The 576,716-nt window shown below is 42.7% G+C and overlaps 2 protein-coding genes, 1 long non-coding RNA gene and 1 pseudogene across 6 annotated transcripts; 3 read left to right on the top strand and 1 right to left on the bottom strand.

The window, feature by feature from the left end:
- Window positions 1-34,028: 34,028 nt before the first annotated feature.
- On the top strand, window positions 34,029-38,878 carry LOC122891749. Its single transcript, XR_006381321.1, has 3 exons — window positions 34,029-34,239; window positions 35,918-36,025; window positions 38,828-38,878. It is a non-coding gene; the product is annotated as an uncharacterized LOC122891749 (long non-coding RNA).
- Window positions 38,879-227,565: 188,687 nt separating this feature from the next.
- On the top strand, window positions 227,566-371,457 carry PLXNC1 (plexin C1). Of its 2 annotated transcripts, none has more exons than XM_044228116.1 (31): window positions 227,566-228,630; window positions 246,790-246,930; window positions 257,393-257,527; window positions 260,897-260,997; window positions 282,288-282,402; window positions 289,848-290,001; window positions 293,279-293,366; window positions 295,441-295,543; window positions 295,896-295,997; window positions 306,256-306,395; window positions 309,095-309,274; window positions 311,782-311,869; window positions 314,358-314,561; window positions 314,681-314,866; window positions 316,917-317,019; window positions 319,919-320,020; window positions 320,348-320,451; window positions 324,096-324,134; window positions 324,392-324,516; window positions 325,804-326,002; window positions 330,921-331,067; window positions 346,122-346,299; window positions 348,526-348,629; window positions 358,355-358,409; window positions 360,867-360,898; window positions 360,994-361,101; window positions 362,297-362,460; window positions 364,345-364,492; window positions 367,275-367,415; window positions 367,667-367,741; window positions 368,965-371,457. In XM_044228116.1, exons 1-31 carry the CDS (start codon window positions 227,566-227,568, stop codon window positions 369,067-369,069), a joined length of 4,731 nt encoding a protein of 1,576 aa, XP_044084051.1. In that variant the 3' UTR covers window positions 369,070-371,457. The 2 variants fall into 2 exon arrangements, with proteins under 2 accessions (XP_044084051.1, XP_044084052.1); XM_044228117.1 differs by lacking the exon at window positions 368,965-371,457 and adding an exon at window positions 368,298-368,423.
- Window positions 371,458-372,580: 1,123 nt separating this feature from the next.
- CEP83 (centrosomal protein 83) lies at window positions 372,581-509,940 on the bottom strand. 3 transcript variants are annotated; one of them, XM_044228118.1, is made up of 17 exons: window positions 509,476-509,940; window positions 507,777-507,969; window positions 455,764-456,036; window positions 455,161-455,311; window positions 447,022-447,114; window positions 444,436-444,567; window positions 421,941-422,192; window positions 418,718-418,849; window positions 412,445-412,559; window positions 410,605-410,749; window positions 410,342-410,491; window positions 390,948-391,023; window positions 388,180-388,337; window positions 385,900-386,029; window positions 376,629-376,732; window positions 373,684-373,873; window positions 372,581-372,702 (listed from the first exon to the last, which is right to left on the bottom strand). In XM_044228118.1, the coding sequence occupies exons 3-17, from the start codon at window positions 455,934-455,936 to the stop codon at window positions 372,598-372,600; spliced, it is 2,106 nt and encodes a 701-aa protein (XP_044084053.1). In that variant the 5' UTR covers window positions 455,937-456,036; window positions 507,777-507,969; window positions 509,476-509,940; the 3' UTR covers window positions 372,581-372,597. The 3 variants fall into 3 exon arrangements, with proteins under 3 accessions (XP_044084053.1, XP_044084055.1, XP_044084056.1); XM_044228120.1 differs by lacking the exon at window positions 507,777-507,969; XM_044228121.1 differs by lacking the exons at window positions 507,777-507,969; window positions 509,476-509,940 and adding an exon at window positions 476,324-476,370.
- An 844-nt stretch (window positions 509,941-510,784) lies between these two features.
- Window positions 510,785-515,513, top strand: LOC122890870 (annotated as a pseudogene).
- Window positions 515,514-576,716: the final 61,203 nt, after the last annotated feature.

Raw genomic sequence — 576,716 nt, 5'->3', positions numbered from 1 at the left:
CAAATATTTTAGCTATTCTTACCCACTTCCACTCTTCATACTGCCAGGGCCCTCAGAAGTGTGAAGGTCAGAATCACCTTTTCCTGTTGTGATTTGCAGTAGGGAAATGGAAAGTGCATGGTCCTTCAGTACTTCTACCAGGACTCTGAAAAGAAGGACTATGAACTGGTAAGCCACCTCAGAGCATATTCAGAATTGGGATGGGGACTCTGATCTAACATGTGACTGTCCTTAAATGAATACCTACCAACATCAAGCTACCGATTTGTGTAAGCTACCAGAGATACAGGGTAAAGACACAGATGCTGCCCTGTAGGATCTTAGCCTGTTGGGGAGACAAACATAACAGCCAGCGATTATGATACTGTTTGGCCAGCACTGAGCAGGGAGCAATTAAGTTGGCCGTAGAGGAGGTGGCACTTCAATGGGGACTTTTGTTAGCTCTGCCCAAGTTAGTATGTTGGTCCCTTTGGGGGATGCTAATGCATATGGACACCAAAATTCCACTTAATTTATTTATTTGATATCCAATTTGACAAATAGCACTTCTCGCCATGGGTCTGCAAGATGCTTCCATGGTGCTGTCTCGAAGGAATTTAGAAATAAAGAGAATCTTATTTATAGGCTAAGACACCAATATTATCCAATTCTCTATATCAAGACAAGATGTTGAGAAACATGATTTATTTATCCACAGTAGAATTGGATCAGGCTTCAGATTTTAGGTATCGGGCATATTTGGGGGTTCTTTGTGCCATTCCTAGCCCTTAGTTCTTCCTCTGAAAGACCCACAGATTAAAATTAGATGTTGCTGGCATAGAGGGAATGTTTTTAATGTAATAACTGTCTGTTTACTTCTTAGAATCATAAACAGAGCTTAGAAGAACAGGAATGTCTATCTTGTTGGCATTTACTGTTTTTGTAGGAAAATTATAGAGTCTCACAAAGACACAGTTCAGTGAGCCAATTAAGCCTTGTTTGTTAAAATTATGTAAAATATATGGCAATGATTCTGAAAGCTATTATTAATTCAAAATATTGGCCACAAAATCCAGGTCTGAGTACTTCAGAAGAAAAAAATAGACCCAATGTCTTGATAATATTTATATGTCTTCATTTCATTTTCATATTCTGTCTTTGACCACTGCTGTTTTTAGTGACAGATAACATTCCTAATGGAGAATATTTGTGGAAAATATTTACTATGATCTGAATGCTTGTTTTTCTCCTCACCCCCATATATATGTTGAAATTTTAACCCCCAAAGTTGAGGATCTCAGGAGATGGGGCCTTTGGTGGTGATTAGGTCGCCAGGGTGGAGGCCTCATGAAGAGACCCCACAGAGCTTCCTAGCTCCTTCCTCTGAACAGTGAGAAAACCCCAGCTCTGAACCAGAAGAGGTCCTAGAACATGACCATGCTGGTGCCTTGCTCTTGAAATTCCCAGCTTCCAGAATTGTGAGCAATAAGTTTTTGCTGTTTATAAGCTGCTCAGTCTGTGGTATTTTGTTATAGCAGCACAAACAGACTAAGACAATATAAAATGAATTAGATAAATAATTATTATTCTTTCTTTTGGTGGCATCTAACCTCCTCCTTGTCAGCTTCTAGGAGATGAATTGATTTAATCAGGACTTTGCTGATACCTGTCTTTGGCAGGACTTCATGGCTCATTGCTGATCCCAGGAAAAGACTGAGAGCCTACAAATGAAGTCAGTCAGTCCATTCATACACTAGTTGTGCACTTTAGTGCCTCAGGAATGCGGGGGATCTGGCTAGGGAATAGTTCTTTGAAGGCTCAGACATCTTCTTCTAATAGATCTTGTAATAGGTCATGGTTCTTAGCCATTTAGAGGGGCACAGATCCCTTTAAGAATGTGAAAAGGCTGTAGAATCTGCAGGAAGAATGCAGACTTCTTTGTGGAATCATTCTTTTAAAAAATGCACATGTATTCACACACACACACACACACACACTCAACACTTGGCATTCAATTTTTAGGAAATTCCCACTACACCAAATCCAGTTCACTTATCCCAAGAACCCTGAGTCTGTAGAGTCCCTAGCATCAGACTTCATCAGCATCTAGGTCTGGTCTAGTCATTTCTTGGTTTTGTAGAGTATTTGGAAGACTTGTGTCCAACAGAACGAAGCTAAATGTTTCTGCTGGATTCACTAGCGTATAATTCCTGGCATGAAGAGCTAACCATGGTTCGGAAGGAAGGTGAAACCATTTGTCTAAACCCTGATCTTAATACAGCTGGTCACAGTTCTTCTGTTCTATGGGAAGACAGGCAGGTGGTCCTCCTGAACCCACCTCTTGGAAAGGTAAGAGCTTGCAGACATGCAGCGTATGACGGTCTCTAGCTTCTAGCAGCTTTCTGCCTTCATCCCATCTCTATAGCACCAGGGATCCTAGACAGGAAAGGACTGAGACTTTTGTGCCCAGGACATTGGGAATAATTTATTTCAGGGGGAAGTTTTATAGAACCTCATCTGCTTTATATACGGGGAAATTATTTCCAACAATATCTTTTTGTCCAGCCATCTGCTTGAATCAAGTTTCTGCCAGCCTCTGGAAGAAGTAATTATTCCCTGCTCTGAAACTCAACTCCATGCTGGCTTTCTGCTGAGGGAGTGGACCCTTTGGTTGTCTGTTTTCTATTGTCAAGAGTTCTTTTGTCACTTACTATTGTCAGCTGCTTATTTTTCAACAAACACTATCTTTGAGGCTAAAAATAAACCCTCCCAACACAAGTCCTCTCTTTATGATAGTGTGAAAGATAAAATAGAGCTGTCAATTGTGGATATAATTTTATTCAGGCTATTGCAGGAGAAGGAACATTTATTAATGAGAAATGTCTCAAAGAAAATAAAAGAGGCCCGAGTTTTATAGAGGCAAGTAAACAAGGGAGTCATCCCCAAGTCTTATGGGAATCTTGAGGAGGGATGGAGTTGGGCCTTATCTCAGAACAGGGGAAGGCTAGGTCTTTCTTTGTGGTGGTTAGCTATTTCGTGGAACACAAAAGTGTGGGGGATTTTTCAACCATCACTGCTTTCAGGGAGCACAGAGTTCAGACAAAGTTCAACATTGTCAAAAGTCACATCTTTTTAACTTTTAAGAACCTAAAGCAAATTTGGAAGAAAAAAAAATTGTTTCTGTAAGGTTTGGGTGTGAGGTGAAATCAGAATTCTGGCATCTTGACCGCCTGTTCTGTAAAAGACATGGAAGCTATCTCTTCATTTAATTTGGCTAAAGAAAGATGAATGGCCTGCATGACCAAAGCTTAACAAAAGGAAAAGAAACAAAGCTATTATGACTTTCCTCGAGGCATGGAGAACCCAGGGAACAATTTTCAATTTGTACCAGTCATGGGAACTCTGTGACTTACAAAAATTTATTCAACATGCATGTTTTGAGCACCTGCTGTATGCCAGGCACGGGTATATGTGCTGGGCATAGAGCGTTCAGTGTACCAGTTCAAAACTTCTCCCCTCATGGAGCTCCCTGCTGCAGAGAAAAAGAATGTATAAAGGGACAATGAGAGTCAGAGGAAGGACCTGTGTAGTTTTTAAAAAGTTGGGTCAGAGAAGGTTTCCATAAGAAGGGAACTGGAGTAAAGGCCCGAGGAAGTGAGGGAAGGAGTCCCTGCTGAGGTCTGAGGGAATCTTTTGGGTGGAGGGAGGAGCAAAGTGTGAAGGCCTCAGATGGAAACTTGCCAAACATTTTCAAGGAATAGCAAGAAGGTCAGAGTTGCCTGAGTGCAGTGGGCAAGAGAGCAAGTAGTCAGGGTTGAGGCCGGAGAATCGTGGGAATCAGAGACTAGGCAGTCTGATGGGCCATGGCAATGATTTTGGCTTTCACTCAGCATAACATGGGAAGCCACCAGTTGGCTTTCGGCAGAAGCATGACATCATCTAATTTATATTTTCAAAAGATCAGTCTAGTTAATGTTTTAAGAGGGCTGAGGGGAAACAGTAAAAAGGCTACTGCACCATTCTCGAGAAGACAGGGGTTCGGATCAAGATGGTCATGGTGAAGGGTAGTGATGTGTGATATACTGTTCAGCTCCCCTTCAGGAATAAAAGATTGATTCCTACAGCAGCTGGGAGGTCCCCAGCAAATGGCCTTTGGCTGTCAGCCCTCTTCAAGAGTTGCCTTCTCTGAAAAGAGCTGTTTTCCCAAAGGCATTCTCCCTTCCCAGGGCGGCCTGCATCCAGTGACGGGTCAGTAAGGCCTATAAAGACCTGGGGACTCATCTCTGTTCAAGACAGTTCCCAAGGGCTGTCCCGGCTCAGAGCTCCTTGTGGAGGCAGCACTGGCCTTTATTGTGCCCAAATCACAGCCCAACTTTTTCTCCTGCCCAAACCCATTTGCTTTCCTCCTCAGTTGTTGATCCCAGGAGCATTCCCGGATAACCTTCCTGCCCACTGACCTCTGTCTCAGAATCAGCTTCCAGGAGGACACAACCTGTGACATGGAGAGAGGAGCAGTGGTCACAAATATATTCTGAATATATTTTGAAGGTAGAACCAAATGGATTTGCTGATGGATTTGATGTGATCTTAAAATTAAAAAAAAAAAAAATCAGTGATGACACACTGAGATTTTTGTCCCAAACAAACAGAAGGATGGAATTGTTATTAACTGACATGAGAAAGACCATGGGAAAGGCAACGGTTTGGGGGGTTGGTGAGGAAGGTAGGGAATATAATAGAAATAAAAATAAACTCTTAAGATTCATGTAGGTAAAAGATCAAACTCCACTTCCAGAAGGACATTCTTAACTTTGAATACTCCCAACATTATACAGTTTTAGGTAGAATCTGTTATAGTAGACGTTTCATTTAATTTGAGGAATGTGAGAGCAATTAAACATAAAAAATGTGAATACATATTTTCAGCCATTACACAATGGTTGCTAATTCATAGAGATAGAGTTGAAGTAGTTTTATAAGGGAACAAAGCCAGCCATTGGCACATCCACCAGGATATGTATCAAGAAGTTGTTTTTTCTTTTTTTTTCTGTAAGGCCCTTATAACTCATAATACAGCAACAGTTCCCAAGAGAAATTGAAGCAAAACTGGTTACAAATGTGATATATCACATACCCAGACAATAACCCCAAGGCAACACGGTAGTAAGCACAATGATAGGATACCACCTTGAACGGATAAAGCTCTGAGAAAATTCACAGTAAAGGGAAAGTCAACCGGAGAGCACTGTAGGTAGAAAATGAATCTTGAGCTGGGGTTTGACGGTAGAGAGTAAGCAGAAAGGTTCGGGAAGGGTGTTTCTAGAGGAAGGAGGAATGCGAGAGAAGGCTGAGAAGGGACGATGGGTAAGACAGAGGCTAGGAACAGTTGTGATGAATTTGCCTCCCAAGAAGATTACCTCAGTTGGGTAAAGTGGGGCAAGTTAGCTGACTTTTAAAACCAGGGAAGGAGTTTGGAGTTCTCCTTTTAATTCCCAAAGGGAGAGAAGGTATTTTCTCAAAACTTTTAAGGTGCAGACATGCACTGTGAATCTCCAAAATGGAAATGGGTGATGTTTCCCAAACTTAATGGACAGGGGAAGCTTTCTTCCCATGACGGAACCTGTTACCATCTTTGGGAAGATTGATTCTACAGGCACAGGGAGGGAGATGACACTCAAACATGGAGTGTGTTGAGAAAACTAGTGGCTCCAAGCTGCCAAAAGTAACCGCGATTTTTAAAGGACACGGACAGTGTCCTGGGTGGTGTACAAACAGCCTTCATTCATTCTCATGTTCTGGCGCTTCCTCTGCCCCGTTCACAGCATATTATGGGCCCCCTGGAAAGAGACGTGTGGTTCTCTGGGACCTTCTTTTCCTGCCTTAGTGATTGATAAGTCTGTCAACGTTTTTTAGTCTTATGATCCTTGTATTCATGCAAGGTGCCTTCCTGGCTTGCTGGCACTGCCTCTCGTTCAGGCAGGAGGTGGTGCTGCCTGTTCTTCAGCAGGCCGTGGGCGCTCTCTCTGGTCGTTGTCAGATGCCAGGTGGCACCTGTAAGACAAGCAGGAAGGAACTGCTCTTGCCCCGAAACAGCAGCCCCAAGCCAGAAGGCTCTGTCTATAGCCCCAGGCCTCCGCGCTCCGGCCTCGCCCTTGCCAGGACTTTCTGTGTGTTTGCTCTCTTCCCATTTGGGTTCTCTTTTTCTTACTCTGCTGCCTCTCACTGTAAGCCACTTAGAACTTGAACTTGCCTTTTTCTTCTTTTCCTTCTATAGTTCAAAAATATCCGGAAATAGCTTGGTTTTGTTCGTTTGTTTTGTTTTGTTTTGTTTCTAATGGACCCTCCAACCAGCAAGTCTACAGGAGTGGTTCCCAGCCAGGATAGGGGGGTGGCCCCACATTCCTCCCTGCCTTTTACCAGGTGCCATTTGGAAATGTTTGGAGGCATTTTGTGGGGGGCTTGTCCACAGGCATTGGGGGGTGTACTGCTGCCACGTCGTGGGAAGGGGCTGCACATAGTGTGAGAGGTCACCCTACACGAGGCAAAGCTGTCTTGCCCGAAATGTCAGTGACGTCCTCAACCGGAACCACTTTAAGCTTCCCAAACAGCAGTCATGTGAGTCCCCTTGGATAATATTTGGTATTGAACGTACCCCCCCATGTCATTCTTCGTTTAATATTTTTCCTTTGAATTTACTCACTTATAGAAATCTTTCAGCAATAGTATGTTCGGAATAATGGGTCGATGTTATTGTCTATGTATTTTTCAGTATGCATAGAAATAAATACCTAACACCTCATACAAAATATTCCTCATTAGTAACACACACGTGAAGGCTGGGAAATAGTGGGCCCTTCTTATACCCTACTGGGTGTTTGATGGGAGCATTAGTCCTACACTCATTCTTTCTTCTGGACTGTGGAGGTTTAAGCAAGTACAACTATCCCATGTTTAATGCCCCCTCAAGGTCATTTATTTTATAAAAAGAAGTCTGTTCCACTGACAATGACAGCATTCTTGACCCAAGCCAGCTGTTGCTTTGCTGGTTGCAGAGTCATAGGATAAAAGTGGGGCTTCGTTGGCATTTGTCTCCTCAGACTGTCAGCTCTGTGAGGGCAGACCTGCCTCGTGTGACTCCACCTCCCTAATGCAGAGTCTGGCACAGGCTTCGTGAAGATTAATGAGTCTCAGTGAATAAATGAAAACTTGACCAAATGAATGTATGCTTACCCATTAGCACTAGATAAACCATGGGGCACTATAAATGTTACCGTCACCAAGTAAAAGAAAAGCCTTGTGCACATGTTTCTTCGGAAGTTTCATAACTTCTCTGCTTCAGGTTCCTTACCCCCAAATAGGGATAATGGTACCAACCTCCCAGTATTGGCATGAGGAGTCCCTGAGATCGTACCTGTGAAGTACCTAGAGCAGCATCAGGCATAGAAAAAATGTTACAGAAATATTTGAAGACGAATGAATGATGTCTGTCTTCTACGTAGGTTTTCAATATTCGTGGAAAGAGAATCAACAAATGCTGAGTCACAATGTTCCTGCATTCCACATCCTTGCTGCTGGGCCCTTGCCGCAGGCAGCCATGGCCGCTGAGGCAGAACATGCCAGGCTCCGTTGAGAGCTCCTGCTGTAGTCCTCAGCACAGAAAGAACTCTCCAGAACAGGTAACCTGGGATGATGCAACCCCTGCCTCCACTTCATGACAGGCGGCACAGGAGCAGTATCCTGCTATTTACTTCAGGCGATGCTAGAACATAGCCAATGAACTAAATTCCGGCTCTGTCTCAATGGACTCATTCCGCAGGAATGCCTTATTCACCTACCCTGAGCCCAGAAGTGGAAGGGGAGGCAAGAGAGAGAGGGGTTGGCACACTGAGAGAGTTTCTGTGGTGAACCAGCCACAGGGAACGTGATCTTGAGTGTTTCGTATTACTTCATCCTCTGAAAACCTTAGGAGCCAGGATTTTAGCCCAACTTCCCTTATTTCATAGGTCAGAAGCCTGGTACTCCAGGCAGTTAACTAACCCGGCCGACATCATTCACTACAACACATACCAGTGGCAAAATTCGAACTCAGTCCCAACTGAGTTTCGTTTCGTTTCGTTTCGTTTCGTTTCGTTTCGTTTCGTTTCCTTTCCTTTCCTTTCCTTTCCTTTCCTTTCCTTTCCTTTCCTTCTTTCTTTCCTTCTTTCTTCCTTTCTCTCTCTCTCTCTCTTTCTTTCTTCTAGTCCACCTGCTGGATTTTCAGTGTCGGCACCTTTCTCCCATCATTAGGACGGAGATTAAGTGAGCGATGCTCATGAAATAGACATGCCTTAACAGCTCCTGCTGCGCGAGCCCTCCAGTCACGTGACGCAGCAGCAGAGGGAGGTTGCCGTTACTGCCCATGGGATTTCATCAAAAGCCAAGATAATCCTGGCTGAGACAGTCTGCAGGCAGGGCATGGCTCGGGTGTGAATAGAGCATTTGTCTCCTTCGCCAAAGGAAAAGGACTCTATTCATAACCTTCTCCTGATAGCCTTCTACATGAGAAAGTGTAGGAAAAGCCAGATTCTCTGCAAGAAGGGGCCTGTTCCTGTTCTCGGAGTATGGGGATTCCACATTCCATTCCTGACAACCCTGATTTTAGATAAATGGTTTACATTTTTTTTCTCCCTAGGTCATGCTTACGGGTCAGCACTAAGAAGTTGTCTTAGTATCTGAGTGTACAGGGCAGCAGTCTGACTTGATCTAACTAAATGGAATCTGAGCTCCTCCTTGACTTCACTATAGAATCTCTTTGCTCTCTGTTATCACCCCAAGGCCTTCCTTCTGTCTCTAGAGAGTAGACTCCAAAACTGTTTCCCAAGTAAAATGTCATTAGTCTCCTCTACCCTCTGAGGAATAATCCTCCTGCCCACTATAGCTGACTGTGACTGCATCGGGCCTTCTAAACAGCTTACCTGGTTAAATCACCCACAGGATTGGGAAGTGACCTATCATCTGAATTTGTTAATTCAAGCAAAGATTATGTGAAGCTGATGCTAGTCAATCTCAAGTTTGGGCTCCACATAACTATCTGAGGCATTCCCTTCCCAGCCCTGTTGGCCGTGAGCTAAACAGATCTCCCGCCATGGTGGCCTCCCTTGCCGTGCAGGGCTCACTCAGGCAGTAATGACCCCAATATTCAAGACTCAGAGTGAGTGCTTCAGCCGTAGACCCACATGTATGCATCATCACAGTCTCCTCATGGAGCTTACTATCTAGTGAAAAGTTGTAAGCTACAACAAATGGTAAGAAAGAAAAGATCAGTGAGCTATGGGAGCATGCTGAAAGGAGGCCCACTCTCACCTAGGGGTCAGAAGGTTCCTGAGAGGACGCTCTGGTTCCCCACTCCCTGCCTCAGTACCTCAGGCCTGGTCCTGGAGTTCACTTATCGGCTAGCCTTCCATCTTGATGGCCCAGTTGCACCATTTATTTCACTTTCGTGTTCTTCTCTCTAAGATACCACCTCTCGGTAATGCCCCTTTAGTCTATGAACCACAGCCAAAGATGACAGGGTGAAGGCAATCAAAGGTTATTGTACAAATGTTAGTCAGTGACCATGGAAATGGGGAGAAAGAGGTTGACATGAGACACAATAGCTTTTAAACAGGAAACATTACTGTAAATTCGATGTGCCAGTTCTAGAACACTGGTAACGAGGTGCCATTTCTTGCACCCTGGCCCTCCACCATACTTGGGCAGTACATACTGTCCCAGCCTCTACATCCAGGACCCCAATATTCTATCTAAGAGGTGGTGTCATATAATATTATTGCATTTGCCTCTAGTTTGCCTAGGACTTAGTTTAGGAGTGTTGTTTCATTTGTTCACTAATTAAAAAAAAAAATATTTAAGCCAGTGGGTCAGGTGCTATGCAAGGCAATGGAGGGGGCTGTGGTGACAAGACATGAACAGCATCTTGCTCAATGGAGCTCGTGTTCATTGTCCCAAAATTAAATAAAGACACCAGGACATCAGTAGAGGAGCTGCCATACTGAAAGGGCATCTTGTTGAGGCCAACTCACAGGGCCCAAACTTTACAAAAGCCACAGTCCACGCTGCCAGCATAGGGTATTGGCAGGAACTTCCAGAACTTTCCACCTGCTCTTCAGTCACTGTTTATTTCATTTTTACTTTCATTGAGGTAATGCGATCCTATTAACAGTCAAATAGTCTTACACAACTGAGTACACAGAACATCCCTTGACCATCCACTTTCCTCATTTAAAAGTCCACCAGGGAAACCACTTCAATTTATTTAGTTGTTTCATTTTGGATTTGCCATATTTCTCAATAGCTGCCACCCCTTGATTTTTTTTAATGACAATTATATTGAGATATAATTCATGTGTCATGAAATTCACCCTTTTAAATAATTGGACAATCCATTGATTTTTTTTTTAGGGTATTCACAGTTATGCCACCATTCCTACTACGTAATTATAGAACATTTTCAATACCCCAAAAGAAACACCAAATACATTAGCAGTCACTCCCCATCCCTTCTGCCCCAGTCTCGAAAACCACTAATCTAGCTACTTTCTCTATGGATCTGCCTATTATGGACATTTCATGTAATGGGATCATATAGTATGTGGCCTTTGTGTCTGGCTTCTTTCACTCAATGTTTTCAGAGGCCATCCATGTTGTAACATATGCCAGTAATTCATTCCTTTTCATAGTTGAGTGATAGTCCATTGTATGGGCATACAATTTTTTGTTTATCCATTCAATAGTTGATGGACATTTGGGTTGTTTCTACTTTTTGGCTATTATGAAGAAAGCTGTTACAAACATCTGTGTGCAAATTTTTAATTCTCTTGTGTATACACCTAGGAGTGAAATTGCTGGGCCACTGATTTTTCAAGCTTCGGGCATTATCTACTGGCTTCTCACTGTGGAGTCACTATGGAGACATCTTATCTTCCATTACTACCTCTCCCCGACATACACACTTTCTATCCTTCATTCTCCCAATATTTATAGCATAATTTTGATTGCATCGGTATTAATATGATAATATAAATGTTGAAATATGATTATTTTTCCTTAAGGAACTTTTGGTTTTACCTGGAGTTGTCTTATTTGTTTATTTTCTATGTATTTATCACCAACTCACCTTTAAACTCTCCCTCAGGAGTGTCATCTCTTCTCCAAATATTCATATGCCTTAGGCTTTCTATCAATTTCATCATCCTAGGTTTCTCGCAGAGTCTTGTGACTTGCTAAGGTAGACTAGTTGTTCTCCAGACTGGTAGCATGGCTGTTAACCCAGGATTTCCCTTCAACCACACATAGGAGATTTTTTACCTCTCTCTTGTGTTAGGTTCCTTTTATCCTAGATCCCATATCTGTCTCTCTCTTGTTTCCCCTCCCCTATTTTGTGGGATAGCTCCTCCAGTTGTATCCTGAAAACATTGCATAGTGAGTATGTTGCTCCAGAACTTGCCTATCTGAAAAGGCTTTGTATTATTAAGTTATTACTAATTTTATTTTTATTAATTTTAATTTTCGCTAGTTTTACTTGGTATAAAATTCCATAAAGCTCATTTTTCTGCAGATTTTTTTCTAGTTCCCACAGTTGCTGTTGAAAACATCCACACCATTCTGATTTTTTTTTTGTCAGAATCTAACCAGTTTTTTTACTCTCTAGAAGCTTTTAGGATTTTCTCCTAAAATTTTGTTATCCTTTGGAAGGTTTTGTCAAATTTCTCTTCCAACCATTTTATTTTATTTTTAAAATTTAATTATTTTTTATTTTTTAGAGAGAGAGAAAGAGAGAAAGAGTGTGTGGAGGAGGGCAGAGCCTTAAGGAGAGCCTTAAGCAGGCTCCATGCCCAGTGTGGAACTTGTTGCAGGGCTTGATCTCTTGGCCCTGAGATCATGACCTGAGCCAAAATCAAGAGTCTGACACTTAACCAACTGAGTCACCCAGGTACCCAAATTTTTCTTCCAATCTTTATTTGGATTTTTAGTTTATGCCATATTTTTAAAATTTCTAAGACTTTTTTGTTTTATGAAGTCACCCTTTAAAACATCATCCTATTGCTTCATGTTTTTAATATATCCTTTTAGCTCTCTAGTAGTTTTCATCTTATTACTTAAATTCTGTTTTCTCCAAATTAATTTAGTACCTTTGTTTTTAATCTCTTTCATGTTTGAGACTTTCTTCAAATGTCTGGTGATCCTTGACTGCTCATTTACTTTTAAAATTGGGGTACTAAAAAGCTTAATGGAGCTCTGTATTGTGGGTGGGGCTTGAAGACCACAGATCACACGTAAAGAGATCAGGTTGGGCTGTTTAATTGGATAACCCTAGTGTCAGTATCTTTATATCTTTCCTTTGGCTTATCAAACATATATTGAAGAATTGTCTTATATCCTGCACAGTATTGTGGGAACAAAGTGATGGAAGAGGGCTAGGAGCTATAGGGGAAGGTCTTAATATTTACTATTTAACACTTTTGTTTCCAAAACGGTTACATCTCTCAGCTGTGCCATGTGTCCCCCATCTCAGAGACCTGTTTTAGTCTTTCCAGGGCATAAACCCCATTTTCTGCTGAGGTAGACATAGAGTGAGTCACCTGGCTGCACAAAGTAAGGAAGAAGATTTTTGTTGGGGTGAGGGGTATGTCTAGCCCTTCGATTTCTCTCCTCCCCATTCATCCCCAAATTACAAACTCCTATTGCTTCTAATTCTTGATAGTTTTGGGTTCTGTGTTGGAAAATGGGCTATTATTTAGTTTGCTCACTTAGGAATTAGTTTTCTTGGGTCTGCTAGGTAGGTTATCTTTCCTCTTGTGTTTTAACTTGCAATGTTTTCTAGCTATCACCTCCCTCCCGCCCCAGTTCTCTTTTTCTCTTGGATTTATATCTTTTTTAAAAATACCTTCATATCAGTTTAGTGGGAATCCAGAGAAAGTACTGGAAAATGTGTCTGTTTAATTTTCTAACTTTAAGGAGCCTTTCTAATTTTAGAGTCCTTCCTTTACATATATTTTACTGGAAAATGCCCCAGTATGTAATTTGCTCTCTTAATGATTACATTTTAAGGGTAAGGAAGACGAGAAAGCTACAGTAGTAATTTTGGAGGCATATTAAAGCATTTCTTCCGACAAAGTTGACAAAATTGTTGCAGGCTAAGATGAAATTGTAGTGACCTTAGTTCACAAAGACAAAGCTATCTTAAATTTTGAATAGTGAAGTGAATTGTGAAAGTAAATGAGGGAATGTGAAGGGATTGAGGTCAGTGTGAATATTCATGGTGGAGCAGCAGAGGGGATAAAGCTCTGGACCAGGTTGGACTGGGAATGATGTTTTACAGGTATAGTCAGAGGAAGCATGCTGGGAAGAATCCAAATTGTTTTTGAGGGAGACCCCCAAGGACAGCATTGACTGTCCTATGTAAAGGAAAGGCAAGACTGAGACATGATGTTGGAAAATTGGATGGGACAATAGCTCAGGATCAAGACTGAGAATGGCAAAAGAGGGTTGGATACTTCCCCTTTTATGAAATGCCATATGCATAGTTAATGCTTATGGGAAAGATTTGAAAGATTAATAATATCCAGTGTTGTTAAAAAGTTGCGAAGAAACAAGCATTCTCATGTACTGTTGGAGAGAATATATTGATATAGCCTTTATTGGAGAGTAATTGGTAATTACATGTTAAAATTCTGAATGTTGATTTACTTTGATTTATCAATTCCACTCTTAGGATAATGACTCTATAAGAAATACCAAAAAATTAATGTATAAAAACGTTTATTACATCATTGCTTATAATAGAGAAAACTAGAAACAACCAAAATCCACATTAATAGAGGATTGTTTAAATTCATAATGTTGCAGACCTGCATAAAACTCTTGTGGCTCATTCATTGTAAAGAGTAGCTTTAAAAAGAAAGTAGTTTAATATTTTTCAAAGAACATTGAAAGAGATCTAACTCATAACTCATAATTCCATTTAAGTTTATTCTTGTTCCATGGTCTTATATGTAAATGCTTGGAGCACCATATGTCAGGCAAGATAAGGTCGATTAATATATAGTGACACATAGCAATATCTAGAATACAGTATTCAATTTATTTATTTATTTGGTATTCAATTTAAAAAGTGTTACAAAATAAAATATATAGCATGATCTACTTTATGTTTGAAAAATTATGAAGGCTTCTAGCTTCAAGTAATTGCAGAGTAGTTTGGATCAGACTAAACCTCTCACTGATAATAATTATAAATTTGGCTTATAGATCTACTTGAAGACACTAAAGGAGTACCACAAACAGACACAAACTAGAGGAGATACAATCCACATTTAACTGGCTTATCCCTCTGCAGACACTGAGCAATCTGCAGGATACAGACTTAATGGACTAAGGAGTTAGAGGCCAGAGTACAGGGCTGCCAGAGCAACTGCAAATTAAAGGGGGAAGGGAAGTCCCAGGAAGTTAGGAGTAGTAGTGGGGGAGCCCCCAGATCTATGTACAAAATCTTCTCAGAATCTTGGCTGACTCTTCAAGTGCAAATGCCCAGGGCAAGACTCCAAGGAGCATAGTAGAAAACAACAGCTGGACCGTTGAAAGAACTGAGCAGAGATCTCATCTGCTGCCTGGTGCTGGGAAGACAGAGTTTGAAGTTAAAGCCTATGAAATTAGAGGGGCTTGAGAAACATCTCTTGCATTCCTATGATACACCAGAAGCACCATGTTTTTGGACCACATCCTAGGACTATGAGATATATCCTGGGACTAAGAAAAAAAAAGAAAAGTGTAAGTCATTTAATAAAACCTAGAAACAAGCCTGCAAAGGATTAAGTTTGTCCACAAGAAATTTAGCTGCTTTCTGGAACAAAACCCAATGCTCACCAGAGGAAGATAACAGAATTTAGTTTCCACAATGTATCATTTACAGTGTCCAATATACAATAAAAATTACCAGACACACAAAGAAGCAGAAAAATATGCCCCATAATAAATAAAGAGACCCCCCCCAAAACCCAGAAAACAAAAGGAGACCCACAGACAACACAGTTGTTGGAATTATCATGCAGGGTTTTAAAGATACTATTATAGATATGTTAAAGAACTTACAGGAAAAAATTGATATGATTTGTGAATACATAGGAATTTCAGGAAAAATATGAAAATGCTAAAAAAAGGGAAACCATATGGAAATTATAAAACTGAAAAAAGTACAATATCTGAAATATAAAAAATACAATGCCTAAAAAATTATTGGGTAGGATTAACATTAGTTTGAATATGACCGAAGAAAAGATCAGGGAACTTGAAGAAAAGTCAACAAAAATCACCAAGTAGAAGGGGAAAAAATGGAAAAAATAAAACAAAACTCCACCAGAGTCTCAGAAGGAGAGGAAAGAATTAACAGAGCAAAGAATATTTAAGGAAGTTTAGGAAGCTCAGTAAACCCCAAGAAGAAAAAAACAGAAAGAATTCCATATCAAGGCACATTATTATTAAATGGCTAAAAAACTGAGGATAAAGAAAAATATCTTTAAAAAGAGCCAGATAAAAGATACATCATATATATGAGAATAAAGATAAGAAAGACAGATGATTGTTCAACGGTGATGATGAATGGGATGGATGTGGAGGCAGGACTTCCTAGACCCCCTCTCCAGGAAAACAACAATTTAACTTGTGAAATACCTTTCTAAATAAATCATTCCAAGTCTCTGGGAATTGTCCCAAGGGCAAAAAAACATACAGCAAATAGAGAAATATTTATTTAAGAAAATCTACTAAGTCTTGGCAGGAAGTGAGAGTCTGTGGCACTTGAGCCACCACGGCTTCTTTACCCGCCTCTCCCCAGACCTGCAGACTGAAGGAGATGATTGGTGGAATTCCAGCAGCCTTTTTGGGCTATGGGATGACTTGAATAAGGTTATTCAGGCCTGAAGATGACGGAACAGAAAGTTAGGGGATGACAGAACAGAATACTGTTCCTTTTATACCAGTCCTAAACTTCCCATTAGGCTTATTTTATGTGAGAAACAACCTCTTTTGTTCAAGCCACTATTGCTTTGAGTTTTCTTATTGTATACAAACACACTTGATATAAATCTTCCTATTTATTTTTAAGCCTTCTCATGAGATTGATTGATTGATTTTTCTGGAAGTCATTTTTGTTCATGAAATAAATGCCTGTTAAACTTCATTTAAGTTTAAATTATACCACTGATAGCCTTACTTGTTCTTCCAGTCACATATGTGTGGTAAAACTTTCCGAGTGGAAGGAAAGTAATTCTATATATCTAGCAGCTAATGGTTTTTTGACTGTAGAAATGGCTTTAACTTAGTTGTACCTGAAGCGTTCCAGACTTTTTATTTCCATTGTGGTGTGTATTCTGAATCCTTGCACATGCGCAATGTCTTTATTTTGCCCACTCACTTAAAAGCTAGTTTAGCTGGTAGATTCGAAATCCTATTTCTTCAAAGTAGGTAGACATTTCATTGCTGTCCAAAAATCAGTAGTATAAATGAAATGTTTATTGTTTATTACCTTATGTTCTTATAGGAAGCTATTTCTACCCTACCCCACCATTGAATGACAAGGATTTTCTCTTTAATTTTTTGAAGATTTTATTTATTTATTTGAGAGAGAGAATGAGAGAGTGAGAAAGAGAACACAAGGGGGAAGAGGGTTAGAAGAAGGAGCAGACTTTCTGCTGAGTGGGGACCCCAATGGGGGGCTCAATCCTGGGGACTCCAGGATCATGACCTGAGCCGAACGCAGCTGCTTAACTGACTGAGCCACCCAGGCACCCTGGATTTTTTCTTTAATTTTTGAATTCAGAAATATCAGTAGAATGTATCTGTGTACCTTTCCTTTTAGTATTCTTGCTGATGTAGGAAGACCAGGAATTGTTGGTTTTTTTAATTTAACCCAAAGAACTTGAGTACTTATTTAGTCCAAGAGAGTATTTTTCTATTAATGGCTTTATGTCATCCTATCTGTGATGTCTTAAATTCCTATTAAACAGATTTTTGGAATTTTCTGCTTTTTTTCCCCTCATGATCTCTTTCCCTGACTTTTTGCTTTATATTCTGGGGGAAATACCTTGATTATATCTTCCAAATCACTAGTTCTCTTTTCAGTTGTATCTGTAATTCATCCCTGACATTCAGTTTTATGATTTATTAATCAAATTTTTAATTTTTTAGATGCCTCTATTTTTCTCTGATTGTCGCTTTTTCTATGGTAGCTTCCACTTCTTTTATGATGTAATATCCATTGTATCCCAGACACTAAATAAAATATTTTTGCGGTTCTCTTTGGCTTCCTGCATTTGCTCTTTCCTCGGAGGTCAGTTTGCTACTGATTCAGTTTTTAGGTCTTGGGTTTGGTCCAAACGTCTGGTGATTCTGGGTTGTTCCTTTCCTCAATATAAATTGATCAGTATTGATAACTGGTATCATTTCCTGGGTAGTTGTTGAGGTTACCTTCCAACATCTCTTGCTAGGTCTGCCCTCCAGATGTGATGACAAATGGTGGCAGATGTGCTGTGCTCTAATGGCAGAGGGAATAGGACAGCAGGTTGGTGACACTTCTCAAATAAGCAAGTAGGGAAGTTACCCTGCCTTGGGTACCTCAGGAGATCTCATACCTATTCCAAGTTGCCTTTCCTTAATTAACAGTTTAGTAATTTGTACATCATGCCCTTCTGTTCTCTCTGGTCTGATCCTCATTCTATGAGTTCCTGTGGCTAGTCCTTTACTCAGAGAGCATGGGGCAAATCCCATAATTAGCTCTTCTCTGTGCCCAGCCTCTGCACTCCACTGGGGAGGGTGGGAGGGGCAAGTCCCAATCAAGCATTCCACAATACACTTCTGGCCTTTCCTGTGGACCTTGAACTTTCTTTTTCTCTTAAGAAAGGTCATATTAGCTGTCACTATTGAATACCTGCTCTGTGCCAGGAGCTATACAGAGCAGAGAGGACACAGTAATGAATCAGACCGATGATTATTTTATTAGAGGCTACAGAACTACTCATCCAGCAGCCCCCTACTTAAGCTATGTTTCTCAGCTCTCTGGTATTTTTGTTAGTCTGCTACCACCCAGAAATTTTTCTGTTTCTATTCAGCCAGTTTTTTCTAGGGAATGCCTAGGACTTAGTCTTAATTTATGTATCCTATTTTATTGGGATCTGGGAGTAAAGAGAAGTAGTCATTTGGCTCAGTCTCACTATCCTAAACTAATCACCTTTCTTTTCTTCAAGTGGAGGAGGGACGGCTAAGTGAGTTCAAATACTCTATGACCTAGGAGCAAAATAGATTGTTCCCACACTCCATAGGAAGGCTTTGAATAAAGGTAGTCTTTCACTGGCTCTGGCTCTGGCATTGGGGTCTCTGGAGATTTGGGAAAGAAGTTACAGAGTTCTCATCAGTTTCTAATGTTAGGGAACAAGCCTGGGGTGATACTGTGCAACTTGACAGCTTGCTCTTTCATTCTCCTTCTTCTAACATTCTTCTTGATCACCTTAACAACAAGGACTCTAAAAATATGGTAGAGAAGGTGTCATTTTCAGAGCACAAGAGAAGAGCATCTGATCCCCACACGATCCCTCATACATCCCCCACCACCCTTCTCCCAAGCTATGCTTCAAAAGAAGAAGCTTTTATGAATACTCTACAAATTTTGTTTCACTCTCTGTTATCTGGAGACCAACCAGGCGCATGGACTCTTTAGGTCTCTTTGGAACCCAGAAGATCTCTTTATACATTCCCATTGCTCTGTAGCTTTTATAGAAAACCCTATTTTCAGAGTTAGTATTGATTCCACTTGACCTTTGTTGATAAGTCCCCTCTCCCTTACTTGGTTTCAGTAGATTTGTTTTTGTTAGAACCAAACTGAGTAATAGTCTCCCTTCCCAGAAATAAGGACAAGCACCCCCTCCCCCAGGTGACTTGTTTAGCCACCCTTAGGCAAACACCAAATTGAATATTCAGCAATTTCTGTTTTGAAGCTGGGGGGAGGGGGAAAGGGCCCAAAGAAGCTAACTCCCAGTTCCAAGAAAGTGTAAACACTGTTCATGCACTTTTTTTTAGATGATTATCATCTTAACCAGTCGCTGCGTGGTCAACATCTGATACCTCTTACAACATGGAGGTGACAAAGTCAATCCATTGGCCTGTCTGCCCCAGAGCTAGAGATCTTGTCTTCTGGTGATGATTTAATGAAGTCCAAGTCATCTTGCAAAAAGGAAGTGGAAAAGGATTCAAGCAGCACATTTTTGGCAGCAACAGTAGTTCTGTGACTGTTTTCTTTTAACAGAGAAAACATCGTGGCTGATAAATATGGCAGAACTCTTTTGAAACAGTGTCGTGTCTTACGTGTGTTCTGCAGTGCTCCAAAAAGAGGAAACTTGTCTTTTGTGGCTTCCAAGAAAGAGCGTTTTTCTCCTCTTCTTTTTGTTTGTTGCATATCTAAATCCCCAGAATCATCTAGGCAGAAGAAGCGGGTGAAGACTTTCAAAAGAATTGAGTCTCTCATTACGAAAGTAATATTCCACTCCACATATGCAGATGCTGGCATGTGCAGAAGAGAAGGTACTGTTTGTCTTACTGCATCATAATTTGGATGTTTGATTTAACTAGAGCAGCCTTGTATTTTAGCCAATATGTATTACATAAAGTTACCCCTGAGACTACTCCTCAGAAACTGGATAAATGGAACTGTGTGCTCTGGTAAAATGGCCCCTGTAGAGATTATCCCAGGAAGATAAGAGTAAGCTTCACCATGTACCAAAGAAGTGGTATATCTCTCTCACACACACACACTCACTCCCCTAAATTTGCATATAGAGGTTTGACTCTTTTCAGAACTTTCTTAGATTCATGTTTATTTAGACCTCTTCCTTCTGATAACTCCCCATTTTTCTTCTTAATCCGTCTTTAAAATAAAGTGGGCATTTTTCTGATTTAAAGATTTTGAACTTTGCAGCACCTACCTATAAATCAACTGATCAGCTTGTGAAGAATGCTTTGTCTTTGAGGGAAGGGAAGGAGTGTACAGTAAGATGGAAGTAGATTTCCTGTGGCCTTTGGCTCACTGTTAGCTCAATTCTGAGAATCTAGATTTAGAAGACAAACAAAATGTCAGACTGGCCTCTGTGGTTTCCCCTCCATCTTCTAACTTCTTAGAGGTCCAGCCAGTCTTTGGAATTAACATCTGCCAATCTCAAGAGACTATATAATTGAGTAAAAACAGACCCAAGTGGCAACAGTAAGGGACTTGGAATTAATACAACTTTGGGGCCAAAGTATTTAGCCTAGTAAGTATTATTCGATAAATTCTGGATACAATTTGATTAGGCATATGGATAAAGAAGGGGAAAAATAAAGTTCTCCATTGTGAAGAGGGAATTAACTCTATGGTACACATTGGAACTAAAAGCGTGAGACCAAATTTGGAGACAGAGTGGAAATCCCTATTTCAGTTCAAGAGGTTTCTTTCTTTCTTTCTTTTTTTTTTTTAATAAGATTTTTTTTTATTTATTTGAACAGAGAGATAGATCATAAGTAGGCAGAGAGGCAGGCAGACAGAGGGGGAAGCAGGCTCCTGCTGAGCAGAGAGCCCAATGTGGGGCTTGATCCCAGGACCCTGAGATCATGACCTGAGCTTAAGGCAGAGGCTTAACCCACCCCCAGGTGCCCCAATTCAAGAGGTTTCTTAGACTTGTCTTTTACTTCCTCACATAGACTTATTCGGAGATCTTAAACGTCTATGAAATCTAGTACAGATTGCCACATTTCTACTGAAAAACATTCAGACTTTACACTGTTGCTATTTAAAACATGAACATTAGGGGCATTTGGGTGGCTCAGCTGGTTTAGTGTCCAACTCCTGATTTTGGTGCAAGTCATGATCTCAGGGTTGTGAGATTGAGCCCATGTCAGTGTGGAACCTTCTTAATATTTTCTCTTTCCCTCTCCCTACGCCCCTCCCCTCTCAAATAAAATAAAGTAAGATAAAATAAATAAAACAAAACATGAATGTTATTCAGCCTTAATGGAGAAGGAAATTCTTCCCCATGCAACAACATGGATGGACCTGGAAGACACGATGCTAACAAAATAAGCCAGTCACAGAAGGACAAATATTGTGTGATCCCACTTACATAAGGTGTCTAAAGAAGTCAAATTCACAGAAGCAGAGAATATAATAGTGGTTGGCAGGGGCCAGAGGGAGTGGGAAATGAGAAGTTGTCATTCAATGGCTATAAAGTCTCAGTTATGCTAGATAAATCAATTTTAGAGATCTGCTGTATTTATGGTATTGTGCACTTCAAAATCTGTTAGGAGGGTAGATCTTATGGTAAATATTCTTACCATAAAAACAAACTAAACAACAACAACAACCAAGGGACAGAAGGCAACTTTGGGAGGTGTGTTGGGTATGTCTAGGACCTTGCCTGTGGTGATGGTATCCTGTATGTTTTCATAGGTCCAAACTCACCAAAATGTACCCATTAAATATGTGCACCTCTTTGTATAACAATTATATTTCAATAAAGCAGTTAAAAATTGATACTTGAGGGGGCACCTGGGTGGCTCAGTTGGCTGGTTGTCTGACTCTTGGTTTTGGCTCAGGTCATGATCTCAGGGTACTGGGATCAAGCCCTGCACTAGGCTCTGTACCCAATGGGGAGTCTGCTTGAGTTCTCTCCATCTCCTTCTGTTCCTTCCTCTCCTCATGCTCTCTTTCTCTCTAAAGTACATAAATAAATCTTTTTTTAAAAAAAACTTGATTCTTGAGCAAAAGGAAAAAAATAAAATATGAGGTATGGCTATAAACTAAATATAAAACTAAATTTCCTTCCATTCTTCATTCAAAAACATTTTTTGAGAGCCTACCGTGTGACAGGTACTGTGCTAGGCACCAAGGATTCAGAGACAAGTAAGAAATGTCCATCCCTGTTCTCAAGGAGCTAGAGAAATTCAGACAAGTGTTCATATAAGGATAATGGATTATAATGGGTGCTACTTGACATGGGGCATGGGGGCAGAGAAAGAAGAAGAGTGGTAAGTTCTAGAAAGGAATTACAGAGGCCTCTCCATAGGGCTTCTGAAGGCATGGTAGCTGCTTTCTTTAGAGCAAATGATCCGAGAGAGAGAAGAACCAAGACAGAAGCCAGGAGTTTCTGTATGACTAGGTCAAAAGTTACATACTATCATTTATGCCATATTCTATTGTCACATCAATTCTATTGGTCACATCATCTATTGGTTACATCAACCCTGGTGTAGTGTTGAAGGGAACTACAAAAGGGTATGAGTACTGGGAGGAGGAGTGCACTGGAGACTGTCATGAAGACTGGCTACCATAGTTCTCTAGAAAGTGATAGGCAGACGTAATAAGAAATAAGAAAGTACAGCCATTTATTAACTGAGCCATCAACAAATAATCCCCATTATATTTATTGATTTAAAATGAATAGAAGCACATGGCTTAGGCCTTGAGGCCCAAACAGAACCTCTTATTCCTTCCTGAATCTAAATTTTGAGATCTTAGTACCCTCTAGAAGGATGCATGGGGTAAAAATGACAAAATGACGAAGAAAATCAGATGACTAATAATTTGACTTATCTCCCTGGGCACTTGCATAGAGGAGGTAGAGAGGAAGAGAGAGGGCTGAGTGCATGTGTCCACCCAACTGCATACATTAGAAAAGAAAGAAAACCATTCGTAGGGACAGCAACCCTGCCCTGATCCCAGACTCCAGCCACTCAAATTAGCATGTCCTCTATCTACCCTTGTGTTGGGGTCAGGAAGCTAGGAAGAAGCAAGATGGCAAGAAGGAAGGAATTGAAAATTCCTTTTTCCTGTAATGAAGAAAATGTTCTCTTATTCATATGAGGGAACTGAAATGTGAAAAGATTAACTGAAGTTTAATGAGTCTATTGCCAAGAAGCCAAGACAGAAGATCCTAACGTTTTAAAAAATATTTTAATTATTTATTTGAGAGAGAGACAGAGGAGTGACAGAGAGGACAGGTAGGGAGAATGGGGAGGAGAGGGAGAAGCAGGCTCTCCGCTGAGCAGGGAGCCAGACATGGGGCTTGATTCCAGGACCCTGAGATCACTACCCAAGCTGAAGACAGATGCTTAACTGACTGAGCCACCAGGCACCCCAAAGATCCCACCTTTAAATTCAGCCATAGTGGTCATATTGGGTCAAACATACCATGATTGCTGTTGAACTTGTGATGTGTTCATTCGTTCTTTCTTTCTTTCTCTCTCTCTCTCTCTTTTTTTTTTTTTTAACATTTTTTTCTTTATGACGGGTATTTGGGTTTTACATTAAAATAACCAAAGATACACGTTCAAGAAATAGAAACACGGGGGTGGCACTGGAATTATCTCTACCCCTTCTTTTCAGAAGTAAGGCAGTTGATATCTCAGGAACTCATGGTTGGGAATGAAGACCCGAGCTTCATTCACCTCCAGTCTGGTGCTTTTTCCTCTGTGGCCTGTGAAGGGATTCCTGACCATATGTATCCTCTGAGATTGGTTCCTCTTTCCCAGTTGTGCAAGAGGGAGCAGAGGAAGGTAGAGAGAGCTCTGGTCTTAGAATCAGAAACCCCAGTTTGCCAGCTCCATTCTGCATAAGTGTGTGTGACCTAGGCACCGTCTCCTTAGTTTTTTCTTCTGAAAAATGGGTACAGTCATATTTGCCAACCTGTCAGGATGATTGTAGAGATGAATGGAGATACTATTTGTGAAAAATATATGTAGGATTTAGGTGCTAGGCACAGATAAGGAAGCTGTGTTTGGAAAACTAAATCTATAAGGCTTCCAGCTGCCAAGCTAATATGGTCATGTCCCTGGCTTCTTACATTTAACTACCACTAGAATTTTTTTTTTTTTAATTTCCATCCTTAGGCATTGTATCCCCTCTTCCTTGAATGATTTTGTTTCTACTGATGGTGGTCCAGCTGAATTCTGGACCCAGAGTTCAAATACTGAGAGAGGTCAGTGATTCCGTTTGCTATGTGGGATGTTTTCCCTTCTCCACAACCACAAGAATGAGTAGAGCATGGGAGTACTACTTTGGAGGGAGAAAAGCAAACACTCCTATCATTTAATTGGAGGGTTAAAAGCTTTAGCTTCGTAGGTGAGTATGGATATTGTGACGGACTGGCAACTGTTCCTGCTAATAATATAGATTTATTATATCCATATATATATATCCATATATATCCATATATATATATATATATATATATATCCATAGATATATTATATCCATATTATATCCATAAGGACCAGTGTATGGTCATGGGTTCCATGATAGAAGAACTGTTTGGGAAGAACATTCGCTTTTATGCAGTGCTTCCCATACTCAAGGCAGAGTAAGGAGTGAGACTGGTATCATTCTTGCTTTCCAGAGGAGAAAGATGAAGTTCTGAGAGGGTTAGGTGGTTGGCTCAAGCTTATAAATGGTGGAGCTGAGACTTGAATCCAGGTCTTTTCCCTTCCTGTCATCCCACATCAGGGAAGGTCCAAAGCATTTTGAATCTATTAGTTTCCTATGTTTGAAAATGAGAGACGTGTAGAGGAATATAATAACTGAAACAGCTTAGCCCATTGCCCAGAGCTTGGAAATGTCAGGTAAAAGGGAGGTCAAAACATTGATGAAAAATTAGAAGTAAAATCCTTACACTTCTCCTGCCTCTTGACACCAGGCACAGATACACTTCTAATGACAGCTCTTTTTCCTGACACGGTCACCAGAGTAAGAGTTCAACTTCAGGGCCATGAATGAGTAGAGGGTATGGAAAGTCACAACAAAACACAGAGGACCTAAAACAAGGATTTGAAGCCATGTCAGTCTGGCAGGAAGAAACTGAATGAAATTCAGGAAGTTCTCAAATACATAGAGATCTATTTTGTTTTACAGCTTTACAAAAAAATATCCAAAATATGTGAACTTCTAGGAAGCAGAGAAGTTAGCAAATTGCCAAGGCATTAATAGTCAGTTCTTGGTACTGTTAGAGCACAGTCTGACTTGCACATCTGACTGAAATATTTTCCTTAGCAAGCATACTCTTTCCCAGTAGGATTCTTAATGTTTCTACTGAAAGACTCATACTTTTGGTAGTCTGTTCACTTCAGTCAGAAAAATGAGAATTTATTGAGCACGTACTGTGTGCTGGGGATAGGTCCCCAAGATGCAAATGTAAACAGAATAGAATACATGCTAACTTTCATGGAGTTTGCAACCTGGTTGGAAAAGCAGTTTAGTCAACAACAAGGAGCCGTAACATGTCCGCTAGAAGAAGAGTTAAAATGAAAGTAGGACAAGGTGCTGTGGAAATGCAACAGGAAGGTGGCTAACTCGGTCTTCAAAAGTCAGTGAAAGCTTCCTGGATAAAGTGCCATCTACGCTGTGGCTAAAGGATGAATAGGAGTTCATGAGGGGTATATTAGGGTTCACAAGAGAAGCAGAAGGAATCGATTCACACAGTTACGGAGGCCAAGAATGAAGTTATGGAGAACCATAACTTCATAAGCTGGTGGTGTGATTCGGTCTGAGTCCAAAGGCCTGAGAACCAGGGGAACCAAAGGTATAAGTCCTAGTTCAGGGATGGATGTCCCAACTCAAGCGTGTGACAAATTCATCCTTCCTCTATCTCTTTGTTCTATTCAGACACCCAAAGATTAGAAGATGCCCACCCACATTAGTGAGGGAGATCTTTACTCAGTCTACTGATTCAAATGACATTTTCTTCCAGAAACATTCTCACAGATACGTCCAGAAGTTCTGTTTTACCAGTAATCTGGACATTCCTTAGTGCAGCCAAGTTGACACATAAAACTGACCATCCCAGGGGGTGTATATTCAACAGATGGAGGAACAGGTAAAAGGAGTGGAGGTGGAGAGTGGATCGTGTCTGGGGAATAGAAAGAGATGCAGTTTAGCTGCAGGACTGAGAATAGAGGTGGCTGGAGAGATGAGGGGGGCTAACCTTGCGTACTGTGGTCAAGAGTTGGGACTTCATCCTAAGAAAATCTGGAAACCATCCAAGGGATTTAAGCATGATATGAGATGATCATACTTATGTTCTAGAATGAGCATCACTCTGTGTGTATGTATTTCAAAAGGATCTGTGTGGTGATTTGGAGCATGAGGCATAGGATGGAGGACAAGACCAGAAGCAGGATGACCCATAGGTGGCAACTGTAGTCATCCAGGTCAGAGATAAGATGGTCCAGTCCAGGGTCACACTGTTAGAGCTGAAAAGAAGTAGATTCAAGAGCTCCTTAAGGGGTGGATTGAGTCTTTCCTTGCTTAACCATGAGGAATAAGGTAGGGAAGCCGTCAAGGATGACTCCAAATTTCTGGGATGTATGGATGCGGATAGCAGCTCCTGAATGAGAACACTGCCGAAGAAGCAGGTTTCAGAGAGATGGGAAGGAGTTGCATTTGGGGAATTCCTGGAGGAGTGTATGGGACCCCTAAGTAGAGTTGTTCAATACAGAGTAAGAACTATGGGGTTGGCATCTCAGGAGAGGAATTTGAATAGATTCTGGATGTTTTGAGTCATTGGCAAATGGATGGCCGTTGAAGCCAAGGTGAAAATCCCATTGGCAAGGCTAGCTTCAGCAGTCCTGCCTTCAGAGAGGGTCTGGAAGCTCCCACTTTCTCTTGGTTTGTATGTGTCAGACCATACACACGTAGTTAAGACAGACATCCATTCTCAAGTCCCTTTATGTTTTTAAAGTAGTCTCCCTGTGTCCCTAGGACTATTGGGTAAGTTCTGTAGAGAGACGCAATGCACACTTTATATATATGTCCAAGGTCTTGAAGTGCCAAGCTGTGACAGAGCTCAGCCCTGGTTCCTCCCTGTGCCCTTCCCACTATAAGGTCTTGAGGTCCCCCTTCCTGACACTCTGTAAAGAATATACTCAATTCCCAGACTGCCATGATGGCCTGAAATTCATGACAATCTGTAAAGGGCTTCACCTAAGAGAAGCACGGGGACAGCATCTGCCAGGCTCTGTGGTTTTGGCTCCTGTGTCCTTACTCCATTCCCCTTGTCCTCTTGGTGGCACTCCCCACCCTGCGTTGCCCTCAGCACAGTTTCAGAGCCCCCCTCTCTACCCTCCGCCGGTCTTGGAGGGACGCCTTGGCTCCATGGCTCCTAGTCTCAGGACATGTGGTCATTCACTGGTTTTAAGAGGTGGCTCAACCAGCACTTGCTCAAAGGTGAAGAGAGAAAGTTTTCCTGCTGGTCCAGGAAGATGGGTAAGTAGAGAAGAGATTAAAAAATAATAATAATAATAATAATAATAATAAAAAGAAGAGAGAAACCGAGATCATTTGGGCTTGGGGCTTTGTTTTGTTTTTGTTTCTGAACAGTGGACTTTTTTTCCCAAAGAATTCTTGAATGGGACTCCAGTTCATAAGATGATCTAAGAAACAAAACAAAACAAAAAGAACTTCTCTGACAAAAGAGGGAGCCCTGGGGGCTGAGCTAGCCCCCTCACCCCACACACACTCAGCCAGGCCCTTTGCCCAGTGGCTTTGAGGCTTCTTGGAACACACTTGAAAAACAGTCATTTAGTCCCCGCCCTGGTGATGCTGGAAGATACAGAAGAATGAGAGCTTGCACTGTCGGGCCAAACTCCCCTGGTCTGAGCCCGGCCACACTGCCTATTAGTTGTGTGACTCGGGACAAGTTATTTCAATTCTCTGAGCCTCTGATTCACCATCTATAAAATGGGGAATAGTAAGTACAGAATGGCTGTGAGCCATGATACAGGAAAAAATGTCTCCAGCACGGAGTACTGTGCTCGGCGTTTAGTATAATCTCAACCAGCAAGTATTATTTCTGTTTGTTGTCAAACATTTGGATTTTTCAAGATGAGCTGGAAATTTGGATTAAAAAAAAAACGATTTTTAATTTATTTATTTGAGAGAGAGAGAGAGAGAAAGCGCACAATTCGGGTGGGGAGAGGCAGGCAGAGAGGGAGGAGCAGGCTCCCTGCTGAGCCCAAGGCAGACACTTGACTGACTGAGCCACACAGGCACCCTGACATTTGGATTTTTAGAGGCAGACCGCAACTTGGTCTTTTTGTGAGACTCTCACAACTTGTTAATGTTGGCAAGGAACTGATTTTTTTAAAAAACTGGTCTGAACTAAATGAGATGTCCTCCAGCGCTCAGTTTGGGGGCCACTGGAGTGAATAGTTAACACACAGTTATGCGTGGCATGTACCATGTGTGGTGAAGCATGTATGAGGGGGAGGGGCAGGAGGCTGAGCAGCCCCCGGGGGGAGGAAGAGGCCCAGAGCTGCGTGTGGGTCCGTGGGCAGGGGGTTGTGGGTTGAGGTGGTTGGTAGAGATTGGGCCCTGTTACCCTGCTGTGGGGTGGATGGACGTTTCTGGGCGTGGCGGGAACATTCTCTTCCCTGGCCTGCTGAGATGGGACTAGGATCCACAAAGGAAGAGCCGATCCCAGCACTTTGATGTTGCACTCAACGCAGGAGTTTCTACTGACCCAGCCTTTACTTGAAATATGATTGTTTTGTTCGTCATGGATTATTTTTGCATTAAGTTTTTAAAATACTGCATTAAAATATATACCCACGTCAGTTACTGAGTTTTGGGGCATCCCTTCAAACTTTGTGCCCAAGGCTAGCACCCCATTCCCGTCACCCAGCCCAGTCATGATTTAGTGGACGCTCTGTGTACCAGGCTGGCCGCCTGAGGCCGGTGCTCAGAGCAGGTGGACGCTGGGGAATGCAGAGCGGTTCCGGTCGTAGCCAAAGCAAACAGTCTCTAAGAAACAAAGCTACTGGAGAAGAGGAGGGGAGGAGCAACACATTCCACAGGCAAACAGGAACTGTTTCCAGAAGATTTACTCTTTTGGATTCTTGGCATTTCTTCTTTCTCCAGTTCTTCGGTAAGGAAATGCATGAACTGATTTCCAGGGGATCAACTGTGACTTGCGCCTCCCCAAGCTTGCAAACAGCCTTCCCCTTTGTTCCGTTGTGAAAGGTACAGAGATTCCATTCAGAGGAGCTCAGCTGTTCAAGGAGAAAACTATTTCCCCTGAAGCATCTCTCCTCCAAGGCTTCTATGAAATCCCAGCACTGGGTCTGGAACTGCCTGTGGGGCCCAGCCCTGGGGCTTCTGGATCAGGGCAAGATCTCAGGTAGCTGCGTCTGTCTGGCAAGCCACAGGCCTGTGAGCCCTGTCTTACTGCAGCTGGACTTCTGCCTGTCCAGGGTAGGCAGAGCCACTAGAGGCCCTGTCCCCTCTGTGGGGCCGGTGGCTGCTGGAACCCTTCAGCCACTCCCAGGAATTCCACCTGCCTGGACCTGAAGGACAAGGCCTGGGAGTTGAGCCGAATCAGTAGGAGTTCTAGATGAGTTCAACTGGTTCAGACAAGGGGGAAAAGAGACCAAGAGACTGAGCTTCATCCCTTCACCCAACTTAAGAAATCAAACATCACGGATATGAATCAAAACCCCCCTTACACGACTTAAATGTCCGCCCTTGGGAGAATGGATATAGAAATGCAGGCATGTTTGAGAATATTCTCCAGCAGGTAAAGCAAGTGAATCAGAGCTGCGTGTGTCATCAGATAAATCTTAAATACATTGTTGCCCTTGATTCTTTCTATGGTTGTTTCCTGGGCAACTGGAACGGACTTGCTCTAAGAGAGTGCTCAGCTCAGGACAGGACCTGAATATCCCCACTTTCTTCTCTTCCTTTTCTTCCTCCTTCCTTTCCTGTGTTTCCTCCCTCCCCTCTACCTCCTTGATTCGCTTCTCTTGCCTCCTCCAATCTTGGGTTATATTCTTTCTGCCTCTCCTGCTTCTCTCCTCCTTTTCTTTTCTCTTAATGGGAGAAGCCTGGGGGAGGGGTGTGGGAACACAGGGAGGGGTGTGTGTGTGTGTGTGTGTGTGTGTGTAAGTGGATAATACCCAGCTTGGACCAGAGGTGCCATGCACACAGGACTTCGTGTCAGTTCTTTATTATCCCCATTTTAAGACTGGGAAAACTTAGGCTTGGAAAATGGGCCAAAGCTCTACAGTTAAAAATAGCTAAACCGAGACATGAAGTCGAGTCAGAGTCTAGAATCTGGTTTTTCCCACCTCCCAACACACGGCCCAGGGCACAGCCTTTTCCTACCTCCTGCCTTTTCTCTCTTCCTTCACCAAAAATGTCCCATCTTGCCTACTACTGCCGCTACCAGTCTTGTTGCTATGCCTTGTTATACATCTCGAGAACACCATGGGTTAGGGTTTATCAAATGCTCTCATGAACAAGATTTTCTTTGGTCCTAAAACCCCCCTGTGAGGAATGTGTGGCCAGCACTAAGACCACTCTGTAAGTAAGAACCCAAACTCAGAGAGCCTGGGGCAATGCTGAGGGCCATGTAGCTGTGGGCTGCTTTTCTGTCCCTGAGTCTGAGTCCTGGCTCCTTCAGTCACTCCGCTTCACCGAGACCCTCTAAAGCCAGGAGACTGCTTGAAGTCAAGTGCTGGTCATTGGAGATACATGATGTGTGTGAAACCAGACCCTGTTTTAAATTTTGATATTTTGTCCATCAGGGATTTGGGGGGCATTAATTTTGAGGTTTTTGAACTATTGCATCAAGGTATCATTTATGTGATTTATGTGATTGCTGGGGTTATTCGGTGCCTTTAAGTTTTGCACTGGACGTGATGCCTCACTTTCCTCACCCTCATCCCAGCCCTGTCCTTACTTGGTTCCAGAACCGCGCTGTGTCTGTTTTTAATGAGAGGAGCATGTGCCAGCTGGTTTTATAACCGTGCCGCCTGGCTGCCTTCTCTGACCCTTCTCCATTAGTTTGGTTCAGAGTCTCACTTGCTCAAGTCCTCTTCTGGGAATCCTGTCTGATCAGAGTGATTTCATGGATGCCAGTGAGGACCTCAGTCCTTGCTGCATGGACAGTGATGTCTCAGCAAGAAAAGGCCCACTTTCTTCCATAGGGCCCTGGCTGTCAGTAGATGCCCAGTGCTTTGAGCTAGGTAGAATAATGAAGTCTTTTTCTGGGAAGGGACTGTTTGGGAATAAACTTCCATGGGTACCTCCTCCCATACCCGCCAGCCCCCACTCCCGGCTGTTAGCTGTTAGGGAAATAGAAGGAACAGCTTGATCAGGGTTTTTCCTAGAAAAGCCCTTCGATGGGCCCATTATGGAAAACGGAGCTGTTTCTGTTTTCTTTGATTAATCACAGTGTCCTGTTTCCCAAAGCAAATGTGGCCTTGGGTCTTCCAACATACACAGCCGCAAAAGAAGGACAGTGGCTCCCTGGAGCTTGACAAGGACCCCAAGACTGGGGTAGGGGGAGACGCGTAGCCCTGTCCTCAAGGACTTGGCTCTTTGAGGAAGCTCAGGTTACCATTTCCTTTGTGTTTTTCTGCCAGTGTGAACAGGAGAAATATTAGCCTTTAAAGATTTCTTTATAGTTCCTTGAAAGCTGGTGGGATGAAGTCAGCCAGAGAATTATATAACAGTAAAGCTCATTTAAAGCAACAGCACCTTTCTAGAAGGCTGTGGCGTTTCATTCATCAGTTTTTGTCACTAATTAGAAAGAAAAAGATACTAATTTTGAGGGGGGAAAATAGAGGACCCCACCACACACTCCTGCTCCCTTCCTTTCTGTTTTTTCACTGGAGGGATACAATTGCTCAGGTGTTGATTAAAACAGAAAATAGAAATCCTCCTTCAAGGAAGACAAAAGGAAATCAGTTCATTAACCTCAGGCAGTCATAGCATTCTTAATCTTGTTTGAATTCAGAAGGGGAAAAAAAAAATAAAGAGAAAAGCTTTCTAAAGCACTTGTTTATTTTAATTTGAGAGTCCTGGGAATTTTATCAGTATTCAACTCTTCTCTCCTTTGGAAGGGAGCCCCGCCCTTTGCGGCAGGGAAGGATCCCACCATTGGGATTGGGCTGCTTCACTGTTGTATGTGGTACCTTCTACCTCTCAGAGGGCAAGAGGGGGCATTACCTCAGCTGATCGCCACACTCCCTGCATTTGCTTTTGTTTTTCTTCCCATTTTAGAGACAAAGAAACTGAGGCCCAAGGATTCTGTGACTTTCCAGGCATCACAGAGCTCAGCTTGAGACCAGATTCTGAGATTCTGTCACTGTCTCTGTAGTCACTGGCGTCACCCCCACCACCACCACCACCAAGAAACCCCACCTCCTTTCCTGTGTAGCAGGGTGACTTGGCCTTCCAGGGGACATAGGGCAAGGTCTGCAGGTATTTTTGGTTGTCCCAGCTGGGGGAGGGAGGACAGGTGGAGGTGCTCCTGGCTCCTAGTGGTTGGAGGCCAAGTGTGCATCCTGGAATGAGTGGAAGGCTCCAGCAAGGAAGCATCCGGCCCCACACAGCCGGGCAGTGCTGAGGCCGGGAAACCGGGGTCCACAGTGGGCTCCGCCGCAGAGGCAGCTTCCAGATCCCCCCGACTTGCCTGGGCGTCCTCTGCTCGGCCACAGTCTTGGCCTCCCTCCTGGGACTGCCACAGGAGTTAAAGCCGCGTCCCCCTGCCCTTTGGCGGTGGCCAAGAGTCCCCCGCCGGAGCTGATGGGGTTTCTAATTTCTAGTCGCAGCAGCCCGTAGTACTCGGGGGCCTGGGGCTCCGGGCTCCTGGGAACGGGCCGGGCGGGGCGGAGGGGGCGCGGAGCACGCGCTCTCCCCTTCCGACCCAGCCGGCAGCGGCAGCCCCTGCCAGAAGATGGCCTATTGAACATTTCCAGGAATAGCACTGCCAAGCCTGTCAACTGCTTTCTTGGAAATTCACTCAATCAGGATGGCGGGCCTCCAGCCGGGAGAGCACAAAGCCCGGCCTGGAGCTCGGAGCTCCGAACCGGCAACGCCCGGCTGCAGGCAGGCCGCCCCGGCCCCCTGGGGAAGGGGAGCTGTGCTCGCTGGCCTCTGCAACCCCGCAGCTTCTGGAGTCGTCTGCAGCCTTTCTCCTTCTCAGTGTTGAGGGGAGAGGTCACACGTCTCTGCCAGCCTCCTGCGACTCCGTGACCTTCACACGCCCGCTGTGTTTGTTTAGACCCCAGCCGGCGGGAGGGCCACAGGGCTGGGAGGTGGGTATGAATGGTCAGAGGGGACCGACCTCAGCCTCTGGGGGAGCTGCGGCCCTCGCCCCTCCTGTCAGCCTCGCTCCCAAACGGAACCAAAGGGTCCTCAGAAAGGGAGAGGATTTTCTGCCCACCCCTCCCAGCACTGCCCCCCAGTCACTCTGAAGATGAGGCAGGTAAGAGGCAAAGATGGGATGTGGAAAGAAAAACCCTGTGGTTCACCCGCTCCCCCTCCCCCACTGCAGAAGTAACCTTTTCCCTTAACAGAGGCCTGACATTCCTACTGAAGTTTGACAATCCACCCCCAACCCGAGCTCTCTGACCAACAGCCTTTTCCAACTTTTGGGGTGTCCCAGCGGCTGGCGGGGCTGGGGGATGCCCCAAGAAAGTCAGCTGCCCTGAGAAGAACAGCTTGAAAATGTAAGCAGCATATAAAAGCAAGAGATGAAATCCTCTTTCTTGTTTGGGGTGTTCAGGCAATATTGGTTACTCGCCTTTTTTCAATTATGAGTTACAAAGCTTATCATGGAGCAGGTATGGAACATTTTTTTATTTCCAAGAACCACTGGCTCACAGGACCCATGCTATTTTAGGAACACACTGGGCTTCAGTTAGTTGGGGGTAGGGTGCCAGATAGGATATCAGATGTCCAGATAAATTTAACTTTCAGGAAGATAACAATTTTTTTTTTTTTTGGTGTAAATATACCCCAAATATTACTAGCTGTTTATCTGCAGTTCAAATTGACCTGGGCGTCATGTGTTTTTATTTATTCAATGTGACATTTTACTTGGGGGTACACTGACATAGTTCAGGGAACATTCAGCACAAGGGGAAAACCATACCAGTTGCGGGGGGGAGGTGGTGGGAAGGGAAGGAGGAGGGTAGTAAAGAAGAAGGAAGGAGAAAGATTGGAAAAAAGGGAAATACACGTTGTGAAGGAGGAAAAGGTGGAAGCGAAAGAGAAACAGGAAGTGCTGAAGACACAGGACAACAGGAACGTTTCCGAAGGGCCTAAAATGCTTGATGAATTATGATTGTTCCATAGTGTCATTTCCCTGGGAAATACTGCTTTTTTGGCTGCCTGTTTCGCCTGGATCTTCTGCTGCTTTGCTCGATCAGGTAAAACCAACAGTGGCCACTCAGGAGAAACAGGTCTCTAAGCTGGGGTGGCGGCAGCTGGATAATATTTTACCTTGGGGTCAGTTAGACACAAACCTGAGGCTGTATCCTACCCCCAGACCCATACCCCCAACACCAACACCCACACCTACCTTGTTGTCCTTAGTGGAGTGGGGATTTTGAAATAGGTCTTTCCATAAACTCCAGTGGGGAGCAGAAGACAAAGACCAAATGTACCACCTTATCATGTCCCTATTCCAGACACATGCTCAGGCTGTGTCCATGCGGAACTTTATCATTACAACAACAGCGAACATTTACTGAGTGTCTACTCTGGGCCAGGTGGGTGGGAGTTGGGGGTACTTTATATACATTATCCCAACTGGCCCACCCTAATGTAGATTTTAAGTATATGTATATTTTTAATCTTTTCCTACTGTGAGGGAAATCATGACTGCCGAAAGTTAAGCTGTTGTCTCAAAGTCGGTTGGTGGGTGTTGGGGCTGAGATTTGCCTCAAGTCTGCCTGACTGCCAGCTCAGGATTCATCCCTGCCCCTATGGTCAGACTGAGGGTTCAAATCCCAGCTCCATTATTCCATAGCTGGGTGGCCTTGGGCAAGTAACTTAATCTCTCTGTGCATGTTTCATTGTCTATAAAACGGGGATAAAATGGTACCTATCTCAGTGAGCTGCTCTGAAGATTTAAGGAGTTAGTACATGTCAGGCACTTAGAACCCGGGACTTGACTCCCCTGACAGCATCCAACCCTTCAACAATTCTGTGAAGTAGCTAATGCTATTATCCTTTTTTACCTATGAGGAAGCCAAAGCCCAGAGGGGCTAATGAACCTGTTCAAGGTAAGTGGGAGAGCTGAGTTTCCAAATGCAGACAGACTAATTCATAGCCCATACTTGTAGATTCTGCCTCCTGTTTACTTTTATGCATTCATCTCGTGGTTTCTGGATTTTACCATCGGGACGTTATGCTGGTAGCATTTTCACATACTTAATAGCTATGAACAAGGTACGGGATCTTCCTTACAACTACCAAATACTCTTCCTTCATAAGAGAATTACTCAGAAGATTCATTTTTTCTGAGTTTGCTCCCGATCACTGCTTCTTGGTAATGACTCTAGTAGTAAGGCTAGGTAGGCTAGGCTAGGCTGAGGTGCAGTAACAACTAAGCCGTGAAATCTCAATGATTTATCCCAGCAAAGGTGTATTTCTCCCTTATGGAAAGTCTAAGGATGCTTTGTATGGCTGAGGTAGACAGTGGTGGAAGACAAGATCTGGAAGGGGATGTCAGTGGGACCTACAGAACCTTGAGGGCCTTGTGACCTGTGTAAGGACTTTGCTTTTAACGCCTGCTTTCAAAGCTCCATTGTCTCCTTATGGCCTTCAGGACTTGGTCCTGCCTCCTTGCACACTCCCAGCCCACACACACTGAACTCCTCTCAGTCCCCAAGAGCAGTGGTTCTCAAACTTGGGGGTACTTCAGGATCCCCTGGGAGCTTAAAGTCAGATTGCTGTGGTCCCCCCACAGAGTCTTTTGCTGGGGCTTAAGAGGCTGCAAATCTAACAGGATCCCAGGTGACGGTGATGCTGCTGGTACTGGGGCCACACTCCAGTCTGGTGCCACAAGCTCCCTCTCACTTTTGGGCCTTTCTGCTTCCCCAGGAAAGCGTGCCTGGATGCCTGGACAGTGCTGACCGCATCCTTTGTGAGGCCCAGTGCAGAATGAAAATACAGGCCCCTTGTTTCAAAAGTAGGAAAGAAAGGACAAAGGTAAAATATAAAGCTTTTCTTTAAAAATATTTTATTTTTCATAAAATGTAATAAAAACAGTAGTGATATATGAGTAACAATGTGGCTAAAACATATTTTAATGTCATAATTTTTTATAATAAAATAATATGGATTGATATGATATCAAGATTTTTCTGGTTTGTTTTCCTACATATTCATTCATTAGGTTGTAAACATTTTTACGTTCAGCAGTTTCATTTTCAGTTCATGCAATGAAAAGTGATGTTAGTGGCCGTTGGTAAATGCAAGGTCACAAAAACGTTTTGATAAATTTAATTTCTATAGTTGAAATCAGATCTACAGAGGCGACTATGGCTGGGGCAGCATATTTTATAGGCTGTGACAACACTGGGATACATTTTTCATAAATTATTTTGAAATATGAGTTTTAGTACATCTGGAGGTAATGATACTATGGAACCGTTTTTCTTTAAAAAGAGTTAACTCTTCATACGAATCACTTTTATGTTCTGAATTTAATATGTGAATTTATATTATTTATAAATAATAAATTATTTATAATATTATAAATATAATAAGTAACACTAGTCAAGTAGTATTATATTATTGAACTCCTGTTAATTATATGATTTTTACATACAAATTTAAAATTTTAATATTGCCATTTCCTCTGACGATTCCTGCAGCTTGTGGAGGACATACAAGAAACCAAAAGCAGCTTCATGATTTTCATATAATTCAAAATGTCCCCTTATGCATTCTATCACTGGATTTCAAATCCAAGGAAAATTAAGACTATCTTCATTGTTATTGTTGGGACTTTCTATGAAGATAGTACTTTATTATTCTGTTGACTAGGACCATCTTTATTTTTAAAATTTTTATTTTTTAAAGATCCTATTTATTTATTTGACCAACAGATATCACAAGTAGGCAGAGAGGCAGGGAGAGAGAGAGAGGAGGAAGCAGGCTCCCTGCAGAGCAGAGTCCGACCTGGGGCTGAATCCCAGGACCCTGAGATCATGATTTGAGCCAAAGGCAGAGGCTTAACTCACTGAGCCACCCAGGTGCCCCAACTAGGACCAGCTCTAAAATTAATTTCCATATCCTGGCCCATGGATATTTGGTCTGCAATCCTCCAACTGTTTTCAAAGCTAGAAATTCTAAATTCTTTGAACAATGTTAATAACTCCTGGATATCCATTATTACAATGTCATTGCAAACACTTATTCTGTAATACTTTGCTGACAGACTTGCCTACCTGCGTGCCAGAAGACCCTTAATGTTTGCAGGTGCTCCAGGGACCGGCTCTGGGGACCGACACGCAAGCCGCAAGCCGGTTTTCCGGGGTGCATCCCAGGGCGGCCCCTCCCCCACGGCTGCCACCGCTGCCGCCACCTGTGGCATCGGGTACTGCAGCTACTGCCCAGTTGCTGTCAACCCCCAGGGCTCCTGCCGGCCGCAGGGGTGCCCACTGTCACCTGACTACGGGGCCAGCCGCTGGCACTGCCCACTGGTGTGCGTGCAGGCTGGAGTCGGCCCATGGGTCCACTAACGCCTGGCATAGCGCCTCTCCATACTTGCTTACTCTCCCTTGTTCCTTCTGACTTCACGAATTCAAAAATAAAATGATAAAGAATTTCCAGACTATGACAGGAGAGCATTAAACCCAGCTAGTGTCCCTTCTGAGTGGGCCCCCGAGACTGTCCAGGGTGCACGTCCCTGGAGCCCGTCCTGTTCCTGGATGGAGTGACTTCTGCCGGGTTTGCCCACGGAGCATATTGTAGTATGTAATTCTCTGACAGTGTGGTATCGTACATTATTTGGTGTCGGTTTTCCCCACTAGGCAGGGTCAGCAAACCAAATCCAGCCTGCTGCCTGATTTTGTGATCTGGATTTATTGCAACCCAAAGCACCCACTTGTTTCTCTCCTGCCTATGGCTGCTTTTCTTTTTTCTTTTCCTTTTGCCTTTTTTTTTTTTTTTTTTGAGTTAGGTTTTTCTTTCTTTCTTTTTTTTTTTTCCATTATGTTCAGTTAGCCAGCATATGGTACATCATAAGTTTTTGTGGAATTGTTCAATGATTCATTAGCTGCTTATAACACCCAGTGCTCATCACCACACGTGCCCTCCTTAGTGTCCAGCTCTTGGTTACCCCATCCCCCCACCCCCCTCCCTGCTGTAGCCTTCAGTTTGGTTCTAGGAGTCCAGAGTCTCTCATGGTTCCTCTCCCTCTCTGATTTCTTCCCATTCAGCCCTCCTCTTGCCCTGATTTTCTATTACAATGCCTGAGTTGAGTCATGCGACAAGGAATGTTTGGCCCACAAAGCCTAAAACATTTGCTCTTGGGTCCTCTAAGGGATGTTGCTGATGCTTGCACTATACTGTAAAATTTCTGAAGGCAGGCATCATGTCTGTCTAGAACAGTGCCTGGCTTATAGAAGAAGCTCAGCCAATATTTGTTGAAAACAAACAAACAAGCAAACACAATGAATACATGAAGAGCATATTATTTTTAAATGAATTTAGTTTATCTTTTTAAAAAAAGCATGTAAATTTTATTTGGCTTCGTTTTTTGGTTGTTTTTAATATAAAAATTATGTTTAAAATTACCTACCCTACTGCGAAACGGACTCTCCAAAGACATTGTAAGGTGTTTGTCTTGTGGCTTGGCATACCCCCTGAGGCCCCACGACACACCTCAGTCTGAAGGAGCACACGCACTGAATATCATTCATCACTTAACAAATATTTATCGAGCAAAGCACAGGGTTAGGCAATATGACAAGAGAACACTAACTCACTCTTGTGTCTTCCCAGTAGACCTAGACAGCCTACAGACCAAAGAAGAAAAGACCAGCGAACCTGTTCTGCACAAAGGCAAATAGGTAACGATTCGATAAAAAAGTGTTAAGTACAGAAGGAAATTTCTGGATTGAACGCTTTGGGTTTTCAGAGCCAGGACACATTCCTTTCTGCTGTGAAATCAGGAGAGGCCCCCTGCCAGTCACTCTGTTTGGTCTCAGATCCAATCCCCGTCCTGCGCTTTGCTCAGCCCTGCAAGAAGCTGACTCCTGCAAACTACATTTCTCTGACTGCCTGGCCAACTGGCTGCAGCTGGAGTCAGTAAGTGGGAGGCCATAGGGAAAGATGGGAGGGCTGGAAGCGAGGAGAAGCCAGGATATTTCTCTCCTCTCTCTCAGCCTCTTCTCTACCTGTCCAATGGAAAAAAAACAATAGTATGTTTTCACAGGTTTGTTTGTTTTTTAACGAGAATTAAATGAGTTAAGACATGCACAATGTTTAGCCCAGTAGCTATAAATGTTTTATACCCAGAAAGTATGTAGTATAACAAGCCTTCAAAGAATAGAGCTACTATTGCTTTTAGCCTTGCTAAGGGACATGAGATAGAGTGCGGTGATCTATTAGTAATGTCTGCTAAGAGCGCTCGCCCGTTGGGAGAGGAATCCTTTGTGGGAGGATTATTTACCAACCCTGAGATTTTGGAGCTGGATCATGGAGATAGATTTGTTGGGTCTGGCAAATGGACTGACAGATTCCACATACTGGAGACAGACTAAGGTAATGGGAGAAACCTAACAATTGGAATAGTGATATCAAAAGTCGGCAACCCATGAGAAAGAATAGGTCTGGGAGGCAAGATTATGGATTCATTTTTAGACAAAAGTGTTGGGCTTTTTCCACTTACAAACAGACAAACAAAAAACCCCAGAAGAACCACAAGCCGATGATACACTTGAGGATACCTCAGCAGTTGTGGTTTTTTGAAAGAGATACACTTATATGCAGTGAGTTCGCAAAGAAAACCATCTCAGAAGTGACATGTTAAGGCCTCATGGAAAATTGGAAAACCATTCAGGAAACCATAGCAACTCCAGTTACTGCAGTGTGGTCTCCTCTGAAGAAGAAAAACCATTGTTCTGTACTTAGCAATTCTTCCCTGCTTAGGACACCCTCTGTCTCTGCTTCCCTCTCTTCCCTATTTTCTTCTTCCTACCTGTCTTTCTGCTTATTTTTCTGGGCGTTGCTTTCGTGCTTTCCAGCAGGGCCACGTACTTAGCCCAGGCTGCCTCACAGTCTCCTCTTTAAGTCTAGCCCACATCGGATGTCTTTAAGCAAACAGTTGTGGCTGGCACGGTGGTCCCCCAGTGCAGAGTGTGGAGACCCACGTGACTCAGACAGTGCTGTGTAACTGGTTTCACGGCCAGTCTGATGTTGACATGGTGAGTGAGTTGAAGATGTCACTGAGATCTAGGTGAAGCTACAAAGTAAGATTAGGTCTTGGTGGAGAGCATCGAGGATATTTAATTATACCTGCTATTCTACATCTCATATGAATTTGATCATTCCAGGTCAAAATCTGTCCAAGGTTTAGGGCAAAGACACCAGAAGTTATTTATGAAAAAGGCAGTTGTTTTAATGGAACCAGGAAGTTAGACAGTGTGTGGCTGGAGGGATTTTCTTGCTGTCCTTTATAGGGACTTGACTGATTTCTTTTTTTTTAATTTTTTATTTATTATTAACATATAATGTATTATTAGCCCCAGGGGTATAGGTCTGTGAATTGCCAGGTTTACACACTTCACAGCACTCACCATAGCACATTCGCTTCCCAGTGTCCATAATCCCACCTACCTCTCCATACCACTGCCCCCTTCCCAGCAACCAGGACTTGACTGATTTCTTAGAAGAACAACTTAGAAATCAGTTTGGAAGGGTGAGTGTGATGAAGTTAGGGTTTTCTTACTGCCTTCAGAGCTTGAGAAAACAAACAAAACAACCCAGCCCTCTGTGATTCTTCCCAGAACTCTTCAAATCCAAGATATCCATCTTCACATTGGAACATGACGGACCCAGAGCTTGCAACACACATATTCCAAGGATAAGCTGGTACAAACTCTTTTACATGTGTTGCTTTAAAAAGAAAGAGAAGGAAAAAAAAATAGAAAGAGAAGGAGAAAAAAGAGGAGATAGAGAAAGAGAAGAGCAAAAAGTTAAAAGAAAAAAGCTTCATGTTTCAAAAATCTATTACTGATGAAGACCAAGGGAGCTGTGAGGGCCAGGGAGCTGCTTGCTCTTAAAATCCCAGGTGAGGACAAACAGGACAACTCTTTATGGACCAATACCAGAGAGGAAGTATATATGATTTTGTTTTCATCCTCAAGGGAGAAGCACCCCAACATGCAAAGTCTTTTCTTAAAACAAAAATAATAAATGTCACAGACACAATTGAAGAAGTGGAGAATTTTATTTTGTTTTATTTTTAAAGATTTATTTATTTATTTATTTGACAGAGATCACAAGCAGGCAGAGAGAGGGGGGGAAGCAGGCTCCCTGCTGAGCAGAGACACCCCCCACCCCCGACGTGGGGCTCGATCCTAGGACCCTGGGATCATGACCTGAGCTGAAGGCAGAGACCTTAACACACTGAGCCACCCAGGCGCCCCAAGAAGTGGAGAATTTTAAATGAAAGAAAAACAGCCTGCATCCAATCCTCTCATCATACCCCATTATTATATAAGTGGTTTTTTATATCGTTATTCACAGGCATAAGTAATTTTTATGCCATTGTCTTCTGAGGCTGTTGGGCTCACCTCGCGGAACTTCTGGGCCTGAATGCTATCTCTAGCACACACAATCTACATGACTCGACAAGCTACTTATAAACTCTGTGGGCCTCGGTTTCCTCATCTGAGCAGTAAGGATGAGAATATTAGCTACTTGAGGGTTAAATGAGATACCTAGAAAGGCTGGTTCAAGGGCTGGCACCCAGTCGCTTATAACCGCTACGACTATTCATCATGAACGTGAGTCAGTTTTGTCATCCCGGGTTAGCTGGGGCAGGGTCGTTTGGCAGATGAAGTCTGCATTTGCCTGCCTGTTTTTTCTCTCTCCCACAGTGAGGTGATTCTGAGTCCTCTTCCACTAGCTGCCTCAGCCCCCACTCAACCCAAGATGGAAGCATAACACACGTTGTTAAGTGAGCACCCAGTAGGTGCTAGAAGGACGCACACGAAGACGTGGGAAAACACAGCAAGGATGCCAGCTGGTCCCACAGAGAAGTTGTTGTGCTCCAGTGCACGCCACATGCTTCATGGACATAAGCCAAACCAGCACCCAGAAGGGGGGCCATGAGGAGAAATGTGTTTCTCAGGAAGGTTATGGGCTGAAGTGTGTCCCCAGAATCATACGTTGAAGCCCTAAACCCCACTCCCTCAGAATGTGACTGTATTTGTAGATAGGACCTTCAGAGAGGTGAGTAAGTTAAAATTAGGGTGGGCTCTCATCCAGTTTGAGAGGTGAACCAGAGAGAGGAAATTTGAATCAGGGATGGATGCACCCCATGGAAGGTCGTGTGAGGACACAGCCAGAAGGTGGCTACCTCCAAGCGAAGGAGAGAGGCCTCAGAGGAAACCAGATGACACCTTGATCTTGGACTTCCAGCCTCCAGAACTGTGAGGAAATCAGTATCTGTTGTTTCGGCCTCCGGGTCTGTGGTATTTTGCTGTGGCAGCCCCAGAAGACATATATAGTTACATAACTTTTAAGAGCTCCTGGGGCGGGCGGTGCTCAGCCTTGAGAAGGAAGGAAGTTCTGACCCATGCGACAACACAGATGAACCCTGAGGACATGACACTAAGGGAACTAAGCCATCATAAAAGGACAAATACTCTGTGATTCCATTCAGATGTGGTATCTCGAGTAATCAGATTCACAGAGACAGAAGAAAAATGGTAGCTGCCAGGGGCCAGAGCAGGGAATGAAGGGGAGCTACTATTTAATGGGTACAGAGTTTCAGCTTCACAAGATGAAAAGAGCGGTGATGGCTGCCAGCAGTTGTGACTGCACTTAAGGCCAATTGAAAAAATGCTTAAAATGGTGAATTTTATGACATGTGTATTTTACACAATAAAAACTTAATTACAAAAAAAAGCTTAGGGGGCTCCCAGGCTCCCACTCTTCCTAAAGTTCAGTCTCACTGAAATCTTGGCTAATTGCTGTTGGGAGAGATGCAGGGAAGGAGCTGGAGGAGGCGGAGGGAGCGGGGCAGACAGGACTCGGGGCTAGCCAGGCCAGCTTCCTTTTGCTGCCCCATCAGAAATGTGCCTGCAGACTCCGATGACAGCTGTCCTGGCCTCGCCAGCGTTTGAAAGCCAGAGTTGCAATGCATGCCCAGCATCCTTGCCCTTGTCAGTAATGATAATGGAGGAGAACATGATTTCCAAATGGGAGGCTGAAGTCCCTGAGGTTTTTGTTTCTGTTGTGTGTGTGTGTGTGTGTGTTTTCTTTTAATGCCTTTTTCCTCTTGTTTCTCAGCAACTCCTGGGCCTGCTCTTTATCCACACAGAAAGAACACATTCTCAGCAACGGTCAAAGCACCTTTCACTTTCTCCCACAGCAGCAGCACATCTGAACACATCTGAACAGCCTTTCCCTAAGGGATGGGTTCCCATGCCAAGCCCAAGACCTAAGGAGTTTGGGCCCTTGGTAGCTGCCCACTGTTTTGGTTTGGGCTAAGCGATACGGCCCTCCCTGGGGGACCCCAAAGCACCGCACCCATGGAGTCTGAGAAAGGCATGTGGTCCGAGCTCTGTCTCTCTTTGTCTGTCCTCTGCCTCGAGCCCCCGGTGTGAACCCTCCAGGTGTGCCATGTACTCGCTTCAGGACCTGTGAGTCAGAAACCTGTTTCGGTTTCTCTCGCAGCTTACCTTCTCCACCCTGGGGTCCACTGAACAAAGTCAGAGCATACAGACGGCCCCAATCTGAGGGACATCCTGCCACATAACTGGCCTTGAACTGTTCAAAAGACGTCAGGGGTCATGGAAGATAGCTAAGAAGCTATCCCAGACTGAAGGAGACAAGATAAAACCCATGGTAACCTGGTTCTGGACTGGATTGTCTCGCCATAAAGGACATGATTGGGACAATTGGCACAACTCAGCTGAGGTTGAGGACTAGACTACAGCGGTACAGCAGTGTTTATTTCCTGACTCGGATGGAAGCCAACCCACGATTACACAGAACAATGTTCTTGATTGAAGAAATCCCATACGGAAGTATTCAGGGACGACGTGCCATCAGACTGGTGATTTTCTACCAAATCTTTAGGAAAAAAGGTAATTCTTTGTACACTTCTCCAGCTCTTCTACATGTGTAAGTTTGTCTCAAAAGAAAAAAAAAGGAAACGGTGTCGTGTTTGGTTGGGATGGAGGCCATGGTCGCTGAGCCTGGTTTTCAGGTGGTTTTTTTTTTTTTCTTTTTTTTTTTTTCAGGTGTTTTTAAGCACGAGCCTGAGAACTTTGAGTTCAAAAAACCTTGAACTTGAATCACCTCTAAGAGAACTCCTAGAGGGACGTTGGTGGAAATGGGATGGAGGAATATCAGATGAACAAGTTTGTACATAATCTTGCTACCTGGGTAGAAGGACTCGAGGTGATTTCATGTGCAAACTTTTAGGTGTGTGTGTGTATGATCAAAACCCTTTTTTTTTTTAGTGCAAATCACACGGTACAAACGGTTTATGACCTCACAAACTTAAGACTGTCCTTCTACAACATCATTTTTAAAGGTTAACTAGTAAGTATCCCCTTGAATGTGAATCTTAATTTAGTTTACAAATCCCTGCTGGGGTTGGATTTGACATTTCTTGCTCCTCCCTCCATGCCTTGGATTTTTGGCTCGTATTGTGCCTGAATGTGAAAGGGGAAAAAAAAAAAAAAAAAGGAATGACTTGCCAGTTTCTTTCTGGGAGGACTTGTGTTAGTTCCCGTTTTCCCACGAATAGAATAGGGCAGTGAAGAGGCAGTTTCCAAGAGTGTTTAAGATCACAGTTCTAAACAGATGGGCTGGGCTCAGATGTTGACCTTCCTCTTACCAGCTGTGTGAGGTTAGGCACATTAACCCATGTCTCTGTGCCTCAGTTTCCTCCTCTGTAAGACGGGGGGCGGAAATGAAGAGTATCCATTTCACAGGGTTATTGAAGGCATAATAAGCTGTAGGTAGCTGGCATACAGGAAGTGCCCATCGGTGTTGACCATTGTTAATACTACGAATAAACTTAAGCGGCAACTTTTGAGGTCTGCAGAAAGCTAGAAAGACATCAAATTGGGCAGTCTACTCCCCAGGAAGGGAAATAAGTCCTGTGTTGGTGGCAAGCGGTAATTATGATGGAAAAAACCTTTTCCAAGGTCTGGGGCTGACGTGTACTCCTTGTGACATTTTAATCTCTGAGTAATAGATTCCATTGCCTGCAGAGCTGTGATTTTTCAGTTTATTGCTTTTTCCTCTTCTCTTCTCAAACCTGGATTCCTCCTCCTCTCGGCTCCAGCCTGTCTCCAGCAACCGTGAACTGTTTCTGGGCAGCCCCCGTTGGGGAGCCAGCTTCTGCAGCAGGAGGCCTGAAGCCCCAGCGTTGTACGCTGCCCTCCTTGAGGAAAGAGGAGGGAACCAATCGGGTGCTCCATCCACTGCGTCACCTTTCATGCTGGCGACAAGGGGGCAAAGCAGATGCAGCACTGAGACAAGGACAACCTCGGCTCTAGGGTTGCAGCGCGGACGGGGGAGGGTTTCCCACATGGGCTGTGGAGTCCGTGAGCCCAGCTCAGGTTGTGTCACTCGCACACTGTGTGACACCTTGAGCAATTTATTTAACTTCCCTGAGGCTTAGTTTCCTTTTCTCCAAAAGGAAAGGGGTGACAAGAACGCTGGTGTGAAGTGTTGGGAAGACTGGATTAAATCACATATATCAAGATAGATAGATTCATTTACTGATTTATGTATATATATATGTATGTATGTATGTTGGGGGGCGGGGGTGAGAGAGTGCGCAGGAGCTGGGGGAGAGGCAGAGGGAGAAGCAGACTCCCCTCTGTGCAGGGAGCCCGATGCGGGGCTCCAGCCAGGGCCCTGGGATCATGACCTGAGTCAAAGGCAGACGCTTAACTGACTGAGCCACCCAGGTGCCCTTAAATCACATACATAAAGTAACTATATGGTATAGCATTCAGAGCACAGAGCTTGCTCACTAAATGAATTAGTGCTGTTGTTTTATTTAGAGTTGAAAAACCTGAAATTCAGGGTAGTTATAATTATTGTTGGATTTTGCAGGTGAGGAGCACCCCCCACCTTTGGCAACCGGTACACCTGTTAGCGCTTTTCCCACTGCACAAATTGGCTCGCCCTCTGGCAAAGACTACCATTCCCCTGCTGTTGTTAGTAATAGAAATTTTAGATGGGCATAAGGACTCCATTTCCCAGCATCCCATGTGGCTAGGTGTGGCCACGTGACTAGTTTGGCTCGTAGGATGGGCCTGGAAGTGCTGTGACGCTTCCTGGTTAGGTGAGTACAAGGAAGGCTTTTCCTCACCTCTTTCTCTCTTGAAATGACTGCATGGACTTTTACATAAGGAGGATACAAACTTCTGTGTTGTTTAAGCCATTCGTATTCTGGGTCTCTGTTACAGTAAGTTTACCAAACCTTCGCAGAGAGGGAGCAGCTGGGTTAATAGTAAGGGGACCCCGGCTAGCAGTCCACAGACTGAGGTTTCTGGCCCTGCCCCTCATTTGCCACATGACCAAAATATTCGCTCACTTCTTCATCTCACGACATTTAGCTGTCAACTGTAGTAGACATTAGCTATACAGAGATTAATGGACACAGCCCAGAAACCATGGAATCTACCTGCAGTCTTGGTGCCGTTGTGCGTGTTAATCCTTGAGGAGACTATATTCTTAGAGAGGATGCAGATTCGGTTCCAGATGTAGCCCAGGGCCCTTAGGTAATTTCTCCACGGGATCCAAACCTGCTACGAGTTCCAAAAGGGGCTCCAAATCTGTTCACATACTTATAAAAATGCTCAAAACTATCATAACCTAATAGTTGCAAGTCCTTGGCAAGACACTGAACCTCAGCTCCGATGGTTCAATGTCAAATGAACATAATGGTACACAGAGGATTACGTGAGGAAGCACATGTGGAGTACTTAGCACAATATCTGACACTTGGGAGACACTCAGTGAGAGATGATGACGGTGCAGGCTTGACTCCTGGCTGCTCTGTGAAGTGGGCTGTGGTAGGAGCTTGCCAAAAAAGGCCCTCTGAAGGGTGCTTATCACCGTTTCTCTGCTCTCCAGAGCTGCTATGAGGCTTAAATGAGGTTGTGTTGATTTTGTTTTTTCTTGTTTTAAAGATTTTATTTATTTCTTTGACACAGAGAGAGCACGAGAGATCACAAAGCAGGGGAAGTGGGCTCCCCACCAAGCAAGGAGTGGGATGTGGGGCTCAGTCCCAGGACCCCAGGATCATGACAGGAGCCAGAAGCAGAGGCTTAACTGACTGAGCCACCCAGGTGCCCCAGGGTCGTGTTTGTTAAACTACTTTTCCAAAAGGGTGATGTGGTCGGTGGGGTGAGGTCTTTGTCAACATTCAGACCTGCAGCATTTCACACGACCTGCCTCAGTCTCTCAGACTGCTTCCCTTTTCCTTGCCAAGATCCCATATGATGACGGCTTCCACATTTGCACTCCTTTGGTGGTGTTGCTGAGAGTTCGTGTTATTGACTGATGATCACGTAGTCCTGTGTCCCTTGGGATCTATCTACATACACAATTAATCAGATAGATTTCAGGGAAAGAAAAAGTTTCAATCTAATCATTACAGTATGTGGCCTCTGTACATTTGTATATTCATAACATGAGATGGATTTTTGAGTTCTAAAATGCTGACTCTCAATGCAAGTTACCTTGGGCCATAAATCTGTATCTTTATCTATCTATCTATCTGGATTCTACAAAGTGATGATCCTTATCCTGACTTTATAGGTGAAGATACCATGATCCGGAAAGATCATGTAACTTTTCCCAGAGGCGAGGTCTACCTGGAGCCGGGTCTACCATGACGCTAATGAAGTCTAAGCTCAGGCCTCTCACTTACATGAGGTTCTTTACAAGACCTGGTATTGATTTGGATCCATGCCTTTGTATTCGTTTTCTTCAGGAGCTGCCCAAGTTATACAAGCTTTAGGCCCTACAAAATCTAGACCTGTCCCTATAGGGTCACACAGATGCTAAGTACCAGAGCCAGAATTTAAACAGAAATCATTTAAGATTTTAACTGAGTTTAAATTCACCATAACACTACATTGTAATTTATTAAACTAGTGCTATGACATGTAAGTTTGTGCCAATAGACCAATAATGGTCTATAAGATTGGGATTGGGATCTACCAGTGATATGCCCATGTGATAGACTGGATACATTTTATAAGACCAATTCATTGATATCAGTACTTCCTAGTACTGTCTGAGGCACTATGCTATGATAATGACCGTAATATCTTGGTTTTATCTGACATGCAGTGAATACATCCATTTTTCTTATGGGACAGAATCATCCCTTCCATTTTACAACTGCTAATTGAAGGCATTTACAGTTGCTAAGAAGCACACATCTTAACGAGAGAACTGAAGTAGAGAATGAGGGAAGTGATCGTGGGCACATATGAGACACCTCTGGGGATTCCCGAATATGACTCTGTGACATGATGAAGGTACAGAGCAGCTCGCCTTCAAAATGTGAGTGATTCCCCACCTGCCTCCACTCTGTCTACAGCCAGAGAACTCCTAACTGATCTCATTCCTTCCCCCAGACCTTCCAGCCTCAGATTCCTTCGTTCCACTCCCCTGGATCCCCGTCTTTCAGACCAAGGATCAGGCATCACAGAGGGATGTGGAAAACGGGAGATGGTCCCTCTCATTCAAAGGTACAGGAACGTGAAGATGGGAAAGGATGTGCGTGGCTGCTTTTTCCCTCCTGTGATAACCCGGGTCATTTTTGATGCTAATGTTGCAACACGAATCTCCTTTTTTGGGATGGTTAGCCTGAGAACTGTGGGATTCTTCCTCCCTCTCTCATCTGCTTCCACAGAGTCTATCCTGCCTAATAATCTCCATGCATGGCTTAAATCATCTCCAGAGTTTCACCCACTAAAGAAAAACAAACACACCTTGAAGTTTCTGATTTCCCCTAATTCAACGCCAGGAACAGTGCCATCTCCACACCTTCTGTATCAGGGTCTGTCCTTGTATTATCAGTAAAATGCCATGCAAGAGCAGTGAAAACTCTGCCTCACATTCAAAACAGATCATGTGGTTGTTTTTGGTTTTTTTTTTTTCAGTGTTCCAAGATGTAATGTGCACCACACCCAATGCTCCATGCAATCTGTGCCCTCTTTAATACCCACCACCAGGCTCACCCAACTGCCCCATCCCACTCCCCTCCAAAACCCTCAGTTTGTTTCTCAGAGCCCACAGTATTTCATGGTTCATCTCCCCCTCTGATTTCCGCCAATTCACTTTTCCTTTGTGGTCTTAAAGACAGGGAGATGTTGTCCTTATCTCTTGAGAGTAGAGAAAAGACTAGTTCTGATTTTTCCAGGAAAGCAGGGTGAAGCTGGGTAAAGAGATGGGCAGAGAATGAGTCAAAGTATCCAAGTCCTGTGCCAGTGACTCTGAGCTTGGCAAGGGTATGTCAAGAAAAGGCAGACAGGCTTGGGATGGTTAGTAGGTGGGGAATTCCGTGAGGGCATCAGAGGAAGCAACAGCCCCTCCCCACCCAGTCCAATGGTCCCCTGGTGACCCACCTATGAAGGCGGTGTTGCTCCCTCCCTCAGAATCAGACACAGAGCTGTTCTAGAATGTACCATTTTCCACAACAGCTTCCAGGGGCTGATTTCTGACTATTTTGAGAAGAAGGCTTTGACATTCTGGATCATCTTCATTATAGACAGACCAGCAATCTTTGTTCCCCACCTTTTGAAGATTAAAAATTTTATCAATTAATATAGACACACAGGGAAAAATTAAGATGAGTTTATAATAAAAAGAAATAGTCTCTTATCCTACGTCTCCCTACCTGGAGAGACCACTTCTCTCTCTTTTTTTTAAATTTTAAAGTTTTACTTATTTATTTCATTAGTTTTATTATGGTGGTTCTTGCTAATGTGCTATGTTGCCCTTTCATGACTTATCAGCTTTACACTTTTGACTTTGAGTTCTTGCCAACAGGTGAAGAGTTTTGCTCCCTGGATCCCTCCTCTAACCCCCTGACCCTGAACACACTCACATCACTGTTCTCAGTTCCAGCTTTTGTAATTTAAAACACTGTAATTGAATTTCTAGTTATCTCATTAAATCTTACCAGTTGAAACCAGTTCTTGCTAAGTTATGCAAAAATTGGGTTGGAGGTTAGTGAAGAGGACAGATACCCATAGGTCAAAGAAGCTGAAGAATAGGGCTTCAGAAAAGCCATGAATAGGGAGGGGTGTTTTAGGAATCTAAGGTTGTTCTGAGAATTATTGCAGTGTCTCTTTAGGGCACTGCCCAATATGAATTAATGAAGATTCTTAATTTACCGGGAAGAGAAAGTCTGAATGGCTTATAATGGACCATATGCTCACCCATTGGCTAGAAAGTGTAGGACATGTATTGATACTCTCACTAAGACTTTATGCATGGGGGAGGAAAAATGACCCAAAGGAAAACTGAGGTGCTCTTACTAGAAGATGGGGATAAGGAGGCCGGGTGCTGTGCTCCTTGCTTTGTAACATACTGTTTAGTACACAGTCATTCTTTCCTTCCCGTAACCTCCCCTCCCTGCCTAACATCTCTCAGCTGAATCTGTAGCTCTACACTAACAACGATCATAATACTTATAGTCCTTGCTGTGCAGGCTTTGTCTTTTGCTGGTTTTAAAAATGAAAATTATTAAGCAGTCTTCTTTATTTTTCTGGAGGAAGAGTAATGCATTATGATAACATTCATCTCAGTCTTTTAATTTTTCCTGGAATTTCTAATTGCCTTAATTTTTTATATTTTCTGCCTTTATCATCTGCTTATGTTCCTAAAATGTCTCCAGCAAAGTACCTAGTTTATAGACACAGTATTTCCTCAGAGACCTCCTCTTGGGACTCTTCCATTTGCCTCCTATAATTTGGACTGATTGCCTTCTGGAACTGATAATTAGCTGGTGTTTTCCTTCTCTTCTGTTCTCCTCTAAATCGGACTCACCATTCCCTGGATCTCATGACTTCCTTTTTCTTGATTGACTTCCCTGTTTTACTGGAGCACATCTTCCCTAGTAACTCCCATGTGAACAATGGATAGGAGGTAAACTTCCTAATCTTGCATACAACAAAGTCTATCTTATTTAATGACATTTTATCGGGGATAGAATGCAAACCGAAGACCATATTTTCTTCGCTTTAAAGGTTGTGTTCCATTTTCTCTCAGCATCTGCTGTTGGCGTGCCAGTCTTTCTCTTTCTCGGTCCTTTGTAGCTGACTTTTTTCTCTCTCTGAAGTTTTAAGGGTCTTTTCTTTATCTTTGGTGCTCAGAAATTTCTTGAAGATGTGTCTGGGTGGGAACCTTTAAAATTCACACCTTTCAGCATAGCTATTCTCATCCTTCCTCTTGGGAAACACGTTGGTATTAAGTTCTTTCTCCCCTTTTTCTGTTTTCTCGTTTTGGCACTCCTGCTGGTCAGACGTTGGATTTTCTGCACTCATCTTCATGCTGCTTTTCTTTGTCTCTCGGATTTTAAGGAACTCCTACCAAGTGAAGGAGACAGTGGTGCTATGCAGCAGGGCGCACGAGGTTAGATAGCTCACTCAACCGCTTCTAGCTGTCCTTCCTCCCCAACCAGATTGGAAGAGTAAAACTTGAGCTTCGCAGAGCCCTTGCAGCTGGAGCTCAAGAATGCAGCCTGCGCTCTTCCAGTCCCATGTTGTAGCAGAAGTGGAGGCAGAAATGATCAACGTGAGGCAGCAACCGTACGCGGCAAGGCGGGCTCTTCCGGTGAGAAGAGTGGGAGGGGTGTTTAGTTCCGGGGTGCCTGGAACCGCGCCTGTCTCCTCAGGTCTGCTCTGGGTGATCAGAGCTCGGGATCAGCAGCAGTAACTGCCCCCTCTTCCTCAAGCAGCTAGTGTCTTCAGGCTCTTCCCCTGCTGTACTTCTAGTGAGGCAGCACGGAGACCTGGTTCTTGATCCTTCTTCAAAGTTCTGTGAGCCCCCCAAGATCCTTTAACAAATCTCTTTCTGCTTGAACCGGCCACAGTGGGTTTTGTTGTTTGCATCTAGAAACCTTGGCATGGAGATATGAGCTGGATACGAGGGCAGATGAGATGAAGACTTCCCTTACCTGAAATGAAAGCAATGTTTTGGGGGGCGCCTGGGTGGTGCAGTGGGTTGGAGCCTCTGCCTTCAGCTGGGGTCAAGGTCCCGGCATTCTGGGATCAAGCCCCACATCGGGCTCTCTGCTCCCCAGGGAGCCTGCTTCCTCCTCTTTCTCTGCCTGCCTCTCTGCCTACTTGTAATCTCTGTCAAATAAATAAATAAATAAATAAATAAATGCAGTAATTTTATAGGATGAATGGCAACTGAGGAGAAACTTTCAGGATGAGTAGAAGTTTACTGAATGGACAAAGGTAGAAAGAGATTTCAGACTGAGGCACAGAAGTGAGAGAGCGCATATATATTCATTTACCCCTTATTCATTCATTAAATCTTCACCAATACCCACTGTGTTCTAGGGACGGGACTAGATTCTAGACGTACCACAGTGAGTAAGTTGATTGCCATGATTCCCACCCACAGGATGTTTATATATTTTTGAATTGTGCATGTAGATCATGTTAACCTGCAACAGTTTAGATATGAAGGCAACGATAAGCGAACTGTGTGCCCTTTTCACATTGAGTACTTGCCTCTTGGGAGCTGAAGGAGAATTTGCTTTCATACCTGCTTTCCTACAATTAAGTCATGGGGAGATAATCCTCAGAATGCTGGACACAGTTAGTTCTATCCAGGTGAAATGATTTTTCTTTTCTGAAGAAGTTGGATAATCTTGTCTATCTTACTTGACCAATGTCCAAAGTGATATATGTTTCTGCTGCAGAAAATTAGAGTAGAGGACAGCCATTGAAGATAGGGACACAGCATGCTAGTAACGAGACCAGCTTCTCCATGTCAAGTCTCATGGGGACAACAGTCCAATGGTGGAAACTTGAAACTACTGGAGATGGCCATTATCACTGCAGGCCCTGTGTCCTGGACTCCAGATGGCCAAGCCCAGTAATGGCATGATAGCCCCCCAAGGACATCACATGATAAGTGGGGCTGATGCTCTTGGATCCAAGGAAATCTGGGGCCAGCCATTTTCTGTGTGGTAATGATTCCTTACCCTGATGCCTTGGCGGGGATTTTGATTCATTAATGACTTGAAAGATAATGTCCTTTCCTGATTTTATATTATTGTCTATAGTACCAAATTCCATCCCTACTTTTCCTTGGCTTTTTCACTCCTGGGAATTGGCACAGTCACATGTTAAGGCCCGCCAAATTGAGCACAACTTCCCACTGGAGGCTTTGGTTCTTGAACTTACATTTATGGGTTCATTCTAACCAAGAAAGACCCATTGTAACCAAGAAAGACGTTAATTTATGGAAACTGGTAGGGAACCATGGCTATCCAAGAGGCAAATTCTGGATTCTAATAGCCAGTTGGAGAATAGAATTTTCAAAGATTTCATTGCAGGGATATTTTGTGAAACAGATCTAAAATAATAATAATAATAATAATAGACATTTAAGGAGTGTTTTCTATGTGCCAGTAGCTATGTTAAGCATTTATATCCATTTTCTTTATTTTTATTTTTTTAAAGATTTTATTTATTTACTTGACAGACAGAGGTCACAAGTAGGCAGAGGGGCAGGCAGAGAGAGAGAGGAGGAAGCAGACTCCCCGCCGAGCAGAGAGCCCAATGCGGGGCTCGATCCCAGGACCCTGGGTTCATGACCTGAGCCGAAGGCAGAGACTTAACCCACTGAGCCACCCAGGCACTCCAAGCATTTATATCCATTTTCACCTATAATCCTCACACCATTACCATTACATAAATATTCCCATTATTGCCATTTTAAGACGATGAGGTTGGGGATGCTTAAGTAATTTGTTCAAAATGAGGCAGCTTATAAGTGACAGAGCCAAGATTAGAACCTACGGCAGTGAGATCTAAGGCCTGAGCTCAGAACCACTTCACTTCATGTCTCCCTTGGAAAGCAGGGTTTTTCTGTTCTAATAATTTGTCTCTATTTGACATCCTTTCTCACCCCAGGGATAGAGCGTGAACAAATCTAAAATTTTCTTAAGCCAAAGTTTTAATGAAATTATGAATTGAACTTAGTCCAGTTAGTTTCATGTGTAGGCATAAATCTGAAATGAAGCATTTCCAGCTCCTTCTCTGATTGGTCTGACCGGCATAAATTTTTCATAAACTTCAAAATTTATAACTCTAAAATATGCAAAAATTTATGCCTCTAAAACAGTTTGGATTTTAACTCAATAAATGAAAGAAAAAGCCGAGAAGCATCCTTAACATTTAAATTGCGAATATATATCCTCTTCAAAAGTACCATAACGTTGCAAGGCAATGCTTTACAATGCTTCGTGATGACCCACTGGCGTTGCTACTATCTTAATACATGCATTCATTGCCAAGATGTTGAGATGGCATATTACAGAAACTCAGCTGGATTTCGATCTTTAAAAATCTGGAAGTGACAGAAATGGTTTTCTGGATTTAAGTGAGAACATCCTCGCTGCTAAAACAGTTAGACTCGGTTAGACTTACTTCTAGAACTGCATTACTAACACATGGAAATGGCATAAACTTGTTGCTAAACCATCTGCAGATGGTAGGGCTTTTTTTTTTTTTTCTTTCCCAGTAAGCCCCCGGGCGCCGTGACAGCGCTCTTCAGAACAAATGGCATTCAGTTCTGCACCATCTTCGTCTCTTATGCGGCACTGTCCTGCTCCTTGCACTGGGCTCCTAGTTCTGGAAAATGAAGGTGGTTTAACTTTAGTCAGTGCATCTTGAAAACTGACAGCTCTGCTTTCCGGTGAAAAATGGCTGGTTTTCTACCCTGGCTTATTTGGCAGAACAAGCAATTGCGTGAGTCTGAAACGAAGTGACAGACCCATGGCATCACAGACTCTGGAGAGTTGAGAAGTGCAGGACCATCCAGGCCACACCTCCTCTGCTATCCCCGAAGGATGCTCATCTTCTGCACTCGGGCTGAATTTTCCAGCATGAAGACACCCACCACCCTGCAGAGACAGTTCCAGCAAGAGTTTACAGGGCACCCTCTGTGTGCCCGGCTGTGTGCTGTATGGACTGGGGATTTGGAGGCAAACAATCCACCCGTCCTCGTTCTCCTGGTCCCTGGCCTCATGGAGCGGATGGTCCGGGGCAGCGGGAAAGGCAAGTGAGCAAGTAGTGATGGTCCCCGGGGGTGTTTTAGCTGCGCCCTGTTGCTGAAGGAGGGATTCCCATCCTCAGGCTGTAGGGATGGCTGAACACATCTCACTCAAAACACTGGACGGGGGCTGGGGGGCGGGAGGGCGTGGGCTACAGCAGTTTTGGTCACATATATATTCACAGCCTGGGGTAGGAGGACGCCACAGGTCACATGAGGTCACAAAAGGGTTGCACTGAGAGAGTGAATCATCAGGGCTGTGAGAGGCAAGCTTTGCAGTATCAAGAAGGTGGGGTGCGGGGCACCAGGGTGGCTCAGTCAGTTAAGCGTCTGCCTTCAGCTCAGGTCATGATCCCGGGATCCTGGGATGGAGCCCTGCACGGGGCTCCCTGCTCGGTGGGGTGCCTGCTTCTCCCTCTCCCTCTGCTGCTCCCCCTGCTTGTGCTCTCTCTCTCTTACAAATAAATAAGTCTTAAAAAAGAAAAGAAGGTGGGGTGCCCTTGGTTCCTTCAAAGATGTGACTGGCTTGTTTGAATAATTCCCTGATGTGGCAGGGAGCCGGAACCTGCTGTCAGGGAGGGGCAGGAGCCACACCTGGGCCGTGGGTAAGGAGGCTAGTTGGGCTGGGGCAGCAGAGGGCCAAGGCAGCTTGCAGGGGGCGCCCTTTGAGACCCTCCCAATTTCACCTGACGCCCAGGCAGCACACACGGATGGGCCTACACAAGAGGACACTCTTAGGAGGGACCATGAAAACACGACCTGAGGTGGGGTCCTGGTCGGTGAGGTTGGAGCAGGCATTCCTAAGAAAGGAACATTTCAACTGAGACCTGAAGGATGGGTTGGAATTAGATATCCCCAAGTTGGGGGGACGGAGAGCCCAGATTGTGCATGTGGGAGGTTGGGCTGGGCGGGGGGAAACTGAGAGAAGTTAGCACACCTGGACCGGCATGCGCAGAGGAAGAGCAGTGCGAGATGAAATGGGACAGTGTCCGGGGGTCAGTCACGTACCCCCCACGCAGCCACGGCGTCAGCCAGGTGACCTCAGAGAACCATCGGAAGGACCTGGGACAAGGTGGTGCAGACCTAGAGCGGAGGAACAGAGCCTCCGTCCACATGGGAGACCCCAGCTCAGCCCTAGACTGTTCTTTCCATGTGAGAGCCTGTGCCCAGTGTTAGAAGATACCCTGATTTTCCAAAGGAAGCCTTACATTTTGATTTGTACACGGAATTTTCAAAATTATAAACATTGGCTTTACTTGAAATTTATAAAAGCACAGTGAGAGCCAAGCAAAACCTATCAGCCCACAGGCTTCTGGTCTGCAACCTCTAATGAGAAGCCTTGAAAGCCAGGAGGAGTTTCAGTCTTAGCCTAAGAGCAGTGGGGATCTATCGCAGAGTGTTGGAAGAGATAAAGGCAGGCTCGCACTTGTGTTTTAGAAGGTTGGCACTTCCTGAAGACCAGATGGGAAGCTGAGACAGCAGTATCCGTGTCTGGCCTGGGGACGTGTCTGTGAACATGGAGAAAAACTGTTCTCATTCAAGAAATAGGCACGAGGTAGAAGCAATAGGGCATGGCTGTTGGGGGGAAGGAATCAGATGTCTGGCTTATCACATTATCAGGTAGTTTTTAGAAATCACCTTCTTGCAACTTCTAGATATGGAAGGCCATCAAAGACTCAACCTGAATCTTCTTCTAATTATTCCATATGTAGGGGTGTGGGTGGGTAGGAGTTAATGGCATGGAAAAGGCAAAATGCTTTCAGCCTAGAATTTTAAGACCAGAACAGATAGGATCTGGGGGGTGGGGGTGGGGGGGCAGAGGCAATAAATTTACTTGCCTAGCCATAGGCCAAGATTTAAATGAATTTTCATTTTCTGAGTTCTCACAAAGTGATTCAGGAGCTAGGTTATCCTGGAGGACTTTTGGGTTCTGTGAGGATTCCAAATGGTAATTAGAAAGGTACACGGTATATGGTTCACTTAGTATGGTTCATTTAATTTCTTATCAGGTGTTCATATGAAACTGAGTGACAGTGATAGGTTCTGATCAAAACAGAACATGAGGGCGCCTGGGTGGTTCAGTGGGTTAAGCCGCTGCCTTTGGCTCAGGTCATGATCTCAGGGTCCTGGGATCAAGTCCCGCATCGGGCTCTCTGCTCAGCAGGGAGCCTGCTTCCCTCTCTCTCTCTCTCTGACTGCCTCTCTCTCCATCTACTTGTGATCTCTCTCTGTCAAATAAATAAATAAAATCTTAAAAAAAAAAAACAACACGACTATTTTGGCCATTTCTCTACATTACAGGGATTTGGAATTTAATGGGATTGCCTCCTCTTGATGAATTTCCTTAATATTGTTTAGATTTTTCCCTCAGAATCAAATGCTGTCAGTTAGCTCAGCCTCCCCAGCACAAGTCAATAAGACAGCCAGTGTCCTGCTCGGATGGAGGAAGGAAAGTGCCTTAAATATAATCTCTTTGAACAGCAAACTCCCAAACTGTGAAGGACAAAAGCCTATTTAGCAGATAAAAATGGCAGGTCCTCTGCAAAGAAGGCTCTTCGAAGTTTTCTAGCAAAACCAGAATTCCAGATATTTATAGAAGAAGAGGAAGGACAAAAGACAATCCAGAGATCTGCTTGTCCCAGGCCCAACATGAAAACCAAACATTCATCAGTGGAATTGCCTTCCTCCTCCAGAATAAAATGGAATAAACCCTGAAAGCTGATTATTTTCTCATTTTTCTTATTTTGTTGTGTTGTTTTTTTCCTAACAAAATAAGTTCATTGTAGAAAATTAGAAAATAGTTCATTATGAAATACTAGACATGAAGATGCATTTAAAGAGAGAGAGAGGAAAGAAGGAAAGTCAAGAAGGAAGGAAAGAAAGAGGAAAAGGAAGGAAGGAAGGAAGGAAGGAAGGAAGGAAGAAGGGGAGAAGGTGGGAGAAAGAGAAAGACCCAGTAGTTTCACCACCTATAGGTAACCACTATGAATGTGGGGTATTTATCTTTTCAGTGGTTTTTAGTGGATCCGTGCATCCTTCATTTTTCCCTAGAGTGGAATTCTATCCAATAGGATATAAGAGTATCAGTCAACCCACATGGCTGACTTAATTTACATCCTAAGCCTCCATTTCCTTGGGGAGACAGGGGTGGGGATGGACAGGTGGTCTCAGCTCAGTCTCCTTGCCCGACTCACTCCCTGAGCCAGACAAAGTGCCAAGGCACCGGCATCCATCAGCCGGAGTCTCCCTGACCACGGGGCCATCTCCTTGTCCCTGCTTCTCCATCCAGCAGCGCTCGGGTGTCAGTACACACAGTATGCTGCTGAGCCCTGCCTTGTTCTAACTCCTGATGGTGCAGGGTTCCCTCCTCTTCAGCTGTGCCTCCCTTGGGTCCTGCTCAGGCTCAAGAAACTAAGGGACCCTCTTCGAGGGGCCATGTTGATGGCATACCACTCTCGGGCACATAGGTCAGTTCAGAACCTGGGACACGTTCCCTGGTTACCTGAGGCTCTTCCTGCACCTACCTAGCCCTGGGCCATTTCTACTCCCTGCTGCACCCCCCTCCCCAGGCTGTGCCCAGGAGGAGAATGCAGGCTCCCCTTTGCCAGAGTTCTATGCACTGTCCATGCATTCATGATTTCCCTGCTTCGCTTATCCCCCTCCACCCAGCATCTGAAGAACATTTAGAAGTTTTCCTCCTTCTCGTGGGCTCTTCCAAATCTGCTGTGTCTGCTCTGGTTTTTGTTGTCTTGTTAGCCCTCTTAAGGGCTTAACTTGAAGGAAAAAACAAAAAAACACAAAAAAACACACAACTCAGGAGAGGGTCCCGTTTTCTTTCTTCTGCTCTGCAATTCCCAGCGCATAGGCCAAAACTCAAAACAGCCTCACTAGAAGGGCGGAGTGGCCGCGGGATGAAATATCAGGAAGGTAAAGGAATGACAGCTACTCACGCTTACAGGACCCGAGGTCCTGATTCCTTCTAAGGGACTGGGAGGTGGCAACTTGTGGGACAGGAGCTTTCTAAGAGGAGGCATGGGGTGGGGGGTGCTGCCCCCTGACGGTCCTTTCTGTCCACATCCTGTGGTTCACGGTCTTGCCTCACTGCATGTAAACACAGAGGGGCTACCCAGGTCCTGGATCTTGGCCTCTGGAGCACACAACAAAGTATCCATCATAAGGGGGCAGGGGAGGGCGGAGAAAGAGGGTGTCCTCGAAGGGACAGAATCTTCCTGGAGGAAAATGTGCTCACAGCAGTGTAAGTTGGATTCCTATAACTCCCGCTGCCAGGCTCCTTTTATTTCCTCGACTTGGAAACAGGCTGGAAGTTCTTACTTAAATCTTCTGCCCCAGAAGGGGACTGTGATCACGGCTTGGTCGTGATCCAGCCTCAAAGGAGAAACCACAGCCTTGAGACGGAGCCAAGGCAGACAACGCAGTGCGGATGACTCTTCGCTGGAACATTTTTCTAGATGTTTAATGTTGCGCAAAAGTTTAAGCTTCTCTCTACCAGCCATCACACGTAGAATTCTGGGAGAGCCCCTTGGATAAGAATTTCACCTTTTCCCACTTCTGCCCTGTTTCCTAGAATCTTGTCGAAAGGGCTCTGGAGTGAGTGGAGGGTCCCAGCAGGTCTCATCTTGGTCACCAGAAACTGTAGAGGGAGAAGAATAAATTTCCCTTATTCCCCTTGCTGGGAATGGGATCCCCTTATCTGCAGGGCACCTTGTAAATGGATAAGCTTATCTAGGTGAAAAGTTCTCAGCTGCGGCCGCTGTGATTGGAGATTATCTTTGGTAAACTCATCCTGCTTGTTCAGCCTTAAAACAAAATTCGATTCACCTGAGATCTCACAATGGCCCGCCCCTAGTCCAGCTTAAGTTGACCCAGTCTCACTTCCAAGTCAGACCCAGTCCAGAGGAAGAAACGCTCAGATAAGCCTGGAAGCTTCTAACACCAGAGCTGCGGAGGATCTGGGAGGGACTTCCCACCACGTCCTGAGGCAGCGGGAAAGCACCGGGCTGCGGGGGACTCGACAGGTACCCACGTTTACTTCCTCCTGGGGGCGTTGGAGAGCCTCTCCTTTGGTGTTTCCATCTTCTAACACCAAAACAATTAAAGATAAACTGAGGCACATTAAAAGTTCTTAAGAGTTTATCTGAGCAAAAATCAATTTGAATCGGGCGGCATCCGATCTAGCAGAAATAAAAGAGCCTGGGGTTGCCGTACAAGTGAACAAACTTACAGGCAAGAAGGGAGCAGGGACGAGGAAGTTACACAAGTCAGGAAATCAAGCTGCTGACTGCAAAGTTCCTTTCCTTTAGGCGATGGCAAGGGTCTACCAGGCAGATGACTTAACATTGTTTAGGTGAATCCTGATTGGCTTAAGTTTGCATTCCTGGGACAGCCAAAAGTGTAATTAAGTCTTGGTTTGGTGACGTGGGGCTTAGCATAAGCATCTCCATTTTGGGTCTGTTGTCTTGTTTTTAACAGTTCTTAAATATGATTGCTTTGGGGGCACCAAATTATTGGCACCCTTGTATTCTTATAAATCATTTTTCATTTCCTTAAATGCCCTTTCCAAACATCTGTTGGTTTATTGTTCTGGGCACAGAAAATTATGATCCGTTTAGTGGCTGTTTAATGCAAATTCAGAGTTCTCTGTCAGAAGATCAAAATTTTTCATAGCCAAGCAGCAGACAAATCAAAGGAAATCCTTATTTTATGTCTCGTACGGTGTGACTTATCTTTAAATATCAGAAAATGGACGTTTTGAATTTGTGTTCTTAACATGAAAATGCTCTCTCGCTTCTGAGAAAACAAGTTACCCAGCCACCAAGATACATTTGTGCCAAGAAACAGAGTGGGGTGTGAGTCGCAAAGCCTGGGATCTTTCTTGACTTCTGTGGTAACCTTTTTCATTGTTCCCGTGACGGTGTATTAGTGTCGTCTCTATTATCAGACGTGGGCTGAAGGCCGGAGACACAGAGATGAGTGAAGGCAGGCGAGTCCCTGGCCTCCCAGAGGCTGCCTGGGGAGACAGGCCGGGGTGGGAGCAATTACCTGAAGCTGTAGGATTGTTACCACCTGGCAGGCAGATACCAGGGTGGGGGAGGTGGGGAGGACACTTAGCCGGCCTAGATGTCCAAGAAGGCCTCGGTAAATGACAAGCCGAAGTGAACAGTGACACTGACCAATGAAGCCACACGTACCACAGAAGAGACACAAGGGAGAGTGAGGTTCCCAGCAGGAAGTGCATGGGATGTCCTTCTGGCAGGAACAAGGCATGTAAGACCACACTGCCAAGAAGTGGTGACCAGGGGAGGCAGCGTCCAGGTGGCTCAGGCCCTTGGGAGCCTGGCTAGAGTTTGTCCTGTACTCTGGGAACCATGGGAAGCCATGGGGGGATTTGAGGTAAAAGACTCACACGATCGGATGTGTGTGTTTGAAGGGTCCCCGGAGGAGGGACTGGTGAAAATGTTTTCGGGTAAATCTGAAAATCTCTCTGTCAGGCCGTTCTCGCTCTCTCTTTACAGTGAGTTCTTCCTTCTCTAAGGAAAACTATGTAAGTGTGCATATGCACAGGACATTTCTGGAAAGACACAAAACAAGGCACAATTGCCTCCCAGAGGGGAGCTGAGGCACGAGGAGCAGTCCACTATGCACTTTTTTAAAAAAATTTTATTTATTTGACAGAGTTAGAGAGATCACAAGTAAACAGAGAGGCAGGCAGAGAGAGAGAGGAGGAAGCAGGCTCCCTGCTGAGCAGAGAGCCAGATTTGGGGCTCGATCCCAGAACCCTGGGATCATGACCTGAACTGAAGGCAGAGGCTTAACCCACTGAGCCACCCAGGCGCCCCTCACTATGCACCTTTTAACACTATGGCTGTGTTATCCAATTAAAAAGAATCATGTTAAATCTGAATGTTCCAAAGCATTCCTTAACGGGGATAGAGTCCAGTTCCCAAGGTAATGAATGGAAGAATGCCTTCTTCCTTTTCCCTATTGGATAGGCCTCTGTGTCCAAACCCTTTCTGGGACCATTTCAGGAGAAGTGTCCAAAATTCATTCTGATACTGAGCTAAAGTTCACATTCCAAGAAAGTTTCTCCCTCCGCTCCTCAACCCATTTGCCCAGTGTGGGTTCTAGTCCTTTCTCTGTAGTCCAGAGTCAGCCTCTTCCTCTCCTCGTCTTTAAAACCATTGCACGGCGAGGAATGGTGAGCGCCCTACCTGGGAGAAGGAACAAGGCAGTGATTAACCTCCAAGGAAATACTGCCATGGAGGGAAGACGGCCAGATGTTGCCACAGCCTCCCAGGGAACATCAGAAATGGCTACATCTAGTTTTAATACCTCAGCTTTGAAATGGTGACACCTAAATTTTTTTCAGATCCTGTGCAGACCAAGTAAAATGTACATCGAGCCAGATGGGGCCTGTAGGCCATCAGTCCACCATGTGTCCTGTCCTTTTCCTCCAGGTGCCATGAGAATTTCTCTTCTTGTAGTAGGATGGTTGGTTTTGTAATGTGGATGCTTGTGAATGTGCCGTTATCCAATCTGGGCTATTTCTCAGGGTTTTTTGTGTTTTTCGTTTGGTTGATTGGTTGGGTTTGTTTGTTTGTTTGTTTGTTGTTTTAGAGCATTAGAAGACAGGCAGCTGGGTTCCGGCCCCAAGAAAACACTGGATGATCGTGTGTGTAAGCCATCCATGTGCCCCTTCCATGGTTGCATTTCCTTGTCTGTGAGAGGAGAAGACGACCTGGGTCCCCAGGGGGCCACTTTACAGACTGTTCTCCATGGATTTCCCCTCTTTGCTGAGCTTCGAGAAGTTCTAGAGGTTGGAGGTCTGAGAGTAACGTGGCAGGGAGGTTGGCTGAGGCCTCTCGTCTGGGTCGCGTCTGCGCCTGCATGTGCCCTTCCAGATGGAAGGGCAAGGCTGCTTTCTCTGCTCAGTATTCGTCCAGAAACTTTGATTGCTTTCGGTCGGGGTATTGAACTCTGGCTCTTCGCTTGGGTAAGACGAGCCATCGCGGGCTTCCTGCTGACAATCAGGGACCCAGCATCACGGATGGGACCGTGAGGGACTATTATTAGCAGTGGGCGTATCTTGAAACCGGGCCCACCCGGGAGTTTTGCTGAAACTGTCTGCAGGGCGCCGTGAGTTGGCTGCTGCCCTCCTGAGGAGTCCCTTTAGAGACTTGTCCCTTCCTTTTACTCTTCCTTTTCTCCCCCTCTGGTTCTGGAGAGCTCACCAGCCCTAGGCCAGGGGCAATGTGGGCAATGGTGGCAGATGGGATCAACACCCTCCTGTCTTCCCCTGCCGCTCTCTGGTCTGGCTTCTTCCCAGCTTCCCCTCCTCTCTCCAGGCACCCAACTGGTCTCCCAGCCCTCCCTGTGAACAGGAATCTTGAAAGATGACTCAGAGTCTCCGCAAACCCCGCCCCTCCCACTTGCCCTTCTCTCTCCCGGTGATCCCTATTAAAGTTCAGTAAAACCCAGCGATCATAGCATTTACAGACAAACCTACCCTCCGTGCCCGACTGCCAGACAGCACGCCCATGACGACTGTGTACATCCTTGATAGTTAATTTTATGTGTCAACCTGACTGGATTAAAGGCCACCCGGATATCCGGTTACACATTATTTCTGACTGGGCCTATGAGGTTGTTTCCAAGGAGACTCACGTTTGGCTGGTAGACTAAGTGGATTGAGCTCCCCAGGGTGGAGGGCCATGGGGGTCTGAAGAGAACAAAGGGTAGAGGAAGGAAGAAGGCCTTCCATCTTAGCCTGAGTTCCCTTCCCGGTCTTCTCTTACCTTCAGTGCTCCTGGCTCTCAGGCTTTCCAACCAGGGCTGGAGTCTGTACCACTGGCCCTCTAGCCCTCAGGCCTCCAAACACACCACTGATGTTCCTGTCTGCAGGAACATGTGGATAGCAAATGGTGGGACTTCTCAGCCCCCGTAATCTCAGCCTCCTTCTCAACCAATTCCTTATTTAAAAAAAAAAAAAATCCTATGTGTGTATGTGTGAGTATATATATATATATATATATATGCACACATGTATATAGAAATGTATATACATTTTTTTTTAGAGAACTCTAATACGTCATGAAGCGCGTTGGATGAATTTGGGCTTAATTGGCCATGTGCCATGTTGTTCAGAGATGACCCATCTTTCTCACTGTTGTCCTGTAGTCTGTCTTGTTTGTTTGTGTTTGGTTTTATTTTTAGAGAGAGCACTCATGGGTGGGAGAGGGAGGCATAGAGGGAGAGAGAGAATCTTGAGCAGGCTCCATGCCCAGCATGGAGACCACCGTGGGGCTCCATCTCACCACCCTGAGATTATGACCTGAGCCGAAATCATGAGTCAGACACTAACCCGACTGGCCACCCAGGCTCCCCCATATGCCTGTTTAAATGAGGGCAAGGGACATAGTTAGGTTAAAGAGTAGGGGGCAATCTGCATCCTACCTCAAAGACTATGGGTTGGTAAAGATGACCCTTAGGCTGCTGGGAAAGAGAACTGTTGGCAGGCCATTGGAAGACCTCCTGTTGAGTGAATGAATTCAAGTATGAGTAATGGGATTGCGGAGATACAACACTAAGGCTAACACTTCTGAATAGAAGCAGAGGGTCTCAAGTTTTGTGGAGAGAACCATGAATATGCCAGGAGCTCTCTCGGAGAGAGGAAAGGGGATCCAAGCACCTGAATTCCATCTTGTTGCCCTTGTTTCTGGGGAAGGCAAGAAAGTTTTGAATATGATATCTGACAAGGCTATGCAATGAACCCTTAGCCTCTGACATTCTTGTCCCAAGTTAGCACAAAGAGGGGACATGAAAATGATAAGAGAAAGCTCCCATTTAGAAGTCTAAAAGACATAATAGTCTTTTAGGAGCATACCCACTTCCAGATTCCTAGAAGAGGCAACAGTAATACAGTAGCCAAAGAAAATGACAGTATTAACTAAACCATTGGACAAGGCAACAGCAGAAATCAAAAGGTACAGTGGTGGTTGGACCATAGCAGTAGACACAGAAGAAGGGAGTAAACCTCATTAAGGAGCTCTGGAATAAAGGGAAGAGGCTTGGGGGGCTTATAATCTCAGTTATCTAATGGGGCTGAGGCTGAGGGTTATTCACATTGTGACTTTTGGTGAAGCTTTCAGTCATTCATTTATTTTTTCATTCAATAGAAATTTGTTTGACTATCTTCTATGTATGTGTGAGGCATAGTGGATGAGTTGGCCCAGTCCAGGGATCAGTACCTCTTTTCTATAAAGGGCCAGATAGTAAATACTCAGGCTTTGTGAGTCATATGGTTTCTGTGATATTAAATGATTTATAATAAGAAATGTATATTTAGTCTTTGTCCCATTCCTGGCACAGAGCTCCTAAAACCCTTGGAATTTCCTATGATGAAAGCAACAAGTCTTGTAATATTAGTGAAGTAACTTTTGTACCTCATCTGAGGATAGAAGCTCTTTTCCAGTGAAGTCAACAATGTGATTAGAGGGTTGGAACTTTTTGTTCCTATCCCCAACTTCAGAAGGACTGGAGACTGAGTCCAAACACCAATGACATGATTTAATCAGTCATGCCTATATAATGAAGTCTCCATAAAAACCCAAGAGGATGAGGTCTGGAGAGCTTCGGGGTTGGTGACCACATGAAAATTTGGGGAAAGTGGCATGTCCAGAGGGCACAGGTGGTCTATGATCCTTCCTATATACCTTGCCCTGTGTATCTCTTCCACATGGCTATTCCTGAGTTATATCCTTTTATAATAAATTGGCATTCCAGTAAGTAAAATGTTTCTCTGAGGGCACCTGGGTGGCTCAGTGGGTTAAAGCCTTGCCTTCAGCTCAGGTCATGATCCCAGGGTCCTGGGTTCGAGCCTTGCCTCGGGCTCTCTGCTTGGCAGGGAGCCTGCTTCCCCCTCTCTCTGTCTACCTCTCTGCCTACTTATGATCTCTCTCTCTCTGTCAAATAAATAAATAAAATCTTTAAAAAAAAAGTTTCTCTGAGTCCTGTGAGCCTTTCCAGCAAAATAATGCAAGGAGGGGGTCTTTGGAACCTCTAATCTATAGCTGGTCTGTCAGCAGCACAGTTGACAACTTGGACCTGCAAGTGGCATCTGAAGTGGGAGATGAAGGGAATAGTCCTGTTGGACTGAGCCTTTAACTGAGGGACCTTATGCTGTGTTCAGATAGGGTAGGAATTTAATTGAATGATAGGATACCTGGCTATCAGAGTGTCGGAGTGTTGGAGGATTGCTTGGTGTTGGGGGAAACATACACATGCATGAATTGGTATGTTTCTCAATTTCTCTCACAATACTCCGCTTTGCCATTATAGCACATAAACAGCCATAGACAACAAGTAAATAAGTTCGTTTATTGCATGTATTCCAATAAGACATTATTTATAGAAACAAGGCGAGGGCCAGATTTGACTATGGGCTCTAGTTTGCTAACCCTTGGTTTAGAGAAAATAGAGGTGCTGGTTATTAGTTCGCCTCTCCAGATTCACCCTATAGCCCTATTTCACCCTGCTCTCTGGGCCAAGAGACGGGGTTCTGCAGACTGTCACTCCAGCTCCTTGCCCTCTGGCTTCTGGTTATGTTTGGTCAATGGAAGGCCCTAGAAGGAGGTCAGGAGTTGGGAGAGAGGGTGGAGGAATTTGGTCTCTCTACTCCCTCCCTTCTGGGCTGTGCCTCGGTGATGGCTGTGTTCCCATGCGTACATGTGGGCACAGCTCTTACTGGTGGCTCATACCCAGGGCTATGCCTCTCACCCAGTCCCAGTAACAGCTCCCTTCCTTGGCCCTTCAGCCCCAGGGGTGGTAATGCTTTCTTACTCTTCCTAGTTCTGTACATTTCTCCATCCCTTGTTGATTTCCTTACCATTGCTCACACGTCATGTGTGGTTCCTTCATTAAACTCTCGTCAAGCGTGCTCTTTCTTCCCTGCTAACAGTGTCCGAGGATGCCCTTATAGTGGACATTCACTGCTTTTAGGTAATAATATTGGTTACAACCTCAGATCCAGGAGCAACATGTGATCTAGACACGGCCAGTCAGAGCACCAAATCACCCAAGCCACAGTAACTGGTTCCAGAACATTCACATGAACCAAGTTGTTGCAGTTGGAGGGAATAATAATACTTATGCAGAAACTCCCAAGAAGTGCTGTCTGTTCCACTGGACTTGAGCCTGGGAGAGTAGGAATTTGCAGCTCCCAGTAGCTATTCTGTGAAGCCTGAGGACAAGGTCTAACACTAAAGAAGGCAAAATCTGGAGATAACCTCATCGGAGTCCCTGGAAGCAGATCTGCTCCTTGACATTTCTGTCAAGGAGACTATAAAGTTCTTTTTTTTTTCTTCTTTTTAAGCCATTTACAATCGAGATTTCTGTCACTTGCATCCAGTAGCATAACTTATTTTAAAAAAATGAAAAACAAAACCTGTGACCTTTTTTTTTTTCACAAAGTATATTTTCAATAAATGTTATTTGAAGATTTTATTTATGTATTTGACAGAGAGATATCACAAGTAGGCAGAGAGGCAGGCAGAGAGAGAAAGGGGGGAAACAGGCTTCCTGCTAAGCAGAGAGCCCAAAGTGGGGCTCAATACCAGGACCCTGAGATCATGACCTGAGCCGGAGGCAGAGGCTTTAACCCACTGAGCCACCCAGGTGCCCCAACCTGTGACCATTTTATACCAACATCATACTCACTGAATTATCTCAGTAGGAACCACTCCTGTTTCATATCTGGATTTGATGCACGCTAATACTACATAGTGAAACCCACACTGGATTTCCGTGATGGAAGCTAGAGCATTGGTTAGCCATCCACCCACGTCCACAGGGAAATGGTGGGAGTATAGCGGCATCTGGGTGGTTATTGCCTCCCCTCCCAGAAAGAGACCTCCCAAGCCATCGTCTCACCCACTTGGACATTTGACAGTAGCAAAGAGAGAAAACTCATCCAAATGAATGGGCAGATTGGAGCTATTGTTGGCAAGACAACGAGTGGCAGCCTGGTCTTTTTTAATAGTCATGAGCAAATTACGACTCTGTGCCAGTAACCAAAATAGAGACAATTGGGCATAATAAACATTAAGTCTCAAAGATATCATCTAACCAATAACCTAAAATGTCTTTTGTGGACTCCAAGAGTGTTAATTATACTAAATCTTATTCTATTCATTAATTCATTTAAGAATTTGTTGAGTGAATGTCAGCCTCGTGCAGTACAAGGATGGCAACGAGGTTTCATTTCTTGTGCCAATTGTGGTTGCAGCTGCTCCAGGGGCCGTGTTGAGAACAATTGTAAGGCCAAATCTGAGCCTTACAACTGGCCACAAGAATGAGTATCATAGTCAATTTAAGATGTCTTCTGCACAAGAAGACAGAGTATACGGAGAAAGGAGTATACAAGGTACTTGTCATCCCTGAGAGTTGAAAAGTGAATCTGGAGTGAGAAGGAGTAGATCAGTGATGAGTCACTTCCTGTCCATGTGCCTTGGTTTCCTCAAATTTTTAAAATAAGAGAGTCGATCCAAATAACTTATAAGGTTCTTCCTTGCTTTCTTTATTTATTTATCCATATTTTTACTTGTTGGCTTCTGCCTGGCAGCTATGGATGAAATTTGTCCCTGTGTTGGGGTGATCGCCCATCTGGTACATAGAAGTCTAAATCTGGTTTCCCAGCTTCTTACGTAGTAAGGGTGCAACCTTGGAAACTGAGTCCACCAACCAGACCTATCTGTGTTGAATTTGTTTGAAAGCTGGTGGTGGCAAGAGACAGACTCTGCACAGAATCCATCTGGCATGGACAAAAGCAGGAACCCCTACTTTGTGGAAGCTCTGGTCCCAGAGTAGCTGGCAGTAATGTCTAGTGCTGGGCTGTGATGGCAGCCACAGTTGGGGGGTGGCCTGTGATGGTTCACTGAGGCAGCTCGGCAACCCAGCTGGGGGCATTGTTCCTGGTTATTCCTGGCATCTTCCAATCCTTCCATCTTTGGGCCTCCTTCAACTTTAGCTGTTTAATTCTCTTTACAATAAAATCCTTTCACTGCCGAAATGAGCTACAGTGGATTTCTTGGTTCTCAAGGAGCTTAAAAACTTGGGATCAGAACTGAATGCCTTCAAATATACATTTTTCTCTTTTAAAGATGAAAAAGAGGTCTTTTATGAATTATAAATAGTATGCTTAGCTGATAGCTTACAAAATGCATTTTGTTGTAGTTATCAGCAAGATAATTATTGCAGATGGATAAATACATGTCAAAAAGGGATGTTAGTCTCACTTTTTCTTCTTTGTTACTCTAAGTACACTAGAGAAATGTAATCTTTTTAGTGTTTATGGTTCAGTTTTACACTGAAAGACCCTTCTTCTTGGGGCACTGGGTGGCTCAGTGGGTTAAAGCCTCTGCCCTCGGCTCGGGTCAAGGCCCTGGAATCCTGGGATCAAGCCCCACATCGGGCTTTCTGCTCTACGGGGAGCCTGCTTCCTCCTCTCTCTCTGCCTGCCTCTCTGCCTACTTACGGTCTCTCTCTGTCAAATAAATAAATAAAATCTTTAAAAAAAAAAAAAAAGAAAGAAATACCCTTCTTCTTAATCATTGGTAGTGTGATTTTCAAGAGTTTATAGGAACACTTTGGTTAGGTTTCTAGTAGTTTTTAAAGTTTTCTCATGATCAGAACAAAATATCCCATAATGGCAGATGGCCACAGCAAAGACTCATTTAACTAATTGTCTTTGCAAGTGTTTCTTTAGAGAAATTGAAGCTTACTCTGCAAACACTGTGTATAAGAAAGACTACCTTGCTGGGGTGCCTGGATGGCTCAGTCGGTTAAGCTTCTGCCTTCAGCTCAGGATCCTGGGATGGAGCCCCATGTCGGGTTCTCTTCTCAGCAGGGAGCCTGTTTCTTCCTCTCCCTCTGTCTGCTGCTCCCCCTGCTTGTGCTCTCTCTCTATGTGCATCAAATAAATATATTAAAAAAATCTTAAAAAAAAAAAAAAAGAAAGAAAGACCACATTGCTTTATTTTCTTCAACCAATTGAAATTTACTCTCCAGCCTACCATACTATTTGAAAAACAGGTGTTTAGAAGTCATGTCTCAAAGTAGGCAAAGGAAGCCTTATCTCCTCCATATTATCCCTCAACAATCCATCTTTACATTCTGAAATAGACAATAGATATTTTATGCAAAAGAGATGTTCATCTGAAAATTCAAGGTCCTTCCTTGGAACCTGACTACTGATCTTAAGTTCTCCCAGTATTGATATTTTGGACCTTAATTATTAGGACTTCTTCTCCCCTTGTCCTCCCTTCCTTCCCTAGGACTTATAAAACTCCTAGGGTCTTAGAGCAAAACTTAGGAACACAAACTCACTGGATGAAACAACAGATTCTAGCCATAATAGAAAAATAGATATCAGATTTCCTTTCTACTTTCAATCACTAGAATGCTGGACAAAAGGTATGGAGTAGTGCTGGACATTAGATACTAGACAATGGAGAGGCATAAGCTTTGGAAGAAGAGAAATGCTCCAGAGGAACTGCCCATTCATCCCTATGAAAAATTCAGTATATTTAAAAAAAAAAAAAAATGTGCCTGGGGCTATGTTGTAAATCAAGGCACAGAAAAGTGGAGTCCAAACAAAACAGAATGGTTTTTCTGGGTGGAGGAAAGGTAGATTAGAATTCAGGGATGCTGAGGCGACTGACATTTTCAGGTTAGGGCACCTGAGAAAAGAGAGGCCCAAAATTATGATAAGGATCTCCTTGAGTCTTGGCTGGTACTAAGCCACACATGTTTAGGATGAGGATCCAAGATGTCTGACAGAGAACAACTATTTGTGAGGTGTAATCTGAATGGGAATTACAGATATATTTTGGCTCTGATAAACCAGAGAGTGAACTTCACTAAAATCCCACAGCAATTAGTTGATACTCCAGAATAATCATCATTAGTAATATGCCATTCTAGCCCTAGAGTAAGAACAACTTTAGACCTGCCCTCACAAAGCCTACAACCAAACCTTGACAAAACCAGTCTAAGCTGCAAATGAAGTAACTGCAAGTGAAATAAAATATAAAACAAACAAGCAAACAAACAAAAAACCCCTCACTTACTGAAGGAACACTCTTGACTAAATAACATCCCAAAATTCAAGCACACTATAACAAATTCCTAGATATACAAAGAAGCATTCCTAGATATACAAAATTCCTAGATATACAAAAAAATGTATTACATATTCAAGAGAAAAAATAGTTAATAGAAACAGATCCAGAGTTGACAGAGATGTTAGAATTAATGGCCCAGGATTTTGAAACAACTTTCATAAATATACCCAAGGATTTAAAAGAAAATACGGATATTAAGTGTGGACAGAAAAGGAATTAAAACAAAGTTAGAGAAATCATGAAAAGAAATGTAAATTGTCAGTGAAAAATACAATATATGAAATGAAAATCACTGAATGGGCTTAACAGATTTGACATTGCAGAAGAACATGTCACTAAACTTGAAGACTGATCAAAAGAAATTATCCAAAAAAATTCAAAGCATTTTTAAAATAAGCATAACCAGGGCATCTGGGTGACTCAGTTGTTAAGCGTCTGCTTTTGGCTCAGGTCATGATCCCAGGGACTGGGATTGAGCTCCCTGCTTGGTGGGGAGCCCACTTCTCCCTCTCGCTTCTGCCTGTGTTCCCTCTCTCACTGTTTCTATCTGTCAAATAAATAAATAAAATCTTTAACAATAAAATAAGCATAATCTTAGTGATCATAGGACCCTATCAAGAAGCCTAACATTTATAATTGTGGTCCCTGAAAGGCCACAATAAATTCCAAGTATGATAGACATCAGGAAGCTGTATCTATTCATATCATAGTCCACTTGCTGGGAACAACAATGACAAAATTCTTATACGCGGGAAATATCACCTCCAGGAGAATGAGGGTAAACATAAAAACTTCTCATCAAAACCCCTGCAAACCAGAAGGCTGTAGAATAATATTTAAAGGGCTAAAAGGAGGGGGGAAATCTCATCAAATTACAGGTCTATATTCAGCAAAAATATCTTTAAAAATGAAGTTAAAAATAGAGACCTTTCTATATAAACAAATGCTGAAAGAATTCATTCCAGTAAACCACAACCCAGGAAATGTACACATAAGCCCATCAGTCTCAAATGAAGATAACAGTCAGAAAGATGGGGCCTTCAGGGAGGAATGAAGAGCACCAGAAATGGTGAATACACAATATATAACATACTTATTAATAAATTTATTAAAAAGACAATTGACTATTTAAAGTAGAAATAATAATGAGGGAGTTGTAACAAGCATAAGTAAAATATATGACAATAGCAAAGGCAGAAGGAAATTAAGGGAAGTATATTCTATAAGTAACTGCATATATGTGAGGTAGTACAATATATAGTGGACTATAATAAATTAACAATGTATATTGTAGTTCATCTTAAAAGATAAACAGGTATAGCTAAAAGCCAGTAGAGGGGATAAAATGGGATACTAAGAAATATTTGTGTAACTCCAATGAAGGCAACAAAAAAGGAATAAATAAAGGACAGATGTATCAAATAGAACACAAATAGCAAAACGATAGAGTCAAATCCCATGGTCTCAATAACATTACATGGAGATGGACTGTACACTATAAGCAAAAGGTAGAGATTCAAGCTGGATAAAAGCAGGATCCAATGATATGTTGCTTGTGAGAGATATACTTTAAGCATAAAGGTACAGATTGCTTAGGTGTGAAATTATGAAAAAAGATGTTCCATGCAAATATTCATCATAAGAAAGTTAGAATGGCTATATTAATATCAGACGTAGTAGATTTCAGGGCAAAAAAATCCTACCAGAGATAAGCAGGGACATTTCATAACAGGGTCCATTTATCAGGAATATGTAATAATTACACATGCACATATACTTAATACCAAGTTCAGAATACATGAAACTGACACAATGAAAGGGCTCAGTAGACAAATCCACAATCATGGTTAGAAATTTTAACACCTTTTTGTAAGTGGCTTATAGATAAGTTACACAAAAAAATTCAATAAGGATCCACAAGAGCTGGACAACACTGTGTTTAATTGGCTTTTATAGAACACGATGCTTAAAAACTGTAGAATACACATTATTTGCAAATGCACGTGGAATACACACCAAGATAGAGTATATGCTGGGCTGTCAAACAAGTTCATTAAGTTTCAAAGGATTTAAGTTATACAGAGTTTAATTCTCTCATCATAGAGAATTAAGTTACACATTAGTAACAAAAAGATATCTTAAAATTTCCCAAATCTTTAGAAACCAAGCCGTACACTTCTAAATAACTCATGGGTCAAAAAGAAATCACAAGAAAAAATTGAAAATAATAATAGTAATGAAAATAATAATAAAAAATAAATGACAACATATAATAAGATATATTATAATACATATAATATATAATATAATATAAAAATATAAAATAAAATATAACAAAAATAAATAATAATGAAAACAGAGCACACCAAAATATGTGGGATGTAGCAGAGCAGGGATAGAAGAAAATGTCTAGATTTAAATACTTTATTAGAAAAGAAGAAATTCCATTTTAAAATCAGTCACCTAAAATCAGTGACTTCTACTTTAAAAGCCTAGAAAAAAAAAGAGAGCAAAGTAAACCCAAAGTAATCAGAGAAGAGAAAGTGTATAAACAGAAACTAGAAAGAACAGAAAGCAGTTAAGTAGGCAAGACAAACACTAGAGAAGATAGAAAGCTGTTTCTTTGAGAGGATTAATGAAGTTGGTATATCCCAAGCAAGGCTGATCCGGAAAAAAAAAGAAACATAAAATACTAATACTAGGAATGAAAGGGGGAATATCAGTTCAGCTATTTCAAACAATGAAAGGAAAATATAGTAATCATATGAGAAATTTTATGCCAATGAATTTGACAACTTAGATGCAAACAGATTTCTTAAAAGATACCAATACTGACCCACAAAAACAGAAATTTGATTATTAAATGAAAATTATAATTTATGTAATATAGAATATAATTTTATGCCCTATAATATCATATATAATTTATAATAATGTATATAACATAGTAATTAAAATCTGTATAGTTCCATATCCATTAAAGAAATCAAATTTATAGATGAAACCTTCCCAAGAAGAAAATTTCAGACCAGGTTTGCTCCTCTGTTGAATCCATCAAACATTTAAGAAAGAAATAATACCTACCTTGTATAAACTCTTCTAGAATATAGAAAAAGTGAATACAACTCATTTTATGAGACCAGTGGAACCTTGAAAAAAAACCTGTGAAGGATATTATGAGAAATAAAAGTTGCAGACCAATGTTCTTCATAAACATATATGCAAAAATCCTTAACACAACATTAGCAAATAAAGTCTAGCAACACAGAAAATAATCTATTCTGACCAAGTGGGTTTATCCCAGGAATGCAAGGTTGGTTTAGCATTTAAAAATTAATCAATATACTTCACTATTTTAATAGAATAAAGAAAAAATGTGATACTCAATGTAGAAAGAGCATTTGATGAAATTCAACACCCATTCATTATAGAAACTCTGGGCAAACTATGAATAGAAAGAAAACATGATAAAGGCTTTTTAGGAACAGACCAGTATGATTATGAATTAAGATTTTTAGAAAGTTTAGAGCAGCCTTATACATAACAACCCCAATCTGGAAACTACCCTAATGTCCACCAGCAGGAGAATTAAGATGCAAATTGTGGTCTGTTCACACCATGGAATACCACTGTGCAATAAAAAAGAAACGAATTACTGAAATGTGCAACATCGATGAGTCCTAAAACACTGATGAATAGAATATGTAAGACACAAAATTGTACATAGCATATGCGTCCATTTATATGAAGTCTTGGACAAAACTATGTTGATAGAAAACAAAACAGTAGTTTTCTCGAGGGTGTTGGGATTAACTGAGTAAAGGCATGAGGAAATTGTCCAGGGTAAATGGAAGATTTCATATCTGGATAGGAGTGTGCAAGTATGGGTTATAGGAGTGTAAGCAGTTGTCAAATCTCACCAGACTATATGGTTAAGGTCTTCACATTTCATTGCATACAAATTACAGCTCAATAAAACAAATTAGGGGGAAAAAATCTTTACTATATATACCTCTGATCTTTTGTCTACGTTGGTTTTCCAAGGCCTTGTGGTTACAGGAAAGGAAGTTTTCGTTACATCACACCAGGAAAAAAAATGCCTTTGACGCCATCTGTAGGTGGTTTCTAAGAAAACTAATTCCTGGGTCACAAACCTAGAGACTGTCAATTGAACCAAACATTGCTTTTGGTTTTGGTTTTTGCTTTAACAAAAAGCAAAACCAAAAACAAAAAAACCTCCCAAGTGATTTTTGTTTTAAGGATTTTATTTGTTTGAGAGAGAGAGAAAGAGAGAGAGAGAGAGAAACCACAGGAGCATACAAGCTGGTGGAAGGGGCAGAGAGAGGGAGAAGCAGACTCCCCATTGAGCAAGGAGTCCAATGTGGGGCTCCATCCCAGGCCCTTGGGATCATGACCTGAGCTGAAGCCAAATGCTTAACCCCCTGAGCCACCCAGGCACCCTCCCCAGGTGATTCTAATGTGCAACCAGGCTTGAGAATCACTGCTCTAGCTTACCACCCAACCGGGACACTCCAGGGAGCTGGAGCTTAAATTTTACTCCTTATGGAACTCTTGGATGAGGCACTTCCAACCTCTGTCAGTCATTGTCCTACTAGAGAAACATGAACCACCTGGGATTTGAAATGAGAAATGTAACACAGGGAATTGGTTATCCAGGTGATGGAAGAACTAAGAAGCCAATAGAAGACAGACCAACCCAAAGATTAGAAACAGCAGGAAGTTCCTATAAAAAAGCCAATGTTTCAGTTCAAGCAGTCTAGCAAGAAGAGTTTCCTCCTCCTTGAGACAGGATCAATCTTTTTTTTTTTTTTCCTTTCTAGGCCTTCAACTGATTGGATGAGGCCCACCCACATTAGGGAATATAACTGGCTTTGTTTTCACTACTGATTCAAATGTTAATCTCCACCAGAAACACCCTCACAGACACACCCAGAATAATGTTGGACCAAATGTCTGGGCATCCTGTAGCCCAGTCAGAATGACACAAAATTAACCATCATGGTTTCCCAGAGAAAAAAATTTGGGACTCATCCTTGACTTCTCTCTTTTATATTCTCTATCAAATCAATTAGCAAATTCCAATGGCTCAAAATAGGACCAGAATTTGACCATGTTTAATCACTTCTACCACTACCATCCTCGTCTAATACCACTATTATCTCTTGTCTGGATGATAGCAATAAATGCCTCTCTACTACTATTTCTTGTGTCCCCTTTTCTATCAAAAGAGATTTATTTATGTATTTCAGAGGGAGAGAGTGCAGATATGGGGAGAGGTACAGGGGAGGAGGGAGAGAATCTTCAAGCAGATTCCCTGCTTATTGGCCAGCCCAGCCCTGAGATCACGACCTAAGCAGAAACCAAGAATCTGATGCTTAACTGACCGCACCCCCCAGGTACCCCCCAACTTTTCTATCTATTCTTTTTTTTTTTTTTAAGATTTTATTTATTTATTTGACAGAGAGAGCAGGAGAGCACAAGCAGGCAGAACAGCAGAGGGAGAGGGAGAATTAGGCTCCCCCCTGAACAGGGAGCCTGATGCAGGGCTCGATTCCAGGACCCTGGGATCATGACCTGAGCCGAAGGCAGTTGCTTAATCAACTGAGCCACCCAGGTGTCCCTCTATCTATTCTTAATCCAGCAGTCAGAATCATAAAATTGTAATGTGTGAACTCCTGCCACTCCAGTGGAAAATCCTCTAATGACTTCTCAGATAATTTTGAATAAAAATGTCTCCCTGCTCCCTCACTCACCCCATCTCTTCCCATTCTCCCCATTGCTCACACCACTTTAGTCCAGCTGTTTCGCTCAAATATGTCAGCACACTCATCTCTGAGCCTTTGCACATGCTTTTCCTTTTCAAAAGGTGTATCCTCAGATACACCTGTGCCTCACTACCTCTCACCTCCAGTAGTCCTCTGTTCAGCTCCAAGGACAGCTTATTTAAAATAGCACACCCCAGGGGCACCTGGGTGGCTGAGTCAGCTGAGCTTCTGACTCTTGGTTTTGGCTCAGGTTATGACCTCAAGGGTCGTGAGATCGAGCCCCATGCCCAGCATGGAGCCTGCTTGAGATTCTCTCTCTCTCCCTCTGCCCCTCTCCTGCTTGTGTGCTCTCTCTCTCTCGAAAAAAAAAAAAAAAGCACACTCCATTGCCCTTCACTCTCACTGTCTACCTACATCCTCTGGATCATATTTTCTTCATAGAACTGACTGTGAGTGGCATCTATAACAGTAAATGACACACAGAAAAGCTAATTAAGTAAGGGCAGAAACCAGTCAAAGCTGGTTGGCTTAACCATTTTGCAAAACTGTTGCCATGACAAGTTGCTGACTTGAAACAATAATCATAAAATTTCCCTTGAGGTAGCGAATTATTACCCTACACACAATTATAGACCTACTGATTTTTTTTTCCCTGCCAGGATTCTAGGACTCTAGATACTATGAAAGCCTCAAACAAAAGTAATAGTGGGAGAAAATGGTCCTCAAATACCAGTCTTTAAATTGCTGGTATCCCCTTCTCAAGCCTGGGACCTGTGGGAAGAGTCTTCCCATTGTAGGAGGTGGGTAATGAGGGTTGTCCCTTCATCTCCCCACTGAGCCTGAAGGAGGTACAGTTATATTATACCTATAAAAATAATAGGTATTGCTTAATGAGCCTCTACTGCTTGCAAAGTACTGTGTTAAATACTCTTAACTCATTTAATCCTCATTACAGCCTTAGGAACAATATGATATTTCCTTGTTTTATAGGGTCAGAGACTGAGACTCAAAAAGTAACATCCCTTGCTTGGGTCACATCCTGGAGAAAGTGAAGACAGGATTCCAAATGAAATGTATATGATTCTATAACCCACAGAACTCATGGGAGCCTTTCTTTTCCAAAATGTAGGGCAGTTTCTTTTCATTGTAAAATTGCATTTCTTGAGGATGCTGTGAGTCTTTGATCTCTTTTGTTCTGGGTCTTTATTAACATTACTGAGGAGTCCCCTTAGGAGTCCTGGTCTTCCTGGCATGACAGAGAAGATGAATACGGCCTGACCAGTGGAGTCTTAGAAGATTTAATTAGTTCCGGGGGTGCCTGGGTAGTTCATTCAGTTAAGCGATTGACTCTTGATTTAGGCTCAGGTCATGATCTCAGGGTCAGAGATGGAGCCCTGTGTCAGGCTCCATGCACAGCGGGGAGTCTGCTGGAGACTCTCTCCCTCTCCCTCTGCCCCTCCCCCTCCTCACACACTCTCTCAAATAAATAAACACATCTTTAAAAAAAAAAAAAAAGACTTCATTAGCTCCATCAGGGCAGCCCCATACCATGTGATGTGCAGACACGTGATTCATGGCATAGAAGGGAAGTCACGTGATGTCGCACACTCAAGTTAGTGGTGTAAGTTCTCATAGCGCTTCTTACAGGTGGAGACTCTTCTCCACATTTAGATGTCTTTTCATAATTTTCTCCTCAATCTGGCCCTCTTCTCATGATCCTCATCACTCGCATTCCAAAAGGAAGCATTGAGGCCATTGTAGGGAAAGATGATCGCCTCAAGAATGGAAGGGTGACATTTGTCCTCATTGGGAGATGTTTGTCTTTGTTGCGAAAGGTCTGGTGTGGCGATGTTATCTCCTTAAGTTCTCCAGCCTCTTGCTACCCCCCAACCCCAGTCATCACCCTGGAAAAGCCCCAATCGTTCCTGAGGCTCCAGGGGTCTCAGCTGCGAGGGTATTATGTAGAACGTCCTCTTCAGCATTGAACAAACTCCCAAGTTTATGTAAATCATAAATATTCCAGCTCTGTCTATATAACCACCCTACGGTCCCAATAAAACATTTTGGATGAAAGGAAAATGATCAGAGTACCTTCTCAGGGAGCTAAACCCATGCCAGGGCAGATTGGTTATATGCCTTTTTCCCTTAGGCTCACTCCATTCCCACTTGAGGGGTTCCTTTTTTTTTTTTTAATCTCCACAATAGTTGTTTTGATCTTTTTGTGGATTATACAATAGACTTTTCTTCTCCCAGCAATTTGAACAGTGGAATTGGGTTAAGAATCCCTCCTGGTTCTAGCCAGTGCCTTCTGCTGACCACTGCTGGTCTGTCGGCTCAGGCTTCATATGGTCTTTTGGGTTCTGATAGAGATATGCTGGCAATCAGCATCTTCCTTTTTTCTGGAGGGACTCAAGTGTGCTCACATCACTCCACAGTTTGAGGGTTATCTCTTCTTGGTTTTAATCACTATGTTCATGAAATCTTGCCATCATCATCTCTTTAACCTCTGTACAATTCAGAGACATTGTAGCTGCCAAGGTTCTGGCTCATGCTTTAGTCATTCCCTGACTGTACCATGCCGAGACTCCTGTCTGCCTTTCCCTTTTGTCTGCAAGGACTGGCTTGCCAAAATATTATGTCTTATTTCAAGGATTCTTTTTTTTTTTTTTTCCCTGTTTCTTTGTAAGTGTCATGTTAACCTATTACGTTATGCGGTCAGCTTCATTGCTTCTCTTTATCTGAAGATTATTATGATTTTTTTAAACGTCCTACTTGCTGGAAGCTTGCTATCTCAGGACTCTCACATTTCAGGTAGACATCAGATTCTGGTTTGGTGCTCTGGTGTGTTTCTCATAAATCCCTCCATTCTATTTCCTTTTCCCTCAATGACCTCCTCAGTTGATATCATAGCTAATTGCCCCAGGCTAAGGGAGAAGTTGGATATGATGATCTAAGCAGGCATCCCTAGGCCACACTGAGTTGTAGAACACCACAATCTTGAAGCAATCCCTGGATACTACAGGGATTGCTTAGTTCAATTTCCTTCCAAAAGAGAATCCCTATAGGATCCAGGGATTGCTTAGTTCAATTTCCTTCCAAAAGAGAGAAGTTATTGTATAGTACAGTGTCCATAATTCCTTCCTCTGCTTGAATCCTTTCAAGCCAGGAGAATTCATTAGTTGGCTAGGTAAAATTGCTCCCTTCTAATTACTGGAACTTTCTTTCTCCCATTGAACTGAACTCTGCCTCCCTGTAACTTCCTACCATTAGTTCTAGGTCCGCTCTCTGGAGTGATACAGAAACAGTAACCTTAGTCTTTTTTTTTTTTATTTTTTTTTATTTTATTTATTTATTTATTTGACAGAGAGAGAATACAAGTAGGCAGAGAGGCAGGCAGAGCGAGAGAGAGAGGAGGAAGCAGGCTCCCCGCTGAGCAGAGAGCCCGATGCGGCACTCGATCCCAGGACCCTGAGATCATGACCTGAGCCGAAGGCAGCAGCTTAACCCACTGAGCCACCCAGGCGCCCCAGTAACCTTAGTCTTATGATAGCGGTCGTTACTACATATTGAATACTCGCAAGATTCTAAACCAAGTATCTCATACACTGTAATCATCAACGTTCCTCAGACAGAAGTCAACTCTGGCTGATGGTATTAGCTCTCTTTGACAATATCATAAGTTATCCCCAAACTTAGTGGCTTAAGAAAATAAACTTTAATTGTCCCACAATTTCTGTAAGTCAGGAAGAATTCAGAAGCAATTTGTAGATAATTCTGAGTCAAGGTTTCTCTTTGGATTGCAGTCAAGATGTCAGCTGCACTTAAGTCATCTGAAGGCCTGAGTGGGGCTGAGGAATCCGCTTCTAAACTCCCTCACATAACTGATGGCAAGAGCCCTCAGTTCTTTGCCATGTGGACCTCTCTAGCCATTGTAGCTAGATTCTCCTGGAGTGAGTGACGTGAGAGACAGACAGACAGACCCAGTGAAGGAAGCCTTAGTACTTTGATGACCTAATCTCTGAAGTCACAGATACATTTTTTTAATATCTATATTTTATTTATTTATTTATTTATTAAAGATTTTATTAATTTATTTGACAGAGAGACACAGTGAAAGAGGGAACATAAGCAGGGGAGTGGGAAAGGGAGAAGCAGGCTTCCTGTCGAGTGTGGAGCCCGATGTGGGGTTTGAACCCAGGACCCTGCGATCATGACCTGAGCCGCAGGCAGATGCTTAACAACTGAGCCACCCAGGCACCCCTGTATTTATTTAATTTGAGAGTAAAAATGAGATTTCTGGGCAGAGGCAGACTGATTACTTAGTTTGGCACATTTTGGTGGCAGTTCCCCTTTTCCCATTTCCCCCTTGGGATGACAAGGTCAGAGGCAGTGAACCCCATACATGTTGGGGCAGGGTGGGGGGAGTCTGTACCACAGGAGCCAAACTCTGAAATTAAAAATCTCAAACTATATTATGCGGGAGCGGAACATTTACCACCCTCCCCTTCAGAGAAAGGGAGAAGGAACTTGGAATTTTATCTCCCTGATCTGGGTACAGAGTTCTCTTACCCAGCGACGTAAGCATTTCACTCCAGAGAAGAAAAGAAAGATTTTACCATCCTTTCAAGAGGAGTAGATGTCGCCACCAAAAAGGAGACAAGTGGCATCCGTCTGGCTCCCATACATGAGGGAGAGCAAAAGGCTATGGGGAGAAAAGAAGGTAGGTCTCTATGTCCGTAGCCCTCGGAAATTATAGGGAGCTCCCAGGGGCACGATTCAGACCAGATTTCGGAGTCAGGTCAGGCTCTGACTGGCAGGGGGAGGGTGGGAGACTGGATCTGAGTTGCCGAACTTCAGTGCCTGAGGCCAGGCGTGGGTAGGCTCACATTGGAAGCTGCCACAAGCCCTTTAAGCATTTGGAGCTACTTAACCACAGAGCACGCTACCCAAATTCTTCATCATTCGGTGGCCTTTCTCCAGCTACTCTCTGTTTCATCGACATCCCGCTGACTGTGTGGTGTTTGATGCTCCAGGCACAGTATGTCCAGCGCAGAGAACAGTGGGGCCATTAAACACATCCAGAGAGGGTGCCCGAGGTGCTTGTTTGTGGGATGAATCAAACAAAGGAAGATTGTCGTGACAAGAACTTGGGTGAGGATTGAGAAATATCTCTGGGATTCATAGGGACATATCCAGTTTAGTCAAGATCACCATTTATTGGACACTTTTATATCCCCAGGCGACTGAGCTAGTTTTGGGGTGGCAAACATGAACATCACATATATTTCTTGGCAGTTGAAGAACTCCCATCCTTGACTTCCGACTCCTTCATCCAGCCTCTCCACCAGTCCAGCCACATCAACTTCGTAGGCGCACTTGGCACTCATCCAGCCCTCACTCCCTGCGCCGTCACCTTCGGTGTTCAAGCCACCATCAACAGTCACTGGAACAATTTTGACAGGTCTCCCCCCTTATGCTCCTGTTTTCCTCCAATTCTCTCTTCCCCACTGCCTTCAGAGCATACTTTAAAAAATTTAAATCATATGTTATACACAATTTAAATAAAAGATCACTCTCCTGCATAAAAATCTTCCATTGCTATTTAATTGAGTTTTAATAAAATTCAAACTTCCTCCCTCCTTCCCTCCCTCAAGGCTCTGTGGGATCTGGTGTTTGCTTCTGCTGTACCATCCTTTCTATTGGCCTCTCACTCACTGTGTCACAACCACACTAGCCTCCAGTGCCTCTCAGGCGTTCAATGTCTTTCATGCCTCAGGACCTTTGAATGTGCCAGCTCTCAGCCAGAAGGCTCTCCCTTGTTCCTGTCACTGCCCTAATACACATCCTTGCCCTGTTTTCGGCACAATTAGGTCCTTTTCACCTTCCAGGCCTTCCTCAAACATCCTATTTACACCATCTTCTTATTCTCCAATCAAGGCACCATTTGTTTCCATCAGAGAATGTGTCCCAAATTGTAATTACATGTTGCTTACTTGTTTATAAGCCACTTTTCTCCGCCAACCAAAAGTAACTTGGGAGAAGAGACTATACTTTGTTGCCACTGTGTGCCTAGGACCTAGTACAGCAGTCTGCCTGACCAACAGTAGCAGGTTCTTGACAAGTAATAGTTTCATGAATGTTTATTTAAATGACTACTTATATAATTTAAGAAAGAAGTTAGTAATTGGGAAACATGACACCCTAATAAATTTTTGTGAGGATTAAGTGTATTATTGTGAAGGATAAGTGAGATATGTGAAACCATTTAATATAGTGGGTATCATCTCTCCTTCCCTTCCTCCATTCCTTCATCCTTTCTTTTTTTCCTTCCTTCCTTCCTTCCTGTACTAAGAAAAATATGGAAATCTCTTGACTACCATTTTCTTTCCTGTCTATCCTTTCTACTCATGAATGTTGGTGGTGAAGAGATTTTATCTCCCTAAGGTAATTCACTCCTTTAAAGGACATGAAATAGAGAGGAAGGAGGTTTTAATGATCTTTTAAGACCATCTGTAAAGAGCATTGCTCTGCAAAAGTGTTCAAGCCTCCTTATACCTGTGAGAAATTCCTAGACAAAGTTGCCATCTGGAATGCCTGCTTCACTCTCAAGAAGAAAGACAGAGACCATAGCAGAAGTAAATTTAGAAATAACAACAGTCACAACTAGTGCTTAATGAGCCCTTAACATGTACAGGCTCTGTGCTAAGCATTTTACCTGCCTCCTTCCATTTAATCTGCCAGCAACCTGAAGAGGAATGCGCTGTGATTACCCCACTTTACAAGGGAGAATATGGGGCTTAGCAAAGATTCTAATGTAGGCCTGTCTGACTCCAGAACTTTCTGGCAATTTCCTGAGTGGGTTCCCAGTTTTTATTCTTTTCTTCCTGTTTTGTACGTGAACCTGGCCTGCGTCAATGCCTCACCCGTTCTTGGCACAGCCTTTTAGCTTTCTGTGTGACAGCCAGCCTGGGGAAGTGTACCTAGTTCTTTTGTGAATTTTCCCTGCTTCCCAGCCTCCTACATGGTCATCCCATTTTCCCTTTTTGCAGATTACTCTGTATTTCATAGATTAATGGATTAACCAATAGATGAATATTACTGAAACCTGTTTTTACACATCACCTCCACTCAAAAGGTTTTATGGGTTCTGGAATTCAAGATACCAGTTCTGGTTCTCCCTTTCCCTAGTTGTGTGTCACTGGGCAAGGTACTGGATTTCTCCGAGTCTCAGTTTTCTTGCTTCTAAAATGAAAATGACTGTAACTACTCTCTAAGATCACTAGGCTTGGACAAAATTCTCTGTCCATCTGGACAGGCTTGGTTGTGCTCGTATGATAAATAATCACTGGAACTCTGTGGTTTTGTCCTCAATCCTGCTGTATTCTCACCACATGTCTACCTTCTTCACTTCAAGGCTCCAGCTGGTGGGGTAGCCTTTCTCTGAAATGTTGGCAGATATGGGCTGGTGAATCTGGGTGATGAGTCTATAATCTCCCAAGTAATGTAGAGGCCTTGTGCTGGGACAGTATCATACATGTGGATAGCACTGGAGAAATGCTTCCTCCTTGGTGTGTCCAAGGAGGCGCCACACTAATGTCTGGCCTTAACATGCAGCCTGGCCCTGTGGGCTGTGTTGAGCTGAGATGTTAACCATTTTAGAACCCACTTTCAGTTGGTATGCCCTTCTGAACAGCTGAATTCTTCCCTATGTCTCCTGGCTTCATCATCTGGGTGGGTTACCACAAACTCAGTAGTCTGAAACTACAGAAATGTATTCTGTCCCAGTGCTGGAGGCCAGAAGTCTAAAATCAGGATGTTGGCAGGGCCACAGTCTCTCCATAGTTTCTAGGGGAAAAATGTGTTCTTTGTTTCTTCCAGCTCCAGTGGCTGTCAGCTTTCCTTGACATGTGGCCACATCCCTCTGACCTTTGCCTCCGTGAACACGTTACCACCTCCTGTTCTGTGTGGTTCCTCTGTGCCTTTTTTTTTTTTTAAAGATTATTTATTTATTTATTTGAGAGAGAGCATGAGCGAGGAGAAGGTCAGAGGGAGAAGCAGACTCCCCATGGAGCTGGAAGCCCGATGTGGGACTCGATCCCGGGACTCCAGGATCATGACCTGGGCTGAAGGCAGTCGTCCAACCAACTGAACCACTCAGGCGTCCCCCTCTGTGTCTCTTAAAAAGAACCCTGTCATTGGACTTTGTGTCCTCCTGGACAATCCAGGATGATCTCATCGCAAGATCCTTAAATTAATCACATCTTCAAAAACCTTTCTCAGATAAGGTCACTTTCATAGGTTTCAGGAATTAGGATGTAGACATATCTTATGGGGTGACCATAGGTCAACCCACTATCGTTGCCAAGCGCATACTCTTGAGCATTACAAAGTTCATGGCTCAGTTGTTTTTTACTGTTTTGGGATGAGGTTGATCTTACTCATAATCTTAGTCTTTCAGTGATCAAATGTTTTATATAAACCCAGAACCCAGGGAAAAGATTTGTTTCTACCATATCATTTTGTATCTCTGAGTAATTGCATGAATGTAGGCCCATGGTGGCCCACCAGAAAGGAAAAAAAAAAGGTAATTAGGTAAAAAACAAAGTACCCTCTCCTCTTTCTCTCTTTTTTCCCTGTGATTGATACTTCATTAGGTATTACTCTCTTTGCTGAGATCAATCATACAGATTATGTTGATGTTTCTTGGAATTCTCTCTATAAAAAGTCATATTTCTTTTGCCTTTGAATAGAATGGAAATTTTCCACATAACTCCAGGATGACTGAGGTCTTCTGTGAAATTCTCTGTGCAGTCTCTCTATGCGAAACACAAAGTCTTGATAAAAGATACTCTGTGGTTAAAGAAAATTAATTATAATTCCAAAGGACTTGACCTATAATTAATTGCATTTTTAATGAATTACATTTGCTTTGCTGTTTTTTTGGAAGAATTAAGTGTAATTTGTATTCCTTAGGGGGAAAAGATCAACTTCTTCATGTATGTATTTCTTTTTTTCTGGTACTTGATAATCACTAATGAAGTACATTTTCCTCTTCACTTAAGTTCTTATTCTCGGTGTGAAAATATACTGACATTTGCTGCCCCTGCCATATCAAGTGTAAGTGGTAAAGGAAGGGAAAGAAGAAAAGAGTAGTAATTTGTTGTCATGGAAATGAATTAATACAAAGCTGGTGGTTTGAGCTATCCTCTAAGTTGCTCACAGTGGGAGGAGAAAAGATGACAACATCTCTATCATTGTGAAGCCAAAAATCCTAGAGAAATAGTGACAAATATCTGAGCAGATTTTTGTCCCCTCCTCTCTCTCTTCCCCTGACATGAGTATTCAGCCACTGGGTCTACACTGATCTAACAAAACCAGACAAGGTCCCAAGAGTTTTTACCCCTTCTGAGTATGGCCTGGCCAAGTGGAATCAGCATTCAGTGTCTGTATTTCTTGGGCAAGTATGACTCTTCATTTAGAGAAAAAAAATCAAATATGGAGGCATTTACATTAGCTCCCCTTCACGCCCTGAAATTAGATGGACTGCACAAATTCCAATGGTGTCACCTTTTCTGGGAATGACCCGAAATCACAGAGCTGTCCCCCTATGGCCATATCTGGACCACTGACCCCGATTCCTACCCTTAGGTGCAATTAGATAGACTTCCAGCCACTGGTGCAAGGTGGGGCCTAGCTCAGTTTAGCCAGTCGTGATCATCCGTCTTTCTGGTCTTGGTTGATTGGTCCAGGAGTAGTCATCTGAGCCAAACCAGATCAATCAGAATCATTCCCCAGAACTTCTCAAGCTGGAACTAAGAGAAGACCATTAGCTCCATTTTGAAGGTAAAGGTATGAGATAGGAGGCCTGGCACCTCCAAATGGCCACGTTGCACACCTCTTCAAAGAAATCCTATTAAGAGAATGAAGTGTAGAGTGGCAGATGAGAGATGGAGAGAAATTTTACTGGCAGAGCTCAAGTCTCCAATTCAGTTGTCCCCAAGGTCAGGCGCATTTCTAATTTTTCCACGGTTATGAGAATCTATGTACCTCCAATAAGTTCCTATTGCTTGACCAGGGCATTTAGAGATGGGTTTCTATCCCTGGAAATCATAAGAATCCTAACTAATATACTTCTCAGCCCTTTGCGTTAAGATTAAAAGCATTTCTCTGTGTAGTCCTATGCTTCTCAGAAGATGTTAGGGGCTTGGATGACCCAAACTAATGAGGTCACAAAGCCTTTAAAAAAAAATATTGGCACACTATGTGAAGCTGGGGGAAAGCCAGGGGGTTAGTGGCTCAGTCTGAACAGTTTGAACAGTTTGCTCAGATTTTCTGAAGACACTTCTTGAGTTAAACTCAACACACCTAAAGGTTGCAGACTTCTTTAAAAAAAAGTCACCTACATCAAATGCAGTCCTTTGCCTCCACAGAGTTCTTTATATGTTTTCCATCTCCTACTGTACTCTGACATCCACTACCCTATTTTACCTCTGAAGAGCTCTTGGAGGTGAGTTGGCCAAAGGTCACCATTACCATTTGAACAGGAGGAGGCAATTGCATTCCAGAAGGATTAAGTATTTTGTTCAAGGCTGATGAGTTAATCCACAGCAAAACGAGCCTAAAAATCAGGTTTCCTGACTCTTGGAACTTTATCCCTGCTCTACCCACATTTGACAGAAAACAAATGAGTCTTGTGGCTGTGTCTTCTGGTTCTGAGTCTGAGGAGCAGAGAAAAGAGGCCTGGGAAAAGACCCTCCAGCTGGTAGATGTAACAGACAAAGATCATGTTGGGACATGGGGCACAAGGCTCATTTTGCTGCCTTCTCCCAAAGTCGAATGGGAAAATGAGATGTACATTATTAACACAGTCTAGTGAAATAGATTAAGAGCAACATGGGCTAAGGCTAAACGCCTGTCTGATCAGAGGAAGAGCAAAAAGTGTGTTTCTGCTATCTGTATCTGTCTCAGAGAGAATGACATCATGGCTGGGACCATCTTCCAAATTGGGAGAAGGGATTTCTCCTTGCCAGGAGGGCTGGGAAGGCTCCTAAAAGGCAGAAGTTTGGCTGCAGAAATTACTTGGCTACACTGTTGGACACAGCCAACTACATTACCCGTTCAAACAGGTGGGACTCAGAGAGGGGTAGGGTTTCCCAGTGGCTTTTCCCAACCATATCCCTGGAAAAATGGAACCACTGGGACTCCATTAACAGGGCAAGGAAACATTGGTGAAGGGTGCCTTCCGCCAGAGATGAAAACCAAATAGACCAAGGAATATACCCAAGGCTCCTTTTTCTAGTTTAGGGCCCTAACAGGAGAAAAGAAGCTCTGTTAATAGTATTTGACTATGGGCCTCCCAAAATTTGGAAATGGAAGAGAAATGGGACTATTTTCTGAGTGCTGAACTCTAACACCAATATATTTTTGTGTTGTAAAAGGTCAATGGGAAAAATCAGTGGAAAAAGTCAGTGGGAAAAGACGGAATTGTTTACAAAGCTGTTGGGATGGCTGGGAGCTGGAGGTAGGCTGGTGCAAAGGAAGGTGATGGTTATGATGGTCAAACATGGAGACAAAGATAAAAGATACAGAGATCAATTTCAGTGGTGTTCAAACCCTATCCCACGGAGAAGGAGCCTTAGCCAACAATTTTTAGTATGCAATACCATTTCTAATGGTAGATGTATCTAACCTTCGTGTTTTGAGTCTTCACATCCTCTCTGTAAGACCATCCTTGGTCTTACAGGGGAATGGCGTACCAGGCTAGCTTGTCTGGCCACTGGAAACCTTTGGTTTATTTAATGCCCGCTGAACTGGTGTCCCCTCTTCCCATGATGATCTAGCTTTTACAGGGAAGTGATACAGTGATCCTGGAGACTCCAGGTAGTCTTGGTCCTTCTGCAAGGTGGTTTGTCATGAAAAGTGAATCTTGAACAGGATTAGCCTGAGCTTGCCCTGGAAGATTCACTAGATTCAGAAGACTTGCTGACCAAATCCAGTTTTGCACCTACCAGACTCCTTATCCAACTGCTGAGGAGTAGAAGTTTATAGGGTAACAAATGACACCCTCTAAGGCCATTTGGGAGCCAGCCAGCCAGCTTTCTCATGGTGGGGTACCCTGGCATCGCTATTTGGCTAAGAAAGCACATTTGGGGCTTTAACACACTGTTTTTTGAGGGGGGGAATATATACAGCAAGTTAAGAATAGAGTCTTGGTCATGGACAGTGGGAGGCACACACCAACCTTAAGGTAGTGCTGACAATGTTCCTGAGTGTCATGGCCGCCGTAATGGGCCTCATAGACCTCCAACCACAGCGAGGCAGCTTTGCTCTAAATCCATGTGGTATTTACACAGAGACCACTGTTCCCATGGCCTCCTCCCTGCCAGTGACTAAGCACACTGGGAATACTGAGGCAGACAGGGGGAGACAGGGGGACTCCTTTGAGGGCTGACCTTGGCTTGAGTACTCCCCAGCAACCTTAACAAACCTTCTTTAGATTGCCTGGCAGTCTAGCACACTTCCTTCCAAACTTCTTTCCCCTTCTTTGCTCGGGGTCAGATTTTCATCATGCTCCTCACAGATAACAGTTTTGCCTCAGCATCTGTTTCTCAGATGCCTTCAATGAACACAGTGCAGAACGGACACAGTCAGGAACCCGATAGGAAAGCGATGACATGCTCATCCCACGATACTCCGGATAGAGCTTAATAAAGGAATCATTTCCAAAGGGTATAGAGAGACCACAGGGGGATATGTAAAGTTGCTCAGGGCTAGGGAGGCACTGTTCCTCTTCTTGGGCCCAAAGGAGGAAGAAGGGAGGCCATTACTAGATCTCAGAGAATGGGGGACTGTGAAGGGAAGTCTGCCTTCTTGGAGCTGGAAGATGTCCCAGGGGGGCCGCCCTCTGCGGGGCTCCCAAGCAGAGGAGCTAAAGGAAGCAGTACTCTTGCCTCTCTGTCTTCCTGCCTCTGATCTCTTGCTGGTGCTCCTGTTGTTCCAACGCAAGTGACAGCTGCCAGGGGGCGGGGTGTAGGGGGTAAGCCTGTTGATGTGGTCCAAGACATCAGCTTCATGCATCCTGCAACCGGGAGGAAAGAGACGGAGAGTGGATCTGGAAAGGCAAGAGGGACATCTCCAGCCAACAGACAGTAGTGAGCTTTTGTGTGGCGGCAGCAAGCCTTCTCTCCAGGCTTCTGATGAGCAGCAAGGGCAAAAGGAGCCCCAATCTGGCAAATTAAATTGTTCTGGTGCCACTTCCCTCCACATCTCTTAGCCTCAAACTCCCCCATGTGGCAGCTTCATCCCCTGCCTTGTACGTAGGTAACTGGATCCCTTTCTGGTGTCATAGCTAGTTCCCAAAATGTCCTGAGATAGAAAAGGCAATCTCTCCCCTATGCTTCAGTTTGGCGCAAGGAAACCTTTCTAGAGGCCCCCTGGGAGAACCCTCTAATGTGCATGACCGCTCAGAACAGGCTGAGAGTTCTGTTAGGAAGAAGGAAGGGGGCTGCTACATCCATTCGCTACATAGCAAATGGAATGCTCTCTCTAATCCATAAATCTGGGCATACCCTGTCCTGCTTAAAATCCTCCGGTGGCTCAGGGAGCCTGGGTCACTCAGTCAGTCGAGCATCTGACAATTTCAGCTCAGGTCATGAACCCTGGGTTGTGAGATCAAGTCCCACATTGGGCTCTGCACTGCGCACAGAGTCTACTGCAGATTCTCCCTCCCCACCCCTCCCCCACCTCTCTCCTTCTCTTAAAAAAAAAAAAAAAAAATCCTTCTATGGCTCTCACTGCTTTCATGCAAAAGTCCAAAGTTTCTGTATGCACATACAAGGCCCATTATACCGTGGCTCACCTGCCTTGCCAGCCTTCCTTCTCAAGCTGCCCTCCACCCTGCAGTCGTACTAGAACATTCGTGCTGATACAGTAAGCCAGGTTCTCCCCTCTATCACTCAGGTGTCTGCTGTGTATTCTGTCTGGAGAACACTCTGCTCCTGGCCCCCTCAGCTCTTTCTGGGGAATGTCCCATGCACATCACTTCTTCTGAGCAGACTTCCCTTGGCCCTGCTGTGTGTCCCCAGCACCTTGTAATTTCCCCAACAGTATTCGGCTGTGTTCAGATGACCAGGAATCTCTCCTCCTGGGCTCCGTGCTCCAAGAGGGAGACGTCTGTGCCCACTGTAAGCAGCTGTCTGGTGGATTCAGAACTCCTTTCTAGCATCAGAACAGCCTGGATTTGGCTCTTGGCTTCACTACTCAAAGCCAGTGACCTTGGGCAAGTAATTCAGACCCTCTGGGCTTCTGTTGCCTCATCTGCACAGTGGGAACAATAATTGTAAGTAGTTGATAAGATTCTTGTGAGGGTCAAGTGAGGTGATTCATGTAAAGCCTCGGCAGGGATTGATACTTGTCCTTCATGAGCTTTTGTTGGTTCCTGTAGTTCATCTGCTCCAGCTCCAAATGCACAGGGATCCCGCTGTTTTAGAACCTGGCCTGGAGCAGCTCCACGCTCATTAGGTTCTCATGGCAAAACCTACTGCTTCCTCTTTTAAAAAAAAAATTGTACCCAACTTTGGTTGTCTCTGGTTTTCTGGCATCTCCTCTATTTTTCTGATATTTGGGAAGATGACCCTGAGCAGTTCGGTCATCTCATTGCAAAATGCCTGATTACCTGGCATGCGCTTTTTCATACATTCCTTACAGAAATCACTCCTATTAGAAGTCAGTTTATTGGAGCAGATGTCGTAACAAAGACCCAGGTCATGGCGAATTAGAAAAGAGAGGTCTCCCCCAGCCCTACCGCTCGGTAACAGCCCAAGCGTTTGCAGTCCTGGGCTCATGCAGCAGCATCCAGGACCCGAATCCTCCCATCACGCTCCTGTTTCATCTCCGGAGAGTGGCCCTGGCCCATTTGGTTCAAATGGCTCATTGCATCAACTCAGATGCCATCTAGGTAGCAGGAAGGAGAAAGAGGAGGAGGAAGGTACACTGCCTCTTTCTAAACGTAAGACCTTGAACTTACAGATGTCATTTCTATCTATATCCTATTGGCAAGGACTCATAGACTTGGGCATCCAGTAGCAAAGGAGTCTGGGAAATGTAGCTTCCCCATTAGCTGTAATGGGCCCAGCTGAAAATGTGCAGCTCTAGCTCCGTAGGAGAAGAGAAGACAGATATTGAGGCAGATGTAGCAGTCTCTGTCAGACTCCAACACGGCTTCCTTTCTGTAGCCCCTAAGGACTCCTCCGTTCCCTCAGATCTGAACCTAGGGAGTCATTTCTACATCTTCCTTTTCCAGCCACTCATAAAAAATGTCATTCATTTTATATTTTAATCAGTTCTACTACTGGTCTTAAAATATTTTTTATCCATTTCTTTCTCTTTTCTCTTGCCATCCAAATACACACTCTCACCAGTCCTTGGTTTTCTTCTCATCAGCCCCAAACTGATAGTCTCTCACCTGCTGACTGCTGGTCAGGAAAGGTTTTAGTCACACGCTCTCTGGACAAATGGCATGGGACCTAGCTTCCCGTTGCCCTCCATACAGATGCCTGTTGGAACAGGGATTCTGGCCCATTGGTCCTTCCCCAGGAGGGGATAAGGAATCACTGTTTCTGCTGCTGTGACCTTCTGTCCACAGCCAGCCAATTCCCTGTGACCCTGGCTTAACTCCCCTCCTTCTCAGAGGATGGTGGTCCAACAGTTTATAGCATTAGTGTTGCCCTCTTTGGGGAGCTGCATTTTGCCATTTTGTCAATTCTTGGCCAAAGTACAAGAGCCTTTTAACTTGTTTCTCTGAAAACACCCTATCTTCCTCTAATCTGTTCTATACAGAGCAAAATTAATCTCTTTAAAACACTGATTTCATTAAAAAAAACAACAACAACTCTTCTACTTGCAAATTTTTACATGGTGAGTCATTTATCACAGCAGGGAGAGCAAATGTGTGTTGACTTGTTCAAGGCCAACCTCACTAATCAAGATGCTCTGTTCTGCTCAGCCTAGATGAAGCTGTAGAATTCTCTTCCACGGTGGGTGCTACCCATTGATTGGAACTTACACGAGAGATAAATCTTATTTATCACCCCTAGCCTACAAAATTGTTTCCAAAGGTTGGGCTTTAAGTGTCTTCCATCTCTTATTTGTGCTAAATATTTGTGCTAAAATCTTGCTGTCCAACGTATGTAAACCCCATTTCCTCAACAAGACCAGAAGTTCCTCCCTCTGTTTATGTTTTGTTTTGTTTTGTTTTGTTTTCATTAAATGTCTGGGTTCTGCTCCCAGAGTTGAGGCAGGTACCGTTTAGAGGCATTCTTGGGTCAAAGAGGGGATGTTAAAGGTGCCGAAGGATGAGCTGATGGATGAGGGAAATGAGGCCAGAAAGAAAATCTAACTCTCATCGAAAAAGGTAGCAAAAAACACAAGGCAATAGAAGACTGTAATTAAAAAAAAAACTGGTGCCAGGTGTGAGATCTAAGTAGCGAGGCAAGGTCACAGATGGAAAAGCCAGAGCTCAGGAGCCAGAGGCTAGGAAGCTAGTCGGGTTGCAGAATGCAAATTGGGACACATGATTCACAAGTGAGCTTGTGGAAATGCTTCTGAGAATTATCAGAGCTGCCTCTGTGCACGACCAGCCATTCACAGAACCATGCATGTAATATGCATTAATGCATAAAGAAGCAGACACATAAATCAAAATAATGCTGTCTGAGCCTCCGTTGAAAGGCTATGTTGAACAGGAACTATCTACCGTTTCTCTCGGTCTCCTTGCCCCATGTGACACAAAAATATTGACTTGGCAGCTTCTAAATTATTGGTGTGTAGCCGTCTTTAATATTGTATTTGAGCCCGAGTGGCAAGGGTAGCTCTCAGTACACACTCTTGTAATAAAGCAGACCTTGAAAAAGAGCCAGATGGAAACTAGAAGGATTCCACCCCAGGGACATTGGCGCATTAGGTCCCCATGAAGCCTTTGTTGCCCCTCTCCTCCTGCCAAGCCCGAGGGACAGGCTCCTCACTGCAGCTGCCTTTGCAAAAATGAATGATTTGGTCCTGCCAAGAAAGCAGGTGTCAGGCTGGGCAGTTCTCCTTTGCTTTGTTTTCTTCCATGGCAGGAACATGTGCCCCCTGAGTAGGCATTTGTTTGTGTAATCAGTAGGACTGCAGAAGCAAAGGCGGGAGATGAAGTTGAGTCAGGAAGGAAGAAGTGGCCCCTGGGAGCCGACTGGAGCACGGAACAGCCAGGTGATGGAAACAAGGTCAACCAGCATTCACCTGCGTTAATGAGAGCATGCTGACTCACGCAGCTCTGGGAACAGTGAAGACTGTTTGCATGCACGTGATGACTCATCTGATGTAGAAGTCGAGCCACCAGCTATAATTAATCTTGTGCATTAAGACAAATTTGAGTAGTCTGAACATGAACTAATGAGACTGACCTGTATGTTCATGCAGCATTCATAGCTAGGTGGATAAGTGTGCCGAGGGATGCCCTTGGGGAGTGCTTTTCCTGGTGGCCTGCAATTTCACCCGTATGGTAGGTTGGGCTGGATGGTACTTGCAGGCCATACTGCCCTCCAGTCCTCCTTTACTTATGGTGCTACAGTGTTCTCTGGAATAAGGGATGCTTACGGTTATTTCCAGTTTGCAATGGATTTTCGTGCTGTTTGTGGAATTTAGCATGCTAGAGTGACCAACTGTTGGTTGTTGTCATTCAAACTGGTAGTGGACAGGGACACCATGGTGACTCAATCAGTGAAGATGCCAGCTCTTGCCTTTGGCTCAGCTCATGATCTCAGGGTCCTGGGATTGAGCCCCACATTGGGCTCCACGATCAGTGGGGAGTCTGCTTGAGAATTCTCTCTCTCTCCCTCTCGGTGTGCCCACCTTCTGTGCTCTCTCTAAAATAAATAAATCAATCTTAAAAAGCTGGTAGTGGATATTTGTGGGTTTTGTCAGGCCAGCATCTATTGCATATTCCCCTAATAATAGTACTCAATTCCTTGAAGATGCATTCCTTCCCATTGGAGACAGCTTGGTAAGACTGCAATGAAGGTGTCCTGTCCTTTCTCAACTAAGGAATGAGCACGTGACCCATGCCATTCGTTGGCTCCTTCCCCACACATTTGATTTTGGCCAGGATGAGAAACAGCTGGAGAAAGAGTAGATCCATGGACTAAATTTGTCCAGCAACAGCTCCCAGGAAAAAAAGCCAGATGTTCTTAACACCATAAGACCTGGAAGTTTGTTCAGGTGCCAAGCTTGGTTCCCCAGCTAGTCTGAATTTAGTTCTCTGAGCCTGTACTTTCCGCTCTTCCATGTCCTTCCCCAAATCCCCCTCTTTGTTTAGGTTGGCAAGAGTTGGTTTCTGCTGCTTATAACCAAAGACCCCTAATTGATACAGATTCATGTCCCCAAAGTTTCTGCTACAGATATTCAAGGAAATGAAGTTTCTGAGTGAACCCAGCAAACTGATTAAATGAGTGCTGGTGAAGAAAACATCTATGTATTTTACAAGGCTCATTACTCCAAATCTTCTTTTCCATATCAGCCATGCCTTGAAGTTTCTTTTCTGATTAATTTGTCGTTTATTTCAAGTCCTTTATCAAACATTTCCCCAAGTATAAATAATAAATGGGCAATATATCACCTGAAAACTTGCTTATCCACGAACATCTTTCACCCAGACAAATCTTGTGGGGGCGGGGGAGGGGAGGAGGGCTGGTGGTACTTTGTCTTCTTACAATACATGAGGTAAGTGTTTGACTCACAGGATGTGAAAAGAAAGGCCATCCCTGTGGAAGAGAGAAACACAGCGAAGTATCCAAAAACAATGGAGAAAGGGAAATGCCAATCACATATTTTATTCAATCAAATGTGCCATCAATTCTCCGAAACACTGTTATGTTCCAGTAAGAAAGAAAGACAAATGTTACCAGTCACTTGGGGCACCTATTCCCAAAGTCAGAGATCTTGCCAAAAAATGCAAGAAAAAAATGTTTTAAAGTGATGACTTTTGGTAATAAAAATGACAACTAAGTGTAGGGAACCCTAACTACATGACAGGCTCTGTTCTAAGTGTTTCACATACATTAATTCACTGAATCCTTACTGTCTGATGAGATAGTAATGATGTGTTAACACAACTAATATCCATAGTTAGCCAAACAGATGGCTTAGGCTTAATGTCAATTCCAAGTGGAGTTATTAAAGGTTTTATATGAGCAGACAGAGTGTTTTAATCAAAGCAACAGTTAAAATTAGGTGGGAAAGTATTGCTCTGATATTTTCTTTTGTGAGATTAATTTCTAAGATATAAGCTTGTCTCGGGCTCAAAAATACATTCTTAGTTTTGTTTCAGTCTTTACAATTAAAAAATATGGCATTGTTTTTCATCCTTGTTCTATGAATCTTAAAAGGCTGTTGGGCCAAAAGCAAGAAATATTTTGTTTAATTCCCTATTGCTGGCCCTGGTTGTGTAGGACTGAAAAACAGTTTTAATCAGTAATTCTTTAAAGATATTTTGTGGAAGACTGGCATGGAAATGTTGTGTTATAACCTGAAAAAAAATCCCGGGGCTCAGGGAGCCAGTCTCAACATGGTGAACGTTCAAAGAAACGCAGTCCAATAATCAGTCGTGATCAATATCCTTCCCTTTCTTGCATTTCTCAAAGAATGCTAAAAGAGATCCAGTTCATAATACACAACATCATTTCTTAAATATTTCTTTTCCTCCTCCTCCTTCTAAGATTATGATGCGTCTCAAGTTTTCCCTAAAACTCCTTTTTCCCCATTTCTTATATACAACTCTCCCCACAAACTATTTTGGCTATCCTCTACCTTTATAGGATCGTATCCTTTCTTCTTCTCTCCCTTTCTTTCCGACAGTTAAAATTTCTTTTAAGAAAGCCCCAGTCCAATCTGATGCCATCACCCGTTCCAGGTGCCTGGGGCTTTTACCCTCTGGACTGATGGGTTTGTCTGAGAAGGACCATGAAGTGAATATGACATTAAAGGAGATAAGCTTAATAAACTTTGTAAGAAGTTCACATAACGTGTGCAGGTCAAGAAAGAGATAGAACATTTCTTTCATGGTTATGATATTTCGGGGGGTTATTTTTTAAAAAAATGTACATTGGTCATTTATGTTAAATTTATGATAAACATTAGGTATCTTGGGGCACTTTGGTGGTTCAGTTGGTGACGCGTCTGCCTTTGGCTCAGGTCATGATCCCAGCATCCTGAGATGGAGCCCTGGTGGGCTCCCTGCTCAGCCGGCGGTCTGTCTCTCTTCCTCCCTCTCCCACTGTGCTTGCACACTCTCTCTCAAGTAAATAAATAAAATCTTAAAAGGAAAATTTTGATACCTCCTGAAGATTTACAATCATATTAGCTTATAAAAGGCAGTGCAAAGTCTTAGAGTAAAGAAGCCCATTTATCTTTGTTTTATCTGGTATTTCTGAAATATCCTTGAAAACCTTCTTTCTTTCCCCCACCTCCTCCCCCTTACACACACAAGTACCCATAGAATGCCATTTGGGTAAAGTGGCCTTAAGTGACACAAAAATATAACAAAAGTCATTGAAGGTACACTTAGATACATAGAACGGTAGAATGGGTATTTCGAGGACAGCAACAGTTTGAATGTGATCTGCACTTTCCACAAAACATGGAAAGTAGTGCCACGTTGTCTCTCATCTTGTAGTTATGATAAGATAACTGAGCCAGAACGGTCACCGGCTCAGTCTGTCCAGCTAGTAGTCACACAGGTGCCAGCTGCAAAACCGGTTCTGGGCAACAGCTGTCCTTGCATTTGATTTTGCCAGGAAGTTTTGGGTTATGACCTCCCTAGGTATCTTGATTTCCCTTGAATAGCAGCCAGCTCTTCATTAATGCTCCGAGTTAATGCTGGAGATTAGCCCAGTAGTCCATTAGCGATTACGTTAAGTTTAATGTCACTGGGCATGGAGAGTATGATGAGATTGTAGATAGTCTTGCTCTATCGCTGGAGGTAATATGTACCTGGGTGTCTGAGCAAGTTTCCATTTGTGATCATCTGGAAAATAGCCCCTGAAACCACACATACTCCCTTGGGCATCCAAAGCATTGCACAGATTGAGGAGGGGAAACGGCTGGGGGATAATTTGCAAACTGGTAAAGTTTTAGCTAGATCGGATAACACTGGAGAGCTTCCTAGGCAAAGGTGCCTAGGAAGATTCATCATTAATTTTAAAAAAGGCAACAGAGAAACAATTATTGAATATTATGACTCTTCGATTGCTTGTTTTACTTTGAATTGTTGTTACTGAGAGCAAAGCTGGAGACCAAGACGCAAACCCACGTCACTGCCTGCGGCTTGTCATTTGTTGAATTAGATTTGCACCAAGTCAGTATAAGTGACTGTGTTCGCCTACATTTCCTCCTGAAATTCCCTGGGAGCCGTTGGACAGCTTTAAGGAACAGGCATCTAAAAAGTCATTCCACTTATACAGAATTGGGGAAAAAACATGTATCCAAAATAGGGTACTGGTTCTTATATTACATCCATGTATGGCCATCATGAGTGCCTTCCACAAAGTGTTTCCAGTTCTCCTTTTGGACACACAGCAGGATTACATCTCTTTGCCCACTTTATGTTAGTAAGGCCATAGGACTAGCTAAAGCTAGTTAGTGCTGGTTAAAGAACTGAGGAAATGTAAAAGCAAATACCATGTACTTCCACGAAGAAACTTAAGGGACCAGTGAGTAATTTTATATGGTTATTTTTCCTTTTGCCTGGATCCTGGTGTGAACACAAAATGGGACAGAGCTCCCAGCTGACCCACGACAGGCACATCAAGTGAGCAAGAAATAAAAAATTATGGCTTGAAGTCGCTGAGATTTCGGGGACTGTTTATTACTGCAGCTTAACCTAGCCTTTTCTGGCTGACATACCACACAATGAGACTTTAGACAGTCTACAGAGTAGAAAAATATTAAATAATGAGAAGATAGAGATATAATATAACAAGTTAAAAAATAGAATTTTTAACAAACTTAAAAATTAAGTTCAGTTACTATAAAATAGATGTGAAGTGAGGGTTCCTAGGGGAGATTGGATCTTTGGAATTTTGAAGTTGGAAAACATTCTATTAAACAGACACCTGTGTGGGTAGAGACTAAAAGTTGACCTTTGGGTTTAACTGCCTTTGGAGGGGAATACTTTAAGATCTGGATCTGTAAAGGAACTAAATATTCTCCTTCCTCGAAAAAAAATTTTCTGGACTGGAGAGAGGGCATTGGACCTCTCCTCCAAGATATAGAGCAGCCTAATACTTCCTGGGGTTGGGGAGCAAGTCAGCCTTGGCCACACAGAAAGCCCAGGATCCAAGCCAAGACCCTAAAAGCCACTTGACCTGGTTGGTGAGGGGCTGTTTGCAGTTGGAAGGAAATCGCTAAGGAAAGAGTGTGTCCCTTCCTCAGCCTCCCTTTGGACCTATGAGCATGAGTTCACAGCAAAGGTAGCCAAGGGCACCAATACCATGGGGGAGGGGCAGACTGAAAGAATGAATAGAGAGCCCTCAGCTAGAGTCATGGGTCAACGTGTGAAAATTCACCCCCCCCCCAGGGAGGCACAGGGGACACTCAACATCCACCTTCCCATCTACCCGTTCTCATTCTTCCTTCTTCTCAGCTCTCCCAGTGCCCTGAGTCACACTGTTGTGATGACAAGGCAGGAAAGGGTACATACATGACTGGGCTGCCCCATTTCTCCTCTGCGCACTCCCTGAAGACAAAGGGGGATGACAAGTAAGAGGAGTTCACCCCAGGAAGCTTGTCTCTGAGAATAGAAGCCGTCCCAACAAGATAAAAGAAAAAATAATTATCTGGGAAGGCTATAATTAGTAGTGTCAGCTTTAACCTTTGTTCCAATAGGAGGATGTCTAGGCTAAGGCACGGCCAAGACCTCATGCTCTTTCTACAAGAGAGGGTTGTCCTCGGGTGTGGAAGTCGGCGCTTACCACAGCCAGCGCCAGCCTTCTCAGAGGATGGTGTGCCTTCTAAGGACCCCCAAAGTAAGCAAAGATCTTGTGGTTCTGTCTGCTAGCTGCTATCAAATTAGCCCCTTCTGTCCTGTTTCCCCAAGAACCCACTGCCAGGTCTAGTGCACAGGAAACAAATGTGAAATGATGAACTCAAACCTGAGACTACAGAGCAAGTTGTAGAAACCATGGGACTAAAATGTTCATGTGAAGGTTTCATGCATGTGGCCGTGTTGGGGATGCGTGTGTGTGTATGTGTGTGTGTGTGTGTGTGTGTGTGTGTGGGCAAGGAGGGGTGGGTGTGTGTGTTGATCAGAGAAGCTTCCATCCAACAGAGGGTTGACAGGGGCTCCAAGAGCTTACATATGGAAGTGGGAGTGGAAATCCATATTTTAGTGATTTTTTTTCCCTTCCACACAGACAAGTGACATTTTTTCAAAGATCTATTCTGCGAGCAAAAGGGGGGAGGGACATATGTCAGTGTTAAGTGCTTGGAAGAGAAATTATGGAGAAATACTACTCACTTAACTTATCTTGGCTCTATGAAAGATTATAGGGTTTGGACTATTTCTGGCCACATCCGAGTGTCTGTGAAAAGCGGAAGTAAGGTTGTTAAGTGGCGTGGGCATTTTATGCATTTAGTAATTTGCCTGGAGCAGAGAGTCTAGACACCCTCCTGGGAGCATGAGGGAATGTAGCACTTTGCTATGGCCTTCAGCACTCTTTTTTTTTTTTTTTTTTTTTAAGATTTTATTTATTTATTTGACAGAGAGAAATCACAAGTAGGCAGAGAGGCAGGCAGAGAGAGAGAGGGAAGCAGGCTCCCTGCTGAGCAGAGAGCCCGATGCGGGACTTGATCCCAGGACTCTGAGATCATGACCTGAGCCGAAGGCAGTGGCTTAACCCACTGAGCCACCCAGGCGCCCGGCCTTCAGCACTCTTGAAAGAGGAAAGGCAAAGCCCATCTGGGAGACCCTGAAACCAATGGTCCCAGGAGTTCTTGGGGAAAGCACCAAAAAGCAAAGTGGAAAGTGCAGTGGTCTGGCTTCCACACCGAGGCCAGGCCTCTGCCATCCCGAGAGAAGCAGCCAGAGGCCCAGGACGGTTCCGGACCTTGCTAGCTCCCAGAGCCCCTGATGTCCTACCTGGGCAAACTAGAAACTAGTTCCGTCTCCTTGGACCTTGGCTCCTGTGTGGAGCAAGCAGGCTCCGTCACTGGAACACGGAACTAGCTCACATTTAAGAAGGACTGCCTATGTGCCAGGAGCCAGAGCACACATTCAATCATTTCTTCTTTGTGTCAGCCCTGTGAGGTAGGTAGTATCAGTAGATTTCACTGATTTTAAGGTGTGAATTTTTTCCTATTTTTTTTTTTAAAGATTTTATTTTTATTTGTTTGACAGAAATCACAAGCAGGCAGAGAGGCAGGCAGAGGGAGAGGAGGAAGCAGGCTCCCTGCTGAGCAGAGAGCCCAATGCGGGGCTCGATCCCACGACCCTGAGATCATGACCTGAGCCGAAGGCAGAGGCTTTAACCCACTGAGCCACCCAGGCGCCCCTTTTCTTTCTATTTTAACATTCTTTTATCGGGACGCATTGTGTAATGGATGAGAAAGCATATAAGTCAGGACTCGATTTATAGTTCTAATTCTTTCTCAGTGGCGCGTAAATCGGTGATACGTTAGATTCAGTGAGGAAACCGAGGCCCAGCTGGGAAAAATAACTCGCCTGAGACCATACAGCTAGAAAATGGACTCTAATTCAGGCTGTTTTTAGAGTGGAGTTTCTTGTAATGAGCTCCATCTCCTGGTTCCTCCCCTTACTGACTGTGTGACCTTGGACAAGTTCTTAACCTCCCTGTGCCTCAGTTTTTTCTTCTGTCCAATGGTGATAATAATAGTAACTGCTTCATAGGCTTGTAGTTAAATAAGTTCATACATGTAATGTTCTTATGATAGTGCCTGTCATATGGTATGTCATAGCTATGACTAATAGCTAAATAAAATTTAGCTATTAGCTTTAATTATTGTAAAGAGGAAACCAGCATCACCGGCTCTGAAGAGAAAGCCTTTTTTCAGTCAGAAAAAGGCTAGAACTAGTGAAAGAATACGTTCACCAGCAAATCCCTAAAATCGTCTTGGCTTTGGGAGAGACGTGTTTTCTCCATCTGGGAAAATGTGCTTTTCTTTTCCCTAAAACTGAGGGACGAGGTCAAAGTGAAATGGGAGAGAAGCTGAGGGAGTGGTCGTTACCGGCCAGGGAGAAGGGACAAGGGACAGAGGGGAAGCTGGGGTGTGCTTGAGGAAGCCGGTGTGGCCTCCACGCAGGGAACAGTGACAACAGCGGGGGTGATCTCTTGACCCACACTACAAAACGCCTTCTGCAATCACAGTCCATCAGTAAGTCATGGCGTCAATTTGGGGGATCAGAACCAGCATCGTTAGAAAGACAATAGAGGGAAGGGAAGTGGGCACAAAGCAAGGCAAGTACTAGAGGGTCAGGTGTAATAATAAGCAGCATTTTATGAAATTCGGGTTTCAGTTAAGAACGAATAGGTGAGTGTAACGCGTTCTGACGTATTTCTCTTCATGGGACTCAGTTCACAAGTTTGAAAGCCATGGGACTAAAGATGTGATTAGACATTGGCCAAAGAATAAATGCCCAGTATAAATTTAAAGTAATGTGCTTTATAGATACTAAATTATATATAATTATATACAATTATATAATTTAGTATCTATAAAGCACATTACTAATGTGCTTAGCCAATGTCTAATCACATCTTTATATATATTATTATATATAATTATATATAATATATATAATTTAGTAAGTTATATATAAACATATAATTTATTAATTTATTTTTATTATTTATTATTTATATATAATTATATATAATATATAAATGGCTTATATAAATATATATTTATATATATCATTTATATAAATGATTTCATTTATATATTTATGTAAATATATAAATGACTGCTGGAGATTTGGAATTATATATGTTATATATAATTATGTATATAATTATATAGTATATATAATTTAGTAAATTATATATAATACATAATTTAATTTATTATTATTTATCAAATTAAATTATTTATTAATATATAAATTATATATTTATACATATAAATATTTATACATATACAATATATACATACAAATATTTTATATATATAGTATATATAACAACTAGGAGCCCCTGGTTCCACGTGAGTGCAGCTTTCTGAAAGCACAGGTCTGACCCCTTATAAGACCCCTGTAGATTAGTCCAGCCTTCTTCCTCTCTTTGCCTTGAGGAGACGCACTGCCCCCCAACCCCATCCTGGCGCTGATTCTGCCTCCCCTTGGCTTGGCCTCTGTTGCTTTAGACCTAATTCCAGCCCTTCCCCTCCCACCCCATCCCTTCTGATGACCTACTGATCCCAGCCCAACCTGCCCAGGCCAGGCTACCTCTTATTGATCCACGAAGCCTGGTACTTCCACACAGGATGCCCTGTCACTTTGGGAGGCTGACTGCCTTCTTTCGTGTTTTCATGAACGTAACTCAAGTATAAATAACAAAGAGGTGGAGAAGCCATGCTCCTCGGGAGTGACATTAACTCAAAGCCCATGGGGGCCTGAGTCCGAACCGCTTGACTTAACACTCACATCTGGGGTTGGGTCAGAGTGGATCCTACACCTCGAACCAGCTCTCTGATGGGAACCACACAACACAGCTGTGCAAAAATAGGCCTAGCCTTATTCATACTTTAAAGTGACTTGGGGTGCCTGGGTGGCTCAGTCGGCTAAGCCACTGCCTTTGCCTCAGGTCATCATCCGAGGGTCCTGAGACTGAGCCGGGTGTCCGGCTCCTTGCTCAGTGGGGAGCCTGTTTCCTCCCTCTCCATCTTCTGCTCCCCTCGCTTGTGCTCTCTCTCTCCCCCCTTCTCTGTCAAATAAATAAATAAAATCTTTTTTTAAAAAAAAGTGACCAGTGGTGGGGATTAAGTCTTCATCTGCCCCCAGATCAAATTAACATTGTTTTAAAATGTGCACATGCAACATGATATTAAATGACGGCCGGGGATTTGGAAGAACCTTTCACTGGAACACAGAACAAGGCCAAGTGCAACTGGTGTGAAGCTAGTCTCATCAGGATACAGGGCCTGGCTTTAGCTATCTCCTCCTCTCCTTCTGAGGCCATGTCAGACTGTACTATTCCGGCCCCATGAACTTGTGTTTTCCAACTTAGTTCTATCTTTTAGGTAAAACAGTTACTACTAATTATCAATTAACAGTGGAAGGAGACCCCATAAGAAAGAGCAGTGAAATCTTATCAGTCTATCAAGTTGGAGGTTATTGGTCCATCTTGCAAAAGGTGAATAAAATACAGACATTCGCAGATTCAGAATAGTCCACTAAAATCCTCCTATGATTAAAGAAGGTACCAACTGGACATCACTGAGCATGACACAGACTTCACGGGCAAGAATTCCCATAATGGAGGCATTTGAAAACGTAGCTGCTTTTTATAAGCCCCCGTTGCCTGTAATTCAACTAATGACTATCTAATGATTACTTTTTGGTCACTGGTACATAATTAACTTTTTCCCATTCACTAGTTATCCCTTGAGTAATATGAAATAGGAAAAAAAAAATTTTAACTTCCAGAAAATATTTCTTGCTTTTTCTTTATAAGAGAAAGTTCATTTTTAAATAAGCATTTATTTATTTTTTAGAAGATCTTATTTATTTATTTGTCAGAAAGAGAGAGAGAGCACAAGCAGGCAGAGATGCAGGCAGAGGCAGAGAGAGAAGTAGGCACCCCCTGAGCAAGGAGCCCCATGCAGGGCTCGATCCCAGGACCCTGGGATCATGACCTGAGTTGAAGGCAAACGCTTAACCCAGTGAGCCACCCAGACATCCCTTATACAAGCATTTAAAAATTTCCCTGTGTGTATAGGAATCTAACTATTGAATGCATTGAGAAATGAGTTTATTACTTCTTCAGTCCTGTGAGAAAGGCAGGCCAGAGTTGGCAGCTGGTGGGAGGAAAAGTTTGGCTAAATCCCTGTGTTCTGAAGGGATAAACAGCAAGCTGCTTCCAGGTTTAGGCTGTGCCCCCAGGAACTGAGCTGGGAGGTGATCCGAATGCTCCTTCATGGCCTTTTCTGGAACTTCTTACTTACAAGCTCAGTTGGTGCCTGCAGCAGAGTCTTTGGGATTTCTCTGGAGGTGACAATCTCTGTCCTTTGAGGGTTTTATTTGTTGAAATGACCAGAAGTCTGTTGAAGTCAGATAGGGTGAATCAGGTCAAGTGAGTTAAAACAACTTATGACTTTGAAGAGTTTTTCTCCTCAAGCTCAACAGCAGACCCTATAGGAATGAATACACCTTCTCATTAAGGTACATGGAACATGGTCCCGGGAGAGGGGAAGGGAAGAAGTGAGGAAAATATGAAGCTTAATGGCATAGAGCCAGGACAGGAGCTAATAAGGTCAACATCACCTTTTCTAAGTGTTTGACTTTAAGGCTTATCAACAAGGGACAAATGGAAGAAAGGAATGCATTTCTGTTTCCTCTAATGAAAGCCAAATTCCAGCACAACCCAAAATTCTAGAACGGAGAGCCAGAAAGATCTCCCAACAGCATTCCATTCTGTGGGTAATTCCTCCTCCTCCTCAGTATTGAAGAACAACCAACCCAGACTGGGGGAAGGGCAATGGAAGAAGACAAGGAAAATTCAGTCCTTTCTCTGTTGACATAAGTCACACATGATGTAAAAAAGGAAGAATTAGGAACCCAAGATGATAAAATTAAAATCTGGCAGTAAGAGATAAACCCTATTAATATGTTTTAGTGTAACTTCTTCAAAATGTTTATATATCTCATCAGTATGTACAAATGTATATTGTTATGTCTACCTAGATACACATATAAGATGTATTTTCCTCCCAGATGGCATTGCTTTGCTTTCTATTAACAAGAAAATGTGAATATTTTGCATGTCAGTGTAATTTTAGGTGGTTATTTTGCAGTATTTTCACAGACAGATGATTGTTTAACCAAATCATAATCTTTTAGACATTTACTTTTTTTTTTTTACAGGTTTTTCACTATTCATGCATAATATATAAGGTATCCCTAACTCAGTCAGATAGCTCTAAGCATTTGTCCAATTTCTTCCTTCCCACAGTGAAAAGTCTATTGCTTTTTCTCCTGATAGAAACTGCACATAGCCATTGCCAAAAAAAAAGAATTCAAACACTACGTTGAGGAGAAAACTAGAAGTCCCTGAAATCCACCTTTCCCAGAGAATGATTATTAGCATTTCAATGCCTATCCTGTCCTGTAATTCTTTGTGTTATGTGCACAGATGTATAATTTCACAGACATGTACCTGCACACACTTGTACACACAACGTGTAAGAAGGCATTTTTAAAGGGATTGGTGATATATGATTCTCTGTGTCTTAGTAATTCACATAATGGAAGTTCCTCCAGGTCAAGTAGAATATATAGATCATTAAGTTTTAATTCTTGCATAATAGTCTGCTGAAAGTATTATCATAATTCATTCTGCTATTCTTTTATTAATGAACTTTTGATTACCTACTAACTTTTTATTATTAGAAATAATGCTGCAATAATCATATAGATATATGTATATCCTTGAATACACACACCCACTTATGTACTAGAGCACTTACTTCTATAATGTAATATAATATAATATATAATATAAATTCCCAGGAGTAGGATTGCTGGGTTGAATTGTATATGCATTTACAGTTTTTAATAGAGATCATGAATTGCCTTCTCCCATTTCTGCCAGTGATGTCTGAGCATGCCCTTGCCCTGCTCCCATTTCTGCTAATAATAGGTGCTATTATTAAACTTTTATTTTTGCTACTATGATGGGTATTATCATGGCAATTTTAATTTCCATTTCTCTGCCTCCTGGGGGAAGGGTGAACATTTTATCATGCTTGCTCTTCTGTCAATTGCTTATTCATGTCTCCAGCACATTTTGCTATTGGGTTGATTATCTTTATGTTATAAATTGTGAGGGAGCTTTTCATATAGCATAGATAGTAATTTTTTATCTATCATTTGAATTTAAAATATTTCCCCTAACTTGTTTGTCTAGTGACTTTGACTTTATATTTTTGCTCTATCAGTAACACCTTAAAGCTTTAATACCTTAACATTTTAAGTGTGTATGTATGATATATATTTGATATACGTATATATGTCATATGTATTTATCACATATCCTGTCTTAGTTTAAAATATTTCTCTAATATTTCTCCAATTCATAAGTGTACTGAAAGTACTCTAATTTTTTTTATAAAACCGTTGATATTCATTTTTAATTTCTACTCAGGATTTTATTTTTGAAATTAATGTAAACGGTGTAAAGGAGAGACCTCAAATTTATTTATTTTGTTTTAGGAATATATCCAATTGTGGTGAGACTGTTAATTAAATTTTCCAGAATAGAATACACACCAGTACATACATGTGCATGCCCACCGACACACACACACACACAGAGAGATACCTAATTCTGAGCTCTCTATTATTTTTACTGACTTTTTAGTACAGTGCTAGGCCACCCTGTAATTTTTCTTATTATAGTGGCTCTTAAGTAATTTTAATGTAGTATTTTTATGCTGCCATTCTTTATTCATCAGTTTAAGAGCATTTTATCCAATTAAAATTACCACTGGGATTCTACTGGGGTTGTACTAAACTTATATATTATCTTCAGGAGAACAAAACTTTTTTATAATACAGAGTATTCCTTTTCAAGAACCTAGTGTAGACTTCTACTTGTTCAGATCATATTTTTGCCCTCTAGTATGATTTTTTAAATACAGATCCTATTCCTCTCTTGTATAATTCATTCCAAATTCATTTTTGTCAGTATCACGAGTGGAATATTTTTCTCATTTCCATCTTCATATGGAGCTGCTCACCTAGAAAAAACTAATAATTTTATATATTTCTTTTATAGCTACTTCATTTATCAAATTCTTTTATTACTTTTGCTTATGTTTCACTAGAGTGTCTTGGTGACATCACGTATGAAATGATAGTATCAGCCAGAAATTTCACTTCTTTCGATATTTACATAGTGCATTTCATGTTTATTGCATTCATTAGACCCTCCAAACAGTACTCAATAATAATGGTTGATCATAAGCATTCCCGTCTTGTTCTTGATTTTAATGGAAATAGCTTTAACCACTTGAATACAAATCTATTAGTCGCATTTTTTTTAAAGGTTTTATTTATTTGACAGAGACACAGAGGGAGGGAACACAAGCAGTGGGGAGTCGGAGAGGGAGAAGCAGGCTTCCCACCTAGCAGAGAGCCCGATGTGGTCCTCGATCCCAGAACCCTGGGATCATGACCTGAGCGGAAGGCAGCCGCTTAAGGATGGAGCCACCCAGGTGCCCCTATTAGTCACATCTTACCAGTTAGCTTACATGGCAGCAAAGCAACTCAGAAATATGGAGGCCTTGAGCAATGCAAGTCTATTTTTAGCTCACATCACCTACTGGCTACTCATAGGTTGTAGTCCTGCTCTTTCTGGATCTAAACTAAAGGTGGAACATCTGTCTGGGATCTGCCATTCTGTGAAAGACGAAAAAGAGCAGTGGCCATACCACAAGTTGATCCTTAATGCTTCCGCCCAGAAGGAACATACATGGCTTCCAGTCACATCCATAGACCACAGCAGGTCACAAGGCCAAGCCTAATGTCAATGTTGTGGAGGGAGGGCCGCAAACAACTGGAACTAATAATACAATCTACCACAGTCTGGCCCCGGGTCAAAAACATTTTCTTTTCTTCTTTCATTCACAAGATAAAAACATCTGTTTTCCCCCAAGAAAAACCCCTAAAACATCCTAGCCAGTTCTGAATGACGAGACCGTTCAGGACTTTATAATATCCCTCCTATCCTATTTGGATGGGGTTCCTCTTGATCTTGAAACCAAAATGGGACAAAAAAAGAGCATACCCTCTACTATCCCCAATGGGCAATGGTAGAAAACAGAGGGGGAAGAACCGAAGGTACACAGTAGTCACCGATGCATGGCAATTCTGAAATTCCACAAAGGAAATGCTGCAAGGACCTCATTGAGGTTTTGATTTGTATTTGCCTGATGCAGAGTGATTTTGAGCACTTTTTCATGTGCCTGTTGGCCATTTGGATATCTTCTTTGGAGAAATGTCTGTTCATGTCTTCTGCCCATTTCTTGATTGGATTATTTGTTCTTTGGGTGTTGAGTTGGATAATTTCTTTATAGATTTTGGATACTAGCCTTTTATCTGATATGTCATTTGGAAATATCTCCTCCCATTTTGTCCGTTGTCTTTTGATTTTGTTGACTGTTTCCTTTGCTGTGCAAAAGCTTTTTATCTCAATGAAGTCCCAATAGTTAATTTTTGCCCTTGCTTCTCTTACTTTTGACAATGTTTCTAGGAAGAACTTGCTGTTGTTGAGGTCGAAGAGGTTGTTACCTGTGTTCTCTAAGGATTTTGATGGATTCCTATTTCACATTGAGGTCTTTCATCCATATTGAGTCTATTTTTGCGTGTGGTGTAAGGAAATGGTCCAGTTTCATCCTTCTGCAGATGGCTGTCCGATTTTTAAAGAGGGATTCCTTGATGAGTCCTAATCTCTGCTCCCTACAAATACTGTCCCAGGTTGTTGTTTTCTAGCTGAGAGGCTCTGTCCTCTCAGAGGTCTTTCTATTTCTGTTATTTCTCTTGGTCATTCTTAAAGGATGTTAGATATTGTGTCTACCCTTGGGGCTCAGCACCTTTTCCCCCTTATTCTTGCTCTCTGTCCGAAGAAGCTTGGAGATTCCAGAATTGTTTCAACTCTGGAACAGCCCATGGCCACTGGGGATTGGTGGTTCTTTTAGTAGTACATCTTCCCCCAAAATGTTGCCCTATTTTCTCTTGACTTTGTTTGGAATAATTTGAGCTTATGAACTCCTGTAGGGAAATCATGAAATAGTCATTCTTGGCTGAGCCATCCTTTCCAACTGTGTGCTACCTTCACTGAATCAGAAGCTTTCACAGAAGGCCTAATGGCCCTAGTCTTGATTTGGTTCTTATCACACAGCTCTCTCAGTTGGCCCTTGTTGCTCAGAGTCCTTCTCAGTTTGATTTTATACCGGTTGGAGATAATGAACATTTCCATTTTCCAATCATGCTTGCAAACCAGCCAATTCTTTCCTAAGTTTACCTCCTCCTTGTAATAATTTAACACACCCAGACAATAGCAACCAGTACATACTAATAGCATTTTACTCCCAAACTTTTCATATAAATTCATAAGCTCATTTGGTACATTCTCTGCTTTTGGAGACACCCTTGGTTATAATATTGAGAATGGCCACTACATCACACAGACCATCTTTCCAGCCTCCACTGACAATTTCATTGCCATAACTGCCTGGCCCCGAGAGCCAATACCCTGTAATTTAAGTCTTCTTTGTTGATTGCTTGTTGTTTTGTTTGTCTGTTTTTGGCATCATTCTACTCCTGGTCATAACTTTCATATTATTTTGATTTGGCTGTTATGTTGTGATAATAATAAAATCTCAGTGGCTTATAACAAAGAGCAGAGTTTTATTTTTTTACTTCCTAACAGATAGGCTGTGGGTAAACTGTGGCTCTGCCCTTTTATCTTTTTATTCTGGGATTCAGTCTAGGGATCCAGTATTCCACTGACATTTGCCATTTTTTTAAAGAGAGAAAACAGCAATAGTCAGTTCATACAGTGGTCCTGTATCATCTATCCATCATCACACCACATGCATCAGCTCCACAGTGACATACATCCCTTCCTCTCATAGTCATTGCTTTATTCAAAGTAGATAAAATGGCCAAAACCTAGCGCCATGATGTCACAATGTCAGTGGGGCAGGGAAGAGTAATCCTTTTGCTTGGAAGGCAACAAATAATTAAGAACAAGATTATTGTCTACCATAGCATTTCACCATTTAGATTTATATTTGCTGCTACTTTTCCATGTACAGTCTTTGTCTATAATCTGAGTAGTTTCCTTCTATTCCTATTTTACTCTGTGTGTGTGTGTGTGTGTATTTTAAGAAAGCATTGCTGAATTTATCCAAAGCTTTCCAGCATTCATTGATATGATGGAATGCTTTTTCTCCTTTAATTTGTTGATGTAATATTTACCAATTTCCCCATGTTTAACTATCCTTTAATTTCTGGAATAGACTGTACTTGGTAACTATGGACTATTCTCTTGATAGTCCAATGACTACCATTTAATAAAATGTACAGTGTTTGCAACTGTATTCATTAGTGTGATTAGTTGATAATCTTTTTTGGTTCAATTTCAGGCTTAGGTATTAAATTATACTAGCTTCATAATGTGAATTGGGAAGTTTTTAACCTTTATTTTTATAGATTACAATCTTTTATTGAATTATCCATTCTTTAAATCTGTCTAGAACTCAGGTTTGAAATGACCTGATCTTGGTGACTTCTAAAATGATTATTTGTTAACCATATATCAAACATTTGATGATAATTGATCTATTAAAGTTTTCTACTCCTTCTCTGGTCACTTCTGGGAACTCAAAAGTTATAAAAAAATCTTTATCGTAGGTTCTCAAATATGTTATCAAAGAGTTGCATGTACATTTTATTGTATTTATTTTATATCTGTGATTATGTCTTGCTTATTCATTCCAAACTTGTACCTTCTCACATTCTTTTTTATACTCACACCTGTGAGTCACATACTTTTTTTATTGATAAAAGTAGCTCCTGAATTTAGTTCTCCTTTTACTATTATTTTGCTTTCTGATGAAGTAATTTTAGCTGTTGTCTTTATTCATTTTTTGTTTATTTTCCAGTTTCTTAAGAAAAGTGCTACCTTTGGGCAAATGTCTTATCTTCGTAAAGAAGACTATTACAACTATAAATTCTTCTTTAGCAGTCTCTCATTTCTTATGTTATAAATAGACCCATTTTCATTACTTTCTCGGTAGTTTGTTATAACAATTTAATCACTGTCCCACACCTTTTATCTTCAGAGTCATTAAAATTAAGCTTAAAAGTTCCCTTTCTGTTCATTTCCTCTACTCCCATGACTTAAACTACTACTTTTAAATGGGTGGTTTCCAAATTTCCCAGAGGCTACAGTCTCAGACATCTGACATGCCAACGGATATAACTAGCTCAGTTTGCTTGACCCTGGTGATATTTCTTTAAATCAACAATAACAGGGGTGCCCAGGTGGCTCAGTGGGTTAAAGCCTCTGCCCTCGGCTCAGGTCATGATCCCAGGGTCCTGGGATTGAGTCCTGCATTGGGCTCTCTGCTCAGCGGGGAGCCTGCTTCCTCTTCTCTCTCTGCCTGCCACTCTGCCTATTTGTGATCTCTCTCTTTCTGTCAAATAAATAAAATCTTAAAAAAATATATTTTTTCTCCACCATAACTATATTTATTTGTACCACTATCCATGTAGTTGTTCAAGCTAAAAACTTAGAATTCATCCTTGGCCTCTCCCTACTCCCATATTCAATCAAACACCAAATCCTGATTATTTTACCTTCCAAATAGTTTGCCTTCAGCCCATCTTCTCAGTTGCTGCTGTTGCTGCCCCAGTTTTAACCCTCACCATCCATAGCAGATTAGTACAAAGGTGCATGACTTTCTATCCTTCTTTCTGCTGCCGGCCCCATCCTACCCCAAACATATCCTACAAAAGTTCTAGATTAACTTATTGAAAATGTGAGTCTCACCATATAGTATCCTCACTTAAATATCCTTCAGTGTTCCCTATTTCTAACACAAACTCAACATAGCCTATAAGGTGCTATAGATCCTCAACTAAAGAGAAAAGCAACTAACAACACTAACAGCGTAGTATGATCCGTGTAATGAGTTACTGTATTAATGACCTTCTGTATTTAATGACATACGGAGGGCACTGGGTAGAGAAAATGACTAACACATATTCTCTGCCTACTCTTCACCAAGCCCTATGCTAGGGTTTTATAATCTCATTTAATCATTATGCTGGTGTGGTGGGCAGATAGGAATGCATCCAGGTGCAAAAATTAGAATATCTCACCAGTGACAGCTTCAGCCACAATGGCGGTTAATTTTCTTGTTTTACATTAAACCTAGAAGTTGGTGTCTCTGGCCAGATGATGCCATCAAAGACTCCTAGACTTTTCCATTTTTCTGTTCTGCCATATCTAACGTGTTGGCTTTTCATCCTTATGTTGTTTCCTCATGAATGTAGGGTGGATAGTGAAGCCCCAGGTTTCAGAGAGAAAAAGGAAAAGCGGGGACACCAGCGAACAATTCCTCTGACCCTAACCCCTTTAAAAGGAAGAAAACTTTCCCACAAGTCCCAAGAAGTTTTCCATTTACTTCTCATTGGCCACAACTGCTTACCTGGCTACTACTATTTGCAAGGGAGATGAGAGAGCAAGAATTTAGGGAAGAGGGGCCGAGGACAGTGGCTCCCCACATTTCATTGTCTCCCATATACAGGGAGGTTAATGTTGCTCAAAGTCCCTACTGCTGGTAAGTGTGGATTCTGGATTAGTAATTGAGTTTCGTTTCCGAAGTTGGTACCATCTTCCCTACACTTGGGTTCCCTCTTCTTTTACTTTAAGACTAGACTTTCAGATACATAGATATGGTTAAAAGACAGTGCTTGGTACCTGCTCTTTTCCCAAAGTCACACCACAATATGTTCTCAGGCATTGGATAGAACCACCCTGGAATGTTCAAAAGATGAAACCACCCTTCTGCCTCTTTAATAAAGCCACATGTAAATTGTTCCTTTTGTAAATGGAAACATTAGGGACTACACTAGGACTGTTTTAGATTAGCTCTGAAGTGTAGTACTTAAAAAGTAATCCCACTCAAAGTATTGAAACCAGTATAGCCCATGTTCTCTAGCCTTCCTGCTACCCACCTGAGAAACCTTGTCAGTTTCATCATTTAGTTGTGAACAAGGTCCTGGAATACAGTCAGCCTGGACTTTGGATGTTTCACTTGGCCTAATGAATAGCTTGTAACTTAATTAGTAATGAAGGTTAAACCTTCACTGTTGCGGCCGGTGCGACAAATCAACCAGGAAAGGTAAGAGGATGGTGAAAAGAAATTAAGAGACAAAGAGATGGGGGCAGGAGGGACACTGGGGAGGATGTCCAACAGTGCTGATTTTATTCCACATCTTACAAGCATTTATAAGGCAGACTGTAAGACCCGCGGATCCCCTTACCCAAGAATTCAACACTGCCACAGGATGCAAACAGCAAGAGGTTCTTTATTGTAGCGCAGGCGCCTGCGGGTGGTCAGCAGCTCCTGCTAGCTGAGCACACCAGGCTGGGGTGGTGCAGGATTTTTATAGACAGGTACAAACAAGTTTTGGATGGGGCAGGGCTGATTGGCTGACAATTTGAACATTTGAAAAAGGCATACTTGGTGTTTGCGGATTGGCTTTGGAGGACCCGCGCCCGAAGAAAAAGGAGGGAAGGGGGAGTGAGGAGGGGGAGTTGGACCTTATTACTCAGCAGAGATGCATCCTGCCTACGTGACTATGTGGCCCCCTGCCTATGCCTCGGCTATTAGCAGAAGGTATCTTGTTCAAACAGGAGACCAGTGTCACACCCTAAAAGCCAAGCGGTTACAAGAAGGCAAAAGAGCAGTTAATTAGTTAACTGGGGGAAGGGTCTTTCACAGACCACAATAGGAGTAATACACCAGTACCTAGTCAGATGACCGCAAGTTTCTATAACGAGTTTACATTAACTACAAGCAAACCTCCTTATGTCACGTAGTCTCGGCTAAAGCCATTAGCAAGACAATCAACCAGGTAGTGGGTTATGGGAGGTACAGGAACAACAAGGACCAACTAAGAATTCATGACCCTGACCACATTGTTCCCTTCTGTGGGGAGAGCATGTGGGAAGTCACATAGGCGAGCGCACGACACATAGAACAGACCTTTTCTCAGTGTTACTCAACTTTCCCGTCCTTAACCCCTTGTCAAGGTGTCCGGACTTTGAAGGAGACACAAGTCAGGGCCTGGTTTGATCCTCAACTCCAACCACACTGTAGCCTCCAACACTTCACTAATACACCAAAGAAAAAAATTTTAAATACCTAAGGAGCATGTCCATCTCAACAGGAAATTTCTGAGGGAAAATCTGCATCTGAAATTGTATTATCTTATGCTTCTTTCGTCTTTGCTTTAATAAATGGAAAGCCATGAGACAATAGTCCAGTTTTTTTGCCTTTGTATGACTGGGAGTCAAATCTTTATTAGTTATTGTGCAATGATTATGACATCACCATGGAAAGATTATGACTTAAGGTCATAAGAAGGGGAAGAGGTATATGTAAACAGCAAAAACATAAAATGTGAGCTCCACTGGAAATCATTCTTCCCTGACAATAATTCTAGTTCCACCTGCTGAAAACTAATTTTCTATAAAAATGAGCTGCAGGCAACTTAACATTCAAGGTTACCTAGAAAGTCCTCAGGAACTTGTAGATGGGAAATCTCCCCCCCCCATATCTCAAATCTTTTTCTTGAAGCAACCTAATCTTAGTCATGAAAATGGACTAAAAAGACCCACATCCATCAACAAAGGCTGGATAATCAAGACCATTCATGCTACTCTTGGGGCACCATTAGGTTGAAAATTACTGCATTGTTTCCAGCCTTACTAATAGTTTTAATAATGTTCTCATTTTTTTTTTCAAACTTAGATAATTTTCCTATGATGGAAGTGTATTACTGTTGGAGAAATAAAATGCCTTGCATAAAAAATTTCTGTTTCACACAGGAGAAGGCCATTTCATTACAATCTTTTTCTGCCCAAATCATTTGAAAGATTGAAGTCTCTGTTGTTAGGCGATTTTTCAGATGAGAAAAACTTTAGAAAATGCAATTAAAACAGGCGCATATATAATATGTAAAATCTTGAGACTCTCTGTAACGTGTGGTATGGGGAAGAAAGAAACACAACATTTCGGAAGCAAATCCCACAGCATTCTTCAAACTTAGTTTGTGCCACAACAAAATGTTGCTATAGAAACGCTAAATCCCCAACAGAATTCCTGGAAGTTAAAGATCGGCCTGCAGACTTGTTTCCAGATGATGACTTGCTCGCTTGTTAAATAAAACTTAGCATTTATCGCATGGGAGATTTCATCTCAAGATATACTATAAAATTACTGAGGACTTTTAGTACAGTGCTCTCAGTGGGAAGAAAAGTATTAATATAGTAAGAGTGGCTAGTCTGGTAGATGTTCCAGACTTTTGGATTCAGTGCCTGTCTGTCTGATTAGTTTTTTCTGTCCTCAACAACACTTCCTCTAAAGAAGTAGCTCTAAAATAGGATTGACCCTTAATGACCAGATGATGGGAAATCACTCTGTTAATAGAACTGTTCATCCATCTTAAACAGGCTAAGACTTTCGGAGCACCAGTGAGGAAATCACATTTTCCTGTAGACAGTTCGGGGGGCTCTCTTTAAGAGTAATTTTCCCCCAGTAATTATACAGCAGTTTGCTCTCACAAAATGGACTGATTAATTAGGAAGCAGCTAAATGAGTTCTTTAAAAATGTCTAAAGATGTTCTTCTTCTTTTCTAATCCTCCTCAATCAAACTGACAGCTTTTTTTAATCCCCTTAAATAGTCAATGCATAACAATTACATTGGAACTCAGAGAATTATCACTGACCTTAAATCCCTTAAAGAAGAAGAGCAGTTAGATTATGTAGGAGTATCCTATTCATGGGGTTCTGCTGGCGGATGTTCTCCCCTCCACTTCTCCCCCATTAGATACCACCCACTTCTCTGCCTTCCTCTTATCCTATTGTTTTACCCCATTTGATGGCTTTGACCACTTTAGGAGAAAAACCAGTCCATCTGGGGAGGGGCGGTATTTGTCCTCAGGAAGGGAGCATAGCCTTCCACTGAGATAATCACTTCCTTCCTTGACAGCCCTTGCTCACAATCACAAAATATCCAACTTTTAATACATGTATGTAAATACAGTAAAAGGCAATGTCGTCTCTTGTGCCCTTAAAAAGGGAGGAGTCCCACTCCAGTAGAGCGGGTCGTATATAGTGACTTCCTTCCCAAAAATACAGTATTGAAAGTGGGGACAAAAGAGTGACTTTATAGTGGAGAAAGCTGATCAATTCTACTTCAAGCCACATAATCAAGGTCAGTATCAATAATCAAAAATCACATTAATAGTATGTACTTTTTAAAAAGATTTTATTTATTTATTATTTGAGATAGAGCAGGTGAGAGAGAGCAGTCTCAGGGGAAGCAGCAGAGGAAGAAGGAGAAACAGGCTCTCTCCACTGAGCCCAACGTAGGGCTCGATCCCAGAACCCTGGGATCATGACCTGAGCCAAAGGCAGATACTTCACTGACTGAGTCACCCAGGTGCCTCAGTAGTATATACTTCTGATATGATGAGATGAAAAATGGCACTATACCTCTGTGGTCTTCCTCCCCAAAGCCTATAACCCTATGCAGTCATGAGAAAAACATGAAATAAATCCCAATAATGGGGCATCCCATGATGTGTATAACCAGTACTCCTCAGAACTATCAAGGCCATCAAAAACAGGGCATCTCAGAAACTGTCACAGCCAAGAGGAGCCTGAGATGACATGATGACTAAATGAAAAGTGGTATCCAGGGGCACAAAAAGTACATTAGGTAAAAACTAAGGAAATCAGAGAAAACTATGGACTTCAGTCAATAGTAATGTTCCAATATTCATTCATTATTTGCAACAAATGTACCACAATGTTGTGAAACTTTAATAATAGGGAGACTGTGTGCCAGCTGGTAAATCTTTGTACCATCTGCTCATTTTTTTTTTTTTGGGTCAGTGTAAAACTTCTATAAATAATCCCTATAAATAAAAATAAGGGAGAGAGAGAAACGGCTGAAGTGCATGGGGGCGGCTAATGAGGTATACAAAGCCCAACATTTGCTGTCATTGAATTTGGGCACCAAAGTGGGACTCTAGGAGAGATGCAAGGCACAAAGCTCCACTGGGATCCTGGACTGGCTGAGGTGGACTGGCCCTAGGTAAGCATAAGAAGCACAGGTTCTTCCTCTCTGTAACTCCAAGCCCCGTTCAGCACCTCCAACGCGAGCACTGATGTTCTGACGCTGCACTAAAGTTCTGTAGGTACACTAGCTCATAGCCACCAACCTTATTGTACAGATGAGAGAAACTGGGGCACAGAGTAGTTAAGGAGCTTCCCCTGAGACACCCAGCTTGTACCACACTGTGCGCTACCACCAGCAGACACATAAGCAATGCTGGTAGTATGACCGGCTCTTCTGTGTCACGTTTCAGGGATGAATCCCTTGTTCTGAACATTTGAAATTCCTCAATTATATTTGGTAGACCCCATTGATCCTTGGCATCCGATGTCCAGTTCCTGGGTTTGGCTCGGGAAGGGCTCCCTGAAAATCCACGGCATGTAGCCATTTCTAATACCGCGGAGACATGGAGTAGAATTATCCTGCTGCAAGGCAGGATTGTGGAATTCCGTTTAAGAGCGGTCATTCGTTTTTGAGTTCTCAAATCTAATTTCTATTGACCTGGATCCTCAGATCCGATTCCTTGGCTGCAACCTTTGGCAGGTCAGCGTATTGATGGAGGGATGCTCCTCCATGGGAGGGTAGAGGGGTGATGGTAATGACAAACGTGTATGTGGATTTCTTACCTTGATGCTTTATTGACACGCCCCACCATATTTGTTGCATAGTCATTAAATAGATGTGAGCTCTAATTGAATACGTCCCCAAATGCTTTTCCTGCCGTTTAGACATCCTGATTTACCCGGGACAGTCTCAGCTTATGACTGTTATCCTCACATAATTACCAACCGTGCCCTCTTTCACTCTCAAAAGTGCCCATCGGAATAACTTGTACAGCCACTGTATCTATAACACAGAAATAACCTGCCACTCCCAAGCTAAAAACTCTAGAAACCATGCCAACTGCTGTTTTCTAATAGGCCTGGGACAGCTGGGCCTCTTGTTCCTAGAGCTTCGGTGGAGTGAATTCAACTAAAAAGAAAAGTGGCTGTGGAAGAAATCGTGATTTTCAGGGGTGTGATTTGTCCCTCATGCCACAGGGATCATGGTTTTGCAACCCTGAGGAATTTCAACGACATTTCTTTTGCAACCAAAGACTGTAACTCCTATGAAAAGCACACTTATTGAAAAAGGAATGTACTCTGTGACCGTTACCTGAGCTTCAAAAACTAGATGGTTGCCCTTAAGAAGTGACAGATGGCATGCTTCTCCATGAGGACGGTCAGCATGGTTGCCTGTGATGGTACACGGAGCATCAGGCATCAGTGGCTGCCCTGCTGGCCCCGGGCCAATGGCAGGAAATGCTTTAGTTCAAGTCCGATTGTCATTTCCATTTTTTTGCAGTTCGCATACTTGACATACATCCTGAATTTCTTTTCAGAGCCAATATACCTCGTCTTACGCCGAGCGTACAAAATCTGATAGTACCACTCCATCACCTAGCAACACAAACCTCTTCTACAGTTCCTTCCATTTCTTCTTCCTTCTAAATCATTTTGCTCTGTCGATCTCTTTGTCATTTATAAGGTTAACAAACTCACTGAAAATTATGGGGTTTTACTTCTAAAATCTTTGAAGCTAAGTGTCAGCTATTAATTCCTTTTATTTGCTTTCCCTCAAGAATTTGAAGATTTGTTGTAAAATTCTCTTCTCCCGCAGACACCAACACGTAGCAGCCACCAAGAAATCCAAATATTCACTCAATTCTAAGCCTCAACCAAGGTCACGGATAAAGTGTTGGGTTCTTGGTGGTAAAGGCCACTGCTGTTGACTGTAGCCAAACTAATTGTAAAATAGAGACCAAACCAAATGCTGAACATGGAAGGTGGTGATGTTGGTGCAGGTCTATGAACTTACTTAACACCACTGAACTTGACACTTAAAGTGGTCATATTGGTCAATTTTATGTTATGTATATTTTACCACAGTAAAATTTACACATCTGGAACACATCAGTAAGAAGCATTGGGAGACGAGGACCATGTGTGCGTGTGTGTGTGTGTGGTGTGTGTGCAGGTGTGTGCTTGTGTATACGTGTGTGAAGATGCTGCCTGGCTTGGTTGAAAAAAATGAAATTTTCCCAGCCAAGAATGAGAGAAAGGCAGAAGTCCCTGGACACACATGTGTCCATTGTTGGGTGGTCTAAACACGCAGTGAACTTTTATAAGGAGAGATATGGATCTCGCCTTACGGGACCATATTGGCTAAGTGCTGCCCTAGAGCTGCAAAAGACCAAGTAGACAGACATCATACTAAAGATGCAAATAGATGGTAAAGACATTCATTTATTCAACAAATATGTATCACACTCTTGCTACCATATTTTATCAAATCTCAGACAGGGTATGAATTATTAAGCCAGTGTATTTTTTTGTATATCTGAAATATCCATTTCAAGGCTCTAATACTTTCACAAATACATTGAGTCCAGGTATGATACAAAGTTACTTCCTTCACACAGAACCCAAACAAGAAAGGTGTATATAGGATCACAAACACACTCAGGAAATAAATAGAAACTCTAGCCGCAGAATGGAAAACACTTAGGAGGTAGGGGAGAAACAGCAGTTAGTGATTAGATTATGCCTAATAATTTTCCTGGAAAATAACTATTTTTTTAATGTCAAGTGCTTTTTCACACATTCAAGGAAAAGGTAGGTGGCTGAAAAATCCTAAGGTCCTATAGAAAATCTAGACATGGCATCTTCTGACTCAAAGCCCAGGGCTCCAAGGGGCACCTGGGTGACTCAGTCGGTTAAGGATCTGCCTTTGGCTCAGGTCATGAACCCAGGGTCTTGGGATCAAGCCCCACATTGGGCTCCCTGCTTAGCAGGGAGTCTGCTTCTCCCTCTCTCTCTGCCCCTTGCCCCTGCCCATGCTCTTTGTGTGTGTCTCTCTCTCTTTGTCAAGTAAATAAATATGATCTTTAAACAAACAAACAAAAGTCAAAGTTCAGGTTGCCTGAAGTCTAAATAAGTAAGCTATGCAGAAATCGGTAGAGCTACAATTGTGCTACAGGTCCCTTAATACCCATGGTAATGGGCCCCAGAGTATCAAAGTCGCTCAGGTTTATACAAGCAATCCCAAAGGCATCACGGATGATCCAATGATTAACTACACAGGCTTTGGGGTCCCACAGACTGGTGACAAAGCCAGATTTAATTACACGCCCACTTACTGGGGCTTTAGATGAGTTACTTAAAATTCACTCTTTCAACGGCACTCACCACCTCCTAGGATCACCAGGAAGGTTGAACAAATTGGTACATATGCAATATCTACCACATCATGCTGGGCACATAGAAAGTCCCTAAGATATGTTAGCTGGTATTATTAATATGTTGAGAAATTTGTTTCTTTTCATTGGTGCTGGTAAATGCCCACTAAACAAGGAGTCAGCCCTGGCTCTGACCCTGGAATAGCTAGGAGGTAGCCCAAGGTTAGTACTCCTCATCTCTGTGCCTTAATTTTTTTTTTTTTAAGATTTTATTTATTTAACAGAGAGAGATCACAAGTAGGCAGAGAGGCAGGCGGGGGTGGGGGGAGCAGGCTCCCTGCCGAGCAGAGAGCCCAATGTGGGACTCGATCCCAGCACCCTGAGATCATGACCTGAGCCGAAGGCAATGGCTTAACCCACTGAGCCACCCAGGCGCCCCCTTAATTTTTTTTAGCCGTACAGCTAGACATGGTTGCAGGTTGGTTCCTTTTATGGGCATGTTCTGTCTTCCATATCTTTCACATCATGCTTGCATCTCCCTATTCCCCACTCCTCCCTCCTGTCTCCCCATCAGACCTGCTTTACTCTAGAAGCACCAAGGCAGCTGGTTTCCTTCTCTCGTGGGGACAACCACCCTCTTCTACTCATCATTTACTCTGCCACCACTTTTTCCTTCTTCCAAGACTTATTCCACATGGCTCCCAGGATTTGCGTTTTACCACCCAGCTCTGATGACAGCTCCCTGAAGCCTGCAGAGCTCTCTTCCCAGGATGGCCTCTCTCTGCTCACAATGGCCATCCTTCCTCTTCTCTAGCAATGCTTCACATCTGTTCGAATGTCACATCTTCTTTCAAGTTTCTCCAATTTCTCTGGGACAAAGCTTTCCCTCTTTTGTGCTCCCACAGCCCTATGTTCACACTCTTTTAGAAGACTTTACTACAGTGATTTTTGTTGTTGTTGAAAGAGAGTGAGCACATGACAGGATTGGGGGGTAGGCAGAGGGAGAGAGAGAATTTTAAGCAGGCTCCATCCATGCCCAGTGCAGAGTGCAGTGTGTGGGGCTTGCTCTTACAGCCCTGAGATCATGACCTGTGCTGAAACCGAGAGTCAGATGCTTAACCAGCTGAGCCACCCAGATACCACTATAGTGATTCTTAATAGTGAAACAAGACAAAGCAAACAATATAAAGTTAAGTATTTTATTTACCTGCACAAGAACTGGAATGTAGCAGGTATTTGGTAAGTGTCAAAGAATTTTAGAAAATACTGCTATGTGACCTGATCAAAGACATGGTCCAATTATTTTAGTTTCAAGTCCATGACTCTTCCAAGTGATAAGGAAAAATGGAGGGAAACTGTGTGAGCAAAATGTTTGTAGAGAGTTAGAAACTCGAAGATTTTCTGCCCCTCATTAGGTTGAACAGGAGGTCTGTTAAGCTATGGGTGTAATAGGTGTGCAGCAGAGAGGGCAGAGTCTCCCCTCTCCTAAGGGAAACCAGTTAGCAGATGACTGTTGGACTTCAGCTATGACATGACCATCACTTTATTTTAAATTAATTTCCATATCTTATAGCTGATAATTCTACTTCCCAAACATCTCGAGGGGTACGGTCCTCCTGCTACTTATTGTTTCTGCTGATTGCAGCTTGCTTATAACATGCTTGCAATTTTAGACTGCAAACACAAATGTAATTGAGTTTTATCTACGGGAATCCTCTCAATCTTGGATTGAAAGTTTATCCCTCTAGGAAGGACTTTTTTTTTTTCCTCTGCTACATGCCCAGAAATACTATAAGGATGTGGTCACTTTATATCAATTTTTACCTTCGGAATTTCCAGGACTAGGTAGTATAAATGTGAATCCAAACCCATGTGCTAACAGATCTATAGTCACTAACTTTGAGGAGTTGTTTTTACTCACTCAGAACTTTTGCCAAGATGGACACATTAATTTCTCATCTCCCGTTATGGGAAAAATGATTTTTAGCCTACTCTCACTGAGCATTTGCATTTAAGCATTCCAGATTTATATAGCTTGATCAGTCCCATCCCTGACTTTTGCAAAGCTAAGATCTTGTTTTTGTCCCCATAGAGCCAGTGAAAGCTTGTGCCTTGTTTGAGAGATTGACAAATACCTTCTGAGTTTAGGATTTCAACTTCTTGTTTTGGACCCCCAAGGGTTTCTCTTCCTTTTCTTCATTCCCACCTTTGCATTTGAGAAAACATTTTATTTTATCCAACTTCCTTTATCCAAGTGTGTTGCAGTGGAAGAGCTTTCAAATTACCACCATAATCCTTCAAAGGTTGGCTCTTCCAGACACAATTCAGGTGGGACAAGATGGCTTGTTTTATGGTGCGTCCATACCCTGTCCCTGCAGGCAGCAACACTGTCACTGTGACTTGGGTTAAGTGGATATAGCACCTAGTTGAACAGCAAGAACTTAGGGAAATACGTTTGAGTTGGAGCAAGAAAATCACCTAAGGGGGGAAAAAAGGCTCTGAGTAATACAAGAGAGACTTTCAGATGTCACTGAAGCTAGGATAGATTTATTCCCCAACCAAAGTTGAGAAATGCTCTAAAATCTTGACATCGCAGGGGAAGGCATTTTACAAGTAGTGTTTTTCACAGGGGTGGGAGTCATCTAACTGATAGCCTCAGAATTATCTCAAAAATTTGTTTTAAAATGTAGAGTTCTGGGATTCCTGGGTGGCTCAGTTGGTTAAGCGTCTGCCTTTGGCTCAGGTAATCCTGGGGTCCTGGGATAGAGTCCCTCATCAGGCTTCCTGCTCAGTGGGAAGTCTGCTTCTCCCTCTGCCCTTCCCCCCTCACTTGTGCTCTCTCTCAGATAAATAAAATAAAATAAAATAAAATAAAATAAAAAGTAGAGTCCTGAGCTCCACTTTCAGATAATTCTGATCTAGGAGTCTGAGGTAGGACATGGAAATCTGTATTTTTAACCAGACCCCAGGGGACTCTTCATTATGCTGAAGTGGGAGAGCCCATAATGTAGAATATGCATGCTTTTTGAAGAGTATGTTGCCTTAATTTGAGAGGCCCCACTGATCCATGCTGTAGGAATAGAAGGAGCCATGCAATAGAAAATCTGCATCAGTCCTTGAGATTGAAAGGCTCTCAGTCTCTGTTGTTAAAACCAAAACTTTGAACCATTGCAGAGAGAGACATAGAGACAGACAGACAGACAGACAGAAGCCCTTTGTCATTATTCAGCAGACGTAATCCAAATACATGCCCATCCAGACACTCGTGATGACAGCCTCAGATCGCAGCAGAATTAAACAAGAGTCAGAGAAACAGACAGACCTGGGACCATAGAAGAAGAAATGCTGTAGCAAAAGCAAGACTGAAGCTTCATTCCAGGACCTCCTGGGGAGGATCTGTCCCCCATGCAATTCAGGAAGAGGTGGTCATTAGTGCCAGAATCCCACTGTATCTAAACTCATGTGTTAATTGCTGTCTATTGTATACAGCTTATTCTGTTTAACTATTACTTAACTATATCTATATATCTAGATATCTATCTAGATATATATGGAGGGAAATATATATGCATATATATATGGAGGGATAAATATCTAGATATCTGGGTATATAGATATATTTCCCTTCATTATGTGGGTTTTATCCTTATGCCTAAATTAAGTCTTCATGAAACCCAAGCTAAAAGAATACCTTTTGGAATGTTTATATAGAGATACAAGAATCAGTGTCCTGCTGCCCAGAGCAGATACATGTCACATCCACTGAGATGGCACCCAAACAGGGTCTCTGGAGCACTAACAGGAAAGAAAATATGTTACATAATATGGAGTGTGGGAGGGGAAGAGAGACCCATAATCAATAGAATTAGGCAGAGGATTAGGTTTATAAAAAAATTAATTACAATTGCAATGGTTTTAAAGGAACATCATTAAAATAAAGTATTTTAAAGAGTGACATCCATTTGGAATCATTTGGGGAAAAATTTGAGACATGCCAAATGAAGAACTTTGCCATGATTGTCACTTTAAGCACCATTTTTGGTTTACAGATTACATGCCACTTTACAGACAACGAAAGAAACATGATCCAACTGTATTATTCTGGTACCCCATGTATTAACAGTTCCATATGGTTAACATCAGTTAGCTGATTTCTTTAGAAACAATTAAAAGTCTTGCCAGATACACAAGAAGAAACCATGTGAGCATGTTTCCTGCTTGCTGGTGACAAGTAATCTGTCTCTAACAGATTACTCAGCCCACTGGGGCAGGGTCCCTCAAAGGCCAGGAAATGACGGCCCTCATCTGAGACATCCTATCTTACCACAATCCAAATTTGGCCTTTGGGCAAACAATAACGCAGGAAGAGATCTGTTTTTGTTTCTGTGGCACCAAGTGACAGTATTAAGAAGTGAAGCTCATATGAAAACCAGTTGATAAGGGTCTTAAAATCCAGTAAACCAAGGGAAAGGACTTGACAGTAAGTCCAAAGAATGTGGACCCATTTTGAAATATTGGTCAGCATAGACTAGATTTTGCTGCAGTAACATCCATCCCCAAATCCTAATGCATTATGATCCTAAAAGTTCGTTTCTCATTCATGTTCTCAGTTGGGGTGGGGAAAGTCAACTCACTGTCAAAGTCATCACTCTGAGTTTGAGACTGATCAAGAAGGAAAGCATGAGAAGATCTAAGATACTGTGTCCTTGAGAAGGGGCTCTGCTTCCTGACTTGCTGTCCCCATCCCAGTCCTGGGGAGAGGAACTATAGAAACTCCAGGTGGGTCTAGGGGATCAGAGGACAGAGAGACATGCACATAACTTCAGGGCTGGGGGCAGTGGGAGAAACACAGAGCAAGCCTGGGAGAGTTTCCTGGCCCTGAGTCTGGCCTTTGAACAGTAGACTCAGCTGAGGGAGGTGCCTAGGCATAAGGACAGGTGGCTGTCTGAATAGACTCTTGATAGGAGGCCACTTGGGAAGGAGGGTCTCTTAGTAGAGGCGAGTACAGACAGATGGAGATGGAAGGTGGAGGATAGCCACTTCCCCTCCCTTAACCTTTGTATTTCAGCACTTTGGAAACCTTCAAACTTAACACAACCTAGGGATTGGGGAAGGGTCCTCAGTTAATGGAGATTAAGCATCTACTTTTGGGCGGGAGAGAGATTTGCAATATAGGTTTTACCCTTTCACCAAAATTCCTTCTAAAACTCCACCTCTCCCCATCCTTGGAGAGGAAGCATTTGAGAAACCAAGTGTCATCCTAAAAGGTTGGTTTTCTGGAGTGGAATTCTATTCTCTAGAATTGCAGGTGATGTAAAAAGACTCAAGAAACAGAATCAGTTCAGGCTCAGCTCCCAAAACCCTGCCTCCTCTGGTTCTTTCCACTGTTCTTCTGGCTCAGATTCCCCATGGAGCTGTCTCCACCGCATCTCTTTCCTGACTTCTCCTCATTTGTCTTTCATGAATTCTGCTCCCCTCCATCTGTAGAGCACCAGAAAGAGACATATCCATGAGAGATCATTTAAGATCACATCTGCTTGTCTCTTCTCTTTGATGCAAGGGACAAGGAGAGAGGACAGGTTCATCCCACTTCTTTTTTTACCCCTCACCACAAACACCTTTATTGCCCAGACTGGAACTGGCAAGCCAGACCTTCCTTTGTAAGCAACACTGACTCCTGGGCTCCCCCTTGCATTTTTGTAAGAATCCAGGGGTTTAGGGAGCCAGAGTGGAATTTTCTGGATTTGGGAGGAAGTTGGAAGTGCAATTCTTGGGAACTTGTGTCTATTGGTGTTGAAGTGTGATTACATGTCCAGAGGTGAGGAACAGAAGGACTCACGAGAGACCAGAAAATAGACAAGAATAACAAGAGCAAGTCAGATAAATATTCATCTAGAAGTTAATTCCTGAAGCCTTTAACCACTCCATTAGGACTCTTGGTACACGGAGAGAGCTGATCTTTTACCACATAATCAACAAGCACAGTGTGAGTGAGACATTTGATGCTTGGCCTTTTGGTCTGGTCCTAACAAGTATTTGGATGCTTTTATAAACTTGGGACCAGAAAGTAAACAGTGGAGAACAAACACAAAACATGGGTTTGTTGTGTGTGTACACAGGTGTGCACACATGTGTGTGCATTTCAGCCCCATGAATGTAACATAGGGAACGTTCATAGGGAACGAACAGCAATGTCAACCTCAGGCAGGGTAACTAGCTCCCAGTTACCTAACTAATTAGTGGCCATTTCTTTTTTCTGCCATCATGAAATTGGTTTCCCTTTCTTCCTTACCTTCTCATATGCTTTTAACCTGCATGTCTCCATCTCATGGCAAATCCAAACTTTCCTCTCGACCGTGGTTTGCACTCACTTCTAGTCTCTGTCTATTCTTTGTCATCACATTTGGGGCATGAAAAACCCTTCCTCACTCCTTCCCTTGTCTCCCCAAAGTGAGTCTACTCTGCAGTCAACCAGTTCTGCCTTCTAGCAAAGCTGCTCTGTGGAACCAGAGTCCTGTACTTATTTCCTGTCCCTGCTGAACCTAAGTCCCACAATAGGGGTCTTAAAGCCACACATACTTACTGTCTCACAGTGCTGGAGGCTAGAACCCAAAAGCCAAGGTGTCGGCAAGACCAAGCTCCCTGAAGCCTGTAAGGAAGAATCTTTTCTTGTCTCTTTCAGCTTCTGCTGATGGACATCAGTCCCAGTGTCTCTCAGTTTTCAGTGGCATCACTCCAATCTCTGCCTCTGTCATCACCCGGTGTCCCCCCTGCATGTCTGTGGCTTCACGTGGCCTTCTCCTCTCTGCCTGGATCTGTGGTCCAAATGTCCCCCTTCTTACAAGAACATCAATCATATTGGATGAGGGCAGACCTTAATGACCTCTTAACTCTATGTTTTACAAGGTTACATCAGCAAAGACCCTCTTTTCAAATAAGACCACATTCACAGGCAGCAGGTTTTAGAACTTCCACATATGTTTTGGCAGACACAGTTCAACTCTCACCTTCTCTGTATTCCTGTCTCTGAGTTAAAAATACAGTCTCCTTGTGTGACCGAATCAAGAGAAGAAGCCTCTGTAGGGCCCAGGAAGGAATCTGAGGGTCTTTGGTCAGGGAATTCTGGGAAGGACCTAAGAGTGGTGGAGAAGCAGAGGAGTCTAGGGGTGTTGGACTCTTGGTTTCGGCTCAGGTTGTGATCTGGGATTGTGAGATCAAGCCCCTTATAGGGCTCTACACTCGGCACGGAATCTGCCTGGGGCTCTCTCCCTCTCCTCTCTGCCCCTTTCACCCCTCTAAAATAAATAAATCAATCCTTTAAAAAAAAAGAAGAAGAAGAATGGGAGGTGTGTAAGCTCTGGATGGGCACATCCTCTTAGCCCAGAGATGCTGTACCACATAAGGATGAATGCCGCAGAAGGAAGGTCAGCGGAAGGGCCACCCAAAGTACCGTTTCAGGGGTGCCGCATCAGAATCACTGCGAGCTGCTTAGAAATGTGGACTCCCAGGCCCTCCCCAGACCAACTGAATCTGCATCTTTGGGAATGGAGAGTAAGGTGGCAAGTATCTGGGTGTTTTCCAAGCTCTCCCATGATTCTTCTGCTTGCTAAAACTTGAGAGCTCTAATGTGGGCAGAATGAAGACCTCGTTCCATTGTTTTAAAGGTTGGGTGCTAAGAAAGTCCATCTTTCCCTTTTAAGCATCCGAGGGCAGGACTAGCCTCAAGAGCATGCCAACAGAAGGGGGACAGCCTCTGTGAGCCACTCAGATGATGGGGAGGGACATTGCTATCTAAAAAGGCAGCCTAACTCTTTGATGGAAAGATCTCTGGAAGCAAAACTGCATTTCCTTTGTTGAGCAAAAATTGCATCTCTGTAGCTTCCACCTCCTGGTTAATGTTACTCTTTGGAACCACAAAAGAAATCTGTTCTCTTACCCAAGCAGCCCTTGGAGGTATTCAGAAATGGCTATCCCATCCTCAATTTTTTCCCTCCCATGTCCACCTGTCTAGACTCATGACTTTTAGTGTAGGAGAAGAAGGCATGACATAGGGGGTATAATAGAACGGAGCGAAGCATTGTTCAGTTTGCCATTGGTAAAGACACCTGACTTGAAACCTTAAATAATATAAAAGGAGAACATGAAGGTTTGTTTTGTAAAATGTTTATCAAAAAGACCATACATTAGAAATGACCTTTTCAGTTAGATGACAGCGGAGATAAAGATCCCATCTCTTTTTTCCTGGATCCTAGCTGAAAAAAATTCAATGTACTTATAAAGCCCCAAAACAAAACAAAAAATTGGAGAGAAAAATGGTATGAGATTTTGAAATGGAAGAAAGAAATTACTGTCTATCCTTTTTTTTTTTTTTAAGATTTTATTTATTTGACAGAGAGAGAGAGATCACAAGTAGGCAGAGAGGCAGGCAGGGTGGGGGTGGGGGTGGGGAAGCAAGCTCCCCGCTGAGCAGGGAGCCCAATGCTGGGCTCCATCCCAGGACCCTGAGATCATGACCTGAGCAAAGGCGGACGCTTAACCCACTGAGCCACCCAGATGCCCTCTGACTATCCTTTCTGTGGAGAGTCTGGGGATCACCGGATTCCTTAAGTATGTGCATCGCTGTCTTTGACTAGGCTTTCTACAGCCCTGCAGAAATAGAAGTGAACTTGTAGAGTCCCGATAGCAATGTAGGCGATCCTTGTCACAGAAATGCAATTTCTTGTGTCCTGCGGGATGCAGCTGGTATTGCTCTGTATGTCACCCCTTCCGCTAGACTTAGATCCATTTGTAAATGCATCTCCCAAATTCCTTATTGGACCATAGAGATATGTGGTACTTTGAAAGGAAGGTTGTAAAACCTTGCTGATTCCTTCATTACTTCATGGTTACGTAAAACCTTTGGCATACGTTTGTTTTTGACTTGGATGAGAGTCAGGACTGTATCTTATTTTGAAAATGATCCTTTCACAGTCATTTTTCTTATAACTGGCCCGTCTCTCTGACCACCTTTTGGTTTTCAAATCCACACTCCCTTCATTCTGCCCACATTTTGTAGACACAGAAGCTCCTAAGGTTCCAATACTGTTATCAGGGTAAGTTCTGGAACTGAACTGCCTGAGCTCAAAATTCAGTCAAAATCTTAGTCAAGCTGCTGACCTTTCTGTGCCTCAGGTTCCTGTAAGGTGCGGATACCTTACAGGTTTGTGATGAATAAATGAGTTACACAACCCAAGCATTTAGAAAAGTGTGTGGAACATATTTTTTTTAAGTCTGTTACTTTTATCACCTTTACATTACAAGGACAGAAATAATTTCTCTCTCACTCTGGGACTTCTTAAGGGTCCTAAAACCATAACCCCTTTTCTGTTGCTTCCGTTAATGAAAACCAAATTCTAATTTAGGACTCTTTTGGTATCACTACTTTCTCATTTTCTCCTCTGTCAGGATATTATTATCAAGTAAGGATTTATATCACAATTTTTATCTGAGGGAGTTCAATTTTTTTTAATAGAATGAATTGATCAAAGCACCACTCACCTTCATAATTGCCCCACAGACGGATCGGATACATTTATTGTATTTGCTTATGTGGAACATCAAATTCTAGAACCCCCTGGGAGCTCCATTCAAGCTGAGGAAAAACATCAGTTAGCACATTAGAAGTGGAAAGACCATGCTACCTTTTAGGCATAAGACGAGTGATCCCTCCTGAAAGGTCCATTTGGGCAAACCAGGAAAAGGAGTTTGTTTTAGCTTCCTTCGTCTGTTTCTGGACCACAGAACTCCTTCTTCAGAATTCGGCTGTTAGACTTAAGTTTCCAATGAAGGTTGTTTCTGGAAGAGTATTCCAAGTCCTGGGTCCCAATTTTATCAGTCAGGAAGGCCTTGTTTTTTTTTGTTGTTTTTTTGTTTGTTTTTGCTACAATAAGCAACCCTCCCCAGTTTCAATACCTGAAGCTACACAGGTTTATGTCTAGTTGGTGCCGCATGTACTGACAGTGGTCTCGGCTCCATGGCGTCCCCTTCATCGCAACACAGGCTCACAGAAGTGCCGCCATTTGGAATGTCTCCAGGTTCACAGCAAAATGCAAAGAATATGGAAAATTGTAAAGTGGCTTTAAAGTATTTTTGCCCCCAAATGGCTAACATCCCCTCTGCTCACCTTTCATGGCCAGACCTAATTTTGCCAGAACTAATCACAGATTCACCCCTCCCATGTGCCCAAAATGTGCTTTACCAAAGCAGTTATGGCTTCCAAGCCTTTGACCGTGTTTCTGCCTTTGTTCTAATTTACTAGCTTCTCTGTCAGCGTTTGGAACAGGATGTAATTCCATTTCCCTTGGCTGTGCTTCTAACTTCACCACATTCCTAAAATTATCTGAAACCTGTGGGGAGGAACGAAGTTCCTTAACAGTACCAATTAGCTTTTTTCAACTTCGAGCTTTCTCTAAACGGGTGCCCTTGGCATTGCCAAGAGGAAGCTAGTTTTTTCCTTCCCAGTTCCCCCTCCGCAGCCCCGCCTGGGTCTCATTGTAAAATGCGCCTGCATGTTTTAGAAGCTCATTATGTAAATGTATCAGAGTCCATATCTATCAACAGATAATTAAGAAGACTCTATACATATTTATGAGTTTGCTTAATACTGCTTTAATGAGGAGGTTTACTAGAAATACAAATCAAGGAGGCAAGAAGAGAAATGATCCTAACAAGGATGAGTGTAAGTTTTCAGCAGTTCTTGGTAGTCCTGAGAGCTGTCAAAACACTCAGAGAACATCTCAGAGTTCCTGTGAGCCTTCCATACATGGTAGGAAGAAGCTGGGGAGCGTAGACAATGTCACTCAACGTTCTGAAACAAGGCTATCCTTTTGGTTTCAAATTACAGCTATTCAAAGAGCACAGGTGCCCTGTTTCTACCACCTGCAAAAGCCAGATCATTATGGGGACGTGGTCAGAAAGCCCGACAAGGCAGCCCCCAGCTGATTCCAAACTGCTGAGACAGCCGATGCTCTAGCCAGGATGATCCCCTGTGCAAATCAGAGAGAGGAGAGTCAGGGTGCCTGTGTGCCTCAGTTGGTTAAGCGTCTACCTTGGGCTCAGGTCATGATCCCGGGATCCTGGGATCAAGTCCCATCAGCAGGGGGTTTGCTTCTCCCTCTCCCAAGTTTTGAGGCTGAGGTTATTTTACAACTCCAACAGTCAAAGACTTTTTTCTTTTGAATTCAGATTTTTCATTTCTTTGGCTGAAATGTGGTAGATCTTCTGTTTGCATTTGGTCAGTACTGTGTGTCAGGGTCTGTATCCACATCCATTGCTAGACATCATTCCCAGAGTTCATTTGTGTCTTTGCTTCCTTACACCCCCCAGTTGGTCTTCCTGTCTGTTTGTCTGTCTCTCTTTCTCACTCCTCACCCCCTTAGAGAATGGTCCTAATCACATCTTCCCACATTCCCACATTCTATTGACCAGAACTCATTCACATGGTCCATTTCACTACAATGGAGGCTAGAAAATAGGGTCTCACTGTGTGTCCAAAAAGAAACAGAAATGGGGCTTAAATCCTTTTCATGATTTCTTCTTCATCTTGCTGCCTGGTAGATAGTTATCCTGGTTGGAAGCCTCCACTCAAAGCAAATATTTGGAGTCAAGTGAGGCATCTCCAGAAGAAAAGGGGGCATTGTTTCTAGAAGAAAACAGGATCCAAAGCAGACTAAGAAATAGATTCCAGACTGGTCGGGTAAACCTAGGAAGAAACCTTGGCTTCAACACTTTCCAGCCTTGACTCTCTGAGCCTCAGTTGCTTAATCTGTAAAGTGGAGGTAATAACACTGCTCCTTTCAAGATTATTGTGAACTTAACGTTTGTCACATACTTAACACAATACTATGAAAAAGGAATAGCAGGATATGATAGTGTAGAAGGTAGAGACCTCAGTCCAGACACCTAGCTGTGCAGGAAATTTAACTTTATTTTCCTATATCTGAACTTGGTGTCTTGTTAAATCCCCCTTTCCTTCTGACAACAGAAACTTAATCTCAGTCAATTCATAGACTCTCCCAGGATCTTTGTAAGTTCCAGGGAGCTAATGTGGATCCAAAATGGCAGGGGTGAGAGGGTAGGCAGCTGTCCTTCCACATTGTTCCTTGTCTATGGTGGCATCCCCGGAGATGATTTTGCATATCATTTAGTCTTTGTTCTATTTGGGTCACAGCTGTGCCCTTGCTTGTTCCCAACCACCAAGCATCTGCAGATCTGCCCACTCCATGTGTCACGCCTGGGTCACTCCACAGTGCGCAAGAAACACTATTGCTCAGATCATCCTAGGGCCCTAGAAACATCTATGAGGTTGTCTTGGGCCTGTCTGTCTTGACTCATTGCCCAGATACGCCTTCCTTTCTCATGTCTTATTGGCTTAGGGACTTCTGGAGTCTCCACACCCCCATGAAAATGAAGCTCACGTCCTTTTTGCTCCTGGTTATCCAATCCTATCTGGAGATTCCATCATTCAGCATCAACAGATTCCCTTCTTCTCTTGACTCTATTCAGATGAAAGGTCCCAGTAGTCTCTAAGACTAAGCTGTTCAATATAATAGCCAGGTAAAATATGCTGAATAAATTATATTAGCCACATCTCAAGTGCTTGGGAGCCATATGTGTCTTGTGGGTATCATGTTGGAGAGCACAGCTTTTATTCTAGAATGTTCCCAGAAGGTTTTATCAGACAACACTGGTCTAGGATCTCTTACTTGTCTGGCCTTCCCATCCTCTTCATCTCAGAATCTTTATCTGGGTGGTGGGGAAGCCTTGCTTTTATAAGATCTTTTCATCTCAGAACCATCCTACCTCATGTCTAAGCCCAGGTTTTGAAACTCAAAAGCCAGAACTGACTGTCTTGTTCTCTCCATGTTTTATGGGGTCATCTTTCTCTGAGGCATAGAGGTTGGGATGACTTTGCTACCGATAGAGTGACCAACTATTTAAGTTTGCCAGGACGGGCAAGATTCCTGGGATGTGAAACTTTCAGTTTGAAAACTAGGAAAGTCCCGGACATTCCAGGACAAGCTGGTCACCTTGGTTACAGAGAACCTTGGTTACCAAGGACTATGGGGGGGAAACACCAGTCTTTATATCTCAAAATTCACTTTAATTCTGGAGCTAATATTAATCTAAGAGGGGTTTCACTTTAACCTCCAAAGTGAGACTTGGGTATTATATTTCCTCCTCTCTTTCTAGAAGCTTCCTTGGTCCCCACACTCCTACCCCTTTCCCTCCCTCGTCCTATGAATACTGCAGATTTCATTGGTTCTACCTAGTATATGAGCTGTATCTCTTCAGATCACCTTTTCCCTTTCCCAGCCCACTAGGGGAACTGTTGGAGACTCTGATATTTCACCCTTTTTCAAGGGAAAACTATTGATCTGAGGTCACATGAAGAGTGAACCACATAAAAGACTTCTGTGAGGCAAACTACCAGGGCCAGCTCCAAAAAACCCCTTTTGGCATTAAACTCAGACCTTCAGTGGATTGTTAATAGCTACCTTTTGGCCCGTTTCTAACTCAATAGTGACAGTTTCAAACACAGAAGCTATTGTAGAACTCAGCTGTAGGAAAACCGCTGTCACTCACCTGCTGACTGCCTTGCCCCTTCCATCCCCTCCCTGACACATTCCTGCCCTGGCTTATTAGTTACTCTGTGTGAACTATCTAAAAATACCTGCATAGCGGCAGCTCAGAGAGTTAAAGGAGAAAAAGGAGCCATTCGGTAAGAAGACAAATGTTGTTCTTTCTCCTGATTCCCTCCCTCAGTGAAATTTTCCTCCCAAGGAGACACCAACATAAATTCTGTCAGAGACTCTGACCCAGAAACATGATTTGTGCTGTTCTCTGCTTCTGGAAAGCCTCTCTTCCCCCATTAGCCTTAGCTTGTAAGATCTAAGGCCAGCGTAGCCTCATCCAGGAAGCTGTTCATGATTCACACTGAACGAATCACATGTCTCAACTGCCCATAGGACAGACTGGAAGATTCAAGGTTTATTATACAGCCTCACCCCAGACTTGAAAGGAGGGTGCCGGTAAGATGCACTTTAAACAAACACGTCAGGGACTTAAAAAAAAAATTCTATTGATACAGAAATCACACTCTATACCATTCACTCATTTCAAGTGTACAATTCGATAGCTTTTAGCATGTTCCCAGTTGTGCCCACCTCACCATAGTCAATTTCAGAACACTGTGTTCATTCTGGAAGGACACTCTGTCCTTTAGTTCACACCCACCTCTCCCCACTGCCGCCCTCCCTAACCCTGGGAGGTCACTGGTCCATCTCTGTTGCTGTAGACTTACCTACTCAGGACTTCTCGTAGAAATGGAATCACACTGTATGTGGTGCTTTGGGACTGGCTTCTCTCACTTAGCATCACATTTTCAAGTTTCGGCCATGTTGTAGTATGTACGGCACTGCGTTTCTTTTCATGCCTGTGTAATAGTCCATGATTTGGATATGCCACATTTCATTTTCCCATTCACCAAACAACAGATATTTGGGTTGTCCTACCACTTCTAATATTGTCTATTATAAATAATACCATTGTGAACATTTGGGTAGCCATTTTGTGCAGACATTGTCTTCATGCTCCTGGCTCTATGCCTAGAAATGCAATTGCTACATTACATGGTAATTCTACGCCCAGCTCCCTGAGGAACCATCAGACCATTTTCCACAGTGGCTGCACCATTTTACATTCCCACCCACGGAGCATGAGGGCCCAGATCTCTCTCTATCTTCAACATGTGTAATTACCTGCCTTTTTAAATTCTAGCCGAGGTATCTCAGCTTTCTGAGATACCGCTGCGAAGCAATATCTCATTTTCATCCTGATTTGTATTTCCCTAATGGCTAGCGCAGGTGCTTCTTACATTCAATGACGTTTGTGAACCTCTGACATAACTGCCCTGTAGCACGGTGATTGAGTTACCTGTCTGTGGGCCCAACCAGACGATAAGGCCACGGCCGATGTGGATAGCATTCCATGGCTGCCTAGATCCCCTCGGTGACTGCCCTTAACCTGGCACATTGTAGGTGCTCATAAACAAGAGCTAATAACTAGGGGTGCCTGGGTGGCTCAGCGCGTTAAACCTCTGCCTTCAGCTCAGGTCATGATCTCAGGGTCCTGGGATTGAGCCCTGCGTCAGGCTCCCTGCTTAGCGGTGAGCCTGCTTCTCCCTCTCCTGCTCCCCCTGCTTAAGCTCTTTCTCTCTGTCTCTGTCTCTCTCTCTCTCATTTTATTAAATAAATAAATAAATAAAATCCTTGAATTAAAAAAAAAAAAAAAAGAGAGCTAAAAGCTAATGAAGGCTTGCACTGTGTCAGGCACAGGTCACACAAGTTAATTCATATAATTGTCACAACAACCCCAGGAGGTAGGAACTATCATTACCACCATTTTACAGAAGAGAAAACTAAGGCACAGAAGAGTCAAATAATTTGCCCATATATGAACTCAGGTCCTTTGATGCCAAACTAGACAGCCTGCCTGCTGTGGTAAACAGCGATTGCATAGAAGAAGGAGTTGAAACTCTGGAGAAAGGAGGAGACGGCAGGTTGTAGACACAGAGCTGACGCCACCATTCCTTTGGCTGAACGGCCAACACTTGGGAAGAACTGGGAGTTTGAGCCGCCTCGCTCCTGTGAGGGACTTCGCGACACTTCCCCAAACCTCAGTTCCTCATGAAGGTCATAGCAATTTTCACAGGCCTGGGTTTTGTTTTTTAAGGCAGTGGGTACTTAGCCTGGGTCACCAAGCCCACCAGGAAGTATTTATGGTGGAGGAAGGAAATGGAGACTCATTCTGGGACAGACTGGGAAAAATGCTTGCTCTCCTGGTTTTCCAGAGATGCATCGGCAGTGAGGTTGAAAGGTAGAAAGAGGTCTTTCTACCTCTGAACTGAGCTATTTTAGATCAAATGTCTCCTTTTGAAAGTAAACATGCTGAACAGAATTTTCTACTTCCTATACAGACTAAACCATATCTTACCAATCAGGGCTGCCGAGCACCAGTGTCACAGCTTTGGCAAATTAGAAAAAGTTGCTCCTTCAGTCTGGGCCAGGGTGCATGGGTTGGTAAACTGAGCATGAGCTGGAGTTCAGCCCATATCAACCCTCTTGGCTGGGCACCGTGGTGCAGTGCCCAGCCTGAACAACCATCTATGGTAACCCTACCACCAGGCACCTTACATTCCAGAGAGGAGGTGACTCTGTATATTAAAGTCTAACCCTGGCGAACACGGGAATCTTGATAATTAGGGGGCTACTTACCATAAATCGAATAATGGATTCTCAAAATCTCCTAGCTTTGTATAATCCAGATGAAAGAAACAACCATTGGAGCCAACAACAAATGACCGATAGAGACTTTGTCTGACATAATGGACTCTAGAAGCCAACTAAACCCAGGCAGACAGCATCCAAACCAAAGCCATAGCTCAAAGCCAAACTCATTCATCTTGACTTGAGTGCCTAACCCAGAAAGCCAGAGTGCCCTTGGAGTCCTGAAATATAGAGTACGACACTACAAAGAGCCGAAGGTTTGTGGCTCAGGAATGCAGACAAGCTGCTTCCCTTGGAGCCACACCAACTTCCAGAAGCCCATCACGCTCCTCAGGCAACTGATGGGGCCATCCAGAATGCAGGCTTTGTGAGGTAGCCCCACAGAGGTCCTGGCCAAGAGCCAGCCACCCCCACCCCGTAACGTCTGCCAGCAAGCAGCTCCAGGAAGCGGCCATGGGGAATGGGAGCAGGTGAGAAGCTATATGAGGTGCCCGAGCAGCTGTCAGAGGAAAGGATGACAAGGAGTAGCACCAACTGTTATTTGTGTCTCTCCAAATGCCCAAGCCCCCCATTTACACAGCCCTCAAGAATGCCGCAGGGTGCTGGCTTTCCGCAAGAAACTGATCACAGATTGAAGAGCGGGGTTCAGAGAGAGAGAAAGATGATGCCTAGACAGAGAGGACAAGCTATATACCAAAGGAGGCAGCCCATAAACACGGGCACAAATCTAATAACATTAATAATTATTTATACAGTGGCAGAATTTATTGTTTAAAGTTGCTAAATCTGTACTATGCCCTTCACTCCTCTTATCTCACTTGCATTATTAAGTCTGAAGGGATGTTAGTAATGTAAGCTTCTCAGAGGTGAGGACACCGAAGCACAGAGAGGGTAAGTAGCATACCCAGAATCACACAGCTTGTAAGTAGTGGAGCTTGGATATGGAGCCATCTAGTCTTATGCTGAAACTCAAGCTCTTGGGTTCCAAATGACTAAATAGATACTGAGGATATGAAGCCACAGTGGGTCTTCGGAGACACTACCTTACAGAGTGGGCGTGTTTTCTGTCCATCCATCCATGCATCCCTACATATGTACATACATACATACATAAACACTTATTTTTTTAAGGAATATTTATTGTGTTCTGCTTTTTGTATATGTTGTTGTATTTAACATTGTGAACAGCTCGAGTTTATTAGGAAGAAATATGGTTCCTATGTGGGGCAGACTGTTCCCCAAAATGGCTGCAATACTATCTTTCAACCTTTCCATCTGTCAACCTTCTCATAGATAAGTGGAGCCTATTTACCTTCACCTTGAATCCGGGCTGCCAGGGATACTTGCTCTGCTCAGTAGATTACGGTAGAAGAGATATCCTGAGATTTCAGAGCCCGAGGCTGAAGAAGACTGGCAGCTTTCACTTTTCTTACATCTCAGCAGCCACATAATTAGTCTAACCACCTTGACCCTGCCACACTTTGAGGAAGCCCAAGCTAGCCATGTGACGAGAGTGTGGCCCCATGAGGGGGGCACCGAGGCACCAGGCATTTGGGGAAAGTATTATACAGATTGCTCCATCTGTATTAGGCCTCTCCAGAGAAACAGAACCAAAGGCATATCACATGCATACACACGCATGTGTGTAGACAGAGGTGTGTGTGTGTGTGTTATATCAAGAGACTGATCTAAGGAATGGGTTTGCATGATTATGGAACTTGGCAAGTCCAGATTTGCAGAGTGGGCCAGCAGGCTAGTGCAGGACCCAGGGAAGTATAGATGTTGCAGTTTAAGTTCTAATGCCACATAGTGGACTATTACCATATTGCTTGAGGAAGGTCAGTGTTTTGTTCTATTCAGACCTTCAGCTGATTGGATGAGGCCCACCCACATTATAGAGGGCAATCTGCTTTACTCAAAGTCCACTGATTGAAATGTTGATCTTACCAAAAATACCTTCATAGGAAGAGCAGAATAATGTTTCACCAACTCTCTGGGCACCACACTCCAGCCAAGTTGGCAGATTAAATTAACCACGGAGTCTAACCCAACCACCAGCACAGTGCAGTTGAGTGAGCCTTTGTTGATACGATAGGAAACATAGGAACCAACCAAATTCCTGTGAGCCCTGCCTAAATTCCTGACTCACAGAATCATGAGAAATAACAAACTATCGGTTTCAAACCACTGATTTTGAGGGCTGTCTATTATACAGCAGTAGAAAACTGCCCCAATAGAACTCATAATTTAGTGACCTTAATAAATAAGTAAATAGAAACATAGAAGAATAATTACATATTTAATACATGTTAAGAAGGAAGGAACAGAATTGTTCCTTCATTGCATTTATTAAACACCTACCAGATAAAATGCCTATGGTAGTGTTAGGGTACTGGCAACACAGCCTCCCTCTTCCAGCCTCTGAATTTAACTTGAAGTGATAACCAGGCAAACCACCCACCTCTCTGGACCTTGGCTTCTCCATCTGTGAAATGGGCCTGATAGCACTCATTCTCTCTGCCTCATTGGCTTTTGTAAAGATGAAACAAGAGAAGAAACAAAAGTGCTATGATTGCTGAAAAGTCCTTGGCAAGCTACATCACAGCCAGATAAATGCTCCCTTGTGCTAAAATGCAAAATTGCTTTATAATTTATTGCTGAAATGGAAACATCTGGCCCAGGAAACTTGAAGGAAGCAGCAACCTTTCTGACCAAAGCAATTTCATCTAATAGCTTGTCTCTGGAGGCTCTTCCTTCAGCTCTGATTTCTCCGTGGCTTTGAGTTTTATTTTGAAATATGTCAGCCTTGCTTTTTTGGCACGTCTGTTTTTCTATTTTTACTTTTGCCCAGAATAGAGAAAGAACCCCTTATAAATGGTAAATATCCATTGTTGGGCATTCTAGCTAAAGGTTAGAGGATAGAAATCTCTCCATGAATCTATTCACTGATATGTCTTTTAATTCTAGTTATAGAGCCAACTGGAGTGAGTCAGAATTGTGTGGAATTTTATTAGCAACCTCAGCAAGCTGCGATTAGTCTGCAGACGAATGTGATTTCCACCTGGGTTTTGAAATAGTGAACCCAGGAGTCAAATCCAGCTATGTCTTGTCCCTGTTCAAAAATTCCTTAGTGACTCTTCCATGCCCTCTGTATAAAGCCAAAGCTCTTTGGCATAGCACTGAGGTCCTCCTTGATCTGATTGTTGCTTACCTCTCTAGCCTTGCCTCTCACCATTCACATTCTTGGGCTTCATGATGTGTTAATGCAGGTGACTCCCCCCCAGCCTTTGTGTAAGCTCTTTCCTTCTCCTATACCACCCCTCTTCCATAGTTGCTTACCAACTCCTTCAAGCCTTTTTGTCTCTCTTTAGATGACCTGTCTGAGAAATCTCAAAACCAGCAAGACTGGGTTTGTTATCCCTCATCTGTGACCCCTTAGCACCCTCCCTCTAAGGTAGTGGCAAATTAAGATTTCCAGAAAGTTGAACACAACTCATAAAACACATCATGAGCCTATGCCAAATTAGTTAACTCATTAACAAGGGAACCAGCAGGGTGATAAAGCCAGATCAAAGGGACATATGAGAAACTGATTATATGTAGCCAGTAAAAGAAAGAACACGGGTGTAGGAGTGCTAATTTAGAGACAAAACTACATGTAACAGAACATCCTGTAGACAATAAAATCATAACCCTTAGGAGATGTTTTTTCTAATAGACAGAAACATCTACATCTCCACCAGACAAAAATCATTCACAACTTGTCAATTTCCTGCAAATTAAGATCTAATTTTTCAAAGTCCAGACCTTAACCAGTAGTAATAGCCAAATTAAGGGTATCAGATGGCCTTTGGGCTGGCCTGTTAGACAATGACATTATATGACATTGAAAGGGCATAAAGTCATCTTTCTGGATGATTTCTTTTTCTTTTTTTTTTTTTTCTAGTAGTGTGTATTAACTATTGTAATGACTTGTTATCTTGTTGGAAATTCCCAGCCAACTGAAAACTCTTTAGAGGCCAGGAATGTGTTTTGTTCACTTTCGTAGCCTCTGGTCTTAGTTCAGTGCCTAGGATGTGGCAGGTATGCAGCTAATTATTACTGGACGAACTAAAAGGTTTTCTCTTGAAAGATTAAAGTGCCTCCTCCAAGGAGCTTTACTAGTTTCTCCTACATCAGGTTATAAGTGATGCAAAATCTGTGCAGCAACTGCAGATCACAGCCCAGCTCCCTCTCCCACCCCAGCCAGTGTCCCTGCCCCTGGTGTCCCCGCCACTGATGTCCCCAGCCCCTTAAACCTTTCTCCTGTTTCCTACTGCTGCAGGGAGCTCTGACTGTCACAGGGACGCTCAGCTGCAGAAAGCTAGATGGAAGAAGCTTGCCTCCTCTACTGTCTCCATCTCAGAATCAGGAAGAATCTGGTGGTGACTCCACCCCACCCCCCGCCGCCCTGGCACCCCTCCCCTCAAGGTCCCCTGCCAGCCCCCTGTCCCAGCAGGTCAGCTGGAATCCACAGCCTCTCTAGCTGGCTGTCTCAATTCTTTGTGCTGCTCCCTGAGAGGACAAGGGCACCTTCTATTCCTGGAGTCGGCTCCCCAGGGCTAGCTCATGAGGCTGCAACCACAAAGCTTATCCTTCGAAAAGGTGTACAGGGCAGCTGCCGGGTTTTATCACAGATAATGAGCCCGCATAATTTCAATCAAGGCTGATTTATGCACTTAAATACTTGTTGCCAGCACCCATAAACTGCCCTGTTTGTGGCTTGTTTTTATGAGCAAAGGAGGCAGCTAGAGCATCCTCAGTGAAATGGGGGAGGGGCAGAAGCAGACCTGATTTTCAGTTATTTGGGGTCAGGAAATGTGCCTGAAAAGGAGGGAACAGGGATGGCATGCACTCTGAAGCTTTGAGGGGTCTGAAAGGTCTGACAGAAACAGACTTGAAATAGCATGAGTGAGAGGGACTTTATCACTCTATATACACCTGTGTCAATCTTGTGGCGACCTTGGAAAGATTCCAGAGAAACAGGGAGTTATAGGGTTTGGACAAAACACACACACACACACACACACACACACACAAAACAAAACAAAACAACACAGGGTAGAGTTTGAGAGTCCTAGACTCCTTTGGCAAGAGGTGGGCTCCAGTGAGCCCCTGGGCACTGGTGGGAGGTGGATTGGGCGTGTGGAGAGAAAATATAGAAAGAACAAAAACCCAGCTACAAAGGCTTTGTATGTCCTCAGCAGCAGAGTGGATTGCTGGAAAATCTAGGAAGCGGATGAAGTTCACCATTAGAGCTCCCAGTTTCTTATTTCTAGCCCCTCTCCCTCCTCCAGGGAACCCTTTTTCTCTCCCCCCTCTAGAACCATGGTGTGAGCCATTTACCTCTTTATTTTGAAATGAAAGCTAGGTCCTCTCTCTCCTTTGCAGTGGTATTCACACTTAAACCTTTTCTCTTTGCAAAAGGAATAGAGTGGCCATATAATTTATCATCCATCTGGGAATATTTTTGGTGCTCTTCGAAGTTACACCAGAACAGGGGCACCTGTGTGCCACAGTGGGCTAAACATCCCACTTTTGGTTTTGGCTCAGGTCAAGATCTCAGGGTCATGAGATCCAGTCCCAAGTTAGGATCTTTGCTCTGTGCAGAGTCTGCTTAAGACTCTCTCTACCGGGTCGCCTGGGTGGCTCAGTGGGTTAAAGCCTCTGCCTTCCGCTCAGGTCATGATCCCAGGATCCTGGGATGGAGTCCCGCATCAGGCTCTCTGCTCAGCAGTGAGCCTGCTTTTCCCTCTCTCTCTGCCTGCCTCTCTGCCTATTTGTGATCTCTGTCTGTCAAATAAATAAATAAAATCTTAAAAAAAAAAAAAGACTCTCTCTACCTTTGCCCCTCCCTCCCACTCTCTCTCTGAAATAAATCAATTTCTAAAAAAGTAAAAGTAAAAATAAAATAAAATTACACCAGAACAACAGGAATAACAGAACTATCCAAGAAGAATCCCAGACAAGCTAGACATAAGGTCATCCTAGAAATGCAAGGTCTTGTCTTGTGTTGGAGGAACTGTGGGCATCACTGAGCAGGTACAGAGAGGTTTCTGATTCTTTCCAAAGGTGAGAGTAATGGAAGGAAGTGAATAGGAGCAGAGATGTATTAGAATGTTCCCAACTGCCCATAACAAAGCATCCAGCCATGATGGGCTTAAATTAAAGAGATTTATTTTTCTCATGTAACAAATGGTCCAGAGGGAGGTGATTCCAAGCAGGAGCAGTGGCTCAACCATGTGAGGGCTTCTCTGGGAATCTTCTTAGCACTCTTCCTCATTATCTCAAGATGGCTGCCAAGGCTCCATACGACAGACATATCTTGACAAAAGTGCATTCAGACGTAGGAAGAGGGAGATGCAGCTTTCCCTCTTTTTCTTTGGTCACAAAGATTCTATCTGCTCAGAATTCCCCCAGCAGAGTTCCCTTCAGGTTTACTCTACTGATATTGGGTCACATGACATTGCCAGTGCTGCAAGGGAAACTGTGAGAGTGAGAACCTCCATTTTCTGCCTCTGTGGTAGGCACAGGTTTTGCAAATTATTGGTCATTTTATATATCATCAGTAATTATTAAAGTTATCCCTTGCTCCTTAGTCCCAAGTCCTTACAGGTCCTGTGTGGTTTCTTCTCTTTCCGCCACCCACTTTCCCCCTCAGCCACTATGCATCAGCAATAAAGGGCTTATTTCTATTTCTTGACTGGCCTGGGCCGTGGCCTGCCTCAGGACTTTGGCATATGCAGTTTCCTCTGCCAGGAATGCTCTTGACCCAGCTCCTCTCTTCTCTCTTTTTTTTCTTTTTTTTTAAAGATTTTATTTATTTATTTGACATACAGAGATCACAAGTTTGCAGAGAGGCAGGCAGAGAGAGAGGGGGAAGCAGGCTCCCCATAGAGTAGAGAGCCTGATGCGGGGCTCAATCCCAGGACTCTGGGATCATGACCCGAGCCAAAGTTAGAGGCTTTAACCCACTGAGCCACCCAGGTGCCCCAGCTCCTCTCTTTCCAAGTTTTAACTCAAAGAAGCTTTTCCTAACCACCTTAATGATGTGCCCCTCTTATTTTCTGTAACGGCACCATAATTATTCCCCTCATTGGGTTTAACACTGACATTATCTTCTTACTTGTATGTTTTTGTCTCTCCTCCAACCCCTGCCAAAGCCTCCCTGAGATCAGAGACTTTGTTCTTGACTTATCCCTTTTCAGCTAGAATAATGCCCAACACACAGTAGTTGCTCAACAAATTAGCTAAATGCATAAGTGGTTTTAAAAATTGAGGCCCAAATCCAAAGCTGAGCAGTTCAGCTATAACTGAACACCTAGGCTATAAAAACACCTTAGAGCACACCTAGGAAACACTGGTCCAATCTAATGCCTGCATTTTAAACATGAACACGGGGCTGAGAACTTTTACCTGTAAGACTCTAGGGTGAATTGGTAACAGAGATAAGGAACGAACATTGGAATTAGAGACTGAATATTCCATGCACAAGCCAAATAGCCTTGGAGAGAGGCTTGCCTGAGTGGCCTCATTGGTAAAATATCCGATAGACAGCCCACGTCACTGAGTGAGTTTGAGGCTTACCTGAGGTCAGGCGGGCAGAAGAGTCAAACCTGGGCCTTCACTGACGGGGGTGCTCAGAGGAAGATAGCCTCCCTTGAATCCCAGGCTGAGGCCCTTTGCTTCTACCACGTTCTCGTGGCCATGCGTCTCTTCCCACGTGATGGGTACACACAGGTCTTGCAAGGTGGAGCTTTTGCAGACCCAGTTTCTCATGGGAGGTCTAGAGGAAACCCCGACAATGAATGAGCAGGGCTCTCTTCATTTGTTGTGGATCCCCATTTCAGAGCCCAGAGCCCAGTGCCCAGTACTGGGGGTCCAAGGCTGGCTGACCGAGGCTGAGTCAACCCCATAATGCAGCTAAAAGTCTGATGGGGAAGAGGAGGAGACAGTGCTTTGCAGAACCGGGTAGCGACCCAGGAAGAAAACCAGCAACCTGGTGTGTCAGGAATCGGGGGCGGGGGGTGTTGGTGACAGAGACCCATGAAGGGGAAGTGGGGGTGATAGCAGGTTTGGATCAGCTTATTTTAGGGGAAAGGCAGGGGTTTCCCCCAGCTGGGGGTCATTTGCTTTCCACACTACGGACAGCTGTGGTGGGGGAGGAGCCCCCTGAGATTGCATGCAAACTCTCCACTGCCCATGGGAACAAGCAGTAGGGTATCAGGGTTACCCCTGCAGGCTCTGGGGTCACAAAGAAGGGGTTTCGAGTGCTGGTTCTGCCCCTCTCTTGAACACACAACCTTCACTTCTCTGAGCCTCTGTTTCCTCATCTGTGAAATAGGTTAATAATAGCACCTGCGGCAACAAGTTGCTGGCATAGAAGGCTCCCTGCCAAGTTTTTTTTGTTTTTGTTTTTGTTTTAAGATTTATTTATTTGACAGATAGAGGTCACAAGTAGCCAGAGAGGCAGGCAGAGAGAGAAGGGGAAGCAGGCTCCCTGCTGAGCAGAGAGCCCGATGCGGAGCTCGATCCCAGGACCCTGGGATCATGACCCAAGCTGAAGGCAGAGGCTTTAACCCACTGAGCCACCCAGGCGCCCCTCCCTGCCAAGTTTTTGACATCAACCCGGGTTCAGTGAGGTCAGCGATTTCTATCAGTGTAGACAGTTCTAGACAGAGAAAATTTTCAAAGTTAAAGCATGAGAGGGAGAGGCACAGACCTCAAAGGCGGGCCGTTTGACTTTCCCGGCTCATCCTTTTCCATTCTGCAACCAAGGAGGAAGGCAAGATTCAGCCTGCACTCCGCCTTCATGCCCGCCCCATTTCAAGACAACCTCGGGCTACAGAGTTGGAAACTTTCGCTTTCCCAGAAAGGAGACTTTTCCATTGCAGCCCATATAAATGGGCCATGAGAACACCCTGCAGTCTGTATTTGCTGCATGTTTCTATGGATGCCAGCAAAGGAGGACTTCTAGTAATGGGATCAGTAACCCAAGTAAGAGAACTGAAAAGGCAAGTCTGAATTTATCCCTGCCTGTCATGTTCCAGTGAACAATGAAAGCCCAGTAATGGGAAACACCGCTGCCTTACAAGTTCCAGCCAGCCCAGCCCTGCTAGGTACTATTATTAGCACTGATATTAATAAATGCTTCTGACATATACACAAGGTTCAGTGTGCTGGAGAGCTGCAGAGAGCTTGCCAAACACATAAACTGCCGGCCTCTGGTGGCTCCCAGACACAGAGGACACAAGACAAGGCCCAAATGGCAGAAAACATAGTGACTAGGGAGGGGTCATTGCAGGTGAGGCAGAGATTTTCCAGACCTGTGCTGGAAATGAAAGTGACAAGCCTTGAACCCTGTTGTTGTCTGGTCACCAATGTCGTTTGAAGAATCATTCTTGGAAAATCATTGGAGAGATGATAGGAGACAAGTGACAGTTCCCTTTGAATGTAAGCTCTACCATCTTGGAGCCTTGACGGAAGAGGTTAAGATGTGTCCAGCCTTATAGCTAACTGAGGTTAGGCTGGGACAGAAATTGCTGATTGCTCCCCAAAGGGGAACTATTATTTCTATTCTTTTTTTCCTTTTTTTTTTTTAAGATTTATTTATTTATTCTAGAGAGAGAGAGGGAGGCAGAGAAAGAACGGGAGAAAGAGAGAGAGAAAGAGAATCCTTACGCAAACTCCCCACTGAGCAGGGATCCTGTTGCTAGGCTAGATGTGGGGTTCAATCCTAGGACTCTGAGATCGTGACCTGAGCCAAAATCAAACTGCCACCCAGGTGCCCCACTTTCTTACCTTTAGATACACAACTTTCCAAGATAGCAAGGAATTCTCAGAAGTAGGACTCCTCCAGGGGTAACTAGCAACCACCCACCCTAGCAACAGATGTAGTCACCCAGCTGAGCTCTGGCCATGGGTGGAGAGCAGAAACCCTTTGTCCAACCTCCAAATCACATTTTTGGTCCAAAAGCTTCACACTTCATTTTTTTCTTCCTCCGCCTGTCCCTGGCTGGGGCATGGACCAACCGGAATGACTTCCTGGGACCAGAGAAGGAAGCCCATGCATTGAAAAGGGCAGATCTCTCCAGCTGCATCCATTCTGCCAGCTCTAGACCTCTTATCTTCCTTTGCTCCATTGGATGAAAGAAAAACAAACGTTTCTCCTACTTAAGCCATGATATTTTTAAGGTCCCTTTCTTATAGTAGCTCATCCCAGACCATGTTCACAGGCCCGACTTTGGACTCAAGTCATGTTTACACATTTCCCCTTAACCTTGCTCTCCTCTCTCTCCCTCACCTATTGGGTTCCCGCTAAATGGGCTGCTTTTTGTGTTCCTTGAACTCATTAGCTTCTTCCTTACCCCAGAGCCCTTTCCCCCTGTATAGATTTGCTGAGGCTGCTGTAACAAAGGACCACAGGCTGGGCATTTACACAAAATGAACATACTGTCTAACTGTTCTGGAGGCTGGAAGTCCAAAATGAAGGTGGTGGCAGAGTTGGTTGTTTCTGAGGCTGTGATGGAAATCGGTTCTAGGTCTTCTCCTTGGCTTGTAGATGGTTTTCTTCTCCCTGTGCTTCTTCCAAATGTCCTCCCTTTATGTGTGCCTCCCTATATGTGTCTGGAATTTCCTGTTTCTAAGGACAGCAGTTGCCTTATTTTAGGGCCCACTCTAATGATCTCATTGGTACTTAGATACCTCTGGAAAGACTGTCTTTCTCTAAATAAGATCACGTTCTGAGTATTATGGGTTAGTACTTCAGCATAAGACTGGGCATGCAGTGGGGCTACAATTCAGACTGTAACAACTCCCCCTTAGAATATAAACTGCCTTTATCTGGTATATAGAAGCATTCGATTTTTACTGAATGAATAAGTATACAAATCCTCATCCTTTCTATTATATCAACATCATTCTCATTATCAGTTAGGAATATTTAACTGGCATATCTATACTTCTGTATAGTTGATATTAGTTAATATTGAGCTGATAGGTAACAATTCATATTAATAACAATATTCTGGAATGATGGAAAGATCCTAAAATGTAATTCAAATAACTGGACAAAGATTACACTAAGTTCAGTATGATTTTAATGTTGATTTTATTTTATTAATATAAAATTTGGTCACTCATAGGTGGGATTTATAATAATCACCAAATATCAAGAATGTTTGTTTTTACTCTAGTCTAAAATAACACAAGGGTTTAAGTAATGTGCCCAAAATAGGATTTCAATAAAATGAGAATAAAAACAGATAAAGTGGGATTAAACAAATATGAAAAAATAAAGCAAATGTTCTGACCATCGGAGTCACTAGAATTGCTCTACTAGAGCATAAAATTGTGTTTAAAACTTTGGGCAACACGGCGGCAGATACACACAATGTGATTGTTTGAAACAATGGAATCTGAGAGGCAGATTTGAAGCAATTTTTCTGGAGGCAGAAGAATTTTGCCTTATAGAGAACTCAGAGAAATTTCCACAGGGCACAATCTGTAGGGCACAGTTATCCATTGGATCATTCAATGTCTTCCACAGTGGTTTCGCCAAGAATTCAGACAAGGACTTTTGGCTTTTTCTTGTACCAGCATTGTAATAGTCGGACAACAGCTTTTAACATAATTTAGTGAAAGTCGTTTCTGAGGTGCGTGGTGTTGATGTGAAACATTCCACCCAAGAGCACTTAGAACATATGGATGAATAAATAGATACCACATCCCTTCCACTCCCTCCCTGTAATCTTGTCTCCATTCCACTGGGCTCTTTGCAGGAATGAGCTCAAGTGCAGTGGTTAAAGGAGCCAGACATCTGGGTCTGAATTTGGGCTCTACCACTTCTGAGCCACATGATATCAAGTAAGTTACTGGTGTATAAAATGAGGATGATTATAATGCTTGTTGCAGATGTTGGTGGTGAGGATTAAATCATGTTCATGAAGCTCTTATACAAAGCACTCGGGAATTTTGGCAGTTAGTAGCAGTAGCATATTCTTGGATCACAGGTATGTATTTCTACTTTGGGAGCCACAAGGGTCCAAGGTAGGGTTCACATTTCCTTATGAAAATCAACGTGCTCAAATGGTATTCCCACTTAGACAGAAGACTGCTGAATGTAGGGCTTCTTGTTTATGTGTAGAAAAGGTACCTACTCGGTTCTGGTTTCACTGGAATAGCTTGATCTCTGATAGAAAACTGTGTTAACTGCATTGGCAACTTTCCAACAGCATTACCCTTTATGACCTCTTGTTTTATTTCCTGGTATTAATTCACCTGATTAAATAGAAAACAGATTTTAATTTACCCAATTCTAATCACAAACAAGCAAATAAAACCTGTGTATAGATAACCCATCTTTTGTACAATACAGAATCTGGCTTGCCTTTGTCCCTGGTTCCTGGGAGGGAGCTTCAAAGTCCTTGGAATTCCCCCGTGTAATAAAAATGTCTTTGTTTCTCATGAGCTTCTTGGATGACACCTGAGTTTGAACTGAAAGATAAGATGACTCAGAATGGGAGCTGGTCACCAGAAAGATTAACTGTGTAAGTAGAAATTTGGGGGTTTGAAACAGTCCAGCCTCTGGAGAGAGGAGGAAAGCTAAAGGTTGAGTATAATCACATGGCCAATGATTCAATCAATAATGCCCATATACCGAAAGCCCAATAAAAACTTTGGGCATAGATCATTGGTGGAGCTTCAAATGTGCTTGATGAATGCATTGATATGTCAAGAGGAAGACGTGCCCTGATGCCACAGGGAGAGGGCACAAAAGATCTCCCAGATACTGCCCTCTGTTTCTCTTCTTTTGATGGGTCCTGACTTGCATCCTTTATAATAAAACTAAAATAATAAGCACAGTACTTCCTGAGTTCTGTGAGTCATTCTAGTGAACCATCAAAGGTGAGGTGTTCTAAGAACCCCCCCAGATTTGTATTTTTTTAAGATTTAAGTATTTATTGGGAGAGAGAGAGAGAGAGCATGGTGGGGGGGCAGGGAGAAAGGGAGAGAGAGAATCTCAAGCAGACTCTGTACTGAGTGTGGAGCCCAACATGGAGCTCGATCTCACAACCCTGAGATCATGACCTGAGCCAAAACCAAGAATGGGATGCTTAACCAACTGTGCCACCCCTGTAGTTTATGGATCAGAAGTGCAGATGGTTTAGAACTGAAGTGGGGGCGTCTTTTTGGGACTGTGTCCTGAAACCTGTGGGGTCTGATGCTAACTCCATGTGGTAGTACCAGAATTGAATTTCAGTGTACCACTTGATGTCAGAATATCATCTAAAGGCCCTTGGGTCTTCAGAACCCCTGGTCCTGCCTGTGAAAAACAGACCATGAGAGAGGCCTCAGGATGTTTGGGGGTCCTAAGAAAGTCCATTATCAATCCCCTGCTGCTCCCCCAGCAAAGGGATCAGTAGAGCATAGTAGTCAAACACTCCCAACAGCATCACTTCTGAGCCCTGGGAGCAGGTCTTCTGTTTATTCTAAGACAGAATCCTTCCCTTAAGAGGGAACTTGAGAAAGATTTTAAGACTGATGAAACCATTTCATTCAGATGATGGGCTCAAATTAAGACCCATTTATGATGATGAAACATTCGTTCATTAAAACAAATGTTTTATCGATCGTAATAAACCACAGAATAGTTACTAATTTTTGTAGGTTATACTAGTTATTTCCTAGTTCATTTATCATTCCTACCTGTCTCTTCTCTCCCCATTCTCCTGGTAATAGATTCTGCCTGTTTCCCATTCCCGTGTCATAAGAACGGGCACAAGGCCAGGCCAGCCCAATCACAGTACTTGTTCTAGTTGGGGCCAATCAACTGCCATAACAGGCCTCCAAATGTATAATGGCTCAACTATCATAGAAGTTTATTTCTTGGTCATATAAACAGTCCAAAGCCATCAGGGAAAGGAGGCTGTTTTGCTTCATACAGTCACTCAGGGATCAACTGTCAGTGCCTCCTTCAACAAATACTCCCAACATATCCCTGGGCATTAGTATCCAGTGATAAAAGGGGACGAAGGGGTGGAAAAGGTGCAGTGTTTCATAACTTCCTTGTCTGGAGAGTTAGACATATTAGTTTTGTTCACATTCCTCTGATAAGAATTATCGAAGACAAGGCCATGGAACTAACGGCCTCAGGTGCACTTGGGGCTGAGAAAGGAAGTCCTTATCTGGGCTGCTGCTTCCCAGACTGAGCTCTGTAATTTGGAAAAGGGAGCACAGTTCTTGTTGGACCATTAGCCATCATAGATGGGTCAATGTGTAGACCAGACCCATGACATGACCAAAACTGGACCAACCAAAGAACACCTGTGGTACTGATATTTGAAAGCTTGGAGAAACAGAGATTATTGTTTTGTTTTGTTGAGGGGGTGAGTGTGGGGGAGATCTGAATTTGGACTTCTGCAGCCATGCTCTTTGCTGTGAGGTGACAGTCTGCAAGTGAAGTCAGGCAGAGAAGGAAAGAAGGAGAGAGACAGAGAGACAGAGATCAAGAGACAACGGGGGTGGTGGTTAGAAAGTGAGTCCTGATGACTTCAACTTCCTGCTCTGGTCCTGGAGGCCCAGGTGCCCATTCTCCCCCTTCAATCCTCTGAGTCACCCTACTCTCCTTTCCACCTGCATAAGCCAGTGACTTCCCCTCCTTATTAGTGATAAAATTGGTTTTCTGTCACCTGCATCCTTTGAACATCAGCCATATACCAGAAGCTCTAATGGGCATTTTACATACATTTCCAAGTAGATCCTTAATACATATCAAGCCTGTTTTATAGATGAGAAAAATATTTGGAAATGTGAAGTACCTAGTGGAGCTGGGACAAAAATCTGGATCTATGGTTTAGGACAAGAGTTGACAAACATTTTCTGTAGATGGCCAGAGAGTCAAATACATTAGGCTTTGTGGGCCTTACATCATTGTGGCCACTACTCACAAAAGCAGCAGGGCCAACAGTAAACTAATGTGTGGGGCCGGGTTCCAATAAAACTTTATTGACAAATCAGGTGGTAGGCTGAATTTGGCCTGCAGGCTAGAATTTGCTGACCCCTCCTTTGGGGGAAAAAGGAACACCACTAACCTGAAAGTCAAGAGAACTGTGGTTTTGTCAGTGACTAAATTGGTGACCTTGAACAAATTCCCTGATATCTGAGGCCTGATAGACCCTCATATCCCTGATATGGCCCTGATATCTTGAGACCAGTTTCCTTATTTATTTCAGTACCTTCATCAGCCCTTTTTAACCACTTGTCTCCTTTTCAGTGTCCCCATGCAGAATGTATGCAGTTGTCTCACAAGGGTCCCATTTTTAGGTTGGGATCCAACTGAGAGCTACAGATGCATTTTTATTTTAACTTTGCCTCCTTATGCACACTGTACAAAACATGAATTACTCTTTTATTCCTTACCCCCCCCACCCCCATTCATGGCAGGGCCTGAGTGATTCTGTGTGCTTCCCTTGCTTGGGTGCCCCGGGCTGTGTGGGGATGCAGGCCCCACACTCCATGGCCTGAGGGGGCTGAGCTGTGAGGCCAGCCAGTCTGTTCTCCTGCCCATTCCTGCTGTCACTGTGCGTGGCTGCTAAGCTACTCCCGAATGAACATTCATTGCTTAGATCTAGGTCCAAGAATGTGTCCTTGTCTCTTCTGGCTTTGAGTAAACTACAACTATGCCCCTCGAAACCCTTTCCTTGGACTTCAAAGTGCAGTTCGAGATGCTGGATGGTTGGCATTCCTAGAAATACGATCCTGGAAGAGTGGGCATTATTTAAATGCCTGCCTGTTTACTATTTAGCAAAAATATGATACTCGTCATAAGGCTAATTTTGCAGATCACTCTCTCCTTAAGTGATTAGGCTTTTAGAAATCCTCAGCACCTGCAAATGTTCCATGGACCCTGAAAGCCAAGGAAAAGAGAAGCAAACAGAAACCGAAGACTCCATAGTCTTCGCCCTCAGTGGGGGGCACAGAGAGGCCCCCGGGGTTTTTGGGAGAAAGCCCACACTTGGGTGCTGTCAACAAGAGCAAAAGAAGCCTCGGGTCTCTTGGGTAATATTTAGAAATACAGATCTGAGTGTTGGAAAGCATCGAGGAAGGCGAGATAGTAAACTCTCTCCTTTCCTGATAAAGGATGGGCTGCCGACAGGCGAGTTGTGTTCTATAAGGGGCCAGAAAGGGCATTACACTCTACATACGGTCTTTGTGGCAAATTATTCTCCCTTGTGTGTGTTGGGTAGTGGGGGGATGGGGGGATGGGGGTAAGAGGTTTGTTCCTTTGAAACTGTAAAAACTATCATTAGCTCCTGGGGGGTGCAGAAACAGGCAAGACCTGGACCGCAGGCTATAGTTTGCTGACGTATCTCAGAGCACTGAGACAAGAGTCCCGGCTTTGCCACTACAGCTATATGATAAGGGATGGGTAAACTAAACTTTGAAAGCCTTGTTTTTATCACCGAGAAAATGAGAATACCACTGGCTTGGGGCATGTGGGTGGCTCAGTCAATTAGGCATCCGGCTCTTGATCTCAGGGTCCTGGGTTCAAGCCCCATGTTGAGCTTGGTGCTGGGAGTAGAGCATACTTAAAAAAAGAGAGAGAGAGAGAACACTGACTGGAGTGTTTTACCGCAGTACCTGGAACATCGTGGCATTCAGTTCATGAGTGGTGGCTGGATTTGCTAATTCCTGAATCCTCATGAGTCTGTATATATATATACACACACACACACACACACAATGGGTTATTACTCAGCCTTGAAGAGGCAGGACACTCTGACCCACACCACAACATGGATGAACTCTGAGGACATCATGCTAAGTGAGATAAACTAGCCACGGAAAGGCAAATACTGTATGATTCCACTTACAGGAGATCCCGAGTGTAGGCGATTCATAGAGACAAAAAAATACAATGGTGGGTTCCAGAGGCTGTGGGAGAGGAAAGGGTTGGGTTTAATGAAGACTGAGTTTCGCTTGCGCAAGATGAAAGGCATTCTGGAGACAGAGAGTGGTGATGGGTGCGCAGCGGTGGGGATGTCCCGTAACGCCACCAAGCTCTGACTATGTAAAGACAGGCGGGCAGAGTGTTTATTCTGTCGCTGTTTTAAAACCACATAGACGTGTATCTCCGATCTGGAAAAACAAAATGAGAGGAGCAGGGGGTATTGTAAGGTGGTGCAGTTTGAAACGGGGCCGCGGAGCAGGGCCTCTCCCGCAGGAGACTATGCGGTTCGGTGGGTGCTGGGTGGGAGGGCGGTATTCGTAGCAGGTCTGGTGAAGCGTGGGGGCTCTGAGATAGGACTGGGTGGTCTGTCCACCTCCCCTTCAGCCCTCAACACACTCTGGAGCAGAGCAAGGGAGGGGAAGATGAAATCCAGGAAGGAAGAAGAGAGTCAGATTGTGCGTGTGGGACAAGGTCACAGAACTTGCTGGCACCGGACTTTCACTCTTCAGGAAATGGTGAGCCACTGCGGACTTCTGAGCAGAGGAGTTCCAAGAGATGAGCTGTATGTGAACAGAAGCTCTGTAGCCGCTCTGTTGTGGGAAGACCACAGGGACCGAGGGTGGAAGCTTGGGGACCAGACAGGAGGTTCTAGAATCATCCAGGACGGGGATAATGGAAGAGAGGATGGGGTTGCCGGCAAAGGGAGAATTCGTTGGATTAGGGATATATTTTGAGGGAGGGTCAAGAGGATTTGCTGAAGGATTGGACTTGGGGCGTGAGAGGAAGAGAAGACTCAAGGACGGTTCCCAGGCTTGGGACCCGAGCTAAAGCTGGTTGACATGGTTTACGGGACACATTCACGTTCATGATCTCATTTCCACCTCACAATCAAGGCCTCACAGGTCGAAACTCCAGGGCTCAGGTGAGGGAGCAGCCAGGTTAACCTCCTCCTGGAGTTAACCTCCTGCTTCTGACACTCATTTGCTACGTGGCCTGGACCAATACCCCTGACATCTTTGCTCTGTAGAAGGGAGACACTGATGGACGATACCTGAGTCACTATTAGGACCGCAGCACCTGGGGCCCAGGAATTAGTCAGTAGCAGCAAAGGTTACTAAGGTAGTGCCACAACTGGAATGGGAACCTGACCCTTGGCCCCCATTGCTTTGTTCTTTCCACCATGTTCTCTTGCCCTGCTTTCTGGACAGTGTCTAGTCAATCAGTCATTCCTGGGAACAGCATTCCATTTTCGAGCACTTTAATTATACTGGATCTCACTGAAGAAAATTTTCTTCAACCAAGAGACTCTGTCGTAGGAGCCAGAGGGAGTTCTGGAACGGGGGCATGGTCCCATGTGTATTTGGTAAGAAGGGGCAGGCGGTCCCATGAGTGACTTTCATTTGGTATTGGCCACCTTCCAGGGAAGAACAATGTGCTCTAGACCCTTCTTCTCTCCTGACTTAAAGCACTGGGTTGAGCTTACTAGAATTTGAACATGTATCAAGCATAGCCTCACTCTGAAGATTTAGTTTTAAAATAACAGTATGGAGAAACCCTTCCTTTCCCTCCCTTCACAGTTTAGTATGCAGACAAAGAGATGGGAAGAAACGCTGATGCTATCACACAGCAGGCCACGTGGGCTGGAGGTGGGGTGGCAGAGGCCCGCGGAAAGAGCACTGTACGAGGAGCCTCCCGCCTTGGGTGCTTCCCAGCTGTGAGTCCCAATCACAGCCGCTCTGACGTTTAGAGTCTTGGCCATAAAATAGGCATAATTTTTGCCCCTGCTCCTCACGGAGAATCAGATTCGAGAAAGCAGGTGAATGTCCGATGTCACAGGTCGTGAAATCCGCTCTTTATTAAGTCCCAGAGCATAAACCATCATCCCAGTCGTCTTCTGCTCCATCTCAAATCATTGTCTGGGGACTTCCTTCCTCAGGATCATCTGGGGTTGCTTAATGAAATGCTGAATTCTGCAGCCGGGTCCAGCCCAAGCCTCCTCCCTCCCCACCAGCTACCTAATCCTTAAACACAATAGAGCTTAGACCCACACTGGTCCAGGAGTTAACCTTGATGCAAGAGAAAAAGGGATAAAGGATAATTAAGCCCCCAAAGAGCCTTGGCATTCAGATAGGTGCTAACCTACAATATAATGATGGACCTAATTCATTGTGTTTGAATCTTCCCAGTGGGTGGGACATAGATTTGGGTTAAAAACAGCTGGGTGAGGCGGCTTGTCAGGATTTTAAATAGACAATGTGAGTTGTTAGAAGCCTCCCTTCTGAGGCGAAATTGTTAATGCAGAGTCTTCTCTCCCTTTTTTGGAGATGAATCTCCAGTGTTCTTTCCAGGTCTTTCTATGCCCCCCAGAACACTCCGCCTTGGCTTTTCCTGGTACTTTGCGAAGTTATCACGAAATCAAGGACTCACCAGTTTTATGCCAGCATTTCAGAACCGAGCCCTTCTCCCGCAGCCATGCCCGCACCATGGCCAAATGAGCCATCACACCTGCGCTATAGATCTGGGCTGGGGCCCAGAGGACAGCCGGTCCACGATGAGGGCAGGCCCTCAAGTTCTAGAAGCGCACTGATTGGGCAGGCCTCAGATGCTTCCACAAGCCAGATGGGCACGGGGGTGGGGGTCGGGGAGTGTTTCTGAACCCTCCACCCGCGATCTTTTAACCAGACCCCAGGCCCATCAGTTCAGCTGCCAGCCCCGAAGTTTTCAGCTGGGCATCTCGCCCATCTCCTCAGGAGACAATAAGCTTTGTGGACACACAGATGCTGCGGAATCCATGTGGAATACGTTGAGCACGCGGCAGAGGGAAAGGGCAGGCAGGCTGCGGGACCTGCAGCTCTTGGTGGTGGTGGTGGTGGTGAGCAAGGGAAGGGCTGTTCCTTGCGTGTCAGCCGCAGCTCCTTTGCTGCTCGGATCCTGTGGTCCGATGGGAGGTGACTGGGGACTTTTCTCCCGGGACATCGCACGTGCACGCGCACGCGCACATGCACGCGCCCCGTGGAGGGCTACAGGTACATGTGCACAGCCGCCGCGAGGCTCGGGCCTTTCAGTGACTACTAGAAGGGGAGGTGGAGCCGATAGCCTGCATATAAAGTGGAGCCCAGAGCCTGGGGTGACCTTAGGGAGCTATCTCCGCCCAGGAGACACAGAAGCCTCAGGAAGGGTGCTGAGTGTGTGCATGCTTTGAGGTTTTCTAGATATGGGGAACCAGGATGCTCCCACAGATGGCTGGTTTCTGTTATTGTTCTTGGTATTATTATCATCATAATTGCCCTGGACCCACTGCAGGGGCCCTGGCCCATAGCATCCCCGCATCTGGAATGCCCTTCTTCTCCCTGAGTTCTGCGCATGATCTCAGGGGTCACCTCCTCCAGGCTGTCTTCCAAGGCACACGTGCGCACGCGCACACACACACACACAGAGCTCCACGAGGTTCTAACAGTCATCTTCCTCATGTTAGTCTGTGCATGTGACTCTCACATTCCCAATTAGATTTCGGGGCAGGCACCACGCCTAGGTGTCCTTGCTTTGTCCCCCTCACCACCTAGCGTGATCTTCAGCCTCGGCAGGTACTCGCTCATGCCTGCTGACTCATTAGCAAGGGCTAGGACCTGGAAATCCGCTTTAAAAACCGAGTTGGGTAATACGACTGGGCTTTGTGAAAATAAGATACCACCTGAATGGATGATGAGAAACAAGCTTTGGCAAAACGAGCCCGGTAGGATTATTCCATGATTCTGCACCTAAAGGAATGAAGGGTTGAGAGCAAATGAAAGCCCCTGGTGACATCAGTTTTGGCAGTCCCCGGTGGAAAGTGACCCTGCCAGGGCCCGGCTCCCTCATTCAGTCCGGGAACGCTTTCCATTAACGCTATTAACCCGACCCAGTGGTCAGGAGTGGCCAGGGTTGGCCAAACATGCTCCGTTCCAGGTGCTGAGTCATCTCCTCTGTGTCGCCCTTTCTCATATCTTCAAGAATGAGAAGCAGCAGAGGAGGGGAGAGGAGCACCAGGGACCAGCCCACTTTAGCAAATCCTCCGTAGGAAGCCATCTGGCCCATTCCTTCTAACCCTGCCTGCTCTTTCCGTTAAAAACATTTCTCCACCACAGCCGTCTTTTCAACTTCTTGTATCCTCAACCCAAAGGGAAATTATCAGCTCTCCACCCCCAACCACTTACAGGGAGGAATTCCCTTCTAAGGGCGGAACTCACTCTTCTCAGTGTACAGCTTGATTGCTTGACATCAACCAAGGGACACAGGAACATCTTGACCTTGGGAAAGCAGCCCGGAAGATCAGAGAAGGCTTTTCTTGCTGTGGCCTGGACTCAGCCTCATCAAGAGATGCAAAAAGCCCCCTGGGACTAAAGATAGAGGACATAACCAAAGTAGGCAAATTCTGTCTTCTCTGAGCTGGAAAATTAGAGCCAAGGGAATTTTATTGTTCAGAGAACCTCTTTGCAAAGCAGGAAGGGGTAAGTCGCAAAGAAGGCTACACTGCCCTCTATGGGGGGCTGCCAGCGTTCAGCCAAGGGCTTTCATTCATGATCTCCATTGCCGTTGTACAACCCACAGGAGCCATTAGTAAGTTTTGAGACAAACACACTAAGGAGACCAGACACATCAGTAATCCGCCTAAGGCCATGCAGCTAAGACACAGCACAAGCAAGGATGCCAAACCAGGATAAATGACTTCAAAGTTCATTTTCTTACCATTTATCTCTATAGATAAGTTTTCCTTCTTGAACTCAGTGTCCCACTTGGAGAGTTGGCCAGTGCTTCTGCCTTCTGCAGTGTGTCTCAGAGATACCTATATTCTCCAGGTGATTCTAATACATCGCCAGCACTGAGAATTCCTCCTAGCTGCAGAAGAGATGCGAGCAGAAACGGGCGTTCCCTCGAAACTAGGATGCTCTGTGTAATAGAGAATAAGCTGAGAAGGTTGCTCTGAAGAAAAATCACGCTGGAAGGATGTAGGCTCAATAGTGGAAAGTTACAGTTACAGTTTGTGACATTGTGGCAGGGTGAATCATAGCCCCCCAAAGAACTCCACATCCCAATCACTGGATCTAAAAGTAGGTTACCTAACATGGGAAAAGGGACTCTGGAGACGTGATTAAGTTAAAGATTCTGAGATGGGGAGGTTATCCTGAATTATCGGGACCTCTCTGAGGTGATCACAAGGATGGCTGGCATGCAGTAAGTGCTCAATAAACAAGGCTTACTATTATGATCCGAGCTGGAGGTCCCGTGATGCAGGAAGTGAAGTCATGAAAAGAGATGTGAGAACAGAGACACGGCTAACTGTGCCCAAATGCAATTTCCACGGGGCAAGGGACTGAGGTGAGGGGAAAGCAAAGCAGCAAATGCTGATTCAGAAGGACAGTGACAGCAGGACTGCCTGGCCAGCTGGTCTTTAGAGGGGACTTGCTCCTGACTATTCTGAGCATCTTGTCATATCCGCAACACAATTGGGTCTACCCCCAACCCCCAAAAGTCAGCTCCATTGTTGTAAGAACTCCCCCAGGGAAAGAGAAAAAGAATAGCAATCATCTAGACATCTAGACAGAAATCCAGGTTCCCCAAACTTTCATTCACAGTCCAAATATAGCCAACAGGTCAATTTCTGAGCTTAAAGACAATTTCAAGTTCTTACATCTTCCCAAGAATAAACATTGTTTTCTACCTATTTTGTTTCTGTTGAATTATGAAAATTGATAAGCACTATACCACCCATTAGACTTGTGATCTTGGGAAAATGACTCTGTTCTTCCTCACCTATAAAATAGGGACAGGAATAACACCTACCTCTAGGGTTGTTGTAAGCAATAAATGCTTTATGCATTTAAAGAGCATAATAAAGTGCCTGACATGTCAGGTGCTCAGCAAGCTAGCCATTAGCATTTTATCGTGGTTATTTTTATTCTGGAAAAAAAAGGGGCGGACAGGTGGAGAAACCACCCACTTAGAAGACTTGACATGAAAGGAAGTAGTTTTTAATACACTTTCATTGTTTTATTCTTTTTTTAAAAGATTTTTATTTATTTATTGAGAGAGTGCTCAAGCAGTGAGAGGGGCAGAGGGTGGGAGAGAGAATCTCAAGTTGACACTGTGCCGAGTGTGGAGCCTGATGCAAGCCTTGAGTCCACAACCCCATAATCATGACCCAAAATGAAATCAAGAGTCATCCACTTAACCAACTGAACTACCCAGATGCTCCATGGCATATTCAGTTTCTTTTAAGGAGCTGTAAGAGAAAGTCGCCTAAAATAAGAGCCAAATACAGTCACTGATTCACTCAGCCAACAATTATTGTGTGCCTTTTACATACCAGGCCCTTTTCTAGGAACAAGGAACCCAATGATAAACAAGATCTCTTCCCTGTCCTCAGGGCATGTCCAGTCTAGTGGTGTAAAGAGACATGGTAGATTTCTATTAAAGACGGCAGGATACATACTACAATTAGGGTAGGTAGAGTGTGATGAAGATGTACACAGGAGAGACCTAAATGTAGGTCTAGGGGAGGGGGCACCAGGGAGGGCTTCCTAGAGAAAGAGACCTTTAAGATGTCTGAGTGGTCATTTCCCAGAGGAAGGGATAGGGATAAGGAGACTTTTAGGGGTTGCCAGCTCTACTGAAGATTTGAGGTCAAGGGCAAGTAGTGTTTTTAGGGAACCAGAGAGACTCCGTACAAGCTTAATACATAGGACCAGGCCTGGGAGGGTGAGATGGTCAGAGATTTCCCATTCAGATCATGAGTAGCTTAAGAACCATGATAAGGAGTTAGAATTTTGGATTGGGACAGTGAGGAGCTTTTGAAAGTCTTGAAGCAAGACTTTCCAGGTGATTCTAATACATCGCCAGCACTGAGAATTCCTCAGTGAACTTTAGAAAGATTACTCTCAGGGGAGCAGTTGAAGAGAGACAAGATAAAAGTCAAAAGACAAACTGGAAGGCTTCCTCAGTAATTCTCATGGGCAGTCATGGATGATGGAGCCAAGGTACTGACAATGGTGTGATCAGGGGTGGATAGATTTAGAGATACCAGAGCAACAGAGCTGCAGGCTGAGTTGTAGGGTAAGGGAAGGGGAGAGAAAACCTGTCTCCCAGGTTTGCCTTCTAGGAAATACAGGAACCAGCAGTCTGAGCGGCCAGTGACGTGCTTCACTTTAGACATATTGGCCTGAACACGTTGAAGTCCTATAGGGTCTTCAAGTGGTAACGTAAAGTTTGCATTTCAGTGTGTGTACAGAGCTCAGGAGAGAGATTTGGGTTGCAGACAAAGATTTGAGAATCACCAGCCTGTGAGTGGTCTACTTAGAAACTATGGAAGTCATGAGATCACCTAGGGAGAGTAAAGGGCAGGAGAAGAAGATGGTCAATGACCTAAGGTCAGGCAGAAGAAGAGAGGACAGTCAAAAAAGGGAGACTGAGGCTAACCACACCAAGAGAAGGACCAGGGGAGCTTGGCACAGAATCCAGGAAATGAGTGTTTCAAGGACAGGGACTGGCTCATGGTCCTGAATGCTTCATTGAGGTTGAAGGAGATGAGGACATGGACTTGGAGGCCATTACCAACGCTGCTAGGAGCAGTGTCAGTAGAGTGTGGAGGATGAAAAACCCTGAGGGATGCAGCAAGAAGTGGAGATGCCAGGTAGAGAGGGCAAATGGGGACCTCTCTCTCAAGATGAGGACTTGACATTCTCATGAGAACCTTGAGAAGAACAAAGGGAGAAGGCAGTAACTGGAAGGAAGCAGGAGCAGAAGTTTGTTTGTTTGTTTGTTTTTAACATATAAAAAATGAGAATATTGAGACGCTGCTGAGCTGGAGGAAGGGGAGAAAGGAAGAACTGAAAGTACCATGGAGGTCTGTTATTCTTGCATTCCAGATTTACAAATTCTCCTACTTCATCAGATTTATTTGTAATTCCAGAAGCAATCCTTGCAGGGCTGTCCTGGTCATTCCCGAACGTGCATGTGCTCAGAAAAGCGAAATGTTTGACTTCCCCAGTGCACGTATTCCCAGCTGAGGTTGAGCAAGGCAGTGCTGAGACTTCTTGTTTCCGTTCTCAGACTGCTCTGGGGCCTGCTTTTGTGTGCTTTTTTTATTGGTCATGTCACTGTTTCAAATTGCCGCATGCATGATACTAAAGTGGTGTCTAAGGTTCCTGAGGGCAAGAAGGCTACAATGTGCTTTAGGCAGAGAACAAGTGTTAGATACGTTTCCTTCAGACTTGAATTACAGTGCTGTTGGCTGTGAGTTCAATGTTAATGAATCAACAGTATATTTTAAGTAAAGGGTCTTTGAACAGAAACCCAGGTACAACTAGGTTATGTATTGACTGATTATGTATTAATTATGTATTGATGTGGCCAGAGACTCCCAGAAACCTAACCCTGTATTTCCCCCAGAGGGAGTGGTTCAGTGTTCATGGTGACTTTATAGAACATAAGTCTTGTCAGTAACAGGAGTAGACTCGACAAGAGAGTCAGAAAGAGGTCTCAGAAATGAACTTAGGGGACATGCTTTTGGTTAATGGGGTCATCTAGAGTCCCTGATCTAGTCATCTGGTAAGTTTGCTAGACCAAATATTCCTTTCAAATAAAAACACGGGGACTCGGCTGTCACTGGGCTTTGCTCTGAACAAGCAGCCCTGGGATATGATGAGTGGAAGGATGGGTAGTGGCGGGAAAGCAACATCAACAAGAAGACGTTGAAACTAAGAAGTGGGGAAAGAGAGAGGTCTCATTTTGTTGTGTTCTCTCTACATTGTGCAATTTATCAAGTTATTAAAAGGGGGGGCTTTTGGGGGGACCTCCCAGGGAGTCACAGATTTGACTCTTCTGGCGATGCCAAACTTTGTTTTGACCCCTACTCTTAAACAGTGCAGTTTAATCTTTACTTTGTTCATACCTGGATTGAGAAGGAAGTTAGTTCTAGACAACTGAGACTTGGCATTACATAGTAATCTCCTTTTTATTAACTCATCTCAGCAGTTGAAAGCATTGGAAAATGCTATAAAAACATTGCAAACAAAAACCAAAAAAAAACCCTTTGTAACCAAGCATATATCCTGTGGGAAACACTTAAGAACTTTTCCTTCCCACTGCCTTTTTCCTATATTAGAAAAGCAAAACTTCTCTACTCCCAAAGTGAGTTCAAATAAAGGGGAAAAACTACTTTGGTTTAAATGGTGCTGTGCACATTCTAGAGAGAGTAGCAGGATTTCAGACAGGAGGAAAAGCAAGTTCTCAGATACTGACCACCCTTGCTAGTCTCCGTGAAGTTACCAGGAAGTTCTGAGAGTCGGAGAAACTGACAACTACCTATTTCCATGTCAGGTCACAAAAGACAGGTGTGCCTTCTGTTGGCAAGTATAGGGGAATCACACTTACCTGACCCCAGCAATGTGCGATCTCTGATTTGTCGGGAGTCTGGAGCAAAGTTCGCTTTCTTTGTTCTATCTGAAAAAAATCTTCTCTTAGCAGACTGACAGGGTAAACAAGTTCAGTTTAGTCTTGAACAAAATAGACTTTTCCTAAGCAGGTTATAAATTTAACAGACAGGTGGTACTAAAGAACTTTTTTACCTTTTCTTAATGCATGGATTTTTTTTTTTTAGAGCATTTCGAAGTTTACAGAAAACTGGAGCACATAGTACTCAGAGTCCCCATGTTTTCTTCTCCCCCTCTGCACACACAGGTTTGTCCTATTAATAGCATCTTGCATGTCCAAATGTAGCACATTTGTTACAACTGACAAACTAATATTGACACGTTAGTTTTAACTCTGATTTATACTTTATGTACATACACTCTTTGTATCCAGAACAGCCTTTCAATATGTTTTAGAAGCAGGGAAGTCATAATAATAAAGCTAACCTTATACAGAGGCCTTCCTTGGTCACCATTGGATACATCATTAACTCATCTTTTTTTTTTTTTTTAAAGATTTTATTTATTTATTTGACAGACAGAGATCACAGGTAGGCAGAGAAGCAGGCAGATAGAGAGGAAGGGAAGCAGGCCCCCTGCTGAGCAGAGAGCCCGATGTGGGACTCGATCCCAGGACCCTGAGATCATGACCTGAGCCGAAGGCAGCGGCTTAACCCACTGAGCCACCCAGGCGCCCCATCATTAACTCATCTTAACAGTCTTGAAAGATAGGCTGCAACTCTGGCTTAAAGAAAAGGAGCTGAGGTTCAGCGAGGCAAATGCCCTGTCGAAGTTCACACAGTTATCAAGTAGGAGAGACAAGAACCTAGGTCTTGCTTCTTTTTCAGTTACGCTGATGCTAATTTTTTAAAAAAATTTAAACATATATTTTTATCCCCAAGGGTACAGGTCTGTGAATCGCCAGGTTTACACACTTCACAGCACTCACCAAAGCACATACCCTCCCCAATGTCCATAACCCCACCCTCCTTCTCCCAACCCCCCTCCCCCCTGCAACCCTCAGTTTGTTTTGTGAGATTAAGAGTCACCTATGGTTTGTCTCCCTCCCAATCCCATCTTGTTTCATTTATTCTTCTCCTACCCACTTAAGCCCCCATGTTGCATCACCACTTCCTCATATCAGAAAGATCATATGATAGTTGTCTTTCTCCGCTTGACTTATTTCGCTAAGCATGATACACTCTAGTTCCATCCATGTTGTCGCAAATGGCAAGATTTCATTTCTTTTGATGGCTGCATAGTATTCCATTGTGTATATGTACCACATCTTCTTGATCCATTCATCTGTTGATGGACATCTAGGTTCTTTCCACAGTTTGGCTATTGTGGACATTGCTGCTATAAACATTCGGGTGCACGTGCCCCTTTGGATCACTACGTTTGTATCTTTAGGGTAAATACCCAGTAGTGCAATTTCTGGGTCATAGGGCAGTTCTATTTTCAACATTTTGAGGAACCTCCATGCTGTTTTCCAGAGTGGTTGCACCAGCTTGCATTCCCACCAACAGTGTAGGAAGGTTCCCCTTTCTCCGCATCCTCGCCAGCATCTGTCATTTCCTGACTTGTTGATTTTAGCCATTCTGACTGGTGTGAGGTGGTATCTCATTGTGGTTTTGATTTGTATTTCCCTGATGCCGAGTGATGTGGAGCACTTTATCATGTGTCTGTTGGCCATCTGGATGTCTTCTTTGCAGAAATGTCGGTTCACGTCCTCTGCCCATTTCTTGATTGGATTATTTGTTCTTTGGGTGTTGAGTTTGCTAAGTTCTTTATAGATTTTGGACACTAGTCCTTTATCTGATATGTCGTTTGCAAATATCTTCTCCCATTCTGTCAGTTGTCTTTTGATTTTGTTAACTGTTTCCTTTGCTGTGCAAAAGCTTTTGATCTTGATGAAATCCCAATAGTTCATTTTTGCCCTTGCTTCCCTTGCCTTTGGCGATGTTCCTAGGAAGATGTTGCTGCGGCTGAGGTCGAAGAGGTTGCTGCCTGTGTTCTCCTCAAGGATTTTGATGGATTCCTTTCTCACATTGAGGTCCTTCATCCATTTTGAGTCTATTTTCGTGTGTGGTGTAAGGAAATGGTCCAATTTCATTTTTCTGCACGTGGCTGTCCAATTTTCCCAACACCATTTATTGAAGAGGCTGTCTTTTTTCCATTGGACATTCTTTCCTGCTTTGTCGAAGATTAGTTGACCATAGAGTTGAGGGTCTATTTCTGGGCTCTCTATTCTGTTCCATTGATCTATGTGTTTGTTTTTGTGCCAGTACCATGCTGTCTTGATAATGACAGCTTTGTAATAGAGCTTGAAGTCCGGAATTGTGATGCCACCAACTTTGGCTTTCTTTTTCAATATCCCTTTGGCTATTTGAGGTCTTTTCTGGTTCCATATAAATTTTAGAATTATCTGTTCCATTTCTTTGAAAAAGATGGATGGTACTTTGATAGGAATTGCATTAAATGTGTAGATTGCTTTAGGTAGCATAGACATTTTCACAATATTTATTCTTCCAATCCAGGAGCATGGAACATTTTTCCATTTCTTTGTGTCTTCCTCAATTTCTTTCATGAGTACTTTATAGGTTTCTGAGTATAGATTCTGTGCCTCTTTGGTTAGGTTTATTCCTAGGTATCTTATGGTTTGGGGTGCAATTGTAAATGGAATTGACTCCTTAATTTCTCTTTCTTCTGTCTTGTTGTTGGTGTAGAGAAATGCAACTGATTTCTGTGCATTGATTTTATATCCTGACACTTTACTGAATTCCTGTACAAGTTCTAGCAGTTTTGGAGTGGAGTCTTTGGGGTTTTCCACATATAATATCATATCATCTGCGAAGAGTGATAGTTTGACTTCTTCTTTGCCAATTTGGATGCCTTTAATTTCCTTTTGTTGTCTGATTGCTGAGGCTAGGACTTCTAGTACTATGTTGAATAGCAGTGGTGATAATGGACATCCCTGCTGTGTTCCTGACCTTAGCGGAAAAGCTTTCAGTTTTTCTTCATTGAGAATGATATTTGCCGTGGGTTTTTCATAGATGGCTTTGATGATATTGAGGTATGTGCCCTCTATGCCTACACTTTGAAGAGTTTTGATCAGGAAAGGATGCTGTACTTTGTCAAATGCTTTTTCAGCATCTATTGAGAGTATCATATGGTTCTTGTTCTTTTTTTTATTGATGTATTGTATCACATTGACTGATTTGCGGATGTTGAACCAACCTTGCAGCCCTGGAATAAATCCCACTTGGTCGTGGTGAATAATCCTTTTAATGCACTGTTGAATCCTATTGGCTAGTATTTTGGTGAGAATTTTCGCATCTGTGTTCATCAAGGATATTGATCTATAGCTCTCTTTTTTGATGGGATCCTTGTCTGGTTTGGGGATCAAGGTGATGCTGGCCTCATAAAATGAGTTTGGAAGTTTTCCTTCCATTTCTATTTTTTGGAACAGTTTCAGGAGAATAGGAATTAGTTCTTCTTTAAATGTTTGGTAGAATTCCCTTGGGAAGCCGTCTGGCCCTGGGCTTTTGTTTGTTTGGAGATTTTTAATGACTGTTTCAATCTCCTTACTGGTTATGGGTCTGTTCAGGCTTTCTATTTCTTCCTGGTTCAGTTGTGGTAGTTTATATGTTTCTAGGAATGCATCCATTTCTTCCAGATTGTCAAATTTGTTGGCGTAGAGTTGCTCATAGTATGTTCTTATAATAGTTTGTATTTCTTTGGTGTTAGTTGTGATCTCGCCTCTTTCATTCATGATTTTATTTATTTGGGTCCTTTCTCTTTTCTTTTTGATAAGTCTGGCCAGGGGTTTATCAATTTTATTAATTCTTTCAAAGAACCAGCTCCTAGTTTCGTTGATTTGTTCTATTGTTTTTTTGGTTTCTATTTCATTGATTTCTGCTCTGATCTTTATGATTTCTCTTCTCCTGCTGGGCTTAGGGTTTCTTTCTTGTTCTTTCTCCAGCTCCTTTAGGTGTAGGGTTAGGTGGTGTACCTGAGACCTTTCTTGTTTCTTGAGAAAGGCTTGTACCGCTATATATTTTCCTCTCAGGACTGCCTTTGTTGTGTCCCACAGATTTTGAACCATTGTATTTTCATTATCATTTGTTTCCATGATTTTTTTCAAGTCTTCTTTAATTTCCCAGTTGACCCATTCGTTCTTTAGAAGGATGCTGTTTAGTCTCCATGTATTTGTGTTCTTTCCAAACTTCCTCTTGTGGTTGAGTTCTAGCTTCAGAGCATTGTGGTCTGAAAATATGCAGGGAATGATCCCAATATTTTGATACCGGTTGAGTCCTGATTTAGGACTGAGGATGTGATCTATTCTGGAGAATGTTCCATGTGCACTAGAGAAGAATGTGTATTCTGTTGCTTTGGGATGAAATGTTTTGAATATATCTGTGATGTCCATCTGGTCCAGTGTGTCGTTTAAGGCCTTTATTTCCTTGTTGATCTTGATGTGTTTCTTTGATTTTGTTATTAATTGGTTGATATAGTTGGCTGCTCCCACGTTGGGGGCATAGACATTTAAAATTGTTAGATCTTCTTGTTGGACAGACCCTTTGAGTATGATATAGTGTCCTTCCTCATCTCTTATTATAGTCTTTGGCTTAAAATCTAATTGATCTGATATAAGGATTGCCACTCCTGCTTTCTTCTGATGTCCATTAGCATGGTAAATTCTTTTCCACCCCTACACTTTAAATCTGGAGGTGTCTTTGGGCTTAAAATGAGTTTCTTGTAGGCAACATATAGATGGATTTTGTTTTTTTATCCATTCTGATACCCTGTGTCTTTTGATTGGGGCATTTAGCCCATTAACATTCAGGGTAACTATTGAGAGATATGAATTTAGTGCTATGTATTGCCTGTAAGGTGACTGTTACTGTATATTGTCTCTGTTCCTTTCTGATCTACCTCTTGTAGGCTCTCACTTTGCTTAGAGGACCCCTTTCAATATCTCCTGTAGAGCTGGTTTGGTGCTTGCAAATTCTTTCAGTTTTTGTTTGTCCTGGAAGCTTTTAATCTCTCCTTCTATTTTCAATGATAGCCTAGCTGGATATAGTATTCTTGGCTGCATGTTTTTCTCGTTTAGTGCTCTGAATATATCATGCCAGCTCTTTCTGGCCTGCCAGGTCTCTGTGGATAAGTCAGCTGCCAATCTAATATTCTTACCATTGTATGTTACAGACTTCTTTTCCCGGGCTGCTTTCAGGATTTTGTCTTTGTCACTGAGGCTTGTAAATTTTACTATTAGGTGACGGGGTGTGGACCTATTCTTATTGATTTTGAGGGGCATTCTCTGAACCTCCTGAATTTTGATGCTCGTTCCCTTTGCCATATTGGGGAAATTCTCCCCAATAATTCTCTCCAGTATACCTTCTGCTCCCCTCTCTCTTTCTTCTTCTTCTGGAATCCCAATTATTCTAATATTGTTTCGTCTTATGGTGTCATTTATCTCTTGAATTCTCCCCTCGTGGTCCAGTAGCTGTTTGTCCTTCTTTTGCTCAGCTTCTTTATTCTCTGTCATTTGGTCTTCTATATCACCAATTCTTTCTTCTGCCTCATTTATCCTAGCAGTGAGAGCCTCCATTTTTTATTGCACCTCATTAATAGCTTTTTTTATTTCAAGTTGGTTAGATTTTAGTTCTTTTATTTCTCCAGAAAGGGCTTTTATATCTCCGGAGAGGGTTTCTCTAATATCTTTCATGCCTTTTTCGAGCCCAGCTAGAACCTTGAGAATTGTCATTCTGAACTCTAGATCTGACATATTACCAATGTCTGTATTGATTAGGTCCCTAGCCTTCGGTATTGCCTCTAGTTCTTTTTTTTGTGATGAATTTTTCCGCCTTATCATTTTTTCCAGTTGAGAGTATATGAAGGAGCAAGTAAAATACTAAAAGGGTGGCAACAACCCCAGGAAAATATGCTTTAACCAAATCAGAAGAGATCCCAAATCGTGAGGGGGAAGAAAGGGGATAAAAAGAGGTTCAAAAAGAAAGAAAGAAAAAGAAAAAAAAAAAGAAAAGAATTAAAAAAAGAAAATGAATAAAGAAAAGTATAAAAGAGAAAAAATATATATATATTAGATAAACTAGTTTAAAAAGTTAAAAAAGAAAAGGGTAACAGTTAAAAAAATTTAGCAGAAGAAGAGAAAAAAATGAAAAAGAAAAAAATTAAATTAACTGCAAGACTAAAAAATCACAGGGAGAAAGCCATGAGTTCCGTGCTTTGCTTTCTCCTCCCCTGGAATTCTGCTGCTCTCCTTGGTATTGAAACTGCACTCCTTGGTATGTGAACTTGGTCTTGGCTGGATTTCTTGTTGATCTTCTGGGGGAGGGGCCTATTGTAGTGATTCTCAAGTGTCTTTGCCCCAGGCGGAATTGTACCGCCCTTACCAGGGGCCAGGCTGAGTAATCCCCTTGGGTTTGCTTTCAGGAGCTTTTGTTCCCTGAGCGCTTTCCATAGAGTTCCGGAGAACGGGAATACAAATGGCGGCCTCCTGGTCTCTGGGAGCCCCATTCCTCTGAGCGCCCTCAGAGAATAGCGCCCAGTAACTCCCGTCTGCCTGACCTCCGGCCGCGCTCCGAGCTCACTGAGCCTGCGACCGGTTCAAGGTAACCCCGAGCTGCGAGCTTACTGTCGGCTCTGTCTCTGCAGCCGGCTTTCCCATTCCAAGCTCTTCGACACTCAGACACCCCCGATCCTTCTGTGATCCTGCGGGACCTGAGGCCACACTGACCCCACGTGGGCTTCACCCCGGTTTAGCCTCTGGAGCGATGTCCCTCAGTGGAACAGACTTTTAAAGTCCTGATTTTGTGCTCCATTGCTCCGCCGCTTGCCGGGAGCCGGCCCCTCCCCCCGGGGTCTATCTTCCCGTGGCTTTGGATTCACTTCTCCGCCAGTCCTACCTTTCAGAAAGTGGTTGTTTTTCTGTTTCTAGAATTGCTGTTCTTCTCTTCAATCTGCTGATGGATTTGCAGGTGTTTGCAATCTTTAGATAAGCTCTCTAGCTGATCTCCTGCTAGCTGAAGTAGTCTCAGCCTGCTGCTTATCCGCCATCTTGACTCCTCCCGCTGATGCTAATTTTTAAGATGCCACACTTACCCTCATTCCTCAAAGCCAAGTTTACATTTATTTTTTTTAATATTTTATTTATTTATTTGAGAGAGAGACAGTGAGAGAGAGCATGAGCGAGGAGAAGGTCAGAGAGAGAAGCAGACTTCCCATGGAGCTGGGAGCCCGATGCAGGACTTGATCCCAGGAATCCAGGATCATGACCTGAGCCGAAGGCAGTCGTCCAACCAACTGAGCCACCCAGGCGTCCCCAAGTTTACATTTCTAAGCAGAGGATTATGAGACTTGCAGGCTAGTATTTCCACTGAGAAGCAAACTGTGACAAAGTGAACGAGATGCTACTTAGTCACATACTGGGCAGGTGAACTCATGTAAGTGCAAATTCATCTCTTGGACTTCAGTATTTAGGGTCTATACTTCCTGCCAATTGATTTGTCTGTTTCCTCCATCATATATGAAGCTTTGGGAAAAAAGGAACCACGTGTGTCTTGCTTACTGTTGGGTCTCTGTTGCTTATGTATAAGATGTGGATCATAATAGCACCCAAACAGCAGTTATTAAGCAAATGAATGGAAGGATGGTATATTAATATGTATGTGTGTGCATATCATATATATATATATATGGAGAGAGAGAGAGATTGATTTATTGTGATATGAGGAATTGACCCATGTGATCATGGAGGCTGAGAAGTCCCACGGTCTGCTCTCTGTAAGCTGGAGGCCCAGGAAAGCTGGTGGTGTAGTTCCAGCTCATTCCTGAAGTGCCAGAAAGCCAGGGGAACCAATGGTGTAAGTCCCAGACCAAGTCGAAAGGCCTGAGAACCAGGTGTGAGGGCAGGAGAAGACAGAGGTCTCAGCTCAGGTAGACAACAGATTTACGCTTCCTCTGCATTTTTGTCCTCTTGGGCCTTCAGCCAAAGGAAGGTACCTACCCAGTTGGGGTGGGCAGTCTTCTTTACTCGGTCTACTGATTCAAATTCGTGTCTTCTCCAGAAACACCCTTACAGACATGCCCAGAAGTAGTGTTACCAGCTCTCTGGGCATCCCTTAGCCCAGTCAAGTGGACACGTAAGATGAACCCATTTAGATATTGTCATCTGTGAGTAGTAATAACCACACATAATCGCTTCTGGAATCCCTTTTGATATCTTCCCTTTTGCTTTTTGGGTTGTTTTCTAATTACTATTTCATATGATCTTTTCTACTTCTTCTGATATTTTGGCCCTCACCATTTCAACCACATTCTGTAATTAAAAGATAACTTGAACGAACACCAAATTTCCTAATTGTTTTCTTTTTCTGCTACATAACAAGGCTCAGATATAACCTACCACGGCTCTTAAGATAACATTTATACCTTTGGGCCGCCTCCAGCACTGAGATCCTCGTGTGTGTGGATGTGTCGATGCAAATAGCTTTTGCCTTCTACCTTCTCCTCAGTATGAATGGCAGGAGGAGGTGATGTAAGGAACACCAGGTAGAGTCAGGAAATCTAAGTCTTAAATCTAAATTGTGTTTGCAGCTCTTTTCAAGTAATGGAAACTTGTTTCCTTTTGGTTCCTTAACCACAAGAGGGAGATAATACCATGAGTTCTTAAGATGCCCCCTAAAATGATTTTTTTTCCCATATAAATGAGCAAACAAGGGACATTAAAATACTTGGGTATTTCATTATCTCTTTATTAGTTTTAGCAAACACTGAATCCAAGGTCCTAAAGGGAAGATTACAAATAGGTAGCTCAAGGGACCCTATTGAGTCAAAAAAGTGTTTTGTTGGTCGAGCAGTGTTGTTTTTTAAATTGTAATTCAGTCACTAAAATGTTTAGGCTTTGAGAGATTTCACATTAAAATCCTGGCTTCCTTTGAAAAATCTGGGGATTTGGCACTCCAGGCCCATTGGCATTTAGCAGCTGACCAGTGACTGCCTCTGGGTAAGGACAAAGGGACGCTCTCATTTCCCACAGCGTCCCCCCCCATTCAAGTTAACACACCCAGTCTTTGCCATAGTGCCTGCCACTCCTTCCTTATTACACCCCATGTGTTTGACTTACTTCTGTTACTCTCTGGTTCCTGAAGGCATTTGAATGTGGCCATTCCCGTTTTGAAGGGATATTACACAGCTTGTAGTTGATTTCTAAAGCTGCAGCTTGATTGACCCTATTCACAAAGTTCCAAAGAGAAAATCCATCTTATTCGCTAAGTCACACGAACATTACAACCTCTCTCTTCCATCCAGAAAATTTCCCTCACCATAAATAAACCATCTAGAGCTAGATGACATCTTACAGCCCATCTGGCCCAACCCCCCTTATGTAACAGATGAGAAAACTAAAGTACCAGATGGTGAAGATGCCTCCTTACAGCCCAACGGCCCAACAGAACAAAAACCAAGAGGCAGAACTAAAAGCAGAACCAGCCTCCCAGTGGAAAGCTTGCCAGGCGGCCGCCTCCCATTCTTTCCAGGGTAGGCACAGAAAGCAGCTGCTTACTTTCCTTTATGGAAAGCACGTCGAGCTTGAACTCAAGGACAAGAAGTGGGTTTTTTCCTCTGGTTCTAGGCTTTAGAGTCTCAACTTGTTTTCCTATTCTCAATGACCATGAAGATTCTCTTTTGAGTCTCGGACTCATTTCCAAGGGTTGCCATCACCCAATGCTATAAGCCATTAGGCTTTCATATAACAGAAATCCATCCTCTCACAGTGCTAGGGGCTATAATTGTGACCTCAAAAGGTCAACAGAGCAGGGTTCCCTTGGAAGTCTTTCCTTGCCTCTTCCTAGCTTCTGGTGTGCCCTGGAAATCCTTGCATTCCTTGGCTTGGAGCAACACTGCTGTCCATTCTGTCCCCTACTCCTCCCTGTATCTTTAAGACACCAGTCATTGGATTTAAGGCCCTGTTTCCCCATTCAGTACAACTTAATTTTAGGTGATTAATTACATCTGCAAAAACCTTAGTCCCACATAAGGTCACATGTTGAGTTTCCAGATGGACCTGAGTTGGTTGGTGGGGGAGGGGGACCGGGGTGGGGACACTCTTCAAGCCAATACAGCCCGTCTCCAAATGTTCCTAAAATTGTAGGCTAGTCTACTGAGGCTGATGATCCCATGGTTCCCAAGTGCTCTAATACCACTTCTATAGGCCATCACAACACTCGCTGTTAGAGACAGTCTCTATGAACCTTTGTTACCTTTCAGGTTCTTGAGGCCTTTACCTGCTGTTCTTCTAGTGAGCAACGATAGAGTGTAACGGTCAACACTTGGGCTCTGGTGTTGGGTGGGACCTGAGTCACCAGCTGTTTGGCTTTAATGCTCAGCTTGCCTCCTCATGGTTGTAAGACAGCTGTCTCAGCTACAGAAGTCCACTCCAGTCCAAGCAGTCCATCTAGTCTCAGGTCCTATGGATAGAATCATGTAACAGTCTCCTAGCTCAGGGTTCTCAAGCTTTTTGTCTCAGGACCTCTTTACACTATTAAAAAATATCAGAGACCCTAAAGAGCTTTTGTTTTTGTGTTCTATCTACACATACTTACCATATTAGAAATTAAGACTATGACATTTTTAAAAACATTCATTTAAAAAGGACAACAGTAAATGCATTACAGGTGAAAATAAATATTTTTATGAAAACTAACTATAGTTTCCAAAGAAAAATTCAGTGGGAAGAATGGCGTTCTTTTCCATTTTGCAAATTTCTTCAATGTCTAGTTTAAGAAAACTAATGAAGAAAGCTATATTCTTTTATCTGCTTCTGCACTCAGTCTCTTGTGACATGTTCTTTTAGCTGAAAATTATAGAGAAAATCCAGCTCACACAGATATATAGTTTGGGAAGGGACAAGTATGTTGACAGCTTTTTCAGATAATTGTGAATATTCTTCTTTGATATTGCACCAAAACTTGAGAAGTAGTAGTTTCTTAAATGTTAGTTGCAATGTGGAATCTGGAAACATAACTGAGGAATTTTCCATACTTGACTACATTAAAATCTTGTACTTCAAACTTTGTAACCTATGCATTAGTCATTTGGAAAATATGAGTTCACTGAGTTATACAGATCTTTCCCACATTGACACATTTCATTGTACAATATAAAAATATCATATTTATTAATATCACTACCAATCTCATTCTAATTTCCTTTGAAAGCTTACAGTTTATTATTGGCAACAACTACGGCCAGTTGTTTTCTTGGATGTGCTTAATTCACTTCATTTTTTGAAAATATTTCTATCAAATCCTGAAGCCTGGATAATTACAGTTCTTTCATCACTTGTTGCTTTAAGTAACTGTGGTGTTGCACCAAAAAAAACCAGCCAGTTCAGCTTGCAACTCAAACAGTTGCACAAATGCTTTCCCTTGGGACAACCAGCATTTGCTCTGCGGTAGGACCGCTTCTTGCATACTTCCCAAGTCAAGGGTGGAGAAGCATAAAAGTAATAATTTTTACCGCTTTGGGGACATTCTCAAGTAAAATGCTTTTGTATTACTCTGTGTGGTGGTGAAGAAAACAGGGAGTACTTTTGGCGCCATGATTCATGCTACGTCACCAGCAAAGATGGGGATGGGGAGAAAGATGATGGGGAGAAACAAAGATGATGGGGAGAAAGCGAATAACATCTTGAAATAATTATATATGTACGCTTTGTTGGATCTGTATGTTCACTAGAGATACACACACACACATACATATATACAGACATACCTTTAAAGCATGCTTGGCACAAGAAAAACCCTCCGTGATGTTGGATGTTGTCATGGTAAGTATTATATTGTGCAGTTTGATTATCCTTCCTACTCCCTCCTTTCAGCAAGTTTTTCTAGGCAACTAATTTATTTGATTTTTTCAGTACCCTATGAGATATAATAGGTATTTTTTCAGAGAACTAAGTTAAGTAACCTAAGATCCCACACAGATCAGGGGGGAAATAACAAGATCTCCCAGTGTGATTTAGGGCCCCACACCTAGTCCTGTGGTCAGCCCAAGTCTAATAGGCGGTCTTCCCCGAAATCTTCTGGGCCCAAGACTCATAGCTGGTGAAACCATGTCATCCTGTCAACTCAGACCTGTAGAAGCTTCTTCAGATAGTTTGGTCCAGAGCTAGGTAGAGTATTCCCCAGGGGTGTGTGTGTGTGTATGTGTGTGTGTGTGTGTGTGTGTGTGTGTTTCCCTCTGTGGTGCTTAAGATCTCTTCCTAGTTGGCTGAATGTCTCAAAAGAATATTCTTTAAATTCTACCTCGGTGTTAAATTATGTCCTGAGAGAGCCTGCATTCTTTATTATTTTATTTTATCTCCTTGAAGAAATGTATTCATTAAATGGGTACCATATATCACTGGTATTAAGATGTACTTTTTTCACCTTTTAACATCTTGTAAATTAGAATGCATTTTAGAGTCTATGAGAAGTTGTTATTTGGCAGTATTTTCCCTTTCTTAGTGATACATAAAATAATGGTGTAGCTATTACCAATGGTGTCTTAGAGCCAACAAAATATGGTATTTAAAAATCTAACTCTAGACTTTTCCAAGCCTGATATAAAAAAAAAATAACTATCTGAATACCACCTCCGCACTTTGTACAGAATTATTATTATGCATCACATGTTTTAGGATTTGGGGCCTGTAACACAGCTCTGCCAAAATTAATCTCAGAGTTCCACACTGAGGAAAGCCCTTGTGTCTTTTCCTGAACTGCCATGCCTCTCTTGTTGGATAGCCATGGGCACGGAACCTTGTAACCTTTCTTTTTGATGAAGACAGCCAAGAAGCTCAGAGCTAAGTCCTGTGCTAAGTTACAGTAGGCTTATACAACCTGGGTTCTCTCTTTTGAACTTCCACTTACCATCTTTACCCCCTGTTTGATCACAGAGAAGAAGGTTCTTCTTTGTTCTTTCTCAAAAGTGGGGCATAACTCACCAAGTAGAATATGCAGGTCTTCTAAAATACATGAGCTGGGACGGAAATGCCCTCTTAGATCTGGGATTCTCGATCTTTGGTTTTGCATCCACATGTGTGTGACACCCTCAGGACTCACAACAAACAAGTAGGAGGGTGGAGGGAAGAGGAAACACAGTGCATGTCCCTAGAGAAGCACATAGGATCCTTGAGGCCTGTGCCAAGAGTCCCTTATGATTTTAACCTACCCCCATCCCTGAGTTTGTTCATCTTTCTATGCCTGGGATAGTGACATACACACAGTAATGGCTTCATAAATTGCACCTGAAGATAACTGAAAATAATACAAAGTTAGGGTTACAAACCTGGGCATTAACATTGGGAAGAGTCCCTAGCAATGAGTGGTTGGTTCTGAGGTGTAAGTTTTATTAGCCTCTAGGTGGGGTCATGTGCAGTTTTCATTCTAGCCAATGAGAAGAGAACAGAAGTACTATGTGACACCTCCCAGAAATCTCCTTAAAAGGGAAAAGAAGGCCTCTTGTCTTTCCTTCCTCCGTTCTGCTGCCTAGAACTCACCCAAGATGGCACAGGCTCCATCAACCATCTTGGACCAAGAAAATGAAGGTCATAGTTCAGAGAGTGAGAAACAAATTTGAAAGAGCCCAAGTCTCTGGTGATTTTGTGATGCTGCCTACAACCCCAGGCAGTTTCCCTCCCAGGCTTCTTGTTTTTTGTGAAAGCATAAAGCCTTGGGTGTTCAAACCACCATCCTGGGGTCTCACTTACTCTCAGCCGGACGTAGTTCCTCACTGATACAACATCATAAAATGAGGCCTACAAGGTCATAGATCAGGGCAGGGATGAAGGTCATCAAGTGAGGCCAGGCCTGGAGCTCAGAAACCCTCTTTCTGGTCTTTGCTACAATAGTTATGCCTTTAACTTGCTTCATGTATTTGAGTAACCCACTTAACCTCTATTTACTTACGTTTCCTCATTTAAAAAAGAAATAGAACTTCCTCCCAACAGAATTATGATATGCCCATGGGGAAGTCCTTTGAGATGGTGAAAACCTTCATCTTTATTATGGTTCGTTGTAGTAATATGGACCATGGAATAACCCCCACCCCCCCCGCCGCCGCCGTTATCCCTGCCAAATGCGGCCAATTCTAGACTCCCATGTCCTGGCCATTGGTGTTGACATTAAGAGGAAACCACAGCGGTTAACGGAGCTAGAACTGTTTAACAGGGGAATAGATGTTGGGAGAGAAGCAGTCATTGACACAGTCTTGAGAAGGAGAGAGAGTTGCAAAGAGTGATCAGCTATTCTCTATAACCCCCAAGGATAGCCTGTGATTAGAAGAGTGAGAATTTCCTAGTTGGGTACTGTTTTGGAGCTGGTTCCCCAGAAGCAGAGATTGGTATACTTATGTGAGAGATTTCAGGAGAAGGATGTAAGGAAGTTAGGGAAGCAGGTCAGAGCCTGAGAAGCAGAGAGATGCGGGCTCAGGAAAAGACCAGCCTCACCCTGGCCCCAGAGGGCACTCTGGAGCCTGACTAGCACCAAGGAATATGCCACTTCAAGGTCAGAGGACCAGGCTTATTATTAGTCAGTCACTGGTGTAGACCACCCCTGAAAGGAGAGGAAAATATAATCTCCTGCATGATTCTGAGTGAGAAGGCTCTCGCTCGCCAAGGACAATTCTTGAGAAAGTGTGCAGCTGACCCTGGATAGCAGGCAACACTCACAGCTGGTGGGGGATAGAGGGACTGGCCCAGTGAATGGACCTGGTGGTGTACCCCAGTGTCTACTATAGGAACAGAACACTGAAACAGTAGAGGCAGGTCATGGAGGAAGTATCTGACCACCTCTCTAGGGACACTGGAAAACAGAACCAACTTGGGGTCCCTGGGTTGATTGGTAGGTTAAACATCAGAATCTTGATTTCGGCTCAGGTCACAATCTCGGGGTTGTGGATGGAGCCCCATGTTGGGCTCCCCACTCAACGGAGTGTCTACTTGGATTTCTCTCTCTCCTTTTCCCTCTGCCTCTCCCTGCCCTGTCAAATCAATCAATCTTTAAAAAAAAAAAAAAAAGAACCAACTCACCTGTCTGGCAGAGTCGAAATAAGTGGGCTTGCTGTGAAGAGACAGGCAGATGAAATGTGATCGCAGTAGTTATGGAGTCCTGCAGGTGTGTTCTCTGCATCCTGGGAATTCAATGGCAAACCCCGACAGAAAGGAGAATGCATGGCACTCAAGAGCTCCATCCGGCGAATGCCCACAGATAGGAGGGAGATGAACCGAGGGACATTTTCTCCTAATTCATTCTCTTCTTCCCCCCGCCCCACCTTGTCAGCACCTGCTTTCCGAAGCAGTTTGGAATGATCATTAAAACGGCAAGCCCTACCATTAGCCCCACAGTTGGTTCTGCCCTGGGACTAGCTAGTTAAGCTCCCGAAGCCTCAGTTTTTCCAACTGTAAATAGGGACAATTCACGTGGCAGAGGCAGCTGGCTGGGCGCTCAGTCACAGTGGAGGTACCCGACTGCCCCATGTGTGGGGAGCTGTGTTCCCGGCCACCTTGTGGCCACCCGTGTCTCATGCTCACCAGCGGAATGCGAGTGGGGGTGACTGCTGCTCCTCAGAGCAGGTGAAGTGGAGGTGACTCCCCCACCAAGTCCTTCCCCAACCAACAGCTGGAGGGACAGAATTGGAAGCTTTTAGAGGAGGGTCACGGCTTAGGTAAAGGGAACCTCGGTTCCTATGTTACACAGACGGCGGCCCGCCCAGGATTACTCAGAATAGACTAAAGTGAGGGAGAAATCAGCTTCTCATTATGTTAAAGCACGGTGATGGAGATGATCTCTGTAAAGAATTTTAGGTCCCTCAATAATCTCCACTATCTTCTCTTGCAAAGTACCCATGAATGAGTATAGAGTCTATATAAGGGCAGTGTGTTCATGTTTCTCAATATTTGACTAAAGAATATGCAAAGGGGGCTGAAGGACAAATTCCCTAGCCCCTCTTAAAAATCTGATCTATGGAAACTCTGCAGTCACTGTTGCTTATCAACTTGGCAGCTAATCAACACTGAGAATTGTTAGTTACGAGTATTAATGGAGAAGGAATATAATTGTTTATGGAAACAATACCAAGAAATAGTTAAATAATAAAAGAAATAAATAATAAAATAGTTAAAAGCTTGTTGTGTACTAGACACTGTTCTAAGAACTTGGAAATGTTGGGCATTTGATTCTAATCATAAACCGATTGAAGTATGGAAATTCTTATCCCCATTTTACAGACAAGAAAACTGAGTTTCAAAAGCTTAAGTAATTAGCTGAATTAGCGAGCTGTAAACGTGGACTTGAATCTAAGTCTGTTCAGCCCCAACGCCTAAGTCCTTTCCTCTCTATGATGTAACTCATTCCAAAGCTGCCCCTTAAAGCTAAGGGCTCAAGTGACTGGGGGTAATTTAATCACCACAAAGCCATAGCCAGATCCCTGTCCCTTGGTAGATTTTTTTTTTAATCTCCCTAAAGTCAACAGGCCATCTAAGATGAAAAGTAAGCCATAATTTTTATAGGTCATCTCACTGTGACATTTTTCAGTCTTGTCTTAATTTCAGCCCCTCCCCACAAATTGGCACATCATGGGGAAAAAAGGAACAGAAAATGTATCACGGGAGAGCTAGGAGGGGTGAGTGATTTTTGCCCCCAGATAAAGATGCTGTCCTCAAACATTCCCTCTGACTTCCCATGTGAGCTCTCGTCATCTGTGATTTTCAGGATAAGCCTTCAGAGCTGGGGACTCTGACTGCCAGACATCCTTACAGAGGAGGGTGACCCAAACGGGCCCTTGGCCCAGCCCAATAAACTAGGTGAGGACAATGCTCTGTGTCACTCTGGAAAAGGTACTACCTTCTCAGACCATGGAAGCACCTGTTGCAGGGTGACCCGGTATGGTAGACCACTGCTAATGGTATATGATAGGGGTGGTGGGTAGGGGGCTAAAGCCCTGTATCTTCCTAAAGAATGAGGGGGCACTGTTCACTCCAGAGCCGCTGGACTTGCCTTACGCCCTCTAGGCTTTCCTGTCCCGAGGACGTTCATCCGTTGTAAGCCTTCCCAGCCCGCGACGCAGTACAATGTTGTGTCTAGAGCACGCGCTTTCAAGGCTGCATTCTGGTCTTGCTCTTTAAGAGCCACTCAGGGCAGGGAAACCAGGAAGATGTCCTTGACACTCACGCTGGGCATTTCACATCACGGATTTCTCCACAGCACTGGGGATTTGAGGGTGTTATGGAATCACTTTTCTCCTCCCCTCTGGATTCAGAACCAATGGAGAAATAATTCACGAGAATCAAAGATCACGTGAACGGTGTTCCTGCCGAGAAGCCTGGTTTGAAGACTTGGCTGGGATCCAAGGGCAGCGGGACTGGCTTCCCTTCCCCCTGGATTGAAACTGTGGACTGTCCCAGAGGGCACAGGAGTGGGGCAGTCACACGCAGGACTCCCATGACACAGAGTGGCAGGGAGGCCAGTATGGGGAGCCCGCAGGCAGGCAGACGGTCTCAGCAAGGTCAGCTTCATGCACTTTCCCCGTCTTCCCCAGGAAGCCAAGAAAGAATGGTCTCAGCCCTTCGGGGAGGGGGGCCCCTATTCTGTAGGAATCACGGGGAGGGGAGCACACGAGCTTCCCTCCTACCAGACTGCTGAAGACAAAGACAAAGGATCCTCTAATTTTGGAGGCCCTGTAGAAGACCCTGAGGTCTGGACCTCTGCAGCAACCACACCGTTTCCATCTGTCAGCGGCCCACGTCTCCTTTTTTACACCAAGAAGCTGACCTGCTTTGTAGCTCTTGGCTCAAATAGCCAGACACAGCAGTGTCTATGGCTCCAAATCGCCTCTGTCAGAGCTCTCCAGCCGGTGCCTGGGGGCTGTTTTTCTGTGTCCCCTCTCCCGAAAGCATTATGCAGCCCGAAGTAGAGGCTGACATTTTGAAGGATTGCTTTTCCTGAATTTGCTGCATTTTCCTGTCTCGGGGTAAGAGACAGGCTGCAGACACTACTCTGGGGTCGCTGTAGCTCCAGAATGCATTAGTGGATTGGGCCGGGTGCAAATTATAGCATCCTTGGCTCCACATGCTTTTCTGATTGGTGTGGTGTTTTCCAATCTGCTAGCATTTCACTAGCAAAGCATTCTTTTAATTACTTTTGGCTATAGGTGTGTCTGTTTTGCTCTGCCTCTTCTCCTCCTTGGCCCTAAACCCCTATCTATGGCTCCTCACTGCGCTGTCTCCTGCAACGACCTACTTCCAGAGGAGGCCAAGGACAGGGGCCTTCTGGTGCCTCTCCCAGGACCTCGGGATCTTAAGAAACTGGTGCCGGCCCAGTGTTGCACTGGGGTGGGTTGGTTTGGGTGCCTTGAAGCATCAAAGATTTCTAAAACAGGCGTGACTCCCAGGTTTGGTTGATGTGATTTTCTACCCACCATAAATGATCTTGCACTTAAAATACTTGTGCATTTTCAACTGTCCAGCTGCCCAGGCAGGGTGGAAGGTGAACAGAAGGGGCCACATGAGTGCAGAGGTTTAACGCAGTGGGTTCTGCAACACTGTCTTTCCCATGGGGCAGGATGCTGCCCGGGAGTCAAGGAGAGCCAGATCCCACAGAAGCCAACAAGATTCGTAGGCAAATATCCTCAGGCTGAGTAATCTCCATGGTATCTTGAATTCATCTCACTTCCAGAAACTCCATAAAAACCAAGGGGAATTTCCATATACATGATCTTGGCTTCACAGTGGTTTTTTCTTTTGTCTTCATTGTGATGAAAAACACAATCGTGTAAAGAGTCTCTAAAACACCACCTTAGCACACCCAAGTTCAGGCCATTGCTGTCTGTCCCCTGGATTGGGCTCTCCTTCCTTCCATGCTCTTGACCTCCAGCTCTCTGCCCACAGCTGCCGGCTTCAGTCTCCCAGCGCCCAGTTTTAATCTTGTGTGTCTCTCGGTTGAAACTTGCCGGAGGATCGCCTCACTGAATGGAGTAGAAGGACCCCAGTGTTGGTCCAAGCCCCACCCCCACCCCCCAACTGCGGTGAAGTAGTACTGACCTAACTTTCTGGACTTCACCTGCAGCTTGCCACCCCTCCTCCCCCAGCACTTACTCTCTGCGCAGAGGTCAGACTGTGTCTGTTCCCCTCTCTCCTCTGCCAGGACAGCCCCCAGCTCCTTCTCCCTGCAGAATTCTCCCCACCATTCTAGGCCACCTCCAAACACTACCTTCTTCTAAAACCTCCCCTGTCATTCTAGGCAGACACACTTTTTTGGGGTGTTCACGTGGAAACACCGTTTCCCATTCTGTTCTCTCTCCATCTGTGTGCCTGTCTTACCCTTCTCTCTGCAGGCAGTTTCTCTGTTTCTCTTGGATTCCCCTCAGCGTGTAGCCCAGCGTCTTACCCTTAGGAATGGTTCGATAAGTTGAATTGATTTGGAGTTGAAGTACTTTACTAATCATGTGCACTGACACACCATCTTCCCAAATATTTTCTTTTTTTAATTTATTTTTTTAAAGATTTTATGTGTTTATTTAAGTGAGAGAGAGAGAGAGTTTCAGTGGAGGGCAGCGGCAGAGGGAGAGGGAGCAGCAGACTCCCTGCTGAGCAGAGAGCCCCATGACGCAGAGCTCCATCCCAGGACCTGAGATCATTGACCCACCCAGGCGCCCCTTCCCGGATATTTTCTATCCTACGTTCAGAAATTGAAATATCCATTCCAAATGACATCAAGGGAGAAAACTTCTCTTCAGTTTTTAGAACGGTTTCTGGTTTCTTCATCAGATTTTAGGCAGCATAGAGGCATGTGGGGACTGGGGGGGCCTGGGGAACAGAGCTTAGTGACTTAGTGACACCTCAAAGGCTTTCAAATGAGGCTTGGATCCCTGTTCCATCAAGGACTACTTGTGTGACCTTGAGGAAGTTCCTCATCTCTCTGAACTTCAGTTTTTCATCTCTAAATAGAGAGAAAACTACCTATTTTATAAGTTTATTTGTGAGAATATTAAATCAGGAAGTTTCTATTAAGCACTACTTCCTTCGGTGGCTAGTCTATAGGCCGTACAAATCATAGTTGTCATACCCACCCTTATCCTAGTAGAAAATCATCTTCCATAATCATTCTACGCTCTCCATATTTTACTCCAGAATCAGTCACGGCATCTTTTAATGAGTACATATTGAATACCTATATATTTACCCAGCATGCTACCGACTGGGGGGCAGGTAGAGATGGAGACCCAAACATCCAACAGGACAAGAGTCTCATCTGTTTGAATGGACAATCACAGTGTAAAAACGTTTATTGAACAGTGCTATGGACAGGTGTTCAAGTGCATGTTAAATGGTAAAGGAGATTTACTGAAACCAAAGTGGGGGCAATGGAACGTGGCAAGGAGAAGCCCCTGTTCTCAGGGCCTTGCTGATGCTGTCCACAGGCTGACCAGAGCATTTCTGTTACCCTGTGGCTGCATGGGCCCAGCCCTCTGCAGGTGGCTACCCTTTGCCCACCCCCACTCCTGCACTTGGAAGAGCCCCACACTTGGCTCAGTCCTCTGCTGTCATCACCTTGAAATTCTTCCTACTGTTCTAACAGATTCTGCCTTTGCATTTTGTGCTGGGCCCCACAAATCATGGAGCCAGTCCTGCTTACCGGAATTGGAGGGGTTATGCTGAATGCATTTTCTGTCCCCAGAGTCTGACACAGCATGTGCTCATAAATATTTCTGAAATGAATGAAGTTCACTTCCACAGTTGTATGAGTGACAAATGCTCATACCTCCGCTTTTACCTAAAGTTTTAGACTTGAGGCTTATAAAGTTTGGTACATCTGTGCCTTAGACTTTGAATCTTGTGAAATAGGACATTTACCATTTTCTACAAAATGTCCATGCAGGGGAAGCAAAGAGAGAAGCCAGCAGCTGGGTGACTTCTCCACTTCCGTTTCTAACTCCTTGGCTCTTTTTATACCAATGGTTATGACTTAGAGCCCCTCACACCCAACACACACACACACACACACACACACACCTTTTCCTGAGCTTGTTTAAGACCGATGGGCCCTCTGAAGTAAACAAATTCATAGCCATATTTTTTTTATTATGTTAGTCACCATACAGTACATCATTAGTTTTTTATGTAGTGTTCCATGATTCATTGTTTTCATAGCACATACTTAAAAAGCAATTCAAAGGGCACCTGGGTGGCTCAGTCTGTTAAGTGTCTGCCTTTGGCTCAGGTCATGATCCCAGGGTCCTGTGATGGAGCCCCACCAGCAGGAGTCTGCTTCTCCCTCTCCTCTGCCTCCTCCTCCCTGCCCATGCCCTGTCTCTTTCTCTCACTCTCTGTCTGTAAGAGAAATAAAATCTTTTTGTTTTTAAAAGATTTTATTTATATATTTGACAGACAGAGATCACGAGGAGGCAGAGAGGCAGAGAGAGAGGGAGAAGCAGGCTCCCTGCCAAGCAGAGAACCTGATGCGGGGCTCGATCCCAGGACCCTGAGATCATGACCTGAGCTGAAGGCAGAGGCCTAACTCACTGAGCCACTTAGGTGCCCCAAAATAAAATCTTTTAAAAAATAATAAAATAAAATGCAATTCAAGTACAACTTCTGAAATCTGTTGGAGTAACAGTAGACAAGTCAAAGACACACTGGAAAACACATTCTGACATACATTTTTTGGCATGTGGTAGTATAATATACAGAACATAAAATTTACCATTTTAACCATTTTAAAGTTACAGCTTCGCAACGTTAAGTCCATTCACACTGTTATGGTCCCAGCACCACGGTGGGGCTCCAGACCTTCCCATCACCCCCAACTCAACATCCAACAGTAAACTCCCATATCCCACTATCCCCCCAGCCCCTGGAACCACTCCCTACTTTCTGTCTCTATGAACTGGGCCATTCTGAGCACCTCACATAAGAATTGTGCAATATTTGTTCTTCTCTGTCTTGTTTTACCTAGTGTAATGTCTTCCAAGTTTACCCATGTCATAGCATGTGCCAGAACTCTGTTCTTCTTAAAGGCTGAGTAATATTCCTCCAGGGGGACAAGCCACATTTTGTCTATTCATCCATCTGTTAATGGACAGTTCAGTTTCAGATATATTTTTAAAAGAAATATCAATTTATATATATATTTAATTTTTAACTTTGAATATTCTATTTATTTAATATATTTAATTATATTAATATATAAATATATTAATAATAGATATAATATAAATAAATACATTTATATATAAACATAAATAAAATTTTTAAATGCATTAAATACAAATATGTATGAATATTAATATATATTACTCTATTAATATATTTATAAATATATGTTAAATACATTTAAATATATTTATATATAGCATATAATATATATTGAAAAATATATTAACTATATAAATATGTCTAGAGAAATATAATTATTTAATTATATTAATATATATTTATATAAACAAATATATTAAATATATAAATATATTTATATACATACATTTATATAGATATTTAATGTATAAATATATATAAACTATATAAATATAAAATAAAGTATAAATTTTATTCATAATTTTATAAATTTTATAATTCATAAAATTATGTTATTTATAATTTTAATTTAATTAATTTAATTTAATATATTTAATTTTAAACTATTTAAACTTAAAGTCTTGATGAGGATGGGGGCCAACTTCTCTCATGGCCCGTGAGCTAGCCCATACCTCTTTCCCATACAGCCTGGGAGATCTGCCATCACAAAGCAAAAGATGACATCTGCGGAGGTGGACCTTTGGTCAAACCTGGGTTTATCGGCAGTGTCTCAGAAACGTCCACTGAACACCCACACACCCAGCAGGGACACGAACCTAAAGGAAGGACGCAGATGCATCCATCAACAGTTTCATACCCCAGAGATCATTTCTGTATTGCCCAAATGAGCCCCAAATCACAGCGTCCGGTTTGCCTCGAAGCTGACTTGGATCTGTCTCAAGGGAACTTGTTTGTTCATTCTCGGAGCTTGTGTGGGATGAAGTGTGGGTTGAGGTGTGCGTTCCAGGAAGATGTAAATACATGTAAATAAGACCCATCGGTTGTGGAACACGCCAACCTTGTTACCATATTATATATATCCAAGTCAGTAAAAGGCCCCAATAACCTAAACTCCATTGACTAACTCTGCCAGGGGGAGTTTGGGGATAATTCTCCTTCCTTCCTATTTGCATTCATTTACTGCGTATCTGTAGAGCCCCTGGCATTACAAAAGCGAGCAAGGTGGGGAAGGAGGTTGCACACTTAGAAACAATAAACAAGGAAATTCACAAGATGACTTCAGAGCACGCAAGTCCTACCAGGGACAGAATTGAGGAGAGGTGACGGGGAGTGGCTGGGGGCAGGAGTGGGAGTGTCCCTTTTGACCAGGTCATCAGGTAAGGCTGTTCTTAGGAGGAAAGCCTGGAGCGGAGCCATAAAGGAGCTGCAGGGAGGGCCTTCCAGGAAGAGGAAACTGTGAATGGGCAGGTACTATATCTAGAAAGAGCTCAGTGTGTTAAAGGAGTGGAAAGAAAGCACACAACTGTGGCAGAACACAACAGTGGAGGAAGGGAAAATCTTGGCCGGTGGCCCTTTCTAAATGGGGTGCACGCCCTGAGCCAAGGAGCAAGCAAAGGCAGAGGGTCGTTTTCTAGGCTCCGGGCCTGCAGTAGGCAATGATACTTTGGGGTGGGTGTAGGGTTGGGGGTCGGAGGGTAAAGCTGCATCAATCCCTGTCCCGCGTGTTCTGTAGACAGCTGGACATTCATGTCCAAAGCTCTGAAGAGAAATCTAATCCGGAAATCGAGATTTAGAACTCAACGGGTGGCACGTGAAGTCATAAAAGAGCATGAAAAATCTTGGAAGAATGTCCGTGGAATAAGAAGAAAAGACCAGGGACACCTGGGTGGCTCAGTTGGTTAAGCAGCTGCCTTCGGCTCAGGTCATGATCCCAGTGTCCTGGGATCGAGTCCCACATCGGGCTCCTTGCTCAGCAGGGAGCCTGCTTCTCCCTCTGTCTCTGCCTGCCACTCTATCTGCGTGTGCTTACTCTCGCTCTCTCTCTGACAAATGAATAAATTTAAAAACATATTTTAAAAAAAAGAAGAAAAGACCAAAAGCCTATCTCCAGAGACATCAACATTTCAGGGTGAGCAGAATAAGAGGAAACAAATGGCAGAGAGGGCCAAAGGAGAGGCATGAGCAAGGAGAGGGAGTCTTTCAAGAAAGGGTGTGGCCAGCAGTGCCAACCAGACATTCACGACCAGAAGCCCCCTGCAAATGTGGCTGGTGCTTTAACCGTTGGCTGGAACTGTGATGTCTGGGGACACAAGAGATGTGTCCGAGGCAATGGCATCCAGTTCTTTTGACTTGGTCTGGCTTTGTGCATGGAGGTGGAGGTGGGGGAGGAGGAGAAGGAGATGGAGATACGAGACGTGTCAGACACACACTCGGCAAAGGTTTCCCAATGAGGATTAACCTCAGTGAAGTTCTGTAGACATCGGCCAAGTTGCCAAGCGTGGAGGAGAACCTATTCCAGGCAGAGGGGACAGCAAGGGAACATCCTGGCCACAGCCTGTTGTCTAGCATGCCCGGACTATTGAGGGCATGTGGGAGAGTCATGTGAGATCAGGCTCCGGAAGACACCAGGGTGACAACAGGACTTTCGGTCTTTTTAAGAGTTTACATTTTCTTTCAAGGCAATAGGGATCTACCAAGACATTTGAAGCCGAGGGCTGATATGATTAAATTTACATGTTGGGCTGATCACCCTGGCAACAGAGAGAGGCTGTTGCATTAATGCAAGGTGAGAAATTACAAAAGCCTGTAGCAGGGAGGGTGGCATTGTGATATAGTGAGAAAGGGCTGTCAGGGCATTTTATACATACTGGCCAAATTAGATGTTGACACCTTAAGTCAGGCTCCACGGCAAAGGCTAAGGTAACAGAATTTCTAGTTATTAGCTGGGCACACATCTCCCCAAAATAAGAACTGCATATCCCACTTTCCTTGCAACTGTAAGGGCTCTGGGAGCCTTCTTTGTGAATTACCCACTCCCTACCCTCTGCCCTTCTTCCTCATCATTTCCTCCTTCCTACCGGAAGTGATGACTAGAACTGGGGCAGCCATCTTGGACCGTGAGAGGACCGTGACCTTAGGAAGAGAGGTCAAACATAGAAGAGAAATAATAGGGAAGTTACCTTTCACGGTAGAGATAAACTTCTGTCTTATTTAAGACACTGTTATATTAGACCCCTTTTAACCTTTTAATTAATTGAGCTCTCATCTTTACCTGTTCATAAAAATCCCCAACTCTGGGAGCCAGTATTCTGTACCAGCCCCCCAGCTTTTAGCATATCCTCCTTTGGTCTCTAGTGTCTTTTTGGCTCCTTGGCACTGAGCACATGCCCTGTGCCTAGTACATGCTCAATAAGCACTGGAGAGGAGGGGCAGGATGCAGTACCCAGGGCTGTTTTCTTGTTTTCAGACCTTGTTAATCACCAGGTCGCAGAAGAAATTTGCAAGGGGAATTTCATCATGCAAAATAGTTAACGCCTTGCCAAGTGCCTTCTTCCCAGGAGTGTAAATGAGTAGGGAGGAAACTCCAGGAAGACTGACTCAGGTCCCCTCACCTGGAGACAGGCAGCCTTGAAAACACTGAGTCATGTACTCCTGGGGGGCCCTGATTTGCATCCATTAACAGCAGGAAGAGCAGGGAATTCAAGCTGTGGCTAAGATTCAGGTGAGAACTTCTGGTGACTCCCCCATTCCCTCCCCGAGCTGCTTCTTCCGGTAGCATACATCCCATTTACCACAAATTCATGTTTCCTGCACGTCTTGTTCAATAGGTCTCCTCTACTAAATCAGGAATCAAGCCTGCCTTCTTCACCCTTAAGAAGAGGGTGAAACACCTCTGTGCTCAATAAAATCCTGGCTGGAAAATAAATGAGTCAACCTTTTCAGGCAAAGAGGAAAGAGATTAACTGATAGAATCTGTCAAGCTGTCCATGGGAAAACCCCTTTGCAAGTTTTAAGGAAATTATTGTATTGATACATAAGATTTGTCACTCGGTGGGTGAGCCCTGGTGGGAGCTTGGATCCTGAGTCAAGTTCCTGAGTCGGAGTCCTATCCAGCCACGTAATCTTTCTCACCCAGTGCTCCAGGAAATGCGAATGATTTTCAATATTCGCCTAAAATAAAAATGAACAGTACATCAGTTGGGAGCAAAAGGAACAGGACAATCAAAGGCTGTGCCCCAAGGCAGACGGAAATGACTGTGAGATGATCCCCGGGCCCAGGCTTGGGAGCCCGGCCTGGACGTGGCAGGGCCAGGGGCTGAGCAGGGTGGGGCGCGGAGCGGTGCGCCCGGCGGGGGAGCGGGTGCGCCCGGCGGGGAGCGGGTGCGCGGGCAGGGCGCCCTCTGCCGGGGGTGAAGGAAGAGGCGCCCGCACGCGCGGGGAGGAGACACCAACTTCTTCCAGGGGAGGTGTTCTTCACACGTCTTTTTCGACCCCCGCCCTTACAGGCCCACTCTTGTCCGGCTCAAGGGGAAGGACTGCGGTTCACTGCAGATACTGGTCGCCCTGGTCCCAGAAAGCTGGGGCACTCCCCACTTCCCATCCCTGAAGTCCTAAAGAAAGACGAGATTGCTTGAAAGGATCGGAAATGTCAGGTCTTAAAGGACCCGCAGGACCCTCTTTGGGCCACGCCCCCATTCCCTCCCCGAGCTGTGTAGCGCAGGGGCCGGAGACCCCCTAGGGCTGAGAGATCTCCGCGTGGGAAAGGGGACGGAGTAGGGCCTGAGCGCCTGCAGCGGGTCCTGGGGGGAACACCCCGGGACAGCCTCCCGGCACCGTCCAGGACAGGCCTGAGGCCGAGAGTCGGGACCCCTGCACCTCCGGGGCGGGGGGGGGGAGCCCGGAGGTAGGGAGAAGCGCCCTTGACCCACGTAGGGGCTGAGGCCGGCTCTGTCCCCCGCCTCACCAGGCCCCCATTCTGGTTGCTCGTCTGCAGAATCCGGAGGCTGAATGAGATAGTCAGGTGGCCCCGACCCTGAGCCCCTGATCTGTTGTCTGTTCTGATTTAGACCCCGATTGTGTCCGTCGGGGGCTGCTGAAGAACAGAGAGGTAGGTCTGGAGTGTGACCCAGAAGAAAACAGTGGGTGGGACCGAGTCACAAGCTCCCTTCACCAGGAAGGCAGGAAGGGCCCTCCTTAAGGGCCCGGTCGCTCTTTATTGAATCGGGAGTGACACCTAGTGGCTCATACGCCTCACCGTCACGGCCGTGCTGGTTCTCTGGGGTCTCAGAAGCCGCACTTGCCTGTCCTTGGTACTCCCAGCTAAAAGTTCTGGAAGCGCCAGCGCTGACCGAGGACGTTTCCTGGGACTTCCCGGGCTCTGCCCACAGCCTTTTTCCTGCCTTGTGTGCAACTCTAAGTAAAATGGTCTTCTTGTCTGTCCAGCTGGCTCGGGCATATCCCTCACTCTTGGGCAGCAAGTGCGTTCGTATCTGGCTGCTGTTCTAGGGGCTGGGGATACCAAGATAGCTAAAGCTTGGGCCCTGCCTTCAAGTAAATGACAGCCCAGCTTGTGGGGAATAGAGCTGTAAACAAATATGACATTACATTGGACAGATGTTGAGTGTTTGTTGGATGCTGTCCAGGAAACAGAGGGGGACTTCAACTCTGTCTAGAGGCATAGAGGAAGGCAACAATCCTTGGGCTAAGTGGTCCTGCCCCCCAATTTTATTTAAATTCCAGGTAGTTAACATCTAGTGTGTTATTAGGTTCAGGGGGGAATTCTGTGATTCATCAGCTGTGTATATCAGCTGATGTGGTAGGCAGAAGTCTGCCCCTAGGTTCCCAGCCCCCCTTCTTCTGTATACACACCTTCTTCCAGCTACTCAAACACGGATTTAGGTTCAGCTGTAAGAGATTTTGCAGACACCATGAAGATTCACCAATCAGCTGACCTTAAAATCTGGAAATTATCCTTGGTGGCCTGACCTAATCAGGCCACTTTGATAAGACTAGGCTAGTCCCAGCAAAGGAGATTTAAAGCACGGAAAGAATGCATCCTAGGCAAGAATCTTATCTGCCAGCTCTAGAAATGAAGGGGGGACATACCGCAAAGAATGTGGGCAGCCTTTAGGTGCTGAGAACAACCCCTGTCCAGCAGAGAAAGAGGAGAAACTGAGTTCTGCCAAAAACCAGTGAGCTTGGAAGAGAACCCTGAGCTCTACATGAGAACACAGCCCCAGCTAACACGGTGATTTTAGCTTTGTGGGAACCTGAGCAAAGAAGCAGCCGTATTTTGCCCAGCTTCTAACTTTGTGGTAATTTGTTATACCACTGTAGGAAACCAACACAGATGGCCATCTGAAAGAGAGGAACAGCATGGACGAAGGCTCAGAGGCATAAAGCAACAAGGTGACTTTGGAAAACTGAAGTTACTCAGGATAGGTGAGTGGGAAGTGTGGGAAGCAAGAGAGGTGGCAAAATGTAATGCAGAGAATTCGGCTTTGGGTCAGAGGGACTGTGCTCTTGAGCTAGTTAACTTCATTCTCTGTGTCTCAGTTTTCTCAAAGGTAAAATGGGGCTCATACTAGTAGTTAAAACAAAGCATTGTTTAATGGGACATATGCCTATGAGGGGTTCAACACAGTCTTGAGGTATGATAAGTGTTCCAAAAATAGTGGGTAGTCCTAGCTGTACCAATTAATCATGTGCAGATGGACCAGACTAAGGAGAGGCTAAGTAATGTGGTTTCCTACAGCGCGGTTGGAGACCACCTTGTGGGATGGCCTGGGGAGCTTATTAAAAATGCAGACGCCTGAGTCCTACCTTGAATCCAGACTAAATCAGACTCTCGGGGCGGTGGGGGTGGATGGGGGGGCGCACAAGAATCTGCACTTTCAGAAACTTCCCAGGTGACCTTTATGGGATAACTAGGCCTTGGTAAGAGCGTGGGTGAGAGCCAGAGACCGACAGAATCAAGCAGGAGGGCAGCAGCGAGAGCCGGAGGAGGGCGGCAGGCTGTGAGGCCGGTAAGACCTGCAGAACCAGCTAATGTAGTAGAGGGATGGTGAAAGCAGCCGGGAGGGTTAGCTCGGGACGTTTGGTGGTGGGGGAGGGGGACGGTGTCGGTGGAGGTGGTGACATTGACTCAGGTTGGGTCTTGCAAGTCCGCGCATCCCTGGGACATCCCGCTGGAAAGTCCTATAGACAGGTGGAAGGACTAAAATTCAGGAGGTGAGTTGGGGCTGGAATTTTGGATGTCTGCAAGGATACGAAGTTGCGGGACGGTGCCTGTGGAGTAAGAGGGTGCTCAGGGATAGACTTCAGATGGACCCATCAGAAAGGCTGACTGCATGCTGGGAAGGGCGGAGGGCCAGGGAGGTGGCCATGACCATGTCGCTGGCCTTGGAGCAGTCCAGATGGAGAAGGCGTGAATGTACCCCAAGACCTAGCTGCCAGCTGCTTATTGGCAGGATGGCAGGCGAGAATTCTACCACTGAACCACCCATGCTTATTGGCAGGATGGGACCTATTTTGGTGGGATTAGCTAGGGACATTTGGCAGTGGAGGCGGGGGGCCATGTGGGTGGAGGGTCCCAGCTGGGACGAAGGAGGCCAGACCACCTCAGGCAGGAAGTAGGGACTCTTCTTCAGAATTATGACTGTGAGGAGAAAGAGAAATCGGGGGGGGGGTTGCCTTGAAGAGTCCACAGCCTTCCCCTCATATCCGCTGGTGCAAACCTAGACACAGGCCAACACCACCACCGTGGCTCTGGCTGGGCCCCCCTGTGCCCACCGAACCGGACCGAGGTTCTCAAAGATGGGGTGCCTAGGGGCCCAAGGTTGAGAGTACAGATAGGTTTATAGTTGTGGGGCTGGGCCCATGAGGCAAGGAAGAGGAGTGCGGTTGAGACAGGCTTCACCCTGTGGAGAAGGCAGCTGGGGAAAGAGGAGGGCCCACAGGCCAAAGGGTCGCTGAGCTCTGTGGAGGACCCGGCTGGGATTAAAGGACAGGAGTCCCAAACTAGTGAGCTTACCTGGAGGGTCGCTGCTAGGGTCTCTGGGATGGCACCTGCGTGGGGATCGGCCTCAGAAGCACTGATAAGCAGCAGCTCTCCCAGGGTTAGCCTTGTTGTTATTTTACAAGCCAGGTAATGGCACCTCTCTGCCCAGAACCTTCGGGTCGTTTCCCACCTCACACAGAGTAAGAGCCGAAGTCCTCTACTAGGAGCTGAGCCTTCCTCTGTGCCTCCCTCCAGCAGCATGGGTCTCGGAGTTCATCAAGCATGGCCAGCTAGTTCCCACCTCCACACCTTTGTTTCTGATGCCTCTTTTCCCTGTAACACTCTTGTTCCGGTCATCCCCGTGGTCTGCCCCGCCCCTCCTTCAGAACTTGGCTGCAGTGTCGCCCTCAGTAAGACCTGCCTTGATCCCTTCATTAAGGTCTTGGCTCAAATGTCCCCTCTTCAGGGAGTCCCACTGCCACCACCTAAAATAGCCCCCCCTCCCTATCCTCACTCTGTTGTTTTGTTTTGTTTTAAAGATTTTTATTTATTTATTGGAGAGCGAGAGAGCGAGCATGAACAGGGCAAGGGGCAGAGGGAGAAGCAGATTCCCCCTGAGGAGGGAGCCCTAGCCTCGCTCTGCTTTGCTTTCCTTCAACAAACTTGCCCACACCTGGTGGATGTATTTGTTTACTTGCTTATAGTTTACCTCCCCAGCTAGACGTCAGCTCCAGGAGGGCAAGAGTGTAGCTTAGATCACTGTGTATCCCAAATACCCATGATGGCACCAGGCACAAAGTGGGCACGCGATACCTATTCACTGAATTGCTGTGTTATCATCGTTGTTTACATCATTATTAATAGTGGTATATTGGAAAGCAGAAGGTAAGGAGCAATTATCCTGCGAGGAGTGGACAAGGGCAGGAGGAAGGTGGTCAGGCAGGACACCCTGAATGCATTTCCAGTGGTAACTACAAGAGGGAACAAGGGTCCTCCCTGCCACCCCCTGGTGTGGACTACTCGCTACCCCCAGCCCTCTGGGCACCAAAAGCATGGATTTCAGCGCAAGCAGTGGCCCAGAGAGTTTTCTTTTTCTCTCCTCCCAGAGTCCCTGGGACTGCACACACTGGTGCTCTGTAAACACTTGGGAAGTGATTGTACAGGAACTTCTTGGAACCTTTGAAAAAGCGTCAGTAACACCAACATCTGGTTCATCTGTTCCTGGATAGGAACCAACAGCTCTTCATTTTCAACATGGATCTCAGTCGCTGAGGCTAGGTCTGGGGTCTTCCGCCAAGAGGGGATGGCAAGGAAGCAGAGAGCAGATACCAGAGCCACGTTGCCTGGTCCAAACCCTAGATCCACTGCCTACTTGGATAACCTCTGTGCCTCAGTTTCCTCATCTGGAAACTAAGGACAATTGTAATACCTCTTAAGGTTGTTATGTGAGCAGATATATAATATATGTATATATTTAACACACATGCAATAGATAAATATTTGTGTGTGTGTGTGAGTGTGTGTACACACATACACACATTTTTTTGTCAGTAATTTAAAAAAATTTTTTAAATTTTTTAATAAACATATGATGTATTTTTAGCCCCAGGGGTATGGGTCTGTGAATCGCCAGGTTTACACACTTCATGGCACTCACCATAGCACATACCCTCCCCAGTGTCCATAACCCCACCCCCCTTCTCCCAACCCCCCTCCCCCCAGCAACCCTCAGTTTCTTTTGTGACATTAAGAGTCTCTTATGGTTTGTCTCTTTCCCGATCCCATCTTGTTTCATTTATTCTTTTCCTACCCCCCAAACCCCCCATGCTGCATCTCCACTTCCTCATATCAGGGAGATCATATGATAGTTGTCTTTCTCCGATTGACTTATTTTGCTAAGCATCATACCCTCTAGTTCCATCCACGTCATCACAAATGGCAAGACTTCATTTTCTTGATGGCTGCATAGTGTATGTGTATATATATATATATATATATATATGTATATGAATACTAGTATATACTAGTATATATATATAGTATGCATAGTATTCGTATATAAATACTATGCATCCATCAAGAATATATATTCAAGAATATATATATGTATATATATACCACATCTTCTTTATCCATTTATCTGTTGATGGGCATCTAGGTTCTTTCCATAGTTTGGCTATTGTGGACATAGCTGCTATAAACATTCGGGTGCACGTGCTCCTTCGGATCACTAGGTTTGTATCTTTAGGGTAAATACCCAGTAGTGCAATTGCTGGGTCATAGGGTAGCTCTATTTTCAGCTTTTTGAGGCACCTCCATGCTGTTTTCCAGAGTGGTTGCACCAGCTTGCATTCCCACCAACAGTGTAGGAAGGTTCCCCTTTCTCCATATCCTCACCAGCATTTGTCATTTCCTGACTTGTTAATTTTAGCCATTCTGACTGGTGTGAGGTGGTATCTCATTGTGGTTTTGATTTGTGTTTCTCTGATGCCGAGTGATGTGGAGCACTTTATCATGTGTCTGTTGGCCATGTGGATGTCTTCTTTGCAGAAATGTCTGTTCATATCCTCTACCCATTTCTTTTTTTTTTTTTTTTAAAGATTTTATATATTTATTTGAGAGAGAGAGAGTAAGACAGAGCACAAGCAGGAAGGAGGGGGAGAAGCCGGCTCCCCACTGAGCAGGGAGCCAGATGCGGGGCTCCATCCCAGGACTCTGGGATCATGTACCCGAGCCAAAGGCAGACGCCTAAAGGCTGAGCCACCCAGGCACCAACCTCCCCCAACCTCCCCCCCCCCCCGGCCCATTTCTTGATTGGATTATTTGTTCTTTGGGTGTTGAGTTTGCTAAACTCTTTATAGATTTTGGATACTAGCCCTTTATCGGGTATGTCATTTGCAAATATCTTCTCCCATGACAGACAACTGTCAGTTGTCTTTTGGTTTTGTTGACTGTTTCCTTTGCTGTGCAAAAGCTTTTGATCTTGATGAAGTCCCAATAGTTCATTTTTGCCCTTGCTTCCCTTGCCTTTGGCGATGTTCCTAGGAAGAAGTTGCTGCGGCTGAGATCAAAGAGGTTGCTGCCTGTGCATACACACATTTTTTTTAAACAGTTTCTGCCAAGAGCTATGAAAGGTTTGAGAGTTCACCCTACTCGTGAGCTCATAAGTCACCCCAACACCCTTTCATTAATGTTGACAGATGACGCAAGACTCTGGTCAGGGGCAAAGGATGAAGGACTTTATTACTTGCATCACTAGCAACGGCCAGAGTATCAACATTTGTCCCAGGTCCCTGAGCCCAGTTCTCACGGAGCCAGGCAAAGATGACACCCCCATGTACAGCAGGTTGTATGGTAGGAATGGAGCCCTGAGCTTGGGGAGTCAAATATTTTATCATAGGCAGTAAGTAATGCTCTTTGCTTCTGTGGGAGACACTATCTCTATCTTCCAAGGGTCCTTGCTAACCAACAGCTCCAGAAAAGATCATCTGGAACAAAGAGTAGGGACCCCGGAGTATGGGAGGTAAGGAAATGTAAGAGATCCCTGGGAATTGTCTCCCAAGAGTGTGTGGTAAGAACTACTATTACTATAAATAGACTACTACAGAAAATGGACCCATACAACGTAACTTCATTTCTTCTGGTGACTCTGAGATGGATAGAAATTAAAAGAAAAAAAGCCAAGACAGGGACTAAAGAAAAGTTACGAAGACTAATGGCGAGTCATGGCGTATGAGTTAACATTCAGTGACTAGACTACCAAATGCTTTCGCAAATGGGTTTCTGGGGGAAAAAACTGCTGTCAGCAATTGATTGTGATCTCGGGCAAATGAGTTTGCAATTTCATGCTGAATAATCTATCATTCCGTATCTTGGAAACTCAGGCACTCAATCTTTTTTGACAGGCAGCATGTAGAGTCTATTGCCAGGAAGGAAGGCGGTTGTCAAATTCCTAATTTTTCTCTGTGAAAAATTAACATTTAACTCAAACATAAGATCTGGAGGAACACATAAGACCTTAATTACATAGCACAATCCATGATTTGTGCTAATTAATAAGCTGATGAAAAATTCATTGGAACTCAGAGAAGAATCAAGGGAAAAAATTGGCCAGTGTGAACACTGAGTTTCTATAAAATGTTTAAGTCTTTCCAAATGGGCAGCCATGGTCTGTCATAATTATAATTTAATCATTCCCATGATTGTTTCATTTCATAAGATTTTAGTTACACATCAAAATCTGTGCAGAGAGACTATTTCTTTAAACTTTGTGATTTCTAACGGTTCTATTATACGAGCCTGTTAGAGATTTTTGAAGAAAGCCGGCTCAGCTACCTGAAATACGAATTTTTTAAAAGATGTGAGGGAAGACATCTGTTTGAATCCTGGCTTTGCCATTCACTAGCTGTGACCTCCAGCAAGTTCTTTGAGCTCTTTGTGCCTGTTCCCCCTATGCAAATGGAGATGATGATGATGCATGAGGTTATGGTGAAGGTGAACGGTTATTGCTGTGAATTAATCATTTGCCTCCTCCCCTCTAGAATCTTAACCAAACCACATCAGGAACCAGATGGAGATTGAAATGCAGCAACTGGCTTGTTATCAGTACAGCTGGACTGGTTAATAAGATGGTACTTAGGCAGAAATTGGGCTCCCTGCCTCCACCCTCTGCACCCCAGGACCTGGCTCTGGTTGATACCACGCAGCCCCAGGGAGCAGGAAAGAGAGCAGCCAGGGGGAGACCTGCTGTTTTCTGTCCTTTGTGTGGTATGTTCTGGCTTCTTAAACACTGGTTGATGCATTCAATTACATCCACTTATTCATTTATCCCGCAAGTAATTATAGAGAGTAGATGACTTGTCAAGGGTACTTGCAAACAAGTTGCAAATGAAATAATGAGCCAGGCTTTGGTGCCTACCCTCATGCAGCTTACAATCTTACCTGCAGAGGGACAGGAGGTCAAACCACTGCAGCCTTTCTCCAGGAATCGGGAGGGGAGACTATACAAGAAAAATATTTGTAAAACATTTACCAAAAGTACCTGGCCCCTACTAAGCACTCTGAACTCTTGGTGGCTACTAATATCTCTATCACTACTACTATTATGAACCAGCTTTGTGATTGTACATATCACCATACCACTTGGTCTATTAATAATTCTTCCTTAAAATCAGCTTCCCCGAGCAAGTGTCTGGGAAGGGGCAAGTAGGAAAGGCTAGTTATGTTTCTATAATACAGATGAAAATAAAATATGCAATTGTTCAGACAAAATCTGATCATCTGAAGACCTGCCACAATCATTTCCTCTTCTAGCACACCCGGAGAAAGGCTGTTAAAGTCTCCTTCCATCCACCTGCGGAAATTAAACTGCATGAAGGCAGGCATCAAAGCCTGGCTTATTTTTAAGTGTTGCAATTCATTTGCAAGTACCCTCGACAAGCAGCATGCCCTCGCTAATTGTTTGTGGGGAATGAATGAATGGATGTAAATTGAATGCATCAGCCAATGTTCAGGAAGCCAGAACATTCCAGGTGAAGGACAGAAAATAAGAGGCAAATTAAAAATTGCATCGAGCTGCCTTCTGCTTCTCCCAGCCTCTGCCTCTCGGATAACTGACCTGACCTGCCCTCCCCATTCTTTCTCCCTTTTAAAAAAACCAAACTCCTGGCTTATTTGACAGCAAGTTGGATGGGGTTTGGGAATGGAATGAGTCTTGCAGTTGTAATGAATCAGAAACTGGGCACAAAAATCAGATCTCGGCAACAGCAGAATCCTTGCTGTTTCACATGCTCTCGTCCCTTAGGCTTGAACAGATTAGAGGCTAATAATTTATGTTGAAATCCCACGAAGCCCTCCACAAAGTGCTATTGCTGGTCCCCATCTTTTGACTGACGGATATGAAAATAGGGACTGATTTGAAAAACCTAAGGCTATTTGGCTCGAGCAGCATTAATCTCTCCATTAGAAACTAAGAAATGAGAGGGTGGGGAGGCCCCAGACAACCACAAAGAAACAGATGTGGAAGGCCACGCCTTTTTCCAAATAGGAGACTCACACCAGCTCTTCCAGCTTGAGTTAGCTCTCCGAGCCACGGGGACCTCAAATTGGCAACGATAATTTTTTTCCATGCTAGTTAAAATGCCCTTAAGCTACAGTCATTAGATTTGCTGGACAGCGGCATCATTCTGATGTTATCGGCGCTGTCTTCCTGTTTTCATGAATAATGTATAAGAAGGAGCTGTTAGAAATGGATTCTTCCATGGCTGACGGTATCGCCACCAGACAGGTCCCTGAATCCTCAGTCATTTTATCTGCAGCAGGAACAGATCTCCCTCCTCGGCACGCTACCCCCCCGGGGCCGCCTGCCATGCATATTGGAGAGCCTTCCGAAGGTGCCCTATCTCCCCCTCTAATCTCAGTAGTATGGAAACAGACAGCAGGGAGACAAGAAGAGGTGCCCAGAACCTTCCTTCCTTTTCATTTTTGCTCCATGTCAGAGGAGTGGTGCGGGGGCTACTGATTGCCAAGTTCATGGGTTTGATTCTCAGCCCTGCCTGCTGTGGGCCAGCCTACCTTGCTCCGTCTGTATCCAGGTGCCTGTGGAGAAAGCGCTTCTCGATGGGCATGGGTGAGGGCTGGGAAGGATAACCTCTTTGCCTTTTCTTTTGTTTTCTTCTCTGTTTCTCTGTGCTTACATCTATCATATCTTTACAAAGAAAAGGCACATCTTTCAGCCCTGCCCCTTCACTCATTCATTCAACCTATTTTTATTATCTGTGAGGCTTCTAGTGAAGGAGGCATGCAGTAATCAAGGATTCTAGAAATGAATAGAAAATGTGTACAAAGAAGAGCATCCATTGTGGGTATATAATAGAGGGAAGCAGCCAAGTCAGGGAAGGCACTGAAAGGAAGTGAGACTGAGCTAAGAGCTGAAAGACAGGGATGTCATCCAGGCAGCAAGAACAACATGTGCAAAGTCCCTGTGGCAGGAGGTGGGCAGGGCACCCATCAGAGGAAGTAGAGCATGACCAGGGGCCACAGGATAGTTTGTAAATAAGAGCCAGCACTTCTCTCCCCGCTTTGACATCTTATCCACTCATCCACTTTCTCCTTTCTGACAGTCTCTGCTTCCCTTGGAGTCCAAGAATTGTTCAGTCCTGGCTCTCCTCCCCCTTCCTAGCTATTTCTACTCATCCAGATTCATCCACTATTGCCTCTTAAACTGCAGGCATTAACTTAGAACTTTCTGACGCTCCTGTCCCCTGGTGTCCGGTGCAGTGCCTGTCAAAGGATCCCAAAGAATGCAATGACCATTTATTGTTCTGAGCTCCAACTGAGAACTGGAAAGCATTCTGAATACCCAACATCGGAGTGGGTAGACTGTCACGCCCATATACTGGAGGGTCACACAGTCATTAAAAATGATGTTTTAGATAAACAAATGATCTTGGACATTTCTCATGATATAACAGGAACTTAAAAGCAGAATGTAAAATTCATCCTAAAGTGTAATCTCAATTTACATGGAAAAGAAGACCAGAAACAAATCCATCAATGTATTGAGAGGCTATCTCTGTAGGTAGAATTATTTGTGGTTTTATTATTTTATTTTGTTTTAAGATTTTATTTATTTATTCGACAGAGAGCGAGAGAGGGAACACAAGCAGGGGGAGTGGGAGAGGGAGAAGCAGGCTTCCCGCCAAGCAGAGAACCTGACACGGGCCTTGATCGCAGGACTTGGGGATCATGACCTGAGCCAAAGGCAGACACTTAAAGACTCAGCCACTCGGGCGCCCCTACTTGTGGTTTTAATTTCTTTTTTTATACTGCTCCATCTTCCCCTTCAATGAGTTAACTAATTTAATTCATAAATCATTTATCAAATTAGTTAGTTTAATTGAACTAATACTGAGGCCCTTATTACACGCCAGGCATCACTACCAATTCAGTGATGGACAAAACACACACATGTCTGTCATAAAGAATTACTTTTATAAATTAAAGAAAAATTTTTTTAGAAACAAGGTGACTTAAAAATATCACTTTGAGAAAACCACTTATAAGTGCTTCCTCCCGAGGAGGTCAGTGGGGAAACCATCCAGCAGCCTGTTGACGTTACCAGCAAAGTGTGCCAAGGACTGAACCTTGATGACCGTCCATTTGTCATTTGTGCCTGAGGCAAGATGCTGGGAACAAGAACTCCGTCCTGTCAGCCCCTATTACTCTGGAGTAGAAAACTCTGTACCACCGCCTTATAAAATTTAGTCCTCCCTCCCCAGATGCTTGCAGTCACTTCATTCCAGCCCTCCCGTGGGGAACCTTTCCAGGGATTTTGTTCCATTGTCATCAGGCCTCGAAGATTCGAGAAGCCTCCTCACACGTCTAAAGCCTAGCAGCCTACCTGTTGTTCCTAACCGTGCCCAAAGTGAGGGCTTCTGATCAGACCACAGCAAAAGCACCAGCCAGTATGAACAAGAAGCCAGTAGGAGCCCGAGAGTCTCCCATAAACTAAGAATCTGTTTTCAGTAGAAGGGAGATAACAGGCAGATGAGATATGGGAGATGGACAGAGACTTTTCTGAACCACTGAAAAGTTCTTCTGGGGCGAGGAGTTCTCTAATAAAAGCCCAGCACGTGTATGAACTGGTAAACTATCAAGTTCCATATTTCTCTTCAAGTGGGATAGAATTTCTCTCTCCTGTGGTTCTCTTCCTCCTCTTCCAACCTAGCTGTTTTGTCTCTTCCTGCTTCTCCAATATTCCATCTTTGTCTTGCCTGGAATAGTCCGTTTCAGAATGGCAAGTCTTCCTGACAGTGAAGAGTGTATCACCCGAGAATGAGCCTAAGCGGTAGACAGAATGGGCAATACTAATTCTACTACTCGTTGTCTATTTTAATGCACTTAGGAAAATCTGCATCTAGCACGTCCAACCTACGATTTCATGATAGGCTCTGGCAGCCCACGCTTTAAAAAGTCAGTTAATATAAAGAGAGCCAATAAAGAGAAAAACGATTAAATATATTGTGATATGTGTGATATGCAAAGGTGGTAAAATGGGTGAAATGGGGTGGGCATGTGGGGTACATGAGAAATAGAGGGGGAATTCTGCCGCAAATCCAAGGCGCCTCCTGGGGAAGGGCCAGAAAACTCTCCTGGTTCCCTAGGGTAATTCTGATGCACACATCTGCATTCACCCTGGAGCTCCCAGAAGCATTTGCTGTTCTGAATCCCAGAACTTCCCCAGGTCTAAGAGCTGAGTTCTCAAGCTGGTAGACTTCATCTCCATCAGGGAGAGTGGTTTTGTTTTCAAAACCAGGCACTCTCACACAAAAATGCAGGTTTGTGGTCCTCTTTAAAAACTGGAAGTTCTTGGGGACACCTGGGTGGCTCAGTGGGTTAAAAACTGGAAGTTCTGGCGCTCTGGGTCTAACCCCTGCACAGAGAAAATCAGGTGACCACCGGCCCGGGGTGGTGGGGGGGGAGCTGTTCTCTGACATAAGGTCCTGTGGGTGTGCTTCTATTCCCGGGAGCCACCCCAAGACTAAGGGTAAAAAGAGGCTTCCTCTTCTGTAAGGTTTCTCTTCCTCTGCTTCTCGTCCTTCTCTTTCCTCCCTCACCTCTCTTCCCTAGCAATCCCTCCCCACCCACCCGCCCACACATGCATAAATACATCTCCAGGAAATGGCTGTGAGAGTGAAACTTCTCTCTTCTACCTCTGATGCCCAGGGTTCTCCTTGCCTGAATGGTGGCCCAGATTCACTGATGACTCCCAGCATGACGACTGATTGCCTTTCAGCCTCGTGATTGGCGCAGGATCATTTGAAACTGCCTTATAGGTTGTTTCTGGGTAGGATGTGTGGTGGATGTAAAAATTCCATTTTCTTCCTGCTACCGTATTGTAAGGGAAAGGACGCCTGATTTGGAGTCAGGGCGTCTGAGTTCCAATCCTGATTCCCTCGTTCATGGGCTGTGAGATCTTGGGAAAGTCATTTAACTTTTCTTCTCCTCTGTTTCCTTATCTGTAGCACAGAACTTGTATGAAGAGAAAATAAATATATATATAGTGCTTAGAATAGAGCCTGGTACACAGTAAGGGTTGCAAACGTGCGGGCCTATTCTACGAGTAATAAATAGTCTTCCCTCTTATGAACTCCCATTGGGATAAGTTCTAACTCTGTACCCCAGATATGATAATATTAGTCCTATTCCTTTTATCCATTCCTTCTTACTGTCATGTAAGTGCTGGGCACTACACGGAGCCTTAGAACACACACACAAAAATAAGAAAGTGTCTTCGCCCTTCAAAAAGCTTCCTATCCCTAGTTGATTTGGAATTTAAGGTTAAGTAAATATCATACGACAGTTGTTTAAATAATTACAAGGTTAAATTAAGCAAACATCACATAATTGTTTAAATAAGCAGGAGGCCAATGTCGAACAAAGCATTGCGTTATTCAAGATTCAGTCCACAAGGTTCAGTCCCCCAAAGAGTTTGAGACAAATTGGCATCTTGAAAGGTGCCCCTTCTACCTGAACTTACGACCCGAAGAGTGGGAAGCAGCAGAGACTAGCAGAGGCTACCACAAGGAGATGACCTCTTGGATGTGGGTCCTGCACACACCCCCGACACACCATTTGAGGGCATGCAGACTGGCATTGGGATGGGGGGTGGGGACTGGTGTTGGGACTGGGGGTGGGGGGAGGAATATGTCCCAGATTCAGAGCAGCTGGGACCTATTCAGCTCTGTTTCTTTGTGTGATTTAAATTTAATTGAATTCACCGTGCCTCAGTTTCCCTATTTTAATGGAAGCATGCTACTCCTTTTCTCATTGGTATTGAAGTACTTTATAATGATCAGGGCTAGAATGCCGAATGCGGGGGGGCGGTGGGGGGAGTCTACTAGCATTATAGTACGGCTGGCCAACTCCGGGGGCAGCTGCAAATCTTTCCGCAATCAATATCTCCATCAACCACCAGTGCTGTGTTAATTAGCGTATTGAATATCAGAATTCGTTTTTTATTGCTGAAATTAGTGACTTGTTAATTTGCATAGTGCAAGTTAGAAGCAACTCTCATCAAAGACAGTCAAGACGTGTGATGGGGCTAAAATGGTTCAGAGGCAGCCCCATCCCCCGTACCCCACTCCCCCCCCACACACACACCTGGAAAGATGAGGGAATAAGAATCCAGCCAGCCCCCAAGACCTATACCATTGGGACAGCCCCTGAGGCTTGACCCCGAGTCCGTTTCCGGCCACCGGAAGAGGGGATTTCTGATGGCACCAAGCCTGCCAGGGGCCCAGCATCGTGCCTTAGGAACCAGAAAGGATGGAGAGCTGGAACTTCATCAGGATTATGTCATCAAGGTTTTCCGCCTGGGTGGCTAAAGAAATGCTGTCTAAAAGTGGAAGCGTGGCAGATTTTGGCTTGAAGCTTGTTTCCCTTTAGCCAGGACGTGGGGTTTAGGGGGAGAGCCAACATCACCACCTGGGGCTCTCTCATGGCTGCTGTTCACCATCCAGAGAAGACACAAGTGCTGTGTCTGACCAAACTGGCCTGCGTCGGCTCCTGAGAAGTGGGGGAGTTGGGAGGGGGCACGGGAGAGGAGCGGGGAGGCGCTATGTGAGCTCCAGGGCCCTGCCCGGATGACCCCTTTGATTTCCTGGGGCTTCTCTTCCCACCCAGCCTTGGTGGGTGGGTCCTAGGCTGACGGGCGTGTTAGCACCTGGCAGCCGTGGCTGGTGTCTCTAGAAGGCTGGTGGTGAAGGAAAGCACTCGATGGTTTTCATCTGGTTTACACGTGCTTCGCATTTCCTCCAGGCTGTTCCCAAGGGTCCAAGGAAGGGCTTCTCGCTCCATGCTACCAAGAGTAAGTCCCCTCCAGCACTCCCCTACTCTAGCTTTACCTAGAGAGCGACTCCCATCAGTGTTTCCCAATCTCCAGGCTGAATCGGAGGGTGGGGGTGGGGCAGGCCAGAAAGAACACAGATCCTAGCCTTCCCGGGCCTCCTGGAGCATGCACGTTAGAATGCTGTCCTCAGACCGAAAATCTGGCCACAGTGTGGAAAAAGTCAACCTCTGTCGACCACTCAGAAGGTGGAGATCAGAGCTGTGCGACAGAACTTTCTACGATGATGAGCACGTTCTCTACCAGCGCTGTCCAACATGGCAGCCACTCACCGCCCAGAACCGCTGAGCACTAGAAATAAGACTATTGTGGCCGAGGAGCTGAATTTCAAATTTGACTTCATTGTAATTAACTTAAATAGCCACATGTGGCCAGTGGCTCCTGTATTGGATGGCACAAGCCTGGATCCTGGCCACTCTCCCCAGCCCTTAGGACGTTGTATCAAGCCTGCACTGGTCCGGTCAACCGCCAGCCTCTTTCTCCCAAACACTTATCGTGAGCTGAGCTGCCTGGCTCTCCGTCTGTATTTCAATCCAGAGTGTTCCAGCTCGGGTGCATAAAGGGAAGGAACCCAGTGCTTTCCAAACATTCTCACAATAGGGACACACAAGAGGTGAGCCCTCTAGGGAATGGAAGAGTTAAAGATATACGGGAACGATAGAATGCACTATTGGGGGCTGTTGAATATGGTCGTGGGTCCTGTTATACGAATAGTGGTAACGCATTGTCCCCCACTTGTAGATACGTGTGAGGACGTAATCACAGTGCGTGCTTCAGGCAAGGCAAGGAGAGCAAGAATTAGACTCCCCATTTCAAGGATAAGAAACCTGAAGGTCAGTCCAGTCAAGGGGGTCCCACAGCAGGTAATGATAGAGCTGAGACCGAACCAGCTGTACAACTCCTAACGCCTCACCCCTCGGGCATCTGAATTGGCTCTGCTTAGAGAGGGGGCAGGGAGGGGAGAAGAGAGAGGACACGATCACCCCGACAATTTGACAGTGTCTTAAATGGGGGCTCTTTTGTTTTACTCCCACAGAGAGCCACACTGGACACCTGTATATTGTTTCACTGTCTAGCACTGTAGAAGCCCAAATGAGTTCCGACAACTCGGGTGGGGAATCTGCTTTCCAGAACCCCAGTGAGTCGTCTTGATCCCTCTGGCTTTCTTACTGTTTTCTTAGGGATCTTACTAATGAATCTCTTCCTAGCAGATCGTCTGCCCTTTGCACAACTCCAAAGGGTGCCTTCATGTATGATACAATATGCAGTACAGTCGTATTACACAATGGACTTTATTCCTGCATTGGACAAACTAGGTTCCTGTCTTTCCACTTCAGTTCATTTTCCCATTATTTTTCCTGGGTGTTCCCATGAAGCATGAATAAGGCTAAGGGTTCACCACCTTAGCTGTTTATCTGAATTGGTGGTGCTTTAAAAAAGAACAACACAAAGTTTCACCCCTTGAGAAGCTGGGGTTGGGCTGGGCATCTGCTTTTTCTCCAAGCTCCCCCAGATGATCCCACCGCTGAGAACCAAGACTCCTAGAACCCTGGACCAGTAATCAGGACACTCCCGTTTCCCACATGCTAGCCTCCCTGAGCCTGTTTCCTAGTCTGTAAAATGGAGAGAGATGAGGTCTGTCCTACTTTGATTAGTTTGAAGCATGTGAGCTTGTGCGAAAGAATTTTGAAAAGTAATCTGTGTATTTACGCTGGTTAGGGAGCTCGTGGCCAGCAGGCAGACCCCACCTGCAAACAGGCCCAGCATTCAGTGGACGGGTGACATTTCCCCATGGGTTCTCATGGCCTGCTTGCCTCCATCACACCATGCTAAAAATGGGCAGAGGGTGGGTGGAGCTCAAAATACTTTAACTAGAGTGTAATTGTGTGGGCAGCTTCCACTTGAGCTAGGTAATTCTGGACAAATGGAAGCTCGCCTGCAGGAAGCTATATTTATTTCCCAAATAGCTGGTGAGAGCCCCCAGGAATGTCAGACACACATTTTGGTTTTATCTGTTTTGAGACCTTCAGGCCATGGGATTAGAAAGCTCCGGGAATGAATCAGAAGGCAGAAATACACCATTATTTATGCCCGACCTCAGAGCTAATACTCAGGGTAAACTCACAGCCGTTTGATGTGGAAACATTTTAATCTGAGAAATCAAATGCAGGAAAGATACTACCCCCTTACTCTTCATTTCCAGGAACACACACACACACACACACACACATACCACACATTAAATGCCCAGAATTAGGCTGCTATTGAACCCTAGCTATATACAAATTACAGATTACATAACACTCAAAGATGCTGACAGTACTTTCTGTTGAAACTTCATGGTTTTACCTCTATGCCGAACAGATCTGTGTCATTTCCATTAATTACATTTTATGTATTCAGTGTATCACAAATTAGCCATAGTAGGAAAAGAAATGCATTAAGGATTTTACATTGATAAAGATACTGGGAAGACGAAGTCAAGCTTTTGATTGGCCCCAACACAACTGTCAGACTTCTTATGTAGTAAATTCAAATTCTTTCTGTGAAGACAGACATTTTCAAACTATATCTTCTACCAAAATTACTATAAGAAATAGTTGTTGGGATCCTATCCCAGACCTAGAGAACCAGAAACTATTGGATGGGGGTTGAGTCATCTGTATTTTAAACAAGTGTTAAAACCAGTCCACCTAGCATGCCTGCAGGGAGCCTTTCAGGAGTATCAAAGTGTGATAGGGTAAATAAACCAAGAGAAATCCCAGTCCCCATCTGAGCACCCCTGGAAAACTTTATGCTGAAGGCTGCTTACATGAGAGGGACCCCAGAGATCATCTCTCTGTCTTCCTGATAGATCACTGAAGTACATTGGAACTTTGGATTTCTGACAGGATTGCCCAATACAGTTGTTCAAGTTGAGCACTGCACAAGAGGACCACGTCTAGAGAACCACCATTTATAGCAAAAGCATTTGATGTGTATATTTATTACTACACTTTTTCTGGCTGATGGCACTATGGGTCCTGTCCCAATGAATCAGCTCATGACAATTTTCCAACAGATATAAGCAAAAGGTCTTGAAGAAGGGGAGAAGATTTGCTTTTGTAATTCATACATAAGTGCAGTTTGGGCTAGCCCCAGCCCAGTTCAGTTCCTGTCCACTGGCTTCTTTCCTGATCATCCCTGGCCTGGGGGAGGAAGGGCTGCTTCTGCCTCTGGGAGGCTAAGTGTGCAGCAGCCTGACTCTCACAGCCCAGGAGCCGCTCCACCTGCTCCCAGGGCAGGCTCCCTGTGCACTGCCCGCTGGCATAAAAGTGCAGTAAGCAGTCTGGCTTCTTACTGGTCAGTTTCCAGGTGTGGCCAGTTTTTCTTGAGTTACCCTGCAAGAACAGAAGACCTCACCCCTTTCTTCCCTTTCTTCCCTGTGTTCTGCTTGGGTTACCCCTGTGCTATAAAAAGACCCTCTCTTGAACTGGTTTTCAGTTTTTCCTTGCCATAACATCTGGCCTTTACCTTCAAGACATCCAGACTATTCCTACATCTTATCTGGGTGCCTGAACCGTCCCTGTTCAGGGATTTTAGGATACTGTTGATTACCCCAAAACTTTGAGGTTTGGGTCTATACTTCCTTCCTCCCAAGAAACTATCAAAAAGGAAGGTTTTTTTGGTTGTTGGTTTTTTTTTTAAAGATTTATTTATTTATTTTAGAGAGAGTGTGCACACACTCACGTGAGTGGGGGGAGTAAGAAGGGGGAGGCTCTTCCAGCAGACTCCCCACTGACCAAGGAGCCTCACGCGGGGCTGGATCTCATGACCCATGTGATCATGACCTGAGTCCAAACCAAGGGTCAGGCGCTTAACTGACTGAACCACCAGGTGCCCCTGAAAAGGAAGTGTTTCTCAGTGAGAAGTTGATGAACCCTCAAATTCTATCTTGCCCCTGCCCTCCACTTTCACACCCCAGCTGCTGTCAGGGTAACCTCCCTTTCTGTCTCATCTTCACACCTCTCTTTGTAAACCGGAGTGGAATGAGGAAGTACGTGCTGGTAGGGCTAGTTTAAAATTCTCTGAAGGAGGGACACACGACTCCTAGGATCCGTGTGGATGCCGTGGTAGCTGGAGGGAACACTGCCTACAGCGGGAACCCCAATCCATTCATTTATTCTGTGTGTACACAACAGGCACACTGATCATTCATTCACTGAGCGTCTCTACGTGCTGGGCACTCTGCTAGGAGTTGAGGGCAAATCGGTAACACAGCCAGCCTCTTGCCTGCAGGGAGTGAACGGTCTAGAAGAGGAGACTTTCCATAGATGGGTAAACAAAAAATGACACAAGCAATAACACACTGCATTAAATGCTCTAAAGGGAAGGAGCCCTGCTTTGGAAGAGGGAATACCAGGAGGAGACCTACTTTAGACCGAGCAAGGGAAGGCTTGTGTGAGCAGATGCTGTGAGATCTGAAGAATGAGAGAGAATCAGGAAGCTTGTTCCAGAAGCAAGGACAGTAATACAGAGACTGAGAACAGAGAACCTCCAGGATATATTTCTAGGATACATATATATATATATATATATATATATATATATTTCCCTCCTCAGGTTTCTCTCCATCCTGGCTCTTTTGTGATTTCTCCTAGTAAAGTATGAAAGCGCCATTCCAGGCATAAATAGTAACAAACACCTGTTCTGTGCCTGCGGCGATTTTAAGTGTGTTTCGTGCCTTAACTCAGTGAATCCTCTTAACAACGCCAAGATGGAGGTAACATGCATGTCCCCACTTTACAGATGAGGAAACTACACGAGGCAGTATGCAAGAATAGTCAGTATTAATATTAAAATTAGTAATTTATTCAACCATGCCATATTGAGCCTTGTCAGGTTCCTGGAAGACTTCATTTTATTCATATCTGACCTTTTCGCTACCCAGTTAGATCCTCCCTCCTGGGCTGTCTTCTGTGTGACTTGCAAATTTCAAGCTTGTTTTTAAAATCCATTGTTCAAGTCATAGGTGGGAAATCTTTCACACACTGCTGATCAGGCTTTACAGAAAAATCATTTGCTGTGTCCTCCCTAGCTGGTGTACCTCTTCGAGTTCTAGCCAATTCTATAAATGCTTTTTGAGAACCTGCTAATTGTCCAATGTGACCCTGGATGCCAGGATCAGATCTAGAAATTTATTTATTTATTTTGAAAGATTTTATGTATTTATTTGACAGAGAGATCACAAGTAGGCAGAGAGGCAGGCAGAGAGAGGAAGGAAAGCAAGTTCCCCGCTGAGCAGAGAGCTCAATGTGGAGCTTGATCCCAGGACCCTGAGATCATGACCCAAGCTGAAGGCAGAGGCTTTAACACACTGAGCCACCCAGGTGCCCCAGATCTAGAAATTTAAAACCAAGGAAACACACACACACACACACACACACACACACACAGGGATAGCTGTAATAGAATAAGATCTATGCCCTCCTTGTCTCATCATTGAAAACCAAATACAAATGAGGAAGCGAGTCCGTGGCTGCTGATTGGGAAAAATATGACCAATGGTCAAGTAGCCAACTGCCCAGCAGATGTGTTCTCAACTTTAGTTCATTTTCTTGTTGTACAAATACTACATGTGTAGCTGGTCAAAACCCTTTTCAACATTAAGAGGTAACAACTCCCTATTTTGGAACATGTTGCCCTTATTAATCTGATTTGTCTGAGAATTGCTTCTCTGCCCACCCAAGCCACCTCATTTTCTCCTAATTCCCTACTGTGCTTATGTAGATTTAGTCAAATAGAGACTTATCTTTCAAAAAAAAAAAATCATGTGTACAGAAACTAATAGGCTCTAATAAGTGAAATAGTAATTGTCAAAGAATTGGTGCCCGGTGTGCTTATTTCTAAGTTGAGAAAGAAATTCATTTTTGCAACAATAAAATAGTGATCTGCCCTTCCCAACAGTGTTGGGATACTTCCCTTTGTGCTCCCCTCCCCTCTCATTTAGTCTGCCCTTCCCAACAGTGTTGGGATACTTCCCTTTGTGCTCCCCTCCCCTCTCGTTTAGGTAAGTCCTAAAATAAACAGGAAAGGGGAAGTGTGAATCAGCCCACTCAATTATTACAGCTTTTTATTTGCAAAAAAAGAAAAATTACAGGAGTTTCTCATTTGTATTTTAATGCGCAGAAAATTCCTTCTAGGGGGATCTGGGCTCCTTCTTGATCCATTGTCAGAGTGACTTCATGCAATGGGCAAACTGCCTCTCTAGGGGGAAAGCATGATGTCCGCTCCCTGAGCCATCTCCTATCTCTGAAATGTCCACATTTGATGAGGCAGGAATACCACAGAGGAGAAAAAGGACCCAACAGCTACTGAATCAGTGGAAAACACAGTAACACCCACATTAAAGAACCACATTCCAAGGACGGTTCATGGAGGTGTATTTTAAAGATTTTATTTATTTATTTATTTATTTAACAGAGAGAGATCACAAGTAGGCAGAGAGGCAGGCAGAGAGAGAGAGAGGAGGAGGAAGCAGGCTCCCCGCTGAGCAGAGAGCCCAATGCGGGGCTCGATCCCAGGACCCTGAGATCATGACCCGAGCTGAAGGCAGCGGCTTAACCCACTGAGCCACCCAGGCGCCCCTGGAGGTATATTTTAAAAAGGTCTTTCCAACCAGCAAGCTGATTGGGTCCTATCCCCCTTTCTGTTGTTGAATCTAAGAACCTAATTTTTTTTATGCAGCAGAATACAGATTATAATGTAATGCCTCGAGTAGGTGGGAAACGACATCCTAGGCCTGTGTCCACGACAGCAGAGAAACACATACTGACCCTGGTTTTCAGCCTGGTCCCTCTGTGGTAGAGGGGCCTTGGGACAATAGTTTTTAATCTGGGTCTATGAACTTATGTAGTTAAGAACCACTTAGAAGACTCTCAGTATTGTTCCCATTGCTTTTGGTGACTGCAGTATGGCCCCATTGCAAAAACCCAGCTTCCATGCAGCGAGGGGCGTATAAAATTAATCTATTGGTGCATTTCACTGTGCCTTTCACATGGTTTTGGCACCCACTTTTTTAATAACACACCTCCACAAAAACCTCAAATGCAGTACCATTGTGAAATATGGAGTCATTTGATCTTCAAATCACTGGTTTAAACTGCATCAGCTTTCAGCTGTTCCAGAGCTGACTTGTCTGAGCTGTGACTGACCAAGGCCCCCCTTTTCTTCCTGGTTTCCTCTCTGGCTGTTCACCACACTGTTTTTACGATGGGTCACAGGTGCCCTGGCAGATAGGCACAGCACCCGGGGGAAGTGACATTCAAATGTGACAATTTTCCTACATCTCTAAGAAGTCGTGGATGGGTGGAGGTTGCAAGTGTTGATTAAATTAAGATTTGGGATTACCTGCGGATTTTAATTACTATGCCATTCCTGTCCCCGTGCCCTCTGTCTCCCCCTGCCACTGCACCCCTGTAGCTCTAATGAGACACTTATCAGATGCTGTTTTGTATTGTTACTTATCTTTGCAGCGCACATGCTCTCTGAGTTCATGGAACCCATGTTATTCTCTTGGGTAGCTCCGGTGCTTGGCAGACAATAGACCTGTTGGGAAGAGAAGAGGTGTGGCTGAATTGAATGGTTGTCTACGGAGCACATTTAGTGGGCCAGTGCTAAGAGGATTATTTTCTACCTTGGATTTGTTTATGCAACAGCTATTCTGCAAATACTGAACACTTACTATGTGCCAGGCATCATGCTAGACATTAGAGACAAAGATGAATACAATCTAACCACTTCCTCCAAGAATGCTAGGACCATCGGGACACTCCATTGCAATGGAGTATAATGATGGCAGAGTTAAGGGTGGGAACCTGATAGTGTTGGTGGTACCAAGGGGGGAGTGGTGAGTTCTGGAGAATGAAAGTCAGAGAAGGTGCTAGACTTGGGAATCCCGTGAGTAAGACTTAGCTGCTAGGAAGAGGGGTTTGGAGACCTTCCTGAAATGGGGAACCACACATCTCTGCTTACTAGAGGAACACACATCATTCTTTACCTACCCATCACCCATTTCCTCTCCTTCCATCCTTCTTCCCTGCTACTGGAACTTTAGTTTTGTATCTGGAATGATCTGGGATGACCTCAAGGGAGGTAAGCTCCTCACCCCTTACCCCCCTCATCCAGGCTCCTGAGCCAGTCAGGAACCAATCATGGCCATTCCTTTCTATTTTGCCAGTGACTGGTCTCGAGCAGGCATGTGATCACATTCTGGTCAATGAGAAATAAGGGGAAGTCAACTCGGGTCCTTGCTTTGGATATAAAAAGACAAAGTCATGCTGGGAGAAAGCCGGCTTTCCCCTTCTTGGCTTGATATTTGCAAATGTGGCAGCTGTCTTGTGAGAGTAAAAAGATAATAAGAGCTTAGGGGTTCTTTGATTTTAACACTGAATAGCAACCAATACTATCAACTGGCTCCTTGTGTACAAAAATTTAACCCCTATTTGTCTATGCTACAAGTAGCTAGATTTTCTTCTCCTTCTAGTGAAACACATCATAACTGATTTACACAGCTCCCCTTAGCTACTTTTATGGGTCTCCCTGATGGGGAACAACGAGATCGCATGACTAATACTCCTGAGTTTTACTGGCTGATTATCGCCCACCTGTGTAGCCCTAGGACTCAACTCCTTCCTTCTTCAATCTCACCAGTCATTGTAGGGAGACCACAGCCAAACATCTTTGAGAAGTGGCTTCCTCCTTGCCACTCTGTATCACCAACCCCTCCACCCTGCCCCGTGCTGAAGCCGTGTTCTATGAAAAGGCAGGAAGGAAGCCCTACTCTCTGCCTCTGTGTTCAGTATGTCACTGACCCCATGATGTGTGAATGCCTTGAATATCATAAGCCTTGGTCAAAGCACACCTTCCAGCTCCCGCCTACCCCTGCTCCCTGTTGAGGAAGGTCTACTTTTCTTTGTGTCTTTCCACAGAAGCCCAGCATCAACCTCCTCCTTTAGACAGAACCAAGCAACACAGTTCCAGGCATATCAACCCATACCAACAGGTGCCTCAGAGTTCAGGTTCACTGGCCCTGCAAGATTACTCTCCAATAAGCTCAGCCCAGAGTGTGGTTACATGTGTCTGTGAAGGAATAGCAACATAACATTCCAAAGACAGGCAGGCAGGGACCTTGTATATCAAGCTAAGAAGTGTAAACTATAATCTCTAAACCAGAGATTCCCAACAAGTATATTCATTATCTGGTGTGTTGAGATACAAACCTACTCTCTCAGCCCCTAGGACTGCTGGCAGAGCCTAGCAGCCAGAGCCCCTAGTCCAGTTACCTCCAGCAGCAAGTGGCCTTGTGTGGGTCTAGGAGGGTGGGTGGGGTGAGGCGGGGTGGAGCCTGATGGGACCATGACATAAAAAAGACTATAAAACGGAGGCACCTGGCTGGCTCAGTGGGTTAAAGACTTTGTCTTCAGCTTAGGTCATGATCCCAGGGCCCTGGGATCGAGCCCAGCAGCGGGCTCTCTGCTCAGCAGGGAGCCTCTCCCCCCCCCCCCCCGCCACACATACACCTAGCCTGCTTCTCTGCCTACTTGTGATCTCTGGCTATCAAATAAATAAATAAAATCTTTTTAAAAAAAGACTATAAAACAATGACGACTCATTGAAGGATTTTTAAAAAGTAGCAGTCTGATAAACTTGCCATTTTGGAATAAAATGAGAGGGCAGTGGATAGGAGGGGTGGACAGGGAGCATGGGACCGGGAATACTGATCTCACCTAAAACAGCCCAGTTTTGAAATGAGGACAGACCCAGTTATGGAGTAGAGATGGGAACACAGAAGGGATGTGGGATATGAGAACCCTTAAGGAGATAAAAATCAATGGACTTGCTAGCTGGTTAGATATAAAGAGGGAGGGAGGTGTCCAAGATAACTTTCCAGCTTTTGGACGGAGAACATGGGTGGACAATGGTATCGTCAATATTGGGAACATGGTAGGGGGTGTGTAGAAGAAAGCTGGTTTGAGATGCTGGGGAATGTCAAGAGAGATGACCAGATGACCCTTAGACACATGGATCTAACACTCAAGAGATCACACTGGTGTAGAGATGTTAGAATTTGTGTCTTTCTAAGTAATAGCAGAAGCCCATGAGCATTGGTGATATTGATCAGGGAGAGAAGAACAGTGACAGGAGAGTGCCAAAGACAGAGCTGGTGATAAAAGCCCTAACCAGCTAGTCACTGGTCACCCTAACCAGCTAGTCACTGGTCACCCTAACCAGTTAGTCACTGGTCACCCTAACCAGCTAGTCAAAGGGCCAGTCCTAGTGGACCGTGGTCTCTCTCTCTCTCTCTCTCTCTCAGTGATTCTCTTTGTCTCTGCTTCTGTTGAACTGTTGACCTCATTGTCTGCTATTGCAGACAGGACTTTTCTACTGGGCAGAGAACAAAGTCACTGGTAGCCCCAGATTAGACACCTCAGTAAGAGGCATTTTTCCTCCCACCATCCATACAACAATCTCTAGAAAGAACTCTGATTGGTTTTGCTTGGATGACATGACCTATGCTTAGACCAGACACAACTGACAGATATGGAGCACTTGGATGGGCCAGACTGGGTCTTGTGCCCACATCTGCCTGGGGGTGGGGCGTAGAGGCCAGTTCCATTAGCAGCCAAAGGGGGTGGTAAAGCTTTCTGCGCAGGTAAGTACAATTACCATGATTCCTTCCACATCAGCATTTAAAGAGGTAGGTAGAAGAAGAGGAACCAGTAAAGGAGACAGAAAATTGACATGTCCAGAGTAGATCCTCAGCATTACAAAGACCAAGACCTGTGTCTTCCTCATATCTATTTCCTCCTTCCACCCATTCTCTGGTACCTAGCGCTATGTCTGTAATCAACAAGCATGTATAGACTGAATTTACAAACACTCCCTATGATAAGTAGCAGGGCTTTGTCAAAAGACATAAAGAGTAACACCCAGAAATTGGATTTGGAAAATATACAAAAGCACATTTTTTAAAAAGTGGCTGGTCACCGCTGACACAGTCATTACCAGATATTCTGAAAAGAGCTGACTTTTTTCGTGATTTGGATGGAGATTCTATATCAATTCGGGCCAAAACAGTTACAGTTGAGGATGTGATTTGGGGAGTGTCTTATGAAAATCAGGTGGCGTTGTTTTGAAGAATGTTCATTTCATTGCTCTGTTCTAGGGCTGACTGTAATTTCATGCTGCATATGCAAGCCTGCAGGCAGGCACCTTAATTACTGCAGATGCTACAGTGGAAGAGGAGGCCTAATCAAACCTTTATTAATCGGTGACATACTTCCACTTTTGGAGAACAGATGCTAAGAAAGAAAGGAAGCTGGAAACCGTAGTACCCAACAACTCCCCTCAGGTCCTGATGAACCAGTCTTCATTTTTTCAAGTACCTTTTATATCCACTAGGGGGAACTGTAATGCACATCAAAAGCTGGCTCCGTGTGTAAGGAATGAATGATATCCCCACGAAAACTTGCTTGTCTGTTGTTGGGTGCCTCCTCGACAGGGTTCAGAGATCTGGCATGTTGTCATATTTTTCCAACATATGAGAGAATATCATTCAAGGTATGTTCAAGAAAATCAATTGTTTACATTCTTACTGGCTTTAGAGGGGATCCACTAACCATCTTAGATGAAAGTTTTTCTTGGAAGCAGACATTTCTAAAGGAGGGTTTTTATTTGTTAGAATCTTTGCTTATCAAAAAATAGAAAATGTTGAATCTGTGCCCTTTCAGTTTGAAAGAGCTTAATTTTAAATACCTGTTAGACACTAGTGTGATCTTAATGCTCAGTGGAATTCTTAAAGTATTATTGGCACTCAGTTGATAATTATTATAATTATTATAAGCTTGTCTAACATAATTACAGTATAAGACTCTTCCCTTTTCAACACAAAACCATTTTCAAAGTTTGAAAGGTGCTGCAAATTAACAAATAATCAAATGCAATGCTCAAAGTCAGTGGGTTTTTTCCTCCATTTTGTCAATAACGTTTTTGTGGGATATTGCTTTTCTCCTTCTGTCTTCACTGTCTTTAACAGAGATAATCAATTCACAAATTGATACATACATATTGTGCATTTTCCAGGTGAAGTCATTGTATTTGGGGCTGTGGGTACCCCTGAAGAATGACCCCTGTCCCTAAGGACTTTGGTCTTTAGAGCACAATTCAACCGATGTTTCTTGAATATTGAGTCTATATGGGGCCCAGTAAGCCGCAAAGAGATAGAACAGTCAGTCTAGTTCATGGCCACATCCCCAGCTCTCAGCATGCGTTTAGTGCATGCTAGGTTCTCAGAAAGTATCTGTTAAAGAAATGAGAAGGTAAATGAACAAAAAGTTTGAAGTCTGCAAGAAATCATGGAGAGAAACTGCCTGAGACACCGTCCCCTGACCTCAAGGAATCTACAATTGAGTAAAAGATAGACACACGATTAATGTATGGTGTGTAACAGAAGGTGTAAGATGTAAAGGCTATCATAGACTGGCAAATAAGGTGCTATTCAAGGTCGGAGGAGGGAATTTGTAACCAAATGAAGGAATCAGTTCGGTTAAACAAATTCAACAGGCAAGTTTGAGTACAGTACTAGAATGGAGCCTGACAAGCAAGAGATACTCATTATCATTCTGGAATAAATGAATGAACATTTACTATACACCAGGTCCTGTGCTCATTCCCGGAGGCACAAAGATGAATGAGAACTTGATTTCTCTTTTAATTTAATCTTTTAAGAAGCTCATAGTCCAGTAGAGAGCTTCTAGTATATTTTCAAGAAAGACTGCCAGGAGAAAGCGGCTTTTAAACTAAACCTTGATGAATGATCTGGAGTTTGCAAGGTGGAAAAGAGGGGAAGGATATGTTGGGTAAAACGTATAAGCATACGCAAGAGCATGGAGGCATGGTAGGGCTTGGCTGGTTTAAAGAATATCCCACTGCTAAGAATGAAAGACAGTACCCAGTATATCCCTAGCTCTTACCATAAAGCCCTGTAAATGGGAGTCCTTTAGTAACTACTTGTTGTTTTTGATAATCGTGATGGTAAGAGCCAAAAGATGACTAGACGTCCTAAGTGTTGGTCAAATACAAGTAATGTGCTTAGGACTAGGCATGTGCCCCAGAAACTCTAGTTAAAATTCCTTCCTAAGGATAGGATTTGAAATGGGTGTTGTGGGCTACCTTGGGTCTCTCCCCTCCTCTATTCATAGGTTGAAGTCCTAACTCCCCAGTATCTCAAAATGTGACTGTATGTGGAGATGGGGTCTTTGCAGAAATAAAATGAATTTGGTCAGGGTGGGTCCCAATCCCATTGGACTGATGCCCGTAGAAGAAGAGATTTGGGCATAGTTGTGTACAGAGGGAAGACCATATGTGTAGGCACGGGGATAAGAAACGCTATCTATGAGCCAAGGAGAGAGGCCTCCGAGGAAACAATCGGGCTGACACCTTGGTCTCAGACTTGGAGGTCTCAGAACTGGGAGAAAATAGATTCTCTTTGTAACAGCCACGCCATGTGTGGTGTTCGGTTTTGGCAGTCCTAGAAAACTCCTACAATGGGCTAACATAGCCCTGGAGCCCCCTGGTATCTAATAACAGTAATGATAATGATGATGTTATTATTTATTGAGCATTTCCTGTGTGCCAGACATTATACGAAATTGTACATATTATCTTATTTAACGTGCTTGGAAACCCCATGAGGTAGAAGCTCAGAGAGCCCAAGTCTGCATCGTCATGGAGCAATGGCTCTGGGTCTGGAACCTAGGCCTGACTGGGGCCACAGCTGACCTACAGAGTCTTTATACATAGAAAAATCATCTCTTCCTTTGGACATGCCCAACCCCATGCCAGAGAGCAGGGTGCGGTAAGCAGATGGGGCAGGCTGCATTTCAGTCCTAGCCGGTGGGCTTCCTGGGATCCTGCAGCCACAAGGGGGGGGGGTGTCTTTATCTAGCCTGATTCTGCTAACTGGGCTCAGAACAGCTGTCTTTAGTCCTCACTCAGCAAGAAAACCAGCTTGCTGGGATCACACACCTCCCCTGTCCCCAACATCTCTCCCCACACCCCCAATCAAAAAGAGACTGACAAACGCATCTTTGATTATTTTGACTATGAATGTAAGTGTGCCTTTTTGGACAATTAAAGCTCCGGAATGTTCCAAAGTGCAGCTTTCATGGTGGTGGGGGAAAGGCCTCTGACAGTGTAAATATTTAATCACCATTAAGAATGCTCAATAAATGAGGGGAGTTGGGTTTCAGATTGGCTGGTTCAGATGATTAAAGCACAAAATCATAGCAGGGTAAAAAAATAAAGTACCCTCAAAAAAAGTACCGTCTTTAGAACTCAAGATGATTTCTATTTCTACTCCACAGAGAGCTGTGTGGGTCACCTGTCCTTGAGCCATGAGGGAGCCAAGAATAACCAATTTATCTTTAAAAGTTAGTGGGGGGTGGATGGGCCAAGGTCTGAAGATGAGGAAATTTGGCAATCTCTTAATAATCCTGTGTCGGTAATCATGAATAAAAATGGAATTTCTCAACTGAATTGAAGGGACGGCTGAAGCTCACTCTTAAGGAGAAATGTCTAAAAAGGAAAAAGCAGTATGTTCAGTTTTGTGTCTTATTTGAAAATATACTTCAAACGTTCAGCAGTGTTTTAGAGATCATAACTACCCCTGTCTCCACGTCACCTTCTGAACCCTTAGCTCCCAGTAGTTCCTGGTTTACTTTTAAGGGAAAGCTTTCAGTTTTCTGATTTAGCTGGAAAAAAAATATAATCCTTCCCAGTCGAGTTTCCATTTCTCTGTATCACCAGGGTGAACGGAGCGTAGGAAAGTCTATGCCAACAGAAGAAAAGTAGAGCTTTTCTTTTGCCAGGTTTGGGGAGAACCAAACACTTGGAAAGTCTAGACGTTCCAGTGTGCCTGATGGTCTCTCATGCTTTCCATGGATGGACAAACAGAACATCTGGGTTTAGACATGACACTAAGTCACTTCTCTAACCATGTTTGGAGGGAGGTGGCGGTAGGGTTCTGACAGGAAGCAGGGGACGCACGCAAACGAATGCATTAACGAAGGGCCCATGGCAGACGTGTGCGCAGGATGAAGGGAGAAGGGCAGGGCTGGTGACAGAGGAAGGGACTGGCTGCCACAGGCCTGAGGCTGGGGTAGTCGCTGTAAGCCAGAGAAGGCTCTGGGAGAAGGCTGCTCACAGGATCTGTGGTCTTCAAAGGGCACAGCCACATCGCATAAACAGAGTAGCAGGGAAGGAGCTGGGAGAAGAACTATCTGGAAGTCGCCCCTAGCCATCTACCTCTGGATCTCCTGCTGGCACCTTCCACTGGCTGAATCCAACTGGAAGCCAAGAGGCAAGGGAGATGTCCATAAATGTCAAGCCCCTGGGCATGAAGCAGGATGGGGGACAGTGGGGAAATGGGTTGTGGAAAGAAATGGAGGATATCCAGCACCGATGGGGAAGAACGCAGAAATGGGAAGAATTAGAAAGCGTGTAGAAGGCGGGCTGAAAGCTTGGTCTTCCGTGGGATCTGCAGGCTGCCAGGGTCCGGGAAAAGCTGTTTGGACCTCCATGCTCCCCGTGCCTTCCTCACATGGGGGGACGGGTGCGGATGTCCTTACCACGGGACCAAACGCTGAGTTTCCTGACAGCCGTTCATGCTCAAAGCTGATGCCAGTTGCTTCTGGCCCACCTTGGTAGAAGTATTTTCCAGGGAGTGGCAAGAACACAAGAATCAGAAGGGGTACCATTTGTGGAGGGGGGGAGGCGAGCCACTGGCCTCTCACCGCCAGGTCCAGAAACTTCATTGTCAGCTCAGAGCTTCTCCCCCTGTCAAGATCTCAAGGAAATGGAAGTATGAGTGACTGTGAAGTTATCTGTGTGTTTATCTTATCTTCTGCTATTCATTTCAAGAGTTTGAGTTATTATTAATATGACGGCCTGTTTCTGGCAGCTCTTCTCTTTGAATGGGTTTGTGCCAAGCTGCCAGTAATCAAAGGATTCGGAGCCTGGGATTATGGTGGCAGGGAGCCTCGGAACCGGGGTGGCAGAACAGAGACACATGAAAACACACCGTGTTAAAGGGGGATCCGCATTTTGTGTCTAGTCCTTGATGCCCTCTTGGCTCCATATTTCGAAAGAACAGCAAGAAAAATATAAGCAGGGGCAGACTTGAGTCTTGTGAAACTCAGACAAAGGCTTGTGACCCAGAAACTACTCAGCAAGTGACAGAGATTCCCCAAATTGGAAGAAATAATTAACCATTGATTTTGTGTCCTTCGTGCAGGGTGAACCCCCAGCTGGTCTGGGAAAACACTGATGATTTACTGTATTTTGCTCTCAACCGGCAAGGGTCTCAGAGTTTTGACTACTGATGGTTTGGGGGAATGTCTTGGAGAAAGGGTTCAAAAGAAACTTCTTGACACTGAGTGTATTACCTGAGAAGAGCGGCTCTAGGGGTCCAGATGATGTCCTAAAACCAACCTCTTAAAAACAACCAACAGTTGACATCCCCTCTCTAGAAAACAACTCATGGGTCCCCAAAGCTGACCAAAGGCTCTTATCTATCTAGCTTAAGGGAAGTCTTTGGACCTTGAGTCAAGAATTGTGGTTTTTTGTACCTCCAAACCATTCTCCCATCTACAATTGTGACTCTGCTGCAGAACGACCATGAGCTATGAAGCCGGGACAGAGGAAAGAGGATGGAAGTAATGCTTGGGGTAAATCGTATCCTCCCTACGGAAGGAACAGCCCTTGGCCTTCATCGCTTCGACCAAAAGCAATGGGGCGGTATCCCCAAGCATAAGAACGCTCAACAATCATCTGGGGCCATGTTGGGCGGGCAAGAAGACGAAGCATTGTGTTCCTTTAGCCACATCTTAACTGCGCTGCGTTTGACTGACTTTTCATGTTGATTGAATTGCATTCAACTCGTCTCTCAGCATCAATTCAAACTTATTAAATGGCTCTCCATCTTATCTGCTTTCAACCATCTACTCATCAGCAGACTAGAAAGGAGGCTGGCTCATGTCTTTTTTCCTGTCAGTCACCAAAAGGGGCCAGGAGCTTTGATAAGGACCTGGATGTGGAAGACCATGTAGACTTGAGCAGAGCTGTGGGGAAGGAAGCAGCCTGTCTGAAGTCCTAGCAGGATAGCACTGGTACGGTCGGACCCACCGGGGTTCCCAAGTGCTGCTGGAGGGGTTGTAACTCCTTGAACGAGGCAGAGAATTTGTTGGCCACCAGAACTGGTGTCTTCGGTGCTTTCGATCTCTGTCAGCCCAGTCATCCTACAGATCACTGTCATATTTTTTTTTCTTTAAAGTCAGAAAGAAAACTGAGAACACCAATGATAGCTGTCTTGTGACTGTGACCAGTTGTCCGCTGAACAGTTTTTCATGTCCTGAGCCTCAGCAGGAAACCATTGAATCTATAAAGTCCGGTCCGGCAGAAATGAGTCTGATTGTGGATGGTCTGGTTAACCCAGATTGTCGGAGCTGCCTGGGGGAGCTGACTTTCTCATTATGAAGACTTTCCCATCTAGTGAATGCTACAAATAAAACGGCTCCGAATCAGTCTGAACTGCCTGTTTCCGTGGTAGCGGGCCTCTGTCTGGAGGATAAATTTGCACCGTCTTCTTTTTCTTTGGGTTTCAGCCAGTGGTGTGACAAGGAGTTCCAAATGTGCAGCGAGTGACACCCACCAGCATGGGCTCCGTCAGTGGGAGAGGGAAGCCGTGTCACCGGTGGGACTCGCACCCCCCGCCCCCGGGTTGGGCGCCAGGGTCCAGGGGGGAAGCGAGCTGAGCCAGACAGAATCCACATGCCCACTGATTTCTGTTGTTTGTATTTCCCACGCTTTTCAAGTGTGAGATTATGTCCTCCAGGTGGAGCTTTAGTACACAGGAAAATTGGAAAGGGGCAAACATGTTTGTACAAAATGGGGTAGACTCAGCAAAGAATATATTTACATGCTCCCTAGTCTCCTGCCTTTCTTATGCCAAAAAAGTAGGCACAGCTTCTGACTCCCTTCCCCATAGGCGCCTGCAGACAATTCAAGGATGGAAAAAAAGGAGGCGTGCTTCCAGGAGTGGGGCTCATCGTCCCGGATTCTAGAATGGCGAGAAACTGTAGCCATCAGAGCCATTTATGCTCCTTGCTGCTGGTATTTTTCAGATGTTTCTTTCTCAGAACGAGGCGGCAACGAATTGAGTGGTGATCAAAATGCCAACCATAGAGTATGTTTAATCCAAATAGCTCCCAAGATGGTCTCCTCCTGATTGTCGCAGCTCTGCAGGACTTAGAGAAATTACGTGGTTACCAGTGAAGTAAAACTATCTCCAGAATGGAATTGGACTGTTGCTTCTCAGCACAGCGACAGCCATGCCGCGGCAGGTTCGTGGCAGCCGTGATGATCGCTGTTTTCCTCATCATTCACAGGGAAAAGTGTCACCGTGTCCACAACGGGAATCCGCTCCTATGCTGGGAGGGCTTCGGTGAGTTTCTGCAGGTGTTTCTTGGGTACTACTTTTCCCGTTTCCAGCAGAGCAAAAAAGTGATTAAAACATTTCAGGTAGGCAGAGAATGGAGGAGTGGGGCCTGATTATCTTGCAGCAGAGAGCATATCTGATGTGCATTACGGACAGACTCCCGACTAACGACTAACGTCAGCCTGGGGTCCCAGGCTTTCTCCCTCACTCATCCCCCTCCCCAGTACCCCGGCTGCCGCTGCCACACAGCTCAGGGCAAAGTATTTCCTGCCCACTGGCAGGCAGAGATAATGTCATCCAATTGCAGACAAGGAAATTATTGAATGGGACGATGACCACTGTGAATGCAGAATACGAGAGCCACTGCTGGGATGGCGGGATCCTTTAACTGCATGGCAAGGGCAGAAACTTCTGTTTCTCTTCTGCTTCCTGCCTCAGCCCACCCTCTGTCCCTCCAGCCTCCCCAAGCTCCTTCTCCTGCCTCATCCATCAGCAGGGGGAGAACTTGAAACGCTATTTTAGAAGCTGGAAACCTGCGGCAGCTGCTCCTTCAAGAGGGTTCGGCATCTGGAGGAAGCCTATTCCCCCCATTCCCCCCACCAAAATAGAGTCCATCTAGAGTTGGGGAGCCAGGAAGGGAAGGAAGAAAGGTGATGTATCCTGTTACTCTCCCTGGGCCCTGTGGCCTAGAAGCAGCCGGGGAAGGGACAGAGATCTTTTTGCAAAGATGCGTCAGGGTCCTGGGGAACCCCTTATTACACCCCCCCCCGGGGTCATCTGCCAGACTCGAAGTGTGCTGTTGGTGCCATCAGCTGCCTCAGGAAGCTGGGAGGCATTTGTGCTTCCTCTGAGATATCATGAACCTAGCCCCACATGTGCAATGATTCAGAAATTCACTGTGCTCCAGAAATTTTTGGTGGCTTTGGGGACACCCCTGGGTGGGTTAGTGAGACCTCAGAGGGCCTGAAGAAAAGAAGTAGGAAAGGATGAGGCAGAGAGAGAGAGAGCCTCTAGGGAATAAAGGGTACCTGGCTCTAAAATTAGAAGGCTGGGCTAGGGAGGGCAGGTTGGAGCATTTCATTTGGGTAACTTTGCAGGCCCACTTGCTGAAAATGATCTCGCAGCCTTATTGGATTGGCCACAGGTGGTACCTGGCTAGAGCGAGATGTGTAAGCAGCCCTGAAGCTAGACAGGAATTCGAAACTCACCTCTACTGTTAACCAGTCGTAGGGCCCAGGAGAGTTCCATAACCTCAACCACGATCATTCTCACTAATAAGTGGGGATGATGATAAAAACAGTCACTAATTAAAAGGGTTATTAGGGTATTAAACGAGTCTTAATCCATGGGGTAAATTTCGAACAGTAGCCAGCACGTAGTAAGTGCTCAATAAATGTTAGCCAGGAACATTAAGGCTAGATGGTGAGTAGAACTTTCTAAGCGCCAGGTCTGGGAGCCTGGGACTCCGTTGCCAAGGGAGATCAGAGAACCTTTTCAAATATGGGAGCTCTGGCCCTGGGGATTGTCCAGAACCAAGTCTCGGCGCCCGCCTTTCCCCCACCTCGCTCCTCTGACCCGGGGAAACCCAACCCCTGTGGCAGGGACGCCACCGTCCCCTGAGCCTCCGGCTCGTGCACGTCTCCCGCGCGCCTCCCCAGGGCCTCCCTCCCGCCGCTCCACACCTGTCAGCAGCCCTGCAGCCTCCCTGTGGCCTGAGCTCTGGGCCTCAGCTGCAAACCCTGGGCGCCCTGGGTTCTCACTCCCCGGTGCCTGGCGCACCCCCCCCCCCGGCTGCTCTCATAAACAAAACCCGAGCGTTGGAGCAGCCCCGCGGGCGGACGCGCGCGGGAGCCGGCTCGGCATACTGCTAGCGCGCCCCGGGAGCCCCGGGAGAGCCAAGGGGCGATGGTGGCGGCCGCGGCGGCAACAGCAGGCGGCTCAGCTTTGTTATGAATAGATGAAAGAGGCCACCTACACAGTAACCCAAATTACTAGACCTTCCTCCTCCCTATCTCACCGAATCAAGAGGGGAGGGGAGATGGGCGTGGAGGGAGGGAGGGCGGGCGGGCAGGAGGCGGAGGGCGGAGGAGGAAGAGGATGAGGAAGGGGGCCAGTTGCATCCCACTTTCACAATGGGAAAGTGAAACGCACAAGCGCACCCAACCTCTCCAGCCCTCCCCGCCTGCCTCGCTCCCCTCCGCCCGTCCCCTCCCTTACCCTCCGCGCCTCCCCGCGAGCGCCAGCGCTGCACAGAGGAACTCTCCGGAGAAGCAGGGCGAGGAGGAAGCCGCTCCGGAGCGCGCAGGGCTTGCCGCCGCCGCCGCCGCAGCCGCCACAGCCGCCGCGCAGGCTGCCGGAGCGGCCCCGCCGCGTGCCGCCCTCCCTGCTCTCCTTCCCGGGCGAGCCGCGGGGATGGGGCGGCCGCGGGAGCCCGAGCGCGCGCAGGAGCCGCCGCCGCCGCCGCCCGCGTCTCCGTCGCCGCGCGCCTGAGCTGCCGTCGCCGCCGCGCGCCCTGCCCGGGGGCGGCCCCCCCAGCCCCATGGAGGTCTCCCGGAGGAAGGCACCGCCGCGCCCCCCGCGCCCAGCCGCGCCGTTGCCCCTGCTCGCTTATCTGCTGGCGCTGGCGGCGCCGAGCCGGGGCGCGGACGAACCCGTGTGGCGGTCGGAGCAAGCCATCGGAGCCATCGCGGCGAGCCGGGAGGACGGCGTGTTCGTGGCGAGCGGCAGCTGCCTGGACCAGCTGGACTACAGCCTGGAGCACAGGCTCTCGCGCCTGTACCGGGACCAAGCGGGCAACTGCACGGAGCCCGTCTCGCTGGCGCCCCCCGCGCGGCCCCGGCCGGGGAGCAGCTTCAGCAAGCTGCTGCTGCCCTACAGCGAGGGGGCGGGCGACCTCCAGGGGCTGCTGCTCACCGGCTGGACCTTCGACCGGGGCGCCTGCGAGGTGCGGCTGCTGGGCAACCTGAGCCACGGCTCCCTGCGCAACGGCACCGAGGTGGTGTCGTGTCACCCGCAGGGCTCGACGGCCGGTGTGGTGTACCGCGCGGGGGACCAGAACCGCTGGTACCTGGCGGTGGCCGCCACCTACGTGCTGCCGGAGCCTGAGACGGCTAGCCGCTGCAACCCGGCGGCGTCCGACCGCGACACCGCCATCGCCCTCAAGGACACGGAGGGACGCAGCCTGGCCACGGAGGAGCTGGGCCGCCTCAAGCTGCGTGGGGGCGCGGGCAGCCTGCACTTCGTGGACGCCTTTCTCTGGAACGGCAGCGTCTACTTCCCCTACTATCCCTACAACTACACGAGCGGCGCCGCCACCGGCTGGCCCAGCATGGTGCGCATCGCGCAGAGCGCCAAGGTGCTGCAGTTCCAGGGCCAGGCGGCCCTCGACTGCGGCCACGGCCACCCCGACGGCCGGCGCCTGCTCCTCTCCTCCAGCCTGGTGGAGGCCCTGGGCGTCTGGGCGGGCGTGTTCAGCGCGGCCACCGGGGAGGGCCAGGAGAGGCGCTCCCCCGCCACCACCGCACTCTGCCTCTTCAGGATGAGTGAGATCCAGGAGCGCGCCAAGAGCTGCTCCTGGGACTTCCAGACGGCCGAGCAGAACTGCGTAAGTCCTGCCTCCGGGGCGCCGCGGGGAGTGTTGGTGTTGGGGGGCCGCCGCCGAGGCCGAGCGGGAGGGAGACCCGGTTGCCATTCACCAAGTCCCGGGTTCCCACAGGTCGGTGGCTGCCGAAGAGCCGTTCTCTTACTGTCTCCGAGACCTCGGGCGGCCCTAAAGCACAGCCGGAGTTCCCCAAAGGGAGTGGAAAAAGGGAGGTGGAGAGGGTAGGAGTTTGGCTGAAAACTCTAGTTACTGCATCCCAGTGCCATCCTTCTCTGTCCAAACGACGCTTGTTTTGGGCTGAGCCTCCGCAGGCAGCCCACCCCCCCACCCCCCCGCCTTCCCTAATCGCTTCCCCAGGTGCATGGGCTTAGCAGGCGTGTGGGTTTGACCCTTCTCTACACCGTTACCAAACACGGCGCCCTGGGCAGAGAAGGCGGTTGAACCTAAAGGGCGCGCTGCCACACCCCAGCCTTTGCCCCCCCCCCCCCAACCAGCAACGCACGTGATGTGGTCAGAAGAGTTGCTAGCCTGCTCAGCGTGGGTCAGTGCTAGCCTAGAAGAGGGGCTCCCGCTTGGGGGAACAGAACCCTCGGCGTGACCCGGTGTGAGGGGGCGGGGCTGCGGCTGTGCTGTGAGTGCGCTGTGGTCTCCGGGGGGGAGAGGCAGGGGAGGCTGAGGTCTCTTTGTGGATAAAAGCTTCAGCCTGGAGGGGAGAGTGAGATAAGAGGTTGGGATGCCGCACAGTTTATAGGCTGCATGTTACCGGACTCGACTGTGGGGCTCAGGGACACCACCCTTGTATTTTGCCCACCCAGCCAGAGCCCAGGTTCCCGCCCCCGGGTTCTCAGGGCAGCCACAGCTTGACTCTTGAGATTGGCAGCTCTTTGACTGGAAAATAAAGCGGCGGTTCAAGAGGGTCCAGTTGATGGGGATTAGGGAGCCATTGTGCACTTCTCAGAGGCCGTTTTCCTTCCAAGGCTGCTGGCACGTCGACTCCACATATGGCCCCTGAGAGGGGAGCCTGCTGAGAGCCTCCTTTATAACTGGACAGAAATCAAAGAGCAGAAATTAACGGCTACAGGTGTTGCCATTGTTTTGGGGTAAAATGCGTCAGAGAGGAAGGGGAGAAGTCTCCACTTGGAAAACGTGTTGTAGTGATACATTGTTGTGCACAGGGGATCCTGGGCTCTAGGTATGGTAATATGTGTAGAGAAAGACCCTCCCAGCCCCACCCACCCCTTTCTCTGCCAAGCACATCTTACCAAATATTCGCCCTGTTCTCCAAGGAGGGAAAAAGAAAAAGAAAAAAAAACAAACACAAAAAACCGGAGGTCCTTTCCAAGGTTCCTTAGATGGTCATTTGCTTCTCCCTCCTTGCCTATCAGTTGTGTGCTGGGACCCGCGGGTAATGCCTTCATTTAGTTACTGGTATAATTTTTTAAAGCATAGGTTATAACTAGTGCTCCCTAAATGCCTTCGTCTTGCCATACACATATACTGTTTCATATGTTTTTATTAGATGTTTAGCATCTGAGAGTTCAAGTGGGGCAGAAATCGTTGCCTTCTACTCCTCCATAGAAAGACTTGAACGCACCTCCAAATGTTACTTAGTACCAAGCTTTAGGCATCCTTGGTCTCTGGAGTTAATGACAAGACAGCTCAGAGGCCCACAGCGGGTAATAACAGTAGAGGTCCAGGCTCTGTCATCTGACAGCTGTGTGGATGTGTGGAGCCAAAACAATTCTCTTGACTGCCTCTCTGTCCCCGTTGGGTCCTGGAAGACTTCGCTCCCTTCCAAACCCAGCAGGCATCCCGAGTGCACTCCGAATCCACGTTTTGGCTGGATCAGGTGTTCCTACTTGCTCTGGGATGAGGAGGGGAAGGGAGGGGGGCAGTCGGAGAGCTGTTTATCCCTCTTCACGGGAGCTTCTGAAGAGAGCTTTTCCTTGGAAATCAAGCCAGGTATAAATACACGCTGCCAAAAATCTGGAACCGGAAAAATAAATAATTAAAAGGGGTCCCTCCGCAGCCTTTCTTGCTGCTGTTATTTATCAAGAATTCCCAGTGTGCTGAGAGCTGTGGATTCTGAAAGACAGGGTCCCTACCCCCTGAGCTTGTCATCCAAGTTAAATAATATACTCTGGTTCAAACAATAGCATGTCATGGCTGCACAGGTGGGAGCTTGGAGTTTTGCTTTTTTTTTTTTTTTTTTCTAATTTAAGTAAATTCCTTGCTGCTACTATGCATTAAAGAGCATTAATGGAAGTAAATTTCAAGAGGGGTTTGAATGGGGGGGGAGGTGATAGGTTTGATGAAAAAGCTGACAATTTTTCGAACCTATTAAACAGGCAGATAAGATACTTAATTCAACAGCTATTTGCTTGGCGCCTGCTTGTGTAAACAATGCCGTATGCTGGGTGCTACTGGATTTGCCACTGAAAGGACAATAGCAGGTTGCAGCCCCATTTAATGGGGTCACAGGATCAGCATGCCCCGGACTGTCACTCAGAACAATGATGTCATTTGATTGCATTTGTTCTGCATTTTATTTTCTGGTTTTGAATGCATTTTGGAAAAGGCAGGCTGAATTACAGGTGCCTAAAACCAGAGACTGACTTGAAACACTCTAGAGGGAGCCTCAATAGACTCCAACAGCGATTCCTTCAGAGCAGACCCAGGGATTTTAACAGTAACCCAGAGGCGGTGAGGCACAAGCAGCTGGATTGGCTGGCCTTCTCCTTTCCTACTAGGTGGCTCTCTCTTCTTTTCCATCTTCAACCAGCCATGGGTAGCAAAGTGACAGGAGTGACTGGGCTGTGTTTTCTCCTTTCTTGGTTCTCCTATGTCAGTGGCTTCCGCTGAGGATTAATTTACGAGGTGCTTGTGCAATGAGTGTGTACCCAGCTGTTCACACGCTGGGTCTTTAACTTTTCTGCCTTGCCACCAACTTTGAATCGCTTTCACAACTAGAGCAGGTTACCTTCAGCCTGCACCCCCGCCAAGGGAGTTGATTTCCGCAGCCCCTTTCTCTGATGACCCTGATAAGTATTGGTACAGCCCTTCCCCATATATTATTTTTCTCAGCCCCTGATCAAGTCTAAAGTTGATTCTATGAGGAACAACCCCATCTACCTGATGAGGAAACAAGAGAAGTGACTTGCTCAAGATAACAAAATAAGTGCCTGAGCCTTCTGGCTTAAACTCAGATCTTGAAAGTCTACCTCTGTATTCTTCCCCACCACTCTAGTGTTTTTCAAACTTTCTCTTGAAAGAGGCAGCCACCAACCTCCCATACAATGTGGGGTTGAGGCTGATCGGTGCCCTTTAAAGTGTTTTAAAATTTCATGTGATTCCCATACTCCGCCTCCCCCAGCTCATTCTGTTAAATTACTTGCAAGTTCATGAACTTCCTTCCCCTCTGAACTCCTGCTACTCTTGCCACACCAACGCACCCAGAGAAAAGTGGACGCACGTTTCCAAGTCTGGCTGTTCCCACAGTGGCGTGGTCACCATGGCTGGGTCCTGGGGTTGCTTGTGGTCTACACATGGTGTCCACCTGCTCCATAGACACTGAGGGTGCTGTGTTTTTCATAACCGTCGGCTAATAGGGTGGATGCTTGTAGTTCATTCTTAGCTCTTGTGGGGAAACACACGCCCTTCCACACTCCCATAAGTCCAAAGCCTGATAGAACTTAACCGTCATGTGGACAACCACAAAGACACTCACATGCTCTCCAGCAGACAGTCACCCAAGATCCTGCTAGTGGTGGTGTGCAGAAGTAATGTCCCAGGATCTCTCCACAGTGCAGACTTGTGCATTGCCTCTTGACCTCAAAATCCACAGTCTTCCTGTGATGTTTATTCCTCCTTTAGTTTCTGTTATGATCCTGTCTAGCCATTTCACAATCTGAAGACTAGCTGGTGAATTCTCCCCCTCTACACACATCTGAAACACAAGGGTAGATCTAGAAGAAAAAACAACAACAACAACAACAAAAAAAAAAAACCAAAAAAAAAAACACAAAAAAACCAATACTGACTTAGAAGGGAAAAGCAATATAGTTACTATCTACTGGGTTGTTCTAATGGCCAGGCTTTGGGCTAAGCACTTGACATGCCTTATTTTTGGTTGATTCTCACAGTCCTCCTCTGGGGCAAGGACTGAAGTTGCTACTGTGATTTTATAGGTGAGAGAATTGAGGCTGGAGAGCTTTGGTTAGATTCCACAGCTGTGAAATGGCAGAACATTAAGAACCAGCGGGGGTGGGAGGACTGACTTGTGGACCTGAGCTTGTGAACCACTGCCGCAGGCCGCCCAGGATGTGAATGTTGGGTTCTGGTGTCAGTCCTAACTTGTTTGGAGCAAGTCAGGCCCTCCTGACTGCTCTGATAAGATCAGCTGTTTGCGGACAGTAGATGTGAAAGAATGGAGCATCCATGGCTCCAAGAACGGCATTTCTCTTTTTGTAGATTGTATAACCAAGAAAGTTCAGACTCTAAGAGGGCGGTAGCTCCTCATCTGTCAACTTTTGGACTGTTTTGACATTCTTTATATTAAAGCTCACAAACAACCTCAAGAAGACCAACAAGGCCTCAAGGGGCTTCTCCCAGTCTTTGTTCTTGGACACAACCCAGCTCAGGTCCTGAATCGAGAGAGCTCAGCCTGTTAAGTCTGGGTTATGGCACCTCTTGTCTCTGTTAGCAGCCACAATTAAAACGCGAGCCCCAGAATGTTCAGGAATTGGTAGCATTTTGTTTCCTGTTGAACGCAGAGTACTTAGCCTAGTACCTGGTGTGTAGTTAGGACTTGAGAAATATTTGTGGAATGAGCCAATGCAAGGTCTTAGAGGATCCTGTTGGAAATGTTTCCTTGCTTGGGAGCAACACTTTCTTGAGTCTGTCCACTTCAAACAGCTTGAACCATTGGCTTTTTTATTTATTTATTTTTTTAATGTCTGATGTGTTAGAACCTCTTTCTTCCTGAATCTCAGGCAATCTGGCATTCCTCCGCCCCTCCAGGCCTTCCCAGAAATCCCCACTGATTGGAAGAGTCAGACTTCTGGTTTTACCAATCTGCGAGTTAACTTTGACCATGGAAACCCAGCATGGTTGGAATTCCTATGATATAATTTCATAACATATGTGATTGTGCTTTTCCGTGATGGGAGGAAAGGGCCTGATGCTGCAGGGCAGTGTTTCTCAAAGCGCAGTCGCTGGACCAAACGCATCAGATCAGCATTGCCTGGGAACTTGTTAGAAATGCACATTCTTGGGCCCCCCATCAGATTTACTAAATCAGAAACTGAGTGGGTAGGTAGCATTTTCATTTTTTCTGGGTAAATACCCAGTATTCCAGTGGAATTACTGGATCCTACATCAATTCTGTTTTTAACTTTTTGAGGAACCACCATACTATTTCCCAGAGTAGCTGCACAAGTCTGCATTCCCACCAACAGTACAGAAAGGTTCCTTTTTCTCCCCATCCTCACCAACACCTGTCGTTTCTTGTGTTGATTTTAGCCATTCCGACAGGTGTGAGGTAATAGCTCTTCGTGGTTTTGATTTGCATTTCCCTGATGGTGAGTGATGTTGAGCATCTTTTCATATGTCTGTTGTACTCCTTATCCTCTTCTAATTGCTCAAAGCAAATACCTAGAAAACCTTCTAAACTTTTTCCATTTTTGAGCTTGTATTCTGAGTCTCAAGAACGTAGAGGTCACAGTTTAATGAGCCCCTCCTCTCTTGTATACAGCAGTCTATTTGCAATTCATTTCAGGATGGGGGGAGAGGATTTCCAGAGTTTTCCACTCTCCTGTACATCAGAACCAGCTCCACACCTTGAAGTTCTCTGAGGATCTACTCTTTAGAGCGTCAGTGCTCATACGGATCTCTGCGTTAGGCACAGTTGGTTATTCGAAACAAACATCTACTTGAGCAAGCTCAAATCAGGGGGCGGAGGGCTTAGTGGAAAGAACTAGGCGGAATTCCATGGAAATCTGGGAATAGGAGCAGGACTGTGTAGGGGTTTCAGGCACAAACTCTGGAGCCAGGTCAACTGGGACCAAAGGCACCATGTATAAGTTGTGGGACCTTGAGCAAATTACTTACCCTTTCTGTGCCCCAGTTTCCTCATCTATAAATCGGCATCCTGTTTGCTTCATAGGACTATTGTCTGGACTAAGAAGTTCATATGTCTTGGATGAACCCCACATGACCCCTAGGAAATGCTGTGTATGTATTTACTATCCTCACCATCAGGATTATTGATAGTAACAGGATGTGGCTTCCTCGATATGGAGTTGAAAGGAGGTTCTGGACCCAAGGCAGCTCAAAGAAGCTCAGCAGCAGGAAGTAACAGTTGCTCATTCTAAGGTTCCACTGTCAACATGACTTAGCCTGGCTACTTCCCTCTCTCCTGCCCCCAGTGCCCTCTTCTTCCTCAAACATCTGCCTCTCCAGCCCTCCACATGAATGCTGCAGCCTGCTGTGATACCCACTCTACGTTTCAACAGCATTTAACCTTCTGCTCTGGCTCCCCACTGGCAACAACAATCTGTATTGTTTACTCAGATTTCCAGGAAAGAGATCATGCCTCCAGCTTACCTTTTCACACCAAATTAGAGCCCTAGTTCAGGGTAGGGATTTCTGGTCCTTGGGGCAAGATGCCTGGCCCAGTCAGAAGGAGGGGGTCAATATGGCAGATTCCCTGCACATGGAACAGTGAAGAGCCCCGCTGTGGACGCCGTGTTGTTTATAATAACACGGTACCATCTCTCCTCCCTCTAAGCTTCTTGATGTTCTCTGTCTTCCCTGAACGTGTGGTGGCCCGTGGCTGATAAGGACCGAGGCCTGCTCTGGGAAATCCCAAAGTCTGCTGGGGGATGGGGGGTCGGGTGGGAGTGGGGGTAGGGCAATTTGGAGGACTTATGGGTCTAACCTGTTTGTAGGAGCGAACTACTACTGTTGAAGTAGTATTAAGTTTGCTGTTTCGCTTTTTATGAAATGTGTCCAGAGTGGGGTTCTTTTGGTCTTAATATTCTGTTTTGAGGAAAATTGTAATTTTCCTACTGTCACAAAATTAAATAGAATTGTGACCTTTTCCCCCACAGTCTGTGGCTGAGTTTTATATTGGTTTGTCTGCCTCAGAGTTACAGATACTGCTCTCCTGAGAGGAGTTACAGTGGGGATCTGACCCCAGGAAGCCCGGTCTTGCTACGCTGGCCGGTGGTCTCAGCAGACGTCAGCATACCTTTCCTGTAAAGGTCAGCCCATCGATAATCGTGGGCTGTATGTGCCACACACCTGCTGCTGAGTGTGCTGCTGTTGTGTGCAAGCAACTGTAGACGATACACACGTGAGCAAATGGGACAGCGTGCCAATAAAACTTTATGCACACTGAAGTCTGAGTTTCATATAATTTTCACATGTGAAATATCCTTTTCATTTTTTTCCCCCAGCCATTTAAAAATGTAAAAGCTATTCTTAGCTCCTGGGCCATTCAAAGAAAAAAAAAAAAAACCCAAACAGGCGGCGGCCAGATTTGGCCCACAGGTGGGAGCCGCCCACCCTGCCTTGATGGCAAGGCGGAGGGTAAAGCAAGCCTGTGCAATGTCAGGGGACGCGGTGAGAGGTAGCCAAAAGACCCAGTGGACGCCCTTAGATGGAGGGTCAGACTCAGCCAGGAAAGATCTTGGAGGCTTCAGAGAGGTGATGCTACAGCTGTGTCTCGAAGCTGTGTGGAGGAGGCAAGGAAGGGAGTTGCAGAGAGAGGGGACAGCTTGCACACAGGCGGGACGTTGAATAAGCTTGCGAACCGCAGGTAGCTCCCCCTGGCTGGGAAGCATCCAGAAATGAGCAGGCAGGGCCAGATGGCCACAGGCTTAATGAGACAGGCAAAGACGGCTGGATTTTCTCCTGATGGTCAGTCACTTTCAGATCTTCCAAACGTGGTTCTTAATAATCAGTCTTAACCAGGAGCCCCGTATGAGAGAGTGGTTAGTACTCATCATTGACTTGCTGCACTGGGTGAGCCCCTGGTCAAACGCTGGGACACAGGGGGCAACAGGAGTTTGGAGGTTCCGAGAACCCTGTGGCATGTCCTTCCCCACCTTGCCTGTCCCTGAGGCATCTCAGAGGAACTTCTAGGATTCTGCCAAACCGGTTGTGAAAACCATAGCCATGGCTGATGGAAGACAAGAGCGGGGCGATACGCAGACACGATCTGATGATGTTCTAGAGCCATCACTCAGAACAGTGGAGAGGCAAAACCGCGGATCAGAAGGATGCTCCCTGGTTCAAACCAACAATTTATTGAGTTTCTATTACATGCCATGTGTTGTGCTAAAATACTTCTGTCAGTGGCAAATAGAAGAGATAACATGTAGCAAGTAAAGAAGTTTTTTGTTTTTTTTTTTTTTTTACATTGGAATAATAGCTAGCATTTATGGAGCGCCTACTGTTACCAGTGGTGTTCTAGCACGTTAGCAGCAGAGGCACAGGCTAAGGTTGTGAGCTTAGCTGGTACTAGTGAAGGTTCTGTTTAAGCAGTTTGAGTCGACACTAGGAAGATGAGAAAGGATATTTGTAGATGGCCCCTTGGAGAACTGGGACACAAACACTCCTTGCACACTGGGCGGGTGCAAGGGCTCAAAGGAGAATGACTTGGCCGGCTGAAAGAACAAGGTTAGCCTGGTTGGGTACTGGGGAGGGGGTAAGGGGAGAGGGTTGGGGTAGGAGGTTGGAGAAGGCAGCAGCAGTAGCCAGATCCTGTAGGCCTCACAGGCCATGGGAAGGAGAGGATGTTTTATTTGCAAAGCATGGAGGAGCCTTGGAAGGGAAGTGACATGATTGGCATTGAGTCCCTAGATAATGCAGTTCCATGGGGAATGGATGGGAGGTTGGCTCTGGTAGAAGCAGGAAAAGCTTCAGGTGGGAAATGACGTCACCTTGGTCTAAAGTGGAGATGGTGAACATGGAGAGAATCACATGGCTTCTGTGGATTGCAGTAACCCAGCTGATGATATGATAACCCTGTAGACGATATGAACCAGCGTGTTGGCAGTGAGGGTGGAGAGGGAGGGATTAAATGAAATACCTTTTTAAGATGTAGAATTGAGAGGTCTGGTGACCAGTTGGAAGACAAGTTGAATTTAGTTGATTTGGTGATGCCTTTGGGACAACCAGGAAGAGCCACCATGCAGGCGGGGGACAGAGAAGTTAGGGACTTGGGGATGTGCCAGGCTCAGTGTTCAGCTCGACACGGTGCTGTTGAGGCTGGATGTGCCTCCAGGGGAATTGCCAGGTCTGTCTGTTTCCCAAGCGTCATAAAAGGGTCTCACACCTAGTGGGACCTCAATACATATATTTCCAAAGGGAAAGGTGTTTTCCATTTCATGGAGAAGATGGTGATTCTAGCACAGTGAACTGAGAGCTTCCAGGAAGAAGTGATACCTGGAGCTATGTTGATAGGAAGCCAGGGAGCCCAAAGGGAGGGACATTTCCCTGTGAGGGAATGAAGCTGGATTTCTTGTTGCTCCCCTATCACCCCCTCACCCCGACCTGGTCTTGGAAGAGTCTGCTGGAGAAGCATTTGCTCAAACAACCAGCTGCTCCTAATCATTGTTCACTGACATCTTCCCAAGGCTCCATTTTCAGCAGTGACCGTCTTAAGAATTGGATTCCAAGTGCTCACCCTTCCTTCTCTAAGGCAACAGGAGGAGTACCTAGCCCAGAGCACCCAAGGGTTGTAGGTGTCATGGAGGGTCGGCCTCCTGTGTGCAGCAACATTTCCGTGTCCTCGACCCCAAGGGCTCCAACCACCTTGGAGCCCTTGTTCCATGGACTTCTGTGAAGTCTATAGATCCTTCTCCAAATATTGGTTTTAGATGCATAAAATAGAAATGAATTACAAAATGAACCAGTTATATGGCTACAGAGATAGAGCAAATTGTGTTTTTCAAATTGAGCTATAGTAATATGTCTCTTTTAAAAATATGGATTGGTTTATTTGAGAGAGAACGAGAGCGAGAGCATGTGTGCACAAGTCGGGGGAGGAGCAGAGGGAGAGAATCTCTAAGCAGACTCCCCGCTGAGCTAGGACCCTGTTGTGGGACTCGATCTCATGACCCATGGGATCATGACCTGGGCCAAAACTGGGAGTTGGGTGCTCAATGGACTGAGCCACCCAGGTGCCCTGAGATGTAGTTATATATCTTAACACAGTAACTAGCAGGATCTAGCAGTAGTAACTCCTATAGTTTCAAAGTAGAGATGAGCCTAGATGATATTTAGAGATATCTGAACAACTATAAAATGATATGAAAATAATCTGATTTCTTTTGGTGACAAAGTCACCATTTCCGTTAATGCTACTGTGTCCTGCATTCATAATTAAAGAAAATGCTGTATTTCAGTTGGAGTTAGGTGAAATAGAGTTGACCCTCTAACAACACAGGTTCGAACTCTGCAGGTCCAATTGGATTTTTTTAATATATAAATACAATACTGTAAATGTATTTCCCTTTAGATTCTGTTAATATTTTCTTGTCTCTAGTTTACTTTATCTTAATACGGTATAGAATACATATAAGGTACAAAATACATGTTAATTGATAAGGCTTCGGGTAAACAGGTTATGAGTTGTTAAGCTCTGTGGGGAGTCAAAAGTTATACACAGATTTTCATTGGCATGAGGGGTTGGCACCCCTAACACCTGTGCCGCTCAAGGCTCAACTGTAAATTTATTTTTTTAATTCCTGAATTCTATCCATGAACTGTGGATGTCAATGGATCCCCTCCCAAAACCATTCATTTCAGTTGTTATTTCTGAAGCCAGCAGCACAAAATGTAATGTATTGTATTTTCTTTCAAAGCCTATTTCTTTGGCTTATTTTGATAAGAGGGGGTTTATTCCCATTTGTATTTTATAGATCACACTCTTGTCCAAGAGCAAGTGCTCCATAAATGATGGGTGGGTAGGTGGACGGTTGATGGGGAGACAGGTGATGGTGGATGGAGAAAAGTCTCGGACAGGTTAAATGGCCTGCCTAAAGACTCACGACCCATAAGTAATAGAGCTTGAACTTGAACCCACATTTTTTTAACTCTAAATCTCTTGTTCTGTTTCTTCTTCCATGGTACCATTATGCTATTTTCATTTTAAAGAGTTAGCCCAATGCAAGGCTGTATTCATAAAATATGGTATTCTAATCATGAAAAAACAGTCCAATTATTCTTTTTTGGTCAGAGAACAACCCAAAGTACTTTGTTCCCATGGGAGGACCATATTTTCAGCAAACTGACTCTGTAGACTGTCTATGGACTGAGAGGGCAAGAGACCCAGAACTTTCTCTTATGACTTGTGGAGAAACTATGGATGTAAAATTTGAGAAGGCCAAGATGTATGGTGGTAAGAGATGTAGGGTAGTTAGTATTGCTCCCTAAGGCAGAACCAAGGTCCAGTGTTCACAAGGACAAATTTTGGCTCAACTGCAGAACTCAGTAATGACTAGACCTACTTATCAATGTACCAAGGTATTGACTGAAAGAATTCAAATGTTGATCCACATATTTATTCATGCATTCAATAAACATTTATTGACAACCTACCACATATCAGATGCCTAGGTGTATGCTGCCTTCAAAATGCAGGATCAGAGAAACTATTGTTAGAGCTGGGAGTCTGTCTACTGGGAGACAGATAATAAATAAAATTTTGAAACAATCTTGCAGGGAAAAGTGGAGTTCTATGATTCATAATAATTGGAATAGGATGGAAAGGTCTATAGTTACATGTCGGCAAGGAGATGACATTGAATTTGAAACCTGAAAGATTAGAAAGATCCAGCATACAAGGGGAACTAGAAATAACATGTGCAAAGGCCCTAAGGCAGAAATATGGTAACATGTTAAAGAGTCTCAAAGAACTGTGGAAATTGAGGTGGAATGGAAGAGAGGACTGGTGGGAATAAATGAGAAGAAGTCCACAGGGATGAACTCAGGTAGGATCTGGGGAGACATCTGGATGTAGTTCTAGTGTGATGGGAAGGTGATAAAGAAATTTAGGCAAGGGAGTAACACACTTGCTTTATGTTTTAAAGGATCACTCTGACTGCTGGTCAGAGAAAGATTATAAGTTGAAAGGGAGAGATCAGGAGGTGCTTGCAGTAGATCAGGAGAGAGATGGAGGGTGCTTAGCCTGGGGGCAGACTATGGAGATGGAGAAGGCCAATGGGATTGTTGACAAATCCAGCTGAGATTTTTCATGTATGACTGTGGGGAGTGACAGAAAGGAGCTGAGGGTGATTGGTGATACCTTTCATCATGTTGGGGAAGACTGGGGAGGACACGGTTAGAGGCAAGAAACTTCTAAATAAGCGTTTTCCAGCAACGCCAAAACCTGTGACAGATTCCAGTGGTTCTCAAGGAGAAAGATGCTATTTGTTCAGTATGTAGAGATGTAGGGGAAGGAGCTTTCATACCTAATCAAATGACAGGATGGGGGCACTACTGACATTTTATGGACAAGGGTCAGGGATGCTGAAAGTCCTGTATCACACAGGACTGCTCCCATGATAAAGAAATACCCCATCTAGAATGCCAGCCGCTTCCTTGTCCAAAAACATTTGTGGACTGAGAGCTTTTCAACTCTAAGAATGTAGAAAAATGTGTTTTTCCCCCACTGTCAGCCATTCATCTCTTTTTGTGAATTATTTGAGTCAGGTTCTTTTCAGAACTAATTGACTGAAATTAGCCACAAGGAGCAGATGGAGATTTTGATGGAGGAAGAGGTGTAAAGCAGGAAGGAGGAAGGATAAATCCTGGAGAGTGGGACTTTGATGGTGGGTAGGGCTTCGAGGCTGACACTGAGGGGTTCAGAGGGAGGAGAGAAGACAGAAGAGCAAGTGGAACAGGCAAAATTCAAACTTCATTCTGTGTTTCCTGCGGTTCGACTGCTAGTTGCCTGATGCCTGCTGGTGTACACACTATCCAGCCATGTCCCCAAACTTCCCTTCACCCCTTGTGCACACTTTGAGCTTTTCCTTTTGATCATTTGAGTCCTCAGGGTAAATTCTTCCTTCAGAGGATCAGAGAGATGCCGTAAGCTTAGAACCCAAGCAATGTTGTGTACTCTAGAAGAACAAAGAGAAGCAACAGGAGTCTTAATGGCTAATGAAATCACGAACTTGGGTGAGAAATTGTTCCTTCCATCTCTCTACCTTAATAAAGATCATCTACTTATTTTCACGTACAAGGTTTTATCTGAGCCTCACAACAATGCTAAGAGGCAGAGCATATATATTAGTCTGTCCATTTTATAGATTTGGTCATTGAGGTTCAGGGATATCTCAAAATCAAGCAGCCCATAGCGGGCAGAATGGGAGGAGGTGGGGTGTGTGTGTGTGTGTGTGTGTGTGTGTGTGTGTGTTTGTGTGTGTGTCTGCACAAATCTCGAGTGCAGGACTCCACCTGAGGTTTCCCAACCACAAGTGGACCCCTGGTGAGTTCTAGGAAATGGTGAAGAAACTGTTTCAAAATAAGTATATGCCAAAGGAGAGCTGGATACAAAAGTAACTGCCCAAGAGGCATTTTCTCAAGGTAGAAGTAGTGAATAAGCCCTCTGTTGGTATCTTTCCTGGAAACACCAAACTGAGGGAGTCTTTTCAGCACCTTGGAAGTAGAAGACTTGACTTTTGCTGGGTCCCTAACACTTGAGGCCCCTCTTTCATGCACATTGCCTCCTACTGTCCCCATAACAGCTCAAGTAGGGCTGGGAACAGCCTCCATTAGGCGTGATGAGTCAGGCCATCTTTTGCATGGTAGGAGCAAGGCCACGGTGTTACTCAGCTCCGGAGGGTGCCATTCACCCCAGAATACATGACTGGAGCCCCCTGGAATTGTACACTGGGAGTGTGTATTGTCAATGAAAGGTCATATAAGGGTGCTGCCAGGAGGTCAAGCTGTTTCCCCTTGCGATGGGCCCATTGCTCCCCATACACACACTCTCTCTCACACACACATGCCTCCAGCCCTCCCCCTTCTGGGTAGCCTTGGTTCCACTTTGGTACGTGGAGCCCAAGGCTCTCTCTTTTTGAGCCCAAACGTTGTCTGAGACCAGGTAGCTTTTTCCCTCAAATGGAGGAAACTTTCCCTCTTCAGGCTAAAGCGTGGGTGTGACGTCGTGGTGAGACATGGCAGGCGGGAGAAGCAGAATGACAACTCTGAGGGAACCAAGAAAGCCCAAAGGGGAGACAAGGTTTAGAGCTAAATCAAGATTGGATTCTGTCATGAAAGGCAAAACTGGCAAAAGCATCATTACAAGGCATTAACCTTGTTACACAAAGACGAACAAGCAGAGGCTGGGATTCAGAAATAAATTACACATAATAAACTAGACAGAATAGGCTGAGAGCAACATTAGCGATGACGCCCTAAGGGGAGAGAAGGGCAAGATAGAGAATAGGCCAAAAAAAAAAAAAAAAAAGAGTAAGAATAATCTCTGGAAACAGGGGGCCGACTGCACATTTCACCCCTTTTTCGTCTTGGCTCCCTAGCTATTAACTTCACTTCTGTGAGGAGGTGTCTCTGAAGGCTGTCTCTCTTTTGTTTTCATTTGCTGAAATGAGCATAAGAAAGCCACTCAGAGGGCCCCTTTTTCCATTCACGGGGACTTGTCCATTTCTGTGTGTTTGTAGCACAAAAGAATCCATTTCCATTCAGCCAGAGCTGCCCTTAGAGTTTACGTGAGGTCCAAGCCGGCTCTTTCCTATTTTCTTCCAGGCTCACTGATGTAATGGGCTGTGCAATCCTGACCGTGGCCAAGGTCTTCCACGGTGAGGGGAATAAGTGTCAGCCAGTTCTTGGTCCCTCGTAGCTGAGGAAAAGCTAGAGTCTGGTGTCACGTCCAACACAACTCTCATTTCTTGCAGCGACTTGCTTTTGGTTGCAAGTAACAGAAAACCCATTCAACAGCAACTTAAACCATAGCATCTGTTGTTAGTAAATGTTTAAAGGTTCAAAGCTGTGCTCCATGGTGTTCTCAAGAGCCTAGAGCCGTTATTTACCCCCACACCGATTTTAGCATGTTGATTTTCATCCACCATCTTGAATCTCATGGAAGCAAAATGGCCATCACTCTGGGCACGGGGGCCTCACACAAAACAACAGTTATCAAAGGGAGCAAGTGAGGGGAGAGGGCAGAGGGACTCTTCTCAAGAGCTGCTGCTTATCGTAGAGATTTATTCTCAGAAGCCCCTTCAGTGAACTTCCCCCATCTCACGGGCCCAAACTGGACCGGCTCGAAGGAGTAGGAAAGCAAATGCTTGGTGGTGGAGAATGAGATTACCCCGTGGCTTAGACCCATCATGGTTTCCCAGACTACCAGGTCAAAGTCAGGGTTGTTGTGGCAAAGAAGGTGGGAATAACTGCCTTGAGTGTGGCAGCAACCATTAGTGTTTTAAAATGAGGTAATGAAAACAAATATGGATCTTGTATTTCTGTGCACCAGATGTTGTTCCAAGGTTCACTGGGCTTGCGTACTTAGAGTAGTTATCATCCCTTGCATCGCATAGAGGAGGAAACTGAGTCGCGGAGAGGTTAAATAACATGCACAAAATTACTTAGCTGGGAAGTGACAGAGTCAGGATTAGGTAAGGTGATAAAATAGTCCGTGTAGCACACAGTCAGTGCATGTTACTGAGACCAGCAAACAGGGACCAGCATGTTAGGACATCTGCTATCACTGATGTACCTCTACTATCACTCTTCTCTATAATCCCCTACCAATAAGGCTAAATCGTAAGCCTTATTCACAAATGAGAAAGCCAGCCCCCAACAGGGTCACACAAACTGCCCCGGTCAGCCAGGAGGTGAGAACTGAACTTGAATGCAGACCTAAGCTCTCTGACCACGTAGATCCAGGAGGGCCGTTCATGCCACCGGCTCCCAAGTTCAGGAGTGTTGATCTCATGGCCCTACTACTTACCTGTGTTACTGATCCAGGACTTCATTTGGAAAACTACAATTATTAAGGAACGGTCAGATGTCAGGGAATGGTGCTGGAAAAGATGGGATGGTAATTTGGAAGCAATTTTTGTCCTTATGTCTTTACAGCTTTTGAGACACTTCTGGATTTTTTTTGTTTTTATTTTTGGCTTTGTTTTGTTTTTTTGTGGGTCTAAGCAGAATATCACAAACAGAATTTCTCATCCAGCCTCAGCAAAGACTTCCTGTGATGTCATGGTTCTTGGCTAGTCAGAATGGCTACACTTATCAAGCACTTATTGTATACCAGACGTAGGCATACCCTGTCCCATGAGGTCCTTGTGGATGAATAATCAGCAACCTATAGCCATAACTTTTTCTGTGCCATGGGTTGAGGGGGAATGGAGTCCTCTAGTCAAAGAGAACAGCACTAGAACATTCCAGATGCCCAGACATATGACACCTAATTCTCTGAGTTAGCCTCTCTGTAATGCTCAAATATTTAATAAGAGTAATAGGCATGGTCAGCTGATCTGAAATTTGAACAATTCTGGTTTTATTTTAAAGGAAGATGTGTGGTGTGGTTTTATTATTTTTTTCAATCTAAAGGTCATCTGATTTTTCTCTTTCTGCTTATAGTCATGAGGCATCCTTATCTAAACAGTGATCTATTGTTCTGATTCTCAAACCCACAGAATTTTTTTCTTCTTAATTTCAATTTTAACAGGATACTTCCTCATTTTCCCCGACGGCATGAAAAACAGGGGGGAAAAAAGTCTCTATGGGCTTTCTAAAAATCTTCTTAAACTGAGTTCACTATGGAATATTTTATGCAAATAAGTCACTTTCTCTTAGGTTATGACATCTTTCCCTTAAAAAGTGATCACAGCATTGGAAAAATCCTTGCTAGCTTATCTTTTCTTCCCAGTGCAACTTCAACAAAGAAATATAGACGGCAGTTTAAAGGCTTCAGAAATCAATTTAGTCCATGAATCCATTACTTTAGATGTTAATGAAACTTGGTGGGTTTAAAAATAATGAATGTTTAATAAGACATAAATTGAAAGACATAAACACTGTCAGCAATAATATAATGAAGTTAATAAGTCTTAGCCTCCCCCTGCGAACCTCCCCTCCCCCCAGACAGGACAACTTGAAGAGTTCCAGTGAGGCTTACGGGAGTTGGCCGGCTCTCCCGTTGGCTAAAACTTAAATGTGGGTTTGGAAACCTTAGTACAATTGGGAACTGAGCTCTGGCCGATAAAGTATGCTATCACACCGTATTTAGTAGCTGCAGATGGTAACGGCTTGCTCTAGCGCTGTATCTTCCAGACATTTGTGTAACAAACTCAGTTTCCTGTTGTTGAAGGCAGGAAGCACCATGAAACTCTTCACGCCTTGAACCAAGAAAGACCAAGACATTTTGGTGGATGCTCGCTCTGCCCTGGGTTTAAAGAGGGGCTTTAACTAATGAGCGGGAGCAAGCACGCGATTAAACCGTGCTCAGTGCTGTAGACCATCAGAATGCCTTCGGGCTGGAAGCTGAACTTTTTGTTTCTTCTTCAAGAGCATCAGCCCCATGTCCAGCCCTCCTGCTTAGTTCCTCTTTAGCTCTGTGGTTCTGTCCTACCCACCAGCCATGAATGTATTTTTCCCTTTTTACCCTCTGAATTAATTACCCTGTCTTCGGGCTTTACGTTGCAGGCATCTGGTAAATCCGCAGCCCCTCCTCTCTGCCTTTGCACCCAATGGGATGGTCCACCTCACAGCTTGGGAAGTGGCCTGTTTAACCTCACAGGAGCCAATCCCTCGCTAAAATAATTTGCAGGAGGATCATGCAAACCGCCAAGCATGGGATCTTCTCCCTCCTAATTCAGCAGTGGGCTCTTTCTTGGCCATAGAGTGGAACTCGATTTCATCTATCAGCTGGGGGAGTGTTGGATGGATGGCTAGTTCACTGCTGGCGATCAATACATGTTAATACACAGTCAACAAATGGCTTTCTGTGGGTTGGGCAGGCGTGGTGATCCTGCAGAAAACGGGGCTAAGCAGGTGCTCCTGGGGGTCTTGTCTAAGAAAATGTGTTTGGGGCTCAAGGAGGATTGTTCCCAGGTGGGCATGAGTGATTACCGCTGTTAAAAATGATCTTTTTTTCATTTGTGCGTTTGTGTGCATGTTCAGAAAGAAGGCGAGCAACCTGAGAGAGTCCAACCAATCGCCTCATCTACCTTGATCCATTCCGACCTGACATCCGTTTATGGCACCGTGGTAATGAACAGGACTGTTTTGTTCTTGGGGACTGGAGATGGCCAGTTACTTAAGGTTGGTTTTTTGTGCCTTCTTCAATGTCAATTTTCATCGCGATCCATTTTGTGATTTTTAATTTATTTACTTGTGTTTTTTTTTTTTTTTTATTGTTTCTGGGTTATACACGACATCTTACCAACTGCTCTGTGAACTGCTCCGAGACCCTCAGAAATGACCACAAAGAGATTTCTGGAAATCTGTATGGGATGGCCTCCCTAGCCTTGTGTAAAGAAACTCCAACCACCTTGCTTCCCAGGAGCATGCCAAATTATTCTCCCTCCTTTACTCATACACTTCCGAGGGGAGGTAAATGGGGGTCTGGCCCTCCCGCTCCCCTCTGTCCTAAGACAGTTCACCCTTCGCTCCATGTCTCCTTTGTAATGGAAATGTACGATGCGCCTGATTTCTGATAACTTGAAACAGATGAGGGATGGTACGGTTTGAAAAGTAGAAAGAACAGGTGTTCCTTCCCCTCCAACCCACTTGCCACCCGTGGAAGGGTTTTGTTTTATGCCCTTTGTGCCCACATCAGGGAGAGGTTAGAGACCCAAAATCCTTTGAGACCCCGCCTGACTTTTATCTTGGAGGACTATTTTTTCCCTACTGTATGGGTATACCATGGGTCAAGTTGGGGTTATGATTCACTGGGGGTTGGGGGGAAGGCAGTGGGAGGAGGAGAAGATAAACCCAGGGTTACCTAATGACTTGTCTGGAGTGATAGAGCGGCCGGCCTCTTAGCTTCATCAGCAAGCATTTATCGAACACGTCCCACAGCCTCCATCAACAGTCGGAGCTGGGAACGGCGCAGTTTCTGTCACCTTAGGCTGATGTTCCTCTGCCTCCCGGTAGTCAGTTGATTTACTGTCAGCTCAGAATCTAAATTGAGTACAAACAGATTTGATTTCTCTACTGATCTCCCATCGACAACTAGCTGTGTGACTGAAGGCGAATCGCCTAACTTCTCTGGGCTTCCTTTTCCTCATCTGTAAAATGAGATTGCGCTAGACAACCTAGAAAACCCCTTTCTCTCCGGATGGTCTCTAATTCCGTCTTCTGTGCACTTATCTCCCACTTTTGCCAAAACTATTTGCTTGTTTCCCTGATGTGCATTGTGTATTCCGGTCACCCCCGCCCCCCACCTTTGTTCATGCTGTGCCCCCTTCTGGGATGGCTTGGTGTTTTTGTTTTTTCTTTTGTTTTTTTTCTCTACTGAAACCTACGATGTGTCTGTGCTTTGGCTCAGCTCATGCTCTACCTGCTCTCTGAGGCCTCCGAAGCCCAGAGTGACCCTGTTTTCCCCTCCTCTGAAATACTCATTAGCTGTCTCCTTCTTTTGGCTCCTTACAGATGTCTTGCTTTGATACCCAGCCTTTTCACTCCTGTTGGTCTTGCCTCCCCCACTTCATTTGTTAAGCTTCTCGAGAAGGGGGTCCCGAATCCCCACAGCCTAATACAATGCTGCGTGCCTGGTAGGCATTTGATTTAATCTGTTTTCTTTGGAGGAAACCCAGCAACATATGGGAGGGAGTTTGTTTGTATACACATTCTTTTAAAATATACATTGATCATCTTTCCTGTTGCGTGAGCTTGATTTCCTGGGGAAAGGTAAACACCCATCCGTCACTCTACGCAAGTTGCTTGGCGCGGTGCGGTGACACATGTGGCTCCACCAATCCTGGGCAGGCGGATTGGACCCATTTCACCTGGCACGGGACGCGGCCATCCGTCCTTCCCGGGGCCTCCTCACCAATTATCTCTTCAGATGGAGGCTCTTTCTGATGAGTTTTGTGACGAGAACACTGTTTCCCCAAAGCAGAGCCAACCAAATGGCTACATGGTAAACAGGAGGTGAGGGAACACTTGGCCCTAAATCGTTCCCCGGGGGACGGCCTGGTTTCGCCTGTCCTGTCGGCTCACCCCCCGGGGCTGGCGTGCAGCCGGCCAGGTCACCGTGTTGTTGTGGCGTCAGAGGGCTGGGCCCGGGCTGCCGCTTCCAGCTGACGAGGAGGAGGCAGCTGACTGAAGCGGGGCTTTCCTCAGCATCTGTGAGGGGCACGCCTTCAGAAGCCTTCCCTGCGGCCTTGTTTTTAGGATCCCAATAACACGGGCAGGTTGGTTTGGGGGCTTATTTGGTGACTGCTGGCATTTGTGCTTTGTTTCCCTTGTGCCTGTCCCTCTCCATGTTCTAACGAATTCCATCCTCTCCACGACGCCGTGAGGTAGTTACAGACTAGGCCCGTTTTACCCAGAAGGGAAGGGAGGCCCGGAGAACGTGGATGATTTGCCCGAGGTACACAGGGCACAGCAGAGATCTGCACGTCGGGGGACTCCCGCGTCTGCACTAATGTCCCCGGAGCTACCCTGAGTTTGTGATGTCTGCCTCAACCACTCCTGGAAGGTTCCCTGGGGGCGGGGGGCAGGAAGCACATTGATAGGGATCCATGGAGGGGCAGTGACAGTGGAACCCAGGCTCCTAGGGTGTCCATCAGGGTTTTTAGAAGCACCAGGAAGAATCCCAGCTCTGGGAGGAGGCAGACCATCTGACTGGAGGAATACCTGTATGGCATGATAACTTCCGGGGAGTTAAACCCTGCTCCCGGCTTCACTCAGGAAGGTCCCTTTCCTCAGGAGGAAATTGTGAGGGAAATATCTGAACTGACTTGGCCACGCCGGACTCCCTAGACCAGCCCAGTAATTCCCAAGACTTCCCCATGTCTTAGACGCAGCCCATGAAATTACCCAGAGTCCCAAGACCCGGGATTGTGTCACTGATTGGGAAGGCATAGATAATCCCCGAATGCCTTTATTCAAAGACTTCAAGCTTCTCCCTTGCCAGACTTGTCACCAGAACTGTTAGAAAAGATGAACATTGATAGACACAAGCTTGGCTTCTGAAGCCACAGAGTGGAGGTACTAATAAGCAACGCAAAACACAACCCAACCCGAGGCAGCCAGTGGGAGGAGGAGAAGAAAGAGGGCTTGGATCACCCACAGCCTGACTCATCAGTTTCCCAGTGATCAAGAGTTGGCAGTATTTTGACAGACGCCAGGCACTGTAGTATATGCCTGGTTGGATGAGGGGCAGGAAACAGCAGTTGGGGGCCAATTGCTGGTTTTGGGTTTGTTTTTTATTTTTTTGCTTTGTTTTGTTTTTGTTTTTGTTTTTTACTACTACATGTATTCTCTCTCTCTCTCTCTAACTTAAATCTCTGAAAACCTCATGGGATTTTAGCATTGTTCGGTGTAATTTTAAACCTCAGGTTATTTAAATATTTTTTTTCTTATTATGAAAGTAATATATGTTCCTAGAAAAAGTTACAAAGTAACAGGGGGTGAGGAGAAAACAGAAAAAAACAAAACAAACAAACAAACAAACAAAAAACCCTAGTTCTGTTGTGTAGGGGCAACTGAAGGCAGCATTTTAGATTTTTTTTTTTGGCATAGTTGAGGTCAGACTTTATCTAATTTTGCACCCATTTTTTTCCCTTTAATGAGGGAAAAAAATGCCTGTATTAAAATGTTATGGAAAACCCCGGGCGCCTGGGTGGCTCAGTGGGTTAAAGCCTCTGCCTTTGGCTCAGGTCATGATCCCAGGGTCCTGGGATCGAGTCCCGCATTGGGCTCTCTGCTCAGCAGGGAGCCTGCTTCTCCATCTCTCTCTGCCTGTGTCTCTGCCTACTTGCGATCTGTCTGTCAAATAAATAAATAAAATCTTTTTTAAAAATGTTATGGAAAACCCTTTGTAAACAGTATTTTTTTTTTAAAGATTTTATTTATTTATCTGAGAGAGAGAGACAGTGAGAGAGAGCATGAGCGAGGAGAAGGTCAGAGAGCGAAGCAGACCCCCCATGGAGCTGGGAGCCCAATGTGGGACTCGATCCCGGGACTCCAGGATCACGCCCTGAGCCGAAGGCAGTCGTCCAACCAACTGCGCCACCCAGGCGTCCCTGTAAACAGTATTTTTTAAATAGCTGGGTCATATTCTGCAATGGAGTAACATGATGCTGGGCTTGGCCAGGGATACTGAATCATCCTTAAAGACCCTCACTGCCTCCAGGTGATGTGGCCCCACCTCCAGAGGTAAGATTGAGAAGTGGAAGAATGGAAAGCTTTGTGATATGCTAATGTCTGCACTGCCCTTTTTTCCTGCGTTTATTCCTAAGATTCCTTGTAAGGTTCTGGAAAAATGGAAGTTTAGAACTTGAAAGGGTCCTTTCCACAGTGCAGTCCTCCCCCTGGTTTTACTGAAGTGTGATCCTAGTGGCTGCGAGTTGGGTTGTGTCGTCACCCTATCCCCCGCGGGGTTATTTCCTCATTTTACTTCCTTTCTGAGGAAGATCTCATGCTGTACTTCCTTGGTTGTCAGCATCTCCCCTGCGATCAGCTGAGCGAGGATGGCCACGCTGAAGTCAGCTTTTGGGGATTCACGTCTCACGTGTTGCACACCCGCACCCTGCAGGGCATACCTGTTTTTATAAACATGCGCCGAGTCTTTGTCCGGATTGTGGTACAGCTTATTGTGGGGTTCCTTTGAGCTGACTGTCGCATGTAGAAAATTGTCCTTATTTCAAGGACAGAATTGACTATTTTGAGCTTCTTCCAGGTGGTAAAATAAGTAATAATAGAATATGCATGAAATTTGAAATTTGTAACTTGATGCATGCCCATTAACCTTTCTTGTAAGCATAAAAGATAAGGCAGCAGGCGAGGCATAATAATAGCCAACATTTCTGAGCTCTAACTTCTGTGCCGGGCATGAGAACAGGGCTCTGCCTGGGTTAACTCATTTCATCCTGTGCGTCAATCCTGTTACCATCCCCAACTTTATAAATGAGAAAGACCTGAGGCTCGGAGAGGTTAGGCAACTTGCTCAAGGTGATTGGAACTGAAGCAACTCGTCCCCCAACAGAACTGCCCCGCTAATTAAAAATGCAGTCTGTAGAGCTTAGTGGAATTTGTAGAACTGGTTTTGTATTGCTTTTTTAAAATTTTCTTTCAAATATTGGCGGGTCCGAGTTAATACCAAGTTGCAGGTATTTGATGTTTCATGAGAAGGGCCCTGGCTTCTATGCTTTTAGTTTGTTCCTATTTGGGGATGGCGTCTGGCACCCTAACCCGGCAGGGTGCAGACATCTGTATTAGAAGGCAGAGGCTCCTCCTCTCAGAGCTGTGAGTGGCTCATGGGAGCCTCTGAATCCCCTATGGGACCCCAGCTTCTCCCCTGTGGGCTCTTTGAGAGCAAAGAAGAAAATCTGTGTTCAAGTTGATTTGGGGAATGGTTCTTGTGGTAGGCGGCTAGTGTGGGGTTTCTCCAACATCCCTAGGACTAAAGTAGGTTTCAGAGGGACAGAAGCCTTATTATGTGTGTCCCTTCCCATATTGAGCAGAGAAGCACTGCTTCGAGTCAGGACTGGCTATCCCTGTGGCCTTCAAAACTCTATTCCCCGAGGTGGATTTCATTTATCCAACCATGGAGCAAAAAGTCAGACCAGTTCCAGAAAGTTCTTCCATATCCTTGCAGGAGGCAAAGTGTGTGACACCTGAAGTCTGCCTTGACCCTGGTCTTAAAGTTGTCAAAGGAAAATAAGACATAACAAAAATAATAAGGTACTTTATAAGGACAGGCTCTCTTTCTATTCCCAGAGAATTTTCAAATAAAGGAAAGAAGGCCATGCAGAACCCGGGACAGGACCTGGGGCCAGAAGTAGGGGTGGTGGGGTTGGCCTAGCCGAGGTAATAGATCAAGAAGCCCAAACAGGGGCGCCTGGGTGGCTCAGTGGGTTAAGCCGCTGCCTTCGGCTCGGGTCATGATCTCAGGGTCCTGGGATCAAGTCCCACGTCGGGCTCTCTGCTCAGCAGGGGGCCTGCTTCCCTTCCCCCCTCTTTGCCTGCCTCTCTGCCTACTGTGATCTCTCTCTGTCAAATAAATAAATAAAATCTTTAAAAAAAAAAAAAAAAAAAGAAGCCCAAACAGCAGGAAGTGTCAAAACTTGGAAATGGCCTCCTTGATTGGCTGCTTGGAGTGTCATATGAAGTGAGTTCAGGTTCACCTCCATCTCATTCTTTCTAGTTTGTGAGTTTGCAGGGACTCCCCAGTTTAGAACTATTAGTGCCATGTAAGCCACAACTGAGAACTTGTGATTCAAGCTATAGTCTTCTCTTACTATTACACTGAAATAAGTAGACTGGAAATAAAAGAGGAATTTGCCTTAATCTTTATATTTCACCTTTATTACTCCTAACTACTGAAGCCCTTTAAACACTGTTGGATAATTACCTTGCTTTCTCATGTGTGTGTATGTGTGGTTTATGTCCCCATTTGCAGCATTTCTTAGAAATTATTTGTTTTTTTAAAAAATGAGAAGATTGGCTTGGTTGCCCTTTAACTGGAAAGAAATTTGAAGTATATATTTTAGCTTTTTGAACACCCATGGCTTTTCCATGTCATGGTAATGGTAAAGAAAAAAGAAATAGTCTTTTGTTTAATTTTTTCTCTCCTCCCCACCCCCCATTTTCCTCAGCAAGCTATCCTTTCCGTGGGTGGTGTTGAACTTGTAGCATATCTGTCTGATGTAGAAGTCTCACACACCACACATTTCAGGACTGGAGTTGGGAGGTTGTTTTGTATGCAACAAAAATCCCAAGGCTAGTTAATAGCCTACCATGAAGCTTCAGGAAGATGTCGACAGAAACAATATGTTGACACACACTGAAATTCTCCACCGGGGAAAATTTGTTTTCTACACAGGCTTCAGCTGGAAAAAAAAAAAAAAAAAAATCTGAAGAGCCTTATAAAAATCTTGAATGCTAATAGAATTTTTTTTCATTTAATAAATATTTATTGGGCACCTTTTATGTGCCAGACACTATTCTGGGTGCTGATACAAAAATGAATAAAAGAGGCAACCCCCTGCTCTTGTGATGGGAAGAAAAAGACAGAAGATATGTAACTGAATTTACCAGCAATAAAGCCATTTCAGACAGTAGTATGTGCTCTGAAAGAAACAGACTGATGGGTAGACCACGACAGCGGGGTGAGGTAGAAAGGCAACTCGGGAAGGCTTCTCAGAGGAGGCGACATCTGAGACTCAAAAGATGAAGGGGTAAATGAGCATATGCATGGCAAAGACTCGGGTTGACTCCAGATTCGAGCTATATTAAGGAGAATTCTGGAAGCAAGAGATGAAAATCCACATCATGCCCAAGGAACGCGTATGAATTAGACGAGTGGCTTTTAAACAAAACTCAACCCATTTTGGGTTTCTGTGACTCACTGTTACTTCCTGCCGCACTTCACCGATCGCGCTCTTTCCCCAAAGCTGCCCAGTTAAACTGAGCTGAGGAGGGAACATTTCCCGGGCTCCAGTCTGGCTGGCTTTCTTCTCTGTGTTGATGTTGACACGAATTTTGCAGTTAGGAGATCCAAGTGTTGCTTTGATGCCCTGGGAATGGGCTGTGGGGTTGGTGGGGGGGGGTGATATTAATAGAAATCTAGCAGGAAAGAAAGCCATGTCTCTCCTGTCCTAGAGTCACCTGAGAGAGGTGAGGACCACCGTACCCAGACCCCTCCACATCACACGTTGGGGTCTCTTTGTGATGAAAATGAGAAGTCCCTATTGTCCTCAGGGTTATGGAGATCCTTTTATGTGGAATCTAGGGAAAAAAAAAAAAAACCCAAACCAAAAAACAAACAAATAAAATGAAACAATTGGGTCCACTCATCCTCACTTTTCACATTTAAATCTTATGTATTTGTTTTCTAAGATAATACATTGACATCGTTCCAAATTCAAAAGAACCAAGAGAATATACAGTGAAAACCACACATTCTTGAACTAGGGGGCAAAGAGGGGAGTGGGTTTCTTGGGTATCTTCCCAGAGATATTTTATATATGTTTGCAAGCAAAAGGGGAAAGATCGTCTTTCTCTCATTTTGTCAAATATACAATATATTAAACATGCTATATATGTATATAAACATGTTTATGCAATATATAGATATACATAATATAATGTGTTAAACGTATATAGAAAGAGCTTCCTAATGACTTTTATGGCTAAATAGTACTATACTGCTTATACTGTGTTTAATCAGTTCTCTATGGTTGGACGTTTAGGCTGTTTCAATCTTTTGCTTATAATTTGTGATGCACTAAACCTCCATGTACATATGTCATTCAATATAGATGTGAGGGGCTGTGGGGTCTAAGGGTATGTGCTTTATAATTTTGATAGATAATGCCAAGCTACCTTCTAGGGAAGCCTCACTCCCACCATCAGTGAAACATAACCAATTTCAGCCCAGCATCCGTACTTACTAGGACAAGCTCTCTGTGTAAGCCACTCTAGGTAGCTCATTTAGGAATCTGGCTGGCAAAGCCTGGTACCCAGTACCACAGAAAGGCTTTCCTGCTGCAATTTGGAGTTCCAGAGAAAATCCTGGTGCCTCATCATGTACGGGTGAATCAAAGTTGCCCCAAACTGGATCTTTCCGGCCCTTACCCATCTGCGTCAATCACGCTCCAAGAATTAAGTCCCGATAAAAACTGCAACGTAGCTTCTAACTCACTTAAAATGGATGAGCGGTGGTGTTTTGTAAATTATGTTTTTCTTTTGAAGCAAATCCCAGACAGTGGCATTTCACCCCTCCGTGCTGCGTTACACATCTCTAAAAAATGCTCAGTTTCTCAAGTAACCGTACCCATGATGCTGTTACCACAACAAAATTATCCAGTCATCCTTTCAAATTATCTAATATTGCCTTTGCAGAGCTACATTTTCCTCATTGGCTCAAGAATGTCTTTGAAAATTATTTTTGTTCAAACTGGTATCCAGACAAGGTCCTCCAATCACCTGTGGGCTGCCTTGTCTCTCTCAGTCTGGAGTGACCACTTTCCAGCCTTTATCCGTTGCCACTGACTGAGGAAGTGAAGCCTGTTGTCTCGTCAGATGCCTCACGTTGTGGATTTGGCTGTTTGTTTCCTCATGGGGTCGTTCAGCTCCTTCCTCCCCTTTCTGCTTCCTGATGCTAAATGAAAGTTCGCACTAAAGGCTTGATTAGATTCGAGGTCCGTTTGGTTGGCACGAATGCCTCAAAGGTGGTTGTGCCCAATGGTGCCTTTGACGTGATGTATTCCTCCTGGACAGCAGCCTGTTTTTTAACTGGCTTCCTGTTTCTTCTCTTCTCTATGACCACTTTCTAGAACCTGATCAATTGTTTGTCTCTGAGCTGATTAATAAGGACTATGAATTAGAGATGGGGAGACAAGAACCTGGCAGGCTCACACTTGGGCTGCGCCTGTCTGGTATTTCCCTGCCTTCACGGTTCTCGGTAGGCTGGTGTTGTCCAACAGAACTTTCCACGATGATGGAAATGCTCTGTGTCTGCACTTCCAGTCCTGCACTAGCCAGAGGCGGCTAGCGAGTGCTTGAAATGTGCAGTGGCTCCCTCGCTCTCACCTGGAGTGAGAGTAAGGTCTTTATATGGGCCTACGAGAACCCACATTACACACCCCTTCCTCACTGCCCACTGCGCTCTGCCTCGCTGGTGCCACTCATGCCCCAGTGCCCCCCCACCCCCAGACTGTAGGGCATCGGGACCAAGGGGCCAAACATGTGTCATCCAGACACCCAAGTGACCCACTCCGGCATCTCCTGCACGTAGCTTACCTAACTACCACCTCTCAGTGAGACCTACCCTGAGCACACGTCCTTATCTCTTTACCCCACTTTATTTTGACCGACATCACCTTCTAATAGGGTTTATAATTTACTCATTGTCGGCCACCACTCCCCTATGCACACACACACGTTCCATGAGGGTAGTTTCTACTCCCCTTCCCTCCACTCATTTGTTCAGTGCCATTTTCCAAACACCTAGAACATGCCAGATATATAGGGGCTATTCAGTAAATATTTATTGATTCAGATGAGTGAAACTTGGGTATGTCCATTTTCAAAGCGATACTTGGCTCTATTTTATATATAAGCACATACCCACCTGCTTGGGCCTGTTCAGTTGTCCTGCTTACATGAAGATGTTTAAGTATGTCAAATTGTATAGGAGAATCAGAGTCAACTGTGCAAGTCATCAAACTGACTTCCTTTGGTCTTAGGATCACTTGGCGTAGTATTAAGGAAGCTGTCACTTGTAGCTTCTTGTAAAGCCGGGTGTATTAAGGAATTATGGATGTCAAGCTTCCACCTATGAGGTTACTGCCACAGGACCGAAGGCTGGCTGTGCGTGTGTGTGCGTGTGCACGTGTGTGTGTGTGTGTGTGTGACCGTACTTGTTCTTACCGGCTTTGCGGAAGACTGAGACAGCAGATGCTTGAGGAACACGGTACCGCAGCCCATATATGTAGTGAGTGAAGAAGCACATGGTCTTAGAACTAAGCTACAAGTCTTGCCTCCCCCCACCCCCGCTATTTGACGTATTTAATATAAATCATGTTTCTCTTTTTGAAAAAAAAAATAGGTTGTTCTGGGTGAGAATTTGACTTCAAATTGTCCAGAGGTTATCTATGAAATTAAAGAAGAAACACCCATTTTCTACAAACTGGTTCCTCATCCTAAGAAGAATATCTACATCTATCTAACGGCCGGGAAAGAGGTAGGTAAAAATACCAGCTATTGCTTCTGACTTCCGAATAGAAAGTGTTTAATTAACGTCATTATCTAGTAGCGAAGCTTTTACTTTGAACTATCGGGTTTAAACACTGCTGCAGGCTTCAAGAAGACCCGCAGTGGTTCATGGACGTGGAATTAAAAACCTTGCTGTCAGTAAGTTAACAAGAAATATTACCTATTTAGACAATTTTATTATTGGCTATATTTCCAATGCTACGTTTTTCAGGGGAGGGGTGTGCTTGCAAATGGGTGCATAATCAGCTAGGTAACTGAATTTACACATTTATTGTGCGGGCACTGAACGGTTAGATGCATTTATGAATATACCCAATGGGATTGGCTTTGGAATTTGGGGTTAATATCAGGCCATGGTCTCATACACATTCATGAACCAGGAAATATATGGCACTCCCCCTCCCTCCCTTAATTTATTTGTCTGTTCTAGTTTTTTCTTCTTGCTTCTGCTTACTGAAATAAAGAGAATATCTTTCTCCATTTTCTTCCTTTTTACAAGGTGCTTTCACCAAGAGAAGGGAAGAAAACTAATTTTTATTCAGCCCCTACTGACCATGTGCTAGTTACTATTCTAAATAGGGTCTCTCTACGTGCGTACAGTTGTGTCTGTCCACACACACCTATAAAAGCAATGTTGTTGAAATATGTTAATAATTTAATGAGATAAAATTACCCTTGTTTTATACAGGAAGAGCCTAAGACTTGGAAAGTTTAAATAATTCACTCAAGGGTGTGTGTGTGTGTATGTTAGACAAATATATATGCCTATATATAGATAAACAAGGTCAAATCCTAAACCTGTGAAAACTAGCAGCCTATTCTGGCATAGTAATTTGGCTCCATGGCCACTGGAACATACAAAGTGCAAAAGAGATCAATGAGACTTACAGAATTGTACAATGGGATAACAGCTGCCCTTGGCCCACCCCCACTTTCCATTCTCTGTCTCTCATTCTAAGGGGAATGGCAATGATATCAAGCCACATGGTTGTTATAGTCACAAGGTAGGTACACGAGCACTCTGTAGTCTCCAGAATTCCTAGAAAGGCCATATTGCTCTTTGCACGTTGTGAAGTCAGTTACGCAGAATGAGCACGTGGTGATGGATGGTGGACCTGGTCTGCGCTGGTAAACCAGTTGTCCACCCTATAGAATCTTCTCGAGCGGCTTGTTTCATCACTCAGCACTTTCCATTCTATTTCTTCCCTGGGCTTCCTTCATTTGAAAGACTTTGGTCTATTCCACAGACTGCCTGTATTAAGTAACTATTCGCATTCCCAGGTTTTATTTATCAAGGGCATCTGGAAACTGCCAACCGGGGAACAGACTGTGCTACCAAACGGAGCCAATAAAATTCTAGCCCAAAGCATAGACTCTTGAAGTCTTGCTTGACCCATGCATGTTTTTTCCATTCAGCTTTTTGAAACATTGCAAAGAGCTCACAAGTTCTCATTACTGCTTTCCTTGGGACTCACGACCGTAAGCTGGGAACCACTGGGAGAGCCACAGATAGCTGACAGGTCCTCATTTTCTGGAAGCTGAAGACTGCTTAGCCTCTGGTCATTCAAAGTCTGAAGTCCAAGGGAGAGTTTTTGACTGGGCATTAAAGCTGGTTATTCGTACATTTTTCACTTAGGTTTACTGCTGTGGATCCTATTAGATTCTGGTTAAGCCAGTATAATCCCTAGAGAGCCAAAACCTAGGGAAGGTTCTGTCCTAGACTCTTGGGGAGATAGTAACAGCCAAACTAATATGCCCTGGTACATCTATCAAATATGTGGCCATTAAAAATAACCATATGAAGATTTATGCATTGCTGTGTTAGTCACTATAATGTGTTATTAAGTTAGAGAAGCAGGTCCAATGTAAGTACTTCCAGTGTTCTCTCTTTTGCATGGAGTTATGTTGTTTCTATGTTTAAGTACACTGTGTAAAGGTTCTCACAGAAGGTTCTAGAGATTATTCCACTAAGTGTTCTGGGGAAAAGTGGCCCTAGGAGGAGATGGTATTGACTGTACCCCTCCTGGAGTATCATGATGCCCAGCATATTCAAAGGCTCTCAGAAGCCTTGCTCTAAGGAAACTGATTTGCCTTTTCAGTGGAAGATTTCACATGTTTGTTGGACTGTGGAACCCTTTCCCCACACAGTCGTGATAACCAACATTTATTGAGCACTTAGTGTATGCCAGACACATATAGTAACTCCATGGAGTCAGCGGCACCATCACCATTTCACTGATGAGGAAACAAGGTTAGAGAGATTATGTATTTATGAAACCCCCCCCAGAATTAAGATGTTGTGTGAGCTATGAGGAAATAGCCACATTCTGGTTAATTCTGGCTCAGGCTGGTGGTCTGCCCCCGCATCTTTCAGCAGCATCGAGGACTATGAGAAATGGACAGGTTTATCCCCCATGAAGTCAACTTAGAATTGAAGAATACTCCTCAGGATAGCCTATTTTCCTCATCAACCCTTTCTAGAACTCTGTTTCTCTAACCTGTTAAAGAAGTTACTTCTACCTTCTAGCGTGAATAACTTCCCAGCTTAATGTGTTCCCCAAGTTTCCTTACTGCCTGCTGTGGGATTTTGCCTGCAGAAAACATGCCATGCAACACTGAGGTCCTGTCTGCCTCCTGCCACCCCGTCTCCAGGCTCCTGCTGACTGTCTCAGATGCTTGGGTCTGCCCAGCATGGGCACCTGCTCTGTGGGTTGCTTTTTCCCTGACAACTGGAAGAGGTGGCTTGTGGGGCAGGCAGTGATTTGAGTATTCCCTGATTCTTTATTCTCAACTCCAGTGGAGGGAATGTGTGTGAGTGAACTAGGAGCTGAAGCAATGGAGTTACCCTGGCAGGGACGTGGGTTTGTCCTCATGTCCATGTCCAGCGCCAGCCTCACGCTGACGCTCCTGGGTCAGAGCCTTCGCCATCCCCAGACACTCATTTCCAAAGCACCACTGACCCCACACTGATGGGGTTTTTTTTTGGAAGACCAGGTGACCCGATTCCACGAGCCCCTTGGAGATCATCACCAACCAATCAGAAACCTGACTGTGTCTCACACTCACCTGAGTGAGCCCCTAAATATTTCAGATTCCCAGGCTGGGTCCCAGACCTACGGGCAGGAGTCTGGGCACTGGGGTTAGCAGGGTATCTGGGGATCCACACTTTCAAAGCTTCCCCGGGGGCTTCTGAGGACCACTGCCCCACATCATCACAGAGATATCTGGAGTTCAAGTCAGTCAGTGTGCTCTTCCTGGCCCCTCAACAGATAAGGGGTTGTCGTTTTTCCAGCGTTGCCTGTAATTCCGTCTGAACTGCGGGTGTCTTTATTTTTAGGTGAGGAGAATTCGTGTTGCCAACTGCAGTAGACATCCATCCTGCACAGAGTGTTTAACGGCTGCAGACCCTCACTGCGGTTGGTGCCATTCGCTACAAAGGTATTCCCTGATTCTTTCTTACCGACTCACATGTTCGGGGAGGCGTGGGGAGTGTCAGGTGGCAGAACACTTGTTGCCCTACTTTGAGGATCCGTTCCGATGACCTGGGGGAATGGAGCCCTTCGCTGCCCACAGGAGTATCACGGTGGAATCCTAATGAATTGTCAGCGATGCTCCCAGCTGTGCCAGGGCCACCAGACGGTTGGACTGGGACCGTTCAGGGCTGCCCGTGCCCAGGGGTGGGAGCGGGGGAGGCTGGGGTTGTCAGTGCTGCTTGTACTTTCTACAGAGTTCCCCAGGACTCCAGAGAGAGAGAGAGACAGAGACAGAGAGGCAAAAGGTTTTCCCCCCAAGGAGATGAAAGAATAGGGAGGTTTGAAAATTTTCAGCTGAATCCCCATACTGTCACGCATCCGGCTGGCTGGGTGGAAGCCTTGTGATTGATGGCGCTGTCCCCTGCGGTGCGGTACGGCTGGGGGCCTGGTGTAGGGTCTCGGTCCCTGGGCAGAATGGGCCCAGCCTGGGCTTGAATTATGATGTTCGCGACCCATCCGGGCTCTGGGGCGACTTGTAGTGGCTTCCTCCTCGCCATGGCAGCTCCTAGCTTGGCTGGGACCGGGCTGGTTGGATTGGCTGTTGCCATGGCAACCCAGTACTCGGGCTCCTGCTACAGAAGCGAGGAGGAGAGCGCCTGAGCGGTAGCTCAGGCAGGGAGAGGGGAAAAAAAAAAAAGAAAAGAAAAGAAAAGAAAAAAAACCATAACAGTGTCTGTCAGTTCGGTGCTTTCAGTTTTTAAAGGTGAAAAAGGATAAGGAGGAGTGGAACAGGTGCAGAGGAGCCGAAGGCTGAACAAGAGGGCAGTTGGGGGAAAGAAAAGAAGACGGGGAGAGAATGGGGGAGCCCCTGTGGAAGGAAGCCCAGGGCAATGACGGGAGAGGGGGAGAATACGGCCCAACCAAGAGGTTCAGGAAACAGGCGGAAAACGTGGGGATGGGATTAATTAGGAGTTCGCCGAGGAAGTTGAAAGCTACGATGCACCCAGACGCATACTTGCCCTTGCCTTTCGCTGCGCTTCCTCACGGGGCTGTTTCCGTCAGAATCATTGGCAGACAAAAGAAGCAGGGCCAGAAAAATGCTCATGAATAACTGTAATTGGGCAGGAACGTTTTCTTCACGTGGCTCGCCCAAGTCTAGGGTTTAAGGAAATTAACCACTCATCACAGCATGTCATCACCACCCACCCACTACCACGCACAACTGCCCTCTTCTTTCCCACCCGTTCCATTTAGGTTCCATTTAGGTCGGTTCCCTGTCTGTGTTTGCAGAGCTCCCTGCAGGGGTTCATTCGGTGGCAGCGCCGAGAATTCATTAGCCACACAGAGCTAGTGGCTACTATATTGGCAACCACAGGTCTGGAGTTCATGGACGAAGTGTACGGGCTGGTGAGATGACTTTGGGGTTTGGATGCATCTAGATGGGACGTGAAGAAGCCTGAAGACCAGTCACGGGAGGCCATGTCGACTGAGGGGAGGAGTAGTTGGGGAACTGAGCACGGAGGTGGCCCCACAATTGGGGGCAGAGAGAGGCAGAGGGGGGGGAACAGCCAGAAAGGGAAGAGGAAAGACCGAAGGAGGTGGTCTCCAGGTTGCCAAGGCCAGAAAGAAGGGAGCGGTCCACTGTGCCAGATGGTGCTGAGAGGCTGGGCAAGAGAAGAGAACTGATCCATTGGACCTAGCGGGTGATGACTGGTGACCGTGACCGGGGCCGTTGTGGCAAGTGATGCTAATACTGCGAGGGAAACATGAAAGAGCAGAGCAGAGATGACTCTTCAGAGGAGCTTTGCTGAGGAAAACAGCAGAAAAATGGAGCAGACGTTGGAGGAGACAGTAAAATCCAGAGGGTCTTACTGTTTTTAAGGTGTGTGAAAGCACGCTATGCTTTGGGGCTATTGGGGAAGTTCCAGTGGAGAAGGAGAAACTGATGGTGCAAGAAAGGGAAAGGGCCCTTGCGCAGTTGTGTCTCAGAAGATGAAAGGAAAGACGATCTCACGCACACACGCACGCGAGGGGAGGCAAGCCTCGGGAAGGAGGTATGCGAGTCAGCCTTGGTCATGGGAGGGAAGGTGCAGAACGTGGGTCCTGGGGCAGGTAGGTGGGGGAAGGGTAAGTGGCATCAGTTTATATTGCTTACATCATGTTCAGTGACTTCGGAGCCGTCAGAGTGAGGTGGGGGAGGAAGTACTGGAGTTTGAAGAGAGAAGGGAGAGAAGGTGGGAAAGAGAGTTGGACAGGTAATGGAGATGGAAAATGCAGGGTGATCCCTGGGCAGCAGGAGGGCCCTGTGGAGGCCAGTGGTCTTGCTTTTGGAGTGAGAACACTCAGTGTGGTTTTGCTTTCAAAGGCTGTGTTCAGCTCTGCTGGTGTGGTCACAGAGTTGGGGAGAGCTAGGTTGAGCAATGTAGGGCTTTGCAGGAAATACATGGTGGTGGTGGGGGGGGGGACCTGGAGACTGAAGGTGTATCCAAGGGAAGCATGATGGTATTGTCATGGATACTGGTACTTAAACTAGTACCAGGGGACCCTGGGCTCTCCGCTGGAAGCAACTCTAAGGAGGGCAGTGAGGATGGGAACAGGGCATGGGATCTGTGCTTGGGAGGTTGTGGTTGGATTTAAGACTTGTTGGACCTGGGGAACTGGAACGAGGTAGTAGCTGGACTGTAGGGAGATCATGTGTGCGGTGGCACTATTGGTAATGACAAAGTCTAGGTTATGTCCATGTACCTGAAGTAGGATGGAAGACAAGATCGTTGGCAGGGAGGGGGTCAATGAACTGAGGTAGCAGAGTGTTGGATGAATCATCTGTTTGGAAATTACAGTCGCCAAGACCAACTGTGGAAACAATATTGGAGTGAGGAGCAAAATAGTCCAGAAAAGGCAGGAATTGGCCGGGCTGGGGGTGCACTGTAGATGGTTGCAGCAAGGAGAACTTTGGGGTGGTGTGGGCTGGTGGCATGACTGCCTAAGCTTCCAAGCTGGGGCACTTCAGCTTGGGGGACAGGTTTGGAAAGGGGGAGGAAAGAGGAAGCATCCAGAAAAGGCAGCGAGACACAAGCAGGACACTTACACATGAGTGAGAGGAAGCAGCCAGCCCCTGAGCTGGCTTTGAGGAAACTTTCCCCCCGGCAGAGGCTGGGTTCATGAGCACAAGAAGGTAAGAGGAATGATCCAAGAAGAGGCTGAAGACACATTATTTACTGATGATGGGCTAGAAGTTCTAGCCTTCTATAAAGTATGACTCGGGCTTCCCCTGGTTCTCCTCTTGCTCCCTCACCCCTGTCCCAGTACTCTCCAAGAGGAAGGGTAATTTAAAATCTAAACCCGATCATGTCACTCCCCAGTTCAAAACCTGCACTGGCTTTCTCTCCTAGAATCCAGTCTGACTGTCTGACTACAGGATGCGTATATTATCTGACTCTTCCGTGCCTCTCATGCCTGTCTCTCCTCTGTTCACTCCACCCCACCAGCTTTCCTTCTGACTTAGGAATATGCCAGGCTTGTTCCCTCTTCTGGTACTTTGCACTTGTTGTTTCCTCAGTCTAGAATATTCTCCCCCAGATCCTTCCACAGCTGATTACCCAGTCTGAAATGGCCTCACCTCATTCATAATCACCTCACTGTTTTATTTTCATCATGGTCCCATCATAAGAAGTGATTTTCTTTCTCTGCCTCTCTTGTTAAAATGAAAGTTCCATGAACATAGGGTCCTAGTTTGTCTTTTTCACGACTATATTCCCAGAGTCTACAACAGTGTCTGACACAGAGTAGGTGCTCAAAAAATATACATTAAGTGAATGAAGTAGATTGAGTGATTGAGAAACTCTACCAGTTGCGGGTTGAGCTGTGTGTATTAAGTCATATAGAATTTTCTAGACTGATGGCCCTTCCCAGCCACATCGGATCACTTAAGTTTCAAAGTGGCTTGATTCTGGCCTAAGACAAAATAAAACTAAGCCTCAGATCTGTGACTCATATTGAGTTCCCAGTACCATTCAAAATTAGGAATTCTAAAGGGGGATCTTTTCTTATAACCGTAGAGCATCCCACTGTGTTTATTTTAAATGTCACAGATTTATTTAGAAAAATAATTTATTTTCCCTTTTGAGAAGGTTGAACTTTTTTGCATATGTGTCTAGAAAATGGATTTGTTGGGCACGGGGGGTGGGCAAGAAAACTATCTTAACTTCCTTTTGATCGTGTGTTAAGAATAGGCATCTAGTATAAGCAGATAAAAAGCAATTAGATAAACAATGAGCTCTAAAAAGTCTAGTATTTTATTGTTGGAACCTCAAATCCAACCTGTGCTGAATTTGCCTGTGTGGGTGGAAAGTGAATTTTTTCAGGCTGAATATCTTGGGTTTGGAAGCAGTTTCTCAGTTTCTCCCATATTGCAAAGCATAGCACATGTGTTCAGTTATGGATTTCCACAAAACTGGCAATCCTGAACCAATGAACGGGTGAGGTTCCAAAAGTTCATTTGCAAGTTTGTTTGGCACTCAGAACGCATTTTCCCATAGAAACAATGTCATAAATTAAGGACTCAGTCCCAAGCCAGCCCACAAAGTGCAATTTATTTAGTTTCAACAAATATTTATCAAGTATCTACCCGGAACGCAGTGTGGGAAATGAGACAACTAGGTGTTACTGAGAGAAATCAGATGCCATTCTTGGCCCTAAGAATTCTCATGCCAGCTAGGGAGACAGACATGTCAATGGCCCATATGCATTCATTCAGTCATACATCCAATTAACAAATATTTATTGAGCACCTGTGATATGATGAGGCCTCTGCTGGGGGCTCGGGTTATAGTTCTTTTTTGCCTATGTAGAGCCTTCGGTCTCGTGAAGAGTGTAGACAAGTGTATCAGTCAGGTTTCTGCTCCAGTGATACTGTGTTAAAAAAACTCTTAGGGCTTAGAAGGCTTGTTTTTCTTGTTCATGGGTCTGCTCCAATGGGGGTAGGGATGTCGTCTGCCTCAAGGTGCAGGTTGAGAGGCAGATTCTGGTTGTGTTCGCACATCTCCCGTCCTGCACATACCATTGTCCAGGCAGACAGCAGAAGTACCAGAGGCCATGCTAAGCTGGACAGCACGTTCAAAGCCCCTGCTTATGTGTTTGCTGGGGCTCCATTGGCCAACACAGCCCATAGTCAAGCCCAGCATCAGTGGGGTAGGAATATGGTCTGCCTACTCCCGTGGGAGACGATGCAAAGAGGACAAAGTGTAGGGATGGGTCCTTCCAGTACAGGAGAGACTGAAGAACTGGACACAACAATCCAGTCTACCTCAACAAGGAAAAGAACTATCCATCCACCAAGAAGTAAATAGTGTATATGATAAGGGTTCCCACAGAGGCAGGGGAGGATTCCATGGGGGCACATAAAGAACATCTAACCCATCTTCAAAGTGAGGCAAGTTTTGCTGCAGGAAGGAATGTCTAAGCTGAACCTGAGGCCCGAGCAGATTTCAGCCAGGTAAAGCCAAGCCAGGTGACTGGCTGAGGGAACAGGTGCACCAAGGCTGGGGGCTGCAGGAGCTCCTGGTCTGGTGGTCAGTGTGCATGGAGCATACAGCCTTGGGGTGGGGGGTTGGGGGGGGAGCTGTTGAGAAAGTGGCATGGCTACAGGAGCCGTGGAGGACTGGTCCCATAAGCCGTGTAAAGAATTTCCATTTTATTGGAAGGACTTTGGGGAGCTATTGCAGAGCTTTGATTAGAAGAATGACCAGATCGGTTGTGTGTTTTAGAATAAGCATTCTGGTGAAGATGGATTGCAGGGGACCTGCTGGTTGCTGGAGGACCTCTTAAAAGGTGACTGTAAACCAGCAAGAGATGGGGAACTGGTCAGAGGGTTGATAGTAGCGATGGGAAGATCTCAAGAGCTCAAGACTCAGGACTCCCAATTCAAGAGCTCTTTGGGAGATAGAATTGACAGAATTTGGCAGTTAATTAGATTCCCCCTTGAGTTTGACACAGTCAGAATAGGGTTATAAAATGAAAAATAAAATATCAAGGTGGCCACAGCTATTGGTTTTTTGGGAATATGTGTTCTTTCTCCCTGATCTAAGTCCTCATAAAGACAATAAAGAAGTGCCACCCAAGGGATAGATTCCTACCGTCCCACGCATTGGAGTAGGCATTAGATTGGAGCCCAAAGGATGAACCCGGAAGTCAGAGGGGGAGGACTTGGGAGTGATGTCAGAGCTGAGTGTCAGAGGGCGCTGTGGGGTGAGTTCCTGCTCTTTTCCCAGCAACACAGTGACCTTGGTGTTGAGATGGTGGAGGAAGGAGTGAACAGTGTCATTACTGAGCAGGAATGTTTGGGAGGCACGGTAATGCTGGGGGTGACTTCCGCTCTGGCGGAGGGGAGTCCAGCCAAGGAGGAAGAGTACAGGGCCTGGAGTCAGCTTGCTTGGGATTGAACCCAGGTTTCTTTGTGACCTGCAGGTTTCTTTTCTTCATGTGCCGGTCTCCTCTTCCATAAAGTAGGGTTAATAATACCTTAGAGGGGGGCTGAGAAGATTAAATCAGACATGCACAAAAAGACCTGGACACATAGTGCCGGAGTCCTAGTTAGCACTCAAGCAATGCTAGCTCTGGTGATGGTGGAAGCCCAGAGGAGGGACCTGTGGCTTGTAACCAAGGCTGGGGCAGGCTTCACAGAGGAGGTGGCATTAAAATTAGGCCTTGACCAAAATTAGTACAGGAGACAACGGGTGTTGGCGAGCATGCAGAGAAAGGGGAACCCTCTTGCACTGTTGGTGGGAACGCAGGCTGGTGCAGTCACTCTGGAAAACAGTGTGGAGGTTCCTCAAAAAGCTAAAAATAGAACTACCCTACGATCCAGCAACTGCACTACTAAGTATTTACCCAAAGGACGCGAAAATACAGATCCAAAGGAATGCATGCCCCCTGGTGTTTATAGCAGCGTTGTCAACAATAGCCAAACTCCGGAGAGATCCCCAATGTCCCTTGACTGCTGAATGGATAAAGATGTGACAGACAGACACAGACAGACAGACAGACACACACACACACACACACACACACACACAGGGGAATATTACTCAGCCATCAAAAAGAATGAATTCTTGCCATTTGCAAAGACAAGGACAGAGCTAGAATGTATTTTGCTAAGCGAAATAAGTTAATCAGAGAAAGATGAATACCATCTGATTTCACTCCTACGTGGAATTTAAGAAACAAAATGGATGAACATTCACGAGGGAGATAAAAAGACGGAAACAAATCATGAGAGACTCAATGATAGAGAACGAGCAGGGTTGACGGAGGGGGAAGGGGTGGTTTGGATGGGGGATGGGTTTGGAGAAGGGCCATCCTGACAAGCACTGGGTATTATGTGTAAATGATGAACCAGTGAACTCTACTCCTGAACCAACACTGAGCTGGATGTCAACTATCTAGATTGTAAATTAAAAAAAAAAAAAAAAAAAAAAAAAAAGATTAAACAAAAAATGAGGCCCTGAAGCCCAAGGGAACAGGGAGCAGAAGGCATCTTAGAGGATCCGGGACAGGGAGCGGTCTTCTGAGGGAGTGACAGGCTGGATAGTAGCCCTAGAAGCCAGAGAGCATGGGGGGTTGGGGGGGGACCAGGGTGTGAAGGGCCCTGAGTGTGGACTGCATATTAGGGGGTTCCGGAGACCCATGAAACGGTTTTCAGCAGAGGACAGCATCATCTTTGTGTTTTAAAAAGATCATCCTGGGGCACCTGGGTGGCTCACCCAGGTGCGGCTCAGTGGGTTAAGCCTCTGCCTTCGGCTCAGGTCATGATCTCAGGGTCCTGGGATCGAGCCCCGAATCGGGCTCTCTGCTCAGCAAGGAGCCTGCTTCCTCCTCTCTCTCTGCCTGCCTCTCTGCCTACTTGTGATCTCTGTCTGTCCAATAAATAAAAAAAAATCTTTAAAAAAAATAAAAAATAATAAAAAGATCATCCTGGTGGCAGGGTCCAGCACTACCCCAAGCATCAGCTTCATCAGACTCCCCAGCCGCATACCTTCCCGGCTCCACTGTCCTGCGGCATGTCTGTCTCATAACCAACAAGCTTAACTCCCGTCTCCTCCTGAGTCATCCACTTGGCCGCTCCTTCTCCAGCTTTCATGCACTTTCCACCTGTCCCAGCACCACCATGGGGCTCCGCTTGCTCTGGTCCCGGTCACATAAGGGAATCGGGGCTGGTCCTCTTCAGAAAACGGGCTGTGCAGGAAAGGCCAGGCTTCTTTTCTGTCCCACCCTGTCATGCCCCACTCTGCACAGGGACTGTGTAGGGTCAGGCTGCTAACCAGCAGGCACATGAACTAAAGGGTGTCTTAGTGCCTCTGGAGGATTCGTGTAAGCCTGACACTCGCCCATATTCTTCTGCAGGTTTCTTCCATATAGACACGTGGAAAACCTTTGAGCAGCCCCCACCAGCTGCTGCTGGTAGATCATTCCTTGACCTGGCCTGACAACCGGGCTCTCTGGCTAGACCCACAGTCAGCCTTCCTGAAGGACTGGGAGTACCAGAGGGGATTTTGAATACAAGAGAGAAAAACAGAAATGTGACTGCTAAACGAATTTGTCCCCAGTAGCCTGGAGTAACAAATAAACAAGCAAGAAAGAGTTACAGGATTGGCTTACGGCCCTATCCAGGTCCTGACACCGCTGTCCTGTTGGGTCCGCCTGCCCTCGCTCCTCCAAGAGACATTCTGTCCTCAAGCCTCCCCGGCCAGTTTTTGACTCTAAGGGCCATAAGCTGGGACTGCTCAAAAACTCGACCGAGGTAACCCTTGGGGCACGGCAACCCACAAGCACACTCTTGCGAGGTCGGCATTCCCGCGGCCGGGTCTGACCTCCTGGGCGGTGGACAGTGCGCGACAGAGATGCCCACTGAGGGCTTTCCGTAGAGGAGCCCCTGGGGTGTGCCCACAGACCCTTCAGGACACAGTCGCAGTGCGCCTCCTCCGAGAAGCCTGCCCCGACTCCAGGCCCACTCTTCGTGGGTGGGTGGGGGGACGTGCTCACTCTACACCAGACACTGTGCCCTGCGTCCCCGTGCCCTGTGTCCTGTACACATAGTCCTCCTGCTGCCCTGTGAAGTCTGTACTAGGACCATCCCCACGTGAGGGAGGAGGAAACTGCCTCAGGTTGTATGTTCCTTTCCCATTACTGCGGTAACAAAGGATCACAACCTTAGTGACTTAGAACATCAGACATTTATTGCCTTACAGTTCTGGAAGTCAGAAGTCGGCAGTGGGTTTCCCTGGGCCACCATCGAGGTGATGAAAGGATGATGTTTCCTCTGGAGGCCAGAGGGAGAATTCCTGTCCTTGTCTTTTCTAGCTTCTGGGGGAGACTGCCCACCTTAGCCCATGGCTGCTTCTTGTGTCTTCCAAGTCGGCAACATAGTCCCTCACATCTCTCGGGCTCTGACATCTGTTTCCATCGTCATGTCCCCTTCTCTGACTCTGACCTTCCTGCCTCTGCTCGATCCACCTGTGACTACTTTGGGTCCGCACTGATCATCCAAGACAATTTCCCCATCTTGAGATCCTTAATCTGAAAAGTCCTTTTAGCTGTGCAGGGAAACATATGCCCAGGTCCCAGGGATGGAGATGTGGGTGTCTTTGAGGGTTCCATTGATGTCGGGTCACACAGGTAGCAGAACCTAGCTCAATCTCCAGAGTCAGTGCCTTCACCTACCACTGCAGGGAAAGGGAAGGGGAACAAGGAAGGGATATTGTCCCTGTGGCAGTAGAGGGAAGAGCTAGGTCTAAAAAGACCCTTGGTGGATGACTGGCTATGCCTAACAAAGACAACAGGACTCAGAGCCTACCTGACTTGTAGAAAGCCTTCCACCTTCAAAGTGTGAGCATCCATGCTTTCAGTTAGCAAGTATCTGTCCAGAACCTAATGTGTGGCCGCCGCTGTTCTAAGCACTAGGATTCTGCCACAGAGAACGGCACAGCCGTAAGTCTTTGCCCTCAGAAGTAGGTCCTTCTGACGGAGTGTTGCCTTCCTAAGGCTGCCCTAGCCTAGGACCACAATGTAAGGGCTTACAACACCACAGATGCATTCCCTCACCTAGAAATCCAAAATTGAGGGCTCAAGGAGGGAGAGCTCCCTCTCCTTTCCCAACCTTAGGGGGTTCCTGGTGTTTCCTGGCTCTCTCATAACGCGGTCTTTTCCTCTTTGTGTCTCCAGACCTCCCCCCACTTTCTCTTTTCCAGGCGCCGGTCACTGGGTACCTTAAATCCAGGAGGCTCTCCTCTTGGAATCCTTGCATTACATCTTCACAGACCCTCCTTCCAAGTCAGGTCACCTTCTGAGGTTCTGGGTGGATGTGAATGTTGAGGGAACGTGGTTCAACTCACCACACGAGGGAAGAGGGATCGTGTGAGCATGAAGAAAGAGAGAGCATGTCAGATGGTGATCAGTGTTCTGAAGAAAAATACAGCCGAGGACAGGGGTAGGGGGCTCCTGGCTGGAGGCACCAGAGGTTGCCGTTGGAACCTGAGTGGTCCCCGAAGGCCTCACTGGAAGGACGTGTCTGAGCCAAGACTTGAGCTGGAGATGTCCCCCTTCGTGGGTACGGCCACTGCCAGCCAAGTGGCCAAGAAGAGAGTTTCAGACAGGTTGTTCTCATTCTGTGTTTGCTCCCCCTCTCCTCCTGATCTGGGGTGTGTCCTCGTGCTTGCAGCCTGGACAGTGACCCTCCTTGATGGTCCAGTGCCATGCGAATGGCAGCGATCATGGTTACCATGGGATCTGGCGGCCACCTCTCCTTCTTGGGTGAGGACCCCAGTGTGCCGACTAATTGTGTAGAAGCAAGTAGGACAACTGTCTGTAGGGTGGAAACAGTGAGGAGTAAAGAGGAATTTGATTCTGGACCTTGGGGCAGTCCTGAACTACCCTGGCCGAGGCCCAGCCCATGCATCCAGGTTATCGAGAATGCTGAAAGGGATTTGGGGGCCTTCTCACAGTGGAGGGGGGTCCCAGGTGAACCCAGATCCCCTGGGTTCTCCTTTATCACCTCCGCTGTCAGGAGCTGTGAACAGTTCCTACTCCTTTCAAAGCGGAAGGTGGAGAGGGATGAAATCATCGAGGGGCACAGCTCTTGGTACCCTGAGAGCTGACAGAGGTCGACGCAGGGAGAGGGCTCACTTTACTCAGAAGCCAGTTTTATTTGGAAGTGCTGGCCGCCGAGGTCCAAAGAAACTGCTTACCCACACCATCTCTTTAATTGATGTTCTCTGACTTGGAACAAGGACCATTAGGAACGCCCCTTTTAGTAAATACATGTTTTAATGGAATAGATTTTTTTTTTTTTTGAAATGACCTTATCTCAGGCAGCAGGCACTTTCATAAGTACGTATTGATTGGCTTTTAAAAATTCCTCAAATGTTTTCACTTGTCTCTGTGACCTAGAAGATGTCCTGTTCCCAGCACCTTCTCCAGCTTCAAACACAATGTTCCCATTTTCTTTGGAAGCCTTCCAGGTGGCCTTTCATGGTTTTGCTTTTGTAATGTTTTGTAAAGCTGAGGTGCTTATGTTTGGCTGTATAGAGAGGGGACCGTTTTTGATAGGCCCAATGAGGCCTTCGGTATTTGTCCCAGGAAGAGGGGCCACCTGCGTTCCCAGTGGGGAAATGGAGGCCCAGAGTGGCAAAGGCATGTGGGGGCAGAGCAGCTTTGAGTCCAGATCTTCTTGACTCAAAAGGCACCCTTTTCCCATGTTTATTTCCACGTTATGTATTTTTAAAAACCCTCCCTTAAATTCTTCAGCTCGTGGTTTGTGTTTGGAAGTAAAAAAAAAAAAAAAATGCCAGCTTCAGTAAACTCATCACCCACAAAAGAACCACATGGGGTGCAGGCTACAGATCCCTTTTGTGTGAGGGTTTCAGTCTGCAAATGTGTCTTATGTGTGCTAAATAGCTCTGAGTTTTAAGACAAAGGCTGGTTTTCCACCAGGCCAGTTAACAGGCCAGCCCAGTGAACAAAAATCAATGAAACAACTTATGCCGGTATCATGGAGACATAGTCAAGAATTTTAGTCACTTTAAAATTGAATTCTTAATTCAGTGCGGCTAACGCTTGTTGCATTCGGGCTGTGGGTCAGGCCCTGAACGAGGCCCTTGGGGAAAAGCGACGAATGAGGCTCTGCCCCGGAGAAGCTCACAGGTTAGGGCGGCAAGCGTCCACCAAGCCAATACTGTCCGTACACTGCGGAAAGGGCTCCTAGGCGGTGCTCGAGGCTGGGGAGATCCTAGACAGCCCTTTCGTCTTGGGAGGAAGGCACATTGTGATTGAGAATCCTCCAAGAAGCCTTGAACTGGGGCTGCCTCCTTATGGAGGAAAGGTACGCTGCATGTTGACCCGGCACATGTGAGTGATGCCGGAGGGCTGTCCCGGATCCCTGCCTCGTCATTACCATTTTGTGTTTGCGTAGCTTAATGTCATCCAAATGCTTGCGTGAAGTCTGTTTCACTTGCCCGAGTAATAAGTATCACAACAATGACTACTCTATACTGAGGCAGTATTGTAAGCCTCAATTGAATAGATGCACATTTTGCTAACAATCCCATGAGGTAGAAACCATTAATATCTGCATTTCTGCAGGTGGATAGCCCGAGACACAGAGGGGGCACATGACTTGCCACGACACTGGTGTGTATCTGGCAGAAACATTCTCCCCTCTGTGTGCTAGCTAGTCTGTCCTTTAGTCAATTCCTCGCAGAGAACAGAGTTCCAAGCTTTAAGTGGAAAATGCTGTTCCTTCTCCCTGGAATGCTGTTCCTGTTATTCTTGATGTGACTTGATGGTTTTCATCCTAGACCTCTGAACTAAAATGTCACCTTTCCTGGCCAATCTGAAGTAATTCCTCTGTGCCACGTTCTTGGTTTCTGCAGAAGACCTACCTTAATTTAAAATTATTTTAAATTACTGTTTATTTTCTCGCTGGAATGTAAACTCATTAGTAGGGGAATTCTAATGGGTTGATACATTAATGTGTCCACAGTGCCAACTATGGTCTCTGGTGTCTGGTGGGTGCTCAGTAAATATTTGTGGTGCAAATGCCAAATACAGCACTAGGTCCGGGGGGGGGGCCAAGGTGAATGAGGTGGGTCTTTCCCTTGGGGGACCTGCTGTCTAGTGGGAGAGACAGGCTATCAGCGGTGAATGTGATGTGCTGTATACACCTGGAGCACATGTAAGGTGCCACAGGAACACAGCGGAGAGAGCTACTGCTTTGCCTGGAGCTTGGGCAGACATCATGGAGGAAGTGACTTTGAACTCGCTTAGAACAAGGAACACCATTTCATCAAGTATACTGCAGGCTCAAGGGCATTCTGGGGGCTGTGGGAGCAGCATATGCTAGGGACAGCCAGGGGTGTTTGCATTGCACATGTTAATCAAATAGACAGACTCATCAATCCACAGTTGCCTAGGGATTAGTTTGGAGAAGAAGGCAGGAGCTAGATACTAGTGCCAGGGTAGAGACATGACCGTGGAAATGTGTGTTCTAGGCTCCTGGTCATAAAAGACCCATAGGAAGAGGAGTTTGATGCTGGCAAAAGAGTGCCATTGAAGGTTATTTTAAGTAGGAAGTGCTATGATCAGTTCTGTGCTTGAGAATGACCTAGATGTCTGTCTGGAGGCTGATTGGAGGCACTAGAGTTGGGAAGGTAGGAGCCCAGCTACAAGGTGATGGATGAGGGTAGAATGTAGGCGATAATATAGAGGAATGCTTAGAATTAATAGGTCATTACCAGCTGAATCCGAGAGTTGAGAAAAAAAGCCAAGGAAGACCCAAATTTTCTAATTTGATCCACTGTTTGAATTACTGTTCATTGGCCAAGTTCAGGCAATATTTCCCAGTGTGCATGATGAGAACTTCTAAAAAGTTGGAAGATGTTGCATCATTCATTCCTGTCTTGGAAAGTTACAAAGCACCCCAGTATAGCCAAGGCTCTGAGAAGTCCTGCAGCAGAGAGATTAGTTTAATTTTATTTACCCAGTGTCTCCCAAACCTCTTAACAAGGACCCTACTTTAGATACCTCCAGAACAACCCAAAGAACACTGGTTTTCTGAGAAGTGACTAAAACCTATATTTCCCGATATGGCCCATGCTCGAGGAGGACCTGTTGACTTTTATCTTGGCATTTGTGATGCCATTATCCTGGGAAGTCCTTGGAAACTTTGAAGAATTTGGCACAGGAGTAAAGACTGCTGAGGTTCACACCGGGCCACCTGACCACTCTGCCTTAGAGTTTTGTCATCCTTGCAGGGGAGCCGATAATAATAATGTCTACTTCCTGAGGTGGTTGTGAGGGTCAGTGAGTTGCTTTCTGGGAAGCCCCAGGAGCAGTGCCTAGCCTGCAGGAAGAGCTCAGTAAGTGTTAGGTTCTGTGTGAGGCCATAGAGGCGTATAAATGAGACCACAGATGTAGGAAATGGCACTGCTTGGTTTTCATGTCTCAGGCACTCGGCTTGCTAACCCCGTGACCTTGGGAAAGCAATATGGTGCCTTCTGCACCTCAGTTGCCCCCATCTGTAAAGCAGGGCCAATGATTGCTCTTACTTCATAGGTTTGTTATGAAGACTAAATGAATCACATTACATGAAAGGTGGCCCTAGCATGTGAGATGGTTTCATTGGTTTTTTTTTTAAAAGGTCTTCTAAATTGCTTCTGGAAGTAGCATAATTTGATCATGTAGATTACCTTTTGGCTGGAGGTCCAATTTTTCAGTGATGGAGGTCCAATTTTTCAGCTTCCCCAGCACTTATTTGGATCTGGTGTTTTGGTGTTCCCCTTTCCTGACTATGGGGGCCTGGATTCAGTGTGTAGTTTGCCCCGGGGGGCCATCCTATTCTCTTCTATTTGGTCGAGTTTGGTTTTTTCATCTCTTGGACTGATGATGTCAATAAGAGCCCCCATATTTTGGGACTATCTAGCTCTTCCTCTGTGCCTTTCCTAAAAATGCAGGCATCTGCTTGAAATCCCTTAGCAGAAGACCTTGGGATGCTCTTGGAGCCAAACCTTCCCCCCAGTATGGACACAGCCTCCTGCTCCCTGAGAGAGAGGCTGGATCGTTTTCTTGTTAAAAGTTTTCTGATATGATATCAGTATAGAATCTTTGGAATAGGTCACACCAACCCCACATTCAAGCCAATTATCTGGTATTTAGTTATCAGGGACTGTCTGCTTTTGGTGAACAATTAGATTAAGGGATGCTGCTGAAAGTCAAGCGGCAGGAGGTAGAAGTTACATTTCTGAGTTCAGAGTTTGCATTTCAGGGTTCTATTTCAGAGTGAGCTTTTTAAGGATGGAGGCAGGGAAGATGCCTCCTCCCCCACCATGCCTGTTCAGGCACCTGTGGGTTCTGAGTGGGAAGTTTGAGGTTCACCTGATTCCCCTGGGGGCTGCTAGAGGACGGACAGGGTCCTAGGCTGTCTCCAGTAGAAGGGCCATGACACTGTGCTGTGGATTTTGACATTCGGAGTGAATGTCCAGGACCCAGCAGAGACTCAGGTGTGGTAGATCCTTGGGGACAGGCAGAAGCCCTCCAGGGGTTTCCATGTATTTTTGCCAATGTTGTTATTAGCAGCTTACATTTTCTCTCAGCAAGAGTGAGTGTGATAATGTTGAAGTCGTGCAAGTTATGGGATATTTTATGTGTTGATGTGGGATTTTTTTTTTCTTTTTTTGATTAGAAGAAGGAGGCTAAAGTCCTAGGAAAGGGATCACCCTAGGGAGGGGCTGCTGGCAAGGTGTCTAGTTGGTACCATCCAAGCCCTGGAGCCCTCTCTGAACTGAGGCCAGGATACTGTACCCTGTGGGGCACAAGAAAAAATTCCCTATTTAATTCTGTTAGGATTTGGGGCAATTTTTGCATGGTAATAAGCTTTGGGTTGCTCTTTGGGCTTCTCAAAAGGGAAGTGTTAACTCAGAGATTGTAAACGATGACGTGTTCTGGTGTGCTGCTGACCTAGCTGGACAGTCATAACTCCGAGAGTAGGTGAGAAAAGGCCTCCATGGTCCCAGGGTGTCAAATACTAATGACAGAGGCGCTCACTCACGTGCCAAAATTCACCTTTATCCTAGTTTTTCAGGGCTCTGATATCTGTCACTTAACTTTTAAAACTCATATTTACAAACATTCTGGTAAGTAATTTCAGTGACACCTGAATTGTGGGTCTGAAGCTTTTTGCTTATTGTAGTATTGATTATACTGCTTCATTTGGTGACTAGAGAAAAGTAGCCTTCCATTTATTTTTATATTATTTTACAAGTTTTTACCAGCAGTCATGTATGTGACATTTACCTTGGTAGCTGAGATGTTGTGCTAAGGACCAATAGCCTCTCACTGAATGAGAAAAAAGAGAGAGAGAGAGATTTTCTGGCCTGATAGAGTCAGATTCCAAGGTTCCCCAGCCCACAGGCATTTTATCTGCCTGGGAACTTTAGGTCCTTTTTTTCTTTTTTTCAGAGGTGGGTCTCCCTGTTCTTTATGTTGGCATGAAGACAATTAATAATTTAAATCCTACCCATTAAAAAACCAGAAATAATGTATAAATATAATAGTGTAGTAATAAATTTAAAAGTCGATCCAGCTGGGCAGTGTTCCCAGACTACCAGCTGAGCAAAAATACAAACCCGTAAGGTAGGAGAAAACTCTTATACAATGCAAATGGCCGCAGTCATATTGTTTACTGCTACTCTTTATTGCAAATGTACAGCCTAGAAGTTACATTATGGATGAATAGGTTTTGTGGGCTAAACCGGGGACCTAATCACTGTTTATAACATTATTTCTGTGGGGAGAAAGATGTAGTCCATATTACAGACAGATGGGTAACAAGCAAAATGGGGGGGCACAATAGGTTTGTAAATTGGGGGACTCCTGGGATTTTAACCTGTAGATGGATGTTTTGTGTTCAGGGCTAGGGATAGATGGAAAATCAGAGGCCTCTCAGAATCGCCCCATCCCCCTCAAGTCCTTGCTGTCCTTTCAACCTCTAGACTCTGCCTGACTTTCTCTAATGTCAGTCCCCGGGGTGCTCATCCTGGAGCAGCCCCACCCTCCCCCACCCCTATGGAGGCCCCAGGAAGCCAGCAGGCACCCTGAATGTCTTTACCCTTTCACACCTTATTAAGTGGGTAGTTAAGGTTCATAGGAGGCCACGCAGATGGGTGACCAAGTGGGTGGCTCTGTAGGCAGATTTCTGACGCTTGTGGCTGTGTTGCGTTGGCACGTTATCTCACTTCTCCAAGCCTCTATTTCATGCCTTAAGAAGGAGGTGGTTGGGAGGACTAACGTGGGAGGGCCGCCTGTAAGCATGCGGGCCAGTACCTGGGATGGGATGGGGTTCTCTCCTCATAGGTGCTTTCTGGGCAAGTTTCTCACTGATATTTGAGTTTAGACAGATTTCCATGAACTTGGGAAGCAAACCCGTATTTTAAAAGTACTTTCTGGATTCTGAACAGCAAACCTAGAAACAAGTGCCTGGGACTTTTCTGTTCAAGAGTTGAAGCCTGGATGGGTTTTGAACATAGTTTTGTCATGAGTTGTGGGGAGATGGAGGGGGTGGTCCATGCACGCATATAGTTGAGTGGGCAACGGCGAAGTCTGTTATTGTTTTGTTTTGTTTTTGTTTGTTTCTTGTTTTTTTTTTTTTTCCAAAGTTTTTATTCACTTATTTGACAGAGAAGACACAGCGAGAGAGGGAACACAAGCAGGGGGGTGGGAGAGGGAGAAGCAGACTTCTGACTGAGCAGAGAGCCTGATGCAGGGCTCCATCCCAGGACCCTGGGATCGTGACCTGAGCCAAAGGCAGAGGATTAACAACGGAACCACCCAGGTGCTCCTCTGTTATTGTTTTGAATAGATGAAGCTTTACAGCAGATTTCATAGAAACTAATCAGACTAAGCCTTCTTAACTAGTTTTTTTTCACTAAGGTGGTTCCACATACTGTGTTTTTCACCTAAGGAAAATGGTTTTCTGTTTTAAAAAAATTTTTTGGTTTGGGTTTAATTTTGTTTTGTGTTCTTCAGTGTTTCCTGATTTGCAAACAGGCAAATGTCTACATATTGGCCTTATGGTGTAGGCATGAGATCAGATGGAAATAAGGACTGGAAAAAGAGAACAGTGACTGGGAGTCTTAGGGCTTCCGGGGAGACCCTCAGTAGAGGATGGGGCCTGAGCGGTAACACAGAGGAAGGGAAGCAAATGTGTCATTTGCCTGCCATGCCCAGTCTAATCCAAATCCCATTGTCCCCTTATCTGTCGCCTGAAGAAATTGAAATGAAGCCACTTAAGAGATCAGCCTACCTGAGAGCACGTCACTGAAGATCAGCCTCACCGAGAGCTGTGTCTGACTGCGAGGTTTTAATTTCATTTGGGACGTCTGGGTGGCTCAGTTGGTTAAGCAGCTGCCTTCGGCTCAGGTCATGATCCCAGCGTCCTGGGATCGAGTCCCACATCGGGCTCCTTGCTCGGCAGGGAGCCTGCTTCTCCCTCTGCCTGCCATTCTGTCTGCCTGTGCTCGTTCTCTCCCCCCTCTCTCTCTGATAAAAAAAAAAAATCTTAATTTCATTTGGGCAAAGGTTTAAGTGTCTACACCACCTGACCATTGCTTTTGTGATACATAGGAGGGGATAATTTCAAAATAACTGCTTTTATTTTATTCAAATGTGGGGGCTATAAGATCTCCCGCTCCTGAAGAAATGTGAATGTGTGGGTAACACGCTGTCATGAAGGTTTTATAATCTGCAATATTGGAGAAGTAATAAGATGTTGTTGTTGGTTGACCATCTGGTTGTACATTCTTGGTGTCACGGTTTGCTATTTCATTTTTTAAAATTTATTATTTTTACTGGCGAGAAGCAAGTAACGGGAGTTTAGAAATTTCAGAGGTGTTTTAGAAGTAAGAAATTTATGTTAGTTGCTTAACATGGTTAGATTTTGTTTCTACCTTGTACAAAATGGGAAGTAAAAGGTTGGCTATATATTTTTTCTCCCCCACCCCCAAAGATAAACTGGAAACTCCTAATCTCTTTCCTCTCTGGCCCCAGATTGGAACTTTGAGCTTCTATTAAAAACAGTCTCTTTGTCATAAGGAAGAGTCAGACATAAATTAGAAGAAAATTTTGGAAAGAAAAAGCATGCACAGAAAGGACCTATAGAAATTTCATATTTCATCCGTCCATTCAGAAATATTTATTGAGACCCCAGTATTTGCATATCGTGCTGCCAGACCCTGAGGGATTTGTCGAAGAAATCTTAAAGTCATTCTCCCTTCCTTTGAGGAGCTTAGCGCTTACTTGGGGGTGGGGGGGGGAGATGACAGCGACATATGAAACAGTTAAGTTGTAATTCAACACAGCATATGATTAAATACCAAAATGTGTAGTTCCGACAAGAAATGCTATAGGAGTTCAGCAAGGAGGGGTGATAACTCAGGGGCACTACTGTGTTCTGCCTACAAATTGGCACACTACAGCACTATTTGTATGAAATATCTTACACTTGTTTTTTTGGCAGCCTTAGGCCTTGACTTCCAGGCAGCATTAAGAGCCCACGACAATATTTGTACTCCAGTCTCCCCAGAACTGGCTTTTTGTTGTTTTGTTTTCAAACAGACAGAGCCTTAGACAAACCAGAGTGCCCAGGAGAGGCTGGGACTTTTGACAGTCATAACCCTTTTCCAATATAGAATAAGAAACCGGCTCCGTCATCCTGTTTTTCAATCCAGCCACACTTATCCCTCGGTGGCAAATGCTCCCTGATACCGACAGGCCGTTTAATTTGAACTTAATGTCCATGACGGACGAGCTAGCCATCAAGGGTCGGATGAATTGATGGCTTTGGAAAAGTGCTGATGAAAATCCCCATGGTCAGGACATTGGAGAAGGAGCCCACACAGACGTAGGGGAGTTTGGACGCAGATGTGCTCCCAGCAAACAGGGTTCCCCAACCCTTGCTCAAAGTACTGTGCTCGAGGATGATGCTTAATGAAACTCACTGGCTTCCTGTTCTATTTTTGTCATATTCAAATGAGCACAGAGCTCAGAGATGAAGCCATGGGGCCTACATTTGTACAAATTTAAAAAGGAGAGGAGAAGAAGAAGAGGAAGTAAAATACTTATGAAGTCTGATGCCCTTTCAGGGACCACATCCCGCCCCTCTCCGACCCTTGGAGGGACAGATGAATGCCTTTATCACTTGCCGGCTTTTCGATCTTGTGATTCATGAATTTTCCATTTCTTTTCAAACTCACGGTTGCTGGGTCTCCTCAACCCCTCCATTTTAACCTCAGGCCTTGAGGAGGCGTAGATAACAAGGATGTTCTGGTCTCTTGATATTATCCAATGGAATAGTTGTGGAGTTCAAGGCTTTTGAGCATAACACAGCCCTTGCTGTTCCTTCTTTTTGTCAGGTTGCTGGCCCTTCTGGTGAGGCAGGAGCTCCCAAGTGAGCGTGACCTAGAGTGGCCGAGACAGCCAGCAAAAGAGTACACCCCACCCTACCCCCCCCTTAGCTCCTGGTCGTGTTTATTAGAGGACTTGGCCCCAACCACAGCTTAAGATTTATTTGGGACATCCTCTGCGCTGACAGACTTGGGAAAGTGGCCCTGGAAAGTGTACACCCATATCTTTCGATATAATTGGGTGTCTGTCTAAATAAATGCTTTGTAGCAGATGGTTATAGAATGGCTTATCACATTCTTGGGAAGACTCTGCCCTCGAAATATTTATATTTAATTCTCAGACTACAAAGCACAAGATGGCCTTATTAGTGTCTTAATAACAGAAAGATTCCCACAATAGGTTGATATATCTGGGAATGAGCCCCAGACCTAAAATTTATATAATATGTAAACCATTTCTTGGACTTGTCCTTTGCACCCAGGTTTTTCTCGAAGGGAGCTCTTTAATTTTAGAATCCACGAGAGGATGTGCTTTGGGTGTGTTTAATGATGTCATCCCGAGAGAGGCCACAGGAACCAAAGTTCAGCATGTTTTCTGCATTGGTTTTCTGCTTGTAGACATGATGGAAAAAATGCTCTGCTCTGGTCCCATTGCTTTTCATGGTTTTAGCATCACGTTCCCATTCTCGCTCAGAATCAATAACCCTCTGCACAGAGCCTGCCGTTCTGTACTGAAGCCAAGTCTGAGATATTTTAACTAATGCATGTGTGGGGTTGCTGTTTTGTTGCCTTTTCCTTTTTTGGATAGGTGTACTTTTAAAGAAGATTGTGTACACCCAGAGAACCATGAAAACTGGCTGGATATTTCGTCGGGAGCTAAAAAGTGCCCTCAAATTAACCTATTTCGAAGCAGTAAAGATAAGGTAAGAGGAAAGATTATAATTTGTCTCTGTTGTCTCATTTTGCACAATTGATGCTAACTTCCTTCTGTGTGTGAAATATCTTCTAGCATTAAAGAAGCTTATTAGGAGAGTCCGTTCCTTTAGTTACTAATACTGAATGCCTGGCAGATGCCGTACTCTGGGCGAGATGCTAGAGAAATAGCAGAGAACAGACAGATGGTGAGCCTGCCCTCATGGAGTCTGTTGTCTTGTAGAGCTGAAGACTACCCTCATTCATTGAATTTAAAGAAAAAAAAGAATTATTAATGTAGTAGAAAAATGTATTGTTTAAAAAAAAAGGAAGAAAGTGCAGATTCATGGTCAAAAAGATTACTTAAATGTGACTTAAGGGTAGAATGTTATTTTATGGTCCTTCCCCTAATTCATGCAGGCTTCTCCTGGTAACTGTCTTATATACATGGCTTTAAGCAGTACTGGGAGAGAGGGCAAGAAACCACCATGGCCAGTGAATATTGCAAGTGTGGTCCCTTGGAAATCCAGTGGGCTCTTGTTATGGCCATACCACCATTGGCAGTCCCTCCACCCTGTCACTGGCCAAGAGAAAGGACGCAATGAGAAGCATATGATTCAAACATCTCGTTCACGCACGGTCCATGCCCTACGGGAATATGGAATTCCTGCCTTGTAATTTCAGCAGTGCTGTAAGGAGACATTTTCTCCCTAATTATAGTTCTTGTATTATGAATAATTGTACAGAATCCCCATCAGCAGCCAGTTGACCTGTCTGTCGAGCTTGCTCTGTTTTATTTGAATGCCACATTAACAAGGAAATGGGCCACTTTCTCTTTTCCCGTACACTTTGCCATTTCAAATAGCAAGAACCATACCACTTAAGATGATTTAACATTTAATAAAGGAGAGCCAGAGCATTTAATGAGTGATAAATAATAAAAGAATAAAGCTTTCAAGTCATAACTGATCAGAACTTACGGATTTAAAGTTATTTGGCTGTTACCACTTTCTATTGTCTTCCGGCAGGTTGGGGTTGGGGGGGAGGCCGTGAAAAAAGAACTTTCAACGCCTTCATCCAAAACTCCACCAGCCCTGAGTCAGACTGAAAAAATTGTGTGAAGAACATGCTTAGGTATCTCAGCATAGGTGTGGTCAAATTTTTCTCTTATCAGTCTGAAAAATAGCTAACTTTGGTTCTGATAGAGAATGATTAAAAAAAAATGATGTTTGAATACACCCAGGGCTCTGATAAATGGTTAAGATTATGCAAGATTTTTTAAAATCATTTTGAAAATTTTAAGGGTGCTACTTCAGCTCAGGGTAGTAAGAGAAATTAGCTTGTTTATTGTATGAAAGATGCTGCTTACGCAATTTGCTTACCAATCTTTGGGTTCGCTGGTATAAATTAATCACCCTTTCTATCTAGTTTGGAACATTGCAAAAAATATTTACCACCCAGACAACCACTAGTGCTTTCTTCTCTACCCAAATCCCACTGTGGTTTACCCAAATCCCTATAGAAGCTTCCCACACAACCATTACCTCGCTCTCCAGCTACCATTGCTCTCAAGGTAAAGGAGATAAGAATATAGTAATCTGAGTAAAGTTCATTTTTGAAACCAACTTTGGACTGATTATTTTAATAACATTGATAAGACATGTGATGCCATCTCTTAGTCATATTGTCTGAAAATATTTCCTACTCTTGTGGTCATCTGTGACATACCCGAAAGTTCCAGATCTTTGTTGATTTAAGTAATACCGGACTCTGATCTACAGAGATGGCTGTCTATAGCTTGGGTCAAAGAGTGTTGGCTACCTGCCCATCATATGCCTAGTAACATTCTAGTAGCTTTCTGAGTCCAGAAAGACCCTGATATAATGCAGAGCCTCTGCTTCCAAGAAGCATCATCTCTTTACACAAATCAATTAGAAGATTGTATATCCTCATCCTCATTACAGAATCGGCATTAACAAGAAATAATTGGAGCAATTCCAGTTGGCTTGGAGGGATTTCGTGAGGTTTTGTTGAGCAAAAACAGCAAGATGCAGAAAAGTATGTGTAGCATGATCTTGTATTGATCAAAAACTCAATATATGCTATTGATATATATAGCATATATGATATGCTATTGATATAGCATGATCTACTGTATATGTTTATGTCTCTATATAATTATTTGCGCATGAAGAAAAAATATGAACGAATTCTTACTAGGTCATAAAAATGGGCTCTCCTGATGGCGGGACTGATGATGTGGTGAGAGGGAAGGCTGAGACAAGTGGAAAAAAAAAAAGAAAAATGAAATTCTCACATACACAAACACAAAAAGGATGTGTGACAGCCCATTTTTGCATTATGCAAAATCATTTGTTTACCTATTAAGAGATTGTAACAATCAGTGAAAATGGCTAATACTAATAAAATCAGAAAAGACATAGAAATAGAAGTATCTCCTACAAACAACAGGACTCTTAAGGCAGAAATACCAAAAACATTCTTTTATAAATCAGATTGAAAACAAGGAATTCCACCATCACTGATGCAAAGAGCATTATTTTTAAAGTTGTGTTTGGTGCAGTAACACAAGAGACAAGTAAGATAAAGTTATGGGAAAGGAATAGATTAAAAAGTATCCCTATTTGCTCATCTGAAGTGGTTGTATATCTTCCAAATCTAAATATATTAGCTTTTAAAATTACTCTAATTAAAATAAAAGTGCTAAATGTTCAACAAACATTCAAATATCAATAACAGCAAGTGAGGTAAAGAAGTTAAGGTCAATTAATAAAAGATCCCATTCATCGACAATAACCAAAATACTCAGGCATAAACTTAAAGGGTGAGGTGTATACCCTATATTTTAAAATCACTTTCACTGGAAGATACATGTTGAAGACAGCTACCAAAAACAGAAATTTGGGCTATGCAATAGCTTGCCTTAAACAGTTCTTTCTAATGGTAATTAGTGGGGCAGTGGTCTATTGCAGCTGTTTATAACTCATGATAGGAAAACCTTACCAATAAAAAAAAAAGCATAAATAAAAATAAAAGCAAAAACACACAAAGTATTTTCTTGGAAGTTAGGAAAAAACATCTTGATTACATCCAGACACATACTACGTATCTGGGCAGTAATCTATCATAAAAATGTCATTTTTTCCTCAACCTATTTTCTAGATTTCATGTCATCCCAGTGAAGATTTGAATTAGACTTTTTCTTAAAAGTAATATAAATTTCAGCTGGAGTACTAAGAACTGGTCAAGAATATCCAAAATGTATTTTGGAAAAACAGAAATGTATTTAAGCTAGACCATTTCCATACAATTATAAACTTGTAGATAGCAACAATAACTCAACCCATGATTCTATTTAAAAGTAGGAATATAGATCGTGGGAATAGGCTACAAAGCTCAGAAATAAATGTAAAAATTGTAAGATCAGATATCATAAACTAAGAAGGAACAAAAGAATTATTTCCTAAAAGAGGCTGAGATAACAGACTTACAATATGGAAAGATAACAATTCGTATTTTACATTAAGTATAAAAATTTAAGCTAATTAAGAAATTCATAGAAAAAGGTAACCCTAAAAAACAGAAAATAGAAATGGGCATCAGATAATTGGAAGTATAATTTTCTTAGCTCTGAAGCAATGTAGTATGCATTAACAAAGGGAAAACATTCATATACTTGTCATTTCAAAATATATAACAAGAAAGATAACTAAAGCACAATTCAGGAAAACATTTGCAGCAGGCAAGATATTCATTGCAAGATATTAAATCCAGGAGAAATTAAAAAGATAAACACCAGGCCACCAAAGAGTGGACAAAAGCTTACATTCTCACAAGAGGAGGTTTAGAGAGTTAGACATAGTTAGGGGAATATGTTCAACTTCACTAGCTATCTAATAAATACAAATTAAAGTGATAAGATATGCTAACATCTGGCATTGGCAATGCCAATTAGTACAGCCTTTTTGGAGAGCAATTTGCTGTTCTGTTTCAAAAGTCATAAGTATATTCATTTTATTTGAAACACTAATTCCAGGCTTTAAATTCTGAAGAAGTAACTTGAAAGAAGCAAAAATGTAAGCATGCAGATGCCATTTCGGTAGTTTTGTAGACTGAGAAACCTGGAAATAACCACATTGTTTGGCAATAAGCAGAATGGTTAAGTAAAATAAGGTCTGCCAACCTGCTAGAATGTTGTGCAGCAAGCTCTCTGGCTCTGGGAGAATTACCAGCTAATTGACATTCAAACTCTATTTCATTTGACTCTTTGTGTCTTCATTCCCTCTCTATCCAGCTTAGTTGGGGAAGGAGCTGTCAACCTGATAAGGATTCCCAAGTCAGGTTTATTAAGCCAGGTGTCAGCTTTTTATCCCTACTTGCCTGGAACCCACACTCACACAAAAAATACCTTCAGGTCCCTGGCTACCCTCTCCTTCCACTGCACTTGAAAAAACTTGCTATTTTCAGGTCAGCTCCAACCTGGCTTCTGCTCCAGAGTTCCCTGTAACTGTTCTTGCTGAGATCACTAGCGAACTCCTTGTAGCCATTCCAGCAGACACTGTAAGTCCTCCTCTTACTTCATCTGTTGGCTGTGTTCTTGAAACCTCCTCTCCCATTGCCCTCCCTCCCTTGGCACACCCTGTCCATGCTCTCTTCCTTCTCTCTGGCCATGCCTCAGCCTCCCTTGCTGGCTTCATCTCTCCTTGACTCTAAATACTGGAGTTGTTTTAGACCCCGTTTGGACTCTTCCTATGGTTAGCTCTCTACTTTCTCTAAAGACCATTTTATCCAGTCCCTCATCTTCATATCTTATCTCTGTGTTCATTGTCTCCTTTATCTCTAGCCCAGATTGCTCCTCTGAGTTCCAGGCCCATATCTAACTTGACCTATCTCTTGATTATTACACAACTATCTTGAACTACAGGCAAACAAAATTGAAATCTTACATTTTCCACCCAAAGTCTGCCTCTCCCTTGGTGTGTCACATCTCAGTACATGGTACTTCTTTCCATCTGCTTTCCTTACCCAAATTCTCCATATCCACATGCTCTACTTCTCGTCCTGCCCCATGCTACTGCTAAAGGGTATCCTGAATCTGTCAGTTCTTTCCTTCTCTACTGTACCATCCTAGCCCAGGCTTCTATCCCATCTTGGAGATCTCTTCACACCAGATGGCCATCCAGTTTCTGAAAGGTGACATCCCCATGTTTCTGCTAGACTATAAGCTCTTCGAGGGCAGGAACCACAGCTATTTTGTTCACTAAAGCACTTAACACCTTGCACCGCCCTTGGCACATGTTAAGAGATTGATAAATAGGGAACCAATAAATGCAATGATTATGGTTACATAAAAGCTATGTGAGAATTGGAAGGAAATATGGAAAATTTGATTTCACAAGAATTTCTGATTCTGTTGTTGTAGCATTTGAATAATGAAATAAATTTAAGGCCTGTATGCATACAGGATAATATATGATCATGTGTTGAGCTGTGTGTGCATCTGGGTTGAAGGAAGCAGCATGAATGAGAGCTCAGCCATTTATTGGAGGAGAGCTAGTGGGAGTAGTCTGGGCTTCGTTGTTATGCTCTAGTCTGCTAGAGATGGTTGGGTTTCAGTCTAGTTAAGGCTGGATTATAAGAACTTTCCTTCTCTGGCAAGTTTTTATGGCTGAGAAACAGAGTGTCTTGAAAATGGAAAGATGGCACTGACCCCAGGACTAGATTAGATGTAGCAAGCTAATTCGAGGACAAGAGACAGCAGAGTTTGAAGCTGGCCATTTGGAAAGTCCAGGTGAAAGACAGAGGTATAACAGAAGATGAACGCCTCCCAGGGTGTCTGGGACTGTGGCTCTTCATCATAGCTGGCAAGTTACCACTCCCCTGCTCCCATCTTTCTAATGCTTAGCCCACCTTCCCACCAGATCCCTTTCATGCACCTGTTGCCAAAGGAGTCCACCACTGGTGTATTAATTCCTTGAATTTCCTTTTTTTCCCCAACCTTCATTTTCTTTTTTTTTTTTTAACTGAAATGCAATCACCTAACATTGTGTAAATTTAAGATGTACAATGGATTAGTTTGATACATTGATCTATTGCCATACAATTACCACTGTAACATTAACATCTCTATCCCATCACACTGCATTTACTTTTTTGTGGTGGGATAACTTTCCTCTTTCAACATGAGCACTGGCTGCCTAGTTTGTTTAGATAATTCCTTTTGGGAAGAAGTTGCTTTAGGGGAAATTTCAAAGTTTTGTCTTTGTGTCCATCTGTGTACACACACATACATATAGCCTCCTACCCCAAAACTCTGTATGTTTGCCCGCAAATGAATCCTTAATTTTAAATAGATTTCATAGGTCTCCTTCCTTAATTATAATCTAATAACAGTACCGGTAAGAAATAAAGAAATGAAAAATGTATTTTAGCACCCAGGAAATCAAGGTCCAACTTCTTAAATAAACCCTGGCCCAAACAGAAACAAATGAAAAAAAAAAATCACGTGTTTGGATGGGAATACTTAATATCACAAATATATAAGATCTCCTAAAACTGATGCATATACGTAATACAAGTCCAATTAAACTCATTGTCTCCCCACCCAGTTTGGGTAAGATAATCTTAACATTTATATGGAAGAGCGATGTCTAGGAGATGCTAAGAAAATTACAAAAATAAAGATAGAGATTTGCCTTTTCAGATGTTAAATATATTTAAAATCACAGTAGTAAAAGCTTGACATTGGGATAGAAGTAAATCAATAGATAATTGGAACAGAGCAGAATTCAGAAGTAGATTCCAGATACATGGTAATTTAGTATATGACAGAAGCAGTATTTCAGGTCAGTGAGAAAAGGACGGTATTTTTTAAGTAAGTGGTTATGACATAACTGATTAACCATCTGGATAAAAGTAAAGATGGATTCTTATCTCATACTATACATAAAAATACCTTCCAGATAGGTTATAGATAGAAGTTTAAAAAAAAAAAAAAACAAAGATGGTGGAACAGTTTTATACTTGTCTATAAGCTAAAGTTTGGGAATAACTTTAAAACCAAGACAAAACCATGATGCCATAAAAACATCGTGTGGGGTAAAAGATAACCACATGTACAAGTTGCAAGACAAAGAGATTAGGAGAAAACGTGTCAGAAATATGACAGATAAGGATTACTATCTCTACAGAGCGCTCTTGAAAACTGATAAGAAAAATACACACAGAGCAGAAAAAACTGTTCGAGAATAGGAATATGAGATTCACAGAAGGGCAAAGCAAATAGTGGGTGAAACGTCTCTTTCTTTACATCTCCGGTCTGAGAAGTTCTCCTTGTCTGGCATGTCAGAGGGTGAGTTCATGTAAGGCTCGAGGATGGATGGAGAGGGTATGGAAACAACGACGTGGTTCCTGAATCTTCTTCTTCCCCACACAGACTACAGTGACTGTGGCGGGAAGCTTCCCTCCCAGGCGCGCGGAGTGGGAGTGCGCGGTGAAGAGCGCGGACACGGGCAGGCAGCTCTGTAGGGGTAAAAGTCCACCAAGCAAGCCCTGCACCTGCAGCATTCCCACGAGAGCGACCTACAAAGGTAGGTGGACTTTTGGCTGTTTTTTTTGTTTGTTTGTTTGTAAGTGAAGAAAGCAAGAGAACCTCCTGAACACAGATGGCCCAGGAAGCAAGTTGAATGGGAGGGAGTATGTCTAGCCTCCCTCCCCCATAGACTCAGTCTTTGCCTACCTCCCGCTCTACCTCCCCCCCCCACACTTGGCTGCTCCCCTTGGCTCTCCCTCCTTCTAGGACTCCAGCATCCCCCCTCTTCCGTGTGAGTGGAGGATGACAGCAGAAGAGGGTGCTGGAGACACCCATGGGGAAAAGCTAGAGACCATTGGGCTGACCCTACCCAAAGGGCTCAGGTAATTCAGAGATCGGAAAAGCTGGGAACACCCTGGACAAGATGAGAAAATAGAACAGCTAATGTTCTATCATCTTAACATCATTGTATCCATTCAGAAAGGAAGTATTTTTCGAATATCTACTATGACCCGGGCACTGTGCTAGGTGCTGGGGATATGGTGACCGAAAGAGGCAGCTGGGGGTGGAGACAAGTAGACAACTTGTTACAGTGCAGTTGTGTGAATGCACAGAGAACCGTGGGAAGCGGAGGAAAGGGGCACCTAACTAACTGAACCTGGGCAGTGGCTGATGGAATGAGGAAATCTTCCTGGAGGATGAACAGAGGGGAGCCACAGAAAAGGGGGAAGAGTGTTCCAGGCAGAGGCCAACTATTATGATGGCTAGTAAGAGAGAAAAGCCAAAAGAGCCAAAAGAGGTTCTATGTGGTTCAGGCAAATGGGGTAGGGACAGATGGAAAGCAGAATGATAGAAAATAGACACCAAAGAAGGCACACAGTCTGGTGTAAAGAGCCATTTACAATCAATAAATTTTTGTTGAATGAATGAATGAGTGGCCACAGGTGGAGGATATCTAGAAAAGGAAAGGAGTGAGCTGTGAAAAATCAGATAGAAGAAAAGCCGCTGGGGTGATCCCGGTGGGGGGGACCGTGAGAGAGGGTGCGGAGACAGACAGGGATGGAGAGAAGTGGACAGATTCCAGAGATAGCTAGGAGTTATTGTGGACACACTCATGAATCTCCGTGGGCAAGAAAGACGAGAAGTAGGGTCACATCTTTGGTACAGGCCTCCTAACATGGGACAAGATCATGATGGAATGAAGTTTTGGGGTGAGAGCTGGTGTTACTCAGTTAATCCCAAATCTCTCCGAAGGGAATTTAGTGCACCAGACGAAAGCCCCAAACTTAAAAAAATGCCTCTCAGCCTCTGGGCTCTTGGTGACTGTTTGGGATCAGATAGCTTGGAAAATGATTCCAGTTCTCCATTTTTCTTTGTTTACACTATGCAGCCTTTGTGATACGCTTCTAGTTAAATTTGGTCGTTATAATGCAGATCTTACGCATATATAAAATCTGTTTTTCAAGTATTTGCGATCACCTTGTAAAGCTCTTTGGTTGCATTTACAGCTCTATCCATTGCACCTGACCTCTGCCTGCCTTTTTCTTGGAATGCCTTGCATATTCTCAGCCAGCAAACTCACTCCTGTCCCACCTCCTGTACTCACCCAGCCCATGGTCATTGCCAACCCCCTGTCCGTGCCCTCACCCCTTTCATCAAATCCTGTTGCACTTCTGCTCTGAAACATTGGAGGAAGAGTCACTTCCTTCGTAACAGTCCAGGCTGTTCGGGCACCCCTCACAGTCCCCACAGGCACCCCCATCTTGGTAGGCAGGTGCTACGTGGAACTCAGACCACTCATGGGCTGTTTCCTTGAGTATCCGTCCTGTCATTGTTGGGTTTTTCCACCTAAGCCATTTAATCTCTCATAGAATCACTGTAAATGCTACCAGAGCAGAGATCAAATATATTCGTTTCCTTGGGATATTTCCCAGTAGTGTTTTGTGCACAGCTGACATGAAGAAAAGTGCAACTTTTCCTGGTGTTCATCACTGAACCTTGTAGATTCCACTGAAATGTGTTTTCCCTGGGAGTCTTTCCGTGCTTCCTGTCTGTATGTCCGTTCTACCAACATTTACAAGTGGCTGTGCCAATACTCTTGCCGGGAGGTCACTCCAGCCCTCGGACCTCCGGGTCTTTGCAGCCGGGGGTTATCCTTTCCCACATAACCACTTTATGTGGACAGAGTTATGTGTGGCATCCTGACTTCCAGAATGAATTCTACTGCTGTAGAGAAGTGTCTGAAGGTAAGGGCTCTCAGACTTTGGGAATCATACACTAATAAAAGTTCACGAAGAAAAGTAAGGAGTGCCAACCAACTTACGCCAACTTCTTATTTGGCCAAGTGAAGGCTTTTATTTTCAAAGGCTCAGCCTTTGTCTCCATTAACTCAGAAAAGGAAGACAGTATCCTACCAACCAGATGTCAGTGAAAAACTCACAGAGGAGCACTGGTCCCTGGACACAGTGGGCTTTGAGGGGGCCACTCCGGGCTGTGACACCCAGCCCCAGCTGTATACAGTCACGTCATGGGGGAACATGCCCCACCACAGAGTCCCAGAGGCTCTCGACGTGTGTTACCTCAGGGTATCAAGGAGCATGGCCCTAGGATCTGTTTTCATCTGTTTCTCAACTGATTCTGACACACCACAGGGTTGGGGAATCGCCTTGGATACAATATAGAAGTTAAGGACATACATGAACGATGACATTTCTCCAATGCTGATTGAGCATGGTTTTTATCTTTCTTGTTACTTTATTCTTTTGAGGGGTTTCTACCCAGTGAGTATGTTTTCCAAAGCAAATAAGAGAACTTTCTATCATAGATTTGGCAACAGTTGACTCTAAGAGGCTCATGGAAGCCGGCCCATGGGAGACACACTTCGAGTCTGTTGGGCAAAAATCGGTAGTGTGGATGTTGCTGAAGCTACAGGATTTTCGTCTCTAACATTCTGGTTAGCATGTTCTAGGCAGTTCTTGCTCGGTGACTTGTTTTATTCTTATGCTGTGGCCAATTACAAGCTGAGATAGTGATCCCGGGGAGAGGATGAGATGTAAATGGGCTGTAAAATGGCTTTTTCCTAGTGATTATCCATGGGAGGCTTGGAACGCGAGGTGGGCCCGGGTCTGTTTGGAGGCTTGTGCTGTGCACTTTGGCTGCCTGATGTGAATGGCCCACGGGAAGGAACCACATACTGATTGAAATGCTGGCAAGCAGCTGGCACAGCCCCACCCTCTATGCAAAGGAGGCAAAAATATTTATTTTTTGCATTTACAGCTTTGCTTGACGATAGTGGGACTCCACCGTAAATGACATTTTTTTCCCCTTTGCTCCAGATGTTTTGGTTGTCAACGTGACATTCTCCGTCGGTTCTTGGCGTTTATCAAAAAGATTCAACTTTACCAACTGCTCATCATTAAGAGAGTAAGATTTTATTTGAAATTTAAATATTCTGTCATTGGTTTTAATTTATTTATTTGCTTTACGCCTCCATCTCCTCCGTAAAGAACTCTTTTGTGGGGTAGAACTTTCTACAGTGCCTTTTGGAGCATGGCCTAACGGGAGATGGGGGGCCCCTGAGCTCATCACCTGTGTTGTTCAAGCCCTAATAAGGAAGGTGAAGCAGCTGAGGAGAAAAACTGGGCGTAAGTGATCCTACCAACAGGGAAATACGTTTCCCTCAGACCAAGAGGCGCCTTGGAGTGAGTCCAGGGAGGGGCTTGGTGGGAGGGGTGCTGCCGCAGTGTCCTCCCCTGATCTGAAGGACGGCTTTGGGAACTTGAGTCAAGGGAGAGGGTGGGAGCATGAGGCAAGGGAAGTCATCAAGGAGGAGGACCAGATGAAATCTCTTTCATCGAAAGACCGTGTTCATTCCCACCCCCCACCGCCAACTTTTCATACCACCTTTGGCCGTGTTGGGCTACGTACCCTCCTCCCCCCGAGGTAGGGCCACACCTCACTTCTTGCTTCTAAAGCAGAGAGAAGACAGGGAGGAAATGTGTTTCTCAGATTCCTGATTTTCCAGTTGAAAGATGGGTTGGAGGTTCCCATGGAAACAACAGGAAGCTGTATTATTAGTGATTCTATAGTTCATTCAGTCGTTTGATTGACCGACTCTGTGGGTATCGAATGCGAGTTTCTTTTGGCCTGGCCTGAGAACCACTGTTGCTGGGGGGCAGGGGGGATGAGTTCAGGCTCCAAACAGAGTCAGAGGGCCTCTCTACTGCTAGCCGAGCAGGAGTGCCGGGACCCCATTTTCACCACTGTGGCACTCTTAAGGAGGGATCAAGTTCGGTTATTTCTAATAAACTGGTTGCATTTGGGGAGGGGGAAGAAGCCAGGCTTGGAACAGAAAGCCTCAGAAGTCTGTGAAAATGGGGAAAAAGGGGGGAGAGGTTACAAAGAGTTTGATGGCGCAATGAGAGCTGAAACATACAGCAGGTACCCCTTCCCCCGTGTAGAGGCCAGGAGGAAGGAGGTGACTGGCCCCCGTCCCACAGCTAGGTCATTAAGGACCAGCTGCTCAGACCCGCAGTCCCCCGGGAGGACTGACCTTGAGTACCTACTTCTCTTTGGAAGGGGCTCAGTACAGGACCCACTCTTGAGGGGCCGTGATGGGAATGCAAATCACAAGCCTGCTTCGAGCGCACTTAGGTGGCTGGATACACACTTCAGGGAGCCCGAGTTTCCTTCTCCCATCGAAGCGGCCATTTCTCTAGATCAGAGTCACAGAACACTTTGGCTTTCTTTTTTTTTTTTTTTTTTTCTGAAGACCTTAAAATACGAAGCGTGTCCCCTCTCCCTGCACTGGCTATCCTGCAGTCCCGGTTGACCTCCTGCAGCTGTGTTTCCAGACCAACCTCAGTTTCTGTTTCTATTGTTCCTTCAACTCGGATTTTCCTATGACGAGCTTCTCAGGTCCTCTGCTGTTAATCCCCACGTGATGGGTTATTTGATGAGTAGTAGATGCAATTCTTCCTTAATTTGATTAAAATCAAATTCTGACACCCCCTTCCCTTTACTTGCCAGGCGATACTTACGGTCTCGCATCTCCTGGGCAGTTGAGGGGTGTCTCCACTCCAGCGAGTGAGGGTGTTCTGATCTCAGGGTGCAGACGGGGAGGTCGGTCTCCAGAGGGGAACTTACCTGAGGGTGGACAAACAGCAGAACCAAAATCAGAAACAGAGCCCGTGGGTTCTTGTTATCTACCAGCGCAGCAGGTGATCCCTAGCTTCCAGTTTCCATAGCAACAGCCCTGCAGGTGTGATGACAGTCCATCAGCCCCGGGGGCTGCCCAGAGCAGGCACAAAGTCAGTGCTGTAGCCTAGCCTCAGAGGACCGTCCTCTCTCCCCAAGGGTGGGGGGGTTCATCAGTCTGTCCAGATTTGGGGTTACCCCCGTTTTTTAAATGCTTGCACCCCGCATCATAGAGGGAATTTCTAGGTTATGGACGTTTTCCTAAAAATGCAGGAATTAAGTTGGTTTTCCGTGTTGCCAGGTGTCCAGTGTGTATTGGAACTGGCTGTGCTTGGTGTAAAAGTGAGAGGAAGTGTATCCATCCCTTTACAGCTTGTGACCCTTCTGATTACAAGCGAAGCCAGGTAAAGTACCATTTTTTGGTGTTACAAGGTTTAACCAAAAAATAAATGTTTGTGGGGCACCTGGGTGGCTCAGTGGGTTAGGCCTCTCCCTTCTGTTCAGGTCATGATCTCAGGGTCCTGGGCTCAAGCCCCGCATCAGGCTCTCTGCTCAGCAGGGAGCCTACTTTCCCCTCTCTCTCTCTGTCTGGCTCTCTGCCTACTTGTGATCTCTCTGTCAAATAAATAAAATCTTTTAAAAAAAAAAAATAAATGTTTGTGACCCCCCCCCCCAGTCCCAGTCTGTCTTTCGTGTTTGTTTCAAACTCTAAGTGTCCCATCTGTTTGGGTGTTGAAGGGCTATTCTTCATTCCAGGAGCACTGTCCAGTCGCTGTGGAGAAACGGACACCACCCGAGACAGCAGGAGGAGGAAGAGTCACAGAGAATAGGAGTAATAAGACCCATTCCGGCTTGCAGGTCAGACGTGGTTTGGGACTCCTAATGGAAAAAATTCCCCTTTTGAATGACAATAACAACTCCTCCCACTTTGAGCTCCTTTTGACAATGCCCTGTTTTACTTTCCACCAAAATTCCCTTTTTTACCTTCGATTTTTAACCAAGTTTCACTTAATTGGCTCAATACATCAAAGGCTGTGCACTCACATAAAAGAAATTAAAATTCTGTAATTATGAAAAATGATATCGTTCCAGTAGGAGTAAAATCTTCAAGGTGACTTGGCAGCTCACTCTGGGGGAGTTAGAAGGCAGCAGAGAGCGCACAGTACTGAGGGGATTTCAGTTCGACACATTGTGGTGACTTTCCTGGGGCTTATTGGGGTGAAGGGAGTCTATGCAAAATATACCAACTAACTTCCTTCAGATTGCCTCTCTTTACTTTGCAGAGGTGACATGACCCATAGTTAATTGTGTCAAAACAAAGAGTTGTTTCTTATGACATACACTTTTCCCCAAAATTTTCTTCATGGAAAAATATTTTCCATCAAATTTTCTTAGAAATTCCATGGATTTCTTGGAAATTCTTGCAAATCACCAAGTTCAACCAGCAGACATGTTTGAAAAGTAAGGATAGGACAATGTGAACGTTCTAGTGGTTGTGCCCAGTGGCTGACTTCTCTGAGCCAACAGGAGTTAATTGAGCATGTACTAGGTGGTGACAAACAGAAAAGGATAGGTTCTTGCCCTTATGAATCTGGAGGTCTAGCAGGGGCAGACAAATTAAAACACCACATTTCTTTTTCTAAAAAAAAAAAAGACTTTGTTTTCTATTTCATGACTAATCTATGGTTTTGATTTATCCATTTGCTGTTATTTAAGGTCAAGTGCCAATATAGTAGATAAGTAGCACATTTTTCATCGCTACTAAAAGTTGATAATAACTTCCGGTGAATAACTACCAGGCAGAGGGACTGTGAATCAAAATGGATTACGAAGTTAATTAAAGGCATTAGAAAGGCTTGGTGTGCCAATCTCTCCAGATTTGAAGTCTTTGGGGTTTTATTAAGTGGTGGGCTACTACTCTTCTCTTCCCATTAGCTCATAGAACTAAGACAGAATGACAGGTATTTGGATCAAGAACGCAGTGGCTTCTTAAAAGAGTTAAATTTCTCTTTTGTTGCTGTTTTAACTGTTTCCTTCAGTTTTAGCAAGACACACCTAACAGAATTTACCATCTTTGCCACTTCTAAGTGTACAGTTAGTGGTTTTAAGGACACGCACCCTGTTGTGGAACCATCACCACATTCCCTCTTCAGAACAGATTTCACCTTGCAAAACTGAAACTTTGTACCCATTAAAAAATAACTTCCCATTTTCTCTCCCCCCGCCCTGCCCCCCACCAGTCCCTGGCAGCCACCATTCTACTTCCTGTCTCTATGAATTTGATGACACTAGGTACTTCATCTAAGGGGAGTCATATAGGAACTGTCCTTTTGTTGACTTACTTCATTTAACATAATGCCCTCAAGGTTCATCCATATTATTAGCATGGAACACGATTTCTTCCCTCTTGAAGGTCGAAAAACATTCCACTCTGTGCATATAGTACATTTTGTTTATCCATTCATCTGTGGATGGACACTTGGGTTGCTTCTACTTTTTGGCGATTGTAAATAATGCTACTATAAACATGGGTGTACAGATACCTCTTGAAAACCCTGTTTTGATTCTTTAGGAAATATATCCAAAAGGGGACTTGCCAAATTGTATGGTATTTTTAATTTTGGGGGGAATGCCGTGCTATTTTTCATGGTGTTCTGCCATGTTACATTCCCACCAACAGTGTACAAGCATTCCAGTTTCTCCACATCCTTCTAAGTCTTGTGATTTTTGTGGTTGTTTTTAATGGTCACCATTCCAAGTGGGTATAAGGTGGTATTTCATTGTGGATTTGAGTAATTTTCCCTAAAGATTAGTGATACTGAGCATCTTTTCATGTGCTTATTGGCCATTTGTGTTTCTTCTTTGGAGAAATGTCTGTTCAAGTTCTTTGCCCATTTTTCAATCAGGTTGTTTTGTTGTTGTTGATTTATCATAGTTCTTTATATATTCTGGATATCAACCCTTTATCAGATACATGATTTGCAAATGTTTTCTCCCATTCTATAGGTTGCCCTTTCATTCTGTGGATTGTAGACTTCGATGCACAGAAGTTCTTAATTTTGATGAAGTCCAGTTTTACTTTTTTTTTTTTTTTTTATTTGTTGCCCATGCTTTTGGTGTCCTATCCAATCATTGCCAAATCCAATGTCATGAAGCTTTTTGCCCATGTTTTCTTCTAAGAGTCTTAAAGTTTTATTCTTACTTTAGATCTTTGGTCCATTTTTAGTTAATTTTCATATATGGCATAGAGTAAGGATCCAACTTCATTCTTTTCCAGGTGGATATCCAGTTTTCCCAACACCACTTGTTGAAAGACTGGCTTTTTCCCATTTAACGGTCTTGGCACCCTTATCAAAAATCATTTCATCAGATATGCAAGGTTTTACTTCTGGGCCATCTGTTCTGTTCTGCTGGTCTATATGTCTGTCTTTATACCCATCTCACACTGTTTTCATTACTGTAGCTTTGTAATAAGTTTTGAAATCACAAAGTGTGAGTCCTTCAACTTTATTTGTCTTTTTCTAGACTGTTTGGGAAAAAGTTAAATTTTATTTTGAGGTAATTATAGATTACATGTACTTTTAAGAAAATACTACAGAGAAATCTTCCATATCTTTTGCCCAGTTTCCATCAGTTGTAACATCTTGCAAAACCATCACACAATATCACAACCAAGAAATTGACAGGGATAACAGTCAAATACAGAGCAGCTCTATCATCATACCCCCTTTCCTCCTCCCTCTCACTCCCCATTTCTAGCCCCTCGTGTCTACTAATCTGTACTCCATTTCTAGAATTTTATAATTTCAAGGAGGCTGTATAAATGGAATCATCCCGACATGCCCTTTTGGGATTGGCCTTTTTAACTCAACATAATTCTCTGGAAATTCATCCAAGTTCTTTTACAGATCAATAGTGTGTTCCTTTTTTATTGCTGAGTGGTAATCCAAGCAATGACTTTTTAAAAATTTCTTCTATATTAGTGTCTTCCTGTGCCTTTTGACCTTTGACACTGGGCCGTTAAAAGAACTGGCTGGGGGACGCCTGGGTGGCTCAGTTGGTTAAGCGGCTGCCTTCAGCTCAGGTCATGATCCCAGCGTCCTGGGATCGAGTCCCACATCGGGCTCCTTGCTTGGCGGGGAGCCTGCTTCTCCCTCTGCCTCTGCCTGCCACTCTGTCTGCCTATGCTTGCTCTCGCTTCTCTCTCTATGACAAATAAATAAAATAAAATCTTAAAAAAAAAAAAAAAAAAAAAGAACTGGCTGGGTTACCAAGAGGGCAGAGTGAGGCTGAACACAACTGGGAGCCCAGGCGCATCTCCAGGGCTGCTATGTGAATAACCCTTCTTAGTCTGGAGAAAGGTATTTTGTTGATACTGGAATGTTTCCTTTAAATATATGGCTCAGGGCAGAATCTCAATTTAGGATCATAGGGAATGGCGTAGTATTGGTCCCAGGAGGGATTTCTCCTGCTCTGCCATATACGACTGTCTTTTGTTATCCTGGGGATGTGTAACCCCACATTTCCAGTTTGGGTCCTGTGTTAGCCTTGATTGAAGTACTGAACGCTCTTCCTAGCAGAGAAGCCACTGAGAGCTCTCCCTCCATACATCTTTCTGCATCACCCCTGTACCGAGTGCTTCCCGTGGGCCGGGCACTGGAGACAGGAGATGGCAACGGTGCAGACATGTTCTTTGGCTTCATGACGCTGAACTATAGTTGACGCTTCCTACAGGTGTCGTTTTGAGCATCTGGTTGATGCCATTATATCGAGCTTCGTAGCTGTAATGAGGAGGGCACAGATGAATCCAGTGCATGTCTTGCCATCAGTCTCAAGAATCTTGTACATGAGTACATAAGAAAGAATATAAAATAAAAATATTAGCATAGGAGAAGCACCAGAAAGTATGCCAACTCAGAGAGCCTGGCTGTGCCCACAGCCTTGGCTCAGTTGTTCCTGTTTATTGATGCCCAGTGCCTGGCAGCTGACGGCACTGAATCAGTGTGGTTGGTGAAGGTTTTGATGGACAGATGGATTGATGGACAGAGATGGAACTTTAGCCAACCGCTGAGGGACGAATCACATGGAGACAGAGGACTGTGTGTTCTCAGCAGAGCAGCTAGTGTTAGCAAAAGCATAATGGGTCACCAGAAAATTCCAGGGCATCCATACCTGGGGTCCAGAAGACCCCAGGTAATTCAGTCTGACCAGAGATGGGTGCAGGAAATCCAGGGACACAGGGCTGACATGACCCAGTAGCCGGCATCTGTGGGGCCTTCCACATCAGGCCGAGGAGCCTGGCTTTTGTTCTCCAACAGCTGCAGAATGCTACTCGAGACATTTATCTTTTAAGCTGGGAATTGGCTCATCCAACGACGTGGCACTTAGGAGACAGGGTTCCTGGTTCAGGCTCGGGTTGGGCCTCCTGCTGTCATGCTGGTCCATGCACCTATCCCTAGTCCCTTTACCCAAGCTACAAAAACGGTCCTGTATCGGGGAGGGGGCTGCCTTAAGGAAAGGCATCACCACAACAGGGAAGTGAACTCCAAACCCTATGTTTGCCCTTTGGCTGAGAAGTGTTTTTAGCTGTGGAAGCCAGTCTCTCCCAGGGGGTTGGCCCCGGGGACCCTGCACTCACTTCTCTTCCTTTTCTTAACAGTCTCCCACCTGCTGAGAGAAGCGCTGGCTGCTCTCCCTTTCCTGTTCTCACGGAAAGGTTGTGAAGGTCTATGAGATGATGTTCTAATATTTGCTACTCTTCGCTGTCTGCTTATCTCGGTCGGGTGGAAACACGCCCTACCAAGCCATGTCTCCTGCTCCCGAGCATTCACCTGCATTCCCCATGTTCTTTCTTTGTCTTCCTCGCCCCTCCTCTTCTCGTCCTCCGCCACTTCTGAACGTGCATTCTAATTTCTCACAGGCAGTTCGAATCGACTCCTTCACAGACCTTGCCTTTAGCAGCGAGATGAAGTTTAGGACCTACCTTGTTGCGTGGCTTCTGTGGGCGCAGCGGTGGACTCCGTGCCGTTGAAGGCACCGGCAAGTGTTTATTGATCCAGTTATTGAAACTGTGTTTATTGAGCACACTGTGTGCCAGACGGGGGGGGCAAAACGTGTGCCTTCAAGGAACTTGCATTGCAGCACTTACAATATATTGGAGGAAATAAAATGCATTTTCGTGAAGCGGTTCAGTGCGTGCAGCAGAAGGAATAAGAAGGACCGCCCGGCTGTACTAGCTTGCACGGTGGGGACCCACAGTTGCTGAGCCTGTGCTGTGTCCTGAACTCAGAGTAGCTCTTTGAGTGAGCTCACAGTGTCCCCATTTTACAGACAGAGAGCTGTTGGCGTGCGGAGGATAGGTAGCTAGTAAATGATAGTCAGGAGCTCTGAACACAGGCAGTTCTGATGCCGGAGCCTACAGTTTTAACCACTACGCTACTCTGTAGGACCTCGAAGGAGGGAAACAAGCATGAAATGACGTCGTGTTCATGATAAGAGTCAGTCTGGAGGGGAGAAAACTAACACTGGCTTCTCTTGGCATTTAACCGGCAGAGCCTGGCCCGTCTATGGCACAAACATGGGTGGGCTGAAGACCTCCAGCCAGGGCCCCCAGAGAGGGGAGGCTGGGGTGTGGTGAGAGTAGAGGGAGCCGCCCCCAGCAAAACTGGTTTCTTCTCCAGGACTACGAGAGCCGAAGAGGCCCAAGGTGGAAAACTGAGGCCCAGAGGAGACTGGAATGGCACGAGCGTCATGCTGGAGTCGAAACCCAGCAGAGGGGTGGATTTGGAGAGGTTGAGTCTAATTTACAGTCAGGCCTCTCTCTAGGCGTGGAGCTGCCCACCCTGGTCCCGGAGTCACCCAAGCCAGTTCTGAGTTGCCACACTCAGAAGGTTAGCGGCCAAGAGTGACTACTATGGGGACTGGTCTTGGCAGCCCCTCTTGGAGCCGTATCAGCCTCCCTGTAGAGTCCCCATGTCAGAGAAGCGAGCCTTGATCTCCTAGCCCAGGACCTTGGTCTGTCATCTTCTGGTCTATCTCAGTTGTCCTTCTGACTGTTGGTATGTCCCGGGACCACTGGGGATTGGAGGTTACGTCCCAAGTTTCCTGGGGCCTGTCCCAGGGCTGCCGGGAGGGAGCGTGACCTCGTTGTTCTCGCTAGTGCTCTCCTTTTGCTTTGGCAGGACTGTATTTTCTTTCAGGATCTCACCTCCTTTTATACCTCCCCATTCCCGCTGCCGGTCACCGCTTTTTTTCAGTTTCTCCATTTCATGAATACATTACTTCTGTCCTTCTCAGTCATTAATAAAGATGTTAAATAATTCTGAACCAAATATTCACCCCTGTCGAGCCCTACAGGACATTTTCCTTTAATTAGTTGTGCTACCTTTCATCTCTCTAATGTCCTTTGGTTTCAGATTTCCAGCTGGTTTTGAATCCATGTGACTTTTCATCCAGTCCCGTTTGAACTAATTTCGCCAGTGAAACTCTAAGAGACGTTTTTCTGAGCGTCGATTTGGGTCCAGGCCTACCGAGAGCTTGGCTATATTCAGATTTTTTTTAAACAGATTAATAGAGCACAATTTGGTCTTAATAAATGGAGCCTTCGTAATGCACCTCTTTCCGATGTTCTTTTCAATCATGGCAGTAGTTTCTCCATTAATGTCACGGTAATTTGAATTGTGTTGACGTCAGACTCCACAAAACGTACTCTGTCAGAAGCGACCCTCTCAGACCTTTCCAGAGATAGCTAGTCTTAAGGGCTGTGCTGTTTCCAATATTCCACAGGGACTTCGCTTTAAGAAAATAAAAACAAATGGGGATTCTGTAATCACCTAATTAACCAGTTTCTAATGTGCTTTCATATACAAAATGGGGAGTAATTTCAAACCCGGGAGCGACCAGAGTTCATAGTGTTTTATTAAATAATTTAAACTTGGGCAGCCATTTAAAAAGCGTTCTTCTGTCTTTAAAATGTAACTGACAAGAAGTGGACTGTTCTGAGGTTAATTGCCGAACAACGCGGGTTGTGAAGGTTACCGTCAGGGGTATTTGGATTTGGCGTATGGAAATCCTTGGTCCTAAGACGAGGGTGGAGTCCTACTGTATGGCTGGAAGAAAGCATCTCTTTGTATCAAACTAGATTCTGTTTTTATATTAACCCGTTCTGTGTGTCAGCTCCAGGGGCCCACGACTTCCTACCGGGCTGTGAGATTAACTCTTGATTAAAATATAAAAATAGGTTTAAAGTAAGTGTGTGAAACATTTGTCAGGAGGTCATTCTTTGCCTTCTGTCTGTACAGGATTTTTAAAACCTTTATCAGTAAAAATAGAAAATGCTATATTTCTAAGAATTGTTACAGCCCATGGTACAGCCATATAGCTACCCCCATTTTTTTTTTATACCTGCATAGTGTATTCGATGAGGTCCTCTTGCTAGCTCTTTAACTCACTTATTAAGAGAGGTTCTCCAAGCAAACAAAGGGCAACTAATCTGACCCTCTTTGCAAACAGACTAGAAGCATCTGCTTTCAGGAGATACACCGGGGCTGGATTTCATCCTAGACCGCCGATGGAAACTTCTCTAAACAATAAGGTTTAAAAATAAAATCCTTTTGAAGTAGCAGGGCTCTCTCTGCTCAGGGAGAAATAAAAAGTTAATAAGGTAATGTGGTGGGTCCTCCGATGGCATTTACAGAACCGTTTAAGGAGCAAAATACAACCCCCCAAAATACATATATATTTTTTTTACATTAGTTATAAGGTTCTTTTTATCCTCTCCCAAGGGTAGAGAAGTAGCATTTCTTTAGGGTGTGTGAGACTCTGGTTGGAGCAGATATCCCAGTATACATACAGGAATCCAGAAGGGCTGTCCAGAAAGAAACGTGGAGATTGTGGCAGACTTGGGCGAAAATGTGAGTCTTCGTTGGGATTAACATATAACAAAACACAGGCTATCTTGCCACCCTAAGGCGGCAGCAGACTTCCCCTGTGCAAGGGCTGGCATGTTTCTTCTCCAAAGAGCCAGATGGTGTAAGGTTTAGGCTTCGTGAGCTCCGTGGTTTCTGCCACAGATACTCCCCGCTGTAGCGCAAAGCAGCCACAGGCGAGCCATCATTGAATGGGGTGGACACTAAAATGGGCATTTCATGTATTTTCACATGTCATGGAACATTATTACTTCTTTGACATTTCTTTCATGGGTCATACAAAGGCAGGCGATGGGCTGGATTTGGCTTACTACAGGCAGATCCACTAGTCAGCCAACTCCTGCTCTGGTGCCCACAGAGATCATGTGCCCCCACGACACCTGCTGCAGTTCTGGGGACCCCTACATGCTCAATACATATGCGTTCACTTAGCTGTCACCGTGTCAGAGTGAAGAGTAAGCCGTTAGCCATAGAGCACACACTTGACATTTGCAAGGGATTTATCTTGAAGTCTTTGCTAATCCCCCTACTCCAAGTACCACTCCTGCAGCTAATTTCCCCCATAAAGTGCAGTCAAGTATAACAGAGTAATTAAAGTGACCCTTTCAGACCCTTCGTGATTCTATAAATATGGGGCGAAAGTCCTCCACTAAGTGATTAAAATAAATTCTGCCACGGAAATCAATTCTCTGCCACATGACATCATTGCTGGGATGACACAAAGGATGAATTTACCTCAACCCACAGAACCAATCCATAGTGCTAATGAGTGTTGGTGACCGCTCTGTCATATAGCACCTGTGTTTGCCAAGGAGCAGAATCACACCTCCCTCTCAGCAGGAGGCTCCGCCGGAACAGCCCCAAAAGTCCACCGTGACAAGCATCACACCTATAAAGGAGCGGGGAACAGGAGGCTGCTTCAGGAAGCAGGTGGTAGGCAGGTGTTGGGCGTGACTGATGCTCTCCCAGTGCCATTGGTGGCCTCTTTCTGGATTGGGTCCTCCACATGGATACACTGGCATTGATGGCTTAGCCGAATTTCACATGACTCTGTGTCTCTAGCCTGGAGGTTGTTTTCAAACATCAACTGTGCGAGTATGAAACGCATGCTAGAGATCTGCTGTACTTTGTATTGGCCAGAATCAGAACTCTCTGTCCTGTTCTGATCACCCTGTCATAGAAGAACACAGACACGCGGGAAATGGTCTATACGAAAGAACGACCAAATGATCAAGACGATAGATGGTAGCATCTGTAGGAGAAAAGTGAAAGAAATCAGAATTGTCTCATCTTTGAAAGGGAAAGTGATTCTGCCATCACATGAAGGCCTTTTTCTTTTAAGGAGAATTTGTCATTTTTTTTCCTTACCTGTGTGGAACCCTTCTTTTTTTTTTTAGATTTTATTTATTTATTCATTCATTCATTCATTCGAGAGAAAGAGAGAGAAAGAGCATGAGTGGGGGGAGAGGAAGAGAGAGAATCCCAAGCAGATTCTACGCCGAGTGCAGAGTCTAACCCGGGGCTCCATCCCATGACCCCGAGACCGTGACCCGACCCAAAACCAAGAGTCAGACTTTGGAGGAAATTTTGATTAGACATTGCAAACAGAGAAGTAAGGTGTCTACGCGTACATGGATGGGTACCGTGGAGAAGACACAATTGACCACACCAGTTTGGCTTCTGACTATTGGATATTAGGTGGCGGATTGGGTTGATTTTCAAATAGCCCAACTGAGACAAACAAAAAATAGGCACTGCTTTCTAGGGCATTAAGTTTATCCAGAATGACATTTATTCCAGCTTAATGATAACGCTTCTTGGCCTAGCTTCAGCGGACGCCTTGTCTTTCCTTTCATGTTGTTGGATGGGGAGCCGTAAGGCACTGAGCATTTGCAAGACTCTGATGAGATCTCACCCTTCAGACAGAATGTCAGACTCTTCAACTGTATTTTCAACTGTCTTGTGAGACGAAGACTAATTGGTTTGACCTCATGCTGTCGCATGTTGAGAGACATGAATCTTCAGCACTCTTCCTTGAATTCATTGATTTCATTAAACACTGTCTGCTTGTGTTTGCAAAATGTCGTAATTTCCCAGTGATTTCTTCGAACAGCAGCACATAAACAGATTTTTTGGAACAATGCCATTTCTTAGCTTTGATCTTGTGTGTGAATCTTTATTTCCAACAGGTCTTTTACATTAAGTCCATTGAGCCACGGAAGATATCGACTTTAGGGAAAAGCAACGTGATCGTCACGGGGGCAAACTTTACCCAGGCATCCAAAATTACTATGATCCTGAAAGGAACCAGTACTTGCGAGAAGGATGTGTGAGTTGACATAATAGTCATTTATCCTTGATAATATAGTAAAAAGCTCAACCTTCTGCCAGAGGCATATCATGGTGATTACGATCTTCTCAAAGTATTGCCATGTGCCAAAATAGGCCATTGGTCTGCATATTTGATAAGACATAATTTCAAGAAGGAGAATAATTTAAACACCACACTTGAAGTTAATTGTGAGAGAATCTGTTCCCTCTTACCCCCAAAACCTCAGAACACACTAATTTTAGGGCCTTGCCTATTTGAGGTCTTAATTCATATCCATTAATAAAATCAAGTGTTTTGGATAACAAACATGATCTTGAAAATGATCCCCTTAGGAAATCAGTTGCATTCTTAGGAATTTGAATAAAATAGAACAGCTCTTCCAATGTATCACCCAAAGTTGAAAAAAGAAGCTTCCTGATCTGTTTTATTCATTATAGCCTTCTCATCATTGGATTGGTGTCAGGCTACATGAACTAAATGGAACATATGTTAGTAGTTAAAGAAAAAAAGACCAAACTCCCCAACACAGATATCTGGTCAGTGTACCGTTTGAACATCATTATTTCTGGGATTTCTTTTCGCCTAACTCATCCTTTCAGTGAAACTTTGAGAGAGAAAATAATTTTTCAGTGTCTCCCCAACATTCTTGTGCAAATGTTACCCCCCAAGAGAGAAATCATAATAATAACTCAATAGATAATTTGAGTTTTCTGCTTGTTAGCTTTTATAACTTTGAGTTAAATTGAAGTAAAAGACATCCACAATCTCTATGAAGTATAACACTGAGCTCGTTCGCATCGTGGAAATGCATAGGAGCCAACGTGTTGAAGCATGATGTTTTGGTTTTTAACTACTACAGCAGATTTGTATGGCATTTTAATCTGCCATACTTATTTACTGAATTTTCTGTTTTAATTCATTTGCTGCATATCACTGCCATCCTCTTCCCCCACCCCGCAGTAAATTTGGGATGTCTGTCATCTTGATGGAGAAAGCTGTTTGTGGGAGGCTTTGCTGTTTACCAGAATTATCAAGCACACATTAACGGCTATATCTATGCAGCATAGGCATTTTTGTGCCGTTGATCCCAGCTAAATACCTTATTGCAAAAATCTTTCATTTTGTGTAGCAAAATCTGTGAAGTTAGACACCTGTGTGTTCACCGAAAGGCAATCATCGTCACTGGAAAATAAGTCGGTGTTCAGAGCATTACCCTATTTTTGACTCTTTATGCTCTCATTTCAATTCCGAATGTGTCTTGAGAGACTGCAGTTATTAGATTAAATGACTCTGAGGCCTTTCTGCGTGTAGCATTTCAGTAACCACATCAGAGTGGTGAACCCAAGTTCACGAGGAGTAAACATAATACCCAGTTAATCCTATATGGGAGTTCATGCCGTAATCCCGAACTCTTTTACTATGGTATTTTTCAAATGCCTAATTATTCTGAAGGGAAAAAATACAAGAATAATAGCAGAATGACCCACATGTCTGCCTGTCTCCTTCCAAAATTTGTAAACAAGTCTGGATTTTAATGATCACCCATTTGACAATGAATTTCCTAGAGCTTGGCTCTGAATATAAAGCTTAGAATGTAAATCCGAGGAGGGTGAATGCACACTGACTCACATGCTTTTTGAATTTGCTTTTTTTTAGGATCTGTTATTACTACCTACAGGATGTGTGTGTAAGTGTTAATAATCGTGCACATATCCTCTAGTGTCAATAAAGTCACGTGTAGCCTAATTATACCGAGCGTTATTCAGCACAACCCAGTCTTAATGATTTTTTGCTTTACAGAGTCATTGTAGACATGATGTACAGAGGAAGTGCAGGCTGCAGAGGGAATATTCTAGAAGGCTTTACTTTGACCCCTGAAGGGTGTGGAGGACAGGCCCCACTGGATGTCAGAAGCACCCAGGATACTTCCAAGCAATTTCTTGTCTGCAGCTCCTTGGGAGGCAGCTTGGTTTGATGCTGATTGAACCTGGAGACCCCTAGGCCCTTGGGATGGGCTCTGGTCATGCCAGAGCATGCTATCTGCTCTCTGAATGGCAGAACCATCTATCTCTGCCTAGGATGGGGTTCTAACCTGCTCTACTGGAACTTCTCTTTTTTTTTAAGCTTTCCATCATGGAAATTTCCAGTCATACCCAAGAGAGAAGAGTACATCGAACTTCTCTGTACCCATCTTCCAGCTTCAAAACTTAGCAACATTTTGCCCATCTCATTTCATTTTTGGAGGGGAGGGAAGGATGGTGGCTGGGGTTTTTAGAACCGTGCTGCAGACCCCATATCCTTTCCCTCACACATGTCTCAGTATATGTCTCCTACAAATGAGGATAGTGCCATTCTCATGCTCAGAAAAATTAACCAGAATTCCTTAACATAACCTAGGCCCATGTCTGTGTTCCACTTTCTGTTAGGAGTTCTTAAGGGAAATGGTTATATCTCCTTGCCCCACTTCCATGGGAAATGCAAATAAAAACATACGCATGCGCAGAAGAAAGAGGAACCCTGCCCCAGGTGATGCCCACAGTGGTCAGCGGCCCCTGATGAACCAGCAGTTGCCTCCAACTGCTGCGATAGTGGGTGGGTTGTTGCAGTTCAAATAAAAGTCATACACGGTCATGTTCAGAAGTCAACTGTGCTAAGCGTCTGGGTCCTTCAAGAGTTGTTTTTCTGCCCTTTTCTAGGATCCAGGTTAGCCACGTGCTAAACGACACCCATATGAAATTCTCTTTACCATCAAGCCGGAAAGAAATGAAGGATGTGTGTATCCAGTTCGATGGCGGGAACTGTACATCTGTGGGACCCTTGTCGTACATCGCTCTGCCACATTGTTCCCTCATATACCCTGCCACCACCTGGATCAGGTGCTTTCTAGATTCATATTTTTCTGTCATTGTGTGTAAAGGGGTCATGATCTCAGGGTTGTGAGAGTGAGCCCTACATCAGGCTCCGTGCTGGGCGTGGAACCTGCTGAAGATTCCCTCTCTCCCTCTGTCCCCCTCCCCCTTGCCCCACTCTCTCTTTCTCCCTCTCTCTCAAAAAAAAAAAAAAAAAAAAAAGGAAAGAAAAGAAAGAAAGGGGTCATATGCATAAAGATCACGGATTTCACTCAACTAAAGATAGAAATAGTAGTCGTATGTAAACTCCTCTCACAGAATTCCCCTTAGGATTTATTCCTAGAAAACACACAGACACACACACACCCGACCAGTAGTTGTTCCCTTCAAAACTGCGAGCGTGTCCTGCTTTCCTCTGAGCTGTGGCTGCCAGGAAGCTCACAGCTAAGTTGTATGTTCATACTGTGGTTTCTCTTCAGATTGTATGTCTTTCACCCTTTACACTGTTCGTTCCATTGCAGTACCTACGCTTAGCCTGCATTTCTGGTACATATACATGACATCTCACTTCTGCCCGTGACACAAAGCTGCTCTCTTACATCTTTCATTTTATAACCTTTCGAATAAGCTGATTTGAATAATTCGAGGAAATATTGGGAGCTATCTAAATGAAAAGCAGTATCTGCATTTCAAAGATCCTCCCTAAGAGAGAGATTGACATTCCAAAATAAACTCTTCCAATATATTAAAAAAAATTTGTCTAGTTGAATTTAAATTCTCATTCAGATTTTGGAATATAACCCTAAAGATATTTCCATAGTAAGAGATTTCACCTAACACAGCATGAAGCTGATTTTCAAAGTACCGTCTAGATGAAAATGTAGATGAACCTTTGTTTTTAAAAGAAAAAAGAAAAAAAGAAACAGGAGAAAAACACCTCTAGTCCAGGGTTCATATTTAAGATTAAGTCAGAGGTGGATGTCAGGGTTGGTTTCTTTTCTTGGCTTGTAGGTAAATGGTCTCTTCCCTGTGTCTTCACATGGTCTTCCCTCTATGACTGTCTGTGTCCTACCCGCCTCTTTTTGTAAGGACTCCAGTCATATTACTGGATTAGGGCCCACCCCAATGACCTCATTTAATTTTTAAAGACCCTGTCTCCAAATATAAGGGATGGGGGCTTGGGACTTCAACAGTTCTGCCCCGAACAGTGGTATGAGAAAAAGTGAACTCTCCAAACCAAGCCTCTGGCATTGAACCACCTCCACTGGGGTCTAAATCCTTCCTACAAATAAACAGAAACAGTGACATGGCCCTCCCCACATGCCGTGTGTGTTTCATCTATTAACTCCGTTTATTGTCACAAAGGGAGTAGCCCCTTTAGCAGAAGAGGAAACTGAGGCATAGAGCATTCCAACGACTTGCCTGGCCTCCCAGGCATTCTGGCCCAGGCTGCTATGCGCCAAACCACCAGCATTATGCTTTGCCATCAAATAAGAGGCTTCTTTATTATTTTTTAATTGAAGTATCATCGACATATGATATTACAAGAGTTTCAGGTGCACAGCATCGTGATTTGATTAGCTTCTTAGTGTCCAGTCACCTGTGCTAATCTGAGCCCGGGACCCTGAGTTATGCTCAGGCCGGGATGTGGCTCTTAGGCAGCTCAGCCTCAATTTCTAGAAACAGCAACAGGCTGGCATGAGGCCAACTCAGCCTTTCCCCCTTGTGACTGGGTCACGGCTTCATGTCTTCCTTCTGCCCTACACAGATTGGCCTCCTCATGCTCACCTCGCGGTCTTGTCACCCTGGGCCCGGCTGGTGCACAGAGCTGACATTCCCAGGCTCCTGTCCCCTGGAATGACCTACATGAATGGGGAGGGGGGTAGATGAGGGCAGCCAGAGCTGGGGACAGCTGTTTATTTCACATCTAATGACCACTTGGCTTCTGTGCGATTATGTGCTGAGAATATGTGAAATCATTTGGCTTGGTTTTGGAGAGAATGGAGCTGTTATTTATATGGCCTACCAAATGGGAATTTATAGTTTTAATGTCATTTATAATTTTACCTTGTCCAAAATGTTCCCTATCTCCCTAAATAAAGTATAATTGGTAGGTTGGGAGTTTGATTTTGAAAATTGTTAGATTGAAGTATCTTAATATAGATTAAACAGCAATCAAACAAAATTCTGTTTAGTGAAACCTTTTCAGGGTATAGCCAATGATCTGATTATATGTGGCAACGTGACACAGCAAGGCTCCAAATTCTGTAAAAGAATTTGGGCATTTTCCTAGAATTAACGCCGGATCTGACCTGAATTTTTGTATTTATGTATCTTAAAAACTATACGTTTGTGGCCGGTATCATTAAAAAGAGTTATAGAATTGTCCCACATTTGAAATTAAAATGTATTACTTGGCTCTCACACATAACTGAGTTTTATATTAAGTGTGAATAAAGTGATAGCTTTGTTCATAAATGCAAAATGCCTGCCTGTTTACTATGAAACTCCTCTTGTTGCTTTTTTCTTTGCAGTGGTGGTCAAAATATAACCATCGTGGGCAGAAATTTTGACGTAATTGACAACTTAATCATTTCACACGAGTTAAAAGGAAACATAAATGTAAGTCTTCAGCTACCTTGTAATAATAGTAATTTTCAAGGATGATTTTGTTTTCATCACACTACCGTTCCCTTGGGGAGTATCTTTTGTTTCTATGCCTTTACAAGCTTTTACCTGTTGGGGGATATACAGCATCTGGGCTCTGAGGGCAGTAATAAGACCTGTCCTTGTGGTGCAGTATTTCCCGTTGTGGCACAGAGGAGAGAGAATGAGCTTGGTATGGCAAGGTCTGCCATTGTCGCCATGTGGGCTTTGTAGGGAGGCACTTTAAAGGGACAATGTTTAGAAATAAGTGTGAAGATGCCTGTGAGGGGTGAGCGTGTGATGGCGTTCCCATTGTGTGGACAGAGCCGAGGTTCTGAGGCCAAGTGACCTGCCCGAGTCCCCGAAATCTTGCCATGGACTCCTCCCTTTCCTGCCATTGTCTGATTTGGTCCCTTTCCTTCTGACTTGGCCTCCTCTTACCTGGCATTTTCCCCACACAGGGTTCTGGTTTCCAGCCCTTGTCCACTTGTTAGCACCAACAGGAGGCACAGAACGGCCTCGTCCCACAAAATGATGCATTTCAGATACAGGTTGGGCCTCTGAGGGCACTCCGACCCTCTTCTCGAATGCTCTCCCCATTCTCTCTTCTCCGTTCTCTCCTTCCTTAATGAGAGATGTGAGAGAAGCAGCCTCTCTGGGCCCCACCTGACCACTTCCTGCCAGAGTGGGCAGGTGTGCCAGTGGCCACAGACATGGCCATGCTTCGGACCCGTGTGGCTTAGGGCCTAGGCACAGATGGCCTTCCTGAGTCACCCTCACAGCCTCGTCAACACACATCCGCCCCCTGACACAGCCAGAGGCAGTTCCTGGCCTCACCGCCGATCTGGTTCTAGGCCATGTCTTCTCTATGTGGACACACACCGGTTTTTGGTTCTTCACATCGCCAGAAATGCACATGAGAGCTCCAGGGGTTCAGGGGGAGGGAGGTGTTGTCTGTCTTAGCCTTTTGTGTCAGATCTTCCCACCTAGGGCCTCTTCCTACCCTCTCTTTTCTTTTTCTTTCTTTTTTTTAAGATTTTTTTTTTTTTTTAATTTTAGAGAGAGATTGAGAGAGCACATGGGGGTACAAGGCAGAGGGAGAGAGAGTCCAAAGAAGATGCCATGCTAAATGTGGAGCCCAGTGTGGGGCTCAATCCCACAGCCCTGAGATCATGACCCGAGCTGAAATCAAGTCAGACACTTGACCTGCTGAGCCTCACAGGGGCTTTCCCCTCCCCCTTTTCATCTCCAATAGTAGAAAGTCAAAAACAGGTGAACTCCCACCTGAGATTTTTTTCACAAGTCTTACTGCTCTCTTTTGTTTTTTAGTTTTGTTTTGAGATTTTATCTTCCAGCATCCATACCCAACGGGGGGCTCAAACTCCCAGCCCCAGGGTCAAGTCGCACAGCCTGCAGACTGAGGCCACCAGGAGCCCGTATGGTTCTTCTTCAAGACCTTTCTCAATCTCCTCTTTTCCAGGGGCTTTCTGTGCCCATATCTCTGCACCCCTAAAAATGACAGTATTGACATTTTTTGTGAATAAACCTGCAAAACAGGCCACACTTTCTGTGTTCTTTCCAGCCTTCATGCATTGCATTTTCATGGGGCCACATTGTCCCTTTTGCTTTTGTTTCCCTGATTTCCTGTTAGGCCTGCAAAACCTTTTCCTCACTTGGGGTCAGTGATTTCTGCTAAGCGCCACAGGCATTCCCTGGACGAGGAGGGATGTGGCCAGTGGTGTGCAGGTCACCGCAGCCTCCCTGGGGGACGGTCCCCTCCCTGCCTGCATTTCCCAGCCCACCTTGAGGACTCACAGGACACACAGACCCTGCAAAGTCTTTGGTGCCAAGCATCCCTCATTGTCTCGGCTCCTTCTGTCTGCGCCCCTTTCTCCATTGCATGACCCCAGGAGCAATCGCTGAGAGCATTTGCAGGGACAGCAGCTAGCATCTGTGGGTGCTGACTGTGTGCCTGGCATGATCGGAAGCATTTCTGCACATGTAATCCCATGTAATTTCACTCCCGTTTAGTTGAATGAGCCCTCATCACATTTAATTTGATTTCGGGTTCATTCAGCCCTGTAAAGGGAGGGTAGTATCAGTTTCCCCATTTTGCAGATGAGAAATTAGAAGCACAGAGAAGTTCAGTTGCCTGGGTCACCTCGCTCCTCCTGTGTAGGATTGGGGCTCAGAAACGAAGTTGATTTTTGTTGCTTTTTTAATTGTTTGTTTGTTTGTTTGTTTTTAAAGGTTTTATTTATTTATTTGACAGAGACCGTGAGAGAGGGAACACAAGCAGGGGGAATGGGAGAGGGAGAAGCAGGCTTTCTGTCAAGCAGGGAGCCCAGGGACTTGATCCCAGGACCTTGGGATCATGACCTGAGCCAAAGGCAGCTGCTTAACGATGGAGCCACCCAAGTGCCCGGGAATGAAGTTGTTAAAAATGCTCTTTTCTCCTCCTCAGGTCTCTGAATATTGTGTGACAGATTCCTGCAGGTTTTTAGCCCCCAGTTTAAAGAGTTCAAAAGCGCGTACGAACGTCACCGTGAAGCTGAGAGTCCAGGACACCTTCTTGGACTGCGGAAGCCTGCAGTATCTTGAGGACCCTAGGTTCACGGGGTGTCGGGTCGAACCCGAGGGGGACACAGAGCTGGAAGTGAAAATTCAAGTATGTTTCTCGCTTCCTTTGGGTGGGACGCGCCCCCCACCTCAACAGGCAAGGAGTGGTTGGGTCTGTGGGTTCCCCTGGGTGCCCTGATTTCTTCTTCTCCTCTTTGTTCTTCCCAGAAAGAAAATGACGAGTTCAACATCTCCAAGACAGACATTGAAATCACTCTCTTCCACGGGGAAAACGAGCAATTAAATTGCAGTTTTGAAAACATTACGAGAAATCAAGATCTCACCATCATCCTTTGCAAAATCAAAGGCATCAGTAATGCAAACAGCATCGACACCTCGTCCAAGAAAGTTCGTGTAAGTCACCTGACGGTCCTACCTATTGATTATACCTTATTTGAGGCACTTGCTTGGCGACACAAGAGCCAGAATGGCATCTGTCACAGATCTCTAGCTCTTAGCTTTAAATAGCAGATAAACAAAGCTGCTATTGCAGGCGCACTCACAATTCTTCCAAAATAACTGGCGGAACCCATCCATATGCCTATTCGAATGTTAAAGCATTGAATGCACCATTGTCTATAATGCTAACGAGCCTTGATAGCTTTTGTTCTAGCCATACATTTAGATAGTAGCACCTGCAAGCGGAATCTCCAGATCATGGATGAACGAGCCGTCGTTCTTTTGCCAAATGTAAGGATGACATGTCTTAGCAGAAACCCAGAACACTCAGAGTAACATTCGATTCTGATGGAGACCAGATGATCTCCAGGCCATGGGCTGCTTCCTCCGTCATGGAGTCAGGCTTGCCACAGTTCTCCTCCCGACATGTTTTGAGGGGCCCATCATGGGTAAATTTATGTCCCATAATGAAGATGGGAGACCCTTGGGAACAGAAACCTATTAGAAGTCTTTCTTTATGGTGTTCATGCCATATGAGGCTCTCTACAGTCTATACCCCCCCAAAAATGCTTTATGATCTGTAGTCATAAATATTGAATAAAGGTCAAGAAAAAAGAGCGTCAGCCTAGAGCACCCACACCGCCCCCCCCACACACACAATATGTGTTCATGTCCCAGCTGTGCCAGCTAATAGTTGCATGGCCTTAGGTAAGTCACTTGACTTAGCTGAGCCTCCCATGGTCCATCTGTGTGGTAAAGAGGATAATCGATAATCAATATGACAATCAGTCGATACGATCATCAGTAATGACAGCTGAATTCACAAGCGCCCCCACGGGTCACACTGGCTGAGGAGAGCAATGCTAGCTATCTCTATTCATGAAATGGTCTCTGAGTGCCTCTTCTGTGATGGGAACACAGGGGAGAAGAAAACAGATCCCCCAGATTCTGCCTTTGTGGGGATTACCTAAAGAGACATGGAGCGAAGAATGTACATGAAAAATGTGTGGTGATCGCCATGGAGAAGCATGAAGCAGGGGCAGGCAGTGCTGCAGGGTGTGCGGGGAGGGCAGCCAAGGACTCTCTAGGAAGATGACATTTGAGTAAGGACCTCCAGGAGGAGAAGGAATGAGCCAGGACCTCTCTGGGGTAGAGAGTTCTAGGCCTGCAGGTTGCAAAGATCTTGAGGCAGAAGCCTGTCTGGTGCATTTGAGGAGCAACAAGGAGCCCAGTGTAGCTAGGGCAGAGGGAACAAGGGAGAATATTCAAGGAGGCTGGAGAAGTAACCAAGGGAGTAGGGAGAGGTAACAGATCATTAGGAACGTGTGGGCCGGGGCCCACTGAGCCTGAGTGGCTCAGTTGTTTAAACACCTTCCTTCAGCTCAGGTCATGATCCCAGGGTCCTGGGATTGAGTCCCGCATTGGGCTTCCTGCTCAGTGGGGAGTCTGCTTCTCCCACTACCCCTTCTCCCTGCTTGTGATCTCTGTCTCTCTCAAATAAATAAATAACATCTTGGTGGGGGGGAGTTAAAAAACAAAACAAAACAAAAAAACGTGCGAGCCATTGTGAGGGCTTGGCTTTGAGCTTTGGGAAGCCACTAGGGAGTTTTGGCTAGGACTGCCTTGAGCCCATTCACTCAAATGATGCATTTAGTCTTCGAGACAACTTTCTGAAGAGTCACTATCCACATCCCACTTTAGAGGTGAGGAAGGTAAAGATAAGGTAAGGCTGTGTTAAACGCCTAGGGCAAAGAGGACTCAATTCTAAAATCTCCAGGTGCAGTCCAGTGCTCCTCAACTGACATATCTGGAAACTGAGGCACAGTGAATGTTCTCGATGTGCTCAAGTTCACATAACCAACCCATCTGAGGTGGGACTTGAATTCATATATCCCACCTAGCTTGTCACCTTTTTGTATCTTGGGGGAAACAATCTGGAGGAAAAAGTGTGTCTATAAATAATGGTGCTGAACTCAATGAGTCTAATGACATTCTGTCCCATTAGGTCAAACTGGGAAACTTGGAGCTCTACGTTGAGCAGGAAACAGTTCCTACCACTTGGTATTTTCTGATTGTCCTTCCCGTCTTGCTAGTGATTGTCATCTTTGGTAAGTGCCCTGTTCGATTTTGTCAGAGAAATGATTCCCTGGAGCCTCTCGTCAGGCCAGCAGACTCAGCTTTCAGGAACTGTCTGCCTCAATTAAGTACTAATGGGTGAAAACCCAAATCACAACTTTGGGAAAGGAATCACAGGTACATGTTGAGGGCTTTATAAGCATTCTTTAGGATGCCTCATCAATACAAAGCTGGATTATTACAAAGGTGGCATCTTGGTGTTTGAGAAACATTGTCCACTTTTCTTCCCCAATACTGTGAATCATGATGACAGATGTCCCATTTACATTATTCCTTCAGAATTCCTCTGGCATTTTGGACTTTCAGGATCTGGTCATCTCCTCCTGCCTTCTCATCTCACCAAACACCACCCCCTGCTCCCACCCCAGCTCTGCTTTTCCTGGCAGAACTACCTTTTAGAAGCGTGATCTGTACCATCTATTAAAATGTCGCAATGCTCATCCGAGCACAGCAATCTCAGGGTTGTTGCTTGCTGGCTGAATCTGGCCCACCAATCTGTTTTGTTTGGCCCACACAGCATTTTTTTAAACTATGAAGTAGCTGATAGAATTTTAAAATTAGGTGAGCCACCTATGTTGTATACCTGAGACCAATGTAACATTTGTGTCCACTGTACTTCAACTAAAAAATAATTTAAGTGGAGTCACATTTTTAAAAATATCTCTAGAAAATTTGAAAGATCTGGCTCACTGGATCTTCACTTTTCCATAGCATCAGTTTACGGGAGCTGAATAGCAGTGGCACCATGAGGGAGGGCATGTGGTCCCTGGGGTTTTGCCATAGTCCCCACCACTCCCTGTTGTCTCCACCTGGGCCACATGACTCACCTGCATACCAGACCCCTGTAACAATTTAGTGTGTGACCTGGTTCTGAGCTGCTTTTCATCCAAAGTCTGTTTCCCCTGTCCATCTCAGAAATAGAACCTCTCTCCACCAACTGAGAGAGCACTTCCCATCTGTTGATTTCACACAGGTGTTGCCTTTCTAGCACTTTCTGTTAATAGTTGCTACTGTTTCCTTCCATCCACTCCTTCATTCATCCATCCCCATACCCACTGAACACATGTGTTGTCAGTAACAGTGCAAGTCTCCGGAGCTAGAGAGCGTAAGGGAAGGCCCGGCCCTTTCTCCCAGTGGGTTCTCAGTCCAGAGAGGGAAAGATTTCTGTGTGTGTTTAACTGGCCTGATGGAATGAATTCATTTTGCAGAGGCCCTCTTTTGGCTTATGGATGGTCGTTTCAGGTATTGTCTTGTGGCTTCTTCTCACGTTGTCCACCCCTGTTCTGTAGCTGGAATCCAGAATTGCGCTTGATATTTTAATAAAGTCCTGGCTGGCACTGCCTTCAAGTAAGAAGATTACGTATAAATTCTAAACACTGAGCTCTATTTTGAGAATCCGCCAGTGGCAAGCAGCTGTAGACAGCAGTCTCCCCATAAAGTCCTCTCCGCTTTGTGACTTATTAGCAGCCGCTGATCTCTTCCTGTGCCGTGTGTGACTCAGCGCTCCTGTCCCCTCACTGTGTCATAGACGTTGTTTGTGCTCTTTACGGTGAGGTGGGCTCACTTTGACCCATAGCTTTGGCTCCACTGGTAGTGGCAGTGCCCTTTAAAATTCTCATCCCCTTCTTGCCATGATTCTAGGCCATTATGGGTGACCAGCAGCTTGAGCAGGTGTAAAGTGTATAAGTATTTTAGCCCATCGGTCACGTCATTAGTGAAAACACAAAGCGTCCTGGCCAAGGCCTGCCGCATTGTGAACGTCTCCACTGTGGCTTCCCCAGTTGTCAGCCAATAAAAACCCACTGCTGGGTGGGTGCCGCAGCCTCACTGCCTTTCCCTGCCCTGAGCCCTTGTAACCTGAAATGTGGCCCAAAGAACGCTGACCCTAAGTCATGCTCCTGGAGGAAGAGGTTCCATGGCCACATAAGTTTGGAAATCACTGTGCACCCCATCCTTTTTTGAAGATGCACAGTGCATGTTAGGGTGAAGACTGTTGAGTTTGTGAAATGGTCCAGTGAAGAACCGCACTGAGTTTTGCTTCCTCCAGGATCCTTCATATCTACGGGTCCTTCGATCATGCAGTTGCTATTAAAGGAGGGAAACCTTTCCAGAATAATAACGTAGTTGACCATTGTTGAATATTCTTTTTAAAAAAACAACTTCTGAATGCTTTCTGTGAGTTACTTCTTGCATTTGTCTCAACATCACAGTGAGGTGTGAGCCCTTTGACCAATAAGGCAGCCAGGCACAGAGATGCTAAGGAACTTACCCCAGGGTCACACAGTTCATAGTTGGCAGAGTGAACTGAGAGTGTTCAGGGCACTGTCTCAACAGCACAGTTAGAAGCAAGACAAAGTGGGGAAGAAGCCATGTCCCAGATGCCAGGGCTCACGGTGGACCGCTCCCCATGTCAGCCGACTTGATCTATGCAAGTTTGCTTACGGAGCTCGCCGTGGATCTGTGATTTCCTTCTGCAATTGTGGCTTGACTTTATTTCTCCAGGGATGTTTAGAAACATTGAAAAAAAGAATGGAACAATATCAGCCGCCGTGGCTGCAGGGAAAACGTGGCTTATTTCATTACTTTTCAGCCAGCTGGGATTGTTGGTTACAAGCGAGGTTATTTGATTTAGTTCTTACTTTTAAGGTGGGTGGTTTTCTGTTTCCCTGTTGCATTTCAGCATCTTCCTCTTTAGAGTGGCCCCTCACTGGGACTTTTTCCCTTTATAAATTCTACCTCTTAAATGCTGTTCTTTTCTCTCTTCCTCTGTCTCTCTCTCTCTCTGTAAAAGAAACGTCAAGGTTGGCTTCGTTTTCCTTTTTGTTTTTGAAGTTAACGTGTCAATCTGATGCTAGATTTCTGTCTCCTCAGCGGCCGTGGGGGTAACCAGGCACAAATCGAAGGAGCTGAGCCGCAAACAGAGCCAACAGCTGGAGCTCCTGGAGAGTGAGCTCCGGAAAGAAATACGTGATGGTAGGCTCCAAAATTTTATTTGTGGAAAAACGAGCTTTTTTTTTTTCCTTTTTTTTAACAATCTTCTCACTACCACCATGCCCCGCCCTGTTAAATGGAGCTGGCCAGAGTAACAAGAACTGTTTGTATAATAGAAGACATCTGAGCGGTGGGGTCTAGGCCTGGCTCTGTGTTTATTTCAGCTCTGCTCTGCAGCCAACCAAGTAATTATCCATTGTTTCTTCTTTAATGAAAACCAAGGTCATCCTCCGTGTTAGACAAAACAGCAGAAGATCTTATCCATTGTTTGTTGAGTTAAAATATTGCTCTTGGGATTCTGTTTTGCAGGCTTTGCTGAGCTGCAGATGGATAAATTGGATGTGGTTGATAGTTTTGGAACCGTTCCCTTCCTTGACTACAAACATTTTGCTCTGAGAACTTTCTTCCCCGAGGTAAAAGAGCATTGATCATATTCCTTAAGGTTGAGTCTTGAATAATAATGAAGGAGCTTGTTGCTCTCATCAAAAAACGGGTGTTTTCTTCCAAGGCAGCTATAGATAATGTGCTTGGTATGAAATAAGGGCTTCAGTTTGAGCAGAGCAGGGAGAAGGATAATTATTAATTGGATTGATTAGGGCATAAAGCAGTGATGGGTCACTGATGATTATTCTTTGTCCAGTAACAAAAACCTAGGAGGGACAGAAGTTAAGAGTGATGATTTTTGTTTTATTTTACTACCTGTTTAGAGCTGAATTTGTAGCTGGGAAGGGAGCTAGTTTATTTAAAAATCAATAAATTGTGGGCTGGCCAATTTGTTGTGTTTATCTGCATGACTTCCATTGCAGCTACTAGATTTTTCACTATTACTTCTCAATTGGAAATGAAAAGTATTGTGGGCCGGGAGGGAGGGAAGGAGACATGTATGGAGTTTGAGTTGATAGCAGCCATTTTTAGCAATGTTGAGTTTTTCATGGTTCTCTCCACCAGTTGTTCTCTGCTAATCAGTCCATATCATCCTCATTTCATAGAAATAGACGCACAAAATGACTGATGAATGCATCCTGGGACCCTGAGGAGCAGTCTCCTTTAGCCCTTTGGGTTTTCATCTTGCTCTGTTCTGACGCCTCCATCTTGTCTCCTACTCACTCAGCCTTTGTCCTTTGCACTCCCGAGTCTTGAGCAAAGTACACTCATCTGCCCGTCCCCACCTTCACATCCTGATTGCACCCCTGCCCCACTCCGCTCACTGGTGACCACAGAGGGGCCCAAACTCTGGAACATCAACACAGATGATCATATTTCAATCTAGACTTCTGAGCAAAGCCAGGTCAAAACAGAGCTGTATCACCTTACCTGAAGCTTCTCAGCTACATTTGGCCCAAAGCCTAGGGTTCAGAAACTCAGACACATGCAATAAGCAATTTCCAGCTTCTCTATATTTCTAGAAGCAGACACCATGATATGTGATGCTGTGTCTGGAGGTTGGGATACCTCCATAAAACATCCACCATATAAAACACCCACCAGATATATATATATATATATATATATATATATATATATATATATATACATATATTTTGGGGGGGTGTTGTAAATCAAGAAGACTATAAATAAGACTTCAATTTTTTTGTGCTTGTAAATATACTTTTTTAAACTTCTCCTCCCAGAGTATCAGGCACCAAGGCTTATATTTGCCCCCTCACCCACCCATTTCCACGGCAGAACACCACCGAGGGAGAAAGGTCAATTCCCTGAATCAGGATGACTATGCGGGACATCATGAGTCCTATTTCCCAGCTATCTGAGATCCCCATTAAGAATTTAATAGCAATAAAACAACAGCAATTTCTACCATCCACACGAGGCTTGTGTGGGCTTTTACAGTTAATGATTGCCCTTGAGTGCTGAAGAGAGTCATCTGTGGCCTGAAAAAGAAATTGTCCTATCTTCTAAATTCAGTAATCAAGAGCGAGATAAGTGATGAATGCAAAAGACACTATTGCAAGTTGAGTGTTTTGAGGGAAAAAGAAAATCCCGGGTAAAAGGCTGTATTATTTTAGAAGAGAGATACAGTTGACCCTAGAACAACACAGGTTTGAACTGCACAGGTGCACTTATACATGGATTTTTTTTTTCAATCAAATAGTGCAGTCCTATAAATGTATATCCTCTTCCCTGTGATTTTCTTAGTAACATTTTCTTTTCTCTAGCTTACTCTATGGTAAGAATACAGTATATAATACAGAAAACATACAAAATGTGTGTTCATTGGTAAGGCTTCTGGTCAGCAGCAGGCAATGTATTAGTAGTTAAGTTTGGGGGGAAAGTTACACGCCAATTTTTGACTACCCACAGGGTCCGTGTTCCTCCCCTCACCCCACATTGACCAAGGGTCATCTATAGTTGCAGGAAGCCAAACAGACTTAACTCAGGGTTCTGTGTAATCTCGAAGAGCAACTGGGAAAGCCAGGAAGACTGAAGTCAGGAGGAGTCAGTAAAGGAGAAGACCAGGAAAAATGGGCATCACTATCAGAACCCTAGCAAGACCTGAGTTAAAATGGACTTTATAATGAAAGGTCTAGAGGATGGAGGAACATAGTCTGCGATGTCATCGATCAGGAACCCCATCCTCTAGGCCTGGGGACAGCTGGTAGACGGAGAACTTGAGCAGTCAGCACCTACTGGACACCAGTAGACAGAACCAGAGGGAATGGTAGGTTCGCAGAGGCCGACGTATGACCCATTCCGGCTCTGTGCCGGTTTTTGGCTCTTCACAGTTTTCCTTTTCTTTGTATTGACTACTTTGTTTTGCTTAGAATAGGAGCAAAAATAAGGGTGAGCAGTGCATCCCATCTCCTAGAAGAGGGAAATTTAAATGAAAGGAGGAAGGAGCTTTAGAACACAGAGAGCTGTGGTGGCATTTCCCTATTTGAGGTCAGGAATCGATCTGTTTAAACTGTCGTCCATATCAAGTTGGTTCAGCAGAAAACTGTTAGGACCTAGAAAATGCAAACCCAGGGTATGAGTTCTCTGCATATTACTAAGGGAGGGTATGACCAAAATAGTTTGAGGTCTTCTGCTTAGGCTAACAAACTTGAAACTATAAAGCAAAAATTCTCTGCAGAAGAAATTTACTTTAATGAGGTATGAAAATAGACTAAAGTTTCAAATATTACCCCCAAAAAAGAGGAAGAGAAAAACCTGAATGTTCATGTTTTTATTTTCATTCTGTTGACTCATTTTTACTCAGCATGCTTTTAAAATTTAATCCTTTAATTCCAAGAAGACTTATGATACATTAAAAAGGGAAACTCAAATTGAAAAGTTTATATCCAGGAGCAACATAGCATAGCACATAAAAATAATTGTGGAAACCAGCAGGACAATAACACTGTGATCTAGTTTGCCATAAATTAGTGATAAAAGCAATAAACTTGGCTGAGATAGAACTTACTGTGCATGCATTCATTTTATTTTCACACCAAGTCTAAGAGATGAGAGTTAGGAGTGTCCCCACTTTGCAGTGAGCAAAGTCAGGCACAGAGAACTTATATAACTTGTCCAAAGTCACGTGACCAGTAGGTGCTAAAACCAAGACTGAAACCCAAGTAATCTAGCTCCAGATTTCTAACTTTTAACTGCCCCCCTCACCCCATCTCCATGGCACAGTCTCTTGAGACAGCGGATACTACAAAACTAAGACTCATAGAAACTTCGGGACACAACTCAGTATTTATCCCAAGGGGGCAAACTGCTTCAGGAGTGGTCTGCACATTTGCATAATCTTCTTTACCACTTCTTTCACTTTTGAGTCTGTTCTTTGAAAGTGGGAGATGCCTTCCTCTACCAAAACTGGAACCGATGCAATGATAACGATGCTTCTTAGACGCTCTCAGAACTCACTGGGGCTTCTTGAGAGCTGAATAATTATTTATTATGTATTAGAGGATATAAAATGAACATAAGCCCAGGGCTCTTCAGATTAGCAAACAGAGTCTCTGCTTTATTAAAATGGACTTGGGTATTGTAACAAAAATACACTATTCATTTCCTTTGGATGTTATGAATAATAAAAGTGTCTCCTTCCTCTCAGTCAGGTGGCTTCACACACATCTTCACTGAAGATATGCATGTAAGTCTATAAGTTTTCATTTTTAGCCCATGACTGCCTGACTTTCATAGTGTCCTCCCCTTCATCATCATCTCCACTGTTGAATTTTTGTGAGCTTTTTGGAATCATGGATTCAGTATTAAATAATTCATTGTCTTGGAAAACCCATTGTGGATCTACCTTCTAACTTTAAGTTTTTAACATTATATTATTATATTATTTTATATCATATCATATCACATCATATCATAGCATAGCATATTCATTTATTTTTTCAGAACAGAGATGCCACTGACAAGAATGAAAGTCTCACAGCTTTGGATGCCCTGATTTGTAATAAAAGTTTCCTTGTGACTGTCATCCACACCCTTGAGAAGCAGAAGAACTTTTCAGTGAAGGACAGGTATTAGTCAATTTATTTACATTTTGAAAGTCATTAAATACAGAAACTAAAAATGTGAGCTCCTTATTTTATTTTTGGACCACAACCTGAACTTGGTGTCCACATGTCTTGAAAACATGGATTTATCTAGAGGCTGTCTAATCGGGGTCATAAAGCCATGATAGCTCCATTTTAGGTCACATGACCCCAATACAATTTTGTTTTGAAGACACGCGTGCACATACACACACACACACACTCCTCCTCCCCCACAAAGAAAGCCCTGAAAAACCCCAACACCAAGAAAAAACACAAGTCCTGACTCAAAAAAGCAGAAGTGTTATTTTCTGTCTTTAAAACACCTAAAAATTTGGGAAAGATACTCACTTCTTGTTTACCACTCTGGCTTAAGTTTAAGAGCCATAAAGACATAAAATGTGCTTGGGTTAACACCGGTGCATGGTTTTTATGGATTGAGGACAAAGGTGGTTGACCTAAGACATTAAAAAGAACCCAGGTGCCCATAGGACAGCACCCCATTGCCCCTCAGCTTCCATGGAAATTTCCATCAACGTCAACGTAGTCACGGCTGATAGTTAACCTCATTAACCAAGGCTCTTTGTTTATGTGGTTCTTTGTCGTATGTATATCTTGTTTTTTTCTTCTCTCTCCGTTTTATTGAGATGGAATTGGCATACAGCACTGTATGAGTTTAAGATGTATGACACAGTGATCTTCCTTGCACCTGTTGCAAAATAATGACCATAACAAGTTCAGTCAGCAACCATCATCTCATACAGATACAGGAAAAAGGGGAAAAAAATCAACTTTTGGGATTTATTCTTAGAACTTTCAAATGATACAGCAGTGTTAACTGTAGTCACCATGTTGTATGTTATGTCTGTAGCATCTACTTATCTTGTAGCTGGAAGTTTCTATGTTTTGTCCACCTTCCTCCAATTCCCCCTCCATTCTCCAGTTCTGATAACCCCAAATCTGATCTCTTTTTCCATGAGCTTGGTTATTTTTCTTCTTTTTTTCAGATTCCACATATAAGTGAGATCATACAGTATTTGTCTTTCTCTGACATTTTCATTTAGCATAAGGTCCACAATCCATCCACAATCCATCCGTGTTGTCACAAACGACAAGATTTCATTCTCCTGTATGGCTGAACAGCATTCTGGGGTGCGTGGGGGGAGGTGTGTATACACATATACCACACTTTCTTTATCCATTCATCTGCTCACGGACAGTGGGTTGTCTCGATGTCTTGAGTATTGTAACCGAGGCTCTGTTTCTAAACAGGTGTCTGTTTGCCTCCTTCTTGACCATTGCACTGCAAACCAAGCTAGTCTATCTGACCAGCATCCTGGAGGTGCTGACCAGGGACTTGATGGAACAGTCCAGCAACATGCAGCCGAAACTCATGCTAAGACGCACAGAGTCTGTGGTCGAGAAACTCCTCACAAACTGGATGTCCGTCTGCCTTTCCGGTTTTCTGCGGGTAAGTGTCACCTCCCGCGGCAGGGGCAGAGGTAAGACAATAGGTGGTTATTTTTAACAGATGCTGATGTCTTTGCCAGGATAAGTCCTGAGCACTCCGTGGTGTCAGCATTTAACCTCTTGTAGACACGGTCCGTCCGAGGAGCACATGGAGGGGAAAATAAAATTGTTTTTGCTGGAACTGGCCTATGGAAATGCAGTTCATTTAGATCTTTTTTTTTCACTTTTAAACAATTTTACTGTGGTAAAAAACAACATGAAACCTATCCTCTTACTTGATTTTTAAGGGGTGCCCCACAGAGTAGGCACGATGTGGTACGCTCGATTTCTAGACCTTACTTATCTTGCATAACTGAGATTTTATACCACTGACTTTTAGCCCACCCTCACATCAGTAATTGACAACCAGAAACCAGAAAATGCCCTGGGTGGAGGGGATATTTCCGATATTGAAGGGAACCCAGCGTGTGCAGGGCCTCTGAAACATCTTGGAAATAGCCATTTACCTCCTCATACTGGAAGCTGTTTACACTCAGTTCTAACTAGTCATCCCACATTATTCCATCTGTTTAGCAAGTCCCCAAAAAGCCGCCTGCCCCTCGAGTTTGCTTTGTTGGAATTACTGTATGAATGTGGTCGTAGTCTGATTGAATCTTAAAATCATTTTGAACGCCAACTTGGCACAGACTTCAGCGGGCAAGGACATGGCTCCTGGAGCCTGCTGTCCAGTCTGCACCTGGACCCCGTCCCCCGCTCGAGGAGGCTTCTGCACCTCTCTGAGCCTTAGGTTTATAGCCTGGAGCCCTATCTTAGGACTGCTCTGAAGCCCAGATGAGAGAATGGGTGCAGTGGCTTAGCACCAAGAAAGCCCTCCGTAAATGTTGACTGTTACTGGTATAAAATATTAATAGGAGAGGAGGAGTGTCCCGTTGAACCTGATCGCTGATTGTCATACAGTCCCTCCGAGTCCCCTGGTACAGAAGCTTCTTATCCTTCTTTAATTTCACCAGCCATCCAGATTCCAGCAAAACTGCATAATTGTGTATTTGTAGCCAGTTCCAAAATCTAATTAAACTTTGAATAAGATACACTGCTATGCCACAGGTTTTAACAGTGCTACTTAAGTTTGGATCCAAAAGCAGCCCTTTAAATAGACTGTGCTTAGTTTAATGTTTAATGCAATCTTACAAGTAGATGCACAACATTTTTTTTTTTTTTTTTTTACCAACGCCGTCCTCTCCCAAGGCACTACCCATTTATTAAGATTAATGAAATCTGCCTTCTTTTCTGTTTACTTAGTATAAATCATCATACGCTTTGGGGAGGTGTTGAGCAGTTATTTCTGGGGCAAATATTTTCATATTTTCGCTTCCCACCATCCTTGCTTCAGCCACAACCGCATTGAAAGAGAGCCGGCAGGACCCACACCCAGGGCTGGGTCTTGGTCTTCAAAGTCAGACTCCTGCCCCACCACCAGCACCACTGAATCAGAAGTCCTTGGTTGGGGGTGGGGGGGCCAGAAACCGATGTTTGCCAAGCTCCTCGGGGTAATTGCCCATGCCTTGCATTTGAGAATCCTGGGGTGGTACAAAGAGCACTGGACTGGGAGTCTTGGTTAGAAGCAGCAGGTGCGGGCTGTAAACTCATCTCAGCCCCAGAAGGCTGTGCGTCTCTGGGAATGGCACCTTTTCTCCGGACATATGTTTTCGATCCACAGAGTGAAGGGCCTCGTCACTGGTTTTAAATTTCTCTCTAGCCCTTTCTTGTGATCTTGCGCTTGGAGCCTTGCTCTTGCTGCCCTTGAGCATACAAGGGGTAAGTAAGATGGTCCAAAATTCCGGGCCCTAAGCCCAAACGGCTCCCTGGAGCCCAGGAGTCAGGGTCCCGATCCTGCAGGCTGATTCAGGAGGATCCTGAGCATGAAGGGCGGCACGCTTCCCAGGAGGAAGTGACTTCCAGCCGCCGGTGCTTTCAGTTTCGGTGGAAAAATTCCCTCTGGTACAGGGGGGTCTGACTTCCCACAACCGGTGCCCGAGGGGATGTGGGACTCCGACAGCCTTGGTCCCCCTGCCCCCCCCCCCACAGCCAGCTGCCCGGATGCCCCCAGCTCGGTGACCCTCAGGTGCCCGCCTCCTCTGAGCTTTCAGGGGTCTGCGAATGCCGTGGTAATGCCGGCTGCCGTGTGTCGAATGTGCCAGACGCCGTGCTTGGGGTTTTGCTTACTTTTTCCGCACTGAAGCCTCTCATTTAATCCTGTGAGGGAAGGATCGTTATGGCCACTTTGCACGGGCCTGGGGGGGAAGGTGGGATTTGGAGCCCGCGGAATAGAGGTGACTTTCCCCAGATCCCACAGCGGGCGAGGGACGGCACCAGGGTTTGAGAGCGCTTAGCTACCACCTCCCCAGGGAGGTAGGTACCTTCTTAGAGGCTTAGGGAGGATTTAGGGCTGGAAGGAGATCACGGGCATGAAAGTCTTGGCTCAGCCAGGGCCGGGAGTCTGGTCTCACAAAGGAAAGGAAGGTGAAGGGGGTGGAGCTTCGTTCCCATCCTGGTGGGGTGGGGTGGGTGGGGCTCGGCCAGGTGCCCTTGGCTACAGCTGGCCCCCTGAGCAGCTGTGTGTTCCCTGCTCTAATAAGACACCTAAGGCCCCAGCAGGTAGGACTGAGGACTAGTGTTTAATAGTGACAAAAAAACCTCATGGTTTTCAAAGTCCTCTGGGAAGGTGTTCAAACCACAGAAGCTCGGGCCTCAGCTCTGACATTCTGGGTCTGGGGGTCTATATGTAGGGCCCAGGCATCTGAATTTTTTATGAGAGCCCCCTGGGAGTTCTGCTAATGATTACCCAGGGTTGGAACCATGAGTAGGGTAACAGTATAAGATCAAATATCACTTCTCTCAGGCTGGCAGCTTTCTGGAGAATTCTGGGGAACTCCTGACTGCAGAGACTCTGAGTCTGTAGCTACCCCTCCACGCAGGCCCGCAGAGCCCACCTGTGGTCCCCAGCTGCACCCTCGGTGGCCCAACTGGCGCACGAGGCTCACAAGGACACCCACCCCTGTCTCCGATGTGTGCTGGAGGAAAAAGGAGAAGTAGAAGTTCTAGGTTTGCAGTCAGGACATTACCCCAGAGGGCAGAGGGAAAGAGAAGAGAGCAGTGTGGTTGTGAACCACTAAATAAAGGAAGTGTCCCATAAGAACTGAAATGTCAGGTGCTAGTCCCAACCCTCTCCCCATCTGGGAAATTTTCGAACATTCCACCTCTGTCCTATACTAAGGAAGAGACTCAAGGATATGTCAGCAGGGGAGAGAAAAGGGATAAAAATCCCACGTCAGGGGCACCTGGGTGGCTCAGTGGGTTAAAGCCACTGCCTTCCGCTCAGGCCATGATCCCAGGGATCATGTCGGGCTCTCTGCTCCGCAGGGAGCCTGCTTCCTCCTCTCTCTCTGCTTGCCTCTCTGCCTACTTGTGATTTCTCTCTCTGTCAAATAAATAAAATCTTAAAAAAAAAATTTTTTTTTAAATGTTTACAACTTAAAAAAAAAATCCCACGTCAGCAGTGGGATCTGGGGAAAATCACATCTATTCCGTGTGCCCCAACACACCCCTGTGCAAAATGGTCATAACAGTATTTCCCTCACAGGATTAAGTGAGACGATTCAGTGAGAAAAAGTCACGGGAAAAGTGATGGGAAGCCAGTGGGGAATGGGCTGGCAGACGGGGGTCAAAGGAAGCCCTGGAACTGGGGAGGACACGTGTCCTTGTAGGGACGCGGGATGCCAGGAGTCTTACAAGAGGTCTCCATTGACTTGTTCAAGGCAGAGCAGAGGCGAGAGCTGAGGGAGCCCTCCTCTGAAAGCAGACGGTGAAGCTTGACTGGAAACAGTGCTTCGAGCCTCAGTCGTCTGGCTGGCTTCTTCATCACCAAGGGTTTGACTGCCAGGTTCTGGCCTGAGCTCTTCCTCCTCCCTGTGCTTGGTTAATGCCCGCTGATGGTAGACACTGATTATTTGGTGAGCGTGCTACTGCCAATGGAGGGCTGCTTGCTCTGGGAGGCGTCTGTGGAAGCAGAACGCACAAGCCTCCCGATGAGCTGCTCAGAGTGTGAGCAAGCGAGGGCGGCTGTAAGGTTGGAGACATCTCAGCCAGCATGAGAGGGTGAGCCCTGGTCAAGGAGTGAGTGCCCACTGCAGATGTTTGCAGACAGATGCGATCGGGATGCGCCAAACCCCAGGGAAAGCCTTCGAGCCATGGACGTGGCTCTGGTCCAGGGAAGGGAGTTCAAGAGCATTGGTAGCCACCTCCCAGCCAAGGTGCTCAGGGGTGTCTGTGCACCCACAGCTCTGCAAACCACAGCGAGCTGGCCGGGATGGCCGCAAGTTGTGATAACTAAAGGCTGCTTCCTTCCCTAGAACCTCTTACCACCAAAAAGCCTCCTCCCTGGCCAATGTACAAAATATTCTGACATTTATTCTGGTTACCAAGGCTAATTGTTGTGTATTTTTCTTTAAATGCCATTTATTTTCGGTTTGCTCAAAAAGGCAATTAAATAGGGATGTAAGCAAAGGTTAACCCTTCACCTTACTCTAGGCATTAGCCGGCCGATGAGCATCAGTCTGACCTCCAGAAGCTTCAACATCAAAGAACCACCCGCTGGAGGACTTGGTGTTGCCCTTGACTGGGACTCTGTGCACGTGTGTGCGCGCGTCTGGGCACGTGTCCAGCGGGGCAAGGATGCGTCGCCTGCGTTTTGCGCCCAATCCTGAGTGGAGCGATGTGTGTTTTCTTGGGAGTCTCATGTTGACTGTTAGAAAACACTGCCTCCTGTCTCCTGTTGCACTGCCATAAACTGAAACTTTAACTCTTTGGAAAGTACAGTGGATCCGCAGACCGCTGACTGTCACTCTTGTATTTCTTCCAAGGAGACGGTTGGAGAGCCATTCTATTTGCTGGTGACAACGTTGAACCAGAAAATAAACAAGGGTCCTGTGGATGTGATCACCTGCAAAGCCCTGTACACCTTGAACGAGGACTGGCTGCTGTGGCAGGTTCCGGAATTCAGTACCGTGGTATGTTGGTGGGGACGCCTTCCACCACCCCCTCCCCCCGACCCTGGAACGGAGCCGGGCTGGGAGCTCGGCGTTCGGGGTGATGGGGGTTTTAACGGCGGTCACTTAAAACAAAACGACATCGTTCCTACTGCGGGAGGCCTCAAACGATGAGTTAATTAAAAACAGTAGTTGATAAAATATTAACACGTGTTCACATAATAGATTTTAATTACTTGGGTAGGGGGGGAACTGTAATGATGCCTGGGGTACTCATCAATTTCCAAAGATTTTAATATCAGGAAAGCTTATAGCTTTCAGCATCGTCAAAGGAAATGCAAAGTACTCCCTATTCAGCGCTTATAATTGCAATCAGAATTTCTCAAACGGCTCTGCTCTGGAAGACAATGTGTGAAGATATATTTCAACCAAATTGAGGCCGTCTTATTTTAGAACGATAACACAAGACAAATTCCACTGTGTTCCCCGTGCAACATGACACCCTTACTTTATTTTCATGGATTAGTTACAAATGTTTGGTGTCACGCACTTAATGTTCTGTGATCTCATAGATATTTTTAGCAGAACGCTGTAAATCACTACAGGAAGACGACTGCCTGGCTGCCGGAGGGTTTCTCCCATTCGAGAACTTCTTTTCACCCATCCCCATCCACCCCCAGCCTCTTCCCTTCCTAAAGGAAGAGAGAGCAATTTCTTGCACATTCACGATTTGTAGAGACAGGGCCACGGGTGACAAGTATCTCCAAAATTACTTAGGCATTTTCTGTTCGTAGGGACTGGGGAACGAGATCGTCGTCGTGCGGGTTGGTCTTGAGCTTTATGGAGACTCGGGGCTTTTTCACAATCTCATTAGTGGAGGAGGAGGGAAGAAAGATAGTGGGGTTTGGGTGTTACTCAGTAAGGGAGCTGAGTCTCCTGTGGCTTCGCTCTAGACGGTGAGACCTGTGGAATCATCCTGGAAGAATTCACTCCCTCATTGGGGAAGGCACCATGTCACTGTGGGCCGTGTTATGGTTATGCTCTCTGGTAGGACGGTAGACCACAAATCAGCTGTGTCCAGTTCTAAGTCCCTGCCAGACGTAGTTCACCCTCCGCTGAAGATGGTACCACGCTGGACTGCCATCCGCAAGGCGGGAGCCTGAGTAGAGAGTTAACATTTCTCGATGTTCTGATTTTTGTTTATGTAACTGTCCGCGGCCGAGAGGCGGTGAGGAGCAGTGGTTGTAAACCTGCACGCAGTGGAGGGCACAGACTCCGGTGTGTTTGTGATCTGCCTCTGCCCATCCTCGTGGTCTGGGGCAAGTTTCCTAACCTCCCGGTGCCTCAGTCTCCTCACCCGTAAAATGGGAAGGATGATCATAGTGCCAGTTTCATGGGGCCATCGCAGGGGTTAAGAACAGTGAATGTGGGGCGCCTGGGTGGCTTTGTTGGTGAAGCACCTGCTTTGGCTCAGGTCATGATCCCTGGGTCCTGAGATCAAGTCCCTCCTGTCTCCCTGCTCAGCGGGGAGTCTGCTTCTCCCTCTCCTTCTGCTGCTCCCCCTGCTTGTTCTCTCTCTCTGGCTCACTCTCTCTCAAATAAATCCAGTCTTCAAAAAAAAAAAAAAAAAAACAAAAAAACAAACATTGACTGCCATGGCTTTCTGTGTAAAACTTTACTAAATAGATCTGGCTCAGGTCATGATCTCAGGGTCGTGGGATTGAGCCCTGTGTTGGGCTCCATGCTGGTCGTGGAACTTGCTTGGGATTTTTTCTCTCTCTCTGCCTCTGCCCCTCCGCCTGCTCTCATACATGCGTATGCTCTCTCTCACTCTTTCTTTTTCTATCTCTAAAATACATAAATAACTCTTTAAAAAAGAAAAAAGAGATGCCAATCCAGACAGACCAATGTCAGGGCCTTTCCTCAGGACTGTGAAATCAGAGCTGCTGGGGAAGAAGCCCAGGCGGAACGGAGACAGACGCAGGCACGACCATAGCACAGCCTTCTTGGACAGAGCCCCCGGCTGTCTTGGAGAACAAAAGACAAATTTTGCCTCAGGACCTGTTGACATCCTTCTTGACCTAGGACGGGGAATGCAGGTCCCACCCCCAAAGATGTGTTTGCTTTTCCTCTGAAACATTTTGGAAGCCCCATAGGGTCCCAAAGAGAAATATTTGCAAGGGTATGTAGGTTGGGGGGACCCAGCAGTAATTTCCTTTCATGAAAACGTAAACCCCTGAACCCTGACAGGAAGGAGAGGGAAGAACTCAAATGCCTGAAGCAACTTCTGAGGTTTGAGTCCTCTTTAATGCTTGACATGGCAACACTTTTTCTGCCTTTCATTTTGAAACATTATTTATTTCACAGTCAATTAAGACCATGTGTTTCGGATTTTTTAACTCCCAGCTCCTCACCAAAATGTTTCTTGATGTTGAAGGGATTCCCATCGACTCTTGGAATCTTTTTTCCTTTATAGTCCCTGGGGAAAAGGCTAATGGGAAATTAGGATTTTAGAAATCCAGATAAATCTTCCTTTACAAATTCAGATTTGCCAGTAGATAGAGACTAGAAAAGGGGTGGGCCACTGGTTTTTAGGGTCCTGCTTTAAAAATGATTTTTAATGCTTTATTGTACCTGTCCCAACCTGACTGTTTCATGGTAGATGGTTACCTTAGAAACTCCAGAGAAGGCACTGATCTGGGCGATGCTGGCGTGACAAAATGTTAGCAGAAGGTCAATATAAAAAATTTAAGGTTTTTCATTTCCTTTCAGGCAAGTTCCCTCAGTCTTAAGCATCATATTATAATTTTCTCTTTCCTCCTCTCTCCTCCCTCCTCCCCCTTTCCCCTCCCTCCCTCCTCCTCTCCCCTCCCTCTCCCTCCTCCTCTCCTCTCCCTCCTCCCCCTATTTCCTCCTCCCCCTCCCCCTTCCTCTACCTCCCCTTTTCTTCTCCCTCCTCCCTCTTCCTCCTCCTCCTCTCCTTCCTCTTTCTCTCTCACCTCCAAGCCAACCCCCCACCCCAGTCATGTATGCACAGTGGTTTGCGATCTTGATTTTCTTAAATTTGCCTGAGGTGGTTTATGTAATTGAAAACCAAGGTATGCTGAACAAACTCTGTTCTGTGTGTGTGTGTGTGTGTGTGTGTGTGTATAAATTCTTTCAAGGAAAGAAAAGTCAGAGAAAAAAATCGAGAGCCATCACATAAGCAACTTGAAATGCCAGAGCTTGGTGCCATGACAGGGAGACATCTAAAAGAGGCTCCAACCTGCTGTGTGGCTCAGTGCTCAACAACACAGCCCCTCACCCAGCCACCTGAAAGTTAGGTTTCACACCTCTAAGATTAGGATGTGTTCTCCCTGAGGTGTGGGGTGTTTTCTAGAACATGGAGACATTCTGCCAATTTCTTACCCATGAAATCATTATACTCACAAATAGGCTCAGAGAAGTAATACTTCTGTTCGATGGGTTCTGGGAGGAGAATTCCTCTCTTTCCTCAAATCTGAGCAAAGCCCCGTAGAGTCACAGTCACACTTGCTCTAGCACGGCAAGAACCACCCTCCTCCCTCCACACCCTGCAGGCTCACCTTCAAGGCAAAGGCTGCCCCCGCAGGCTCATCCCCCACTGTTGGAATGTTGGATGCCCCGGGAAGGGTCTGCACATGCTCGGGGACTCTGCCTTCCTCCACCAGCGGGGAATTCAGATAGGACGGCCTGGAGAGGAGTAAGGCTTATTACCCTGTGGTTCTTCTCCCTTTGCAACATTCTAGGCAATGTTTGATTTCATGGCTGGCGACTCTGGAGCCCATCTCCATGCGCACGTGTCCTGTGCTGCAAGGAGGATCTCCGAGCAGAGCCCCTGGAACTTTGGGAGCCAGGGAAGGCGCGAGGACTTCAGTTCTAGGAAAGCACACCACACGGAAGAAGGGACATGGGCTTCACTTTCAAGAGGAGATGAAAAAACCCAATACCAATAACTCGTAGCAAGTGTGCTGAATTAGCAAGAGAAGGTTGACTTGTAATCAAAGTTAAGCGAGAAATGGTTTTTTGAACTCTTAAACCCAGGAAATGAGCCTGCCAATCTGCCGTATCTGAGAGATAGCATCTTGGCACCCTGGGGAACAGTGTTCTGACAAACACAGTATTGCCGTCCTTCTCATATCTATGTGAAAGTCTTTAAGATTATTAGAAATTCTTAGAAAAAGTGCAGATACATGCCTGTAGAAATCTTCCCGCCTCCACTGCGGTCCGTGACGGTTGATGCCAGCCTGCCCCCCTGGGTCTTTTTCACCCGGTCGTTACATTTCGGGGACAGTCATGTTTAATAAACTGTTTCCTCTGTAACAGAGCCCTCGCTGTCTCTCGTGAGAGTTCCACGTCTCCATGCTTGCTCTAACACAGCGCCTCTCCCCACTACTCCCCAGCTCCTTCTGTTCCATTTACTTTGTCCCTTTCAGAAGATCCATTATCCCCATAATTAAACAACCCACTGTCCCGATTAAGTCATTCTCTGTTACTTCAATTACATCCCATTGTTCATTAAATCCTGATGTTTGTACTTCAGCAGTCTTGTTTTTAATACTCCTAGCATTTGTGGAGAAACAGTGAAGTTAATTAACAATTCTTGGGCGTTTTTGTTTTTTTTTTTCCCTTTTTCTCTCTACCATAGTACAAATCATTTCCATTATGACTTGCAATAATACTGAAACCATTACTAACTTCGTAGTTACTGTTCTGAGCTTCCTGATCAAAGAAGTGAAACCATTTTTTTATAATCATTTTAGGTAAGTCATTCCCTAGTCGATGGCAAGCAGTGGAAAATGAAAAATTAACATTAAATGAGTGCTTGAAATGACTTTCCTCTTCATACCTTTTCTTCTCATACCCATAATCTTGGGATTAGGAAATAATTTAGTTACCTAAATACAAAAGTATTTAATTTTCTTCTTTATAGCTCAAATGTTACTTTATTACTTCATTGTTAAGGATCCTTATTTATACTTCTACTCCTCAGAGAATGGTAACTTTTATAGCACATCCTGGTGGAGATAAAAGGCATTTTTTTCCATATGTTTTCTCTGACACTGTCAAAGTCAGCATTTCATTTGAAGGCTCCATTGTCTAGAGCAGGGATCAGCAAACAAGAGCCTGTGGGCCAAATGTGGCCCTGCTGTCTGTTGTTAAAAATAAAGTTTTATTGAAACACAGCCATGCACATTCATTTACTGTTGTCTATGGCTGTTTCCCTGCTACAGCTGAAAAGTCAACTAGTGGTAACAGAAACTGTACAGGCTGCAGAGTCTTAAATATTTACTATCTGGCCTTTTACAGAAAGTTTGCCAGCTCTTATTCTAGAGCCTGACATAAAAGAGAAAAAGAACTAGAATCTGCCCTCCCACTAAACCCTAAAACCCTGAAAGCCTTGGTCTCTTTCCTCTTTTTCTGGGGACACATCAGTGGAAATGCCTTACCACTCTCCATCAATGTGAAACTCATGGGAGTGCTTTGCCAAAAACCAAACTGTGACATATTCATATTAAGCCTAAAGTACTGAAACCAGTCATTCTGGGCTTAAGTAAGACAGATTCTTGCTTGATTCTACCATGAACAAATGCTAGCAAATATAGAAATTCTGTGATAGAAACTCACATTTGAGGAAATTCTCTTCATTCACTTAATTTTTTTCTTCAAGGTGGCAAAGGCCTTCTTTCCTCATTATTAGGCTGGAGGGGAAAACTCCTTGATCCAGAAAGCTTTGGGCTGTGTTGGGGGGAAAGGGAAAGGGGGGGAGCAGGGATGTAGGGCAGCCAAGAGCAGCATTAGAGGGGGTATGTGGTAACCGTCCCAGGGCTGCCTACTCCGGCTTAAGGAAGACCTCAGCTCAGAAGCTTCTGGGACTTGCACTTGTAACTCTGGGCTTAGGCTACTTCTACTGAACCTCTGGAAGCTTGTTCTCTCTCACCCCAAACCCCTCTAAATCCAGTTGGTATAAGAACCAGATCTCTCTCTCTCTCTCTTTTTTTTTAAAGATTTTATTTATTTATTTGACAGAGAGCAAGAGAGCACAAGTTGGGGCATGGTGGGGGACAGGAGGCGCAGAGTGGCAGAGGGAGGGGGGAAGCAGGCTCCCTGCTCAGCAGGGCTTGATCCCAGGACCCTGGGATCATGACCCCTGAGCCTAGGGAGACACTTCACCGACTAAGCCACCCAGGTGCCCCCAGACTTTTCTCTTGACCTTCATTTGGCTCTCAAATAAAATTAAAAAATATATATTTTATAGGTTTTATTTAATGAAAGCAATTATTGACCTAAGACCTTTTGTGATAAAGTAGCTGGCTTGTAATAAATTTTTTCTAGAAATTATTTTCTAGGTATTATAAGGCATTACAGAAAGGATGCAGCAACAGCCCTGCCCTTTTGAGCCAAGCCTGTGGCTGAGGAATTAATAAGGTAGCTGGGTCAGCCTCTCCCCACCGAAGTGTGCAAGAAGTTGGGGGAAATGCCTCTTCCCCTGCCTTTGATTCACCCCACCAGCTCCCCACCCCAGCCTTATTTTTTTCTATTTCTATTTTTTTTTTCTCCTTGTTACCGTAACCCACCAAGTTGTGTGAAGAAATGGTGGGCAGAGCTTCTAGTGAACCCCAATTGTGCTTGTCCGTCTAGCTGCTGCATAGCTTAGTGCTGAGAGGCGGGGGTTTAGAGTCTGACTGTCTTGGGTGTGAAGCCGAGCTCAACCACTTTACTGACGGGCTGTTAGTGACTTTGGGCAAGTCACCAAACCTCTCTAAACCTGTTTCTTCCACTATAAACAGGTGATCAGAAAACCTAACCCTGTAGGCTTATTATGAGGTCAGAAACTAATCTATGTGAGATGGCCGGCCATCACACCTCAGAGGAATTCTCATCATTTATTTATGACAGTTTTTCTTGTCTGAGCAGTTTTTGTTGTCCGCTGTAAGGTCTACTAAGCACAACGTCCTCTCACCCTTCTTCCTGGTCACTGATTTATTGGTGATGGGTGATACAGGGAGTTGATCAGCTGAATCCACTGTCATTAAAACCTCATGTTACTGTTAGAAACGTTACCCGTAATCGGTGTTTACAATCTGTGGCACACAACATCCCACCGGACAGGTGTGAACAGGAGACCACAGTGATGAATCTGACCAATGACCTACCTACACGGGCTGGTGTGTGACCCACTTACGGAAGAACCAGGTCCTTCCCATCTGGTCCTTTTTCTGGGTTCTGGGCCATGCGTCTTCCAAATACCCTTCTCTGGTCCTCAGGCCACCTCACGGTCTTAAGTGCTCGCTCACCCCCCACACAGCCTTCTTCCACATTCCAGACAGCAGGACATAAGTAGGGCTGTAGAAAAGGGGACAGATGGTCACCAGCTGTCTTGTAAGGAAGCTTCGCAGAGGCCGCCACAGGACACATCCTCTTAATCCCATTGGCCAGCGTGCAGTCGCGTGGCCACGCCCAGCTGCGGTAGAGGCTGGGAAAGGTCCTCTTTCCGCTGGCTGAGTGTGAGCTCCAGAAAAATGTCTGTGGGTGGTACTCGCACCAGCCCACGGGGTTCTCAGACTGAGGGCTTTCCATGGGGCTCCAGGCCAAGCCAAGCCAGGGAGGCCAAGCCTCCTCTTCGAGGCTGTCTGCATCCAGCCTGCCTTCTCTGAGAGCATTTATCGAGAACCCCAGGCCCACCCGGACTGCCACTGGACATTTATCACTTTGACTGGCCTTTGGGGTTTGCAGTTAAGAGGGTGGGCATAGCCTAGTGATGACCCTCAGCAGCTCTGTGACCTTGGACACATTTCTGAGCCTCTTTCTGTCCGTTTCTTCACCTGTCAAGTGAAGCTAATGATAGTGTCCACTTCACCGAGCAATTCTTCAATGCACAGAGCAGGAGTAAATGAATTAGCACAGCGTGTGGGACAACTCCTAGTAATGGTTAAGTGCTTGCCATGCTGTATGTGAGCGCTGTGATTATTAGAAACCTAAAACTGTTTTTTTTTTCAGCTTTTGTTTCCATAAATAATAATGGAAATCCTTAGATGGCAGATGGTGATTTTGAAAGGGCAAGCACAGTTCTTCAAGTCCTCCACCCTCCGCTCTACTCAAAGGAAGTGGGATTTTTTTTTTTTTTTAATCTAGACTTCCTGACCTAGTAGCCTGAATAGAGGATTGAAACTTGCTACTCACCAGTCTAGCTAGAACTGAAGCCAGGTGTGTCATGGTCCAGAGGCCTCCTCGTGTACTGCTGCCTGTGCAGTTCCTTTCCAGACCCAATTCAAATGTCTCTTCTTCCATGCAGTCTTCCCTGATTTCTCTCCCTTTGAAAAACCTCCTCTAAGCTAGAGGTAATTCTCTCTGAACCCCTTAAGCACTCTACCTATACCTACTATTTTCTACCTGGTATTAGAATTCTTTGTATACATTCCACAGTTTTTCTGTCAGTCTTCAAATACTTTCGAGTCAGGATCACTGCTAGGTTTCTACTTTGTATATTCTGCAATGTCCTGTTCCCAATAGGTGAGCCAAGTAGCTGGGTGTTAGTGAGTGAATTTAGCTACATGAGCATCAACAGTGAGCTCTGTCAGGTTGGATACATTCAGCTTTAAGTAAGAGAAAAACCAGAATAAGGGAATTGCATTCCAGTGCAGAAAGTTAGGAGGTGAGCAGCCCAAGGCTGGTCCATCTGCTCATCAGGATCACCATCTTTTTTTTTTTTTTCTTTTTCTTTCTTGCTTTTTCTCTTTTTCTTTTTTTAAAAAACATCTTTATTTTTTTTCCAGTGTTCCAAGATTCATTGTTTATGCATCACATCCAGTGTTCCATGAATATGTGTCCTCCTTAGTACTCACCACGAGGCTAACCCAACCCCCCACTCCCCTCCTCTTCAAAACCCTCAGTTTGTTTCTCAGAGTCCACAGTCTCTTGTGTTTCATCTCCCCCCTCTAATTTCCCCCAGTTCACTTTTCCTTTCCTTCTCCCAATGTCCTCCATATTATTCCTTATGCTCCACAAGTAAGTGAAACCATACGATAATTGGCTTTCTCTGCTTGAATTATTTCATCTCCTCCAGTCCTGTCCATGTTGGTACAAAAGTTGGGTATTCATCCTTTCTGATGGAGGGCATAATACTCCATTGTATATATGGACCACATCTTCTTTATCCACTCATCTGCTGAAGGACATCTTGGTTCTTTCCACAGTTTGGTGACTATGGACATTGCTACTATGAACATTGGAGTACAGATGGCCCTTCTTTTCACTACATCTATATCTTTGGGGTAAATACCCAGTAGTGTAATTGCAGGGTCATAGGATAATTTGATTTTTAATTTTTTGAGGAATCTCCACCCTATTTTCCAAAGTGGCTGCACCAACTTGCATTCCCACCAACAGTGTAAGAGGGTTCCCCTTTCTCCACATCCTCTCCAACACTTGTTGCTTACTGTCTTGTTGATTTTGGCCATTCTAACTGGTGTAAGGTGGTATCTCAGTGTGCTTTTGATTTGCATCTCCCTGATGGCTAGTGATGATGAACACTTTTTCATGCGTCTGTTAGCCATTTGTATGTTTTCTTTGGAGAAGTGCCTGTTCATGTCTTCTGCCCATTTTTTGACATGATTGTCTGTTTTTTGGGTATTGAGTTTGAGGAGTTCTTTATAGATCTTGGATATCAGCCCTTTGTAGTGTCATTTTGAATATCTTCTCCCATTCTGTGGGTTGCCTCTTTGTTTTGTTGACTGTTCCCTTTGCTGTACAGAAGCTTTTTATCGTGATAAAGTCCCAAAAGTTCATTTTTGCTTTTGTTTCCTTTGCCTTTGGAGATGTGTTTTGAAACAAGTTGCTGTAGCCAGTGTCAAAAGAGGTTAATGCCTATGTTCGCCTCTAAGATTTTGATAGATTCCTGCCTCACGTTGAGATCTTTCATCAATTTCGAGTTTAGCTTTGTGTCTGATGTGAGAGAATGGTCAAGTTTCATTCTTCTATACATAGTTGTCCAGTTTTCCCAGCACCGTTTATTGAAGAGACTCTCTTTTTTCTATTGGATATTTTTTCCTGCTTTGTCGAAGATTATTTGACCATAGAATTGAGGGTCCATATCTGGACTCTCTACTCTGTTCTACTGGTCTGTGTGTCTGTTTTTGTACCAGTACCATGCTGTCTTGATGATCACAGCTTTGTAGTAAAGCTTGAAATCAGGCAATGTGATGCCCCAGCTTTTATTTTTTTCTTTTTGAACATTTCCTTAGCGATTCAGGGTCATTTCTGGTTCCATACAAATTTTAGGATTGTTTGTTCCAGCACTTTGAAGAATGCCAGTGGAATTTCGATTGGGATGGCATTGAAAGTATACATTGCTTTGGGCAGTATAGATATTTTAACAATGTTTATTCTTCCAATCCATGAGCATGGAATGTTTTTCCGTCTTTTTGTGTCTTCTTCAATTTCTTTCATGAGTGTTCTGTAGTTCTTTGAGTACAGATCCTTTACCTCTTTGGTTAGGTTTATTCTGAATTCTATATGAGTTCTAGTAGTTTGGGGGTGAAGTCTTTTGTGTTTTCCACATAAAGTATCATATCATCTGCAAAGAGAGAAAGTTTGACATCTTCTTTGCCAATTTGAATACCTTTTATTTCTTTTGTTGTCTGATTGCTGTTGCTAGGACTTCTAGTATTATGTTGAACAATAGTTGTAAGAGTGGACATCCTTGCTGTGTTCTTGATCTCAAAGGGAAGGCTTTCAGTGTTTCCCCATTGAGAATGATATTCACTGTGCGTTTTTTCATAGATAGATTTTATGAGTTTGAGGAATGTTCCCTCTACCCCATACTTTGAAGAGTTTTTGTTTGTTTGTTTGTTTACTTTGAAGAGTTTTAATCAGGAACGAATGCTATATCTTGTCAAATGCTTTTTCTTCATCAATTGAGAGGACCATGTGGTTCTTCTCTCTTCTCTTATTGATTTGTTCTGTCACATTGACTGATTTATGAATGTTGAACAATCATTGTATCCTAGGGATAAATCATCCGGGTCACCATCTCTGTGCTCCTCTTTGGCCTCCCACCTAATTACAAAATAGCTGCCACAGCTCCAAATACTACAGTTCCCTTCTGTTAGAGTAGAAACTCTTTCCCTTTCTATCTCATTGGCCAAAACTGGGTTAAACGACCATACACCACTAACCGTATCTGTTGTCCCAGCTTTGTTGATACATTTATGCCAAAGAAATAGGGAAAGCCAGAGCTATTCAGGGACAGATTTCTGGAGAAAAGACCAGCATAGATTTTCAAGCACTTTAGTCTTTTGTGGGTACTGAAGACCAATTGCCATCCTATAGATCTGGACCATGCTTAGTTTACGAAACATTTTCATATTTTGAAAGGCAGGATCACCAAAGTTTTAAGAACCTGAAGCTTAAGTGCCTGCTTCTACCATTTTCTTGCTAGGTGATCTTGTGCAATTTCCTGAACTTCTCTGTGCCTCAGTTTGTCATCTGTAAAATGAGAATAATAGAATCTATGAGATAAGCTTTCTGAGATTCTTAAATACAAATACACAGACATACTTTATAACAGTATTTGGCACACAGGAAGCACTCCTTAATTTGCTATTATTATGTCATTATTTGGTGGTCTTGTCACTCCTTTTAAATAGAAACAGTGAGAGTGTTGGTGTGCCTGGCTGGCTCAGTCGATACAGCATGTGACTCTATCTCGGGGTTGTGAGTTCGAGCCCCACAGTGGGTACAGAAGGAAAGAAGGAAGGAAAGGAAAAGAAAAGAAAAGAAAAAGAAAGAAAAAAGAAAAGAGAAGAGAAAAGAAAAGAAAAAGAGAAAGAAAGGAAGGAAGGAAGAGAGTGTTAAGGCTCAGAGAAATTAGATGACTTACCCACACTCCCACAGTTAAGTAGCATAAGGGGATAATCCAGATGGTCTGATGCCTGTGCTCAGAGCTCTCAGCCCGCCTGGCCTCCCTTCTTGAATTTTCTATCAACACTGACTGAGGGGGATGCCCTTGCACCTAGTGGCTAAATACTGTTTCAAAGGTTATGCTGTAGTTTGTCAAACACACTGTGAATTACCCAAAAACAAAGACTATATCTTAAGGTTCTTCCTATACCCTGCCCCTAACACCGAGTAGGGCACAGGGAAGATTCTGGCTAAATGGGTTTGTAAAGGGAGAGATGGTGCTTCCATGGGGGAATCTTTCCCAGTGGGAATCAGAGCCCAGTGTGCACTCCCTGAGCCCGGGGGGTGGGGGTGGGGTGAAAAGGTGGGGCCCACTCGGGAGCCCCTGACGCCAGGTAAGGCTTTAGGAAATTGCTGTTGGAACTAAGGTTTGCAGTATAAAAAAATCAATTTGTGTCTGAATTGACTCTCTGAATTCCCTGTGGCCTCTCTCAAATCCCATTTTACCTTTCTCCCACCCATCTAGCTATGGAGGCAGTGGCAGATTTACATTATTTTACACCCAGTTAAGATTTTTTTTTCTCCTTTTGGTTATGTTTTTAAGTAGAACATTTATTGCCTCTAAAGGGGTGTTTTTGTTAAAGACAATAGTGCCCTTTAGGTAGTCACAGTGTTATTTCACAAATACCTATAAAACTATTAAACAAGCTGGGATCGCTGGAGCTCTGATTAAGAGGGGCTTTCCAGTTGTCTTTATCTTTGGAAGCCCCGTGAAACAGTGTAACCACCCTCATTCCCTGGTGCGACAGCAGCATGCAGAAATGTGGGGAGATAGGGACAGGTCTACTTGGACTGTGAGGGCAGGACCCGTGTTTCTGCCTCTAGAAGCCCCGTTTGTGGCGGGCGTCTCGCTCAGGACTTTGCTTCCAGCTTGTCCCAGAGGCCCAGGGTTCCCGGGCTGTGGGTGGAAGCAGGGGTGAGAGAGGGCTGGGTGTGGGGACACCCCGTCGCTGAGTGGTTCACAGTGCCCACTCCTCGCTCTGCCACTTACGAGCTGTGTCCCCGGCAGGCGTTATTTGACCCCTCTATACCTCCAGTTCCTCACTCAAAAGTGGGGATAATATTACTTTAAAAAGTCAGTGGGGGTCAGGGGTGGGCAGGTGGCTCAGTCAGTTAAGCTCAGTCAGTTCGGCTGGTTCTTATCCCAGTTCAGGTCTTGATCTCAGGGTCGTGAGTTCAAGCCTCACGCTGGGCTTGGAGCCTACTTTAAAAAAAAAAAAAATGGGGATAATAAGAACACAGCCCCCTAAGTAGGATGTTGGGAAGATTAAAAGAAGTGTGTCTAGAATTGAAGTTGGCAGGGTGTCAATCAATGTGCTGAACCGGGAAGGTAAGGGAGAGGACTCTGGCATAGGAGTGGCCTCCCTGATTCCTTCTAGATGGTCCGCCCAGCCCTTGGCCTCCTGCCAACACACTCTGCCTTCTGTCCTGTCCCGTAGGTCTGCAGAGTTCCAACCCCACAGCCTCAGAGTGTTTATCGTGTAGTTGGGACTGGACCAAAGTTGACTGTGTGTAATTGTCAGCAGGAGTGTAGAAGCAAGATGCGAAGGCCTTGACAAGAACCCTCCCAGGGTTTGCCATCCCCTCTCCCATGACCCTGGTCCTTCTGTCATCGCATTTCCCAAGGGCTCGCCAGCCAGACCCCGTGCTCTGTGCCCTGAGGTTAATTCAGTTGCCAGTCCCAGAGCCCGGGGCAGTTGCCGTTGTGACTCCCACTGGGTAGCAGGGAAAACTGAGGGATCCGTCCCCAGAGCGGGTGGTTCCCCTGTTCGCAGGCAACACGACCCTTGCCCGGCTGGACACAGAGCGTGGAGTCTGAGCCCTGGCTGCTCGGCTTCAGCGGGCTCTCTGCGTCTCCTTGTGGCGGCACACGACATTAGCCATAGTCAATGTTCTGAGAAGTGACACGAAGCCGTCGCTCACCGCTGTCATCGTCATCCTCAGCATCAGTATCCAGTCCGTCCCAAAAGCCCGTCCCTGTGCCAGGCGAGCGACAGGCATCATCTCATTTCATCTCTGTCACAACACTAGAAGGCCCGCAGTGTTACTATACCCATTTGAAAGTTGAGTGAACCCTAAGGATCCCCGATTTCCCCTTAATTGTGTTTTCATTTTTTTTTTTTAACATTTCCAGTAATCATTTTACATTCCATCATGGCAGCCAGGTTCAAAAATGTTAAATGACTGGGTATTTCACACCAGACCCTCGATTCTGCCATCTCCAAGATGGCTTCAGATCCAAACTGTGTGCTATGCTAATTACAGGAACACTCCTAGCCTTTCTCTGAATGGGATCCCCCCCAGCCCCCTGAGGAGCTGCAGTAGGTAAACTTGGTTGTGTTACATGAGTGCGTTCTCAAAGTAAACCGGAAAGGCTCCCTCGTTCTGTGTTTTCACACGTTCACCAAGGCCTTCCGTCCCCCATGTGTCCCATTCTGAGGGTTTGATATACCGGAAGAGCTTTAACTGAGGAAATGTTAAGTAACGGGCTTTAAGATGTAAAATAAAGCACGGGAGACTAGTAGTACTGGGTGGGGGCCTCAGGGGGGGTTAATGAAGACTCGGGAAGCTGACTGAGGATGTCCAAGTGAAGGCGGAGATAAATGTTCTTGTCATTAATGCACACATTGAAAAGTGACCTCTTCCAGCAGGATCAATATGGGAACCTCCTGACCTTTCTTGTCACCTGGAACTTAACTTCTGGGACTCCGTGGTCCTGTTAATAAAAACAATAATCACCAGCCTGCCCTCATCTACTGTGGAACATTTTCTTTATTTTTTTTTTTCTTTTGGAGGGGGAGGATGAAATTAGAAGTCACGACTTCTAGAATATTTATGGGTATATATGTTTTACTCTCGGATATATTTATTCAATACTCGCTCTGTAATGAGAGTTTTCACTTTTCTGTTTTCCTTTCCATTATCCCTGAAAAGAATGGATTACGGGGAAAAGATTAACGTAGTATAATGCGACACAGTGCTTGCTAATGTGCCGTCAGAGGTATTAGTAGGACTCGCCAAGGTTTGTGTCTTTTATGAATGCCTTTCAGATGGCAATTATCTAATAGACTGGGAAACCTGTTTGTGTTCTTGCAGGCATTAAACGTTGTCTTTGAAAAGATCCCGGAAAATGAGAGTGCGGATGTCTGTCGGAACATTTCAGTCAATGTTCTTGATTGTGACACCATAGGCCAAGCCAAAGAAAAGATCTTCCAGGCTTTCCTAAGCAAAAATGGCTCTCCTTATGGACTTCAGCTGAATGAAATTGGCCTCGGTAAGGCAATGAGGGAGTTATTTTGCCCCCACCCCCGGGTGCACGTCTCCCCCACTATCTCCCCCTTCCTCCCTGCCTACGGCCCGCAAGCCTCCGCGGATGGAAGCTTTCTCGCCCAGGCCACTCCCAGCGGGCACCTCTGGGGGCCCGGAGTCTGCACGGCTCCCCCACGAGCAGCATGAGTCCTTCTAGGAAGCATTATCCTTCAAAGACGCTGGTTTTTTAAAAAAAAAAAATTATGTTTGTAAATCAGATTCATGAGATTGTTCGCCCCGAGACAGAATGGATTCACCTTGCATCGGGAAGTACAGAAAGGCGGGCACCCCGCGCCCTCTCTCTGTTTTGCTTTTCGCACTGGCGTTTGATTTGTTGGTTGTGACACCCAGCGGGTCGTTAGCGGGTGGCGCAGACGCTGGGGCCGACTCCCGCGCCCTGGAAAGGTCCTCCCCCTCGCTGCTCATCGCATCCTGCATCAAGCGTGGTCTGCGTCCTGCCCCCAGCCCGGAGCAGCGTCTGCTGCGAATTCTTTCTCGGGCTCTAGCTGTACACTTCGGAGGCGAGCGTCCGCATGAGCGAGCTAACCGGGCTCCGCTGCACTCAAATGTTCGTCAACGTTTTCAAGTTGAGCTCCCCGCGGCCCTCCCCAGAGACCGCCGTGTAGATTTTATAGCAGATAATGGGACAGGAAAGAAGAGTAAAATCACAGCGGTGACAGACAGCGTAACCAGGTTCATCTCCCCTGGAGGTAGGGCTGTAGCCTCGGAGAAGCAGGCAACTGAAGTCGTCCCACCTGGCCCTCCAAGGCCAAACCTCCCACCAAACGGCCATTCAGAGCAGCCAGGGGGCGGGGCCTGGCAGGTGCAAGGAGCCGTGCAGATGTGTGGCAGCTGTGTGACGCGGCTTCAGAGAGAGGGGCCTCTCTTCTGCCTCTCTTCTGTGTCCTGTGGGTGGCCTGTCGGATGCTGGAAGGCCACTGTAGCTCACCTGGTTAGCGGCCGGGTCAAAGAGGCAGACCCAGATGGGAGACTGTGGTCACCTGCCCAGAAGCATCAACCTCTTGCAGCAGCCTCCCTCTGGCCAGTGTGTGGTCCTGGCTGCCAGGAGCTGGGTGCAGGGAGCCGACAGCCACAGGGAGGACAGCCTGGCGGCCTCAGTCCTGTCACCGAGGAGTCCACGGCAGCACCCTCTCGCCGTGCCCTGAGCCCACCAGTTCCTCCTGATAGGGCAAGGCAGGGAGCAGAGCAAGTCTCTAGAAGCTTCACGTTGTAGCCTGATAAGAAGCGGAGGCACAGCCTCCCAGCCCTGCCAGGCTTCCGCTCGCGTGATGATCTTGCAGGCCACCTCGGGTTGGCCTGGGGAAACTAAGGCGAACCATCAGAACCAGCCTTACAGTTGTACTAGAATCCGATCCCAGAGCAGCTGTGGTGGGACAGCCTCTAGCAGAGGCTCACAAACTCAGAGGCCCAGAGGGGCAACCACTTTATTGGTCCACTTAGGACACCAGGAAATGGGACCCAACTTCATTGGCGGAGGACACCGCATCAAAGGGGGCAGGTCCCACTTACCCTCAGCCAATAGTTGCATGTGGGTCTGTGGGGGTCAGTGTTAGCAGATGACCCCATTTTTTTTTTAAGAGAACTCGGTCTGAATTTTTATGAGCCATCTCCTGATCATTGACTGTTGGTGTTGAATTGACATTAGTAATAAGTGAAACGCTGTGAAGGTTCACAAAAGAAAATACACATCAGTGGGCCACATTCTGGCCCTAGGGCACAAGTTGGCAACCTCCATGAAAGAGCTTGAGGCCCATGGCTTGGGGTGTTAGCCCACCAGTGCCCCCCCACGCAGGGATGGACAGGAGACTGGCCCCAACGCACCTGCTTGGGAACATACAAATTTGGTGTTAGAATTTTCTGCAGAGCTTCATCTCTCTAAGGATACATTATTTTGTTTTCATTGGCTTTACTTCCAGGCTTAGCCTCAGAGTATAAGCTTCAGGGAAACATTGTCTTAAAAGTCAAAGCCCTAAACACAAAACAAAAACAAAACAAAACTCGGGCTCCCTGTCTGGCTGAGATATCACCAAACCTTCAAACTAATATTAACCACTTTATTTAAGCTGTATCCATAAATAATAATTTCTACTGTTATTACAGAGGAACATTTAAACTTTCTCACTGTAATGTCAGAGGAGAACAAAATAGACTTTTTTGTTTTCCTTCCCAGAGCTACAAGTGGGAACACGACAGAAAGAGCTGCTGGATATTGATAGTTCGTCTGTGATTCTCGAAGATGGAATAACCAAGCTAAATACCATTGGCCACTACGAGGTAAGAGCGGGGCTGAGCCCCCGACATCTTCCCCGAGCCCCATCCTCACTGGATTAAATCATCTCCAGGTAATACCATGGAAATTCTTTTTTTTAAAAATTACACAACTCCCACCATTTTCTGGCATAGTTTGCTGATTGCGTCCTTCATCGCTCATTCGGAAGCGCCCAGGAACCCCCGTCTGTGGTGGCCTGTGGTTCCCCTGGCGTCCTCCTTTGCCAGGCCGTCAATTTTCTTTTGACGGATCGCTCTCCATCCTGCAGTTTGGGTAGGAAACATCGCCTCACGGCTGTCCACAATGTTCACAGAACCTTGTAACCTTTGTGTACTGTCCTTCCCCCCCCCCAACACCACCCCAGAGGAAGTTCTACATTTCTTGTTTGTTTACAGTACTCAGTCAAACCTCCTGGGGCCCATGACCCACATGCTGGCTGAGTGCCAAGGTGGGTATGGGATGCACGTGCCCTCTCAGCTGTGTGCCAGAGAAGCCTATCTAGAAAAAGAGAAAGGAGGCAGGGAAGGTTCCTGAACACGCTGGGACCGTGGGGCTTATTCAGCCACATTACCCAGGTCTTTGTGGACTATCGGCTCTGTGCCGAGTGCTGGGCTTGCAGCAAGAGGAACAGAGAGACCAGGTTCCTGACCTCGAGGAGCTGCCGCCTCAGGGAGGGGGAAGAGGGGACGGAGACAAGGAAGGAGGCAACATATACAGTGAGATGGGGCTGTGGCTTGGAGCATCAGAGAAAGCTTCCTGGAGGGAAGCTATGACTCAGCGGAGACCTGAAGGGAGAGGATACCCCACAGTTCTTCCACAGGAAGACTGGTCAACTCTCTAAAACTCGAGAGGTGTGAAGGTGGCCGTGAGAGCCAACAGCAGCCAATGTGATGGAGGCCTCACCGTGCCAGACGCTGTCCTCCGCCCTGCCCCTCCTTTTTGCTTACTCCATCCTTTAGATAGCAGACCTCTGAGGTGGGGGCTGTTATTAACCCTCTTTACAGATGGGTACACTGAGGCTCAGGGAGGTTTACCAGCAGCTAGCCAGTGGCGGAGCCAAGATTTGGACCAAGAGAGTTGGGCCCCAGGGTTCACCACAGCCGGTCAAGGCGGAAGGCAGAGAAGTGGGGTGGGAGGCCCATGGGAGGGGGGAGGGGGACCTATTGTGTGGCTCTGTCAGCTTCTTCAGGAATTTGACTTTTGTCCCCAAAGAAGCCATTGGAGGATCTTGAGGGATTTGAGTCTCAGAAGTGCCTGCGGCTGTGTGTGGAACATGGGTGGGAGGTACAAACCTGGTAACAGGGGGGCCCTTGGAAGCTGCCGCTAGGAGAATTTCAGGTGAGGATTGATGACATAGTGGCTGTTGAGATGGAGATGAGCAGAGGGACTCAGAGATGGGCAGGGGATGGAGAGCTTCTGGGTGATGGAGGGTCAAGATGGCGCTCAGGGACGGCGGCGAGCGGAGGCCCTGACCCAGGAGCTCTTCTGGCGGTAGAGGGGGGCAGGAGCAGCTTCCCAGACCTCTTGGAAAGTCGGCGCCTCCTGTCTTTCGAAGTCACAGGAGCACGTGGTTGGCACAGGAAGGCCTGTGGAGCCTGCGGGCTGCCCCCTCCCCCCGGAGGAAGAAGAGACTGCTCCCGAGAGAGCAGAGGACTGAGGACCCCTCTCCCTCGGGCCCTCCGGCTGAGTGGTTCCCAGAGCCAGTTTGGGAAGAGCTGCTTGGGGTGACCCCTGGCTGGGTGCTGTCCCCAGAGCCTTTGCTGGAGAGCACCTGGCAGAGAGAGCTACAGAGCCACAACTTGCTTCTGGACTCGCCCTCCTGCCGCTCAGACTTGCCAACCCTGGTGTCCTCTTGCCAAGAGCTCTTGGCCGGTGGAGTTGGTGAAACTCCCCGGGGGACTTTCCTGCGACGCGCAGCACGGCGAGACACACTGCTGGGGGTGGGGGGTGGGTGCTGTTTTAATGGAGAGGAGGTGGTTAGGTCGGGGCTGCTGCCCTGCGAGTGGAAGTCCTTAGAGACGGGCTTAGTATGGCTTCAGTTTGAAGTTCAGTGAAGCCTGGGAGCCATCTCCTTCCTTCCCTGTGTCTGGGCAGTGAGTGTGTGTCTGGCCAGTCTGGAAGGAACCCCGTCACGACGCCCTCCTTTGATGTTCTTGACTAGGGTGCTTGCCTTCTCAGCTGTGCGGTGGGGGGGGGAGGGGCAGCCCGGATAGGCTTCTTGGCGTCCCCTAGCAACCCTAGCTAGGGCACAAGGTGGGCCACAAAGGAAGGGGTTTGGGGCTGGGGGGAAGGCAGGACTAGACTCTCCAGCAGCGAAAGGGAAGAGCCACCATAGCTGTCTGGAAGGTCAGGGGAAGGCTGTCAGGAGAGATAGGACATCAGTCTTCGCTGGAGACATCGGCCGTGCTAGACACCTATCTGCTTAAGGATGATAATGAAATTAATCCGGCCTGTAGTCACTTCCCGTCCAAATGATTTATTGGCTTCATACCCTAGCATTGCCACATGGTGGTAATAAATGACAAGACTAGGACACAAGGGCTTAAAGGATTCTCCTTATGTTTAAAAAGCTAAGCCGTAAGGCAAATAAACTCAGAGAGCTTGAAGGAAACTGGGGAGGTCATCGGCCCTGTGCTCTCTACGCATGGACCATCTCAAATGCCCTGTTTTTCAAAGACTGCTCAGAAAAAAGTATCCTCCATCACCCTTGGCTGCCTAAATCTGTACTCCGTTTAGTAGTTCCCCCGCAGATTTAAAATCTGGAGTAATTCGACAGGGGTAGGCTGACGCTTACTTTTGCCCTTTCGTTAAAAAATTTTCTCCTAGAGCTGGCTTTTCCCTCCAAAGAGACAAGATGCTAATTACCACTCTTATTCATTTACTAAAGCACCCTAGTTTGAGTCACTGTAAGTGCTTGAAAGCAAAAAACTATATTTCATTTAAAAATAGGGTCTAACTCAGAATTTTAAGTGATTCAGACTCATCTCCCTCCAATTAGCCCAAATTAGTTAGGTTTTAAAGTTAATCTTTAGTGACGGCCAGTTCCTCCTCCTATCTAAACAAAGTCCTGTTGCTGGAGTGGGAGCCTGTTTCTTCTTGCCTCTTCTGTCCTTAGGGCAAATAGAGTGTAGCTGGTCTCTGAATGATTTACTGTCCAAATATTTGAAGAACAGGTTTCTGGAGGGGATCTGAAGACACGGCAAAAATACAGCATCTCGTGGGCCAGATGCAATCTCCACAGCCCCCCGTTGCTGGCCGTGCTCTGTCTTCTGTAGGAAGGCGTCCTCGCCAACCCCAGACATGGGCAGGATTGCTTTCTGCAGGGACCACAGCACTGTCTGCATGCATGAGCACTGATCACATTCACGACGGCGAAGGTGCTCTTCCATCAGATGAGAGCAGAGGAGGGCAAATGTCTGCTGAGGTCTCATTCTGTCCCAGGCAAACAAGGGGTAAAACCAGCATCTCTACAAACACACTAAGCCAGAGGCATCTTTCTCCCCTATAATTACATCTTCCCCAAGCGGTTCCTTAACTGGCCGTCGCTGTGTGTCATTTACAATGAAGGAAACTTCGGTGTGTTCTGGAGCTGAGGAGTTGGGGGGGGGTGTCTCTGGGTCCAGGCTCTCTCTTCCCTTCCCCTGTACCCCCATGTGACATTTCACTGGATAGTGTCACGGCCCTCACACCCTGCTAGGGGGTGGTATCGAGGGTGCGGAACAGGTGTTGTGTCCGGCAGGAAATGTTCTCTGAACATCGCACGTCTCATTCTGAGCTGCAAGAGTCTGAGGGCAGAAAAGACGACTAACCACTCGTGGTGTTGAAGAATATTCTCACAACAGGCCTGTGCTAATGCCACTGCGGTCTCTGCTAATGCCACAGTTGTCATTCAGATGACATTTAAAGCTCGTGGAATGTTCTAAAGTGTCTGCTAGGTAAATTCAGGGGTCCTTCCAGTCAGGTGTGTCATCCGTGACACTGTGGTAAAGGGATTTGACTAAAGGTCTCTCATAGCGTGGATGACTTCAGAGATTGATTTGTTTATTTATTTAACATGAGGGGAGCGCTTCTTGCCCACTGGGCTGTTCCAGTAGCTCTTACAAACGGCAACTGTTTTAGTCCTCGCTACAGCCTGGCAAGGTAGATCCTGTCATTCCCATGTCAGGGCAGAGGGGGGCTGAGGAACTTGACCAAGTTCACATAACTCTTCTCACGGGTACTCCAAGGCTAGAAGCCAATGCAAAGGGAATCATTTGCACCCTGTCCTTGCTTGGAAGCAGGCTTGTAGCCTGTGGCCCCGGCCTCGAAGGCAGCCTTGGCTAGGAAACTGGACCGCGTCATGAGAGATGCTGATAGTTACTGTCTCTGATGTCAAAGTCAAGAAGGTAACATCTCTTAAATTCTTCTGACAGACCTCGTGTCAGTGAGTTTATCAAATCTTCTGACAGACCTTGTGTCAGTGAGTTTATTAGAATGGTTCCTTATTTCTAATCCTACCTTAGTAACATTAAAGGCCAGCAGTCCTTGGAGAGCACAGTGGTTGCCTCCCTCAGATAGGAGGCCTCTTTCAGGCATCAAAGAGCTCACAACTCCAGCCCGAGAAAAGCAGGGGAGTGCTTAGGTTCCCAAACTCAGGCACCCTCTTGGAGGCCAAGCTCGCTCCCAGAGGATGAGGTTAGGGTTCTCTCTGATAATCCTCAGAGGGAGTTTGCTACTGGCCTAGGCTTAATTCCAGGTATCAAAGAAGAAGCAGAAGCCCTACTGGCATTGTAACTAGTTGCAAGAAAATCCTTTAGCGTTCTGTCCTGGGTGTCAAAAACCACATGTGTGATTTGGGTGTTGAGAATTTTCTGGTGGGTCCTTTCTAAACACTCTGATGAGTCCTGAGCCTCCTTTGCTCATGGACTGAGCAAGGTTATCCCTTTGGCCCTGAGAAATTAGATTCCTTTTTCATTTGCCTCCAGCCTTGGGATGTCAGTGGGAAGAGCCAAAGCGGTAGACGGGGAGAACAGAATTGATGAGCGGTTGCAGGGGCAACACTAGTTGAGTAGATCTCGGTTTTCCATAGAATATCATTTTAGGAATGAGAGATACCAGGATGGGTTTCCACATGGTGATTTTTTTTTTTTTAAAGATTTTATTTATTTATTTGACAGAGAGAGATCACAAGTAGGCAGAGAGGCAGGCAGAGAGAGAGAGAGGAGGAAGCAGGCTCCCTGCCGAGCAGAGAGCCCGATGCGGGACTCGATCCCAGGACCCTGAGATCATGACCTGAGCCGAAGGCAGCGGCTTAACCCACTGAGCCACCCAGGCGCCCTCCACATGGTGATTTGTATTGATTATTGTGTTTTTAATTTTTTTTCTTTTAGAAAAAAAGTATCACAAAATTTCATAATTTTCCATATAATTCTTAGGCTAAAATTCTAGCTTTTCTCTTAGGCTAAACAATATGAAATGGTCAATATTTGACCATTTTTACCTACAAAAATGGCAGATCTGTAAGGTTAAATCCAAGTTCAACCTTATATATCTAGAAAATCTATTTTTATGGAATTTTCTTCAACTTCTGCTGCAGAGAAATATTTTACAACAAGAAAACCTTCATTGCACATGCTTTGGAGGATGTGTACCTTCTGTTTATTTCAGGAGTGACTTGAAATTGTTGAAATGAGTCCGTTTAGCCCTGTGTGGTCATAATTCCTAATGCTGCTGCCGGAGGAGTCTCTAGTTTTCTCCACCCTGTTCCAACATTGGCCAGTCATCACCGAAGGGGTAGAGCCTTCTTGTCTCATTGAATCCTGGAGCACTGTGAGGCTGGAAGGAATTTAATTTGAAATAGCCCTGTGTTACCAGTTCTGCTCTGGGCTGGGGAAACATTCCTGCCGCAGATCCATCTAGTGACATTAATCTTTCTTTGATTTAATTTGGTTTTCATTCCTAAAGTAGGGGCCCAGAGGATGCTCCCTGCCTCACAGGAGTACAGGAGGATTAATGAGTCACTCTTAGGAAAGCATTTGGAGCTCCTCAGATGGAACAAACAGCATCATATTTTTAACACTTTAGATTCTGTGGCCCTTTTCAAAAAGACATTTCTGTCCTTAACTCGGCAGCAGCTGACTTGTGCAAAATAGAAAATGGAAACCTTCCCCCCCACCCCCACCCCGCTCCTCAACATCTGTAAATAAACTAGTTTCTGTCTCACAATGGCGGTAAAGTGTCACGTGGGGGGAAATGTTCCAGCCCTGGAGCAGCTGTGCAAGTTAGAAATACACTCACACACGCAGGCTCAGACACACACACACACACACACACACACAACTCATCCACTAATAAAATGCTTTACACTTGCTCTTGGGAGATAATTTCAGAGTAAAATTTCCTTGGTACAAGCTGCGTCTGCGCTCTCCTAATGCCTGAGCTCAGTGCCAGCCGCGAGTCGTTGCCAGCTCTTGAGAAGACGTTTGAACTTCTGGCAGCGCTCCTTATCGGAAGGCCCATCCGTGGTGTTTGTGCTTACAGGGCGAGGGTGCTCACGCTTAGCCAAACAAAGCGTCTGACAGTAGTGGAGTATTGGCTCCACACTCAACAGGATCCATTTGGGATTCATTCTTTGACAATTACCCAGAATGAACCACCAGCTTCCTTTTATAAAAAGATATTTATTGGCTTAGAAACAGAGCCTATCCAGCTCTTCCTGGGGAGGAATTTTATAACGCTGTTCAAACGGTCTCATAAACTTGGTGTCTGAGTGTTGCTAAGGGGGTGCCAGTGCAGAGTGTTTACTTTAATTGCATCAAATATGGAAGAGAAAGGAAAAAATCAACCAGGAAACAATGAATGGCTCAAGGGGAAAGGAGAGGATGTTTGGCAATAACAGCAGAGCAGAATTCAATAAGAGTTCAGAACCCACGCTGGAGACACTTGTCGGAGGCCTGATGGCCCAGCCAGTCCCCGCACCTAGAACTCCCCCTCCCTCTAAGATGCCGTGACCACCAGTGGTTGGCGGCCTTTGGCCTCAGTGTAGCAGCTGGTTAGACACAGCTGGCTGGACAGCTGCAGTCAGGGTGTCTGTGCAGGGTTGGCTCTGCTCCGTGTTCCTTCCTCTGTGGTGCGACCTGAAGGGGATTCGGCTTTAATCCTTCGGTGCTTGCTAAGCAGGTTTGTACATTCTGATAACCAACGTGCAGCAGCCCAGAAGAGAAATTCTAGGTTTCTCTTTTCTCCCCAACTGGGGGAGGCTGGATCCAAAGTAGTATTAGAATTCAAAAGACTGAGAACTTGAGAATGGATGGGAATAGCACTTAGCTGACCATGTTCCAAAACAATAGCATTAATCCTCCCTCCACAATCCCAGAATGAAGGCAAGGATTTGTGTATCCCTGACCTGCCTCTTCTTCAAGGCCCCTTTGTCTTAAATTTTTATAAACTAGCCCCTCAGAACAGTGAGGCCTGCCCTCTGCATCTTGGCAGCTAGTCCCCTTGGCCTGAAAGGTGCTGCTTCTCCTTGGTTGGTTGCAGGGGAGGGCTGCACCGGAGGGCCATTTGGCCCTGTGTTGCACAGTCCCAAAAGGCTTCAGGTGAGAACTCTTGACTTTATTGACGAAAGAGAATATGCATGGGCATTACAATAGTGTGTCAATGTGGTAAAAGCATTTATTTGTCAAATGTGTGCACTTAAAATCTGTGGCACTTTTTTTTAGCAGCTCTAAATTGAGATGATTTATATACCATAAAGGTCACCTTCTAGAATGTACAAGTCAATGGTTTTTGGTGCATTTACAGAGTTGTGTAATCATCACCACAATCTAATTTTAGAACATTTTCATCACCCCAAAAAGAAACCTTGAATTCATTAGCAGTCGCTCTTCAGTCTTCCAACCCCTGCTTTAGGCAACAAGTAATCTACTTTCTGTATGTATAAATCTGTCTATTCTGGACATTTTATATAAATAGGATCGTACACTATGTGGTCTTTTGTGACTGGCTTCTTTCACTTAGCATAATGTTGAGGTTTATGCTGTGGATGTATCAGTACTTCTATCTTTTTATTGTATGGGAATTTTTTTTGTAGTAGATTCATAAATGCAATACAAAGTAATTTTAAAAGAAAGAACTACTGGTGGCTACAACAATGTGGATAAACATCACAGACCTTTTATTGACCCTAAGAAGCCAGACATAAGAATATAACAGTTGACCTTTGGACAATGCAGGTTTGAACTCCACAGGTCCACTTGCATGCAGATTTTTTTCAATAAATACAGTATAGTACTATAAATGTATCTTCTTTTGATCTTTTTATTTTTTTCTCTAGCTTTATTGCAAGAATGCAGTATATAATACACAAAACATACAAAATACGTGTCAATTGACTGGTCTTGGTAAGGCTTCCTGTCGGGCTATTAGCAGTTAAGTTTTGGGGGAATTAAAAGTTATATGTGGAGTTTCAACTGTGCATGGTGGGGGAGTACCCCTAACCCCCATGTTATTCTAGGGTCAGCTGCATTATATGATTCCATTTATATGAAGTTCAAGAGCAGGTGGAAGTCAGACTAGTGATTACCTCTACCTGAGGATGCAGTGGTTACTGACTGGGAAGGGAAAATGGGGGTGCTTCTTGGGACCTTGAAATATTTCATATCTTCATGTGGCTAGTGGTTATGTAGGTATATATATACATGAACATTCACTGAGCTGCACACTTAGTATTAGTGAATGTTTAGTGCTTTCCTATAAGTCATACTTAAAGGTTAAAGTTTTATTTAAAAGTATATGCAATTTTTATGACTTTACAAGCTTTTTTAAAAAATGATATAGCTGCAGAAAAGAGACTAAATCCTAAGTATACTGCTGGACGAATGGTCACAGAGTAAGCACTTCCTGTGAGCGCCACTCAGGTCAAGAAGGAGAACATTACGGGCTCCTCAGAAGTCCCCTCCCTACCACTAACTCCTCTCCTGCAAACATCTGACATCATAGTTTGACTTTTTTTATGTTCATTTGTTTTCTTTTTAGCTTTATGTGAATGGAATCACACAGTACATTTTCTTTTGTGTGGCTTCCTTTACTTCACGTTATCATTGTGAGGTCTACCCATGCAGTATGTAGAAATAATTTGCTCACTTCCGTTGTTTAATATTCTATGGTACGGACATACCCCCAAAGTACTTCATCATTGATGATATCTGGTTGTTTCCAATATGGGGCAATTACAAATAGTTAACTCTCGGGATATGGACTTCTTTCTGTTGGGTATATACCTAGATGTGAAATTGCTGTCCCAGGATTAGATACCTGCTGTAGATAAGTTTTTGAACACCTGTTTCAGCATTTCTTAAAATAGTAGGAACCTCAAAAAGTTAGTGGCCCGAGCCTCTCTTGACCCCTGAGAGGCCAGGGTGCATCCTAGCACAGCTTTGTCTTCCCCTGCTCCAGGGCTGGTCCACATCCCACTGGCCCTACAGTGTCTTGGCCTGCCCCTCCCAGCCTCACTACACCTCACTGCCTTGTCCGTCTCCTTCACAGGACTGTGAGCTCATTGAGGGCAGAGATAGTGTCTTGGTCATCATTATAGCCCCAGCCTCCAGGACAGTGCCCAGCATGTAGAAATTCTTGATAAATATTTAATAAGTGAGAGAATGCAAGAACCATCCAGCTATCTAATTCATGGATGAAGTGGAGAAATACATTAAATTTTGAAAACTCATATATTTTTTATCTTTGCTTTCAGATATCAAATGGATCCACTATAAAGGTCTTTAAGAAGATAGCAAATTTTCCTTCAGGTAACCAATATAATGTTCACCTTTTGTTCTTACTCCCCTTTATAAAGTATTGCTTTTTGCCTCTCTGATGTATCGTCACAAAAGTGAGATTGAGTTGTTGCTATGTAATTCTTTGAAATCGGAGAAAAGCCATTTTAATGTGTTTCTCTTCTGAAGAATGTGAGCCATGCAAGGAGGACAGGAAACAGTAACCAGTGGTTGACTGGGACAGCCCAGCACTAAGGAAGTTGCTGCCTTCAACAACCCTAAACTCGGCACAGGAGATGAGCCTTCCTCGCTCTGTGCCAACTTCCAGTAGGATGGGGGCTAAGAGAGGAGACTCCTCTGGCAAAATGAGGGGGAAGCTTGTAGATAATCACACAGCCCTGCAAGTGGTGATCAAACAAGATAATCCACTTAGAAATCCAAATCTCCTTTGATAGCCTCTGCAAGATTCCCAGAAAGTGAGTGAGGCAAACTAAATGGGGAGATTTTATGGGGAAGTCTATAAACTAGTCTCTATACTCTCTACCACTTCCCTACCACCTCTGGACAGGAAAACACTGTGATGGTGCCTTGAGAAAATCCCTAGATCCTAGCCCAGGTTTGTCTCCAGAGAAAATACACCCCAGCCAAGACAGTCAGTTCAGCTCTTAGAAGGGTTCCGGGCCTCATAACAGGACTTCACATACATACATACATACATGCACACACACACACACACACACACACACACCTGGAGGGGAGGCTTCCTGATTTCTAGATTTAATACTAGGAGCAGCCTCGTAGGTCCCAAGACCTAGTCAGTGCAAATAGGGAATGCAGGGACTCCAATTAAACAGAAAGGATAATTTGGTAGGTTGTAGAATACCCTTTTAGGGATCTCCCCCCGCCCCACCGCAGTCTATCATTATATCTGGCTATAGTGACAGAAGGCATCTTCCAGAAGGTGACTGTCATTCTGGCAGAGGGGAATTGGTGTCCTTCTAAAAAGTGGAAGAGCTTTGTATTTTAAGCTTCAAAGATCAGGCCTTTTGTAGAGCTTACTGTTTGGGGATCTTGCATTTGGATCTCTTCATGGGACCTCAGAGCAGTCAATGCCTCTGCTGCTTCTCTGTCCAGTTCAGCTGAGAGTCATCATTTTGATCACTCCCCTGCTAATCCTTCAAACCTCCTGGGCCTGTCCCCTTTCCCCACCCTCTCAGTCACAACCCCAGCCCTGGATGAACCCAACTACTGGCCTTTTCTGAACCTATACCCAGGCAACCACTGGAGGAAAGTGCAGTTGGAGTCACTGTAAATGCCTGGTGCCCAACAGGACCAGGACCCTCAGTGCAGCCTGCCTCCACTGTGTTTTTCTAGGTAGCTCGCTCTGTGTTCTCCAGAATTCTGCCTTCTCTCCTCAAAGCTCTGACCCACACAGCATTATCACCAGCTGACTTGATCCCGTACCTCACAGAGAAAACTGGAATCAGAACTCTCTCAATGTCCAGCACCAAGCCTCCCACCCCTCCTGTGTCTGCCCGGTTTTTCCTCTGTGCCTTCCCTGGCATCCCAGAGCTGTGCCTCTCTCCTCCAAGGCCAGTCTCTCACCTGTGCCTTTGATCCCATCCTTTCCAACCTGCTAGACATTCTTACACCACAGATAATCATCTCTCATTTGAACTGTCTATACCTCCTCACCTATTGCAGTTTTTCCCTTAGTGTTTCAAGGTATTCTAGTCTCCCTCATCTTCAGTACAGAAAACCTAGTGCCTTACTCCCTCTTTCCCCCCAATTCACCACTCCCTTCACTGCCACATTTCTTTCAGGACTCTCCCCACCCTGTGCCACTCTTGCACTTGCTCTAGGAGCTCCAACTCATTGTCCTTTCCGATCCCAGAAGGGGTGCATTCCTCCTGTCTTTGGGTCTCCTCCATTTGCCAGGCTAACTCCAGTCGTTCATTTAGGTTCAGCTCCAACGCTCTTCCTTCTGAGAAACCTCCCAGAGTAGGGTGGACCCTCGTTAGTTACTTTCTTAGCATATACTTTTTCACAAGCTTTATCACAATTCTAGTTATATAATTAATTGTATAATTAACCATAGAAAGTCCCTCATTGGCTAGGATGTAAACTCCATTGGGGGTGGGGTGGGAACTAGGTCTGTCTTATCACTGCTCTTCGCCTAGAAGCCTCTGGCACTCAGTAGGTGCCATGGGTACATTTGCTAACGGAGAAGGCTTGAACCTCTCCTATCCCCGCCCCCAGCAAGGGACCGTTCAGCCTATTGGGAACCTGCTTCCTACTCCAGGCCCTGGCCCGTTCTGTCGTCACGTTGTTAAGATCTTGAGATGCAGCAGGGTGAAAAAAAATGTACCTATGAAGAGCTCAAGTAACCTCTTCTGTTTATAGCACAAATGGGGCATTTTATGAGAAGGCCAATTAGCCCGTGGTTGTTTTTTTAATAGACTGTTTTCTCTCCCTTTCTCCGGCATTCAGATGTGGAATACTCAGAAGACCACTGCCATTTGGTGAGCTCAGTCTTTCTTGTGCTTGCCCCTGAGTTGGATGCCTTCTGTAGCAGAAACGGTCTCCTTGGGTAACGCTTCTACTGTCTTCCCATTAGATTTTACCAGATTCAGAAGCATTCCAAGATGTGCAAGGAAAAAGACATCGAGGGAAGCACAAGTTCAAAGTAAAAGAAATGTATCTGACGAAGCTGCTGTCGACCAAGGTACGCTTACTGTTCTGGGAGTGCTTTTACGGCTACCTTGGGGGTGTATGATGTGTTTGACTTAATTTCCACTGAAGTGTGAAAATGTTACAAATCCCTTGTGCCTTCTAGCAAAGCAAAATGAAAGTTTAAATTGTAAACACTTCCTACCGTCCTCTTTCTTATAAGCCATGAAGATAACAGCACTTTACAAATTTTGACTGTTGTATCTTCAATCAGGGATTTAATATTGTTCCCAGTCCCTTTACCCACCATCTCACTATTGTTATTTTTTAGGTTGATGGCATAATTATTCCTTTTTGTTTACTTACTATAGATGAGTGATAAAACTCCCACTCTGAATTGCAGATAAATGAAGGGTGGGGTCAGTGTCTATAAACCTAGTAAATCTTTTTTTCCCTTCATTTTAAAGTCGAGAATGCTGTTCCTCTATAAAAGTGTCAGGTGTAAAAGCCAGCGGAATACTAAATCAGAAGAAAATTTTACTTTATCTGGTTTGTAGTGGGATTAGCCGAAGTCTGTGGTGATCCTTTTTTCTCACCTTGAAATGACTAGCAATATAAACGCTATTATGTACACCTGGCCCTGGTCTCCGGGTGGGCACGCTTCTTCAGAGTATAGCAGAAGGTATGCTTAGAGCTCAGTAGATTTGTCTAGTTGGTAGAGGACAGCCAGAGCCTCTTGATTTTCTCATCTGTCCCACAGAGCTCTGCCTATTTGGCTTTTGTAAAACACTCAAATGCTTTGGAAAGTACGTAATAAAAACCTATGATGGAAATACTCGCAATGAAAAAATTCTGGGAACTGAGCAACATTGAGTTTTTCCAGGCTGAACATAACTATTAAAACTAAACATCCGTGGCTTCTTGGTTTATGTATACAGCCCTACAACTGCCATTTCAACTGCTAGAGATTTTTGTAAGATATCCTCTCTGTTGACTGAACAATGTTATCAGCAAGAAGCTGATGAACCAAATGTAATCCTGGGCATGGATTTTCAGGGCCCTCGTCCCATACTGTGAGCGTGTTGGCCTCATTTGATAATTTGACATATTTTCGTTTCAGGTTGTTTTTTCTGTTTTGTACATCATTTTCTTTGAACTAGGATCTTATTTTTCCATTGTATTCAAAACCAATCTTTCTTTTTTTTTTTTTTTCCTCCAGTCTCCCAAGTCTGATGTTCTCTGTTTTTCAGGTGGCAATTCATTCTGTGCTTGAGAAACTTTTTAGAAGCATTTGGAGTTTACCCAACAGCAGAGCCCCATTTGCTATAAAATACTTCTTTGACTTTTTGGATGCCCAGGCTGAAAACAAAAAAATCACAGATCCTGATGTCGTACATATTTGGAAAACAAACAGGTGGGAACAAATAGTAGGTGATATTACTATTTTCAAGAATCTGGGACAGAATCTTAACTGAAAGGAGGGCATGGATAGTCACGAAAGGATTCATTATTCTTAGATCAGAATCCTTTGGCTTGGTGTGCTATCATGTCAGAGCAGATTCTTCCTCTGTTACTATTTTTAAACAAGAAACAAAACTCTTCCTATGCTGAGATCCTATTCTTTAGGACAAAACAAACAAACTTTATTTTCTTTAATGCATGAAAAGACCTTATATAGAATGTTAAATTTAGCTTGACCAGCAAAAGATAAGAAATCAGTATTTTGTGGTTTTTTATTATATGATGATTTCCCATTAGAGATTAATCATTTTTCAGTTATCAAGCTATCTGTCTGTACTCTGACTCTGCATGGATATTTCCATTTTTATTTGATTAAATGCAGTACTTAGATACTATGAGAGTTTGCCAAAGGACTGTGTTTTGTTTTGTTTTCTAACATTTTACCTAAAGCTGAGGCGAGGCATCCAGCTCTATTCTCAACTTCTTATTAGTAAAGAAACATGGCTCTTTACCGTTATTTGAAATACTTTGTCCATGAGCTGTGAATAAGACTCGGTGTTAAGGAGTAATAGAAGTTTCCAGGGCCATCCCAAGCTCTCCTAAGTACTGAAGGTGGGCAGAGCATTTTAAATAAATATTAAAATCTGAAGTTCCAGAGCTCTAGGTCTCATCTCCTCCCATTTAACCCAGGTCTGTCCCAACTACCTACACTGGTTCACTCCCATCCTGTGTCCCAGCCTCTGATTTGCCAGTCCTGCCACTCTTATACCAGGCTTGGGTGCCTCAAGCTCCCATTTTATTGGGAAGGTTGTGGCATCTGAGCAGGGGCAGGAGTCGGGACAGTAGAGCTACAGAGAGGCCCTCCCTCCTCCTTACAATGGAGGGAGTTTGCTAGGCCCGAGTTGAGATAATAATGGAAGGACTCTGAATATTTCCAGGTTCGAATTCAAATATTTGAGCTGTTAGGTGCTGGAAATATAGCAATGAACTGAATAGACAAAAATCCATGTTCTCACAGAGCTTGCATTCAAATGGACGGAAGAGACCATAAATAGGCAAATTATAGTATATTAGAAGGTTAGTACAGCAGACAGCATGGGAAAGGAGGATGGAGAGTAATAGGGCAGTGGTCAGAGGAAGCTCACAGAGATGATATTCAAGTCAGGTCTTGAAAGAGGTGAGGGCATAAACCATGAGACTATCTGTTTGAAGACAGTTTCTGGAAGATGGACAACAAAAGCAGAAGTCCTGAGGCACATGCTTGCCTGATACGCATTGAGAACAGTGAAGGGGCCAGTGGTGGAGTTGGAATAAGGTGAAGGCTCGCAGATGACAGCTTGGGCCCAGATCTTGCAGGGGCTTCATCCCAAGGCCCATGGACAACACAGAGGGTTTTGAGCAGAGAGACTGGATCTTACTCTGTGCTGTGAGAGAATTAACTGAGAATTAATGAGCCCCTGGGGGGCTAATAACCCAGGCAACCATGCCTTAGGTCAGGGTGTGGCACTTGGGGTGAGAAGAGGTCAAGTTCTGGAGACTCTATGAAATGTTTTCATGGGTAGCCATCAACTAACACAATCTAGATCTGGAGAAAATTCTAGTCTTGTCAGCGGCCACTTTCACATTTCTCCTGCTCCAGGCCTCCCATTCAGCAGTGCCTGTCAGTTTAACCCTTTCTTGCTCCGAGTGACACTGCCATCTGTCACTTGGCATAGTTGGCAGAGTAGACTTGCGTACTTCAATAACAAGGGCAAAAACACCCATTTACAAACTGTGATAAACAGAGCAGCCGCCTCCTACGAAGGGCTGTATCTGAAGAGATTTCTCTTTGGAACAGCCTTCCTCTTCGCTTCTGGGTAAACATCCTGAAGAACCCTCAGTTTGTTTTTGACATTAAGAAGACACCACACATAGACGGCTGTTTATCTGTGATTGCCCAGGCATTCATGGACGCATTTTCTCTCACAGAGCAGCAACTCGGGAAGGTAAGGCCTAGCTTCGGTATTTCTTATATGCACTCCTGTGAGTTGTAGCATTCTTTCTTTTAAACATCCAAACAATAAAGAGTCATTGGTAGTCACTGAAAATTTGCTTTCCTTTAAAAGCTCTCATTTTCCATCTAGTTTTTAAAAAAATAGATTATTCTCCCCATCCTACTGCCGAACTCTGCCTGTGAATACCTTTACCACAAAGTATAAATTTTGTTTCCTAGAAAAACATTCTGCAGACACTACTAAACTATGAAACTACTGAAATCAGCTTAGCTAAATTAATCCCATCTGAATATAGTTGACCCTTGAATAATGGGTCATGATGGGCACCAATCCTTCATGGAGTTGAAAATTACCCTATAACTTTTGGCTTCCCCAAGACTTAACTATTAGTAGTCTACTGCTGACCGGAAGCTTTGCTGCAAATATAAACAGTTGACTAACACATATTTTATATATTTATATGTATTATATACTGTATTCTTAAAGCTAGAGAAAACATCAAGGAAATCACAAGAGAAAATATATTTACAGTACTGAACCATGTTGAAAAAACTCCACAAAGAGTAAAGCGGACTCACATAGTTCAACAGTGTTGTTCAAGGGTCAACTGTACACTCAGTCTATCTGAATATAACAAATTGCTCACAGGGAAGAAGATCTGGCCTGAGATTTCTATTACCACTAGTTTGTCAATTCATAATCAAAACATCGATACTGTTTTTCTTTTGGCTTTGCTGAGCAGAAGCCCCAGGAAATCAAAGAAAGATAAAAATACAGAGCAAACTTTGAAAGGGATGTTTTGGTCTTATTCAGGCACTCCAAAATGTATTAAACTGAGCAGTATCAGTACCTAAATGCTTTCAGAAAATCTTTTAATGCTGAGCAGTGTCCCTTTGGTGTAAGGTTTGAGAGAGTGCCTGGAATGAAATGTGGTTGGTGTCTCATAGGTGCCTCGGTCTCCTAGTCTAAATCTATACTGTCACCACCATTTCTGCAAAACAGACCTGTCTTCACTTTTGTCTTCCTAGCATCACCTTGTCTCTCAAGGTAAAATTCTTCGTGTTATCCTTGACTCCTCCTCCTTTCTCCCTGCCCCTAAATGGTTACTACTCATTGCCATCTCCAAAATGTCTCTTTTTTCCCTTCATTCTATTCTATCCCTCCATCCCCTTCCCTGGGAGAACTGCCTCAGAACTGGCCTCCTGGTCCCTGCTGTCTCATCCGCTACCTTCTCCTTTTTCGCTGTGTCTTGGGTTGTCATTCTAAAACAAAAATCTGGTCTTCTCCATCTCCTGCTTAAAAATTTTAAATACTTCCCATTCCCTACCAGGTAAAATCTTCACAGTGCCACGTGGCTCTTTCTGATTGGGTGTCAAGTCTCTTTTCTGGCAAACTCCATATACTTTCTATGCTACAGCTTTTACTTTTCCCAAACTTACCATGAACTTGTTTTCATATCCCTTTCTGTCTCATAACTCCTCTGTCTAGTAAAACTCTTGTTCATTCATTCAATCCACAAACACAGCTTCCTCATGTGTACCAGGAGCTACAGGAGGCTATGATCAGTCTAAATGTAACTACTCTATGAACTTTTCCCTGTACACTGCCCACACCTGTTCTTCATCTGACCAATGCAACAAAAATGCTTCTTTATTCACAGGAAGAAAAATGGCTCTTAACTCATTACTATGCTCTTATTATATTTCACTTAACCATCACAAGAACCACATAATGTAGTTATTATTACCCTCATTTTATAGTTGAGCAAATTGAAGTTCTGAGAGGTTGCAGATCTTGGTTAAGATCCCTCCAAGTTGTTAGGATCCCTGATTTGTCCAGCTCCGTGGTGTTTCTCTTTACACCCTGCCACTAATTATTGGTATCATAGTAACCACTGTGTACCTTTGTCTTTTAAAGGCAGGTACAGGTCATCTTTACCCTTTTACATTCAATGTCTACCACATGCCAAGCATCTCAGTAATAGCTCAGTGTAGGCATCCTTCACAATGATGCAGCCACCGATACTCAATACATCGTGCCCTCAATACACTGAAAAATGTACTGGGACATCAGCCCTATCATTAACTCACCCATTTTCCCTGAGTAGGAATTTCAAAAATTTTGTGGAAAATGGCTTTTAAAAATAAAATCTTAATTTTTAATATTATCACTATTATAATTACATAAAAGCATGCAAGCTGACAGGGAACTTTTGCAAAATCAGACATCAGAGCCCCCAATACTAATGACCGTGTACTTCCTTAAGAACAGTAGAAGAGCTTTATAATCTAATAAAAGGGACAAGCAGAAAAATCCACCACCGCCAATTACTTACCACTTTCATGGTTATATAAAGGGCTCAATCAGACCTACAATCAAGTCTTTCATAAATGCCAAAATTCACTGGTGGGTGAGGATGAGAGCAAATGTTTTAATTCAGGCTTTTTACAACCATTAGTAATGAACTATGATAGAAATAAGTTCCATTGTTACAGTAACTCAAAATCATGCAAAAATAATAATTTTAGTTCTTTTATGAGAGGAAGGCAGAATATATTAGCATTTAATCCGCCTCAAAAGAACAGTGACTCACCAGAACTATCTGGATAGCAGTCAGTCATTCAGTCAACATTTATGAAGGCCCACTGCATGCAAAAAGCTTTGAAAGCTTTGTTACTAGGAGATAATAATGGTGGAAGTTCAGCTACACTGGTATTGTTATAAAATTCCCCATGGTTTTTTTACTCTTGGCCGTGGCTGTTCTTTTTTTTAGGAAGCACCAACTAATAAACTTCTCTATGCCAAGGATATCCCAACCTACAAAGAGGAAGTAAAATCATATTACAAAGCAATCAGGGATTTGCCTCCATTGTCATCTTCGGAAATGGAAGAATTCTTAACTCAGGAATCTAAGGTATTGTTAGAAAGCAGAAATAAGAGGGGTGCTTGGGTGGCTCAGTTGGTTCAGCTTTCGAGGCTTGGTTTTGGCTCAGGTTGTGATCTCAGGGTCCTGGGATCAGGCTCCATGCTGGACATGGAACCTGGCTTTAAGATTCTTGTCCTTCCTCTCTAAAAAAAAAAAAAAAAAAAAATCTAAATAAGAGAATATTTACTTTTTTAAAAAAGTCATTTCAGAACCTCTCAACAAGACTCTCTTTCTTTAAGAAACATGAAAATGAATTTAATGAAGAAGTGGCCTTGACAGAAATCTACAAATACATCGTAAAATATTTTGATGAGGTAAGATTTTAAAATAACATTTTAAAAAAACTGATATTAGCCTCCAGGATTTGGGTGTAAAGCATTCTGTAGGTTTCAGGACAGCTCTGGCATCCCTAACGGCCAGACAGGGAAGCCAGGAAGCCTGTCTGAGGTGGGGGATCCTGGCACCAAGCCAGACCCTGCACGTGGCTGCCCCCTTCTTAGTTTTATCATGCTGCCCACCTTCGGACCAGCCTGAATTTACATTTGAGTTAATGGGGTCTGTAGCCATACTGACTTCAGGATAACTTTGATGAGTAAGCAGTGGTCCTATTAAATAGGGCCAGCTTATGCTTGATTGTAATCTGCTAAAATGAAAGCTAAGCTTGTTAAGTTGCCTAGATTCTGTATTCAATAGGTATATGAAAGTATAACATATTTCTAACTTAAGCAACTATTTCAATAAACCATTCTCCTTTGATTAATTCTCCTTAATCTGGATTTTTTTCTTTGGGAATTCACACAGACACAGTCATCAGATGCGCTGTTTCCAAATATATGTTAATTCCCCCTTCCCTGATTCCCCCCCACTCAGTCATGCTGGGACAGGCTATCCATGTCAATGGTGAGAATAGCTCACCAATTCCATTTGCTACTTGAAGATCAAGTGAAGCGCTAAGGTAGGGTAGAGGCAATGAGTTCCTTAAACATGATAAGCATCCTTCTTTCCAGGGGCCAGGGGTTAGAAGGGAAGCACTGGGGAGGGGAGGGGAGGGGAGGGGAGGGGAGGGGAGAGGAGGCACCACACTGCCCAGGAGGGGAGGGGAGGGAAATACTTAACTGACCAGGATGTCCCTGCCTGCTGCATTTAAGAAGAAATACTTGCCTGCATGTTGGCTGCCCAGAATGCTTGCTGTGCTTGGAATGGCTGTGACATAATGCATAAAACAGGGCCTTGGAAGTCTGGCCCCATATTTGTAAGCAAATAGTTGGTACTTCTTGCTAGCTTCTATTTTAAGCCAAAGTGTTGTTGATCCTGTGATAATGACTTAGCAAAACAACTTGCAAAGTGAGTATGTAAATGATGGAAGAAAATGTTGGCATCTGTTTCATACAGATTTTACCACTCACAGCAACAGGAATGCAACACCCCCCCCAAAAAAAAAAACAAAACAAAATTAAAAAAACAAAAAAAACACAAAACCCTAGAACTGTAATGCTAAAACCACAATATCTAAAATAACTGTTCTAATTGTCAACAGATTCTAAATAAACTAGAAAGAGAACGAGGGCTGGAAGAAGCTCAGAAACAACTCTTGCATGTAAAAGTCTTATTTGATGAAAAGAAGAAATGCAAGTGGATGTAAGCACTCTGGGGACTGGCTTAATCTGGCAAAATTCTTCAGACGACTTGGGAGCAAAATGGCTGCTTGAGCTACTCTGTGTCGTTAATTTTTTAAAGTTTGCACACAGGTTCCACTTTGAGCACAGTCTTTCAGAGACCAAGGCACATGCACAGCTTTTAGAAAGCATACCCACCATTGTGCCTGTGCATATACTGTGGGAACCTTTCTGTAAATAGAGTCGAAGTGGTTGTTGTAAACAGCCTCCTTGTTTACAGAGAATACAGGGCCAGTAAGCAAGTGTCAGTATTGTTAACTACAGTCTCCACTTAAGCACAATGACAACAGTGGTTTTGTTTGAAAACTACAGTTCTGTAGCACTTGTGACTACACTGCACTTCTGCAGAAAAGGGACACTGCCAGTGATGACAAGAAAATGTGAAATGAGTCATTTGGAAACAAGGCGGGAGTGTTAGGGCAACCTCGAGGATTTGCGGCATTGAAACTTTCCCCACTAGTTCTTGGAAAAGCTGACCGCAGAATTTGGTAGTGTGTACACTTAGCATTTGTGAGTGTGTGTGTGTTTTTAAACCAAAAACTGACAGTGTTGCAACATTGTTGAAAGGGCTCGTGTTTTTCAGTGGTCGCCAGTTACACTCCATCAACTCACCTCCATCTCACGAAGGAGCTCTAAAGCAAGGAGAGTGAGGAGGTTTATTTAAAATGCAACAGCATTTTACCCACTTTGTCCTGATGTGTTCCTTTTTTCATTTTTTCATACTAAATGTATTTGATAGTGGACATGTTGGCTGTTGTAAAACAAAACAAAACACCATTAGTTTATTTCTGTCTAAAAACTTTGATCAGAACTAACTGTAGAAGAGTAACTTCCTCCCCTAATCCTACATTTCTGTACTTGGTGTCTCCTTGCTTTAGATTTCTGGTGAACCCTGTGATTATAAATACTTGTGTGTGATTACAAGAAAAAAAAAATAGATACATTTTACATTTCATGAAATTGCTGTTCACACTGGAGTATTATATATGAATATATATATTTGAGGCCCAAGGCCTGAAAAATATTAGTATACAACTTGGTATCTTAGTCTTACTATGTACTTTTTGAAAGTATTCCTCACAAGAGAAAGAATTCAAAATACCCAATTTATTCATGCCTTTCTTTTTAAAGAATCCCCTATCCAGTTACACTGTAGTCTTTTTATTGCTGGTTTTTTATTCCTGAATTTTTGCTGCTCATGACCAATTTTAATACCACTGTGTTTTCCTTCTATTAAATCAAAAGTAAAAAAAAATGTAATTAGCAACTCTCAACTTTCCTTGTGGCACCTTTTACCCTTGGTGCTCTGAATCCCAGATTAAGGAAAGACATTTTTCCAAGTAGCAAATAAAACACTGATCATCTATTCCTTAAAATCTTATACCAACACTGTATGGGAGATCAGGATATCAGTGTGTTTGTCTTCGAAAATGAAATTCTTTTTGCTCCTTAGTATCTAGCAAAGAGTAAGAGGTGATACCTCAGCAGAATGATCAAATAAGCAGTTATTACCCTGATAGGCCCCTTCCTAATCCCGTCACTTTTGACCATTGTCTGTCCAATGGACACACCTCAAAAATACTACCAAATAGGTTACTTACAAGTATAAAGGTGAGAGGTCTGGTCCCCATCTAAGGCTGCGACAGTCTTGATGTGAAGGCATTCATAAGAGAATAACAGGACAGTTGAGAGCCAAGGGTAGGAGAGTTGCCCAAAAGACTTCCCCTTCTTTAGGGTACAGAAATGCTAAGAAAAGGATCAGCTACAGCTTTATCTAAGTATTCAGTAAATGCTACATGAGGGTGTCCCTGTCCAGCTCTCTGGCACATGAGTCCCATGGGGAGACCTACCTCCTCTTCCGGGTACGATGCTGCTGGGAACTTTGGGCAAGTCACTTACCTCTTTGTGCCTCAATTTCTGTATAATATTTCTAACCTACCTCACTGAGGTGGTGTGAAGATTCACTAATGTATGTAGCGTGTTTGTCAATCCTCCAGTGAAAAGCACTATCTAGATCACATTTTGGATCACATTAGCCAAATGCAGTAAATGGCCAAATTAGATGTGTGCTGAAGACAATCAGTCACTGGGTCTATATTAAACAGCAACCAGAGAAACAAATGGCAAACAATTTCTATTTTCAAGTTTCTTTGCATATTTTTTTGGTGCAAACAATTCATTTATAAACTTTTTTTTCTAACACTAGTGTCTACAGCAGCATTTAAAGATTATTTCTGTTACCTTTTCCGTATTAGGGATCTAAAGTCTATTTCTTATTGTATACCTGATTGAAGCTGTACTTGGAGATGAATGTTTTAAATGTCTATATCCAAAAATAAACATTTTGATGTAAATGTGGACTGTCTTTTTTTTTTTTTCTTCAAATGTTCTATTATAGTAGAGTTTTTATTCTAAGTAGCTCCATGGAAATTATCTGGGTGCCAGCGCATATGTGAATAAGCAGCTCTGTAATGGAGTAAGTACATCTAGTTTCTTCTAAATGATGCTAAGGACTGCTCAGTTACAACCCTGGCCTCCACTATCTACCTGGACTTTTGATCCTGAAGACTTCTGGACAATGAACATTCCACTTAGTTTGGCGGACTTGAGCTCTGCCTTGTTGATGTGAAGTTATTGCAGCAGAATTCCTTTAAAAGAGGTTAGGGATACACAGAAATAAAACATTTATAATAACTTGGTTAGATCCACAACAGTGGGGGCCAACATTAAATACCAATAGTATTTCTAAGGGACCCCAAGGGATTCAAGTTTTACAATGAATGGCCCTTGTTTTATACGGTCATAGGATATAATTATTTGTACTTTGTGGCTTTGGGTTAGAATAGAAAATAACAATGAGATCTTCTACATTGCTAAATACACACTGTATGGTCAAAATAAAATTAAACACACAATATAGAAAAATATTAAGTTCTTTAATTATGTGCACACAGCTTTTAGAATGGTAGCATTTTATAATATTCAGATATCTTCAAGTTTTGTTTTTTAATGCTGACTTTTAAATTGCCATCTTTTTTCAAGAACTAGAAGTTTAGAACTCCTGTATAAAGTAAACTGGAAAATGTTTACTGACCCTGTTACTGCCAACCATCTCAAAGAGGCTGAAGGAATTCAACATGGGCATATTTTAGGCAAAATGCCAAAAAAAAAAAAAAAAAAGCCAAAAAATTTTGAAGTGAAATTAATAAAATAATTTAAAAACTTGATTCCTTTTTTTTTTAACATTCTCAAAGGGTTGTCAATAAATATTCTAAATATCTCTTGAGCTGTTTTAATACTTCGCTTATCATTAGTATAATCCTAAAATCCTGACACTGATGCAATATAGCATGTAGCCAGTACCTTTTCTCGAAGCATATTCAAATGTTCTGGCAAACAGTAATACAGTATCTAAATGCCACATATGTTAAAACTTCAAGCTTTATTGAGTCACACTGATTTCATCTCTTTTATCTGCCTTTTCTCCAAGAACATCATTCCCCAGGAGAGCCAAGTTCTTCTAGTTGTTTCCTTTGTGTTGTTTCTAGTTCTTCTAGTCTTTTGCGAAGTAGAGAGAGTTCCCTTTGATGCTGTTCCTCCTTAAAAGTAGAGAAAAAAGGTGGGGGTGAAGCAAGCTCAGAAAAACAGCTGGAAAAGTAACTGGTAGGCAATAGCCTGAGTGGCTCTTTCACTCAGGCCACAACATCTGGCATAGAAAGGATGACCATTTTAGCAGTCTGAGAAGACAGCATCACGGGCCAGACTACTAACTATTCCTTGCTTCTCTTCTGCCTCAGGCACCAGCCCTTGGCAAATCCCAAAGTCTGTTCGTCTATCTAGATATAAAACTCACCAGGGAGTGATTTGGAAAATACTAATGCAGGGCCCAGACATACTTACATGCCGATGTTCTAACAAGGCTGGAGTTTAGTAGTTTATTAAAAACAAAGCACTTGGTCTGAGATTCAGTTCAGTGACTAAAATCTTTGGTGCTTATAACATTATAAAATGTAATTACTTATTATATCATCTTTTGAAAATCATCCCATCAATTTGATTCCTTCAGTATCTCAGGGACTTAATTTGTAGAATGAACCCAGGATTTGGAATCAAACAGATTTAGGTTTGACACTCAGTTCTGTGACTTATTAGCTACGACCTTAGGCAAGTTACTTCACCTCTGACTCAGCTTCCTCATCCGTAAATTGGAATAACACCTTCCCTCAAAATATTTTCCATTAGGATTAAATAAAATATTATACGGAAAATGCATAGTGCACAGCATTAGTAAACGCTCAGCAGCAGTTAGTAATGGAGTGAGCTGCAAACTCCAGGTTACTCAAAGACTCATCAGTCAAGTTTCTTCTTTTCAACTGTCCAGGGGATTTCATTCCTAGCATCATCACTAAAGGAGAGAATAGATTCAAATCCACTTTGCTTTTACCAGCAAATCTCTATAGTAAAGAAAGATTTGAGTTTTTAACTCTGAATTTAAATGGGCAAAAACTTACAGAAATGTTAGTGCTTTTTTAAAACAAAACAAAACAAAACAAAAAAACCAAGAACATAAATGCTCATACCTGCATATGAGGAGGAAAGGATAGGTCCATGCCTGGAACCATGGCTGATGATTGAAAGGTAACAGGATTGATAGATGCTGTTGGAGGTATGTTAGGAACCAAAATTAAACTTCGAAATTCATTATGTCTTCTCTGTATGTCCTTTAATCTTTTTTGAAGCCTTGTATATTCTTCAAATGGAACATTTTGTCTTAAAAAGAAAAAAAGTGTTTCTGTTCTTTAATAGTTACACTCTATTGAAGAACAGTATGATTCACAGAATTTCAGATGGGAAGAAAATGGACTTCAAAATTATAAAATTTTTCTGTATATGATTTATACATAAAACTCTATCTAGAAAGATAAATAGAAATATGACATCTTAATCATGTATTACTGTTAGTTCTGCAAGCTTTCAACTCTTTATTTTTTTAAAGATTTATTTATTTTAGGGGTGCCTAAGTAGCTCAGACTGTTAAACATCTGCCTTTGGGGACGCCTGGGGGGCTCAGTTGGTTGGACAACTGCCTTCAGCTCAGGTCATGATCCCAGAGTCCCAGGATCGAGTCCCGCATCAGGCTCCCAGCTCCACGGGGGGTCTGCTTCTCTCTATGCCCTTCTCTTCACTCATACTCTCTCTTACTGTCTCTCTCTCAAATAAATAAAGTCTTTAAAAAAAAAAAAAGATTAAAAAAAAACTCTGCCTTTGGCTCAGGAAATGATCCCAGGGGCTCCCTGCGCGGTATCTGCCTTCTCCCTCTGTCCTTCCCCTGTTCATGCTCCCTCTCCTTCTCTCTGAAATAAGTAAATTAAAGAAATCAAATCTTTTTAAAAAAGATTTGAGAGAGAGAGGGAGAGCGAGCGCACACCTGAGTGTTCACACATGCAGGAAGTTCTGGGGAAGAGGGAGAGAGAATCTCCAGCAGACTCCCCACTGAATGGGAAGCACCACTCAGGGACTTGATCTCATGACCCTGAGATCATGACCAGAGCCAAAACCAAGAGTCAGCTGCTTAATCAAGTTAGCTGCCCAGGCAGCCCAATTATTAACTCATTTTCAAGTTTTATTTGCTAATTAATTGAAGAGTAAAAATTTCCACTCCACTCCACCAACCCATGAATCCTGAAACTAAAAGATTCCTTAAACTAAAAGGGTGCCTTTTATTATCAAAGGAGTCAAGTAGAAATAGAGAAAATACTAGGTTGAATCTTACAAAATCATCATTTTTATAGGTGAAATATGGCCCAATACAGGAATTACAGCCTAATTATTAAAAATGTAGCTGATGGGGGTGTCTGGGTAGGACAGTCAGTTAAGCCAACTCTTGGTTTCAGCTCAGGGTCATGAGATCAAGTCCCACGTGGGATTCAGCGCTGAGCAGAAGCCTGCTAAAGTTTCTCTCTTTCTCCTACCCCCCTCCAGCCACACACATGTACACACACACTCTCAAATAAATAAATCAATCTTAAAAAAGAAATGTTACTAATGACAAAGGTAAAGCTACCCATTAACTTTAGGGAAAAAGGATCTGGGATAAAAAAGCTAACTTTTCATGCCTTTATATACCATCTCCTTTTTGGACATGAATTTCCTGACCATCAACCACACCACTAATTAAATACAGTTTTCAAAACCATTCAAAGTTCTAGATGATCAGTGCCACATAGGTGCCCAATCCTGAATGGATAATATTTCAAAATTAATGGTTATAGAAGAAGTAGTAAAATTGAATTTTGTTTTAGAATAAATTTGGTGGCTTCTTACTTTGGGTCAGAGTAATTCTAAAGCTGGCATGAATTTGGGACCCCTGGATAGCTCAGTCAGTTAAGCATCTGACTCTTGATTTTGACTCAGGTCATGATCTCAGGGTCATGAGACTGAGCACCATCTGCTTAAGATTCTCTCTCTCCCTCTGCTTTCCCCCCAACTCTTGTGCTCTCTCTCTGAAAGAAAGAAAGAGGAAGAAGGAGAAAGGGAAGGAGGGAAAGAAAGAAAGAGAAAAGAAAAGAAGGGAAAGGAAAAAGAAGAGGCAAGAATTCCACAGTCTATATACTTCAGGTGTTCTAAAAAAACAACTTTCACATTTTGGTAATAATTACACCCAAGGAAGACAGGTGCACATTACGAAACATCACTGCTTGATATTTTAGGCAATTTCCATTACAGGAGAGTCTGACACTGTCTTGTGCTGAAGGCTACCACTGAAATTAGCTGAATTTGAAAAGTTTGTATTACCTTGAATCAAAAGGGTCAACAACGCCATTACCACTAAGTTAATATGGCAAATCATCTCTGCTCAAACATGCTCATCATGCAGATTAGCTGTGTTTGTGTGTAAACAAAAAATCAGAAGCTTTGGGCCAATAATATTTTTCTACAACAAGAAATCAAAAATCTTGATTCAAAATTCCAGCCACATTTTTGGAACTAGGCAATGCTACAACTCTCTTGTCTCAGCAGCTAAGAACTCATACCACTCCTGGCTACCAAAGCCAGGGACATTTCCTGTCAGTCCCAACCATAACACACATGACTGGCATATGTTAAAGACCTTTTGGTTTGAAGGAACATTCAACCAGGAAAAAAAATAAGGGGGCGCCCATGTGGCTCAATTGGTTGGGCGACTGCCTTCGACTCCGGTCATGATACCAGAGTCCCGGGATCGAGTCCCACATCAGGCTCCCAGCTCCATAGGGAGTCTGTTTCTCCCTCTGACCTTCTCCCCTCTCATGTTCTCTCTCTCTCTCTCAAATAAATAAATAAATCTTAAAAAAAATAATAATAAGGAAATTAATTAGGAGCACAATGAACAGTTTTAGAATTCTTTCAAACATGAAAACAAGTGTATTACAGAGAAAACAAAGAAAGTACATTTTAAAAAGAAAACAAAGTGTGTTACACTCAGTATCAAAGTTCTATAATGTCAAAGTCACTACATGGGATATGTATTTATACAAACAGTTACCTATTTAACACCTGATTTTCTGTTTCTAATTCTTCTCTCTTTGCCTCTAACACTTCTACTTTCTCTTGTAGTCTCTTCAATTTGTTTTCATGAAGAGATTTTCTCTAGAAAAAAAATATGAGCAAGTACATTAATACAAAATCTCCTCTGAACAAAATACAGAGAGAATATTTCACTCAACAAAAGAAATTTTCCTTAGAGATAAGTATTTTCAGTGAACACTAGCAGGAAAGATTAGTAGGTATGATTCTTATTGAAAAATGCAAAGATATTGAGCCAAAGATGTACCTCATATTCTCACTGTGACAAATAGAACTGTTATGAATGCCAAACCAGAAAATGGGTATCAATAACTAAATTGCTGCAAATAAAATATCTAAAAAAGGAAGGAGTCAAATTTACTAATGAGCTTACCTGTCACCAGATAAGGAATCACAAGCTCTTTACTTTCCCAAAAGATATGTGTTTTATAAAAGAACCAAAAATTTAAAATTTAAAGCATGCTTACAATTGATAAATTTCTACCAAAGCAATAAAGGACCAGAAAGCTAAGGGAGATTACGGATGCATCTCAGTTTGAAAGTATGCCCTTCTAAATATTAAAAAGAAAAAAATTTAAATTGTACAAAGGAAAAATTTTCTAGTATGGAAAAATCAGGGTATAATGCCAAAGTGGTATAAAAACAAAGGTAATTACTTTTTCATTTTTATAAAGAGGTTGTTTTTGTTTTTTACAGAAAAATATGTATAAATGTTGCAACTCATTTAGTAGCTATAGGCCTTTCAAGTATTTGTTTTGTAACTCGTTCACTGAAGTATATCAGGCTTATAGAAAAATGCACAGAATGTAAATATAAAGCAAAATGTAAAAGCACAAAGCAAATGCCAACCCTCTTACCTCGCAGGCCAGGAGCACTGCCTTATGAGAAGTGCCCCAACCCCTCCTCCTTTCACTCTCTACTCCCTTTAGTCCTCTGAAAAGGCAACCAACTAATTTGCTTCCAAAGTTATAGCATAGTTTTGCTGATTTTTGAATATCATATGAACAGAATCATAGTCTTTCTGAAATTCTTTTACAAATGGCTTTTTTCTCTCAAGATTGTGAGGTGTATTCGTGTCGTTGCTTACAGTAACTGTTCATTGCCACATATTGTCTTGTATCACATAGTTTAATGTATCTACCTGGTCTAGTTTCCTCTAAGGGAAAAGCAACCTCATGTGCCATGCTCCTCTCTCTCAGTTTCCTACCTCTTCAGGATCTTGGCCTCCTAATTCTTTGCTGCCCTCCATGGAGGTATTTTTTTTTAAATACTTTGCCCAGTTCTTCTAGTTTTTATGTGGAGAGCTGATCCACAGACATATGTCTGTCATTATCAAAAGCATATGCTTTTAGGAATTTTAGTTCAACTAGTAGCAGACATTTTAAAGATGAAAATGCTTAATACTTCATCATTGTATTATTGTATAAATCTGCAATCTTAAAACTTCTCCATTTTATCTCCAAATAGTCATATTTCTCCATTTTTATTGTTCATTTAAACTATAATACAAAATTTATTTTATCATCAAATCTTAAGTACACACACACACACACACACACAGAGTACATGCTTCACTGGGCCCTATATTAACTATACAATACAAAATACAGGGATTTCTGAAGGGAATTCCAGTCTATAAGTAGCAAATCATGAGAAAGGGCTTTCTAGAAAGGATAAGAAATTAATTAGGGAGAATCTGTAGTACAATGGGGATGTGGATTTGCCTGAAGCATCTCCAGCAAGGGACTGATAAGTAAAAGACATTGTTTTAAGAAATCTGATATGGCATCAGTGTATGAGATAGACTTTGAAGCTTGCCTCTTAAGAGGAAAATCTGGAGATAAATCTTGAAGCCAGGGTTCAGGACAATGCTGTCCCCATCCTCATCATCGTAAAACAACCAATCATTTACTGAGCACTTGCCAGGTGCCGGGAAATGAGCCAGAATGGAATAAAAGCACTGGTTGGTTAGTTGACTAAAAGACCTATTGAATGCCTTAGACCCCCTCATTATAATCCTTTCTTTGCAGACATCCTCATTACCTTGACCCAAATCTCCCTCTTCTTCAAACTCACCTGGAAAAACCTGGATCTTTATTAAACATGATGCTCTACTGTCTGGACCTACACAACTGGACACAGTTGGCAAACACACACACAACTATGTGCTATGCTATGACACTCCTCCTAATTCCCCAATCCAATCACTCTTCCAAACTCTTACATTCTTTTACAACTTCTTATCTCTCCTCAGGTATCCAACACCTGCATTCCGCAGAGTCTGAGCTAAAGATGTGGAATCTTTTTTGCACTTAGAAAATTGCCCACCAGGAGAAAACTTCCACACATCTATCAATTTGGGAGAAATTTATAATCATATATTTTGCCTCTTTCCCAGTTATAATAGATATACCGTGTTCCTATGCCTTCCACCTCTGAATTCCTACTAAAGGATATCATTCCTGCAACTGCCCCCTTTCTCTTGCATTACTGATTTTCCCCTTGCTGCGGAATCATTCTATAATTCACCCCTCCCTTTAAAGAAATTCTTTGAACTCACAACCCTCCTTAGCTACATCCCCGTTCTCTACTTTTTACAATGAAATTCCCTAGACAAACTCTATCTTCCACTTCAATCTGGCAACTACTCCTGACAAGGCCACCGACAGTCACTGCATAGCCAAATGAATCCCTAGTCTTCATATTGCTATTGTATCATCTTACTCTCAACATCATTTGATATAGTCAATCTTTCTTGAAGCACTTTTCTTCACTTGGCACCTAGTATCCTCTTGGTTCTCCTACCATACTGGCCACTCTGTGTTTTCCTCCTTTTCTTCTCAACTTCTCAACTTCGGCATTCCTCAAAGCTCAATCCTCACACCTGTTCTCCTCTTAATCTTCCTTTTCTTTCTAGCTGACCTCATTCAATCCCTTTGCTTTCAATACCATTTATGTGATGTGGACTCCCAAGTCTTTATTTCTAGTCTAGTCTTCCTTCCTGAATTACCGATTCATGGATTCACCAGACTACTGAACATCTCCACGTGGAAGTCTATTGGGTATCTCCAAGAGTTAACATGTCCCAAAGAAGGTCTTTATTTTACTGCAAAAACCCATTCTTTCTAAAATCTTTCCCATGTCAGTAAGTAGCAAGTCTATTTTAACTAAGTGCTCAAGCCCAGCAACTTGGTCATCTTTGCTTTACATATTTCATGCTCTACAACTATGGCAAACTCCACCTTTAAAATATATACAGAAACTGACTACCACTCAGTATTTGTCCCTCTACACAACAGCCAGAGATTCTTCTAAAATACACTGCAGATTATATTATTTTTCAATTTAGACCCCTCCAGTGTGTTCCCATCACATTTAGAATAAAAACCAAAGAATAAAAATATCACCTGGCCTCCTACTACTTCTCTCCGTTCCAGCTACCTAGCTGTCCCTCTGCATTTCTTCAGCATATCAAGCAGACCCCTGCTTCTCTCTTTTACTTGCTATTCTGTCTGGAATACTGTTCCCCTACATACAGAACACAGCATCCTCCGTCCTTTCCTTCAGGTCCCTGCTCAAATGTTACCTTATCAAAAAGTCTTCCCTGACCACCTATTTAAAAAGCCCCTTCTGGGTCGCCTGGGTGGCTCAGTGGGTTCAAGACTGTCTTCGGCTCTGGTCATGATCCCAGGGTCCTGGGATCGAGCCCCGAATCGGGCTCTCTGCTCAGCAAGGAGCCTGCTTCCCCTCCTCTCTCTCTGCCTGACTCTCTGCCTACTTGTGATCTCTGTCAAATAAATAAATAAAATCTTTAAAATAAATAAATAAATAAATAAAGAGCTCCTTCTATCCCCCTTAGTTTTCCTCTTAGTGTACATCTCCACCTGACAAATATTTGCTTCTTTAATCTGTCACCCACCCAATACAATGTAAGCTCCCCAGCACAGTCTTTACTTCTGTATTCCAGTGAACAAAACTACCAGATACATTAAGTAGGTACTCAATAAATTTGTTGATTAAATTGGTTAAATTAATACAGAGAAATCTGGTAGTGGATATGATCCTGAGCTGAGTGTTAGCAAGAGGAATAAAAGGAAATGAGGTGAGGAGGGGAAAAAAATGCAAACATATTATAAATGAAGAATCTGTAAGCCTGATAAGTGTACTGGGTTGAGCAGTGTTCCCAGATATTCATGTCCACTGAGAACCTCAGAATGTGACCATTATACAGAAAGAAATTTATCTGGTCTTTGTCCTGGGTTTCTAGCACAGAGCTCCTAAAATCCTTGGAATTTCCTGAGTGATAGAAGTGTCCTTTGTTATTCATAGATTAACAATGAATAGTTGTCATCTTTGATTTATATCTTTCATGCTCTAAAAGTACTGTAAACTCCACAAGACACGCAGGAAGAACACCAGATGAAGACAGAGGGACAGAATGAAATGATAGGCCTACAAGCCAAGGAAAACTCAGGGATTGCTAGCAACCACCAGAAGCTAGGCGAGAAGTGTGGAACAGATCCAGCCTTAGAGGGAGTATGGTCCTGCAGGCATCTTGATTCTGGACTTCTGACCTCTAAGACTATGAAATAATACCTTTCTGATGTTTTAAGCCACAGAGTTTGCAGTAATTTGTTACAGCACCCCTTGGAAACCAATACAGTAACTAGATCTGGGGGGAAGGGAGCCCTAAGGATGAATCAAAGGTTTGAAGCCTAAGTGATAGGAAGAATAACATTCTACCTCAAAGAAATGAGAGTTCAGAGGGGAAAATGGCTGTAAAGAATTATTTTAATTTTGACTTTAGTGGTCCAATGCAATCAAAGGATCGTCAAGTGGATGTCTTAGTGTTAAAAGTATTATTTGACACAAAGGAACAATAGAAAAATCAAAAGAACACAAACCTAGGATTCCTCTTTTACCATCTTATTGCCAAATTCAATGAACTCTTTTCAGTAATCATGCTAAATGACAATTTATCTTTGATACCTTTCTTTTCCTGTGACTTCTACAATACCATATCATAGCTTCTACCTCCATGACCATTTCTCTACTAAATCTAGCTCCTCTTTCTAAGTCAACTTAATTCTTAGCTGTTTTATTCTTCAATCATCTCCAAAATCTCAAGGGTCTAATTCTTTATCTCTAATCTGAATTACCGATCTCTATGCTTTCTTTTCCAATATTTCTAGCTACTTACACAGCACCCTGACTGAAGATGCTGGGACATGAGTACGGGGATGCGCTGTGATCACTCCAGATCTGACATGCATTTAACGGAACATATCTTCTCTTTCTACTCCTCAGCTGACATGTGTTCTTCACTCTATCAGGACAACTCCATTTACATCCTCTCACTTCATATTTTTCTTTCTTATTTAGCACCATAACCTGTAACTTTTCAAAATAATTCTAAAGAGTCACTTTTCACTTTTATTCCTACATCACAAGCCCAAATTCCACACTTCTTGCCTCACTGTATTAAAATAGCTTCCCGGGGCGCCTGGGTGGCTCAGTGGGTTAAAGCTTCTGCCTTCAGCTCAGGTCATGATCTCAGGGTCCTGGGATCGAGCCCCGCGTCGGGCTCTCTGCTCAGCGGGGAGCCTTCCTCCTCCTCTCTCTCTTTGCCTGCCTCTCTGCCTACTTGTGATCTCTGTCTGTCAAATAAATAAATAAAATATTTTAAAAAATAAATAAATAAAATAAAATAAAATAGCTTCCTAACTGGTCTCCCTGTCTTCAGGCTTCCTTATCCCTGACACTGGTCTCAAACTTCAGCATCCACACAGATCACCTGGGAGTGACTATTAGTATTCTTTAGGTACTGCATGTTACTTCTTTCTCCAGCTAGATTATATGGTCATCAAACGCAGGAATTAATCATGGCTTCTATTTTCCCGTAAGTGTATAATAAAATGTTTGGCCACACAACATATTCAACAGGTATTTTACAACTTCAAGACTACAGTTCATTTTTTCCCCAAAAAACATTCATAATAACAATCTAATCAAGAATAATTTCATAGAAATATACCTTAGAATAAAAATAACAAGCTGTCATCTCAAGTGCCTCAAAAGTACAACCCACTGTGCTCAGACCAAGAGGTCTCTCTTCATACTTATACTTCAACAATGTATAGAGAAAAACATACACAGAAGCCAACAGTCACAGAAAGGCGTTCCAACTCAAGATACCTAGTCAAGTTTTTCCAAACAAATCCGTACAGCAAAATATCACTACACAAAGACTTTACCTAAAAACACTTAACAGAAATGACATAAGCTTTGTGCATAGGAGTTGTAAATAAACATACTCAGGTGGCAGTGAGCCATTTTTCTAACCTTGGGGGAAAAAATGAAGCTGCTACTCCCCAGTTATAATAATCACTCACAGGAGAGCAACTCTAAAGGATTATGATTTCTGCCCTATAGTTAATATTTTGTGACTTGTTTTAAGTCTTACTGCATAAAAAAGTTATTATTTTTGTCATCTAAAGATCTTAAAAATTCTTAAGAATTATATTTATGTAATCTCACAGCCAAAATTTTCATATAGAAGCATTATCTTTTTTTTTTTTAAAGATTTTATTTATTTATTTGACAGAGAGAAATCACAAGTAGATGGAGAGGCAGGCAGAGAGAGAGAGAGGGAAGCAGGCTCCCTGCTGAGCAGAGAGCCCGATGCAGGACTCGATCCCAGGACCCTGAGATCATGACCTGAGCCGAAGGCAGCGGCTTAACCCCCCGAGCCACCCAGGCGCCCCTAGAAGCATTATCTTTAACTTGAACAGGAAAGAGTCTGAATTAAAGATATTAATTTTATAGTGATTATTCTACTATAAGAAATAAGACTCATATGGATACAATGAAGAAAAAAGCAGTTAAGTATTTAAAATAAAAGAAATTGGGAAATTAAAAGAGGAAAAGCACAGAAAGAAAACAGGATTAAGAACAGAAAAATGGGGAGCCTGGGTGGCTCAGTGGGTTAAGCCGCTGCCTTCGGCTCAGGTCATGATCTCAGGGTCCTGGGATCGAGTCCCGCATCGGGCTCTCTGCTCAGCAGGGAGCCTGCTTCCCTCTCTCTCTGCCTGCCTCTCTGTCTACTTGTGATCTCTCTCTGTCAAATAAATAAATAAAATCTTTAAAAAAAAAAAAAAGAACAGAAAAATGTAAATTATAGTCATGGCACTGAATCTTACTAGTCAAGTAATCTTGGCTACCTACCGCTTTAGTTTCCTAATCTGTAAAAACTATCTGAATGCTAAAATCCCCCAGCCCTAAAATTATACATACTCAAAAATTTTTTATAGTATTTCTATGTCACATATATTGTCTATTTTTCCACTTTAAAGTTATAAGCCTCTAAAGAAGTGTCCCATAAGGTGAGACAGCTCTGGGTCATAATTATTCGCTGAATTGAACTTAACAATTTCCTATGACTTAAAATCATAACCCACAGATCACATTTTTTAAAATGATACAGATATTTCCTATGTTCACACCCATCATTTGGCAGGTATTTCATTAGAAGAAAACATTCACCCCACATCACAACATTGATGAAAGGTTTTTTAAATTATCAGCTCTTCCCCTTTCTAGTGTACCTACAATTAGTTGGTAATCTCACCACTGGATGTCACCTTTGCTCCAAAAGAAGTCAACCCAAACTAACCTCAGTAGTAATTAGAATCTGATCTCTAGAAACTTACTTCTAAAACCTTACCATAAACATTTCTCTGTGAAAGATAAAATCAGCTCTTATAATCTCTACAGATTTTTGGCTAAAATCTGGCTTTACATGCTTCTAAGCTTCAAACAGTACAAGAAATCGTAAGTAAAATTTCTAAGATCATCCCGAGCATAAAACACTTCACCGAAATCCCATCAATAACCATAAGTACTCAGTACTTATACAGACAGAAAGAAAAATAAATGATAGACACAGGGGGAAAAATAAAGACAGTATTTCTGTCTGTCTTTATATAAGTATATATATATTCATATAAGTCAGTGAGTACTTATACTGAGTACTTATATAAAGACAGTATTTATATTTGAGTATAAAACACTGAGAATTCCCAGATAGTAAATGCTGTTTTCTAATCTCAATGTTATACTACTTTGGGCATTACAGGAAGAGAAAAAGCGATATTCAGAAACCAAGAAAGTGGGGAAGCAATGACTTGTAGACTCCTATTGTCATTCCAGCTATCGGGACGCATTTGGCGATTAGATCCAATAACCATAAGTAGGTGACTAGGAACTGTGTCTTTGGTGTCCAAATTCTTTATATGTAAATGATATACAGTTCTCCTCCCTTATGCAAATATGAAGAACTAACCTTTCCAATTAAATATACAGACATTAAGATACTGATGTGCCTACACCTAGAAGGGCCTTCGTCTCATTTCAGACCTTCTTACCTCCCCAAAACAAATGGCCTTACTAATGGAACTTATAAAATGGAGGCATATTACATCATTTAAGGGATTTTTTTAACGCTACTCCCCACCCCCCACCTCCATACCCATGCACCAAATCTTGTTGGAAGTAAGTGCTGAATCACCACACCATGAGTCACAGTTACTGAGGGGGCCATGCTACATTCCTTGGGTTTGCTGCAGTAGAAAAGAAGTTGTAAACCACTGACTTAGATGAATCATCTGATTACATTATTTCCATGATGCTCTCAACTATTTCCAATAAAACAAAGGTTTTAGGTTACGAAGCAAATATGCTCGCAAAAGTGAAACTTAAAAAAGATCACAGCTGTGGTAACTATTATGGCTGTTTCAGAAGCCATGGGGCCTACTTTCTCCTCTTGGGCAAGGAGATACTTGCTCCTACATTTCTGACTTGGAAACAAAAAAAGATTTTAAACAAGAAGGATGTTACACCATTGAAACAGACACAATCATCCTGTAATTTAAGTGCAGAATGAGTTAAGTTAAGGCTTATATGGGCTAGTCTAGAAACTTTATCAATGAAAAACCACTGTGGGTAAACACATGTCGGCTCTGAAAAACCAACTTGGAACATGAAATTTAGAAATAAACCTGTTGAGCAATTTGCATTTTCCCTATTTATCTCTGCAAGGTTGATAGCAAAATGTCATGTTTAAATATCAAATTAAACATACATGAAAATCTCAGTTTTAATTACATTTTATCCTCCCAGAATAGTTAATTACGTTTTTCTCTACAGAAATCACTTTAATAAGAACCACTTGCCTTTTTCTGGGCAACCGCAGCTCGCTGCAGTTTTTCTTTAGCTTGATTATACTTTTCTTCTCTGTCACTGATACGTTCCTGAAGCTTATGCTTTTCTTCCAACCACTGTATCTGTTTTCCTTCCAAAGTCCTGTCAAAAGAATGTACACAAAACATGGAAGTTAACTCTTAAGATTAAAAAGATGGTATCCCAAATATAATCAAACTCACTACCTGCTTCACCACACTGTTAAGTATCCAACTGTAGGTTCTCCTGCACGGTCACATATTTGCTAATTCTCTCATTACTGAATAATTCACGTGAACTAGGCACTGTGCTTACAACAGCCTGTGTACTACGCCATTTATTCTTCACAATAACCCCTTGAGCTAGGTACTTCTATCATCTCCATTTTACAGATAAGGAAACTGAAGCCTAGAAAGTAGTTAACAAATTTGCTTAAAGACTTATACTTAGGGGGTGCCTGAGGGGCTTAGTGGGTTAAGTGTCTGGCTATAGCTCAGGTCAAGATCTCAGGGTCCTGGGATAGAGCCCCAGGGTCAGGCTCTCAGCTCAACAGGGAGTCTGCTTAAGGCTTACAACCTTTTTAAAATTCAGCAGCAGGGCAAACACTTGATAACCAGCTTTGAACCATGATAACCACCAAGCTAATAAAAACTAGATCTAGCATGGGTGATGAGTATATTAAGAAGTGCACTTCTTAATATACTTATTATTAAGTATATTATATTTAATGTGCCCTTCTTAATCTTAAGAAGGGCACATTAAGATGAGCACTGGGTGTTACATCTAAGTGATAAATCACTAAACTACTCCTGAAGCTAATATTACACTATATGTTAACTAACTAGAATTTAAATAAAAACTTGAAACATTAAAAAAAAGAAAAAACTGGGTCTAATAAAGCTGGTTAAAAATCAACCCAGATATCAAATCTTAAAGTAGGATGTTTTCTGACTAGAATAAAATTCATATAAATGGTATTTTAAGATAACATAACTTATATATATTTGAAGTTATTCTGCATACCTTGCATAATTTTTAGTATCATTACTACATATAATATGGCAGTACAAATAAGATTTATAAAATGAGATATCAGATGTTCTACGTTTTAGCTGGAACCTAAATCATATGTGATTAACACTTTATTTTTTACTACATAACCCTATAAATAACATTCAGAAATCAATGATCAATTACTTAAATTTGCTAGCCATACCATTGTTAGAATTCTTAAGTGCATTTTAATCAAACAGTTGAGGATTCCAAGATATACATTTCTATATTTTGCAAAATATAAGCAAAATAATTTGGACCCTGTGGAATGTCACAAGGTATTATGGACAAACACCTTGCTTACTTTCTTAAAATCTCACATGTGAAAGCCTTAAAATATGAAATCATGAGAAACTGAAGGAAAAAAAAGTTTTATGTGGCCAAGTAACCTTCAGAAGAGAAAATTCAAACAAAAACACTAACGTTATGATGATAAAGCAAATACAAAAAAGCAGCTTTCTAACACATCTAAACAAAATTTTCCAGAGAATATAAGATCTTAAACATCACCAAAATCACATCCTTGCCAGTTTACTACACTATTACTAACAAATTTCAAGGCCCCAAAATAAACAAATAAATGAACTTTTCAAAGGAAAAATCTGAGAAATTATAGCTCTAATTTTAGGAAGTTTTGCAAGTCACAGAATTTTTTTTCTGTTCTCTGGCATTCAGAAGGATAATTTGGATAGTTGAAGTAAAAAATGTATTACTGGGGGTGCCTGGGTGGCTCAGATGGTTAAGCCTCTGCTTTCGGCTCAGGTCATGGTCCCAGGGTCCTGGGATCAAGTCCTGCACCAGGCTCCTTGCTCAGAGGGGAACCTGCTTCTCTCTCTTCCTCTGCTGCTCCCCCTGCTTGTGCTCTCTCTCTCTCTGTCAAATAAATAAATAAAATCTTTAAAAAAAATTTTTTTTAATGTATCATTGTATTGGTTTTCTCAATGAATAAAGAAGTGTTTATCTAAGGGTTTTCAGAATATTGTGGTTAGGCAGAATTTTAAGAAGTCTTCTACCCTAAACGCCTTTAAAAAAAAAAAAATTCAAAAGTCCATAAAGCTCATTCTCTAGAAAGTACATTACCTAATACCATTGTACAATGTCAAAGGGTATTTGTAACTAGTTCCCAAAACACATTCAACATTGGAATCATCACTAAAAGAACTACATATAATATAACAGAAAGAAGAAATAGTTTGTACATAAAAAAGAGCAAACTCTACCGTTCAACTTCCAGTTGTGCTTTTTCAGCTTGGCTTCTTAAATTTCGGCATTCTTGTTTTAACCTCTCCACCATTTCTTTCAGCATTTCGTTTGAATTCAGCAACTCATTCTCTGACTGTGCAAGTGAGGTCACTTGGTTCTGCAAACTACTGATTTGCTTAAAAGAAAAGAAAGAAGAGAATCATAAGGCCATATATGTAATACCGTATGAGAAAGGCAGAGGATAGTAAGCTCTTCCTTCTCAAATGCCCCACCCAATTCATGTGTCCTTGAGGACACTCAAATTAAATAATGAACAGCAACAGCATTAGGATCCAATAGTATAGGATCATTTCTTAATATAACCAGATTATCAAGAACCAGATACCTTAGTCTGCCACTAAGTCCTCTCCCCTTCTTCCCAAAATAAACAGGTTGGAAGAGGTATTGGGAGTAGGAAAAGGGTTATGAGAAGGAGAATAAGAGAAGCGAGAAAGGAGAATCCAACCATTAGAGAGATTCTCCATTGGACTTCCTATAGCCTGCTAGGAAAGAACAGATTTTAAAAGCACATCAGATGGAAAAGCTGCTAAGGAGATCCATTCTCCCATTTCCATATACCCTATAATCAGCAACCCTTCCAGGAGTTCTGCTTTTTAAATAGTTAGGAATCATAAATACAGAAGAGATCAATATTACATTGTTTTTAAGTAGTTTCAAAGCATTCCATACATCCAGTATTGGGCAGAAGAGAGATATTCTAAGAAATTTAATGAATGGCAAGGATTCCTTGGCTCCTAGAGCCATTTATCAAACTATGAAATGTCACTCAGACTTTTTCTACATCCTAATTTACCTTTATCTGGGAGTATTTTTTCTCATGAAAAGTAGCTAATTATCTAGTTACAAATTAACACACTTTTAAGATACATCGAATAATCTTCACTTGGAACAGTTATACTTATTTCCTCCATAAGCCATTTTACCAATTAATTAACAAATACTCATTTTCTATTTTTTTTTTTAAGATTTTATTCATTTGAGAGGCAGAGAGGGAGCGAGACCACAAGTGTGTGTGTGGGGGGGGAGGAGAAGCAGAAGCAGACTCCCAGCTGAGCAAGGAGCATGACGAGGGGCTCAATCTCAGGACTTTGGGATCATGACCTGAGCCAAAGGCTGATACTTACTTAACTGACTGAGCCACCCCGGTACCCCAGAAAATACTCATTTTCTTTCACCTTGCCTTACTTCTTAGCCATCCTCTGAGAAAACTTAGAAGGAGAGAATCAAGAGACACAGGACCAAAAGAATCCATTATAAGACTCAAGAGTCGAAAGAAACCAGATTCTTTACTCAATGAATTAAATAAATGCAAAATAATTTCAGTATTTCCTAAAAGCAGCAAACCAAATAAGACAAGATTGTGTATATCGAAAGAGCAATTATTAGAATAAAGTAAAATGATATGTCTCAGATCTGTACTTCAGAATAAATTTCTCCACAAAGAACTACTCAGTCTTTATTTTTAACTGGAGTTGTAAATATTAAATCTGTATTACAGTTGACTGAACAAGTAACTTTTAAGGAGCTTAATATCTTTCATTATCTAGTAAAGGACAGAAAGCCCAATGTCCATGGTACTAAATAACTTCTCTCAGAGTATCAAACATTATGTCCGCCTAGTTGAGACTTAGAAACCACAACTGCATGTGGAAAGTAATACCAGCTAGCTTGCAAGCATAAATCCTGAAAATGGAATCTTCACTACCTCATAACTTTAAACAAAAAAAAAAATAATAAAGAACACTCTTCCATGTTCTGCCCATAAAAATTTTTCTTAAACTCAAATAACTTTAATTAAAATACAAATTTCCTTCCAACAAATACAACCCTTAGATTTCACATTTCATAGGGATATAGTAAGATGCAGCTCATGAAGCAAGAAATAAAAAGTTACAAATCAATGCTACAGGGAACTTAAACCTAGATAATCTTTGTAATCAATTTTTAAAATCAGATTATTAAAATACTGTTCTTTAAACTACAATTTAAAAAATTGATTTTTTAAAAATTAATTTTAAATTCAGCATATAAATTCAGTCACAGCATATAAAGACCTTCAGAAAAACAACTTACTAATTAGAGCTTAAAGAGATTTAAACATTTTATCTTTTCAACCTCATCAATATATTATCAATTGTAATGATTATATTTTCAAAATACTGATATGTGAAATTCCAATAGATTAAAAAAACACACACACAAGCAACCTTAAGTGTCCATCCACGGATTAAAAGATACAGAAGAGGTGATATATACATACAATGGGGACATTACTCAGCCCTAACAAAGAATAAAGTCTTGCCATGTGCAAAAACATGGATGGCTCTGGGGGTATAATGCTAAGTGAAATAAGTCACAAAGACAAATACCATATAATTTCATGTGGAATTTAAGAAATAAAACAAAACAAATGAAGAAAAAAAAAAAAAAAACCAGACCCTTCAATACACAGAACAAACTGGTGATTGCCAGAGAGGAAGATGGATGAAATTAAGGGGATTAAGAGTACAGTAACCATAATGGGGGTTGGGAGGAGAGTATACTTATCATGATGAGCACTGAGTAATGTAAAGAATTGTTGAATGATTATATCGCATACCTCAAACTAATATAACACTGTATGTTACTTAGACTTCAATAAAAAATATCAGAACACACACATTCAAAATACAGACTTAAAGAAGCACTTAAAGAAATAAAAAGAAAATGTTTGCTAAAATCATACCTGTTTCAAGTCAGAATTTTCATTTTTGTCTTTCTCTGCATTTTCAATATTCACAGTTTGTTGTTGAAGTTTCAACCTAAATATCACAACCCAACAAAGATCATTATGAAGAATCCATAGTTCATATATTTCAATGAATTAATTAGATAATCATTTGGGGGTACCCATATTAACACCAGATATTGTGCTTGCAAAGTGGCAGATAAAACGATAAAGATTTTGACTTTAGGCAGTGAAGTGTGTTCACATATAACTAAAATGTAACAAATTTCTGCTTTTGCTATGAAAAAACTACAAACTACCAGCATAGAGAAAATGAGAAATCAAGTATGTCTAAGAAGATGAGAGACTGTTTACATGGAGATATAAGTTTGATGAGTAGGATTTTGATAAACATAGGGAACAATCAGAACAGATGGTCTTTGGTGGAAGAGTGAACAATGTGTCACTAAGGCCTCAGAAAGTCATCCAATGTGGGAGAAGCCATCTTTATCACCATACAGTATTTCATAGCTTTTAGATACGCTGCTACCTCACCTGCTCCCTACTAGGTTGTGGAGCTCCTCAATGTATCTTTAATGCTAACTCTGATATCTATAGTAAAACAGGCATTTAATTAAGGCTGGTCATTTTTTAAAATTTTTATTTACTTGTTTGACAGAGAATAGAGGGAGAGAGAGCACAGAGGGAGAGGGAGAAGCTGACTCCCTGCTGAGCATGGAGCCCAAGATCAGGACTCAATCCCAGGACCCTGGGATCATGACCTGAGCTTAAGGCTGACGTTTAACCAACTGAGCTACCCAGTCACCCCAAGGCTGGTCATTTTTAACAAGAGTAATTTCTCACAATAATTCTATGGAAGTAAGTAGAGTCATTTCAATTTTACAGATAAAGAGATTGAGGCTCAGGCCCAAATCGTATTGGCTACCAACCAGTCAAACGAAGATAAGACTCGGGTCTTTTAACCCAAGTAAGTGTTTCTCTCCCATTTCATTATGCATCAATTTTAATGATTTTAAGTTCAAAATTTACCCCCCCCCCCCAAAAAAAAACCCCTAACTAGTACAAGACACCATAGTATATTTTATAAAATATATTACAACCTTTCATCCCTGAGGTGAATGTTTATACAATGTGTGTCCTTTTCACAAGGAACGATACATTTTCAATGAGAACCTTAAAACATAGAGTATCTCTGGTAACCAAATGACAAACCACATGAGAAAGACTTAAAGCTAACAGGATATGCCAATATGTGATAGGATATGTCTTCAACTGCTCCGTTTTTAAAAAAAAATTTTTTTAAGATTTTATTTATTTATTTGACAGACAGAAAGACTTTATTTATTTATTTATTTCACAAGTGTGCAGAGAGGCAGGCAGAGAGAGAGGGAAGCAGGCTCCTTGCGAGCAGAGAGCCCGATGTGGGGCTCAATCCCAGGATCCTGGGATCATGACATGAGCCGAAGGCAGAGGCCTAACCCACTGAGTCACCCAGGCGCCCCCCATTTTTTAAAAATTCTTTAAACACTTATCTGAAATACAAATCATTTGGCATTTAGTATATACAGTTTGGCATTATTAGCATGCCTTATCAATCTAATTAGAACTGCTTATTAGAAAGACAACAGTCTCAAGAGCCTAGGGCTGTGCTTTAAACACTAATAAGCAGTCAATAAATATTTATAGGTGAACGAATCAACCCAAATTTTGGGTTAGACATTTAAATGTGTAAGGGACAATAAGACATGACAGAAACCAAAGACCCAATGCTTCCTGAGATATTTACACACAAATGCCAGAAACACAAATGCCCTTCTCTAAAGGAAAAGAGACAGTCTGGCTCTTTCTTGGCTCCTTTAACAGTACCAGTCATACTCTTATTTCACAATTCCAACTATATTATTACTCTCTCAAACTTTCCATGCATTTCACCCTTTGTTTTTAGGGATGTTATTAACTTGGTGCTTTTAGATTATGGAGTTAATAAAGGTTTCTTTCTACAAAATCATGACAATAGAAACAGAGGAGAAAATACTGTGGGTCCCAGCTCAGGTCCAGAGTTAGAAAGTTAGGCCCCAAGTAAATCTTAGCTCTGGTCAAGGTTTTGGATATACCTGATGAATCAACAGGAAAGCAAATCCTGTTCAGAAAGCAATGTGGCCTAAATGTTTTCTAAATAAGTTATATAGATAAGAAAGGAAACAATGCCCTACAAATAAAAACTGAAGTTAAAGAAACTAATGATAAAGAGTATTTGACTTTCACTAAAATATGAAAGGAGTAAGAAAACCATTATGGTAGACTATAAAAGATAACATACAAAGTTTTCTTCAGTTCACTTCACTAAAGCAGTACAGGGTCAGACTCTATAACTGATTAGATGGGTTTTTAAAAAAATAATTAGTCCATGATTTGAGATCATTACAGTTAGGATTATGAGGTATAATGGAATTTAACATAAATAAAAATTAATAGAGCTGATTAGGGTTTAGTGAATAAATTCAATGGTCTTAATCTCAGTAACAAAAGAGTTCAGAACAAATTATTTCAAAAGGAACAAAGTATAGTATCTCTTTTGAGGAGAAGATTTTGAATATTTAAGGTATGTCACAACAAATCAAAAGGAAGCAAGTCTTAAAATAGAACTAAAAAGTAATAGAAGAAAGTGCAATTAATTAACTTTCATTAGGATATCAGTAAAAGCAGGGCGCCTGGGTAGTTCAGTTGGTTAAGCCCCCGACTCTTGATTTCAGCTCAGATCATGATTGAAGGGTTGTTGAGACTGAGCCCTGTGTCAGGCTCCATGCCACTGTGAAGACTGCTTAAGATTCTCTCTCTCAATAGTCCCCGACACCTCTCTCTGTCTCTTAAAAAAAATAAAACAAAACAAAACAAAACAAAACAAAAACTATCAGTATCAGTAAAGGCTACATAAGACAAATGCAATTTGGGCTGGACCTTGGAAATCAGACACAGATGAAGAAGATAATGAAGTAAGACTCTAGAGAAACAAAAGGGATGGGATTCAGAGCTCTTGAGAAGTAAAGGGAAAATGGATATCTTCATTAAAATAGAAAGGGAGGAAAGAATAGATGAGGATATAGAAATTCTCCATGAGAAGTTGAGAGAATTTACATCCACGAGCTTTTTTTCAGGTACAAGTAAGAGCATAGTTGAATGGTGGAGAAATAGATTCCAAGTTAAATGGGAAGCAAGGGAAGCAGGCTAACAGACTAAAGAAAGAAAGTACAAGAACTCGTTTGAATATCAATTTGAGTATCAAACTGCAGTGTCTTCAGTGAGATTGAAGTGGATAAGAGAAAAAAATTATGTCCTTGAAATGGTCAATTCTAAGGGATGGCAAAGTCCAAGAAATGGCTAAGTGTAGGGCCTGCTAAAGTGGAATAAAGATAAAGAATACCAGAGAGAAGATAAACTATAAGGCTAAGGTGTTAGATGGATCAGCAATATGAATGGTGTAGTCACAAAGAACAATGACAAAGGATAGAAAATAAAAACAAATTGAGCGAGAAGTCAAGGTCTTCAGCGACTACTGGGGAACATCATGTAGGTTAGTCATTGACAGAAAAGAAAATGGGGATAAGATGGATGCAATGATTATCAAAAGCAAAACCATTTTAACCCAAGTTAGTCAAACAATTGTCTAGAGGCAAAAGTGGGGTTCACAAACACAGATTTCCTTTTTGGTCCCCAGTTGCAGGAACGAAGAAGGAAGAATAATTCCACTTAAAAACCTTCTAGGGGCACCTGGCTCAGTGGGTTGAAGCCTCTGCCTTCAGCTCAGGTCATGATCCCAGGGTCCTGGGATCAAGCCCCACATCGGGCTCTCTGCTGGGCAGGGAGCCTGCTTCCCTTCCTCTCTCTGCCTACTTGTGATCTCTCTCTCTGTCAAATAAATAAATAAAATCTTTAAAAAAAAAACCTTCTAAAAGGTTGCCAGGACAATGTCAGGCTTCAGTGAGAGTATATTTTTTAAAACTGTGGAGACGGTAAAAAAAAAAAATTATTGGTAATGGAATAGTGATTTCAGAGACTACAGCAAAAATTGTTGAGAGTTTAATGGGTCAGCCATGAGCAGAAATCAAAAAGTGAAGGATGAATAAGTTGCCAAATGAGAAACTATGAGATCAAGCACTTCATATTTTTTAAGTAATTATGGAAATAATCGGAAATAATCGAAGGAGAAATAGTTGGTACACCAGCTAATAGTTGGTAGATAGCTGGGAGACCAGAGGGCCAAGGTACAACAGAAAATGGAATGATATAAAAGTTTAAACAGAGACAATAGGAATAACAATGAGGTGGAATCATTCCAAGTTCTCTTCAGAGTACAGGTAGTTAATTATGATGATTATTGCCTAGGTTTTCTGTGATAGGCAGCTCATATGTGTCATTTCAACATTCAACAAATATTTACTGACTACCTACAAATGCTAAGCTTAATCCTAAGTGTCACAGATATACCAGAGAATAACAAAAACAGAATCCCTATCCTTAGGGAATTTTTAGTCCAATGGTACTATCTGATTAAGGTTTTTTTAATGATGGAAATGTTCTATAATTGATACCACTCAATATGATAGCCACTAGCTCATTACATGTAGCTATTTCAAATAGCGCACATTTCAAACAGAAGAATGAAATTTTTGAAGTGGCGGGGGGGTGGGAGGTTGGGGTACTAGGTGGTGGGTATTATAGAGGGCACAGCTTGCATGGAGCACTGGGTGTGGTGAAAAAATAATGAATACTGTTTTTCTGAAAATAAATAAGTTGGGAAAAATAAATAAATAAATAAATAAATTGGAAACAAAAAAAATTTTTTTATTTATTTAAAAATTAGATTTAAATAGTTCTACATCACTACTGATTCTGTATCAGGCACCCAAGTTCTGAGTCTGGCCATTACTAGCAAAAAGAGACTTTCCTGGGAGGGTATGAGACTCATTGAATCAACAGGAAACTAGAGAACCAGAACCAGCCTAAAATAATTGACCAGAAGCACCAGTAAGGGCATACTAAAGAACAGTCTGCTCTTCAAATGTTGCCACATATTCATCTATCACTGACTATGCAGTTCAAATTCTAGAACAGAACTTGTCCAACTGCCCAAGTATTGTCCCTTCCTGACCAATAAGGTGATACACAACAGATAAATTCATCTGAAGATGAAATATAAATAGAAAGGAGGCATATTAAGGAACAGATTTTTTTTTTCAATGTTTCTGAAAAAAAAAAAAAAATCAGAAAGCCACAAGTGGAAAATAAGAGCTCTGGCTTTAAGCAATGCAAAAAAATAAGGGATTCACTATAGGATTAATTTAAATGATCATGTTCCCTCTCCCTGAGCTGGTAATCGCTGCTCTTTCCCCAACATACTTCCTCTTCACTTCTGGCAACAAACCGTACTTTCCCCACCCCCACCACTCTGAAATAGGCATAAAACCTAGTTTGAGCCAGAGTCCACTATTCCCCAAGTTGTAGTGATGGACCCAGGGATGGGCATGTGAACTAGGCCCAACTTCTTTTCTAGGTTTTTTCTGACTTACATCAAATAAGAATCCTATCTCCTTTAATTTCAAAAATAATGTCTTGGCTTCACAGAGAAAGCAGTAAGAGAGAAACAGATACAAGGGTCAGAGGAGAGGAGTGAGATGAAAGGAGGGAAGACGGTTTCTATATCCAGATGTCCGTGAGACCAGCACAATCTCTGTTCTTTTCACAATCTATGTCTGCTAATAAAGACCCTTTCTTCACTTGTTAGCTGGAATTGCATTACTGTCACAACCAAAAGTTGACTAGTTTCTTACTTAAAATCATTTTCAAGGGATGCCTGGATGGCTCAGATGACGAAGCATCTGCCTTCAGCTTGGGTCATGATCCTGGGGGCCTGGGATAGAGCCCCACATTGGAGAGCCTGTTTCTCCTTCTCCTTCTGCCCCTCCCTGCTGCTTGTGCTTTCTCGTTCTCTCTCAAATAAATAAAATCTTTAAAAATAAATAAAATCCTTCTTAAAATATTTTAAAATTTTAAATAACTTCTCTATATTTTTAATTTACAGGTAACTGTAAAACTTGTAAACTCATTGTGGGATGGGACAGTCTCCTGAAATACAGAATACTATCAGAATAACAATTTTGGGAGGAGTCAAGATGGTGGAGAAGTAGCAGGCTGGGAGGACATCAGGTAGCAGGAGATCAGCTAGATAGCTTATCAAACCATTCCAAACACCTACAAACCCAACAGGAGAGCAAAGAGAAGAAGAGCAGCAATTCTAGAAACAGAAAATCGACTACTTTCTGAAAGGTAGGACCAACAGAGAAGTGAATCCAAAGAGACGGGAAGATAGACCACAGGGGTAGGGGCCGGCTCCCCGCAAGTGGGAGAGCAACGGAGCACAAAATCTGAACTTTTAAAGGTCTGCTCCACTGAGGGACATTGCTCCAGAAGCTAAGCTGGGGGGAAGCCCAAGTGGGGACAGGGTGGTGTCAGGTCCCATGGGGTCACAGAGGGATCGGGGGTGTCTGAGCGCCACAGAGCTCGCAGGTCTTAAAGCAGGGAAGCCGCCTACAGAGATGGAGCTGAGGAGTGATCTCTCAACTTGGGGTTACCTTAAATTGTGGTCCATGGCACAGGCCACTGCTCTGTGAGGAGAGACCCCAAAAGATCTGGGGAGACCCCTCACCCCCCACCGAAGAGCACAGGGATCTGCAGGGTTTGGAGACTCCAGGCAGGGCTGTGTGCCAGAGACAGAGATGCTTGGTCACAGGCTGGGTGAGCTCGGAGCGCAGCCAGAGGCCAGGGAGACAGGAGAGATTGAGCGCTTTTCTCCGATGGTGCACTGAGGAGTGGGGCCCCGAGCCCTCGGCTCCTCCAGGCTGGAGATTGGGAGGCCGCCATTTTCATTCCCGTCCTCTGGAACTCTACAGAAAGCATTCAGGGAACAAAAGCACCCGAAAGCGAACCTGAGCGGATTACTTAGCCTGGCCCCTGATAAGGGCGGTGCAATTCCGCCTCCGGCAAAGGCACTTGAAAATCACTACAACAGGCCCCTCCCCAGAAGATCAGCAAGAAATCCAGCCAAGACCAAGCTCATTTACCAAGAAGAACAGCGGAATTCCAGAGGAGAAAGCAAAGCATGGAATTAATGGCTTTCTCCCCATGATTCTTTAGTCTTACAAAGTTAATTTTTTTTTAATTTTATTTTTTTCTTCTGCTACATTTTTTTAACTTTCACCATTTCCTCTTTTAACACTTTTTAACTAGTTTGTCTTACCAATACCTTTAAAAAAAAAATCTTTTTTGAACCTTCATTATTATAGTCATATTCTATCCTTCATTGTATCTAATTTTATTTTTTGTATACACATAGGGTTTTATTTCTTCTAAAAAAATTTGGGATGCAACTTCTTCTAATAGATCAAAATAGTCCCTAAATCTAGCACAGGGCTTTGTTCTAGTCTCCAGCCTGAGCAAATTCTCTCCACTTTCTTTTTCTTTATTCTCCCAATCAACTTACCATATCAACTCCTTTTAAGAAATGTTTAAAAAAATTTTTTTTTCATCTTTATAGTCATATTCTATCCCTTCATTGTGTTTACCCTTATATATGTTTTCCATTCTTTAAAATTTGGGGAGGTGGTTTCTTCTAAGAGACCAAAATACTCCCAAAATTAAGTGGGTGACCCTGTTCTATTTACCAGTCTAATATATATATTTTTTCTTTTTTATATATATATATTTTTTAAATTTTTTTTTCTGAACTTCTTTTTACCCCTTTTCTTGCCCCCATGATTTGGGGTCTCTTCTGATTTCGTTAAAGCACATTTTCCTGGGGTCTTTGCCACCCTTTCAGTATTTTAATCCCTCCTTCATATATATTCTTATCAGGATAAAATGACAAGGCGGAAAAACTCACCACAAAAAAAAGAACAAAAGGTAGTACTGAAGGCTAGGGACTTAATCAATATGCACATTGGTAATATGTCTGATCTAGAGTTCAGAATGACAATTCTCATGGAGCTAGCCAGGCTCGAAAAAGGCATGGAAGATATTAGAGAAACTCTGTCTGGAGAAATAAAAGCCCTTTCCGGAGAAATAAAAGAAACAAAATCTAACCAAGTTGAAATAAAAAAAGCTATTAATGAGGTGCAATCAAAAATGGAGGCTCTGACTGCTAGTATAAAGGAGGCAGAAGAGAGAATTAGCGATATAGAAGACCAAATGACAGAGAATAAAGATGTTGAGCAAAAGAGAGACGAACAACTACTGGACCACGAGGGGAGAATTCGAGAGATAAGTGATACCATAAGACAAAACAACATTAGAATAATTGGGACTCCAGAAGAGGAAGAAAGAGAGAAGGGAGCAGAAGGTATATTGGAAAGAATTATTGCAGAGAATTCCCCTAATATGGCAAAGGGAACAAGCATCAAAATCCAGGAAGTGCAGAGAATCCCCCTCAAAATCACTAAGAATAGGTCCACACCCCATCATCTAATAGTAAAATTTTTAAGTCTTAGTGACAAAGAGAAATTCCTGAAAGCAGCCCCAGACAAGAAGTCTGTAACATACAATGATAAAAATATTAGACTGGCAGCAGACTTATCCACAGAGATATCGCAGGCTGGAAAGAACCAGCATGATATATTCAGAGCACTAAATGAGAAAAACATGCAGCCAAGAATCCTATATCCAGGGCGCCTGGGTGGCTCAGTGGGTTAAAGCCTCTGCTTTCGGCTCAGGTCATGATCCCAGGGTCCTGGGATCGAGGCCCGCATCGGCTCTCTGCTCTGCAGGGAGCCTGCTTCCTCCTCTCTCTCTGCCTGCCTCTCTGCTACTTGTGATCTCTGTCTGTCAAATAAATAAATAAAAATCTTTAAAAAAAAAAAAAAAAAAAAAAGAATCCTATATCCAGCTAGGCTATCATTGAAAATAGAGGGAGAGATAAAAAGTTTCCAGGACAAACAAAAACTAAAAGAATTTGTAATCACCAAACCAGCTCTACAGGAAATACTGAAAGGGGTCCTCTACGCAAAGAGAGACCCTAAAGTAGTAGATCAGAAAGGAGCAGAAACAATATACGGTTAATAGTCACCTTACAGGCAATAAATGGCACTAAATTCGTATCTCAATAGTTACCCTGAATATAAATGGGCTAAATGCCCCAATCAAAAGACGCAGGGTGGGGCGCCTGGGTGGCTCAGTGGGTTAAGCCGCTGCCTTCGGCTCAGGTCATGATCTCGGAGTCCTGGGATCGAGTCCCGCATCGGGCTCTCTGCTCAGCAGGGAGCCTGCTTCCCTCTCTCTCTCTCTGCCTGCCTCTCTGCCTACTTGTGATTTCTCTCTGTCAAATAAATAAATAAAATCTTTAAAAAAAAAAAAAAAGACGCAGGGTATCAGAATGGATAAAAAAAACAAAACCTATCAATATGTTGTCTATAAGAAACTCATTTTAGACCCAAAGACACCTCCAGATTTAAAGTGAGGGGGTGGAAAACAATTTACTATGCTAATGGGCATCAAAAGAAAGCTGGGGTGGCAATCCTTATAACAGATCAATTAGATTTTAAGCCAGGGACTATACTAACAGATGAGGAAGGACACTATATCATACTCAAAGGGTCTGTTCAACAAGAAGATCTAACAATTTTAAATATCTATGCCCCTAACATGGGAGCAGCCAAGTATATAAACCAATTAATAACAAAATAAAAAAAAACTAATCGACAATAATACAATAATAGTAGGGGAATTTAACACTCCCCTCACTGAAATGGACAAATCATACAAGCAAAAGATCAATGAGGAAATAAAGGCCTTAAATGACACACTGGACCAGATGGACATCACAGATATATTCAGAATATTCCATCCCAGAGCAACAGAGTATACATTCTTCTCTAGTGCACATGGAACATTCTCCAGAATAGATCACATCCTGGGTCATACATCAGGTCTCAAACAGTATCAAAAGATTGGGATCATACCCTGTATATTTTCAGACCACAATACTCTGAAGCTAGAACTCAATCACAAGAGGAAATCTGGAAAGAGCCCAAATACATGGAGACTAAAGAGCATCCTTCTAAAGAATGAATGGGTCAACCAGGAAATTAAAGAAGAACTGGAAAAAATCATGGAAACAAATGATAACGAAAACACAACAGTTCAAAATCTGTGGGACACAACAAAGGCAGTCCTGAGAGAAAAATATATAGCGATACAAGCCTTTCTCAAGAAACAAGAAAGGTCTTAAATACACAACCTAACCCTACACTTAAAGGAGCTGGAGAAAGAACAACAAAGAAAGCCTAAACCCAGCAGGAGAAGAGAAATAATATAGATCAGAGCAGAAATCAATGAAATAGAAACCAAAAAACCAACAGAACAAATCAATGAAACTAGGAGCTGGTTCTTTGAAAGAATTAATAAGATTGATAAACCCCTAGTCAGACTTATCAAAAAGAAAAGAGAAAGGACCCAAATTAATAAAATCATGAATGAAAGAGGAGAAATCACAACCAACATCAAAGAAATACAAACAATTATAAGAACATATTATGAGCAAATTTGATGATCCAGAAGAAAGGGATGCATTCCTAGAGACATTTAAACTACCACAACTGAACCAGGAAGAAATAGAAAACCAGCAAGGAGACTGAAGCAGTCATCAAAAATCTCCAAACAGAGCCCAGGGCCAGATGACTTCCCAGGGGAATTCTAACAAACATTTAAAGAAGAATTAATTCCTATTCTCTTGAAACTGTTCCAAAAAATAGAAATGGAAGGAAAACTTCCAAACTCATTTATGAGGCCAGCATTACCTTGATCCCAAAACCAGACAATGCCCCATCAAAAAAGAGAATTACAGACCAATATCCTTGATGAACACAGATGTGAAAATTCTCACCAAAATACTAGCCAATAGGATCCAACAGTACATTAAAAGGATTATTCACCACGACCAAGTGGGATTTATTCCAGGGCTGCAAGGTTGGTTCAATCAATGTGATACAACACATTAATAAGAGAAAGAACAAGAACCATAAGATACTCTCAATAGATGCTGAAAAAGCATTTAACGAAGTACAGCATCCTTTCCTGATCAAAACTCTTCAAAGTGTAGGGATAGAGGGTACATACCTCAATATCATCAAAGTCATCTATGAAAAACCCACCGCAAATATCATTCTCAATGGAGAAAAACTGAGAGCTTTTCACTAAGGTCAGGAACACGGCAGGGATGTCCATTATCACCACTGCTATTCAACATAGTACTAGAAGTCCTAGTCTCAGCAATCAGACAACAAAAAGAAATTAAAGGCATCCAAACCGGCAAAGAAGTCAAACGATCACTCTTTGCAGATGATATGATACTATATGTGGAAAACCCAAAAGCTTCCATTCCAAATCTGCTAGAACTTGTACAGGAATTCAGTAAAGTGTCAGGATATAAAACCAATGCACAGAAATCAGTTGCATTTCTTTACACCAACAACAAGACAAAAGAACGAGAAATTAAGGAGTCAATCCCATTTATAATTGTACCCAAAACCATAAGATACCTAGGAATAAGATACCTAGATACCTAACCAAAGAGGTAAAAAATCTATACTCAGAAAACTATAAAGTACTCATGAAAGAAATTGAGGAAGACACAAAGAAATGAAAAAATGTTCCATGCTCATGGATTGGGAAGACAAATATTGTGAAAATGTCTATGCTACCTAAAGCAATCTACACATTTAATGCAATCCCTATCAAAATCCCACCTTTCTTTTTCAAAGAAATGGAACAAATAAACCTAAAATTTATATGGAACCAGAAAACACCTCAAATAGCCAGAGGAATGTTGAAAAAGAAAGCCAAAGTGGGTGGCATCACAATTCCAGACTTCAGGCTCTATTACAAAGCTGTCATCATCAAGACAGTATGGTACTGGCACAAAAACAGACACACAGATCAATGGAACAGAATAGAGAGCCCAGAAATAGAACCTTAACTCTATGGTCAACTAATCTTCGACAAAGCAGGAAAGAATGTCCAATGGAAAAAAGTCTCTTCAACAGATGGTATTGGACAGCCACATGCAGAAAAATGAAACTGGACCATTCCTTACACCACACACGAAAATAGACTCAAAATGGATGAAGGACCTCAATGTGAGAAAGGAATCCATCAAAATCCTTGAGGAAAACACAGGCAGCAACCTCTTCGATCTCAGCCGCAGCAACTGCTTCCTAGGAACATCGCCAAAGGCAAGGGAAGCAAGGACAAAAATGAACTATTGGGACTTCGTCAATATCAAAAGCTTTTGCACAGCAAAGGAAACAGTTAACAAAACCAAAGACAACTGACAGAATGGGAGAAGATATTTGCAAATGACATATCAGATAAAGGGCTAGTATCCAAAATCTATAAAGAACTTATCAAACTCAATAACCAAAGAACAAATAATCCAATCAAGAGTGGGCAGAGGATATGAACAGACATTTCTGCAAAGAAGACATCCAGATGGCCAACAGACACATGAAAAAATGCTCCACATCACTCGGCATCAGGGAAATACAAATCAAAACCACAATGAGATACCACCTCACACCAGTCAGAATGCCTAAAATTAACAAGTCAGGAAATGACAGATGCTGGTGAGGATGCAGAGAAAGGGGAACCCTCTACACTGTTGGTGGGAATGCAAGCTGGCACAACCATTCTGGAAAACAGCATGGAGTGTCCTCAAAAAGTTGAAAATTGAGCTACCTTACAACCCAGCAATTACACAACTGGGTACTTACCCTAAAGATACAAATGTAGTGATCCAAAGGGGCATGTGCACCCGAATGTTTATAGCAGCAATGTCCACAATAGCCAAACTATGGAAAGAACCTAGATGTCCATCAACAGATGAATGAATAAAGAAGATTTGGTATATATTATACAATGGAATACTATGCGGCCATCAAAAGAAATGAAATCTTGCCATTTGCGACAGTGTGGATGGAACCAGAGGGTATTACGCTTTGCGAAATAAGTCAGTCGGAGAAAGACAACTATCATATGATCTCCCTGATATGAGGAAGGGGAAATGTACCGTGGGGGGCTTGGGGGGTAGGAAAAGAATAAATGAAACAAGATGGGATCGGGAGGGAGACAAACCATAAGAGACTCTTAATCTCACAAAACAGACTAAGGGCTGCTGTGGGGAGGGAGGGAGGGAGGGAAAGGGTGGTGGGGTTATGGACATTGGGGAGGGTATGTGCTATGGTGAGTGCTGTGAAGTGTATAAACCTGGCAATTCACAGACCTGTACCCCTGGGGCTAATAATACATTATGTTAATTAAAAATTTTTAAAAATTAAAAAAAAAAGAGTAACAATTTTGTTATTTAATAATGTAATTTAAGAAGAAACCACTTTAGTGAGCACAGGATACTAGTATGTAATTAATAATTTAAATCATCTGCAAAAGCAGTAATTAATCCTACTTATCACAGATATTTGTTGTTTGTAAATAAATGGATACTTCTGGTTTATATGACTGAGACTTTTCAGCTCCTTAAGCAAGACCTTTTTCTCTATAGGTAGTCTCTTGCTGACTTATTATAAATTCTAAATAAGACAAGCTTACAATCATGATTATTTTAATAAATGACCAAAATAGACCTAGTTTATGTAGGTAGACTCATAAATTAGAAAATCAGAACTGCCATGAGAAAAACACAATTGCAGACCATTAAAAAAAAGAAGTGGTACAGGGCCGCCTGGGAACGTCAGTTGGTTAAATGACTGCCTTTAGCTTGGGTCATGATCCCAGAGTCCTGGGATCTAGCCCTACATCAGGCTCCCTGCTCCTTGAGGAGCCTGCTTCTCCCTCTCCCTCTGTTTGCCACTCCCCCTGCTTGTGTTCTGTCAAATAAATACAATCTTTTTTTTTTAAAGTCATATAAATTTTGCAAATTACTCTTTCTGCTATATTTTACGTAAGTTATTATGTCTTCATTTTAACATAAGTTGGGGTTAATTATACATTAGAAATGATCTGGAGAAACTGAAGAGAAATCAAAAAAATTATCAAAGTGACTAATGCAAAAGAAAATTATTTCTGTTAAAGACAAGCTGAAGAAATGAATGCTATTTTATATAGCAAAAACAAACAAACAAAAAACCCTAAGGGCCATGTTTGTTATTGTCTCCAAGTAGCAACAGTTTGCTTGACCTCTATCACAATGTCAACAGAAACCAAACCAGGAGAATTAGGCTTAAATTCTCACAGAAAACATTCTAACTGGCTAAACTGTGGAATCATAATAGGATAAAACATTAGAGTAGGGGTTTTCCTGGGGAGATTATCTCTCTCCTTTCTAGATATTGTCAAGGAGAAATAAACAAAAAAAGCTTCACCTGTGTAGAATGGTGAAAGAAAAAAAAAGTACTCCTCTAAAAGCGAAGAGTACGACAAAATTGACTCTCCAAATCCACTACAGATTTATGACTCCAGAATTGTAGCAGTCAACATTTAAAGTAATCATTCATAAAAACTGACATGAGTAAATAATACATATATCTCTGCCTGAAGTAATTTTTCCCAAGTAATGAGATTAATAAAACACTGTACATTAAGTATACTGGAATTTAAAGCTCACTTTAGAGCATGTTCAGTGTTGACACAAAATTTTTTACCCTGGGTGTCTCACTTGCTTAATCCTAGACCTGGCCCTAATATATTATGTCACACACACACACACACAAAATCAATGCATTCCATAAATTAGAAATAATAGAAACAATATTCTCTGATTATAATGCAATAAAACTGTAAATTTAAAAAAGCCTCCCAGCTGGAAATTAAAAAACCTTCTGCTACGAACTGACCTGTGTCTCCCCCAAATTTGTATGTTGATGTCTCAACAGGAGTATTTTAGAATGTGATTCCATTTGGAGACAGGACCTTTAAAGAGGTAACTAAGGTTAAATAAAGCTATCTGGGGGAATCCTAACCCATATGACCGGTATCCTCATAAGAAGACGGAAAGGTACTAGACACAGGCACACAAAGGAAAGGCAGTATGGGACAGAGCAAGAAAGTAACCATCTATAAGCCAACAACAAAAGAGGCCTCAGGAGAAACCAAGTCGGATAATATCTTGAGATCTCAAATTTCTAATGTCCAGAACTATCAGAAAATAAATTTCTATTGTCTAAACCCTCTTGATGGTGGTACTTTATTCTGACAGTCCCAACTAACTATTAATTTCTTCTCTTATTAAACAACTACACCTTCTATTAATACTTCTATTAATTCTTGGGTGAAAAGGAAAATGTAAACTCAAATTACAAGTCCTAAAAGATAATAATTAAAACCCTAGAGAATATACTTAATATACCTAAAACAGGGATAAGAAAAATCTCATACTAGAAACTTTACCAACAAAAATGAAGAATACTTGTTGAGTATATTCCCAACTCAAAATAAAACAAAAAAATAAATTAAAAGAAAGCATAAAGTATATTACATGATCTTAGAAAACTCAAAATCTACAAAGCAGCTAGTAGAAAATACACGAGTTTAGTAAGGTCACAGGACTCAAGATCCTTACATAAAAGTCCACTGACTATATTTCCACATGCCAGCAAAAAACAGAAAGTGAATTTTTTTTATTTTTAAGATTTTATTTATCCACTTGACAGAGATCACAAGTAGGCAGAGAGGCAGGCAGAGATGGGGGCGGGTGGGGGGGAAGCAGGCTCCCCACTGAGCAGAGAGCCGATGTGGGGCTCGAACCCAGGACCCTGAGACCATGACCTGAGCCGAAGGCAGAGGCTTAACCCACCGGCCACCCACATGCCCCAGAAAGTGAAATTTTAAAAAAACTGCTCCCATTTATAATCACATAAAAATGCTGAGGAATAAAATGTAACAATAAATGTAAATAATATGCATGACATATTCAATGAAAACTATAAAATTCTGATGATGGAAATTAAAGATGATCTGATTAAAGAAGAGATATGCCATATTCATGGATTGGATAGGCTCAGTACTTTGAGATGACAACTCTTCTCAAACTGAGCTACAGATTCATTATAATTCTAATCAAAACCTTAAAAAGCCTTTTTGGAAAAAGGTGATAGGCTGATTTTAAAATTTATATGGAAAGGCAAAGGACTTAGAAGAGCCAAAACAATCTTTACAAGAAAGAACAAGGTGGGGCACCTGGGTGGCTCAGTTAGTTAAGCAACTGCCTTCGGATCAGGTCATGATCCTGGAGTCCCAGGATCAAGTCCCGCATCAGGCCCTCTGCTCATCAGGGAGCTGGCTTCTCCCTCTGCCCCTCGCCCCTTTCATGCTCGCGCGCTCTCTCTCTCTCTCTCTCTCTCAAATAAATAAAATCTTAAAAAAAAAGAAAGAAAGAAAGAAAGAACAAACGAACAAGGTGGAGGACTTGCACTACCTGCATCAAACTTACTATAAAGCCGCTGTGGTCAAGACAGTGTGATATTCATGTGAAGACGGATAAATGGATCAATACAATGGGAGGAGTCCAGAAACAGACACACTTAAATGGACAACTGATTTTTAACAAAGGAACCAAAACAATTCAATGGAGGAAACGACTGCCTTTAACAAATGATGCTGGAACAACTGGATACCTATGTGGAAATAAAAAATGATTGTCTACCATCACCTCACACTACACAGAAATTAACATGAACTGGATCATATAACCCACATGTAAGAAACAAAATACTAATCTTTTAGAAGAAAACAAAATAGTAATTTTTGTGACACAAGATCAGGCAAAGCTTTCAAAAAATTAAAAAAAAAAAACACACAAACTAGAAAAGAAAAAGAAATTATAAAATTGACTTTGTCAAGGGGCGCCTGGGTGGCTCAGTGGGTTAAGCCGCTGCCTTCGGCTCAGGTCATGATCTCAGGGTCCTGGGATCGAGTCCCGCATCGGGTCTCTGCTCGGCAGGGAGCCTGCTTCCCTCTCTCTCTCTCTCTCTCTGCCTGCCTCTCCATCTACTTGTGATTTCTCTCTGTCAAATAAATAAATAAAATCTTTAAAAAAAAAAAATTGACTTTGTCAAAATAAATTTTGCTTTCAATAGACACAATTAAAATAAATAAAGCAATCCACAGACTTAGAACATACCTGTCAAATATGTATCTCACAAAGGGCTTGTATGCAAAACAAAGCGCTGTTACAACTCAATATGAAAATAACATCCTAATTTTAAATATGGGCAAAATATCTGGATGAATACTTCAAAAATCCATATTACAAGATGCTAAATATCATTAGTCATTGGGGAAAATCAAATTAAGACCACAATGATATATTACTACACATCCGCTAGAGTTAGGTTAAAAAGACTGACAATAACAAGTTTCAGTTAAGATGTGTGAATCAAATGGAACTGTCATAGGGGAACTCTCATACGTTGCTATGGGAATGAAAAACAGCATGATCACTCTGTAAAACAGTTTTGCTAAATATGTTGCAGAACAGTACTGCTATATGTCATCACTCAGCAATGTCATTCCTAGATATTTAACCAAGGGAAATAAAATTGTATGCCCAAAGACTTCTACACGAATGTTCATAGTAACATTAATCATAAAAGCCCCAAACTAATAACAACCCAAATATCTGCCCATCAAAAGGAAAATGAATAAACAAATCATGTTACATCCATTCAATGGAATCTTAATCAGCAACAGAAAGGAATGAAAGACTGATATATACAACAACATGGATAAAGGCTGGGGATCAGAGGAAAGGTCAAGTGCAGAGAGACACAGGGAAAATTTTAGGGTAACAGAACTGTTCTTTGCTTTTACTATGGTGGTGATGATTATAAAACTTTATACAAATACCAAAAGGCATCACACTGCACACTATTTAATGGGTGAATTTTATTTTATGTACATTAAACACTAATAAAACTATAAAAACTTCTTAATGGCAGAACAACACAGAAAGAAGAAAGTAGAAATTAATGAGGTAGGAAATAGAAAAACAGTTGACTCCATAAATCAAATTCCTAGTTTAAAAAAAATATGGAACTATATGCTTAAAATGATTAAAATAGTGAATATTGTTATGTATATTTTATCACAATAAGAAGAATAAAATCAACAAAGCACTAGCCGACCAGATTAACAAATAGAGGTAGCAGGCACATATATAAACAAGAAATAACCCAGGGAAAGTAAGCATTCATTAAAACAGAACAAATTGAAAAATAAAAACTATTCTGCAGACCTCTATGCAGACAAATTTGAAAGCCAAGATGAAATAATTTCTTATGAAAACACAGATCATCAAAATTGATCCCACAATAGAGACAGAGAGCTTTAACAGATTGTTTTCTATAGAATAAACAGATAATTACTCCAGAAGTAGAGGTTGGTTCAAGATTAAGAAATCCATTAACACACAATATTAATAGTGCAAGAGAGGGAAAATTATGACTGTCTGCAGAGATGACGAAAACCTTTGAAAATTTGTGACATCATGCCTATCATTTCTACTATAGTGTTTGCCAAATGATCTTTTCCTATTTCTGTCATTTTTTCCATGTTTGTTAGTTGGAATTCTCCTAAAAAGAGCTTTCCTTCTAAATATTATACATTATGTCATCTAGACACATAGATTTTTATTTTATCCTATGGATTATAACATTATATTATAACTTATTTCTTTGTTCAAACTGTCTCAGATTTGGTCAGTGGGTGTTAAGATTAGTGGAAAAATGTATGATGACAAAGTATGACAAAAAATATTTACATAGTCTCAAAGTATTTCCCCATAAGGTAATTATACATTACAAAGAGAAAAAAATAGTCATTTTATACTGGAAAAATCTGGCCAACATCACCTTAACCAAAGTAAACATCACTAGTAAGGGAACAAGTAATACACCTCCTAATATAATGCACTGAAGAAACATGACTTTGATTTTGGTGTTATTTTTGCTAAAAATATATAACCTGAATTTAATCATAAAGAATTTAAGACAAACTCAAATTGAGGGATAATCTCTAAAATAACTGGTCAGCAATCTTCACGTAAAGGCAATGTATGATTCTGGACTGGATCTTAGACCAGAAGAAGGATATCAGTAGGACAACTGGTAAAATTTGAGTAAAATCTACAGGTTTGATACAGTACTATTTATTTCCTGATTATATTAATGTTAGTATCTTAGCTTTGATTATTGTAATATGGTTATATAACATGTCAATCTTTAGAGATCTCAGTGAAGGTCAGGTAGGAATTCTGTGTATGACTTTTATAATGTTTTGATAGCTCTAAGATTATTCATTCCAAAATGAAATTTAAAATATATATACGCATAGATAACCTAATACTCTGAAGTTCCCTTCTGGCCGACTCTTCTGCCATCTGTGAAGCCCGCAATTTCTCTTCACACTGATCCTTTTCAGATTGCCTCCAGACATCATGTTCCACTTTCATTTTCTCTAAATCCGTTAATCTGTTCTCAAGTTCTATCCTAAAACAACAGATGATAATTATGTTACAAGAACTACAATGAGGATGCTATGACAGCAAAATGTTTTCATTTGCAAAGAGACTGAACACAAAATAAGGTAATTAAGTACTTACTTTTCATCTTGTAATACCACAAGTTTTTGATAACCTTCTTCCTTGGCAGCTTGTACTTTACGTATTAATTCACGATCCTTTTCTACTAGGAGAGCTTTGTGGTGTTCGACAGCTGACTTGAGAATTTCATTGTCTGACTGTAATCCTAATATTTTTTTAAGGAAAAAGATATGCTGTATTCAAAGTTATTAAGCTGAAAAATCATAACAGCAAGCATCCATCAGCTGGTAAGGCAACTAAAAGACCGCAGAAATTTAAGTCTGGATATGTATTCTCAAAGATCTTTACGTTATTAGTAAGCCTTTTAAGAATGAAATAGACTAAAACTCAGTTAACTATTCTGTCATTATTTTATTTAGCATACATATATAAACACTTTAATAAAAGACTAGATATATTTACTCGCTTGACTCTTGAGAACTGGGGGCATCAACCTAGGTGATATCCAAAGAGATATAAATATTAACTCCACTTCTAAAAGGGTTTTGTAATCTTAGCCCCAGAGACAGCATCATCATAAAGCTGGTTGAAAGTAGAGTGAATAAAATCATGGAACCCTTCAAAACCTATCATTCTAACAGAACTGTTGGATTACCAATAGAAATAAAAATTGGAACGGCACCTGAGTGGCTCAGTCAGTTAAGTCAGGCAGGTGCCTTTGGCTCAGGTCATGATCCCAGGGTCCTAGGATCAAGCTCCACATCAGGTTCCCTGCTCAATGGGGAGTCTGCTTTTCCCTCCCTCTCTGCCTCCCAGCTCATGCTTTTGCTCTCACTCTCTATCTCAAATAAATAAAATCTTTTAAAAAAAGAAAGAAAGAAAGAAAGAAATAGAAATTCAAAACTTTCAAGTTTATCCAATGAATTCACAAATTTTCCTTACATTGATATGGCAAGTATTTTGCAGATGGAATAACTAAGACAAATTCATATGTAACACAAAATTTTAAAAGAATGCATAACTAGATCACAAACTCTTTACATCCCTTGAAAAATTACTCCCTAAATTCTATAGAAATTCATGAATCAACATCAAGTAGAGATTAATGATACAAACACTAATTCATCATAAGCTCTGCCTAAAACCACAGAGGCCAGTTCAGCTAAAGACCAACTTGAGGACAGTTATAGGCCAAAAGCAGTTGATTTAAACACCCTTTAAGAAAAATCAGAAATAATACAATTCTGAGGAATCTTGATGAGAAGGACATTCTTAAGACTACACTGGGGCTTAAAAACAAATGAGGCTCAGTAACTAGCCTAGTGTCTACATAAAAACAAAAATTGGGCCTAGGATCTACCTATCTTCCTTATGTAATTATTTTTTTTTAAAGATTTTATTTATTTGTCAGGAATAGAGAGAGAGAGCACAAGCAGGGCAGGCGACAGGCAGAAGGAGAAGCAGGCTCCCTGCCAAGCAAGGAGCCTGATATGGGGCTTGATCCCAGGACCTGAGTCAAAGGCAGAAGCTTAATCGACTGAGCCACCCAGGTGTCCCTCTTCCTTACGTTCTTAAAATAGTCTCACATCACTAAAATGGTCTGGGACTAATAATCACATGATCTAAACAGATTCACAACTATAAACCCAGAAAGTATGGAATCCCATTTGGAAAGTTTCACTTAATTTATGTGTTAATCAAATAACTGTATAAACGGAAGACTGATTTTTTTAAGAGATACATCACAAAATGAACATTCAACATAAATAAAAAAACAATCCATATGTGCTCTAAGATTAAAATTCAGCTAGGCTCAAAAATAAAAATTTAGTTTGATGTATATTAATAATTTGTTTCTATGCAAAAAGAATAGTAAAAAGCATGGGAAATCATATATTACCATCCAGTTCACTTTGAATCTTATTTCTTTCTCTTTCTAGCTCACTCTTAGCTCTTGCTGCCTCCAGTTTGATGTCTGTTATTTCTAGTTTGTTTGAATGTTTAAGTTCTTTTACCTGTTGATAATTAGAAATTAAAATTACTATAGGTCATTTTCTTGCCATTAACTGCTTACCCAAAAACATCAGTAGAAATGAGAAAATGTTTTGGGAAGCAGAGTACACAGTATAAGCACCTTCCAAGAGGGAAGGTGCTTCAGGGCCTTGAACAGTATCTGGTACCAAGAAAACAGAATTTCCTAACAGAATCGAGTTATTTCTTTACAAATATCAGGCTGGGGTCACCTGGCTTAATCTTGCCTTAAAAGGCTTACCTACAAGTACCTAAAATCCAATAGTCAATGACCGGCTCATCTTCAAAGAAAAAACCTAAAACCTCCTTTAAAAAAAGTGCTGGTGCCAAGAAGGCATTCTAGGTAGAAGGAACTGCACATAAAATGTTATAAAGGTATAATGTCACAACAGTATGCTTGCAAGAAAGCAACGAGCTATGCGTTAGCGCAGAGGAAGGCATGCAATCTGTGGAGTGGCAGGGAATAAACGTTATCTGCTGCACAAAAGGGCCGCGCAGCCTGTTAGCTACTGAAGGTGACACAGTCAACTTTGTTTCAGAAAATTAACTCTAATTGCAAATTAAGATTGAGAAAATGAAGGTAAAGATGCCAATTAAAAGGCAAAGGATTGACAAAGTGGGCAAGAAGGAAGAATCAACTGAATTTGGTGTGCGTGTATGTGTGTGTGTGTGTGTGTGGATGTGTGGATGTGGTGGCAGTGGGAAGAATGAGTACAAAACATATAAATCTAATTTAAACTTTTACTGCCCAAATCTAATTCTCTGAAAAGCCCTGAGTGAAGAGAAATAATTGTCAGTATCTTCCATATGATTAACTAATCACATACCATTTTTAGTTTTCTCTGAGACAACCCTTCTGAAAACGGAATGATTTTAGTTCATGAGTAGTATTCATTCATTGGATAAATATTTACTGAGTACCTATTATGTGCCCCAGCACAGTTTTAGGAGCTGGGGTTACAGAAGCAAACAAGAAAGCTTCATCCCTCCAGCTATCTGCACTGCCTTCTACTATTTTATATCCTTTCCCTTTCATAAGGTGCTTCTAAAGTTAGTCCTAGAGTTAATCCTATAACGAGGATTTAACCAATACAGATATAAAAATTAGATAAATCTGTACTCTGACACACTAGTGCATAAAACTGTGAAATTAGAGGAGAAAACCACACATATATACAAGTCAAATATGTAAGATGGTGGGAACAGGAGGGTGAGGATCATATACTTCAGTGCAACAGAAATCTATAAAAACTGAAAATGGGAGTTAGAAACAAATGAGAAAAAGCTTCTAGAGCCAAAGAGGGGAAGGATGAGAAATAGAAGTGTTTTACCAAAGGAGATTCCACTATGAAAGGTCTTAAGAATACTGTAAGGAATGGTTTGGTCAACATTCTCACTTAAAGAAAAATAGAAAAGCAAGTACTGTGCTGCCTTTGTACTGCTAACCACATTTAAGATGCATGTTTTGCTTCCAAATAAACTTACAGATTTTTTAATGACACTACATAAAATGAATACATTGTGCTGACACCAGGTTTGCAATTTTAAACATTACTGAAAATAAGTCTCACAGAACAATGTTCAACTACATGAAAGCAGCTAAGAAATTTTATTTATTTTAACAACTTAAACTTTCTGTGGATTGGGCTCTACTACATTTTAATTTCATGGACAGACAGAATTAAAACTATAAATGTCTTAAAATTTTGAAGAAATATAACTATAATGAAAATCCAATTTCTATAACAAATGAAATTATAACCTGCTATTATATACTAGCTGTAAAAGGTTAAGAATAACATAGCAGTTAATTAATAAGCCACACTGTAGCCTCTCTAAATATGAGGTGGAAAACTTTAGCCATCTTATTTTGCAAAAATTTCATTCATTTCAACAAGAACTACGAAATACATAAAAACCTATTTCTTCTGAGAAAATAATGTTCTACTAAATTGTAATTATTGAAACTGAAAGAACAGTAGACAGGAAGTCAAACAAGTGGAGTCTGACTTCAGGCCTACTTTTATTATTAAACTAGTGGTATACACTCAAAGTATTTGTCCTTGCTGCATTTGAGTTTACTTATCTATGGATCTATAGGAGTTTCAGTTTTCCTTTAGTGCCACGTTTCTATAATCCTGAAATAATGAATGCACTTATAGTAATTTTTAACTTCTTAAAAATATATTAAAAGGATTAAAAGTGAAAAACTTACATGAATTGTATTCCTGAGCTATGACAAACAGTAGCACTTCCTATAAGTAATCTGAATCAAATCCCAACTAGTCACAATAAACTTTTCTTTCTGACCCTAGATCCCTGGTTCTTTACCTTTCTTGTGATCAGGCCTCAAAATTTCTAGGAAAACTAGAGATCATTTCCTAAACAAAATGTATAAGGTTACAATGTTACATATAATTTCAAGAGATACAGAGTCTTCTGAAGCTCCCCTGGGGCCAAGATATCCTGTCTCTCTTGTTTTTTCTCACAATACATTTTCCATTTGAGCCTTCATGTTGCCAATTTGCTTTATGCTTTTGATGTAACAGAAGCTCAGCATCCAGAAAGTACTACCAGTACTACTAACTTTAAGAACCATAAAAAATGGCAGTATTAGGCATTTTACAGGGGTTCAGAATTTGTTAAATTACACATACACATATACACAGACATGCAAGAAAACATATGTAAGCAAGTAAGATATAGTTGGAAAACTGTATTACTCAAGAAGCTCTTGACACAAATTCCAAAGAGATAGTACTTAAACTCTGATCTTTTTTCAAAGGTCTGAGATGGTATGACCTCATTAATGTAGCTAATAAGGATAACTATGTGGGATGATTTCCTTAAACTGCATATTTTATTGGAGTTTTAAAGATCAAACACTTCCTGAGATAACCAGAATTTATCTCATTGAATGTAAAATACCTTCAAGGTTGCCATTTTCAGGCCATCATTGGCAATACTTTTTAATACAAGACACTGAATCACACTGACATAATTCTGTTCAAAAACCTGACAAACATTTACAAAATTTGAATAACTTAGACAAATACACCCCAGGTGCTCCTTTGCATTGCAAACAACCATTTGCTAGAGTTGCAAAATATTGATGAAAATCTCAAGTTGCAAAGAAAACTGTGACAATCATGTTTGAAATATCATTTTAAAATTTATCCTTCCAATGAAATCTTTATACATGCATGATTCCAAATGAAAACTTGGTTTGTCTAAAGCTGAAGGGTGGTTTTTAATATGCCATTTATATGCAAAAACCACAAGTGTGCCCTTAAAATTAGGAAACTCTTAGCAATATGAGAATTGGAAAAAAGGCATGGCAGAACTTCCTGAATTTACTTCTTTGTATACTCCATTTCTTTGTATACTCTACCACTGTAGGAACTCTATCTCAATATGTATACATTTGAATGTATAAAAAAATCTACTTAGGTTAATCAGGAAGCAATTAAATTATTAATTTATTTTACAATCTTAGTAGGCTGGATGAGTTCCTAGGGATGAGCCAGAATGATGTTTCATTTCATCTATGAGGAAACTTGCTTACAGTTCTACAGATTTATATAATGAGGAATGGAATTTGTCATAGGCTTAAAGTTCCATGTTCTTTATGTATATCTTTTTCTCATTTAAGGATATCACTAGTGTAAAACTGTTGCTATTATTTTCATCATAGGCTACTATCTACTGCATTCCATGCAAACCATCTTTAATCTTAGAAAAATCCTGGAAGAGAAAGGCATGTTCCCACTTAAAAGTTATGTGAATTAGAAGTCACACAGGTAATGAGTGAGATAAATGAGTCAGGATCAAAAGACAGATTTATCTGATTCAAAGTCCACGAACTTTTCTATTGTACTTCACTACCCCTTCCAAAATGACAGTTTTTATTTCTAAATACATTTTAGTCTCAACATAAAAGCTAGCCTAGAAAACACATGAATTTAACTATTTCAACAATTAAAAATCTTCTCGCCTAATTTTCACATATTCTTTCTAGCGTCAGCCATGTCTAATGAATTAAATACATTGGCTACAAAACCACTTCGTAAACTGTAAAGTAAAAAATTCAAACAAGAATTGTAAATGTCACTAGAGACAGCATCTGCAAACATAAGAGTATGTGTTTGCCATGGAAAAAACTGGGTAGACTATCTCCCAAAGGTGGCATCTGATACATGCAGCATCATGGCTTATGGCCTTTTGGACACAGAAATAACCACTCTCAAGGCTGGACTCACATTAATAAAGTTTATAAAATCAGAGCTGTGAGAAAAAACTATAATGGAAAACAGAATACTCTAAGTCTGAAGGACCAGTGTGCATTCTCTCCCTGTAGACAAAATTACATGGGAAATTAAGTAACAGAAAGTTGTTTGGTGATCATATAATCAGAACAAATGGAATGAAATGAATTGATAGTTTCATGCCCACCATTTAAAACAGATTGATGAATTCCTTCCCACAATAAGAATTATCTCTTCAATGGGACAGAATACTTCGATTCTACTAAAACTCTCACTTCTGTTATGAACACTGCCTAAGTTCTCTCAAGTAATTCCTTGGCCAAGTCATTTATGATGACTACATGACTCCTTTAGATAAGTTCATTTCTACTAGGCTATAGTAAGTTCCTTCTGGTCTGGGACCTCTTTTGTTTTTCAAGGTAATTTTACATAACTCTGCTCTGATGAAAAATAATTGATTTCACTGATTCAGAAACCACACTTCTTTCTAAGATCTTGAAGATGCCCCCAAGTACTAACATTAATAATAGCTATTAATAATATTTGGGTAATTATCTACTAGACCTTATGCAAAGTGCTTTGTGCATAATATTGCATTTAATTTTGCCATAATCTATAAGGTATATATTAGTCTCGCATTATAAAGAAAAACACAAATTTTCAGGGAGAAAGTAAATTGCTCAAGGTCATACACCTAGTAAGAAAAAGAAATGGAATTTGAATCTAGTCTGTCTCAACTCCAGAGATGATATGATATTGTTATTCACCACAGTCTTCTAAAAAATACTTTCATCATTGCTCTCCTATTTCTGGTTATCAGATTCCTTATACATAAAGCATGTGAGGGGAAAAACTGTAAGTTCCTGAGAAAGCCTAGTATATAAAAGACATGCAAACCATTATATATATTCTTTCTAAAATAACATAAAGAGCACCTGGGTGGCTTGGTTGGTTAAGTGGATGGCTCTTGACTTCAGCTCAGATCATGATCTTTGGGTCCTGGGATCAAGCCCCATGTCAGGCTCAATGCTCAGTGGGGAGTCTACTTGAGATTCTCTCTCTTCCTCTGCCCCTTGCCCTCTCTTTCTGACATACACTCTAATAAATAAATCTTTTTTTAAAAAATAACTAAAAATAACATAAATGCAGACCATGCTGCTATTATTAATTCACTCATTTAACAAGTATTTATAGAGTGCCTGTTCCAGGAGATGGAGATACAAGGAGTAATAAAAGCAATGTCCTGTTCTTAAAGCTTATATTTGATTAAAAGAAAATGGGGTGGGAGAGAAGAGGAGAGACAAAAAATAAACAAATATAAATATACCAAATGCTGTTAAGAGCTATGAAGAAAAATAAAGCTGGTAAAAAAGACAGACAGTGAGGCAGAAGAGGGAAGATGGTATTTTACAAAGTGAAGACAAGGAAGGCCTCTCTGATAATGCGATGTCTGAAAGAGGCAAGAAGGCAAACTATATGGATCTGAAGGAAGACCATGTCAGCAGGCAAGTGCGAAGGTCCTAGGACAGAAGTAAGAGTGAGAAGAAAGCCAGTAAGGCTGGAGCAAAGTGGACAGGAGGGAAAATGGACTGTGATTGCTCTAGAAAGACTGCAGAGGCAGATCATGCAGAGCTCTGAATAGGTAGAGAGTCAGGAGGTTACTGTAAAAATTGAACCTAGAGAAATCATGGCTTGGAGAATAGTAGTCACAGTAAAAGTAGTAAAAATTAGTCAGATTTTACATGTATTTGGAAGGCAGAATGATAGGATAAAAAAAAGATTTCAATATAGAGAAGTAAACAATTTGAATATAAAATTTGTCCTTATGCAGAATCAAGCATTCCAAAAAATGAAGCAGAAACATTAAGATGACTTACTTTACTGGTCAACGTATTTATTTCCCGCTCAGCTTTGTGCAATTTACTGATTAGAACAGTATTTTGTTCAGTGCTTGATTGTAGTTCTTTTTCCAAACGTTCAGCCTGTAGTTTAGCTGACTGTTTTTCAGCCTTTTATTAAAAAATATTTTTAAATTTATTCATAATTTTTATAATTATATAAAAAGAAACACTATTTATTTATTTTTAAAATAAATTTGTGTGTGTGTGTGTTCCAAAATTCATTGTTTATGTACCTTACCCAGTGCTCCATGCAATACATGCCCTCCTTAATACCCACAACCAGGCTCACCCAACCCTTCATCCCCCTTCCCTCCAAAACCCCCAGTTCGTTTCTCAGGGTCCACAGTCTCTCATGGACTCCTCCAATTTCCCCCAACTCACTTCTCTTCTCCATCTACCCATGTCCTCCATGTTATTCCTTATGCTCCACAAGTAAGTGAAACCTTATGATAATTGACTCTCTTCACTTAATATATGTATAATCATACTACCCCAAATTATTCAAAGTATTCAAAACCTCAATAATATTATTCAAAATATTCAAATTATTCAAAACCTCAATAATATTAACATGCACCAAAGCAACAAGAGTTTTCTCAAAGTAATTGGTAGAATTCAAATAAAAGATATTTGATCCAGGAAATATACAACAACAGTCTCTGGAGAAATGACGTATCGATAGCCACCAACAAAATAAAACATATACTTCTCTCAAGAAAGAGAGTACCTAATGTACTCACTTGATACCTATTTACTCTTATTGTGGACACAATTCAAACAAACATTTTGGGGGGGTTTCAATGTATAACAGAAATATAAAAGCATAATAGAAGTAGAAGAAAGGGTTCGTTTGTAGTAGTGAGAACTAAAAATCTGAAAATCAAAGTAGATTAACAAATAAAAACACGAGATTTAAAAATTCAAAATCCTCAACTAATCTGGAGACTCTGGAAGTACGAACAAAGAGCTCCACAGCTCTTGAACCCATCATATCATAAAGATTCTTAAATCTGTAAATTGTCAAGAAAATTTCTGGTTGATAACACTCCTAGTACTCTTTCACTAGAAAGTGAAAACTAAATGCTTTTTAAAAATAAATTTCTACTCAAAATAGTTAAAATTAAAACGTTTGAAATTTCAGAATAAGCTTCACAGTTTTTAAGATCTCATTTCCTACATATCTTAAATATGACAAGAGTATATTCAACAAATAATTCAGGAAAAAACTGTTTTCCTCACATATAAAATGATACTCTTTGGGCACAATGACAGCCAGAAAAATCTAAGAAAGAAATGCTTCTTTTCATTTCATCTGACAAATGATAAAATTAACTACAGGCTCTTTTGAAAATGTCACAAATGAACCTCCCATCTTTTGTAATCATTCAACTTGTCCTGAAAATCATCATTCTAAATGACCTGAATGAAAAGCTTTGCATTGGGATCATATGCTATATTCAATTGCAATCATCCACTTATTCTGTCACTATAAATACATTAAGGATGGAAGGGTAGCAACATAAGAGTACCATTCTGAATTGCCTCATGTCTAAGGTCCAATGATAGAACTTTAGTTCAGGAAACCAGTAAATACTGTCAGAGGCTTTATCCAAAAAATAAAAAGGTGACTTCTACTCTTCAAAACATATCAATGTGCTCCCTGTACCCACTTTGTTGGCAACAAATAAATAAATAAATATTTTGCTAGGTGCCCACTAATTTCTCTACAACTCTAATCATTTCACAACTATTCTAATACACACACGTGCTCTCTCACTCTCTTTCTGGATTGCTCAAAATAAATCAAAACAATTAAACTGGTATTATCCGTTACATCTTAGACACTAAGAACTATGAAAAGTAAGCACACCTAAACAAGATGATTAAGGGATGCAGAATATGCCACAGTGGCATAAAAATTATTTTGAACTGAAAGCATTTGATAATCAATAGACACAGGAAAAGGTTCTTCCCTGAACTCGTCTTAGCTGCCGAAAAGCAGAGCCTCCAAAAAGAATTATAAATCCCCTCCCCTGGGGTTTCATAGCCAGTGAAGACTGACTCCTATCAAGGGAGAAATCAGTACAAGGATAAGAAATCACCTACATATTGTCACAAAACTGTCATATCTCCCACCTATTTTCCTAAAGGCTCGTTTGTCTTTCCTAAAAGTCATTTGTGTTCCTATAAGTGCCCTTTCTCCCCCTCCCTTTCCCTAGTAAGCTGGTATGTAAGCCCCAAATTCTAACTACCACGTGGAGTGACATTATTCTGTGAACTCCTGTACACATATTTGAATAAATATTTTTTCTCTTGTTAATCTGTCTTTTGTCAGTTTAATTCACAACCTCCAACCTGTGAATATAGGCAGATGAAGAAAAAGCTTTTCCTCTCCAACAATGGAAACCAAGAATTTTCAGAGAATACCTCTAGGTATATCAGCCTACCTTTGCCAGCTCTCATCTTTCTCTAATGAACTCAAAGAACTATTGCACTGAAGACTTATATTCATTAGCACCAAGTTGAACTGTATTGCTCTGGCAAGAAGCTGTCTTAAGATACAAAAGTATGGGGACGCCTGGGTGGCTCAGTTGGTTAAGCAGCTGCCTTCAGCTCAGGTCATGATCCCAGCGTCCTGGGATTGAGTCCCACATCGGGCTCCTTGCTCAGCAGGGAGCCTGCTTCTCCCTCTGCCTCTGCCTGCCATTCTGTCTGCCTGTGCTCGCTCTCTCTCCCTCTCTCTCTCTCTGATAAATAAATTAAAAAAAAAATCTTAAAAAAAAAGATATAAAAGTATGGTATTTTTATTTATACAGGACTTGGGATTTTAATATCTTGAATTCCACGTAAGGAAATAACTATTTAGGAAGAAACTGTTTTTCTGGTTTGAGAGGACTTTCCTCCTCAGAAATTCAAATTTTGGCATATTCTACTTTCCAGTATTTCAAGGGTTAATTCATTTCAACTAATGTCTTGACTCCCAAAGAATAAATAATCCCTTTGTAAATGTGGTAGCATAGCTATTGCTTATGAATCAATAGCTTTCTTCTTTACAAAAAGAATATATACTCTTGGGACTCTACAAATGCGTCAGCATTAGACTGGTAAGCATACATTTATGCTCTAAAAATCAAAGGCTTGTCAATTGCACTTTTAAAAAAGCATGCCATACTCTACCGGGAAGCAATTAAAATCTTACCTCCAGGGATCTGACTGTAGCCTGCATCTCAGCCAACTGCCGCACCTGAATTCTTTGGACATTTTCTACCTGAGCACCAGAATTCTCTTTTTCAGCCCTTAATTCTGCTACTTCAGCCTCTAAACCTTTTACTTTCTGACACAAACGAAATTTCTCTTGAAGAAGATGGTCCATTCGTTTGCGGTCTCCCGAGGGCTCAACCTTAAGCAGTTGATCATGTAGTTCTTCTTTATCTTTCCTCAGGCTTGCAATCTAATAATAATTTGAAAGAAAGCACAGAAACTTAAATTATTGAATTTTCAGTCATGAATAAGCTTTACAAGTCAATAAATTAAAATTTAAAATTACACAATATAAAAAAGAAAGCTCAGGTGGTGAAATCAAGTACAAAGGGAAAAAACCTAAAATATCACGTTCTTCATTCTGCACTCAGCATGACTCAAATGTGAGGGCAAGGACCTTGGCCTATTTTCCTTCTATCTCCCCATGGTGTCTAGAACAGGGTTTCATCAATTGCTGACTAAAATTCAAAATTATAAATAATACTATAAAAACAATTAAAAATGTGTCAAGTATTTTATAATTCATCAGAACATTAAGGGGTTTATGCAAGATCAGTATGCTGATTGTAGGGCGCCTGGGTGGCTCAGTCATTAAGCTCCTGCCATCAGCTTAGGTCATGATCCCAGGGTCCTGGGATCAAGCCCCATTCGGACTCCCTGCTCCACGAGAAGCCTGTTTTTCCCTGTTCCACTCCCCCTGCCTATGTTCCCTCTCTTGCTGTCTCTGTTAAATAAACAAATTAAAAAATCTTTGAAAAAAATATGCTGACTGCTAAGCTTTTCCACAAGTGACAATAATTCTTGGGCTATATCTATACTAATAAAATTGTCTATTCTAAGTCACTTAATTCACAAAAAAGCTGCTTGTCTGTGTAAATAACTACAAATGTGACTGATGAGAGTTTTTAAATGATAGCTGGGAGTTTATTAAAATCCTAGTTGCACTAATGGCCTCATTCTTACTTCTTACATTCAAGAAAGAAGTAAAAATCATTACTCCAGGGTATGTGGAAATCACAGGGGAACCTGATGAGCAAAAACACTAAGGATTTTCTCATTTGTGCCAACCACCACTGCCAGATCCCAGAAGCCTCCGAATCCACTAGTTTCAAATTGCTTCCTAACCTCAGGGACACTCTAGAGAACCCTCGCCTCCAGGAATGAGAGGGCTAAGTTATCACGGTAAAACTCATTCTTTCCTGATCCCCCCACCACCACCACAACCACATCTCAGCTAATCAGAGCAGCTCTTCTTGTTAAGTCTTTTCCTACATATGGGGTCTCTTCATATGATTCAACTAAAGGATTCAGCTGATTGAAGAAAAAAATAAGAAAAACAAACGAAAAAGCCACTGCTCTTAACAACTAGCCAGGATGAGCTTAGAAGGATCACTCTAAGCCAAAAGGACCCCATGCTCTGCAACCTAGGCAAAAGTGACCCAAGAGATGATTGACGGCTCACGTTGCTATAAATGAATCTAAGAAGGGTGAGACCTCCACCCCAGCACAGAATCTGTTTTCCTCATCTATAAAATGAGAGTTTAGACTGGAAGCCCTCAAAAATCACTTTCAGTTTTGACATCCAGTGATTCTAATTTGGTTTCAGACATGTTGAAATAAAGATGTCAATGGGAAATGCAGGTAGAGATATCTACCAGGCAAATATCATTTTTTCCAGAAAATAAAGTTCATTGTAGAAGGCAGCTATAAAAGTCAGTATCAAGCCCAACTAATTAGTGTCCCTCTCCTATTTTTCCTGCCATTCTTTACATGACAACATTAGCCTCAGGTTTGGTCCCTGACTACATTTTCCCCCACTCCACATCTTTTCTTCGGCTAGTGGTGTAACTTTGTGCAAGTTACTTTTTCACTGTGGCACCAATTAAAATGAAGGTCTTGGGCTGGATATCTTTAAAATACCACTTAGCTTTTTGCATGAGGTAACTCAAACACAGTCTTAATGTGCTATATGAGAGGTGTGGTGGCTCATCTACGTCAGGAGTCCATGCGTAACTCAAGTTCAGACAACAGTGCCCTTTACTGAGTATGATGGACCAAGTGCTGAGCTAAGTACACTAGACATATAATTTCATTTACTAACAATCATTTCTCTTGTCCTCTTCATTTTACATATGGGGTCAGACAGCTAATGTTCTGGATCAGCATGTTTCCTACATTATTGCTCTCTCCAGTAGTTTTGAGAGCAATCTGTGGGACAGCCGAAGTGGTAGCTGAAACTATGGTCAGAGCTGGCTAACAGCATAGTGAAGGTTAGATCCCACATTCATAACTCCCAACTAGAGCTCACTATCAAAGCATTCCTACAAAATCTTGTGATTGCTGCCTTCTGATTTCTCGATTTGTTTGTTCACTCATGTAACAAATATTGACTGAGTACTTACTATGTACCCAGCACTGTTCTAGGTAGTAAGGATACACTACAGAACCAAGCAGACAAACAATCACAAAATCTGTGCATTCCAAGAACTTCTATTTAACCACTACTATGACATTGCTCTTGTCCAGGTCATCAGGACATAGATCTTAGACACATCCTCAGCCCTTCCCTCTTCCTCTACTCTCAATCAGATTCACAAGCAATCTTCCTTGATACCCGTAATTTGTTGTACTCTCAATCCTTGCTCTAAATTTCCCAAAGGCTTTGTCTGAATTTCTATTTTATGACATTTATCCAAATGTGCCTATATTACAGTTACCTCTACATTTATTTTATTCTCTCCTAGAATATAAGCTTACTTGACAGGAAATATGGTGTATTGAAATACATATGAAATATGGTGTATTTTACTTTTAAAAGATCATTGAAGTAAAGGAAACAACAGAAACAAGAAACAAATCCACAACTAGGAATAATTGTTATCTTCTTTCCAAAGGATGGTTGTACCATTCTAACGCCCCAGGCACACAAAAGGAGAAAGTGGTATATGCAGTTGCTCCATCCATCTCTGCTTTTATTATCTTTAGGACACAGCATAGAGAAATGGTTAAGAGTACAGGCTCTGGAATCAAACAGCCTAAGTTTTTGTTGTTGTTGTTTTTAATACTTTAAAGATATTTCTCTACTGTCTTTCGGTTTATATTATTTCCAAAAGGAAGTCTGTTTTCATACTTTGTTCTTCTTCAGAAAATACTTTTTTTTTTTTTTTTACCTTTAAGATTTATTTGAGAGATCGGGAGAGAGAGCATGTGCACAAGCAGGAGGGACAGAGGAAGAGGGACAGAGAACCTCAAGCAGACTCCAGCTATGGCTGGAGGCCACCACGGGCTCTAACTCATGACCTTGAGATCACATCATGAGCCAAAACCAAGCGTTGGACACTTAACCAACTCCGTCACCCAGGCACCCGTATTTTTTTTTAAATTAACCATATTTTTCGATGATGATAGATTCATATTCAATTGTAAAAAATTATTGGAAGAGTTTCTGTGTACCCTTTGTCCAGTTTCGCTACCTGGTAACATCCCTCCTCTTCTATTTTCTGAAAGATACTCCACAGAACTGGTTTTCATTCTTCTTTAAACACTTCATAGAATTCTCCAGTGAAACCATTCTTTTGCTGAGTTTTTCAATATGAAGTCAGTTTTCTTAATAGTTACATAGTATTCACATGATTTACTTCATATGGGGTGAGTTACGGTAGTATTTGCCTTTTGATCCATTTCATCTATGTTTGACAAATTTATTTGGATAGAGCTGTTCACCAGATTAGCTTTTTACCTTTTTGATATCTGCAAGATCTGTGGTGATATTGTTTTATTCCCGATATAGGCAATCTGTCTCTTCCCTCTATTAATCCTTTCAAAGAATAGCTCTTTGCTTCACTGATTTTCTCTACTGCTTTTGTTTTCAATTTCATTGTTTCTGCTCTCATCTTTCTTATTTCCTTCCCTCTTCTTAGTGTTTATTTTGATCCTCTTTTTCTAGGTTCTTTAGGTAGAAGCTTAGATTTACGGATTTGATCTATTTTTCTCTTTTCTAATGAATACATTTAGTGCTATTTCTGTGGTTAGAGAACTCACTCTGCATAATCTCAATTTTTTAAATCTGTAGAGTTTGTTTCTGGCCTAGGATACAGCCTGTTTGGGGGTATATTCAGTAGCCACTTGAAAAGAATGAGTTCAGGTGCTCTTGTTGGGTAGAGTGTTCTATAAATGTCGGTTAGATTCTTCTGGTTAATGGTGTTTTTGAGTTCTAGATTCTTCCTGATTTTCTAATTTTTCTATCAATTGTTGAAACATGGGTGCCAAATCTCCAACAATAATTAAATATTGCTCTTTGTAGTTGTATCAGTTTTTGCTTCACATATTTTGCAGTTCTGTTTGGTTCAAACACATTTAGTATTCCTGTCCTCATGATGGACTGACATTTTTTATCATTATGTTATCTTCTACCTCTGGTATTTTTCTTTGCTCTGAAGTCTACTTTATCCACTATTAATATAGCCATTTCTACTTCTTTTAACTAATATTTGAATATTTACAAGACATACCTCTTTCTACCCTTTTACTTACTAACTATACATATTATATTTGAAGATTTCCATAAACAGCATACGGTTGGGTCTTTTGTTTTTAAAATCAACTCTACAGGGACACCTCGGTGGCTCAGTTGGTTAAGCCACTGCCTTCGGCTCAGGTCATGATCCCAGGGTCCTGGGACCGAGTCCCGCATCAGGCTCCTTGCTTGGCAGAGAGCCTGCTTCTCTCTCCGCCTCTGCATGCCACTCTGCCAGCTTGTGCTCTCTCTCTGACAAATAAATGAATAAATAAAATCTTTTAAAAAAACATAAATAAAATCAACGTTGCAGGGATATCTGGGTGTCTCAGTGAATTAAATGTTCAACTCCTGATTTTGGCTCAGGTCATGATCTCATGGTCATGGGATCAAGCCCTGTGTCAGGGACTCTCTTCCTCTCCCTCTACCTCTCTCCCATTTGCTCTCTCTCTCTCTCTCTCTCTCTAAACAAAATCTTTAAAAAACAAATTAGTAAAATCAACTCTGCAAATCTCTTTGTTCTATTTGTACCATTTACCTTTATTATGACTATGAATATGTTATGGTTTTAAGTTTTTCATTTTTTTTCCTATTTCCTGTTCTAAGATTTTTTTTTTCCTGCCTTCCTATTGTCTCCATAAACATTTTTTTTTAGGATTCCATTTTGATTTACCCATAATGTCCTGAGTATATCTCTTTGTATAACCTTCTTAGTTACTGCTCTGGACATTATACATACATACCTTGTCACAGTCTACTGGTTTCATTTTACTAGCTCAAGTGGTAGTTAAAAACTTTACCTCTTTTTACATCTTTTTGCCCTTGTTTATGGTTGTCTTAATTACTTCCACTATATACATTTAAAACTACATCAGACAGCATTATGTTTGCTTTAACCATCAAACAAAATTTAGAAAAGTCATTCAGGAAAGGAGTATCTATTGTATACACCCAGAGTTTTGATTGTGTTCTTTTAGCCTTCTTGATATTTTGAGGTTCATTCTTTTACTGTTTTCTTTCTGTATAGAGAATTTCCCACAGGCATTCTTTTGAAACTATTGGTAAGAGATTGTCTTAGTTTTCCTTATTCTAAGAATAACTTGATTTACTCTTCATTCCTGAAGGACATTTTTGCTGGATAATTAGGAGTTGATACTTCTTTCCTTTTAGCATTTAATAATGTCACGGCACTTTGTTCTGGCTTCTATGGTTTCTGATGAGAAATGTCTTGGAATTGTTTTCCCCCATAAGCATCATACTTCTCACTGCTTTCAAGATCTTTTTCCCTATAGTTTTTTATAAATTTGAGTATGATGTTTCTCAGGTATATTACTTTCATTTTATCCTATTTTGATATTCACTTAGCTTCTTGAATCTATGTTTGGGTCTATCATATATGGGGAGTTTTCAGCCTTTATTTCATTAAGTACTTTTTCAAGACTATCCTCTCTTTTCCTTTCAAAGACAAAAATCTTAGCTCTTTCAAGATGATCCACAGGTACCTTTGACTCTGTGCTCATTTCTTTTTTTAATGCATTTTCTGTAGCTTGTTAAGATTGGGCAATTTCTAATGTTCTATCTTAAAGTTCACAGAGTCTTTCCTCTATCCCCTCTCTTCTGTTGTTAAGCCCAACAACTGAGGGTTTGTTTTCATTCTGTCTTGGGGAGGGGGGGTTTCAATGATGAACATATTTTACAGTTTTAAAATTTTTATTTGGTTCTTTATTTCTTTGCTAAAACTCTAATTTTTCCATTTGTTTCATGTTTGTAATTGTATATTAAAACATTTTTAGCATGGCTGATTTGAAATTTTCGCCACATAATTCTAATATTACTGTCATCTCAGTGTTAGCATCTATTGCCTTTTTTCATTTCGTTTGATATTTTACTTCAAATTTTTATTTAGATTCTAGTTAACCTGTATGGTAAAACCGGTTTCAGGTGTAGAACTTAGTGATTCATCACTTACATGTAAGACTTGGTACTCATCACAATAAGTGCCCTCCTTAATGCCCATCACCCATTTGGCCCATGCCCCATCCATCTCCTTCTACCACCTCTCAGTTTGTTCTCTACAGTTAAGTGTCTTTTAGGTTTGCTTCCCCATCTCTCTTTTCACCCCTTCCACTATGTTCATCTGTTTTGCTTCTTAAATTCCACATGAGTGAAATCATATAATTGTCTTTCTCTGACTTATTTCACTTAGCCTAATACACCCTAGCTCCAACCACATATTGCAAATCGCAAGATACTATTTTTGATGGGTAATATTCCATTACACACACATACACACACATGCATGCACGCACACACACACACACACACACACACACACACCCCGTACATCTTCTTTATCCATTCATTGGTCAGTGGACATTTGGGCTCTCTCCATAGTTTGGCTATTATTGATAATCTTAACAACAGAGTGCATGTGGCCCTCCAAATCAGTATTTTTGTGTCCTTCAGGTAAATACCTAGTAGTACAATTGCTGGGTCACAGGGTAGTTCTACTGTTAACTTTCTGAGGAACCTCCATACTGTTTTCCAAAGTGACTGTACCAGTCTGCATTCTCACCAATAGTGCAAGAGGTTCCCCTTTCTCCACAACCTCACCAACACGTGTTACTTCTTGTGTTAATTTTAGCCATTCTGATAGGTGTGAGGTGGTATCTCATTGTGGTTTTGATTTGTACCTCCCTAATGAGGAGTGATGTCGAGCATCTTTTTATGTGTCTATTTGCCATCTGGATGCTTTCTTTGGAAAAATGTCTGTTCACTTCTTAGCTGGACTATTTATCATTTAGGTATTGAGTTTGTAAGTTCCCTACAGATTTTCGACACAACTCTTTATCAGATATGTCATTTGCAAATATCTTCTCCCATTTCATAGGTTGTCTTTTAGTTTTGAGATCTTTCAGGTTCTCAGTATGCCAACTGATTTTCTACTGAAATTTAAACTTTTGGGGTATTGTATTAGGAGACTCTGGATCTTATCTAAAGTTTATTTTAGTTGGCTTTATAGGACATGGCTCTGCCAGGGAAAAGATGGTGTCATCACCTCATTACTACCAGGCAGAGGTAGTAGTACAGATTCCCCACCTTAGCTCTAGGACACCCAGGATGGGACAGGCTTCTCATGACACCATGCTGGGTAGAAGTAGGAGTTCCACCATCCTACATTGTTGGTGGGAATGCAAGCTGGTGTAGCCACTCTGGAAAACAGCATGGAGGTTCCTCAAAAATTGAAAAGAGAACTACCCTACAACCCAACAACTGCCCTACTGGGCATTTATCCTAAAGATACAAATATAGTGATCTGAAGGGGCACCTGCTCTCCAAGGTTTATAGCAGCAATGTCCACAATAGCCAAACTATGGAAAAAGCCTAGAAGTCCATCAACAGATGAATGGATAAAGAAGATGTGGGGGGGGAGGGTGTATGTGTGTGTGTGTATACACATATACACAATGAAATATTATGCAGCCATCAAAAAATGTGAAATCTTGCCATTTGCAATGACATGGATAGAACAAGAGGGTATTATGCTAAGTGAAATAAGTCAATCAGGAAAGACAATTATTCAATGATCCCACAGATATGAGAAATTTGAGAAACAAGATGGAGGATCATAGGGGAAGGGAGGGAAAAATGAAACAAGACAAAACCAGAAAGGGAGACTAACCATAAGAGACCCTTAATCTTGGGAAACAATCTGAGGGTTGCTGGAGGGAAGGGGGATCGGAAGGATGAGGTGGCTGGGGGATGGACATTGAGGAGGGGATGTGCTATGGGGAGTGCTATGACTTGTGTAAGACTGATGAATCATGGACATGTACCACTGAAACAGATAATACATTATAAGTAGGAGTTCCAGCTTCCAAATGGGCAAATAAAGAACTCCCTAAATGGCAGGGGTAGTAGGAATGATTTGTCACTGCTTCATATATGACCTCCACTGACAACACAGAGTCAGCGTAGCTTCCATTAACACTCCAAGGCCGGATAACAGTGAAAATCCTCATTCTGCACTAGGCCTTCTCTGACATGACCCAAGCAGAGAGGGGAGAGAGTACTCCATTACTGCCAACCAAGGCAATGGAAATCTAGGCTTTGATGTCATCTCCAACACCATCATGGCAGGAAGGTGGAAGCCCTAGTTACTGCCAAGTGTGAATGAAAATCCTGGTTCCCTATTTTGCCTTCTCTGGTAATCATCTGGGCTGAAAATTAGGACTCCACATTACAGCCTGGGGAAGACGAAAGTCTAGGTGCTCTCATGGCCTTTGCTGGTATAGGTTGGAATAAGGCTGGTTTTTACTGCAGTATTTGGCTGCTCTTTTCCTGGAGAGAACAGGACTCTCCTGTCCTATAATATCTACAGGGGTTTTTTTTACCCTTACTAAGATGAAGAGGGGAAAATACATCTACTCAATATTCCTGGGAGCAGAAGTCTTCTGGGTGTTTTTTAAGATTTACTCTTTATCACTAGTTTTAACTAATATGAATCTATGTGGCCTTGGTGTAGTTTTGTGTTTTCTGTGCATGTGTTTCAATGAGAGTTTTAGGTCTGTGGATTTACAGTTTTCATGAAATCTGAAAAATTTAGCCATTATTTCTTCAAATATATTTTCTGTTCTTTCCTTCTCATTTTAGAATTTGAAATATCTGACACCGACTGCTATGTATTATAATCATTTTTTTCCTATCCTTTTTCTCTCTATATTACATCTTGGATAATTTCCCCTATAAAATCTTCAATTTAGCCATTATTTTCTCTTCTGCAGTGTCTAAACCCATTTATAGTATATTTTCCACTTAGATTGTTGACCCTTGAACAAATCGGGGGTGACGCATCAACCCCCCATGCAGTCAAAAATCCATGTATTATTTTTGCCCCCATCTTCGAAATTTAACTACTACTAATAGCCTACTGTTGACCAGAAACCTTATCAATAATACAGTCAACTGACATATTTTGTATATTATATGTATATATACTGTATTCTTACAATAAAGCAATCTAGAGGGGAAAATGTTAAGAAAATTATGGGAATATATTTACAGCATTGTACTCTATTTATCCAAAAGAAAGTCTGCTTTTAAGTGGGTCTGCGCAGTTCCAACCCATGCTGTTCAAGGGTTAGCTGTATTTTTTTATCACAAGAATCTTTTCTTAAAAATGTGTTCCATGTATCTTATTATGTTCAAGATTTTCCTTAACTTTTTGAGCTTATGGAGTATATTTATATGGTTTAATGACTCTGTCTACTTCTGTGAACTTTTTCTTCATTAAGAAATAAATCCTCCTGCTTCTCTGCATGCCCCGTCAACTTTCAAAAAATAATCTTTATTCCATGCTCCTGGATTGGAAGAACAAATATTAAAATGTTGATACTACCCATAGCCACCTGCAGATTTCACACAATCCCCATCCTAGTATCAACAGCATTTTCACCAAACTAGAACAAATAATCCTAAAAATTTTATGGAACCATAAAAAACCCTAAATAGCCAAAGCAATTCTGAAAAAAAGAACAAAATGGAAGAGATCCCAATCCTGGATTTCAAGATGTACTACAAAGCTATAGTAATCAAAATAGGATGGTACTGGCACAAAAACACACACAGATCAAGAGAAGAGAACAGATAGCCCAGAAATAAACCCACAATTATATGCTCAATTAACCTTCAACAAAGGAGGAAAGAATATGCAATAAGAAAAAGACAGTCTCTTCAATGAATGGTGTTGGTAAAACTGGAAAGCTATATGCAAAAGAATGAAACTGGACCACTTTCTTACACCATACATAAAAATAAACTCAAACTATATTAAAGACCTAAATGTGAGACATGAAACCATAAAAATCCTATGAGAACACAAGCAGTAATTTCCCTGACATCGGATATAGCAACATTTTTCTAGATATGTCTCCTAAGGCAAGGGAAACAAAAGCAAAAATAAACTATTGGGACTACATCAAAATAAAAGCTTCTGCACAGCTAAGGAAACAAAAAAACTAAAAGGCAACCTACATAATGGGAGAAAATATTTGCAAATGACATATCTGATAAAGGGCTAAGTATCCAAAATATACAATGCAGCTCCAAAACCCCACAAATAATTCAATTAAAAATGGGCAGAAGGCATGAACAGATATTTCTCCAAAGAAGACATACAGACGGCCAACAGACACATGAAAAGATGCTCAACATCACGCATCATTAGGGAAATAAAAATCAAAACTACAATGAGATATCACCTCACACCTGTCAGAATGGCTAAAATAAAAAATGCAAGAACCAAGTGTTGGCAAGGATGTAGAAAAAAAGGAACCTTATTGCACTTTCAGTGGGAATGCAAACTGGTACAGCCACTGTGGAAAACAGTATGGAGGTTCCTCAAAAAGCTAAAAATAGAATTATCCTACAATCCAGGTATAGCACTACTGGGTATTTACCCAAAGAAAATGAAAACACTAATTTGAAAAGATATATGCAACCCTATGTTTACTGCAGCATTATTTACAACAGCCAAATTATGGAAGCAATCCAAGTGTCCACTGATAGATGAATGGATAAAGATAATAGGCTATGTATAAATACAATGAAGTATTACCCAGCCATAAAAAAGAATGAAATTTTGCCATTTGCAGCAACATGGATGGATCTAATGCGTTTAATCTAAGTGAAATAAGTCAGAGAAAAACAAATACCATATAAGTTCACTCATATGTGGAACTTAAGAAACAAAACAAATGAACAAAGAAAAGAGAGACAAAAAAAATTCTTAACTATAGAGAACAAGCTGGTTATCAGAGGGGAGATGGGTGGGGAAATGGGTGAAAAAGGTAAAGTGGATTAAGAGACACTTCTGGGGCGCCTGGGTGGCTCAGTGGGTTAAGCCGCTGCCTTCGGCTCAGGTCATGATCTCAGGGTCCTGGGATCGAGTCCCGCATCGGGCTCTCTGCTCAGCGGGGAGCCTGCTTCCCTCTCTCTCTCTCTGCCTGCCTCTCCGTCTACTTGTGATTTCTCTCTGTCAAATGAATAAATAAAATCTTAAAAAAAAAAAGACACTTCTGATGAACACTAAGTAATGTACAGAACTGTTGAATCACTATACTGTACACCTAAAACTAATAACAATGTACATTAATTATACTGGAATTTTTAAAAATCAATATTTTAAAAAAGTCTTTATATTTTAGATCAGTTTTAGGTTTACATCAAAACTGCACAGAAAGTACAGAATTCCCACATGTGCCCAGCCTCGCCCTCTATCAGCATCATACACCGGAGGGGTAGATTTGTTATAACTCATGAACATACAGTAATGTATCATTATGACCAAGTCTATAGTTTACATGTGGGTTCACTCCTGGTGTACATTCTATGGATATTAATGAATGTAACCTGATGTGCACCCACCACTTTAGTATCACACAGAGCAGTCACTACTCTAAAAGTCCTCTGGGCTCCACCTACTCATCCCTCCCTCTCCCCTAATCCCTACTAACCGGAGATATATATTTTTTTTTTTGGAGATATTTTTAATGTCTCCATAGTTCTGCCTTTTCCTATACGTCATGTCGTTGGAATACTACAGTACATAGCCTTTCCAGACTGGCTTCTTTCACTTAGTAATAAGTAATAAAGGTTCCACCATGTTTTTCAGTTCACTTAACTACTAACCTATTGAAGGACATACTGGTCATGTTTTGGCAATTAGGAATAAAGGTGCTAAAAATAACTGCACAAAGTTGTGCAGAAATAAATTCTCAGTTCTTTTAAGTAAATATCAAGAAGTATGAGCTACATCTTATGGTAAATTATGTGTAGTAAAATTATGTTTAGTTTTCTAAGAAACTGCCAAACTGGCTTCTTCGAGTTGCTGTACCATTTTCCACTCCCACCACTAATGGTGGGAAGTCGCGTGGCTCCACATCCTCACTGGCAATTAGTTAGTATCACCAGTGTTTTGGATCTGGCCATTCTCAATATGTGTGTTTTAGTGTCTTGTTTTAATTTGCAATTCCCTAATAACATACAATGTTGAACATATTTTCATATTCTGATTTGCCATGTGGGATATCTGGTGATATATCTGTTATATATATCGATAGATATATCTATTATATATATATCGATAGATATATATATCTATATATTGTCTGGTGAGATATCTGTTCAAGTGTTTGGCCTATTTTTAAACTATAAGTAAGTATGTTTTCTTACCATCAAGTTTCATAATTCTTTGTATAGCCTAAATAACGGTCTTTTATCCTATGTGCCTGTAGTAAATATCTTCTATCAGTCAATGGCTTCTCATTCTCTTTACAATGTCTTTCACAGAGGTTTTTAATTTTAATAAAGTCTAACTATTATTTATTATTTTTTTATTTTCAGAAAAACAGTATTCATTATTTTTTCACCACACCCAGTGCTCCGTGCAAGCCGTGCCCTCTATAATACCCACCACCTGGTACCCCAACCTCCCACCCCCCCCACCATTCAAACCCCTCAGATTGTTTTTCAGAGTCCATAGTCTCTCATGGTTCACCTCCCCTTCCAATTTACCCAAAAGCACATACCCTCCCCAATGTCCATAACCCTACCCCCCTTCTCCCAACCCCCCTGCCCCCAGCAACCCACAGTTTGTTTCGTGAGATTAAGAGTCACTTATGGTTTGTCTCCCTCCCGATCCCGTCTTGTTTCATGGATTCTTCTCCTACCCACTTAAGCCCCCATGTTGCATCACCACTTCCTCATATCAGGGAGATCATATGATAGTTGTCTTTCTCTGCTTGACTTATTTCGCTAAGCATGATACGTATTACTTCTTTTGTGTGTCATATTTTTAATGTTGTATCTAAAAAGTCATTGCTAAACAAGGTCATCTAAGTTTTCCCCTATTATCTTCTAGGAGTTTGATAATTTTAAGTTTCACATTTAGGTCTATGTTCTACTTTTACTTTTTTGTGAAAGGTGTATTTTTTTTATAGATTCATTTCTTCTTGTATGTGCATATCCAGTTGTTTTAGCACCATTTGTTAAAAAGACTTTTTCTCCGTTTAGTCTTTCCTCTTCTGTCGAAGACCAAATGGCTATATTTGTGTAAGTCTATTTCTAGGTTCTCTGGTCTATTGATCTATTTGTCTATTCTTTTGCCAATGGCTGACTTGGTTAAATAGCTTTATAGTAAATCCTGACGTCTACACTGTCAGTCATCTAACTTTGTTCTTTAATATTGTGTTGGCTATTCTGGGTCCTTTGTTTCTCTTTATAAACTTTAGATGCAGTTTGAGGATATTAACAAAATACCTTGCTGGCATTTTGATTGGGATTGCACTGAAACTACAGATCAAGTTGGGAAGAACAGACATGTTGACAACATTGAGTCTTCCTATCCACAAACATGGACTATCACTCCATTTATTTAGTTCTTTAATTTTGTTCATCAGATTTGTAGTTTTCTTCATACAGATCTTCTACATTTTTTTTCAGATTTATATCTCAGTATTTCATTTTGGGGGATGCTAACATAAATGACACTACGCTTTTAAATTCCAATTTCACCTATTCAATCCTTTTATACAGGAAAGCATCTTTTGTACATTAACATTGTTTCCTGTAATTTCACTGTAACTGATTATTAATTTCAAGAGCTTTTGGTTCACTGTTTGAGATTTTCTACATAGACAATCAGTTATCTGCAAGCAAAAAGTTTTATTTCTCCCTATCAAATCTGTATGTCTTTTACTTCCTTTTCTTGTCTTACCATATTGAATAAGACACCCAGCATAATGTTGAAAAGGCAAGGTAAAAGGATATCCATGCCTCACTCTTCCTGATCTTAGTGGGAAAGCTCTACATTTCTCATCATTAAATATGATGTTAGCTATAGATTTTTTGTAGATATTCTTAGACAAATTAAGGTAGTTCCCTCCTCTATTTCTAGTCTGCTGAGAGTTTGTATCAAGAATGGATATTGGATTCTCTCATGATTCTTCGGCATCTACTGATATGATCATGTAATTTTTCTTTTTTGGCCTGTCGAGGTGATGGATTACATTAATTCATTTCCTAATGTTGAACCAGGTTTGCATGCCTATACAAACCCTACTTGTTCATGGTATATTATTTTTATACATTGTTGGATTTGATTTGCTAATATTTTGTTCAGGATTCTCGAATTTTTGTTAATGAGAGGCAGTGATCTATAGTTGTTGGGTTTTTGTTTGTTTGTTTGTTTGTTTTTCTTATAATGTCTGTTTGGTTTAGGTGTAAGGAAAGGTAATAGGTATCTGGCCTTTAGAATGAGGTAAGAAATACTACCTCTCATTCTATTTTCTGAAAAAGACTGTAGAGACCTGATGTTTCTTCCCTAAATGTTTTGTAGAGTTCATTTATAAACCCATCTGGGCTGCCCAGTCATTTTTTATTGGCTGTAAGACATTGTGAATTTTATGGGGGAAAGTTCACTTAACTACTGCTGGAGTAGTTCCCTGCCCCCCCCCACTACACCCCCCCCCCTTGCTGGAGTCTTCTGGATTCCTTTACATACTTTTAAATCTTTATTCTGTTATGCTTTTAAGTTACTTAGAAACAGTCTGATCCTTGCAAATCTTGCTTTTACACTTGTTAGGGAGAAACAGAGCAGCCTTTAGTGTAGGGCTAATTTGGCTTTACTACTGAAGTAAAACCTTTCTGAGTCTTCTACTCAATGCACCATGCATGGTAAAGCCTTTCCACTCTGATGGACATAATATGGCACAATCGTAGGGCTGACTTCATTTGTTTTCCTTCTTGTAGGGATCACTGCACCTTGTACTACCTGTTTCTCAGTGTCTGGACACCACTGTTTTCTGTATTTTGTCTCAGTTTTCAGGCAAGACCTTAGAAAAATTCAGTCCCTATTACTCCATTAGAGCCAGAAACAGAAACTCCTAGACAATATGAATCATGGTTCTACCATCTACTATCTGTAGATGGACAGACCGTGGACTAATCTCAGTACTTCATGAGTGTTTTTTCAGAAATGAGTGTTTTCTCATTTATAAAATGGGAATAATGATTATCTAATTCCCACATCTGCAACTTGATTTACAAATCTGAAACCTATTTTAAAAATCTGCTATGTTTATTATGATAATTAGCACTATGATTAATGCTATCAGGTCCTAATAGTAGTAACACCATTAATTTGAACATTTACTGTGTGTCAGGGTTATTATGGTAAATATTTTGCACATGAAGTTTCATGCTCTCAGATCTCAGTTTTTAAAATCAAATTAGCTTACCTTTTTTATGTTACTACTATTTTAAGTTTCTCCTCTCCTCCTATATGCACTAGAATGAACTTTTCCTAAACTAATGATGGAATACAAAAACACTGTGATTTGTTTATACTTAATGGAAGTGACACTTAAATTACTTACAAATCTAAAGTTCATATTTTTTAATTATTATTTATTTATTTATTTTCAGAAAAACAGTATTCATTATTTTTTCACCACACCCAGTGCTCCGTGCAAGCCGTGCCCTCTATAATACCCACCACCTGGTACCCCAACCTCCCACCCCCCCGCCACTTCAAACCCCTCAGATTGTTTTTCAGAGTTCATATTTTAATCTAATTTCGGATGTTATAGTTCCCTTTCTTTATACCCTTATTTTCTCCTAGTAAAAGAAAGATAGTCACAGGGAGAAAGCAATTCCCAGAACTACGTACTTGCCCCCCAGACACAGTTAGGGAAAAATTAGGGAATGGAATACAAGAACTGTTGGGAAATGAGCTTATATTCATTTCATCTTAAAAAGAACTGAATTGAGACAGAACAAGAGAATATGGAAAATAAAATACATGCTGCCAGGGCACAGGGCACCTGAAAGCAGAGCAGTCCAAATGCTAAGAGTGAGATGAAGGTGGGGGGCACAGGAACTGAAATTAGAGATGCCCTGGAAGTATTTATGTCATCTGAATTATAGACCTGACACTGAAGATTCCAGCATGCTAAGCAAGAGAATCAAATACTCCAAAATGTTGAGGATGTGTTAACATTTATTCAATATTTACTGTGTGCTAGGTACTTATGTAAGTATTTTACATACCCCAATTTATTAAATCTTACAGATCCACGAGATATATATTACTGTTAACACCATTTTACAGATAAGGAGACCGAGGCACAGAGAAGTTCAATTTAGTTCTCAATGTCACATTAAATAAACATCTTGAATGTTTTAAATTTTACCTGTAAAAAGTTTAGTTTTTGAGATAGTTTAAACTGCATCCACAGAGAATTATTTTTTATTGTTTATTCATTTTTAAGAGAGAGTGAGTGAGAGCACGAATAGGGGGGAGGGGGTAAGAGGGAGAGGGAAACGCAGACTTCCTCTGAGCAGGGAGCATGACATAGGGCTTGATTTCAGGATCACGACCTGAGCCAAAGGCAGATGCTTAACCAACTGAGCCCCCAGGCATCCCCATACAGAGAATTTTAATGAGTAAGATTTCACAGAGCCCTTCTAAAAGGTTTACCAAAATTCATCCCAGAGAATTCCCACTGGGAGGTAATTTAGTTTTAATTTGGGAGACTTCTGCCTATTGTAATATGGTTTATAGTACTCTGAGAAGGGTGCAAGTCAGAGAATTTGGAATATTTTAGATAAAGGAGCCATATGGGCCACCTAGAGCTTCAGAACACACAAGGACAAAACTAGGAAGTGTTTTAAGAGGTTTCATGATGTCTATTGGTATTTGTATCAGGATAAAGACCAAAACTTGGAAATCATTATCAGTTTTATGTTACCAGTGTTGTAAGGAAAAATACAAGGACCCAGAAAAGTTCTCCTTTCTGCCACAGGAATTTTGGTTTCTCACCAGGCCCATAAAAACCAAGGTATAGGGGTGCCTGGGTGGCTCAATCGGTTGAGTGTCATCAGGGAATCTGCTTTTCCCTCAGTCTCTCACCCCGATTGTGCTGTGTTTCTGTCTCTCTCACTTGCTCTCTCGCTCTCTCAAATAAATAAATCTTCAAAAAAGAAAAAAAAAGACACCTGGGTAGCTCAGTTGGTTAAGTATCTGCCTTTAGCTCAGGTGATGATCCCAGGGTCTTGGGACTGAATCCGGACTTGGGCTCCCTCCTCCATGGGGAGTCAGGGAGTCTGCTTCTCCCTCTGAACCTCCTTCCACTTATTCTCTCTCTCTCTCTCAAATAAATAAGTAAATAAAATCTTAAAAAAAAAACAAAACAAAAACAAAAAACAAGGTACAGCTCAGTTTGGAGAGCCAGATGGAATAATCTCAGGGACTTGTCATTATATATTGTCACTCTAAAGTTTTTCATATGATGCAGTGCTCACTGCCCCTCTTTCAACATCTTTACACTTGCCCCACTGGATTACTCTTGCTTCTTGCACTAGTTCAGTAGACCAGTATAATCAGCTATACCTAAAACTCTCTGTATTGTTCATTATTTGCAGAACAAAAATTAGACGCCAAATAACATAATGAAAACACAACAGCACGTACCTATGCCTATATATACAACTTTAGAATTTCATCTGTATGAGGTCCCAGACTTAGTATGTTCTTATAGCCAAATGCATTGAGAAATCATGACCTCATATTACTTATAAAGACATCTACTTTTATATATATATTTTTAAGATTTTATTTATTTATTTGACAGAGAGGGAGATCACAAGTAGGCAGAGAGACTGGCAGAGAGAGAGGGGGAAGCAGGCTCCCAGCTGAGCAGAGAGCCCTATGCCAGGCTCGATCCCAGGACCCTGAGATCATGACCTGAGCTGAAGGCAGAGGCTTACCCCACTGAGCCACCCAGGCACCCCTCATACATTCTTTTTAATTCAGAGTATCACTAGAGTGCTTCTCATGAAAACACTAACAAAATCTTCCTGAAGTATTTACCTAAGAACACAGTAAAGAATATTTAGTTACTTCTTTCATCTGTAGAAGTGAAAATGCACAAATATTGTGTGACTCCTTAATTAATGCAAAAAAAAGCCAATTATTTTTAGTACAAGCTAAAATATTTTATACCAATTTTAACTGTAAAATTGGAAGATGTTAAGAGTAGGCTTTTCTTTGAAGTTACTGCTGTTTCATGATCCCCAATCATATCACTAAGTTTTACTGCTCTTATGTACAGAAATTAGTGTATAAACGTAAGTAATGGAATGAAAGGACAAATATCCAATTGTCCAGTAATTAATACTGTTCCTGCATAACCAATCAGGAAGTATAAAGAAAAGAACTTTAGTCTTATCAGAAAGTTTTACTTTTCTAGACTCTATTTATTAATAATGGCTTCTTAGCTAGCTGTTTATCTTCAGATTTCTCCATAAAAGATATTTAAACTGGGAAAATTAATGATGCCACTGACCCCTTAAAAACTTTAGTGAATATTATTTGGTCTTCCATGGGTGAAAAATAGATTAGTCATCAGATTTCAGATGCAAGTTTCATTCTTTAGAAAAACAATAAAACTAAGAAACTAGAGAATGCCAATAATTATTGCCAGATAAACATCAACATTAGATTTTAAATGCAAAATATAAAATAAAGCACCAGTATCCTTAACCTCAGTGGTTATTCTTTAATACACTAAACCAACATTTTAGGCTGAAAATCTTTATCATTCCTATTTTCCACAAGAAAATTTTTAAATGTAATTCTTTTATGTCTATCATGATTACAGATTTAAAACCTTTCGTCATCACAAGTAGTATAAATTGACAGATCTCTTAACAAAATTAGTTGCTGGATGGCTCCTAACTACCAGAGATTTGAAATTGCCACACCAAACTACAAACTTTGTGCTGGTAGTTGGGGTACCTGAGTTCTACCATAAACTTGGCTGCTGACTTTTTGTTAGATTTTGGGCAAGTTGCTTACCTTATGCTTCAAGTATCCTCATTTTAAATGGATAAAATAATACAGTTCTGTCCCATCACAGTGACTATTATAACAAGAGATCATAACAAGAGATTATAACAAGAGGTCATTAAGAGCACTTAAAGGTTGAAGAAGTTTTTAATAAAAAAGCCTAGGGGCACCTGGGTGGCTCAGTGGTTAAAGCCTCTGCCTTCGGCTCGGGTCATGATCCCAGAGTCCTGGGATCGAGCCCTGCATCGGGCTCTCTGCTCAGCAGGGAGCCTGCTTCCCCTGTCCCTCTCTCTCTGCCTGCCTCTCTGCCTACTTGTGATCTCTATCTGTCAAATAAATAAATAAAATATTTTTTAAAAAGCCTAATTTAAATATTCATAGTTTTCTAATATTGTATTACCAATGGACTCAAATGTTCCAATGTTCATATAGCTTCTTATATATCAAACAATCATGAAACAGTTTGCCCACTGATTAAAAACAAATATTGTGGAAATATCTATGCTACCTAGAGCAATCTACATATTCAATGCAATCCATATCAAAATACCATGAACTTTTTTCACAGGGCTGGAACAAATCATCCTAAAATTTGGGCAGAACCAGGAAAGATACTGAATAGCCAAGAGGAATATTGAAAAAGAAAACCAAAACTGGTGGCATCACAATTCCAGACTTCAAGCTCTATTAAAAAGCTGTCATCATCAAGACAGTATGGTAATGACACAAAAACAGACACATAGGTCAATGGAACAGAACAGAGAGCCCAGAAATGGAACCTCCACTCCACGGGCAACTAATCTTCGACAAAGTAGGAAAGAATGTCCAATGGAAAAAAGACAGTCTCTTCAACAAATGTGTTGAAGAAATGTGTTGAGAAAATGGGACAGCCACATGCAGAAGAATGAAACTGAACCATTTTCTTACACCATACACAAAGATAGACACAAAAAGGATGAAATATCTAACTGTGAGACAGGAATCCATCAAAATCTTAGAGGACAGAACACGGGCAGCAAGCTCTACCTCGGCCGCAACAACTTCTTGCTAGACAAGTCTCAAAAGGTAAGGGAAGGAAGGGCAAAACTGTACTACTGGGACTTCATCAAGATAAAAAGCTTTTGCACAGCAAAGGAAACAGTCAACAAACTAAAAGGTAACCTATGGAATGGAAGACGATATTTGCAAATGACACTACAGATAAAGGACTAGTAGTCAAGATCTATAAAGAACTTATGCAACTCAACACCTAAAACAAATAATCCAATCAAGAAATGGGCAGAGGACATGAACAGACATTTCTGCAAAGAAGACATCCAGATGGCCAACAGACAAATGAAAAGATGCTCAAAACCACTCAGCATCAAAGAAATACAAATCAAAACCTCAATGAGATACCACCTCACACCAGTCAGAATGGCTAAAATTAACAAGTCAGGAAATGACAGATGTTGGCGAGGATGCGGAGAAATGGGAACCCTCTTAATACTGTTGGTGGGAATGCAAGCTGGTGCAGCCACTCGGTAAAACAGCATGAAGTTTCCTCAAAAAGTTGAAAATAGAGCTACCCTATGACCCAGCAATTGCACTACTGGGTATTTACCCCAAAGATACAAATGTCGTGATCCAAAGAGGCACATGCACCCCAATGTTTATAGCAGCAATGTCCACAATAGCCAAACTATGGAAAGAGTGGAGATGTCTATCAACGGAATATTACTCAGGCACCAGAAAGGATGAAATCTTAACCATTTACATTGACGTGGATGGAACTGGAGGGTACTATGCTGAGCTAAGTAAGTCAGAGAAAGTTGATTATCCTATGGTTTCACTCATATGAGGAATTTAAGAAACAGCCCAGAAGACAATAGGGGAAGGGAGGGAAAAACAGAATGGGAAGAAATCAGAGAGGGAGACAAACCATCAGAGACTCTTAATTAACTATAGGGGAGAAACTGAGGGTTGCTGCAGTGGGGGGTGGGGTAATTGGGTGATGAGCATTAAGGAGGCCACATGACTTAAAAAAAAAAAGAGAGAGAGAGAATAGGATGTGATGAGCACCAGGTGTTGTATACAACTGATGAATTACTGAACTCTACATCCGACACTAATAATGTTCTAATATGTTCAATGCTGGCTAATTGAATTTAAATTCAAAAATAATAAAAAGAATAGATCTGTTTGATCCAATTAGTAATTAGTAAAGAAAGGTGAGTATATTCTCATTCTTAATTCCAAATAAAGATGATGCAATAGATAAATAATGCAGGTGTGTTTACACATAGAATATTTCACATAACTATAGATACCAAGCTTTTTTTTTTACATATTCCACTAGTATTAGATTTTTTATTTCAATATAACAGAACTGATATATTTCTTTCTTCTTGAAAAATCACATAAAAGTCCATAAAGAATGATAAACACAAATTTTATTTTTGACAAAAATTAGGAAATGAAACAAAATGAGTAGAAAGGCTGCCCAAGCAGTAGAGATAGAGTAGGGGAACATGCTGCAGGCAGCAGAGAGAAAATTCTGCAGTTGTAGACATCAGAAAGAACAAAATACACTTCTTGAATGTGATGGGCACACTCTAAAGTATAAGCACCTTATTTCTGTCAGTAGAAACAAGGTACATGGGCTGATAGCCAAAGTTCTCCTGATGTGGTTTTGTTCCAAAAAGTAGAGGGGGACAGTGCTACATAAAAAATCATATAAACAAACTATATGTGCAAAAAGAAATTTAACTCTCTGGCTATGGAAGATAAGAGACTGTCTACCTCCATTGACTGGGGCAAAACAAAGGAGGAACAAAAGAGGAAAAGCTAACAGCCAAAAAGAATGTTCACCAATAAAAATCTTAATATAGAACAGATGAATATCATGCCAAATACTTCACCATTAATTAATGAAAGTTAATTATGCAATTAACTAACTTAGAATTTACCAAAAAATCATAAAATTTTATTGACTAGAAGAAGAATAACTAAAACAGTATAACCACTCACCTCTGATTCAAATTTTATTTTTTCTTCTTCTAAAATACGTGCAAATTCTTCTTTCTGGTGTTCAAATTCTGATTTGAGAAATGTATGTTCATAGCGAAGCTTATTATATTCAGTTCTATACTTTTCCACTTCCTAAATTAAAAGGAGACTATAATTTATGACAAATTTATAAATGAAATTTGTACTCACTCCAAAAATCACTTTTGAAAATATAATTTTGAAGTGCATTATATTGAAAGCCATTCTAAAAAGCAAAAAATAAGCTCAACAGAAATATAAATAAATCCTGGAAAATTCTTATGACAAGTATCCTACATACAGAATCAGTACATTCTTGAGAAGGTGCCAATAAAACACATTACCGTTCAATTTACCCTATTTCCTCACTGATTCTCATAATAATGAAAATGAATACCACATCAGAAGTTTTGACCTGTAGGCCTAATAAAATAATATTTAATAATGTAGTATACCTTTCTAAATTAGTTAACTTTTTAAAATTAACTCTATAGTAAAATATAAAACAGCCTCCTAAAAGACAGGATGAATTCTAAGTAGATAAAAGACTATTTGAATATTTAGTACAACAACTTAAGGTTCAATCAAGTATTATAATGATAGTTCAACATACCAGTCTGAAGAATATATGTAGCACCAAATTTCCTGACTAACTAGGAACACATGCAGATCTCTGATATGCTCCAATTCTGCTAACACTACAAAAATTGCTGGCATTCTAAAGTCAATAAGAACTTAGGCAGTAGAGAAGATGAAGGAGACACTATTTCAGCATTCATCAGGAAATTAAGATATAAAAACACCTTCTAAAATATTCAGCTCACTGTAAATCTTTGGTTGAATGATTTCTCTAAGCCAGTATACAAACCAAGAAAATGGGTTTTATGATTTTATTAAAAATATACTTAAACAACAACAACAACAACAAAACCTTTTATTTAACTAGATCACCTACCTTAGGTCTAAGCGGCTTTAAATCCAAAATTTAAGTCTACTCCCAACCACAATGCTTTGGTTACCCACCAGGAGGATATTCAAAAGATGAACTTACAAACCAGTAAGTCATTTATAAAAGTCATGTATAAAAACAAATTTATAAAAATGGAGAGTAATATTCAGTTTAATTAATTCATTTATTCATCAATGCTCAGAAGAGTCCAAAATCTCACTGAATGAATAATTCTATTATACAAAGCATTCTGCAACATACTATATAATCTACATAACAAACCTGTTTTGTGCAATGGCAGCATCACTAGACTACAGCTTTCCAAAGGAGGTCCATTTTGAAGGGGACAATATTCATGTGTTATATATAAGACCCAGGCTACTCATTAAATAAAGTTGCATTATATATACACACATATATATATATATATATATATATATATGTCTGGCATAGTACTTAATATAGGCCATCTTTTCCTATTTCATTTATTAAACAGTTAATTATATTTTACAAACATGATATTTCATAAGAGGAAGGAAACATTTCAGTCTGAAAGAAAACTGTAACAAATTTCTATTTTTCTAGGGTTGCATGAAAACACTCTTTCATTCCACAAATATTGAGTACCTACTGTATGCTAGGAACTTAGAATATACAGTGAACCAAACAGATAAAGGTTCCTTCTCTCATGCAACTTACATTCTAGAGATGGTAATAAAGAAAATAAAAAATAAGCACAATAAATATACAGCATATTAGAGGATAAGTAATAGAGAAAAATAAAAAGTATAGCAGGGTAAATGAACATCCAAAGGTCTAAGAAGTGAAGGGAGAGGCAGGAAGCAATATTAAATTGAGATACACGCTGTTCACAAAGTAGGCCTCATTGAGAAGGTGATATTTCAGCAAAGACTTAAAAAAGTTGAGGAAGGGGCACCTGGGTGGCCGAGCTGCTTAAGCCTCTGACTTTGGCTAGGCCAAGTTGAGCTCCCTGTTCAGCAGGGAGTCTGCTTCTCCCTCTCACTCTGCCCTCTACCTCCCTGCTTGTGCTCTCTCACACACACTCTCTCTAACAAATAATTTTTAAAATCTTTAAAAAAAAAAAGAGAGAGAGAGAGAGGAAGTTGGCTTAGAGATACCTGGAAAGATACTATTCATGTCAGAAGTAACAGTTATACCAAAGATCCTTTTTTTTTTTTTTAAGATTTTTATTTATTTATTTGACAGACAGAGATTACAAGTAGGCAGAATAGATAGGCAGAGAGAGAGGAGGAAGCAGGCTCCCTGTCGAGCAGAGAACCCGATGTGGGGCTCGATCCCAGGACCCTGAGACCATGACCTGAGCTGAAGGCAGAGGCTTTAACCCACTGAGCCACCCAGGCGCCCCTATACCAAAGATTCTTGATTTGTTTCATTTCTGGAGTGCCAAAGAAACACCAAAGAGGCCAATAAGAATGGAAGAAAGGAAGTCAGACAGATAATGGGATCTGATCTTGTGCAGCCCTAAAAGGTCCTTAAGTTAGAAGGGGAGCTACTGCACGGTTTCTGAATAGGGGAATGGTGCTTTTGATCAGTCACATAAAGATAAATGCACAATTCCTTCTATATAAATTACTTACTTCATCCAGATTCCTAAAACGTTCTCTCATTGGAGTTTCTAATTCTTGTTGTATTTGGGCTCGTAACAACTCCAACTTTTGTGGAGTTAATACCTAGTAATGCAGAGAAACAAAGAATTCTAAATATAAAATCACAATATTAAAGAATTCACCAAATTTTAATGCTTAATTATAACAATAAAATCCAATTCATAGAAATTTCACTACATACCTAATTTTACAGTAATCACTATATAAACAGAACCATCATTTGAAAGAATACTTGAAGGCCTCAATTTCAGGCTCTCAGAGACATCAACAATTCCATTAACATGAGATAAAGATAGTCACTGATTATTATTATTATTATTATTATGATTGTTAGAGATAACTATGTTGGCAGCTAAGGTTATCATGTTTTATATAATGGCTAATTATATTTCCATTTCCTAAAGCAATCAAAATAAAGGTATAATAATTTGGTACACCACAGAGAATTATTCAGACTTATTTTCAATCAGAAAAGGCTGACTTTTACTCTAGCCACCAAAACAAGGCTCCTCCCTATTAAGCTGTCTTACAGAACTCATATTTCAAAAAGTGATAAGTATTTACATAAGCTCCTGAAGGGCAAACACAGTCTTTATTCACCATGGTGTGTTCCCAACACCTCACACTACTGCCTGGCACATTGGCTCACTCAATTATCAAATAATGGCTATAAAACAAACAAACAAAAATCCGGTTTGTACTTACATTAACCTCTGAAAACATTTATTCATCAATACTCCAAATAGTTCAAAAACTTCAATGAATGAATACTTGCTATATATAAAGCATTCTGCAACTTACTATATAATCTATATAACATACTGTTCTAAATACCTTCCATGCATTTACTAACTTAATTTAATCCCTGCAATGATCCTCAACATAGCTAAATTATCATCCCCCTTTTTTTATAGAAACGGAAGCATACACAGAGTCTTACTTTCTAAAGATCACAAAAACTCACAAGAAGCATTTCTGCCCCATAAGAAGTTCAAACTCGTGTGAAAATAACATACATACAAATAACTATAAAAATAACTAATATAGGCTTATCAGACTGGTAAAGACCAACAGAAAAGATATTAAGTATAGAAATAGTGGCACATGAAAGGAATGGGAAAACTAAAGTTTAGGTAGAACAGAAACTTAAGAATGGAAAACATTTTAAATTCTCTGGGGAAAAAATGGTCCTCAAAGGTAACTTACAGGCATTTTGCATTGAACCACACTATGCACTACAATTTAGAATCCTGGATCCTTCTACATTAACGCTCTCTAGATACTGTGACAATCAAGGCTACGCTGAAACATTTCCAAATGTCATTTAGCTCCAGAGCTAAATCCTGGCCGGGGAAAAAAGGGAAAGAGGTGGGAGCCACAGGCAGAGGATTCCCAAGTATCACGTTCATACTCTTAAAATTTACTTAGTATTCAACAGTAGTTACTTAAAATTGTTTTTAACTTAAAATGAATAAATATAATTAGATACATAATTCAAACAAAAGGAGTATTAAAAAACTAAGTCATCTTCCTTCATTTATCCAGTTTCCCTTTTAGGAAACAATCATGGCTTATTTCTTATGTATCTTTCTTGAAACAATATATAAGCATATATATATATATATATATATCACTTTTTAATTTTTACATAAAGAAAGGCATACTATACACATTATTTCTTCTGTACCTTGCTTATTCACTGAAGGTATTCAAGCTTAAGAAGGGCATCACCATATCTATATTTTAGGAAGAAGTTTGATGGATCAAAACCATGGTGAGAGTAAACTGGGGTGGGGGGGAGGAGGCAGAGGAAGGCAGTGAATGGAGCTGGAAAATCAGATAGAAAGCTCTTCTTAAAATCTGGTTTAATATGTCAAGAGTCTGGGTGAGAGTATCAAGAGTCCAAAGAGAGAAGGGGTAGTAATTAAAAGGTAAAGAATAATAAAGATCAAGATAAACCTTATTTAGATCCTGTTTCAAACAAACCAACTTTTAAAATAAGCAAAACTGGGGGCACCTGGGTGGCTCAGTTGGTTAAGCATCTGTCTTTGGCTCAGGTCATGATCCTGGGATCCTGGGGTAGAGCTCCGGGTCAGGGTGCCTACCAAACGGGGAGTCTGCTTCTCCCTCTGCCCATATCCCATGCTAGTGCTCTCTCTCATTCTCTTGCTCTCTCTCTCTCTCTCGAATTAATAAATCTTTAAAAAAAATAAGCAAAACTGTGGGAAAATTAGGGAAATGTGAACAAAGTATAGTATTAAAAGATATTAGAGAATAAATACTTTAAAGTATGATAATGGTATTGTGGCTATGCTTTTAAAGGAAAGACTGTCTTGCTATATAATAGAAATACATATACTAAACTACTAGAGCTGAGATAACACGATTTGCTTCAAAATAATCCAGAAGGGCTGAAAGACAGAGCAGGGATGTCAGAAGATAAAACAAGACTGGCTAAGAGATGGTAAGTATTGATGGGTATGTGAGGATGCAACACTACCACCCTTTCTACTTTGGTACTTGTTTGAGATTTCTGTAATTAAAGGCTAATTAGAAATAAAAGTGCTTCCACTTCCAACAGATGGCATAATAGAGATCAGATTTATTCTCCCGCATAAAACAAACAAAAGAATAAACAGAAATCAAATGTTTTCCAGATACTGGGCATAATTAAGCAGCAAAGATCTTTGAGAGACAAACAACAAAGAAAACTAAGCTTCCAGGCCATGTATAGGAAGGGATATCCAAGCAGGGTCTGATGACTCTCTGATTTAAGCAAATGGTACTACAAATCCAGGGAAAGCAATGTGGCTAGAGTCACAAGCAGGGTAGCAGAAAAGAAGGTGGCATAAAAACAAAATTATGAAGATCTGCCAAAGGCTCATTCAGAAGAGTACCCCAATCCAGCATATGCATGTAAGGAAAATATTTAATTAAGGCCAGGAAAAGAATGACCTGAAAGAACTGGGTGAGTAATCTGACCTCACACAGAGCCAAGAATAGTTCCTTTTTCCAAAAGCCAGACTGAAAACTGTCATTTCATTGAGAAATGAGTACTCAGAAGGTTCTCAGCAGTGGCAAGTAATAAGCACTAAGCATTATTCTGCTCTCACTTAGCAAATCTTCAAAGCAAACCCCCAAAACATGAAACTGTTTCCAAGTAACTGTCCCAGAACAAAGCTCAAGAATATCAGAATACAAAAATATCTAGCACTCAATGTAAAATTTACTATGTCTAGCATCCAATAAAAATTTATCAGGCATGCAAAGAAGCAGGAAAATACTACCCAAAACAAACAGGAAAATCAACCAAAACCAACCCAGAAAGGATACAGTTGTTAGAATTAGCGAAGATATTAAAATAGTTATTATAACTGAATTCCCTATGTTCAAAAAGCTAGAGAAAAGACTGAACGTGGTAAGTGGATATAAGGAAATTATTAAAAAGACCTAAATCGGACTTCAAGTGTAAAAACTACAACTTCTGAGCTGAAAAATATATACTATATGGGATTAATGAAAGATTAGATACTGCAGAAGAAAAAGATCAGTGAACTTGAAGACATGTCAAAAGAATCTACCCAAAATGCAACAAGGAGACAAAAAAGATTGAAAGCAAAACTTATATGTATTCTTACTTTAGTCCTTAAGTCAGTAGGGAAAATGTACCAATGGAAATATAAATCCACACAAAGGAGAAAAGAAAATTGAAGTTAGTAACTAACCAAAAGTCTTATAATCTATAAGGTCTCTGATAAAAAAGACTCTCAACAAGATTTTTTTTTAATCTCCTAAGAATCTTACAAAAAACAAGCACACATGCATAAGAAAAATCCATCTTCCCTCTCAACCCTGCCAAAGCACATATACAACAAAGACAAAAAATTAGATTATTTTCTTCATGCCATTTTAGGAGAAAAGTACACTGTGTCCTAGACTTCTAATGGAATACTGCCACCACTTATCTCTAAAGAAACTAACAAGAATGCTTTATCATACAATAGTCCGTGTGTCATTACTTATACTAAATCTATATTACACCAACACTTATCATGTTAAGAATATAAAATAGACCACTGTTTTTCAAAGAATTTTTTTCTAAGATTTTATTTATTTATTTAACAGAAAGGGAGATCACAAGTAGGCAGAGAGACAGGCAGAGAGAGAGGGGGAAGCACGCTCCCCGCTGAGCAGAGAACTTGATGCAAGGCTTGATCCCAGGACCCTGAGATCATGACCTGAGCTGAAGGCAGAGACTTAACCCACTGAGCCACCCAGGCGTCCCTCAAAGAACATTTTAATCTAAGGCGGCAGATGTTGTTGTGTCAGAGATTATTTCAAAAAATGAAAAACTGAATAATAAATTTAGTTCTGAGCTTCCTGGCAGCCAAATAAAATGGGAAACATACTGGGTTGTATAGTTTCCATTGCCTGGCACAAAGAAAGCATATGAATTTTTGGTAAAGTAACTTAAAATTTGTAACAGAAATATTATCAAACAACTCGTATTTTTAAAAAAGGTTCTGCTAACATGGTACATAATAACAATATAAAAATAGCTATCATGTTCTATTCATTTTCTACATCAAAGCACTATACTAACACTTTCTATGCACTGTTTCATTTCATCTTTACCATCACCCTCTAAGTTAGGCACTATTATTATTTCCATTCACTACAACTACAGCAGTGACACAGCAATATTCTTAAACTATCTTTGATATCATTTTTCTATAAATGCCAGAGGGATATTAAATCTAAGTTCAGAAAAGGCATTTTGTAGGTAAAAAAGATAATACATGTATATCATCTTTCATATCTGAAATATAATCATCTTTCAACAGAAAATCATCTGAAAATAATCATCTTTCATAAACATTTATTATTTTTTATTATTGATTCTACTTTGTTGAATTAATTTTATTCGATTCGCAATTTGTATAAATTGCTAACACCCATAGAGCAAATAGCTAAATTTAGTTCCAACATGAATATATAAATATATAAATCTTTATTTTAGCTTAATTTTCCCAGATAAATGTCATAGAGAAACCACTTACGGTTTACCTTGAAAAAAAGAAACCTTACCAGACAAATTAAATTTGTCAGCAAACACTGGCAAAGTTACCCCATGGAGAAATGTCCAAAGTTATTTTGTGTAGACCCAAGGAACAGTGTAAGAACCAAAAGGGAGGCTACACGGAAGATGATTTCATTTCAACATGAGAGGGAAAATACTTAACATACTCCAATCCATGAATGGAACTGGATCACTTTAAACATTTATGAGGTTCTCTCCCACCGAAAGCACTGAAGCAGAGAATAAAGATCCTGTGTCACAAATGTTCCAAAAAGGAATTCGGCTTTGAATGGTGTATTAGTTTCCTAGAGCTCTGACAACAAAATACCATAAACTGGCTATCTTAAAAAAAAAAAAAAAATCCAGAAATTTATTGTCTCACAGTTCTGGAGGCTAGAAGTCCCAAAACAAGTTGTCAGCAAGGCCACACGCCCTAAAGAGAAGAATCCTTTGCCTCACCCTAGCTTCTGGCAGCGTGCTGCTGATGCCTGTTCTTCCTTGTCAGCTACAGCCCTTCAATCTCTGCTTCTGTCATGACAGGAAATTTGGTCCCCCACCCCTCGCCCCTCACCCTGTGCTTCTGTCTTTGTGTCTGTTCTCTTCCAGAAGGACACCAGTCACATTGGATTAAGGGCCCATCATCCTTCAGTATGACCCTCATCTTAACTAATTACATCAGCAAAGACCATTTTCAAACACATGTTGAGATACTAGATATTAGAAGTTCAACATATTTTTTTGGCAGACACAAGTTAACTCATTACAGATAGGAAACAACTCATTACAGATAGGAAACAACAAGAGGTACTAGACATTAGAAGTTCAACATATTTTTTTGGCAGACACAAGTTAACTCATCACAGATAGGAAACAACATCATTGACTCTAAGATGCTTAAGCTTTAGGTAGATATGAGACAAGAAATAACACTATTATACATATGAAGAGAACAACAATTACGATTCATTCATTTATTCTATTTCTTCAAGTCATTCATTCAACAAATATTTGCTAATATATTATAAAATATATAAATACAAACAAATATACTTGAGCACTGGAGACACACTGAAAAGAGGTCCTGCCCTTATGGAGCACACATTCAAACAGAATAAATGCCACCACTTTTGAGTATCGACATGTGTCAGACACTGTACTAGAAATATACATGTTATTTCATTAGTCCTACAAAAACCGCCGTTAACAACTTTTATCCTCTTTACCACATGACAAAACTAAGACATAAAAACAGATGTTTGTTGAAGGTCTTCACTTCAACACTGGTGACCTGACCTTTTTTTCTGTATAAAAATGACCATTTTATCTTACATGACATTTTTTGTCTTGAAGTAAATTTTATCTGATATTAGCATAATTACTCTGTTTTTTCAGAGTAACATGTAGACATGCTTATTTGTACCAAGCACATGCAAACAATAAGCTAAAGAAGACTACAGTGTTTATATCTACAATGCCAAAAGAATACTTTGAATTCCTTGGGTTCAGTACTCACAGATTCCCATTTCTATGGGCCTCTCAATTTTTGCAGAACATATGTATCTACCAATTCTATAGGCTTACATTACATTTGCCTATTCAACTCATATTTCTGAGATTTTTGTTTGTTTAAATGTTCCAAATACACTTAGGAATAAAACACCACCATACAGGCTCTAACCTAAGCTTAGTGGTACTTTTCCCAACAATGGGACAGCTCAAGAAGATACTGAATAACCAACTTCTAACACTGCTGTGAAAGGAATCCATGAATTGGATGATATGTCATACTAGATGACTTGAAAACATAGCTTTTTACTCTTATCAATTTATGACTCCAGTATTAAAAATATCTTATCATTTGTGCCAAGCACTAGATAAACAGAAATACACAGCTGGTGCCATTTAGAGATTAAATGAATACAGGAAAATATAACTGCTAATATCTACTAATTTGAAATTTATAATAAGTTTCACTGGTGCTACACTAAGTTTAGCTTTGGTCCCCTTTCCAGGCAAATGAGAAATGAAACAATAGTCAGTACTATACTTTGCTTTAGAAACTCCATTTACCCTACAATGCACACATAAGTTATGTGCACATATTATTTTTATAGTCTTTTAAGAAGTCCCTTAAAAAAACTATCAGTCTTATCAACCATACCACAGTAATAAATAAATTTTTTAAATAAATATCAGTCTTTTTTAGCTCAGTTTCACTTATAATACTTAAAGGAAAATTAGTAAAACTTTCTTTAAAAAAATATTTTTAACTCTGAATATGCATCAATTCAAATTGGCCTTTCCCCCAGTTATTCTGAATAGTGAAATACTTAAATCAGAACAGGTACTTTAATACAAATTTACATGAAACAACAATTTCATGGCTAAATTCCACATGGTAGCTAGTATTCCAGAATATATGAAAGAATATTAAATTATACCACATGGACAACAGCAAAATATTCATTACGAATATAGGCAGAATTTGCCAAATTTACCAACATCTGACACTTTTTTGTACCACAGGGGCAAAAGGCAGGCCTCCCCTTCTTGGGATAGGTTGCTTTGGCATGAAGCTTACTTTGAGGTAAAAGCAATCAAAACCCAGCAGATTTAGGAAAAGCTCTTTACCTCCCTCTCAACTGCCTTAATTTAATTAGAAAGGAGAGCCTACATCAAGAATAGAGCTATTAATCTGCTTACCTAAGAAATTTATCTGCTTTTAACAGGGCAACATTTGTTTTCCAAATATCTCCTCTAACCATCCTGCTAATGATCTTCTTTCCCTTTGTATCCCTAGACTCTGCCTGTCTCCCTAGCTCAGAATGTCATACAAGCCTACTGTTCCCTATCTTTGCAATTTCATGTTTGTGATGTTTGTGTGGATTCTGCATACTTCCAAAATTAATTTTATTTTCTCTTGTTAATCTATCTCATGCCAATTTGATTCTTAGTCTGGTTTAGAAGGACCTTGAAGAGCAGAGGAAATTTTTTCCACCAAGAGTATTAAATGAAATATATTTTCTTACCTGCAGTTTCATTTCTTCTAAGTCTTTAGCTTTCTCTAATAATTCCCCTCTTAGCTCTTCAAGCAGCATATGAAATTTTTCCTGGTCAGTCTGCTTTTCATTTAACAGGCGCTTTAGTTCATGTTGTGACTTTATGTACTCATCCTGCAATCTGATTTTTTAAAAAAGAAAAAATTCAATGTTAAGGATTTCCTTTGCCAATTGCATTATTTTATGTAAAGTCAACCAACACTACAGAACAAGACCAATTTCATATATTCCATTAAATTTATAAACCTCTTTTCTTTATGGAGTTTAATTATTAACACTATTTTACTAAGACAATTTTACTTAGGGATAAGGAAAAACACACTAAACCACCTAGATACATTTAATTTTATATGTTTTGCTACTTTCAAAGCAAGACCTTCAAATTCATAGCATACTTGAGACCATGTTTAATTGTGAATAAAATAATTTTAAAGCAAAAATTTCACTGTATTAAGGTAGTTTTAAATATATATACTGCAAACTAACAAAATTATACTGTATGTTCCAGTGCAAATGTCCAGACAAAAATAATTTCTTAATAAAGCCCCTTACATCCAAATTTAAGCAATTTACCTTGTATGTTCAGCTTTAAGAGTCTGATAGTTAGTTTTATGATGTGCACATCGTGACCTTTCATCAATTAACATTTTCTGAAACTCAGATTGAGAATCTGTCAGCCCACTGTCTCCACCAGAAGGAAAAATCGTGGGAAAAGTGTCCATATTGGCAAGTGAGCAATTAACCATGTAAAAGTACGTTTGGCTTCCTTTTTGTTTTAGTTTTCTTTTCAAGGGTATTTTCCACTTCCTTCTTGCTAAGACAGACTCTCAGGATGCCAAATTATACCTGCAGAGAAATGCACTTAGTTAGCGATGAATTAAACTCCTTCAGTGTTATTCTTTTTATCCCTTCTTATTATCCGTCTATCCTTTCTATAACAAAACCCAAATTTTCAGATTTTTTAATTGTTCATCAAACAAAATGAACAAAGTTGAATTGCACCTTAACACATTTTCTCTTCTCCACACTAAGTTTCTGTGACCCTCAACATCACATCAAGTATTAACCTAACTAGAATTATTGACTTTTCTAGTTCAGGTACTCGCGGATTCACAAACCATGGATATTCCCTGAAGCTACTGGGGTAAACATCACAGAATGATCCTAGTACAAAATCTATACTCTGAAATCAGAGAAAAGCCATTTAGCACTTGAGAAGTGGTTGGAGAAAATGATAATCTTCACAAAGATGATCTTCAGCAAGTTAACTATGTGATTAATGCTACAAAGCGTCTTTTATTTGACACAAGGTAGACTGCAGACTCAGATGAGAAATCAGTCAACACAAAGATGTTAATCACCTATGTGTTATGCACTGTGCTAAGAACAGGAAAGTAACTCACCTCAGCTATCCCCAAAAGCACTGATCCAGAATTATGAAAGTAACTAAATGTTTATTATATGTAGAATTTTTAAAAAACGATGACAGTGTTCTTATTGTAAATAAAGACAAAAGTTTTCATCAAAATAATTCTGTCCCCTTTAGCTTCATTAATCTTTGTCAAGACTATTACATGTATGTTTTCCTAATAGCATTTCCCTTAGTCATGAGTCATCATGAAATACTTTTTCCTACTACAAGATCTTTAGCACATGAAAACCAACCATCAAATTTCAAATTATATACTACCTAAGAAGACTTTTAAACTAAAATTCAAGTTACTCTGGTTTCCTGTCAAATCACATTTTAATACAAGGGACAACGTCCTCCAAGAAAACTTTACTTCTTACTCATGTTAAATGTGCAACAGTGCAGTTTGTAACAGCTGCCACAACATTATCCTATCAAAAGTATTTACTTGTCAGGGAATTAATTAACTGGATCATAAAAATGGCATGTAATTTTAACTCTGCATTGTTTTTTAAGATTTTATTTATTTATCTGACAGAGATCACAAGCAAGCAGAGAGGCAGGCAGAGAGAGAGAGGGGAAGCAGGCTCTCCACAGAGCAGAGAGCCCAACTCGGGGCTCGATCCCAGGACCCCGGGACCATGACCCAAGCCGAAGGCAGAGGCCCTAACCCACTGAGCCACCCAGGCGCCCCAGCTCTGCTTTTTTATCCAAATTAATTTTTAGAAGATAGAAACATATAATAAACCTACCTCATATTTTCTAATAATACCCCCAAAAGGTATTATAAAGTTTTAACTTTAATTAGCTAAAAGCTAAAACTATGTAAGAAACAACCAAGAGATATCCTTCAGTCCCACTACTAATGAAACAAACATTTTCTAGATAAAATGAGTAATTTTTTTCTTTTTTATTCCAGTTGACAGTAAATATTCTAACTCCTACTTTAAAATGGAAGTTCAGTCCCCATGCAGATAAAATTCACTAAGACCTGGACATTTTAGGAAAACACGGTTAAAAATGATTTAAATCCTTCCCCCTTTTTGCACTAAAATCTACTACAAGTGCTTTCTAGGACTAATTGCAGAATATCCATTTCTCAATCACCACCACCATTACCTCATTAACCTTAAAAAAACAAAAAGTTTCTTCCTCCAGATGGGGTAGTAAAGGAGCATCCAGGTGCAAGATGAAGTACATATCTTCCTGTTGGGTCTACAACTGACTATGAATGGTAGGAGTGAGAGCTCCCGGTGCTACATCTCCCAACTCCATTTTAATGAGGTTTCTCATTATTAATTTTCACAACCTCATCGCCAATTCTAGTTCCATTATAAACACAGGTGTACTTCCCTCCGGGATCTTCTTAACTCAAAGTTATGAACTCCTGGGTTGCATATGCCAATAGTCATTTTCACACTTTTCTCGTCTAGGAATATTTCAGAATCACAGAAAACTATCTGTCCATTTCCAAAAGTCTTGGCAAGGTCAGGATAAATTTTCTATCTGTTTTTAGGTGTTTTGCACATAAATTCAGTTTTCCGGTTCAGTACTAATTAATTTATCAATGAGAATCTTGGAAAATATAGTATCCTCCAAAGAGATAGCTAGTAACATAGACAAAGGCCTCATAAAACTTAATTCTTTCTCTGACCTTCAAATGTGGTTCCACAATTCTATATTTAAGCTTACAAGGAAAAAACTTGTATCTTTTATGTGAATTACATAAAGACGCTTTTGGTAAACAAAAACCCCAGTTACCTTAAACGCTGTGGGAAATGTATTATCAATCTCTTACACCAAGAAATCTGAAGATAGTCCAGTACTAGAGGAAAAGGTAATTTAGATAAAGCCTCTTGCTTAGGACAAGAAAAGCTAGACATGTGTTTTAATAATCTGCTTGAAGACATTGGAAAACTAACAAGAAAATAAATATTCACTGAAATGGGAACAGGAGAGGATATGGATGCAGAAAGATGAGACTTGGGGCGCCTGGGTGGCTCAGTGGGTTAAGCCGCTGCCTTCGGCTCAGGTCATGATCTCAGGGTCCTGGGATCGAGTCCCGCATCGGGCTCTCTGCTCAGCAGGGAGCCTGCTTCCTCCTCTCTCTCTCTGCCTGCCTCTCTGCCTACTTGTAATCTCTCTCTGTCAAATAAATAAATAAAATCTTTAAAAAAAAAAAAAAAAGAAAAGAAAGATGAGACTTGGATTTGGAACCACTATTCCCCTACAGGCATCTGCCAGTTCCAGAGAGGTGGCTGGAAGACTGAATGCCTTCTGACAGTCTTCAAATTCAAAGATACACAGATTAGACCAGCAAGGAGTCAAGAAGCCCTGGTGAACACCCCCTCCATTTTGGATACAGACTTTAAAGGTTTACCCTTATTATTCCTAACAAGGGTAATTCAGACGAATGATACTAGAATAGGCTGCAACTTGCTCTAAAAAACAATTTTACAAATAAATGTGACACAATAATTTTTTTTAATTTTAAAACTCAAGCCCAGTGAAGATAAGGTGACATGAATTAAAGTCACAAGAACCAAAAAGACAATAGACAAAGGGGCCTCACTATTAGAGTTATTAGAGAATGATTCTAAAAGAAATTTTCTTATATTATTATTGTGTACAAGACAATAAAACAAGGTTGAGAATTTTGTGAGAGAATAAGAAACCATAAAAAGAAACCAAAGGAAATCTCTAAAACTGAAAAATTCTACAAACCAAATGAGAAAGTATAATAAAAAAAAAAACCTCAATGAGCAAGTATAATAGCCTACATAAGACATAGCTTAAAGAAGTAATTAGAAGATATGTTAAAAGAATATATTCAAGCTGAAGTAGAAAGAGAAATAAGGATGAAAAATACAAAAAAAAAAAGGACCCAACACTATATGGTCAGCTAATCTCTAACAAAGCAACAAAGAATATCCAGTGGAGGGAGGTCTAGGTGGCTCAATCAGTTGAACATCTGACTACTTGGTTTGGCTCAGGTCATGATCTACGTTGTGGAATCAAGCCCCACTTCAGGCTCCATGCTCAGTGGAGAGTCTACTTCTCTCCTTCTCTCTCTCTCTGCCCCTCTATGAGCATATGTGTGTGCTCTCTCTCTCTCTCAAATAAATAAATAAACCTTAAAAAAAAAAAGAACTTCAAAAAAATACATATCCAATGGAAAAAAGAGTCTCTTCAAGGTGCTGGGAAAATTGGACAGCAACATGCAGAAGAATGAAACTAGACCATTTTCTTATACCATACACAAGAATAAATTCAAAATGGATGAAACACCTAAATGTAAAACAGGAAACCATCAAAATCCTAGAGGAGAAAGCAGGGAGCAAACTCTCTGACTTTGGCAACACCAACTTCTTCCTAGGCATGTCTCTAGAGGCATGGGAAATAAAAGCAAAAATGAACTATTGGGACCTCATCAAGATAAAAACCTTCTGCACAGTGAAGGAAACAATCAACAAAACTAAAAGGCAACCACTGGAATGAGAGAAGATATCTGCAAATGACGTAACAGATAAAGGGGTAGTGTCCAAAATCTATAAAGAACTTACAAATTCAATACCCAACAAATAATCCAGTTAAGAAATGGGCAGAAGACAAGAATAGACACTTTTCAAAAGAAGACATCCAGAGGGCTAATAAACACATGAAAAGATACTCAACATCACTCATCATCAAGGAACTATAAATCAAAACCACAATGAGACACCACCTTACACCTGTCAGAATGACTAAAACTAACTCAGGAAACAAAAAATGTTGGCAAGGATATGGAGAAAGGGAAACCCTTTAATATTGTTGGTGGGAATGCAAACTAGTACAGTTATTTTGGAAAACAGTATGGAGTTTCCTCAAAAAGTTAAAAATAGAACTAACCTTGGGGGTACCTGGGTGGCTCAGTGGGTTAAAGCCTCTGCCTTCAGCTTGGGTCATGATCCCAGGGTACTGGGATGGAGCCCCGCATTGTGCAGGGAGCCTGCTTCCTCCTCTCTCCTCTCTCTGCCTGCCTCTCTGCCTACTTGTGATCTCTGTCAAATAAATAAATAAAATCTTAAAAAAAAAAAAATAGAACTAACCTATGACCCACCAATTGCACTACTAGGTATTTATCCAAAGGATACAAAAATGGTGATTCAAAGGGACACATGCACCTCATTGTTTACAGCTGTGCTATCAACAATAGCCAAATTACAGAAAGAGCCCAAAAGTCCAGCAACTGATGAACAGATAAAGAAGACATGGTGTGTGTGTGTGTGTGTGTGTGTGATAGAATATTAATCCCCCATCAAAAAGAATGAAATCTTGACATTTGTTATAACATGGAGAGAACTAGAGTATTAAGCTAAATGAAATAAGTCAGAGAAAGACAAGTATCATATGGTTTCACTCATATACGGAATTTAAGAAACAAAACAGATGAACACAGGGGAAGAAAAGGAAAAAATAAAAAAACAGAGAGGCAGACAATGCGTAAGAGACAAATATAGAGAACTGAGGGTTGCTAGAGGGCAGGTGGGTGGGGGACTGATTAAATGGGTAATGGACATTAAGGAGGACACTTGTTGGGATGAGCAGTGGGTGTTACTTTTAAGTGATGAATCACTAAATTCTAGTGAAGCCAATCCTATATTAAATGTAAACTAACTTGAATTTAAATAAAAATAAATAGATAAATAAGAAAAATACAAAAAAGGAAAGAAATACAAAGAATAAAGTTAAAATGTCATTCTAACAGATATGCCATTGGAATCCCAGAAGGAAAGGAGAGAGAATAGTAGAGAAACAATACCTGCCCTCCCCCCAAAAACTTGCCAACTTCCCCCAAAAATGTTCTATAAACCACAAGCACATAAATAAAAAGAAATCACATACATCCCATTAAGAAATCCACATCTAAGAACATCATCTTAAGATTTTATTAAGAAAAAGGGAAAATCTTAAGATCAGCCAGTTAAAGAACCAAAGTGCCTTGAAAAAAAAGCAACAAAAAGAACTGACTTGAGGTGCCTGGGTTGCTCAGTCAGTTAAGCATTTGCTTTCGGCTCAGGTCATGATCTCAGGATCCTGGGATCAAGCCCCATATTGGCTCCCTACTTAGGAGGGAGCCTGTTTCTCCCTCTCCCCCTGCTCATGCTCTCTACTTTTTGTCTCTCTCTCTCACTCTCTCAAATAAATAAAATCTTAAACACACACACACACACAGACTTCAACAGTGAAAGTCAGAACACATGTAATATTACCTTTACAGTGCTGAAAGAAAATAACTGCCAAACTAACATTCTATAAATACAGCAAAAAATAATAATAATAATAATAAAAATCTTTCAAGAATACTGGTAAAATAAAGACATTTTCAGATAAACAAAACACACTCATCCCAGAAGATGCACAATAAAAGAAACAATAAAGGACTCCTTCCTACACAAGGAAAATTTATCTTAGATGTGGACAATACAAAAGATAAATGAAAACTGGAAATATGTGCATAATTCTAATTGAATACTGACTGCATAAAATAGTATCTTGGGGATTTTTAACATATGTAGACTTAAAATAAATAAAGAAATGGCTTATAAGTCAGTAAAGGTAGAATTACAAGGGTTATAGAGCCCTTGTACTATATGGGAAAAGGCTAAAAGTATCAACAAATATTACACTTTGATAATTCAAGAATGCATATTGTAATCGCTAGGAAAGGGGCTGACAAACTATAACTCATAAGCCAAATTTGGCCTGCAGCCTTGTTTTGAATGGCCCCAAGCTAAGAATAATATCTCTTAAAAGCTTATGGATGCAAAAATCCTCAACAAAATATTAGCAAATTGAATCCAACAATGTATAAAAAGATTTATACACCATGACCAAGTAGAATTTATTCCAAGCAAGTAAGACTGGTTGAACATTAGAAAAATCAATCAATGTAATCTATTACATGAAGAGACTAAAGCAAAAAAAATCACACGATCTTATCAATAAATGCAGAAAAAGCATTTGACAAAATTCAACACAACTCAACAAATTAGGTATGGAGAGGAACTTTCTCAACTTGATAAAGAACATCTATAAGAAATCTACAGCTAACATTGTATTTAGTGGCGAGAAAGTAGAAATGTTCTAAGATCAAGAACAAAAAAGAATGTCTCCTCTCACCACTCCTTTTTAACAGCATAGTGGGAAGTTTTAGCTAATGAAGTAAGAAAAAATAAAATAAAAGGCATGTAAATACAGAAGGAATAAAACCATCTTTCTTTGTAGATGACATGACAGTAGGTGTAGAAGACCCCCTCCCCCCAAAAAAATTCTCCTGGAATGATAAGCAATTACAGCAAGGCTTTATGATACAGAGTTAATATACAAAAAGTCTATAACTTTCCTATATATCAGCAACGAACAGATGGAATTTGAGATTTATGATACCATTTACATTAATAACCCCCCAAAAAGAAAAAGCTCTAAATTTAATATGTGCTTTTTAAACATGAGGTAAATTACTAAACGCTGATATAAGAAAAAATCAAAGAACTAAATATATGAAAGGGTATTTATTCTATGTTCATGGACAGGACGACTCAATACTGTCAAGATGTAAGCTCTTACAAACTTGATCTACAGTTTCAATACAATCCCCAAACGTTACTTTATGCTTATCAACAAACTAATTCAAAAATTTATGTGGTGAGGCAAAAGACACAGAATAGTCAATGGGGTACTGCAGAAGAACAAAGTCAGAAAACTGACACTATCTGACTTTGACATTTAACTATAAAAGCAAGAGTAATTAAGACGGTATAACAGTGGGAGATCTGGGTGGCTCCGCCAGGTAAACACTGACATCTGACTCCGCCAGGTAAGCACTGACATCTGACTCTGGGTATAGGCTCAGGTCATGACCTCAGGGTCATGAGACCAAGCCCCACATCAGGAACAGGGAGTCTGCTTGACATTCTTCCCTCTCCCCCTGCTCCTACCCCAACTGTGTGCATATTCTCCTCTCTTTCTCTCTCTCTCAAATAAATAAATTTAAAAAAATTTTTCTTTTTAAAATATTCATTTATTTGAGAGAGAGAGTGAACAAGAGCCCGAGCAGGAAGATATGCAGAGGGAGAGGGAGAAGCAGGCTCCCCACTGAACAGAGAGCCCAACAAAGGGCTCAGTCCCAGGACCCTGGGATCATGACCTGAGCCAAAGGCAGAGACTTCACTCACTGAGCCACCCAGGTAACCCTAAATAAACAAATCCTTAAAGGGTTTGCTACTGGCAATTTAACAGACAAATAGATCAATGGAATAGAATAGAGTCCATATATAGACTAAAACAAATATAGTCAACTGATCTTTGACACAGGAGCACATGCCAAAAAAAAAAAAAAAAAAAGTGGATCTAGGCAGACATTATACCCTTCACAAAAATTAGCTCAAATGGGTTATGTAAAATGTAAAATGCAAAACTATCAAATTCCTAGAAGATAAAAAAATCTCTGATATGACAGTAATTTTTTAGATACAACACCAAAGGCAAGATCCACAAAAAATAATAATAATAATAATTGGTAAATTAGACTTTATTAAAATTTAAAACTTCTACTCTATGAAAGACACTGCCAAGAGAATGAGAAGAGAAGTCATACACTGGGAGGAAAATATTTGAAAAAGACGTATCAGATAAAGGACTGTTAACCAAAATATACAAAGTCACACTGAGTAAGAAAAAAAATGGAATTAAAAACTGGCTCAAAGACCTTAACAGGCATCTCACCAAAGAAGATACATAAATAGCAGATAAGCATATGAAAATCAGATATGCAACATCATATGTTATTAGGGAATTGCAAATTGAAACAATGAGATACTACTACAAAACTATTAGGACAACACCAAATGCTGGTGAAAATGTGGCGCAATAGGAACTCTAATTCATTGGTTTTACCATACAGCCCAACAACAGCACTCTTTCATAGTTAGCCAAATTACCTGAAAACTTATATCCGCACAAAAAAGCTGCACATGAATGGCTATAGCATCTTTATTCATAATTGCCAAATCCTGGAAGCAGTAAGATGTACTTCAGCAGATGAATGGATAACTGGTTTATCCTAACAGTGAAGTATTATTCAGCCCTAAAAAGAAGTGAGCCATCAAGCCAGGAAAAGACACGAAGGAACCTTAAGTGCATATTACTAAATGAAAAAAAGCCATTCAAAAGGGATACATATTATAGGATTCCAACTTTATGACATTCTGGAAACATTAAAACTATAAAGATATTTAAAAAATTAGTGGTTGCCAGGGGTTAGGAAAGAAGAAGAGATGAACAGGCAGAGCACAGAGGATTTTTAGAGCAGTGAAATTATTCTGTATGATACTATAATCACAGAATACATAACAACACACATTTGTTAAAACCCACAGAATGTACAATACCAAGAGTGAACCTTAATGTACATTATGGACTATGAGTGATAATGACATGTCAGTGTAGGCTCATCATCTGTAACAAATTTACCACTCTGGGGGCGCCTGGGTGGCTCAGTGGGTTAAGCCGCTGCCTTCGGCTCAGGTCATGATCTCAGGGTCCTGGGATCGAGTCCCGCATCGGGCTCTATGCTCAGCAGGGAGCCTGCTTCCTCCTCTCTCTCTGCCTGCCTCTCTGCCTACTTGTGATCTCTCTGTCAAATAAATAAATAAAATCTTTAAAAAAAAAAAAAAATTTACCACTCTGCTGTGGGATGCAATAGTGAGGGAGGCTGTACCCGTGTGGAGGCAGGAGGTATATAGGAACCCTGTACTTCCTGCTCAATTTTTATGTAAACCTAAAACAGCTCTAAAAATGGAAAGAACACATAACAGAAACTCTACATGGCCTGAAGAATCTAAAATACTTAACATAAAATATGCTGAACCTTCCTATAGGATAAACATGGAAGAATGCAGACAGAGAGGGAAAATTCGCATTACTCAAAACACTCTAAAAAAGGGTTTCTCAACCTTTGCACTACTGACCATTTAGACCAGATAATTCTTTGGACAGGGTTGGGGGGCCTATCTTGTACATTGTAGCATATTTAGTAACATTTCTAGTCTCTACCCCTTAGATGCCAGTAGAACCACCCCCCACCAAAAGGAAAAACAAAAGTTCTCCACATTTGTACCCTAGGGGGGCAAAAATCACTTCCGGCCCTCCTTTGAGAATCATCCCTCCATTGAGAATTCGATTTAAAAGAAGGGAAGCAGGGAGATAAAACAGAACATAAATAAGTAGGGAAATAGGAAGAGTAAAGCAATAGCCTTAGATACATGGATAATTACATTAAATTATATACAGTAATGCTTCAAATAATCAGAAATTTAAGAGAAAAATATAACCAACTATATAACTTTTTATAACAGATTTTTAAAAGGGAAGGGCATAAAGGTTGAAAGAAAAAAAGCAAAAACATAATTAAACACTAATCTAAAGACAGATAACAGAACTACACTAATATTAAATAAAGTAGATTTTAAGACCAAAAAAAAAAAAAAAAACAAATAGAAACAGTTCTAGAGATGAAAAAACGCATTTGTAAAGATAAAAAAAGGCTTTTGTAAAATTTGTAAATATAAAGATATATCTAGAAAACAATTTCCAGTAACTAGAGAATACACATTCCTTATAAACATACACTTAACATTTATAAATACTGACCACACACTGGGTATTTCAAAAAATCTAAAACATTTTTAAAAACCAAAATTACACGACTATTTTTCTGACCAAAGTGCAATTAAACTAAAACTCAATACAAAAAAAGTAACAGAAAAAGCTACATATGCTTAGAAAGAAGACATTTCTAAATAACATGAATTAAAGAAAAGGTCACAATAGAAATCAGAAAATATCCAGAAGTAAATGATAACTGATAATACAACTTAAAACTTTTGGAATAAGACTTCTACTTTTGGGATGATGGAGCAGAGGTACATTTCCATATTAATACCACTAATACAAATAAAAGTCCTGAATGGGGTGTGTGTGTGTGTGTGTGTGTGTGTGTGTGTGCGTGCACGTGCGCGTACAGGACATATATAACACCTCTCCTCTGAAAAATGGAGACCAGAGGCAAACCAGCTAATAACCTCAGGATATAAGAATTGACAGACGGTGGGTTCCCAGGGTAATCTTTTAATACAAGATCTCCAACCTGGAGCTGAAGAAGCTAGCAATGGGTTCTGACTGGGGGGAAAAAATGCCTTAACAAAAGTCTGCTCTCTAGTCAAAGTAACAAGCAAGTAGCAAGACAAAAATGTTTTAGACAATAACAATCTACTCCAGGAAAATACTACAGAAAACACTAGGACTCCACCACCAACCATGCCAGCAAAGGCCAGACTGAATGAGGTAATAATATCCTGGTTGGATGGTATACAAGAAGACCAACTAGAAAGCTGGGACTCTCATCCCCGCTGAGCAGAAATGCAGCCCCACGCTTCTGCAATATCAGGGGAGACTACTTGGACACCCGAACTTCCACCCCTACCAAGAGAAAGGAAAAACACCTACCTCACCGTGCTGAAGTACCATCATAACCATCAGCAGAGAGACAAGTCTGGCACAATCACTCAACAGTAACAAGGCTATTCTTTCTAGGGAATGACAGTGGAGACCACATGAGGAGCCAAAACTCCATGCCACCCAGCAATGATGATGATCTCCCACAACTCAGGTGTCAACAGAAGCCAACTGGGGAACCTAGACTTCTGCCCCCATCTGGGGGTAGCATTTTCCCTCTTTCCTGTGCCAGAGATGTCAGGAAAAGCCAGAACAGGAAACACAGTCTCATAACATTATACTCCCAAATGTCCAGGTTTCAATAGAAAATTACTATCCAAACCAAGAATAGGGAAGATCTTGGGGCGTATGAGTGGCTCAGTCAGTTAACTGTTCACCTCTTGGTTTTGGCTGAGATCACGACCTCATTGGTCACGCGATGCAACAGTCAGACTCTACACTCAGCATGGAGTCTGTTTGAAGATTCTCTCCCTCTGCCCTTCCTCCCAACTCCCATACACATCCTCTCTCCTCTGTCTCTCTCTCTTCCTCTCTCCCCTTTCTCAAATAAATATTAAAAATTAAGAAAGAAAGAAAGACAGACAAGGAAGATCTCAAATTGAATGTAAAAGAACAACTGAAGATGTCAACAGAGAACCAACAGATGTATTAAAGTTAGCTGACAAAGCTTTTAAACAAGTCATGTTAAAAAATATTTCAACGAGTGCGGCGCCTGGGTGGCTCGGTGGGTTAAGCCTCTGCCTTTGGCTCAGGTCATTATCTCAGGGTCCTGGGATCCAGCCCCACATCGGGCTCTCTGCTCAGTGGAGAGCCTGCTTTTCCCCCCTCTCTCTGCCTGCCTCTCTGCCTGCTTGTGATATCTCTCTCTCTGTCAAATAAATAAAATCTTTAAAAAGAATTTTTCAGTGACCAATTGCAAATAAGCTTGAAATAAACAAAAAAAGAGAGAGAGAGAAACACAGCAAAGAAATACAAGTGTCAGCAAAGAATAAAAGATATAAAAAAGAACCAAGTAGGAACTACAGTAAAAATATAATGACCAAAATAAAAATCTGACTATGAGCTCAATAGCAGAAACAGAAAAGAATTAATGAATTGGAAGACAGAATAGAGATTACCGAACCTGAACAACAGAAAAGAAACATAAAAAGTAAATAATAGATGTTCAGAAACTTGGACTAAAATAAAACATTTATCATTTGTGTCATCAGAGTATGGTTCCATTTATAGGTAATATCCAACATATCCCAAATCCACAGAGATAGAAAGTACACTGGTGGCTATAAAGGGCTGCAGGGAGAGAGAAAGAGTGACTGCTCAATGGACAAGAGTTATCTTTGGAGGTGATAAAATGTTTTGAAACTAGACAGAGGTGGTAGACATACAACACTATGAACACACAAAATGCCACCCAAGTGCACACTTTAAAACATTATATTTTGTTATATGAATTTTACCACAAGATTTAAGAAAAAGAAGAAGAAACAGCAAACTGGGAACTGAAAGGCACCAATTTCGTGAAAGATGTATACAAAAAGAATATAGTCGGGGCACTTGAGGGGTGCAGTTGGCTAAGTGTCAGACTCTTGGTTTCAGCTCAGGTCGTGATGTCAGGGTCATTAGATTGAACCCTGTGTCGGGCTCCATGCAACATCTGCTTAGGACTCTCCTTCCCTACCCACCACCCCTCACCCTGCCCAATCTCTTGCTTTCTCTCTCAATTTAAAAAAAAAAAAAAAAAATCTTTAATAAAAAAAAAAGAAGAAGAAGAAGAAGAAACACTCTTGATTCTAAAATCTTCAGTGCCTTCCTTTCAAAACATGATCACAACAAGGATGTTCATTATTACCAATTTCATTTGACACTGTACAAAAAAATGTGGAACAAAAGTATAAAAGGTAAAAATAATTGGAAAAGGAAATATGAAACTTTCCTTATATATAGATGTTCTAACTGTATATGTAGAAAATCCAAAAGAACTTGTAGAGAAATCATTGTAAGTTAATATGATTACTAGGTAGAGGAATATATAAAAAATTAATTGCACCTATGTATCAGCAACAAAATATTTTAAAGACATTCTTAACAGCATCAAAACACAACAAATGCCTAGGCAAAAGATGTGCAAACCATTATAAAGATACGATTGGAAAAACTAAAGAATACCTAGGAACAGAAAATAGTATAACCACAATGGAAAAAAATTTGTCAGTTTCTTATAAGCATATACTCCATGATGCAACAATTATTTACACTTATATTTTTACCCCCTCTCCAACTGAAGACATGTCCACATGGATAAATTCAGATATACTCAGAACGTTCAACCCTGAAACAGCAGAATACATGTTCTTTCCAAGTGCACATTCTCTAGAACAGAACATTTTCCAGAACAGGTCACATATTATAATAAAACAAGTCTCAACAAATTAAAGAAGATTAAATTCATACCAGGCATCTTTTCTGTCCACAATACTATGAAAAAATAAAACAACCACAAGAAAAAATCTGGAGAGAGCACAAATACATGGAGATTAAATAACATGCTACTAAACAACGGGTCAACCAAGAATTCAAAGAGAAAATAAAATATAAAAAAGAAAAAAATGATCCAAAATCTTTGGGATGCAGCAAAAGCTGTTCTAAGAGGAAAGTTTACATCAGTATAGGCCTACCACAAGAAGGAAGAAATGTCTCAAATAACACAGTCTTACACCTAAAGGAGCTAGAAAAAGAACAAAACCCAAACTGAGTAGAAGGAATGGCATAGTAAAGGTTAGAGCAGAAATAAAGAAAACAGAAACTAAAAAAACAATACATCAATGAAACCAGGAAATGAAAAGATCAAGAAAACTGATGAACCTTTAGCCACTCTCATAAAAAAAGGTAAAAGAATCAAAGAGGACTCAAATAAACAAAATCAAAAATGAAAGGGGATAAATAACAAGGGACACCACAGAAATAGAAACAGTTATAAGAGAATATTATAAAAAAATTATGTACTAACAAATGGACAACCTAAAAGAAACTGGTAAATTCCTAGAAACATTTAACCTCCTAAAACTGAATTAGGAAGAAACAGAAAATTTGAGAAACCAATTACCTGTGTGTACCTGTTGTGATGAATACCAGTGATATATGGAAGTGCTGAACCACTATACTCTATATCTGAAACTAATACCATACTGTATGTTAACTGGAACTCTCATAAAACTTTTTAAAAATTAGAAAATACCATCTTCTTTAAAAAGTTCACCAGTTTCTTTTTACTTTCTTTAAATTCCAGTGTAGTTAACATACAGTGTTATATTAAGTTCAGTATACAATACAGTAAGTCAATAATTTTACATATCACTCTTTGTTCATTGAGGTAAATATACTCTTAATCTCCTTCACCTGTTTTCACCCATTCCCCTCAACCTCCAACTCTGGTAACAATCTGTTTGCTTTCCATAGTTTAGAGTCTTTTTTTTTTTTTTTTTTTTTTTGGTTGGCCTTTTAAAATTTTTCTTTTGTTCATTTGTTTTGTTTCTTAAATTCCACATATGAGTAAAATCATAAGGTATTTGTCTTTCTCTGACCTACTTCACTTAGCTTTATATCCTCTAAATCCATCTATGTTGTTGCAAATGGCAAGCTTTCTTTCTTTTTATGGCTGAATCATATTCCACTGATTATATGGTTTATAGATAGATAGATGTTCCATTGTGTATATGGTTAGCTTTACTCCTTTACTCCTACTCCTGTTTTTGGTACAATCATAAATGGGATTGAGTCCTTAATTTCTCTTTCTGCTGCTTCATCATTGGTGTATAGAAATGTAACCGATTTCTGTATATTGATTTTGTATCATGCAACTTTACTGAACTCATTTATCAGGTTAGCAGTTTTTTGGTGAACTTTTTCAGGTTTTCTCTGTATAGCATCATGTGCATCTGCAAATAATGAAAGTTTTACTACTTCCTTGCCAATTTAAATGCCTTTTATTTATTTTGCTCTCTGACTTCTGTGGCTAGAACTTCCACTACTATGTTGAATAAAGTGGTGATAGTGGACATCCCTATCTAAGAGAAACAAAATTTTCAAGAGTTTATTTGAGCATCTACATCAATTTCAATCAGGCAGTGCCAGAGGGAAAGTGGTTAGAAGCACACCACCAAAAGGATTAAGTGCAGTGATTTTTATACAGAAAATATGGAAGTAAAGGAAGGAAATTATGTGATGAATATACAGCTTAAAGAGTTGCCTTAATCAAGAAAGCTTAGTTGGCTGTGATTAGTTGTTCTTAAGATTCATTTTCTTGAATTCGAGTGCATGGATTCTGGCTTAGGCTCTGGTTTGGTTACAAAGGCTAAAGGAACTAGAGCCACCTCAGCCCAAGAATGTCCTCATTTAATTACTTTAACAGTCTTTTTAATTTTAGCCATTCTAAGGGATGTAGAGTGATTAACATCATGGCTGTAATTTGCGTTTCCCTGAAATACTTCCCACCCCCGACTCCCATATTTAATGGCCAAAGATCTTCTCAATCTAGGAAAAGATCTGTGCTTTAAAAATGTTTGCAACAAAATATGTTTACTTTGCAACTGGTAAAATAATAGTGATTTGTATACTAGAAACAAATACGAATTTAAAATTTATCTCATGCAATACTTGTAGCTTCCTGAGCACATACTGCTGTTTTTTACCTTCATGTCTTTGCACATACTAATCTCCTCTTGGGGAAGGCCTTTTCTTATCCCTCTGTAATCTGTTCTAGTGAATTCCTCATCAGCCTTCAAAACCCTGTTGAGGAACACATAACTTCTTCCATGAAGTACTTCCTGACTTTCCCAAACATAATTAGGTAACCATTCTGTCTTCTATCCTATATTTTAGTATGCATAACACATGCAGTGTAACATCTTCCAGGGCAAGAAACAGGTCTTACTCATCTTTATAACCCCACACCTAAAAAACACAGGCACATATCAGCTCAAAAATATCAAAATAATCATGTTATATATAAATAATTATACAATATAATATATAATTATATATTATATAATTATAAGTTAAATATACAATATATACTTAAATATAAATAATTATGTTAAATTAAATATGTAATTAAATATAAATAATTATGTTAAGTATAAAAAGTTATGTTCACCATTCTAACACTGCTTTAGGTCCAAAAATTTTTACATCCACTTTTGTAACTGTGGCGTCCAGACTGTAGCCGGCTGAATGCTGGCCCAGAGGAAGAAATGTCACTTCCTAATCTCTGTAACCGAAGGATATTATCTTGTATAGCAACAGATGTGATTAAATTAAGGATTTAAAAGGAGGCGTTTATCTTGGGTATGGGTGGGCCCTAAATGTAATCATACGTATCCTTCTAAGAGTGAGGCAGAGGAAGTTTTGAGACTGAAGAGGTGGCAGCAATGTGACCAAAAAGGCAGAGATGCTGCCCCAAGCTAAGGTATGCTCGGAGCTGTAAGATGGAGGGAAACGATTCTTCCTTAGACCCTTTGGAGAAAGTGCAGCCCTTGATTTCAGTCTTCTGGTAGCCAAGCTGTGAAAGAATAAATTTTTGTTGTTCTAAGCCCAGTCAGTATCTGTTCCAATAGCTACAGGTAACTAATACACTGGCTTCCTTTTATTCTATTATTCCCAAAAACAGAATTTTATCAAAAATTTAAATTCCTACCATAATTAGGCTTTTCTGATTTCAGTCAACATACATGTATAAATTACAAAACACAGAAATGTTATTAGGCACTCAAACGATATAATAAAAGAAACAACTCTTATAATAAGTACAGAGTTTACCAAATGAACTCACAACACAAATTTTTTCAAAAGTAAGTGGTTGAAACAAACTTTTAAAAAAGAAAGGTCAGGGTACCTGAGTGGGTCAGTGAGTTAAAGGTCTGCCTTTGGCTCAGGTCCTGATCCTGGAGTCCAGAGGCCAAGGATAGAGTTCACAGCAGGCTCCCTGCTCAGCAGGGAGTCTGCTAATCCTTCCCACTTGTGCTTTCTCTCTCTCAAGCTCGCACTCATTCTCAAATAAATAAACTCTTTACAGAGAAAGGAAAGATGGGAGAGAGGGAGGGAGATTGGCTGGTTAAACAGATTACTTTGATCAGCCTGTTAATCAAGGAGCACTTATTAAATGAACTAGTCTCTGTGAAAGTTTTTTTTTTTTTAAGACTCAGCACAACCCCTCTCCAAATACCTCATCTTCCTCACCTTGCAGCTCTTACTATCATATAACCATACCCACTTGTCCTTCCTATCACTTCTTTTGACTAGTCCCAGCTCTAGAGACTTACCTATGACATCTTTGCACAGGGGCTGTATTTCTTAAGCAGTGGTACAATGTCTACCCCAAAGGATGGAAACTCAAAATATTCTAAAAACACAGCTGCTGATACTCATGGAAAGCTTCCAAAACACACTCCACTAAAAAGCACATGCTATGCCTCTGAACATTTCAAAACATTGTTTTAAATACTACATGCCCCTAAAGTGATTGTTGTTTTTTAAAAACATTAGAAGTCTAAGGAGAACTACATCAGGCTTACATTGCACTTATAACAAAATATTAGAAATCAATGCCTTTGAAATCCAGAAAGAATATTACAACAGTCACCGAAACAGCCTTTGGAAAGCCATCCCAGGATATCCTGTATACCAAAAAATGTCACAACTTGACACCCTGCCAAAACCTCAAGTGCAGCTGAGAAGAGACCCTTCAAAACCCTGGTAAGGTGCCAGGCCCTTAGAATGTAATTGTGACTTAGAATGAAACAGGAGGGCAAGGAAAGAGGAAGGGAAGAAGATATGTATTAGAGTGGCTAGCAATCAGCCACCAACCACTCTGAATTAAAATGTTATTTTATTCTTAGAATTGCACTGTCTGCCTCTGCACAGCTTAATTCATACAAAAGAATTCTAGAAAATAGGATACAGTAACCAGTCAACCTCAGAAATAAGTTACAAAAGTCTCTGAAAAGTTGTGATCTGAAAAACAAAGATGACTGTTGCCTAAACTATACTTCAAACTCATTTTAATGTTTCTTAGTGTAGGCTCTCTTAGATATAACATGGGACTTTCCAAACGATTTATCAGTACTTACTACCTTTGTGCAAGTTGTAGAGGCTTCTTTGCTAATAGGCCCATATACCTGAAACACATAAAGCTACCATACAGCTTGTAATACAAAATGAAGCCCTTTTATTGATCTGACAACTTACCCTGGGAATTATTTTTTTATTTTTTTATTTTTTTTTATTTATTTTTTTTTTTAAAGATTTTATTTATTTATTTGTCAGAGAGGGAGAGCGAGCACAGGCAGACAGAGTGGCAGGCAGAGTCAGAGGGAGAAGCAGGCTCCCTGCGGAGCAAGGAGCCCGATGCGGGACTAGATCCCAGGACACTGGGATCATGACCTGAGCCGAAGGCAGCTGCTTAACCAACTGAGCCACCCAGGCGTCCCGGGAATTATTTTTTTAAATAAATCTGAATTATTTCCATGAGCTTTATGCCTTAGTCTGAAAAGTTAAATAAAAGAAAAAAAAAAGGAAAAAGGAAAAAAAAAATTGATGAGTTCAAATGAGTTACATAAAGCAAAGTAATGTATTTTTGCTCAAGTTAACACATTCTCTTTTCCATCCTTGAGGATCTACCAGAAAGTATAAAATTTTTCAGAACCAGAAAAGGGAAATACATAAAAGTCATTCTCAAGACACAGGTTGATTTTAAAACCTTATCTTACAAAAGAAAAAAAAATACAATTAAACAATCAGTATTTATTGAATGGAGAGGTCACCACACCATATTTACTGAGTGATCCACTTATACTAAGAGAGCTCTAAGGGGCGTACAGAAATAAGCAGACCATCAAGTCAGGCAGACTTAGCAAGGAAGAGCTTGCCCATATTAAGAGTATTACAGACAAGGGGCGCCTGGGTGGCTCAGTGGGTTAAGCCACTGCCTTCGGCTCAGGTCATGATCTCAGGGTCCTGGGATCGAGTCCCGCATCCGGCTCTCTGTTCAGCAGGGAGCCTGCTTCCCTCTCTCTCTCTGCCTACTTGTGATCTCTCTCTGTCAAATAAATAAATAAAATCTTAAAAAGAAAAAAAGAGTATTACAGACGTTTTCTAAGTGTCTGTTAAATGCTAGACACTGTTAGGTATAGGGATGCGGTAATAAATAAATGAAAATCCTTGCCCTCAATGAGTTCATGTTGGTCAGTGAAACATACATGTTAACCAATAACTGCTGACTGAATAAGGGTAAGAGAAAATTTTACTATTTATTAAATTCTTTTTGTACTTAAAATTTTTTTGCCATGTACATATATTACCAATTCTAAGTAATATATAAATTTGGAAAGTTTATAAAGTATAAAGCAATGTAATGTATTTATAGATGGCAGGGAAGAGAGGCCTAATTCTGCTAGAGAAGTTGTCAAGAAGACTTCACAAAGAGGGTAATCCTGAGATAAAGAAAGAAGCAGAGAAGAAATATCCAGTAAGGAAGGCATGGAGATGGAAGACAACTTTGTGGGTAGGGAATAAAGGGGTGGGGAGCAGACAAGCCTGCAGAGGTAGGACAGGGCCTCAAAGGCAATGCAATGTACACTGACTCGAGTTTATCCTCGGGTCTCAAACAGCCAAAGAAAGGTTTTAAGCTTGTGGGTGGATGAGGGACAGTATAGGGTGATTTCAGATTTGTACTTAAGAAAAATAACTAGGTTATCCAAGGTTTGTAGAATAAACTGGGGTGGGGTGGAGGGGAGATCTTAAGAGAAAAAGAAAGGCTGGGAAAGTAATGATAAAGATCGGAACTAAAATACCGGCAGCAAGCAGTCAACAGGGAACGGTCCTGAAAATAAATTTAGAGGTAGCAGTAAAAGAAATTAGTAGTTAGATATCGATACCCCCTCCCTCAAAAAAATAAAATAAAAACTATTTTAATATTAGTTAAAAGACCAATCAGAAAATCAGAAAAGCAAAAGCAAAAGCAAAATGGAATCCAGTTAAAGTGAAGAAAGGGTTGTTTCAAAGATTACAAGCACTAATCCTCCATATGAAAAAAGAATCAAGCAAGGAACCTTTGCAAAAGCATCTTAGTAAACGCAAATACCATCATAATACAACACTCAAAATATCTACCTTTCTTCCATAGGGATTTCACCAGCAGAGGGATAAACACTAAAGCTTGCTCTGTCAGGAACAAAGACATAAAATAAGTATTTTGTTCTTTAAATGTCCACCTCCTGTAACTCCTCCTCATTCTTTCCTTCAAACAATCATCTCTATAGCAACATACTCTTAAGAAATTCGTGGGTGGAAAGCATATGTTTTTGCAAAATATGTGAACTCAAGAACATGACTACTCTATTTTTCCCTTTAATATAAGAGATTCACAATACACCCTAACTGCAAAATAAAGATAACTGCAAAATATGGAACAAAAAAATAGACTTAAAAATGCAAGGAAATGTAAAAATTGGTATTGCACACACTTACATGGAAATTCTTTTTATAGGTTACAATGACACCTTGTGGTAAGGCTTTTTAAACAACAACTTACCTTGGAAAATATTTTTAAACCAGAAATAAAATAAAATTGGTTTGGAAAATAGCAGAGACCAAGATCATATACTGAGGTGGAATTAACATGTAACATAATCCATTTGGAAAAATAAGGTAACAGAGGTTCTTTAAAAATTAAAAATAGAACTACTATATTATCCAGCAATTCCATTCTTGCTATTTACTAGAAGGAAATGAAAATGCAAACCTGGAAAGATAAAAGCACCCTGATATGTGCTGTAGTATTATTTACAATGGCCAAGATACAGGAACAACCTAAGTATCCATGAACAAATGAATGGAGAAGAAAACTGATACAGACACACAAAAACACACAATGGAATATTATTCAGCCATTAAAACAGAATGAAATCTTGCCATTTGTGATAACATGGAAGGACTGTGAGGGCATTATGTTAAGTGAAGTAAGTCAGAAGTAAATAAGTGAATAAGTAAAATAAGTGCCCCCCGCCCCCGACACACAAAACACCCCAACCTCAAAGACTGGTGGTTACCAGAGGCAGGAGATGAAGGTTGGGGAAAAATGAATGACCTGTGTTTATTGTTTAAATAAACTGAATTAAAAAAAAAAAAAATGAAGGGACACCTGTTTGGCTCAGTTGATGGAGCATGTGACTCCTGATCTCAGGGTTCTGAGTTCAAGCCCCATGTGGGGTACAGATACTACTTAACAAAATAAAATCTAAAAAAAAGAAAAGAAAATTAAGGACAAAAAAAAAAAAAAACTTTAAATAACATCATATTAAGGGCACCTGGGTGGCTCACTGGGTTAAAGCCTCTGCCTTCGGCTCCAGTTATGATCCCAGGGTACTGGGATCGAGCCCCACATCGGGCTCTCTGCTCAGCAGGGAGCCTGCTTCCTCCTCTCTCTCTCTCTCTCTCTCTGCCTGCCTCTCTTTCTACTTGTGATCTCTATCTGTCAAATAAATAAATAAAATCATAAAAACATAACATCATATTATATAGGGTAAAGCACCTTACAAACTATAAAGTATTATACTATTCTTTTCAATTAAGCTAAAATTAGTAGTGTAAGGGATTTTTTTTTTAATGATGCAAAAATAAACTGATTAACCCAATTAACAGAACTTATAATCATCTTTCATCAAGAGTTGGTTTACTAAACCATGCTGAACACTAGTAAACATAAAGAATGGTTATTAATACACTTTGCACACAATCACCTTTATGAATCTCCAAAATATTCTTCTCCCTCAGCACCTACAGTACCATGATCACCTCTTATCTCTTTGACCTCTCTCCTTTATTTGTTCCCTTTCTCTCAGTCATCATGAGAATCTCTGATCCACTGATGCATCTCTATAAGAAAAGTCAAGTTTTTCTCTGACTGCTTCATTTTTTACACCTATTTGAATGACACTCAAATTTACACCCACATTCCTAACGCAGCTCATAACTCCCACTCTAATCACATGTCCCATACACAACGGAAGCTCAACATAAGAATTACACTCATTAACTTCAAATTTCCATCTGCCTCCTTTAAAAAAAAATTACCACTATCCTCCCCTTATTTCTTAATACACAACTCATTCCCCGACTCCTGTTAGTAATAAATTATTAATCTTGCTGATTCTTCTTCATTTGTCTCTTGATTTTAATCATTCTTCTTCATTTCTAGAGCCATCACCCTCTACAGCAAAACCACAAGTATTTTACACTTGATTTAAGAGAAACCTCCTAAACATGTGCCAGATTTTGGTCTTTCCTCATCCTTATATAACCTACAAATATCCAGCATGACAATCCTTCTCCTACACTGTGTCCATTACTATAATTGCACTTTTATAATCTTCCTATTGTTTACTGGATCAAAGCTAAACTTCTCAAACTCAAAACCTTGGATTAGCCAACTCCCCCTGCAAAAGCAAACATTTCATTTTACTGCCTCCTAACACTCCTCTGCTAGAGTCTATTAAGTTAAGCATGCTTAACAGTCCCTCATACACGTCGCTTACTCTTACCTTCACAACTGTGTTCAAATAGTTATGCCATATTAAAATACCTTCTTAAATCTCTTCAATTAATCCACAAATCAAGGTCAGACTCAACCTGAAACCCTACATCTAAACAATCAAGAAACTACTTTCAGGGCTTATAGTTACTCTAAAAGTAAACATAAATAACTTCTCCCTGTCTTTCTGCTCCACTGATTTCTGCCTTCCTTGTGCTTACTTCAGAATATTTATTCTGTATTCTATCACATCTGCACTTTTCTCCACTAGTGCTTTATAATTATGTAAACTATATTTTTAAAGAAACTGTAAGTTTAAAGAAACTGTAAGTACCTCAAAGGAAAGAATATAATCTTCTACTTTTTCGGTCATCTTCCTAACTCTCAGTTCCAGTAAAATTAGTTAACAATGAGGCATCTGGACACTATATCATACTCAAAGGGTCTGTCCAACAAGAAGATCTAACAATTTTAAATATCTATGCCCCCAACGTGGGAGCAGCCAACTATATAAACCAATTAATAACAAAATCAAAGAAACACATCAACAATAATACAATAATAGTAGGGGACTTTAACACTCCCCTCACTGAAATGGACAGATCATCCAAGCAAAAGATCAACAGGGAAATAAAGGCCTTAAACGACAAACTGGACCAGATGGACATCACAGATATATTCAGAACATTTCATCCCAAAGCAAGAGAATATACATTCTTCTCTAGTGCACATGGAACATCCTCCAGGATAGATCACATCTTCGGTCCTAAATCAGGACTCAACCGGTATCAAAAGATTGGGATCATCCTCTGCATATTTTCAGACCACAATGCTCTGAAGCTAGAACTCAACCACAAGAGGAAGTTTGGAAAGAACCCAAATACATGGAAACTAAACAGCATCCTTCTAAAGAATGAATGGGTCAACCGGGAAATTAAAGAAGAACTGGAAAAAATCATGGAAACAAATGATAATGAAAATACAACGGTTCAAAATCTGTGGGACACAACAAAGGCAGTCCTGAGAGGAAAATATATAGCGGTACAAGCCTTTCTCAAGAAACAAGAAAGGTTTCAGGTACACAACCTAACCCTACACCTAAAGGAGCTGGAGAAAGAACAAGAAAGAAACCCTAAGCCCAGCAGGAGAAGAGAAATCATAAAGATCAGAGCAGAAATCAATGAAATAAAAACAAAAAAAAAAAAAACAGAACAAATCAACGAAACTAGGAGCTAGTTCTTTGAAAGAATTAATAAAATTGATAAACCCCTGGCCAGACTTATCAAAAAGAAAAGAGAAAGGACCCAAATAAATAAAATCATGAATGAAAGAGGAGAGATCACAACTAACACCAAAGAAATACAAACTATTATAAGAACATACTATGAGCAACTCTACGCCAACAAATTTGACAATCTGGAAGAAATGGATGCATTCCTAGAAACATATAAACTACCACAACTGAACCAGGAAGAAATAGAAAGCCTGAAAAGACACATAACCAGTAAGGAGATTGAAACAGTCATTAAAAATCCCCAAACAAACAAAAGCCCAGAGCCAGACGGCTTCCCGGGGGGAATTCTACCAAACATTTAAAGAAGAACTAATTCCTATTCTCCTGAAACTGTTCCAAAAAATAGAAATGGAAGGAAAACTTCCAAACTCATTTTATGAGGCCAGCATCACCTTGATCCCAAAACCAGACAAGGATCCCATCAAAAAAGAGAGCTATAGACCAATATCCTTGATGAACACAGATGCGAAAATTCTCACCAAAATACTAGCCAATAGGATTCAACAGTACATTAAAAGGATTATTCACCACAACCAAGTGGGATTTATTCCAGGGCTGCAAGGCTGGTTCAACATCCACAAATCAGTCAATGTGATACAACACATCAATAAAAGAAAGAACAAGAACCATATGATACTCTCAATAGATGCTGAAAAAGCATTTGACAAAGTACAGCATCCCTTCCTGATCAAAACTCTTCAAAGTGTAGGCATAGAGGGCACATACCTCAATATCATGAAAGCCACCTATGAAAAACCCACTGCAAATATCATTCTCAATGGAGAAAAACTGAAAGCTTTTCCGCTAAGGTCAGGAACACGGCAGCGATGTCCATTACCACCACTGCTATTCAACATAGTACTAGAAGTCCTAGCCTCAGCAATCAGACAACTAAAGGAAATTAAAGGCATCCAAATCGGCAAAGAAGAAGTCAAACTATCACTCTTCACAGATGATATTATATGTGGAAAACCCAAAAGACTCCACTCCAAAACTGCTAGAACTTGTACAGGAATTCAGTAAAGTGTCAGGATATAAAATCAATGCACAGAAATCAGTTGCATTTCTCTACACCAACAAGACAGAAGAAAGAGAAATTAAGGAGTCAATCCCATTTACAATTGCACCCCAAACCATAAGATACCTAGGAATAAACCTAACCAAAGAGGCTAAGAATCTATACTCAGAGAACTACAAAGTACTCATGAAAGAAATTGAGGAAGACACAAAGAAATGGAAAAATGTTCCATGCTCCTGGATTGGAAGAATAAATATTGTGAAAATGTCTATGCTACCTAAAGCAATCTACACATTTAATTCAAAGTACCATCCATCTTTTTCAAAGAAATGGAACAAATAATTCTAAAATTTATATGGAACCAGAAAAGACCTCGAATGGCCAAAGGGATATTGAAAAAGAAAGCCAAAGTTGGTGGCATCACAATTCCGGACTTCAAGCTCTATTACAAAGCTGTCATCATCAAGACAGCATGGTACTGGCACAAAAACAGACACATAGATCAATGGAACAGAATAGAGAGCCCAGAAATAGACCCTCAACTCTATGGTCAACTAATCTTCGACAAAGCAGGAAAAATGTCCAATGGAAAAAAGACAGCCTCTTCAATAAATGGTGTTGGGAAAATTGGACAGCCACGTGCAGAAAAATGAAATTGGACCATTTCCTTACACCACACACAAAAATAGACTCAAAATGGATTAAGGACCTCAATGTGAGAAAGGAATCCATCAAAATCCTTGAGGAGAACACAGGCAGCAACCTCTTCGACCTCAGCCGCAGCAACATCTTCCTAGGAACATCGCCAAAGGCAAGGGAAGCAAGGGCAAAAATGAACTATTGGGATTATATCAAGATCAAAAGCTTTTGCACAGCAAAGGAAACAGTTAACAAAACCAAAAGACAACTGACAGAATGGGAGAAGATATTTGCAAACGACATAGCAGATAAAGGACTAGTGTCCAAAATCTATAAAGAACTTAGCAAACTCAACACCCAAAGAACAAATCATCCAATCAAGAAATGGGCAGAGGACATGAACAAACATTTCTAAAAAGACATCCAGATGGCCAACAAACACATGAAAAAGTGCTCCATATCACTCGGCATCAGGGAAATACAAATCAAAACCACAATGAGATATCACCTCACACCAGTCAGAATGGCTAAAATCAACAAATCAGGAAATGACAGATGCTGGCGAGGATGCGGAGAAAAGGGGAACCCTCCTACACTGTTGGTGGGAATGCAAGCTGGTGCAACCACTCTGGAAAACAGCATGGAGGTTCCTCAAATGTTGAAAATAGAAATACCCTATGACCCAGCAATTGCACTACTGGGTATTTACCCTAAAGGTACAAACGTAGTGATCCGAAGGGGCACGTGCACCCGAATGTTTATAGCAGCAATGTCCACAATAGCCAAACTGTGGAAAGAACCTAGATGTCCATCAACAGATGAATGGATCAAGAAGATGTGGTCTATATACAAAACGGAATACTATGCAGCCATCAAAAGAAATGAAATCTTGCCATTTGCGACAACGTGGATGGAACTAGAGCATATCATGCTTAGCGAAATAAGTCAAGCGGAGAAAGACAACTATCATATGATCTTCCTGATATGAGGAAGTGGTGATGCAACATGGGGGCTTAAGTGGGTAGGAGAAGAATAAATGAAACAAGATGGGATTAGGAGGGAGACAAACCATAAGTGACTCTTAATCTCACAAAACAAACTGAGGGTTGCTGGGGGGAGGGGGGTTAAGAGAAGGGGGTGGGGTTATGGACATTGGGGAGGGTATGTGCTTTGGTGAGTGCTGTGAAGTGTGTAAACCTGGTGATTCACAGACCTGTACCCCTGGGGATAAATATATGTTTATTAAAAATTAAGAACTAAAAATTTAAAAAAAATTAAAAAAAAAAAAACAGGAATGCCCTGAGTAGAATCAAACTTTTCATATCCTTCTCACCGTTTCCATAGTGTAGTGGTTATCACATTCGCCTCACATATCCTTCTCACCATCTCCAAAATGGAAAGTAAGAGTATTTCCACTGAAAGGTTTATTAAAAAGGCTTTTGGCAAACAAACAAACAAACAAACAGACAATGAGGCATCTGGGTGGCTCAGTCGGTTAAGTGTGTGCCTTCAGCTCAAGCCATGATCCCAGGGTCCTAGGAATGAGCCATGCAGTGGGTCCTTGCTCAAAAAGGGGCCTGCTTTACCTTTCCCTCTGCCTCCCCCTACTTTTGTTTGTGCTCTCTCTGTCAAATAAATAAAATGTTCTTTTAAAAATTAGTAAATGAGGGATGCCTGGGTGGCTCAGTGGGTCAAAGCCCCTGCCTTCCGCTCAGGTCATGATCTCTTGATCCTGAGATCAAGCCCTGCATCGGGCTCTCTGCTCAGCAAGGAGTCTTCTCCACCACTACTCCCCTCACACCCCAGCCTGCCTCTCTGCCTACTTCTGATATCTGTTCAAGTAAATAAATAAAATCTTTTTTAAAAAATTAGTTAATGACAAAAGCAAACCATAAAATTCCTTTGATGTGAATCCTACTTTCTGGCAGGCTTACAATGTAATTTCAGAGATGGGGAGGAATGTAACCAAGAACAATGTTTGCAAATCAGTTATGCATGCCTTATAACAATTATCCATCAAGATATTTCAGCTGAAAAAAAATCTGGGTACAGTATGGTAGTCAAAAGCCTTAGAAATGAACAGATCCTTTGACCTAGCACTTCCACATGTAGGAATTAATTCTAAGAAACTAATGAGGTATGCGTACCAACATCTGTGTTGAGGGATCACCTTCATTTATCATTCTGTGAATATTTACTGAGTACATCCCCAGGGCCAGCTAGACGTGGAAGACACCCTGCCTTCACGGTGCTTACACCAGCATGCTATTTATTACAGGAAAATGGGATTTTTTTTAAAAGCATGTTTAATAGTAAATTATACCATATGCATGGATCAGATAGTAACCTGATTGTTAAGATACTGTTAAGATGTTCATTTCTCCCAAAATCAATGCAATGCCATTGAAAATCCCAGAAAGCATTACAGAAATTAATGAGCTAATATTAAAATTCACAAGGAGGGATGCCTGGGTGGCAGTCAGTTAAGCATCTGCCTTCACCTCAGGTCATAATCCCACGGACCTAGAATGGAGCCCTGCATCGGGCTCCCTGCTCGGTTGGGAGCCTGCTTCTCTCTCTCCCTCTGCTGCTCCCCTGCTTGTGCTCACTCTCTCTAATAAAGAAATAAAATCTTTTTAAAAATAAATTAAATTTTTTAAAAACCCATGCAGAAACACAAAGAACCTAGAATAGCCAAAAGAACAAAGTTGGAGAATAAGCACTACCTGATTTCATGACTTACTAAATGCAACAAAAATCACAACTGCATAGCATTCACATCAACAGACACATAAATTCATTAAAAAAGAGAGTGAAGTTCAGAAATAGATTCAAACATATAATGGCCAACTGATTTTTGACAAAAATGCAGTCAGTTCAACAGAGCCAGGAAAGTCAGGGAATCAAATCAAGGAAAAAAGGGAAAGCCACGGAACAAATCATCCTGGCACAACTGCCTATCCATATGCAAAAAATGAATTTCAAGTTGTACCTTGCACCATACAAAAAAATTGACTCAAGATGTATATGTAAATATAAAACTATAAAATTCTTAGAGAAAACATAGAAAAAATCATTTTAATCATGGGTTAGGTATAAGTTTCTTTAAATTGTTTAGTTTTTATTAATATTAACAAGTTAATTCTAAATCAAAATTCAGAACTTGTGTATTTAAAAGACACCACAATACAAATGAAGACAAGCAAGACTGGAGGAATAATTTATAAATCATATATCAATAAAGGGCTTACATTCAGAATACATAAAGAATTCTGAAAACCAAGTAAGAAAATAACTCAATTTAACAAAAAAAAAAATGGCCAAAAAATTTGAACACTTTGTCAAAGACAATACACAAATGGTTACATAAACATTTGAAAAGATGTTAAATATCATCAGTTATTAGTGAAATACAAACTAAGAACACCATGTAACACTACTATACACCTATGAAAATGTTAAAACTTAAAAGGTTGATCTTATAAAGTATGGACCGGGATGTAGAAGAACTGAAACTTTTATAAACTACTGGTGGAAATGTAAAATGGGAAAATCATTTGATAAATTTTTAAGAAAATGTCAGATATTTGCCACATAATCTAGCCATTTCATGTATAAATATTCACCCAAGAGAAATCCAAGTATATCCATACAAAGACTTCTACACAAATGTTTGTAGCAGCTTTTTTTCTGAGACTCAAAAGTGGGTTCATCAAAACATGAATGGATAGGGAGACAGTCCAAAATGGCAGAGGAGCAGGAGACCTTAGTATCATCTGGTCCCAGGAATTCAGCTAGATAGCTATCAAACCATTCTGAACACCTGCAAAATCAATTGGAGATCAAAGAAAATAGCTGCAACACTACAAATAGAAAAGTGACCACTTTCTGCAAGGTAGGACGTGCACGGAAGTGAATCTGAGGTGATACATGGGAAGATGTCGAGGGGGTGGGTATCCTCATCAGCCGGCTACCAACAAGTGATACAGCAGCAGAACACAGAATTAGAACTTTTAGAAATCTGCTCCAGTGAGGGATGTTGCTCAGGCAGCTAAGAGGGGGGCAGAACCCTCGCTGGGACAGTGTGGTCTCAGGATACTCAGGATCACAGGAAGACTAGGGGTGCCTGACTACAGCAGAGCTCCTGGCAACAGAGAAGGGAAGCCAGCTGCAGAGTAAGCCGAGCAGTAGTAGGCTTTCAACTCCAGTTGCCACAAACTGCAAACCACAGCACGTCAGGCCACTGCTCTTCCAGCAGAGGCCCAACAAGCCCCAGAACCAGCAAGAACCCCCCTTCCTCCCCTAGGTGGGGGCGGGGTGGGAGGTAGTGGAAGCACACTGAAAGAGTCCTCAGGACTGCACGGAAAGCCTTCAGGGAATAAAACCCACACCAAGCAAACAGGAGCAGATTACTCAGCCTGGCCCTTAGCAAAGGCAATACAATTCTGCCTAGGGCAAAGACAATCAATACAACAGGGCCCTCCCCAGAAGATCAGCACCAACATCCAGCCAAGACCAAGTTTACTGATCAATGAGAACTGCAAAACTCCAACCCTAGGGGAATACAACACACAGAACTCATGGCTTTTTTTCTCATGATTCCTTAGTATTTCAACATTAATTTTTTTTGTTTTCTTTCCCTTTTCAAACAATTTATCAACTCCTTTTTAAAATCTTTTTTAATTTTCATTTTCACACTTATACTTTATCCCTTTATTATATTTAATCTTATTGTTTTACAAGTTTTCCTTTCTTTACAATTTTGGGATACAGTTTCTTCAAAAAAGACCAAAATGATAAGGAAAAATCTGTGTTCTAAGATGTCTGACCATGTTAGCAAAGGAGTCCTAGCTTATGCCCCAGGGCTCTTACGGGTTCTTCTCCCTAACCTATTCCCATGCAAGCCAAAAGTACCAAGTATGCAGAAATGGAAGGGTATAAATTACCCATTTTGTCTGTGCTCGGGAGATCATTCTCCTCTGAGCCTGCTGGTGTTAAATAAACCTCCAATCCTCCAAGGACTCCAAATACCACTTGGTTCTTCTGCCAGGATCCAGTCCAGGTTCCCTCATACTTGACTCCCCGACCGGGAAACCCTACTCTTGGCCCATTGTTGCCACCGATTTGGGGGCAATGGTGGGGCAGTAACGGAATGAGGGATCATAAGGGAGAAGGGGTGCCCTACTTAATCTTCAGCAGTCTCCCACCCGGTCACCTCAGTCCGGTCCCACTCCACTGTTCCTGCCAGACTTGGTAGGTGAGGACCTGGAGGACCTGGTCCTAACATCAGATTCCAGTAAGGCCTGGGGTCCCAGGACCCAGTCAGGCCCACCTATCGGGTGGAAGGGAAGACTGATCACATCCCAGAGACCTCTGATGAGAGGTCTCACAGGTAAGGACTCCTGGGGTGGGAGGTCCCTCAGGTCAGGAACCACCCCACCTCCGAAAAGAGCGGACAGGAAAGAATTTCCAAAAGGAAAGAAATTCCACAGGTCAGGGCTTCCTGGGGCGGCGGAGGGGGGGGTAATAACTTCTGGAGTGAATGTGTGAGTGAAGGTGCAATTTGACCTTGTCTTGTCAGATAGAATAATGCTGTGGCTCCACGGGCAGGCACCTTTGGGTCCCCAGAAGCCTACAGAGTCCAAGTAGGGCCTAACCTGTTTCCATGGTGACCTCATAATGTCTAAGGAAAGCTCCTTCCAGACACCAGTCCGGGAATTATACAGACTCGCTATGGCCAAGAGGGTCTCCTACAGGAGGGCAGACAGGTGGGCATCAGACTGGTCTCTCCTTTGGAGGGGCACCAACCCTTTGTCTGTCTCCATGCCACCACACATGGGAAACATCACCATGGGATCAGGGCAGAGCAAACCTACGGTCCTAGAAACCATGATCAAAAATTTCAAGAAGGGGTTTTTAGGAGACTATAGAGTTAGATGCATCCTGGCAAGCTGAGAACCCTATGTGAGTTAGAGTGGCCTACCTTTGATGTTGGATGCCTTCAGAAGGGACACTGGATGTCCCAACAAGTCCCAACACTCTGTCAAATATGGCGAGTTGTAAAAAGGGACCCAGGACATCCTGACCAGTTCCCATACATCGACTCCCGGCTGGAAATTACCCAGACCCTTCCCCCTTAGGGGGTCTGTTGCATGTTCACTTGCAACAGACAGGAACAGGCTAGGGTCTTAGTTGCCGCATCTAAGTGGCCCAAAGAGGGGCGCCTGGGTGGCTCAGTGGGTAGGCCCCTGCCTTCAGCTCAGCTCATGATCTCGGGGTACTGGGATTGAGCCCTGCATCGGGTTCTCTGCTCAGCAGGGAGCCTGATTCCCCCTCTCTCTCTGCCTGCTGCTCTGCCTACTTGTGATCTCTCTCTGCCAAATAAATAAAATCTTAAAAAAAAAAAAAGAAAAAGAAATCCTTATTAAATAAATAAATAAGTGGCCCAAAGAGAACCGACAGAAGTCCCAGCCTCAGCATATCTTAGCCAGATGTCCTGAGGATGAACTTATCTTGCTCCGTACGAACCCCCAAGCCCATCTGCACCGGACCCTTCTGTTCCAAACAATCCACCGCCACCAGTCTCTCTGACACCCTTGGGTCCAGAGAGTCCACCAGCACCCCCAGGCCCAAAGGATGATTTTCTCCAGGACCAGCAGCCAGACTGTGCCCCAGATGCAAGTGCCCTCCAGATGCTGGTATGGGAGGCACAGGAACCTGAAAAGGTGTGACAAAGACAGGATGGTCCAACCTGGACATTTCATGATGTACTGTCAACCTTTCTCCACCACTGACCTCCCTCAACTGGAAGCACAAAACCCCTTCTTACTCTGAAAAACCACAAGCTATGATAGACCTTATGGAATCCCTTTTCCAGACCCACTGGCCAGCCCGGGAACAGCCAACGGTTACTGTGCACCCTGTTCAACATGGAGGAAAGAAGAATAATTAGAGGAGCACAACAGTACCTAGAGGAATGCGCACCAGTGGGAGTTATCGACCGTGCTGCCTGGGCTAGAACAACAGCACCCGAGGAGCACCCCACATGGGGCTTCAACAAGGATGAAGGACAGGCCCACATCTGCTGATACCAAGCCCTCCTTCAGGGAACCCAAGCAGCAGCAAAGAAACCACAAACATGGCCAGGTATCCACAGTCACTCAACAACCAGGGGAGTCCCCTGGGGACTACTACGAAAGACTGTGTGAAGCCTATTAGGTGTACACTCCGTTCAGCCCAAAGGCAGGGAACAGCTGACAAATGGTAAACCCCTCCTTCATGGCTCAAGCCGCCCCAGACATCAGGAAGAAACTCCAGAAACTGGAAGGATTTGCAGGGATGAACATCACCCAGCTAACAGAGGTTGCTGATAACTTCTTCATGAACAGAGAGGGAGGCAGAAAAGAAAATGAAGAAAAAAGTCAGCTTCCTCTCCTCGTCCCTGAGGGAAAAGGGCAATGCAAAGGCGGGAAGCCTCCCACCACCAAAAGGGGGGAAGCCCAGAACCCCCTTGGCAAAAGACCAATGTGCCTGCTGTAAGGAAAAGGGACACTGAAAAAACAAATGTCCCGACAGAGGGAAGGCACCAAAGCCCAGCCACTACAAGGAAGAACCCCAAGAAGAGGACCTCATAGGCCTGGCAGAAGTAGGGAACTGGGCTATTTCTTCCTTGGCCCCCATGAGCCCACAGTCAGAATGAAGGTAGGGGGCCAATCAATGACTTTCATGGTTGACACTGGGACCAAACACTCTGTTGTCCCCTCCTTGGTGGCCCCCTTCGGCACAAGAACTACAACTATCCTTGTGGCCACCGAGATGAAAGAAATACAGCAACCCTCTGCCAAGCACAACAATGTGAACTCAGGGGTCACAAGGTCCGACATGAGTTCCTTTATTTGCCTGATTGCCCTATCTCCCTCCTGGGCAGAGACATAACTCTCTAAGCTCGGGGCTCAAATAACTTTTGAACCCACCGGGCATACTAGCCTCTGATTGAACCCAAGACAAGAAGAGGCGGGTCTTTGGTACTAGCGACCACTATGCCAAGAGAAGAAGAATGAAAGTTGTTTTGTGCTCAGGCACAAGCGAACAGCCTGCCGGAATTCAGACTTGCCTTTCCTACAGTATGGGCTGAGGACAACTCACCTGGACTAGCCCAGAATTGGGCCCCTATCATTGTTGAACTGATCCCGGGAGCCCAACCCCAAAGACAAAGGCAATATCCCCTTCCGCAAGAAGCTGAGATCAGCATCCAAGAACACCCAACCAAACTCAAAGGAGGCAGGCGTCCCGGTGAGTGTCAATCAGCCTGGAATACCCCGACTCTTGACAGTCAAGAAACCAGGAGTGGGATACCGACCAGTTCAGGACATGCGGGCCATCAAGAAGGTGACCATCTCTCTGCACCCCGTGGTCCCAAATCCATACACCCTCCTCAGCCAAATCCCAGGATCAGCCAGATGGTACACTTGCCTGGACCTGAAAGATGCCTTCTTCTGTCCCCGCTTAGCTCCCCAGAGCCAGCCACTAGTTGTCTTTGAATGGACTGAACCCGATGTGGGCCATCAGATGCAAATAACTTAGACACACCTCCCTAAGGGGCTCAAGAATTCACCAACCCCCTTTGGCGAAGTACTGATCACAGACCTCACCAGCTTCCCGAGAAAGGCCACACGGTATACCCTCCTCCAGTACATGGGTGACCTCCTTCTTGCCAGTGACACACAAGACTGTACTAAGAGCTTCTGACAGACTGGGGATACAGGGTCTCAGGGAAGAAAGCAGAGAACTGCCAAAGACAGATCCAATACCTTGGTTTCCCCCTCACCCAAGGGAAGAGAGAATTAGGGCCGGACAGAAAGAGAGTCATCATCTTTCTGCCTTGGCCATGGACAAAAAAAGTCCTACAGGAATTCCTGAGGGCTGCAGGATTCTGCCGCATCTGGATCCCTAGGTTCTCAGCAATAGCGAAACCTCTCTATGATCTTGTAGGAGGTCCAGATCGCAATCCCCCTGGCCGGACTGAGGAAGCAGAAGCTGCCTTCACTGAGATGAAGACTGCTCTGGAGCAGGCTCCAGCTCTGGCCCTACCAGATAGAGAAAAACCCTTCAAATCTCTTTGTACTTGAGAAAGAAAAGATAGCGCTCGGGGTACTCACCTAGACTGTTGGGCCCTGGCAACGGCCAGTTGCGTATCTGTCAAAGAAACTGGACCCCGTGGCAGCAGGATGGCCACTGTGTCTCAGGGCACTTGCAGCCACACTCCAACTCATCAAGGAGGCCAACAAGCTCACCCTGGGACAAAAATTTAAGGTCAAAGTCCCTCATGAACACACAGGGGCACTGCTTTCTTTCCAACTCTCGGCTAGCACAATACCAAGGGCCTCTCTGCCAAAACCCAACGGTCAGCCTCGAGACAGTAAGGACATTAAACCCAGCAACCTTTCTCCCCATGAAAGACGGGGAGCCAAACCGTGACTGATCCGAGGTAACTGATGAAGTCCATGCAAGCCATCCAGCTATGGATCAAGCCATAAAGAACCCAGAGCTCACACTATGCAGGGATGGAGGCTGTTACCTAAAAGAGGGTACCCAAAAAGTGGGTAATGCAGTGACCACAACCACTGAAGTCCTAGAAGCCCAGGCATTAACTGCTGGATGGTCAGCACAATGGGCTGAGCTGTATGCCTGAGTCCGAGCCCTCACCCTCAGGGAAGAAATCAAGTCAACATCTACACTGACTCCTCGTCTGCCTTCACTACTGTGCACATGCATGGGGCCATCTCTAAGGAAACAGGCCTCCTTACTGTCGCAGGGAAGCTATCAAAAACAAGGAGGAGATACTAAAGCTCCTTGAAGCTGTCTGGCTTCCAAAGGAAGCAGCAATCCTGCACTGTAAGGGACACCAGAAAGGAGATGACCCCAGAGCACGAGGAAATCGTCTGGCAGATGAAGCGGCCAAGACTGCAGCCAGTAGGGACAAGGTTCCTTCCCTCACGATGGCCCTGACACCCCTGGAAGAAGCCCCTCTGCCCACACTGAAAAAGAAAGAAAATGGGCCATGGCTGAGGGGCCACCCTGACTAAAAAGGGATGAGAGGTGATGCCAGACGGGTGTGTCTTCGTTCCAACAGCAACAGGAGGACATCTAGTGAAGGAGTCCCACCAACTCACTCATCTAGGAAAAACTGCAGTAGGGGCCCTCCTCAAGAAGCACTCTTACATCGGCGAGCTGCCGGCACTATGCCGAGCAACGAGTGAACGGCACTTAACGTGTGCTAAGAATAATGCTCGATCTACACCACGGCCCCCGCTGGGGTCCAGAGAATAGGACAACCCCCTCTGAAGATCTAGAAATAGAATTCACAGACATACAGCCCAGTGAGGGGTACAAATATCTCCTAGTGACAGCGTGCACATACTCTGGTTGCACTGAGGCCTTCCCAACCGGGACGGAACAGAGCCGGGAAGTAACCAGAGTCCTCCTGCAAGAGATTGTGCCCGGGTTCGGTCTGCCATTAACAATGCACAGTGACAAGGGACCCCCGTTTGCAGCAGATATTGTACAGACCTTAACCAAATCTCTCTACATCACCTGGAAGCTCCACATGGCTTACCGGCCTCAAAGCTCAAAGTAGAATGGATGAATCGTAGCCTCAGGGGAACCTTAGCAAAGTTCAGCCAGGTTACTAAATTTCCATGGCCAGATCTGCTACCCCAGCCCATCTAGGCACTCGCTGCATGCCTGCAGCAATAAACTTCTCCCCTTCCGAACTGGTATGGACAGCCTCCCCCGTGCCTAGAAGCCTTTCAGGGAACCTACATCAAATTGGAGGTAAGGAAATAGGGGAAAAGCTTCAGGCACTGGGGCCCAACCTAAATAAGCTACAGAAATATACCACCAAAAGGGCACCAGTTTCCTTAGGGTCTCAGGTACACTCACTCCAAACAGGAGACTCAGTTTGGGTCAAAGATTGGACAAAGGACACCCTCAAACCACAGTGGACAAGGCCCCACACTGTTGTTCTAATCACCCCTACTGTCCTCAAGGTCTCAGATGTCACCCCGTTGGTCCACCAATCCAGAGTAAAGAAGTCTCACCAGTCAGAAGAGGAATCACATCAGAAGAAAACTCAACCAGACCCTGTGGACCCGCTCTGGCTCCACCTTCAGCAAGACCTCACTGACTGATGGACATCTGTTCACCATGGTCCCTGCCTAACATCGGCACAATATCCCTCAGGAGTCAGGGCTTTAAGTCCATAGAAAACACTTACCAGGCAAGCCACTGCCCAGATATTAACCTCACAGGGCTATCAGTCCATAGTAGATTATAATGATAACCTGTAAACTAGGTGTTTAAAGAGTCATCAAAGGGGGGCAATGATAAGGGAAAATATGTGTTCTAAAATGGCCGACTAAGTCAGCAAAGGAGTCCTAGCCCCTGCCCCAGGGTTCTTCTGGGTTCTTCTCCCTAACCTAGTCCCACACATGCCAAAAGTACCAAGTATGCGGAAACGGAAGGGCATAAATTACCCCTTTGTCTGTGCTCAGGGCTCAAATCTTTGGAGATCATTCTACTCTGAGACCGCCGGTGTTAAACAAACCTCCAAAAAAAAAAAAAAACAAACCTCCAATCCTCCAAGGTCTCCGAGTGCTACTTGGTTCTTCTGCGAGGATCCAGTCCAGGTTCCGCAACAAAATACAACCAAAATCTAGTGTATGACTCTGGTCTATTCTCCTGTCTGATCATATTCACTTTATTGTTGTTACTGTTTTTCTTCTTTTTTTTTCCCCTTCTCTTCTCCCTTTTTTCCTTTTTTGTTTTGTTTTGTTAAAGTCTTTTTAAAATTTTCATCTTAACATTCTATCATTCCAATGTATTTAACTTTTGTATATATATGTTTTTCTTTCCTTATTATTTTGAGATGTAGTTTCTTCTAGCAAACTGACCATATAATACTCACAAGATAGTGTATTGCTCCGTTCTGTTCACCTGTTTATATCCCTTCCTTTGCTTTTGTTGTTTTTTTTTTCTTTATTGCTCTTTCTTGTCTTTTAATTTTCATTTTTACAGTTACAGTCTATCCTTCATTATATTTAATTTTATTTTTGTACATATGTAAGTTTTTCTTTAAAATTATGAGATCTAGTTTCCTAAAAAAAGAGACCAAAATACACACAGAATCCAGTGTACTGCTCTATTATGCTCATATTTCTGATTATAATCTCTTCCCCAGCCCCTCACCCTCTAGTTTTGGGTCTCATCTGATTTGTTGAGAACCTATTTCTCTGGGTTAGTTGTTGCCATTTTAGTATTTTGTCCTCTCGTTCATCTATTTTTCTCTGAACAGAATAACAAGAGAGAAAAACTCACCTCAAAAAAGGGAACAAAAGGGACGCCTGGGTGGCTCAGTTGGTTAAGCAGCTGCCTTCGGCTCAGGTCATGATCCCAGTGTCCTGGGATCGAGTCCCACATCGGGCTCCTTGCTCAGCCGGGAGCCTGCTTCTCCCTCTGCCTCTGCTGCCACTCTGTCTGCCTGTGCTCGCTTGCGCGCGCTCTCTCTCTCTGGCAAATAAATAGGTGAAATCTTTTTTAAAAAAAAAAAAGGAACAAAAGTGTGCCTGGGTAGCTCATTAAGTTAAGTATCTGCCTTCAGCTCAGGTCATGATCCCAGGATCCTGGGATCAAGCCCCGTGTCAGGCTCCTTGCCTGACGGGGAGCCTGCTTCTTCCTCACCCTCTCCCTCTGCCTGCAGCTCCCCCCGCTTGTGCTCTGTCAAGTAAATAAATTAAAAAAATAAAAAAGAAAGAGAACAAGAGGTAATACTGACTATCAGAGATCTACTCAGTATGGATGTTATATAAAATGTCAGAACTAGAGCTCAGAATAATGATTATATGGGCATGTGGATGGCTCAGTCAGTTGGGCATCTGCCCTCAGCTCAGGTCATGATCCCAGGGTCCTGGGATTGAGCCCCACATTGGGCTCTCTGCTCAGGGGGGATCCTGCTTCTCCTTCTGCCTGCTGCTCTGTCTACTTGTGCTCCCTCCCTCTCTATCAAATAAATAAATAAAATCTTAAAAAAAGAATGATGATTATAAAGAAACTAACTGGGCTTAAAAAGAGCATATAAGACACTAGAGAAGCCCTTCTGGAGAAATAAAAGAACTAAAATCTAACAAAGTCGAAATAAAAAAAAAGGGTACTATGAGCTGCAATAAAAAATGGAGGCTCTAACTGCTAGAATAAATGAGGCAGAAGAGAGAATTAGTGATACGGAAGACCAAATTATAGAGAATAAAGAAGCAGAGAAAAAGAGAGATAAACAACTACTGGATCATGAGGGAAGAACTCGAGAGATAAGTAATACCATAAAATTAAACAATGTTAGAATAATTGGGATCCCAGAAGAAAAGGAAAGGAGAGGGAGCAGAAAGTATATTGGAGCAAATTATAGGGGAGAACTTCCCTAATCTGGGGAAGGGAACAGGCTCAAAATCCAGGAGGCACACAGAATCCTCCTCAAAAATCAATAAAAACAGGTCAACACCCCAATATATAATAGTGAAACTTAAAAATCTCAGAGACAAAGAGAAAATCTGAAAGCAGCTAGGGACAAGAGGTCTACAAGGAGAGAAACATTAGATTGGCAGAAGACCAATCCACAGAGACCTGGCAGGCCAAAGAGGAATGGCATAATATATTCAGTGTGCTAAATGGGAAAAATATGCAGTTAAAAATACTATATACAGCTAGGATGTCATTCAAAATAGGACTGATAAAAAGCTTGCAGGACAAACACAAACTTAAAGAATTTGTGATCACCAAAATAGCCCTACAAGAAATATTAAAAGGGATCTTCTATGCAAAGAGAGAGCCCATAAGTAACATAGACCAGAAAGGAACATAGACCAGATCAATGAAACTAGGATCTTGTTCTTTGAAAGAGTAAGTAAGACCAATAAAACCCTGACCAGACTTACCAAAAAGAAAAGAGAAAGGACCCAAACAAATAAAATCATGAATGCAAGAGGAGAGATCCCAACTAATGCTGAAGAAATCCAAACAATTATAAGAATATATTATAAGCAACTATATGCCAACAAATTAAGCAATCTGGGAGAAATGGATACATTCCTAGAAACATAAAAAATACCAAAACTGAACCAGGAACAAACAGAAAACTGCAGAGACCCAAAACCAGCAATGAAATTGAAACAGAAACCAAAAATCTCCCAACAAGAGCCCAGGCCCAGATGGCTTCCCAGAGGAATTCTACCAAACTATTTTTTAAATTAATTTATTTTTTAAAGATTTTATTGTTTATTTATTTGACAGACACAAGGTCACAAGTAGGCAGAGAGAGAGGGAGAAGCCGGCTCTCCACCAAGCAGAGAACCCAATGTGGGGCTCGATCCCAGGACCCTGAGATCACGACCTGAGCCAAAGGCAGAGGCTTTAACCCACTGAGCCACCCAGGCGCCCCTCTATCAAACTTTTAAAGAAGAATACCTAGTCTTCTGAAGCTGTTTCAAAAAACAGAAATGGAAGGAAAACTTTCAAACTCTTTATATGAAGCCAGCATTACCTTGATCCCAAAACCAGACAAAGATCCCACCAAAAAGGAGAATTACAAACCAATATCCCTGATGAACATGGATGCAAAAATTCTCATCAAAATAGTAGCCAATAGGATCTAAGAGTATATTAAAAGGATCATTCACAAAAACCAAGTGGAATTTATTTCTGGGCCACAAGGGTTGGCTCAGTATCTGTAAATCAATCAATGTGATACACTGCATAAATCAAAGGACAAGAACTATATGATCCCCTCAACAGATGCAGAAAAAACATTTGACAAAGTACAGCATCCTTTATTGATTAAAATAGGAAACATACCTCAGTATCATAAAGCCATATATGAAAAACCCACAGTGAATATCATTCTCAATGGGGAAAAACTGAGAGCTTTTCCCCTACGGTCAGGAACACAGCAGGGATGTCCACTCTCACCTCTGCTCTTCAAGACAGTACTAGAAGCCATAGCCTCAGCAATCAGACAACAAAAAGAGATAAAAGGCATCTAAATTGGCAAAGAAGAAGTCAAACTCTCACTCTTTGCAGATAACATGATACTCTATGTGAAAACCCACAAGACTCCACCCCAAAATTGCAAGAACTCATACAGTAATTCAGCAAAGCAGCAGAATATAAAACCAATGCACAGAAATCAGTAGCTGTTACCAACAATGAGACAGAAGAGAGAGAAATTAAAGAGTCTATCCCATTTACAACTGCACCAAAACCCGTAAGATACCTAAGAATAAACCAAAGAGGCAAAGGATCTATACTCAGAAAACTACAGAACACTCATGAAAGAAACTGAGGAAAATACAAAGAAATGGAAAAACCTTATATGCTCCTGGAACATATACTGTTAAATGAACAGAACAAATTCTGCTAAAATGTCTATGCTATCTAGAGCAATCTTACATTCAATGCAACCCCTATCAAAATACCATCAACTTTTTTCACAGAGTTGGAACAAATAATCCTAAAATTTGTATGGAAACAGAGAAGATCCCAAATAGCCAGAGGGATGCTGAAAAAGAAAACCAAAACTGGTGGCATCACAATGCCAGACTTCAAGCTCTACTATAAAGCTGTCATCATCAAGATCAAGACAGTACGGTACTGGCACAAAAACAGACACACAGATCAATGGAACAGAATAGAGAACCCAGAAATGGACCCTTCACTCCATGGGCAACTAATCTTCGACAAAATAGGAAAGAATGTCCAATGGAAAAAAGACAGTCTCTTCAACAAATGGTGTTGGGAAAATGGGACAACCACATGCAGAAGAATGAAACTGGACCAATTCCTTTCACCATACACAAAAATAGATTCAAAATGGATGAAAGACCTAAATGTGAGACAGAAATCCATCAAAATCCTAGAGAACATAGGCAGCAAACTCTTCGACCCTGGCTGCAGCAACTTCTTGCTGGACATGTCTCCAAGGCAAGGGAAACAAAGGCAAATATGAACTATTGGGACTTTATCAAGATAAAAAGCTTTTGCATAGCAAAGGAAACAGACAACAAAAAACTGACAGAATGGGAGAATATATTTGCAAATGACAGATCAGATAAAGGGCTAGTATTCAAAATCATTAAAAAACTTATCAAACTCAACACCCAACGTACAAATAATCCAATCAAGAAATGCGCAGAAGACATGAACAGACATTTCTCCACAGAAGACATAAACAGCCAAGACACACGGAAAAATACTCCACATTACTCGGCAGCAGGGAAATACAAATCAAAACCACAATGAGAAACCATCTCACACCAGTCAGAATGGCAAAAATTAACAAGTGAAAAAAGGACAGTTGCTGGCAAGAATGCAGAGAAAGGGGAACCCTCCTACACTGCTGGGGAGAATGCAAGCTGGTATAGCCACTCTGGAAAACAGTATGGAGGTTCCTCAAAAAGTTGGAAATAGAGCTATCCTATGACCCAGCAATTGTCCTACTGGGTATTTACCCAAAAGATACAAATGTAGTGATCTGAAGGGGCATGTGTACCCAATGTTTATAGCAGCAATGTCCACAATAGCTAAACTATGGAAAGAGCCAAAATGTTCATCAACAGATGAATGGATAAAGAAGATGTGGTACACACACACACACACACACACACACACAATGGGATATCAGTCAGCCATCAAAAAATGAAAACTTGCCATTTGCAATGCAGTGGACAAAACTTGCCGTTTGCAATGCAGTGGACAAAACAATGCAGTGTTTATTATATAAAACTGATGAATCACAGAACTGTACCTCTGAAACCAATTAATACATTAAATGTTAATTAATTGAATTTTAATTAAAAATGTTTAAACACTGAAAAAAGAAAAAAGTGAATATATAAACAAATTGAGGTATATCCATAAAATGGAACACTATTCAATAAACGTGAATTTCTCACCATAAGTGAATCTCAAAATAATTATGTCAAGTGAAGAAAATCTAAACAAAAAGAGTACCTGTTATATGATTTTACCTATACAAAATGCAAACCAGTCAAAATGCCAGAAATGAGATGAATGGTTGCCTGGAAATGGAAGACAGTAAGCAGCTGGAGAGGGTAGGAGCAAAAGGGAATGATCACAAAGGGGCATAAGAAAACTTTTGCGGGTGATGGATATATTTAATATCTTGACTATGGTGACAGTCTCACAGTATATACATATATCAAAACTTAATTTTAAAAATGTACAATTTGTTATTTATATTTATATTCAATAAAGCTGTTTTTAAAAATAAACATTGTAAATTACAGGAAAAAAAATTTTCCTAAAAGTGAATTTTAGGTCCAAATGTCACAGTAAAGTTTTTCTTTAAAAAAAAAAAAATTTATGGAAGGGTACTTAATAACATCAGGAAATGTTTGTTACAGAAGTAGAAAATGCAGGGGTGCCTAAGTGGTTCAGTCAGTTAAGTGTCTGACTCTTGACTTCAGCTTACATCTTGGATCTCAGGGTCATGAGTTCAAGCACCATGCTGGGTTCTATGCTGGGCATGAAGCCTACTAACACAAACACAGACTACAAAATACTGCATTATATAATCCTTATTTTGTAAAAAGCCTATTTATATGCCTATATATGCATAGAAAAAAAAACAAAAGATAAACACTAAAATATTATATATGGAAGACAAGTGTGATTTTATCATTTGCTTGTACATTTCCTGTACATTTCTTATTTTACAACAAACATAAACTATATTTAAAACCACGGGAAAAATGTCAAGCCCACCTGAAGACCAATGGAGGAGATAAAAGGGTTCCTTCTGTCCTTTGCACATCAGAAAACAGTGACCAAATACAAAAGAAAATGAGACTGAAGTTAAGACTGGGGGCGCCTGGGTGGCTCAGTGGGTTAAGCCTCTGCTTTCAGCTCAGTTCATGATCTCAGGGTTCTGGGATCAAGTCCCGCATCAGGCTCTCTGCTCAACAGAGAGCCTGCTTCCTCCTCTCTGTCTGCTTGCCTCTCTGCCTACTTGTGATCTCTCTCTGTCAAATAAATAAAGTCTTTAAAAAAAAAAAAAAAAAGACTGAAGTTAAAGCCTCCACTTCAAGAAATAACCCAGAAGTCCTCAAATTCCATTCCTTTTCACACAAGTTTATGCAATACTCAAAAACATATTCAACAAAAACAACTGGTTGTTATTGGCCCCAAATCCACTCTACAAAATTACCATCTACGACATCACTTAAAGGCCTTATCAATGTAATCCGGTTTTATCTAAAACAGCACTATTCAGTTATTTAAGCATCTGCCTTCTGCTCAGGTCATGATCCCAGGCTCCTGGGATAGAGTCCAGCATTGGGCTCCTTGCTCAGCAGGGAGCCTGCTTCTCCCTCTCCCTTTGAATACAGCAGTATTTTAGCAAATGATCTTTTTCAAAATTAAATCTTATAGAACTCTGATATTTAAAAGACCGTCATTTTATTCATGCATATTAAAAATAAAAATTTTAATTCAGAGTATTTTATATCAAAGATATATGTCAGATCTTTATTTCCATTTTAGCTAATATGCTGGAGGTCTCTAATGTTTTAAAATACAGTTTACAGCCCATTTGGATATATTTATCTTTTATTGTGACTTAAAATAATTGAAGATATAGGTAAACAACATTCAAAACAAAATTCGGCAGAATCCTAAAGTATATCCCACTCAACAGTTTTGCAAAACTCGTCAATAATGATTATTTCAAGCTTATTAACATAGTATACAAAAGCTTTCACAATCTAAGTCCTCTTTACTCTTCCATTCTCATCTCTCACAACTCTATGATATATACTTGCACCCTAATAAAACTAAACTGCTTGTAGGTCACTGAACTCACATTTGCTCACCTCATATTGATCCCTCTGCCTAGAATGCAATCTCCTAATCTCACCTTTCACTCATTTTTAATATTCAACTCAGTCACTACTTCCTTCTGAAAGTCTTTTCTAGATGTTTCCCTTATTTTCTTCTAATCCATTCCGAGTTAAGAGTCATTGTGAGCTCTTCCATAATGCTATGTATTTATCCATATCAATTTATTTACTTCACTATATTCTAATCAGCCATTTGTATTCCGATCTCCTACACTAGGCTAAATCCTCCTTAAGAGCAAAGATTACGTCTTAGTCATCTTAATACCGCCAAACCTTACATAATAGCTGGTACATGTCAGGTAGTCAATAAACACATGTTGAATGAATATTAAGCATTCTTCCATTTAAGAAAAAGACAGTAAAAGCAAGAAATTGCACAGGTCTTGGGATTCCACAACCCCAAAAGCTTTATAATTTGATGCCTAAGGAAAATCACAGAATTTAACTCAACAAGTACATTTGGAGTAACTAATAAATGCCTAATAGTGTGCAAAGGATTAATGAGTGATATAAAGGAAGTATGGGTCAGGGTGCCAGGATGGCTCAGTCAGTTGAGTGTCTGCCTTTGGCTTGGGTCATGACCTCCAGGTCCTAGGATTAAGTCCCACAAGCAGGCTTCCTGCTCAGCAGGGAGTCTGTTTCTCCTCTCCCTTTGCCCCTCCCCCCAACTCGTGCTCCTTCTCTCTCTCAAAAAAAAAAAAAAAAAGGCAGTATAGGTCAAGTTTCATCCTCCAGAGAGAAGAGTTCCATACAGAATCATGAAAACCGACTTCCTGGGGCACCTGAATGGCTCAGTCAGTTAAGTGTCCCACCTGTGGTTTTGGCTCAGGTTATGATCTCGGGGTCATAAACTCACCCTGGAGTTGGGCTCTGTGCTCAGCAGGCAGTCAGCTTGAGATTCTCTCTCTCCCCGTTCCCTCTGTCCTTCCCCCACTCATATTTGCTCACACTCTCCCTCCTTCTCCTCTTTCTCTAGAATAAATAAATCTTAAAAAAAAAAAAAAAAAAAAAACCTCCTGCTTCCAGCATGAGAGAATGAGCAGGTTGATAAATACTCTTCACAAAAGAGTCAAACAACAACCATTTCATTGATGTGGAATTCAATCAAAGGCATTCAACAAACTGAAAAGTGTTTACTCATGAAACAACTGGGTAGGACATGAGTCTACAGCAGTCTTACCCTTGGCTACTCCCATCTCCCCCCACCTCTGTCAGTGTAGGAGTTTTAACAAGGGTAAGGCAAACAGGATCACCACTACTGGAGGATAATCTATTGATCTGATGCACCATGAGTTAAAGTGGAGATTTCTATGGTCACCTAACTGTGAGAGCCAGTGGCACCTTTAGCCTGAGTCTGTAGGACTCTATGTGGCAAGCAACAAACTAGCAGGCTAGCTGGGGATTTTACAGGAATTCTGGAGGTTGAGACAGCTGGGGGGGTGAGGTGGGGGGCAAGGGAGACTCAATAAAATATTTACTACTGCAGGTTACACTAAGACTGTATACTGGAGACTGAAGCAGGTCCATGCCACTCACACATCCTTGGCCAACAAAGCTATACATATGGCAAGAGAGGCTGGTGCAAAGTAAAAGCCAGGGCAAGCCTGAAAATGACTAGTGTCTGAATGCACTCTGTTACCCTCATTTAGATCCATCAGCAGTACTAGCCATATTAGTATTAAGCATTCGCTGTAATAGTCAAACTGAACACAACTTCTGACCAATCCTTGAACACTAAGGTATGCAGACACAGGAAGCCAGGTTTAAAAAAATAAATAAAACCAGCAGACATCAAGAATGACATAAAGTAGGGGCACCTGAGTGGCTCAGTCAGTTAAGCATCTGCCTTCAGCTCACTTACTTCATGATCCCAGGGTCCTGGATCAAGCCCTGCACCAGGCTCCCTGCTCAGTGGGGAAACTGCTTCTCCCTCTCCCTCTGCATCCAAATTCTTCAGAATAAATTCAATGAAATTCAATGAAAGTGCAAGAGTTATATATTGCAAACTAAAAAAAATTGAGAGAAATTAAAAACCTAAATAGAGAGACATAACATATTCATGAATTGGAAGACTCTTCAGTTAGCTATTTTTCCCACACTGATCTATGGATTCAATGCAAATCTTATCAAATCACAACAGATGTTTTTTGTAGAAACTGACAAGTGGGTCCTAAATTTTGTATGTAAATGGAAAGAATCTGGAATCACTTTTGAAAAAGTTGGAAAGATTTACACTACCTATTTTGGGTTTTTTTCTTTGAATTTTTATTTGTATTTATTTTTCTTAAGTAAATGTGGGGCTCGAACTCACAACCCCAAGATCAAGAGTCGCATGTTCCACTGAGCCAGCCAGACACCCTGAACTACCCATTTTGAAACTTACTATAACACTACAGTTATCAAGGCAGTGTGGTACTGGAGTAAAGATAGGAATCTAGATGAATAGAACAGGATTGAGACTATAAATAAACCCTTATGATATAAGCAACTGATTTTTTTAATAGAGATGCCAATAGAATTCAAGGGAAAAAGAACAGTCTTTTCAATAATGGTAGGGCAATTTGATGTCCAGTTGGTATAAAAAAAATTTTTTTTAAACTTTAGGGTGACTGGGTGACTCAATCAGTTAAGCATCTGCCTTCAGCTCAGGTCATGATTCTGGGGTCCTGGGATTGAGCCCCAGGTAGGGCTCCCTGCTCAGTGAGGAATCTGCTTCTTCTCCCTCTCCTTCCCCCACTTGTGTGCATGGATGCACGCACACTTGTTCTCCCTTTCAAATACATAAAATTAAAAAAAAAAAAATGTTTAAAACTTCGACCATACACAAATGTTAATTCAATATGGATCTAAATGAAGGAGCTAAAATTAAATAGAGGAGAAAATCTTTGTGATCTTGGATCAGGCAAAAAGTTCTTTAAACACATCATCAAAATCCTAAGCCCAAAAAGGAAAAACTTATAAACTATACTTCATCAAAAACCTCTGTACTTCAAAGACACAAGTATAAGAAAAAGTAAGCCACAGACCGGGAGAAAATCTTTGCAAATATATCTCTAATAAAAGACTTTAACACAGAATATATAAAGATCTTTTACAACTCAATAATAAAACAAAAAAAAACAGAGGTTAAAAATGGGCAAAAGATTTGAATAGAATTCCACCAAAGATGACTTATAAAAGGCTAATAATAAGCACAGAAAATGCAACATCATTTATACTTAGGGAAATGCAAATTAAAATCACAAGTAGAGTTTTGGGAGCCCCCAACCCCCATGTTGTTCAAAGGTCAACCATAGATTCTTCCTCTATATTACGATGCTAACCAAAGACTTGACCTGTATCACCATTTCCAAGTTCACATCTCTGTAGAGAGTATCTTTGTATAGATGAGTTTACATTTATAGTGCTACACAACGTTTCTTGACTAACAATTTTTGTTTAATCAAAAAACTAAAGGTGATAAGCATTCCTCTCTTGGCTTCCAGGATTCTACCCTTTCCTGGTTTTCCTCCATACTCTCTCTCTCCACCTACCCATTACATGTGATGTTCACCAGCCCTCTTCTGATTCCACACATCCTCTTTAGCAATCCCACCTACACCCAGGATCTGAATTACCAGTATTGCTCATGACTTCTGATTCTCTCTCTCTCCAATTCAGAGAAACTTCTCCCCAATTTTACTTGATTCATTAACTCCCTCCTGGTTAGGTTTAATACTTATCTGTATACACTCAGATTACACTTACATACTTCTAATCTGACATTTCCTTAATTATAATGTATTCTCTCTGCAGTTCTAGGTCAGGTGTCCTTCCAACATGCCACCAATTACACTCTCATTTATCTTTATAGCACCTTCGATTTATATTACAAATAACTACATATAAATTTTAAATAACCATTCATTTTCTCCCACCAGGCACTGCTTGAGACTTGGCACTATGTCTTAGTAACAATCTTCCCAGTACCTAGTATAGTGCAAGACCCATGACAGGCACTCAAATACTGACTAAACCAATAAACAGAAGAAATTAAACGTGCTTTAAATTGTAAACATATAGGGCACTTGGGTAGCTCATTTGGTCAAGTGTGCGACTCTTGGTTTTGGCTCAGGTTGTGATCTCAGGGTCATGAGACTGAACCCCATGTTGGACTCTGCACTCAGCACGGAGTCTACTTAAGGCTCTCTTTCCCTCACCCTCTGCCACTTCTCCCCCATGTACACATGCACTTGCACTATCCAAAATAAACCTTTAAAAATTTAATGAAAAATAAATTGTAAACACACTACCTCTGAAAAAAACTTCCGGTAATTTATTTTTTCTAAAGAGAAAATGGGCCAAAAAAGGTTAAGTGACTAACTCAGTCAAGTCTTCATCTCCTGAATCTTCCCCCAAAATCATAATGCCTACTAGTTCATGCTTACTGATCTAAGCTTCCCATTAACCTCCAAAAGTAACATAAAAATATTATTTGGAGAAGAACCATTTCAAATGCATCCACCCCAGCTTTTGCTGGCTTTGTCGGCTGTAGGTAACTCAGATATTAATTATTACTTAATAGTTGTTCTGTTCAACATAGACTAATCTTTAATTTAACCAGTCTTTTCACATATCCTTCATATATAATTCAATATATATCACACATCTGTATGTGAAAAATAAGTGCAAGTTACAATTTGTCAGCACTCCAAAAATATCTAATTATATTGTATGCTCTTTAAGTTTAACAATATCTCAAGTGTCTGCCTTAAACCAAAATGTGATTCAGAGGTGAAAAACATATTGAACGTGAATGCTAAAGATAAAGCACTTCAACTTAGCAGGAAAATCCCTATAGTCCATTGCTAACGTTTTCAGTGGTTGCTATGTTATCCTGCAATTGTGTTACTGGGCAACAACTCAGAAGCTAGGATAGCAAGCTTACTAAAAAACAAATGACTCAAACCAGGATTTATAAAAATACTGAGACTCTACTTGTTTATACCTTTAAATGAAACAATTCCTGTCATAAGCATCAGACATAGGATATACAGCAAGACTACAAAAATTACCCAGAATTTATTTAAAGACATATTTGGGAAGTGACAGGCACATTCCAAAATGAAATGGATAGGTTTAGGTTCTTCCCATCTCTATGAATTTTAGTGCAAAAGAAATTTAAAGTTATAATATACAGAAAACAAGTAACTGGGCACATCCTGCTTTCTTAATTTCTTTACTACTGGATTATATCTCAGTTACTTTAAATTAAAAAAAAAAAAAAAAAGCTGGACTAGCTAGACTATACAGCCTGTGATCTCTCCATGACCTACAGAGGCAGCCTCAATGGAAAAACATAAAAATTAAGATAACTGTTACTTTATGAGGGCCAAATAAAAGTACTGATATAATTCATAAATAAGACCTGACCAGGAAAAAAGTAAAATGGAATAGAGTAAAATGGAGAGATAGGGAGAAAGGGATTATATAAGAGAGGTAGAGGGAGGAGAGAGTTGGGGAAGTGTTTTTAAAATCAAGATTCTACTAAGGAAGAACCAGGAAACTGACCAAACTCCCCAAGCCCACTTGAGAGTAATGCCAACATTCCTGAGAGAGTTCTTACTGCTGATATTGTCATGGGAAATTCTCAAATATCACACTTTCTAGGAATACAATCTTTCCTTCCAATTCCCATGAATTCATGCTCTTTAATTCCCTTTCTTGTGATTTACAGTTGCCCTTCCTCTCTCAGCTACTCTCTCAAAGATTGTCTTTCACTTCTACTACACTATAAAAGGGGGGAAAAAAGTACAAATGCACATTCCTCATCTCTAAGAAACATTTATTCAGCAACTTCTATTTGGAAGATACTAAGGATACACCTCAGTGAGATCTGGTATCCTGCCCTTAAGGAGCTTACAATCTAATTAGGAAGGTAAGGCATATATATCCAAAATGATAAAATGCAATATAAAGTATCAGATGAGAATGGCTAATAAAAACATCCTATATAATTTCAGAGAAGAAAGAGTTCAGAACGTGTTACCCTAAAATATTCCACTTTGGTGTATTATTTTGAGTTAAAAAAACTTAACAAAACAGCAGATGCAAGAGAGGCACTCTGACCCTTCTTTTTCTTCCTGAAAATAGAAAATAAAAATCCCAGAAGAAAAAAACTCTGTACCAGAAGTGAAGAAGACATTCTTATCACCAGAGATCGGGAATCAAAGCCAAGAAATATGTACAAACAAGCCTTATTAAACTAATCTTTATCTTCCTAGTCATTTCCCCACAATTCATGACTCAGCACAAAACCCTTTGTCTTTTTTACACAAATTTATTGTTTCTTTATCTAAAAGATATAAAAGCTTTCTACTCAGGGCACCTAGGTGGCTCAGTGGGTTCAGCCTCTGCCTTCAGCTCAGGTCATGATCTCAGGGTCCTGGGATGGAGCCCCGCATCGGGCTCTCTGCTCAGTAGGGAGCCTGCCCCCTACCCCCACCGCTCTCTGCCTACTTGTGTTCTCTCTCTCAGTCAAATAAATAAATAAATTCTTTAAAAATAAAAAAAAGCTTTCTGCTCTGGTTGCTTCAAGTCTTCTTTCTCCTGTGAAGGCCCCCAAGTACACATAAAAATTTTTTTAAACTTGTATGCTTTCCTCTGTTAATCTGTTTTATGTCAATTTAACTCTTAGGCCAGCTAGAGACTCTAAGAGTAGAGAACTTTTCCTCCCCGGCAGAGATTACAGTGGAGCTGAACTTCATAGAAAAGAAACAATTCAGATTTTAGGAAAGAAGGAAAGAAATCAGGACGGTAGGCAGAATGACACAAAGGCTTGGAAGAAAGGAAGAAAGCACAGAGGAGTTTTAGAGGATAGTGAGGAAATCATTCTGGCCACAGTTTTTCTATGAAGAACATGAACATGAAATGGCAGACTGAGAGGAAATTTTGAAGAGTTCAGATTAAGAAATGTGAACTTTAGGTAGAAAAAAGTACTTCAGGAAATTTTTTACAAATGTACATACACACATGCCCTAAAAGTACACACAGATTAGACAATTTGACAAAATCACTGAACTTAATACATTATGTATGACAAAATTAAAATAAAATTCAATTACTTTAGACAGAGATAGTACCTAGAAAACACACAAAGAATTCTGACAATTAACTAATCTTTCCGTTAAGATTTCATTCTTCTAAACTTCTTGAATCAGAACTTCCATGTTACAAAATATTGACTTCTGATTACTAAGAACTTTATTATACAACATGAGTCATTCTTGATTTTTCTTCTCTGCTTGTCTTGCCCAACTCTTGAATATTTCATTACTTCAACACCAGCATATGGAAAAGAAAAAGGGGGAGGAAACTATAATGAAGTCAACAGATTTTTGCAATGTAGTAAGACATGCAACTTCAAGTTCCAATTCCCATTACCAATGGTTTGATTTCAAAGAAGTCATTCAGTCTCATAGTGTCTCAGATGTTCTCACTTCCTTTCTTACATACTTGAAAGTTTATAGAGCTCAAAAAAATCATGAAAAAGTGCTCTGAAAACTACTGCCATACAGTCATACAAATTTTATCAATAAGGATTCAATGAGCAGAGAAAGAGTAAGGTTATTGGCTTGACCAAGGCTTAAAAGCCACTTGCAGATTGTGTTTCAATCTCCCAACACACTATGCCCTAAATTGGTATGATCTTATTATTTGAAAAATTCCTGAATATAGCCTGCACACTTCATCTGGTTAGAAAATATTCAAAAGAAAGAATACCGGACATACACTGTCCTATATAACCAAAGGGTAACTCAAAGCCACTTGCCACTCTGAAGAGTCCTGTATGACACGAATATTCAAAATATTCTAGTAATTCCACACAAAATGATTTTGAAATCAAAACTCCGTACAGAAGGTGCGTATTAACTAAAACCACCTACAGGCTAAACCCATGAATTTACAGAATTCTGAATCCGGTTAATTGCAGGATAGTTACATTTAATTATATTCTAGCTGAGTATTGGACTTGTTTACGGAGACGTTGCTTGGTGACAGAAGCACTGCTTGAACAACCTACTCAGTTTTAGATCTCAAGTATTCTCTGCTCAGAGCCTAAACACTACCAACTGTAACATATATAAGAAATTAAGAACAAGTTTCCTGTCATCCTAGACACCTCTGAGACTTCACGGAGACAGCTTCACAACCAAAACAGCTTTACAAGTAACGTAACTGTAACTCAAGGCTTTAAAAATACTTGGCAGTGGGCATTTTTAAGAGCTAAGTGCCCATTTATTACGGTCAAAAGCTGGTAAGGATTTTTCGAAATGTCCATTTAAGCCAGGCATTCATTTACTCCGTCTAGACCTTATCTCTGGAATTAAAATTGTCTGCGGGGTCTTGGAAAACGGTAGCATAGTTTTTTCATCACAAATGAAACTGGTGGTACCACACGTTCAGCCACTTACACAAGCGCCGCGCTAGAGTGCATCCAAAAACACCCAAAAGGGGCGCCTGGCTGGCTCAGGTCCAAGAGCACGCGGCTCTCAATCTCCGGGTGGTGAGTTCGAGTCCCGCACTGGGTGTAGCGATTACTTACATACGTACATAAACTTAAGAAACAAAGGAGAAGAAAAAAAAAAAAAGTCCCTAAGAAGTTTCACGTGCACTTAACTCGCCACAAGAACAGGTCTCAGAGCCTCCATTTCTAACACCCGCTCCAATTACTTTACAGGAAAAGTAACAACAAAACATTCAAAGCCAAGTTGTTTAGAAAAGGGGAGCATCCCAAAAACTACGGACCAGACAGCGTCCCCACAAAAAGAGGTTACGTACCAGACTCCCACACAGTCCTTGCGACTTGCGCGCGTAAAACTTAACAGCGCCCGGTGCTGTGGCCGCGCTCGCCACCTGGGAACACCGGCACAGCTCCGAACACCGGCACAGCTCCAACCACCGGCACCCGCTCGACTCTCCTCGCCCCGGCATTGGGGCTAAGGGGTGCAGTTCCACACGCGGGGTGGGCCCGACGGGCAGCCGCTCGCGGCGCAGGCTGAAGAGGACGAGCAGGGAAAGGAGGGCCGAGCGCGCCCCTCGACTCCCACTCCAGGGAAGAAGGTGAGGTTTCCCAGGAGAGCTCCGAGGACGGAAAGGGCGGCGGTGGAGAGAAGAGCTTCGCTCGCCCGGGTGGACGGGCTGTCTCCGGGTAGCGAGGCAGCCCGGTAGCTGCCGACCGGTCAACACGCCACCCTCAGCCCGCCGCCCGCCGCCCGTCCAGCCCTGCGGAGCGCGTCGGTCCCGAGTCCTGAGGGCGCACGAGCCAGGAAGTCCCGCCCCTACGCCGACGTCACCCGCGCCGCGGACGCTGGCCCCAGTCGGCAGCCGTTAGAGGGAGGAGACGAGCCGAGTTCGAGCGGGAGCGACGGCCGGCCCCGGCGGGAACGCCGGGTGGAGGTAGCGCTACGACGGAGCGCCGGGGGGCCACAGAGATCCCTCCAGCCGAGAGCGGGCACGTGCTTCAACCAGCCGGACTGAAGTGCGTGGTTGAGCGGAGCCGGTCTCCCTCGCCTCCTCGCAGCGCTAGGTTTCTAGGGGATTTTCCCCCTTTTCGCGCTTCCCTTTGCCGGCTCTTCGCCCAGAGCAGGAGGTCCTGCCTCTGCCTTCGTCCCCGATCGTGCACACTTAATGATTCTGGAGTCGCCTGCCTGCCACGTCAGCCTGGGAGCAGGAGCTCCCGAGCGGCCAGTCCGCTCAGCTTTCCTGGAGGAACCGGCCGGGTCAGCCCCAGGGCCGGGGATGAATTCTTCCCCGCCCCCCGCATCCTGATCCAGAGTCAGGGTGCCCACTGGGGATAACATTGTGAGCTCTTTATCTTGAGGTTGCAAACTAAAGTTGGAAGAGAAGGTTCTAGTTTTTGAGAGCGTCGGTTCTATGCCAAGGGCTGAAATAAGGTAGTTTCAGTCTCTACAAATATGTAGTGGAAGAAACAGGCGCTCTTCCTTTCCCACGTTTGCTCAGTGACCTGGTTTGGGGTGGCGGTTCTCCTGCATTGTAAAGCACAGCCGTTATTGGAATAGGCTGTAGCCGTTATTGGAAAGGCAACTGAGATAGGACCTTTTTGGGGGGACCATCTTTTTTTTTTGAAATGGGGAAAGAGGAGCCATTCTACGAGAGGTTGCGCTGGCTAATGGAGTGTCAGCACATGGATTACAAAGTTGTGGGATACAGTATCAGTGAACAGAACATAGAATCCAGAAACAAACTGCTGTACCTTGTACAAGTGTTTAATAATACGAGCTCACATTTGCTGAGCATTTAGGTATCAAGTACAAGAGGCCCTTTTCAGGTTATATTAGTTAACACTACGCCAGGTGCAATTATCTGACTTTAGAACATTACCCAGAACCATTACTGGTAAATATTGACGCCAGGAAACCTGGACTCCAGAAGTCTTCTTGGTGGTCATCAGTAAACTATATGCTATAAATCACTGCTAAGTGGGGAAAAGATTATCTGAGAAATAACACCAATGGAGACAGGCCTTCTATTTCCTTTCTCAAATAAATACCAGATGAATCAAAAATTTAAAGAAATGTAAAGAATGAAGCCATAAAAAAACACTATAAGAAAATCAAGGAGAGTATTTGTATAATCTTGAGGTGAGAAAAGCCTTTGCTAACTATGAAACAAAAAACGGAAATCATAACAGAAAAAATTGGATGAAGAACAGAACAGCCTTTGCTAACTATGAAACAACAGAAATCATAACAGAAAAAATAACATGAAGATGACAATCTGTATACAAGTTGTAATCTTCTATACACAAATAATGAACCACTAGAAAATACATTTGTATCATGCGGAAAAAGAAGGAAAAATACTCAATATACAAAGAGCTCATAGAATATCAATTTTAAGGGGTGCCTGGGTGGTGCAGTCAGTTAAGCATCCAACTCTTGGTTTCAGCTCAGGTTGTGATCTCAGGGTTGTGAAATTGAGCCTTTCAGTGGGCTCTGTGTTCAGTGCAGAGTCTGCTTAACACTCCCTCCCCCTCTTCCCTCTCCTTCTCACCCCCACATGATTGCATGCATGTGTGCTGTCTCCAATCTTTAATTTTTAAAAAAGTATCAGTTTTCAAAACACCACAAAAAAATTACCAAAGGAAAGCAATAGGACATATTTAAATCAAGAAAAACAAACATCTAATTAAATAAAAAAGATGTTCTACATTCCAAACAGATCCTTTTTGTTGCTCCGCATATATAGGGATATGGGGTTGCAACTACTATTGTGCACTATTGGTGTTAAGGTTGAAATTGGGACAGTCTTAATTACCAAAATTTCATTAGCCTTTGCCCCAAAATCTCATTTCCTAGTCCATTCAGTCTAAGGAAAACATTCATATGGATGTTCCTCACTCCCTTTTTGTAATAAGTGTTTTTGGAAACAATATTAAGTGCCATCACTAGGATGCTAGTTAAATTACCGTGCATGTGCACAATGGAATACCCTTACGCTATTAACATGATGAATCTTTATTTACATGAAAATATGTTCATAGCATATAGGCCCTCCCATAAAAGTAGACTATAAATCAGCAGGAACAGCGTCTTCTTGACATGAATATATATGTGTGTATAAATGTACAAAAAGATCTGGAGAGATGTTGGCCAAAAAACAAGTGATTTTTATTTTGTCTTTTGGATTTTTTTTATCTCGTTTGAATTTTTTTATAATGTCTATCATTTTTACAAAAAAAAAACTTTTATTTTTAATTAAAGCCAGTGAAAGGGGAGCCAGTTGACGGTAGACGCCCATAATTAGATGACCAATGTGAAATAATTATATCTGAGAGCTAAATCCTCAGCTTTTTAAGTATCCATACATTTGATGATATTAATTTACCTCAAGTTGGCAAATGTAACTCATCACTTGGACGTGATGATTCCGACTTCTTAAATTGGCCACTGTATCCATCCTATATTTTTGTTTCTGTGTACCTCTCATGGTATTTGTCATACTGAATTATAATTCCTTCTTTCTCTCACTAAACTATTTGCTCCTACAATATGTATCCTTTTCTGCCATATGTTATATATTTGTTTTCCCCGATGCATTATTTGTCATCTATTTTATTTTTATGCAGAAATTTTACTTTTAAAGCAGTCAAATGCTAATGAATTATACAGATAATATTAAGGGTTAGTTCAACCTTATGCCAATAAATTTGACAACTTAAGTGAAATGAACAAATTCCTAAAAAAATAAAAAGAACCGACACAAGAAGAAAAAGAAAAGCTAAATGGACCGATATCTATTAAAGAAATTGAATTTCTAATCAAAAACTTTCCTACAAAGATAACTCCAGGGCCAGATGACTTCACCAGTAAATTTATCAGACTTTTAAAGAAGATAAAATACTAATCCTATATATTTCAGAGAATAAAGCAGGAATGAGCACTTCCAAACTCATTTTATGAAGTCAATATAATCCTGGTATCAAAACTTGACCAGGACATTCTACAAAATAATTACAAACCAATAACCCTTATGAATATAGATGATAAAATGCTTAATTAAATATTGGCAAATTGAACCTTGCAATATAAAGGATATGATGCTAAGGAAGGTGTGGTTTAACACTGAAAAGTCAGTGTAATTCACCACACTAACAAAATGGAAGAGAAAAATAAAACAATGGTCTCAGTAGTTGCAGGAAAAGCATCTGACAAAATTCAACCCCATTCACTTAAAAAAAAAATTTAAGCAAGTTAAGTATAGAAGGGAACTTCCTTAGTATAACAATCATCTTTGAAAAATGTAGTGGTGAAATATTAAATCTTTTCCCCCTAAGTTCAGGAACAATGTAAGATTCTAAGAAGGTTGCTCTCACCACCTCTATTCAGGGGTATGTTGAAGGTCTTAATCAATGTAAAAATGTAACAAAACATTGATGTAGTCAATGGAACAATAATAAAATGCATAAAGATTGGAAAAACTTGGACTTTATTTCAAAATTTACAACAAAACTACAGTAATCAACACAGCTGTACTGCCAAAAACATACATATAATACAATATAATATAAAATACATATGCATATATATACATATACATATATATAATATACATATACATATATATACATATAATATACATATACATACAATTCAGAGTCCGTAAATAATACCTTTACATTTATGGTCAATTGACTTTGACAAAGGTGCCAAGACAATTCCATAGGACAAAGAATAGTCCTCTCATAAAGTTATGCTGGGAAAACATGGAAAAGAATGAACTTGGACCCCTATACATAATACAAATGTTAAGATGAAGCAAAGATCTCAACGTAAGAACTAAAACTAAAACTCAGAAAAAAGCATAGCCATAAATCTTCATGGCATAACAATGGTTTCTTAGATGTGACAAGAAGAGCACAAGCAACCAAAGGAAAAAAAAATTATACTTTATCAAAATTTAAAAATTTTGTGCTTCAAAGAACACTATCAAGAAAGTGAAAAAAACATATCTCCTGGTGTGCCTCTCAAGCCAAGCCTTGCCCCCACACCTGCCCGGCTACCAATGAAGTGTAAACACCATATGTGGAAGAAGATTCCATAAGTTGGCTGATACCAAGATATTTCTGAGTAATCGGTATGTGACAACTGTGTGACTGAGGAGGTAGGGATCCAGGTTTCCCAGCAGAACACCAAGGACTTCTTTTGCGTTCTGAACCTTAAGAAGAAATGTGGTATCTCACAGCCCAAGGCTCTGGCAGTGCCGGGATGTCCACGGCCTCTGCCTTATTTTGCTAGTAAATTCTGCGTCAGTGTGACTGATGCATCCAGAAGATGCTATGGCTTCCTCAAAAGTCTGGGGGTGTGCACTGTCTTTGATAGGATAGCTGGGGATTTCAGCTTCCTGGAGAGTCAGAAAGAACCTGTGCCTCAATACCACTAGCACAGTGAGGAAGAGCCAGTGTTCCCCAAGCTCACCTCCACCTATCCCGGCTGGGTTCCCTACTTGGAACGTGTGCTGGGCCACCCTGTCACCCCACCACCACCACCACCTCTATACCACCAAGTCTTCCCAGCAGATCATGACCTCTCTGGTGAAAGATTACTTCACCAGACAGCAGAACTTGTCTTCAGACAAGATTTTCCACATTATTATGGTCTCTGTTATGATAATAAGCTGAAGGCCCTTCGAGAAGATTTTCCCATAGCATCCCATGGTTCCTGGGGTACTGACTGAGTGCGTATTAATCTCAGGTGAAATTGTTCAGATAATGGAGCAAAGTGACCTCTGGTGAAATGACACTGCCACGTATACCCCGTTTTCAGGCCTGTAGGAGAAGGTGAGGCACTGACACCATGATGGAGCTGGGACCAGCAGGTATCTGGCGCACAGCTTCAGACCTGTGGCCCAGCAGCTGTTTCATAAGGATGTGAGGGAGGTCACCTGCTGCACCCTGAGGAGAAAAGACTTCCAGGAGGTCACCGCTGAAAAGAATGGGGAGGTTCTGTTATGCTTTGCTGCTGGGTACTGCTTTCGAAACATCCAGGATATGGTTCTGGAGCTGGAGAAGGGCAAGTTGCCATGCCACTTGGTGGAAGTGCTTGCCTGGACCAGTGGATGTTTAAATGACAGAGGCCCAGCCTAGACCAAGGATGGGCATGCAGACAAGGTGCTGCTGTGGCAGATGGAAGGCATCAACGCTGACCTCGCCACGCAGCCCCTATACCAGCGCCCACGTGCAGGAGCTATACCAGGAGCACCTGAACAGGGCCAACTCCCCTGGAACCCAGGAAGCCCTGCACACAATGTACCAGGACCCAGGGCTCTCTGCCGTCACTGGAGACATCAAGAGCTAAAGGTCAAAAAGGCTGGGAGGCAGGTCCTATCAGCTGCCCAAGGAGGGAGGAAGAGCTGAGTGTGGGCATCAAAGACCCAGGAGGAAAACCACTCAGCTTCTCAGTTATCACTTTTGTTTTTTCAGAATTCTCTACCCCCTAATTGTTGGTGGCTCCCTCAGTCAGTTTGATTTGGTGCTATCTTTGTAATAATGTGTGACTAGAATATTTTAATAAGAGAAGGACTGCCCCAAGTTAAGTATCCTTTTAGCTTAAAACCAAAAAATAGGGCACCTGGGTGGCTCAGTCGTTAAACATCTGCCTTTGGCTCAAGTCATGATCCCAGGGTCCTGGGATCAAGCCCCACATGGGGCTCTCTGCTCCGTGGGAAGCCTGCTTCTCCCTCTCCCATTTTCCCTGCTTGTGTTCCCTCTCTCGCTGTGTCTCTCTCCAAGTAAATCTTAAAAAAAATAAAAAAATAAAAAATATCCTGAAGGAAAAGAATAAATGTAGATTACTATCTTTTAGACTAAAAAAAAAAAAATCCCAAAAATGTCCTGTGAGAAGATAAGACCCCAGAAGTTCAGATTCATGTACCTCAGATTTGATGTGGAAATTAAGATAGGATGCAAGCAGGCTGCAGGGTTTGTGGGGTCACACTCCACAGTCTACCTGATCTGGCTCTAATTTTTACCCACTTACATCATTGCTGAAAATGTTTTTGCTAGAACATGAATAAATTGCAACCTTTGGGAATCCGGGGCTCATATACAAATCTGGATTTCCAGCTTTTCGGACAACAGTGGGCCACATTCCTCAGTGCTGTGGTTGCCAGAGTACAGTAGCAGCCTTCTCCTGGGACTAGCCCTCTAACTAGGGGACCCTGTGGGTATTTGTGGGTTGGGCCTCATACTCATACTTTTATATTCAGCCTTATGGTGAACCCACCTTGAGGCGGCGAAGGTTTGGCAAGGGTGACAGGTATCACCGACAGAAGCATGTAGGGTAGAGATGGGCTGCCCTGCTTAGGCCAGGCTGTGGGTTCAGGAAGGAGTTACCTTAATTCCTCCCCAGTGGGGTTAGCAGCAAAAGACCCTCCTGATCTGCTGTTGTCCTGCCTCCTCCCTACCTGGGTTTCTTGAGGGACCCTCTCATCCTGCAGCCTGCACCGCTCCTGTGAGCGCACCACAAAGAGAAGGGACTAGCAAGCAGCCAGAAATCTACAGAATCATGGCACTCCACATCAGGACTCATCCTTGAAATGAATGACATCCTTGAAATGGCCTGGTGTTGGGTTTTCAAAGCACTTGGATTTTGTTAACATAAACGATGATGTCCTTAAGCCCTCCATGTTCTAAAGCCTTAGCAGCCTCAGTTTCTTTCATCCTATTCTGTACCATGTTGTACCCATATACCTATCCAAGCTGATAGCTAGATATTGTGTAAAGTTGTATGTTTTGGGGACACTTGGCTGGCTCAGAAGAGCATGAGACTCTTCATCCTGGGGTCATGAGTTCAAGCCCCACATTAGTGTAGAGATTACTTAAATAAAAGCTTTTTTTAAAAAATTGTATATTTTTTTCCTTTCGATCTGTTCACAGATTTCATCCTCTGTAGAAACTCATATGAAATAAACAGGAATAACGTAGGGAGAAGAAAGAAAGTGAAAAGACAACCTATAGAATGGGGGAGAATATTTGAAAATCACATCTGATAAGAACTTGTATTCAAAATATATCAAGAATTCTTACAATTCAACAATAAAAAGAAAAGCTAATTTAAAAATGGATGAAGGATTTGAACAGAGACTTCTCCAAAGAAGATATACAAAGAGCCAATAAGCACATGAGAAGGTGATCAACATCATTTGTCATTAGGAAAATGTAGATCAAAACCATGATGAGATACCACTTATACCCACTAGCATGGTGTGGACATTAACAAGCATTAGTGAGAATGTGGAGAAATAGGAACCCTCATACCCCAGTGGTGGGAATGTACAATGGTACTTTGGGAATCACTTGGCATTTTCTCAAGAGGTTAAAATATAGTTACCATATGACCCAGAAATTCCTAGATACATACCCAAGTGAATTGGAAACCTATTATCACACAAAAATGTGGATACAAGTGTTCATAGCAGCACTATTCATAATAACTAAAAGGTAGAAACAACCCAAATCACCATCAACTAATGAGTAAATAAACAAAATGTGGTATATCTATACAATGGAATATGATTCAGCCATAAAACTGAAAAGTACTTGGGCGCCTGGGTGGCTCAGTGGTTAAGCCGCTGCCTTCTGCTCAGGTCATGATCTCAGGGTCCTGGGATCGAGGCCCACATCGGGCTCTCTGCTCAGCAGGGAGCCTGCTTCCTCCTCTCTCTCTGCCTGCCTCTCTGCCTGCTTGTGATCTCGCTCTGTCAAATTAATAAATAAAATCTTTAAAAAAAAAACAAAAACAAAAACTGAAAAGTACTGATTCATGCTACCACCTGGATAAACCTTGAACACATTATATGCTAAGTGAAAGCTACGCGTTACGTGATTCCATTTATATGAACTGTCCAGAATAGGAAAATCCATAGGGATTAAGAAAATAGATTAGTAGTTGTCAGGGGCTGGGGCTGGGGATAATGGGGAATAACTGTTAATGAATACAGGGTTTATATTTGGAGTGATAAAAATATTTTGGAATCAGATAGTGATGAGGTTGCACAGCCTTGAAAATATACTAAAAGCCACTGAATTATTCACTTGTAAAGTGAATTTTATGGTATATGGATTATATCAATAATAGTCATAGACAATATGATAATACCTATTATCATAGGTGCATACACAGGGTACATGTGGTAACCACATAGGTTATGTGGTAACCTAGGTAATACACAAAAGAGCTACTAGAACTAATAATTTAGCAAGTCATAGGCTATAGCACCAATATACAAAAATCAATTCTAGATCTAGATACCAGCAACAAACAACTAGGAATTGAAATTGAAAATAATACCATTTATAATGTATACAGAAACATCAGAAACCTAGGGATAAAGAAGACAAAAGATGTGTAAGACCTCTATATTGAAAACCACAAAACTTAGCTGGGGAAATTTTAAAAGTCTTAAATAAGTAGAGAAATACGTCATATCCATGGATGGTAAAACTGCATCATTAAGTTCTCCATTCTTCCTAAGTTGATTTGTAAATTCAACCCAATCTGTATCAAAATTCCGGCAGGCTCTCTTCAGTTTTTTTTTTTTTTTTTTAGTCATAGATGAATTAATTCTAAAATGTATCTTAAAAGCTGAAGGACATAGAATAGCCAAAACAATAAGTAAAAAGAACAATGTTTGAAGTCTTATACTACCAGATTATAAGATTTCTGGAAAGTTATAGTAAGCAAGATAGTGTGTTACTACCTAAGGATAGGCTAGTAAATAAACAGATCCAAGTCTACAAATAGAACTCCACATATGCAGTCATTTCATTTTTGACTAAGGCACTAAAGCAATTAAATGTGAAAGAAAGTTGTTGTTACAGTTGTCTTTTTTTTTTTAAAAGATTTTATTTACTTATTTGACAGAGATCACAAGTAGGCCGAGAGGCAGGCAGAGAGAGAGAGGAGGAAGCAGGCTCCCCGCCGAGCAGAGAGCCCGATGCAGGGCTCGATCCCAGGACCCTGGGATCACGACCCGAGCCGAAAGCAGCAGCTTAACCCACTGAGCCACCCAGGCGCCCAAAAAAATATATTGCTAAAACAATCTGATATCTATTTGTTTTTTTAAAAAAAAAGAACCTGGGCCTTATTTTTCTCCATATACAAAAATTAATTAAAGATGGTTCATAGGCCTAATATAAAACCCAGGTCTGTAAAACTTCTAGAAAAAAACATAGAAGAACATCTTTATAACTTTGGAGTAGGCAAATATCTCTTGCATGGGACACAAAAGGCACTAATCATAAAAGAAAAATTTGACAAGTTAGACTTCATCAAAACTTAAATTTCTGTTCTTCAAAGACAGAATTACACTACAGAATGAGAAATCTGTACCACACATGTATCTAGCACAGAACTTGTATCTGGACTATATAAAGAACTCCGATAAGTTAGTAAAAAATTAAGCTATGAACAATAACACACTGAAAATAATATCTCAACAAAGTAGGTGCAGAAGGAATATACCTCAACATAATAAAAAACACATATAACAAACCCACAGCTAACATCATACCTAACAGCGAGAAGCTGGAAGATTTTCCTCTAAGATCAGAAACAAAACAAAGATGCCCATTCTCACCACTTTTATTCAACATAGAATTGGAAACGCAACTAGTAATCAAAAAGTGGACCCACACTCAGAACAAAGGCAGGTATATGATCCTGAGGGATAAAATCCAAACTGCAGAAAAGCTCCATAAGCTGTCAAACAACAAATGGGTTTGTCTACCGCGGCAGATAAATGAAAGAAAGAGTTACTGTAAAACTGAAGGTTTTGGTATTATGGAGCTAACAAAGTTCACATTACGAGTAACTGGAATAATGGGGTCTTTAGGAAACTAATAGGAAATTGTTTACAAGTTTAAATTTAAAATGAGAAAAAGTGAGGACATCTGTTTGGAGTATTTGAGCAAGAAAAAAATGCTCTAGGATATGGGAATTCCTTAAATAAAGAACAAGCATTCCAGTATTGCTTTTCACATTTAATACTTTGTTGCCAGAGCCAGAACTGATGTAGAGAAATAAGCTTGTATTTCAGAATGTCAAGGAAAAAAAGCTATATGTCATATGGCTCAGTGGCAGACAAAACTATTTTTGTCTCTTAAAATTTCACATACCTTCTCCTTTTCTCATCCCTTCTCCTCTCTTATTCCTCTTATCATTCTACTTTTCCCTCTTCTTCTGTTTCATCACCTTCATTTTTTCTTCTTCCTGAAGATCAGGTTTCTCAACCTTAGTTTCCTTTTTTGACTCCCTAAGAAGCCAGTTTAGACATTTCTTTTCCTAATTGCTTCCTCTGCCCCCTATGAGATCTTAAACCACAGATATCTCAAATGTCTGTTTATATACTGCGGCTCTTTGGAGGACCACAAACCATTGTTATATCTCGGGTTTTTTGCCCATCAAGAATGCATGCTCCATATAATAAGCTCTTTGAGGGAATCATGTTTGGTTTACCTCTGTCTACTCTTGAGCTTAGTATAAGTTTTGGAACATAGGAGGGAATCAATAAATGTACTAGATGAATACTCATTGGGTAAAAAGTGGAAAATGATCTCTGCTACAAACTTATCATCCAACTAAACTAATATTCTTGGATCTTTTTTTAGACAATGCTACCTACTGCTGATTACTGAACAATGCCTCCACATTCCAAGAATGTGTTTCTGAGACTATATCCTTGTGACTTGGTAGAAACTTGGAAAGCACTCGAGTCACAAAAGCAGTGCATTTGCAGCCAGTTCTGAGGGTGGGTTAGTTACACAGCTTATTTCATCTATCATAATTAATGTTCTTTTCCTAGTTTCAGTTTCAGATACTGATCACTGCCTAAATTCTTCACTAAATTCTGATGCTATAAGTATCTTTGTATCTCTGATGCTATAAGTATCGTTGGTACTTCTATTCCATTATTCAATTTTATCAGTTTCAGCTGAGGTACAAACATTAGAGGATGAAAAGAAGGTGGAGGCACTGTGGGAGAGAGAAAAAAGAAATAGAGGTCGTTACTCTTTTCTGTGTCTTTTTTTATCTGTAAGAGCTCTTCTAGCTCTAAAATTTTGTGATCTTGACGGTTATGCTCAGAGTGGTTCAAAATAAAACCATTTGGCAATCTGTGGAGATGTTGCTAGTTGCCTCAAGATGAGGGGGACAATGCTACCAGCATTTGTGGGTGAGGCCAGGAATGCTAAACATCCCATAATATATGGGACTTTGGTCAGTTCAGGTCCTTGGAAAAGAAGACACCAGGACAGAATCAGATGAGCAAGAGATTTATTGAGGAGAATGGCTGTTCAGAATAAAGGAGAAAGGAAGAAGTAGGCCAAGTGCCTTCATGCTGATGAAGTTCTGCTACTCATGAAAGAGAGGGAAGGAACCACAGTTAGGTAGGAAGAGCCTCAGGCTGCAATACAGCTCTGAGAAAGTCTTGGCCATGCCAATAGGGAACCTTGGAGCAAAATCTAATCCCCATTTGAGGGGTCCCAATTTGGGCAGGCATGGCCTGGCTCTAGAACCTTCCTGTACTCAGCCACTAGTGGGGGCCGGGCTAGTTCAAGGAAGGTAAGGCTGTAGCATAAATGCTGTGGTGAATCGCCAAAGTATGGCACTAGAAGATGGTCTGTGGAGTACAAGCCCCACAGTAGGCACTCAAGGGTGCTTGCTCTTGCTATTTCTTGCTCTCTCCTTTATAAAGAAAAAAAAACAAACAAACCACTTTACCCAGAACTCTTTGTCTGTAAAGCAAGAAAACAAGATGATATAAACAAGAACATCTTTGAAACATGCTTAGGTGATGATTTTGACAATATTCCTTTCCTTTTTTTTTCCAAGGTTAAAGTTGGGCACATAATAAATTTGGGGAGACAAGTCTTGAAAGTTGAGATCTAACATGGAAAATAAGATGAATTAACTTCCCAGGCTGCCTGACTATTCACATTTCTAATTTGCAATGGTTTGTTTCTTCTTTTGACCTCAAAAGGTGTTGGGGAACTTAGGGAAAACTATATGTCATCTTTTAAATTCTACATATGGTCGTCAAGAGGAATAGCATCAAAATTTAAAAGAGGTGGTACCATCTGGCTTACAGTATCAATGATCTTATCACCGATCCATCCGTGTGGTTTCTGTTCAGACTCTGAGGCTCTCACTTCACTGTCAACCTCATTCACATTTACAGTTTTAACACTGCAGCTGACCATTTTTTAAGTTGATGGTCTGCAACCCTTTGCCTGAGCTATAGGCAGAGTTACTATGGGTGGGAATCTTCACATCATCATTAACAAATACTTTACTAGTTTTTTTATGTGGCTAGCAGGTGCTTCTGAACAGGCCGGCTTGGAGGAATTTTCTTGGCATGGTTTTTAATTTGTATCTTAATTTTTGGAGGTAAACTGATGTTATTTTTAATTGCTGCCGGAGGCATTTTGTCAAAGGATTCCTTTTTGGTTCCTTTATCTTTGTCATCTGCTTCATCTTCTTCATAAGGATCATTTCCTGATACTTCTGCAGATTTGGAAAAACTTGTATCTATTATTTATTCTCCTCTTTATGATTTCTTCGATCCTATTTTTTCTTTTTAGTCTTTCCAGCAAGTTCTCTCTCGAAAATCCGAGCAGTGTATCCCATGACCACCATAAAATACCCCTTGCACCACACTGATCGATTTCTCCACTCACATTCTGGGAGCAGCTCCTCTAAAATTCCCCTAGACTTCTCTTCCTGAGCTAATGCTTAGAAGGAGATTCCGAGGACAAACTACACCCCCATCACTCGGTTGGTCTCAGGGCTACATCTGCTCCTCCTCCTCCTCCACTACCCATTCCAAATCCTACTGTCTTCTACCTGTCACCTCTGCAGGTCTTAGTAACCTACCTGGATGTGACCCAAATCCTTTTTCTTAGTGAGAATGTATGTTTATTGGCAACTATACCCTTCTCAGGCAGGAACTGCGGCACATGCCCTTCCACAGTTCCAATTACATACCCAGAGGCTTCCAAGCGAATCACCAAGGATCCACATGTATTTTTCCCTTTATAGGAAAGCAACCCTTCCTCTTCCTGTTGATCTGGGTCATTTATCCCTACCAAGAATGGGGACTCCTCTTCTTGCCTGCTGGTGGCCAGACACAGGAAGTCCAAAGTGCCCAAACAGTAGCCATAGCTTATAGTTCAGTGGGACTCTTATTGCGTTCCTTGGCAAAAGTGTACTTCCTTTGGGGACCAGAAATTCTAAACCTGCAAAGCGCAGAGTTTTGAGAACAGGAAGCACAACGTCTCCCATTGACTCACTGAGATGTTAAGTGGGACCACTTTTGCTCCCTCCACTTGCTCCTGGACCCACATGTTCTTCCTATTAGGGGTAGTGCCCGTCAAAGTTCTCTGATTTAGTGTATGTACTGCATCCTGAATGATGGTACTCAATCCTCACAGAATATTGCCTCTAAACTGCCACTTTAGCTGCACCTTCAGTAGGGAGTCTAGTGCTCTCATCAAGCTGGCTGCTTCTGGGTAGTGCAGTGGGTGGTACAACCAGTAGATGCCCTGGACATGAGCTTCATACCTACATCACCTTTACTGTGAAGTGGTTTTCCTGTTGGGATGCTATGTTGAGTTGAATCCCATGCCAGTGGATATGGCCTTCTGTGAGCTCCTAGGTAGTAGTAGATGTTGAGGCTATGCAGGCACAATAGGTGTTGGGTCCGTTATCAAAGGAACGAGACTGAGACAAAGTTACGCAAGGCCTTATTCTATGCCAAGCATTAGAAGTTAGACTGACCAGCCAGGGAATGAGGCTGAGACAAAGTAAAAGTTATGTAAAGCTTTATTCTATCCCAAGCATTAGAAGTCAGACTGACTGGCCAGGGCCGCCTCCGAAGAGAGCGAAGCCCCTTGGTCTTACAGGCTAGTTTTTATAGGGCACAATCGCAGACATCTGCATATGTGGCTTTGGCTGATTGGATGTCTCCTACCTGTGTGTTTTAGTAATGGTTACCTGGAACCGATACTAGTAACTGTTGGGGAGCTTATTAAACAACAAAATGGCCTTGTTTTAGGTGTGTGTTTTAGCAACAGTTACCTGGAACTGATATCAATAACTGTTGAGGCATTTATTAAACAACAAAATGTCTACCTAGGCAACATGGAGTCACTATGGCTAAGTAGGCCCAGGCAGGCCCTAGGGGGTTAACATGTTTTAACATGGAATCAACCCCAACATAGGCAAACACATACCCAGAATAGGTATTTATCCCTGTGAGGATGAACTACTGGTCTCTACAGAATGGAAAGGGCTCAGTGTTGTTGACTTGCCACCAGGTGGCTCGCTAATCTTAAGTAAAACGCCTTATCAGGGACTCAGGGTTAGTCTCTGTTGCTAGCCAGTTAGACCTCCAGAGATAGCAGCAGTTAGATTGGCCTTCAAGTGGGAATTCGTGCTGTTGGGCTCATGCGTGACCTCTGTCTCTGCAAACATGAGCATTTCATTCATGTGCCCACTGTGCCGGTTTTGAGGTAGGCCGTGACAAAGCTTGGCTAACATCAACTGGTAGAATCTTGATATCTACTTCACTGTTCCATCCCCTTCCCAAAGTTGGAATCAGCATGTGAAGTAGGAATCGTTACCCTTGTGACCACTCTGTTATGTCTGTCCACACACCTCTACTCCAGACCTCCCTGTCTCCAATCTGCCAGGCTTTTCCTTCAAAATCCCCATCACAGGTGCTGCTTCTTTCAAACAAAGTAGATGACCAACTCTACTGCTTGAAGCTCTGCCTGCTAGGAAGATTTTTCTCTCTCTGTTGTCCTTTGGGGACACCACTGAATATGGTTGTAATGTACCGCCATCCATTTCTTAGTTTCCATCCACGTACCAAGATGACTCATTGGTAATCGAGTTTGAACTTTTTCTGCTCCTCAGCTGGCCATAGCGCCTGAGGAAGGGGTGCTAGTACAAGCATAGGGGGCTATGTGGGGCTGGGACTACTGTTTATGCCTTGAGATTTGAGTGTGAATGCATCATTTGCATCTTATGATGAACCACTGCTGGGCCCATCAACTTTTTGACAGGGTGTGTCTGACAGAATTCAGCTCACGTGGCACTCCTGGACGCATGGTAACTTGCTTGGTGCCTCATGGTCAAGCTTTCTGCCTCTACTGGGGCCCAGAAGAATGCCAGCGGCTGTTTTTTGAGAGGAGTAAAATCTTCTGCTCCAGATGGCGTGGCCTTGCTCCAAAATCCCAGAGGACTATATTGTGATCTCCTACTGGGACTTGCTTTAAATTCCATACTGACTGCTGCAGAGCGCATTGCCGTTCCAGGCCTCACTTAGGACTGGCAACCTTCCACACACCCCAGGATCTGAGCCAGAGTGGTATTCCTTGATGTGGAATTTGCGCTTTTGGAACCCAAAGAGGCCCACCAGACACTGTGCTTCGTTATAGAAGGAGACCCACGACACAGAAATTTGTCTTTTACTCTGGAGCGCATGTGTCCACAAGCCACTGACTATTGGACTTCTGAAAACTTGACCGAATCGTCTTACAGTTTATCTCCCACCCTCGGGAGGCATATATCTTACCAAGGCCTCTAGCGTGCAAGCCATTTCTTGCTCATCCTACCCCCGAGTAGATTACCCTAAATATATTGGTATAATATATCCGTGTAGAGCTCTATAGGATACCCAGACCGTCCAGATCTTCGGACTGTATTACAACAGAGGGCAGAAGAAGTAACATAGTGTTACTTGACCTCTTCCACATGAGTGTGAATTTCTTCTTCTTTTTTTTTTTTAAGATTTTATTTATTTATTTGACAGAGAGAGATCACAAGGAGACAGAGAGGCAGGCAGAGAGAGAGAGGGAAGCAGGCTCCCCGTTGAGCAGAGAGCCCAACGTGGGACTCGATCCCAGGACCCTGAGATCATGACCCGAGCCGAAGGCAGTGGCCCAACCCACTGAGCCACCCAGGCGCCCCGAGTGTGAATTGCTTCTTATCCTTATTTCCGACTGGAATAATCAGTGACCACATACCATGTACCTGGGTCCTTCTTAATCTGCCCCCGCAATTACAGCACGCCCAGCACGGCCCGACTTGGGACTGCTGCTCGCTTAAGCCTGCTATGCCAGTCTACCTTTGCGCTGCAGGATGCACAGTGGCACTAATCACCCCCATCAACCCTGGGACACAATATCATTTTTTATTAGGTTAACTGAGGTGGGGAACAGTTTCAAATGCTCATTGGCCTTCCTCACTATGTTAGTTCTTATCTAACAGCCTAAGGACCCAATCCTTCAACTGTCAATTATGTTTGCTGCAATTATATATTCAGGTACCAGGGAAACGACCAGGAGGTGGGTCAGACTTTAACCAGGACTCTATTGGTTGCTTCTGTAAGCCAGGCCTTACACGGACCCCATGGCGTCTGAGGAAAAGTTAAAATATGTAGTTTTCGTGATGTTGCCGAGTCCTTCTCCTAGGGTTCCAGTCACTTATACAGTCAGTGGACTCCAGATTTGAAAATTGGCTCAAATTCAGAAACTCAGCAACACATTACGACTTTTTATTGAGATTACTGCACCTCCATTCTTGCCTGCTTCTGATTATAGATGTTATTTGCACCCTTATTAGCTGCCTATCTATTTTGCTCCCAAGGTAAGATGAGAGAGGTCCTCTTGCTGTCACACTTGGGCTTTGGCTGTCAAGCCTCCAATTGCTCATCTCTCACTGCAGGGCATCAGTACCACTTAGTAATAACTGACCAACTCCACTGTCTTTCTAAGCATTGCTCTCCCCATGTCTTTCAAACACCTGAATCATTATACAGGCAAGGATAGGCCCCACACAAGGAGAAAACTGTGGTTTGTTTTGTTGTCCTTTACCAGTTATTTTCCCCTTTTGAAAAATTACATCAGCGGCAACACTAATCTGATATTTGAATCACCAATACAATATGCCTTATCTGAATTTGTGCCTGTCTCATCTATACATGCGAATATGCTTTCTTAACCTTTATTTCAAGATATAAATAAAATTGCTAACAATATTCCTTTGAACATTGTTTTCTCTAAACTCTAAAATTATTTTAAGCATGTGGCATTCTAACCCTTGTTGGTGGGCATATAAATGATATAACTTCCAGAGAGGGAATTTGGCAATATCTAGCAAAATTAAAAGTTTATTTTAATTTTTACCTTAAATTTTTACCTTGACCCAGAATCCGACTTCTAGGAATCTATCCCAAAGAAACCACGACAAAAATATCAAATTACAAAAATGCAAGGATATTTATTACAGTGATATTTGTTTATAGTCTAAGACTTCTTCCAATCCAGATGTTCATCAGTGGGGGACTGGTTGAAATACATTATAATGTATCTACACATGGAATATTATGCAATTATTACAAAGTAATAACTATATGTATTGTTATGGAATGATCCTAGAACATGATAAGTTGTAAAAAAAAAAATTAAAAGCAAGGTACAGAACAGTGGTATGTGGTATGTAGTGTATTCCTTTTTTTTTTTTTTTTAAGATTATATTTTAGAGCATGCATGCACATGCTGGGGGCGAGGTAGGGGAGGAAGAATCTCAAGCAGACTCTGCAGTGAGCATAGAGCCCAAGGCAGGTCTCCATCCCACGACTCTGAAATCATGACCTGAAACAAAACCAAGAGTTGGATGTTTAACTGACAGAGCCACCCAGGTGCCCCTAGTGTATTCCTTTTATATAAGAAAGGAAGGGCAAAAAGGCACTGTAAGGAAATCCTAAGCTTTCTTCCGTTATACTTTTATTAACAGTACTGATGTTGTTGTTTGGAAAATAGTTCTATGCAAATATACATATAAAGCAAATAAGTGATTATGTTAGTATCATTAAAAGAACTAAGAATTTTGGGGAGTATCTGGGTGACTCAGTTGGTTAAGTGTCTAAATCTTGGTTTTGTCTCAGGTCCTGATCTCAGGATTGTGGGATTGAGAGCCCCACCTGCCCGCCCCATGTACTGGGCTCTGGGCTCAGTGTGGAATCTGCTTAAGATTCTTTCTCCCTCTGTCCCTCCCCCCTTACTCCCTCAAATAAAAAGAAATCTTTTAAAAGGAACTAAGAATTTTGGTGTTAGGGAAGATATACAAATATAAAATCAAAGAGGAGAAAATTTTCTGTAATCTTACATTTAAATTAGAAGCATTAGTATGTTCTTAAGATATAATTTCCTATTTTAAAATATATATTTCCTAGCTCCTTCTACTGAAAAAGCCTATTTCAATGAGCCCTCCCACCACCCAGGTTATGATTTAAAAACTATTTTCCTATAAAAGGAAGAATAGCAGAATATGTCATCCCAAAATATGCTACTTAAGAATAAGGATAATTTTTACCTGATGACAACTGAGAAAAAGGCAATATGAGAAAAGCTCTCTGCTCTTTCCCTATTTGCCTGAAAGCAGGACATAAACTTGTAAAGGTGTCCCCTCCCCGCTCCTCTACCAGGAAAGTCTTCAGTTAATCTTCAGAGACAACTCCAGACCCTTATCAGCCCAAAGAAGGCACCAGAAGTATCATATAGAACAATCCTTGCTAAAACCAGCCCTTATCTACCATTAGCTTCCCCATAAATACCTTCCCACAATTTGCCACCCTTAGAAGCTTAAAGTCCTTTTCCTTTGTCTTGTCACTTTTCTGTGAAAGTATCGTTCTTTGCTAAGATGCTATTTATAAACTCAAATTCTAACCAATCCGTTCGAGTTACTCACCACTGAGTACTCCCACTGAGGATGGATGTGTGGCACACATGTTGATAAACTTGTCTTACTCCTGTTAATCTTTTGCCTAAATTTGCAGGGCCTCGGCCAAGAAACCTGAGACAAGCGGAGGAAAATCCTTCTCTGTAGAACCAAGGCTCCTTTGAGAAACAGTTGACTCCAGGTTGGGGGAAAAGTAAGATGAGCCTGAAATACCTTTTCATCCCCAAAAGCAAGGGAGGCAGCAAAGACTGTTAAAATCACCTCAGAAAAACTCAGGAGCCAACTTGAAGAGGCTCCATCTGACCAAAAAATGAGCCAGTGTAAGCATCATAATGAATAATGACTGAAGTAAATTAAGAATATCGAATGTTTAAAATCCTTAAACACATAATGATATTCAAAAGTAAAATTGGGGGCACCTGAGTGACTCAGTGGGTTAAAGCCTCTGCCTTCGGCTCGGGTCATGGTCTCAGGGTCCTGGGTCCAAGTCCCGCGTCTGGCTTTCTGCTCAGCTGGGAGCCTGCTCCCAGGCCCCCTCTCTCTGCCTGTCTCTCTGCCTACTTGTGGTCTCTGTCTGCCAAATAAATAAATAAAATCTTTTTTTAAAAAAAGTAAAATTTTATGGTACAAATTTATTTGAAGATTAGTTTATAAAGCAAAAGGAATTAAACTGAGTGCTTACACTGCCTATCCTTGAAAATTATATTCCCTGCACAAGCATTCAAAGAGGGACACGTGGGAGGCACAGTCAGTTAAAAGTCCAACTCTCAGTTTCAGCTCAGGTTGTGATCGTTCGGTTCTGGGGACGGAGTCTCCTGTGGGCTCTGCACTCAGCTGGGAGTCTGCTTACATTTCTCTCTCCCACCCTCTCTTCCCCTCCCTCTGCACTCTCTCTCTAAAATAAGTACATCTTTAAAAAAATTTTTTTGAATTTTTAGAAGATTTTTTTAAAGATTTTTTTTTTTTTAATTTGAGAGAGAGAGTGAGAGAGAGAGAGCATGAGAGGGGAGAAGGTCAGAGGGAGAAGCAGAGTCCCCCATGGAGCTGGGAGCCCGATTCGGACTCGATCCCAGAACTCTGGAATCATGACCTGAGCTGAAGGCAGACCTTTAATCAACTGAGCCACCCAGGCGCCCCTAAAGGTTTTTTGTTTTGGTTTGGTTTTTTTTAAGATTTTATTTATTTGACAGAGAGAGAAATCACAAGTAGGCAGAGAGGCAGGCAGAGAGAGAAGGGGAAGCAGGCTCCCTGCTGAGCAGAGAGCCCCGCGTGGGGCTCCATCCTAGGACCCTGGGATCATGACCTGAGCCGGAGGCAGAGGCTTTAACCCACTGAGCCACCCAGGCGCCTCTAAAGGTTTTTTTTTAAGTAATCTCTACACCCCATCGTGGGACTCAAGGTCAGAACTCAAGATTAAGAATCACATGTTCTACTGGCTAAGCCAGCCAAGTACCCCAAAGAAATTTCTTTAGATCTCAAATAATGCAGAAAAAAATATATAAAATTTGGGAAGCCACCATTTTGCAATTTTTAATGAAATAATGGGCCAAGGCAAAGATTGTCAGTATCTGCTAAGACATCAGAAAAAAATAAAAAGCGAGATACTGATGTGCTTACTGCTACGATGCAGTGAGAAGAGCATAGCGACGTTTGTGAAATATTCCTGCTCCCCACAGGGTGCCTGGGTGGCTCAGTCAGTTAAGCATCTGCCTTCAGCTCGGGGCATTTGCTCAGTGGAGAGCCTGCTTCTCCCTCTCACCCTCCCTCTGCCTGTAGCTCCCCCTGCCTGTGTTCTCTCTCGCAATATCTCTACATGTCAGATAAATAATTATAATCTTTCAAAAAACTCCTGCCCCCCCAAAATAAAATTCAAATATCTTCAAGCCTCTAGATCTAACAGTCAGATTATAGTAAATATTACAAAGGTAAAAGGAACACGATGAAATGACAACATAGGGACATAATCAGCAAAATTCTGAATGCAAAAAATTATGTGACAAATGACTGTTTCTTCAACAAATAAATGGCAGGAAATAAAAAAGAGAAGAATCATGATAGATTGAGAGACTTGAGAGATATATCAACCAAGGCAATTGTTTAAACTGATTCAAACAACTGTAAAAAAACAAAAAATGAAAATCTGAGAAAATTATTTAAATTCTGAACATATTATATTCAGGAATTATAGTTAGACTTTTGTTAAGTGATACAGTGGTGTGTGGTTGTTTTTAAATTGAAATAATTATTTATGAATGAAATAATACATCTGGATGCTATCTGGGATTTGTCTTAAAATAATCGGAGCAAGTGGGATGTTATACAGATCTGTGGTCCTCAAACCTTAGTGGATGTACAAATCGACTTGATGATGGTTAAAACACAGATCCCTGGGCCCCACCTCAGAGATTCTGATTCAGTAATCTGGGGTGAGGCCAATGAATTTGCATTTCTAACAATATCCCATGTGACACTGATGCTGCATGTCCCAGGGTCACATTTCATTGAGGATGAAAAAGATTGGTTATTTTTTTTTAAGATTTTATTTATTTATTGGACAGACAGAGATCACAATCAGGCAGAGAGGCAGGCAGAGAGAATGAGGAGGAAGCAGGCTCCCCCACGGAGCAGAGAGCCTGATGTGGGGCTCAATCCCAGGACTCTGGGATCATGACCTGAGCCGAAGGCAGAGGCTTTAACCCACTGAGCCACCCAGGTGCCCGAAAAAGAATGGTTATTGATAAGTGATCACTGAGAAAGCTGGGTATTAAGCATGCAGTTAATTTTTTTTTTTTAATGTAAGCTCTCTGCCCAATGTGGGGCTCCAACTCTTAACCCTGAGATCAAGAGTCACATGCTCTACTAACTCAGCCAGCCAGGCACCCCCAGCAGATACTTATACTTAATATAACTTCATATATTTATATATGAAGTTATATATATATATATAAAATTATACTTAATATAACTCTGAACCAACATGCGTATGGTGGGGGCAAGGTCTCCCACACCACCAAGCAATTCTCCAGACACCAACTGGGTGGCCTACAGTTCAACTCAATTCTGACGCTGTCTACCTGGGGACAGCTTCAGATTCCACAGGTTAAGGGGTCAGTCTCACCAGACTGAGTCCCCACCCCTGTAAGGGTCTGCCCCTCCCAGAGGAACTTGCTTGTGGACCCTGAATGTAAGGGTGGGGCAGACTGAGTGGAGACATCCAATCAGTAAGCCGTATGTATATCTACTGGGAGAATTGGAATTCAATTGGCCACCTGTGTAGGGGCGGGGCTTAACCACCCCCATAAAGGTTACTCTGCCAGGCTGTCAAAGAGGGGGGGGGCTGCTGCAGGAGAGCAGCGGCTGCTGCAGGAGGGATGGAGTCGGCGGAGAGCGGTGAAGTCCGCGAAGAGCGGTGAAGTCGGCGGAGAGCGGTGAAGTGGAGCGAAGAGCGGTGAAGTCGGCGGAGAGCGGTGAAGTGGAGCGGAGAGCGGTGGAAGTCGCAGAAGAGCAGGGGAGTCAACGGTGTATAGAAGAGCTGTAACAGCTCTTGTAAGAGCTATAACCGCGTTTGGCGGTCCAGCCTCCAGCCTCCGGCGGCGGCGCCGAGCCGTCGCCTGCAGCTTCCAGCCTCCGGCGGCGGCCCCGAGCGCCGCCGCCTGCAGCTTCCAGCCTCCGGCGGCGGCCCCGAGCGCCGCCGCCTGCAGCTTCCATCCTCCGGCGGCGGCCCCGAGCGCCGCCGCCTGCAGCTTCCAGCCTCCGGCGGCGGCCCCGAGCGCCGCCGCCTGCAGCCTCCGACGGCGGCCCCGAGCGCCGCCGCCTGCAGCCTCCAGCCTCCGGCGGCGGCCCCCGAGCGCCGCCGCCTGCAGCCTGCAGCCTTCCGCCGCCCCGAGCGCCGCCGCCTGCAGCCTCTGGCGGCGGCCCCGAGCGCCGCCGCCTGCAGCTTCCAGCCTCCGGCGGCGGCCCCGAGCGCCGCCGCCTCCAGCCTGCCGCCGCCTGCAGCCTGCAGCCTCCGGTGGCGGCCCCGAGCGCCGCCGCCTGCAGCCTCCAGCCTCCAGCCTCCAGCCTCCAGCGGCGGCCCAGCAGTTCAGTTGTCAGCGGTCCCTCGACGCCTGCGGTCCTGAGACATCTGCGGTCCAGTTGTCAGCGGTCCCTCCACGCCTGCGGTCCTGATGCCTACAGACCCTAGATGCCAGCAGTCGGTCCTGACACCTGCAGCCCCTAGATGCCAGCGGTCTGGAGGCGTGAGCAGCCCTGAGATGCCAATGGCCCCTAGACACCAGCAGCCTCGCTGCAAAATGCCTCGCCACCCTGAACCACAAGTGGCCTTGTCCGCAGTGGTGGCTTCCTCCGGGTGGAAGCCTGGTCAGAGTAGCATCGTGGGGAGCAGAGTCTGTGTCATCTGGGTTGTCCTCCTTGTCATTGTTGCTTCTTCGTCATTGGGAGTGGCCTCATCCAGGAAATGGTCTTGTCCAGAACAGCCTCTTCTTGGGAGCGGCCTTGTCCGGGGAGCAACTTCATTGAGCAGTGGCCTTGTCTTGGGAGCGGCCTCTTCTTGGGAACGGCTCCAATCATGGAGCGGCCTCATCTGCGGAGCAGCAGCGTCATCTAGAGCGGCCTCGTCCAGAGTGGCCTTCTTGGAAGTGGCCTTGTTGGGTTCATCGTCACCGCCTTTTCGTAAGAGGTAGCTCTGACCGGTAGTTTGATTCCTGATGCTTGGCGCGAAATAAAGTTTTGCTTGACCTTTGCTTTGTATCAGTCTCGTTCCTTTGATCACGGACCCTAACACCCCCATCCCCTTTAGATGCCAATCGCAGGTCTAGGCTATCACCTGTGCTTCTGACTGACAGGCTATAAATTGGAGGTTCCCATGACTCCCTCCTCAGGTTTGATTAATTTGCAAGAGTGGCTCACAGAACTCAGAGAAACGCTTTACTTACTAGATTACTGGCTTATCACAAAATGATAGAACTTGGGAGTACCCAGATGGAAGAGATGCACAGGACAAGGCATGGGAAAGGGGCACAGAGCTTCCATGCCCTCTCAAGGGCCCCCGCACCTTGAATCTTCACATGTTCAACCCTCAACCAGCATACAAGCTCTCCAAACCCCACCCTTTCTGTGGGGGCTTTATTACATTACATAGACATGATTGATTAAACCAATGGCCATTGGCAATCGATTCAACCTCCAGCACCTCTCCCCTCCCCAGAGGTTGGGGAGGAGGGAGCGGTGGGAATGAAGTAAGTTCCAACTCTCTGATCACATAGTTCCTCTGGTGACCAACCACCATCCTTAGATGCGTTGCCTAAGTCACCCCATTAATATTAAAAAAAGACACCTTCGCTGCCCTCCTCCCTTAAGAAATCCCAAGGGTTTTAGGAGCTCTATGCCAGAAACCCTATCTCATAATATCACAATACTCTTCTTCCTACTTCAGCATGTGTTTAACCTTCTTCATAATAAAATTTTTTTATAAAATTCATATGCCAGAACCTGACAAATTCATTATGTCTGCCAATTTTCCCCATGAATTTACATACTGCAATATGAATTTTTATTACAAATTAACCTCATTTTATTTATCCTTTATACTACAGTTAGGACATTTTATATGCATATATATTAATGATTAGAGGTAGGTTGCTTTATATATACTTGTTGCATTTGAGGACGGTGAAGAAGTGTTACAAATATTTATGATAAAGTGGAAATATTGAGTCCTAGAGGGGTGAAAACTGCTAGTACAAGACAGTCTGTGGGAAAATGAAGGCTATGGAGAAAAGCAAGCCCCCATGGCTGAAAAGGGGGCATCAGTGCGAACCAAATCAGAGACCCAGGCCCACCAGGATTTCCCTTTCCCTAATAGAGAAGCTTAACTAATCCGAAGTCTTCCTGAATCCTCCTAGAACATGTTCTTGTTCACCGTTTGGGATTTCCTGAGTATTCAAGATGGGAAAATGAGTCTGAAAACACATCGACTTTTCTCCGAACAGCAGTAGACTAGTTATTAACATTCCGCAAAGTTGTCCAAGATCTCCATTCCACTGAACTGCGGCCCAGCACCAGACAAGGACACAGCTGAGAATGGTTTGAGAAAGATGGCCTAAGGCAGTGGCTGCACTTTGGACTCAAAAGGGGAGAAAAATACTGACAGTCTAGGCCCCACCCTCAGTGATTCTGATTTCATAATCAAGTGCACGGACGCCTGGGTAGCTCAGTTGGTTGGTGTCCACCTTTGGCTCCCGCCATGATCTTGGAGTCCCAGGATCAAGTCCTACCTACATCGGTCACCCTGCTCAGCAGGGAGTCTACTTTTTTCCTCCTGCCCTTCACCCTGCATTCTCTCTCTCTCTAAAATAAATAAAATCTTTAAAAAAAAAAAAAAGAATTGCTAAATTTGTCACTTTTTTTATAGAACACCATTTTTTACTTGAAAGAATGCTGACATAGTGGCTGTTGAGACTTGGGTATTTGGGAGACAGCCTCTCAAAAATAAAGTGAGCCAGTCACTTCGCGGAAAACAAGTGACAATATTAGATGCCAATGATGAAATCTGAGTTTTCAAGGGAAAACTGAAATTTGGAAAACTTGTATCTACCATAATGAGCTTGACTCCATACCAATATTAGAGATTTCTGTGGTAAATTGGTAGTGATATTAATAAATGTGATTTGGGAGATACAGTATAATCAAATGTGTTAACACTTGGCGATCCGTATATCTCAGCCAGTATTCTCCAAATGAATAGTGTATCATGTTACAAAATCATGTATGGATGATAGAACCATTCAAAGAACGAGTTAGACCAACTGATTTTAAGGTAATAGGGTACTGTAAGGTTTCAGATTCCACACTGTGACTAACCTTCAAAAACTACCACCCATGGAGGCACCTGGGTGGCTCAGTCAGTTAAGCATCTGCCTTTGGCTTGGGTCATGATCCCAGGGTCCTGGGATGGAGCCCAGGGTCAAGCCCTGTGCATTCCCTCATGCTCATTCGCTCTCAAATAAAACCTTAAAAACAAAACAAAACAAAACCACTACCTATGGTTCTGGTATAGCATGAAGAATATCCACAGATAGCTGAAAAGGCCACTAAAATACCCCACCCCCTTTTTTCAACTACAAATCTGTATGCCAGATTTTCTTCATACACCTTAACCTACAGGAGTGGAAAACCTTTCCCTTTCTCCCATCCAGATTCTTTGGCCTAAGAAATTGACAGAAGAAAAACAACAGGAGAAAAACAAATTTAATTTTGTGCTTATAGGAGTCCACACGAAGACACGGGACCCTCCAGCAGGCTGGTAATTGAGGCTTATATATCATTCTGAGCCAAGGAGTAGGGGATTGCAAAGGGGAGGGAGAAAACTCACAGGAAGGTGAAAAGAGCAGATGTTCGGTAAACAAATGTCTGCCATGCCGGGCCATGCAGACAAGTCTTTCATATCTAAAAAGTTATTTTTGGTAAGAGCTGTCTTCCTGGTACAGGTTCCCTATCTGGATTCTTTTAGGCAGTTAAGGAGGAAATGAGTAGCTCTTCCTGAGTCTGTTCTTAGGTCTAAATAATCCACAGGCCAAAGTGGCACATTCTAGGAGAGCCTGCCCCAGATCCCCCCAAACCAAACAACACATCACACTAGACAGAATGCAGAATAGGGGATGAGAATCCCAGTTGTCTCCTCTTAAACTGAATATTAAAGGGGGGTCTGGCTGGCTCAGTTGGTAGAGCACCTGACTCTAGATCTTGGAGTCATGAGTATGAGCCCCACATTGGTCATAGGACTTACTTAAAAGTAAATAAACTATTAATGAGGTCTAAAAAGGGGGCGCCTGGGTGGCTCAGTGGGTTAAGCATCTGTCTACTTCTCAGGTCATGATCCCAGTGCATCATAGTCATTGAGGGTCTCAATAATTTGTAAAAGCTTAAGGGGATCTCGGGACCAAACATGTTGAGCATGTTCTAGAATTCCAGAAGTGTTCTATTTCTCAGTTTTATGGTGGCTGCATGGATGTTTGTTTTGCAGTTATTTCTTACAGTATGTATAATACTTTTACATACTTTTGTAAATGTTATATTTCATGATTTTTAAAATTGCTATTAAGGAAGCTGGTTCCTTGCTTATTAAAAGGAGCAAGGCTTTGGAAGTAAAAATTCATGATTCGGGGTGTCTGGGTGGCTCAGTTGTTAAGTGTCTGCCTTTGGCTCAGGTCATGATCCCAGGGTCCTAGGATCGAGCTTCACATCAGGCTCTCCGCTCAGCAGGGAGCCTGCTTCTCTCTCTCCCACTCCCCTGCTTGTGTTTCCTCTTTCACTGTGTTTCTCTCTGTCAAATAAATAAATAAAATCTTTAAAAAAAAATTAATGATTCAAGTTCTCTTTATCTGTGTTAACCTGTTGTATGGGTTTGGGGAAAAAAAAAAAAAAAAAAGACCGTTAAAACCCCAGCTTCCCTAAAGCGTGAAAGTGCTTTTTGTCAACTGTCATGTAGAATGCAAGTGTCAGCCATTATTAGGGCAGGAAGTAGCAACATGTATCTGTTGAAAAGTTTCTCTCTCCCGGTGAACCTGCCTGTGACCTTGAAGCGGATTTTTAACTGACAGTTCCTTTTTTACTTCCAGAATACCTGAAGTTAGATTTGGGGTTTTTTTGTAGGTTTGTTACAGATTACTTCTCCTCCAAACAGCCCTTAATCTTCTTGATGTATCTTTCTTCAACTGCCTCAATTTATATGTAACTCAATATCATCAACGACCTCAAATACTTTGTGGAAAAGAGCAAGACAGGAAATCTCCCATAAATAATAAAGGACACGGACAGTACACAGGAGAGCACGGTCCTCGCGTGTCCTCTCTCTACAGGTTGTGAGGCAATGTTTGTGGCAATCGCATTTCCCTCTTTCTGCAGCCCAACACCCTCAGATAAGTAAATAAAGTGCAGGAATTTCATTTCCAGGCAGTTGTCATAGCAACTTTTGACTACCCAGAGAAGAAGGAATTCTCATATCTTAAGCCCCGACTCCAGAAGAGCTAAAAAGACACAAAGACTAAAAGGAACATGAAAGAATGATCTGCAGGATATGAAGAAACTGGGTATCCCTTATTCAGAACTTGCCCACTAAATACATGTACCCTTCTCCCTGACATAGACTTCCCCTTCTAGATCTCAGAACTCAACAGCAGTAGACTAATAACAATTACCATCTATCATTTACTAGATGCGAGACACATAGAATATTACATACATTTGGGTGGTTTTTTTTAAAAAAAAATACTCCCAACAATACTACAAGTGTGATACTATTTTTGTCCACATTTTACTGACGACGAAATCGAGTGTAGAGAGACAGAGAGAGATGAAGCCATTTACAGTAAGCTACGCAAGAAGTACTCAAACTGAACCCTTCAACACGGTTGACCACTTGCTAAAACACTTCTCTAGTTTTCTGGATTTCCTCCCGCTTTACAGAGCAAATGCTTTGTTGGCTCCTTTGTTTCTGCCTGACCTGTAAATGCCGGCACACCCAGGATTAAGGCCTGGGCACTCTCTCCCCAGAGGATCTCTTCCAGTCCAGTAAGTTTACATGCCTTCTGTGTGTTACTAGTTCCCAAATGTATATATCCCACCCCAGACATCTCCCATGCATTACAACTGCTTCTTTGACACTTGGATATCTGATAAATATTTCAAAGGTAATAAATCTTGTACAACTCCTGTCCTTCAGTCTTTCCTGTTCAGAAAATGGCAGCATTATCCAAACGGATACAGGAACCAAAATCCCTGAGTCCTCCTTGATTTTTCCTCCCTTCCACTCCCGCCCCAGCTGCTAATGTAGAAACAAATTAGTCACATTTATATCCAAGACCTATCTTAAATCTACTTCTTTTCATCTCCTTTACCACCACTGTAATGAAGACCACTGTCTTGTCCCTCGACTCCTCATCAGTGACTTCCCAACCAAGGCCCCTGCTTCTACTCTCCAGAGAACAGCCAGAATGAGCTTTCAGAAACCATACACTGGACCTTCCTAGCTTCCAAGCTAGCAATGCGTTCCCTATTGCTGACATACAATCTGGACTCCTGGCAGCAGCTTAGAAGGCCCGACGTGGGCTAGCTCCTCCTTCCTGCCCAGCTTCTGCATCATTCTGCTGGAATATTCACAATATTCTTTCCTTCCCCTCTGTTCAACACAAAATTCAACAGAATCCATTTTAAAGAACTCTTTGGTTTTATTCAGTGATTCACGAATCGGGCAGCATCCCATCTCGCAGACAGAAAGGAGCTCCAAGGAGCTGAACCAAATGAAAGACTTTTAGAGGCAGAAGGGAACAGGACAAGGAAGGGTACACGAGCAAAAAGTGGGCTGGTTGTAGCGAGGTCATTTTCCTTTAGGGGTTGGATGTCGGGGGTCCGTTGGGCAGATGACCTTACTAGTGCTGATCAGCTAATTCCTAACTGTCTGGGTTAAGATTCCATTTCTGGGAGCAGCCGAAAATGTAATTCCCCTAAGTCTTGGTTTGGTGACATGGGGCCCACCATAACGGACTCCATTTGGGACCTGCTGTCTTGTCTTCAACACTTCAAACACATCAAGCTCCTTTTTGCCTTGGGGACTTTGCTGCATAAACAGTACGAACTATCTCAAACTTCTCTCCGCTCATCTTCTTAGCTTGCTCTTTTTCACCCTTTGGGTTTCAGCTCAAATATCATCTTTCCTAGAGACTGCCTTATCTAAAGTGGCCTCCTGTTGGATCTCTCAGTTGATCATATCATTTTTATTAAAAGCACTTATGGCCTCCGTAATCTACTCTCTTCCCCCGCCCGCAGCGACTAGAAGCTTCATAGGGTCAGGAAACATACCTTTCTTTCTCATCTCTACATTCTCAAAGCTTAGCAGCCTCTAGGAGGTGCTTAATAAACACTCACGAATAGAGAGAAGGAAGGAAAGATAAAGAAGGAAGGAAGGGAGGGAGGAAAGAAATTTAGTGCCAGGTTCCCAACCCAGGATTATTTTGCACCAAAACTTCTTTTAACTACCTCCTTATTTTTAGCTTTTCGAGATGATTCCAAGTTAGGTGATTTCGTTCTGACTCTAGACTGATGCCTGAATTTCCCAAGACCTTAAGTTTGAGATGAGGGCAGAGGAGATGGGCTAGGATTGAATAGAACTGGAAGGGTCCCCCAGTAACCACAAACCTACCTTCTCCTGCAAACTCCTTTAGCTTTGGGGAGAAGACAAAAGATAGAGACCACTACAGCATGGTGTTGACTCCCTCAGGAGTGACGGTTAAATCCTGGAAAGTAGGAAAACATACTCCCGGTCACATCCTTGCCCACCAAGTCCTCAAGGTGTACAGAAAGTTGTTTTAGAGCAAACATGATTCCAACACGTTAGCTTTTGGGATAGAATCGACATTGCATCTCATTGTCACTCATTAATTATTGGCACTAAGATGATGTCTAAGGAACTTACAAGAAAGAAGGACAGAAGGCCGCAGCACAGGCTACTCACACCTGAAGCACTGGGAGGGTAGCCTGAGGAAACTTAGATGGAGGGGAAGAAAAATGTTTTTTTCCTCCTGTACCCTTCTAAGTTCTTTGGTGGGGCGGGGGTGGGGTGGGGAGTGGAACAAGACAGATTAACAAAAGAAAAGCATATCAATATACATTAAATATGGTTTACATGATACAAGAGCCTTCAAAAGGAAATGAAGAGCCAACAAAACAATTAAACCTGAGTATTCTCACCTCAGGTTTGATGAACTGTGGTCAGTGAGGAAAGGGATGACAAGACAGCAAGAGTGGTTCACTCAGATTCCTCTGTGTCCCTCTGTCTTCAGAGACAGGGATGATCCTTTCCTTATGATGATGGGGAAGGCACCTCCCACATAAGGGTTTTATGACCTGCTTCTGGAGAAGGTTAGAAAGTCCTTCCTGCACAGGCTGTTTCTCACATTTCTGCAGCTTAAAATAGTCAATGAACCAAGGCACTATATTTTGCGTTAGCACATTCCAGAACTCATCATGGACTTTGCTCACAGCTGAGCACTCCATACTGACCCAGAATTGATTGTAAATTCCAGTTCCTTAGAGGAGGGAATAGGAAAAAAGAGGTTCTTCCACAGAGAATACAGCTCCAATTTACACAAGTTTCCGAAGAGTTTGAATCTCAAATACCTCACTCTACTTCTAGCACCAAAAAGAAGCATGCCAAGACCTGAGAGAAATAATTTGTTATAATTTGCATGTTAGTTGGCTTTCAGGAAGCTTGGCTCCTGAGCATCTTAAATGTCAAGGATTTTAGCATTAAAACACTTAGCTTTCCACACTTTAGAAACTCTCAATGCTAATGTTTTTGTTTTCTATTTTAACTAACAATTCTTTGGCTGACATCATTCATCTTCAAAGTGCTTAAATTCCTAATAGGTAAAAAAAAAAAAAAAATGCAAGGCTTTGGAAGAGTTTGGACCATAATGATAGACTGAAAATTAACTTTACCCTTGACCTTGATATTGACCTGCTGTGACCTTGCAAAGATCATTTATCTTCCTTTTTTCAGTCTTTTCATTATAAAACATAAAAATAATGCGGAGATTATTTTGGGATCACTGGAGAAAATGGATAAGTCTAGATTATTTGTAGATGTACTCATATCAAATCCAATTATGTAAATGCTATTTTTAAATATCTTTCTAATTCTGTACTATATGATTTATAAGTTTCATACAGTGAAAACAAAATTTAATTTGCTAGTTTGTCAAAATCTAATATCTCTAGTTTCCTTTCAATTAGGGTGAAAGAGCCATAGGAAAACTGAAATAATGAAGTCTCCAGAGTTAATTTTGTGTCTTTTTCTGCTGCACAGAACCATGCCTCGTAACTCTCTGCCTGAAAATTTCTCATTACTCAGGGGGTTCAATTCTCATGTCCCTGACCTTGGATCTATAAACACAATTGTATATGAATAGATGTGTCACAAGAAATAGGGACATCAAAGACATTAACACTATATAATTTCTCTAGTAAACAAAGAATGCAAATGATGAAGTTCTTGAACCTAGGTGAGGTTCAATGGAATGAGGTTCGGAGCCAACGGCTAAGAAAGAATTCTTAAGTCTTTGGTGCAAAAAGGTGGTCTATTAGAGCACGGGGACAGGACCCTTGGGCAGACGGAGATGCTGCGCCATTATCCTGAGGAGTGGCTGATTATATACACAGGAGTTGGGTAGGTGAAGACAAAGAGGGTGATGTTAGTCTCTAAGGAATTTTGGAAGCAAAGTCTCCAGGACCTTGAGGGGCTAGCTATTGTTGGGAGAAAGCTTATTTATTACTAGTAGTAAAAATCTTCTTGTGAGACCCTTTAGATGTCTATCCATGGGCCATATGCTTGGGAATGATTCTCGACACTATCTTGGAGATCTAGAGATAAAGTTTCACATTTCTCCTATCAAGTGTCCTTGTTAGTGAGATTTGGGTTTAGAAGAAATTTAACTTTATTTAGGGCTTGAGGAACAGAGTTATTTGCCTCTGGAAATTATGCTATTATTAGATAGCTTCTTTGTTGTAAATCTCTAGGACATTGGTAAACCCAGGGAGACTCCTGTCTTGCAGGACTGTGATCTCTGCAAGTTAACTATTTGTTTTTCTTTTAGGGCAGCCAGAGGTGCCTGGGGAATGTCACACATACTACCGAGGGGAGCGGGTGGAGAGGGGGTGCAAGGTGCCAGCTTTTGCTTTGTCCTCAGCCAGCCTCCTGCACCTTCATCACAAACTCAAATTAAGTAACTTCTCACCTTGCCATTTAGCAAATATTAAAAAATTACAATTTCAACATTGGCTATGGTATAAGGAAACAGGTTTTCATATAATATAATTAATGGGAGTATAAACTGGTAAGACTTTGTTGAGGAGCAATTTAGAAATAATTATAAGTTTCCAGTTTTTCTCTGAACAGCATGGCAGTTCATCAAGTTACAAACATACAATATCAAGCGTCACTGGGGATGCAAAGACAAGAAACCCTCTTACACCGCTGGCGAGAAGGGAAGCTAGCATGACCACTTCCAAACATGATCTGATAAGGCTGAAGTCATGCCTCTCTTATGACTCAGCAGTTTCACACCTGGGCACACAGCCAAGAGAAACCTTTGCGCACGTGTTCATATCCCCACTGTAAGACCAAGAAAACGGAAACAGTCCCAGCTGTCAATCAACAATGCTACAGAGTAAATGACATCCACTGACAACGACACGGGTGACCTCAGGAACAAGCGGCAGCAATAATGTATACGGCACAATGCCACTTGTATAAAGTTCAGAAACATGCAAAACTCATTCATAGGTTATTTATAGGAACATGTATGTGGTGAAACTGAAAACAAGGTAATGAGACACATAAACTCAGGATAGAGGTTCCCCCTGAGGGAGGGAAGGGAGGAGGAAATTGGAGGGAGGCAGACAGGAGGCTCTAAAGGTAAAAATGTTTAATTTTTTTCCCTTGGCGGTAAGTTAAGGGTGTTCGTTGATAAAAGTGCTTCTTTTTACTTTATGAATTTTTTTTGTATCTAGTCAATGGTTTATAAAAACAAGTTAGGGTACCTGGGTGGCTCAGTCCATTAAGTGTCTGTCTTCAGTTCTGATCATGGGATCCCAAAAGTCCTGGGGTGGAGTCCCGCATCCACTCCTTGCTCAGCCGGGGGTCTGCTTCTCCCTCTTCCTGTTGTTTCCCTGCTTGTGCTCTCTCTCTCTCTCTGTCAAATAAATAACCACATTGAGATATCACCTTACACCAGTTAGAATGGCCAAAATTAACAGAACAGGAAACAACATGTGTTGGAGAGGATGTGGAGAAAGGGGAACCCTCTTCCACTGTTGGTGGGAATGCAAGTTGGTGCAGCCTCTTTGAAGAACAGTGTGGAGATTCCTCAAGAAATTAAAAATAGAGCTTCCCTCTGACCCTGCAATTGCACTCCTGGGTATTTACCCCAAAGATACAGATGTCGTGAAAAGAAGGGCCATTTGTACCCCAATGTTTATAGCAGCAATGGCCACAGTCGCCAAACTATGGAAAGAACCAAGATGCCCTTCAACGGATGAATGGATAAGGAAGATGTGGTCCATATACACTATGGAGTATTATGCCTCCATCAGAAAGGATGAATACCCAACTTTTGTAGCAACATGGACGGGACTGGAAGAGATTATGCTGAGTTAAATTAATCAAGCAGAGAGAGTCAATTATCATATGGTTTCACTTATTTGTGGAGCATAACAAATAGCATGGAGGACAAGGGGCGTTAGAGAGGAGAAGGGAATTTGGGTAAATTGGAAGGGGAGGTGAACCATGAGAGACTATGGACTCTGAAAAACAATCTGAGGGGTTTGAAGTGGCGGGGAGGTGGGAGGTTGGGGTACCAGGTGGTGGGTATTATAGAGGGCACGGCTTGCATGGAGCACTGGGTGTGGTGAAAAAATAATGAATAATGTTTTTCTGAAAATAAATAAATTGGAAAAAAAATAAGTAAAAATCTTGAAAAAAAATGGTAGAACTTAAAAATCCAGAAAACAGCCATTAGTCAACATAAATAGAATGATTTTGTTCACATGAAACTATACCTTTTGTGCATATAAACAGCATATAAAATGTCTGCAAGGACACACACTAAAGTATTCATCACTATGATTACCTAGTGACTGAGTTCGGATAGACTTTGCTCATTGTTTCACTTTACTATGTTGGTTGTTCTTATAAGGGGTATGTGTTCTTTTATTATAAGGACAATAAAGCTGCTTTTTTAAAAAGATACAAATATTAGGATGTTTATATATATATGTGTGTGTGTTATATGTATACTTTTTAATATATTACATATTGTGCTGCAAAGAATTAACTATAACCAAAGAGAGGTCTGGCCTTTGATCCCAGCTTCTGGGCAGTAACCTCTAAGCTCCCGGGATGCCCTGTCTGTTAAGAGCGTCTTTGTTCACCTGGGGCTTTGGGCGACACCAGATCATCTATGCCAGTGTGACTTGATGGTAGGGGGCCTCGAGCCACGTGTAATCAGCTCAATCTGCAGGTGCTGGAGGCTAAGGTCAGCCAAGCAGGCAGTAAACCATACCTCTGTGACTAAGCCCCAGTAAAAACTCTGGACACTAAGACTCAGGGGAGCTGCTCTGGTTGGCAGCGCTCCATGTATTTTATCATGTGCATTGTTTCTGGGAGGAGTTAGGGCTGCCCACGACTCCACCAGGAAGGACAGCTGGAAGCTTCCCACTTGGAACACTCTTGGACTCTAGCGCATGCACCTCCTCCCATGGTTGTTTTTAATCTGCATCCTTCCGTGGTAATAAACTGTAACCGTGAGTACTACAACTTTCAGTGAGCTCTGTCAGTCCTTCCAGCAAGTTCTTGAAACTGAGAGTAGTTTTGTGGGCTCCCAAATTTACAGTTGCTATCAGAAGTGACAGTGGCCTTGGGAAGCCGCAAACATTGCACATAATATTGCATATTATGACAGCAAAACAAACAAACGAAACTTAGAGACCGCCTGTCAAACAAGAGAAAATGAGTAGAATGAATTCTGGTATAGCCACACTTTAGAATACTATTGCCATTCAAACCCTACAGAAGAATGTTTAAGTGGTATCCTAGGGAACAAGTACGAGGTGCCTGGCTGGTTCAGTTGGGGGAACAAGCAACTCTTGATCTTGGGGTTGAGTTTGAGTTCCATGGTGGGTGTAGAGATGACTTTTTTAAAAAAGGAAACAAGAACTAAGACAATAAGATTTCTTTTTTTTTTAATTTACTTATTACTATCACTATTAATTTTCTTAATTTTACTCTTTTAAATTTACTTACTGCTATTACTATTTTTTTAAATAATTTTTTATTTTTTATAAACATATATTTTTATCCCCAGGGGTACAGGTCTGTGAATTGCCAGGTTTACACACTTCACAGCACTCACCAAAGCACATACCCTCCCCAATGTCCATAACCCCACCCCCCTTCTCCCAACCCCCCTCCCCCCAGCAACCACGGCTATTACTATTAATATTACTTATAAGTTAATTTTTATTTACTTATTTGACAGAGAGAGAGAGAGATCACAAGTAGGCAGAGAGGCAGGCAGAGAGAGAGGGGGAAGAAGGCTCCCTGTTGAGGAGAGAGCCCAATGTAGGACTCGATCCCAGGACCCTGAGATCTTGGCCTGAGCCAAAGGAAGAGGATTAACCCACTGAGCCACCAGGCGCCCCTAAGTTTTCTTTTTTAATGAAGAGTGTGCATGTGTGTGTATGTGAGAGAGAGATTCTGTGAGGAATGAATTAGACACAGACTTTGCCTCAGAGCCCAGCATCAGATAGTCTTTCAGTGTGCACATATATTATCCAAAATCTCCTGAGCTTCCTGAGCCTGTACACGGCAGCCCCTTCTTCAGTGAAATTTTCCCTCTTACACCAACCATATGGTTACAGTTATATTACCAAATTCTTCATGGTCCCAACCCCCTGCCCTTGTTAGTCTGCAGTGGGTGACTGACTTATGTTGGGCCTGTCATGGTACCCCAGCCACTGGCCATAGCTGACTGGTGGAGGAATAGGAGAGTAAGAATTCTACCATAGAATTCTTTATACCTGAAAGTAGGAAAAAGCCCTTGTCCCTACATTGTGAAACATAGGAACTGCCAGTGGCAATCAAGAGGGAACCAATTGGCAGTGAGAGAAAATACCCAAAAACACATACAGTGAAGAGAATTAGAGGGGCATGGTTATGTTTGAAGCCACATCCAGTTTTCCCAAGACACAATTTCATCCCCTCCCTTTTGCCATATGTTTATAAGACCTTCAATGATTTGATCTGCCTCAGTATCTTCCCAATGGGTTTCCCTTTTGCTTGGACTTTTCAAGATGGAGTTGTGTTATTGGCATTTAAGGGTGTTTATTAATAAATATACTGGCCATGTCAGAAGCGTGGTATATCTTTGATTTCTCTCTTTCACTTCCCACAAACAAGCAATCACAACATTTTGTTTACATTTCCACGTAATACCTCTCCAGCCCTTTTCTTTAATTGCAAAAGCCTCCTAACTCTATTCATTAATTCACTTATTCAAGAAATATGTACTGAGTGCCCAGCATATACCAACCACTTTTTCAGGTGTTAGAGAGGTAAACAGTAAACAAAACAAAGCCCCTTCCTTCACGAAGACTTCATTGTCATAGAAGGATACAATAAATATACAAACAAGCACATAATACAAGGTCTAACAGTGATCAGTGCTATGAACATGCAATGGCCCAGTATTGCAGTAATGATCCCCAATCATGCCTTAGGTATTCCCCTCCCACAATGATTCTGGCTTAACTCCAGGACATGTTTTAGCCAATGTGACATCACCAAACATGGCGCAAGCAAGAGCTTAAAAAATACTTGTATATTGGACTTGCTTTCTCTTGCTTCTGAGAATACTTCTGCCACCATGTCAACTAGTCCCAACTGTCCCAGCCATTTCAGCTGTCCTAAGGTCTTACACATGTGAATATGGCCCCTAGATGATCCAGGCACAACCAAGCCAGCCCAAGCCAGAAAAACTGTCAGTCATGCCACAGGATGGTTAAAAAAATAATAAATATTTGTTGTTTGCAGCCAGTAGGTTTGGGTTATGTTTTGTTACACGGCAAAAGCTAGCTGCAAGAGTATTACAGTGAAATCAATAGCGATGAGGAGGCCTCTTTGAAGAGAGAACATCTGAACAGAGAGCTGCACAAAGAGAGAGATTAAACCATTTGGCTCTCTGAGGGAACAGAGTTTCAGGGGGAGGGAATAACATTCCAGGCAGAGGGAAGCATGTGAAGAGCTTTGAGGCAGAATATTTGGCAAGTTCGGTGATAGCAAGTTTGTCAGAGTAGCTTGAGTTTAGTGCTCCAGGGGAAAGAGCAATAAGAAATTAGGTCAAAGAGGTGGCTGAGGATCTGTGCTATCCTACGTAAGGGTTGCGCTTTGGTATTTTGGTATTAATTACAATTACCAAATTGTAACAAGTTATCGTCCCACTGGTAATATGTTACTTGCAATTAACAAATAGGGTTATTATTAAGCTGTTGGTCTTTGCCAATCTGATAGGTGAAAAGATGGTGTTTTTTAAAAAATATTTTATTTATTTATTTGACAGAGAGAGAGAGATCACAAGTAGGCAGAGGGGCAGGCAGAGAAAGAGGAAAGCAGTCTCCCCAATGAGCAGAGAGCCCCATGTGGGGCTCGATCCCAGGACCCTGAGATCATGACCCAAGCTGAAGGCAGAAGCTTAACCCACTGAGCCACCCAGGTGCCCCGAAAAGATGGTTTTAATTTTTCTTTTTTTTTTTCAAAGATTTTACTTATTTATTTGAGAGAGAGACAGAGGGAGAGGAAGTGAGCATGAGTAGAGGGGGAGGCACACCCCACTGAAGAGGGAGCCTGATGTGGGGCTCTATGAGGCTCTCAGTCCCAGGATCTCAGGATCATGATCTGAGCCGAAGGCAGACTCTTAACAGACTGAGCCACCCAGGTGCCCCTAATTTGCCTTTTTCTTATTATGAGTGAGGTTGAACAATTATTCATCTAGTTTAAAGCCAGTAGGATTTCTTTTCTGTGACTTGCCTATTTTTCTGCTGGGTTGTCAGTCGTTTTGTAGTTCTTCACCTACCAGACAAATAAGGCTTTGGCTGTGATTGAATCACGCGTTGAAAGAATCAGTCTGGCTTCTGTAAAGAACAGACCGACGGGGCCACGCAAGGCATCCAGCAGAGCTGGCCGACTGCCACGCTAATGCTCCAGGTGAAAGAAGATGCCAGCTGGGATTAGAAATGGAGGGTCGGGATGGTGACAAGGATAGTATCACAGTAATAGCTAATATTCATTGTAAGTTCACTCTGTATTAGGCACTGCAGTAATGGCCCTATAAGTAAATTCCCATTCTACTTCCCTAATAGTTCTGAGGAAGTTGCTATTTTTTTCCACCTACAGAAGCATGGGAAGTGGGTTTGCCAGCAAAGCCCACCCACTCCCCTGCGATGCCACACTCCCGACAGCCTCTCCTACCCGTTGTCCTACCATCTGTGCTCTCTGCAACCACAGTTCTGTCATTGTCATTCTCCTGTTTAAATACCCTAAAGTGGCTCCCTAAGCCTGGGGCCTCCAGAGTCTACAGAACTGTGAAGATGTGGCCTGAGTTGACTGTTACCCCTCCCCCGCCTGCATTCCTCCCCCATCAACAGCTGACCTGACCTGGGATGCTCCCAGCCTGGAGCCCACAGCCCTGCACCCCAGCTTCAGACCTGCGTGGGTTCTCCATCAACAGCGCCCTTTCCTCTTCCCACATCCTGTCCCAGACTCGGTCCCACTGGCCCCTCAGTCCCACCTTAGATTTGTATTCCTTTGGGAACTTTTTGCCTCAAAAAAATCCTGGATTAGGTGGCCCATGTCTATTTTCCCAAAGGAATCGTGAATTCTCCCCTCGGCAGGACTCAGCACACTAGCGTGCATAACTCCATCACAATCCCTCCCAACTGGACCACAAACCATTTCCAACTGTACTATAAACCGAACACAAGCAGTATTTGTTTTTTTTTTTCTTAAATATTTCTATACAATGATTTTAAAAGGTAAAGAAAATTGACAATGCTCACAGATCAGAGTATAAAACTGCATACTGGAAAAGTCTCTCTCCCCTCCTCCCACCACTTCCCATGCATTTAGTTTTCTTCTTCTACAAGAAGCTATTATAGTTTCTGTTTCTCTCCTAGAAACTGTTTATGCATATTCAAGACTACGTGTGTATTCATTTCTCCTATAAACATTTCACACAAATGCTAGCATGCCATACACATTTTGCTGTACCTTTTTTCACTTAGAATGTCTCAGGGAGCTTTCTTTTTCTTTTTTCTTTTTTTTTAAGATTTTATTTATTTATTTTGAGAGAGAGAGACAGCGGAGGAAAGGGCAGAGGGAGAGGAAGAGGAAGAGAAGCAAGCCCCCTGCTGAGCACAGAGCCTGACATGGGGATGATCCCATGACCCCAAGCTCATGACCTCAAGATCATGACCCAAGCCAAATCCAAGAGTTGGTCACCTAATCGACTGAGCCCCCCAGGAGTCCCTCTGGGGTCTTTCTATACCAATACATAAGGAGCTGCTTCTGTGTGTGTGTGTGTGTGTCTGTGTGTGTGCATGTGGGTGAGAGGCCCGAGCTACATTTTGTTCACTGTCACATTCCTCATTGCCTCACAGGGGGTCTGGCACATGCCAGGGACAAAACGACTCTAATTAAATTGCAATATAGGAGAGGTGCCTGTCGGTGGAGCATGTGACTCTTGATCTCAGGGTTGTGGGTTCGAGCTCCATGTTGGGTGTAGAGATTACTTAAAAAAAATAAAACATTTTAAAAAAGAAATTACAATAGAGTGGCTAGATGATGGACATTGGGGAGGGTATGTGCTGTAGTGAGTGCTGTGAATTGTGTAAGACTGGTGGTTTACACACCTGTACCCCGAAACAAAGGATACATTACATGTTAATAAAAATGAAAAATAAAAAAAAACAAATTACAATACGGGAAATTGATAATAAGTGCCAAGGATATCCAAATGACTAATAAACACACAGAAACATGTTCATCATCATGACTCTGCAGAGACATGTGAATCAAAAGCATGGTGAGAACTTACCACCCACCCACCAGAATGGCTAAAAAAAAATCAAATGAAGATCCAGTAACAGCAAGTGTTAGAGAAGACACGGCCCACCTGAAGCCCTCACACTCGCTGCCGAGAACGTAGATGGATGCAGCCACTTTGGGAAAGTGGTGATAAGAACTACTAAAGTGGAACATATGCTTAAGCTATGACACACACTCTATTCTTAGGTGTGCATCCAACAGAAATGCTGGATGTGTTCACCAAAAGACACATAGAAAAAAGTGTGCAGTGAAGGATTGACCTTGCCCAAAGAAAGATTGGGAGGCAACCTCTAAGCTCCCCTAATGTCCTGCCTGAGAAGAGTGTCTGTGCTCTCCTGGGGATTTTGGGCCACACCAGCTTGCCTATGCCAGCAGTGTGACTTATGGTTAGGGCCTTGGGCCACCTGGTATCAGCTTGACATCTGGAAGAGCTATAGTCTAAGGACAGCCACACGGCAGTCACCATATCTACATAACTTATCCCCCCCCCAAAAAAAAATTTCTGGACCAAAGACTATTGCCCCCTGGTTGGCTATATTCCATGCCTGTTGTTATCCGTCATTGCTGAGAGAAGTAAGTGCTGGGAGAGGACAACTATGAGCCCCCACCGGGAACGCTCTTGGATTTGCCCTGCAACCCTTTTCCCATTGCTGATTTCAGTCTCTGTTCTTTCGATGTCATAGACCATAACTGTTGCATATAACAGCTTTCTCTCCGAATTCTGTGAGCCCTACCAGTGCGTTGTTGAACCCAAGGAGGGTCTGGGGTACCTCTCAGAGAGCAACAAGAATGTTCACGGAAGCATTATTCGTAACGGATAAAAACTGGGGGGAAACCCAAATGACCATCAACAGTAGACTATGTAAACCAACCATGGAGGTTCATAAGGCAGAGTACTATAGAGCAAGAAAATAAATAGAAGTACAATTGCACGGGACCATATGCATGTATCTCTTAAATGCAATATTGAACAAGGGAAACTACACAAAGGAGTACATAGTGTATGATTTCATTTCTCGGGGGTTCAAAAACTAATCTATGGTGACAGAAGTCTGAATAAGGTTGCCTTTGGCATGGAGCAGAGGGAGAGGAGGCAAGCTCTGCAGCATCTCTTATAGGAGCATTCATCCCCTTCATGGGGCTCTACCCTCATGACCCCACCACTTCCCAAGGGGCCCACTTCTTAATGCCATCCCCTTGGGAATGGGGATTTCAACATATGAATTTGGGGGGAGGAATACAAACATTCAGTCCATAACACTGGGAGAGGGCACAGGGGTGTTTCTGGGGTACTGGTAATGCTCTGGTTTCTGATCTGGGTGGTGGCTAAAGGGGGGATTCACTCCACAAACATTCATCAAGTTTGACACATGATGTGTGCACTTTTACATAATACATATATATACATATAATATGTATATTATACCTCTACAAAGTTTGCTTCCGGGCACACCTAGTACAGTGTCAATGAAGGAAATGGGAAGAGGGGGAGAGGAAGAAGAGAGGAGAGAGGAAGGCAGAGGGGTCAGGGGAGAGGTACAGGGAGTCGGAGGGGGAGGGAGAGGAGGGAGGAAGGGCAGTGACTAATGCTAAGTGCTGGCAAGTGTGCAGAGTAATTGGAATTCTGGGCTGGACAGACTTGCCAAATGGTACGACCACTCTAGAGAATGGCTTGACAGTTTCCTACCAAGTGAAACATACACTGACCACGTGATCCAGCGATCCCACTCCAAGGAGTTCCTCAAAAGAAAGAAAAACGTATTCACACAAACACTTGTCTGCAAACGAGCAGCTTTACTCATTAGCTTAAAAAAAATGAGAGAACTTAGATGCCCTTGAACAGGCGAGTGAGTAAACGGGCTGTGAGGCATCCACCCGGCAGAACGCGCTACTATGCCATTCAGCATGGAGCAGAGCCTGCACCAACCGCGAGGGCTCTCAGGCACCAGGCCACGTGAAAGAATTCCACCAAGAAGAGCTACCCCCTAGACGGTTCCTCTTCTATGACGTTCTGGGAGAGGCAAGACTTCAGTGACAGAAAACAGATCCCTGGCTGCCTAGAGCTGGCAGGTTGTGGGAGGGGTTGACTACAAAAGAAATTATATTCAACTCCCTACAAGGGAATTCTGGGGCCCTGGATGCCTGCCCCCACGTGACTCTGCTGCTGTTGGCAACTGTAGGTATTTGTCAAAACTCAGAGCTGTCTGCTAGAAAGGATGAGTTTTACCTGTACCCAAAGGATACCTCCCTAAACCTCAAAGGATGTATAAAAATGTTCAAAGCTTCCTTTAAAATGATAATGGATGTCACAAGAGATGTAAGGAATGAAGCCCCGAATACGGAAAGTTTCTTTCGAAGCAAGAATCAGGAAAGCTTTGAAGGAAATGTTTGTGTTAGAGCCGGGCCTGGAATGTGAATGACGCCTGGGAAGTCACCATCTTGAAGAACTAATTTCTAAACATGAATTCGTAGGAGAAAATACCAGAGAGAATCCTATGTCTGTGCTTTTTCCATTAGCACCTCTGCCGGAGACACAAACCAGCTAAACTCTCAGAGTCACTTAGAATCGTCGTGCAACAATACGGCGGCCACACTGCGTCTGCTGAAGAAACGATTCAGGGGCTCAGAGAAGTGGGGTCCTCGGGTCGTGCAGGAACTTCCAAGCTTCCTCCACAGTGTTGGTCCCTTCAGAGTAAGAATGTCCCAGTGATGATAAACCTAATACTTACATTGCACTTACAATGTGCTAGGCCCTGTTCTGAATTTTTACATATATATACGTATATAAAAATATAATTTAATACATATACATATACATAGATTTTATATGTAGAATCTCTATATTTCATATATATGTTTAAACTAATAAATATACAGTCTATAAAATATCTATCATTTTATCTCTATAAAATATGGAGAGATAGATGAGTCCATCCTCACAGCAGCACTATGTGGCAGGTGGTTTTATTATCAACCTCATTTTACAGATGAGAAACTAGAGAACAGCTGCTTAAGGAACTTGCTCGGGGTGCAGAATTAAGGAGGGTGGAGGCAGCCTTCAGTCTGAGCGGTGTGGCCCCAGAGCCCGCGTCCCTGAGCACAACGTTGGAGCCCCTCCCAGTACAAACGGGGGTCCAGTGAGATCCGGAGCGTGAGCCCGCGCTCTGCGCCTGGTCTGGAAGGAGGCACCGGCGTCCCCATCTGCCCTTCCACAGCCATAAGCAAGGAAGGCAGACCGGCAGGGGGGATGCTCATTTCTCCCCTGGAATTCAGCCCCCAACCCCGGGTGACCAGCGAAGCCTCTGTCAGGTGATAAGGAGGCCTCGCCACCAAGCTGGAAGAGGTGCCGCAGAGCTGTTCGCAAGTGCTAACAAGTGCCTTCCTTCCCAGCCTGCCTTCCCCCTTCGGTAACTAGGAAACCTGGAGCTAGTGACTTCTTAACCTCGCTCTGCTTCTGCTTCTTTATCTGCAACATGAGAGAAATAAAACTACCTACTGAGGAAGAGAAATAATACGAGTAAAAACTTCAACGGTGCCAGGCATAGTCAGGGCTCCAAAAATGCTATTACAGTGAAGCCTGCTGCGTTGGGCAGACGTTTCCGCTGTAAGCCTGGCGTTGTGGAGGCCGTCTTTTCTTCCCCCAGCTTTCCGCAGGTAGAACTGATATACAGCAGCCTGTAAGTTTAAGGTGTACAACATGTTGACTTGATTCGCTAATATACTGCAAAATGACTGACCATACCAGTAGCTAGCACCCGCATCCCATCCTGTAATGGTTTTTTGTGTGTGTACGGTGAGAAAATTTAAGATCTACTCTCCTAGCAACTTCCAAGCGTAGACTACCGTATTATTTGCTGCGGTCGCCATGCTGTGCATTAGAGCCTCAGGACTTGCTGTCATGGCTGGAAGTTTGTACCTTTTAACCAATCTCCCCCTTCCCCCTACCCCTCAGAAGCCCCCAGTAATGTCCCCTCTTCTTTCTGTTTCTATGAGTTCAGCTTTTGTTTTTTTAAAGATTCCACATATATGATGGGAGCGAAAGCTCCCTTGACCTTGACCTTGACGTTGGCTGCTTGTCTCTCCCTTCCCTGGTGGGGTCAGAGGACTTTTCCTGTCCTGCTGTCAGTCTGGAGTGGCTTCTCCCCAGCCTGAGCCAGGCCGGTAGTTCTCCTGGTTGCTTCCTGCGGCCGGCACTTATTCTTGTCTCTAGCTATTATCATAGCCTTCTTCGGTTCATAAATACAGCATTAAAAGTCATTGGCTCCTCTCATTTTCCCATGTTCCACAGCTGTAATAGGTCCCCCAGGAACAGGAGTCTAGACCCAACTGCAAGCTGGGATAAGGAATAGGAAAATGAATTCTCTTGTGGTAAGGTTTTATTTAATGCTGTTTTTAGGAGGGGAAGCCTGTCCTCCCTACTCCCTGCAGCTTTGTGTCGAGGCTGGGATTTCAGGCCTTTTCAAGACTGCAAATAGGCCTGACCCATCTGAGGAGTCAACTCCTCTGTAGTGCACCACTGCTCCAAACTGGAGATATTTAAATTCAACTTTCTCCCCGACCTGGAGGAAAACAAACATCGTAGTGCTGCTTTCAGTGTTCCCACGAAGTCCCTGATGCCACGGATCAGAAGGATGTAAATAGCAGGGGCTGTCTCTTCCCCTGGGTCATTTGCACGCCGTCTACTAGAGTAGAAGTAATTTGGAAGAACCCTTTGAAACTGCAAGAATGTCCCCAAAGTGGGTCTGTATTTTTAAAAACTCTGTACCTCTTCCTCTTCCTTATTTAAAATTTGCCTTCTCTCTGGGAGGCAGATCGAACCCTTCAGGCATCTCCGCACCTCCCCTCTTCCTCCTGGTTTTCTAAACCAAAGGGTGGAGTCTTTACAGAGTCTGAAAATGCCTCAGATGCATTTGCTTCCTCAGCCTCTCTTGGGGCCGAGCGCAGACATGTGACCTGATTCCGGGCAGTGGAATGTGGGGAGATCTGACAGAGGGCATCTAAGAAAGGTTTCTTTGCGATGGATAAAGGAAAGAAAGGCCTCTCTCCTTCTTTGCTGGACACGTGTCTGGCGGCAGGAGATGCCTTGGGAGCCTCTTGTCCTCATCCCTTCCATTCAGTGCTTCCCCTAATGCCAGGCCTGGCTCTGTGCCCATTCTTAGAAATCTCAGTCACTCCGGTGGCTTCACCGGTTACTTCGGTAACTCAGCAAATGTATATTAAGCACTTAACTTTGCGCCATGTTTTAGAAGCTAGAAGAAGATAGACAAGTTCTCTACTCTCAGGAAACTTGAAGCAGCTCCTGGCACAGGATCACCAATCGTCTCCGATCCGTTTGTTTCTGTCTGGTGGGGCCACCATCCCTGACACAACACTTCTGAAGTCAGATTCACTCTCTTTTCTCCAAAACTGACTTCCTTGTTTCTGTTAGTGAGTCCCAGGCTCAAAATCGTGACATCATCTTTGTCTTTTCATTCACCCTGTTGCTTGCCTACCCCACTTCTAGTCATTGACTCGACCCCTGCTGCCAGGTGCTGGAGCTACAAAGATACACTGTGCAACACACAGATAATCACAATACAGTGGGCAATGTGCATCAGTAGAGGCTTATCCAAGATGGCGGGACGGAGTGTCCTAATTCTTCCAAGGGAGGCAAGGACGGAGAAAATGGGGAGACCAGGAGAAGACTGCCTGAGCCGCAAATGGAAACTTGGGAAATAGAGGACAGAACAGCGTCAAATGCAGCCCAGAAGTCAGATTATGAAAGGTCTTCTGGCAGCCTGGAAAGGTCTTTTGGCTTTGTAAACTAGGAGTGATCTTGGTGAGAATGGTTTCAGTGGAGTGTGGGTTCGCCTGTGGTAGCTAAAGGATGAATGGAGGATGGTGAGGAGGACTGGTTTTACTTTCCTCCCTTCAGGAAACACCGTCTTGATTATCCTTTGGGATCAGGCCTCTCTCAGACCTTGCTTGGGTAGAGCTGGCCCTACCTCCAGGTCCAGAGCCTATCCCGCCAGATCACCACATATCTGTGGCCACGGAGATTTATTCAGGGATGCGCTCATGACCAAATCCTGACCAGTGAGAAATGGGTGCTGAGCTCTGAGGAAAAGAGGTGTTCTCAGTCTATACCAGTCCAAACCCAAACTCCTATCTTGTCATAGATGGACCACCACACTAGTCCTTTTACCAGTCCCCTTGTCTCCTCTTTGTGGTGACCACAGTTATTCCCAGCGCTGCTTTTATATTATTCAAGAACTCCTGAGCACCCATCATTAAATATCTTGTGCGACTCGCCTCCTGCTCCACAATACAGACTGAATCTACCATTCCTTGCACCTTCCTGTCAACAGGGCTTTACTTCTGCAAAAACCCTTCTCTGAGGTTGCCCACCCCTTTCCTTCCTACTATTCAAATCCTTCTCATCTTTCAATGTCTCAGCTCAACTGCCATCTTCCCTGACTCTCATTTGGTATCAATATGAATTGATGGCAATTTTTGGAAAACATGATTTATTGTCTAGTTTTATTACCTCTCATTTTACATATTAATTTTTTGCTTTCCCAAACTACCTTGAAAGGAAGTTGAAGACAAAGACTGTGTCAAAATCACTGGTGTAGTGTGTAGCATCTATGACAGGGTTCTGTATGGTAGACATTCAAACATTTTCACAGAATGACTAATAGACATTTCCCAGTTTGGCAGTGGGTGGCAGAAAATAGAGATGAATGCAAAACTACAATTTAAATTATGAGAAGACATTTGGTCAGAGGCAAGAGAGGAGAAAACATTGAATGGATGTGAATAGCCAAGAAGACAGAGTTGGAGGAAGTCAAACTTGACAAGGCAAGGGGCAGGGGACACAAAGACAAGCTCTAGACACACTGGATAGTCTGTGATCCATGGAGTGATGGGAAGGAGAAGCTAGGTGACCCCGTTGAGGGAATCACGCAACCGCTGACTTCAGCAGCAAGGTCTCAAGCAACTCAAAGTGGGTGCAAGGTGGGGGGACCTTTGGAAGTAGCATTCATTAGATTTAGGACATTTTATCACCCTCTTCAACTTCTCTGAAGATGCTGTAGGAGAATGAAGGAACGCTCCCAAAAGGGCTTCATGAGGAATGTGGAATCGTAATGAATAACCGTTCCTGATAAGGTCTCAGAAGACTTTCCCATTGTAATTCTCACCTATTTATGACTCCCTTTTCCTGACACATTCTCTTCACTGACCCTCTCTCTCATGGTTGTGCTTCTAATGAATGGTCCCTTCCTTCTCAGTCTCGTTCATTGGGTCACTCCATCTTTATCTCCCTGGCCTCTGAGCAACAGACGGTGCCAGGCCTTCATCCTCAGGCCTCTTGTTGTCTAGATTTGTTCTCGAGTTCCAAAAGATCTTATCCAGATCCAGGGCTTTTATGAGTGGATGACACCAAGTTATGTATCTCAAGCCCTAACTTTTCTCTCCTCTCCCTTGACCTTTACACTTGTATATCCATTGTCTACTCGTTATCTCTACTTGGAGGCCTAATCACTGTTCCAAACTTGGTATGTTCAGTATTGAGTTTTCACATACACACACATACACACACGCCACCTCCACCAAAGCCTACTTCACCTGCATTCTCGGCCATTTCTGTTAATTACTACTCCATGCTACCAGTTGTCAGGCACAACTCCTTGGGTCATCCTCACCTGTACCCTTTCTCATAGTTGATATCCAATCAATCAGCAAATCTGGGTAGCTCTGCCTTCAGAAGAGCTTGATTCTGAAATGTCTCACCATCTCTGCCACTACCACCCAAGCCCAGTCCACTGTCCTTTCTCATCTAGATGATTATAGCAGCCTTATAATTGATCTTTGTGTTTCCACCTTTGTTGCCTCCCATCTCTTCCTGCAAAGCATCCAGAGGTTATCCTTCTGAAATGTAAATAAAGTCCTACCACTCCTTAGCTCAAAACCCTCCAGTGAAATTCTGACCCATGCTGCAACAAGAACAAACCCTAAGAACATCATGCCTGGTGAAATAAGCCAGATACACAGGACAAATATTGTAGGACTCCACTTATAGGAGGTAGCTAGAATAGTCAAACTCATAGAGACACGAAGTAGAACAGTGGTAACCGGGGACTGGGGGGAAAGGTAATGGAAAGTTTTTACTTAATGGGTACAAAGTTTCAACTTGGGATGATGAAAATGTGCTAGAGATGAATAGTAATGATGGTTTCACAACAATGTGAATGTACTTCATGCCACTGAACTGTATACTGTAAAATGGTGAGAACGGTAAATTTTATTCAAGAAATTCTAAAGCCTCTAATGGCTTCCTGTCTCATTTACAGTCAAACCCAAAGTCCTCATCAAGGCCTACAAAACCTTACCTCCTGCTACCACTCTGACCTCCTCTGTTACCACTCTCTGCCTGTCACACTGACCTCCTTGCTATTTCTCAATTAAGATACTGACACTCCCTCTCAAACGTGCCAAGCACTGTCCTACATTAGGACCTTTGTGTTTGCTATTCTTTCTGCCTAGAATCTCCCCCATCCTCACTCCCACCACCAAAAGTCCACATGGTTCATGTCTCCTGCCCATTTCTTGACTGGATTATTTGTTTTTTGGGTGTTGAGTTGGATAAGTTCTTTACAGATCTTGGATACTAGCCCTTTATCTAATGTCATTTGCAAATATCTTCTGCCATTTCATAGGTTGCCTTTTAGTTTTTTTGACTGTTTCCTTTGTTCTGCAGAGGCTGTTCTTGATGAAGTCCCAATAGTTCATTTTTGCCTTTGTTTCCCTTGCCTTTGGAAGCATGTCTAGCAAGAATTTGCTGTGGCCAAGGTCGAAGAGGTTGCTACTTGTGTTCTCCTCTAGGATTTTGATGGATTCCTATCTCACATTTAGGACTTTCATCCATTTTGAGTTTATCTTTGTGTTGCATTTCTATTCACTAACAGTGAGACAGAACAAAGAGAAATTAAGGAGTCAATCCCATTTACAATTGTACAAAAACCATTAGATACCTAGGAATAAACTTAACCAAAGAGGTAAAAGACCTGTACTCTAAAAACTACAGAGCACTAATGAAAGAAATTGAGGAAGACAAAACAAAATTGAAAAACCTTACATACTCATGGATTAGAAGAATAAATATTGTTAAGATGTCTATGCTACCTAGAGCAATGTACACATTCGATGCAATCCCTATCAAAATCCCATCAACTTTTTTCACAGGGCTGAAACAAATAATCTTAAAATTTGTATGGAACCAGAAAAGACACCAAATAGCCAGAGGAATGTTGAAAAGGAAAACCAAAGCTGGTGGCATCACAATTCCAGACTTCAAGCTCTATTACAAAGCTGTCATCATCAAGACAGTATGGCACTGGCACAAAAACAGACACATAGATCAATGCAACAGAATAGAGAGCCCAGAAATGGACCCTCCACTCTATGGTCAACTAATCTTTGACAAACCAGGAAAGAATGTCCAATGGAAAAAGGACAGTCTCTCCCACAAACGGTGTTGGGAAAATGGGAGGGCCACATGCAGAAGAATGAAACTGGATCATTTTCCTACATCACACACACAGATAAACACGAGTTTTTTAATGTAAGTTTTTAATGCATTTTTCTTAGTCTGAGGACTCTGAAAAGTAGAGACAAGTATTGAAATGCTGACATTTTATTTGGAAGAGTTGCAGGGTGAAGAGAAAAGGGGTCATGAGTGTGGCAAGGGGAGTTGTGAAGTATTTCCTTGTGAGGCCTTATCATGTTGGCCACCACTTCATGACAAGCCATGACAGAGTCCCAGCTTGTCACTTGGCAGATGTGTTCACACGGCATGAGGGACTCTGGGAGGTTTGCAAAGGTTTACACATCAGAGTAGTCCAAGGAATGGAGAAATGTGGGAAATTACTGCCTCACTCCTTTCTGTCACCTAATTCCTATTGATCAAGCTTCACTCATGTGAAACAAACTTTCCACAACTTCCAAGTTACATCAAACAACCCCTTAGTGGCTACACGTGAAATCAGATCCTATGTCTTATGGTGTGACATTTCAACAGAGTCTGGAAGTGAAGAAGCCACTTAGTGTCATGAACCAATCAACAAAGTGAAGGAAGGCAGTCAAGAGATTTTCAGAAGTTGCACAAGATTTGTATCAAAAACAGTATTTTAAACAAAATTGGGACCATACCACGCAGGTTACTTACATCATTGAGATATAATTCACATGCCATAAAATTCACCTTTTTTAGTGGACAGTGACATGGTCTTTAGTGTATTCACAAAGTGGTACAACCAGCGCCACTACCTAATTCCAAAACATTTTCATCAATTTGAAGAACTCCCATATCTATCAGCAATCACACCCCATTTTCCCTCCTCTCCAATCCCCAGAAACCACTAATCAACATTCTGTCTTTATGGATTTGCCCATTCTGGACATTTTCTATAAATGGAATCACACAATATGCAGCCTTTTGTATCTGGCTTCTTTCCCTTAGGGTAGTATCTTCCAGGTTCATCCATGCCATACCATTTATCAGTACTTCATTCCTTTTTATGGGTGGATTGTATTCCATTGTAAGGATGTACTGCATTTCATTTGTCCATTCATCCAGCTGAGGAAAATTTGGGCTGTTCTACTTTTCTTGGCTATTATGAATAAAACTGCAATGAACATTCATAAACAAGATTTTATGTGGACATATGTTTTCATTTTTCTGAAGTATGTATCTAAAAGTGCTATATTTTCTTAGGTGTATTTTTTGTGTTTCTCCTTTTTTATTGATAGCCAAACATATTTCAAAATAATATAGTGTGATAACTCTGGAAATCCCAGGTTTTGTTGGTGTCATTGCTTCTGATTGTTATTGTTTGTCTAGTGGCTTTGTGACCTAATTCTGTAAAGTCTGATTTCTTTGTTGTGTGTGACCACTGCAGTGTCTACTTAGCTTAATGGTCAATTTCTTGACGTACCTGAAACCAAACAGCATCTGGGTGGTTCAATGGGTTAGGCTTCTACCTTTGTCTTAGGTCATGATCCCAGGGTCCTGAGATAGAGCCCCGCATCAGGCTCCCTGCTTAGCAGGGAGTCTGCTTGTCCCTCTCCTTCTGCTCCTCCCCACTGCTCATGTTCTCTCTGACTCTCTCAAATAAATGAATAAAAAAATCTTTACACACCCCCCCAAAAATGTCTGAAACCAACACATTGCCCAATTTTTGTTGAGGGTCTCTGTGTGTATATTGGGGAGAATGCTTTCAACATTCAAACAGTGGAAAGGCAATTTACAGTTCTTGCCTCCGCTTTCACTTCCTGCTTTCACAGAGCCTTAAGGTTAGCCAGAGGTGAGAGCTTAGGCCTTTCTTGTGTCTTCCTGAGCATGCACACAGCCCTGGTCATATGCACAGACATATGCATGAATACAGCCTTCTTGACTCCCAGAAATATTTGGAACTTTTCCGAGTCCCATATGATGATCTCATATGTTAGATTTTCCTTTTAAGCTTTTTAGTTAGCCTATTGTTTGCCCAATGTAATCCACCAACTAAGGCACCCATAGATGTTAAGCAATTATCTCTGATTGTTCTAGACAAATGCCTCTGGGGAAAAGGCTGTTAACAATGGTTTACCTTTGGGTCACATCAGACAGCTTTGTGAGTAGTATCTTCCAGGGAACCACCGGACCGGTCAAATAACGTCACTTCTCTGGGTTTGGGTCTATGAAGGAGCTCCAACACTGTTCTGCTCCCTCTGGTGGCTGCCAGTCTGCTGGTTTTCAACATGATTGTGGGTGTTCATTTTCAAGGCAACTGCAGAACTAGGAAGAGGAGGATGAGAATCGGGCAAATTAAAATGCCACAAAGCTCATTGCTTTTATTGCAATCCAATCATTTTTCTTGAACTAGCATTATTTGGTTGATTTTGACAATTTTGCCAGTTTTCTCATGGCTTTTATGGAAGAGAAGATTTTGAATACTTTTACTCTGCCATTTTCTCTGATATCACCCCATGCAGTTTTACTGTTTTTTCTAAATAAGCTCTAAGCCCAATGTGGGGCTCAAACCCACAAACCCAAGATCAAGAGTCACATACTCTACTGACTGAGGAAGCTAGACACCCCTCACCCATACAGTTTTAAATATTAATTTTTTATTATGCATGACCATTTTCCATACTCTTAAATATTCTCCAAAAAACATGAATATTAACAGATGCTTAATGTATCACTGAATTGATTTTATTTAATTAATCATTCTTTTATATGAACTTTTAGATCATTTCCTATTTTGCTTCTCTCTAGAATGCTTTGATAAATATTTTTTTACTGTATCTCAGAATCCTTCCTTAATCTAAGTTGACGGATCCAGAAATACTGGTTTCAAGACAATAAACTTTTTAAAAAGATTTTATTTATTTACTTGTCAGAGAGATAGAGAGAACACAAGCAGGGGGAGAGGCAGGCAGAGGGAGAAGCAGGTAGAAAGAGAAGCAGGTCCCCAACAAGCAGGGAGCCTGATATGGGACTCGACCCCAGGGCTCCGGGATCATGACCTGAGCCAAAGGCAGATGCTTAATCAACTGAGCACCCCCCCATCCTGACAACAAACATTTTTAAAGCTGTCTAAGTTAGGAAATAATAGAAAGCCAGCTGCAAGTAACAGAAAAGCTAGCTAACAGCTGGGATATTTATTACTTACATAACCAAGAAGTCTGAAAGAAGGTAGAGAAATCAGAATTTCATGTTTTTTTGCTCCAGCATCTTCAGGATGTTGACTTTTTATCTATGTGCTTGTTTATGGTAGCAAGACAGCTGCAATTCTCCTATGGTCACATAAGCAAGACTCAGGAAAGCAGAGGTGTACGAAGACAAAATAGAGACAATACTCCTCATACACCACTATCCTTAATTAGGAAAGAAAACGTTCCCTATAAACCTAGCAGAATTCTCTTACTGGATTATTTCCAATATTTGTCACATAACCTTCATTAACTGTTAGGGAATCTAGGAAAACAAGGACCTGGTCCTTTCCAGATTCAATAAAGAAGTAAGAAGTTTGATAGAGCTGCTGAAGATTCAATTACATTAGATAGCAAAACTCACAGTAGTGCTGGGTAACAAATCACCATGAACTTAGAGTTAAAAAATAATAAGCATTTTTTTTTTTCTTGCTCACATCTTGGAACAATTGAAAACTGACTAAACTAGGCTGGGTTTTGCTAAACTTGTCTATGGTTGGGCTCAGGTCTGTTCTATGCACGGTCACTTTGTTTTTGCTTTTACCTTTTATTGTGAAATAAAATATAAAGAAAACAATGCAAAACAGATATAGATATAGCTATATCTATCTTAGTGAATTATTATAAGATAAACATCCGTGTAATTACCAACCAAGTTAAGAAATAGAACTTTGCCAGTTCAATTCCTTCTCTCAAACTTTCTCTAGTGATGCCTGGCTGGCTTGGTCAGTAGAGCATGTGACTCTTGATCTCAGGGTCATGAGTTCAAGCCCCATATTGGGTGTAGAGCCTACTTAAAAAATAAAAAAATCTCTAGTTATCCTGGTTGCCTAAAACTTATTGTCTAATAAATTCCTCAGGAAGTACTCACAGGAATAATATTCCCTAAGTGCCTGCATATTCATAACAGCTTGTCTGTGTCCTTTATACTTGAATGTCACATTTTCTTAAGTATCCAAATATTTTTTTCTGACAAAGTATCACATTAAAAAGTCTAATGATACCCTACAACCCAACAATTGCACTACTAGGTATTTACCCCCAAAATACAAATGTAATGATCCAAAGGGTTGCATGAACCCCAATGTTTATAGCAGCAATGTCCACAATAGCGAAACTATGGAAAGAGCTGACATGTCCATCAACAGATGAATGGATAAAGAAGATGTGGTACACACACACAGAATGGAATTTTACTCAGCCATCAAAAAGAATGAAATCTTGCCATTTGCAATGACATGGATGGAACTAGAGGGTATTATGCTGAGCGAGATACATCAGTCAGAGAAAGACAAATGCCATATGATTTCACTCATATATGCAATATAAGAAACAAAACAGATGAACACAGGGAAAGGGGAAGAAAAATAAAATAAGATGAAAATTCAGAGGGAGGCAAACTGTAAGAGATGCTGAACTCTGGGAAACAAACTGAAAATTGCTGGAGAGCAGTTGGGTGGGGGAAGGGATAACTGAGTGATGCGCATTAAGGAGGGCTCCTGATCTAATGAGCACTGGGTATTAAATGCAACTAATGAATCACTAAACTCTACCCCTGAGACTAATAATACACTCTATGTCAACTAAATTGAATTTAAATTTAAAAATCTTTTTAAGGGGCTCCTGGGTGGCTCAGTGGGTTAAGCCTCTGCCTTCAGCTCAGGTCATGATCTCAGGGTCCTGCAATCGAGCCCCACATGGGGCTCTCTGCTCAGCAGGGAGCCTGCTTCCTCCTCTCTCTCTGCCTGCCTCTCTGCCTATTTGTGATCTCTTTCCCTCTGTCAAATAAGTAAATAAATAAAATCTTTTTTAAAAAATCTTTTTAAAGTCTTCCTTCCTTCCTTTATAAACCAATTGTTCTTTTGGCCTAGATGTCTAAAGAGCCTTTTTCTTTAAAGTCTAGAAATTTCACTAGACTATGTCTTAGTGTTGACCATTCAGTCCAATATTTTCATATGCTTAGTGTGCATTTTTAATATGTGCTTTCAAATCTATTTTATTACAGAAAAATTTTCTCCGATAATACCATGTAGTATTTGTTCAATCCTCTTGCTTCTGTTTGCTTATGCAGGAACTTCTGCTCACCATATGTTGGATCTTCTTTTCCCAAACTCATTCAATAGTTGTGTTGGTTTTCAACTGTTTATCGCTTTCTAATTTATCTTTTATTTTTAAAATTTCCCTTCCTGGGGCACCTGGGTGGCTTAGTCCATTAAGCATCTGCCTTCGGCTCAGGTCATGATCCCAGGGTCCTAGAATCGATCCCTGCTTCGGGTTCTCTGCTCAGTGGGGAGCCTGCTTCTCCCTCTGACCCTCCCCCATCTTGTGTTCTCTCACTCTCTCTCAAATAAATAAATAAAATGCTTTTTTTTTTTTTAAATTCCCTTCTTTTCATCTTCTACTTCTCTTAAGGCCATCTCTGTGTGTTTATTCACAGGATTCTTCATACTTTAGTACCCATTTTTTTTCTGTATTTTTCTTGATCTCTCTCCCTTCACTTCTGAGTTTTTCTATTTCTCATTAATTTTTTCTTTCATGTTTTATTAAGGACATTTCTTTCCTGAAGATATTAGTCTTTCAGCTCATTTTGAAATATTTCATTAATTTCATTTTTCCTTTTTCTGTCTCATGTTTTAAAGCAAGTCTTTATGCCTGCTTTCATTATCCGTGGTGATATTATTTACTCTCATTTTTCTTAGGATAACTTTGTATGAGATTTAGTCTCAATACATTTCTTTTGATCATTTTTGTATGAATTAAGTACGAACTTTCAGAAGGAAGCCTCGTTCAGGATAGGTTTTCTACTCCATAAAGTTACCTATTCTGTTGCGTCTCATGTAGTGCAATATTTGTGAGATTTCCTGGCCATATTCCCCTCAGCCACTTTTACTGGGACCTTCTTTTCCTTCATCTCTACCATGGCTTTTCGGCTCCCAGCAGCATCCTCGGGGACGGGCCGCGTCCTGAAAGGCCAGCTCCCCTAGCGAGTGAATTCTGATTGCTCCTTGGGGCTACGCTGCTCCGGACTTCTAGACCTTACCGCAGGCCCCCTGCACACACCTGCTAATTGGAGCAGGCAAAACGGGTTCAGCTGTTGTTCTAAAATGAGCCTGCTGAGCTTTCCAGGGAATGTGTCCTGGATATTTGGGGGGGGGGGTGCGTGGCGCATTGTTGGCAGGTTGTTAGATGGTCCGCTGCTTCCCTCTGCTTCCTCCGGCACAAGGTGGCTGAGCCACGCGCCTCCTGTGACTGTCAATGACTTAGCCCCACCTGCCTATATTTCAGACTTCGTGGGAACCCCTTCCCACCTGGCTCTGTTGGAAATACCTGTGGATTTTTTTTTTTTAAGATTTTATTTATTTGACAGACAGAGATCACAAGTAGGCAGAGAGGCAGGCAGAGAGAAAGGGGGAGGCAGGCTCCCTGCTGAGCAGAAAGCCCCACGGCGGGCGGGGGGGGGGGCTCGATCCCAGGACCCTGGGATCATGACCTGAGCTGAAGGCAGAGGCTTTAATCCACTGAGCCACCCAGGTGCCCCACGCCTGTGGATTTTGGTTTTGCTCTTTAATTGTTCTTTTTCTGTGGAGATAAGGCAAGTACTAAACACTATTCTGACCCTACACCTTCGTCTTCCCCAATCCCTGTGTTCACTCTGGCGCCCAGGCTGAGGGGCGGGAATATACACCGGAGAAACACACAGGCCGTTGTGGTAAAAGCAGAAATGCAGGAGAGCAAACTGCAAGCCAGAGGATGCTTCAGCCTCTGCTTGCAGCACACATATACTAACATTGCTTCACCCAAAAACAGCCATAAAGCCAAGGACGACATCAACCTGCCAGAAAATACACTTTGTTTCTAGGGAAAGGAACTGCAGAATCATGCAAAGAACATGATGAAGAATTGGGAACAATACCACAATATTCCACGCCGACCAACAACATCTGCCCCAAAGGCTTTTTCTAAATCTTGCTAAATCACTTTCCAGAAGGGTTTAATTTGACTTCCATCCCCAGATCTGAGAGTGCCTGTCACACTGCCACATTTATCTTTATTGACTATTTTTATAGTGCTGATTATTTCCTAAGTAAAAAATATATATATAAATATGTGTGTATATATATATGTATATATATATGCGTGCGGTTTAATGTTTGGATTACACTTCTTTTACTTCTGTGAGGTTTAATATTTTTTATTCATTTATTAGCCATTTCTCTCTCTTAATGACTTGTCTGCTCATGTCCTCTATCTACTACTCTAAGGCAGATCTTGTTTTTCTTGTTGATTTATAAGGCCTCATTACATATTAAAGATTTTAATCTTTATCTTTCATATTTGTTACACTTATTTGTTCCAATTTATCATTTCCCTTTTGCATCATTTATCTAATTCTGCATAACAAATTGCCTTAAAACAGTGTTCTAAACCAAAAAACATTTATTATGGCTTATGAATCTGTGTCAGCAGGATGGGTCTGATGACCTGGACCAGGCATGGCTGATCTCTGCTGGGCTCATTCACACATCTGCTGTCTGCTGGTGGTATGGGTAGGGAACAGATGATCCAGGAAGGTCTCACTCATATATCGGCTGTTGGCTCACTGCCAGCTGACGCAATGAGGATTACTGGCTAGTGTTACTACCATACCCTTTTTTTTTTTTTTTTAAAAATTGCATTTCTATTGTCTTTTGGTTTACATTTAACTGTGTTATATATTCAAAGCTATCGTTTTTTCCCTATGCGATTTCTTTATTGTTGTCATGCTGTTAAAGTTCTTCCCCAGTTCCAAGGTCTGATACATATTCTCTTGGGTTTCCTTCTAGATTTCCGTTCTTGCATTTATTATCTCTAAGTCTTTAATCCAGTGGAAATTGATGAATGTGAAGTAAGAATTTAAATGGTGGCTTTTCCTCATGTAGTTAACCAATTATCCAAGCACCATTAATGGAATATTCTTTCCCTTTCCCGTGGATTAGTGGTATCACCTTTTATCACAAAGTGGATTGTGATACAGTCCTCAGGTCTGGTTCTCAGTTCTTGCCTTTGCTCCATTGACGTGTCTGTCTGTGGGTTCTTGCACGGCCCAAACCTACCCAGGCAGGGGGTGGAAGGAAGTCAGGGTTGGGTGAGATCATCGCCATTCTGTCTGCAAGTGAAGGTCATACTGCATAGCTTCTCTGAAGACTCCAGATGAGCTCTGAAAGATCAGGAGGGAGTCACAGGGGGATCCATCCAGACCTCTCTGAGGGCAGAAGGCTTTGAGCAGGGAGAGAGCACTTAAAAAGATGAGTATCCTCACCTAGCATTTATTGGGAGAACAGAAAAAAGGGCCATAATTACAATCCTGATAAGGAGAGAAACACGGCTTTTCCCGCAGCTGTCTGAGGCACCCGGGGCACCCCAGCCAGACTGGAGTCCCAGAGAGCTGTGTGACCACTGTCCGCCCAGCACCTAGCAGCGCACTGCAGTCTTTCACCTGTGGCAGAATATATAATATTTATTGATTTTCCTCTGAGTAACAGATTTAGTGAAGATTGTCAGTTCTCTGGGGGGATAAACATGAAATAGATTCCCCCCCTCAAATCTATCCGTTATGCTCTGTGAAACCTCCCTTTCCCGCTGGGTAGCAGCCCCCATTAGGTATACGTGTGTGTGTGTGTGTGTGTGTGTGTATCTCCCAGTCTGGTTCTACAAGTTTTCATCATTTTAGTTATCAAAATGGTTTCTCCCCAGTTATTAAGATTCAGCTCTGTCCAATTTAAAATTTCAGTCTTCTATTTGATTCAAAGCTTTCCTCTTTGCCTCCAGTGCAGGAGCGGCTGCAGGCTTTAGGAGAGTTGGGGGTGGGGAGGGGAGTGAGGTCATGGCCTCCTCTCTCCCACTCCTCTCCTTCCTGCTTACCCCTCTGGCTTCTGGGGAAAGCTGAATATGGCCTTTTGTGATCTGTGGCAGAACTGTGGGCACCCATGGCTCACCAAGTGGCCCCGTCAGTGCCGAGCAGCTTCCGGTGGTCACTTTCGGAACGTGGCTTCCTCTCCCAGCTTGCCCCCAGCAGACAGCCTTGTGCAGCTCTGCTCCGATGAGCACGGCTCTGCCCAGCGTGTGGCCATCTTCCTGCATGTCTACGGCCCCCAAGTCTAGGGCTTGTGAGCAGAAGGATCCATCCCTATTCTGAAGCCCGGAGGTTGAGAGGATGACCCCATTCACTTCACACCATCCTGTTATATTTCCATCCGCTAGATGCCGGCGCCAGTTTCCCGCAGATCCCAGAGCTGGGGTAACCCTAGGCTCTGTACATTCATCTGGGCTCTTGATGCTCTAAATGTCTCCACAATACATTTATTTTGACAACTTGCATGATTAAGTAACTCACTATAAGATCTTAAGATCTGACAGAGAGGTCGAGTCACTTTCCTAAGACCACCCACCAAATCCATGCCATGCTCGGATTAGAATGTGGTGTCATTGCTCTCTGTCTCTATCTCAAATAAATAAATAAATAAATAATCTTAAAAAGTAGAGGGGGGTGCCGGGGTGACTCAGCTGGTTAACTGACTCTTGGTTTCTGCTCGGGTCATGATCACAGGGTCCTGGGAACAAGTTCCCCAAGCCTCGGAGCGCAGAGTCAGCCTGTTCCTCTACCTGTTTCTTCCCCGGGTTGTACGCTCTCGCACTTGCTCGCTTGCTCTTTCAAATCAATGAATAATTTTATTTATTTTTTAAAGATTTTATTTATCTATTTGACAGAGAGAGAGAGAGAGAGAGAGAGACAGTGAGAGAGAGAACATAGGCAGCGGGAGGGAGAATTAGGCCTCCCGCTGAACAGGGAGCCCGACTCAGGGCTTGATCCCAGGACCCTGAGGTCATGACCTGATCCGAAGGCAGACGCTTAACTACTAAGCCACCCAGGTGCCCCAAATAAATAATTTTAAATTAAAAAAAAAAAAAGGATTTAGTGTCAGAGTATAGGACCCAGGATTTTTCCATCAGGATAGGACTGGTCAGGCTTCCAGAAGGATCAGAACTGAGAACCTGGGCTTTGCTGTCAGGTCTCATCTGAGTCCTGGATGAACTACTACTATCTAGCTGGGCAATCTTGGACAACTTAGTTAACTTGATTTCAGTCTCCTCACCTGTAAAATCAGAAGAATAATAACAGTATCTGTCTTATAGGTTTATATTGCTTAAACGAGACCATGTAAGCAAAGCCCAGGCCTGACACCTAATGAGTTCTCACTGATGGCAGCTGTTTCATTTTGGCTTTTGTTTTTGTGTTGAGGCATAATTGACATGCAGCATAGCATCAGTTTCAGGTGTACAATGTAGTAATTAGATATTTGTATATACTGCCAAACGACCACCACAGTAACATCAGTTACCATACATAGTTATGATTTAAACCTCCTGAAGAGGACTTTTTTTTTAAGATTTTATTTTTTATTTGACAGAGAGAGAAACAGCAAGAGCAAGAACAAGCAGGGGGAGTGGGAGAGGGAAAGCAGGCTTCCCACCAAGCAGGGAGCCCGATGCGGGGCTCGATCCTAGGACCCTGGGATCATGACCAGAGCTGAAGGCAGACGCTTAACAACTGAGCCACCCAGGCGCCCCTCCTGATGAGGACTTTAAAGATAATAATACTGCATTGCATATTTGAACATCGCTCTATTGGCAATGTTCAAATATGCAATATAGTATTATTAACTATAGTTATATAGTAGTTATTGTTGTTCTAAATAAGCAACTATGCTTAGGCCATGGCTAAACTCATGTAGGTCCAAATGTCACCGCCTTGCAGAGGGTTGAGTCGTATTCCCGGGGTTAACTCCCTCACGGGGGACCTGGTGTGTTGTTGAGGTCCTTCCACCTCTGTGGTGACCTTCTTCTCACCTCTTCTCACCACCTGCTTGATGGTGAGACAGGGTGGGAGCAGATTCGAGGAGGAGTGGCTACGGATTGGTACAAACACATTACTTTTGCCAAAAAAAAAATAAATAATTACCGTTTATGTTTTCTACTTGCAGAGACCATGTACCAGAAAACTCTTAAAATATTATCTCGTGTTTCTTAATACTTAGACCTACTGCTTTATGACAAATTGCCAAGTGGTGGTCAGGAGTCAATTCACATTAAAGAAGAACAAAGATTATGGGACTATTGACCCTTTAAAAAAATCATTCCCGGGGTGTTCATTATTCACACTGCATCCACGCTCAACCCACCCTCTGGGTTTCTTATTTTACACTTATTTCCAGATTAATAGCCCAATTAGAAACCTATTGACTAAGGCTGTACTAAAGGCAATGACCCTTCACGCTCCAAGCATGCTCTTTCAAAACCTCCCTGAAAACCAAAGTGCGTTGGCCCTCCCATTCCTGGACCAACCGCGCCCCCTAGTGTTCACTCTCACACTCGGGCACCGGCGCCTCAGAGTCTCCTTTGTCATTTTTTTTCCTCCTAGGACATGAACAGAGAAGGCCTGTCATCTCCACACCCCGTCTTCTCCAGCCCCTAACCCCCATCAGCCTGTTCTGTGTAGATAACCGACCGAAAGGCTCAGATGTTGCTTCTGGTTCGTGTATTTGAAATTAATTTAGCATATCCATCTTATTATGTGTTAAAAAGTGTTTCTCAGCAGATTGGTTAGGATAAACCTCCATGTGGGAATGCGAAGGGGGTGGACTCTCCTGGAATGTGTGGGAAGAGGGATGTGGCTTTCAAGTCCTACTCTCAGACTAGAAATTCACTTTCCTTGGCCCTGAGCTTCCTATCTTGTAAATGGAAACAGTGACCTTGCTCTGGTGGTTGCATCCTTTACTTGCAAAGGTTGAGCGAGACTCAGCGGTGGCCCCCTGAGCCTGCTCTAGCCTCCTCCCCACACACGGCAGGGTCCAGGAACTTGTCGCAGGGGCAGAGTCCCTGAGGGAAGGCCAGGGAAGGAAGGTGGTGACCACACATGGTCATTCCTGACGGACTCCTGGCAATATTCTCCATAGCACTGGATTGGAAAGGCCAGAGGAGCAGTGGACAGAGGCTGAGGACCAGGAGGTCTGGATTCAGTCTCTGTGGCATCGTGAATTGTGTGACCTTGGCAAAGTCATTTCACCTCATTGGGCCTCGGTTTCCCCAGCTGCAAAAGGAGGTAGCTGGGTCAGGGGTGGGAAGGGAGAGGGTTTCTCTAAGGGCCCTTCTGACTGTGGCATTCTGAGAGTCTGAGAGAAAATAGCAAAGCTCTTTGAAAACAGCAAAATCTGCCCTGTGTAGGTTTCACTACTGGAACCTCTTAGAAGAAAGAGACAATGTTAATTATTTGAGCAGCTAATTTTTTTTTTTACAGCATTTCCATGTGTCAGGTCTTAGTCTAAGCTCTTCACTTACATGAACAGCTATCTGTAGAGTTATCCGGGTACAGCAATTATTAATGTGCAATTAATAATTAAGTGCTTTGGGGGGATAATTTCTAAACAGGACTCTGATCAATAAGCCAGTTGGGGGGGCATCTTCAGCTAATTAAGGGGGCGACTCCCTGTCTCTGCTATGAAAAGAAAAATGTCACCAAACATTACACACAGCCTGAGGGGTACGGATAGAGGAGGAAGGGGCTGCCGTTGCCAGGCAACTAGCTCCTCATCACTAATCATGAGCATAAAAGCCCTGGGTCTTCGTTTTCCACACAGCCAGTGGGCCACCCCCCTCCTTCCACCCCCCGCTCCCCACAGCCGGCTTTTGGGCTCTGATTCCAGACACCTGGACCTTGGAAAAGGCCCGGGACCCCCCTCAGTAATTCAGGGTGGACTCTGCTGCAAGAAAGCAAAATGAGAAAAGATTCTTTGTGTCCATCTCAGATGGGAGGAAGGCCTGGCACCAATATTCCAGAACATCCTTCCCTATACTACGGCCTTTTGAATAAGCCATCACCCCAGAGGCTTGCTCAGATTTGAGGAAAATCCCTTCCTGACCCCTGCATTCAGGGAAGGCTCTCGCTGTTTGCCGTGTGGATGCTGAGCAAACATGTGGGTCCCCGGGCTGCCTTCCAGCGTGCTCTGCAAACACTTCTCTCCGGATACAACCAACTGTCCAATTAGGCGATATGTAAGCCTCGTCCTCTGGGGATTTGTTGTCTTAAAGAGCAAGGACCCAGTGTGACCAGAGAGTTTACACAGCATGTGTCCTACAGGGAAAATGCTCCCACTGGGGACGCCGCGGTCCCATGGGGGCCTGGTCATCTTTCGGAAGCGCAGATGGCTGTCGCATCTGCGCACCATGCACGGGCTCACGGCTGGCCGCCATTGTACTACATGTTTGCATCTGTTTCCTTCTAAGGCACACAGGACTTCGAGGATGACAGAGGACTGCTTTGGTGCTATGAAGGCAAAATACTAGGTTTGGGATGTGGAACTGGAGTGGTCAAAGGGCTGCCTTGATCTATTTCAGAAAAAAAAAAAAAGTTATTCCCAGCATTGAAAAGATAGACATCACCCCAGAATGTGGACTGTACCACCAAGACACTTATCTCCCACAGTCTGAGAGCTGTCCTGATCGAATGTCTGAAGCTTGGAAGGGGAACTGTCTTCCTTGGGGATCCCTGAATGGCAGGTAGCACCACTGGCAGGCCAGGTGGGCTGTGCTGCTCCTGAAGGGGGGACACATTTCAACTACCTGTTGCTGTCCCTCTGACCCCTCCATTCCCCCCCCTCCACTGCTCTGCTTATGTCACACTGGCCTCCTTACTGTTCCTCAAAACTCCCCATGCCAGGCCTTGGCATGTCTCCCCTTGATGCCCCTACCTGGGTTCTCTGGACATGAGAGCTTCTTTCACCTTACCCTGCCTGAAATAACAGATCAGCCACCCCCACTTACTCTCCCCACATGCCATTTTTTAACATTCTTCAAAGTCCCTGAGTTTTCCTTCCCTCCTTCCTCCCTCCCTCCCTTCCTTCCAGTCTATGGCCACTTCCAGCCCTCAACCCACATTTGTAGAGTCAGTCACGATTCCTGTGCTTCCGTCCTGGTCCAGGAAGGTGCAAGGCTTCCATCCGCACGCCCCAGGCACCTGGAGCTTCTCTCTGGAGGAGCTGATGTAGGAGCTTCTGGTGTATCTTTAAGGATAGTTTATGTTTATTCAAACAAACACACATACAGAGCTGTATTCCCCCCAACAGTCCTTTCCAAAAAAGTAATAGTAGAGTACTGCATGTTTCTTCTACATCTTGATTTTCTCACTTTGTATATCTCAAAGATCATTTCTCATCAGCTCAAATAAAGCTTCCTCCTTTTTTCTATGTCTGAGCAATGCTCCAGTGTATGGAATTCACTCCTGCCCATCAGTGCAGGAATTTCTGTGTTTGGTCAGATGGATACACAGGCTGTCCCTCATCTTTTGTTGTTGCAGAATGTTGCAAATAATCTTGTATAGATGATACATTGTGCATATATGATCACATCTATAGGATAAATCTTTAGGAGTCAAATTGCTGAGTCAAAGGGCATGTGTACCTGTAATGTGGATAGATATTTCCAAAGTGCTCTGGACAGAAACTCTATCTACACTCCTGCCAACAGTTCACGAGGGACTTTGTTTCCCCACACCTTCACCAAACTTTCTTTGATCTGTGCCAGTTGGATAGTTGAATAAGAAATACTGCAGTATAATCTTATTTTGCATTTTCTTCTTGAGTAGGGTCACTATTTCTCCAATTATCTGAGAGGCATCTGTATTTCCTTTCTTATGAACTGCCCATTTTTCTATTAGAAGGCTGGCTTTTGGAAAAAAAAAATCAATCAATAGGAACACTGACGTATTAGAAAAATTTACGTTGGCTGTGGTAGAGGACACAAATATTTCCCCCAGATGCCATGTGCCTTCGGATAAAGCCATGGTTCTCTGTCTTACAGAGTACTTGTGGCCTACTGCATTCGTAGGTGTGTGTGTGAGAGAGCTCTCCCTTCTAGTTTACCTTTTAAATCCTTGACTGGATGTCATTCTGTGTTTACAGTATTCTTGAAAGCTGCGTCTTTTATTAATTACATTGAAATTGGTGCTTCCCGGATAGGGTTTAGGATTCTCAACTCTTGAAGAAATGAGGACTCTATACCTTGAAGAATCTTGAGATTTTGGAAAGTACCCAAACTGTGGTAACCCTCATCTGTTTGATGTTAGCATTTATAAATCTCTGTTTCAGAAAGTGACATTTTTTTGACTCTTTTTCAGGATTCCAGAATGTACCACCTGCTCTGGTCTTTAATCATCTCTCCAGTCGTTACAGGTGCAGAAGGTTGAAGCAGCTGGAGAGCATCTGTTTCCAGAGAAAAGGATCCCCCCCACCCGCCACGTCACTCTCCCTGACACACCACGCAAGGCACACACCATGCACCTATTGTCACCTCAGTGAGCCCGCTCTCCCCGTGCCTGGCATTCCACAGCCTCCATCATTGGAGTTCCCCCCTCCCCCTCTCTCCCTGCTGCGACCCTCATTCGCAGCCTCTGCCCTCCCTAGGCTAGCCATTCCATCTCCTCATGCGTGGGGGCTCACCTAGGTTGATTGGGGCCTGAGTCATGCTCCTCTTTTAAAGAAGATGAATACAATTACCAGTCCAAAATTAAGTATGAAAATACACAGGCGGAGAACATAACAAAAACCATAATGTTTTAAAAGCTGGAAAACCCACAAAAACACCAAATACAGAAGAATTACATATTAGTTTGTGCTGGTTGTCTGACATGCTTCTTAAATACTTTTTCCTGGGGTGCCCGGGTGGCTCAGTCAGTTAAGTGTCTGCCTTAGGCTTAGGTCATGATCCCATGGCCCTGGAATCGAGCCCTACGTTGGGCTCCCTGCTCAGCGGGAAGCCTGCTTCTCCCTCTTCCACTCCCCCTGCTTGTGTCCCTCTCTCACTGTCTTTCTCTCTCTCTCTGTCAAATAAATAAAATAAAATCTAAAACAAACAAACACTTTTCCCCCTCCCTTTTGGCTACAGACTATTTGTCTCTTTGTATGACAATGACAGGAAGTGTGAGATACCATATTCGGTAGGAAGCATAGAGAGAGACTTTTGGCTTTTTTCCAGCATGGCTAATCATTTAGAAAAGTGCTTTATTGGTGATGTGTTGCCAAGACCAGGTCCAATACGTTAGAATGCATGAGTCATGCACGCTCACTCTTGTTTTAATCTTGCAAGATTAAATCCACAGGAATCCTGAAAAATTCCATTCTTCCACAATTTCCATTAAAAAAGCAAAGCATGTATAGTGCGTTGATGTAGCTTTATGTGGTATATTCCTGATAGAGGAGAATTTAAATTTTGGCCAG

The sequence above is a fragment of the Neovison vison genome, chromosome 12, assembly GCF_020171115.1.
Source record: "Neovison vison isolate M4711 chromosome 12, ASM_NN_V1, whole genome shotgun sequence".
In the NCBI taxonomy this organism is placed as follows: Eukaryota; Metazoa; Chordata; class Mammalia; order Carnivora; family Mustelidae; genus Neogale; species Neogale vison.
Note: the sequence above shows the minus strand (reverse complement) of the source record. Positions and strands in the feature narration are given on the sequence as shown.

Bases quoted from the DNA above. Each gene is read 5' to 3' on its own strand.
- CEP83 (XM_044228118.1), bottom strand. From the start codon at position 455,936: ATGGTTAATTGCTCACTTGCCAATATGGACACTTTTCCCACGATTTTT. The intron at 444,568-447,021 runs GTAAGTAATTTA...CTTTTAATTTAG, and splicing joins GTTTTAGGAATCTGGATGAA to GAAGTGGAAAAGTATAGAAC. The intron at 388,338-390,947 runs GTATGATTTTAG...TTTTCTTTTAAG, and splicing joins AAAATTCTGACTTGAAACAG to CAAATCAGTAGTTTGCAGAA.
- PLXNC1 (XM_044228116.1), top strand. From the start codon at position 227,566: ATGGAGGTCTCCCGGAGGAAGGCACCGCCGCGCCCCCCGCGCCCAGCC. The intron at 257,528-260,896 runs GTAGGTAAAAAT...CTTTATTTTTAG, and splicing joins ATCTAACGGCCGGGAAAGAG to GTGAGGAGAATTCGTGTTGC. The intron at 324,135-324,391 runs GTAAGTCTATAA...TTATTTTTTCAG, and splicing joins TCTTCACTGAAGATATGCAT to AACAGAGATGCCACTGACAA.